A 576716-nucleotide genomic window follows, 5' to 3' on the forward strand; every position below is an offset into this window, starting at 1 on the left:
GGTTTATTCCTAGGTATTTTATTCTTTTTGTTGCAATGGTAAATGGGAGTGTTTCCTTAATTTCTCTTTCAGATTTTTCATCATTAGTGTATAGGAATGCAAGAGATTTCTGTGCATTAATTTTGTATCCTGCAACTTTACCAAATTCATTGATTAGCTCTAGTAGTCTTCTGGTGGCATCTTTAGGATTCTCTATGTATAGTATCATGTCATCTGCAAACAGTGACAGCTTTACTTCTTCTTTTCCAATTTGGATTACTTTTATTTCAATTTCTTCTCTGATTCCTGTGGCTAGGACCTCCAAAACTATGTTGAATAATAGTGGTGAGAGTGGACATCCTTGTCTTGTTCCTTATCTTAGAGGAAATGCTTTCAGTTTTTCACCACTGAGAATGACGTTTTCTGTGGGTTTGTCATATATGGCCTTTATTATGTTGAGGTAGCTTCCCTCTATGCCCTCTTTCTGGAGAGTTTTTATCATAAATCGGTGTTGAATTTTGTCAAAATCTTTTTCTGCATCTATTGAGATGATCATATGGTTTTTATTCTTCAATGTGTTAAAATGGTGTATCACATTGATTGATTTGTGTAAACTGAAGAATTCCTGTGTCCCTGGGATAAATCCCACTTGATCATGGTGTATGATCCTTTTAATGTGTTGTTGGATTCTGTTTGCTAGTATTTTGTTGAGGATTTTTGCATCTATATTCATCAGTGTTATTGGTCTGTAATTTTCTTTTTTTGTAGTATCTTTGTCTGGTTTTGGTATCAGGGTGATGGTGCCCTCATAGAATGAGTTTGGGAGCGTTCCTTTTTCTGCAATTTTTTGGAAGAGTTTGAGAAGGATGGGTGTTAGCTCTTCTCTAAATGTTTGATAGAATTCACCTGTGAAGCCACTTGGTCCTGGACTTTTGTTTCTTGGAAGATTTTTAATCACAGTTTCAATTTCATTACTTATGATTTGTCTGTTCATATTTTCTATTTCTTCCTGGTTAAGTCTTGGAAGGTTATACATTTCTAAGAATTTATCAATTTCTTCCAGGTTGTCCATTTTACTGGCATAGAGTTATTTACAGTAGTTTCTTAGGATGCTTTGTACTTCTGTGGTGTCTGTTGTAACTTCTCCTTTTCCATTTCTAATTTTATTGATTTGAGTCCTCTCCCTCTTTTTCTTCATGAGTCTGGCTAATGGTTTATCAATTTTGTTTACATTCTCAAAGAACCAGCTTTTAGTTTTATTGATCTTGGCTATTGTTTTCTTTGTTTCTATTTCATTTATTTTGCTCTGATCTTTATGATTTCTTTCCTTCTGCTAACTTTGGATTTTGTTTTTTCTTCTTTCTCTACTTCCTTTAGGTGTAGGGATAGATTGTTTATTTGGGATTTTTGTTCCTTGATGTAGGCTTGTATTGCCATAAACTTCCCTCTTAAAACTGCTTTTGCTGCATCCCATAGGTTTTGGATCATTGTGTTTTCATTGTCATTTGTCTCTAGGTATTTTTTGATTTCCTCTTTGATTTCTTCAGTGATCTCTTGGTTATTTAGTAATGTATTGCTTAGCCTCCATGTGTTTGTGTTTTTTACATTTTTTTCCCTGTAATTGATTTCTAATCTCATAGTGTTGTGGTCAGAAAAGATGCTTGATTATGATTCCAATTTACTTAAATTTACTGAGGCTTGATTTGTGACCCAAGATGTGATCTATCCTGAAGAATGTTCAGTGCGCACTTGAGAAGAAAGTGTAATCTGCTGTTTTTGGATGGAATGTCCTATAAATATCAATTAAATCCATCTTCTATATTGTGTCATTTAAAGCTTGTGTTTCCTTATTAAGTTTCTGTTGGGATGATCTGTACATTGGTGTAAGTGAGGTGTTAAAGTTCCCCACTATTATTGTGTTACTGTCGATTTCCTCTTTTATAGCTGTTAGCAGTTGTCTTATGTATTGAGGTGCTCCTATGTTGGGTGCATATATATTTATAATTGTTATATCTTCTTCTTGGATTGATGCTTTGATCATTATGTAGTATCCTTCCTTGTCTCTTGTAACATTCTTTATTTTAAAGTCTATTTTATCTGATATGAGTATTGCTACTCCAGCTTTCTTTTGATTTCCATTTGCATGGAATATCTTTTTCCATTCCATCACTTTGTTTGTATGTGTCCCTAGGTCTGAAGTGGGTCTCTTGTAGACAGCATATACATGGCTCTTGTTTTTGTATCCATTCAGCAAGCCTGTGTCTTTTGCTTGGAGCATTTAATCCATTCACGTTTAAGGTAATTATCGATATATATGTTCCTATTACCATTTTCTTAATTGTTATACATTTGTTTTTGCAGGTCCTTTTCTTCTCTTGTGTTTCCCCTTTAGAGAAGTTCCTTTAGCATTTGTTGTAGAGCTGGTTTGGTGGTGCTGAATTCTCATACCTTTTGCTTGTCTGTAAAGCTTTTGATTTCTCCATTGAATCTGAATGAGATCCTTGCCAGGTAGAGTAATCTTGGTTGTAGCTTCTTCCCTTTCATCACTTTAAATATATCATGCCACTCCCTTCTGGCTTGTAGAGTTTCTGCTGAGAAATCAGCTGTTAACCTTATGGGAGTTCCCTTGTATGTTATTTGTCATTTTTCGCTTTTTGCTTTCAATAATTTTTCTTTGACTTTAATTTTTGTCAGTTTGATTACTATGTGTCTCAGCATGTTTCTGCTTGGGTTTATCCTGCCTGGGACTCTCTGTGCTTCCTGCAGTTGGGTGGCTATTTCCTTTCCCATGTTAGGGAAGTTTTCAACTATAATCTCTTCAAATACTTTCTCAGGTCTGTTCTCTCTCTCTTCTCCTTCTGGGACCCCTATAATGCGAATGTTGTTGCGTTCAGTGTTGTCCCAGAGGTCTCTTAGGCTGTCTTCATTTCTTCTCATTCTTTTTTCTTTACTCTGTTCCCCAGCAGTGAATTCCATCATTCTGTCTTCCAGGTCACTTATCCATTCTTCTGCCTCAGTTATTCTGCTATTGATTCCTTCTAGTGTATTTTTCATTTCAGTTATTGTATTGTTTGTCTCTGTTTGTTTGTTCTTTAATTCTTCTAGGTCTTTGTTAAACATTTCTTGCATCTTCTTGATCTTTGCCTCCATTCTTTTTCCGAGGTGCTGGATCATCTTCACTATCATTATTCTGAATTCTTAGTCTGGACACTTGCCTATCTCCACTTCATTTAGTTGCTTTTCTGGGGTTTTATCTTGTTCCTTCATCTGGTACATAGCCCTCTGCCTTTTCATCTTGTCTATTTTTCTGTGAATTTGGTTTTTGTTCCACAGGCTGCAGGATTGTAGTTTTTCTTGCTTCTGCTGTCTGCCCTCTGGTGGATGAGGCTATCTAAGAGGCTTGTGCAAGTTTCCTGATGGGAGGGCCTGGTGGTGGGTAGAGCTGGCTGTTGCTCTAGTAGGCAGAGCTCAGTAAAACTTTAATCTGCTTGTCTGCTGATGGGTGAGGCTGGGTTCCCTCCCTGTTGGTTGTTTGGCCTGAGGCGACCCAACACTGGAGCCTACCCAGCTCTTTGGTGGGGCTCATAGCATACTCTGGGAGAGCTCACGCCATGGAGTACTTCCCAGAACTTCTGCTGCCAGTGTCCTTGTCCTCAGGATGAGACACAGCCACACCCCGCCTCTGCAGGAGACCCTCCAACACTAGCAGGTAGGTCTGGTTCAGTCTCCTATGGGGTCACTGCTCCTTCCCCGGGTTCCCAATGTGCACACTATTTTGTGTATGCCCTCCAAGAGTGGAGTCTGTTTCCCCCAAGTCCTGTCGAAATCCTGCAGTCAAATTCTGCTAGTCTTCAAAATCTGATTCTCTAGGAATTCCTCCTCCCCTTGCCAGAGCCCCACATTGGGAAGCCTGATGTGGGGCTCAGAACCTTCACTCCAGTGGGTGGACTTCTGTGGTATAAGTGTTCTCCAGTTTGTGAGTCACCCACCCAGCAGTTATGGGATTTGATTTTATTGTGATTGCATCCCTCCTAACTTCTCATTGTGGCTTCTCCTTTGTCTTTAGATGTGGGGTATCTTTTTTGGTGAGTTCCAGTGCCTTCCTGTCGACGATTTTTCAGCAGTTAGTTGTGATTCCGGTGCTCTTGCAAGAGGGAGTGAGCGCACGTCCTTCTCGTCTGCCATCTTGAACCAGTGTCTCGAGGCCTAAGATATTTCTAATGTAAGTCATTAGCCTTTGTATATCTAATTGATCCCTTATTTCATAACTTCTGGATATTTGAATTTCTGCACATCCAATTTATTAGTATAGAGAATTGTATTTGTCTTGATATGACTTCAACTTTGTGGGAAATTTTAATCTGAAAACCTAACTTAATGAAATTATGACTTCGAATATAATAAGAAATTGCAACAATTATCTCTGTGTGTTTGCTCCTACTGTCCCCTCCCAGTGCTGCTGTGTTAAGATAAATTATTTGAGCAATTGAAATATTCAGAGCTACAAAGGAAAATTTTATAGGTGAAGATAAAATAGCATTTGCAATATGACCACTATTAAAGCTCTGGCCTGCAGATTGCTGGCAAATAGTCTATTCTCTAGCTTGTCAAAACAACCCATTTTCCAAGCATGTTCAGAGCTTGCCGAGGTCTTCAATTATACCAGAATGTCAGGTACTGGAGAAACAAAAATATTTTGAAAATGATCTGCAATGTACATTGTTTTGTTGAAAATCTAATCAAATGGGGCCAACCTGTCAATGTCAAGAAATGCCCGTTGGCTACAAGGGGTAGGATGCTGACCTGGCCACCCGCTCACCAGCTGCAGGAAATGAATTTAAAGTACGTTGGTCATTTGTCCCAAGATAAAGAACAATTGCCAAATATTTTATCCCAATTTGTCAGCCCTGCTCTATTCCAGTGAATTCCATCAATCCAAGGCGAGTCACACTGTTTATTCTCTCCAGAACAATAAGGTTAACCCAAGAGGTTTATTTGTTTAAGTCATTTGGTGAATTCTTTTAAATTATGTCTTGTTTCTAGTACTGCTTTCATTTTGCATTCACGTAAGCATTTGCTGCAGCTGCTTGAGGAGAAAAGGAAAGAAGGCTCTCGTGGAGCAATGAAAAGAGAATACATTTTAAAATTTTCCTTTCTTTCTCCTAAAATTAGCACCTGGCATATGGAATATTCTGCAGGTGGCTCAGCAGGGACAGGCTTATTGTTTTTCCTACCTGCCACTGAGATGTTTGACATTTGGCTTGCTAAGGAACAAGACTTTTGAGGCCATCACTCTGTGTGTGTGTGTGTGTGTGTGTGTGTGTGCGTGTGTGTGTGTATGAGTATATGTATGTGCTGTGGGCATGCTGAGGAACAGCTAATAGAGGTCTCTTGGAGGAGAGAGTACAAGAGAGAGCCGCTATTAACAAAATAATACAATTAAGAAAAATTAAATATTAGTGAAGGGAGTATGTTTGCCCACATTCTATACTTTTATAGTTGAATAACTAATTCAAATCCTACTAGTGTTAGAGAATAGAAAACTACTTTGTGACTTACAGAACTCCAGGAATTACACTTTATAATATAATAGGAATACTCTTTGAATATTATTTGGAGACCCAATTTAAAGTTCACTGAGGTAACTTCCCCCAGTTGTATGAAAAGCAGTCACTGAATTAGCATTCCACAAACATTTATAAACACAGCAGTTTGTGTCATGCACTATTTTAGGCAATGGAGCTTTAAAGAAAAAAGTGGAGTTTCAAATTTGAAAGAAATTTAGGTAGCATAATAAACTAACCATGGATATGGGCAATAGGAGAGAGAGAAGAATTTCAGATAATCTCTCAGTTTCTGGCTTGATGCCTAGGTGAATGATTGAATCATTAATGATGCCTGACAAAAACCACTAACTGCTTATCTAATAGCCACTCTACAAATTTTGTCTAATAAGACATAATGATACAAAACATAAGCAGATATCTTTGCAGGGAGCATCCATGAATATTCTCTACAGTACACTGACTCAGCAGGGTGACAAGCACTTTTTCTTTACCTTCCTTCTTTCTGCCTGTTTGGAGCACCAGCAGCCAGTTTGTTACCATGAGGTAACTTGAAGATAGACACTTTGTGATAAAGATTGTGGAAGAAAAATATGGATTCCTGATAATTGGTGAGTCACCATGTTAGTCCTGGGTTGCCTAATTCTGAAGTTTTATTTTGATAGAAAAATAAATCTTTATCTTATTTAAGCTACAATTATTTCAGGTTCTGTCACTAGCCATCGAAACTAATCCTGACTGATACTTCATTACAGAAAAACAAGTTACTTGGGGCTTTTTTGGTAGGTGGCAGGGTTAAGAGGAAGTTCAGCTTTGGATGTGTTATATGTGAGGTGCTGGTGGAACACCCAGAAACACTTGGAAACCCAAGCTAGAGATACAGATTTGGTATTGATCCAAGTGGGAGGCTAATGTCTACAGCTTATCATTTTCAGTCAGTGGTTCTTAATTTTCTTCAGATCATGCCTATGGTAAGAATTTTCTATTTTTCATTTCTGAGCATTTAACTTGCACTTTACCTTGAATACAATAAAGGCAATCTTTATTTTGCATGGCAATGCAGAACCAAAAAATGAGCATGCAAGATGAAATTATGCAAGGTGATCTAAATAATGGAAAAATTATGATTGCTTCATGAGCTTTAAAACTTTTGTGAAATTTTAAAACTCTGTCAGTTATACATGTACAGAGAACAGAAAAAAATAGTAAAGCTATTATTTACTTAGAATATTGGAATTTAAGGCACTAGAAACATTGAGAATTAAAGTGTTTTATTTGTTAAAAATGTATCGAGTATTTTCAACACTGCTTGCCTTCTTCTTGCTGATAACTTACTGTATAGGGAGCAAAGATCTTTCGTATGCCCCAGTGAATTGTCATACTCCTAAGTTTGGATCAACTTCCAACATTTTATCCTTTGCACATTCATATTGTGAAATATCTCCAAAAGTTCCCTTAACGTGGAGGTTCTTTGGCCTGTATTACTTCTGGGACATCTTCATCCTTTTTGTCACAACTACTTTCCTTCTTTATGTTGATAAATGTGCCTTCACTAAGTTCCTCTGGCAGCATATGTAGAGTCCCTCAAATGGTGACAGTGTCAACATTCCCACTGTCAGCTATTTATTCTGTAATTCCACTTATGTTTGATACAAAATTCACTTCCAGCAGTGTCACTTTGCTGTACTTTCATCTCTGTTGGTCAATTCTCTCTTCTGATTGTCCATTTTTGTAAAATGTCATGTGGATTTATCACTTAGAGACAAGATGGTAACACAACTACACACTTTTGCTCTATCTGTGAACTGAATAACAGATGCAGAGTGACCAGTCACTGACAGACTGAAGTAAGTGGTGTGATTGGCCACTGATCATGGTGTGCATCTGTTATTTACATAGTGATTTGTGGACTGAAGAGCTAGCAACAAAGTTTGTACTTTATGCAATTACTGGACTGAACTGAACCATGGTAACTGAAATGTGAACTGTGGTGTTAGAGTACTGGGTTATTTAACTAAACCATGGTAACAGGAAATCGTGCGTGTCAGAACTATGCAAAGTGAGGCCTGTCTTCCTACGATCAAGTTCAGCACTGGTGAGTAATATCTAGATATGTTCATGTAACATTCATTCTCTCCTTTTCATACCTCCTCCTTCTACTCATGTTTTAGCCATATTATTTTTATTAGTATTACTTCCAGAGAGTGATAAGGGGAATTTTCAATGCATCCTAAATCAGTTTTGCAACTGATAGTTTTAATATATTGGCTAAAATGGGGAGGGAGGGCTTAAATTATCCTTAATCATATATTTTCCAGCCTGTTCTTGTATCCTATAACCATGGACTGCTGAATTAGCATGGCTGTAATAATGTTTTGTCATAAAGAATTTTTTTATAACAAATTGTGTTATTAGACATTTTTACTAAGCAGAATTATCTTTTTACTCATTCATTCAGTAAATATGTGCTAGACACTGTACCATGTGCTTGGAATATTTGTATCAGTGAATAAAAGAGGCAATAATCCTTGCCTCTGTGGTGCTCACATTTTAGTGGTAGTTTTGATGGGGTGGAGCATGAGGCAATAATAAAGCCTGCTAGTGTTGTAGTGCTGTCAAGTTATGACAAGGTTATAAATGGAAAAAATAGAGATATTTTAGAGCATACTTTAAAAAAGTATAACCTTGACAAGATGATCAAAATTAATACCACTAACACAGTGATATTATGGACACCATGTATCTCTAGATACAATACCCTATGAAGGACAAAATATCATTATGTAATATTCTGGCCAGATATGTGTAATTTTAATCTAATCATGAGGAGATATCAGATAAATCCCAAATAATGAATACTCTATACAAAAGGAAGTATTCTCCAAAAATATCAGTGTCATAAATGCTGACGTTTTTTGTTTCTTTTTTTTAAATCTCAATTTTAGGGCTTTTTATTGCCAAGAATTCTTAGTTTTATCAAAGGATAATTATTCACATTTCTGTATCTGCAGCAAATCTTAACTCAATTTATTTACGAAATATTTTAAGCACTCATTTTGATACTGTTTTGGCTACTTTCTTAGCTTGGATCATCTAGGAAACAGAGTCTGAGCAAGTTTGAGGACTAGCACTTCATTGAGAGGTTTTTACCTTATTTCCTCACATCAAGAGTGAGGAAATAAGCAAAGGAGGCAGAAAAGGAGGGAAAATAAATTTAAGGATGCATTACTGAACTGGCCAGTTTCATGAAGAGGGATAGTGAAGATGTCTCTGGGAAAACCAAATGTAGAAAAGAGTCTGAAACAAAGCTTATTTTTAACACTTTATTTACTTTATACCACATTTGATCATTCAGTGCTTCACTGAGCATCTGCTGGTTTGATATCAGAATACTACTGAGAGTTTATCCCTAATTCAAGATCTCATGGATATCTCTACATCCTGTGTTGAGTTTTTCTGTAGAGAAGTCCTTTCAAGTGCAAATGATCTTCCACCTTCCTCTTTACTAAGGAGAGCCAAGTGGGCAGTTGAGGTTCCATTTCTATATAGGAGAAGCTTAATGGTTGGAAGTAGGTCTTAGAGCTTGCACTCTACGTGGAATGACAACTAGTTTCTTGACTTCTCCTGAGTTAAGTCTTTATGATACTTACTTTTAAAACTGCTATAGATCTAAAAATATTACTAACTGGTGAATATAACAAAAAAGAAACAGACTCACAGATACAGAGAACAAGCTAGTGGTTACCAGTGGGGAAAGGAAAGGGGGAGGGTCAAGATAGGGCTGGGGATTAAGAGGTATAAACTACTATGTATAAAATAAATAAGCTGTAAGGATATATTGTATAGCACAGGGAACATAGCAAATATTTAATAATAACTATAAATGGAGTATAACCCTTAAAAATTGTGAGTCACTATGTTGTACACCTGAAACATACAATATTTAAACTATGACAATAAAAATTTAATTAATTAATTATTTAAAAAAGAAAACTGCTATAGACTTATATTCAGATGAAAGTGAAAAAAAATAATTCTAAAGCCAAGTAGAAAAGTGTGAGGGTGTTAATATGTTTTGGGGATACCCTGAGCCCACTTCCCTTCATTGGTTAAAAAGGCCAGTTTTAAGCAAAATGGTAGCATAGTGAAAGAATTTCTTTTTGCTATTCTTCCACTCTCCTCTTTTACCATGTCTCTTCCCCTACCCCCAAAATACACAAGTGTCTGGAAAACTCATGCTGCTCCTTGCCTGTCTGTGGCACTCTACCCCCCGCCCCCAGCTTGCCCTTTCCAGATAGTGCCTTTTACTCTTACCTCCTGTAGGAGTTTGATAGGGCTGTCACCACAAAATACCATGGACTGGGTGGCTTAAACAACAGAAATTTATTTTCTCACAGTTCTGGAGACTAGAAATCTGAAATCAAGATGCCAGTAGGGTTCATGTCTGGTGAGAGCTCTCCCCTTGGGTTGCAGGGTGCTCATATGGCCTCTCTTTGGTGAGTGCATGGGGATGGTGGTGGAGGGTGGAGAGCAGTTCTGTGGTATCTCTTCTATATGGACACTAATCCTATCAGATCAGAACCCCACCCTTACGACCTCATTTAACCTTAATTACCTCCTTAGATGCCTCATCTCTAAATACAGACACACTAGGAGTTAGGGTTTCAGTATGCGAATTTTGGAGGGACACAAATAAACACCCCGGTCCTAAATCTTCCCTCAAACCTTACCTTCCCCTAGCATAACCCTTAGAGACTTGTTTTTTGCTAGGTGTCCATTTTGATGAACTAATCTGGGCTCACAGACTAGTTCTGCTCTTACAGAGGGATTCTCACAGGAAACTATATAGACTCATTCTTTGGAGAATATCAGTTTGAAAAAAGCATTTCATTAATTATCTAACCATCAAGCACTGCTGCCCATGTCCAGCCCTCCACCCAAGCATTTGCTACATGTGGCCTCAGGGACTCAGATACTTGGTGCCTAGGCATCTTTTTTTCCATTTCTGGCATATATTGTTGGATTTTTTGTTATTAATTGTATCAATGATGTTCAAAGAAGAAACTCCACATAAGAATGGGAACAAAGACATGGAAATTGAACATTCTAGATTTAATTTCCAGTTCCATAAATCATCTATGAATAATCCCAGAAAGAAGGTAATAGTAAGTCTTATACTACGGTGACTTGTGAAGATAACTAAGATTTATTTATTATTATTATTATTTTTGTGTGTGTGTGTGTGTGGTACGCGGACCTCTCACTGCTGTGGCCTCTCGCGTTGTGGAGCACAGGCTCCGGACACGCAGGCTCAGCAGCCATGGCCCACGGGCCCAGCCGCTCCGCGGCATGTGGGATCCTCCCAAACCGGGGCACGAACCCGTGTCCCCTGCATCGGCAGGCGGACTCTCAACCACTGCGCCACCAGGGAAGCCCAGATTTATTTATTATTTTGAAAGAGTTTGTGCCAGTTATCAATTTATTCCCTCTCAGCTCTAAATTCACCCTTCAGTACCTGCTCTGCAACATTTCTCCCTTACAATGAGCACATGTTAAACTTTATCTATAGAGAGCACAGGAGGGACATTGCAGGAGGAAGCGGGCTTCTCTTCCTGGTTCCTGATTGTTGCATACTGCTTTTTCTAGTTCCTGCTGCACCATCTATTAGTGGTGCAAATGTGTGGGGAGAGACTTCAGGCTCTACTCCAACTGCCCACAGTCCGTCAGCAACCTTGCAGACCCCAGCTCAGGTCTAGTGACCACCTCAGCGTTGTCCTTCCAATGCACACACCATGCACTCTGAGCCTCATGCTCACAACAAGGCCTCAACTTCCTCTAAGCCCAGCAGCCTTGGCTCCCATGCACTGGGAAGGGAGACCACTTAGGATGTTCTCCCAGTAGACTAGGCAAGATATAATGACATATTTTAACTAGGGCTATTGAAGTAGAGATGGTGAGAAATGGCTGGTTGCCAATATAATTTGGAGTTAGAGTCAATAAAACTTCCTAATGGACTGAATGTGAGGTATGAATTAAAGTGAGAAATCGAGATATTTATACCAAGAAAGTGGATAAATGACAGAGATATAATTTATTGAGATGGAAAAGATTTAGGGAAGTCCATCTTTGGGAATTGGAGAAAGCAGATGGAAACCAAGTTTTCTATTTTAACCATGTATAATTTGAAATACTTATTAGACATACAAGTGGAGAAATCAAGTAAGTAGTTAGATATACTAGCATAGGGCTCAGAAGAGAAAATAATGTTGAATAAAATTACAGTCATCAGCATATAGATGATGATGGCTCTGGATGAGATTACATAAAATCTAGATAGAAAAGGGAGAACGGGGAAGGAAAGAGGAGGGGATGAATGGGGAGGAGAGAGTGCTTTGGGATGAATTAAGAGTAAGCTTAGGGGGCTTCCCTGGTGGCACAGTGGTTGGGAGTCCGCCTGCCGATGCAGGGGACACGGGTTCGTGCCGTGGTCCGGGAAGATCCCACATGCCGCGGAGCGGCTGGGCCCGTGAGCCATGGCCGCTGAGCCTGCGCGTCCGGAGCCTTTGCTCCGCAACGGGAGAGGCCACAACAGTGAGAGGCCCGCGTACCGCAAATAAATAAATAAATAAATAAATAAATAAATAAAATTAAAAAAAAAAAAAAAGAGCAAGCTTAGGAGACAGAATTAACCATTGGCTTTGGTATTAGTTTTTCATTGGTTGAGATGGTTGGTAAGAAAGTTTTCAAGGGCACCCGTATAAACAAAACCAGTTTAACACTAGTACTAGCTCTAGTCCTCTGAGGGTTGCTTTTTTCAAATCTTATTTATTAGACAAGTATTCCTTCAAACCAACCATCTCATTATTACAATAAACCATTTGGTACTGTATTTTTTAACTTCAGCTGTTGGTTTGTCAGCAAACTGGAAAGCACAGGTAGAAATTGATGACATTTGAGACATTTTTATTTCCAGGCATTTATACCAGCTATTATTACCATTTGATTTCCAGGTCTTGCCCTGACAAATTCACACTGATTAAGTGAAAATCAGCCTGGGAACTGTAAGGATGGGTAGGGTCAGGTTCCTCATGGCAGTGAGTTCTTGGCTGGACTCAAGCTCTCCCATCACTCTTTGCCCCACCTTGCTTCTCCCAACACTGATCACACATTAATTGAGCTCATTTCCTTGCTCTATTTTTCTTCCCCAAAGCTATCATTATGTCTCATTCTATTATGCTATTTATTTTCTTATCTTTTTATTATCTGTCCTACCTCACTCCCATGTAAGCTCTATAAAGTCATAGACTTCACTTGTTTTATTCACCCCTACTGTATCTGCTACCCCTGTACCAGAGGCACCTACAAGGTACCCAATCTTGTTGAACAAATTAACTTGTCAGAAGTTAGCTTCGTTGAAACTGGAAAAATCACATAGTGCAAAAATTAGTTCATTTCCTCCTCAAAATTAAGAGGAGTATATTATGTAATGAATACAATTATTATAATAAATACACACAATATACTTCTGTGTCAGCACAAGTTACAACTAAGTTTTTTAAGAGATAGTATGCACTTCAGGGAGTTATCAATTCACAGATTACTCAGGCCTCTGTCATTGTCTCTGAGGCTGGACAGTTTGGAAGGGATATGTCTCTTCTTCCATTTATATTTTCACCCTCAGTATGAGATCAGAAAAAGAGGACAAATATGGTAAAGCAACATCTGAAGGCCAGCTCTAGGGGCACCAAATTAGGAATGACCTTCACAGACATCACAGATCCATCATATTCCCATTCTCATTCATTCATTCTCTGTCTGTCTCTCTTTCTTTCTCTAAGTTCTGACTTCCCTTGGCCAACTAAACACTCACCCTATCCCTAATTTGCCTTCATTGCAGTATATCTTTCTCACTCCAGAATATGCTCTTAACCAATATGCCAATTTATAAAGTCTATTAAGCACATCAACTTATAGTTTGTTGCAGATGCTGCATTTTTTTCCCCTGGATTCTATTTGTCTTTTAATTTTGTTTAACTGGCTCCAGTACAGGAGTTGGAACTAAATAAAAATGTTAGCTCCAGTTTCTCCCTCCCTTAAGACATACATGAATTAAGCATATACTTCAGATCAAGCACAATGCTGGGTACTGGAGATACAAAAATTAACAAAATACAATCTTTTTCTCAATGGGCTGACTCTTGCCGGGATGATAGCAGTGCTGATACTGATGCAGATAAAGTAACTTTTTGTGTTTTCCTGAACCTTCCTTCCTTGTCTCTGTCCTCAGGGGAAAGTAGAGGCTTGTTCACTTCTATCACTTCTCAAAGATGACCAACAGTATGTTTTCTAAATTTTATTATTACTTTATTATATAGTTTATATTAACTATATATTTGTGTACAGACACCTTCAAGGGTTAACTATGTAGCTTCTTTGTATAAAGACTCAAAGTCTGACAGTCATTGCATCGCAGTGGCCTGCTTTTAGTTTTGGTAACATTCCAAGCTTTTTCTTCTTCAAAGCCTTGTTAATGCTCTTAGTACGTATGAGGCTCTGCTGGAATGATCTTCCCTTGGCTCTCAGGCACAGTTATCTCTTCCAACATGAGGCCACCATAACCACCTGACATAACAGCCAATGCCACCACTATCCCCTATCATAAGACTCATTTGTTTCTTTCATGATATTTAACACAATTTTTAGTCATTTCAGTAGCTTGTTTTCATGTGGACTGTTTCCCTCACTAGACTGTGAGTCAAATCCTTGTCTGTCTTGTCCACAGCCATATCCCCAATGTCTAGCAGAGTGCCTGGCATGTAATAGTTGTTGAGTAAATATTTGTCAGATAACAGGAAAAGTAAGGAGGAAGAGAGCAAAGGGAGAGGAAAGGAGGGAGAGAGAAAGAAACCTCCCCAACCTTCAATCATCTTGTACTTCTGAACTCCTAAAGGGTCTACTGTCTAGTAATCTTCAAAACACTTTGCTCATTTACCTCCTAAAATAATGAATTTAAATGACATATGCCCTCACACATGTTTAAATTGATATCTAAAATTTGTTGTCATAAGTTTAAACAAATGCAAAGGATAAACATCCTACATATTGTAAATATTAGCATTTAAAATAAATCTATTACATGATATTCTTTGAAATGTATCCAATGGGACCTAAACACAATAGAGATTTCATGTCTACCACCATCCATTTTAAAAGGGCACAAAAGGACTTCCCTGGTGGTGCAGTGGTTAAGAATCCGCCTGTCAATGCAGGAGACACAGGTTCGATCCCTGGTCCAGGAAGATGCCACATGCCACGGAGCAACTAAGCCCATGCACCACAACTACTGAGCCTGCACTCTAGAGCCTGTGAGTCACAACTACTGAGCCTGCGTGCCACAACTACTGAAGCCTGTATGCCCATGCTCCGCAACAAGAGAAGCCACCACAGTGAGAAGCCCACACACCACAACGAAGAGTAGCCCCCACTCACTGCAACTAGAGAAAGCCCATGTATGTGCAGCAACGAAGACCCAACACAGCCAAAAATAAATAAATAAAAATAAATTTATTAAAAATAAATAAAAAGGCACAAAGATTCAGCCATACCACTCCTAGACATCCTAGACTTCTCTTCTAGAGAGAAACTGGTGTAGAGGTCCTCCACAGGATATGTACAAGAATATTCATAACAACTTTATCAATAATAAATAAAAGCTGAAGAGAAATCAACTAACTGTTCCTCAGCAGTAGAATGGGTAAATAAATTATGGTACATACAAGCATACATACACAGGGATATTATACAGCAATGGTTCTCAAATGTTTTGGTCTCAGGACCCCTTTATACTCTTAAAACTTAATTGAGGACACTAAATTGTTTTAGTCTATTTGGGTGTTTCTATCAATATTTGTCATATTAAAAATTAAGACCAAGAGATTTTAAAATTTTTGTATTAGTTTATTTTTAAAATAAAAGTAACAACATGGATAAATCTTGAAAACATTATGCTAGTGAAACAATCCAAACACAAACGGAAAAATATTGTTCCATGTATAGGAGGTACCTAGAGTAGTCAGATTCATAGAGACAGAATATCAAATGGCCATTGCCATGGGCTGGAGGGAGAGGCAAATGGAGAGCTTTTGTTTAATGTTAAAGAGTTTCGGGCCTCCCTGGTGGCGCAGTGGTTGAGAGTCCGCCTGCCGATGCAGGGGATACGGGTTCGTGCCCCGGTCCGGGAGGATCCCATATGCCGCGGAGCGGCTGGGCCCGTGAGCCATGGCCGCTGAGCCTGCGCGTCCGGAGCCTGTGCTCCGCAACGGGAGAGGCCACAACAGTGAGAGGCCCGCGTACTGCAAAAAAAAAAAAAAAAAAAAAAGAGTTTCTGTTTGGGAAGATAAAAAAAGTTCTGGAGAAGAATGGTGGTGACAGTTGCACAACAATGTGAATGTACTTAAGGCCACTTAACTATACACCTAAAAATGGTTAAAATGGTAAATTTTATGTTATGTAGATTTTACCACAATTAAAAAGTAACAATAATAAATCCATTACATATTAATGTACATAATTTTATGACAACTATATTTTCTAAACAAAAATATTAGTAAGAAGAAATGGCATTACTTTAGATTTTGCAAATCTCTTTAAGTTTGGCTTAATAGAGGACAGCTGAATTCTAATATCTGCTTCTGTTTTCAATCAGTCATAATGTTATTTGGTTGAAGTATATGAAGAAAATTTGGCCTCACAAAGACATATAGTGGAAAAGAGAAGGATTCTTCCAGTAGCCTTTTCAGAAAATTGCAAACAGTCTTCTTTAATACTACATCAAAACTTGGTAAGTGTGGGCTTCCTTGGTGGTGCAGTGTTTAAGAATCCGCCTGCCAATGCAGGGGACACAGGTTCGAGCCTGGTCCGGGAAGATCCCACATGCCGCGGAGCAACTAAGCCCATGCGCCACAACTACTGAGCCTGCGCTCTAGAGCCCACGAGCCACAACTACTGAGCCTGCGTGCCACAACTACTGAAGCCTGTGCGCCTAGAGCCGTGCTCCACAACAAGAGAAGCCACTGCAATGAGAAGCCCGCGCACTGCAACGAAGAGTAGCCCCCGCTCACTGCAACTAGAGAAAGCCCGCACACAGCAACAAAGACCCAATGCAGCCAAAAATAAAATTAATTAATCAATTTAAAAAAAAACTTGATAAGTGGTAGTTTCTTAAAATACTGGTTCGCCAAAATATTCCAAATATTGACACACTTCATTGTATAGCAGAAAAGTCACATTTGTTAATATCACCACCAATCTCAACAGAAATGTCATGAAGTACTGGGAGGCTGTTAAGTGAATATAAACATTCCAAATTTCTAATTTTTGTCTGGAAATGCAAATTTTAACAATGTCCACAAATATAGTCAGTTGTTTGCCTTGCAGGAGCAGGCTCACAAAATTTTTTTTGACAAAATACCTGCCAAATATCTAAGTCTGAGTAATCATAGTTTGTTCTTGGTTCTTTTAGGTAAAAATGGTGTTCTATGGAAAAGCGACCATTTCAGTTCACAACTCAATTGCACAAGTGCTTTCTCCTGAGACAATCATCATACATACATACGCAGAAGTAATTTATGTGTACTTCCCATTTAATCACAAAGAATATTAAGACAGGCACTAATCTCAGCAACACAGGAACAAAAGGGAACTTCGTCAACCTGATAAAAGACAAGTAAATTTACTAGTTATTCCTAATATCATAATTAATGATAAAAGACTAAATGTTTTCCCTCCAAAGACTGAAAACAAGGCAAGGATATCTGGTTTCCTTGCTTCTACTTAATACTGTACTCAAGAATCTAGTCAGTGTAGTAGGAGAAGAAAAAGAAAAAAAAGCATATGAACTGGACAGGAAAAAAAAACTGTCTTTATTCACAGATGACATAATTATATACATTAAAAAATTTCAGAAATATCTACGAAAAGCCTGCTAGAATTAATAAGTGGGTTTAGCAGGTTCACAGGATATCATGCTAATATATAAAAATATGTGCAATTAACAACTGAAAGTTGAAATGTAAATAACAATACAATTTTCAAAAAATATAAAGTACTTAAAAATAAATCCAACAAAATTTGTGCAAGATTTCTATCCTGAAAACTGCAATAGATCCATAAGAGAAACTTAAGAAGATGTAAATAAACAAAGAGATATACCATGTTCATGGATCTAAAGATTTAATATTGTTAAGGTGGCAATTTTCCCCAAACAAGTGTATGGATTCAATGCACTCTCAATCAAAATCCCAGCCTTTTTATAGAAAATGACAAACTAACTTTAAATTATATACAGAAAAGCCAAGCATCCATAATAACCAAATGAATTTTGATTTTTTTCTTCTTCAGTTCTTTAAAATAGGCATGACTGTTTAAAACGAGTTTAAAACAAAGAGGCTGTCAGCATGGATCCTAAGACATTAGAAAAGTAATAAGAGAACACTATGAACAACATTATGCCAACAAATTCAACAACATAGATGAAAAAGACAAATTTCTTAAAATAGACATTGTATCAAAATATATACAAGGAAAAGCAGAAAATCTAATAGGTTTACATCTAATAACCACATTGAATTTATTATGAAAAACCTTCCCCAAAAGAAAACTCCAGGGCCAGACAGTTTCAATGGTGAAAACACCAGTTATACAAATGTTTTTCAGAAAAGAGAGGAGCGAACACTATTCACCTCATCTTATGAGGCCAAGTGTTATGGGCTAAATTGTGTCCCCCAGAAAATTAATATGTTGAAGTCCCAACCCTCATTACCTCAGAATATAACCATATTTGGAAATAAGGTCCTTACAGAGGTGATTAAGTTAAAGTGATACTGTTAGGGTAGGGCTCTAATCTGACTGTTGCCCCTAGAAGAAGAGGGAGTGGCACCATGGGCATGTGCTTGCACAGAGAAAAGGCCATCTGAGGACACAGCATGAAGGCAGCCATCTGCAAGCCAAGGAGAGAGGCTAATGAGAAACCAAACCTGCCCACAACTTGATCTTGGACTTCTAGCCTCCAGAACTGTGAGAAAAGAAATTTCTGTTGTTTAAGGCACCCAGTCTGTGGTATTCTGTTATGGTAATCTTAGCAAACTAATACACCAACATAAGCATAATACCAAAACCTGACAAAGATGGTATAAAAAACTACAGATTAATATCTTTCATGGATAGAGAGGCAAAATTCGTAACAAAACACTAGCAGACCAAGTCGATAGTATAAAAAAAGAATAAAGCTTCAAGACTAAGTAGGATTTATCCCAGTAACACAAGATTAGTTTAGGATTTTAAAATCAATTGTTAATTCACTATAGTAACAGACAAAAGGAGAAAACCTATATGATCATTTTAATAGACACAGAAAAAGCATTTGAAAAAATCCAACATTTATTCCTGATAAAAACGTCCAGCAAACCAAACATAATATGGAACTTCCTCAAATGAATATATGGCATCTATAGCACAATTAATGGTGAAAGATAGAATTGTTTCCTCTACAATGGGAACAAGGTAAATATACCATTATAACTACTTCTATTCAACATTGTACTAGAGGTCCTAGTCATTGTAAGAAGGAAAGAAAAAGAAATAAATGACATTAAGATAAAAAAGAAGTAAACTGTCTCTATTTGCAAATTATATGATTATTAATGTTAAAAATCACAGGGAGTCTAGAAAACAGTTACTAGAACCCATAAGTAAATTTAGCAAGGTCATAGGATACAGGGTTCATATAGAAGAATCTGCTAAAAGTAAACATTAAAGATACATCCTTATATACTAACAGCAAACTTGGAAAATGAAATTTTAAAAGCCATTCCATTTACAATAGCACCAAAAAAATTATGAATAAGTCTAACAAAAGATCTTTATATTGGAAACTGCAAAACATAGTTAAAAGAAAGTAAAAAATATCTAAATAAAAGAGAGATATACAACCTTCATGGATCAGAGGATTCAATATTGTTAACATAACAATTCTCCCCAAACTGTGGTATTGGTGAAAGGATAGACATATAGATCAATGAAACTGAATACAAAGTAAGAAACAGAGTGCGCACACACACGTGTGTGTGTGTATATGTGGGGCAGGAGAGAGTGTTTTGACAAAACTGCCAAGTTAATTCAATGGAGAAAGGGAGAAAGAGTAGTCTTTCCAATAAGTAGTACTGTAACAACTAGATATTGGGTATCCATATTTTTTTTTAAAAAGGAGGGGGACTATCAATCCTAAAGTCACACCATATGCCAAAGTTAACTCAAAATGGATCATAGTCCTACTTGTAAAACCTAAAACCATAAAACTTATAGAAAAGAGTATCATAGAAAATATTTATGTCCTTGGGTTAAGCAAAGATATTTCAGAAAGACATAAAGAGTATGAATCTAAGGAAAAAATCGTCATGCCAAGGTGCCAGGAGTTTTAACCATCATTGCTTTTGTACCATCAACAAAAACGTCAACGCACTGAAAAAGGCAAATAAATAAAACCCTAAATGATTATGAAAATAATTTTGACTCATGGAACCCCCAGAAAACTCTCAGGTACCCCCTTCAGGAGTTCTCAGACCCCACTTTGAGAATAGCTATTTTGCAATAATTAAAAAGAATGAACTCTGATGTATGCAACAATGGATGCATCATACAGACATAATGTTGAACAAAAGAAGCCTGGAACAAAGGAGAACATACCATATAATTACACTTACACACTTCCAAGAATAGGCTACAGTACTCTATAGTGTATGAAGTCAGAATAACGGTTAACTCTGGAGTCAAGGAAGAAGGAGATTAACTGAGAAAGGTCATGATGGGAGGGCATCACCTATATCTTGATTTAGGTGGTAGTCTGTGTATGTTACTGTATGGATGTTATACCTCAATAAAAATGCAAAAAGAAGTAATATAAACAAGTCCTTCTTTAACAGTTTTATGTCTTTCTTTTTCCCCCTTGAACTTATATTTCAATTCCACTTCCTTACAGAATATTATCCTAATGAAATAGATTTCTATATTTTAAAGTCTTTTATTAAACATCCTCTAACATTTTTATGCAATATTTCTAGGCATATTCTCAAGTAGGTCAATTTTAAGGAAGAATTCATAGTGAAGCTAAGAATCCGGAAATTCTAGTTTGAAGATAATGGATTATAACATTCATTTGGCATTTCATACCTTAATTGTTAAGTATATTTTTATCTGTATAGTCTTGTTTCACTAGAAGGTTAGTTCCTTAAAGGCAGGGATGAATCTCGAGTCTTCCATAGCAAAGGACCTGGCATGCAGTAGGTCATGGCTCATTGATTTATTTTCTCATTCATTCATGCAACAAAGATTTCTTTACCATTTATGTGTAGGGTACTTGCTAGGCCCTAGACGTATAATAATGGGTAGATGCAGGGCTCAGTAAATTCCTGTTGATAACTGATTGATAATTATCAGCTACATTTCAGAAAGCGTGTAATTCTCTTTTCTTCTGAACTCAAGTGCAGGTGCACTACAGGTCTGATTAACCCTGTCATAAAAATGGGGACACCAAGACACAGAAATTAATTAACTGCCTCACTTAGGGTCATGCACTTTGTCATGGCTTGAGTGAGGATTAAAACCCTTACCGGTTTTTTCCTGGACTGAGGTGCTATGGGAATTCATTCAGATTGACTGGAGTTCATATTTCATTTAAATGCTCTCATTTCACTTGTGCTATATCCACCTTCCCTAACTCATATTTCAGGACCTGCAGTCTGAATCAGTTTACTTCCACTTCAGACACTGTCAAGATAAATTAGACACTGACGGTCCATGGCACCCTCTGAAGCAGAAGTGCTATTAGTAGAAAATATATAAGCAGGTTTATTTTCAATATAGTGTAGCACTTTTTTGGAGAACGTATTTTCTACTATAAATGAAGTAGGAATAACAAACCTGAGTGAATTTTGAAAACATTTAAAAAATTAAAATTTCATTTTTACTATATATCCTCAGGCAAGCATAGCCAAAGGAAGGTAAGCAACAGTAAATATTTTTATCTCTGACATTGCATCTCCAAACCATTCTGCTGAATAAGATCTGGCAGGTCCCTGACTGTGAGCAGAGATAGGGTAACAACTCTGATGACACATAAACTTGTATCAGATACAGCCTCCATTTTTGCTGTAATCACCCATCTATAGCCTAGCCTGTTCAGCTGACAAGGCATGTTATTAATAAAGCCTACTGTACCATAAGTGCCTTGCCCTATGCGGTATTTATATTGTTGGAAACTGTAATTGTCTGAAACAATGGCCTCTGTGAAAAGATGTGATATGTTTTGAGCTGTGTAAAGATCAAAATAATTTAATAATGGTAGCTGTTTGTGAAGGATTAAAACATGGGTTATGCTGCAGAGTTAACGACTTGGCCTTGCTTTCAACGTTTTACTTCCATTCTGGTCCCTGTGAGATAACCTGGAATTTCATGCCAAGTTTCCCCACCAGAATGTAAACTCATTGAAGACAAGGAACTCTGACTTATTCACCAGCATCTTCCCAGCACATAACACAATACTTGGAAGAGAGTCAACACTGAATATTTGTTAAACGAAATAAATGAATGAGTATGAGTACAGGAAAGAAATGGAACAAGTTTCAGGTTCAAGCCATTATCATAGTTCCTGCAGGTTGTGACTTGGAATAGTAGAGTGGGACCCAATCGCCAGGAGATCAGTACTAATGGGGAGGGAGAAGGTGAAATGGAAGCAGTCTGAAACCAAGTAGCTGAGGATACCACGTGGCACTCACAGATTGCTGAGCCAGACATAAAAGTTCTGGGTAAAGAACCCTGCTGGGAAAGAAAAAGCTTGCCCTTGTTCCTCACCTCTCCACCCTCACCTGATAGGATTTAGACGAGTTCTTGCATCTTTCAACCTGGATTCTCCTGAGACAACAAAAGGGGCTTCAGATCTCCTCTAATGCTCACTAATGGAGTGCTAGGTAGAACAGCCTGCAAGTGATGGCTTGTGGCTTATGGACCACCGTGAGTGGCTAGGATAAGAGCAAGGTCTTAGGTAGATAGACGGAGGACCAAGTCTTGAAATGGAGCCAGATTATCTCTCCATTGAACTAGTAAAGACAGAATATGAAGGAAGATTTAACAATTTAGAAGTAATGAAGGAGAGTAGATACAAAAACATTTTGAAGTAGAGAAAAAGAAAAATGAAGGAAACTTTTGAGACCTAAGCCGCAACCACTTTTCCTAATTTCTTTCCTTGCAAAATCTGATATTGTTTGGATTATACCCTCCTGCACGCTCATGGAAGGTAATTTCCCTTCCCAGTATGCAGGGTAGATTATGTTTGGCATCCCGGCATGCGAGGTAGATTATGTTTGGCATCGTTCTTTCAACAAGTAATTAGTTTAGGATGTGTGTTTGACACAAGTCTGCCCAATGGGACTCAGTTCTACTAGAGGCCTCTAGGAAAGGTTAACCTTCCTTTATTATGAAAGAGACAGAGACAGAAAGAAAGAAGTGGGAGACAATATCCCTCTTTGTTGGATTCCCCTGACTGCATTTGATGCCAAGAAATGCTGAAGCTATGATGCTGCCTTGAAGGGAGAGAGCAGGAGAAATTACCACTGTCTGAGGATGCCAAGAGTAGAAAAAAGAAATCTAGTTGGGGCCTCAGTGACATACTTGAGTTACTCAATTAACCAGTAAAGGAACCACCTTCCTCCAAATTTCTTATTTGATGGGATAATAAATTCCTTATTTTTCAAAAGCTACCTCCAGTCTGGTTTTCTGTTGCTTGCACTTATGTTGATAGCTTGACTTTTCTAATAAAGGTGAGAGCATGTGTTATGAATGTGAAATGCGGGACTTGAAAAGTTTGAAACAGATATTTCAGCTTTTACCCATAGCCTCCATCTTCTTATCCCTTCCCCACTCCTACTGGACTCAGACAAGGGCCAGGAGACACAGGACTGGATGTAAAGGGACCTCTCCCTTCTCAAGACTTAGTCTTTGTTTCCGGCTCAAGCTCAGTGTGTTTGACTCTTTTCCTGAGGACATGTTCTGTCTCAGGAAGCTCCTCATTCACTCCAGTAAACAAGCTTCTGGCGCCTTGCCCCATCAGTTCGTCAGACATACCCAGGTGTGTCTGAACCCCAAGCCACAGCTTAGGCTCAAGTGGGGAGCTCCAAGCACAGCACCTTTCTGTACCAATATCTAGCAAGGCTTTGTGGCCCTTGAGCAGAAACAGAATTAAAATGGTCAAGACTTAGTGATGGGAACTGGCACAGGCATGGGATAAGGTCTCAGTGCAGGAGTTAGCATTGAACCTTGAACAATACAGGTTTGAAATGCAAGGGACCACTTAATACAAGTATTTTTTTCAATAAACATACAGAACTCTTATGAAGACCACACAGCACCAAGCTTAGAACTCTGCATCTACAGTTAGTGTCAATAAGTTTAATTTAACGAGCAGGTTGTGGGCTGAAGGTCTTTCAACTACCACCACCACCTTCCCCCACAGAACAAAATCTTCAATGTTTTCACCTCAGTTATCTAAGTTTATTTTTATAATATACTTTGAGATTGGAAGTGGTATAATAGTTTTATTTAACTTACCAGGAAGAAACCGAAGACACAAAAGAGATGATGTGACTTGGCCACGGTCCCAGAGGGCATGCGTGGCAGAGCTAGGATGGTCTCTAAGTCCCTGGGGGCTCTCAAGCCATTGTTCTGATGTCCCTGTATGTAATTGTTTTGACAGCAATTTCCCTGGTTCTCTCACTAGCCTGCTAATCACGCACGTCAATCACATGCAGGAACGCCATGGGCCTAAGGTCAGCCACAGTCTCAGGAGGACGTAATTCAAAAGAGAAAACAAGGCACCACAGAGCACTTTCTCCTTCCAGCATGTATGTCAGTTGTGGCCTCATGAGTCTGACAACATGTGCAGGAGAGAATGTTGTTTTCTTTCCCCCCAGAGGGAGAAAGGCTATATCTAGTGTTCCGACCACAGCTGAAAACCAAGTGAGAAATCCAGCAGTTTAAGGTTCTCTGACTAGAGAACACTCAATGATATAGGAAGAGTTCTCCACCCAATCTCTAAAGAATCAGGAGGGCTGTCCTCTTTCTTCCTCCTCAACGACAGTCTCCGTAGTTTCACTCCAGTCTTTTAAGCGAGCCTGAGGGTGGTGAGGCTTAATGTGAACCTTGACACAGATGGTTAACACTAATTACTCTTCTCCTGCAGACCACTCGGCCGTCCTTCCTCATTTCACTTTCATTTTGGCGAGCAGCACCGAGGAGCCCAGAAGCCACGGTCCAGGCCCAGACCTGAGAAAAGGCCCCGAGGAGCCGCGCGCGTGGAGCCGGGAAGGCGGGGCGGGAAAGGGAGCGTGCGCGGGGATGAGGATGTTCGTGTGAGGCGTGGATCCTGGAATGCGCGTGTGCGCGGCCCCCGAGCACCGCCCGCGCGGCGCCGATTGGCCGGGGGCGCGCGGCGGGGGAAACCCTTGGCTAATCTCCTGCCACTCAGCCGGGTCGACTTCGGATCCGGACCGCAGCGCCCGCGCGGAAGGACAAATAGTCCCGGCGGCGGTGCCGCGTGCCCGTCCAGGGCTGTGCTTACCCCGCCCGGGGCTGCGGGGGCCCAGAGGCCCGGGCGGCGGGGGAGGGGCGTCCTCCGCTGCTCCTCGACCCCCGCCCCCTCCTCGCGACCAGACGGGTGGATTGCGCTCCCTTGGGAAACGTAATTGGATTCCGGGCTCCCTCCAGTCGGGATCAGCGGAAATCGGAGGCTGAGCCTGCAGTGGGAGGGGCGGGTGGGGAGAAGCCGCCGGGGAGGGAAACTTGGTGAAAACACCACTATGCCTTGAAGTGTCGGCGTGCTGGTTTCTGTGCAGGCCGCACTAGAAGGTTGGGTGGTAACGAAGGATCAGTGAAGATTGCCCCCGGTTCCCTTTTCCGCCTGGCATGTGACTCCTGCCCTCTCCACGTTGTTATTCTGAAATTCACCTGGATGCCGATCCCCCCGGAAGAAAAATATTTTGGAACCTTTGAGACTTTCAGACAACACCACTTCGTTTTTCTCTCAGAGCTCTACTTGGAGCTGAGATGGTGAAATAACCCTGTCCAGTCTGGGATTTGGAGATGTGTCTTCTTAACTCAGGAGAAAATAGCATTCTTACCAGAATCGTCCGGGAACGAAGAATATCTTAAGTCCTTGCTTTAGCAGTAGTAAACTTCCCTAATTCCCTTTCCCTTGCGGAGGTGGAGCAAAAGTGGGAGCTTTAAGCAGATTTTTTGGCTGAAATGATAGGAATGTTATAGGAATTTAAGAGACTAGCTCACCCGTCTTGTGATTTTTTCCCCCGTCTCATTTACTGCATTTCACTCATTCATTCATCATCAAGCAAGCTTTCATTGGGGACTTTCTATGTGCCAGGCTCTGTTGTACTTACCAAGGATACATCAGTGAATAAAACAAGTACCTGCACTCATGGAATCTCATTGCAATTCCTCCAGTGGGGGAGACAGACTATACATTTACATAAACAAATAGATACACAATATAATGTCATGTAGCGGTAAGTGCTGTGGAGACAAAGCAGAGTAGAAGGACACACAAGGATGCAGGTGGAAGTAGTGCGTTTATATTTTAGCTAAGTTGATCTAGAAGGGCCTCTTTGAGAAGTTATGGTTAAATAGTGGTCTGAATGAAATGAGGAAGAAAGCCAAGTAAAAGTTTGGGGGGGGGGGGGCTTCCCTGGTGGCGCAGTGGTTGCGAGTCCGCCTGCCGATGCGGGGGACACGGGTTCGTGCCCCGGTCCGGGAAGATCCCACATGCCGCGGAGCGGCTGGGCCCGTGAGCCATGGCCGCTGAGCCTGCGCGTCCGGAGCCCGTGCTCCGCAACGGGAGAGGCCACAACGGTGAGAGGCCCGCGTAATGCAAAAAAAAAAAAAAAAAAAAGTTTGGGGAAAGAACTTTCCAAGCAGAGACAAGAAAAAGTGCAAAGGTTTGGAGGCTGGAGAGTGGTGAGTTTGAATTAATAGGAAGCAAGGAGGCCAGTGTGAATGCTGTGCAAAGAGCAGGAAGAACAGTTGTAGATGGTATTTCTGACTTTCTTCTGGCTCTGTTCCAATCACCTGTGAGAATAATCATTCTAAATCTTTACTTTTAGCACATCTCTTCATGCTTCAATCATTTCATGGCTATATTTTTCTAGTGCATTACATTTACTCTTCTGACTGATTTGGTTCTGCCCCCATCTAGTTCCCTCTTACCCTGTAAACGACTCCTCAATCTACCCCTTCAATTTTAGTTGGATCTGCCCCTCAAGAATATTCATGTTCACTTATTCCTATGTATATTTATTTATGGTTCTACCCTCACACAGCTTAGTATTGATTCAGTAAGGGTCTGAGGTTGCAAGTGACATAAAATCCAATTCAAATTGGCTTAAGTAGGGAAGAGAATTTATTGGCTCACATAACTGAAAAGTTCAAGATTGAATGAAAAGTTCAAATTATGTTATCAAGATTGGAATTCTCCCTGATACGTTGGCTGTTTCCTCTGCTCTTGGCTTCATTCTCAGGCTCCACAAATCAGCAACCAACAGCTCTAAGCTCACACTGTCCTCACTACCCGCAAAAATTGTGTCCATTCCTAAACCAATCACTGTTGCCCAGAGAAGATGCTCAGATTGGCCTGCTCTGAATCAGAAGCCCATCCCAGAAGTTGAGTCTTTTAATAACACGTGAATGGCACAAAAAGATAATTCCACTTTAAAAAATGGGACTATGGTTATCAGAGGAAAGGTGGATATGTCCTGGGTAATGGAAACGGGACATACAACACATCCCTGTTCTTCTGTTGATGTCCCCAAACATTCCTCTTCTACATATGCCTTTAAAAGTGTTTATGGGGCTTCCCTGGTGGCGCAGTGGTTGAGAGTCCACCTGCCGATGCAGGGGACACGGGTTCGTGCCCCGGTCCGGGAATATCCCACATGCCGCGGAGCGGCTGGGCCCCTGAGCCATGGTCACTGAGCCTGCGCGTCCAGAGCCTGTGCTCCGCAACGGGAGAGTCCACAACAGTGAGAAGCCTGCGTACCACAAAAAAAAAAAAAAAAAGTGTTTATGTCTACTCAATGCAACAATATTTTTTCCCACCACAAATGTACTCACTTCCTCCCCAAAGAGAGATGATCCAAAGATCATCTAGTTACTGCTGATAACTTCAAGTCCAAGATAGCAAGATAAAGCATGTTTCCCCAGCTTGTAGCAATATAGTTCTTCATGGTCTAGCAACCTAAGGCTACATGATAAAATTAGCTACAAAATACTTAATTTATAATAGAAAAAGAAAAAATTATATTTGGAAAAATGACTATGGCAAACACACAGTGGTCTCCAATTCATTGGATATATTGTATCTTGCTGGACAGGAATAGCAAAGGCTTCCTACCACGAGAGAAGAAAAAGTTCTTTGATCAACCCATCTGGCTGCCATATGTTCTGCTCTTGGAGAATCTCTCATCCATTGTTCTTCCATGCCATATCTGTAATGGACAATGGGGAGGATAATCCTTCTAGGGACCATACCTCTTTAGCATTCTGCTTCTTGATACAGTGGGTGTTGAAAAATCACTTGCTATGGCAGAGTTAACTAGCTTTCACCAGCAAACAGCTGGGATCCTCTTCTGTTATGTAGAGTTGTTGCTAGGAAGTAGCTATATAGTCAGGGACTATACTTCCCAGCATCCCTGTTAATCTTGGTAAAGTCATATGACTATCTCATTGACCTATGAGTGGAAGTGATGTGAATCACTTAACAATGTGGTTAAGAACCACGTAAGCCTTCTCTGGTCTCTTTTTCCTCCTATGGCTGCACTGAAAGGACTCTAAGACGCTGGAGGATACATAAGAGAGCCATGAGATGGAAAGAGTCTGAGTAACTAAATGACCTTGTAGAAGACCACCTGCTGATCAGAAATACTGATATTGGACTCTACAAAAGTGTAAAATAAACATTCGTTGTATTAAGCTACTCAGGCTTCTCCATTGCCTGTTACAGGGATAATTAGCCTCGGTTTTGTTCTCTAGATTTAAGGTTTCTCTCACAATACAATTTCCTTTACTTCTTAGTAAGCTTGCAGTCTATTTGTATGTCTCCAGTTCCATAGTGGAAAAAACTCCAAAGCCAGAGGTCATGTAAAACTGCAGTCTTTGCATCTAGATTCCAATATGGCTATTTTTGTGTTTTGGTAATAGGCCTTGGTAATCTCCTCCCTTAATGGCCTCCATTTTGGTTTCTCCCTGAGAACAATTTGAAACAGTAGCCACTGTTTTTGCAAGGGGGCTGGAGGGGGTGTGTGTGGGGGTGGAATGGCGTAGTAGTGCTGGAGGAGCAAAGTGAGATAATTATCCTTCTAAGCAGGCAGGAATTGCTTGAGAGAGGACTGGGTGTGTGCAGACTTCTTCTAAGTGCCAGTCTTTTCCATGTCTTGCCTCCATTGGCATCAACATTCTTTGGGGGCTTTTCCACCCTTAATGGCTCTGGATTATTGAAGTTTCTGTCATATTCAATTGCAGTCTATAAGCAAAAATGGTCTTTTATAACAAAGCAGTATTTTTTTTTCTCTCTGCCTTAGATAAATAAGGCTCAATCCTAAACCTGAGTCTTTCTCACAGGACCTAACTAAAAGCCAACATGTAATACTTGATGTACTCTTGTATCTGTACTCTAGTATTTGGCCCTTTTATGTTTCATACTTGATAGGCACATTTCTGAATCCTAGGATACAACAGGTGCCAGTTTAACCTACTACTTTGCTATTGAATTCCCAGCCCAGTATAGATGGAGCCTCCTCTGAATCAACTGATTCAACAGTTTAAGGTCTTTCTGTTACTAATCCCCACTCCCAGTACCAATTTATGAATTGTTAGAGCTATTTTAGTTGCAGGTGACAAAATAAAAAACACAACTTAAACTGACTTATGCAAAAAAAAGAATATTTTGTCTATTGGCTCATATAGCTAAAGAAGGAGTGATATATTTAGCTTAAGGCATAGCTTGATCCAAGGGCTTAAGCAATGTCATTAGAATTCTATTCTGCTTCATCTCTTGGCTCTGTGTTCTGTGTTGGCTTCTTTCTCAGGCTCCATATGGTGGCTCCTGGCAGCTCCAGTTCACATAATCCTCACTGTTAGCAATCTCAGTGGAAGAGTGCAGGCCTCTTTCCCAGAAGTGCCAGCAATAATCTCCTTATATTTTATTGGCTTTGATTAGGACATGTGGCCAGAGGAATGATTACTCGTGTTGTTGAGAGTGGAGTCCACTCCACCTAGAAGACATTGACTGAGAGCGATAGAAGAGGAAAATCAGGGTACGGTTATCAGAAGAATGAATTGATGCCGAGTGGCAAAAAACCAAATGTCTCTTGGATACCAATGTGTAGTGTTTCCTAATTGCTTCACATGTGTTGGTTTTATCTCCTTCACTGGACTGTAAGTGTGTCTGGAGCAGGATCATGTATTATATGTCTTAACAGTGCCAGCCCAGCAGGCAGTCCTTAGATACTGGCTGATTGATTGCCTCTTCTTATAACACTAAAGATGGCACACTCAAAAGGGTAAAAAGAGCTTAATAAAGGGCTAATTTACAGAGGTAAATATATAGTGGGAAGGGTTAAGGGAACCAACTAACAATGGTAAAGCACTTAAGGACTAATAACAATGAGAAGCCTTAAGCCTGAAGGAGCAGGGGAAGGGAGATTTTAATGGAACCCAATAAAAGCTGTAGTTTGGAAGGGGATTTCTGACAAAAGCTGTGACTATAAACAGAGAAACATAGCCACTTCCAAATGTGGCCCATCAAAGGACTGGGAAATAAACACTTGTCCTCTTTTTCTCCCACTCTTTAAACTTCTTTTGGTACCTCCTATAGGCCAAACCCACCCAGAAGCTAGAGGACTCGGATAGTATGGTCTTTAGAGGTCAGCCTCCAGTGTAGAGCAAGGCAAATAGGATGAAAAACGGGAAAATGGATCTGGAGGAGCAAATGGAAAATAACCAGGACATCCCTGTTATATTCTTTAGAGCAACCCTGAATAAAAACAATTCTATATGTGTTAACCATACAGCCTGGGTTTACCAGGAAAATATAATTTTACTCTTTCCAATAAACTTGTTAAATATATAATTAATGTGGTTTCATTTTTATAGCACTTTAAGACTTTAACATTCATGAATTCATAAATCATAAAAAGTCTTTTGTTAGCCTATGTACTTAAAAAGTTATCATCATTGTATTGATATGGAACTCATCAAGAATATTGTACCTGGCAATCCATCAGAAAGCCCTGGCACAGCACTTGTCAAATAGTGACAAATTTGATCAATGTTTGATGATTTGAAGAATGATTAAATGAATAAAGCATTTCGGGCTTCCCTGGTGGCACAGTGGTTGAGAGTCCACCTGCCGATGCAGGGGATGCAGGTTCGTGCCCCAGTCCGGGAAGATCCCACTTGCCGCGGAGCGGCTGGGCCCATGAGCCATGGCCGCTGAGCCTGCGCGTCCGGAGCCTGTGCTCCACAATGGGAGAGGCCACAACAGTGAGAGGCCCGTGTACCGCAAAAAAAAAATGAATAAAGCATTTCAAGCTAGACTTTAAGTGGGAAACTAGATGAGTTTTCTTTGTTACAGGTTGACGCTAACATACAATATCTACGAATCCTTCTTTAAAGTCTGACATTGGCATCTTGGCTCTTGATCAAGGTGTTATAGGAAATAGAAATGCGATAAATTTTCTCTGTCAATCTTTAGAAGTAAGAAGTTCTATAATTAGCTGTCATGCTAATAAACTCACTTTAAAGTCCATTTCAGTTAAGGGACTATTATTTTTTTAATCTAAAACTGGATTTCTTCATGGAATTGTCATTCAAATATAAGAAAAATAAATATACTTGCTTCAGTATATAAGCTGGCATTATAAAGTGTCAGTCCAAACTATTTCTCTAAAAGATTTTAGTGAAGCCAAAAAAACAAACTTTTGTTCTTTGGCAATCCTGTGTATATAGAGCTTAAAACAGTTTACAAAATGCTTGCACATGTATCACCATTCATTTACTCATATAATAGTATTGAGTACTTACTATATGCCACACATAATCCCTGCCCTCACTGAACTGGCAGTCTTGAGCAGTGTTTCTCAGACTTAAATGAAAATATGAATCCCCTGAGCATCTTATGAAAATGCAGGCTCTAAATCTGAGATGGGGCCCAACACTGCATTTCTAACCAGCTTCTAGGTGATGCTAATGCTGCTGGTCTAGGGACCACACTTAGAGTAACAAAAGTCTGATAGACTCATTTAATCCTTTCAACAACAAGAAGTGTTTATCTTATTATCTGAGTAGTTACTATGTATAAAGCACTGTGCTATACATTGTAAACGAACAGTTCAATTAGACATAAACCTCCTGGAGACTCACTATATAGCTGAAAAAAACTAGTGTAACGAATAATTATGGATGTGTGATTCTATTTATATGAAATATCCATTTATCTATTATAAATATCTATTTATCCAAATATCCATATGATATAATGTGAACAAATGTAATAATAAACATGTAGTCTAAATGGAGCTCACAGGCTCTAAGTGATTAGCCCTAAGTCACATAACTAGTTAATGAGAGGGTTAGCATATAAACCTAGTCCTATCAAGCTAAGACTGGTCATTGTCAGAAACCTCCTTGCCAGAGGAGACATAGAGATGTATGTCAGGAAATAGACATCCTTCCACCAAGTAGAGATTGCACCTGTCTCAGAATTGTCCTCACCCTGTGAGGCAGAGATCATCCTGAGTGGTGACGTTGGTGGCATCCATACACATACTGCCAGTTGATGGGCTGTGCCAGCTAGCTTCTGGCGGATTCTTTGGTTTCATCAGTGTTCTTAGTTTCAAGCAACAAAAATCAATTCTGACTGATTCAGTAGTAAAGTGCACAGCTCACAGAATCATTATGAGCGTTGAAAACCAAGCTCAGAACTGCCCCAAATCATACTGCAGAAACAGCCCGGGAGAAGACTGCTATTACTGATGCTGGTCAGCATGCTGGACTCTGCCGCCTTCCTCCGCCACCAAAACTGCCCTGGGAACTTAACTTGGCAACTGCAATGCCGCAAGAGAAAGAACTGACTGCTGTCCTTGCTTCTTTGTGTTACTAGTTCTCTACTCAAGGCCATGCAGGTGCTTCTGGTTGGCTGAGGGTGGGCCGTGAACCTGAATCCAGGGTGGAAGGGAGGACAGGAAAGTATTTGACAACTTCTTTCACTTTCTAGATAGTAAGAATTGGGATTAACTTTCTTTCAAGCCTCACATATCATTAAGTTCTGAAGCTCAGAGAGTTCAGATGCTGGGCTACCAAAAAACAAACAAACAAGACAAAAAAACAACCAACCAAACAAACAAAAAATATGTTCATTACAGCCTTGCACAAATAGTGGCTTATGAAGTAACAGCATCAACATTAAGCAAGAGCTTGTTAAAAATACAGAATCTCAGGTCCTATTCCAGATGTGCAGAATCGGGATCTGCTTTCTAACAAGCAGCTGAGGTAATTTGTATTAGAAGTGTTGCTTTACATTATACAACATATATTCTTTTTAATTTTTAAGGATCAGTGACCATTAGGCTTTATTAATCCACAGAGTTGCCAGATTTAGTGCAGGATGCCCAATTAATTTTGAATTTTAGACCAAGAACAAATCCATTTTTAGAATAAATATGTTCCATGAAATATTTGGGACATACTTATATAAAAAATTGTTACTTGTGTATATGAAATTCAGATTTAATAGGGTATAGTTTTTTTTTTGTTTTTTTTTTTTTTTGCGGTACGCGGGCCTCTTACTGCTGTGGCCCCTCCCCCTGCGGAGCACAGGCTCCGGACGCGCAGGCTCAGCGGCCGTGGCTCACGGGCCCAGCCGCTCCGCGGCATGTGGGATGTGGGATGTGGGATGTGGGATCCTCCCAGACCGGGGCACGAACCCGTGTCGCCTGCATCGGCAGGCGGACTCTAAACCACTGCGCCACCAGGGAAGCCCAATAGGGTATAGTTTTTATTTTTGTTTTTGTTTTGCAGTACGCGGGCCTCTCACTGTTGTGGCCTCTCCCCCTTTGCAGAGCACAGGCTCCGGACGCGCAGGCTCAGTGGCCATGGTTCACGGGCCTAGCCACTCCGCAGCATGTGGGATCTTCCCGGACCAGGACACGAACCTGTGTCCCCTGCATCGGCAGGCGGACTCTCAACCACTGTGCCACCAGGGAAGCCCTGGGTATAGTATTTTATCTGGCAATCATACTCATCCAAAAATTCTCTCTCTCCACAATGAATGGAAATGGACAGAAACAGTAATTGTCTACAGGAAAGCATTCATACTGGTTTTCGATTTCTGGCATGGTAGATTGTAAGTACTGAAATCAGAACATGGAAACCCTACACAGTTTCAAGTCTGCTCTGAGTTCTGCTTAAGTATTTAATGCTTGAGGCCCCCTAATAATATGAAGGGTGAATGTTCTGTTAACCCTAAGTGAAAACTTTTTTGTTGGATAAGAGTTAATTTTTAAATATACCTATGAACTAACTTATTTAATGAGTTTTGACCAATATCACCTTTATCCCACAGAACCTGACCACATGAACTGAGTAAATAAAGAAAATAAATGATGACAATCACTGTTGGCTTCCCTCTGGACACTGCTACTCTAATTTAATTTTCTTCCTAAAGAAAAGGGTTGCAGCCTATGCCCAGGAGTTTTAGAAAAATAGCTTTCAAATATTCTGTTTGGAAAAAATTTCACAATTTGTATGGAAAAACTAAAGATCTCCGAATAGCCAAAGCAATCTTGAGAAAGGAAAATGGAGCTGGAGGAATCAGGCTCCCTGACTTCAGACTATACCACAAAGCTACAGTAATCAAGAGAGTATGGTACTGGCACAAAAACAGAAATATAGATCAATAGAACAGGATAGAAAGCCCAGAGATAAACCCACACACACATGGTCACCTTATCTTTGATAAAGGAGGCACGTATATACAATGGAGAAAAGACAGCCTCTTCAATAAGTGGTGCTGGGAAAACTGGACAGCTACATGTAAAATAATGAAATTAGAACACTCCCTAACACCATACACAAAAATAAACTCAAAATGGATTAAAGACCTAAATGTAAGACCAGACACTATCAAACTCTTAGAGGAAAACATAGGCAGAACACTCCATGACATAAATCACAGCAAGATCCTTTTTGACCCACTTCCTAGAGAAATGGAAATAAAAACAAAAATAAACAGATGGGACCTAATGAAACTTAAAAGCTTTTGCACAGCAAAGGAAACCATAAACAAGACGAAAAGACAACCTTCAGACTGGGAGAAAATATTTGTAAACGAAGCAACTGACAAAGGATTAATCTCTAAAATAGACAAGCAGCTCATGCTGCTCAATATCAAAAAAACAAACAACCCAATCCAAAAATCGGCAGAAGATCTAAATAGACATTTCTCCAAAGAAAATATACAGATCACCAACAAACACATGAAAGGATGATCAACATCACTAATCATTAGAGAAATGCAAATCAAAACTACAGTGAGGTATCACCTCACACCAGTCAGAATGGCCATCATCAAAAAATCTAGAAATAATAAATGCTGGAGAGGGTGTGGAGAAAAGGGAACCCTCTTGCACTGTTGGTGGGAATGTAAATTGATACAGCCACTATGGAGAACAGTATGGAGGTTCCTCACAAAACTAAAAATAGAACTATTATACAACCCAGCAACCCCACTCCTGGGCATATACCCTGAGAAAACCATAATTCAAAAAGAGGCATGTACCACAATGTTCATTTCAGCTCCATTTACCATAGCCAGGATGTGGAAGCAACCTACGTGTCCATCAACAGATGAATGGATAAAGAAGATGTGGCACATATATACAATGGAATATTACTCAGCCATAAAAAGAAACGAAATTGAGTTATTTGTAGTGAGGTGGATGGACCTAGAGTCTGTCATACAAAGTGAAGTAAGTCAGAAAGAGAAAAACAAATACCGTATGCTAACACATATATATGGAATTAAAAAAAAAAAAGGTCATGAAGAACCTAGGGGCAGGACAGGAATAAAGACACAGACCTACTAGAGAATGGACTTGACACAGGGAGGGGGAAGGGTAAGCTGGGAAAAAGTGAGAGAGTGGCACGGACATATATACACTACCAAATGTAAAATAGATAGCTAGTGGAAAGCAGCCACATAGCACAGGGAGATCAGCTCTCGGTGCTTTGTGACCACCTAGAGGGGTGGGATAGGGAGGGTGGGAGGGAGACACAAGAGGGAGGGGATATGGGGATATATGTATATGTATAGCTGATTCATTTTTTACACAGCAGAAACAAACACACCATTGTAAAGCAATTATACTCCAATAAAGATGTTTTTTAAAAAAAGCATTCTGTTTGGGAAAAAAGCAGATTGTATGATATCTAAATTGGAATCAGAAGTATCACATTCAAAAATTAAAGAAAACTTTTAGTACTCCAAAATGTATACCAATTGCATTTATTTGGAAGATAGTTTAATTCACTTTAACATTTTAGCCAGTTGAAATATTTCCAGTCAGCCAAGTAGGGAATTTTGGGTGGTTGAGAGATTGCATCTATGTCACCTCTCATATTGTACCTCAGGGTAACCTAATAGTTGATGAGAAGAAATTTCTCTTTACAGAGTATTCCAGCTAATAATCGATGCAGAAATGATAGAATATCATCATATTGTAAACTGTAATGAAATGATGCAACTAGGAAATGATCATCAATAATGGCTAACTTCACGAAAAGAGAGACAAGCAGACATTACTTGCCTCCTGTATATAACATCACTATGGAATATTCTTGCCAAAAATCAAACTAGAATTTTATCAATCCTATATATATAAATAATAATTTGCAGAATTTACAGGTGATAAAGGAACATATTAAATGACACCAGGAGAGTTACAATCAGAAAACCCGGGCTATGCAAAATCCTACAGGACAAAGAACACAGTTTTGCTTTAACAAATCAATTGAAAGAGGAGGGAGAAGCCATGGATTAACAGACTTACATATCAGACAATTCACTGTGTGGATATTTTTTGGATCCCAGTTTAAACAAATCACCTGTAATAAAAAAAATTTGTGAAACAATTTGGGGAAACTTGATTTGAAATCACTATCTTGAAGAGATATCTGCATTCCCATGTTCATTGCAACGTTATTCACAGTATCCATCTACATTCAGTTCCATTCTGAATATTTGATATTAAAGCATTTTTATAAACATTGTAGATGTGATAATGATATTGTCATTATAATTTTTAGAAGCGTCCTATCTTTTAGATGTAAGTGCTGAACTGTTTGTGGATGAAATGATTTGATGTTTGCTTCAAATTAATATGGAGGTGAGGGTGCTTGAATAATTGTTGAAGCTGGGTGGTAGGTTCAAGGGCATTCATTATACAATTCTTTCTACTTTTGTATGTTTGAAATTTTTCATAAGATAATTAGGTTTTAAAATTGTGTTTAGAGTATAATCTCAATTTTAAATTTGTAATATAAGTGCAGAGAATTAGTTCCCACTTGAGCATAGTCCTCCCCTAACCCCCACTTTCTTACCAATTACTCAATCACCTTAATGTTTTAAATAGTTCTCTAAGTTCTATGTGTACCTATCTCTAAATCAGTTCAATTCTATAGATGGAGAAAAAAAAAAAAAGGCAACACACAGATGACGTTATTGATGGGCCAGTTGCATTCTTATGCTCTGTCCTTCTGGGACCAATACTTTTTGAGATAGTCAGGAATAGAAGACAGATCTGTAGTGAAGAGACCCCTGCTTCTCTGAGAGAAGTTAACAGATCCTTTGGGGATAAGCCTATGATTTTGATCTCATTAGTATTCTGAGCTCCATTCAAGTGTGACTGACAGTCACACAAGTCAATACAGGAGCATTTTGGGAGAGCCAAGATAGTTTTTTTCTTATAGATTAGTGCTCCTGTTCTTATGGAGTTCATCGGAAAAACAAATCAGAGCACTTCTGATTCAACAAATGAGTGTAATGAAGCTATATTTCTAAGAAACGTGCATTATTGGGCTAGAAAGATAAAATTCTAAATCGCTTGTACAAATAAAAAATGTTACTGAAGGAAATGCAAATATATTCTAGATGATTATTAACTCTTTCATTTTCACTTTCTTTAATCTTAGGTCGACTCATAGCTACAGACTAAATGCAAACTTAGAGATTTAGAAAGCAAAGAATATTTATATCTTTGATGGTTTTAATCCATCAAGCATACTTCATAAAAAATAGAGTAAAATCAAGACGGAACACCATCAGACCATTAGAAATGGAGTAGAAGAGGGTAGCCAAAGATCTGGGAAAGGATATCAGTCCCATCTAGTATTTTCCTCAGGTTTCATTCCCAATTCCAGAAGAAGTAATAGATGTTTAAAATATTCAATGGCATCCTTTTATCATGAATATAGTTTGAAAGCTTAAGGTGATATGTTTAAAGATTAGAAACAATAAAGAAAAATCCTGCAGGCTTATAATGCAAATGAAATAGGGAAAATTGTAGTAAGATATTTTGGATTTAGAGAAGAATGTGCCAATCACCAAAACTTAATGTGTAATTGCATAAAAATGTTTTTGCAGTGAAATTAAAAATTCAACAGATGGTCTCAAAATAAAATATTTCTGCAGTATATGAGAACAATTGTTCCCTAACTCCTCTCAAAAGAAAGTGTGGATAATTAAGTGCAATCTAAATCATCCAATCCAAGACAATTCATTTTATCAAATCACCCAGGGGAATGAACTCAAGAAAAGGCAACTTTCACTGAAAACACAATTTCTCATTTAATTGATTAGACAATTACTGAGGGATTATTGGGGTTAGAGAGAAGATACAGTTATTGATAAGAAAGAGAAAATACATCCTTTACCCCTGAAGAGCTCCTAGTTGAGAGAAACTGAGACTACGCCCCTAAGAACTTGAGAATATTGACCATGTATTCTCCTGATTTTTCATAAATGTTAAAATAAACAATAAATTCACTATAATAGACTAAATTTGTCAAAGATACCAATGACTTGTAAGAAAAGATTTATAAGATCTGACATGTGCTGAGCTGAACTTGGTGTCACCTAGCTTCTTTTTCTGGACTTTTCACCAGGAATAACTTTTGCTTTTAGCAACCATCTTAAAATGGTTAATTTATAGGCATTTTATTCCTTTCAGCATTGCTCTACCTTGTTCAGTACATTTCTCTAATGGTCTTTATCTATTCAAGGTAACTATACTCTAGCAGCCCACTTCGTGTTCAGCTTTATTATTCTGAGGCATTACGGGCCCCACAGGGACACCATTCTAAGGCACTGTTTCTCAAACTTCAGTGTGCATCAGAATCACAGGAAGGACTTGTTAAAAAATAGGTTGCTAGCCCCACCCTCAGAGTTTCTGAGATGGAGTTACACTCACAGAATAGGTCTAGGATGCAGCCCAAGAATTTGCATTTCTGATTGGTTGCCAAGTGCTATTTATACTACTGGTCCAGGGACCACACTTTGAGAACCACTTTTCTAAGTGATATCTATCTGCTTCTTCTCAGAAGTAAGAGAGGTGAAGTCACAAGAGGAGTTGAGGAAGGCAAAAAAGAGGTTTTTTACTCCTATGAAAATCTCAGGCCTGGCTCTGTCTGTTTCTCCTCTTTCTGGAGGGTTCTGGTATTGAGTGTCTTTTTAAGGTAGGTAGCTCCTAACACACATGTGCTCATAATGGTATGATGGAAGTCAGCTTATATATTCAGGGAGATGTGCAGGTCACACTCACAGATTAAGGATTAATCATTTCCAAAATAGATAACAAGATAAAAAGTAGGAACTGAGATGGATCTAGAGATTGTCTTACTGAGTGAAGTAAGTCAGACAGAGAAAGACAAATATATGATATCACTTATATGTGGAATCTTAAAAAAATGGTACAAATGAAGCTATTTACAAAACAGAAATAGAGTCATAGATGTAGAAAACAAACTTATGGTTACTAAGGGGGAAAAGGGAGGGGATAAATTGGGAGACTGGGATTGACATATACCCACTACTGTATATAAAATAGATAACTAATAAGGACCTACTGTATAGCACAGGGAACTCTACTCAATTCTCTGTAATGACCTAAATGGGAGTAGAATTTTAAAAAGAGTGGATATATGTATATGTATAACTGATTCACTTTGCTGTATAGCAGAAACTAATACAACATGGTAAATCAACTATACTTCAATAAAAATTAATTAAAAAAAAACAAGAACAGAGAATCCATACCATATTAAAGCACATGTAATTAGTGCCTTCTCACTCCAACAAAGGAAAACTTCTACACACTAAAAACCCAAGTACTAGAGGGCTGGTAAATGATCAGAATAGGGAAGGATGGCACTTCTTAAAATAATTGTTAGGAGTGTTATCAACTCCAGACACCAGGTTGCCTTTCCAGGTGATAAGGAATGTGCTTATCACTGAGAGTAACAAGATTCTCACAAAATGTCAACCTCTAAACTTAGAGCTCTCCTGATTATCCTCATTTTCTTTCATCTCCCACTTTTCTTTGTTGATAATTGAACACAAGTTCTTTAATACAGTGAATTGGGACTTCCCTCGTGGTGCAGTGGTTAAGAATCCGCCTGCCAATTCAGGGGACACTGGTTCCAGCCCTGGTCCAGGAAGATCCCACGTGCTGCGGAGCAACTAAGCCCATGCGCCACAACTACTGAGCCTGCACTCTAGAGCCCGCGAGCTGCAACTACTGAGCCCGCGTGCCACAACTACTGAAGCCTGCGAGCCTACAGCCTCCGTAACAAGAGAAGCCACCACAATGAGAAGCCCATGCACTGCAACGAAGAGTAGCCCTCACTCGCTGCAACTAGAGAAAGCCCGTGTATAGCAACGAACACCCAACGCAGCCAAAAATAAATAAATTTAAAAAAAAAAGAGCTCTGCATATCAATAAAGAAAAGACTAACAATCAAATGACAAAATGGCGGCTCGAACTGTAGCTTGTTTCCTTGAGCAGGTGCCTAGGTCACAAGTCTGTGTCCTGGCTGCAAAAGGTCTTCGGAATTTTGGGCTCTAACTTACACGTTAGGAAGGCAGGAGTTATATCACGGGAATGTTCTTTAATACAGAAAGTCTGTTTAAAAGATGGTGGACGGGGCTTCCCTGGTGGTGCAGTGGTTGAGAGTCCGCCTGCCGATTCAGGGGACACGGGTTCGTGCCCCGGTCCGGGAAGATCCCACGTGCCGCGGAGCGGCTGGGCCCGTGATCCATGGCTGCTGAGCCTGCGCGTCCGGAGCCTGTGCTCCGCAACGGGAGAGGCCACAACAGTGAGAGGCCCGCGTACCACAAAAAAAAAAAAAAAAAAAAAAATGATGGTGGACGTTCATGACTATGACAAATATTCACTACCATTCTTCTGCACGTTTTTTATAATGGTGGTCACAAGGAAATTATGGATGCAAATTTAATTTCCATTTTCAAAAGCCCAGCTACTTACTTACTTAAACATTCAGTTGCTATTTTCAAGACTAAAGTGCCTTCTGTCATTCATTTATTCTTTCAGTTTTTCATAAGCCCCCAAAATATTTACTATGCACATACTATCTACTTGGCACTGTCTTCTAGGTGCTTGGAATACACTAATGAACCATACAGAAAAAGATTTCTGCCCCATGGAGCTTACATTCTAGTGAGATGTCTTCAGTCGTTGTTGGTACTCCACATCAGTTTTCAAACTTTTATTCCAAACAAGGACAGGTTAAACGGATGGAGCAAAATAAGTAGTCCAGTGTTTGTCAGCTTTTTAAAGACACTTCTATTAGTTTGTTTAGTTCCTAGGCACTTGCCTCTTCAAATACATGGCAAAGATATTTTAAAATCTGGTAAAAATATTTTAAAATTTGATATATTAAAAAATACCCGGAATTCCCTGGCGGTCCAGTGGTTAGAACTCTGAGCTTCCATTGTAGGGGGCCTGGGTCCGATCCCTTGAGGGAACTAGAAACCTGCAAGCCATGAGCCGCAGCCAAAACAAACAAACAAAAAACCAAAAAGGTGTTTGTTGTTTGGATGCTTACCTCATTGCAGTGAATAACTAAGATCAGACTACCAGAAATATGTATATTAAATTTGACTATTCAAAAGAGAATATAATAATTAGAGGATTCTTTGCTTGCCAAAAGTTAATAATATTTTAAAAATTCTTCAGAGATGCTGAGAAAAGAGAGCAAAAACTGTATGTGTATTATTTGCAGGTGAGGCCGCTGTGTGTTCTATCTGGGACCCAGTTGGGTGTATCTTTATCCCTAAGTCACATTGACTTAGTCACATTGATTAAGTCACATTAACCAGAGAAAAGTAATATTTGCTTTAAAAATGATATGACATATAGAGTTACTTAAAAAAATACTTCCAAACCATTACTTCATTTAGTAATTTTCTTTCTTCAGAATGTTTGAAGGCCTTGTTCCATTGCTCACTAGCTTCTAGTGTTGTTGAACAATGGCTGACATTTTGGTTCTTAATTCTTTGTGTTTGTCCTGTTTTGTGTTCTCTTTGGAAGCTTGAAGATCTTATCTTCGTCTTCAGTATGCTCAAATCTCCTGATCACATGCTTTGGTATAGATCTATTTTTATCTATTTTGGTGGGCACTTCGTGAACCCATTTAATTTGGTAACTCATGTACTTCAGTTCTGGGAATTTTTCTTAGATTATTTCATTGATGACCTTCATCATTTTTCCCTCTTATCTCTCTTTTTGGAGCCATTATTATTTGGATTTTGTACTTCCTGAACTTGTCCTCTCTGCTTTCTAAGAGATTTCCTTAACTTCCTCTTCCAAAGCATTTATCAATTTTCTCTCCATTTATACTCTCCCGTTTTCAATTCTAAATGCTCTAAATGTCTCACATGATAGTGGCTTCTCTCAAATGTCTGATAACCAATACTTGGTTGTCTGCTCATATTTAAGAACAGGACAATACAATGCTGATTGGAAACTCTGAGTGATTGGGTGGGGGGTTTGTCAGGTATAAACATCTCTATAGAATTACTTGTTTGGGTTAATAGGTGGGGAACCTCCCATGTTAATATCTTCAGGTCTTTCCTCTTGGGTGATCAGATTCCACATAGAAGGATATTCTAATCTCCTCCTTGGAAGTTGAAAGTCTGGCTGCTGGAATCTGGTAGCCAAGTTGGTAAAGATATCTGGGAGTCTCAGCAACCAATGTACAAATGTTCACTTAATCCCCCTACCCTCTAGAGATCTCCTGCTTTACCTTCTGCAGAGAAGTTTGCAGTAAAGCCATTTAATGGCTTATATAATAAATGACACTAGCAAGGAGAATACTCTTTTTAGCTATGAACAGAGAGGAAAGGCGAAATCCGTACCAGGAAATCCCCCAAAGGTGAGGGATTCTTGCTGGCTGATCAAAGAAAATGAGGAGGGGATCACTGATGACTAGTAGAACCTGGCTTATGATAAAAGTGGAAAATCTTGGCTTTTAATTCATCTTTGATGTGAGTGCCATGAAGTTAACGTAATACTTCTTATTAAACTAATTGTTACATAAAATAGTTCCCTTTAGTCCCAAGGGGACAGCTGTGGAAAAGAAAGCATAAACTCCTAGCTGCTGTCTTACAGAGCACGGAGCTACAAGGGAGTCTATTAGCCATTAACCTTGGTTCTAAGGGGAAAATGTTAGGAGGCCAGTCACTCCATCTAGATAGCAACTTGCCACTTGACTTGATTGGCTCTATTCTCTCTCCTCCTCCTCCTTTTCCTTCTCTGAGCTTTCTAGAATTCTTGCCTTCTGAATGAGAGGCCAAGTTCAAGTCATTCTCCCAAGGGAGCAAACTGCATTGTTTTGGCTGCTTTTTCTTTTGACTGTAAAGGTTTCTTTGGGTATTTCAGGTCTCCCTGATAAAATTGTTTGTGTGTGTTTTCGAGTATAGAGTGGCAGGGTGGGTTTGATATTTTCTGTTCCTAAACAGCATTTAGCACCATGCCTTGCATGTAAGAAGCGTTCATTAAATATATTTCAATATTGATTTATTGATATTAACTTATACTATAGAAACAGTACTATTAATTATCACTGAATTTGTGTTACTGACTGTTTCTCTCTGAGCTTTTTAATAAAGCTTCCTGGCTCTATCTGGCAAGGTCAGCAAAAGCCCAGAAATTACTTACAAATGACACAACTCCAGTTTTTTTTTTTTTTTTTTTGCGGTACACGGGCCTCTCACTGTTGTGGCCTCTCCCGTTGCGGAGCACAGGCTCCAGACGCGCAGGCCCAGCGGCCATGGCTCACGGGCCCAGCCGCTCCACGGCACGTGGGATCCTCCTGGACCGGGGCACGAACCCATGTCCCCTGCATCGGCAGGCGGACTCTCAACCACTGCGCCACCAGGGAAGCCCAACTCCAGTTTTTATATTCTTTTTGTCTTCCATATATGTCCAGAGTATTATAGAAAATCCATTGGTGGGGAAAATATTCCCCTATTAAAAATGATACATGACAAGACTGTATTACAGGATAAGAAATATATTCATGTTTAATGTCAAATGACTGATAGAATTCCAGCCTCCCTTTTTTGAGTGTGTACTATACACCTGGCACTATGCTAGGGGCACAGTATAGACAGATGCATAGCAGTCCCATCCCTCAAGGAGTGTTTAATCTAATGAGGAAAATAAAGTATATAACAATATGGGCCATAATAGAAATGAAAAACTTCAGTCAGTCCCTCAAAGGAGTGAGGAAGCCCCCATGACCGAGGGTTTGGGCAGACAGTAATTTCTTCCTCTAAGTTAGTTGTATGAGAAGGATGAGAAGAAACTGGCTTTCCTTTTATCTTGAGATGGGATTATATGCCTTCTCCTTTCCCCAAGATTTCTCTTCAGTTTTACTACTGAGAATCTTTCTATTGGTATGGGGCCTTAAAAGTTCTAGTCAGACTTTTCATCTTGATGTTTAGGTCTTTGCCACAAAAAATAGCCATTGGGCCTATATCGCTTAGAACACATTAGATTACAAACAGCAGAATACTCTAATCCTGTTGGTTCCGTCAATGACAGTAGTCCTGGGTTCAGAAGCTGTGATTAGAGACTCAAAAACATCACCAAAGCATATGTTTTTCTGCCTATGCTTTCTCCATGTCTGCTTTATTTTCACCTGGCTGGACCTGGTGGTTGGAAGATGGCTGCCCAAAGTCCAGAAGTTCCTTGATTTTTTTTTTTTCCATAAAATATGCTGGTGATATTCCTTCACATTTTTTCATTGTTTTTATGCTCCTGGATTTCTTGAGTATGTGCAGAAAGAGGAAGCTGCCTCTGAAGCTCTCAGAATATGAAAAAATAAATAAACAAAAACTTTCCCCAAAGCCCCCAGCATTGGCCCAAATTGTGTCATGCACATTGCCAACCAGTAACTGTAGGATGGAATGGGACTGTGCTGCTTTAGGTTGGAATTTTGCTCATTTGCTTGGAATGGAACCGCATTCTCCAGTAGGCAGCCAGGCCAGGGATGTGATGCTAAGAAAGGGGGTAGGTGTTTACCTAGATAAGGAGTAGTAGATACAGGGGAGGTTACCACAGGATCTGGCCAGGTGCAGGGTGTAGCCGGTGAGAACGTAATGGAAACCCTCACCCCCAAGCTACAATTGCCTTCTTCCGCTGGACAGCTCTGTTTGTAATAAAGTACAGTAATTGCATATTTGCAGCTAAGCCTATCTCCTTGTTTCCATGCAAATCTGGGATCCAATAGCTCCTTCTTGCCAGGTTGTTGCCCTCAAGGCGTTGGCTGCATTTTTCAATTTGTTACTTTGGATATGTCTTCTTTCCTCACAGTGTTTCTTCCGCCTGGGGCTTACTGGTCTTTACTGCATTCACTGACCCAAAAGAGTCAAAGCATTGGCTGCTATTGGAGAAAACCTTACTTTGACATCTGAATAGAATGAAATTGAGGTTTAGTTATTTTGTCCTCTTCTTACTCCGTTTGGGGTTCTTCAGGCCAAGTTCAGTACTTGCACCAAGACTGCGACTTTGTGACAGAACCTCTCTGGGCTGTCTCTGTAAAATGAAGGGACTGGCTTGATCCATTTACAAGAACTCGTCCTGCTGTGCGATTCGGTGGCCTCTTTTGGGATTCGGATGGAAAGAGAGGATTGTAGACCTGGACGCTTGAGTGAGTGATGTGTTTGGGAACCTGAAGCCCACGTTGCTTTGTGTGGTTTGAGGAAGGTTTTGCCTCTTCTGCATTCCGCTCAGCAACGAATCTGACCAACCGTACCTACTCCAAAAGCCGACCGAGGTGGCCGGTCTCCTTCCCCACACACGCATCTTCCAAGCCGAGCCCTACGCAGCCTCCCAGGGCCGGAGCCTTCGGGCCTGGCCGAGTGTGGCATCCGGCGTCCAGCGCGGCTTGCTCGGGAACGGAAGCCTTTCAGGGCTCTGCGGCCTCGGGCTGGGTGGCCTGGGCAGCGGCTCCAGATGCGCCCGCTGTAGCGTCTCCGCCGCTCCGCTTCGGGGCGGGAAGCCGGAGCAGGACGAGCCCGGGGAGGCGCCACGGTGCCCGCCTACCCTCTCCCGGGGGCCCGACCAGGCGTCCTCCCGGGCGGCCTGGCCCTGCCTCGCTGGGTGTCTGCGCGTGCCTCCAGCCCCTCCCCGGCGGCTCCGACTCCGGCCCGCCTCACCCCACCGCGGGCTTTGTCCGCCAGCCGCGCGCCGGCCCCTCCCCGTTCCCGCAGGCTCCTCCCCGCCCCCTCGGCTGGCCCCACTTCCTCGGCGCAGGCGGCAGGAGCGGGCGGGGGACGAAGGGGTTAACCCGGGGCTCTTCCCGGCGCGGAGGGATCCAGAGCCGAGCCGAGCGCGGTGCTGAGGCCGCCTCAGCGAAAAAAATGTCCGCCTGAGGAGACCCACAAGTTCTATCTGGGGGGACCGCCAGCCCGCCCCGGGAGAAAGGGGCGGCCAGGCCTGAGAGCCGCCTCCCCCGCCCGGATTCGAGAGCTCGCGCGGGGGAAAGTGAGCCGAACCGCCGGGCCGTGCAAGGGGAAGTCCGAGCCCGCTCTCCCGGCCAAAGTGAACTTTAATCGGGGTGGTTGGATGCGGAGACGGGGCGGCAGGTAATTGCGGGCCGGCAAGCGGGAGGGGACGCCGTGTTGGGGCTGGGGGCTGCGGAGCGCCGCCGCGTCCCTGCCGGAGCGGAGGCGCCCCCGGCCCGCGCCCCAACTCCGCGCCCCTTTGTACAGAGGCGAACTCGGGGTCCCCTCCAAGTTGGGGAGCGGAGTGGGGGCGGAGGTGAAGAGTCGCGGGCGTCCAGGCCCGCGGGCGGCGCGCTCGGCCTGCGCGCCCCGCTCAGTGCTCGGCTGGGGTTCCGGGGCGCGCGGGAGAGCGGGTTCTTCGGCTGCCGAGCCAGGCTCATTGTTAGGCAGGTCCGGGGCCGGCCGGCCGCGGGCAGGGTAGCAAAAGTGGGAGGAGGCCGAGCCGGGGGAGGAGGACGCCGGGCAAGAGCGGGGCTAGTTGTCGATGTTTCTGTTTTCTTTTTAAAAACGCCCCTCGGACGCGCGCGGTGGGGGGTGTGCTTTCCGACCCCCGGGGCCCGCGGGGGACATCCGGGCGGCGGCGGCGGCCGCCGCAGACGCGGGCCTGCGAGCGGCGCGTTCCCTGCAACTTGTCAGTTCTATTGTTGCCGAGCCAGAGAGTCACTTCGCTACTCCCCTCGCCGCCGCTCCGCTCGCTGGATGCCCAATCACCCCTCATCCTCGCCCCTCGAGACCCCCGTCCGGGCCGGGCCCCGCGCGTCCGGCACCCCGCGGCTGCGCGGGGTAGGGGGCGCCGGGGAGGGGGCAGGGACGGGCTCGGAAACTTGCGGGAGAGGCGGCGAGTTGCGGGAGCCGCCGCGTAGCTCCCGGGCCGGGCCGAGAAACGCGTGGATTCACGGACCCGGCGCGGGCGCCCGGCTCTCCTGCCCCCTGCCCGCGCGGCGGTGGGGAACGAGTAGGGTATTGGAAGTCAGCCCGGCGTTTTTCCTCTTCTTCTACGCCCCTCTCCATTCCCGTACACACTTTGGGCCTCGGTGGTCTCTCGCTGAGCCTCTTTCCTCTGTCTTAGGACCTGCTAGAAGTGGCCGAAGATGAATCCCCAGCAGCAGCGCATGGCTGCTATAGGGACCGACAAGGAGCTGAGCGACCTGCTGGACTTCAGTGCGGTATGAGAGCTTTCTGCGGCATCTTGGGGTTCTGCTGAGGTTTACAGAAAAAGAAAGAAAGGGGGGAGAGCGACGTGGAGACTAAGCGGCGTGAACTCCATCTGCTTTGAGCAGTAGTTCTCAGGGCTGGAGTCCAGCTCCCCCAAGTTGGACACCTGAACTTTGATGTAATGTCTAGACTTGCAGATTTAAAACTTTAATGCCAGAGGGGTCATTTGATTTAGCCAGTTAAAAGGAGAACAGCGTTATCTTGAGCTTTGGTTGAGTCATCCTCTGACCCTGATGATTATTAGGAATTTTGAACTTCATATGAAAAAAAAATTGTTTTTTCTTCAACACTCCTAACCATTTTCCTTTTCAAGATGTGGTATAGTTTATGGTACCTGAAAGATGTCAGTTACAGGAAAGCTAGTGAAGGGCTAGGATTCCCAGCCTTTTGGATGGAACCATTTTTATATAAATATATATGTACTTATACATGTGTATATGTGTGTGAACATATGCATATACAAGAAGTACATATGTGTATGTACATTTAAAATTTTCTTAACATGGGAAATAATTGAGTGACTTAAAAATATCAGCTGGTCCCACTGCCCTTATTTCTAATGCGTTGAATTCCTTTTTTAACTGCTGGTACAAAGCGAAGATCATTGACAGAAACTTACCACTTAAACTTAATGATCTTAGAATCTCTCATGTAACTGACTGGGTTTTCAGAACAGAAAATAGCCAGTATTTCCAAATAGTGTGAGGAAATAATATCACTAAGTGTATTTGCTTTTCTGGGTCTGAATGTATATATCCAATTTTATTTTAACTTCCCTCTGAAATACAGCAACTAATTGATGACTCTTGGTGGACTTTTGTTTCCAAGGAATCTAGAAGAATTTCACAACTAACAGATGCGTTTGGGTTATTTTGCAGATGTTTTCCCCACCTGTTAATAGTGGGAAAACCAGACCAACGACACTGGGAAGCAGTCAGTTCAGCGGATCAGGTAAGCTCATGTCTAAAATCAGAAACTCATATTTTGGTGTTGTGATGTCTAGTTAAAACTATAAACAAAAACAAACAAGCCCCAAATGGGGGCTGTTCCTTTAAGGATCCATTGACATTTCTTCAAGAATTTCAATGTGAATTTAAAAAATTGTTCTCTTTTCTCTAAATTTTTAAATTGAAAATTATCTTGTTTGAGTGCAAGGGATTATAGCATGCCTCTGTATTTAGAAAAGTACCAGAAGAAAGTGCTCTTTGGTCCATGTATAGTATTTTTTTTTTATTGTTTATTTAAATATTTGTATTTTAAAAATTTTCTAAATTTTAGCCCATTAATGTTATTAAACTTTTGGATTCTAAAGAATTGGTAAAATAATATTATTTAAAATATGCATATGAAAAGTGGAATTGAGTCAAGCAGTAATTAGTAACACTTATTTTAAAAGATGGCTATTCCTTTTGGAAGTCTTCAGGAAATTAACAATTTTGTGCACAGTTATTTGAAATGTTACAAATAAATGAATAGAAAGTTAGATGTACTTTCAAATAACACAGATGATTGAATTCTGTCCTACATTCATGTTACATTAGGATGTTTAGAGTAAGTTAAATTAGATTCCTAGTTCCACACTAGTGCTTTCGTCCTCAGATTTACTTTCTGTATATTTATAACTACTCTGCTCCAATATTAACACTTATTCCATATTTCTTAAGTGTGCATTTTTGGTTTTTCTTACTTAGTTATACTCATGATTTAAAAAAAATAAATGTTCCAGAAGCAAGGTCCATTCTAGTGTACAAAAGGTATCATTTTCTGTTTAACTTAGATTTATCCCTTAGTGTTGGGAGAGGTAAAAAAAAAAACAAAAGCCAAGACAGCAACATAAGAAAACCAGCTGTCAAGTCTCTAGGCTGAAACTCAGTAATTCCTCTTTGACCGGTGCTTTTTTATTTCCCCTAGTAAAATGATAGTTGACTTCTTAAGATACTGTGGGAGCAAAACATCAGAAAAGAAGGTCAATTTCATAACCAATTTAACCCTTTATACGACTTTACATTAAAACAAGTTTCTATTTAAAAATCATACGCTACCTTAATTTACTAAAATTCATTTTTAATGATGAAATTACAACTTAAGGGGAAAATATAGCATGTTGTTTAACATCTCAAATAAAAACATTTTGAATTTTAAATATCCTAAAGACTAATATTATCCTTAATCAAAAGGATATCATAAAATGTCAGCCAAACTCCAGCTCTTCTCCCACCTCTATCCATTTATTGGTAGTGGTTTGAAAATCATCGCTTTTTTGGGTTGAGGAGAGAAGATTATTAGTTAATATAGAAGAAGGCTATATTCTCTTTCTTTACTACTGTTGTGAGTACATGTCAAGTTTTGCAACTGATAGATTCTCAGGAACTTTCAAATTTTCTTTGTCTAATACATAGTAGATGCTTAGTATATTTCATTAAATGAATAGTGATATTGCTGTTTCAGACTGTTAGCTCTGATTTGAATTGTAGAAAATATATTTAACTGACATTCATAGATATCAAGGACATGAACTTCAGAAACTGGCTCTTAGAAATACTTTCTGTTTTTAGAATAAGGGCAAATATGTATTTTTTACTTTTTAAAATTAAGGTATGATTTATGTAGTATAAAATTTTAAAAAAAGTTCAGTGAACTCTAGCATGACATTGGAACAGTTGTGGGTCCTTCTTTCTGTAGCATGCATTATACAAAGAAAAAAATTATTTTTCTACATTGTAGAATTGTTCATAATATTTGATTTTTTAGAGCAGGAAATTTATAGCTTTAAAACTGTTAGGTTTTTTTATCCGTTGAAAATTTGAACTTAAATATTTATCTGTGTGGTTTATTTTAAATTTCAGGAAAAAATTTTAATTAAAAAAAGCTATGACCTCTAATAATCAGTGAATAGATTTAGATTTGGGGGGAAGGGAAAATAGCAAAGCAGTCATTTTACATGAAAGTATACTGGTAGATATGGTCCTATAGCTATTTCTTATCTTAAGGGAAATGTCTAAAAGAGGTTGATGTGGCAATATTGTTTTATTTGTATATTTTATTGATACTTTAATAATCTTATGACCTCATGTCAAAGGATATGTAATATGTCCTAATGTCTGATTACTTGCAGTGTATAAGGAGCTAAAGATCTGACTTTCCTTCTGAAGAGGTGACTTAAAGATTAGAGTTACCTTGTTTTTGAAGTAACATTTGCAAAATCCCAAGCCTTTTGCCTCATGAAAACCACAGTTGTGTGTATAATTTTCTTTATTGATTGTCCTTTTTGAGGATGACTTAATTTCAGTGTATATGATATAGTACGTGATGTTATTTTAAAATCTTATTCCTAAAGCGATATATAACTTGTATGATAGCTGACACTTATCAAAAGTCTCAATGGAAAAGGCTAATGTGTATTTTCTGTTACTCATTTGTCTTGAGGAATTTTTATAGTCATATTTTTTCATCAAGGGTGTTAATTTTCTTTGCATAATGATACACTGTGAATTTGTCTGCTTGGTATGATAGAAGCTGTGAGGTATTCTTATGGTGACCTTGAGACAGGGGTTTCTCTCTGTAGGAGTTAAAGGTGAGGCACTTTCGGAGGACAGTGTATAGGAGGAAAGCTTGTTGAAAGGATTGACAAACTGGAAATAGTTCTGGTGTTTAAATCCACTGTCCCCTCCAGCTTCAGGGATTGAGTATGGAGAACTAATTTGTGATATTGGATTTAATTTTTCGTAGTTTAAATGTTTACATGATATCTGAAAAATTTCCTTTGTTAGTTTTTGAATCCAAGTAACAAGAGATGTTGGAAGGGAGTGGGATAAATTTGTTTAGTAAGCCATCTATATATATTGAGTCTGTCTCTTATATTTCTATCTAGAGAGTTATTTTAACAAGCAAGTAAAGCTTTTACTTTTCCTTGTTCAAATCAGACTTTTGTAACACTATAGATTTCTTCTTGCTCAAGATTTTTGGAAGGAATTATGAGAACTATTTTCTAGCTCTTAATTTGTAAAAGGAATACAGTTTTTCATTTGGGGGGTATTTTCATATGCATGTTTGGGATTTTTGAAAATATTGAATTCTCAAAATTTTCTGGGAGGCCAGAAAAATGAATTCTCATTAAATTACTCTTCAATATTTTTTTAAATTAAACTTTTTGTTTTGAGATAATGGTAGATTCATATGCAGTTGTAAGAAACAACAGAGATCCCACTTTTACTTTAACATGTTTCCTGCAACAGTAACATCTTGTAAAACTGTGGTACAATATCACAACTAGGTTATTCACAGTGATATACTCAAGATACAGTAACAGTTCTATCATCACAAGGATTCCTGGTGTTTCCCTATTATAACTGTATCTACTTCTCAAGTAATTTCTTAAAAAAAGGGAAAGATTAGTAAACACCTACTCACTCAATTAAAATGGAGTAAGCTTTTTAAATTGCTATAGCATTATTTGAAATATCAAGAAAGGGAACACCAAAATTTTACCAGTGTGTTTTTTAACTGAACTGTAATATAAGTAGGAATGGTAATTTTAAATAGGGGGGAAACTAGATTTAGCTTTTTCACTTAAAGTATTGTAAAGTTATGAGTAGGATATGTTTCATATTGTGTACCTATCAGTGTTGAAGTTTGTTAACTATAGTGTATAGTAATATACATTCAAATTTAGTAGTTATTTGGGTAACTGAACCATATTAGACATTTGCTTCTGGCGAGCTGTAGTGATGAATTAGAGTAATTGCAGAGTCAGCAGGCATATGAGGAAAAATATAATATTTTAGGATAAATATGGCCTACTGTTAAGTGGCACATGTAATGTAAGAGTTAAGTAGCAAAGGAGTCTTTTAGAGAAAATCTGTATATGAAAATACATTATTGGAAAACAAAAATTAGAGACAAGATTATAACCATGAGTACTGTGTGCTTTTCGGAGTAGTTCCTATAGTGCTCTTTTAAGTAGTCATGGCTTATAATGGATTTGAAAACCAGTTTGATTAGGTCATAGTATTTTAGAGACTTGTTTATTATATACAGTGAGCCATACCTTTAATTAATTATTATTTCTATCTGTTTTCGTTAACAATTTAAACATTTAAAATCATTTTCTTGGATAAGAAGATAAAGATGAAGATACTCAACTTTAAATATAAACACAGTTGTTTTCACATTTTAGGTTTAATGGGCCTATTTACGATAATCTCTTATTAAAGCCAAATAGTCTTTTTTTGTTCTTGAACAGTTGATACATCTGGAATGTCACTGCCTGCTTAGTGTTGTCAAAGACTTGGATAACTCTTGCCACAAGAGAGTAAAATAACACTATTAGAAAAGGTCTCCTGGGGAAAAAAAAGGAGTTTCTGGACAGTGTGTGGGATATCTTTTTAAAAAAAAGTATTTAATAGGACTGCTTTTGGGTATTGCTTGAATATGTTTTTTTGGATGGGAATGTTGAAATTACAAATCTAATGCTTTTGTGCTTAGGGAATAAAATGAAAAGAAGACAAACATTTAAATATATTAGTTCAAAAGACTTTCTGCCTTGTTAAATAGTTGAGCCATATTTATCTTAGATTTATCAGTTAACCACATATTTATTTAGTATTTACTTTGTGCAGGTTGCTATTCTACTAGCTTTTGGGAAGGTGGCAAATGGAGAAGGACATAGACCAAAAAAAGTGGAGGCATTTCATTATCTAGACAGGAAGATAAAATGTAAAAATGTGAGGTAAACTTCTATAACATAAAAAATGTCAACAACTGCACATTAATATAGGTTAAATTGAGTCCATAAGAGTAAGAATGTGCTGAGGAATGAGGGAACTGGCTTAAGGAAAACTCAAAAATTTTGAATTTAAAGTTGCCTTTTAAAGGAGATATGAAAAATGAATTAGGGAAGAGAAGAACTGTCCTCCCAGTTGTGGAATAGCATGAAAAGAGACTCGGAAATGGGAGGCTTACTCCAAGGGCCTGTATGTACACAGTTCAGGGAAAGAGAAACTGATTTTTATTGATTACCACTCCTGCACTCCTTGAGTAGCTCATATTTATATACTGTTATCTGGAGCCAAACTGCATGGGTTCAAATCTAATCATTGCCATTTATTAGCTGGTGACCTTGGGTACGTATCTTAACCTCTCTGTGCTTCTATTTCTTAATCTGTAAAATAGGACTGATAATAGTAGCTATCCTCATAGAGTCGTTATGAATGTTAACCGAGTTAATACAGGTAAAGCTCCAGGAACAGTATCTGGCACAGAGTGAACTGTGGTGGAGTGAATTGTTAGTGGTGAGGCAGTAGAATAAGGAAAGCATTTACTTATTCAGGAGGCTATTGTGCTAATCTGGGGATGAGCTGGTGAAGGTTTGGACTTGGTATTAGTATAGGAAGTAGGAAGGGAAAATAGGAAGTAAGAAGGAAAAATACCAGAAGAAAAGGATTGACAGAATTTGAAGGACTGGATTTCTGTAGGTGAGAGAAATTACTTTTGCAGTTCTGGCGTAATTGGAGGGTAGTAATGCTGGAGAAAAAAAAAAATAAAGATGCTGGTATGTTTTGAGCATTTTAAATTTCACATGACTTGGGACTCTTGGCTAACTTAGGGATTTATGAGAGAAGAGTGCTGCAAGATGAGTTAAAAATTTTGGTGGAAAAAAAGCTCTTTTCTGCCTATAAAATTAATACATAATCATCATTGAAAAGAAAATTGGAGAACAGAAAAAGCAACAAGGGGAAAAAGACACCGGTTATTTTACTATACAGAGAAAATTGTTACATTTTGATTTATTTCCTTTTAGTCTTTTTTTCCTGTTCTGTGTTTGCAAAGTTGAGAGCTTACTGATGGTTTCATTTCATGTCCTGCTTTTTAATTTCACTTGATGTTATGAGCATTTTCTCATGTTCTTAAAGGTTCTTCATAAGCTCCATTTAAAATTATTGTATGGTATTATTACATGGGATGAATATAGCATAACATCAAATCAGTTATATTACTGCTTGACGTTTAGAGATTTTGTTTGTTGATTTGCGTTTTGTTATAAAAAATATGATAGTGAATACCTTTTTGTACATGCATATATTTTTATCTACACTTCAGTTTCCTTTGGATAGGAGATGTAGATTTGGGTGTTTGTTCCTACAAGTTATACTTAAAACTAAGTGAGTGAATGAATACCCTTAGGAAAATGAACTCAGAGGGAGATAAATGATCAGGTCAAGAATTGATGTTAATGGTGGAATTAGATGTATAGAATTAGTGACTTTGGTTGATTATTTAATGTAAAAATACAAATTTTTATTAGTTTTCGGATGGAGTGTTTGATGATATTTGGTGCAGATTTGTATTTGTATGTAATTTGGTTGTCTGTTGACTGGAGGGAATTCCTGTCATTCTTTGACCTGTGCTTATTGAAATGGAGTGGAATCTAGTTGGAGTCTATCAGTGAGAGAGCCCTTGAATTCTTTTTTTTTTTTTTTTTTTTTTTTTGTGTGTGTGTGTTTGTGTGCGGTACGCGGGCCTCTCACTGTTGTGGCCTCTCCCGTTGCGGAGCACAGGCTCCGGACGCGCAGGCTCAGCGGCCATGGCTCATGGGCCCAGCTGCTCCGCGGCATGTGGGATCTTCCCGGACCGGGGCACGAATCCCTTGTCCCCTGCATCGGCAGGCGGACTCTCAACCACTGCGCCACCATGGAAGCCCTAGCCCTTGAATTCTTGACTTTTTATAAGAGAGGTAGTATAGTGCAGTGGGAAGAATTGGGCTCAGGAGCCAGATGACTAGATTGGAACAGTGCTTTGCAACTTATTAGCTGGGTGGCCCTAGGCAAGTCATTTAAATGATCTGAACATACTTTTCTCCTTTATGAAGAGTGGATGATAATGCTTACCTTCAGAGTCTTTATGAGGATCAAATAAGATTATCTCTATATATTGCCTGCTACACTGTAGATTCAAAAATTGTAGCTGCCTATGGCACCCTCTTAAGTAATACTAATGTAATATTATTATTAATAGTAATAATTATAACCAGTATTATAGCCAATGTTTATTGAACTATTATCATATGCTAGGTGCTATGCTAAGCTATTTATAGGCATTACCTCATTTTACTTTAGATAAAATGTGATGTTTTATGGCGGTGGGGAGGGTGAGGAAATGCCCCCCAAGGGCAACATGCCAGAGTTGCTTTCTAGTGCCAAAATCAGGCTGAAGAATAGTTTTGAAAGGTCATTAGGTACCTAATAACCTTACCTTTATTTTTTGTAGCTCATTTCTTCTTAATACTATTATTTTGTGGACTACATATTGTATAGTGCAGAATGGTAAACAGAAATGTGTACACCTTTTGAAAACCCTCTTTCATGTTTAGGCATCGCCACCTGGATGTAGTGTTTTCTCTATATTGCTCTCTAGGTGCTTGAAAATTTTCCTTTCTAGAATGAAGTGTGGTCTAAATAAATAAATAAAATAAAAATGATGTGACCTGAGAGGATAGAATGGCTGGGAGACAGGTTGAAGAGAATGAGTCTCTAGGGTAGAGCTTCTCCACTTTTTTCTTAATGGCAGGGAAGGAGCATAAACTCCCCTGGTAGCCTGAAGCAACACATTGTAAGTGAGCAGAAGAAATCTTATCTTAAAAATCTTCATGTGCATTTTACTTTCTACTCCTTAGCACAAACATATTTGTTGTAATAGAAATATGTTTTAATTAATCATTAAGTAAAACTGAAGTTCTAGGAGGATGCATTGAGTTTAGCTTATGACATTGCCTTCCTCCTGTTTTCCTTTGTATCTTTGGGGGTAGAGGCCAGGGTGGAGTGGGATGCAGTCCTATACTATCCTTTCTTTGGTGAGAAGACCAGCCTTAGAGTATATTTTCTTTGGCTCTCTTTATCCTGGATCTTTTCTTGCTCCTACAAAAATCTATGAAAAGGGAATGTTACATTGGGGGAGGGGGGTGGTTTTGGTAGGGAGCAAATTGTTACTCTGTAAGCTGAAGCACAGAGAAATTTGTTGGTAATATATATAACTGTCATTTGAACTTCTGTTTTCTTTTTCTATCCAGATCATCCTGTGATTTTTTCACATACCCCTGACTTGTATGCCTTTACAGGGAGAGCTTTGATTTTTTGTTCCATGTTTAAAATGTGCTCTCATGTGTTCCAGGTTAAAAATGTGCTCTCATAAAGACCATGGTGAGTCATCCAAGCTACTATAAGCTGATTGGGGACTTAAAGATCACATTTAAAGATCACACAGAAATGAAAACGGATTAGGGATTGGTTACTAATTTTTATTGTATTGGACAGTGACTCAGGGATGAAACCTTCAAAATAAAATAAAAAAACAATTTGAGATAAGGCACAGGACAGAAAATACTACCTTTTAAAAAAAAAAAACCCACTACTATACCTTATTTTTGGTTATTAAAAATGAAGAAAGCTGGCCCAAGATGTCATTTTCTCAGATCTGTTTTAGGTGTTATGAAAGTGCCTGAATTTGAACTGAGGGAATACTCTGAATTTGAAAAATTATTCCAGTTACTCAAAGGAAGTCTTTCTTGCATTAGCCTCCCTCAAAAGTTGTTCACTTGTTTTCTTCTGGTGGTTTTGCCAGTGAACCATTGTGAGGCTTTAAAATGAGCAGGATCAACTCATGATGACTCTTCCACCACTTCACTGGTGGTTAATGTAGAGAACACAGGTTGAACTTAATCTGATTACACAACTCTAATCAATGAGCATATGAGCTGCTGCTCTCAGCAAGAGTTGTGAGTTAGTGGTGGGACACCATGGGGATCCCTGCTTGGAGGGAATTACAGTCATCCAGCCTCTCTGTTCTGAGGCGTATGTTGTTTTGAGATTGTTGGGAATAAAAAAAAGGTTTACTATGCTACTGGAGAGGAAAAAATGCTAGGCTCACTTTGAACTTACTGCAGAAGCATGATTTGGCCACAAGTTAGTTTAGAGAATCTGAGTTTATATGGGCATTCATAAACAAGGGATGAAAGTCATTGAGTTCTCCTGAGTTAGGAGGTCCTCTTAGATTTTTGCTATTTGGAAACCCTACTGTATCCAGCTGACTTTGACATACTTAGGTTTAGGAAAATGTTTTTTCATTGTTGGTCCCAATTTGGAATAAAGTTAAAGGGGGAAGATGATGCATGTTGGATCTCTTGGTGGCAGCTTACAGGCAGCTTGAATTGATTATGCTTTTCCAACTAGGCAAGTAATTAGATCCACTTTAAGACTTTATTACATATCCTAAGTGTCTCTTATTTAAGCATCAGCTAGTTCTTTTTATTTTAGGTGATAGCACAGTTTATTTATTATATGTCAAGACCACCTTTTTACTTGCCAAAGGTCCACAATCACTGATCTGCCATTTTGAAATTGGAAAAGATATGAATCAAATTTTTTCCTTTAAATTCAGCATAAATTATTTTAGTGGCAAGATTCGATCTTATCTGAAGGGAGGCCATTGACATTTCCTATTTTTCTAGTTACTGTATGATTACCAGGTGCTGGGGGTGATTTGTATGGTATGGTATGTATACTGTATTTCTTTTCTAAAATCTGAAAAATGGAATTCTAAAACCCACCCAACCCCATGGATTTCCAAAAAGGTATTATAGACCTCCCCTTCTGTGTGTGTGTGTGTGTGTGTGTGTGAATCTCCCTCACTCCCTCCCCACTGTTGTTGTTTTCAACTCAAAATAAGAATTTCTCTTTTGTACTAAAAGTCTAAGCTAGAGACAATTATTTTAAATACAGAAAAAAATTGTGGTGGACTTGTTAATATAAAGGAAATTCTTCTTGGAATACAGTATAAGCTTTTCGGACTGAGCTTTGTGGTTTGAGAAGTTTGCCCTATACATTGTTTTAGGAAGTCAGTTTTCATTTTGAGGAGGTATAAGCTTTTCATCTTTTGGGCCAAGGAGTGTAGTGATATTTCCCTGGTCACTTTGCATGGAAATTTTCAGGATGCTAACAGATATATTTACATAAATATATAAAACCAAGTAAGAAATAATTATGTATATATGCATATATAAAAAATCAGCAGCATGTGATTACCTCCAAGATAAAGCCTCAGCCTTGACCCTTATCCAAATTTAACTGTGTGAGAGCAAACAGAAGAAAATCCTACAAGTCATATTCATGAAGAAAAGGAGGAGCTAAGATTTGGTTTCATAGAGGACAGACAACAAAACCAGTCTTTGGTAATTTTATTCTCTACTTTTATATTGGTTAAAAGTTTTCATAGGTTAGTAGCATGATGTTTATTCCTGCAGTATACTCATTAAAGATATCTTCATTAAAAACAAATTGTGATTCTAATGAGTGTATGAAATTTTCCTCAGGAGCCTGTCACCGGCTCAGTCCCATTACTGTTTAATATAACTATGAAAGTAACAATCAAGTGAGTGTGTAATAAACTAGTCTTTGTGTATCTGTTTTGAGAGGCAGGTCAATTGGCTATACTGACTTTTCTGGTTCCCTTGCAAACCTGTTCCCTGTAGCATTACCAGTGCTACTGTCTGAAGAATCATTATATAATATTGAATAATTAAATCCACATAAAGTTTGTAGAGGTTTGAGATTCCCTGCTGTGGGAACACAGAACAGGCCATACAGCCACAGTCTGTCTTGCCTTCATACTTTATATAACATCTCTTGTCAAACTTCAGAGTATTGCCAGAGTGGGTAGACTCTGAGACTTGCTGAACAAGTTGTAGAGCAGTGGGACTTTGCCCAGTGAATGATTGGGGGAATGGGAGGAGTCTTATTATTTTAAAAAAATCAATAATGATAAATGTACTGCATAAATATTTAGTCAGTCACTATTTAGTTCATAATTACCATAAGTTGGTAATTGTTCATTTTACAGAGGAAATAGAGAAATCAACAGTGATACACATTTGCCTGTGGTTTCTTATTACCCCTCAGAAGTAGCAACTGATCAGCCATAGTTGCACCTGCACTGATACCAATCTACACCAGAGTACGGTTTGTCATGAGGAGGAATTTAGTATCTCCAGAAATCTTTAAAATTTTTTGTTGTAACTGGAGGCTTAAATGGTGCCATGCTGATAATCTCCAAAAGAAGGTGCTTCAAGATTTATTTATTGTTAAAAAGAAAACAATAATCAAAAGCCTCCATAAAATAAAACTTTTCTTGTTGGTATTACAAGATATTAGGTATAGACAACTACAGTCCGAAATGTCTTTAGGAGAGTATAATTCTTTTTGTGTGTGGTCTTCTTTTATTGTTTAGCTGTCATCAGACTTTGTGCCTTGGGAGGAAGATGAAATTTGATAGTTGTAAGATATTGGAATATTCACAGCTATTATTTAGTTGAGGCCATAGAAAAGAATGGTTGTTTCATAGTGTGGAAAATTCATTATTTTCACTTCCCCCTTTTCAAAGATTTAGTGTTTGTTTAGTTATAAAGGCAAGTAAAAGCAGATGGAAAATAGTTACTCCAAGGGTAGTTTAAAAGTGTTATTAAACATACAGCAGAGGTTTTAATGGAAGTTGTTAAAATTTAATTTTGGCAACAGACTTTTCAGTGCAGTAAAATGAAAAGATTTATTTGAGAGGGTGTTGATTAGTCCATTTTGTATTATTATTTATTTGAAGTAGACTGGGCTTTCATTTTGTTGAAGAGCATCAGTAGGCATTTGAGAGAACACACTAATGCGCTGTTGTTTTTTTATTGGTCTGTGTAGAATGGTTTGTTTACTTTAAGGTGGTGGAGAACAGAGAGAGACACATTGTGGTATGCTGGAAAGAGGAGGGGTTTGGAGTCACAAAGTTTTGGTTCATTGTTGGCTTTATCATTTACCAGATTTGTGATCCTACGGCAGTATATTAACTTCTCTGAGTCTATCTCATGTCTAAAATGAGGAGAATAAAAATACTGCCTAAGGGGTTGTGATAGTCATGAAATTAAATAATTTTTAAGGAAATTATTTCTAAAATGTGGAAGTTTGTGATTCTGTACGAATATTAGTTGTCTTATGTTAGGTGGCATAGCAACTCTTGAAGGGATTCCAAGTTCACAAGTTGTGGAACGAGTGACTATTCATGCAAAACTCATACATTTCTAACAGTCAGTTATTGAAGATTAAATCAGGTGATTGAGAGGGGCGATAGCTTAAGGAACCCCTTATAGTTGGTAACCCTCAAAATCTCAGATGAGTTCTTTCTCTTTTTGGTTAGATGAGGGAAGTTAAAGCAATAAAGTAAACTCTGTTAATTATATCTCAAACCATAGAGCCCCCAAATTAGTACCTTTGAGTCCTATATTCTCAGCTTAGTTTTATTTTTTATTTATTTTTATTTTAAAAATATTTATTTATTTGGCTGCATCGGGTCTTAGTGGCGGCATGGGGGATCTTTCGTTGTGGTGGGTGGGCTCTTCGTGTGGCTCACAGACTTCTCTCTAGTTGTGGCACACAGGCTCTAGAGCGCAGGCTTAGTAGTTGCGGTGCGCAGGCTTAGTTGCCCCGCGGCATGTGGGATATTAGTTCCCTGACCAGGGATCGAACCCGAGTTCCCTGAATTGGAAGGTGGATTCTTAACCACTGGACCACCAGGGAAGTCCCCTCAGCTTAGCTTTAAATTCTTGTTGAGGATCTGTTGTAGTAACAAGGTTAACCACAGGCTTAAGTAGGGTGACAGTTGAATAGTTCTCAGGAAAGTTTTTGCTTTGTTTGATGAGCAGTAATCTGAACAAAACTTTAGCGTCAGTAAGAGTTAACCTTCTGAAGATTTTAAAGTACTGGGTGTGGTGGCCTTGGTATACTCCTGAGTGAGAATGAGAGGGTGCAAGGATGAGGTTGGGAAATGCAAGTGGAACTCTCATCTGCTGTATGCCTCTTCTGGAAGCAGGAAGGGTTGACTTAGTCTTATCCGTAAATGACAAGGTATCAGGGCTGGGGCTGTGTGCTGGTGCTTCTGTTTCCAGGTTCTTTGTGATTAGGGAAGATGAGGGCTTTCCCAGGTCCCAGTGCTGCCCCTTTCCAATTAGTGTGCTTGTCTGGGTATATAAAACACCTAGGTCACCTTTTATTGGGAAATATTGAGGTTTTTACTGACTCCGTGTATGTATGTATTTATGAGATTGTATTGTTTAGAACTTTTCACTTTGTTTTAAAGAAGGAAATCAGCAAATTCAAACTTCATGGAACCCAGAGCCAGTACTGCTATTGGGGTGGTTTTGATGGAGGCCTGTGGACTAGTAGGCTCCACTGGAGGTATTTGCTGGTTGTTCTTTAGGATAAGACAGTGACTGGATTTAGGATTATAGGATGATTTGACAGTCACTTGACAAAAAGTCAAAGTTCTGGGACCTTCTGATTGTAATAATTCCTAATCTCCTCTTGAAAGATCGTTATTAAATTGCAGTGACATGAGAGTAGATGGTAGGTGAAACAGAAAAACTAAGGACCTTGGAAGTGGATAGCTAGGGTTCCTGAATATAATTTCTAAGAACCCTGGGGCCAGGTGAAGTAGCTTGTTTTTCTTTCATAGGTAATTGATGGCTCCTGCATTCTTGCTGCTACTGCTGTAATCTGTTGCTTCACCAGTGGATATTGTAGTAGTCTTCTTACTTGGCCTCCTTGGTGCCATTTGCTCTCTTTTCCAATCTGTCTTAGTCTGCACTGGCTGCCATAACATAGTACCACAGACTGGGTGGCTTAAACAACAGCAATTTATTTTCCAACAGTTCTGGAGGCTGGAAGTCTAAGGTCAGGGTACCAGCATTTTCAGGTTCTGATGTCAACTCTTCCTGGCTTACGGGCTGCCTTTTTGCTGTGTTCTCACATAGCTTTTCCTCAGTGTGTGAGTGAGAGGGGATAAGGGAGAGAGAACTCTCTGGTGTCCTTTCTTTTAAGGGCACTAATGCCATCACAGGGGCCCCAGCCTCACGACCTCATTTAACCCTAATTACCTATCAAAGGCCTCATCTCCAAATATTGGCTTCAGTAGATGAATTTTGGGGAGACCCAAATGTGTAGTCCAAAACACAATCCTCATATCTTTAAAACATCTTTCTCCTGTGGTTTGTCTCAGAGTCTACATGTGTTCCCTATTGGCTATCAAAACAAACAGAAGTCCCACCTTGGCATTTAAGCTCTTTAATAATCTGATAGGAACTTACTTTAGCCAGTTTTATACTCACTACTCCCCAGTCTGAATTGTATGGTTCAGTCGCACTGTTCTTTACCTGACCTCCTGCCTCTAGTTATTCTTTTCTTACAAACTGGAATATTTACTTGCCATTTTTGTGCCATTTGAGCCACCTTTCCTTTATGAAATCTTTTCCAGCCATTTCAGGTCATAATTTTGTAAAAATATGGCTTCCAGATATTTAAAGGACTCTCGGGTAAAGGAAAGTACTTGTTCTTGTTGGCTCCTGAAGGCAAAGCTAAAGCCAATAAGGCAGTTATGGCCAGCAGATTTTGAGTCCAGACAGTTATTGTAGCTGGACAGCTAATGGATTAACGCTGTAAAGTTTAAAAGAAGACTGAAGCCTGCTTCTTCTGAATATTGAACAAAGGATTTGTGTTTTAGAATACTCTTATTTAAAAAAAATATATATATATATTTATATATATATCTTAGATTGTATGTTTTCTGAAAGCAAAGATAGTGTTTTACACTTGTATTTCTGCAAAGTACCCTACTTTAAGGTCAAACACCTGGTGAATGACTATATTTAGGTTTGGGGATGTGTGATAGATTGCTGGAAAGAGAGATTAAATTCCCTAAATTAAACTTCTTAGATTAAATATCCTAAATTGCATTTTTATTTCCTAATATCAGCTGCATGGTGAAGTTTTCAGGAAGCACTGAACTTGTGTGTATTCGCTGTCTGGAGACCTGTGGTGTTCATTTATTAGCATATTCCACCTGTTCTCGTACTTCTTCTGAAAAGATCTTAGCGCATCCAAGACCCCACATTTAAACATCAAGGATGAGCAGGAAGTGGCCAAGTGGTAAAGCCACTGAGGTTGTATGTGAATACAGCTGCCTCTCCTGAACCACAGCTAGCCCTAGCTCTGAAGAGCAAACTCTTCCATAGTGTTTTCTTTTCACAGGGTGTGTGCCATTTTTGTTCTTTAGTAACGTCATATTGTGGGGAGGATGACTTGTCTGATACTGGCCTTGATTGGGTAGAGGAGCTCTGTTGTATGAGGGCCGTAGGAACCATTTTACCACAGTTTGGAAACCACTAGATGACCAAAACCTTGGAAGTGATACTTTTCCTACAGTAACCTAGGTTTTTGCCAGTTGGGTTGAACCACAGAAGAAGAGAGGTTATATGGTCTAGCATTATAATAGATGTGGGGAAACATCTATAAGAGCAGAAAAAGATAATCTTATTTAATGGAACTGAGTCTATTCACCTGCTTAATTTCTGGTGGAAGGGTGAACCATCATCTTTTATTGAATGCTTCTAAAGTCATCCTCAGATTTTTGGGCCAAAAGCTGCTTTTGTTGACTGTAGAAAATACGTTGTCTTTGTATGTTGAAATTGGGTTGCAAATCTCAACATGAAGTCTTTGGAAATTGTATTTTTTATCTTTTCTTTTTCTTAAGCCAGGAATTGAGTTGACCCTTGTATGTGGAATTTGGAAAAATTTTGTTCTGAGGGAAACATTACTTGAAAGTTAAGGAGTTTTGTTAGGAGAGATCTAGGGGTATATCAATTTGGAGATGTGACCTTTGTGATAAAGATGATAAAAATTCTCATCTCAGTAATCTACCTCAGAACAAACATTGTCCATTGTAAGCTTCTCACCGACTTAAGACCACTTTATCTGAGATAGTGGCTGCTAGATTCTCAGTTCTTATATAGCTTACCTCGGAAATGTATAGAATATATTGCCTTGTGTAGTTTAACAGAGTGTTGATTTCAAACAGAAACTTTCATTGCTTGGAAACCTGCAGATTTCTGAGATGCCACCTTTACCGCCTAAGATTGATTTTTTAGCTCTCTGAAAGTGCCCGTTTGATCCATGTGAAAGGAGCAGGTTTGCGTTTATTCAGTGAGTCAAAGATGAGGTAATTGGTATTTTTATGATTTGAATGGAGGCTTTGTATTTTTGAATTTTGTGAAACAAAGCTGTGTTTGTAAACACATTTCAAAAATATAAATGACACTTTTTGGTGAAGATGTTCACTGAATAGCAAGAAAGTTCAGAAAAAAAGGAGCTTTTGTTAACATTTAATAATAATCTAACTGTTTTGATTGACTATCTCATTGATGTTTAAAGAGTACCTAATTTTTAGAACTTTTTGTATTGCAAATAATCCTCAGACTGGGTTGCGGTAGGAAAATATTTTTTTTGGTTTCCAATATTCCTATACTAGCTTGGAGTTTTCAACTGTTATCTTTGTTTAGAAGAATGTATCATAAGCAGTGTATTTCGGTATAAAAATCATCTTGGGAAGCTCTAGGAAAGCATTTGTTTAGTGTTCCGATGTAAGATGAACAAGTTGCTGTGATATTGGACCAATAGCATAGGAATATTTTGGTATGGCTCAGCTGGTTTAGATGTAAATAAACGGTGTAAAAGGGTTCAGGCAAAATCCAAAGTGGGTCTTCAGAGATTGTAAAACGAAGCGGTTAATTTTATACTCCCCTCCAGTTTCTTCTTCTTTTAAAGGCTTGTTGGCTTTTGAATGAAGTGGTCTGTTCTGATATGGAAGTGTTGTTTCCAGAGGAAGTGTATTTTTATCTATTTGTTGTGGTTTTCACTAACCTTGGTGACACTGGAGAGGAGAGTGTTAAATTTTAAATTAATTTTGAAAGCCTATATGTAAATGCTGAAAATGTTTTCTTCTATTAACTATTTTTGAAAAATTATAAAAATACAAGCCAAAGCTAAAAAAAATCTGAATAGCATAGAAAGCTATATGGTGAAAAACAAAAGTTCTTCTCGTCATTACTTCCTGTTCCCCATTTCCACTCCCTTGGCAGAGATTTACTCTGTTCAGTTTCTTCTCTATTTTTTCATGCATATGCAAGCGATACATAGCTCTTGTTTTTTACACAATAGGGAACAGCAGTTCTGCAGTTTACCCTTTTCGCTTAACAAGAGAGGGTGAGTAGGGGATCACTATACAAAGGGCATTCTTGAGCCCGTATTTATTTTACTAGGATATTTTGATTTCCTAAAATATGTATAATGATTTGACCTGTTATAGAAAGTGACATAATTGTACAATACATATGACTTAATGAAGCTAAAAACCCTTTAGAAAACAAGCACTTAAATTAGTTTTATTGTAATAGAAACATTCAATAAGATATTAGTTCTTTATGTGTAGGCCTTGTGCACAGGGCATGCTTTTACATGAATTATTTAACATAATCTTTATAATAACTCTTTGAGGCAGATTTAGTTTTACTCCCTTTTTTGCAGATGAGGAAACAGGCTTAGGTGGTTGAGTAACAGCTACTAAGTGGTGGAATCAGATTTCAAAGGTGATCCATACAGTTATGCAGCACTAGCTAGTTATTCAGATTATTTAAAGAAAAACTAGTCTCATGGACAGTTGTGTAATATCCTGTTATCAAATACCACAGTTATTTAATATCAAAATTTGGTGAAGTCATCCTTGTTAAAATGTGTTTGGTGGAGGGATTGGCTCTTCCTTGATTCTGAACCCAACAATGTATTAGCATCACCTGGGGAGCTTTTAACAAATGCCCATTCCTGGATCCTGAGGAAATACCCTTCTAATACCAGTTTGCTGAGTGATTTTTTTTTTAAATCATGAATGCGTTGAAGTTTTATTAAATGCTTTCTTTGAATCCATTGAGATCATCAGATGGATTTCCTCCTTTGTTCTGTTCATGTAATAAATAACACTAATTGATTTTTGAATGCTAAATCAAGTTTGTGTTTCTGGAATAAATTCTACCTAGTCATAATGTATCATTTTCATATTACTGAATTTAATTTGTTAATATTTTAAGGATTTTTATATCTGTATTCATGATGGATATTGAGCTGTAGATTCTTTTTTTTGGGGGGGGTATGTGTCTTTTGTTTTGTCATCAGAGTCACGCTGGGCTCATCTAATGAATTAGGAAGTGTTCCCTTGCTCCTCTTCTATTTTCTGAGAGTGTGTAGAAGTGGTGTTGTCTTCCTTAGATATATAACAATTCACCAGTGAGACCTTCTAGGCCTAGTGTTTTCTATATAAGAAGGTTTTAAATTGTAATTAATTTCTTTAGTTGATTTAAGGCCATTCAGGTTTTCTGTTTCTTCTTGAATCAATTTTTGTAATGTGTGTCTTTCAAGGAATTTGTCCATTTCATTTGTTATTGAATTTATTGGTCTAACACTTCATTTTTTTCAGATAGAATATTATAGGTTTATTTAAAACTTAATTCTTACCTTGAGTATACAAAATACAAATTCCACAAAATGTTCATTTTTTTACTTTGTAGTTTACAGATATACAAAATAGAAGTTTGCTTAAATTTATATTACATATTTATTAAGGCAAGGAACTATATAGAAAAAAACATTTGTTCTGCTTAAGGCGTACTTCGGAATAAACCATCACATCTGAAACCACAGTGCATGACAGACTGTGTGCATAAAACGTTAAAGTAAACCAGGTGTATTTACCTGACTTAGGTCATAAATGTAGACTGGAAGACAAAAATAGATTTTCCTTGTCAAAGTATGCAGCAGTTTGAGAACTTTGGCCTCATTTGGTACCTTTAGAACCAAGACTCACCAAGCACCATTGTTTAGGCTATTAAAACACATTTTCTGTACCTGAATTTCTTCCTCTTCTTCTAAGATTGTAGTAATGGCTTTTAGAAGGCAAAGAGAATACAAGGTGATCTTTATGCTTATATTGCATCGAAACAATTCATGGGATTCTGGTCTTCCCTCCCTTCAACTCAGGGATCTAATTTATACCCTGATATCCACAACATCCAGTCACCCCCCTGGCGTTTTCTAAGTCCAGGAATATATATTCAAGTTGGATTTAGAATTAGAATGATAGAAGATCCAGTCATAGACCCCATCTGTTCTTTGTTGTTTGGTTTCCTCATGTCTCCAGATTATCCATTCACAAGTTGACTTGTTGGGAACTTGACCATGGTTGTAGTGCTTTCAAGCTGGGTTCCTCCCCTCACCGGGAAGACAGTGTGAAAGGCAAAAAACACTGAATTCTTGCCTGGCAGTGTGGGTCATATCCACTGTTTTGGGATTTAAAAGTGCATCTTCATGTGTTAGGCGAGGTGGTGCGACCTCGAAAATGCCCAGTCGCACTTCTGGCACTGGAAGGGGTGGTGCCCTGTGTGTTGGCGGTAGTGCCCGGTCAGTTCATCTGAGTGGGCAGATTTCCACCCACAGCTGTCCCAGTCACAGCAGTAAGGTTTCTCACCTGTGTGGGTTCACAGGTGTGCCTTGAGATGAGAACTCTTTGGGTAGGTTTTGCCGCAGCCTGCGTAATCACAGGTGTGAGTGGCCGTCCTTTTCTGGGGCCACGACCTTCTCCCCCTCTTTGGCTGGGGCTCCTCTGGCCTGCAGGAACTGGGTGGCATGAGCTCTTGGTAATGGAGTAGTGGGACCTGCAGCTGCATCTCTTTGGGCAGGAAGGGAGGGTAGTTGGGCCCGGGGTGGGGATGGAAGCCTGGGGGGAGCGGCAGGGCAGGATGGCAGTCCCTGCTGCTCAGTAGTTCCTCGGCACCCAGGGTCGGGGTGGTCCTGCTGGGGAGCTGCTGCCCCAGGGGAAAGTCATGCGCAGGCAGCCGGTGGCCATTGCTGAGAGGGGGTCCAGTGCCCAAGTGGGCATCAAGGGGCCGACTGACGGTGCACAAGGAGACAGCCTCCTGCTTGATCTTGGGACACATGTGCACCAGCCTGCTGCTGTAGGGCGCCACCACCACTGGGTGGCTGCCGTCCAGGCTGCCTTTGCTAACACTCATGACCGAAGGGCTGTCGTACACGCTGCCAGGGACAGTCAGCGACGCCTTCAACACAAACTTGCCCATCAGCCCACCACCTGGCGGCTGCGGCTGCTGCAGCGGAATGTACCCTGGGTCCAGTTCGGACCACAGAAGCTAGGTCACGAAGCCGCCGGAGGGGCTCACGTCATTGATGTCCACCAGGTTGAAGGGAGCTGTTGGAGGGGGTGCAGACTCCCGGCCATAGAGGAGGCCACCATGTTTCACCTTTCCCTCTCGATATTGGTAATTGTGTCTTTTCTCTTTTTTCTTTCTTTCTTTTTTTTTTTTTTTGCGGTGTGCGGGCCTCTCACTGTTGTGGCCTCTCCCATTGCGGAGCACAGGCTCCGGACGCACAGGCTCAGCGGCCATGGCTCACGGGCCCAGCCGCTCCGCGGCATGTGGGATCCTCCCGGACCCGGGCACGAACCCGTATCCCCTGCATCGGCAGGCGGACTCTCAAGCAGTGCGCCACCAGGGGAGCCCTCTCTTTTTTCTTAATTAGTCTTATGAGAGAGTTTGTGTTTATCCATATATTTTCCATTTACATCATTCTTCATTCCTTTGTGTATATCGGGTTTTCTGTTTTGTCTCATTTTTCTTCTGCCTGAAGCATTTTAAAAATTTCTTATAGTATAGAATGCAGACAGTGAATTCTCTTTATTTTTGCTGCCCTAAAAAGTTTTTATTTTGCCTTTATTTTGGAAGGGTACTTTTGCTGGATATAGAATTATGTTGACTTTTTTCTTTTGACAATTTAAACATGTCTCTCTATTGTGTGTGGTTTTTTTTTTTTTTTTTGGCTTTCATTGTCTTTCATAAGTCTGCAATAATTCTTTGTTCTTTTCTACGTAATAGTTTTTTCCCTTTGGCTGCTTTTAAAAGTTCCTGTTTTCAGTAATTTGGTTTTAAGATTTCTATGAGTGTATGTATGTTTGTGTTTGTTTGATATATATGTTTACAGTTGAAACACTTTAGTCATTGCATCTTCAAATGTTTTTCCCTCACAGACTCCAATTACAATTATGTTGGTTCTCTTGATGTTATTCCACAGGTTATAGAGGTTCTATTATTGTTTTTCAGCCTTCTTTCTCTTTACAGTTCAATTTTAATAGTTTCTGTTATTGTGTCGTCAAGCTAAGGATCTTTTCTTTTGCAGTGTCTAATCTATTCATCCTATCCAGTAAATTTTTCATTTCAGATACTGTATTTTATTTCTAGAAATCCTTTTTTTTTTTTTTGGTCTTGCATCTCTTTCTTCACAATGTTCCTGGTTTTCTTTAAATCAGTGAATAATTTGTAATAGCTGTTTTCAAGTCTTTGCTAATATCTTTATATTCTAGGCTTATTTGTATTGACAGATTTTTCTTCTGGTTATGGGTCACTTTTTTTTGAGTCTGCACATGTAAATTTTGATTAAATTCTCAACATTTTGAATCTTACACCGTTGAGTGGATTTTGTTGCCTTTATTTATTTATATTTATATTTATTTATTTATTTATTTATTTAGTCTTCGTTGCTGCCTGTGGGCTTCCTCTAGTTGTGGCAGGCAGAGGCTACTCTTTGTTGAGGCATGCAGGCTTCTCATTGCAGTGATTTCACTTGTTGTGGAGCACAGGCTCTAGGCGCATGGACTTCAGTAGTTGCGGCATGTGGGCTCAGTAGTTGTGGTGCGTGGGCTCTAGAGTGCAGGCTCAGTAATTGTGGCCCACAGACTTAGTTGCTCCGTGGCATGTGGGGTCTTCCTGGACCAGGGGTCGAACCCATGTCCCATGCATTGGCAGGCAGATTCCCAACTACTGCACCACCAAAGAAGTCCCTGTTGTCTTCTTTTAAATAATACAGGACTTCGTTATGTCAGGAGATTGAGTTACTAGAGGTGAACTCAGTTCCTTCAAGTGTCGCTTTTAAGCTTTGTTAGAGTGGGTATAGTGTAATTTTTATGCCAAGAATAGTTTTCCTTGTTACTAAGTCATAACCCTTCTGAGATATTTATTGAATTCCTTGAGTTTTCAATGTTTATGTTCCACTCTCACTGCTTCCAACTTTTAAGACATCTCCCATTTCCATTTGAGCTCTGGGCGTTGTTGAACTTAAAATTCCTTGCTCATTTTTGCCTTCCTTTGCGCAGTTTTACCATATTGTGTGATTTCCTGTTAGTAGCATACTCAAGGGGACCCCATGAAGATTTCTGGAGCTCTTTTTCTGTATAGGTTCTTCATCTGGATCTCTGCCCCACAAATTCCAGCTGCCTTTGCCTCCTCGAACTCTAATCTTTATCCCTTCAACTCAGTGATACCACTCTACTCTGCTTGAGATCCCCTCCCTGCACAATGATCTGCAAATTGACTTTAGGCAGGAAACCAGGATAATGGTAGAATTCATGTAGTTTGTTTTCCTTTTCTCAGGGATTGTAGTCTTACATGGTTTGTTTTCCAGTATCTGGAAGCAGACATTTAGCATATATTTTCCAATTTTCTGGTTGTTTGCAGTGACAGGTTAAATTCAGTCACAGTTACTATGTCATGGTTGAAATCAGAAGTCCCCTTTTCTTCTTAGGAAGGTAAATGTGGCTAGTAGAAAATGTGTAACAGAGAGAGTGGAGGCAGGGTTCTTGAATGAGAGCAGTGTTCATGAAGTCAGGACAGCTGTGTACGTCTGGTCAGGTGTTACACTGCATTGTGAGTGATGCCCCTGAAGGTGTGTGGTGCACAGCTTAAAGACAGCTTTGCATGTAGCAGCGCTTAGTGAGGATACGAGTGAGAACATGTAGATGTGGAATTGATGGGACCTCCTCTTTTTTTTTTTTTAATTTTCAGTACTTTATTTGTTCTTAAAAAGAAAAGTAATAAAAGAAAATCAGAGAAGGAAACTGCTCCAAATCCATGCCAATTTGGGGACATCCAAGAGTAGAAAATTAATTTTTAAAATATTCACTGTTTAGTCATTGAGATGGCACCTCTTCTTAATTGAGTTTGTAGTGTGAGGTGAAGTAAGCCATTGGAGGTGATGTCAAGGTTTTTATTTTATATGATTTATTTATCACTATGGAGGTGAATAAGCCTATTCACAAGGATTTTGTGAGGCTTAAATGTGCATGTGAAAATGCTTTCTAAATGACAAAGCAGTATATAGTTTGAAGTGTTGTGTATTGCTGAAGTCTGCCCTCCGGGGCTTCCCTGATGGTCCAGTGGTAAAGAATCCGCCTTGCAATGCAGGGGATGTTGGGTTCAATCCCTCGTCAGGGAACTAAGATCCCACATGCCCCGCGGGGCAACTAATAAGCCCATGTGTCACAACTACTGAGCTTGTGTGCATCAACTAGAGAGCCCACATGCTGCAAACTACAGAGCCCGCTCACTCTGAAACCCACGTGCCATAACTACAGAGCCCGTGCCCCCTGGAACCTGTGCACCACAACTAGAGAAGAGAAAACCTGCATGCCACAACTAGAGAGAAGCCTGCGCACCAGGATGAAGGCCACGCCCCCCAGCGAAAGATGCTGCATGCCTCAGCAAAGATCCCGGATGCTGCAACTAAGACCCGACGTAGCCAAAAATAAATAAAATAAATAAATAAAACTTTAAAAAATATATCGTTCACAGTAGTGTCAGATGCTTCACCTTCAACAACAATAACAACAACAACAAAACAAAGTCAATCCTCTGGATCTCTACAGAAAAGCCTACATGATGCCCTCGTGTCATAAGTGACCTGAAAACGTTACTGTAACTCCAAAATATCAGAATTCATATACAAAGAAGAATTTTTTCCCTCTCTTTGAAGAATTTAGTCTAGTATATGAGAGTTTCTTAGTCTCAGGGTAATCTATGTAGACAGACCTTTAAAAAAATCCCCTTACTTCAGAAGAGACTGTTAAGACAAACTGGAGTGAATACCAGTGGAGTAGTAAACACTTATTGTAAGTTGAGAAGATAAAACATTGTTTTCAATGATGCAGTCACCTCAGAATGAAGATGAAGACTGAAGTTTATGATGGAGTCAGCTCAGAGGTCATAGCCAAAAGTGCAGAAGTAACAGCAGTTTTTGAGGCCTTTATAGAATATTAACATGTTCCATTATCACAAGCATTACCACCTCATTTTACCTTCCTACATTTTCCTCTTGCACTCATCCTTCTATATTATTAGAGGAAAAAGAATGCTTACACTTTTCCATGGTCAGGACATGGAAAGTAGGACGAAAAGTCCCACTTTTTCCCCAGTGAAATCATCATCTATAAGAAATGGACAACAAGGCCCAAATACAGATTACTTCTAAGTGAGCTCATTTTCTCTGCCTGAGTTCTCTTGATTCCAGCCAGATTTTGTTGGTGACAATGTGTGAGAGAAAATTTCCTGATTTCGTGACTTCCAGAAAAGGTCATTTTCACAGCATTCTGAAAAGGCAAAGCAGTTGTTAACGTTTAAAAATGTAGTTGAAATCCTTGATTTTTATCTTTATTCATTCTATTCAATTATTTTAGATATCTGTGTTTTTAGGTGTTCTGGGCTATTTATTTCATTGACTGTTGCATTATACCGTACCCTAATTAAACATAATTTGTATATTTCTACATATGTTAGTATTATTATGAATACTTATTAATACGCAGTTTTGTTATCTCAATTTTTGAAAGGTATCTGCCAAAAAGCATCATAATCTCACTCTTCTAATTATTAAACCAGAATGTAAAGTTCTTTTGTTTTACTTTGTTTTATCCTATAATTTATTCTGAGTACATAGAGCATTGTCTGTTACATACAGGAATTCAGTCATTTTATTGGATGAAAAATTATAGATGTAAAACTAGATCTGCAAGAAAAAAAAGTTGCCTTGAAACTCAGTCAAGTATGAATTAAAAACATTTCTTTTAGGCGAGGATGATTTGACAATTTCCTTATCACATACACGCATCAATTGTTGTGGTGTTTCTTTGTATAGAAAACAATGTAAGAAGACTTATGAAAAACATTCATAAAAGATATGAGTTGTATGCTTTATTTAACCAACATTTATTCAGCATACATTTTGTGTCAGGCTCTGTGCTTGGTATCTGGGATTATAAAGGTGACATGGGTATGGTCCTCCTCCTGGAAGAGCTTGTAATTTGTTGGGGAAGACAGTCATGTGAACAGGTAAATAATAGTACAATCTGGAAAGTGCTTTAATAGAAATGATTAAAGTGTCACGAAGTAGAGGTTAAAACAGCTACTTCTGTCCAGAGAGTTGGTGCGTCTTTTGCTGGTGTACTAGGTGAAGGCATGGTGAGTGGGAAGACTGGGTAAGGGAGAAGCTTTAGATGTACTTTACAGTAGCCACTGGCAACATGTGACTAAATATCTAGCAGCTAGTTACAATAAATAGCGCATATTTAAAGTATAAAGTTTAATAGGAAACTATCACCACAGTCAAGGTAATGAACGTGTATATCCCTTTCTAAAGTTTTCTCATGCCCATTTGTGTATCTTTTCTGCCTAGATTAGTTTTCATTTTCTAGAGTTTTTAAATAAATAAAACCACACAGAATGTCCTTTTTGTCTGGCTTCTTTCACTCAGCATAATTATTTTGAGATTTATCCATGTATCAATAGTTTATTCTTTTTTATTGCTTAATGGTAATTCCTATACCACAATTTGTCTGTCCCTTGTCCTGTTGATGGGTACTTGGGTTATGTCCAATTTTTGATTATTACAAAAAAGCTCTTATGACCATTCTTAAACAAGTATTTGTGTGGATATTTATATGGTAGATATCTATAAGCTTAAGAAACTGCCAAACACTTTTTCCACAGTAGTTATCTAATTTTACATTCCTACTTGGAGTATGTGAGTTTCAGTCCCTCTACATCCTTGTATGGATACACTTGGTATGGTCATTGTTTTAAAATTTAGCCATTCTAATAGGTGTGTGGTGGTATCTTGTGGGTTTTTTTTTTTTTTTTAATAAATCTATTTATTTTTGGCTGCGTTGGGTCTTTGTTGCTCTGCGCAGGCTTTAGTCGCGGCGAGCGGGAACTACTTTTTGTTGTGGCGCACGAGCTTCTCATTGCGGTGGCCTCTCGTTGCGGAGCATGGGCTTAGGCGTGTGAGCTTCAGTAGTTGTGGCATGCAGGCTCAGTAGTTGTGGCACTCGGGCTTAGTTGCTCCACGGCCTGTGGGATCTTCCTGGACCAGGGCTTAAACCCGTGTACCCAGCATTGGCAGGTGGATTCTTAACCAGTGTACCACCAGGGAAGTCCTTCTCATTGTGGTTTTAATACATATTTTCCTAATTACTAATGACATTTAGCATCTTTTCATGTGCTTACTTGCCATCTTTTATCATGTTTGGTGAAGGATCTTCACAGCTAAGTCTATTTTTAAATAAGATTATTTTCTTATTACTGAGTTTTGAGATTGCTTTAAATAATCTGGGTGCAAGTCCTTTATGAGATGTGATTTATGGATATTTTCACCCACTTTCTGGGTGGTTTTTTTTCATTCTCTTGAGTATGTTTTAAAGACTAATAGTTTTTATTTTTGATGAGATTCAGTTTATCAAGTTACTGTTTTACAGATTGTCCTTCTGGTGTTGTTATCTAAGAAATCTTAACCAATGGTCACAAAAGTTTTCCCTTGTATTTACTTCTGCAACTTTTAAAATTTAGTTTTACATATAGGTCTGTGATCCATTTTGAGTTTGTTATTTAATATGGTATGAGGTATGGATTTGAAGTTCATTTCTTTGTATGTGATTTTCAACTGTTAAAGCACCATTTGTTGAAAAGATTATTCATTCTCAAATGAATTCATTTACATGTTTATAAAAATTTTTCCATATATTTATGTGTCTTTTTTCTGTGCTTTATAGTGTTTCTATTGATCTTTGGCTGTTTTTATGCAATACCACACTTGTTTGATTACTGCAGCTTTGTAATATGTCTTGAAATCAGGTAGTGTTACTGTTCTAAATTTGTTCTTTTATAGTGTTTGGTTATTTTAGGTCCTCTGCATTTTCATATACATTTTAGTACTGTTTTGTCAATTGCTACAGAAGAAAAGCCTTCTGGGATTTTGACTGGGATTGCTTTAAATCCACAGATAAATTTAGGGAGAAATGACATCTTGACAATATCAAGTTTTCTGACCCCATGGGAAGATAATATAATTTTGTTTATTTAGATCATTTTAGTTTCTCTGAGCAATATTTTATAGTGATCTCTATATAAGCCTCACATATATTATTAGATTTATAAGTACTTCATACTTCTTGATGCTGTTATATATAGTATTGTTTTTATTTTATTTTGTTATTTTTTTTAAAGACTTAAAAATATTTATTTTATTTATTTATTTTTGGCTGCATTGGGTCTTTGTTGCTATGCACGGGCTTTCTCTAGTTGCGGTGAGCGAGGGCTACTCTTCGTTTTGGTTCGTGGGCTTCTCATTGCGCTGGATTCTCTTGTTGTGGAGCACGGGCTGTAGGCACACAGCCTTCAGTAGTTGTGGCTTATGGGCTCTAGAGTGCAGGCTCAGTAGTTGTGGTCCACGGGCCTAGTTGCTGCGCGGCATGTGGGGTCTTCCTGGACCAGGGCTCGAACCTGTGTCCCCTGCATTGGCAGGCGGATTCTTAACCACTGTGCCACCAGGGAAGCCCCTATGGTATTGTTTTTAAAATTCAATTTCTGATTGTTAGTTACCAGTATATAGAAATATAATTGAGTTTTGTGTGTTGACATTATGTCCTGCACAGATTTTTAAAACTTATTAATTCCAGTACTTTTTTGTAGATTCCATTCTATAGAGATATTCTGTTGGTGGTCATGTAGTCTGTGAGTGAAGGCTGTTTTACTTCTTGGTTTCTAATCTGGATGCCTTAGTATTATTTTTTTTTCTTTTCTGATTGTACTTTATTGCAACTAGTATAATTTTGAATGGAAGTGGTGAGAACAGAACAACTTGATTTGTTTTGGATCTTAGAGGAAAAAAATATGTAGTCTTTTACCATTAAGTGTGATGTTAGCTGTAGGCTTTAATGTAGTGCTATTTATTAGACTGAGGAAGTTTCCTTCTGTTAAAACTTCTGAGAGATTTTTCCAGGAATGGACGTTGGGTTTGCCTTATGCTTTTTTTGGATCTATAGAGATGATCACTTGGCTTTTCTTTTAAAATTTGTTACTATATGGGGGAGTTACAGTGATTGCTTTTTTATGGTTAAACCAAGTTGCATTATGCAGATAAGCCCCATGTGGTCATGAAGAACTAATCTTTTTATATGTTGTTGGAATTTGTTAAACATAGGTAGTTTTCTTTTCTCCTAATGTTTTTTTGTCTGATTTTGACACCAGGTTAATGCTGGATTCATAGAATAAGCTGGGCAGTATTCCCTCTTTTTAAATTTTCTAGAAGAGTTTGTGTATAATTGATATTATCTCTCCCTTAAATATTTGTTGTTACCAGTGAAACCATCTGAGTCTGGAGATTGTTTTTGTTGGAAGATTTTTAACTAAAAATTCATCTACTTGGATGATTGATTTCTTCTTGTTTAAACTTTGGTAGTTTGTACTTCTCAAAGAATTTGTTGATGTCATTTAAGTTGTTGAATGAAGAATTTGTTGATGTCATTTAAGTTGTTGAATGTAAGTTATGTCATTTAAGTTGTTGAAATAGAGTTCATATTTGCTTATTATCCTTTTAATATCTGTAGAATTTGTAGTAATGTCACTGTTCTTATTCTTGATATTGCTAATTCGTTTCTTCTTTCTTCTTTCCCTTGATCACTCTGACTAAAAGTGTATTAGTTTTATGGATCTTCTCAAAGAACCAGCTTTGGATTTGGTGGCTTTCTTTATTTTATTTTATTTTCTCATTTCTTTGATTTCTGGTGTGATTTTATTATTTGCTTTCTCTTTACTTCAGGTGTAATTTTTTCTTTTTAAGTTTTAGATTTTGAAGTCATTAATTTGAGACTTTTCTGATTTTCTAATATAGGTCGTTAGTGCTATAAATTCTCCCCTCTCCTCAAGTACTCCTTTAGTAACATTTCACAAATTTTGATATGTTGAGTAGTTATTTTCATTTAGGTTAAATACTTTCTGATATCTCTTTGATTTCTTCTTTGACCCATGAATTATTTAGAAGTGGTTGTTATTCAGGTTACACATATTTGGGGAGAATATCATTTTAGGGATATTTCTGTTGCTGATTTCTAATTTAATTCCATTATGGTCAGAGAACATACTTTGTATGCACTGAGCCCTTTTAAATGTACTGAGTCTTGTTTTATGGCCTGGGATATGGTTTGACTTGGCAGATGTTCTTCTGCTGTTGGTTGGTGGAGTGTTTTCTAAATCAGATCATTTTGGCTTACAGTATTGTTCAGGTCTTTTATATCCTTTCTGATTTTCTTTTAGGTTGATTTACCAGTTGTTGAGAGAGGGGAATTGAAATCTCTGACTAGAGTTGTGAGTTTTTTATTTATCCTTGCAGTTATATTAGTTTGTATACACATATTTTGAAGCTCTGTTATTATATGCATTAATGTTTAGGATTTTTATATCCTCTTGATGAGTTGACTGCTTTATCATTATGAAATGGCCTCCTTTATTCCTGTTAATATTCTTTACTCATAAATTTACTTTACATGATATTAATAAATATACTTCAGGTTTCTTTTGATGTGTTAGCATTGTATACTTTTTCCTTATTTTTGTTTTTAACTTTGTTCTATTTAAAGTGCCTTTATTTTAGGCAGCATGTACATTGAGTTTTGCATTTTTACCCAGTCTGAAATATTTGGTTTTAAACTGGAAATTTTAATGTGGTGTTTGATATGGTTAGAGTTAAATGCATCATCTTGCTGTTTGTTTTCTATTGATATTTATCTCACATGTTCTTTGTTCTTCTTTTTCTGCCTTCTTTTTAGGATAAATTGAGTATTTTTATGATTCTATTTTGTATTCTTTGTCACCTTATTAGGAAAAACTTTTTGTTGTTAATTTAGTGGTTGTGTTAGGATTTATAGTATACATTTTCAACTTATCTTAATGTACCTTAAGGGATACCGTGTCATTTCATGTATAGTTCAAGCACCTTACCATAGTGTACATCCATTTCTCCCATCCCAGCTTTTGTGTTATTGTTGCCATACATTTTACTTTTACATATGTAATAAATCCAACACCAGATCCTTGTTATTTTTGTTTAATCCATCATCTTTTAAAGAGATTTAAATAATAAGAAAAACCCATATACATTTATTAAGTTACCATTCCCATTGCTCTTTATTTCTTAGTATAGATCCACATTTCCATCTGACATCATTTTCCTTGTGTTTGAAGAACTTTAATATTTCTCACAGTGAAGATCTGTTGGTAGTGAATTCCTTGCAGCTTTTGCATGTCTCAAAAATTCTTGAGTAGTTCTTTAAGAAAGTATTTTTGCTAGGTATAGAATTCTAGATGGGTAGCTTTTTCTTTCAGTATTTTAAAGATTTGCTCCAGTGTCTTCTTGTTTTTATAATTTCCAATGTGGAATCTAATGTCATTCTTATTTTTGTTTCTCTCTATGTAATATGTATGTTTTTTCTCTGTTTGCTTTTAAGATTAGAAAAAATTACTGGCTTTGAGCAATTTGATTATGATATGACTTGGTGTATGCATGTCTTCATGTTTCTTTTGCTTGGTATTTGTTGAACTTCTTTGATCTGTGAGTTTATAATTTTCATCAAATTGGGGCAAATTTTGGAAACTTTCTTCAGATAGTTTACTGTGCCCCCTCACCTTCAGAAACTCCAATTATATGGGTAGAAGGACTCTTGGAGTCGTGCCACAGCTCACTTCATTAAAAAAAAAAAATCCTCTTTTCTCTTTGTGTTTAATATTGGATTTTCTGCTATGTCTTCAAGTTTACTACCTTTTCTTCTGCCATGTTTAACCTTCCATCAATCCTGTTCTGTGTAATTTTCATCTCATACATTATAGTTTTCATCTCCAGAAGCTTGATTTGTGTCTTCTTTTTTTTTTAAGCTTTTAAAAATTTATTTATTTTTGGCTGCTTTGGGTCTTCGTTGCTGTGTGTGGGCTCTCTCTAGTTGTGGCGAGTGGGGGCTACTCTTTGTTGTGGTGCGCGGGCTTCTCATTGTGGTGGCTTCTCGTTGTGGAGCACAGGTTGTAGGTGCACGGGCTTCAGTAGTTGCGGCACGCAGGCTCAGTAGTTGTGGCACATGCGCTTAGTTGCTCCGCGGCACGTGGGATTGTCCCAGATCAGGGCTTGAACCTGTGTCCCCTGCATTGGCAAGCAGATTCTTAACCACCGTGCCACTGGGGAAGTCCCCGACTTGTGTCTTCTTATATCTTCCACATCTCTAAGCTTTCTGAACATATGGAATAGTTATAGTAACTGATTTAATATCCTGGTTGGTTGGTTCTTACATCTGTGTCAGTTGTGGTTGGAGTCAGTTGATTTTTCCCCTCTCTGTAGGGTTTGTACCTTTTTGCTTCTTTGTATGGCTAGTAATTTTTTATTAGGTTTCAGATTTTATTGTGATTTTACCTTGCTGGGTGCTGTATATTTTTATATTACTAAAACTAATCTTGAACCTTGTTCTGTATGTAGTTAAGTTACTTTGAAACATCTTAATCCTTTTTGGTCTTTTTAAGATTTGTTAGGTGGGTCCAGAGTAGTGCTTGGGCTGGGGCTGATTATTCCTCACTACTGAGGTAGTCTGTTTTATGTATTCTACCAGTGCCTCAAGACTCATGAAATTTTTCAGTCTCGCTGCTGGGAGCAGATACTATTACTGGCCCTGTGCTTGACACTTTTTATCTTTTGGGGTTATTCTTTCTCCACTTTAGGTAGTTTCCTTACATGCATGTGCTGATCATTACGCAAGGGGAACCCTCTTGCAGGAGTTTGCTTGCTCTCAGTGCTGCTCTCTGGCTCTCCGTCCTGCTTATTCTGTGAGGTCCATGTTCTGAATTCACTACATCTATCAGTCTCCACCTTCACTTCCCCCTAGTACCTCTACTTGGTAACTTTCTCACGTGAGTAAGTTTGATCACTTGTAGGGCTCATCTGATTTGTTTCTTGACTCTCACAGATCACTGTCCTTTGTCGCCTGTTGTCCAGTGTCTTGAAAATTGTTGTGTCATTTATTTTCTCCGTTTTATGCTTTTTTTCAGGCACGAGTGTAAATGCAGTCCCTGTTATTGCCTATGACTCTGTCTTTACTGGAAACAGAACTTCTGCCTGTTTATATTTAAGTTAGTTTTTTTGTTTTTAATATTTATTTTCTTTATTATTATTATTTTTGGATGTGTTGGGTCTTAATTGCGGCACGTGGGATCTTCGCTGAGGCATGTGGGATCTTTTTTGTTGTGGAACGTGCTCTCTTCATTGCTGCGCCTGGGCTTCTCTCTAGTTGCGGCGTGTGGGTTTTCTCCCTCTAGTTGTGGCCTGCAGGCTCGAGGGCACGTGGGCTCTGTAGTTGTGGTGCGCGGGCTCCAGAGCGTGTGGGCTCTGTAGTTTGTGGCACGCGGGCTCTCTCGTTGAGGTGTGTGAGCTCAGTAGTTGTGGTGCATGGGCTTAGTTGCCCTGTGGTGTGTGGGATCTTAGTCCCCTGACCAGGGATTGAACCCATGTCCCCTATATTGCAAGGCGGATTCTTTACCACTGGACCACCGGGGAGGTCCCTAAATTAGTTTTAAAAAATAAAATTCATTTCCTTAGTTGCACTAGCCACATTCTAAGTACTTAATAGCCACATATATCTAGTGGCTACCATATTGGAGAGTACAAGTATAGAATATTTCCATCATTGTAGAAAGTTCTGTTGGACTGTACTTCACTAGGCCATGTATTGTTATATTGGGTTGGCCAAGAAGTTCGTTTGGGTTTTTCTGTAACATCTTACAGAAAAACTCAAACGAACTTTTTGGCCAACCCAATATGTAGTGTGCTTATATATGTAATAAAAGCTCATATAAAAAGTGTAATTAGATTTATGTTTTGTTTTTGCCATAAACATAATAATTAAGTTTATGTTTAAGTTAAGCTTATATATTTCTGTTTACACAAAGGCATCTAGCTTGTTAATTTTGAGTTAACCAAATTTATATAACTTATATAGTGGATTGTGAAACTGGGACTGGGTTTCAACTTCATTGCTCTTTTCTCTGCATTATAGCATGGTGAGAAATTTCTGGCTTGTGTCATGTCTTATTTTGAATTGTTTGTTTCTTGTGGCACTTATCATTCTGATTGATAATGTTCTGGACGCTTTGTATTCACAGGCCTAAGACAGTGCCTGGCATGCAGTAGGTGCTTAAATACTTGTTTATTCAAAAAATATTTATGCACTTACTTGAGCCTGACATTCTGTATGGGATATAAGACTAATTTCTGTTGCAAACCTAATGGACTATGAATATGCATTCATCCATAGAGAGGCTACAACACCCTAAAAGTAGAATGAACCTATATCCTGAAAACTTAAATTAGATTTCCAGTCATTCTACCAGGTGAGATGTGGAGTGGCATAGCTGAGCTAACTTACAGTCTAACAAAAAATAGTGTTCCCCTTTCCTCAGTGAATGTCGGAGCTATTTCATGTAGAGAGCAATGTCCAACGGTTAAATAAGAACTGTTGAAGAGTTATCTATGAATGTTAACTAGCTGGCTTCATGAAATATTGAAGTGAGAATCCAGCTTTTATAGGAGAAATACCTTCCATACTTAGGAAACCAATTTTCTTCAGTCCAATCTATTGTAAATTGAGAAATTGGGGACAGTTTAGTCAGTATTTAAGTTTCTTGTTTTGACTTGGCTGTTTAATCTACTTAATTGTTAAGAAAGAATTTCATATTCAAGTATCAAATGCTAATGCTATTACATGGTTAGTTATGCTTGTTACTATTTAATACAGTTGTTTAAAAACAGGTCATGTCATGCTTTGGTGATGCAAGCAAATATTGAATAGATGTTCACAGGCATTTGTTTCAGTTAACTTCGGTCTTAAAAAGAAATAGCAGGATTATTATTCAGTTTTTTGACATGACAAAATTAATCTGAAAAATCAAAATAACTGCTATAAAATAGAGTGTATATCTCTTTTACAAATGAAATCACTATCTCTGAGTTGTAAAGTGTGAAAATGCGTTTGTCAAATATGTAATTTATTTGTATTCTGACTTATCTAGAAAAGAATTTGAGTTGGACATATTCACTTGCTAGAGAAAGGAAATGATTAAATTAAAATTTCCTAACTAGTACACATTTACTCTTTTAATAGTCATTTTATTAATAATAACTGCATTTTAGAATTTGATTTGAGTCATTTTTGCAACAAAGTTCTGTTTTAAGTAATTTCAGAAGACTTTACAAATGCATGGAGCAGAATTTAGACTTTCAGAGATTTGCTCTGAGATTTAAGGTATTTTAATAGCTATATCCAAAAGTACTTTTGTTAACACAAAGCTATTTTGTTGTGCCTTATCCTAATTCTCTGAGATATAAACTAATTTTTGAGATTAGATAAAACCATTAGTTCAGTAAATAAGTACTTACTGTATGTTCAACACTGTGCTAAGTGCTTTGAGGATAATAAAGATGTATTGGATGTGGCAGTGTAGCTTTATATATCTAACACAAAAGAGAATATGTATACTATACTAATAATACAAATATAAACATTTTTGGATTCTTTAGACATGTTATAGAAAAAAACCTATAAAAAAAAAACTCAGTGAGTAAATGGGCTAACATGACTGTCTTTTCCCCCTTATATATCTAACCTTATTGTTAAAATAAAAACCACTAGTACAAGATTCTATAGTTAAATTTGTATAAGCAGTCTCAAAATCTTATGGTGGGCTTCCCTGGTGGCGCAGTGGTTGAGAGTCCGTCTGCCGATGCAGGGGACACGAGTTCGTGCCCTGGTCCGGGAAGATCCCACATGCCGCGGAGCGGCTGGGCCCGTGAGCCATGGCTGCTGAGCCTGCGCGTCCGGAGCCTGTGCTCCGCAGCGGGAGAGGCCACAACAGTGAGAGGCCCGCGTACAGCAAAAAAAAAAAAAAAAAAAAAAAAAATCTTATGGTACATTGTCTAGCACAGTACAGTTAAACAGGTAGTATTGTGTACATAGTGTTAATAGATACGTGGGGAATGAATGCTTGTGAAAACTGTTCTTCTTGAGGCTTTGTTATCAGTAACTAACTTACACTTTCCATCATTTTCAAAGTGCAGATCATTACCCATTAGTGGGTTAAGAAATCACTTTAGTGGATCTCACAGAGCATGATAAAGAAATGGAACAGTATCACATGTACTTAGAGGATTGTTTTTGTAAAATTTGTTATTTAAATATACATTTGTGTACACTAGGTGGTGATATAAAATGTATTTAACAGTGAGTGGATTGTGGTTTAAAAAAAAAAATTGAAAGCCACAGCTTTAGTAGTTGGTTTTAGCTGTTTTCAGAGTGTCAGTTTCTCTTACTATTTTGTAAGGTGTGAAAATGATTGGATTTTCATACCTGACATGATGGGTTTGCTCTTTGTTAATGCTGCTTTGCAAAATGCTAGGTACTGGGGTTTAAACTCCACTCCAGATTTTCTTGTATTTGATAACGGGTCTCTTACAACTTTTTTCCTTCTTAGTAGCCTTTAGTCTTTTGGGTCACTGACCTTTAACTCATGTTAGACAACTACCTTTAACGAAAAAAGACAGCTTTATTGACATTGGAAGCAATAGACATTTTAATCCATATTAAGGACAATATCTCAGAAATATAAAGAGAGAAACTAGAATATAATTATATAAAAACAGAAGAACACAGCATCAAGCAGGAGAAAATTCTTGCAGTTAATGATGTAACCTACCTGGGCCTCATTTTGAAAAGAAAGAGGAGGTTGTTACTAAATCTCTCAGGTTACTTTCTTATACAAATTTGGAACACTTGAGACATCTTTAACTCTCTTTCAGCTCTGGAATTCTACAAATATTTGGAATGATACTATAAACAGCTTCACTTTCAGGAATTCAGAACCCCTAATGAAGTGGAAGTGAATTGTGTTCACTAATATGTGTGCATTAAAATTACTTTACAAGAGTAAAGAGTCTGGACTGTTTGACAAAGTTGGTATAGAAAAATTAAATGCTTATAGCCTGTACATTGGAAAAAATATCTTAGAACTTTCCGTGAATTGAATGTTTCTTTGAAGCAGGTTGAGGCTAATTTTTTTTATCCTCTGTAGTAGGATCATTTTCTGAAATTGTAATGAAAATCAATTGCAAAAGATAAGTCAGCATTTAAGTATTCTTTAACTTCTATTTTCTAGGAACACATATAGTTCTTAAAATGAGATTATTTTCAGAATCGTAGCAGGTCATTGCTTTTATTGCTCTTTCACACTACTTGATTTTTGGATATGATTGTGATGGTCTTTGCTGTTAACTTGAGGACTACTACAGTATAGAAAACACAGCTTACTCGACTTGGGAATGTGGTGTGGTATAAGTTGAATAGAGATGAAAAAGCAATTTCTTTAGGTCAGAAGTATTTTACATCTGGAAACATACCCTCGAACTCTGGCTGTAGTTTTTCCACATGTGTCATTTATTAGCAAATATATTTCTATGAAATTTTGACAGAGTGTACTATGGAAATGGTTTTAGAGCCTCTACTCTTTCTTTCTAAGGAAAGCTTTAATTCTAGGCAGAATTTAGCTTTGTTTTGATAAGGTGTTAAATCTTCAGTCAGTGTAGGAGACATTCTTAACCAAAGTACTATGCCTGTACTGTTTTTATCTTTGCTTTAAATTTTTTTAGAAAAAGTGTTTTGAGATATTTGAAAAGGGAGAAATCTTTGATCAAATTTGAGTTGGACTCAGTGTTTTATTTCATTGGCCTTCATGCTTTAGGACATCTGCTTTATAATATGAAAGAGAGTTCCCACTCTCAACCTGCCCTCCCTCTTTCTGGATGCATCTGTTTATTTTGAAGTAACCCTGGTTCTCTCTGAACTGTCAGGTACTGTTGATTCCTTGTATTACAGCAAGTGAAGTTTGGTACGGTTGTGACAGGATATATACCCTGTGTTTCAAGGAGGAATCAGCCAGAGTTTGAACATTGTTCATATATGTATGGTAGGGTGCTGCTGACTTGGTTCCCGGAGAACATGAGATTGCCATGGCAACAAAAGCTCTTTGAAGGCAGAAATCTTGGCAGAGTGGTTGGGTCTTTTGAAGTGCTGGGTGTTTTGATAGGAAAGGATCCAGTCAGCAATAAGCACACAACTGTCGGCCAGCAGTCAAGGAAAATAAGCATTTCGCTTTTAGCTTTAACTTGAGGGCAAATATATTTTGTTTCCCCCTCAATACTAATCTTCCTTCAAAACAAATATTTACATGAGGTTTTCTTATCACATGTATGCTGTTTCGGGAATATAAGTTTCCAAGCATGTGCTTTGTGATGTTTTGGCTGGCCTAAAATTGCCTTAAGTTTTGGTAAAATCATAGTTGTATAATGTGTTCTAATACTAATGGGTTCTGATATTAAAAGTAGAGTAGATAAAAATCAGTACAAAGTACTTAGTTCAGAATTTGGTGTTGTTTAAGAAGTAGTGAAAAACAAAAATAAATCCTCAAACTCCATGATCTGCCTACTGTTTTCAAGATCCTTATCTGACCAACTTTCTCTTTTTTCTCTCTCTCTATTCTCCACTGTTAATCTCAACCTTCATCATGGTTTTGCTCTTGTGGATGTTCAGTCCTGCTTCTGGGCCATCACTCCTGCATAGTATGTCTTCTCATTTTTCTTTCCAAACACTACTCATCTCAGAATTTCCTTCTCAGGTTTCACTTTTGTTATTAAGCTTTCCCTGTCTACTGTAACCTCCAGGAATCTTTTCCTTCCCAAACTCTTGATTAGAATTTACATATTGGGGCTTCCCTGGTGGCGCAGTGGTTGAGAGTCCGCCTGCCGATGCAGGGGACACGGGTTCGTGCCCCGGTCTGGGAAGATCCCACATGCCGCGGAGCGGCTGGGCCCGTGAGCCATGGCCGCTGGGCCTGTGCGTCCGGAGCCTGTGCTCCGCAACGGGAGAGGCCACAACAGTGAGAGGCCCACATAACGCAAAAAAAAAAAAAAAAAAAAAAAAAAAGAATTTACATATTGAATCATTTATAGCTTACATGATTTTACACATTTTTTTTGTTTATGTGTTTTGTGTTGTGGGTTGGACCAGTTTTTTTAGTAATAAGCTTTTTGTGGTCAGGAATTGTGCCCTCTTGTGTCTTATAATAAAGGACCAGACACATGGCTAGACTTAGTGAAAACTAATTCATTAATGGTTTTAATTTGAACTATGTTAATGTTCAAAAATTATGTTCAAATAATAGACTGTTTAGCTTTTTAATAGGTTGTATATATAGTCACCATAAACAATGTACTATCTCGAGGATACTGTGTTATTTTTAATGCTTGTTCCCAGGGCTAATAATTTGTATAGATCTTTTCCCAACCACAATTCTTCTTTTTTTAAAAAAATATTTTTTTATTTATTTTGGCTGTGCTGTGTCTTAGTTGCGGCACATGGGATCTTCATCGTGGCATGTGGGATCTTTGTTGTGGCACACGGGATCCTTTGTTGCGGCATGCGGGATCTTTTAGTTGCAGCATGTGGACTTCTTAGTTGCAGCATGTGGACTGTTAGTTGCCGGCAACCACAATTCTTCATCTAAACTGAAGAACCCAGAAAATGATTTGGATGACTTTTCCCAGTTCTCCCAAGAATGATACATAGTTGGTAGCATTCTTAATGCCTAGGAAACAAGTAAATTGAGAACATTCAGTGAATGACTTAGGGTACTAGGGCTTAATTCTTATGTGGAACCACAGTTGAGAATGGGACATACATGTCATTTCTGTATTACACTCAGTTTCCTCATGTATGAATGACTAGCTTGAATCTTTCTATATTCAAGATATAGAAGGAATGGCTTTTAAGAAAAAGCCATTAAATTCCTTAAAATGGCTTTTAAGGAAAAGCCATTCCTGAGACCAGATGGAAGTTTTGCTATTTGGTTTATTAGAAGCTATTGAAATGATAGCCCAGTTTTAAGCAGCACTATTGTCTGCAGATGTAAAATACAATTCCCACTTTTTAGACTAGATCAATATAAAATAGGAAAAGTTTTGGTATTACAAGAACTCTTAAAAGATTTTCTCCCTCTAATCTGTGACTGAAGAGGGAGGTAAAAAGCTACCTGCTGAATCAGGTATTTTAGGATTATTTTATTATTCTGTCTGAAAAAGAATCCATTAATTATTTGCATGCATTTTATACCTAGAAATGTTAAACTTCAACCTTTATTTTTAAAAGTAATTTTTCATTGAAGAAATATCTAAAGTACATAATTAAGTTCAAAATTCACATTTAGCCCTTTGCTTTTGTTTACTGAACAGGTCTAGGGGAAATGCCTAGGGCCTTAGGGGAGTGCCATTGTCCTTTGGGTCTGATAAAACTTTAGGGATAGTCATCATTCATAGGATAGTTATTAGTCCCTTAATATAGGTGGAGTAAAGAAGCTCTGTAGTTAATCATTATGGAAAATGCTTTGATGGTTAATGATTTACATATAGTTCTTTATTGTTTCTGATAGCATGAGTTGTATTTAGATGAATTTTCTTTAAAAAGTAATACTTTGTTTTAATTGTTTTTATTAAAATCTTTATAAAATGTATTATAAATTTTATTATTTTCTTAAAGCTTACCAAATGTCTATCTTTGTCAGGGTTACAGTCATGGATATTTGTGGTACTTTGTTCTAATAGAGTGATGGTGTATTGTATTATGATGAAGGTTGATAGGGTTGTTTGACTCTATGTGAATCTTTTCCTGATTACTGTACGTTTATATGTGGCATTTTAATATTTTATTTCCTTGTTACCTATAGTAATTTCTCAGTTTCTAACAGGACTAACCAAGTTTTGGCTTTTGTTATGTTGTAAAATATTCAGCTCTATAACCTAACCTGCTAAAAACTGATCTATGGTTAATGAGGTAAGTATTGTTAAAATCAGAGACTGTGTTGCTATTTGAAAATAGGCTTGGGAGTGATTTTTACCCCTCTTGTGGAGGAGAGCACGTGGACTTTGTTTAAACTCTTTTTCTGGGCTTTTTCTCTCATTGTCTCTGGGTATAGTTGATTGCAGTCACTTGATATATGAGTATGAAATATATGGACTGTTGTCATTTCTCCTTCAGGTGACTTTGATATTAAAATTTTTTTAAACACTTTTGTTTTTTTCTCGTGTGGTAGCAAAATTTATTTGAAAAAATATCAAAGTAAATGGTTTATATACATTAAATGTGTTTGAACGTGAAATTTAAAGCCAGCCAATTGTGAATTAAAGGTATATCGAGTGCTTATTAAATAATATAAATGTTTTTGGCATAAATGGATTAAGTTGATTGAATTTATAATTATTGATAGTGGTATTGCCGCACTAAACTCTAATATGCTGTGATAAGGAACATTCTTTTGAATACATCCTAACCTGTCCTGATGTGAGGAAGCCTTTTCTGTAAATGTAAGGGGAAAAAAATTTAAATCATCCCTTTTGGTTATTGAGAGCGGAGACTGGGTTGATCAGTTAAATTCTTGTCAAGGACATTCGTTGGTACTGGATGGAACATAATTAGTTTACTAATTTGTTGAGTTCTGTATAGTTCGTGAAACTCATGGTTCTTGTTTGAGCCTTTCTTTAACTCTGGCTTCCTCTCAGTCTTTTGTGCTTGTGAATCTGTCTAGTTCATTGAGTGACGAGGATAGGCAGAGTTGTGTGCCGAGGACCAGATGTGTCTCTTTCCTCACTGCAGTGCTCTTGGCTTTTTGTTGACCTTTACATATAAAGGATTTGGCTAAGCTCAGAGGAGAGGAAGTGGGGAACCAACTGATTAGGATTTGTTCTGGGTTAAAAAAAAATTCATAAAGGGAGAGAGGATGTTCATTACTGAGAATTGGGTAGGGGCACTGCCCCAGGTTTTTCAGCTCAGCCTCACTAGGGTAAAAAATGGAGGTCAAGTGTCAGGGCAGATAATCTATCCATTGGAGCTCTTCTTATCTGAGGAAATTTGAACACTGTAACCATAGTTGAATTGCCAGAAAGTGTGTGTTGTTTCATATTAAGCTAGTTAATCGAGGAGCTTCTCTTTTAGCTAGATAAAAATATCAATTTTTGAGCTACTCATCGGTACTAAACAGGAACATAATTTTGATCCCTATTTCTTTGGCTTGGGTTTAATTAGAAACAGTTGAAAAAGCTGGCCCCTGTTATTTTCTTTTCGATCCATTCATATAGTATTACTCTTAGAGCACTAACCTAAGATGAATTAGATTGCTTTTCAGTTAATTTGAAACAAATAGGAGCCATCTGGAAGTGTAGTAACATGGCTTTGACTTCTACTCTGAGTGAAATGGGTTGCTATTGAAGGGAATGACATCTGACTTAATGTTTTAACAGTATCTTCTTGGCTGCTGTGTAGAGCATAGTAGAAAGAAGAGACCAATTAGGAGGCTGTAGAACATGTGGTTAAATTTTAGATGTACATTGAAAGTAGGACTGATTGATGTTAGGCCTCAGCAACAGAAAGAATAGTAACTATTAGTTGAGAATGGGAAGACTGAAGGAGGAACACATCTTTTTTTTTTTTTTTTTTTAAGAAATAAGATTGGGAATCTACTTTCAGACATGTTAAATGCCTATTAGACATCCAGGGGAAGATATTAGTAGGTAATTGGATATTCTGTTCTGGGATACCAGGTAGAGATGTGAACTGGAGATCCCAACTTGGGAGTCACTCTTCTTTGTATTGACATTTATAGTGTTTCTACATTTTGCAATTACAAATAATGCTGCAATGAAGAATCTTGTTCATATGTATTCTTGTATTTCTGGAGGCACATTTTCAAGGGAAATTTCCAGAAATGGAACCGCTGGGTCAAAAAGCAAATGCATATGTAGTTTTGTTAGATACTGCCAAAGTCCCTTCCAAAAGAGTTGTGCCCAGCTTGCATTCTTACTAGTGATATTTAGAAGTGGTCACAGACATTTTAGTGGTGGGAAAAAAACTTATTAGTCATCAAGTATAGGTAATTCACTTCTTTTATAACAACTTCATTGAGATATAATTCACATACCACACAGTTCACACATTTAAGGTGTACGATTCATATATGAAATGTCCAAAATAGCCAAATTTATAAAGATAGAAAAGTAGATTAGTGGTTATCTAGGCTGAGTTTTGGGTTGGTAGATTGTGGGGAGAAGAGGAGTGACTGCTAATGGATATGGGTTTCTTGGGGGTGTAGTGTGATGAAAATGTTCTAAAATTGATAGTGGTGATTTGATGGTTGCATGGCTGTGATTATACTAAAAACAATTGAATTATACACATCTGAGTATATATGGAATTTAAAGCCATGGGATCAGAGTGAATTTAGATGAAGAAGAGATCAAAGGACTGTGTATGTACTTCAACATTTAGAAGTTAGGGTGATGCACAAGAGATACTTGAGAAGGCATGTCAAGAAATACAGGAGGAAACCAGGCAAGTATGGAATCATGGAAGGTAAATGAAGAGAGTGTTTCAGGAAGAGGGGCTACTAACAGTATTAAATGCTGCTGATGGGTAAGTTAAAATGAGGATTAAGAGTTGACCATTTGATTTAACAACTCCAAAAGAAGCAGTTGTGGTAGAGTGGTGGGGACGAAAGTCTAGTGGGAGGGAGTTTGTGGAAGAGTGGAAGTAAAGAAGTTAGAGACAACAGGAATAAGGCCCTTTACCCAATAATTTTACTCTCGTGGGAAAGATAGAAAAGGGGTGTAGCTTTGTGGTGGTGGGGAGAGGTAAGTGGGTCAAAAGCAGTTTTAAGTTTTTTATCTTTTTTTAAGATTGGGAGTTAATAGCATGTTATAGGATCATGGGAATGAGTCAATAGAAAGAAAAAGAACTGATGATACAGGGAGAGCGAGAATTGCTTGAGTAGGTGAGAGGAAGATGGATCGGGTTTGGCTAAGCAGGGACAGCTCATAGGAGCAGGAGAGAAAATGATGTATGTTAGGTTATCAGTATGATTGATATTTTAGAAATACAGAAGTGAAAATACTGTTATGGTCTTTATTTTGCTACTTTTTCTCTATATGACTTTTATTAAATCTGATAATAAGCCTGTGAATATCATGGTAAAATTGATATTCAAAGGGTGTGGAGGAGCTATGAAATGTTTATGCTTAGAGTTAAGAAAACTGTTGAAATATATTTAATTAAATAATGTTACCCTTCAAAGTAAGTCAGTATCTGTCTGGTGGTTCTGTTAACTATCAGTGGATGGACAAAAGTTTCAAGGTAATATTTGTAAATCAGCAAATCCTAATAATCATTGTCAGTTGTATACAATTAAACCAGTTAGTATTAGCATGTCACTTAAGAGTGACTGACTATGGATGTGGAGTAAGTTTCTTTTTAATTAAGAGTTGGATATAGAATGGAAGGAATTTTTTTTTTATTGAAGTACAGTGATTTACAATGTTGTGTTAGTTTCTGGTGTACAGCAGAGTGATTCAGTGATTCAAAGACTATATATATTCTTTTTCGTATTCTTTTCCATTATGGTTTATCACAGGATATTGAATATAGTTCCCTTTGCTATACAATAGGACCTTGTTGTTTATCCATTCTATATATAATAGTTTCTGTCTGCTAGTCCCTGACTCCCAACCCAACCCTCCTCTCCCCCCTCCCCCTGCCCCGCCCTTGGCAACCTCAAGTCTGTTCTCTATGTCTGTGAGTCTGTTTCTGTTTCATTTGTGTCATATTTTGGATTCCACATATACGTGATATCATGGTATTTGTCTTTCTCTTTCTGGCTTACTTCGCTTAGTATGATAATCTCTAGGTCTCTCCATGTAGCTGCAAATGGCATTATTTCATTTTTTATGGCTGAGTAATATTCCATTTTGTGTGTGTGTGTGTGTGTGTACACACATACACATATACCACAACTTCTTTATCCATTCGTCTGTTGATGGACATTTAGTTTGTGCCCATGTCTTGGCTATTGTGAATAGTGCTGCTATGAACGTAGGGGTGCATGTATCTTTTTGAATTATAGTTTTGTCCAGAAAAATGCCCAGGGGTGGGATTGCTGGATCATATGGCATTTCTGTTTTTAGTTTTTTGAGAAGTCTATATTGTTAGAATGGAAGGAATCTTAAGCTACATCTAGTCTATCTAATTTTGCAGATTCGATTTTTGTTTAATATCCTGCAGACAGAAGAGTGGAATTGAATAGGATAGATCCAAGACTTATGGAGATTTAGTACATGATAAACCTGGCGTTTCAGAGGGAACAAATGGGATAACCATTTTAAGAAATTGTTAACCATTTGGGAAAAGGTAAAATTAAATTCATACCTTACATCATACCGAAAAATAAACAGCAAATGACCAGAGATATTATTATTATTATTATTATTTTTGCAGTACGCGGGCCTCTCACTGTTGTGGCCTCTCCCGTTGCGGAGCACAGGCTCTGGACGCACAGGCTCAGCGGCCCTGGCTCACGGGCCCAGCTGCTCCGCGGCATGTGGGATCTTCCCGAACCGGGGCATGAACCCGTGTCCCCTGAATCAGCAGGCGGACTCTCAACCACTGTGCCACCAGGGAAGCCCAGAGATCTTATTAAGAATGAAACTATATGAATACAAAAAGAAAACATGGGTGGATTCTTCTGTAACTTGGGTGTAAGGAAAGGTTTTCTGTGACTCAAAATCCAGCTGCAACAAAAGGAAAGATTGGTAAATTTGACTTTATAAAAATTTAAAGTAAGACTTTTACATGGCAGAAACCCCACTAATAACAAAGCCAAAAAGATATAAAACTGGGAAAAAATACTTGCATTATATATCACAGATAAAGGGCTAATATCCCTCATGTAAAAGCAAAATAGAAAGAGACCCTAATAGAAAATAGGTAAAAAGACATGGACAGATAGTTCTCACAAAAAGCTATAAAAATTTCCCTTAAACATATGATAAGATAATCACTCTCACTTATAAGAGAAATCCAAGTTAAAACTTGCACTGAGATGCCAGTTTTCACCTGTGAGATTGACAGAAATTTAAAAGTACAATGTTAGCTGTGAGGAGAGAGGTATTTTCATACTTTGTTGATGGTAATACAGACTGGTATTTTGATGCCACTGTACCCCAGGTTGGCACAGCGTGGCTGAAGTGGCTTCCTTTCAGAGCAGGAGGTCAAAGGAAGAGAAGATGCTGACCACTTCACTAGATCCCTTTTCCTAGTCTTCCCACAAATCCCTGAGGTCAGAACGTGGGAATTCCTGCCCACTTTCCTTTTTGGGCCTCAAAACTCTATGATCACCCCCACCAAGACTGGCTTTTGAGATGCTAAAGGCGGGTTAAAGGACACAAACAATCCTTTCCCAAGATAGTAGTGAGACTACAACATGGGAAATGTTTTGATTGTAGGAAAATGAGTATTCACTAACTTTTAAAAAATTTTTTTATTTATTTATTATCTTTGGCTGCGTTGGGTCTTTGTTGCTGCACATGGGGTTTCTCTCGTTGCTGCGAGTGGGGGCTACTCTTCGTTGCGGTGCATGGGCTTCTCATTGTGGTGGCTTCTCTTGTTGTGGAGCACGAGCTCTAGGTGCGTGGGCTTCATTAGTTGCAGCACGCAGGCTCAGTAGTTGTGGCTCATGGGCTCTAGAGCACAGGCTCAGTAGTTGTGGCGCACGGGCTTAGTTGCTCCGCGGCATGTGGGATCTTCCTTGACCAGGGCTCAAACCTGTGTCCCCTGCATTGGCAGGCGGATTCTTAACCACTGTGCCACCAGGGAAGCCCACTAACTCTGTCTTGTCCCTTTGGTAGCAGGTCATAGTGTCTCTTTCAGTAAATGGATTTATCAGGATAGGCACATGAGAGCAAAGGTCAGGTAATTGGAAAGGCCAAAATTAAACAAAATAATCCTCATTAACTGTCATTGCATAAGTCATGTATTATATATATGTGCAGAGAGACAATTTTTAGGTTGATAATACAGCAAGGAAAGTTAACTAATCTGAACTCAACAGTGCCCTGATTACATGTCATCACATTTAGAATTATTTTGTTTGTGCTAGCTACTAGACCTGGAATAGATGGTGATGTGGCAATTGATAATAACATAAGTCAAATTAAAAAGTGAGTTATCCTGTTGGGTGAGAATATAAAATGGTACAGGCTGCTTTGGAAATCATCGTGGCCATTCCTCAAAATGTTTATCCTAGAGTTACCATATGACCCAGTGGTTCTGCTCCCAAGAGAGTTGAAAACATGTCCACTCAAAAACTTGTACATGAGTGTTTATAGCAGCATTGTTCCCAGCAGTCAAAAAGTAAAAGACAAGCCAAATGTCTGTTGACTGATGAATGTATAACGTATTGTATACCCATACAGTGGAGAATTAATTGGCCATAAAAAAGAAGTAAAGTAATGATACATGCTACAACATGGCTGAACCTGGAAAACATGATAAATGGGAGAAGCCAGTTGCAGAAGGTCACATATTGTATGATTCCATTTTTATGAAATGTCTAGAATAGGTTAAATATAAAGGTAGAAAGTAGATTAGTAGTTACCTAGGCCATGAGGGTTGCAGGGAGTAGTTTGAGGGAGGAAGGGGAGGGACTGCTAATGGACATGGGTTTCTTGGGGGTGTTGTGTGACGAAAATGTTTTAAAATTGAAAGTGGTGATTTGATGGTTGCATAACTATGAATATACTGAAAACTATTGAATTGTATACTTTAAATATGTGAATTGTGAAGTATGTGAATTATATCTCAATGAAGTTGTTATAAAAGAAGTGAATTACCTATACTTAGTAACTAATAACGTTTGTTCCCTGTCACTAAAATGTGTGTGACCCATTCCTATATACATTGCTGGTGAGAATGCAAGTTGGCACAACTCTTTTGGAAGGGACTTCGGCAGTATCTAACAAAACTACATATGCATTTGCATTTTGACCCAGCAATTCCACTTCTGGAAGCTGACTCTGAAGATTTGCCTCCAGCAATACAGGAGTACACGGGGACAAGATTATTCATTGCAGCATTACTTCTAATTGTAAAATAATGGAAACAACCTAAATGTCAATACAGAGGAGAATGATTAAATCAAAACTATGGTACATCCACAAAATGCTTGTTTATAAAAGAATGAGGAAACCTCTATGAATTGATATGGAGTGATTTTTAGGATTATATGATTAAGTATAATACCACAAGCAAAGTACAAATGAGCATCTTTACTATGCTAACTTCTGTAAGAAAGAAGGTAGCATAATAAATTACACATATATCTGCAGATGAAATACAGGAAGGATAACCTAGAAACCACAGACACAGTGAATAGGAACAGGGTGGAAAGAATGAGGGATGGGAGTGGGATTAAAGAAATGGAGGAGGTTGTGACACTACTGAGTATACTTTTTTGTATGGTTCTGACTTTTGGAACTATGTCATTGTTTCACTTTTTTTTTTTTTTTTTTGACTCTAAAGTTAGAGGAAAAAATGAAAACAAAAGTGGACTAAAACAGAAACAAATGAACTCAACTGATTTCAAATGAATTACATAGTTACAGTGTGGGTTGGGATGGGGGCACACCAGCACATTTTGAACACAGTATTTGGACTGTATGGCCTTAAGGCCGAAGACAAAAAGACCTCTTTAAAAAATACCCAGTTTATAGGCTTTTCTTTTTTGTGCAGAGCTACTATGGGTTAGCAAATCCAAAACTACTTTCTATGTATACCAGGATTGAGCAAATGGTAAAAAAATATTTTATGAGTAATGGGAGCCAGATTTCTTATTGTTGGAGGAGAGAGTTTTAAATATGCAAAGGGAGAAGGCTAGAAGGAAGAAATCTTGTGTTCAGTTGGAATTTGAAGTAGAGATAAACTGATCTTTCTTCCTTCTGTGTGTCCATCCATCTGTCCATCCATCCATCAGTCTATCCGTCTATAGAAATAATTATAGATGAGACAGGGGTGTGTGTGTGTTTGTGTGAGTGAATGTATGTGTATGAATAAATGTGTATATGTATATATATTAATTTATTTCATACTCTTCTATATCAACCCCTTGCATGGATCTGCTTCCTAGATAATTTTTAGTCAGTAATTTTATCATTGATTAAACTTGCTAGGTAGGATATTACAAAAAAATTCATTTAGACACTCTTTGTTTTTTGTTGTTCGGCCATTTACAGAATGAATTTGTTAAATACATTTGCTAAAACATTAGACTTCTAGCTGTTTAATTTAATTTTGTAAATGTCCCCCCAAATTTTCCTTTAAGAAAAACATTTGTGTTATTGATAAAATGTTAGTAAAGAACCTCCTGTAATAAACATTTCTAGCATGTGCAAGTGGAAAGCAACATGTCTCTAGCAATCTTTAGTGATTAATAGATTAAATTCATTTTTACATTTGGATTTATGTACTACCATCTAACTCATGGCATGATCTAATAATAAGATATGGTAATAGTAAAATATTAGTAATCAAGATGCTTTTATCTATAGTTGACAAAGTGTAGTCTAAAGAAGAATTAAAGCTGTATTGGAGTCATTGGATTTGCTACTGAACACTACATTTAAAGTATATAATTATCGTGTGTATAATTATAATCATAGTCTTATAATTTGTATATAATCATACTCCTATACTTTGAGGAAGAAAATATGTGTGAATTGTAGGTATTTTAATGATTGTTAATAAATTAAGTAATAATTGAATTTTCTTTTGGTGGTTTCAAATTATTAGAATCTCATCCTAAAAAAATTGAATTACATAATAAAGCCTGCCTTGCTCTATAACCTGTGTGAATATGTTAAAAAATAAAATATTCTAGTAACCCCAAACTAATTTTTTGTTTATTACTATTTAATTTGAGGCAGTTCTAAGCACTTATAGCAGAGAGTTGACACATAGCCAATTACAAGTAACAATTTTAATAAAAGTTTAGAATTAAGTTTTTAAAAAAGAGCTATCTTTGCATCTAAATTGAGGCCTCTACACATTGTTTCTCACTAAAAGTAGTCAGAGATACTTGGAAAAACTGGCTGGTTTTGTATTTGATGAAGGAAATGTACAAATAAGCCTGGAACATCTTGTTATAGCAGGTAATAAGTAATAAGGAAGCTTCAAAGACTAATGGAATCTTGTCAGAAAGACTCAGGGTCCAACTTGAAGAGCTTCCCATAGGCTGAAAATTGGATAGTTTGAGCTTTAATAATATCTATAGCGGATTGAGACACTTCATATATGTTTAAATACAGGAGTTCATAATGACTCTAAAAAATGACTGGTCATATTGGTGGAGGATGCTATTGAACCAGTCATTATTTTAAAAGTGGGAAATGAAAGGAAAGAATTGCTTATCCTATCTTTCCTGTAAGAACTGTACCATTGGGCAACCAAGTAGATGATGAGGGGGAAATTTATTTATTTATTTTTTAATTATCTTTTTTTTTTTGCGTTACGCAGGCCTCTCACTGTTGTGGCCTCTCCCGTTGTGGAGCACAGGCTCTGGACGTGCAGGCTCAGCGGCCACGGCTCACGGGCCTAGCCACTCTGCGGCACGTGGGATCTTCCCGGACTGGGGCACGAACCCATGTCCCCTGCATCGGCAGGCGGACTCTCAACCACTGTGCCACCAGGGAAGCCCGGGAAATTTATTTTTATAGAACTCTTCTAGCTAACAAATGGGAAAGGAATTATAAAATTAGAATATCACCATTTTGTAAGCCCTAATAAGTTAATGAATGTAAGCATTGAACATCATGGAAATTAACACTACTAGAGAAAAACAGCCAGAACATTTGCCTCTTGATGTAAGAGAAAATACTACCCATGAAAAAATCTTACCCCTGCCAGAAAAAAGAATTGAACCTCAATCTGATCAAGCATCTAAATTCAACTACTAACTTATGGAAAATACAGAAGAAGAAAATGTTAAATACTAACAGCAAACCCTTGCTGGATATAATCAGAAAAACCCAGACTGTAGGAAACTACAGAGCAACCAAAAATTTCTTCCCTCTCCTCCCAAGGTCTCAAAGAACAAACAGGAGGGGACACATTTAAAAGTTAAAATTAATCAAAGTTAAATAAAATTAGAAATTCAGATCCTCAGCTCAAGTGCTCAACAGCCATATGTGGATAGTGGCTACTATATCAGACACTGCAGTTATGGAACATTTCCATCTTTGCAGAAAGTTCTGTTGGATAGGTATATTAATTTCCTTGGGCTTCCGTAATAAATTACCCACAAACTGGGTGGCTAAAGTTGCAGAAATTTATTCCCTGACAGTTCTGGAGGCCAGAAGTTCAAAATTAAGGTGTTGGCAGGGCTATACTCCTTCTGAAGGCTGTAGAGGTTTATCCTTCCTTGCCTCTTCCAGCTTCTGATGGCACCCTGATGTTTTTGGTTTGTGACAGCATATTTATCCTTTCTCATATAAGGACACCAGTCATTGGATTTAGAGCCTACTCTAAATCTAGGATGATCTTATCTTGAGATCCTTAACTTAATTACTTGTTCAAAGACCCTATTTCCAAATAAGGTCACATTTGCAGGTACTAGGTGTATTGATTTGGACATAGTCTTTTTGAGAGACACAATTTTAACCTACTACAACAGTACAACTAAACGTTAAAAGGGACTAAGAGACATATGAAACAATTGCAGTGTCTGGACTCTTTGGATCCTGATGCAAACAAACATTATAAAGTTAAAAATTATGAAATGAATTCCCTGGGGGTCCAGTGGTTAGGATGCCAAGCTTCCACTGCAGGGGACACGGGGTTCCATCCCTGGTCGGGGAACTAAGATCCTGCATGCCGCATGGCGCAGCCAAAAGGAAAAAAAAAAGTAATAAAATATGCCACTTAGAAAAAAAAACATAAAAATTATGAAATGATCACACATTAGGATAATGGATATCTGTACTAAAGAATTTTTGTTAGCTCTTTTATGGGTAATAATGGTATTGCAATTATTTTTAAAGAAAACTTTTGTTTAGAAATACAGCAATATTTACAGTTGAGATGAAATGATATATTGGAGATTTTTTAAAATAATGCAGGAATGAGGAAATGGGTAATGTATAGATAAGGGGCTGCAAGCTACAGACCATTTAGCTTACAGCCTGTTTTTGTAAATAACATTTTATTGGAACACAGCCATACCCATTCATGTACATATGGCCTATGGCTACTTTTGTGATATAAAGGTAGAATTGAGTAATTCAAACAGAGACCAATGGGCTTCAAAAAAACCTGAAACATTTACTGTGTGGCATTTTACTGAAAAAATTTGTTGACCCCTGCCTGGTATAGATGAAACAAGGTAGACAATGAATTGATAATAGTTAAAGCTGTCTCCTTTTTATATATGTTTTAAATTTCCCATAATATGTTAAATTTTCTGAAAAATAATTGACTGTTTCTCTGATGAGAGTAAGAAAGAACTAAGCCTAAAAAGAGAAACAAAGGAAAATACGTAAATATTTTATTCTATCAATATAAAAATTCTATTTGTAATATTTTATCTCTTCGAGGTATGAAATGAATATGGTAAGAAGTTAACATTTGTTAAATCTGGGTGTTGGAAACATGAGTCTTACATTATTTTGTACTTATCTGTATGCTAAAATATTTTTAATTAAAAAAGCCAAACTCTGTTATGTTATAAATTTAAGTTAAAGTGTATAAGGGCAAACTACACATTTGGGAAAGTATTTGCAATGTATAACAACAGTTTGAGAGCCTTAATACATACACATCCTTTATAAATTTCCAAGAAAAAAAATCTCCCTGTTAGAAAAGGACACATACAGTATTTGCCAAAGAAAGGCAATTGGCCGAGGTGCGTGTGGGGAAAAATGTTTTAAAAAAAAGAGAGAGAGGGCTTCCGTGGTGGCGCAGTGGTTGAGAGGCCGCCTGCCGATGCAGGGGACACGGGTTCGTGCCCCGGTCCAGGAAGATCCCACATGCCGCGGAGCAGATAGGCCCATGAGCCATGGCCGCTAGTCCTGCGCGTCCGGAGCCTGTGCTCCGCAACGGGAGAGGCCTCAACAGTGAGAAGCCCCCGTACCGCAAAAAAAAAAAAAAAAAAGAGAGGGAGAGAGAGAGACCATAAGCAGAAAAGTTAATTTAAAAAATTAGACACTCTTAAGATTAAGAAAATTATATATATATATAAAACCACATCACTACATATGTCTAGAGAGAGAGAGAGAGAGAGGGAGAGAGAGGAAGGGAGGGAGGGCAACTATATGTATATATAGAGAGAATGTAAAATTTGTAGTTTTATTGTTTTTTGTATGTATTTTGGCCAATCAGGTTGTTTTGAAAGTAATATTTGAGAGTAAGTTGAAGTTTCTAAAGTTCAACAAGTGGAAAAAGAGTAATCTGTTTTTGGTAATAGAGTTTATTTGTTAACTGTTAGAAATTTCCGTTTGTAGAATATGTTTAACATCTTATGTATACTGATTGTTGAGATACTTCTCTAGAGGTTCTTAAACTTTAGCACATATTAGAGTCACCTAGAGGGCTTGTTAAAACATGGACAAGCCCTAGAGGGCTTGTTAAAACATGTTAAAACATAGACAATCAAAACCTCATCCCCAGAGTTTTTGATTCAGTGGGTTTGGGATGGGGCACAGGATTTGCATTTCTGACAAGTTCCCCTGTGATCTGATGCTGCTGCTTTTGAGGGACCACACTTTGGTAACTGCTGCTCTACAATGAAGAGAAAAGAGAAAGAAAGGAAAAAAAGGTATTTGTATTACAGCAACTAAGCTCTGTTTTTGATGCACAAGGTTTATGATCAGTTGAATATACAGTATATGAAAAAGCATTCCTTTTTTATTTAGAGAATCATTTGGAGCCTTAAGCCTGGAGATTGTAAACTTGTACAGCTTTGGTATGTAGGTGATGATTTCATTTGTTTAGGCCTAGCTTCTTTGAACCAAACTGAGCTTTTTTTTTTGAATTGTTTGAAGTATAGTTGATTTACCATGTTGTGTTAATTTCTACTGTACAGCAAAGTGGTTCACTTATACACATATATATGTATATACATTCTTTTTTAAAATATTCTTTTCCATTATGGTTTATCATAGGATAAGGAATATAGTTCTCTTTGCTCTATAGTAGGACCTTGTTGTTTATCCATTCTATATATAAAAGCTTACAGCTGCTAACCTCAACCTGCCACTCCATCCCTCCCCCAACGCCCTCCCCCTTCGCAACCACAAGTCTGAAAAACTGACCTTTTTGTAGTTTATCGAGTTGCAGTGTTATTTAGGTGGATGAGAATGACTTCAAAGTGGAAATAGTGAAAAGAACAAGTGAGGTAAAGAAAAAGTATGATTCTACTAATATAAAATAAAACAGGCAAGAAAAAACATTTTTAGGGAAACATATTTGGTAAAATTATTTTAAAAAGCAAGGGGATGATAAAGCTAAATTCAATATTGTTGTTACCTCCCAAGGGAGAGTATTTATTGTCCATTATTTGTATTTATACCTTACTTATATGATGTAAATATTCTCTCTCTCTCTTTTTTTTGTTTTACTATTCAGTAAGAATAAATCCTAAAGGAAAATGCTCTATTTCCTTCATAGAAAAAAAAATCTTAAGAAGACTAAGGCTCCCTTAGGCTCTTAGTTGGGCCTGCCAAACGCCCTAGGCCAGCACTGTATGTTAGAATTTCTGCAGTGATGAAAACTTTTAAAATCTTTGTCAGATGTGTCTAATAAGCACTTGAAATGTGGCTAGTGCAACTGAGGAAGTGATTTAAAATTTAATTATTTAAAATTTATATTTAAATAGGCACACTTGATTGGTGTCTACCATATTATTGGAACTCTAGGCAGTTTAGAACATGGTTTAGCCCTTGAGTTAATAATCTATTAATAATTCTCCTACAGAATATGCAGTGTTTGGTTTGCTGACATTTTGCTTAGGTTACTGATTTTTGTCTGTTACCTTGTGTGCTTTGACTCCTACTTCTGCTTCTTGTGTTCAGTGGTAGCAGTTTGATTTACTTGTCTTCTGCCTTAAATTCCTAAAATTGAGTCTTCAGGATCAGAAGCTACTGGACTAAAGTTTATTGAAAACACAGTCGTATTTTAGTTATAATGTTCTTTGAAATTTCCATAGAATAATTTTTTTAATGTCAGAATTTTATTGCATGATTTTCTGTTGATTCTATTTAAAACATCAATGCCATTGACTTTTCTGAGCCCTAAACAAAATTCTTTTTATTTTATAATTGGAGTCATTCAGTAAATATTACTTGCTTGTTGTGAACCATGCATTCTTGAGAATTGGAGAATGATTGAAGACATAGACTCTGACTTATGAGGTGAGCATATTTGGAAGTATTTTTAGAAAGCAGAATGTGCTTGAGAGAAACACATTGAATAGTCATATACTAGCTGGAGGAATGAGGGTATGACTGGGAAGAGAACAAACAAAAATGTTTATATATTTTTATTTTGTTATTTTGTCACTTGATGGTAATGGAGATTGTACATCAAAGTTCTTCACAGTGTTCCTGTTACTATATAAATGTTGTGATTTCTTCTTTTATTTGCAAAATATATATTTCAAAAAGGACTTGTACCTGTAATATACAAATAACTTGTAACCCCAAAAAATGACAACCCAGTTTTAAAAAAAATAAGCCAGAGCTATCTAAAAATACACTCCATCAGAGAAGACATATGAATGGCCAACAACACTTGTAAACATGTTCAGTGTCATTAACATTGTAATCAGAAAAATGCGAATTAGAACCACAGTGAGACACACTGCACACCAATTAGAATGGCTAAATTAAAACAACAACACGAAATCATAATACCAAGTATTGCTGAGTCTGTGGAGCATCTGAATTCTCATTTCATTTCAAATGGGAATAAAAAATAATCCAGGCACCTAGGAAAACAGCTTGGCACTTTCTTATAAATTCAACATACACTTACCATATAACCCAACATTCCCACTCCCTGGAATTTATCCAAGAGAATAAATTGGATAAATTTATCCAATGAAACGTGTGTATACATTTTTTTTTGAGAATCATCGTAGACGCTTTATTCATAATAATACCAAATGGGAAACACCCGAAATATTTATCAACTGGTGAATAAATTAAAACAATTATACCACAAGATAGATAACTCACATCTATATAAAGGAAAAGTACTTAGCAACAAAAAGGAACAAAATATTGATAAATGGGTACATGGTTGAATCTCAGAAGCATCAAGCCATTTTGAAGTAAGGCACTACATACTATGAGTCCATCTATATGAAACTTTTCTATCCTAATGATTCTCATATCCTTTCTGCTACCTAGGTGATGGTTATTGGTTTTACCTATTCAATATTAATGCACTTTATTCCTTATGTTACAGCTTTGTTCTTCATCCTAGGTTGGTAGCTTATTATAGTAGTAGGTATTTTCCAAATGTCTGAAACCTGTCATGCAGTGCCCAGAAGTTAGTCTGTTTTCTCTGTCCTTTAGGGGCCAGTAGAGTCTCTTGATTCAGGTTCCCCAGGTGGATGTTTGCTTTTTGCTCTTCTTCCTTTTACAGACCAGCTTCCTTTTCTTATTTATCACTTTGCCCAAATTCACAAGATCTCCAACTTAAGCACTGTCTTTATGTCTGCCTCTTGGGTCCAATTTATAAGAGAACATTTGATTGTTAATAAGCCAGTGGATTGACTAGTCTCAGATTGGACACCCCTGTCTCATCCAGTTAGTTGGGGTTAGGCACGTGATTGTTAACTGGTATGGCTGCCTAGGCTGCCCATTTAATTGAGTGGGGTTTGTGATATGTATATTATTATTATTATTAAAGCTAATTTTTAATATTTTATTTTATTTTATTTTTTGGCTGTGTTGGGTCCTCGTTGCTGGATGTGGGCTTTCTCTAGTTGCGGTGAGCGGGGGCTACTCTTCGTTGCAGTGTGCGCGGGCTTCTCATTGTGGTGGCTTCTCTTATTGCAGAGCATGGGCTCTAGGTGTGCGGGCTTCAGTAGTTGCGGCCCACAGGCTCAGTAGTTGTGGCTCGCGGGCTCTAGAGTGCAGGCTCAGTAGTTGTGGTGCATGGGCATAGTTGTTCCACGCCATGTGGGATCTTCCCGGACCAGGGCTCGAACCCGTGTTCCTTGCATTGGCAGGCAGATTCTTAGCCACTGAGCCACCAGGGAAGTCCGTGTGATATGTATATTATAAACTTAATTAAATGAATTCTCCATGTATTAGGTTTTTTTGATTACTTTTATGCATGTTCATTAACAGATACTTTTTGAGCACTTATAAAAATATACAGTGACAGGTGATGGTGCTACAAAGACGGCTAGAGGCAGGTATTATCCCTGCCCCCAAGGAGTTAATAGTCTTAGTGGGAGTGACATATAAACAATAAAAATAATGTAATACAGTGATAATAAGCAGGTAACTAATACAAGTAGACTACTTAATAGTCATACCAAATAAGGACTCAGAGTTGGATTTCTATCCCTGAGACAAACAACGTGGCCTTGAGTAAGTTTCCTAAAATATCAAAGTACCAGTCTTTAAAAAGAGAGTGATGCACAGCTTCATTGTGTCACCCCAGATAATGTACATGAAAGTATCCTGTAAAGTGTGAAGTGTGACAAAAATGTTACCATTGTTTTATTGGACTATTTCATTACCTTCAATTTTAATGTAATCTAGTAATTTGGAAAGACTTAGTAAACTTCGTAATTTTTGAAAGACTGATTTTTCCTACTGCTCTAGCCTTGGAGGGTATATCATCTTTTTGAGACTTGATTTTTGCTTTCTTTTTCATGTGGACATGAATTTTGTTGTGATTTATAATGTATTGCCCTTTTTTATATTACTTACTTTTCTCTTAATTCTTCTAATAGGTTCTCTGCCATTTTATCAGGTTCTTTCCTTGAGCATTGTTTTGCCTGTCTGTATTTTTACTTTTCTCTTTGAATTTAACATTTGAACTGTAATACAAATGTTTGAAGCTATACTTTTATACATAAGCATTCTTTCTCTATATATTATTTCTACTAAGTTGCTTTATTTTTTAACTAAAATCGATATTGTTTGTATTGTTTTGTACTAACTCAGGTTTATATTGATATGTCATTATTAATTGATTAGTCAGGAGTAAAGGCAACTTTTAACATCTTTATTGGAGTATAATTGCTTTACAATGGTGTGTTAGTTTCTGCTTTACAACAAAGTGAATCAGCTATACATATACATATATCCCCATATCTCCTCCCTCTTGCATCTCCCTCTCACCCTCCCTATCCCACCCCTCTAGGTAGTCACAAAGCACTGAGCTGATCTCCCTGTGCTATGCGGCTGCTTCTCACTAGCTATCTATTTTACATTTGGTAGTGTATATATGTCCGTGCCACTCTCTCACTTTGTCCCAGCTTACCCTTCCCCCTCCCCGTTTCCTGAAGTCTATTCTCTACGTCTGCGTCTTTATTCTGTCCTGCCCTGCCCCTAGGTTCTTCAGAACCATTAAAAAATTTTTTTAGATTCCATATATATGTGTTAGAATACAGTGTTTGTTTTTCTCTTTCTGACTTACTTCACTCTGTGTGACAGACTCTAGGTTCATCCACCTCACTACAAATAACTCAATTTTGTTTCTTTTTTATGGCTGAGTAATATAACTATAGGTTTTATTGTTTAGAAGCCAGATATTTTATGCTTTCAAGTTACGTTGCTTTCTGTAGTTAATTCTGTTGGGAAATCTGAAAATGAATATTTTGTTTTTCATTTGAGGCAGATACATACCACTGATCGTAAGTCATGTACTACTGAATAGTCACTCACATTTGGATGGTTACCATATTGGATGAGTGGGTATCCCACTTAATTTTTTTTTTTTTTTTTCTGTACGCGGGCCTCTCACTGTTGTGGCCTCTCCCACTGCGGAGCACAGGCTCCGAACGCGCAGGCTCAGCGGCCATGGCTCACGGGCCCAGCCGCTCCGCGGCATGTGGGATCTTCCCGGACCGGGGCACAAACCCGTGTCCCCTGCATCAGCAGGCGGACTCTCAACCACTGCGCCACCAGGGAGGCCCCCACTTAATTTTTCTATTGGCACTTTACATTAACAGCTATCAGCAAAATTAGCTCTTCAAAAAGGTGGCTGATAAATATATATTATTTATTTACTATATGTATCTTGTGTTATGAATGATACAGTGTAGTTATGGAGTCTAGATTTCAAACAGTGGCATTCGTAATGATTTGGAAGAAAGCATCTATATTAATTTTTCTTTACAAATTATATTTTCAGTGTTGCAAAAGTAATATATACATACACACATACAGAAAGTAAAAAAATATGAAGCAAAAATAAGAAAATAAAAACACCATATTCCCATCACCTAGAGATGACATAGTTAATACTTTAGTGTTCTTCTAGATGTTTTTCTATGTATATGTATGTACACTTGTATTTCTTTACTAATATTATATCATTGTACATGTTATTTTAGTATATGCTTTTTTAAGTTAACAATTTCTGCTTTTCCATATCAACACATTTTCATCTTATCTAATCCATGCTCACATTTTTTCAGGTTTTTGAAAAAATATTATTTGCAGTTGATATGCCCAAACCAGGTCCAATCCAGGCGAACTCATATTTGATAATTACTACCCCCTAAGTCTTTTAAATCTAGCCCAGCATCCCCCCGCCTCCCCCCACACACACCTTTTTCCTGGCACTGACTTTTTGATTAGACATTGCCTTTTGTTGTGCATGTCTGTTTTGTTGGGGGGTGGGGGCAAGGCAGCGTGTTTGGTTGTTTCCTGTTGGTGTTGTTTAGCTTGTTCCTCTATGTATTTTATCTTTTTTTCCTCAGCTCTCTATATCTTTTTGTTGTTGTTGTTATTCAGAAGATATTGCGCCATTTATTGTAGACTTTTGGGCTAATAAGTGCCTTCAGCTTGCTTTCTGAAAGCTAAGGCAGTAAGAGAGTATCAAAAATAGAATGTGAATTTTGTAATCAAGTTTCAAGAAAAAAGGGAGTAGAATTTGGAATTTCATAATGATACCCAAAATACTTTAAAAGTCTGTATATCACATGATTAACTATTTTGAAGGTAAACTTTAACATCCGCTATTTGTAACTTAGGCTTCCAAACCTTTATTTCTTCTGCCCCACCTTAAGGATGAGTTCATTCTAGGTCATCATTTTCAGCATGTCTAGCAGCCCAATGTTTTCAGTTACACTGTGTTTAAATTACACAGGGTACTTAGATTTGGTGGGAACCTCACAGAATCTCAGTTCTGCTATTTTTTAAAAGTTGCTTCCCCCCCCATTATTTCCATATATGCTCATTAAACAAATTTTTGAAAATATGGCCAGAAAGAGAAAAAGAATTGTCCATAGTTGACACCAAATCTCTATCTACATTTTTATAAATTTTAAAATTCAAGTACACACATATTAAAAAGCATACAGATTGTCAGTATTCAGCTTGATGAAATTTAGGAAAGCGAATACACCCATATAACTACCATACAGATCAAGAAATATAACATTACTGCATTCTAGAACCTGTTGCCTACCACTTCCTAGCCATTATCCCCTCTGGAAGGTAACCACTATTCTGACCCCTTTTGTTTAGATGAGTTTTCCCTGTTGGTGAACTTTATATAAATTGAATCATATAATATGTGCTCTTTTATGTGGTGCTTGACTTGTTCACCATTCTGTCTATGAGATTCATGCATGTTGTTCATGTAGTTCATTCTTTTTCATCACATCAGCTCTCTATATCTTGTATTTTAAGTTAGTGTGTAGTTTTAAATTTAGCTAAAATATAAACCCCCCTTCTCAATTAATCTTTCAAGCAGATCAGTATGGTAGCTATAAATACTGAATGATTTTGGTCCTCATCCTCCTTTTTCTTCAAAGACTAGAAAAGAAAGATGAGTTTTCATGAATTATCTATGTACACATTTCTTAATTTAAGATAAATTATTAAAAAGGAAATCTAGCTTCATTTATGTCCACAAATATTATCTCTAGCCTATATTAATCTGCTTGAGAATAAATTCAGGTTATCTCTAGGGGTTTTCTTTAAAAATATGTGACAAAACATTTAAATTAATATTTTCTTTAAAAAAGAAAATGATGTGAAGTAGGTGCAATGCTGAACCAGTTGCATACCTTACCTTGTATTAATATGACCATTATTGAAAATTAGAAAGTTTTAATTATAAGGTCAATTCTTAAAATTTACATCACCATATGTTTCAGTTTGGGGAAATGCATATTGCATAGTACAGAACGTTTTAATGATTATTTAAGAAAATGGATTCCTGAGAGATTTGACACTTTGTTACATTATTTATTTGAATTTCACTGCTTCTTAATTTTCCTTGTAATTGGGAAAGTGCTGATAGACTCTATCATACCAGATCTTAAAATCCACAGATTGCTAAAACATGGAAATATGAATAGAGGTATCTAAAAACATAATGTACAGAGTCTGAGACTTGAAGCTTATATTTCTGAAAATTCCATCAGTGATTTTACAGTTGTGGAATTTGATTTTGGGGGAAACAGGTTTGGGGGACTAAAGTTGCAAACAAGGATGAGTCCTTATATATATATTTTTTTATTAACCCAGAACACTGAAGTAAACTCTAAACAGAAATAATTTATGAAAATTTTACGGATTTCAAATTAGGTAAGGCTTAAGCAGTGAATTTCTGTTTATTGACCCTAATTACTGAAAATATTTCCTTCCCCCAAAGTTTCGGTGGAGTGGTTATATTCATTTTTCCCTTATGCAAATTGAGTAGTTTATGTCTTCTCCTTCCTTCAGGTTCTTACTACCTTTCTGATTTTATGACTCAGGAGTAATGGATGCCTGCTGATTTCTCATTATGGACCCAGAGACAGACTTGGATGTGTGAGCAAGGAAAAAGCTTCGGAAAATCTTCACTTAGTGATTATTTCTGATCCTTTGCTATGCTTTTTAAAACCTAAGGCATGAGCAAGGCTGAGCTCTCTGACTTGGATCAGGGTATCCTTTCCTAATCTAAATTCCCTTCTACATCATACATAGGAGTCTTATTTCTAAGGCCTGGTTTTAATTTTCTTTCCTAAGCTTGAATTACAAAAACCTCTGCACCTGCTTGGTCATCCACTTTGTCATATATGTGTACATACATACATACATATATATATATGTACATGACAAAGTATATATATATGTATATATATACACAAATATATATAAACAATCTTTCAGTACCTCATTTTCTAATATGCCTCCCTTGAATAACTGAACTGAATCTCTTAGTTGAGGTAGATGCAGTCAGAACTGAATCTGCATGTATACAATTAATTAATGGCCCATTAGCTCGTAAGGAGAGTTTATGGTTCAGAAAGAACGTGTGTATATTTATTGGTATCATAGTAATATATTGAGATGTAAAAGGTGACCCTGATTTTTCAAGTTACAAAAACATTATTACAGAAACAAAACAAAAGGAAAATTTCTCCCATCCAATTTAATCTTACCAAATTAAGCACTTTACTTTTTGTTTTAAGCTGTTTCTTAAGAAATACAGATTTTTTCTTTATACCCATGATTTAGATGAATTACCCAGTTATGTTGCTCAGTAGTGAGCAATCACCCTCATCTACTCTGGTTATAGACCCCCAACGTCCTTAGAATATGCTCTCATTTTAGAAAGTAGAGGATAAAAAGCGCACTGTGCTAATAGCAGCTGTGATGGGAGGTTGCTTCGTCTACCAAAAATTCTTGCTATTTCATAGCCCTTCCACCCATGTTCAATTCAGGGAATAATTGCTGCGCATCATTCATTTGTATTTGAGCACTCTTAGTGGTTTGGGTTGGCCTCAAGTTAGAGTACTGACTGTTGTGGAGGAGGTTAGTAGTATTGCAGGGCATGATGAGGCAGTGATAAGAATGATATGGAGGGGCTTCCCTGGTGGTGAAGTGGTTAAGAATCTGCCTGCCAATGCAGGGGACACGGGTTCGAGCCCTGGTCCGGGAAGATCCCACATGCCACGGAGCAGCGAAGCCCATGCGCCACAACTACTGAGCCTGTGCTCTAGAGCCCACGAGCCACAACTACTGAAGCCCGCGCGCCTAGAGCCAGTGCTCCGCATCAAGAGAAGCCACTGCAGTGAGAAGCCTGCGCACCGCAACGAGGAGTAGCCCCTGCTTGCCACAACTAGAGAAAGCCCGCTTGCAGCAACAAAGACCCAACTCAGCCATAAACAAACAAACAAATAATAAATAAATTTATTTTAAAAAAAAGAATGATATGGAATGTTGGGGGAAGGACGTAAGGTATAAGTCACCCCCAGGTGGGCAGAACTCAGCATACACTGACTTCAGTTAATATTTTGAAACATCCCTCTTCTAATCCCCCGAATGTTCACTTGGAAACTGTTGGCTTGGAAGATATTTCTTTCAAGAGAAAGTACAGATGTTATAAAACCAAAAAAAAAAAATGTACTCATTCATGGCCATAAGCAAATTTTTACCCATGTTACAAGCAAGCAAGAAGGATGAAAAATGTCCACTTCCAGATCTGTTTCTTTTGTTTCATCATCCATTCTCCTGGGTCTCTTCAAGGTTCATTCATACTCCATAAATTCTCAAAGTGTTGATTTCAAAAACCAGAAGAAAGAAAAAGTCAGGGGCCAGATTTAAGGGAATATGGGAATAGAGGAGCTGGTAGGAAGGAAAGCTGGAAAAGCCAGCCCAGGAGTATTAATCCAGTGTTTACCCAGTAAGGAGAGTGATTTCTTTATGTGGTTAGTAAATTTTCTATGATGGAGATTTCTGAAAAGAAAGTTCTGAAATTATTTGAAAAGTGGCAGCATACATTAAGTATTAAACTTTTCAAGGAGACAATTTTGAAGAGCAGCATAGTTTTTGTTTAAGTGTTGACATGCTTATTTAGAAAAGAATTAGTCTTGCTGCAGATCATATTAAATGGTTTAAAATAGCTGATGAGTGGAACAGCTGTTGGTTGCAGTTCATGATTCCATGATGAAGTGTAGATCTCTTGGTCCAGTTTTCAGTATCAAGTTGAGTTTTCTGTCTTTGATTCTAGCCACCATTTAAGTCAAACACTTTAGGGGTTGTTGAAGTCTCAGAAGTAACAATGTAGAGGGATCAGAGGATGATTATTTTAGTAAAAATAAAAGTTGGTTCATGCATTTAAAGTCAGGTATTATACATGCTATAATATCTGAAAGAAAATTGAAGCTTCTAGTGTTCATGAGATGGCAACTCAAAAAAACAGACTTTACAGCTTTTGAGATAGTAATTATACAACAACAGTCTGGCTTGTTGGAAAAGGAAAAGGAAAAAAAAAACCGAGCCGAATAGTCCCAGGTCAGTTTCATTTACCTTTAAGATATTCCTTCCAAAGATAGATCATAGTGTAAATTGAGTGGAAATAGACTGGCGGAAACACTACTTGTAGCTATAGACAGGGCTATGGTGTAAGTAATCAGTTGAAATAAACTCAAAAACTAAAAGCTTGATTTTTTTTTTTAAGGTACAGCTTTGGTTGGAGCCCTCAGTAAAGTGAAAGGATTAAAATGAAATTCTTAAAACATACACCAAGATTACATGTGTAAATAATCATTAGAAAACGTCCATCTTCATAGGATGTCTTCTTTCTGTAATAGTTTTACCATGGATTTTGTTGATTGTTTCTAATCTTTTATCGTTTGCATTCTCTTGTAAATCCTTTCTTGTAATATTTAAAAATTATTAAAAGCTAATGAGGATTAATTTTTTAATTAAAATCGCTTTATAAGCAGCTTCCAGGAATATTTTTATTTCTGAAAGCAAGGTATATATAATCAAAGCTTTTTAATAAATAGGTTCATTTTCTTTCTCATATGGGAAATATCCTTTGTTTCATACAGTACCGTGTATTATTTCACACATATTCTTAACAAGTGTTTACCTCAAACTGTTTCTTTTTTAAATACTCAAGTGTATTCATGGACTACTACCCAGTGTTACAAACATAATCACCTTTCAATAGTACATTTATCCTTCACTCATAGGAAGAATAGTTCCTTTTACTGCTGAAGCTCATCAAGTGTTCTTTTTTTCCCTACCCATATGTTTTTAAAGTGATTAGTTATCAGCAACGTTGCCTAAGTGCATTTATAATTCCGGTTATATTTATTTTACTTACTCCTTCAATAAATATTTTGGCACATCTTCTGTTTGTGCCTTTCTACAGAAAAGATAAGGATCTTTTCACATGTTACATTTTTTAATTTTTCATGGTAGTATGAGAATTATGAAGCATGAAAACATCTAAACGTCAGGATTGCATTATTTTATTTAGAATGTTAGCTTAATGTATAAAATCAGAGTTGCAAACGCTACTCTCAGGATTTCTCCTGTGGTTGCTGTAAGTGAGCTGGTTGACTAGTAAAATTATCTCTGAAGGACAAAGGTTGTAATCAGACCTAAAGGTTGTAATCAAACTCGATGCTCGGTTATGATGGCAGGGTGCAGATGAATACTTCTCAAAAGATTTCTGATTTTTTTATCAAGGTTTTCTTAGAATGAAAAGCTGCAAAACTGTATAATATCAAATATATTTTAAGGTAGCTTGTGCTTTAAAAGGGTGAAAATTCCAAATCTCAATAAACAGTCAATAAATATTTAACTGAGTATGTACTATACTTCTAGATTTGTGTGGGCATCTTCAAAGACTATTAAGATATGGTTTTTGCCCTTAAGGAAATTTATGGTCCTTTTTAAAAAAACTTCTTTATTTTTAATTTTTAAAAATTCTTTGGTTGTGTTGGGTCTTAGTTGTGGTACGCAGGACCATCGTTGAGACACACAGGGTTTTTTGTTGCAGCGCTCGGTCTCTTCATTTTGGCGCTTGGGCTTCTCTCTAGTTGCGGCGCACAGTTTCTAACCAGTTATTATGGCATGTGGGTTTTTTCTCTCTCTAGTTGTGGTATGCGGTCTCCAGAGAGCGTGGGCTCTGTAGTTTGCAGCACGTGGGCTCTCTTGTTGAGGTGCGTGGGCTCAGTAGTTGTGGTGTGGGGGCTTAGTTGCTCCGTGGCATGTGGGATCCTAGTTCCCCCAATCATGGATTGAACCTGCATCCCCTGCATTGGAAGGCAGACTCTTTACCACTGGACCACCAGCTAAGTCCCTATGGTCCTCTTTGAAGAGACAAGGTTAATAGCTATGAAAATTTAAATTCAGGAGTTTTAGAATAACTGATGGGAGGTTCTTGAAAGTGGTAATAATGAAGTTTGAAGCTGTTGCTCACGTGGCTTTGACTTGAGCTTAAATATTAAAGGAAATGATGTAAGATTTGTTCTATTTAGGTAACAGCAGATTGAGTTACTTTTCTGGGACTACTTCAAAAATTTTAGGCTAGTCCTAGAATTTTAGGTTCCTAAGAGAATAATCTTTGGTTTAAATTATTTTGTAAGAATGCTTTATAAAAAGGGGATGTCCATCGCAAAATACTTTAATGTTATTTCATTTAAAAAAGTAATTTTTAGTATCTTTCCCTTCTGTGTGTATGTATTTTTTTTAAATAGTTTTTTTTCTTTTTAAAAATATTTATTCTTCTAATTTAATTTATTTTATTTTTGGCTACGTTGGGTCTTCGTTGCTGCGCTCAGGCTTTCTCTAGTTGTGGCGAGCAGGGGCTGCTCTTCGTTGTGGTTCGTGGGCTTCTCATCGCAGTGACTTCTTTTGCTGTGGAGCATGGGCTCTAGGCTCGCGGGCTTTAGTAGTTGTGGGGCTCGAGCTCAGTAGTTGTGGCGCACGGGCTTAATTGCTGCGCAGCATGTGGGATCTTCTCGGACCAGGGCTGGAACCCATGTCCCCTGCATTGGCAGGCGGATTCTTAACCACTGCGCCACCAAGGAAGTCCCTGAGTATTCTTTACTTCTCTACCTTTGCTCATGCTTTGCCCTCTGCTCATAATGCCTTTCTCTGACAACTGGGGCTTAACACCCTCTCAGCCCCCACATCCTACTCTACATTCCCGTGCAACCAGATCACTTGTCATCTCATCTATGAACATGACTTCCAATTTCAGTCATCTCTGTTTTCCTGTAAGATTTTGTTTGCCCTGCCAGTCATGTTTGGTTATTCACTCATGTGACTCTCCTCTCTTACACTGGTGCTTTTCTTGAGGATAGATGTTAATTACATATGTATTTGGGATGCCTAGCATAATGTTGGGCACATAGTAGATAGTTGTTGGATAAATTATTGAATTACCTAAATTCTCAATGCTCAGAACTAGTGGTTGGTTTTCGACATTTGTATTGTAGAAGGTTAAGTTATGTGGTCATTACTTTCATAGATATATCTAGGTTTACAGCTATAAGCCTTCGTCTTTCTCTATTTTCAGTAAGAAAGAAACTCAGGGCTAATGGTTATTCATTTAACATGAGCTGATGAAAGTCATGAGCATATTTAGTCTTATAAATCAGACAATTCATCAGAATTTACTGAAATATTAACCTTTAAACACTAGCTTTTTTTTTTACAGAAAGTTTATATATGGTTTTTATAATTCTAAATTGACATATAATTTTTTAATTCATTCATTTGACAAATATTTATTGAATGTCTTCTCAACTCTAGGCACTCAGGTAGGCTTTGGAGATACAGTAGTGAGCAAGAAACACATAAGTTCATGGAACTTTATTTAAAAACAAAAAGAATAAAGGTAAAGCATGAATATGCTGAATAATTCAAAATTTTAAACTTCTTTGGTTGATATAACTAAATTAATTAAATTTAATTTAGATAATCACATTTTATATGTCTAACTAATTTAGTTAAAATGTTATAATCAAGGTTTAGAATCCTTATGCTTTTAAAAATACAGGTAAATTGGAAATTTTTATTGATTTTGATGGTGATTACATTTAATACAGATGTAATTATGTATTTACAGAAAATCTATAATTAGCATCTTGAATGGAGCTGGTTCACCTTACAGTGACTTAATAACTGTCTGCTTCATTTACTTTTCTTTTTTTAAACTACTTTATTGGAGTATAATTGCTTTACATTGTTGTGTTAGTTTCTGCTGTATAACAGAGTGAATCAGCTATACATATACATATATCCCCATATCCCCTCCCTCTTGTGTCTCCCTCCCAGCCTCCCTATCCCACCCCTCTAGGTGGTCACAAAGCAACGAGCTGATCTCCCTGTGCACTGTGATTGCTTCCCACTAGCTATCTCTTTTACATTTGGTAGTGTATATATGTCAAGGCTACTCTCTCACTTCGTCCCAGCTTACACTTCCCACTCTGTGCTCAAGTCCACTGTCTACATCTGCATCTTTATTCCTGTCTTACCCCTAGGTTCTTCAGAACCTTTTTTTTTTTTTAAGATTCCATATATATGTGTATGGTATTTATTTTTCTCTTTCTGACTTACTTCGCTCTGTATGACAGACTCTAGGTCCATCCACCTCACTACAAATAACTCAATTTTGTTTCTTTTTATGGCTAAGTAATATTCCATTGTATATATGTGCCACATCTTCTTTATCCATTCATCTGTCGATGGACACTTAGGTTGCTTCCATGTCCTAGCTATTGTAAATAGAGCTGCAGTGAACACTGTGGTACATGACTCTTTTTGAATTATGCTTTTCTCAGGGTATATGCCCAGTAGTGGGATTGCTGGGTCGTATGGTAGTTCTGTTTTTGGTTTTTTAAGGAACCTCCATACTGTTCTCCATAGTGGCTGTATCGATTTACATTCCCACCAACAGTGCAAGCGGGTTCCCTTTTCTTCACACCCTCTCCAGCATTTATTGTTTGTAGATTTTTTGATGATGGCCATTCTGACTGGTGTGAGGTGATACCTCACTGTAGTTTTGATTTGCATTTCTCTAATGATTAGTGATGTTGATCATCCTTTCATGTGTTTCTTGGCGATCTGTATATCTTCTTGGGAGAAATGTCTATTTAGGTCTTCTATCCATTTTTGGATTGGGTTGTTTGTTTTTTTGATATTGAGCTGCATGAGCTGCTTGTCTATTTTGGAGATTAATCCTTTGTCAGTTGCTTCCTTTGTAAATATTTTCTCCCATTCTGAGGGTTGTCTTTTCGTCTTATGGTTTCCTTTGCTGACAAAAGCTTTTAAGTTTCGTTAGGTCCCATCTGTTTATTTTTGTTTTTATTTCCATTTCTCTAGGAGATGGGTCAAAAAGGATCTTGCTGTGATTTATGTCATGGAGTGTTCTGCCTATGTTTTCCTCTAAGAGTTTGATAGTGTCTGGCCTTACATTTAGGTCTTTAATCCATTTTGAGTTTATTTTTGTGTATGGTATTAGGGAGTGTTCTAATTTCATTATTTTACTTGTAGCTGTCCAGTTTTCCCAGCACCACTTAATGAAGAGGCTGTCTTTTCTCCATTGTATATTCTTCCTCCTTTATCAAAAATAAGATGACCATATGTGCGTGGGTTTATCTCTGGGCTTTCTATCCTGTTCCATTGATCTATATTTCTGTTTTTGTGCCAGTACCATACTGTCTTGATTACTGTACCTTTGTACTACTATAGTCTGAAGTCAGGGAGTCTGATTCCTCCAGCTCCGTTTTTCTTTCTCAAGATTGCTTTGGCTATTGTATTTCCATACAAATTGTGAAATTTTTTGTTCTACTACTATGAAAAATTCCGTTGGTAATTTGATAGGGATTGCATTGAATCTGTAGATTGCTTTGGGTAGTATAGTCATTTTCACCATGTCGATTCTTCCAATCAAAGAACATGGTATATCTCTCCATCTGTTTGTATCATCTTCAGTTTTTTTCATCAGCGTCTTAAAGTTTTCTGCATACAGGTCTGTTGTCTCCTTAGGTAGGTTTATTCCTAGGTATTTTATTCTTTTTGTTGCAGTGGTAAATGGGAGTGTTTCCTTAGTTTCTCTTTCAGATTTTTCATCATTAGTGTATAGGAATGCAAGAGATTTCTGTGCATTAATTTTGTACCCTGCTACTTTACCAAATTCATTGATTAGCTCTAGTAGTTTTCTGGTAGCATCTTTGGGATTCTCTGTGTATACTATCATGTCATTTGCAAACAGCGACAGTTTTACTTCTTTTCCAATTTGGATTTCTTTTATTTCTTTTTCATCTCTGATTGGTGTGGCTAAAACTTCCAAAACTATGTTGAATAAGAGTGGTGAGAGTGGGCAACCTTGTCTTGTTCCTGATCTTAGTGGAAATGGTTTCAGTTTTTCACCCTTGAGAACGATGTTGGCTGTGGCTTTGTCATATATGGCCTTTATTATGTTGAGGTAAGTTCCCTCTATGCCCACTTTCTGGAGAGTTTCTATCATAAATGGGTGCTGAATTTTGTCAAAAGCTTTTTCTGCATCTATTGAGATGATCAAATAGTTTTTATCCTTCAATTTGTTAATATGGTGTATTATCACATTGATTGATTTGCGTATATTGAAGAATCCTTGCACTCCTGGGATAAACCCCCCTTGATCATGGTGTATGATCCTTTTAATGTGCTTCTGGATTCTGTTTGCTAGTATTTTGTTGAGGATTTTTACATCTATGTTCATCAGTGATGTTGGCCTGTAGTTTTCTTTTTTTGAGACATCTTTGTCTGGTTTTGGTGTCAGGGTGATGGTGGCCTTGTAGAATGAGTTTGGGAGTGTTCCTTCCTCTGCTATATTTTGGAAGAGTTTGAGAAGCATAGGTGTTAACTCTTCTCTAAATGTTTGATAAAATTTGTGTGTGAAGCCATGTGGTCCTGGGCTTTTGTTTGTTGAAAGATTTTTAATCACAGTCTCAATTTCAGTGCTTGTGATTGGTCTGTTTATATTTATTTCTTCCTGGTTCAGTATCAGAAAGTTGTGCTTTTCTAAGAATTTGTCCATTTGTTGCAGGTTGTCCATTTTATTGGTATATAGCTGCCTGTAGTAATATCTCATGATCCTTTGTATTTCTGCAGTGTCAGTTGTTACTTCCCCTCTATCGTTTTTAGTTCTACTGATTTGAGTCTTCTCACTTTTTTTCTTGATGAGTCTGGCTAATGGTTTATCAATTTTGTTTATCTTCTCAAAGAACCAGCTTTTAGTTTTATTGATCTTTGCTATATTTTCCTTAATTTCTTTTTCATTTATTTCTGATCTGATCTTTATGATTTCTTTCCTTCTGCTAAGTTTGGGGGTATTTTTGTTCTTCTTTCTCTAATTGCTTTAGGTATAAGGTTAGGTTGTTTATTTGTGATTTTTCTTGTTTCTTGAGGTAGAATTGTATTGCTATGAACTTCCCTCTTAGAACTGCTTTTGCTGCATCCCATAGGTTTTGGGCTGTCATGTTTTCATTGTCATTTGTTTCTAGGTATTTTTTGATTTCCTCTTTGATTTCATCAGTGATCTTTTGGTTATTTAGTAGCGTATTATTTAGCCTACACATGTTTGTATTTTTTACAGTTTTTCCCCTGTAATTGATATCTAGTCTCATAGCATTGTGGACGGAAAAGATACTTGATACAATTTTAATTTTCTTAAATTTACCAAGGCTTGGTTTGTGACCCAAGATATGACCTATCCTGGAGAATGTTCCCTGAACACTTGAGAAGAAAGTGTAATCTGTTGTTTTTGGATCAATGTCGTATAAATATCAGTTAAGTCCACCTTGTTTAATGTGTCATTTAAAGCTTATGTTTCCTTATTTATTTTCATTTTGGTTGATCTGTCCATTGGTAAAAGTGGGGTGTCTGTCTGTGTCTCTAAGTCGGAAGTGGGTCTCTTGTAGACACCGTATATACGGGTATTGTTTTTGTATCCATTCAGCCAGTCTGTGTCTTTTGGTTGGAGCATTTAATCCATTTACATTTAAGGTAATTTTCGATATGTATGTTCCTGTTGCCATTTTATTAATTTTTTTGTGTTTGTTATTGTAGGTCTTTTCCTTCTCTTTTGTTTTCCTGCCTAGAGAAGTTCCTTTAGGATTTGTTCTAAAGCTCCTTTGGTGGTGCTGAGTTCTCTTAGCTTTTGCTTGTCTGTAAGGGTTTTAGTTTCTCCGTCGAATCTGAATGAGATCCTTGCTGGATAGAATAATGTTGGTTGCAGGTTTTTCTCTTTCATCACTTTAAATATATCCTGCCACTCCCTTCTGGTTTGCAGAGTCTACTGAAAGAGCAGCTGTTAACCTTGTGGGGATTCCCTTGTATATTATTTGTTGCTTTTCCCTTGCTGCTTTTAATATTTTGTTTGTATTTAATTTTTAATAGTTTTATTAATATGTGTCTTGGCCTGTTTCTTCTTGAATGTATCCTGTATGGGGCTGTCTGCACTTCCTGGACTTGACTATTTCCTTTCCCGTATTAGGGAAGTTTTCAACTATAATCTCTCAAATATTTTCTCAGTCCCTTTCTTTTTCTCTTCTTCTTCTGGGACCTCTATAATTCAAATGTTGGTGTGTTTAATGTTGTCCCCGTGGTCTCTGAGACTGTCCTGAATTCTTTTCATTCTTTTTTCTTTATTATGCTCTGTGGTAATTATTTCCACTATTTTGTCTTCCAGGTCTCTTATTTGTTCTTCTGCCTCAGTTATTCTGCTATTGATCCCTTCTAGAGAATTTTAAATTTCATTTATTGTGTTGTTCATCATTGTTTGTTTGCTCTTTTCTTCTTCCAGGTCCTTGTTAAATGTTTCTTGTATTTTCTCCATTCTATTTCCAAGATTTTGGATCATCTTTACTGTCATTACTCTGAATTCTTTTTCAGGTAGACTGTCTATTTCCTCTTCATTTGTTTGGTCTGATGGGTTTTTACCTTGCTCCTTTATCTGCTGTGTATTTCTATGTCTTCTCATTTTGCTTAACTTACTGTGTTTGGGGTTTCCTTTTCACAGGCTGCAGGTTTGTAGTTCCCATTGTTTTTGGTGTCTGCCCCCAGTGGGTAAGGTTGGTTCAGTGGGTTGTGTAGGCTTCCTGGTGGAGAGGACTGGAGCCTGTGTTCTGGTGGATGAGGCTGGATCTTGTCTTTCTGGCAGGTGGGATTGCTTCCAGTGGTGTGTTTTGGGGTGTCTGTGAACTTCTTATGATTTTAGGCAGCCTCTCTGCTAATGGTTGGGGTTGTTTTCCTGTCTTGCTGGTTGTTTGGCTTGGGTGTCCAAAACTGGAGCTTGCTGATCGTTGAGTGGAGCTGGGTCTTAGGGTTGAGACGGGAGATCTCTGGGAGAGCTCTGTCCGATTGATATTACATGGGGCCAGGAGGTCTCTGGTGTTCCAGTGTCCTGAACTCGGCACTCTAACCTCAGAGGCTAAGGCCTGACACCTGGCTGGAGCACCAAGACCCTTTTGGGAAGTCTGAGGTCTTCTGCCAGCGTTCAGTAGGTGTTCTGTAGGAGTTGTTCCACATGTAGATGGGTTTTTTTGTTTTTTTGTTTTTTTTGCGTTACCCAGGCCTCTCACTGTCGTGGCCTCTCCCGTTGCGGAGCACAGGCTCCAGACGTGCAGGCTCAGCGGCGATGGCTCGCGGGCCCAGCCGCTCCGTGGCATATGGGATCTTCCCGGACCGGGGCACGAACCCATGTCCCCTGCATCAGCAGGCGGACTCTCAACCACTGCGCCACCAGGGAAGCCCTAGATGTATTTTTGATGTATCTGTGGGGAAGAAGGTGATCTCCACGTCTTACTCCTGTGCCATCTTGAAGGTCTTCTGCTTCATTTACTTTTGTAAATAAAATAGTAAAGTCGGGACTTTCCTGGTGGTGCAGTGGTTAAGAATCCGCCTGCCCATGTAGGGGACACGGGTTAGAGCACTGGTGCAGGAAGATCTCATATGCTGTGGAGGAAGTAAGCCCGTGCGTCACAACTACTGAGCCTGTGCTGTAGAGCCCGCCAGTCACAACTACGGAGCCCGCATTACACCACTACTGAAGTCTGTGTGCCTAGAGCCCATGCTCTGCAGTAAGAGAAGTCACTGCAATGAAAAACCCGTGCACCATGAGGAAGATTAGCCCTCACTCACCACAGTAAAGAAAGCCCACGCAGCAACAAAGACTCAATGTGGCAATCAATCAATCAGTCAATCAATCAATAAATAAAACAGCTAAGTCTTTTAGCTAAGTCTTTCTGTTTCAAATAAACTTTCAAAATTAACCTCAGTAAATATTAAAACACCTTATTCCTTTAAATGGTATATTACATTTTTAAAGGAAAAAAATTCACATTGTACCCCTTGATTATGTGGAACATGCTTTAATGTTTCAAGGATGAAAAATGCATTTTCTGTAGAAAACAAATAAAATGGATTCTTGTTGACTCATAATTTAAATTGAGTCAGTTCAAAACAAATTGTGATGAGTAAACAGTTGCTCTTCTATTCCAAGAAGTAATGACTAACTGAAAAGTTATTTACATTCTATCTTATAATACATTATCTGAGTTTCTTGCCATATATATGCATTCTGAATGATCTTTGGGGTAGCCAATAGGTATGTTGTAGGTGTTAGAAAGTCGGGGATTAAGATATGTAACAACTCTGCAAATAAGTTATTGTATAAAGTGACTAACTATGTAGAGTGACTGTATAGAATATGAAGGTTAAATGACATTTGAAAGCAAACTCGGAAAAAAACCATTGTTATTAATGCAAGGTTGTTATTATTAGAGATGGTATTTTGTATTTTATTGAGAATATGGGACAGTTTTAAGATTCAAAATTTCTGGCTTGAGTATTTTCTGTGAACTGTAATATATATTGAGTCCCTTCTGTTAACCTCTCTCTCTCTCCTAGTCACTCTTTGGCTGTTAATGCTGCCTGTAGGCCAGGGTAACACTTTCTTGGCAAAAGGGAGGTTAACAATCATTAAACAAAGGAGTTAAAGACATGAACCTCATTGTAGCTGCCCCTGCCTCCCACCCTCTCTTCCTTCTTTCATTCCTTTATTCCTTCTGAATTTTTTTTTTTTTTTTTTTGCGGTATGCGGGCCTCTCACTGTTGTGGCCTCTCCCGTTGCGGAGCACAGGCTCCGGACGCGCAGGCTCAGTGGCCATGGCTCACGGGACCAGCCGCTCCGCGGCATGTGGGATCTTCCTGGACCGGGTCACGAACCCGTGTCCCCTGCATCGGCAGGCGGACTCTCAAGCACTGCGCCAGCAGGGAAGCCCTATTCCTTCTGAATTTATAGAAGATTGTTTTTAGTGAAAGCTGTAGAGGGAAAACAGATAATTATATAAACTTCATTTTTTTTAATATAGAAGTTTTACTTAATAGTTTCTTAGCCCCAGACCTTGAGATTGGATTTGTTTTAGAATCCATAATTTCTTGAATTTTAAAAACTTGAGTTAGTGATATGTACTGTATATTGTATAACATTCCCCAGAGTGATCTGTGGTAGAACCCTGTAATCATATAGGGCAGTATTTTTGAATTGAAACACATTAACATGCACATTGAGTGGGATAAATGAGGACTATAATTATCCTTGTTGCAGTCCAGGTCATGTTTTACCAATAAATAAGTTATGTAAATTTTGGTTTTCAGAATGTTTTGGATTTTAGAATTTTTTGATAAGGGATTATGGACTTCTCCCTCTTTGTTTTAATGTTCCCAAAGGTCTGTAGAACCTATTCCTGTGAAGAAAGGAAGACCTTTTTTCTTTATCTTCATGAACCATATGTATGCCTGGTTAAGATAATATGTATATATAAAAACACATTTGTACAATATACATATGTGTACATATACATATATACAGATGTAGGGGAGCACGTGCATGTTGTGTTTGTGTGGCACAGAGAGAGAGAGAGAGAGAGAGGAAGGTGAGTGGGGGGAGGGAGGGAGGGGGAGAGAAGTGTGTGTTTGTGGATGGTAGGGACAGGGTAGGGATGGGGAGGGGGGAGTCACGATCTGGGTCTGTGTAGCTGTTTCACCCTTGTGCTAGCTCTGATTTGGTTACTAACATGGTGTGAAATAAAACCTTAGTTGCAGTTTCACAGCTTTGTTAGCACCTAAGCTTATCACTAACAAATTCTCTTGACAGAGATAAAACCTAGAAATTCTGTGTAAAATTACAATCAGAATGTTCTGTGTGCCATACAAAATAACAGTAAAAATTTTTAAACAGTCAAAACGGAGTATGACTACTTCTTACTAATCCTAAAGGAGTATGGTGTTTTATAGTCACCCAAAGAAGCAGTTTTACTTTGCCTATTTAATAATTAGTGAGTGGACTGTGGTTCAAGACAGGAAGTGAAGAATGCCTGAGCCAGTTGGAGTGGTAATAGTAATTTAGGTAAGCAGAAACTAATGTTCCTAATTGGAAATAGACCAGGGCATTGGGGATTAACACCATCCCATTATGCAAAATCTCATGAGATCTCAGATGACCTCAAGAGGCTTGCACTTTTGTTTGTAATTGTTTATAAGAACCTTTGTAAGATTGTCCTAAGAGACTATGAAAAATTCTCAGGCTATAATATTGCTTACCAGTAAATGTGGTAGAAATTACCTTTCTTTCTATTCAGTTGTAGAACAACTTATTTTAGGCCCTGAATCAGTCAGATGAAATGAACTCTTGGGTTGGAATGCTATACTTCTTTTTAAATATCAAAACCTTTAGTATTCCTTAAGTTTAAGGCCCCTAACCTTTACAAACATTACTGTATGAGAAGATAAACATTCATACCCTTCCAATACTTGTGTGATGCCTTTTCTCCAATCTCTGTGTTCTTTGCTGACAACAGCAATTGTATGTACTTTGTGAGGTCAATAAATGCTGATTTCTGCAAGAAAAAAGCTCTTAGGAAGTGAGCTTAGTTGTGAAGGGGAAGCACAAAGATTGAGGTAATTGAATGAGAAGTATTGCAAAGGATTATTTAAAAATGTGAGTCAGAAGCCAAATTAATATTACTTCCCTTGGGTCTCCCAATCTTCATGTGTATATCATGATTTATTTTGGCTTACCTGGTTAGTTTATACAGATGTATGGATGGTAGCGAACTGGCATTATCAAATTCTCTTCTTTTTCATACCCAAAGCTGAATATGTATGCTTGTAACTGTAGTTCTTGTTTTCATAAAAGACGTGCTGATAAATTTAAAGCCATGTAATTTAAGGCTATAAAATAGATGGCATTTAGTGAAGAAAGGTTGACCTTGTACTGTATCTTTATTTACCCCATGATTCCTACTTAATTGAAATCTACTTTTTTAGGATTCCTTTTAGGATACCAAGGCTTATGAATTCAACTGTAACCTGCTTAATTCTGAATAATTATTTTTCCTATTTAAATGGGGAGCTAAATGCCCAAAAGGTATTTCCTGTAGTTTTTCTTAAATGACAGTATTTAGAAGTTATTATGTAGAAAAACCAACTAGACCAACTATGAGGTAGAGGGAATTTTAGTTATGAGGTTTTTATTGTTTATTAATTTAAACTTTGTGGTTTGGAGAGTGGGCAGAAAGGGAAGAGGAACATTTTGAAATTACGCCCTACAGGTTTCAATATTTTGTCAGCTTTTTGTGATGCTATAGATGACTGTAATTTGAAACTTGAAATCTGAAAGGTTTGTGGATTAGATGATTCACATACTGTTGGGTTTTCCACATGGCTTAAATTCTTTATAGAAACAGTTTTACAGACACATAGCATGAGGACAGGATCATATTTATTCTATAGGATTTGAAAACCAGTGACCTATGTTCTAAGAAGATGAAAGTCTGGTTTTATTCAACATTGTAAAAAAATTGCCTTATATGCCTTATATTATTGCTTACATTTCAGTTTTTTGATGTGTGTATTATCAGTGTTGACTCAAATTAACTGAAAGTGTCGACAGAACCACAGGAAAAGAATTGAAATCATGTTGCTAAATAAAATTTAAATACTACTTTAAAAAATAAAAGTATACGCTTACAGACTGTTATGTATGATCTGTGTTTCCATGAGGAAATGTTGATTAAGTAGTTTCCATTTTGGTATTACAGTATGTCCTGTTGTAAGTTGCTGACTGTGGAAAAAATCTTTTAAGTCAAAAAAGCTGCTCAGCTTAAACCCCTAGATTTACTATGGCAGAAACCAGAAATAGAAATCTACCAGCAATTTTATAATCTATTGAATTCCTGTACATCTTTTAGAGTAAGTTAGTTTTAAAAGAAGTTGTTGACTGTAGAACTGAATTACTTTTGTATATCCTTGTACACAAAGGATCTTACTTGATTTATTAAATACATGTCTGCAGTTTTTTTCAAAAAAGGAAGCCCTAGCCTAGAGTGACAGAATTTTCTCTGTTTAGTATACTTGTGAGAGATGTTCTTAACCTATAAAATAAACTAATTAAATATAATTCTGACAAAACTTGTTTATATGTAATATTTAGCAGGATAGATTTATTTTGGATGAAACAAAAAGTCTTCAAAATCTATTTTCTGTTAAATGAGTAGCTTATCTTTGTATTTGACTATCCTTGATAACAGAAAAAAGAATCTGGATTTGTAATATTAGTCTACCTAAGTAAGACAAGTTTTTTGAGGATACTTGAATTTTGATGTCTGCTTACAAAGTGCAGTAATTCAGTGTTAAGTGAGATTAAGTCTTTGCCGTTAAATTATTCCTAATAGGGGCTGTAGAGTGTGGTTTTGTCTTCTGAATAAATGTTTTAAGTTTCTCATTTAGTGCTTGCTTCTGTTATTAAGAGAAGAGGAAGACAAGGACAGCTTCATGTAGCTGCCGTTTTACATGAAGTTAAGACTCTAGTCAGTGTTAAGTAGCTGTGGAATCTTTATTTCTTTGTAGTAGTTTTGGTGCATGGCGTGATCAATAATTTTTACTTTCAGAAAGCTGTTATTTTTACATTTTAATGATTCAAATTTTTTACCAATTAATATTGTACTAAAAGGGAATAGAAATGTGGGTGGCACTTGGAAAGAAAAGCTGTTGTTTGTAGTCTGATAATGTGGTATTTTAAGTTTATGCTTTGGGAGAATTAAATTTGGACTTTGACATCATTCAGAAGTAAGACTTAGATGTATTTTCAAGAAAAACCCAGGAAATAAACTAGCATGAAGGCTGGTTTTTGTTTCAGAACACAGTGAAGATGTGACTTTTAAAATGCCTTCTAGGGGCTTCCCTGGTGGCACAGTGGTTGAGAGTCCGCCTGCCGATGCAGGGGACACAGGTTTGCGCCCTGGTCCGGGAAGATCCCACATGCCGCGGAGCAGCTGGGCCCGTGAGCCATGGCCGCTGAGCCTGCGTGTCCGGAGCCTGTGCTCCACAACGGGAGAGGCCACAACAGTGAGAGGCCTGCGTACCGCAAAAAAAAAAAAAAAAAGCCTTCTAACCATTCAAAGTAAACCTCTCATTTATCAAGTTAGAGTTAAATTGTTCACAGTGACATATATATTAGTATGTCATCTTATGTTTACAAAGTTAATGATGTGCTTCAAAATAATAGCTAAAACATACAAGCAATAATTATTGAACAAGGAAATTAAAATACTATTCATGAATACAGTGAAGATTGTTCATTGTACCTTAGTGTTAGCAGCATATTTTAATAGCAACATTTTATTTTCTATCAGTAAAAATATACTTTTGTTTGAGCTGTTAACACGAAATTATTCTGTCCAGTATGACTTTAAATGTTAATGCTGTAGTTATAAAGAGCATGTGGAGTGTGCATAGGATATACTTGGGCTTTTAATCACCATTTTTTAAATGTTTTAAAAGATACATTAAAGCTAACATGAATGTAGTAGACAATTAATATTTGAATTGAACTTCAAATTGTATTAAGGATCTTGTAGTGTGCCTGAACATTAATTACAAAGTAGTGACTGAGAGTTCAGACCAACAACTCTGACTTTTGATAAGCAAAACAGAGGAGCTTTTTTATGTATGGTAAAAGATGTAAAAACATCATTTTACTTCTTAACAGTTTGATTAATAGATATTGGTGAATACCAAAGTGTTACTGAACCTGTATGTATGTAACCACATGACTACAATTCAAGTCACGGATACCTTTGTTCTATACGCTCTCGTAAAAGTACACTGTAATCTTTTTTTTTTTTTTTCTTTTTTTTTTTTGCGGTACACGGGCCTCTCACTGTTGTGGCCTCTCCCGTTGCAGAGCACAGGCTCCAGACGCACAGGCTCAGCGGCCATGGCTCCCGGGCCCAGCCGCTCCGCAGCATGTGGGATCTTCCCGGACTGGGGCACGAACCTGTGTCCCTTGCATCAGCAGGCGGACTCTCAACCACTGTGCCACCAGGGAAGCCCCACTGTAATCTTTTAAAACTAATTCCTGGTTCTAACAAAGATATGCTCACTTAAGAAAATTTGGAAAGTACAGAAAAAAAGGTGAAAATAACATTTACCAAGATATGTTAACTATATTTTGACATTTTCATGTTGATTTTCTTTGTGCTCTTTCTCATGTGTATATATATTATACATGTTTATACCAACATTTAAATTGGGATCATACTGCTTCTGTAATGGTATTAGATTTTAACATTGGACATATTGGTTCTTTATAATCATATTTACATGCTATAGCTAGAATTTATAGGGGAACTTAGTTTTTGCTTTAGAGAAGAGGTCAGCAAGTTTTTTCTGAAAGGGCCAAATAGTAAAATATTTTGGGCTTGTCAGGCCAAGAACAAAATTCAGGATAGAATACAGATTCTCATAACCATTTAAACTGTAACCATTAAAAAATTTCAAAACCATTCTTAACTTGTGGGACTTAAAAAAATAGACAGCTCTCTGGATTTTGCCCATCAGATGTAGTTTGCCATACTCTGCTTTAGAAGATTATTTGCTTGTATTTTATTTATATTTTACAATGTGTATGTGTCTAAATCTTTCTTTAACAGTTCTTGACATTACTACCTCAAAGGCACTGAGCTGGCCACTGTGTTAAAACCCAAGGACCCAGATTGTAATTCTAGTCTTATTGCTGCAGGAATCAGTTTGCTGGTTCCTAGAGGGAATGCTAACTTTGACTTAGTAAGATATGGTACTTGCTGTCTCTGTAGTAGAAAAACTGGCTGAGCTTAGAAGTGAACATAATTCAGCCTTTACAGGAAATAGGAAAGTGTTATACTTGGGTCTGATTCTAGGAGATGAGGATATTGTGTAGGAGGTGTTAGACCTACCTGGAGGTGTTATTTAGCCTTAAAATGTCAAGGCTGCCCTCCCAAATCTAGTTCTCCTTGACCTGGCTGTGCTCCCTTTTTAATATCCATTTTTCTAACTTCAGAGACAGAACTAAATAATCATGTGTGGATGTTACTATATTATATGGATGTTATATTATTAAGTTATTATATATGAACGTAAGGAGTAAAGATGGAAAAGATAGAAAAAATAAAGAAGCTAAAAAATAAATGTCAAAAAGCACTTTTTCTTGTCTTAGGATAAAGATTGTATCTCAAAATGTATCCGGAAGGGAAAAACTGCTGTTGGTATTGCAATACTGTTTATTGTTAACTATAGTTTTTTGTGCATGTGTGTAAATATTATAGTTTCTATTTTCATTTTATGTGCAAAGCTTTTCCAGTTAACGCTTGTCTGTTTGTTGTTATTTATGATGTCGTCAATGAAAGAAAATGTGTTTGGAGCAGAACAGTAGATTTTAAAATAAGATTTCATGCTGTTATTTCAAGCTGTATCCCTAGTGATATGATACAAAAGCCAGTGTTCTGCTTCCTTTCTTGGGGCATATTTACAAACTTACTTACAGACTCGTAGTTATTGGACAATTGTAAACTGAAGCTTTATTCAAACAAAGCTGTGTTATTAAGATGATTTTCCTTTATGCTGCTTGTATTTGGCAGGAACATTTAGAGGGATAGGGTGCTTGTATTTTTATTTGCCCTTCTAACCAGCAGTTTAAATATTGAATCCACACATTTGAGTGGTAAATCCTAGATTGCATTTCATAGCTTCTGTTGCCTGTAATATTGGAAGTACTTGTTTTAATAAGAAAGGAGTGATAATTAGTTTCTAACATGGAGGGGTTTGCTGTTTTTAATACTGCTCTACTTGTCTGTTGGCCTGTAACATCCTTCCTGCAGAACTTGGAGCAGAGGTAGTATGTGTTTCAGTGGGCCAATGTGTTCTTCTTGGAGTATGTTTTGGAATATTGCCAAACTTTTAAGAATTTATTAACAACTTTGACCAGAACACCTAAATTAAAAATTTCTTATCATTCTTTAGATTTGTTAACTGAATTCTCAGGTGTTTGCTTTAATTTCCCAGGCCCCTTATATGGAACTAGGTCATGGAATGAAATAGGATATTCCTGACCCACCATCTCACTCACTAAAGTTGTTTTTCCATTAATGGTAAAGGATTTGTACTGACTTATGCGACCATCCTCCCTGATTCCTTTGCCTTTTTTCCCTCTTCTGCCTTCATCAGTCCTCCCTTCCCATTCAATGAGTAGTGTCTCACACTGGACAAAATTAAATGGTTGACCAGATCTAGGGGCATAGGAAAAAGCTGAATATTAAACTTGCATAGAAAAAGATTAAACTTGTGACCTTATGTTATCTTCCATGTGATTTTAATTGCTACATTATAATGTCTTAATTTACTCAATTCAAAATTTTAATTGGTTAACAATAAAGTATGGGCCTATTTAAATAAAGTTTGGAGGAAATAAGATATCATTAGTGTGCGTTATGAAAAATGTCTTCTTTATCTGTGGGTATAGAAACCTGCCTACTGCTTGAATGATGATGGTCTAAAAATTTAAAACACATTTAGGGTTAATAAGTTTTTATGGCAAAGCATTTAATATTTTTTAAAGAAATGAAAAGCAATACTAATTTTTGTGTACATTAATTCCTTTGAAATGCTCTTGCCAGAACCACGAAGTTGAATCTCATATGAATAAATAACTGTATTATAGTGCTCTTTTAAAATTTATCATCATTGATCAATACATGTACAAAACTGTCTTATAACACTCGGAGTAGAGATAAAGTAAGTTGGTTAAAACAAGTCAGCAGAGAAGCTTTTAGATTATTATAGAGACAGACACCTTTGTTTTGTGATTCCTTTGATTTTTTTAAAAAATTGCCTTCCTTGAACTTTAAGTCTTGCTCTCAAATCCAAGCCCACTTAAATTTTGTTGCCATACGCTTTCTGCTTTTGATCTTTTTCGTTGTTTTTTAAAACTAAATTTTAAAACTTCTCAGTCAGCAGCCAGTTTGGAAGAGTTTAAGGGTCACTCTTTTAAAAGAAGATATGTCCTTAATGATTTTAATTTGAGTCTCCTATTGAAAGTTATTTAACATTTCCTTGAATGATGACTCTTTAATTAGTCAGCTGTAAATGGATCACCCACATAAATACCTGGTGATGTGCCCATTATGTCGTTGTGATTTCCGTAAAGAGTAAGGAAGCAGAGTCCTTTTTTTTTAGTTTTTAAAATATTTTATTTTGAAAAATTCCCCCCACAGGAAGATATAAAGTTGGATGAGCTGCATCACTTAGATTTAATTCTAAATATCACATTATGCTTTTATCATTTTAATTATTTCAATATTTTTATAATTAAATATAGTCTGCTTATATTTAATAACATTACAGATACCATAACATTTAATTTTTAAATTTTTATTAATTTTTTTTCTTTCAGTTTTATTTAGATATTATTGACATACAGCACTGTATAAGTTTAAGGTGTACAGCATAATGACTTGACCGGCATATATTGTGAAATGATTACCACAGTAAATTTAGTTAACATCCATTATCTCATGTAGATACAAAATATAAGAAAAAAAATGGTTTTTCCTTGTGATGAGAACTTGTAGGATTTATGCTCTTAGCAACTTTGATATACCATAAGCAGTGTTAATTATAGTTATCATGCTGTACATCACATCCACAGTACTTATTTATCTACCTGTAAGTTTGTACCTTTTGACCACCTTCATCCTATCTCCTCCCACCTCTGGGAACCACAAGTCTGATCTCTTTTTCTATGAGCTTGTTTGTTTTTTAGATTATAATGTAAGTGAGATCTTACAGTCTTTGTTGTTCTCTGACTTACTTGACTTTGCACAAGGCCTTCAAGGTCTATCTTTGTTGTTGCAAAGGGCAGGATTTCCTTCTTTTTTATGGTGAATAGTATTCCTTTGTGTACTTGTATCACATTTTCTTTATCTGTTTATCTGATGGACACGTAGGTTGTTTTCATGTCTTGGCTATTGTAAATAATGCTGCAGTGAATATGGAGGTACAGATAACTCTTCAACATGGTGATTTGGTTTCCTTAATTCTTTTGATCCATGAACATGTAATTTGTGTCTTAAGTGGAGTCCTTATTTTCTGATAGTGCTGTATAAAGTTTTGAAACTTGCAGTGATAGTCTGTAATCATAAAAGCTTTTCAGTAGTGTTATGACTGCCTTTTCATTACCATGTGAATTAGGGTTTTTTTTTCCCTAAATGGAAGGAGAACTCATAGGAGGACTGTTTTTTAAATTTTAGATTACTGACATCTTCTGATAAGGATGTTAGAGGAGTCCATGTGTTAGAATTGAGTAACTGAGAATAGACGTTAGAGGATAATTTCATTTTCAGGTATGATAGATGAAGTGCACACATCTTATTTCTCCCTCTGAATGCATTTATAAAACCTGGACAGGGCTTCCCTGGTGGCACAGTGGTTAAGAATCCACCTGCCAATGCAGGGGACATGGGTTCGAGCCCTGGTCTGGGAAGATCCCACATGCTGTGGAGCAACTAAGCCCGTGCGCCACAACTACTGAGCCTGTGCTCTAGAGCCCGCGAGCCACAATTACTGAAGCCTGTGTGCCTAGAGCCCGTGCTCCGCAACAAGAAAAGCCACTGCAATGAAGAGTAGCCCCTGCTCACCACAACTAAAGAAAGCCCGCATGCAGCAACGAAGACCCAAGGCAGCCCCCCCAAAAAAAGAAAAAAAAAAACACCTGGACAAAATGGATGGAACAGCTATTTGAGGACTCTGAAGAATAAATAATAACATGTGGCTTGGGGAAGAAGACTAGAATCTAAAGTATCATCAAACTGGCTGTTAGTTTACGATTTTTTTCCTTCCACTATTCCTGAAGCTGAATTTAACACAATCTGAAGGCTACAAGTGGGCACTTAGGCATAGATAGAGAGCTCCACAAAAAAAGCCCACTACTTCCCTGGTGGCGTAGTGGTTGAGAGTCCACCTGCCGATGCAGGGGACACGGGTTCGTGCCCCAGTCTGGGAAGATCCCACATGCCGCGGAGCGGCTAGGCCCGTGAGCCATGGCCGCTGAGCCTGCACGTCCGGAGCCTGTGCTCCGCAACGGGAGAGGCCACAACAGTGAGAGGCCCACGTATCGCAAAAAAAAAAAAAAAAAAAAAAAGCCCACTAGTTCTGGCTCAAGGAGTGGGAAGGATAATGCTCAGTGTGAATGTGGAAATTCTGTCTTTTTTTTTCTTTTCTCTGTTCTCATGCCTGTGGTGATTGCAGTAGCCTGCAGCCAAAACACTGAGGGCTAAGAACCTTCCTCTTTAACTGCCAAACCCTCTTTACTTTCTCCCCTCCTTTCTGTCCTTCCACTGTTTGGCCCCAGAGCAGGTACAATAGCAGAACTGTGTGACCAAGCAGGTTACCTGAATCCCCAGGTTCTGGCTGAGGAAACGAAAAGGGATGCCCGATGGAATTTGAAAGTATTGAGATCATGTAGAGAGAAACTTGGGAAAACAATACCGTAAAGTTTTTTATGGATTCCTGGGCTTGCCCCTCACCTGTACATACATGGAAATAACAGACTACTGCTCAAGTCCTAGACAGTAGTATCCTGATTATTGGATAATACAGAGTGGGACAGATTCAAATAGCACAGCAGAGGCTTTGAAAATTGAACTGATAATGGAACCATGCCCATAGCAGCCATGTTAGAACTTGCAGCCTGAACCCTAATCATGTCATCACCTGTTAAAACAAAAATAGTAACATTATCCACTGAATTTAAACAAGAACCAGAATTTTGTAACATAATATTTAAAATGTCCAGATTACAATCCAAAATTATCTAACATATGAAGAACCAGGAAAATTCATTTCACATGGGGAGAGATGATAAATGTATACCATCATGATACAGATGTTGAAATTATATGATGGAGACTATATAGTAGCTATTACACAAATGTTCCAGTGAACTATTGTGGATGCTATTGAAAAAAGTGGAAAAAGTAGAACATCTCAGCAGAGAAAGAGAAGGTATAAAAAAGATACAGAATTGTTAGAATTGAAAAATGCAGTAAGTGGGAAAAACCCACTGGATGACTCAATAGCAGAGGGGGAAGAAATTTTTAAAAATTGAACAGAGAGCCTCAGAGAACTATGGGAAAATAACAAAATGTTAGATGTTTCAAGACATTTTGAGAAAGAATGTGGTGCTGAAAAATATTTGAGTAATGGCCCAAAACATCACAAATTTAGTGAAAGATGTAAACATACAGAATCAGAGAACCTGAAACAGTTATGATAAACCCAAAGAAATCCGTTCCCAGACAGGTCATAATAAATATGAAAACTGAAAACAAGAGGAAAATCTTGAAAGCAACCAGAGAAAAATGACACATTACCTCTGGAGGAGCAGTGATTTGAATGATTGAGGAATTCTTATCAGAAACTGTGGAGGCAAGAAGAAAGAGGCAAAACATTCTTAAAGTGCTGAAATAAAAAAACTGTCCATAACCAGCAAAAATATTTTTTAGAGATGACAGTGACATAAGGACATATTCAGATGAAGGAAAACTGAGAGTATTCATTGCCAGAAGACCAGATCTAAAATTTGCTGAAGAATGTTCTTAGGACAGAAGGGGAAATGAAACCAGAAGGAAACTGGGACATCAGGAATAAAAGAAGATCAACAGGAATGGTAAATATCTATGTAAATATCATAGACTGAGTTCTTTAAAACATATTTGATAGTGGAAAGCAAAAATTAACAACATTGTCGAGACTTCCGTGGTGGCGCAGTGGTTAAGAATCCACCTGCCAATGCAGGGGACATGGGTTCGAGCCCTGGTCCGGGAAGAGCCCACATGCCGCGGAGCAACGAAGGCCGTGTGCCACAACTACTGAGCCTGCCCTCTAGAGCCTACGAGCCACAACTACTGAGCCTGTGCGTCACAACTACTGAAGCCTGTGCGCCTAGAGCCCGTGCTCTGCAACAAGAGAAGCCACCACAGTGAGAAGCCTGCACACCGCAATGAAGAGTAGCCCCCACTCGCGAGTAGAGAAAGCCTGCACAGCAACAAGGATCCAACGCAGCCATAAATAAATAAGTAAGTAAGTAAGTAAATACAAAATTGTAAAGTTTTTTACAATTTTTTTGATGTGGTTTTCAATGACTATGGTGTAATACATCTATTAAGTGTAAAATATTGATTCTAAGTAGACTCTGAAAAGTTAAATATGTATGTTGTTGTCCCTGCAACCACTGTTTACAAAATAAGATATTAGAATCACAATGGATAAATTAAAATAGAATATTAAAAAGTACTAAACACAAAAGAAGGCAGAAGAGGGAAAATAAAGGGAACAAGCAGAAAACAAACAGTCAAATGTAGATATAAATTCTTACATATCAGTAATTACTTTAAAATTTTAAATGCTGTAAACACATTAATTAAAGAGATTATTAGAGTGCATTAAAAAATGACCCCATTGTATGCTATTAGAAACTTGCTTCAAATAAAATAATATAGGTAGGTTGAAAGTGAAAGGATGGGAAAAGATATACCATGCAAACACCAATCAAAAGAAAACTGGTGGCTATATTAAGCAATCAAAATAAACTTTAGAGCAAAGATAATTACCTAGGATAAAGAGTAGCATTACATATTGACAAAAGGATTAATTTACCAATCCTAAAGCTGTGCATACCTAAGAACAGAACTTAAAAATACATGAAGCAAAATGTGACAGAACTTAAAGGAGAAATAGAGACTTAACAATTAGAGTTGAAGACTTCAACACACCTTTCTTAGGAATAGATAGAACTAGCAGACAGACATCCAAGGGTACAGACTGACTGAACAACATTCTCCACCAACTAGATCTAATTGATATTTACAAGAATACTTTAGCCAACAACAGCAGAATATACATTCTTTTCAAGTACAAGTGGATATTATCAACATAAAATGTACCTTGGTTAAATTTGTTAAAGATTTCTTTAACAAATTTAAAAGAATTGAACTCAAAGTATGTTCTCAGACTATAATGGAAATGAACTAGAAATCAATAACAGAGATAAAAGGAAGATCTTCAAACTCTTGGAAATTAAATAGCAGACTTCCAAATAATCTGTTGGTTAAAAGAGGAAGCCTCAGAGGAAGTTAAAATATTTTGAACTGAACGAAACTGAAAATATAACATGTCAGAATTTATGCAGTCCGGGCAGTGTTTACAAGAAAACTTAATTGCATTCAATGCTTATATTAGAAAAAAAGAAAGCCCTCAGATCAATAATCTATGTTTCCATCTCAAGAACTAGACAAAAGAGAACAAAATAAATCCCAAATAAGAGGAGAAATGAATGAAATTCGAAGCAGGAAGACAACAGAAGTCAATAAAACCAAAAATTGTTAGTTTCTAGGAAAAAGGACAAAAAAGGAGAAGACATATAGAACCAGTATCAACAATGAAAGAGAGGATACCACTACAGGCCCCACAAGAATCCAAAGGACAGTAAGAATACTAAAATCAGCTATATGCACGTAAATTTGACATATTAGGTGAAGTGGACCAGTTCTTTGAAACAGACTAATTTCTTTCTTTAAACATTTTTTTAAAATTTCTTTAATGTTGTATCTATTTTATTTATCTATTTTTGGCTGCATTGGGTCTTCGTTGCTGCACACAAGCTTCCTCTAGTTGCAGAGAGTGGGAGCTACTCTTTGTTGCGGTGTGTGGGCTTCTCATTGCGATGGCTCCTCTTGTTGCAGAGGATGGGCTCTAGGTGCACGGGCTTCAGTAATTGTGGCACGCAGGCTCAGTAGTTGTGGCCCACAGGCTTAGTTGCTCCGTGGCATGTGGGATCTTCCTGGACCAGGGCTCAAACCCGTGTCCCCTGCATTTGCAGGCGGATGCTTAACCACTGCGCAACCAGGGAAGCCCCATGAAATAGACTAATTTCTTAGCAAAGTACTTAAACTCACCCAAGAAGAAAAGATTATTGTAGCTAGTCTTAAAACTATTAAAGAGGGCTTCCCTGGTGGCGCAGTGGTTGAGAGTCCGCCTGCCGATGCAGGGGACACGGGTTCGTGCCCCGGTCCGGGAAGATCCCACATGCCGCGGAGCGGCTAGGCTCGTGAGCCATGGCTGCTGAGCCTGCACGTCTGGAGCCTGTGCTCCGCAGCGGGAGAGGCCACAACAGTGAGAGGCCTGCGTACCACAAAAAACCAAAACAAAACAAACTATTAAAGAAATTTAATTCATAGTTTAAAACTTTTCAAAAAAGAAATTTCTAGACCCAGGTGGTTTTACTGGTGAATTCTTCCAGATGCTTAAAGAAGGAATGACATTGCAGGTTTCCCTGCTATCCAAAAATAGAGTGCTTTGTGAAACCTTTTGTAAGGAGAAATGGTGTGAATCGAAGAAGCAATTACCTTTTTTCATAAGTGAAAATACTCTTCAGATTTTTTTTTTTTAATTGGGTGCTGTCTCAATTATCCTTTATTTGTAGTTTACCTTGAATTACTCTGGTAACCTATTGAGGGTTTTTTTTTTTTTTTCCCTCCAATTCGCGCTGTCTTGGCACACGTACGTGTCACCGGCTATTTATTGATTGATTGATTGATTGATTGATTGGCTGTGTTGGGTCTTCGTTTCTGTGCGAGGGCTTTCTCTAGTTGTGGCAAGCGGGGGCCACTCCTCATCGTGGTGCACAGGCCTCTCACTATTGCGGCCTCTCCTGTTGCGGAGCACAGGCTCCAGATGCGCAGGCTCAGTAATTGTGGCTCACGGGGCCAGCTGCTCCGTGGCATGTGGGATCTTCCCAGACCAGGGCTCGAACCCGTGTGTCCTGCATTGGCAGGCGGACTCTCAACCACTGCGCCACCAGGGAAGCCCCCAGATTTTTTTTGGTTAGTGAAAACAGGTACTAATAATGTAGGTCTTTTGTAAAAGGGAAGTGTTGTAAAGCAAACTTCTGAAAAGTGGGGGATAGTTACATTTTTTAAAAATTTCATTATTTTTTAAATTAAATTTTATTAAAAAAATTTTTAAAAATTGAAGTATAGTTGATTTACAATGTGTTAGTTTCAAGTGTGCAGCTGTGTGTGTTTGTGTGTGTGTGAGTGTGTGTAACTGAATCACTAATAATCAGTGATGTTGAGCATCTTTTCATGTGCCTTTTGGCCATCTGTACGTCTTCTTTGGAGAAATGTCTATTCACATCTGCCCATTTTTGATTGGGTTGTTTTATTTGATATTGAGCTGTATGAGCTGTTTGCATGTTTTGGAGATTAATCCCTTGTCGCTTGCATCATTTGCAAATATTTTCTCCGATTCTGTGGGTTGTCTTTTCTTCTTGTTTATGGTTTCCTTTGCTGTGCAAAAGCTCTTAATTAGGTCTCATTTGTTTGTATTTCCATTACTCTAGAAGATGGATCCAAAAAGATATTACTGCTATTTATGTCAGAGAGTGTCCCATCTATGTTTTCCTCTAGAAGTTTTATAGTATGTGGTATTACATTTAGGTCTTTAATCCATTTTGAGTTTATTTTTGTGTATGGTGTTAGAGAATGTTCTAATTTCATTCTTTTACATGTAGCTGTCCAGTTTTTCCAGCACCACTTACTAAAGAGATTGTCTTTTCTCCATTGTATATTCTTGCCTCCTTTGTTGTAGATTAATTGATCATAGGTACGTGGGTTTATTTCTGGGCTTTCTGTCCTATTCCACTGATCTGTATTTCTGTTTTTGTGCCTGTACCAGACTGTTTTTTTTTGCCTTTACCAGACTGTAGCTTTGTAGTATAGTCTGAAGTCAGGGAGCCTGATTCCTCCAGCTCTCTTTTTCTTTCTCAGGATTGCTTTGGCTCTTCAGGGTCATTTGTGTTTTCATACAAATTGTAAATTTTTTTTGTTCTAATTCTGTGAAAAACACTGTTAGTAATTTGATAGGGATTGCACTGAGTCTATAGACTACTTTGGGTAGTATAGTCATCTTGACAGTATTGATTCTTCCAATCCAAGCACATGGTACATCTTTCCAACTGTTTGTGTCATCTTCTGTTTCTTTCATCAGCGTCCTATAGTTTTTGGAGTACATGTCTTTTGTCTCCTTAGGTAGGTTTATTCCTAGATATTTTATTATTTTTGATGTGATGGTAAATGGGGTTGTTTCCTTAATTTCCCTTTTTGATCTTTTCATTATATAGAAATTATGTAGTACAGAAATGCAACAGATTTCTGTGTATTAATTTTGATACCTGTATTTTTTAAACCATTTTTTCTAAAAAACCAAAAAAATAGAAGAGGAAGGAACACTTCCCAACCCTCTTTATGAAGCCATAAAATAAAATAAAATAATACAATTTACAATAGCTCCAAAAGAATGAAATGCTTTGGTATAAATATTAATATACATGCATACATGATCTTTATGCTGAAAACTAGTAAACAGTAATGAAGGGAATAAAAGAAGACCTAAGTAAATGTAGAGACATACTGTGTTCATGGATTGGTAGACTCAAAATAGTAAAAATGTCAGTTCTTCCCAATTCAATTTATAGATTTAACACAATTCCAATAAAAACTCCAGCAGTATATTTTATAGATAGAGACAATCCAACTTTAAAATTTATATGGAAATGTAAAGGAATAGAATGGCTAAAACAATTTTGAAAAAGAAGAATAAAAAAGAATTACACTTTCTGATTTTGAGTTACTGTAAATCCATAGTACTGTACTGTAATGAAGTGGTATGAATAGGTGGACGGACAGAGACATAGATCAGTAGAACATTATAGAGTACTGAGGAACAATCACACAAATATGGCAAAAGTGTAAAAGCAGTGCAGTCGGTAAAAGGATAGTCTTATCAACCAGTGATTTTTAAAAATTACACTTTTTAAGGCAAAAAAACATACTTCAGTTGTAATAATTGAACATCCTTCTGCAAGAAATGAACCTTGTTTTAAATTTAATGAAATAATGCCATTTGCAGCAACATGGGTGGACCTGGAGATTATCATACTAAGTGAAGTATGTCAGACAGAGAAAGACAAATATCATATGATAACGCTTATATGGGGTATCTTAAAAAATGATACAAATGAACTTATTTACAAAACAAACAGACCCACAGACTTAGAGAATGAATTTATGGTTATGGTGTGAGGGGAAGGATAGATTGGGAGTTTGGAATTGACATGTACACACTGCTGTGTTTAAAATAGATAACCAACAAGGACCTACTATATAGCACAGGGAACTCTTGCTTGATATTCTGTAATAACCTAAATGGGAAAAGAATTTGAAAAAGAATGGATACATGTATATGTATAAGTGAATCACTTTGCTGTACACCTGAAACTAACACAATGTTATTAATCAGCTATACTCCAATATAAAATAAAAATTAAAAACAAAGATTTCAAAAAATATTGTACATATTCTAGAGAAATTAATTGAAAATCAATCATAGACCTAAATGTAAAATGTAAGCTACTAAACTTTTAGAAGTAGGATAAAACTTTCTCGATCTGGGGTTAGGCAAAGAGTTCTCAGATGTTACATAAAAAGCAGGATCCATAAGAGAAAAAGTTCATAAATTGGACTTTTTTATAATTAAAAATTTTGCTTTACAGAAGACAATATTAAGAAACAAAAAGGCATGCTAGAGATTAGTGAATATTCACCAAGGACTTGTATCCAGAATATATAAAGAACTCTCAAAAATCAACAGCACCGATTTAAAAATGGGCATAAGTTTGAGGAGACATTTCACCAAAGAGGATACAAGGATGGCAAATACACATGTAAAAAATTGTTCAAGGTTACTAGCCATTAGGGAAATACAAGTTAAAACCATGATGAGATATACCTATATAGCTATTTAACAGCTAAAATTAAAAAAACTTTTTTTTAAGAATACCAAGTACTGTTGAGTATGGAGGTCAGTGGAATTCACATACATTGTTGGTGGGGATGCAAAATGGTATAACTTGGGAAATAGTTTGACACTTTCTTATAATGTTAACCATACACTTACTTTATGACCCAACAATTTCACTTCTTGGTATTTACCCTGAAGAAATGAAAATTTATGTTTGCACAAAAATTTATGTATGCAAATATTTATAGAAGTTATATATCAATACATAGTGATAGTTGGAAAGAACTGAAAATAACCCAACTGTCCTTCAGTAGGTAAATGGTTACACAAAATGTTGGCCATTTATACAGTGACATATTTACCCAGCAGTTAAAAGGAAAAGCTACTTATACGTGCAACAAATTGAACGAATCTCAAATGCATTAAACAGAATGAAGGAAACCACTTTTAAAGATTCAGTTCAGTGTGGTTCCCTTTATATAACGTTCTGAAAAAGACAAAACTGTAGTAGTAGAGAACACATCTGTCCTTGCCAGAGGTTAAGCTTTATAGGGAGTATATAGCTATAAAAGCATGAGGGAGTTTTTTCTTGTAGTGTAATTGTTCTGAATCATGATTTGATACTGGCTTCAAGAATTTGTACATGTGTTACAGTTTATAGACTGAACACCACAGTTTTAAAAAGTCAATCTTACTGTATGATAATTTACCAAATATAATTTTTAAAAGAATTAAAAATAGAAGTTAGAAAGGGAAAATGGACAGGAAAGGTGGTGATATAGGCCAGAATTGCACCAAAATTCAAGAATTTGTTTCTGACTGAAGATAAAGTACTGGTTTTAATGATACTGTTTTCTACATAATAGAGGAAAGTCAGGTACAAGTTATTATTTTCAAAAATATATTTAACAGTTTTTCATTTCATAATGTTTTGCTAGACTTTCCAATTTTTTGCTTTCAATCTAGAATGTTCATTTACCTGTGTAGTAAAATTTGAAAGAAAAAACGTATTCCATATATATAAAATCTGTGACCAGTTTTCATTTTGCCCTTTACAAGCTGTTTTACTTCTTGGGATCTGTTTTTTTAAAGCGTATATAATAAAGAATGATAACACACTTCTAAATAGCACAAGTCAAAGAAGAAATCTCAAGAGTAATTTTAGGGACTTCTCTGGTGGTCCAGTGGCTAAGACTCCACGCTCCCAACACAGGGGGCCCGGGTTCTATCCCTGGTCAGGGAACTAGATCCCAGATGCCGCAACTAAAAAAACCCAAAATTCCACATACTGCAAAAGATCCTGCGTGCCACAACTAAGAGCTGACGCAGCGAAATAAATAAATATATATATTTTAAAAAAGGTAATTTTAAATTATTTTGAGCTTAATGACAGAGAAAACACAACTTAGCAAAATTTTTGGTATGCAGTGAAAACAGTGTTTAGAGAGAAATTTGTAGCATTGAATGCATATATTAGAAGAAATATCTAAAATCAGTAATGGAAACTTTCAACTTAGGAAACTAGAAAAAGAAAAACAGAGTAAATCCAAAGTAAGTAGAGAAAAAGAAATAGTAAAAATTAGAGCAGAAATAAATCTATGAATTTGAAAATAGGAAATCAACAACCAAAAGCTGTTTCTTCGAAAAGATAAAATGAGGGCTGATGAACTTGATACTTTTCCAGTGCCACTTTTCAGAGTCCAGTTTTGTTTTTATTTTCTTTATCTCTTTATTAATGATTTCTAATTTTGTACATTAAGCCTGTTTATTATCTCCAGTGTAATATTTACTATGACCAGGGCTTGGCTTCTATTTCTTCTTTTTTGTCTTTCACTGCTGCCATTCTACCTTAGTGCTTTATTTTGCAAGTGTACATTTAATATGCCTATGTAGCTATATTTTTTCTAGTCATAAATTTTACTTTTTTTCCTGAAATTCTTCTGATTCTTTAATTTATATTTCAATGCCCAGGAATCCCACAAATTGTATTGGTTTTTGTAGGTTTCACGTCATAGTTTTGAATATCAGCCTGCAATACTTCAGTAAGCATTTAACGAAAAAGGTCCTGCTCCTGTAAAACTACATCATGATTATCATGACAAAGAAAATTAATAGCGATTACTTTAATACTGTTCTTATTTACATTTCTTGAATTGTCCCAAAAATGCCTTCTGTGGATTTTTAAAAAATATTTTTTGCATTTGATTGTTATGTATTTTTAGTTTCTTTTAATTTAAAAGTTTCCCTTACAACTAACCTTTTGAAGAAAGCAGAACATCTGTCTAGTAGAGTGGCTCACATTCTGGATTTGTCTGATTTTCCTCGACATGTCATTTAATGTGTTCCACTATCTCCTATTTTTACCGAAACATTCATGAAACATTTTTTGACAGTAAAACTTTGTAATTGATGCTGTGTATAACACCGAGAGGCAGGTACTATTGAATGACCGATTCTTAATTTAAACTGTTCCTACAGTTTGTTCTGGGAGTTGTCTTTCTTGTAAGGTTTCAAGGGAAAAGATAGAAGGGAAGGATTGCCACTGTCCCTAGAGAGTCACAAGAGTAAAAGAATGGGTCCAGGTATAGAAGGTCTTATAACATCCCTAGTATAATCATCTGGACTGAAGGAGAACAAGAAAGTGTTTCTAGAAAGAGAGGGACCAGTGATCCTTGAATTTGGGAGATGGTTCTTTTGAGTTTGAGAAGTAAGATCTCCTCCATTTCTTATATACAGCGTTTTCTTTGTCTTCATTCAGAAGTCAGTCCTGGAGTACAACGTGACATGCATTCTTGCTCCAAAAGAGAAAAACTGGGAGCTAACTCTATAAGCAAAGACATGGTGGTGAGGGTGCTGTGTGGGAGATGGATGGGTGGGTGGGTGTTCCGCATGCCCCATGGAAAAAAAACAACACTTCTTCCACTTTTCACTCTCCAGAAGATTGAGCACAAAGAGGAATAACCAAAAATGCCTTCAGAGAAATAACATTCTCTTTTTCCTCCCTAGATGATCACCCTTAAAATCATATTCAATCACAATTAAGGTTTAGATTAGTTAACATGTCAAGTCTGTTAAAACAGAAGTATAATCCACCTAACATCTATACATTTTGTATTTACAAACCCAATATTACTTAACATGTAGACACCACCACTATTGATTGCCTACAATTAATTGACTCCTTCATGTATTTTTTGACATCGCACGGAGTACTTGACTAGCAAAAGACAGTTACCAGTCAAGCATGTCATTTCTGAAGTCCTACACATATATCCCAATCTGAAAAGAAAACTAACTGATTTGAGAGAAGTTCCTAAAAGCTTTTCTTTTGACTGACAAGCTGTCAATCTAAAGGGAAACTCAATTTCCATTCAGTATGTCTCTATAAAAGCTTCAAGTTTGAACAGATAAAATAAAGCAAGCATGGTCTATGGATCCTCTCATGCTGTACTACTTATACATAATACTTAGCAGTTGTGGATAGTGATTGATTCAAATTAATCTTTTATCGTATTCATATCTGGGAAATCAACAGAGAACATGAACTCTCTGCATCTAAGAAAAGAGGATCAGTTCTGAAGACAGTGAATTGGATTTATGGGTGAGCTGAGAATTCACCATTTAAAAGTAATGTACTTTTTCCAGAGTATACCACTATTTACTTAACAGCAAACTTAGAAAAATCCATTCTTCTACAAGAGGAACACAATTATTTCCTAAGGGCTTTTATATGAGAAATTTAACCAACATTCATTCATTTCTGAAAACTTTTCAGCAAATCCCCACTTTCTGTGGGTTGATGTAACCTGAAGGTAGTGTGGTGTAGGGTAATGGATAATTACGATCAATTGTCATTCAAGGTAGCTGTGTTCTATAAAGTTATCACAGACACTGAGTTAACAGGTATTGAACCATTGCTCCTAGAAGAAATACAGGATTAGGTTCCTGCAAGCCTCTGGTCACATTTTCATTAACTGATCATGTATAACTTTCTTTTATGTGCGTTTCTGTTTAAAGTCTCCTTATTTAATATATTTTGTTGATTCATTAACATTGAACTCTTGGTCAACAACACCATCTCATACCTGAAACTAAGCATATTTTCTCCATAAAGCACATCACAGCTTTCTTCTGCTTAGAAACACTAGACAACACTTAATGGCTTGGGAGCCATTTTCAGCACTGAAATCACCAACAAAAAAGGACAAAAATCCAATAAACATGGCACTTAAATAGTTTTCAAGAAGGATACTTGTTTATAGTATGAGAACTGAAACAAGAAGGCCTTGTTTGGCCTCAGCTGGGAATGTGCATGTTGGGTGTTCACAATTTTTGCTTCTCTGTGCATGTCCATGAATGACTGGAAAGACCAACCGATACACAAATAAGTAAGTAGGCAAATTTGCAAATACAGAATCCATGAGTAATGAGAGTCAACAGAATCTAATGGTCCTTGGGTACCTATGCAGAGAGGGGAAGGAAGCTAAGTAATGTTATTTCTCTTCTGTGCTTTCAGCTTCCTCTTCTCTCTTCCTTTACTTGGTTGGTCCCATAAGCAAACTGAGACTCAAATGGAACTTTTCATGAGGTTCCATTTGATAAAGACTTGTTGACTGAGGTTGCTTATGTGCTAATACATCCATCTGCCCTCATTCTAAGGGACAGATGAGCTACTGACCTTTCCTAAGGAAAGTAACTTTTGTTATCAGTGATGAAATTCCTATAAGGATTGACTCTCACTTCAAGTTATAATAAACTAAAATTCTGACTTTATATAAACAATTACATAGTTTTTTCCATTCTCTCCTCAGCATATTGATAATTAAAAATCCAATAAAACCTAAACATAGGACTTAACATTTATTTTTTTCCCAAGCTCATTTATTCATTTAAAAAAGTTTCACATTGTGAGTTTATACTCAGTTCTCTAACTTTTCAGCAAAATTTAGAAATTCATTTTGATCCTTAAAGTATTAGCTATACTATGTGTTATTTTAAAGGACTGTTTTTCTTCTGTTCATTGAAAATGTTTTATGCTTATTTTTTGTGCCTAGGAGATAGATTCCAGGTAAATAATATAAATATCACTCTACTGTTTTTTAGGAAATCCTTCCTTCTGAGATTTGTGATCTGTGTGACATCCTTAGAAAGCATTATTATATTGACACTTCTCAGTATTTGGGGGAACAAAAATTGGTACAGTGACAACAAAACTCATGGTGAAATATTTGGAGAACACTTAATTATACAAAGTTAAATAGGCTTCCCTAGTATAGGACTTCTTAGTATTCATGTACATTTTTATCTCCCAGAGGAACTATAGTATTACATATACTACATAAATATCCTGCATATGTTTACTGAATTTATAGGAACATGGAATTCTTTTTGAGAGTTAGCTTGAGAGGTTAATGGTCTGTGGAATAAACATGGGGAAATGCTGCCTTTGACAGTCTCCCTGCAGCCCCCTCCCGTAGATCACATTTCTGCTTTTGCAGCAAAACAAAATGAATCTATTTCCTCTTCTATACATAACAGCCCTTTGAGTATTTTAAAGAAGCTGTCACCCTAAGTTTTTTAGTTTACAGGTGAAATGTCCTCTGCCCTTGGATTCTTTTTTAATTAATTTATTTATTTATTTTTGGCTGTGTTGGGTCTTCGTTTCTGTGCAAGGGCTTTCTCTAGTTGTGGCAAGTGGGGGCCACTCCTCATCGCGGTGCATGGGGCGTCTCACTGTCGTGGCCTCTCGTTGCGGAGCGCAGGCTCCAGACGCGCAAGCTCAGTAGTTGTGGCTTACGGGCCTAGTTGCTCCGCGTCATTGGGGGATCCTCCCAGATGAGGGCTCGAACCCGTGTCCCCTGCATTAGCAGGCAGATTCTCAACCACTGCGCCACCAGGGAAGCCCCTGCCCTTGGATTCTTAATGATACTCTTACTTCTAGACCTCTTACCAAACCTATGATATTTTATTGGACATATTGGTATCACCTTTATTAGACTATAAGGTTTTTTTAATTGGTTGCAGTGTCTAGCACAGTACTATGCATGTACTGTGTACTAAGTTAATATTTAGCAAATTGAAATGAACCTTTTTATTACTTTAATTCTATTACACTATCTTCACAATAAGTACAAGGGAATCAGTGATATATTAGATGATTGGCATTTTGCAGTGAGATCAGATAAGGTTTTTACTCTTATAAAAAGTACTCTTCAGGTCAAAAATTACGGTTTTGCCAATAGTGGATTTGTTTTAAGATTGCTGTTTAAAATGCTTTTTAAAAAATGAGAAACAAAATGACATTATGGCAGTTAACAAGCCAGATGAGGCATATTTGGCATCATGTTCATTAGATTTTTTTTTCTAGGTAAATACTTACGGTAATTACTCCATAGTGGTTGTGTCATTAGCCTTTTTTTTTTTTAACATCTTTATTGGAGTATATTTGCTTTACAATGACGTGTTAGTTTCTGCTTTATAACAAAGTGAATCAGCTATACATATACATATGTTCCCATATCTCTTCCCTCTTGTGCCTCACTCCCTCCCACCCTCCCTATCCCACCCCTCTAGGTAGTCACAAAGCACCGAGCTGATCTCCCTGTGCTATGCTGCTGCTTCCCACTAGCTATCGGTTTTACCTTTGGTAGTGTATATATGTCCATGCCACTCTCTCAGACTTACTTCACTCTGTAGTGTCATTAGCTTTTCTTTCTTTTTTAAAAAAAATTATTTATTTATTTTTGGCTCAGTTGGGTCTTAGTTGCAGCATGCAGGCTCTTTGTTGCAGCGTGTGGGCTCCATAGTTGCGGTTCGCGGGCTCTGTAGTTGAGGCGCGTGGGCTCTCTAGTTGTGGTGCATGGGCTTAGTTGCCCTGCAGCATGTGGGATCTTAGTTCCCTTACCAGGGATCGAACCCGTGTCCCCTGCATTGAAAGGCGGATTTTTAACCACTGGACCACTGGGGAAGTCCCGAGTTTATCTTTTCTTTTAGAGACTATACATTGTTTTCTACAAAGTATAGGTATTTACATCATATAATTATTGTAAAACTTCACCTCTGAATTTCTTTTAAAGAAAATTAAGTATCTGGTATATAACTAAATATTTTTCTGTAAGAAACAGTAAACTTATAGGTCGAAATAGGCTATTGTATCATGATCTTCCTACATTAAAATCCATTCAGAAAGGTAAGTATAGATCAGTATTCCCTTTCCCCGTGGTTATTTGCAGGAAGGCATTCCTAGTAAACCTAATCTGGGTTGGATCAAGAAAAAGGTCATAGATTCCACTTGACATGTGAGTTACTGTCCCCCACCCCCATATTCCACTCTTTTAAAGGAAACAGTAAAGTCAGTAAAAATGTGAAATGAGAGATTAAGATTTGTTCAGGAGGGTTTTCTAGAGTACACTGAATATACTCCACTTTGTAGTAAGAGGAAGTATGATGTACTAAGAGGAAGAATAATGTTCCCTTGCTCTGCCATTAACTGTTAATATTCTACATGTCTCTTTACCTTTCTCGACCTAGGTTGTTTCCTTTGTAAAATGAAGAGGCAGTATTAGATCATCTCTAAGGTCCATTCGAGCTCTAAAATTTTGTGGTTTTATGTGTAATGGTAACTGACTAACATAAAAATAAGTCTAAGGTGCTGACAGATTGAGATGTATCTTCTGAATTATTGAAGAAAATGATATAACTGAAATAATATTCTTTTAAAATACTTTGAATGTATTTTATTGTGTTTTAATTTTATTATGTTATTTATGGTATATATGGTAACTGTCACATTAACCATTTTTACTGACCAACTTTTTCTTCTTGATCAATGAAAGGTTTATTTTTAGTTGTCTTAAATCCCTTAGTTATCAGTTTTGTGTTGAAGTCCTTGTTATACAAGTATTCATAATCCTAGATCTCCACAGATAGAGATTGCATAAGGAAGCAAAAGTTTTCATGACCAAGGATATTCATCTACAAAATCATCTCCATTCAAACATATTCCCCAGCTAGACTGTCTAGCCATGTCCATTGGGCCAGAATCTTTATTGGTTGCTTTCTAGTGAAAACGCAGTACAAACCGAGCATAAAGAAAAATTGTAGACAGTGCAAAAAGTGCAGAATTTCATGAAGTCCATGAAAGAACCATTGGAGAACAGTTACAGTTATATGCAAAGACATGTTTAGGTGAGTTTCTGACAGAAATAGATTAGTTAACAATTGTAGGGGAGAAATTTGCCAAGAGAATGACTCAATAGGTGTTTCAGTAAAGAGTGGTTTAGATATCAAAGAATTAAGAGAACGCTTTGTGGAAAAATTACCTTTGTTTAGACAGTGTTCTGAAAGTCAGCTGGGAAGTGAAAGATGTTGTTTGTTATACAGTGTCAGTAAAATTATGACCTCCCTCTCATTTTTGTTCATTCTCCTCAGAATTAGCACATGCTTATAATAATAGCCTAAATCTTGTGAAATAAAATGAAAAAGTTCTTTTTCTGGGGGGGGTTGAGAACAATTTCAATGATTTAATTGCTCAGTGTATATAAAAAGACAAACTGAAGATTACAGACTTAAACCATCCATATTGTGGTATTACAGAATTTCTATTGTAAGAATAATTCTTAAGTTCACAAACTTCCCAAACAAGTAGAATGTGAATCTTATAGTTTTGAAATTGATCAGGAAACTGAAATGGAATCTCTCTCTGTATATGTGGAAACTAAAAAAGACCGAACTAAGTTCTTTTAAAAAATTTTTCATTTTGAAATTTAAGTCTTAAACCCTTTTTTCACTAGTTGCTGTGAAAATTTGGTCCTGTTTGTACATGGGTTGATTAGGTGGATTTTTTTTATTCAGTACCAATTATATTTGAGTATTGCGAATTCTATTCTGCAGATTTATAGCCAGAGATGAGAATGATGGGTTTCTTAGTATGCAGCACCATTCTTGATATCACCATTACAGAGCATTTATTAAATATCTCTCTTTGCTTGTTGGGTGTTATAAGTGTATTAATTAAGTTGATTGCTTTGCTGAGAGAGAGAGCAGAAGAAACACTGATAAATATGTCAGGGCTATTGATAAGCAAAAGATCAAGCTCATGTGGGCCATCTCTGAATTTCTCAACTCATATTTATTCTGTGCTATATGAAGTTCACGGTCCTAAAGGAGGTATCCTTTTCATCCTGCCTGCCTCATATACTTAGCCCAAGTTGAAATTAAACACTTCCATAGAATTTTCCACATACAATTGGAAAATAAAATGAATCCCCATGTGTCTGTATGTAAAATCAGTTTTTTGTTTTTGTTTTTGTTTTTTTTGATGAAATGAGCTATTTAGACATGTATATTTGAAGTTAGATATAAGTAGCCTGTGGGGGGAATCATAGGGACTTAGTAAGTAGGGAACTCAGGTTTAGAGCTAATGCTTTTTTTACCCACTGTGGGTTTGTATATTTGATGTAGATGTATTAGCAAGTTCTGACTCTTTTCTTTGTATATATGATTTTATTTCCTTTTGCATGCAGTATATTTTACTTCATTGTTCCTCCTGCTTTGCCCCATCCCAACTTGTGTAAACTCCTTGACAATAAGTGAAGGCCAGGAAAGGTGCAAACTCTAAAACTTGGACCCAGGTAGAGAACACTGGTAATGTTCATTTTATTTGCTGGTGGGGAAGCAGAGGTAGGGTAATGAGAGACAGCTTAGTTGCTAAATTCTAAGGCTTAAATACAAGATATATAACCTAACTTAGTAAAATAAAAAATGAAAATTCTTCAGTAAATTCTTCATAAAAGCAAAAATTTAAATCAAGTCCACCTTAACACTGACAGGACAAAAGAATAGGAGGAAGGAGGGACACAGTAGAATAAGTTCACTTTGATTTGCAGAAGAGTTTTTAACTCATAGTTGGTCAAAGCTGATCTCTTTTATAAGGGAAGGCTTTTTCCTTCTTTAAAACAAAAGTAAGGAAAATAGTTATTGTCTAATCTGCTGATTATCTAAAAACAGCCCCAGGGCAAGTGACAACCACCTGGATACTGGGGTGTATGGATAGGGCTGATGTGGTCAGTCTAGTTCTAGAAGAAGTTTGGAGACCTTCTTAATTTTGGAGTATGGTTAACAAGTATTCTTCTGGATGATAAGTCCTCAGATGTTCTTGATGTTGTTTTCCCTAAAATAGAATTTCTGGCACTTTATGTGGCTTCATTTCTGTTTAGTCATATTGCTGTGAGTCTGAGAGCTGGGCAGGTAGAGCTATGAGCTGGTGCTTCTTAAAGATTTTAGGAATCAGAAAATGCCTAGGATCCTTCTTAAAGTAAAGGAGGGAAAAAAAAAAAAAGTAAAGGAGGACAGCCTTTGAGTTTGTGCTGGTTTTCTGCTGGACTCAGTTTGACACCATCAATATAGACATTGTATAAAATGTTTAATAAAAATTTTGTTCACCATGGTAGTCATTTTAACTTTTTGAAGTGATTAAATGTTAAAGAAACAAGGAAACCAACTGTATTTTGCCAAAGAATGCTTTTCTCCCATCACCCACATTACCTTATTTCTTGTGTTGGCAAAAATTAATTTTCATTTCAGATATTTACAAAGAGTCTGAAGGCTTTCTATCAATTTTTAAAGAATTTTATAGGGACTTCCCCTGGTGGTGCAGTGGTTAAGACTCCGTGCTCCCAATGCAGGGGGCCTGGGTTCGATCCCTGTTCAGGGAACTAGATCCCTCTTGCATGCCACAACTAAGAAGCCCATGTGCCACAACTAAGGAGCCCGCCTCCCACAGGTAAAGAGCCCACCTGCCGCAACTAAGACCCGGTGAAAATAAACAAATAAGTATTTTTTTTAAAAAAGAATTTTATGATTTCAAGGACTTCTAAGAGAAGTGATTGCATTTTGAGAGCCAACTATGAGAGTGGACCTCAGAAGTGGTTTCCTATTTTTCTCCATGTAATTAACCCAAATTACAAAATGTTTCAACTTTGCTGCTTAGCATGAGATTATATGAAATGATGCTGTGATGTCTAAATTATTTCTAAATGTTTGCATTCTGCTGTTTCATTTCAGGAAAGTCTTTCCTCTTAAGCAGGATCTTAGTGGGAGGAATATTTTTCTGAATTTTAATTTGCTTAGAGAAAATAGAATACTTACATTGGGAATTTGTATTATGATTAGAATTAAAGTATGAAAATCGTATAAAACATAAGCTTATGAATAACCTGATGTTTCACATACTAAATTAATATGTTCAGTTACTGTTACTTGGGTTTAGAAGTGAAGAAGTGTTGTTCCCACCTGGAAAACAATGCTAATAGGTGTAGATCTTCAACATGATAGGTGAGATCTTCAACATGTTCAGAACTTGCAGTGTATTGATTTTTTTTAAAGGAAAATATTTTGGTTCAATTAAGACTATCAGAGAAATAGTGGTGGCCTTTCCATTTTACAGTATTGTTTCTCCAGCTATTACAATGTACAAGTGGTACAAACTGTTATAGGTATTTTACCTCTTGTGTGCTCTACGGATCTAAAAGTGCGACTCTTGAGAATTGTTGCAGATTGGATTCCATGGGAAGCCTGAGATAGAGTTTAGCTTAGAGGATGTTCATTGAGTACCCTTGGGATCGATATCTGTGAAAAGGAAAGGAAGGAAGCAGGATTGGACAGAGGGAAAAGTTGAGTTATGATTAAGGCCCAGTGACATCCTTGACCAGCCCTACTGTGTATTCAGTTGCTAGAATGTCCCTTCAGAGTTGTCCTGAGTTGGGCTAAGATTGCCAGGCTTTTAGTTTTGAATGGAGCTGTCATTGTATGTGGGCTGCCCAGGAAGGGGCACAATGTTGGGCAAAGCTATAGCACAGGTACTCCCCAAAGCTAGGGGAATGAGTCCTTTATTAAGAGAGATTAGGTGGCACATCGCAGTATTCTCCACAGCAATATTTTTGTTGAATCTGGTATAGTTTCTTTTTTTTTTTTGCTTATTTTTCTTTGTAGTTTCCTTTGTGCCTCTGAGATAAGTATATTACTTTTCTTTCTCCTTCTCTGAGCAAGGGTAAGAGGCTTGACTTACTTTAACTGCCTTAAAGAATTACTGAGAGTCTCTTAAGAATAAATACTTTAAAAAATGCTTTGAGGGACTTCCCTGGTGGTCCAGTGGTTAAGACTCCGTGCTCCCAATGCAGGGGGCCTGGGTTTGATCCCTGGTCAGGGAACTAGATCCCGCATGCTGCAACTAAGAGCCCGTGTGCCGCAAGTAAAAGATCCCACATGCCTCAATGAAGATCCTGCGTGCAGAAAGTGCCACAACTAAGACCTGGTGGAGCCAGGTAGGTAGGTAGGTAGGTAGATAGATAGATAGATTGCTTTGAGATCATTATATATAAGATGTTACAGACTTGTTTCTTTGTGAAACTGTGTAATATTATGTAAAAAGAAAAAGATTGTATTTTTCTCTTTTGTATTTCCATGTACATGATCTTCTCCCTGGTTGTCTTGAGGCATTTAATCTGCCTAGGATGGGATGGGGATGGAGTGTATTAGAAAGGCAGAGAAAATTTTTAAACATTGGCTTCTGATTTTAGTTTATTCAGTAAATATATATTAAGTGCCTACTATGTACCAGGCACTGTTATAGACTTGGTGATAATAGAATATTTCAGTACGGGGCTTCCTGGTGGCGCAGTGGTTAAGAATCCGCCTGCCAATGCAGGGGACACAGGTTCGAGCCCTGGCCGGCGAAGATCCAACATGCTGCGGAGCAACTAAGCCTGTGCACCACAACTACTGAGCCTGTGCTGTAGAGCCCACGTGCCACAACTACTGAGCCCGTGTGCCACAACTACTGAAGCCTGCACGCCTAGAGTCCATGATCCACAATAAGAGAAGCCACTGCAGTGAGAAGGCTGCACACCGCAACAAAGACCCAATGCAGCAAAAAATTTAAAAATATAAATAATAAATTTATATATAAAAAAAGAATACTGCAGCAAGAAAATGGACTTAACAACTAGGATTTTTAGCAAAATGAAGCATTTCTAAAGTCCTGTGTTTTATCAAGAATTAAGCCTGAAGTAGTGAAATTATAGGGTTTCTTCCGTAGTATAGAGAAGATACCATAATACAGAGAAGTTCTTTGGACTTGTCTTTTTTTTTTTTTTTTTTTTGCGGTACGCGGACCTCTCACTGTCGTGGCCTCTCCCGTTGCGGAGCACAGGCTATGGACGCGCAGGCTCAGCGGCCATGGCTCAAGGGCCTAACCGCTCCACGGCATGTGGGATCTTCCCGGACCGGGGCACGAACCCGCGTCCCCCGCATCGGCAGGTGGACTCTCAACCACTGCGCCACCAGGGAAGCCCTGTACTTGTCTTTTAATCTGAAGAAACTCTTTGTACATTTTGAAGTTGACATCTAAACTTTTATAAGTTTAATAATTGCAAAGGATATAATTTAGGTGTTTGTTGTTGACATTTAGAAATAAAGTAGTTACCTTGCTCTTTTAAATGTATTCAGTGGAATCTAAATGCCTTAGCAATTTGATACCTGCAACGATGTCTTAAAAAATGGTTGGTTGTAGGAGGCTGGTGTTGGGCACAAAGTGAAGCACTCTGTGTTTCTAATGCACAGACTACTGCTGTATTCTGGATTGTGGCTCCTTCCAGAAATTGACCCTATTGCCTCACAGTGTGGAGGCCACATTATGTGGGTTGCTATCCCTGCCTGCTGCTGGCAGATTGACATTACACCTTTGACTCCCTTTTGGAGCCATTGGGAGTGCCTCAGTGCTGTTGACACTTTTTCAGGTTACAGTGTTGTCACACCAATCTGATCAGCCAACTCTGAACACACCATTGTGGCCCTTGAAACTAATCATGGTTGTCAGACCATGTGCATCTTGACAGTGGTTTGCCTTTAATCTCCAAAGCCACTCAACAGTTGGCTGATAGTCAAGGTATTTAGTGGACCTTCCGTATTCCCAGTCATCCATGGGCATTATCCAGTATTGTTGAGTGTTGGAATGGTCAAAAAAAAAAAAACACTCAAAACATTTTTGACCCTCTCATTTCTCTTGGTTTACACATCTTAGTGGTTTGGTCACTGAATAAGGGTATCCCCAGAAAGCGAACATGCTCTTTTGCTTGCTTTCTGGATAATGATCAGGATGAAAAGGGTAGGGAGTTACATAGATGCATCTTGAAAATTCCTTGGTATGGTGGGTCTTTTTAAAAAAAATAACCTAAAGGTAGTCCCAGAACAGCTTGGTTGGTATACCCTCCAGCTGGCAGCCTATCTAAATGGGTCTTAGGGGATTCAAAGGTAAGTCTCATTCAGCCACCTAGATTCTTTTGTTGGATCCTAGGGTCTTAGATTACAAGGATAATGACCATTTGGTCAAATAAACAGGTTACCAAGTCCCCCTATAATGGCTCATATGGGTCGAAGTGAAAGTACATATAATTATTCTCTGGAATTTTTATTTTAAAAAAATGCTTGTTTCTCTTGCACTTGACTCTTTCAGATGATGAGTCTCGCTCTGTGGAGGAAATTATTAGTTAAAAGTTGAAAAGGCTTCCCTGGTGGCGCAGTGCTTGAGAGTCTGCCTGCCGACGCAGGGGACACGGGTTCGTGCCCCAGTCCAGGAAGACCCCACATGCCGTGGAGCGGCTGGGCCCGTGAGCCATGGCTGCTGAGCCTGCACGTCCGGAGCCTGCGCTCCGCAACGGGAGAGGCCACAGCAGGGAGAGGCCCGCATACCGCAAAAAAAAAAAAAAAAAGTTGAATTTATGGCTACTGGAATGGGAGCACTAGTTTTTTCCTGGCTCCTAGGTTGGGGAATATGTTAGGCCCTGGGAAGTAAGCAGGGGTGAGGTGGGGTTATTAGTGATCTTTATCTTTCAGAACTGCCCCCAGAAACTTCCTCCAGAAGGAAAACTTCCAGTTCAGGCTCCCAGACTGTTGCAGGTGCCATAATTTTTATTGGGTGCTGGGTCTGCTGTTCATGCCCAGGTGGCTCTGACCATGATTTGATTGTCATTCCTCTTAACCTTACTGAGAGGTCTGTTGGAAACAGCAGGGGAGAGGGCGCCACTCCTTTACCTCCTACACAAAACACTAGTCAGCACTTCCAGATGCCTTCCCTTCCCCCATTACAGTAGCCATTGCTCAGTCATTCTGTGAAGTGGCTGCATGCCATCTGGCTGATGTTTGGACAAACAGGATGGGTTGGGTTGACTTTTCTTAGGCAGTCTCCAAAATATAAGGACTAGATTCAGTTATTCAAACTAAACTGGGAACTCTAAGGCACACCAGCCCATTAAAAGACCACATTAGATGTACTGTCAGCCTGTGCCCCTTGACTGATTTAGGTCTCTCTTGTGGACCTCCAGTAATTGTAAACAACTCTTTCCAGGGGTACCTGAAGTGCTCCCAGCATTGTACTTCTTTAGGGAAGCCAGACGTTAACTCGCCTCCTTACCGAAAACATAGTGACTTGCACCATAAAGAGAGTTGTAAGAGACCTTCAGATATTTAATGTAACATCATAGTTTTCGAATGATTGTAGAGTTCTCTCCAAAATTAGGCTAACCTTGATTACTTAGGGGAACTTCTTGGAGGGATGGCTGATTCATTACTTACATATACTCTGCAGGCAGTTATCCCTAGGATGGAGTTAGGGTAGGTGTTGTGAAATGGGTCCCTGACTTCAGCTGAAGTGATCAGTGATACCAGCTCATCTCTAGAAGGTATTCAGTTCAGCCTCAAGTCACTGGCCAGGGTTGTTATGGATGATAGAATTGCCTTAGATTTCCTTGTGAGCCAGATGGATTACAAGGCAGAATCTGTGTAATTGCTAATATATATTCCTTTACCTGGATTGACGGTCTAAGTGGAAAGGTTATTTTAGACACATAAAAGAGAAAGTCGCTTGGATTTTTAAGGTTGACCCTGACGGTTTATGGGATTTGTTCAGCTGATTTAGCCCAGGACCCTGGAGGACCTGGTGGAGGTCAGTATTGTAGGTTGGCCTCATCTTGCTGCTTGAGTCATCTCTGACTCAAGAGCCTCAGGTCTTCTGCCTTCATCCATGGAACTGTGACAGTCTACCTTGTTAGTTTACAAATAGGGCAGAATCTCAGACATACCACAATTCTTGACAAAGAGATCATGGGTGCTCTCTCTGGAGTGTCCATTTGGGAGCCCCATATCTCTATTTAAAAAATGATTTATTTGAGTATCAGTAAAGGTCAAAACTTGTGCTAGAAGGCAGAGTTGGGTAATTGGAACAGAAACATGGCCCATGAAGTCAAAAATAATTCTGTCCCTTTAAAAAAAAAGTTTATGGAGCCCTGCTCTAGCACTCTAGCCCAACATTATTTCCTTTAAATATACTTGCAACGGTGTGTCAAGATAGATGTACAAAGATATTCACTGCAAGGTTGTTTATGATAATAAAAAAAAACGGTCAACAAAAAACTAACAACTTCAGAAATTATGAAAAGGTCTAGATTTATTGCCTGAACATTGACTTGTTTTGTAGATTTTTCACAGATCATCCCTTGTACTGAACTCTCCCCAGTGAGTCTGAGACACCACATTACATACTGGAACTTCAGTATACATGAAACAGTTTTCTTCTTCAAGTAGTTTTCTTCCTCACCCAGAATAAAGGTTTGTCAGATACTGCAATCCAGGAGAGGAGGCAAGGGACACCAGATTAATTGGGCAAGCCTCTTCATGTTGCAAGCTCTAGGGAGTGCAAGGATCACCCAGTAAGAGGCTACGGTATTGCTGTTAAAGTTTGCATTTTAGTCTAAAGATCTTTGAAAGCCATTCAGAAGGTAGTCACTGGGAAATACAAAATAAAACAAAATGAAAACCAAACAAAACAGGTTGGAACAACAATAGCAACAACAAAGGTATTGCTTTTGATGAGCCACAGTAAATACTGATTCTTTTCGATTGAGGGGTGGTGGTGGTGGTGATGATGGGGAACCCTCTGTGTACTCAGGTGTGAGGACAGAAACCTTAAATGAGTGGAAGGCCTATACTGACTGAGGTTTAGGAGATAATTAAATTGACTTTTTTAATGAGCCTTTACTAGGAAATCAAGACCAAACTGTTTTTGGAGTTTGGTAGCCTGTTAAGAGGGGAGGTGTTGATAGTCTAGTAGGAACTTGAATTTTAGGAATCCATCTAAGGAGAAAGAAGGCAGAGTTCTATATGTGGTGGCCAGCATTGGCCAAAATGTAATTTTTTAGTGATCAATATTGAAGACGTTTCAGAAGTATTTTGCTCACTGCCTCTAGAGGAGTTGTATTTTCTCATTGCCTTTCAGTTATAAACGTAGTAACCAGGTGTTTTGAACAACAAATCAGTATTATTTAATTCCTTTTCTTAGACAAAGGAATTAAAATTATTTTTATTCACAGTCTTAAAAATTTAGTCAGGTTTAATTGTACATTTGACATTCTCATGGGAAAAAAAGAGTATATGAGGTAGGGATTTTCCTTGAAAATCTAGATGTGTGTCATATGTGTATAGCCCAGTATTAACAGATTGTGGTCAGGAAATAAGCGATAAAACTGTCTATAATTGAGGTAGGAGCAGAGGCAAATATATTGAGTGCATTTTGAGGTCCTTTTGCAAAGAGTTCAGTATGTTGTAAACCTTATATTTGTATTTCTTCAAGTGTGGAACTGGAGAAGTAATATCTTACATGCAAAGTTTGACATATTGGTAGGGCTGTCTTTTTAAAGGTGCTTTTTTCTCCTTCTGGAAGAATGTAGAAGTAATGAGGGGAAGACCTGTGATTATTTAACTTGTTGCCTAATTTCCATAGATTATATTTTGCCCTGCACATTACATTTCCAAATATACAAGCAACTTAAGGTAGACAAGCAACATACAGAACCATTATGTATTACTCAAAGCTATTACAAACCAACTAGCTGAATAAGATCATTTGGGAAAGGTACTCAACTGAATAGATAGATTAAGTGGTTTATTTTCTATATGGTCAGTTAGGAAAGCATGTTATTTCAGGTGGCAGACATGGAAGAATTCTGGGACTATGTGTAGGTGGAACAGTGCTGAGCTTTCTTCTAGTTAATCAGGGAAGACTTCACGAAGGAGGATGAGTAAGTGTGGATAAGATGCTGAGGGTGGCGTGGCTATCTTTGTGAAGAGCTTCAAAATCAAGAGGAACAATCTATCATTTTTGAAATTAAGGATAACAACCTTTAATTTTTGTATTATATGAGGTGGATGGAGGAGGTAAAACACATTAACACCTTGTATTTTTTTAGGCTTCATGTAGTGTTATACTGATTTTATGTTTACTCCTTTCCATGTGTTTTCTCTAATTAGATTAAGAACATTCTGAGGGTGGGAATTATCTTTTCTGCTTCTTTTTTTGCCCCACATAGAACAAAATTATGACTCATCCTCACAAAAGAATTCAATTTTTTTAAAGATAACTTAAGATTTCTAATATGGAAAGCTCAAACATTTTGTTAGCTCTCTGGCAGAATGTGAGTAAAGAGAGGACTTGGGACCAAGAGCTGGGCAGAACCTTTAAAGTATTTTTAGCTTTGAGGGGCAAGCTGAGGTCAGAGTGTCATGCTGAAATTGGAAGCCTCCTGAGTGTAGCAGGTTAGACTAGTGGTGGGATAGGAAACATTGGCATCAACAGTGGCTTATTATACAGGCGTGTGCCAGGATTCTCTCCAGTCATCAGAAAATAATTTAGGAATGCTGTTCAGATTGAGATCCATGCCTCAGAATTCATAGTAATAGAAATGTTCATGTAGGATAGGAGTCGGGTAAAGAAGTGAGTTTGGCACTTATATGATTTTACTGCAGTAACTGAAACCTAGCAGATATGAACTCACATTTAGTATACTGCCTATAAGGATAGAAAGTGTGATTCTGAATAGTTTTAAATTTCTTTTTTTCTTTTAATAATCTTAGACCCTGGTAATCATATTTTTTGGACTGGTCCTCTCTTGTCATCAGGCCTTGGGACTGGAAGATGGAAATAGTAATAGCCTGATTTTAGGGGATTTCTGTACTGAAAGGAGAACAGGTTACTGTTGGTAGCTCACACAGGTGGTAGTGGAATAATCTACACAGTGCCAGGTGGTTTTCCTTCTCTTTTAGGATATTGAGGCTTTTCCTCTCTCTATATTGAGATATATATATATATAGTCATATTTATGCTATTAGGAAATTTTAAAAATTTGTTTTGGTTTCCATACTGAAAGGTTAGCTGGGATTATGAGAAATAATCTCCAACAGCATTCCCAGTTTTTGCCTCAAGTAGATTATTCAGATAATATTCAGTTGTGTTATAGAGATTCTGTATTGGTGTGGGGCTCGGTTCCATTCAGTGCTGGCTTAGTGTATGTATTTATTGAGTACCTAGTATGTGCCAGATACTTCTCTAGGTACTTTTAACCTATTATATCATTTAATCATCATGGGAACCTTAAAAGAAAGATAGTGGTATCCCCGTTTTAAAGCTGAGGATATTGACATTCTCTTTACCAACCAGATTAATGAATCCTTTTCATTCCCCCTGGAAAGTATACTGACTGATGACAATGGCTCCATTAGTCCCTCATGTGTAACCAGTTATATTTTAGTATGCTTCTGTACTGCTCTAACCACATGAATTGTATCTTTACCAAGAATCAATTGTATTTGTTCCCAAACCTGTTAATACTTATTTTTTAAAATTAAACCAGTGAGTTCATAAAGAAGGTTGTTTTATGAAAGCTGAGTTGAGTACTTAGAATGAAAAAGGAGCTATAAAATACTTACTACTGAGTGTAAATTAGAGAAAAATTCTGGAAGGTTCTGAATTTATTTCTTTGCAAATGCATTGGTTTTTGCTATACTTTAAAGAAACAAGCTCTGAACACTGTGGAGAATCCATTAGGAGTATGACTTTATGCAAGAAGGGCAATGTAGAACTCTAATCCATATGGATTTTGAGGATCCATACTCAAAAAAAAAAGTCCTGATCCTAAATTTGGAACCAAATGAAAAATAAGACACAAGAGAGTGACATATGAAGATTAAAATGTCAGTTTTATTAATGATACCATGATTAGAGTTCACGGCTTTAAAGCTGCTGCTGCCAAATGGGCTTACCAGCACTGCAAGAAAATACCCAGAATTTCTGCCTCATACCCTTCCAACACCTGATTGGAAGAACAGTGTCAATCACTGGTATTAGCAGCTTTTTATAATATTAGCCCCACGTGTTCAAGAACTGTGCACACTAGTCAGGAAGCTCACTCTTCCTTGGAATAGGGTAGGGAAGGCAGGGAATTCTTACAGATAGAGGCTTGAGGCTAGGTGAAGGTGATGCCTACATCAAAATACTGGGTTATGTCTTACGATTAAAATGTATTTAAGGTAGTGTATGGCTCATTCATTATACCTTCACTTTAATCTATTTTTGAAATTACGATTGTATGTTATATAGCTAAAAAGGAACAGAGCCTAAATCAAGCCTAGTCCTCTCTGCTTGATAAGCCTTTGGTTATTTTCACTAAATCACACTTGTTGAGGTTTCTTTTTTTTTTTTTGGCTGTGTCAGGTCTTAGTTGTGGCACGCAGGATCTTTGTTGAGGCATGTGAGATCTTTCATTGCGGCACACGGGCTCTTCGTTGTGGTGCTCAGGCTTCTTTCTAGTTGTGGTGTGTGGGTTTTCTCTTCTCTAGTTTTGGCACACAGGCTCCAGGGCGTGTGGGCTCTGTAGTTGTGGCGCACGGGTTCCAGGATGCGTGGGCTCTGTAGTTTGTGGCACACGGGCTCTAGTTGAGGCCCACGAGCTCAGTAGTTGTGGCCCACGGGCTTAGTTGCCCCGTCCCTGACCAGGGATCGAACCTGAGTCCCCTGCCTTGCAAGGAGGATTCTGTACCACTGGACCACCAGGGAAGTCCCTTGTTGAGGTTTCTTGTGGGCACCCTCTTGCTTCCTTTTTTCTGTCTCTCTTTACTGTTGTACCTGTTTCCTGAATTTTCCCCCTGGGACTTTGACTACAGAGCCTATTTTGTTTCATTCAGGAGAATAATCCTCAAACTGAAAAGCTTGTATCAAATAACAGAATAGAATTGTAGCCTACAATAAGTGAAGAGAAAGAGAAAATAATCACCAAGGTGCTTTAAATACCTGAAATAATGTCTGGTCTCCAGCTACAGACAAATTATGTTGAAAGAATTTGTGAATATATCCTCATACAGTGTTTTTGTTTACAAAAGTAATACATGCACATTAGTTTTTTTTTAAGTTATTACTGTAAAAAATGTGATGGAGCATAAAAAGAAGTAAATAAAACCTTAAACTGCATTAATAGGAATGTGGTATCAGAATCATAGATGCTAATGGTTCCACTGTCATCTTCGATGGGGTGGTGAATTCATTTTTATACTTTAAGAGTGATATTCATCAACTGTAGTGTCTAGAAGGGCGTGTTTAGGATTTGAGCTACTGTGACATAGGAGTAGTAGCCAATAAATGGGGTGGGAAGACTAAGAACAAATGGGACTATTTATGCTCCAGGTTTTAAAATACTGTCATGTAAAAGAGGGCGTAGACTTCTATGGTGTTCCTCTGGAACAGTGGTAGAAAAACTGTTTTGGTAAAGGGCCAGATAAATATTTGGGGTTTTGTGTTTGCAACCATTCAACTCTGCCATTGTAACATGAAAGCAATCATTTGGTAAACAAATGCACATGACTATATTCCAACAAAACTTCATTTCTAAAAACAGACAGTAGACTAGATTTCACCTGCAGGACAACTACTGCTCTAGAGGAGCACAGTTTTCATCTCAATTTAAGAGAGAATTTTCCAAGAGATTCTGTGTTTCACCAGTGGTGAAGACTATCTCGAGAGGTCTGAGCACCCCATCTCTGATTTATTATAACCATCAGCTTAGCCTGCTGTTGGTAGGACTTGACACTAACTAGGAAGATAGACCAGATGACTCCTAAGGTTTCTGCCAATTTTTCCCTACCAGTTTTCCATGCTTTTCTAACTGATAAAAGTTCTCTGGTTTAGTCATTTGAACAGTTACAATTTAATGGGAAAACATTCAGCCCAGAAAATAAGTCTGTATTAAGCTTTACTTCATATGAGTTTCCTTAATTTCATTTTATTGAACGTAATTCAATTCATTATTTTATTTAATATACGTATTTATTGTATGTATGCATTTTATTGTATATAATAAAATACAATATGTATTTTATTGTATATATAGTAAATTATACACATCATTGAACAATATGCTTAAAATGTATGTATTTTGTTCTGTATATATATATAATAAATATGTATACATATATACTATATGTATATGTATATATATATACAGTAAAATACACATATTTAAAGTGTATAATTAAATACTTTTGAGATTCATTTTGACAGATGAATAGAACATGTCCATCATTCCAGAAAGTTGCTTTACACCCTTTTGCAGTCACTTTTCTTCACTGTCTGTCCATTGGAACCACTCGTTTGATTTCTATCACTGTGAATTGAATTAGTTTTAGCCTTTTCTAGAAATAACTTCATAATAATGGAATCATACAGAGTAAACTCTTGTATCTGGTTTCTTTGACTCAAAGCAATATTTTTGAGTTGCGTTCAGATTGTTGCATGCATCAGAGATTAGTTGTTTTTATTGCTGAATAATAATTTCCCATATACCAGTGTTTATTTATTCATTCATCTGTTGATGGTATTTGGATTGTTTATAGTTTTTTGGTTATAAATAAGGCTCTTCTGATGTCACTATCAGGTCTTTTTATGGACATTTGTTTTTATCCTCTTTATTCTTGAGTATATACCTAGGAGTAGAGTTTCTGGGTCATGTTGTTAGTGTATGGTTAAGATTCTGTGAAACTGGGAGACTGCTTTTCAAAGTGGTTGTACCATTTTACATTCCTACAAGCAACGCCTGAGTGTTCAGTTCTTAACATACTCTATAACACTTGCTGTTGTCAGTCTCTTTAAGGTTAGCCATTCATGTGGGTATGTGGTAGTATCTCATTATGGTTTAGTTTGCATTTCCCTGATGATTGATGGTGTTGACCATCTTTATGTAGTTATTGTCCATTCGGTATCTTCTTTGCCCATTTTTAAATTGAGTCGTGAACTTTGTTATTTTAAGGACACCTCATAATTTTGTATATAAGATCTTTGACAGATATATGTACAGTTGACGTGTAAACACTGAGGGTTTGAACTGTGTGGGTCCACTTAAATGCCAGTATTTTTCAATAGTAAATACTACCAGTACCAAACGGTCTGTGGTTGGTTGAATCCGTGGATACAGAGGGCTGACTATAAGTTATATTCAAATTAACCCCCTTGTTGTTCAAGGGTCAACTGTATTATGAATATTTTCTTCTACTCTGTGTCTTGCCTTTTTATTTTCTTAATAGTCTTTTGAAGGGCATTAGGTTTTTAATATTGATGAAATCATATCAAATTTTCTCTTTGGGGTTAAAGCTTTTCTGTCCTGTCTTTAAAAATCTTTGCCTGCTACAAGATTGCGAATATTATTTTCCTGTGTTCCCTCAGAAGTTTTATAGTTTTAGTGACTTCCCTGGCAGTCCAGTGGTTAGGACTCTGTGCTTCCACTACTGGGGAATCAGGTTCGATCCCTAGTCGGGGAACTAAGATCCCATAAGCTGTGCTGCACAGCCAAAAAAACAACAACAATCCACGCCCCCCAAAAGAAAAAAAGTTTTATAGTTTTAGATTTTACATTTAGGTCTCTGAACCATTTTAAATTTTTGTGTAGGACAATCCCTGGTGGCACACTGGTTAAGAATCTGCCAGCCAGTGTAGGGGACACGGGTTCAAGCCCTGGTCCGGGAAGATCCCACATGCTGCTGAGCAACTAAGCCCGTGCACCACACCTACTGAGCCTGCGCTCTAGAGTGCGCAAGCCACAACTACTGAGCCTGTGCACCACTACTGAGGCCCGTGTGCCACAACTACTGAAGCCCATGTGGCTAGAGCCCGTGCTCCACAACAGGGGAAGCCACCGCAATGAGTAGCCCACGCACTGCAATGAAGAGTAGCCCCTGCTTGCTGTAACTAGAGAAAGCCCGCATGCAGCAATGAAGACCCAACACAGCCATAAATAAATAAATAGATTAATTAATTAAAAATTTTGTGTGTGTGTAGAGGGTGAGATAGTGGTTGAGATCCCCCCTGTAAGATACTCAGTTGTTCTAGCACCATTTGTTTGAGTCTATCCTTTGTTCATTGAATTTTTGTTTACTGTCTTTGTTGAAAATCATTTGACCACATGTTTGTTTCTCTTTCTTGACTCTTATCTTCCATTGATCAACGTATCTATTGTAATTTATGCCTACATCACATCTTAATCACTGTAGGTTTATGGTAAACCTTGAGATCAGATACTTATGTAAGTATCCAACTTTGTTTCTCTTATTAAGTTACTTAGCTTATTCTGGGCCTTTGCATTTCTGTATACATTGTTTCAAATAAGCTTGCTAGAAATTTTATTGGGATTTTATTGATTCTTTGCTTTATTTTATTTTTTGTTACTCTGCAATCTTTGTTATTTGAAGAAAAATGTATTTTGTAACATTCGATATGAATTGTTCAGTAGAGTTGTCTTTATTTTTATAATTAACATATAGGAAACATGACTTCTCTTTGGTGTTTGGTTCCATGAATTTTAACATATATGTAGATTCATATGAGTCTAACCACAATCAAGATACAAAATAATTTTATTACCCCCCAAAATTAGTTCCTGCTGTTCCTTTCCCTTTTCCTCACTTCTTAACTTCATATAAGTGTAATAATACAGTACATAACATTTTGAGACTGGCTTCTTTCACTAAGTATGTTACCTTTGAGATTCACCTATGTAGTTGAATGTGTCAGTAGTTTGTTTCTTTTTGTTGCTGAGTAGTAGTATTACTTTATGTGGATGTACCACAGTTTCTTTATCCCTGTTAAAGGACATTTATGTTGTTTATGGTTTTTGGAGAATATGATTAGAATAGCTATGAACATTTTTATACCAGTTTTTCTGTGAACCAAGTTATCAGTTCTGTAGAGTAAATACCTAGGAGTCTGACTTCTGAGTCATATGGTAATTGTGTGCAGCTTGCTTTATTTTTTTATTTTTTATGTTTTTGGGAGTGTTCCCGCCTCTTCAGTCTTTTTTAAAAAATATAATCTTAATTAATTAATTGGCTGAGTTGGGTCTTCGTTGCTGCTCATGGGCTTTCTCTAGTAGTGGTGAGCAGGGGCTACTCTTCGTTGTAGTGCGCGGGCTTCTCGTTGCGATGGCTTCTCTTGTTGCGGAGCACGGGCTCTAGGCGCACGGGCCTCAGTAGTTGTGGCACATGGGCCCTAGAGTACACGGGCTTCAGTAGTTGTGGTGAGCGGGCTCTAGAGCACAGGCTCAGTAGTTGTGGCACATGGGCTTCTTGCTCCACAGCATGTGGGATCTTCCCGGACCAGGGCTCGAACCCGTGTCCCCTGCATCAACAGGCGGATTCTTAACCACTGCGCCACCAGGGAAGCCCCATAGCTTGCTTTATTTTTAATAAATGTTTATTTCTTATTTTGAAGTAATTATATTCATTAGAGGAAATTTTAAAAGTGGGGGCAGGAAGTAAAACTAGGAAAAATACTGCCTACAGTGTCTCTGCTGAAACCTAAACACAGTAAAAATTTCAGTGTGTTTCTTTTTGTTCTTCCTCCTCCTCCCCTCCTCCTCCTCCTCCTCCCTTCCTCCTCTTCCCCTTCTGCTCCTCTTCTTTCTCTTCCTCTTCTGTTTTTACCTAGCAATAATCATGTTGAAAAAATAATTTAATATCCACTTTATTTCTCTTAATTCCATTATTTATATATGACTCACTTACTAGATGGAAATTTTCTAATTAGCATATGGCACAGTGTCTAGCATGTACATAACCATGATAACACATTTGTGTAAGTGAGTTACTATGGTGGGAGTTTAGGCAATGTGGCTGGCTACTATTAGATATCTTGGACTGAGCAGCCTTTTTTTACTCATCAAATTCTGCTGTTTGGGTGACTGTGGACTCCAACCAATTGCCTGATTTTGGGGATGGTGTGGTTAATGCCAGCTACTAGGCTTGCCACTCAGACTGAATAGAATGTTAAGGCAGCTACATTTGTGCCATTGTTTATTATGTGAGTGATTATTTCTGGAATAGACTTTTCATCTAAACCTAAGTAATGTATGAAGCTAACAACATGGAAATGTTTCCATGAGGTCTTAGAAACCATGTACTGCCAGCTCCATATTTTTCTACTTTTTACCTTTATTTTTATGTGCTGTGGGCTACTCCTGTTTTTAGAATGTTGGCTCTTGTCAGGTGATTGCTAAGGCTTTAATGTGACCTTGTGGAACTCGGAAAAACACTGCCTTCTTTGCATTTTGCTGAAATGCTAGTCAGTGATGTTTCTGTCACCTTTGCAGCTGAAAGTTTGACTAAAAGGATTGTTTGGCTTGAGGTTTGGGGATTAAATCCGTCTTCTGAGTCTTTCTGACCTGGCTTCTCATCACAGTTGGGTATTAGAGAATATTGTTAAGATAACAGATTCTGTAATTCAAAATTTAGAAATCAGGAAAGGTAGGGTTCTTTTACTTACTTAAAAAGGGGGTATCCTCTGGTTCTGGATAATATGGAGTAAGCATACACCACCCTTTCTTTTTTTTTTTTTTTTTTTTTTTTTTTTTTTTTTTTTTTTTTTTTTTTTTTTTTGTGGTATGCGGGCCTCTCACTGCTGTGGCCTCTCCCGTTGCGGAGCACAGGCTCCGGATGCGCAGGCCCAGCAGCCATGGCTCACGGGCCCAGCCGCTCCGCGGCATATGGGATCCTCCCAGACCGGGGCACGAACCCGTATCCCCTGCATCGGCAGGCGGACTCTCAACCACTGCGCCACCAGGGAGGCCCCACCACCCTTTCTTTACAACTGAATGGAACTGTAAAACCTGGACAGAATACATGGTAAATAGCAGCACGCAGATTGGAGAAGAACATCAGTTTTTGAATACCACCAAACCTCTAGGATCCCCTGGCCTGACCTCAGTGCAGCCAGAAACCTGGAATTGAGCACTGTGACATAGAGAGAATGAGATCTAGAAGGCTCCTAATTCTGGCGTGAGGAGTTGAGAAGCTCAGAGAGTTGGGTCATTCTCTTTTTTTTTTCTTTTTCTCTATTTTCTCACAACCCAGTTTCAGGCAGTCACATGTAATGACATCAGTTTACAACAGGTGTCTGAAGGAGCCAGAACTCTGAGGGAGGGGAACCTCACTCTCTTTTTGATGCTGTGGTTCCAAGTGGGCAGAGGCAAACTCCATTATTTTTAGTCTGTCCTCCCATTGTTTGACCCCGGCAGGCAGTGGTTACAGAAGTAGACTGTTCCTGGCTGGAGGACAGAAAAGGGTATTCTCAGGAAATTAGAAAGTGCCATGGGGAGAAGAGGAAAGATCTTGGGAAAGAGACCCGTGAAGTTGTGTACACACACTTAAGCTCACTGTCAACCTGTGCAAATGCATGGATCAGATCCTAATTAGCATTTTTAAATATTAATTAATTAATTTTTGGCTGTGTTGGGTCTTCGTTGCTGCCTGCGGGCTTTTTCTCTAGTTTTTCTCTCATTGTGGTGGCTTCTCTTGTTGCTGTGCACAGGCTGTAGGCGCACGGGCTTCAGTAGTTGTGGCTCATGGGCTCTAGAGTGCAGGCTCAGTATTTGTGGCTCAAGGGCTTAGTTGGTCTGTGACACGTGGGAGCTTCCCTCTTCCCAGACCAGGGCTCGAACCCGTGTCCCTGCATTGGCAGGCGGATTCTCAACCACTGTACCACCAGGGAAGCCCCCTAATTAGCATTTTAAAGACTTTGAAAACTGAGATGGATAAAACTCCACCCAGGTTGCAGACTGACCACTGGGTGGCGTACCCATGGGAAAAATCTAAAAAGCATTGTAAAGGCTTTGAAAACTGAACTGATACTGAAACCACAATCTTCAGAAAGCATATTGGAACTTGCAGCTTGAACCTAACCAGGTCAACTGCCTGTGAAAACATAAATATCAATATACTCCACAAGAATCAGGAAGATCCTGAGTTACATAATATATTATTTAAAATGTCAAGGATATAATCCACAGTTACTCAATATGCAAAGAACCACGAATACCTCAACTCACATTGGAAAAGATGATAATAAGACCTTACTGACAAGACAATGAAGATGTTGGAATCATTAGACAAAGACCTTAGCCAACCATTATAAAAATGCATGAATAAGCCATTGCAAATACCCCTTCAACAAGTGTTAAGCTAAAAGTATCAGCAAAGAAGTAAATGATATAAAGAGGAATCAAATATAATTTTCAAACTGAAAAATACAGTAATCATAATAAAAAGCTCCCTGGATGTATTCAGTGGCAGAAAGGAGAGGAAAGAGGAGAGAGTCACTGAACTTCATAGGGCAAGAGAAATTTTCCAATCTGAACAATAAAGAGAAAAATGATAGAAAAAAATAAGAGCTTCAGAGAACTGTAACATAAGGGCTAACATTTGTGTCGTTGGAGTCCCAGAAGGAGAGGAGAAATAGTGCGATGCAGAAAAACATGTTTGAAGAAATACTGGCTGAAAATTATAATTGCGTTAAAATTCATAGAACTGTACAACAAAAGGAAAATAAAGTCAATTTTATTGTGTGAGAATTTACAATAAATTTGAAAATGAGAGGTATTATGTTGTGATAATGTGGAATTTTTATTTAGCAGGTAATTCCTGGACTCTTTTGACCTTAGGAATTACTGGTTTCACAGTTGGTGATGGGGAAAGTTTTAGTCTTTTCTTTCCTTTTCTGCCTTATTACCTGAAGTGAATTAATAATTTGGTGTGAATAGTGGCAAGATGTTTAGTTTTTTTCTTCTTTTTAGAGCAACTCTTAGAATATGTGATAGTTTGGCTTCTTATATCTTTTTTTTCTAAACTATAGAAATTTCCCTACTTATAAGGAATTGGAAGGATGTGAACAGCCCTGAGAAAATAGATTCTTATTTTTCTACTTACAGAATTTTGTGGAATGTTAGTAAAAATTGGCAGCTTTGCTTATCTAATGCTAAAAATGTGCCATTAAATAAATACCTCTAATTTCACAGCTCTGTAGTCATTTGACAGGGATTGTACAGGTTCAAAAGGAAAGTAAACACCAGATTATCTATTAGAAGGGGAAAAAAATGGAAATGGTTAAAATTGGATGCCATGAATTAACACATAATCATCTGTATAAATGCTCTTTGCCCTCTAAAAGAATGCTTAACTAAGCTACTCATTCTGCAGAGTTTTTTAGTGATATGGTGGTGATGAAATTGAGGCATAAATAATGTATATTTCAGATGAAGAAACAGAGTCTTTGATATCTGCTTGATTTGTACAAGGTTATATACACACAATGATGAATTAGGGATTTGATTTGTTAAAGTGATAGTTTCCTGGAGGAATAATTTTATCCAAATAATAGCGTGAAAAGTGTTTGCAGTCATGTCATTAGAGTTGCTTTTGATGGACTCTGAGGGGTGTCTTAGATGGGTTAAATTTTTCTTAATTTTATTTTTTGTTTATATTTGTTTAAAAAAAAGAAAAGACACTGAAGATCTTGGCCTGACAGGATTAGAAGACCTCCTTAGTGGAGCCTCATGGAATATTATTAGAAATGTGGATCAGGATGAGATTGTGAGAAGCCTTGATTGACAAATTCAGTAGTTTGGGGCTTTGAGGGACCCTTGAAAGATTTTTGAAGCAGTATTTGGGGAAGTTTACTAAGTGTAGTGTGGACTGGATTGATTAGAATACCAGTGATGGAGGGTAATGAGGGCATCTTGTTGTAGATAAAGGTCTGGATTAGGAAAATAATTGTAATGGAGTAAAATAGCTGGAGAGGATCTATTTTAAAGTGCAGCTAGGCTGTATTTTGTAATTTGACATTTAGCTCGTCCTGGTATATACCTGGTAGTGGAATTGCTGGGTCATATGGTATAATTCCATCTTTAATATTTTGAGGACCTGACACTGCTTTCCAAAATGGCTGCACCATTTTACATTCTCACCAGCAGTGTATGAGGGTTCCAGTTTCTCCAAATCCTGGCCAACAATTGGGATTATAGCCATCCTGGTAGAACATCTTTTCAGGTACTTATTGGCTCTTTGTGTATCTTCTTTGGAGAACTGTTCAGATTGTTTGCCATTTTTAGTGACTGTGGTGTCATAGTTCTTTATATATTCTAGATACAAGTCCTTTATCAGACCTATGATTCTGTTGTCTTTTCAATTTCTTCCAATTTTCATGATATCCAGTTTACCTACTTTTTCTTTTATTGCTTGTATTCTTGGTGTCATATGTGAGAGACTTCTAAATGGAGCAGAGTAAAGAAAGAAGCAAGCCCTATATCATTGTCCCCTCTGTAGAGGGATTTTTTTTGATGCTTATAGTGTTATAGGATTTGGGCAGCTGCAAGTAACTAGCATGTTGGGATGATGTGTTATTCAGTTAAGGTGGGGGAGGTCAGTTAATCAAAAGGAGAGGTCAGTTATTTTTCCCTGGACTAAGAAATTAAAATTTTAAAAGGCATCACTTCCTTTAATTGATGGTTGTGAAGTGATAAAATATAAAGTAATAAAACCAGTATAGTTTGGAAAATTACTTCCTCTGCAGATTTTAAAGAATAGTACAAGCTACCTAACTGTAAGGTGAGGTGGGTGGTCAGTCGAAGGGTCAAGGGATCCATTGTAGATATAGAGTAGATGAGAGAGAGAAAAAGAAACATTCCTGGCTGTCATTTTCTTATGATCATGACTGTTGGTAGCAATTTTTTTTTTTTTTTTTTTTTTTTAGTTTCTGCTTTATAACAAAGTGAATCAGTTATACATATAGTTGGTAGTGATTTTGGCTACCTTGGAAAATTGTTCAGTTTCTTAGGTGTATGTGTTTCATTTCTTTGATTCTCTAATGTTATAAGAAGTATCCTTGCTTTTAATGGGCAAATTAACTGAAAGGTAGAATCCATTTTAGTACTGAATTCCACCCCCCACTCCCATTTTTATGAATATGTAGTTTATCGTACACACACACTTTAATTAGACATGGCAGAAAGTCATTATTTCTTGTTCAGGAAGGACTTTCTCTCTAGTGTTAATAAACGTGTGTATTATTGACCAAAATTAAATGGTATATCACAGTCAACACTGTAATATGATATAAAGCCATGTTTAAAACAGCCTGATGGATTTCTAGAGGAAAGGAATTTTAAATACAAAATGAAATAGTCTTTAAAATAAACTAATATTTCTTATGTACTTGAGCAAAAACAAAACTAAGTGAAAATTTTCTATTTCAGTTGGAAAAAGGTTAAAATAGCTATTAACTTATAATGTCTGACTAGGACTGGCTTAGGGAAAGTTGTCAATAATAGAAAAGTGTCTGGCTCTATTTTGTACTACTCACAGGTTGAGTTTTTGAGATATATGGTTTCAGGTTTCTAGAAGTGAATCACTTGCATGAAAATCTACTCTTATGTCTGCATTCTTGCCGAAGCATGTTCTTCCTATAATCAGGAAAGGACAATTAAAATATAATCAAAGAAGCCGTGGAGTTTGTCTAAAATATTTTTGTTCATTTAAAAAAGTATTTTTGTTATCTTTAACAGGAAGCTGCTGCTTTAGGAACAGGGGCAGGGACGATTCGGAATTATCTGTATTTTTCTTTAGCTAGTCCTTGTTCAAGTATATTGAAGACATAGAAGTAAAACTTGGAATTATATTAAAGTACAGTGGTTCCCTGGGTACATGCAAGGTTGTGCATGTCCTGTGTACTGTAACTGGTTGAGAGTTGGGAAATTAGATAGGTGATTTAGCTTTTCTGGCGTGTTTTTTTCACGTGTGAATGAGGGAAGGGGAAAAGGTACTCCAAGTTCTGTGATTTCTATGGTGGAGTTTCTTGCCTAGTTCTTACTTGCCAAGTGATTCCGTCCCCTAAACCTCCTGTGCTCCTGACACATATAACTAACTTAAGTATTTGGACCAGATGGCTTTGGCATGCTCTTATGCTTTCTGGATCTTTCATTCACAAAAATTTATCTAAAGTCTTCTAGTACTTTTTTATTTTTTATTTTAATTAATATTTCTCAAAGTACATTATAGACTGTCTTCTAATATCTTAGGGTTGAGTGAGGATCCATTGATTTTCACTTCTCTGGGTAACTGATGATTTAATCAAGAGTTCACTAATGACTAATACTATGTAAACAGAGCTTGGGTTGTTTTTTCTTACATATTTGCCCATATTGAAACTCGTCTGCTACTTTACCCCATTTATGAGTCCCTATGAAATATTCCAATAGCAGTCTTAGCATTTTGTTAGTCTGAGTTACTTTATTGTCATTTGTACACCCAGCCATTTAACTTGGATTCCCCATCCAGGTTATTTATCTTTTCAGATCACTTGTGGAATGCATTTGTACTTCTCATGTGTCAGTGAATGTTTTCCCTGTCCTTGGTTTTGTTTTTCTGTCAAACCTTTAAGGAGGACAGAAAGATATCCTTTATTCCATCTAACTTAGGGTTTTGTTTTTGCTGTTGGTTTAATAGTCCATATTACATATTTTTATTCTTTATACTTCCACATTCTCTCAGGAGGAAACCTAAGAGAGATTAGTTTTGTGTCACTCTCTATCCCCTCCTATCCTTTCACATCCCCACCTCAGTAAGCTTTGTTCCTGAGCTCTCTGTAGGACTGAGTCAGTGGACCTTCTCCTTGTTTCAGACCAGCTTTTTGAGAGTCATGAGACCAATTTATCTGTACAGTTTAGGCTTTCTTCTGGACCTCCCTAAGAACAAGTAGAGTTATTAATCTGCATGCCCTCTGCCACAGTAGCTCTAATCACTTAGCAGTCCCATTTCTTTGAGACTGTCAAAAGTCATGGTTGGTTGTCATCAAAACCTAGAATTTCTTTGTATCAGTTATCTTTTACTCTTTGATCTTATATTTGTGACTTCTTCAGAAATTACTTACATCTTTCTTGATCAGCTTCTCCAATAAATACTGAAGCATGGAATTTGAATATTTATTTTCACTTTATTCCCTAAATAAGAGCTTTTGTTATTAAAATACTTTTTAAGTTACTTGCAAAATGATTCCCGAACTCCTTTCGAGTGGTATGATTTTCTTTTAAGAAGCTTTCTTCTCTTCTTGAAAACATGATTGTATTCGTTCTTTTTTTTTTTGGCTGCGTTGGCTTCATTGTGGCGAGCGGGGGCTACTCTTTATTGCGGTGCGCGGGCTTCTCATTTTGGTGGCTTCTCTTGTTGCGGAGCACGGGCTCTAGGCACGCGTGCTTCAGTAGTTGTGGCACACAGGCTCGGTAGTTGTGGTTCGTGGGCTCTAGAGCTCAGTCTCAGTAATTGTGGGGCATGAGCTTAGTTGCTCCCTGGCATGTGGGATCTTCCTGGGCCAGGGCTCGAACCCGTGTCCCCTGCATTGGCAGGCAGATTCTTAACCACTGTGCCACCAGGGAAGTTCTGTATTGGTTCTTATTGGCTCTCTCTCATAGAATAAAACTTTAATGCAACCACGTAGCAAAAATATTGAGTCATTAACTTCTTGTTCAGTCTAGATTCCTGATACTGTTTATAAAATGGACTGTATGATTGTAGACTTATCTTGACATAACACTTGATGGCTGTTCATATTTTAAATTAGTGATACTTAGTAACAAGTAAATTGATTCTTTCCCTGTTCGTCTTCACCAGTGTATTCAGTATCCAAAGGAAGTTCTTTGGCAAGTGCATAACCTGACTGAAATGTCAGGGAACAGATGGAAAGGAGTTCCACAAGAATTGGCTGAATAGTAGGAGTCTGACTTTCTGAAAAATAGCTTTACTGACTTTCCTTTCCTCCAAAAGTAATATGAAGAAGAGCTCAACCTTCAAATGAAGGAACAGCTGTTTTTAAGCTGGTATTTAGTAGAAAGAGATAGAAGCCTTTTCAAATAAAGTCTTAACCCTATGATTTATTTTTGAAAGGCTGTGAGTTCTCAGAACATTGAGAATGTCTCATGATCAGATGTAAATACAAAAAAACACAATTCAGAGCCAGTAAAATTCTTCTGAATTTTTCTAATAATACTGCTGCCTCGATTAGGGTGAAAAATTGCATGTAGTGTGATTGGCTTACTCATAATAGGAATATGAAGGGAATTGAGTTTATTCATGATTATATAAATGGGAATTGTGGAAGTTATTACAGTCACATTCTGTGCTTTATGTGTATTTAGGATATCCATGCACATTTTTAAGTTTTACTATAGAATGCTGAAGATGAAACTCATAATACTATATAAATCCCTTAAAAATTATTGATCCTGGCATGATCGACTCATGTGAGTCTATAAAGAGGCTCAGGTATTAACTTTAACAAATTAAGCTGTCATTTTCACAATTACCTGAAGAACTTGAGGCAGGAGACTCTACCTGACGTCAAATATTAGATAAAACTAAAAATCCATTGGAAGGACATAGAGTTGAAGAGAAAGATGAGAATTGTGTCAGCCTTACAAATTTAGCTGCGACTGCTGGGGTGATCTCTGATTACTCAGCTTTAAATACATTAAAATTGGATACGATCTTCATGATAAATCATTTGTGCATACTATTGAACCACATAATTCTCTTATTGCTTTTTAAATCATCAGATGGGGAAATTAGTGCTGTGTTCTCTATGTTTTTTTCTTTTGGGTCCACATAAACATACTTTGCAAGCCTTTGCCACGGTGGGAATTAATTGTGGCGATGGAAGCTAAAATGTTTCATGCTAATTTTACAGTGTGTATGTACTGCAGAAGTTAGACAAGGGAACTAAGTTAAACAAAGATCTAGAGCTACTGCCAAGCCTGAAAACAACAGTGGCGCAAAGAAGAGAACAGAATGCTTGGTCCAAAGCCAACAAAATCCAAATGTAAATTTGCTAGTTGAGAGGCATCACATGTAAATGGGCTTATTTTGGCAACTGCTGGAGTTAAAATACAAAAGACATCACTTATGCAAAAGCAAAAGTAATTGAGGTTTGGGGTTTTTTTGTTTGTTTTTTTTAAGAAAATGGTCTTTCCGGATTTATAGTAGCCATTTAGTTTGTATGAAGAACACTGCCTTTCACTTTTGTTAAAATCCATTTATTGTTTACCTAATCCCATTACTAGTGAACTGTCTTTCTTCATATTCATGAAAGTTATTTTGGGTGACATAAGAAGACATGACCATTATATCAAAAGTTTACTGAGCACATTTTTGAAAAAAGTCTTGGATTGGGGCCCATAATTAGAATCCTTTCTTGGTATGTTTGCAGCATATTTCATATTGTGAATCTAATTGCCATTTTCCAGCCCTTGTCTGTATGCCATTTACTGGATGTAATTACAAAAATACCTTTTACCTTATTTTATGGCAGGGAATAAAATAAAATGAATGCCTAGCTAGTTGTGGGTCTGACTCAGTTGTGGCTCATCAGATGGCCTTGGGTGAAAGGAAACAAAAGTAGGAAGGGTTTCTTTGAGGTTAAAGTTAAGGAATGAAAACAGGTCATTCTTACAGAGATAAGATGTAAGAAATGGACATCATTTTTCTATGTTTAAAAATCAGTGATTTCCCCTCCTTCATTGGATGATATTATTTACATATAAATTTTCTTTCTTATGAAGTATTAGGTGTTCTCTTTTCTTTTAAATGTTGTCAAAACACATTAACGTGAGATATGCCCTCTTAAAATTTTAAGTGTAAGGTACAGTATTGTTAACTGTATGCACATTGTTGTACACAAAATCTCTAGAACATTTTCATCTTGCATGACTGAAACTCTGTTTCCATTGAACAGTACCTCATTTCTCCCTTCCCTTAGCCACTGGCAACCATCATTCTACCTTCCCGTTCTGTGAATTTGACTCCTTTAGATACCTCATATAAGTGGAATCATGCAGTATTTGTCCTTCTGTGACCAGCTTATTTTACATAACAGAATGTTCTCTAGGTTCAGCTATGTTGTAGTATATGACAGGATTTCCCTTTTTCAAGGCTGAGTAGTATTCCATTGTATGAATGTACTGCGTTTTCTTTATCCATTCATTTATGGATGGATATTCATGTTGTTTACACCTCTTGGCTATTGTGAATAATGCTGCAGTGAACTTGATAGTGCAGGTATTTCTTTGAGGTTCTGTCTTTGGTTCTTTTGTATAAATACCCAGAAAAAACAGGATTGCCGGATAATATGGTAGTTCTATTTTAAATTTTTTGACAAACCTCTGTACTGTTTTCCTCCATATTGTTACAGTCCCACCAACAGAATATACAGGGTTCCAATTTCTCCACATCCTTGCTGATACTTATTTTGTGTTCTTTTGTTTTGTTTTTGTTTTCTATAATGGCTCTCCTGACAGGTGCAAAGTAATATCTAATTGTGGTTTTGATTTGCATTTCCTTGATGATTAATGATCTTGAGAATCTTTTCATACACTTGTTGGCCATTTGTATGTGTTCTTTGGAGAAACTAAGTGTTCTTAATTCATTTAAAGCAGTATTTAAGTTGATGAAATTGTGAAGTAAAAGATACTTAATTTCTTGATGTGTTTGTGATTGCATTTGAATTGTGCATAATTAAGAGAAAATATTTAAATATATACATGTTTAAATGATAATGTATGTTAGACTGGAAGGAGTTCTGTATTTGCCCAGTGATTGCTTTTGGTTTAACGTAAGATTTTAAAAAAAAACACCTTATTTTTAATTTTTTAAAATTTATTTTATTGAAGTATAGTTGTTTTACAGTGTTGTGTTAGTTTCAGGTGTACAGCAGAGTGATTCAGTTATACGTACATATGTATATATATTATTTTTCATATTCTTTTCCATTATGGTTTATTACAGGATATTGAATACAGTTCCCTGTGTAAAAGCCATTCTTTTAAAAAAGTTATTGAAGTATAGTTTATTTACAGTGTTGTGTTAGTTTCAGTTGTACAGCAAAGTGATTCAGTTATACATATATGTAAATATACATATTCTTTTTTTACATTCTCTTCCATTATAGGTTATTACAAGACATTGAGTGTAGTTCCCTGTGCTACACAGTAGGTCCTTGTTGGTTATCTGTTTTATATATAGTAATGTGTATAATTTAATCCCAAATTCCTAAATTATCCTTCCTCCCCCTTCGGTAACCATAAGTTTGTTTTCTGTGTCTGTGAGTCTGTCTCTGTTTTATAAATTTGAAAAAAGCTTATTTTTAAATTATATAAAATTAAAAAATTTTCAAATGATGTAACCTTATTTCAGGAAAAATTGAAAACAGAAAAAAGGAATTAAATAACAATCCAACTTTTTAAATGAACCTATTAGTACTTTTTGTATTTCCCTCCAGTTTTTTCCCCCTTAGGCATTGTTTTTAAGTAGTTACCATAGTAAACATGCAGTTTGTATCTTGCTTTTTTACTTAAAACTGTGATGGAAAGAAACTTTTATTAAAAGAAGCTTAATAGATAAAAGAGAAAAATAAGGTAGAATGGTTTTGTACATTTAGGTTGGACAGTTCCAAGTTGGAAACAGTCAAAAAAAACCCCTTTTAAACTAAATGGGAAAAGTGAAAAAAGCAGAGATGCTAGGAGGAAAAAGTGGGATATAACAGTTGCATTATTGCATTTATGAGAACATAGACACTAGTAAGAGCACATTATATTAAATCTGCAATAATGAGCCACATGACTCTACTGGGCTTTAATTTTTTTTTTTTTTTTTTTTTTTTTTTGTCACAGCTTACCCTTCCCCCTCCCCATTTTTTATTTTTTTATTATTTAAGAATTTATCTGTGGATTTTAAAAATAAAGTACAGTTTAACACTTCTTATACCATTGATTAATTATTTTCATTTTAATGAACTTTTTGTTCATTAGAGAAGCTCTTCCAGGGCATACATTCTACTTCTTGAATGAATCATCATGCTCAGAGAGCGTTCCAGATTTGTGATTGATTCACTTTACTGATTTTTCTTCTTTTCTAAAGCTATTCTAAATTTTTAAAATCAGTCTTGCTTTTACACATTTTTGTGTCCAAAATTAAATGCATCCTTAACTTTGTTAGAATTAAAGCTTTTCATTCTGACTCTCAGTCATATGGGATTTTCAGGTTAATTTCTTCTAGGACCATTTTTGGGGCAACATCTTATGCTTGAAAAGAATTCAGTATTTTCCAAGGTTCATAGATTTGTTATGATTTCCACATAAATATATGTCTTTAAGTCAGTGGATATAAAATGTAAAGGCATTTATGGAGGGGGGACCACTTCATCTGCTTTATTGACTTTAACTTGCTTCATCATTTGTGGGGCTGATGGCCTACCACAGGGAAGATGTAAAAAGCAAATAAGAGAAACTTGTTGGTGGGGGAGTGAATGACAAAGAATGGTTCCTAACTCACAGTAGACCTTCAGTAAATGCTTATTGAATAGAAATTGTTAAATTGTGGAAAGAGTTATGATTAGGTAATTGTACAAAACAGTGAGTGACTTAATGATAGTATTTTCTGTCTTGTGTTACCTTTATCTTTTAAAATAACCCACTAAAACACTGTAGGGAAATGGTTTTGTGAGGATAGATCATTGTAAACACTTAGAAACTACTACATACAAGGTGCTTTCCAAGCATTTTACATGCTGTCTCATTTAAGTAGGCAGAGCCATTGTTATCTGATTTTCACAAATGAGGAAACTGAGGCAAAGAAAAAGATGTGACATTTAAGTCCTACAATTTGAACTGTTTGGCCTACTACCTTGACTCCTTCTCCCACTCCTCCAGTGTATGAAGATACCGTCATCCTTCAGTATCTGCAGGGGATTGATTCCAGGACTGTCCTGGAATGCCATAATCCATGGATGCACAAGTCCCTTGTGCAAAATGGCATAGTTTTTGTGTATAACCTATGCACATCTGCCATATACTTTAAGTCATATCTAGATTACTTATAATACCTAATACAATGTAAATGCTATCTAAATAGTTGTAAATATAATGTTAATGCTATATAAATAGTTGCCAGTGTACAGCAAATTGAAGTTTTGCTTTTTGGAACTTTCTGGGATTTTTTTCCTCAACTATTTTCCATCCGTGGTTGGTTGAATTTGCAGATGCCAAGCCTGCAGATACAGCCGACTGTGCTACTTCTTTTTTATTTTCTAGGGTTTTGTCTCATAAAAGCAGGGAAAAAATGAAGTTGATTGGGCATAAACTTGAATGTCTTTGCAGCCTGAGTACCTTCACAGTGGGCTTCACCTTGTGTCAGTGTTCTACTCTGTGGTTAGACTTTGAGAGATGATGTCATTTACTATGAATAATCAATCATTCATGTTGAGGAAGATTATTGCCCCAGCAGGCTATCATTATTCCAGTCAGAGAGGAATTGATACTGGAAAAGGTAATACCACAAATGGGAAATACAACCTAGATCCAGTCAGTTCATTAAACAACAGATACCCACCTTCCACAATTTTTCTCATGTGGCAAGACTGCCAAATGAGTTTTCTAACAATTAGAATTAAAAGGCCATCTCTGCAGTTTCAGACAGCTTATATTGAGCATTTACTGTATGACAGACACTATACTGAGTATCTAATAAGCATCATCTTATTTAATTCTCATCCTCAGTCTGTGAGTTATATACTATTATTAAACCCCATTTTATAGAAGAAGAGACAGAGTCATCATATACCTAGTAAATGGAAAAGCCTTGGATTGTGCTTGGGTCCATCTGACTGAGCATTATTTTCCGGATATGGCTTTGGTAGTTTCCTGATATGCTTTGTTGAGCTGAAAGGACAGAGTTAGAGACTAAGTAGAGAAATGGGGTATAGAAGGAAATCAACTAGATCCATTTTTTCAGGCACTCTTAAACTTCTGGAATAAATATATTAAATGTTTAGAATGTGTTAAGTTTTCTTCACTCTGAATAAATAACTTACTCTAAGTGAAGGCACACCAAGGGAGAAATTGAGAGGTTTTCCTGGGATAGCAGGAGCTTTGAAAGCTAACCTGATCAAAGATAGGAATGCTGGTTTGAAGAAGGTCTGGAGGAAAAACTAGACCAGAGATGCAGATGTTGACAAGAGGTGAGAAGAATACCAGATAATTAAGATATTTGGTATTGTATACAGATATAGAATTGAGTAAATCAGTGCAGTTCAAGCCTTTTCACTTTGAGACTAACAAGGGGATACATAAAACAAGGGGATATATTACTTAGAATTGAGTGTGTGCTTATTTGCTGAGTTGGTGGAAGACACAGATCTGTTTTTGATCTCTATGAAATCTAAGTATAGTTATTTTCTCTTCCTCTTTTCTATTAAAGCAGCTCTGAACAATTTATAAACTCCTCATAGTTTACCCATCCTTTCCCCTATCTTGTTAATGACATAATTGAGGAGGTCACGAAGCTAAGTCTAGTTCCTTGCTCATAGGGAGAAATCCATTTAAACTATGCATTTTATCTTTACAACTTCTTTGGGTTTAAGGTTTTAAGGGGCGAATAATGGTTAACTCAGCCAAAGGCCACAGAGCACCGTTCGAATGAATAGATGCCAACTTAAGGAAATATCGTCAACTAAAAGTATTCTGCCAGCATTTTACCATTGACATCACTTTTTCCGTAGGGTTTTAAATACCTGAAAGGCCTTCTGAATGATACTTGGGAAACATTTTAAATTATTCTCAGAGGTACAAATAGGTTATTTTATCATAGATATTTATAGAGCAAAATTGTGAGATTTTACCTCTTCACCTGTATTTGCTAACTCTGGGTCTTTAAACCATTCTGTTAGGTTAGGCTGTCTTCTATTTGTATATCAGTTACAATCTTATTTTCAGAAATACTGAACAGGATAATGATTTCATACACTTAAAACTATTCAAAAATAATAATTTTAGTAGTTTAATAGAGATGCTTAATGTAAGAAATTGTAATGGTGCTGAATGACCACAGATTGATTGGATTATGGAGATCTTCACCTTGAGCAGAAATTGAAGATCAACTTTTAAGTGTTAGACAGTAGTATCTTACTGCAGTAGCACAGAGGTATTAAAAAATTATTCTTGACTTTCCCCGCTTCCACTTTATTTGGATTGTGAGGGAAAACAAATATTTCTGAAAATTTTATAGACAAAATTTACCCTCAACTGAATAAACCTTTCCTTTAAACACTTGATATAATCACATTTTAACAACATAAAATTTTCTACCTTTTACTTGCATTAAATTTTCAAAAATAACATTGCATTTACCTTCTCACCCTTTAGATTTAGTTTATCTCCTGGGTGTAATTGGAAGAATTTACCAACCTTAAGCCACCACTCATATTCTTCCACTGAAGTTAAACCATCGTGAAAGACGGAGATCTCTTTCCTGTTTTACAAAAAGCATGCATTCTCTATCATTTGGGTAGTTTTTTTCATTATATCATTTTGGTTTGTACCAACCTAACATTGTTATGCTGCTGTTTATTTGACTTACGTATGTACCCATTCTTCTCTAGGAACCCACAAATTTACAGTTTTATGTACATAAGACCAAATATGCTCATAATATGATAAAATTCACTTTTAATTTTATATTAATTTAAAATAGTATTTCGCTTTTACAGTACAGTTTTTATGCATTAATTTCTCAGAAACCTCTGAAAGAATTAATCATATGAACAGTCTTTCCTTAACTTCTTTGTACAGTTTTTCAAAACATTATTATTTTAAATATATGATAGCATTTTGATGTTTACATTAGTAATAATCATTCATTTTATTCCATATTGCCAGTCCCAAAATTGGAAAAAGAGAGATATTGATTGTAGGAATAGATAATGTTTGAAAGGTAATGGAAAGGTAAGGCTTGGATTTTACACTTTTTTTTAATGTTTTATTTATTTTATCTTATTTACTTTTGGCTGCGTTGGGTCTTCATTGCTGCGCGTGGGCTTTCTTCTAGTTGTGGCGAGCGGGGGCTGCTCTTCGTTTTGGTATGCGTGCTTCTCATTGTAGTGGCTTCTCTTGTTGCAGAGCACGGGCTCTAGGCATGCGGGCTTCAGTAGTTGTGGCACACAGGCTCAGTAGTTGTGGCTCGCGGGCTCTAGAGTGCAAGCTCAGTAGTTGTGGTGCATGGGCTTAGTTGCTCCGTGGCATGTGGGATCTTCCCAGACCAGGGTTCAAACCCGTGTCCCCTGCATTGGCAGGCAGATTCTTAAACACTGCATCGCAAGGGAAGCCCCTAAATGAAAAAGCTTATAGATGTTTGCTTTCTATTGCTTCAGCAAAGACCAGGCTAGTGCTTTTATATCAAATCACCACGTCATCCTTGCCACACATGTGTAGACTTCTATTTGAACTTCAAAGAATACCTTAGAAGTCAGTGTCTCTTTCTCTTATGGTATCTAATATTGGGGACCATTTGCTTTTGGTACCCACTACTGTTTCTAAAGCTATCACTTGACTATGGTACTAGTATGTTTCTTGTTTTAAAATTTTAATCTCTCTTCATTCCAAGTTGTGCTTTGTTAGTATTTAAATTTCTCCTGCTTAGAATTGCTGAGCTCATTAGATTTGCATACAAGTTGATGTTTTTCACTGATATGGGAAAACTTTTGCCAAATTTTATTCCAGATATATAATCTGCCTCATTCTTTCTCTCATCTCCTTCTGATACTCAGATTACATGTATTTTAGACCATTTAGTATGGTCTAACAGGTAGCTAAAGCTCTACTCTTTTTTTCCCAATATTTTTTATGTTCAATGTCACTTAACCATTTCTTCTTGTTTCAGTTCATTGTTAAGCTTATTCAGCAAATTTTTTATTTCAGTTATTGTAATTTTAAATTCTGGAATTTCCGTTTTCAAAAGCTTTTCTTTACTGAGAGTCTCCATCTGTTCATTTATTTTGACCATCTTTTTCTTAAAGTCTTTGAATATTTATAATAGCTATTTTAAAATCATTTTCTGCTTATTCCAAACATCTGTCATCTTGAGATGTGTCTGTATGGAATGTGTTTCCTAGGCTATAGGTCACATTTTAATTTCTCCACACATCTATTAATTTTTTATTTCATATTTTTCAATGTAGAAGATGTGTTGTAAAGGTTTTACTTTGTCTTCATCTGCAGAGTTTTGTTTTTGCTCTATAAAACAAATAAGAATTTACATTATTTGTAAGTAGTTACACATTTTTGGTCAGTTATCTTGAGGCTTGATTTTATGCTTTGTTAAGGCAGGCCTGTGGAAAACTCAAATTATTTATCAAGCCCTCTAATTACTTTTCTCCCTGGTACCCAGCAGTTGAAACCCAACTGTGGCTTTCTCCTTTCTTTGTTTCCCTCCTTAATTTCCAGCCACACTGGCATTCCCGAATTCTATGTTTTGGCTCCTTAAGCAAAGAAAATAGTGGCTTTCTGCTTATCTAGCCACCACATGCCATGCTGCCTGAGAAATGCCCTCATCAGACAAATCATAAAGATTTGGATCTTACCTAGTGAGTCTGGTTATATTTTTTCACTGATCAGATCCTTTTCAGTTTTTGCCTCCTTTTGTTTATTCTTCCTTGTCTTAAAACAGTTGTTTTTAAAAGTTTGGTCCACAGTTTATAATTGTTATTTTCAGTTGAATAAACTTAGGAACATTTTGTTGTTTTATAAAACATTTTCCTCACCCCATTTATATCCCTTTTACTCCTTCCTTGTCAACTCTCTACCTGAGAAGCATCCACAGTCTTTATTTTTATGATTATGATTTTGTTTTTTCTGTTGTAGGTCAACATATAAATGAAATCAATCCTTGGTATCTGGTATCTTTTATTAAGCATAATGTTTTCAAAATTTATGCATGTCGTTGCATGTACCACTAGTCTATTTTTTCTTTTTTTGTATTGCTGAGCAGTATTGCATTGAATGAATAAACCACAGTTCCTTTATTCATCTTTTTTATTGATGGGCACCTGGATTATTTCCAGTTTTAGCTCTTATGAATACTGTACTTAATATTCATGTAAAAGACTCCTTGTGGGTGTACTTTTTTCTCACTTTACCTTGCACAAAGACCTAGGGATAGTATTGTTGTGTTAAAGGATATATGTGTTTTTATCTTTTAAGAAACTGCCAGCTTTGCAAAGTGTATCATTTTCCATGCCCACAGGCAATATGTAAGATTCGGGGTGCAGATCTTATTTTTCTGTCCAGATTATATTCTGTTATATAATAGAGATAATTTTTAATGTAAATTTTAAGTTTCTGGTAAATAATTTTGATAAGCAGTCCTCTACTTTTAAACTAAAAATACTCTGACTTAGAGATTTCAAGAGTGATATGGGTGGCAGGGCCAAGATGGCAGAGTAGAAAGACACTGAGCTTACCTCCTCTCACAAATACACCAAAATTCACAAATATCTGCAGAACAACCATCAGTGAAAAGGAACAGAACCTACCGAAAAGATCTTTTACAACTAAAGACATGAAGAAGGGACAACAATGAAATGGGTAGGGGAGTGGACTCGTGATATAATTAAGTCCCGTACCCCTGGGTAGGCAACCCACAGACTGGAGAATAATTATATTGCAGACGGATAAAGAAGATTTTTTTTTTTTTTTTTTTTTGCGGTACGCAGGGCTCCCACCGCTGAGGCCTCTCCCGCCGCGGAGCACAGGCTCTGGACGCGCAGTCTCAGCGGCCATGGCTCACGGGCCCAGCCGCTCTGGCATGTGGGATCCTCCCGGACCGCAGCACGAACCCGCATCCCCCGCATCGGCAGGCAGACCTTCAACCAGTGCACCAACAGGGAAGCCCAAAGAAGATATTTTATATATATATATAATGGGACATTACTTAGCCATAAAAAAGAATGACATACTGCCATTTACAGCAACATGGATGGACCTAGAGATTATCATACTAAGTGAAGTCAGAGAATGACAAATATTATATGATATCACTTACAGGAAATCTAAAAAATAATGCAAATGAACTTATTTACAAAATAGAAACAGACTCACAGATATAGAAAACATGGTTACCAAAAGGGAAAGGGTGAGGGGAAGGATAAATTAGGAGCATGGGATTAACAGATACACACCACTATGTATAAAATAGATCAACAACAAGGATTTACTTACAGCACAGGGAACTATATGCAATATCTTTTTATTTTTAATTTTATTTATTTTTGACTGCGTTGGGTCTTCGTTGCTGTGCGCAGGCTTTCTCTAGTTGCAGCAAGCAGGGGCTACTCTTCGTTTCGGTGCATGGACTTCTCATTGCGGCTTCTCTTATTGCGGATCATGGGCTCTGGGTGCGCAGGCTTCAGTAGTTGCAGTGCACGGGCTCAGTAGTTGCGGTGTGTGAGCTCTAGGGCATGCGGGCTTCAGTAGTTGTGGCGCATGGACGTAGTTGCTCCGTGGAATGTGGGATCTCCCCAGACCAGGGCTCGAACCTATGTCCCCTGCTTTGGCAGGCGGATTCTTAACCACTGCGCCACCAGGGAAGTCCTATGTTCAATATCTTGTAATAACCTATAATGGAAAAGAATCTGAGAAAAAGCATATGTATAACTGAATCACTTTGCTGTACACCTGAGACTAACACAATATTGTAAGTCAGCTATACTTCAATTTAAGAAGAGAGTGATATGCTTTATTTACATAGGCAATGTTCAACTTTTTCAACTAGTTTAATAGCTCTAAAAGTTGGATGGTGGGTGAGTGTTTTGATGTAATTATTCATCTTCATAAGTTGTAGATGTTTTTAAATTACTTAAATTCAATTTTTTAAGGGCTAGACACTAATCATGAGAGTATAAAATTTAGAAATCTTTACATGGCAGTAATTTTTGCTTACATGTTACTGTAATAAATACCTGTGAGTATGAACAAGAGAGTTTTAGTTCATTCCACTAGAGCACTGAGCTAATGTCAGGTGTTTCATTTGAGTGTCTTCTTGATGTGGTTACCTTTGTTCTGTGCTTTGGTCATCAGTTGTATCCCTTATGAATGCTCTTTTGCAAACTCATACTGTTCATCGTGGGACTGGGGAAAGTGAATGTAAGTAGGTAAGTAAAAGCTGTAGCTGCTAGTAGAAAACCTGTCCATATATTAATTAGCAGTGTCATTTTGCACACAAAAACTTTTTCATTGAGTGTCTCCTATGTATTTAGCACTGTAGGTGAAGCAGAATGAGAGCTGAATGTGGGCTTTGGTCTTAAATTAATTTGAGACCCCATGTTGGATGGTGTTCTCTTAAGAACAATATAACTTCTGTGCTGTGCGACGTAGATTTATAAGTATAAATATTAAAGAGAGGACCTAGTAAGGATTAAGGAGGTTGGTCATGTTTTACAGCAGAGGTGGAATTTAAAGTGTGCATAAAATCAGTAAGAATTAAGTGTAGAGGAGACAGAAGTGCCAAGAGGAATAATAAGAGCAATAAGTGTTCATGAATAGTACTGTGTACAATGAATGTGCCTCATGGGTACAGTTGAGAGTTTGAATGCAAAACACTGAATGACAGCTCCTTGAGGGGCAGGGTTTCTGTGTCTTGTGCATGTCTCTATCAACAGTGCCTAGAGTCCTCCCTAGAGCATGACACTGTGTATGCCATAATAGGAAATTAGCGTTTTTGACTATTAGGGTTAGAAGCAGTGAGGCAATTGTAACTGGGTTTTCAAAGGCTTTAAACATAGGAGGGACAAAACCTAGCACAATTGATGGTAAACATTTGTGGAACAGAGGAGTAAATATTCAGTTTCGGGTTGAAGAATTTGGGATTTATTGTGTTGGTGGTGGGGCACTGGAAGTGTTTACTTTTTAAATCTGGGGGTAATATGTTTTGAAGATTTGTTTTAGGAAGACTATAATGGCAGGATATTATTAGGTTAAATATTTTGAAATAGTGTTTTAGGGAGATTCAGAGAGACTCTAGCAAAAGAGTCTAAGTAGGATATCATGAAAGCTCAGAATAAAAAGGTGGCAGTAGGAATGGAAAAGCTGCTTCAGGAGACATTCATAAAGAATACTCAGGGGCCTCCCTGGTGGCGCAGTGGTTGAGAGTCCGCCTGCCAATGCAGGGGATACAGGTTCATGTCCCGGTCCGGGAGGATCCCATATGCCGCGGAGCGGCTGGGCCCGTGAGCCATGGCCGCTGAGCCTGCACATCCGGAGCCTGTGCTCCGCAACGGGAGAGGCCACAACAGTGAGAGGCCCGCGTACCGCAAAAAAAAAAAAAAAAAAAGAATACTCAGTATAAGGATAGTGGAGGGAGAAGAGAAGAGAAAATCAAAGATGATGCCAGTTTGACCTGAACTATTATAGTACTACCTCTAGTATTAGAAATATTAATAATTAGGGTCCAAAGGCATATGAGGAAGAAGTGAAGGGTATGTGAAAAGCCTAGTTTCAGAGATGGGTTTAAGATGATGGCAGGAGAGCTGAATGAAAGCTTCCAGCAGGAATTTGATGATTCAAGATGCAAAATACAGAACTGAGCCTAAAGCTGGGAGTGTGCATTTGGAAATTGATCATTCAGATGGGATAGTCAAAATCATAAAACTGAGTGAGCAGTTGAAGGGGTAGAGCATAAATTGAGAAGTTCTTGGACTGAAGAGCAGGTACTTTTAGTTTTTCACTAGAAGGGGAAGTGTTAATATATAGAAATAGGGGCCCAAAGATTAATGTCAGCAAATCCCAGGGAGGCAAGGTGGTTAACAGTATTGGATGCCATAGAGCAGGGGTAGGCAAAATATGGCCCATGGTTCATCACCTGTTTTTATAAATAAAGTTTTATTGGAATACAGTTACTCTTTATTTGTTTACATATCGCCTTTGACTCCTTTTGTGCTACAGTAGTAGAGTTGAACAGTTGGTAAAGAGAGGGTATGACCCACAGACATAAAATATTTACTGTTCGGCTGTTTATAGGAGAAATTTGCGGACCTCTGCAATAGAGATCTAAGAAATTAAGACCAAGAAGGGGCCTTTATGCTTTATGATTAGAATAATCTTTGATGACATGAAAGAGTTCAGTTTTATCATATAAACAAATGTTTACTGAGAGCCTTCTTTGTGACTGGCATTGGGTTTTGCTGGTGTGGTCTAGGAAGAGGCTAGATACTAACAATTGATTCATTAATGAGTAAGTACATGAATTGAAAGGAGTGAAGGTAGTCAATATAAATTTTTGTTTTGTGAATTTAGAAATAAATGAGTGGGAGTTTGAAGAGTATATGAGGATGGGATTTTAAAAAATGAGGAAAATACAATGGAAAAATTTTTACAGAGTTCCTTTGAGAGAGGCAGAGTGTGTTGGCATTATAGGAATTAATGGTCTAAGACTTGAACACAGGGAGTACACAGGCTTTATTACAGGAAATGAATAGAATTGTTTGTGGAATTAAGAATAGTAATTGCTCACACAGCTGTTTTTAAATAGCAAATTGTGTTAGGTAATCAGCAAAAATCCACCAAAATGTACTTATGCAGAAGCTGCTTTATTGGTACTGACTTATGATCCTGATGGGTACTATAAAAATAAACAACCTAAAAACCTCTGTATGCACTTTTCACAGTGGTGTGGTACTGTATGTTTTTTGTTTAATGTGCAAGGGCAATGTAATATTTTCATCTTTCTTTTCCTGCACCAAACCCAAATATAATTGTCTTGTTGAAGAAGAGCAACAGCATGAACTTTGTGAGCTCACAGAGCAATGAGGTGTGTTCTCATTGAAATGAGTAGTATCTGTTTGATGCTTCTCTCTTTGTCTTCCTCCTCAGACAAAAATGGAATGTTTTATTGTATGGTTAGATTAAAGTGTACTAATTCATTTGTTTTCTGTTTTTTCTTTCTGTATTTTGTTCAAATGTATTTCTTTCTTTTGGATTTGGCTATTTCTTAGGACTCCATTTTAATTTATTGGTTGGCTTTTTAGTGACACCTCTGCATTTTTTTCCGCTTTGGTAGTTTCTCTCAGGTTATATATGTCATTAACTTCTCCCAGTCAATTTAGAGTTAATATTCTACCATTTCACATAAAATGTAGAAATCTTGTAACCTTATAGGTCTATTTACCCCCACCCCTGCCTTCTTTTATGCTATATTTGTCATATGTACTACAGCTAAATACATTGTAACTCCTGTGAGAGAATGTTACAATTTTTATATAAATAACTTTTAAAGACGTTAAAAGGAAAAAAAAATTTCTTACATTTACTATTTCTCATGTTTTTTCCTTCCTCAAGATTCAAGTTTCTCTCTGATAACATATCCTTCAGCTTGAAGAACTTCTTTTAGTATTTTGTACTGAAGTTTTGCTGGTAACAAATTCTTAATTTTATTTTATTTGAAAATGTATTTCATCTCCATTCTTGAAGGATATTTTTATTCTGGCTGAGATCCCCATGCCTCAGTACTTTAAAGATGTGTTTCCACATCTGGTGACATTCATAGTTTCTAAAGACAAGTCTGCAGCATTTGAATTGTTGTTCTTCTGTATGTAATGTGTCCTTTTTCTGTCCACTTTCAAGGTTTTCTCTGTATTTTTGGTTGTCAGAAATTTGACTATGGTATCCTGCACATGGTTTTCTTAATATTTATCCTTTTGGGTTTACAGAGTGTCCTTAACTGGTAAATTTCTGTCTTTTAACCACATTTATGAATTTTCTGGCCATTATTTCTTCAAAAATTTTTTCTACCCTAGTCTCTTTGTTCTCTTATTAGATTTATTAGACTTATTAGTCTCTTATTAGACTCTCTCTATGTTAGACTTTTTAATATCTTCCTTTAGATTTCTAAGACCCAGTTTATTTTCTTTTAATTTTTTGTCAAATTGAATTATTTCTATTGATCTGTCATCAAATTCATTCACTGTTTACTGTCATCTCCATTCCTTTCTTAAACCCATCCAATAATTTTTTTTTTTAGACTTCAGATATTTTAATTTTTAAAACTTTCATTTGTTTTTTGTGTGTATGTGTGTGTGTTTTCTTTTTCTCTGTGAGATTTCCAGTCTTTTCATTCATTACAAGCATATGTCCTTTACTTGATTGGGTATAGTCAGGTACCTGGTTTAATGCCCTTGTCTGAAAATCTCAGTAGCTGGGTCATCTTGAAGTTGGCCTCTCTTGATTATCTTTTTCTTTGAGATTGGATCACATTTCATTGTCAAGGAGTTTTGGCTTGTGTTATAGATATTATGAATGTTATTTGTGGAAATTTTGGTTTCTTTTATGTTCCTCCAAAGAGTTTTGATTTCTGTGTTTTAGTGAGCCATTAATTGGATCAGACTCAGAGTGAAAACTCTATCTTGCCTGAGGTTAGCAGCTGCTCAAATCTCAATTTGATTTGATTCTTTCAGCCTCAACTGCAAACTGCCCTTTGAATGTGTACATCAGGGCTCATCCAAAGACTTGAGCAGAGATGTGCCCAAAATTTGGGACTCATCTTTTCTGCCTCTCTCCTTTTGGGGATTCTGTCCTTACTTTCTGGTGATTATGGTTGTCCTGCTCTTTCCTGTTTTTCTTCTATCCAGAAAGATAGTAAGTTTTCTATTGGAATTTTAGTTCCTGCATGCTGTGGCTGCTGCTTGCCTGTGGGATGAAGCTTTAAAATGGGAAACTCACCTGTGCTGATCCCTAAAGCTGTTAAAAGGAGAAACTCATTTTGGTCTCTTCTTCCAAGTTTATATTCCCATCCAAAATCAGCCTGGTTTTGTTCATTCTCCTGGTAGACCCTTTAGGTTTACTCTTAAGGTGGAGTCTTTATGTAGTTTGTTTTATATTTATATTTTTTCTCCAGAATTTATAGTAGCTGTCCGTAGGAGCATAGTACATCATGTTGGAAGCTGAACTCACTAGTTCAGTTTTGAGATTGCCTCCAGCATATTTGCAATCTGCTTTAAAAAATAATACTTTTTAAAAATAATACTTTAAAAATAATAATTATTATTATTTTACTAATTCTTGGAGATCTACTTAGATTGCTAGACATCCCTTTTCTATTTTGAATTTCTTTTTTTAACCCATCTCTAGTTAACTGAATTCTTATGATGGACTGTCATGTGAATGCCCTAATTTTATATGTGCCTTAACCACTTAGTAGACATTTGAATGCAAAATACCACACTTCTGCGAAGTACCAGAAGTACGTAGAGATGAACAAGGTATGTTCCCTGTTAAAAAGTTTTATTGGTAGGGTATATGTGAAAAATAACTGTCAATGTTGAAGACAAAATAAGTGCAAACTACTTTCTGAAGAAGTGTGATTAATATTGACTTAGTTGATGGAGAACACTTCTCAGAAGAGAGGACATTCGATCTTAGACTGATTCAAAATTAGAAACTCAGGTGGAGGAAAAGATAAGGGAGGATATTCTAGGACTAGGAAGCAATAGGAGTAGAATATGAATGTGTGACAAGGCTTGGCATGTTTGGGGAGTGACTAATGTCTTGATGAGGCTGGAACATTGAGTTTTCTTTTTTTTTTAATTTTTATTTATTTATTCATTATTTATTTTTGGTTGCATTGGGTCTTTCTTTGTTGCTGTGCACGGGCTTTCTTGTTGTGGAGCACAGGCTCTAGATGCGTGGGCTTCAGTAGTTGTGGCACAGAGGCTCAGTAGTTGTGGCTCACAGGCTCTAGAGCGCCGGCTCAGTAGTTGTGGCACACTGGCTTAGTTGCTCCGCAGCATGTGGGATCTTCCTGGACCAGGGCTCGAACCCGTGTCCCCTGCACTGGCAAGCAGGTTCTTAACCACTGTGCCGCCAGGGAATCCCGAGCATTGAGTTTTCTGAGAAATATAGTATGTGTTGAAGCTGAAAAAAGTAGATTGAGGCCACCATGAAGAATGCCACGCTCAGGAGTGTGAGTGTTATTCCTGAGGCAGCAGAGGATCATATTTGAAAGTGAATGGATGTGATCCAACTTGTATTTATGGCAAGATAATTGTGCTGGCAATGTTAACTGCGGAGTGGCATGGAACATAATAGAAGAATAAGCAATACACAGGACCTGAATCAGAGCAAGGGATAGTTACTCAAAATATTGCCAAGGCAGAAATTAATACAATGGGTAACTGAGTGGTTAAGGGAATATGAAAGATGTGTTACCAAATTTAAGAAATTAGGGCGGGGCTTCCCTGGTGGTGCAGTGGTTGAGAGTCCGCCTGCCGATGCAGGGGACACGGGTTCGTGCCCTGGTCCGGGAAGATCCCACATGCCACGGAGCGGCTGGGCCCGTGAGCCATGGCCGCTGAGCCTGCGCGTCCGGAGCCTGTGCTCCTCAATGGAAGAGGCCACAACAGTGAGAGGCCCACGTACCGCAAAAATAAATAAATTAAAAAAAAAAAAAAGAAAGAAATTAGGGCTTCCCTGGTGGCGCAGTAGTTGAGAGTCCGCCTGCCGATGCAGGGGACACGGGTTTGTGCCCCACTCCGGGAAGATCCCACATGCCGCGGAGCAGCTGGGCCCGTGAGCCATGGCCGCTGAGCCTGCGCATCTGGAGCCTGTGCTCCGCAGCGGGAGAGGCCACAACAGTGAGAGGCCCGCGTACAACAACAACAACAAAAAGAACAAATTTAAGAGATTATTGCATTTCTAACCGCATTTGTAAATATCCCAACATCATGCTGACTACATGAAACTTCTGGAACATTTTTTATTTAGAGTACTTTTTATAGCAGTGTACATTAGGCTGTACTATAGTGAATACAAAGTGGTTTTTCTTAGGACATGTAATGAGGTTATTTCAAAGCTGTGATATTGAATGTCTGTGTGTGGTTTAGCCACCAAGCCTAGTGAGGATTTAGGTTTCTCTAACACTTTTTAAATAATGTTTGCTCTTTGGGGGTAGTTACTTGTCTAGTTCATAGAGTCATTTATAGTCTTAACTGTTTCTCATTGGAATTTTTAAACTACTATTCATTTATTTAGAACATTGGTTTCGATTATTTCTAAAGAAGAATGGTAAACTAACAAATAGGGAACCAGTTTCAGCCCGACTTATATTAAACTGAATGTATTATTTCCACTTTATACATTTATTTCTTCCACAAATATTTATTAATGCCTACTGTGTGTCAGGCATTGTTTCAGGCAACAAACATAAAATATTGAACAAAATAGACTACACTCTTGTTTTCCTGGATCTTTCAGTCTACTGGGGGGAAAAACCGATTGTAAACATCCCCCCATAGTATGATATTTGAATAGAGAGACCTGAAGGAAATTAGGGGACCAAACCATTCAGATATCTGGAGGAAGCATTTTATGAAGAGGGCAAGTGGCAAGGCCCTAAGGAGGAAGCATGCTCAGTGTGTTAGAGCAAAAACAGGAGTCCATGTAGTTGAAAAAGAGTGATCTAAGAGAATGAATAGTAGGAGATGAAGTCAGAGAGGTGGGAGGTGGAACCCATGAAACACTGTAGACCAGTGGATTTAATACTGAATGAGATGGGTAGATTTTGAGCATAGGATTGACAGGATTTGAGTTGTTTTGAAAAGGTCATTCTAGTTCCTATGTAGAGTATACACACTGTCACAGGGTCAAGAAGCAGGGAGACTCTTTAAGAGGCTATTGCCATAATACAGAGGTGATGGTGGCTCAGACTAAAATGATCATGTTAAAAATAGTGAGTCAGGCACTTCCCAGGTGGTCCAGCAGTTAAGACTCTGCCCTCCCAACACAGGGAGCTTGGGTTCCATCCCTGGTCAGGGTACTAAATCCCGCATGCCACAACGAAGATCCCATGTGCCGCAACCAATGACCCAGTGCAGCCAAGTAAATAAATAAATATAAAATAAAATAAAATAAAAATAGTGAGTCATAGTCAGATTTTGAAAATGTTTATAAAGTAAATCTAATGGGATTGTATCATTGAGAGACTGAATAGGAACATTTTTTGCTGAGACTTATCCAGAGTTGGAGAAGAGGCATCAAGCGTTTTTCCTTTTTTTTTTGCGGTACGCGGGCCTCTCACCATTGTGGCCTCTCCTGCTGCGGAGCACAGGCTCCGGACGCGCAGGCTCAGGGGCCATGGCTCACGGGCCCAGCCGCTCCGCAGCATGCGGGATCCTCCCGGACCGGGGCACGAACCCTCGTCGCCTGCATCGGCAGGCGGACTCTCAACCACTGCGCCACCAGGGAAGCCTGCATCAAGCCTTTTTTAGAGTGGACTTCTTTAGTGCCTCTGTGGAAGAAAACATCTGGCATTGTTGTTTAGGTGCAGGGCTTTGTTGTTTAGATTCCAGAAGAGTATGGCAGTTGCTTTTAGGTGCACTGGGTGGGCCTTTTCTTGTTTCCAGAAATTTGACAGCCAGATAGTTTAGGGGAGTCTTGGAGATGGCTCAGGAGCTTTGACAGGGTTATTAGAATGTCTCTTCAGACAATCAGAGCAAATCCTCAATATACCAGGTCACTACATAGATAGTTCTCAAGGTGGTACAAAATACCTGCTTGCCCTTTGAGAACTTAGTTTCAATCCCTGGGCATTAGGCAGTTTTTTATTTTTCCTAAACAGATAGACCTGCCATTTCCTTTTGACCTTCTACTCTTACTTCATTGATTAAATCACTAGAATGTCCTGTTTAATTGTATATTTACAGGACATTTATATAGAGTGATGTGGCTAATAAAAATAGCATAGTGAAATCACTGTTTGGAAGTTAATTTCAAAATTAGTCATTTTCTTGAAATTAGTCATGTTTAATTATCTTATTCTAGTGTACTTTGGCACTAGAATATCCCTACTTTTAAAGTCTTAGTTCTCATCAATTCCAAATAGAAATTGTGATTAATTTTAAAGATGACCTAAAAAGGTGATTCCTTTTAATCTTTCTACTGGTCGTATTTTCTTACATACTTTAAAAAGAGTCAAACTTTTTAATTTGACAGTTCATTTTACAGAATCTCAATTTTTTTAGTAAAAAAAAAATTTCTGTAACCAATGTTATGTACTTCATATGAAGCAGCAGGTCTTATATTTCCTTACAATTTCAACATTTCCATAGCTTTTCTGTTTTATTTGTTTTTCGTTAATGTGTAGCATAAAAACAAAGGATTTGCTTTTATATTCTAATTGATTCTGTTTCACAGTGAATTTCTGGAAAAACACATCGGTAGATTTATTTCATAAGTATCTAAAATTTGAGAAATATAATAAAAAATGGTGGTGGTGGGTTTTTAGGTGTATATTGTTTTACAATTGATTGCAGCCTTTGAGTCTGATCTAAAGGAATATCATTACCCGACAAATAAAATTGGGTGAAGAAACTACTGAAGAGACACATCCATAGCTTTGGTTATCTGACATAGCTATCTCCAATCAGATTTCTTTTATCAAATCATCTATTGAATCATCCTATAGCAGATGGCAATCCTGCAAAGTATATTATTTTTTCCTTATTTATAACAGTGTTGGGATTTGATATTTTTGAAGTACATTTTATTTGCTAGAATAAAAACTTGATTTCACTGCTACCAAAAGCTGTGTGTGTGTATGAAAGAGAGAAAGAAACAGAGAGAAAGAGAGGTATACAATCCGCTGTGCTCTTCCTCCCAGCTTTATATATGTCCCTTTTCCACAAGGAATAACTCTCGGGCATAATACAAAGCAAAGTGGCTGTATTGACTTGTTTTTCTGAAAAGCTTTTTTTTTTTTTTTTTTTAAATTTATTTTTGGCTGTATTGGGTCTTCGTTGCTGTGCACAGGGTTTCTCTAGTTGTGGCGAGTGGGGGCTGCTCTTTGTTGCAGTGCACGGGCTTCTCATTGTAGTGGGTTCTCTTGCTGTGTGCGGGCTGTAGGCACATGGGCTTCAGTAGTTGTGGCTTGCGGGCTTAGTAGTTGTGGCTCTCGGTCTCTAGAGTGCAGGCTCAGTAGTTGTGGCGCACGGGCTTAGTTGCTCTGCAGCATGTGGGATCTTACCGGACCAGGGCTCGAACCTGTGTCCCCTGCATTGGCAAGAGGATTCTCAACCACTGCACTACCAGGGAAGCCCTGACTTGTTTTTCTTATAGCTTTGCTGCAGGGATATCCTAACTACTCTTCTCTTGATTTTGTGTATCCCCCACCCTGCTTTCCCTTTCATTACTTCTCTGCTCTCTAGACTCCCCACCAGTACCTGAAATATTTTCCAATTCCAGACGTGTTTCTCCCTTCACCCTCCTTGTAGTCTAGGGTGACAGAGTCTTTGGTGATAGGGCTGGTGGTAGCAGGTGGGAGAGAAGGAGCTGGTCAGCAGCTTTACTCCTCATTCACCCCTTTTACCTCCAGGTAGGTCTTGTCTGAGCCTCACCAAAGCTTGAATAATGTGTCATGTACACAAACCCTGTACTGTTTTTGAGCCCCTGGGGGCCCAGATTGGTGGGGGGGCAGTGTGGAACAGGTGTATAGGGTATAGAAAAGTCACTACCCCCAAAAAATGTTTCCAGTTTTTGCTAATGGCTAAAAAGCTAGAGAAGTCTCTAGAATTTTGTGCTAGGAGAATGAAAGAAGTAGTAGGATAGAAGCTGTGAGATAATTTTATATCGATTCAAGAAAGAGAGCACTTTCAGTCAAAAAAGATGGTGGCAGTAGAGAGGAGGCAGGCAAAGTAGTACCTGAGTCCTTCATAGGAAAGAAAGTAATGCTAGATGTTTTACTTGGCTAAGTTTACTCGCTCCTCCAAGAGTCTTGCTCTCTGACATCTCAAAAACTTGGTTACACCTTGTATTCCTTCTTCAGGCTCCCAGCCTCTTAGGGAAGTGCCTGTATGTGTAGTAATTTATGATTTGCTTTCAGTTACTTTTCCTATTAAATGTTTCACAAGAGAAGGAAGCAGATTGTTCCATTGAATTCACAAACCAGTGTTTTTAGATATACGGTCTAAAATTTAATGTTTGTTCTTTACTGAAAAATGTTAAATAAAATATTAAGCCTTTTAAAATGAGGCACATGGAATCAAAATATGTATTGGATTTTAATTGGTTCCATTCAGAAAAGCAGGTACTTAAGAGATTCTGTATATAAAAGATTAAAAAATTATCATTTAAATCTCTATATTAGTTAAATTATTGGTTAACCCTTTAAATTTTGTTGCAGAGAAATAGATTAATTAGAAAGTTAAGCAAGACTCAAAAGTGTTTCTACTACTTAATTATTCCTAAACTTTCTGTTACATCTACCATTTTTAATCTGTAAGTTGAGGCACTAGCATCTCAAAAATTGTTGAATTGGCATGTGTAGACTAGAAATAGCAAGGAAAGAAAAATATATGGCAATGGTGATTCAGACATATCTTAATAGAAATGTTTTCCTCCTAATTACTGTATTGCAACTGTGGTATATTTTCTTGTTGATAAATAGTTTTTCAGATTTTGATCAATTTGTATAATTTCTGTATTGTTTATTTTCTGTGTGTAATTTCTTTTTTCCTGGTTACCTTGGTCTTGTGGCTGAAGCTTTGGAAAGTTTATTACTCCTGTCATATTTCTATGTTTGTACAGCCATTGTGTTGAGCAGAAAGGAGTCGTTGATGCTAAAGGATGACTCTTGCCTTTGTCAGTGCCAGCCACGATCTTCTGTTCAGAGTCTAGATACATTAACAATAAAGCTGTAGAGCTCTGAGTTTAAATCCTAGCCAGATCCTTCTTATACTGTAGCATCCTTTGAGCCCTCTACATGTCTTGTATCGTTGGTATGTAGTACTCTTTAGTTGGTGGCTTAATTAATAACCATTTTATTTAATTAATCTTTGCTCTTCTTTCATGTTGTGGAAGTAATTAGTGTCACTTGATGAGAATTAAGTATGTGTTTTCACAGAATTTCATTTATCACTTAAAAATTTGTCTGAGATGTTTTCTATAGCAGGCACCCATATATTTTCTTTTCCAAATGTATTTAAAATAACACATAGCCCCCATATTTATTAATTATTTGATAAAAGACAATTCAGAGTCATAAAATGAATTATCTTCATTAGAAATAGGATCATCAAAATAAGTTTGCATTGTATGTTCTAAATCAATGAAAGTTATGTTTACTTCCCACCCTCCGGCCTACCATTCTGCTTTTTATGGATTTGTCTACTCTAGGTACCTCATATAAGTGGAACCATATACTATTTGTCCTTTTGTGATTAGCTTATTTCACTTAACATAATGTCCTCAGGTTGTAGCATGTGTAAGAATTTCTTTCCCTTTTGAAGCTGAATAATATTCTTTTGTAGGTATATACCACATTTTGTTTATCCATTCATTTGTCAATGGACATTGAAGTCACTTCTACATTTTGGCTATTGTAAATAATGCTGCTATGAACATGGGTGTGCAAATATTTGAGACCCTGCTTTCAGGAGCCAATTTACTTTTGCATTTTACTTTGGATACATGATATTTTAAAAATTAACTCATTTAGAAAAAAAGTTACAAATGGAAAGTATGATCTTTTTAAATAAAACTTTTCCTAAAATTATTTGCAGCTTTGTAAGTAGCTTTATATTAATGGATTTTGTAGATTGATAGTAGTCTTTGTCTTGGATTGGGTCTCACTGGAATCCTATCTGCTATTCTACAGTGTTGATTGCAAAGAAAATGCTTGGAAAATAGACCACAGGTAACTGGATACTGAAGAAATATTTAGTAACAAAGTGTGTTTTTACGATACTCCCCAGACTTGTAGAATCTTTCTTAAATCTAGAATTTTAATAAGAATTCTCCAAGAATGAACAAAACAAAAACACTTTTTTGTTGTTGTTGTTTTTGGTTTTGTTTTGTTTTTACATATAATCTGTGTGTTTTTAAAGCTTCTGATTCATTTGAAATTGTGCCTAGTGTGTTGTTTATAGTACCCATCTTTTCTCTGTACTGTTTTTGATATAGGAAGTACAGATTCATAAAAAGAATAAATTAGGGTCCTACTAACTGAATTAGTAATTAGTGTATTTTACTTTGGGTACTGACTTCCTTTCCTTGCTTTTGTCACCTAGTCCTTCAATTGGCAATTCCGTCCCTATGAAAAAGCCTTGGGAATCGTGGCTAGTTACTGGAGAATTTGTAGCATTTAACTTAGTACAGACCACTTCTCATCTAAATCACAGAAGACTTCAAGGAATTTTTTTGAATAAAAAGAGGTTCTAAACTTAACAGAATGTTGTTTTTGTAACATCTAGAGTTTTCTCATGCAAGAATGAAACAAAAAAAGTCAACCATTTGTATTTCATCATAGAAAGAATCTCAGAAGGGGTTGGGAAAGTGTACCCTGTTAGGAGTCAAGGATGAGAAAAGCTGGTCTTCAAAACAGAAAAGGGAGAAATGGCTGGATTGAGAGATCTCCAACTCTTTCAGATTTTTCTGGGGATTGATTGGAAGGTGAAAATAATGGAGCCAAAGCTTCAGAAGGTACATTAAGGAGGATAGTGAATTGTTTTGTTGTTAATGGTAATTTATCCTTGTCACATTGAGTCTTCCTTTGCAATTTTCTTAGGAGTAGATCTACTCATTTAGAATCAGATTTTGGAGGAGATTTTATTAGGATGAGTTGTCACATCATTTTGATTAGTTTTGATATAATTAATGTTGATTTGATATGGTTTGATATAGTTTGATTTAGTTTGATGTCTTCAGTTAAGAATAGCTACTCAGTGCTTTGATAGAAACCAGTTTTATTAACTTGAGCACTTGTTTGACTTGCTTCATTTTCTAACCCTTATTCACTTGGTATATTCATGGAGGCAGTACTAAACTTTAGAAAGTTGGGGGTGGGGCATTCATCTACTCTTAGAAGTAGCAGTGGGTGGAGACAGAGGTGGAGAGACCTAGATTATGCTCTGTTCAAAAATCTCCAAAGACCTACATTGGCAATGTATGTAGGGCATTGTATACAGCAGTGATAAAGATACTCCCAAGTAACTTATTTCTGCAGGTTTCTGAGGCAGGGATTGATACACAGCCAGTTCCAATCAAATGCAGATACCACTCACTGAATTGTATTATCTGCTATACCAAACAAAACCCATCATTGTATCCTCTTGGATTTATATTGTTTACTTTCTTCTCTCCTTAGGTATGGATGAACGAGGAGGTACGACATCCTGGGGAACAAGTGGTCAACCAAGCCCCTCTTATGACTCATCTAGAGTAAGTTTGCTCATCAACCCTTCATTAAAATTGTAAAGATAATTTGGCAGAATAAGTAAGTTCTTTCATATGTGAGTTCTATTTCCTAAGAGAAGTGAAGATTAATGTATTTTATGGGACTATATTAGAATACCCAGTACCTTCATAGTAGCTTTAATTCTTTCCCTTAACTGTCATACTATGGGAGTTCACTTTATGTCCTACAATGAAAGAAATATTCTTGATGCTATTTCTACACCTCAACTACTTGTAATACCCTTTACTAAAGTTGGAAGAGCTTGGAATGCCTCACTAAGTAATCTCTAAACATAGTCATTTTTCTTCTTGTATTGTTTATTTGCCTTGAGAGCTCTCAGATGACCAGCTTCTAGTCTCCCCTTTCACGTTCTTGCTACAGTAGTCATCAGCAATTTGTATCAGGGATTCTATAACCCTGTCTCTTGAAAGCATATCAAAACAGATACAACAGATGACATTTCTTGGTTGGCAGTTAAGAGAAAATAGGACCAAGGTAACATGCTATACAATGAAAGGTAAAAAGTTTAGGGCCTTTTCCAGAAATTAAAAGAACAAAAAAATTCCCCAAAACTTTAAAAAATGAGACTGAGAGACTGAAAATTAGACCAAAGAATTGACAATAAAATTAAATGCTGTGCTCCCAGATTCTGCAGTAAATTGATGAGGTTAAGAGCTACCTTTTCCAAAAGGTCATACTTTGAATGAATAATGAACTATTTATTTCTCTCAGAATTAACCAAGAGAGAATAGACAAGCATAAAATTTATGGGCACTTAACTCTAGAAGCAAATTGGTTTAGGTGGAAGAAAACCTGAATAATGTGATTGGAATTCATAGTCTCCATATGGGTTACACTGTTTTGCATTGAAAAATGCTGAGTGAAAATACTTCCTAAAATATGTGGTTTTGCTATTATATTTGGCTGTAAATATGTTTAACTTATTTTAAATACTTCGGAGAAGAACTGGGATAGTCCTGTGGAATCCAGGAAACTGTAGAGAGAGACTGTTAAACATGGGTTTTAGTGTTTCTTTCTCTCAAATCAGTGCTGTGAAAGCTGAGTTGTAGTATAAACAGCACTGTCCTGGGTATCACAGGATCTACTATTGACACTACTTTGAACTTGCTACTTAATCTTGGACGTGATATTTTATCTTGTGGGTAAACTCGTTGATACCCAAATTTCCTTCCACCTTTAAAATTTTTTTATTTTTTGAATAATATTGTGAATAGGAAAGATAGGTTTCCTGTTTCGATTTTGAAGTAGGGATTTTATATATTAGAGGACAATACTAGTTGATATTGGATTATTTTCTTTCAGAGCCTTGAGTTACTGTGTGATAACATGTTATTTCTTAATATACATTAAATGGTGCCTTTGTACCTTACTTCCCTTTCAAGCTTTCAGTGTTTTTCTACTTGAATACTGAATAGGATTTTAGGAGAAGAGACCATAATAATATATCCAAACATTTATATATTTCATGTTCCTGAAATTAAGTTTACCTTTAGAGATGGACTTCAAAGCAAATCTTGCTTTTCTTTTTGCTATTTGATCTATAGGTCAAATGTGAAATACAGTTTTTTATTCTTAATTTGTTTTCTCAGTGTATGTTATGTACAGTGAAAAGTTAAATTGATTTTATAGTAGTTTTCTATTATAAAAATCCAGATTAATCTCAAGATATCCCATACAGCCATACACACACACACACACACGCACGCGCGCGCGTGCACACACTATTCACACACATTTTTTTCCCTGCCTGTCTACTGAGTGATCTGATAGAACAGTGATTTACTGCCCTCCTTTCTTTTTGTTCCCGGTGAAATCTACTCTTCCAATAACTTTCTTCCTTTATCCTAGTCATGATTCTGTGTTAGTCAAGATGTTATATTTTATTTACAATTTCAAACCATTTATTTCTCCCCTGAACTCTTCTCATCAGGGAGAGACATTTATGGTTATCTTTGAAGCTGTCCTCAGCACTCCTTTATAGGAAGATTGTCAACTTTTTGAGTTTTATTATTAAATATCTTTCACCATCTTGACCATGTTTTTCATAATCATAAGTATAGATGGATATAATTTTGTTAATAAGAATCTCAGTTGAACAAAGTATTTCATTCTCCTTAGTATTTTAATATGGTTAGTTTTTTAAATTTAGAAATAAATAATAATATTGGCTAAAAGCTAGTTTTGACACATTGTTAGTAAAATTAACGTCAGTTTAAGCTTTAATGAAATTGCAGATGCCTTTGTAGAAATTATGTGAATGACATTTATTTAGACTTTACTATATTGTATAAATAACACATTTCCATCACGGAAAATCTCATTTAATAAATAATTTGATTTTACATTAATGATAGAAAAATTTTTAATTTTACTTTTTGTGGTAGGTCGTGATAAAAAGGTATTTAAAAACTGAAAAATGGGGGGCTTCCTGGTGGCGCAGTGGTTGAGAGTCTGCCTGCCGATGCAGGGGACACGGATTCATGCCCCGCTCCGGGAAGATCCCACATGCCGCGGAGCGGCTGGGCCCGTGAGCCATGGCTGCTGAACCTGCGCGTCTGGAGCCTGTGCTTCGCAACAGGAGAGGCCACAACAGTGAGAGGTCCGTGTACCGCAAAAAAAAAAAAAAAAAAAAAAAACTATAAGGGAAAAAGAATAATTTTTTGCAGTACTGTAAAGCAGTATTTAGCATATGAACTCTATTAATACTGTATTACTATACATTTTAGTGTACAAGATTGGCTATACAGAATCATGAAGGTTGAGATCAATATTTATTTAACAACTTTTCAAGGAGAATTTTTTCTCTTTATACTTTTTGCCTAAAAGGTCCTGACTTTAATTTTGATGAAGATACCATTCTGCTCTAGTAACCTTTATGCATAAGTGAGTTCCACTGGAATTGTGTGGCTAAGAGCCCACAAACTTCTTTTCAGTGTTTCACCCTATGCCCATTTTCAGAAGTAAGAAAAGGTACTACAGCAGAGCTCTTTCTAGTGTGTCTTCCCTGTTTTTCCCAAATCCACCAGAAAAGTCGCCTCATAGCGTACAGGTGGTTAGTTGAGTTTCCGGTTATCAGAACTACCCACAGCACCGTTGACCTACTCCCCACCTGTGCAGAACAAAAACACACACGTGAACAGATAAAAGCATCATCATGATTGAATAGCGCTTCTATTTTCAGAAATTTGTGAAAGTGGTGATTGAATTTAAAGCACCAAAGACTGAAAGGAGCGATTAATCTCAGATAATTTAGACATGGGCAGAGTATAATTAATTAATGACTTTGTCCCCTCCTTCCCTTATTTTTTATTCTTTCCTACAAATGAATGTTTTCTATATTTGACCTTTGTAACCAGGCATAAAGGCCAGAGAATATCATGATTTTTCTTATTTTCTACAGTGTTAATGATTTATTCTAGTTTCAGATTCCCCCCCCCCCCCCGCCCCTCTTTAGAAGGCAATGATTAAGAGCACGTACTCTGGGGCCAGACTACCTGGGATGAATCCCAGCTCTGCCACTTACTGCATATGTGCTTCTTGTCCAGTTACTTAAACTTACTGTACCTCAGTTTACTCATCTGTGAAATGGGGATAATAATAATTACTTTACAAGGTTGTTGTGAGAATTAAATGAGCTACATGTACAGTGAGCAGTGCTTAGATCAGTGTCTGGTACATAGTATTCTATAAGTGCTGGCTTTAATCTTATATATGTCAGAATTTATCAACTAGATTTATTTGTAACAAATTTAAATGAATGAATACATTTGCAAATGTGCTGCATTTTAAGTGTAATGAATAAGAATTGTTTTCTGATTCAGTCATGCTTATTAATACTATACTTTTACTTCTTTTAGATTTGTAAAGGACATAAATAAAATTGATTTCCTTTCCCCTTCAATTTCTTTCTTGGGAATGCAGAAGTCTTCTGAGAAACTTTGATATAAAAGTTTTTGTCTCTATAATGCTTTATATATAATGAATGCTCTGTATGTGTTTGCTGAGTATAATCAAATTGAGGAAGAATCATTAGATACACTAGATTAATTGCGTTTGGAGTTCAAGGAGGGGAAAGAACCGAAATTGATACAAGGTGGTGAAGCTTGAAGTAGATGGTGGTGGTATTAATTAATGGTTATAGGGCTTTCTTCTGTGCTTACAAATTATTGCCCTGATTGATGACACTGCTTAGTGAAGCATTTTATTTAAGATCACAGCCTCTGAAGAGTTGTGCTCTGTGACCTTGGACAAATTACATAACCTCTTTGTGCCTCAGGTTTCTAATCTCTATAATTATGATAATCTTACAGATACTTTGTAGGATTTTGGTAAAGATGGAGTATAATAATAGCTATGAAGTATTTCATTTATTGATACAATAAATGAAAGCTGCTGTTACTATTATTACCACCATTATTATTTTCTCCAAATATCTAATATTTTATTATGTATTTTCATGCTTATATTTCCTCATGTACAAATTCTGTTTCAAAAATGTTGTCTGATCATTTTAGTTTACGGAAATTCCAAGGGGCCATGTCATCTTGGTTTTCCTGCCCTTTTAAGCTCTGCTACCCAACCTAGGCCAAGCTCACAGTGCCGAAGTACCGTTGCAGTTTATACCCTGGGCAAGGGGTTATGAGAGGGCTCATAGGAAAGAGAAGTCATTCTGTTGATACTCTTTCCTACAATACAGAGTTTTGCATTCCTTAATTTAAAAGGTATGAGTTCACTGGTAGGTAACCACTAATAGAAATTATATTTATAGGTACCATCAATGCCCAGGAGTTGGCAGTTTAATCATAAGTATTTTCAGGTTACATATAACCCATTGTGGTAGTTATTTTTGGAAAAGAAACAGCATTCAATTGAGTAGAGTTTGAGTGCTTATTTTTTCTAATTGCTAAATTTCTACCATGGTTTTCCCTTCTCTTTATTTTATTTATTTTTTATTTTTATTTTTTTTTGCAATACGCGGGCCTCTCACTGTTGTGGCCTCTCCCGTTGCAGAGCACAGGCTCCGGGCGTGCAGGCTCAGCGGCCATGGCTCATGGGCCCAGCTGCTCCACGGCATGTGGGATCCTCCCGGACCGGGGCACGAACCTGTGTCCCCTGCATTGGCAGGCGGACCCCTCAACAACTGCGCCACATGGGAAGACCCCGCTTCTCTTTATAATATGGTTTGCAGAATGAAACAATCTTGCTCGTGGTGTTCTTCCTTCCCTCCCCATTTTTCAATATTCAAATTTTGAAAGCTAGAAGAATTTTCAAAACTAGAAGGTGTTTTATTTATATCCAGTCCTTTTAGTTCGTAGAGGAGGAAACTTAAGAGAGTATGAGATTTGGCTAGGTTGAGATGTGTGCTGTTGATACAAAATACACATGAGATTTGGCCAGAAAGTTTGCCTAGTTAATGACAGACGCTGGCCTAGAACTCACATATTCTGAATTCTGTGCTAGTATTTTTAACCTCCTTACCTTAGAATTTCCCAACTCAAAGAATTGTCTTAAATTTTCTGCCATATACTGAAGGAATGGGAGGAGAGAGAGGACAAAGGTGAAAAAAGAAAGAGGATCTGCAATTGATAAAGAGGGCATTGGACATTATTTGATTTTTTTAAAAATTTGCCTGGCAAGTATAGTGTTTTGTGAGGCAGAATAGTGTAGAATTTAAGAGCTTGAATGTTGAAATCAAGATGCCTGTGCTGTTTCTGGCACTCCTATTTCTTAGCTGTATGACTCTAGGCACGTTGCTTCTCTTTGCCTCAAACATTTTTTTTCTTTTCCCTTTTGCACTGGTTGTGGGGGCCGGAGGTGGTGGATACTAATAATAACTACCTTACTGAAGTTCCGGACTTAGGCCTATTAGTGGAGAAGGGGAAAACCAGTTATGTGGTGATGAGTTGGCTTTAAAATACTTAGCTTAGCTGCTGTGTATGACTCAGCACAAAATAATCTCAGGGACTTTCTGTTAAGGGATAAATAGTTGATATGTTTTGAGGTCTTTCATTGTAAACATACTGTGTGACTTGTGCTACCTGTTGCAGTGAAGTGATATGAGGGTTCAGTTTATTTAAAAAGCACCAGCAGTGGTCATTTCTCAGATCAGCTGTCAGGAATACATGTGGATGGCAGCCTGACAGACCAGATCAGGTAGAAAAATGAAAATATTAGGGTACAAGGATTCAGAATTTGTTCTAGACTTCTGAGAGTCATACACAAAGCCATAGATTAGGTACTTGGGTTAAAGGAAACAAAAATAAATAAAAATTCAACTAGAGTAAACACAGAGCTTTCAGATTCTGTGGACACTAAAATGAGTCCGTAAGGTTATCTGTATTCATTTAATGTTACTTCTCTAACAACTCTGGACCATTTCTGCCAGATGTGGCTAAAGGGATCTTTAATTTTGCTTAGTGCTCTCTCCATTCTTAGCAAGTATTCAATATCTGTTCCTTCATATATATGGAAGAGTTTGGCTAATAACCACTCTGAAGTTTGATGGGGAGCAAGTTGGAGATGGCATAATAGGGGCTTAATTCCCTTCACATGTTATCTATGCAAAACAAACGGAGGTCATTCTGACCCCAGGAAGGGTTATACTGGGTGGAGTTTTGAGAGAACCTGGTGTGTAGTTCATTTACATTTGACAGGAGAGGCCTTGGGAGTACCTAGGAGCAGAGAGAACGTGTTGTTTTCTTCTCCCAGCGGAGCACAGTGGCAAGAGAGCTACCCTTGTAAGTAAGGATGACAGTATTGTCTGCCTGCTTTTAAGGAACTTGCTCTTACTGTGGTTCCCCAGTTTTACCCTGCTGAGATTTGTAGATGCATTCAGTTTCTGAAATGTCAAGTGAATAAATGTGTATCTTAGAGTTCAGGAAATATGGTTGGAAATACAAGTTATACTTACCAAGTCATCTTTATTTTAAATAAACTGTAAAACTTTAACTCTTTTAAGGCAGCAATGAGAAGCTCTAATTAGGCAACAAATAATTAATTACCAAAGTAGTTTCACTGATTACCATGAGATTACAGGAGAGGGAGAAATTACTTTGAGTGGTCAGGAAAGACTTAATAGAATAGGAAGAGTTTGAGCAGAATATTGTAGGACAAACAATATTTGTGTGAATAAGGTTGAAAGGAAGACAACTCTTTCTGGAAATGTAGAATGATGGGACCACAAGTTACAGAGGCACCAAACACAAAATTTAGAAAATAGTAAATCACCTTGCTTTGTAGGTGAATAGTGTGATAAGGCAGATAACCTTTCTGTAGAAGAAATAAAGTCTATCCTTTGAGAAATAGAGAACCAATTAAAAATAAACTTTGACACAGGGAATGGCACAAAGGGTTTTATAAATATCAATATACTGTGGTATGAAGGATGGATCCAAAGACAAGAAATTGGATAATCTGATATGATGTTACTACACAGGCCCACTTGGGATGAAATAAGACTTAGATTGGGATGATAGGATCAGGATCACAAAATAATGGAAAGAGGAGAGATGTCACAAAGGAAAAAGAAACTGGTACACTTGGTGAATGAGGAAGATATGAAATCATGTAGACTCACTACCCCCAGAGAATGATGACTCCTGAATTAAACTCCATGTGTTTTATTTAGCCTTTGACAAGTTAGTTGTGGTTGTGTTATACAACTACCAGATTGTTTGATTTTGATAAATAGCTTCCCCTTACAAATGGGAAAATCTAGTTGTGTGAATAAAAAGTAAATAAAATAGTTTTTACTCATTGTCCCCCATTTGTCAGCGTTAATGGGTAATAAAGTTCTCTCCCTTAGAGCACATATTTTCTCTAGATTGTTTACTGTTTGCATTGTTTTTATTTTTGAGGGGGATAATGGTATAGGTTTTATAGCTACTAGGGGATCAAATGCAATAATTAGAAAGGACACACAAATTTTGAAATAGTATTTTATGCCTCTTGATCTCAGGTGCAAAACACGAGATGAAGCAGTTAAATAGCAAAGCAAGACAGGAGGGACAGAGAATTAAAGTAAGTGTTTTCTATATATTGCATCTATGTTCCCATTAATCTCTGTTTTGTTATGTAACTGCTCCTTCTGAATGTTCTGAATGTGAAGAAAACTATGGGTAAGAAAAGGGTGTATTTTAAAGTTAGGTTCAAATAAACCCATGAGAGAAAATGTTGTTTGTTATTCTTGGTCATATTCAAACAGCACCTGCCTATAAATTGTAATCGTAATGTTTTTGGATAAGAAAAAATTGGGTTAAGATGATGTAAGCTCCTTTAAATCTCTTGCTAGCAGATATTTAAAATGAAAGAAATCACATAGCTATCAGATTGTCCACGTTCCCATTTTTAAGCCAGTCAAACCTATTTTTTCAGTTTAGCCATTCAACAGGGACAATGCCTGTTGAGATGCTCTAACATAGATCTTTTGGAAAGAGCCTGTGTGTCAGTTTCTCACCTCATTGTGAGTTTCATTTAACTTTGTATGCCTGTGAAATAGCATCTTTATCAGGATTGATCTTTACAATTCTCATTTTTTTAATCTTCTCAGTGTTGGGTCTTTAAAGTTAACAAGTGGAAGTCAAAACATAATAATCTTTGAATCTCTCTTACGTCCTTTTTTGTAATTGTTGAGGATTTATTTTCTGACAGCTTTAAAAAATTATTTTCTATAAATTTAAATGTTTCTTATCCATGAGAATATAATGGAGGGTAGATTCTGGCAGAATACATTTTTAGGCCTGCTTAACCTGTTTTAATTAGTAACAATATTTACAACTACCATTTGTCACAATATAGTTTAAAACCTTTCACATGTTACCTTTTTTAAGCTTCACACCAGCTCATCAAGAAGCCATTTAAAAAATCCCATCCATTTTAGAGGTGAAGAAATTGAGGCTCAGAGAAGGTAGATAACTTACCAGATATTAAGCACACAAGAGTAGTAACCAGGCAGTATGATTTTAAATTACTGTCCCTTTGGACCATATCATACTTGCTGAAGTTTAAGAGAGACCCCAAAATAGTTGTTATTACTACTTGTCCAGGACTTTGACATATACTCTAGAAGTTGTAAGATGATGTCGCTATCATTATTTATTATAAAAATATTATTCACATTTTATACATAAAAAACATAAGCCATGGAATGAATCAGATAAATTTGCTTCCTGGTATCACCACTGTATTTGACCTTGGAAAGGATAAAATAACTTAATCTCTGAGCCTCAGATTTCTCATCTGCAAAGAGATTTATCTCATAAGAAGTGTGTAAGAATTAAGTAGAGGAATAAAGTATTTAGCACATATGTGTAATTTATTAAGAAGTCTATAAGTGTTCCTCTTTTTACAGTCAGTCTCATGAAAAGTTACTCCATTTTGATATAAAACCATGTTAAGAATTTTACAAGTCTTGGATGCTCCTTAGAAAGACAGCTGTTTTGAATTCCTGGAGTATGTCCTGAACAACATGAGGGACCTGTTGCAGTTTTTAAATGCCCACCAAGAGGTCCTATAAGTCAGGAAAAGTTAATTATGTTTATAAAATTGAAATTATTGGAAAAGTTCATTGCAGATGAACAGATCTTGGGATTTGGAGATTATTGGGAAAAATAAAATTGGGGAATCCAGGTTCTTATGAACGTAGATTCTTATTAATCTACATTCTTATGACAGAATGTAGATTCTAAAAGAGGAGGCTTCAGTTAATTCTTCAAGTCTGTTTGAAAGGTATCTACCCCACAAGGTAGTGATCCTCAATGAGCTTATGTATGTCAAAGGCTTAGCATGATCAATTAATGTCAGTTCCTTTTGTGATGTACTTTTGTTATATATTCTAACATTTTTATTCTGAGAATAAGAAGCTTGGACTGTTTTCCTTCAACATATTGAACAGATACTTAATCCTTTGTGCTGTCAAATGAAGTAATTATTTTCATGTGGTTTTATATCATAATCAATCTGCTTTTTGCATGGAGCAAATCATGTTCCTGGTGTGTAGTATAGGAAATTATTTATTAATTGAGCAATGAAGTATCAGCTGTACTGAACCAAATGTCTTCTCTGCATTGGTGATACCATGAAATCTTATTAAGTTTAGACTTTTCCAAGTTCTTGCTCTGTAAATATTTTCTTCATTTTCCACTAACCCTACCTTGCTGTCTTAGATCACTTTTCCTCAGTATCTTCCTTCCCAGTTTAGAATTTTACAGTCTTCTCTTGGGTGTCCATATTTTAGTTTGTGGGCTGTTCACATGAAAATCCTTTTTTCTCCCACTTTTTTTTACTTATGAAGCATTCATTGAGATTTCACTATTTTCTAGTCACTGGCATTAGTTGGGCAAAATGAAAATGAGCAGTCCACATTTCCTGGGCAAAAGGAGTGCTCCTTCTCATGAGAAAAACAGATTGTTATACCACAGAATGATAAAAGTTGTAGTAATGAAGGCCCAGGGAGAGTAGAAGCACAAAAATATAAGCAATACGTGGTTATAAAACCTCCAGGGCATATCAAGTGAAAATGATGTTTTGTAATACAAAGAACAGAGGACTGATGAGTTACTTATTCTGGACTTAATTCCTAACATGTAAAACAAAAATTTTTGAACAGTATCAGAGTTTCTAGAACTGGGCCCAATAGGTTATTAATAAACAATATGTAAATACAGAACTCTGTGGTCCAATATATTTATGTATTATTGAGTTAAAGAAAATTAGACAGATTTCATTGTTGTTATTAGGTGTCTCAGTTTTTAATATTATTGTAAATTATAAATCTTTAAGAAAGGAATAGAATATACTTCTTCTCACATTTTTTTTCCTACCGTGGAATCCTTCTGTGTTACCTATGAATTGTTTGACTGATAGTAACAGTCTCAAGAAATAGTAAATTAGACAACTTATACACTTAATTATTAATTTAGATCTGTGATCCATTGCGAGTTCAGTTTTGGCTAGTATAAAGTCAGGGTCAAAATTGATTTTTTTTTTTTTTTTTTGCATAAGAGTATCCAGTTTTGTTGGCACTGTTTGTTGAAAAGATTGTCCTTTTCCCCATTGAATTCCCCTGTTATCTCTGTTGAAAATCAATTAACTGTGTATGTGAGGATTAATTTCTGAACTCTCTGTTCTGTTCCACTGATTTTTTTTAAACCTTTACATTGATACCGTATTATCTTGATCACTACCTTAAAATACATCTTGATATCAAGTAATGTAAGTCATCCAACCTTATTTATTCTGTTTCAAAATTGTTTTTTCTATTCTAGGTACATTGCATATACACTGAAACATTTTCAACCAGCATATCTGTTTCTAGAAAATCTTCTGGGATTGCATAGAATCTCTTCAGTTTAAGGGGAATTGATATTTTAGCAATGTGGAATCTTCTGATCAGTGACTATGGTATAACTTTCTCTTAAGTCTTCTTTAATTTCTGTTAGTAATATTTTATAGTTTTCAGTGAACACATATTACACATCTTTAGTTTATCACTAAATAATTTTTGATGCTGTTATAAATTTAAATTTCTGGTTGTTCATGCCTTATATAAAAACTATAATAGGTTTTGGTATATTGACCTTATATCCTGCACCTTGCTAAACTCACTAGCTGTAGTAGTTTTTTGTACATGCTGGAGGATTTTCTGTTTGGATAATGAGAATTTAACTTTTTCTTTTCCAATCTGGATTTTTCCCCTTTATTGAACTGGTTATGATTTCTTGTACAGTGTTGAATAGAAGTGATAAGAGTGGATAGCTTTGTCCTGTTCTTGATGTTGGAAAAATAACCAGTCTTTCGCCATTAAGCATGACTTTAGTTATGTGTTTCATTCATGTGATTTATTAGATTGAGGAAATTTCCTTTTATTCCTAATTTGTTGAGAATATTTATCAAAAATGGGTGTTGGATTTTATTAAAATAATTTTTTGCATCCATTGAGGTGGTCATCTGGATTTTCTTTTGTAGTGTGTTACTGTGGGATTATATTGATTACTATTTTTAATTTTAAACCAACCTTGCATTCCTGAGATAAATAGCACTGGATTACTATGTGTTGTTCTTTTATATATTGTTGAATTCAGTTTGCTAAAATTTTGTTAAGAATTTTTATATTTGAGTAATACTGATCTGTATGATTTTTTTTCCTTGTACTGTCAGTCAGAATTTGATATCATGATAATACTGGCCTCAAAGAATGAGTTGAGAATTATTACTTCTATTTTAATTTTTTGGCAGAATTTATGTAATGTTGGTATTATTTCCTCCTTAAATATTTGGTAGAATTTCCCAGTGAAGATATGTGGGCCTAGAGTTTTCTTTGGGAAATGGCTTTTAATTTTAACTTTATTAGTAGATAAGAACTATTCAATTTTTTTTCTTGAGTGAGCTTTGTTAGTTTGCGTATTTTAAGAAATATATCCATTTGTCCATTTTATCTAAGTTGAATTTATTGGCATAAAGTTGTTCATAATAATTCTCGATTACCTTTTAAATATTTATATTTGTTATCTCTTGCTATAATAAAAAATTACTGCAATTTTAGTGGCTTAAAATAGTACACATTATGGACTCACAGTTTCTGTGGGTGAGGAATTAGGTATAGCTTTGCTTGGTCCTTTGCTTCAGGGTCTTTTATAAGACTGTAAGCAAAGTACTGGCCAGAACTAGGGTCCCATCTGAAAGACTGATTGGGGAAGGATCTGCTTCCAAAATCATGTGTTTTTTGGCAGGATTCAGTTCCTTTTGGTTTGTTGAACTAAGGATCAAAGTCCCTTGTTGGCTGGAAGCTGCCCTCAGTATCTTGCCAGTTGGGCCTTTCCATCATGGCAGCTTACTTCATCATAGCCATCAAGGGAAGAGGGGTCTGCTAGGAAGATAGAAGGCACAGTATTATGAAGCCTAATTATGGAAATGGCATCCCATCACTTTTGCAATATCCTGTTGATTGGAAGCAAGTCGCTAGGCCAGGTCACACTGAAGAGGAATGGCTTATATAGGGGTATGAATACCAGAAGACATAGATCATTGAGGGCCATCTTAGAGTCTACCTGGCACAGCATTTGTAGGATCTGTAGTTAAAAATCCCTACCTCATTCCTGATATTGGTGAATTGTTTCTTTTTCTCCTGATCAGTATGGCTAGAGGCTTATCTCTTTTACTGACATTCTCGAAGAACTAGTTTTTGTTTCTTTCGTTTTCTCAATTGTTTTTCTGCTTTCAATACGTTTGACTTCTACTCTTAACTTTACTTTGAGTTTAGTTTGCTCTTTGTTAGTTTCTTAAGGTGGAAGTTGTGGTCATTGATTTGAGATCTTTCATCTTTTCTAACAGGCATTTAGTACTATAAATTTTCCTCTGACCATGGTGTTAACCTGCATCCCACAATTATTCCTGTTTTCTGTTTTCATTTCATTCAGTTCAAAATATTTCATAATTTTATTACCGAATGAATTGGGTCCTGCCACTTCCCGCTTACAAAATCAGTTACAGACTCACAAACAGTAGAAAAGAAAGGTGCTCTTAATCAGAATGCCGGCAATCTGGGCAGATGGTGGACTCGGCATCCCCCACAAACCACCTCCGAAGATTCTGCTCAGCCATGAAACTTTTAAAGAGAAGGAGGGAAGTAATCTCAGTTAATCATTGAGATAGGGGGTCAGAGTCATCATCATCCCCCCACTGCTCACAGGCTCATTGACTTCTTGTGATCTTCCTCTAGATGTTATCTTGTTCACACAGTTTGTTCAGGAGATGACTGAAGGGGAAGCTAAGGGAGAGATCTGGTCATCTTCATTTCTACATTTCATTGCTTATTCTTCATTTCTACTTCTTTGATCTATGGAAAGAACCAACAAGTTAGACAAGGTATTGTGTGATTAAAAGATTTGAAAGGTGTGCTTGGGCCAGAAATGAGTAGAGCATGGTGGCACCTGGTTTAAAAGTTAGTTACAATATAGCTTTGCTAAAGTGACAAGAAAAGGGGCTTCCTGCTGAGGGTGGTTTCCTGCAAAGAGCTGCTTACAAATCCCCACTTGTCAGAACATCATTCCATTTCTGTGGGGTTAGGGGTCAAGGTCTGTCTTCTGTAACTTCTTCATGCTGACATAGAGTGCTATATTCTCAGAGTGGAGGGTGTCAACATGGGTCTGTAGCATCTCTGCTGATAATTTTAGTTGTCTGCTTATATATACGGGTAGAGAAAGCTACAGTTGCTTTGATGCCCACAAAGATATAGATTATTATGAGCAATAATGTTAATCCCATTCTCTTGAGGCCAGTTCTTGGAATTGTGCTACCCATAGATTCAATACTGCTCAAGCTGGAGCAGCTTATGTCATGGCTACAGTCTGGTCATCATGCAGTTAGCTTTTTTCCTGTGGTAGCAGTTATAGTATCTGTAAAACAGTTCAGGAGTATGCATCAGACACTGAATCTGTGACTGTTGTCCTAATCATTAACTGCTCAGTTTTGTACTTGGGGCCGGGGGGTGGGGGAGGTGGTCCTGCTCTGTTCCAGTTTTCCTATTGCTTTCTTCCTTGACCCTTGGGTTATTTACAGTTATATTGTTTAATTTTGAAATATTTGGAGATTCTGTAGATATGTTTTTATCATTGATATTTAATTTATTCCATTGTAGCCAGAGTACATGCTTTAGTTCTTTGTGTAAATCTGTATTTCTGTCTGGTGTTATTTTCCTTTTGACTGAAGAACTTCCTTTAACCTTCCTCATTGTGTAGGTCTGGTGCTGATAAGTTTTTCATGTTCCATGTGTCTGAAATATTCTTAATTTTTTGTACAAGATATAGAGTTCTAAGTTACCTTAGAACTTCTTCTTCTTCCTTTTCCTCCTCTTCTCCCTGTCTCCTGCCTCTCCCCTTCCCCCCAGCAATCATAGGATTCACTTTGTTTCCCCTCTCTCAGGGATCACTGTCCTGCACTGACCATGTCCACTGTCTCAAAACTCTTGCTTAATGTATTTTGTTTATTTATTTTTTTATTGTTTCAAGTGTGAGGGTTAATCTGGTCTGTTACTCCATCTTGTCTGGAAGTGGAAGTGGAAATGTAGTTTTTAGTTAAGCCAGTCTGACAGGGACCATGGATTTGCTTCATCAGTAGGAGCCCTATGAGTAACACGTTATAAATGAATGGAGAAGTGAAGCCAGCACTATTAGCTTTTCCTGCACAACACTGAAAGTATTGGCTTATTCAAGAGATCTTTGGAATTTTCAAACCCTGTTTCACTATTGTGTAATTGCTTTCCTTATTACCAACTGTCCCCAAATATTAGTCTACTGATACTTTGTAATCAGAAACCAAAAATATGTTGTTTAATGTAGTAATATTAGATATCTGCCACTGACTAGCTGTGTGATCTTAGGTCTGCCCCTTGACTTCCCTGAATCTTTTTTCCTTGTCTCTGAAATAAGTCTTCTGTCATAAATAAATCATTTTCAATCAGGGTTTCCAGATTCTGAAAAGGTAGTGGTAATGAGGGGTTCATGATTTATTTTAAAATATAGTAAGTAGTCTAATCCAGTAGTTTACCTAGTGTGTTCCAGGGACCTCTTGGTGTTCCTGAGACTCTTTTAAAGTGTTTTCAGGTTAAAACTATTTTCTTGATACTACTAAAACTTTATTTGCCACTTCAGTATTATTTTCCTGAATGTAATATGGAATTTCTAAATGCTACATGATATATGATGATGTATGCCCTGACAGTTCTTGTGTTTTTAAAATTTCTCAGGTTTAATTTCTAATATGGTAAATATCAGTGGATATGTCCCACACAAAGAAAAGCTTTTTGGTGTTCTCTATTTTTTAAGAGAAAATATTTTTTATTCAAGAGGTCCTGAAACCAAGGGATTCTGAGACCTTGAAAATGGCTGGCCCAATAGAAATTATTCTCTATTTAAGTACATATTCTACTGCCAGATTTCTTGGTGCTGGAGATTAAAAAAAAAAAATAGTGGCTAACATTAAGTCATCTGCTATCATAGTTCCCAAGTTTAAATCAGTTCTCTACCACTCTCTGACCTTGAGAAAGTTATTTAAATTCTCTAGGATAAAATTTCCTCATCTATGAGATGGAGAAAATATGGTATCGATATATAGTTTAAATTAACTGATATAATACCTGACAGCCCTTAACACAGTGCTAGCATATGGTAGTCACTCAGTAAAAGTTAGCTGTGATGCTTATGATGCCACCAGAGGCGTGCTTATTGACACTTTTGTTTTCTGGTTATCAACGTTTCATTTTGCCTTAGGGCATTCTTAGCAGCTCTTAATGCAGTATTTCTTCTGCCTTAATGGCACTGCTTATTCTGCTTTGAAGCTGTGCTGGTATATTGCCATATTCTAAACTACACCCAACCCAGGAAGTTTAACTTGGAAGTTGGCAGACTGGCTTGGGCTTCTTTTAAAATACCACTGGTCGTGCCAACTTGTCCCTTAAACTAATAGGGAATCTAATATTAGTAATTAAGCCTTTGGAAGCTATAATGTGAAACATATGAGGCTCAGACTTCATACAAAAGTTACTCAGTTTATTAAAACATTTTCAGATATTGTCTCTTTCTTTTTCCAAACTGTGAGCTCCTTGAAGGCAAAGACTGTTTTATTCATCCTTGTATTCTGGCACTTAGCACAGTGCCTGATACATTACTGGCAGTAGTACTTACATATCCATATGCATTGTCACACTTCCATATGCACATTTTGACCTCTTTAATTTCAAAAGTAACTAGATTAAAATGATATGAAAAGACAGGTAAAAGAAAAAAGAGGTAGTTATAGGGAAGAGGAAAACAAGAAGAAAGTCAAGAGGAGTAGAGACGAGATCCCCTTTCAGAAGTGTTGATAAACACACCTGTTGGCATCTACAGTAGAACTTAATAGTACACACTGAAAACATAAGAACTCAAAGCAGACAGGCAGAAAAAAGAGAAAAATCAATTTAAAAAATCAATTGGGGCTTCCCTGGTGGCGCAGTGGTTGAGAGTCCGCCTGCCGATGCAGGGGACACGGGTTCGTGCCCCGGTCCGGGAAGATCCCACATGCCGCGGAGCGGCTGGGCCCGTGAGCCATGGCCGCTGAGCCTGCGCGTCCGGAGTCTGTGCTCCGCAACAGGAGAGGCCACAACAGTGAGAGGCCTGCGTACCGCAAAAAAAAAAAAAAAAAAAAAAAAAAATCAATTGAAAAATCAGTTTATGAATGAAATTGTCACATTGGATCAAGTAGATGATAATTCAGTTTTTGCCACTATTAGCCATGATATCTAAGTGGCACATCTCCCGATCTCTCTTAGGAGGTATATAAAAAATGACTGGTAGTACTGTGAACTAGTACTGATTATCAAAGAAAAGCTGGTCTCCTATTTTTCTCAGTATCTGAAAATTTTATATGATGTGCAAATGTACTTATCTAATCTTATATTTTTGTAAGTATCTGAAAAATTTGTACTGGGTGCAAATACAGTAAAGCAGTATCAATTTAGACTAAATGTCTGAATTACAGTATAATTTTACTTTTAAGGAAATAACTATGTTGTTCTTTTTACTTTTAATTATGTATATTAGCTAGAAGTATTCTAAGAAATTAATGCAGCTTAAATTTCCTTGTCAGTTTCATTTAACTAGATATGTAGAATACACATACACACATCAGAGCCAAGTTTTTCTCTAATAATAGATAGCTATTTGTTTGATTGCAACTTGATGAAGTTGCTGGTTTGTGTTTTATTACCATGTTGCATGAAGAATACTGTCCTTATGCAGTAGAATCATGGTCATGGAGTGAGATGCTTCCACTGAGAAGCATTCAAAACTCATACTAACTGAGGGGACAATAGATCCACCTCTGCTTCTCATACTCACCCTAGGGTGCATGCTTTTCTTAGTAGAATGAAAGAGGGGTGGAACTATTTTTAGTACATTAATTTTTTTTCTGCTTTCTTTTTAATGAATTCACATAATTTGGTTAGATAAATATATGTATGATATGAGTAAATTATGATATCTAGACATTTGAGTAGCCGCAAAAGTCCTGCTTTTAGTGATTAAAAAAAGTTGGTTTGCTCATTGCTCATATTTAAATCTAGTATGTTTTTCAAATTGGTGAATGAGTGCTCCCCGAAGGGGTCACTCCTCAGCAGTATGTTGGAGTTACTCAGAGAGAGGCCTTGCTGGTTAGGCAACTGATGGAAAAGGAGATACTTCACGTGCTGATTCTTAAAAGCAAGGAGGTTGACAACATGCAAAAGTGAGTAATGGGTCTTTATAAAAGTGCCGTGAAAAGGGAGGGTAATGTATTTAGAATTTAATTCCTTTGATCTCCGTAGCAGTAAAGGCTAATCTAGAAGAGAAAAGTTTCTTTACATACAGCTTTGAAGTGTTAACATATGGATGGGAAATACAGTGATTCTAAAGCTGCAGTTGTAGGATATTTATAGACAAATATAATTTTTAAAATCTTTATTGGAGTACAATTGCTTTACAATGGTGTGTTAGTTTCTGCTTTATAACAAAGTGAATCAGTTATACATATACATATGTTCCCATTATCTCTTCCCTCTTACGTCTCCCTCCCTCCCACCCTCCCTAATAGACAAATATAATTTTTAAAATGCTTTCTTAAATTAAGAAAGAGAAGCTTTGTCAGAAATATTTTAAATGCTTTGTCAAACTAAAAAATTCTAAAGTTAAAAATGAGGGATTGTTCAAAATCCAAGAAAAACTTTCTAAGTTCTTTCTCTAAGCTACTCATTTAATATTGAAATCTCTGCTAAGAGGACCAGGCTTAGTTTTCAGAAGCCCATTTATCATTAAAAAGTCATCTCTAAAAGTTAGGTTTTGTTTATCAGATATTTTCAGAGTAGTTACACCTGCCTCTCATATCTGATGGTGATGCCTTTCTGCTTTTCAAAGGAAGTCCTGACATTTCAGCTGCTGCGAACACTGCAAGAAAAACTGTATAGATCAGAAAACAGGGGCACTACCATCCTTTCATATTACGTAGAAATAAAAATTTCTTTTTTGCCCTTTCTTTGTTGGAATATCCATATGGTACCTGTGGTCCTCTAGCCAGGTAACCACCATGGGTTTTGAAGATCTAGGAACTGAAGAAGGGGACAATGGGTTTGTGTATAACTAATCCTTGTACATTCAGTTGCTATATCTGGGTAGCTTCATTGCTGCAGAACAAATCACAGATTCCCTAAGGAAGACTAGATGCCTCATCTGATACTTTTTCTCTGGTTGAGCCTCAGGTTGAGGTTGGATTTCATTCAGGCTGTTACCCTAAAGATTTTTATGTCTGTAGGAATATATATATATATTTTTGCAATTTTCAGTGCCTAACAACCAGGTCATTCAAATGTCCCCTTTAGTTTATTGGAATGGAGTTACACAGTTTTTCTCTAGAATTTTTCTCCCCATTTTGTTATAATGAATAATAATTCTTAACTGTAATTGCCAAGTTATTATCATAAATTCCATCTTACAGGAGGGAACTCAGCTACTGGTCCTAATGGTAAAAATTTGCTTCTAGGTTTGTTAGAGCCTCTGTTTGCATTCTCTGTAGGAATTATGTCAACATCACCGAAGATTGCTGCAGTTTATTACCACCTTGGGCAAGGGGAATGTTCTTCAGGAGGAATGAATGCCTGTACTTGATATCTACTAACCAAAGGAGATTTTCCATTTCCCATTTTGTTTGCTTTTTCTCCATCATGATCCATGGGTTCAAAAAGTTCTCAAAAGCTCTTTTGACTGCCCCTATTATTTTGAGCACCACTAGCCAAATTAGGTGGTTAAAAATTTTTTTTTGTTTTTCTATTTTCCTGGCTCTATTCCTTTATCACCTATGTTTGAATAAATACACTCTTCATTTTGTGTGGCTCCAGCCTATCATTGAGCCATTCAGTTCACAGTAATTCCAGGGAGGAACAATTATTTCTAGAGAGACAGCATTGCATGCTGGGATGGAGTCAGACTGCCTGGGTTTAAATTCCCATCCTGCTACTTACTGTTGTATACCAGGTGAATTATGTAAAATTTCTGTGCCTATTTCCTTATCTATGGCATGGGAATAATAGTTCATGGGGTTGTAAGGATAATGAGTGAAGCCCTTAACTCAAGTTCTGGCAAGTAGTACCATTAAATGTATGCTGATGCTATTATTAATGCAGGCATAGAAAACCTTAAATCAGATAAATTGAATGAAGACTGGATTACTCTTAGAAGGAATCGCTGACCCTTCAACTATGGCTTATTTGTTTTCATCTTTAGGGAAATAAGTCTCGGCCAGTGGTTCAGCACCCATATGAACCAGTTAGCAAAAGAACATTGTTTCACTATTATACTTTTAATTCAGATTTACTCTTAAAAATGAGTGGCTTTAGTCATACGGGCAGGAAGAGGTAGTGTAAGTGACGTGTGGTACGTACCACCATGGCTCATTACAGAATCCAAAAGTCTGGTCCTAAGTATCCTATCCTGTGGTCCTAAGATATGCAGTGTTGTTTTAACCATGAACTATGAATTATTGTGTCTGTGAGTCAGATTCTAAAAATCAGCATCAGCCAACACTGTTGCCATGGCTCTAAGAGCCTATACAACACTGGGCATCAAGACAGGATACTGGCAACAAACTAAAATATCTTACTTCTGTCAAATTTTGCTGTATCAACACCTGGTGTAATGACTACAGTTTTAATTATAGAACCTTAAGATGAACTAAGGAGCCTAATGAAGATTTACTCATTTAACAAATATGTCTTGAACATTTATTGTGGTGAAGGATTGCCTTTGCACCCAGGTCATACTATTTCAGATAAGAATGTACCTACATAAGGGTTAATGAACTAATAAGGAAATGTAATGCGGATTGCTTTGCTTTTTGCCAACTGGAAAGTGCATCACAAATTAGATACAGCTTATAAGTGGACTTTGGAAGCTTTCTTTCAGAAGTTTGGGGTTGTCTATGGAGAACTTTCTGATTCTGTAAGATATTTTTTTTCCTAAACAATAATACATTTCTATTCTAGAGAATAGTTTAGTAATATCTAGTAAATTTAAAGCTGTGTATGCTCTGTAAGCCCGTGATGTTACTCCTAGGTATTAACCCCTAAAAAGTTTTGTATAACTTCTCATATGTGTACAGAGAGACATATTACTAAAGTGTTTATAGCAGCCTTGTTTGTAATAGTGGAAAAGCTAAATGTCATCAAAAGGGGGCTGGGTAGATAAATTGTGGTATTTTTATAAATAGAACATTATACAGTAGTGACATGTATATACCAGTGTTAACAGTTTTCCAACATATATCAGTCTTACATATTGACTGTTAAGTGAGTATAGAAAAAAGTATACTATTTAGATAACATTTTAAAACATGCAGAGTGGTGCTTTGTTTAGTTAGAGAATATGCATATTTAATAAAAGTATTAAGTAATGCATGAAATGATTTTTAAAAGAATAAGTTTAAGATAGTGTTTACTTCTGAGGGGAATCTGGGAGAATTCCATAGGGTTTTAAACTATACTGGCAATGTTTTATTTCTTGAGTTGTGGATACATGGCTGTTTATTACATACATTTTTATATGTTCCAACTATTTTAGAAACATTTAAAATTTGGAAGAAAATGTGTCAAAATGTTGTTTGCATTTCAGTTGAGGTAAAATGGGAGTCTTTTTTTCTTACATAGTTGATGCTGTTTCTTTACATTTCCAATTTTCTACAATGAGAGTATGTTATTTCAATCATATTAAAGGAAAAAACTGAGAAACTATATTTTTCAGAAAAACATGGTTTTCATAGAAATTTTAGGAGATAATAGGCAAGTAAGATAAAAAAATTGTAAACTTGTTACAATTTTCTAGTCTTTTTCCTGTAAACTTTATAGAGGTTAAATATTATTATACTCTGTACCAATTAATTTTTGTTCTAATTTTCCCACCGAATATTATAAAATAAATGCTTAACATATAGGACTGGTATTTTAGAAATTATTTTAAAATATGCTATTGTACTTAATGTGAGAACATTGCTCAGTGGCTGGTATTGTATCATGTCTTCTTACAGTTATTTATTGCTTCTTAATGCATGGGTTTTAATAAACTTATGTTATTCCTAGGTTTGATTTATTTGAATTGATTTCACGAATATCAGCAAATATTTTAAAATACTTATTGAGCAGTTTTATGTTCAGTCTTAATCTGTTGACATACAGTAGTAGAAGATAAAAGGTTTAAAATATGTAAAATCTAAGGTTCTTTTGCAACAGAACCTCATTTTATCTTTCTTTTATCTAATTTTCCCTGGTTGCATATAGTGTGTGAACAGGATAGGGGAATTATGGTTTAAAAATGTGAGCTCTGTAAGACTTAATGAGGTACTTGTGGTGCAGAAGAAGAAATAATAGTGGCTAATATTATTTTTCTGTATACCAGGCCACATGACTTATAAGATAATATAGGCTAGTTCTTCTCCAACTTTAGTTAGAGAATATGAATATGAATGAACCCCCTAAAGCTCTTCTCAAAATACGTGTTCTGATTTTTTAGGTCTAGGATGCACTCAGACAAGTGTAAAGTCAGTATGTTTGTTTAGGAGTAAGCTAAACTAACAGGTTTCACCAATTTTGCCCACCCGCCTCTAGCAACCACCAATCTATTCTCTGTATCTATGAGCTCCGGTTGTTTGTTTTAGGACTCCATGTATCAGTGAAATCATTAGGTATTTGTCTTTCTCTGACTTGCTTCACTTAGCATAATGCCCTCAAGGACCATCCATGTTGTTGAAAATGGCAAGATTTCCTTCCTTTTATATGGCTGAATAGTATTCCATTGTATATATATATGCATACATACACACCACATTTTCTTTATCCATCCCATCCATCCGTCCGTCCATCCATCCATGGACACTTAGGTTGCTTCCATGTCTTGACTATTGTATATAATGCTGCAGTGAACATGGAGGTGCATGTATCTTTTCAAGTTAGTGTTTTCATTTCCTTCAGGTAAATACCCAGAAGTGGAATTGTAGGATCATATGTTAGTTTTATTTTTAATTTTTTTGAGGAACTTCCATACTGTTTTCCATAGTGGCTGCACCAGTTTACAATCCCATCACCAGTGCCCAAGGGTTCCCTTTTCCCCACATCCTTGCCAACACTTGTTATTTGTCTTCAGCCATTCTAACAGGTGTGAGGTGATAACCTCATTGTGGGTTTGATTTGCATTTCCCCAGTAATTAGTGATGTTGAGCACTTTTTCATGTACCTGTTGGCCATCCGTATTCTTTCAGATCCTCTGCCCATTTTTTAATCAGATTGCTTGTGGGTTTTTTGGTTTTTTTTTTTAACAGTTTAGCTGTATGAGTTCCTTATATGGTATTAACCCCTTATCAGATATATGATGTGCCAATATTTTCTCCCACTTTATAGGTTGCCTTTTCATTTTGTTGATGGTTTCCTTTGCTTTGTGCAGAAGCTTTTTAGTTTGATATAGTTTCACCACTTGTTTATTTTTGCTTTTGTTGCCTTTGCTTTTAGTGTCAAACCCCCAAAATTATCACCAAAACCAATGTCAAGGAGCTTACCACCTATGCTTTCTTCTACGAGTTTTATGGTCTCACGTCTTATGTTCAAGTCTTTAATCCATTTTGAGTTAGTTTTGTAATCTTTTAATAAACCTTTTATATGTGTAGTCAGGATGTTAGTTTAGGAATAAACTAAACTAACAGGTTTTCTTAAACATTTTATATATGCTGCACTACATTTTATAGTACAATTTTTAAGGTAGTTAAAAAATACAATTGTTATCAAATACAATCTCTAGTTTTTTATTATTATATACAGCAAACAAAATTGGTCTGCCAAATTACTTTAAACCATTGCCAAAAGCTTGTTCTCTTTGTTTACCTTTGTGTTGTTTGATAACAAACCATTCTTGGTCCAACATCAGTCCACAAACTATACTTTGAGGACTGACAGAGAGTATCAGAAATTTATTAGAAAGGAAGGACGTGTTAAAGAATCCGTGAGTGATTTTAAGTAATGTGATTTAAAACATGTTCAGTATTGTTTTGTAAACCCTCCTATGAATTCTAATTAGAAGACAAAAGCATTAGTGAAGATTTTTAATCATGTGCAGTTTTTAAGTAACACGAGAACGCACTTTTATTTTTTTTTATTTTTTTGCTTTATAACAAGTTTAATCAGTTATACATACACATATGTTCCCATATCCCCTCCCTTTTGCGTCACCCTCCCACCCTCCCTATCCCACCCCTCCAGGCGGTCACAAAGCACCGAGCTGATCTCCCTGTGCTATGGAGAACGCACTTTTTTTATCCTTTGCCTCATGACTTATTTTTCTCCTTTAGAAAATACATGGAATTTTTTTTTAAAAAACTATGTATTAACATGACCTTTTAATAAAGCTTTTGCAGCCAAGTGTAAAGTCAGTATGTTTGTTTAGGAGTAAACTAAACTCACAGTAAGGTTTCCTCCAAGTTTTCCGTATGGTACACTGTATTTCATAGTATAATTTTTTAAGATAGATAATTTTCTAATTGAGTTTACTTTTCACTATTTTAAATTCTTGTTCTAAATGGATCATCAGTTCCTGAACTGGAAGAAACTTATTAGCCTCTGTAAGTTTTGCCAGTTAATGGGAAGAAGGCAAAAATCTATACATTAGAAACCATCAAAAAATATTATGTTTCTTGCCTGAATTTAGTGTCTGTAGTTTTGGGGAGAACCAGATAATACTTGGGGTAAAATTTTTTAAAATTAAGTGTTGTTTTCCTGTGTTCTTCCAAACATCAGTCCTTCTGGTACTGCTTATTCATAACCTTACAAACTGAAGTTGCAGCATTATTATTGATTTACATTTTTACCCTTGAATTTTATATAGAAAATAGTTACAGTATAGATGGGTTAATAATTTTTAAATAAAATAATTTATTTTACTTCCTTTTGTACTTGTAGTAGAAGAATGTTTTTACTTTTTATGTATCATGTGTTAATGGATTTATGATTTTTATGTGGTCATTGCTGGAGAAATTAACATTGAAAATCTGTAAGGAGGATTGTAGATGAATTCCAAAGACATACTCTGCTTGTAAGTTTTTATTTAAACATAAAGAGAATATAGAATTGAACACTCTAGAAGATGGAGACCTATAATATAGAAAAAGTCTGCCAGAATTAAGTCTGATTGCTTCTAACAAGATGACATTAGCAGTTACTTGGATAAATTTGTGAATATGGTTGGCTCAACTTAGAACTGAATCTGAGTGAACTTTTTTAGATGATCCTTTGGAATCTCATGTTTAAAAGTATTCTTGTGCACTTGTACTAAGCAGTATTTCATGTATCCATCATATTTTCTGAGCATCCTTTCCACCTCTAAAAGATTTTGATTCTTCCTGTCCTCCCACCCATGGTAATTCAAGACTTGCTCTTCAGTCTGGGGTTATAGTAATTCTGCGAAACCACTTCTTAGCGTTCATAAATAAAAAGTTATCTAGAGAGGTTGTTCATCCTCTCAAGAAAAACTTAAGCTCTTAGGTGTATACAGAGTTCTGTGCTGGTCTTTTTTGGAATGATAAAAAGGAATGAAACATTGTTGCCTTTTAGGAACTTGTGGATCTCCATGACAAAACCCAGACCTATCAAGAAAATTATGTTTTAGTGCCTGACCTATTTAAGGATAACAGAACCTTAACATATTGAATATTAAGTTGCTTTTTCATATGTAGACCTGATTCATTAATGCAGAGCGTTGTTCATTTTTCATTCATTCATTAAATTAACAGATTTTACTAGTCACATACTATGTGCTTGTTAACATACTTGTCACTAGTGATAGAGTAATGAGTGATATAGACACAGTCCCTGCTTTCAGGTAACAAACTATTGTGATTAGATCAACTCACTTGTCTTTTTCATAGGTATATGTATATATATATATATATATATATTTGGCTGCGTTGGGTCTTCATTGCTGCGTGCAGGCTTTCTCTAGTTCTGGCAAGCCGGGGCTCCTCTTCATTGCAGTGCACGTGCTTTTCATCATGGTGGCTTCTCTTGTTGTGGAGCACAGGCTCTAGGCCCGCGGGCTTCAGTAGTTGTGGTATGTGGGCTCAGTAGTTGTGGAGCACGGACTCAGTTGCTCTGCCGCATGTGGGATCCCCCCCGGACCAGGTATCAAACCTGTGTCCCCTGCATTGGCAAGCGGATTCTTAACCACTGTGCCACCAGGAAAGTCCCTCATCAGTGTATTTAACTGAAAGAGACACTTTAAAGAATTTGTTTAAAAGCTATAACTTTATTTATCTAGAGATTTATTTTGCTAACCTGTCATAGGTAAATAAAGAAATACAATAAGGACACTTTTTTTTTCTCTTTTGAACTTTATTTGTTATTTCTATGTATTTTTATTTTCGTTTTACTTCTCTTTTAAGTGTGACCACTCATTTATATCAGGCCTCATTCAGAGCTTTCTGGCAGCTTATGGCTATTGGCTGACTCTCTACTAGCTTTGACCACTTCGAAGCTATAGGACTTCAATACTTGGTGTGAAATCTGTGGCTCTTTGAATACCAAAAATCTGTGGTTATTTGTTCAGTCCCGTTAGATAAGCTAGCGCCTTATTAACTTTCTTTCTGCTAGTTACTGGGTGTTCTATGGAAATATTAATTGAACCTTTATATCTGAAGCCCTGCAGCATTTTAAGGATTTCGCAGCTGAAACCTCCCATCCATCTGTCATTTGTTCTGAGGATTTGAGAAAAAGAGACATGGTGCCTGACTTTTCAGAATTTATAAGACATAACCGTCTCTGAGATGATAGTAGTAATGGCTAGCATATATTGTGTGCTTACTATTTGCCAGGTACTTTTCCAATTGCTACTACATACAATAACTCATTTAATCCTTACAACAACCTGTGAGATAAATATTGTATTATTATTATCCCTATTTTACAGATAAGGAAACTGAGGCAAGAAATGTTACTTTGCCTCAAGTCACACAGCTAGTATATGGCAAAGATGGAGTTCAGGCCTGCCAGTCTGGCTCCAAAAATTCCACATTTATCCACTATACTGTACTGTGCAATTATAATAGATAATTATGGTATAATTTAAATGGATAATTAAATAGGTAATTTCAATAAGTGTGAGCAGTGACATGATGGAAATGCCTGCTGCTATGGGAGCTCAGAGTGAGTTCACCCAATTTGGTAGGGTCAGGGAAAGTGTTTCTGAGAAAGTAAATCTTTATTGAAAGAGCCTTTCTCCCCATCCCTTTTTAACTATTGAAAAGAATTGTAAAGAATATTTTAAAATAGAATTAGACAGTGGTTTTCAAACAAAGAAATAGCCACATAGGTTAGAAAAAACATGTCTTTTCTCAACTTGGGAGCGTTCTCTGGTGATTATGCCATATTTATTGGTTGGGTGAAATAAATTTTTTAAAAGCTATTTAAAGAATTAGGCAACAAAAAAAGTTACTGTAATTTTGAGGAGACAAACAAGAGGAGAGCACTATTATGTAAATAATACTAGGTGCTTTTGTTTTGCTTTGTTTTTGATAGAACAAAAGATTGGATTGATAATGTGCAGTGTAAATTAGTTTAAAAATGGTAACAGCTTTGATTGATTAGAGTCTGTTGTCATATTGTAGCAAGGATTAAAGTTTCTAAATTCTGTACCATAAAATGAATGTAGAGAAAAGTATGAAATACATTTTATAGAACATATTTCATAATATCAAAGCTTTTATGAAGTGTTATGTATTCATAGGTGGGAGTATTTAAGAATTGCAAATTAAATTGTTATTTAGATACTAAATATAGAATTGAACAGTTTTTGTAAACTCTGTGTATCAACTGATTTTATCAGTGATAAAATCACTGATAAAACACTTTTGAGTGCTTTCCGTTTTTATTGTAAGAAGAACAGTAATTTTTTAGGGTTATTTGGAAATATTTTTGTGCTTAGCAGCATACTTTGGCTAAAAAGCTCCTATGATAGATGAATCTGATAATATTGCTCTGTCCTTCATAATGTAGTGTTTATCATCTCTCATGTATGAAAATCTCATTTTTATTAGCAGCTATTTTCATGGTAAAACTATTTTCCAGAATTCAGGATCTTAATAAGGAGCTCCAGGGGGTCAGGTTTGACTCCTTTTATTACCATGGTAATGCTTTATCAATTTAAAATATGCACCATGATAGTTCTGTATTTAATGATCTCATTGGTTTACTTCCCTTTTTTATAAAAGCCAGCTGTACACTTTTTTTGTTTGTTTGTTTACTTTATTTTTATTTTTTTATTTTTGGCCATGCTGCATGCGGAATCTCAGTTCCCCGACCAGGGATCAAACCTGTGCCCCCTGCAGTGGAAGCTCGGAGTCCTAACCACTGGACTGTCAGGGAATTCCTGGTTTACTTTCTTTATATTCCAAAATTGAAATAGCATTCACTTATCAGTACTGCTGAATGATCTCCTTGGGCTTCATTTTTTTGTTGTTTGTTTTTATTTTATTTTATTTTATTAGCTTCTGCTTTATAACAAAGTGAATCAGTCATACATATACATCTGTTCCCACATCCCTTCCCTCTTGCATCTCCCTCCCTCCCACCCTCCCTATCCCACCCCTCCAGGCGGTCACCAAGCACTGAGCTGATCTTTGGGCTTCATTTTAACAATTGCTTGCTTGGCTTTTGTTCCTTTCTTGTTACTCCAACCCCTCCCTCAGGGCAATCACCTCCTGCTCATTTTCTCCTGCCATTTGATACTCTAGCTAGTCATTGCATTATTCTGCTTCCTTCCTTGCTATTCTGTCAACTCCATTCTGCATTATGCCTTTTTGCCTTTCCGACTTATGGACATCTATGCTCTTTGCTTAACTATATGTGGTACTTAAGGGGTCTGCTGTTTAAACTCTGGGTCACCCAACCCATTTCTTTCATTCAAGCTCTATTTGACATCTGTCTTTTACTTAAAACTAAATGGATGAATACTTACCTGCATATATAAAAACATTTTGTTATTCTAATTGCTTTAGATTGTTTGTTAACGGTGGTATTTCTCCCTAATTTATACTTACCTGATACTTCTGGTGTTTTAATGTGGTTCTGGTTGGGGGGAAGGGGAGAACTCAGCTATCACCTATGTAGACTCGAGTTTTTCCTTTCCATATATGAAAAAGATTTTTATTTCCAGATTGTCTAGGTTCTTGCTACTAGAAGTGTGGTGCATGGGCCAGTAGCATCACCATCACCTGTTGGCTAGAAATGCAGAATCTTAGGCCCCACTCAAGACCTTATGCTTCTTAATCTGAATTTTTTTTTTTTTTTTTTTTTTTGCGGTATGTGGGCCTTCCACTGTCATGGCCTCTCCCGTTGCGGAGCACAGGCTCCGGACACGCAGGCTCAATGGCCATGGCCCACGGGCCAAGCCGCCCCGTGGCACGTGGGATCCTCCCAGACCGGGGCACGAACCCGCATCCCCTGCATCGGCAGGCGGACCCCCAACCACTGCGCCACCAGGGAAGCCCTTCTTAATCTGAATTTTAACAAAATCTCTAGTCAATGGATATGAACACTGAAGTTTGCAAAGCACTGTTATAGGTATCATTTAGCTAGTTGACACAATTAACATGCTGACTGATAAATACCTGTGTACTTTTCTGAGCTGATCTTATTTAATTAAATGTTTGTAAATTATTTTGTAACTATTCATCCTGGTTCATCAAAAGTTATATCCTGGGCGGGTATCACTTCTATTATGAGGAAGCAGTGATAAGAATAATCTCAAACAATAGCCAGTCCCGGTTTTTTAAGTGAGGTTTTGGCACACATTAGATCTGAAACTATGACAAACTTTGTGTTGTTTGTTTGGCTGCGTCGAGTCTTAGTTGTGGCATGCAGGATCTTCGTTGCGGCATGCAGGATCTTTCGCGGTGGTGTGAGGGCTCTTCCTTGCCATGCGTGGGCTTCTCTCTAGTTCTGGTGCACTTGCTCTCTAGTTGTATCATGTGGGCTCCACAGCGCACAGCCTCAGTAGTTGCGGTGAGGGCTTAGTTGCCCCGTGGCATGTGGGATCTTAGTTCCCTGAGCAGAGATCGAACCCATGCCCCCTGCATTGGAAGGCAGATTCTTAACCACTGGACCACCAGGGAAGTCCCTAAAACTATGACAAACATTTTTGAGTCCAGTTTCATTGTTCCATCCTCCAGCATCAGTTTGCATCTGTGGATGAAGAACTGTTCCTCTCTTATCTTTTAGGCTGTGGCTTTTCAAAAGAATTTGCGCACTTAGATGAACCTTTGAGGTGTGGGAAAAAATACTCAAATTTCTATTTAATTTTTATCTTACATGAACGAAATTATGACTTACTGAAATTTGTTATATTGGTTAATAGTATATGTATATAATTTATGAGTAAATAGATATTGAGGGCCCATATTCAAATCTTGCTTCTATGTGATGACACAGGTTTATAGATTCCTCTGTGGTACAATATGACAATCCCAGATTTTATTATTGGACTAGGAAATAATCTTATAGTAAATTCTATCCTATACGTTGCTGTATGTGATTGCACATGGATAAGAGATAGTACTTACTATTATTTGTGTATGGTTCATAGAAAAATAATTGTTCTGTTTTCTGAGCACATATTAATAGGGGCTTAGAGATAGATCTTCTCTATGCTTACTGTGATATATGTGATATGTGAAGTTAATCCACTGTGTGTGTACAATTATTTGATGATACCCTGAAACTTAGATTTATTTGTATTATTATTTATATTATTATATAATATTTATATTATTTATTTATATACTTGTGCTTTAGGAAATAGTTTAAAATGTTTTTAATGTTTTTATTTTTATAGTCATGAAAGAAAAAAGTTCTTATTGCACTTCAAGGATGAAGAGAATTGAGAACATGCAAAATTAATCTTTTATTATCCGTTAACATTCAGATAAAGTGTGAACAACATGGCTGACCTACAAATGCATTTCTGTTTGCATTTTTCAAGAGTAATACTGTTGTTTAATAATGATAAACAATATTTCAGTGAGGTTTTTTTTTGTTTAATAATGATAAACAATATTTCAGTGAGGTTTTTTTGTAGGTTTCAATGTCTTATTTTGACTCTATGCCTAAGAATGGCAGTGGGAGGGAGTGGCAGAGAGAAACACCCAGATGAATGTGAGATAGTAGGATGTCACTTAGCACCTCAAGAGTGTTCAATTTTAAGCAACAGAGGTAAACTCCAAGGAGTGACTTCAGCTGGGAGCCATTCTATTTTGTGTATAGCTCTTGCTGCGTGTGGCTGTGACAGACAGGACTATGGTTGTGGTTACCAGAGGACACCCTTGTGGTCATAACCAAGTTGTAAGTGTCACCAAGATTCTTTTTGAGTGTCTGTCACATGTGTATCAGTGATTCTAAAGTAGATAAAAATGAAACAAAGATTCATTTGGGAGTTAGCACTCCCAGCAGATTAGTTTTAAAACAGAACAGCAGAAGGTGTTGTGACATGCATCCCCAAGCAATTGTAATGATTTGACAGTTATTTAGCCCTCAATTCCTAGCCCTTTGGTTGAGCTGACAGCATGCCTGCAAAGATAGTGAGGCCTGTTTCAGCCCCATTAATGTCTTCTTGAATGTTAGCCTGCAGTCTGGGTAATGATAAATGTTCACTGATTGATGATTTTATAGTCCCAGAGGATTCTGGGTGGTTTCTGTAAGCCAGGGCAGTCAGTTTTTGTTATTGTTTGGGCCTCTTCTAAGATTTTCTGATCTTTACTAAAATCGTTTTAAGTTGGCAAAAGGGTGGGTACCACCTCAGTTTTAATTAACTAGGGGTTCAAAGCCTTGTTTAGAAACTATATGATTTTGGAGATGATGCTGTATTTAGCATGTATAAGAGTCTGAGAACCAGAACAGCTTTTATCCACTGAGCTTTTTGTAACACTTATTGTATTTGTGAACTTTCATGTCTTTTAGGCTCCTTCACTTTCAAAAAACATGTTTTAAGTTATAAGGATAAATTTAACAACAGCTATTGTGAAATAATAACATTAGCTTTATTGTTTTCATGGTGTTTGCAATTTCATTTTTTAGATTCTTAAGAATTTAAATTAACTATCTTTGTGTTTTCTTTTTTACATGGCTCAGTTTCTATAGGAGGAGTATATCTTGTTATACTAGTATTAAAAGGAGTATAAGCAGATCTTCTTTTGCTAAATATTTGTTTGCCATTTAGGAAAGGATTCATTTCTAGTATATTGATTGTCGGTTTTTAAAAATATTTTAAGTAAATCTTGTAATTGCCCAACCCTTTATTGATAGGGTATGGAGGCAGAGAAAGGAGGATACAGATAAACATTTTCCTAATTTATTGTAACTCAGAAATATATTTTCTTAGTTCATCCTTTTAGAACTTTACTTTTGGCTGTAAAGAGATTGTAGGGCTAATTTTTTTTTTAATCTATAAAGAAACTTTTTGACTTTAATATCTTAAAAGGAATAAAAGCAGCACTTCTGTTTAGTTTTTCAAGTAATGAACCAGAAACTTGGTTAGGAATGACCATTTGTAAGTCTGTATATTAATTAGATGAGTGTCATTATGGTCAATTAGCACGACTGCCAAATAATCTCTTTAATACTCCGGTCTTTTTTTTTTTTTTCTCTAGGGTTTTACAGACAGCCCTCATTACAGTGATCACTTGAATGACAGTCGATTAGGGGCCCATGAAGGCTTGTCCCCAACACCTTTCATGAACTCAAATCTAATGGGTAAGTTGGTAATTTCTCTGCAAGTAGTCTTCACAGAGCCTCTTTGGTCAGAGACATTTTTTATCTCCTTGTCCAGGATGGACACCTAAGTATGTAGCAGAAAGTTCCTAAGTTTCTAGGGGCATCTGGGCTTTCTTTGTTCAGCTAAGTTTGAGGGGCAAGCATTCAGAAATGTGGTTCCTTCTATTAGAGCATTATTGTCATTGCTATCAAAAAAGGAAGCAGCAGTGTTTTAACTGTTAGTTTTGGCAGTGTCTGTGACATCAAGCATTATGTTTTCTGCTTTCTGGGCAGAGAAGCATTTCAGAGACATTTGTTTGTAATTTACTATTTGTCTTAACAGTTGTATATATGTGGTAATTAAAAATATGACAGCAGTGATTTTAGGCAAATTTTACTCATTTTGGGCAGTATTTCTTTTGACACTGTTTGATCAAAACATAATAGTATATTTAAGTATTGCAGCATTTGTTTTAAGCACTTGGGTTCTTATTGGGGATTTAAAATTTTTTCTTCTGCTGTAGTAAAGTTGTACTTTGAATGATATTACCTACCACCTAAACCTGATTATTATTTTTGGCAAAACCTTTAAGGTTAGCCATTCTCTATATCTCCCCCTACTCCCTGCAAACCAGCCCTCCCTTCCTCTCTCCCCCTGCCCTCTCGCTTTCTCATATCAAAGTTTATAGCTATTCAATCTGAAATGATAAGCCCCCAATTTTTTCCCCCCAGTTTGGATGCCACTCTTTTATTAAGTGAGAATTTTACCTTTTTGCAGAACCTGATTCAAAAGAATCTGTTTTATGACATTATTTTTCCTTCTTGTTTATGCTGGGGCTGAGCACATTACAAAAGCTTTATTTAATCTGTCTTACTGGTTGTCAGTGGCGTCATGTTAATATAGAAGGTTTGTGTAATTGACATTGATTTCATTACTTTACTTCTTAAGGACATGACCTATATTGTGATCTTAGAATTGTCCTTTTAAGAGACAGCCATGCTAATCTAAGTGGATTACCCAAATCCAAAATCCTGGTGGTCTGCAGTTTCTTTATAAATGGTTTTGTTTAGCACAGTCTTTATTTCCCTTACCCTCCATAAAGTATTGAGGAGACAGATTCTGATATTTCAGTGTGGATTTTGCCTAAGGCAGTTACCACTTTGAAGCCAGAATCATTGAGTATGACACAAGAATAAAAATCAGTGATAAAACTTGTGTTTAAAATGACAATTTGTTTCAACATAAATGAAAATGAAAATCCTGGTATTAAATATATTATCATTCCAGGTAAAAATCAGAATTAAATATAGAACAAAATAATTATCCTTGCATTTGGCCAGGGAAAACTTTCTAATCTATCTTCTAAATTTTCTATCAAGCTTACTATCAAAGTAAAGTAGATGTGACACTCCAGATAGTTTCCTTTTGTAGTATAACTTTTCCCCAAGTAGCGTTTAATTTATGGTAAATATGGTAGAGCAAACTATAGTCAATGTTTTTGTAATTTCAGATTGAACTAAGCTTTCTTAATTAAAGATATAACTGAATTGTGAAAAATCAGAAATTGCCCTTTTTTATATTTATGTTCTTATCTTTATTAGCTTACAGAGATGACTCTTAAGTTCAGTAGAATTGCATCATTAGTGCAGCTTTGAGCCAAGGTGACTGTTAAAATTGTGGGGTAAGTGTGGGAAATAAATGAATTCTAAGAAGTATGCATGTCAGTCACTTGCTCTGAGTAGCTGTTGACTAAAAATATTTCTGTAATTCAGTTTGAGGTAACATTTTCTTAGTTGGAGCAATTATGAACATGTGCTTGTTAGTTTCTTCAGTTTACAGATAATTATTAGAATACTTTCAATAATCATCCATACCCTATGTATAAAATCAGCATCTAAAATAAATCTTGAAATAAAAAAACTCAGGTTTATAAACAGATTGATCCCTTCACAGTACAAATGAGAAAAATCTGCATTCATCTGAACTACATTGTGCAGTTAACCAGGTGCAGCTATACATTCTCATTGTACGTTTTAACTACCTAATCTTAAAAATGTTAATTTACCTATAAGAAAGGGGAAAATGACCCTGAAGAAGATTAGGCAGATATTGTTCCAAAGGATTTCACTGGTCTTGGGAATATCTGATTTACTACACTTCCTTCCTTTTATTTTCAGTACAAATGATCAAATGAGATATCTAACAGTTGAGTCTAAGCAATCTGCATGACAATAGCTAGCTTTTGGAAATCACTGTCCTTTAAATTGTGAAGCACCTCCATACAGCAACAGGCAGTCCCACTTGATGTGACTTGATGTAACTTGATGTAATTGAACTGTTAGATACCCCCAAATATGGGTTTATAGCACTCAGTAGAGTTACAGTGGATAGATTAACTTTGTTAGCCATTTGATAATTTAGGGGAGTTTTCAGGCTAAAAACCTGCATTGTTAAAGCAGAACTGAGATGTGCATGGCAGTATTAGCAGCATTTGGAACTATTGATACCTAGTTGTCATAACAGGTAAAAATTTCAGAGTGATTCTGTGAATGATGAGTGCTCAGAAACAGTTAAAGCTAACTGGAAAGCTGTAACATGTTTCATCATTGCTGTCAACATATAAAGACACCATCTAAGGGGGGGTGGAATTGTATGTCTAGGGAATGTTGTTATTTTTCGTATTGTGTTCAGCGATAAGCACATTTGCCTGAAGAAATAGTGGATTGTAAAGTGCTACTATCTTTCATGATGGAGCTCTCAAATACTTTAATGATTTTGTACATTGCAAAAATGAGAAATTTTATCTAACAAGGGTTGGTAATGATTCAGTAATGAACAGTTTGCCACAGAAACATGCACTTCTATATTCATTTAGATATTTTGAAGTGTTTTACATGGGAAGTAAAACTCTGATGTTGAAACAGTGTTTCTTTCTAATGAATTCCGGAATTATCCTGTTGATTTGTCAATATGGAAAAGGGGGTTTTTCTTATGTTTCAAGTGAAATAAGTACATCCTTTTGGCACATCACTAAGTAATTAGCATCAAACAGTTCTGTACTCCATTATAGTAAAACTGCAAAGCTTTGACAATAGCAGTGAATTGCAGTAGTATCACCAAAGAGTCTTATTTATTTCTGTCCTCTTCCAGCTTTGGTCCATTTCTCCACCCTTGGGCCCTTCATTAATTTCAGTAATATTTGCTTTCCTTTACCTGTTGTTGATAAATATATTTTTGGTGATGGTAGGAGTAGTTTATTAATTGGACATAGAGACAAATATTTTATAGAATTGCCTCCCTTTGATTCCCAAGTTATTGTGGAAGAAACTGTCTACTCCTCCATGTCTATCAAAGCTTTACTTATTTTAGGTGGTGTGTGCATGTATTGTCAATGGGAAACTTAAGATAGTACCTTCAATTTTCCTTTTTTCTGAGACCTTCATTTGTGTTCCTTTCTGAGACCTATGTTGCCTCTAGAGATGTTTTGCTAGTATTGTATCTTTTAAAAACTGGAAGCAACATGTGGTGGTATAGGAAAAAATACAGGGCTGAGAGTTAAGAAGTCTGGATTTTAATCCAGATCCTGAAAAATAACCTTCACCTTTCAGATAAGGTATTGCTGGATAGTCTCAAAAGTCTTCTGTAGCTCTAGAATGTTATAATTCTATAATCTCATGTAATATCTTTTATCCAACCCTGGAAAAGGCTGCAACTAGAGTTGTAATTGGTATTTTGCAAATGATAAAACTAAGGTACAAAAAAATTGTGTTTTTTCTTGAGGTCACAGAGTCAATAAGCGGCAAAACTGAATGTAGAGCTCATGTATTCTGACTCCCAGTGTTCTTCCATTAGGCACGTTAGGCATGTAAGATATTGGTTCTTTCTACATGACGCTTTCAGGGTTGCACTAGCTCAGCATTTTCCGAAACTATACGTATGGAGACACTGCTTTTGAGAGGTGACTATGAAAAAAAGTTCCATAGGGACATAACTTTGGAAAGCATTATATATCACATGCCCCCTCTTAGAGATTGAGATTGTAATTTGGGGTATTAAAGGGATTGTACTTCGGGAAAAAAAGGCGGGGAGCTTATTTAATTATGTTTAGCCCATCACATTCCAGAATCAGATGATGCACAGAAGCCTTTTTGTAAAAAAGCATCATTTATTAGCCTATGGGAAACTAGTTTTCCATGGAGCACACACTGGGACATGTTTGTAGGTTGTGTTAAGGGAAAAATAAAAGATAAAATATGAGAGTTCTTTGACATGTAAAGTAGCACAAGGTTAATAATACTGCTGGATATACTTTTATAAGTCATTTTAGGCATCTTACGTAATTTAACTGGTTGGGTCCAGTTGTTGCATTGTTAAACCTTTGTTTTGTATTTGACTTATAAACAAACCAACTGTCCTTCCATTGTTGTTGGAGTCTATTTGCTCAGCCCTGCCCTTCTTTACCTGACCAAGTTTAAAGGGCCCCCTCCCTCTGTTAGCAGCTACTGCATTTTATTTTCATTTCATTGTGGGTTAAATAAGTTTCTGTGGGCTTGTCTGGGAATTTAAACCCAAGTACACTTTTTTCCTATATATTCAGTATTTCAAACAACCAAATTTCAAAGAAAACTCTTTTTGTGTACTTGATTCTGCCTACACTATACTTTATGATTACTCCAGAAATCTCTTAGAGTTACAAAAAAATGTAGAATCACCATTTTCAGAATATCAAAACATAATAGAACTCTGCCTTCAAAAAGATCTCTAACTTTGATGTACAGAAATTCTTTCGATAGATGAGATAATGAAAATGATTATAATTGTGCTTAGGGGAAACAGTATAGCTTACTGTCTGGTATGACAGTATTTCATAAGGATTAGGCCTTCATACTTTGTCCAGTGTTTTATTAACCCCAAGTCTCAACGAAGGATGAGTTATTATTCACTGATCTACGTTCTCTGATCTTTGGATGCTTACAAACACAAAATCTTGCGACTGGGAAAAACTTGAGTGAACCAGACCTAGTTATTGAAGAAACCAAAACCAAGAAAAATGAAATGAGTAGTTAATTAGGAAACAGGGATCTAACTCTCTTGATTCTAACTTAGCTCACAGCCCCCTTCTACTGCATTGCTTTTTTTTTTTCTTTTTACCTCTCATGTTCAACCATTTGTTCATTTGTTCCTTTTTCTGCATTACAGCTTTTATATCTTTTCCTTCCTCTTGCTACTGCTTAGACTCTCATTAACCAGTCTGAATTATTGAATACCTTTTTCTTCCTCCTTCGTGTGTACCCATCCATCTCTTTATTCTGCCCTAACTGTGTGAAAATATCTTATAAATAACAGAAATTCACTTAAACTGTGTTCAACAAAAAGTGGTATTTATTGACTTACTTATCCCAAATGACTAGGAGTAGATTGATTTTAGGCATGGTGGATCCAAGGGTTCAATCACTCTCATCTGATGCCCCTCTTTCCCCTTGAAAGTGTTAAGAGAATGATATAAAACTGGAGAGGCAAATTGGGCAGAGAGGAGATTAGAAAAGTGGGAAAGGGTAGAGTGCGGTGTTCTTGTCTCTTGCTATCTACTTCTAGGTCCTACCTCCAATCTTTCCAAAATGTTTTACGTTGTCCTTTCTGGCTACCATATTACAGGTTACCTTATTCCTTAGTGGTTTGGGATGTTTTCTTTCAATGCATATATGCATTTTATTTGTAATACTCTGTTCCTGACAACATCATTTCTTTCCATGTCCCTACCCTGCCTCCTCAGCCTGAAAAGCAGCCTCTTTTCATAGTTAAAATGACTTGATAGCCGTTCTTTCTGAAACCTATCCTGTAAGCCAGAGATGAGCTAATGGTTTCTTTTCTACCCAGTCTGGGAGAGACCAAACTAGTACCTCACTTTGAAAGAGGTTCCAGAGTTTCAGGGGTACTCCAGTATAGACTCAGGTCCCTTTTATCTAAGAGTAATTAGTCCTGGCGTGAATTACTTAAGAGAATTAAATGATTGCTTCAAAGAGATGTCAAGATTTTGGAAGATAGAGGGAAAAAAATGTTTGGGGCTTTACTTTGAAAACTAAAGCTAAAATTAGAAAGTAATATTAACAAAACAAACCATAAAATCTACTAGATTTTAAATGAACAAAGAATTAATTAATTGTTGAATTTTTTTGGTGTATTTTTTTCTTCAGAAAATTGTATGACATTATAGAAATGTCTTTTACTTCACATTTGAACCTTGTTGATTTTCTCTTCAGTTATTAACTGACTCTAATTCAGTTAGGTCCTAATCTGTCAATGGCTTTTGTGTTTGATTAAATGATTCTTTAACATAATTTTAAAGGACTTGGTGAAATTTTTAGTCTCTTGCATGATATTCAACTCTCAGTGAATTTCTTTTGTATTTGCTTTGTATTATGGGTTATTTAGCAAAAGATTGACCCAACAATGCCATTGACTCAGGCCTGAGATAGGCACACTATCTGTGAGTGATATTTCACTGGTATTTTTTTCTAAGTTATCTGGTCATTAGTGAATATTTTCATCAGGCCACAACATTGGCTTAACTCTGCAGTCTTGCAAAGTGGTATCTCCAGGGACTTATGTAAGGAGGATCACCTTTATTTTTATTTATTTACCCAATCCATTTGTTCATCATCATTCATGTGTTTATGCTCTGTGGTCAACAGTAATCTTTACTGATCTGCACAGTTTTATAGTGGGTTAGTGGCACAGATCTGATATATGGTTCTTCCTTGAATCTTCCCATTGTTTGTGTCTGATTCTCACCAAGTGAACGTGAACTCTGAGGATATTCTGAGTTCTCTTTATAGTAGGGTGGATGACAGGGGCTGTGGCTGCTTGTTTACTAGAGAACAAAAGAATGATTTTTTTCATTAAGGAATTTCTGTAAACCTGACAGTTTTCCTTGATGTGTATAATCTCAGAACCACACCATGGCACACAGTTGAGAATTTGGGACATTATTTTGATTAGGAAAAGTCCTAGAGCAGCATTATCAGACTGTGTCTTTGATGTGGTAATATTTCAGATTCACTGCTTATGGTTATAATAATGTCTTTATCATTTACTATAGGTTTTCTGAGCATTCTGTTAAAAATAAATGCTATTTAGGTATTAACTAAAATTCTCATAGAATATTTGCACTGGAATGGATCTTAGAGGTCATCTTGCTCAGTGATTCTCAATTGGGAGTGTTGAAAAATACATGATTGTCATAAGGACTGGGAGTAGGGGGAGATGTGACTGGTACTCCTTTTACCTTGAAAACTCTGGAACCTCTTTTAAAGTGAAGACTCAGTACTAGGTTGGTTAGTGGTCACAGTGTTTATGCAAGCTTTAATTAGCCACAAAATAAAAGTGAATTTTTTAAGAATTTGAAAACATATCTTGAATTACTTTGGTTTAAATTATAGAAATGTTATTGTTTGAAGGTATTCATGGTAGTTACCATTCAGTTGTATAGTCTTTGTACTATGTGGCTGTTACTTAATAAGCCTCACATTTTAAGTAAAAATTGTTGCTTAATTTGAGTGTCAATCCACTATTTTTTTTTTTTTTTTTTTTTTTTTGCGGTACGTGGGCCTCTCACTGTTGTGGCCTCTCCCGCTGCGGAGCACAGGCTCCGGACGCGCAGGCTCAGCTGCCATGGCTCACGGGCCCAGCCGCTCCGCGGCATGTGGGATCTTCCCGGTCCGGGGCACGAACCCGTGTCCCCTGCATCGGCAGGCGGACTCTCAACCACTGCGCCACCAGGGAAGCCCTCAATCCACTATTTTTATAATCACCTTCACATCTCAGCTTATTCCTTTTTTTCTTACAAAATTCAGCCTTTGTTTTCCGTAGCTCACATTTTCTATGACTTCCAGGTTGGGTTTGTTTTGGTGTTGTTTTTTGGAATTTAAGGTTTTTAAGAATAGTAGAATTTGCTGTTCTACCTGTATTGTGGGGTTTTCTCATATGTATGGCTATGTTTTTATGTAATACTGTTCTCTTGAAAAATAGTTTCTGGGTATTGGCATATGCATGGTGTAGTGTGGTGAAGTATGTAACAGTCATTCTTTTTTTTTTTTTTTTTTGCGGTACGCGGGCCTCTCACCGTTGTGGCCTCTCCCGTTGCGGAGCACAGGCTCCGGACGCGCAGGCTTAGTGGCCATGGCTCACGGGCCTAGCCGCTCCACAGCATGTGGGATCTTCCCAAACCGGGGCACGAACCCGTATCCCCTGCGTCGGCAGGCGGACTCTCAACCAACTGTGCCACCAGGGAAGCCCTGTAACAGTCATTCTTAAATTACTTACTTGTTTTTCACTTTGAGAATACCTCTGGGGGGTTGTCAGACTCCTCAGATTGTATGAAATTTCTAGGGAGTCACAATTAAATGAGAGTAGAGTTCAAGGCCACTTCAACTTGTTGAAAATTAAATCAATTCATTTTATTTATAGTTATAAATTTTATTAATTTATATTACATATTTTTCTATACTGATTTCTGAGATCAGGGGTTAGCAAACCTTTTTGCAAAAAGCCGGATAGTAAATAGTTTAGAGTTTGCAGCCCAGAAGGCAAAATCAGTGATAGTATGCGTAGGTACTTATCTAACCATTTAAAAATGTGAAAAACTATTCTTAGCTCATGGGCTATAAAAATAACAGTTGGTGGCCTGGATTTGCTCTACAGGCTGTAGTTGGCCAATCTTGTTCTAGATAGTTTACAATAAAAAAAACTTTAAACGGTAGCAACATCAATTTTTTTATTAGGTAATAAATCATATATGTGAAATTCTGTGGAATGTACCAGGGTTGTTTTGTGTTTCTGTTTTTTTTAATATCCAGACGTGGTGATTGGTGGTTGTGGTGGTGGTGAATTATTTCTAAAATTTACAGGGCTTCATTGCCTCTATACAGAATGGTAAGTTACTTACTAGGTGAGTTGTTTTCCTGTTGTTTTGTCTTCAAGTGTGATACTGATAGTTGCTTTTTTAGGCAAATGTCAGATTTCCTTCATCTGAAATCCTGTTATTCCCTTAGTTTTCTATAATCTGGAATTTTAAAAAAATGTACTTCGCAAAATAGTAATGTAAAACCGTAACTGTAGTGAATTGAACCTACCACATTAGGAGAGGAAAAGGTGAAAATTAGGCAGTTTGGTGGCGATGTGGCAGTGGGGCTGCTTTTCAGAGAGAAATCTTCAGAGAATAACTGTGGAGAAGAGTGTATAGAGAGAACCTGTGATGAGAGCATAATGTGAGAATGGCACAGTCATCAGAAAAGTACTGTTGGCTTTAGTGAGAGGCTGCACTCCCAAGTGGGGGATATCCCCAAAAATGTGTGCAATAAAAATATTATAACATTTTCTAGCTTGTATCTGAACATTTTTGGTAAGATAAATGTAAATTATGGATTTTTGTTGCAGTTTATAGAGTATATAAATTTTTTCATGTACAGGTCTTAATGATTTGTGTTTGAAATTTCTGATTTGATATGCTATTCGTCTTCAATTTAAGGGTATCTTTTACCTGGAAGATTTAAGAAAATATAGTGCTATATTTATGTGATATTTTTTATAAATATCTTCTTCTTAGGTTTACATGAAATGAAATATGCTTGCACCAAAGAAGTCCCATCTACATTTTATTTTCCTTTCATACAGGCTAATCGTTTCAAGGAAATTAAATTATGCAGTCCTTTAGTGACAGCATTAAGTGCAAAGCAGTTTTACTCCTGGTGTGTGAGTGTGTGTGCGCATGCACTCATACACACCTGTATGTTTAGACAAGATAGGAGCACATTGAATATAAGCTTTTGTTTTAATTCATTTTACAGTAAGATTTCAAACATGTGTCTTCTAAAAAATGTTTGTAAGTATTATCTTTAGGTGTCTTACAAAGTTACTAGAAAACATCTTCAAGTATTGGCATAGTAGCAGGTGTCTGTAATTTACTTCTCCCTAGAGATATTGGAGGGATATACGTATGTATGCACTCATAATTTGCATGTTGTTATATGTATCCTCTGTATCTGTTTATATCTTTTAAAAAAATCTGTCCCTGATTCCTTTGGTCAAACTTGCTGCACTGAACAGTTTTAGGACATTGCAGTACACCTGAACTTCCCAACTCTTTTCTTCATAGAATGTGCTTTTAACTTTCCAGTTTACAATGGTCACTTAGAAGGAAAGCAGTGCCCCAAATATACTTATGAAGATGACACCCATTAAAAAAATACATTGTGGCTCTGTGTAGCTCTGCCAGTGAGGAATTTAACCTAAGGATGTAAAGGAAAATACACATTGGGAATGTAAAATGGTATAGCCATTCTAGAAGACACTTTGGCCGTTCATTATATAACTAAAATGCAGTTACCATACAACTCAGCAGTTGTACTCATTTATCCCAGAGAAATGAAAACTTATGTTTACACAAAAACTTGAACACGAATGTTCATAGCACCTTTATTCATAATAGCCCATACTGGAAACAATCCAAATGTCTCTCACTGGGTAAATGGTGAAACTGTGGTATATTCACACCATGGAATACTATACAGCAATAAAAAAAGAACGAACTATAATCAATGCAGTGATTTAGATTGATGTTAAGTAAATTAGGCTGAGTGAAAAAAAGCCACTCAAAAGATTACATACTGTGTGATTCCATTTATATACTACTCTTGAAATGGCAAAATTATAGAATTGAGAACAAATTGTTGGTTGCCAGAGGGTAAGGAGACAGGAGGATGTGGTTATAAAGGACAACAGGACAGATCCTTGTTCTGTATCGTGATTATGGTGGTGGGTACATGAACCTGCACGTGTAATGAAAGTGTATAGGACCAACACCACGTGTGTGCACACAGATTTTTTAAAAACTGAGGAAATTTGAATAAGATCAGTGGATTGTAGCAATGTTTATATCCTGGTTGTGATATTATAAGATGAAGGAAATTATGTAAAGAGTTCTCAGGATCTCTCCATTATTTCTTACAGCTGCATGTAAATCTATAGTTACCTGAAAAGAAAAGTTTTAATTAAAAAGTATATACAAATAGACGACTGAACACACAAATAAATTAATTGAAGGAAATAAAAAATTATAGGAAAGTAGGTTAGGAAATACAGGAGGAAGAGAAGGGTCAAGGATGTGCAGAGATTATTTTTCTAGAAACATTTATAATGGAAATTTAGACCAAAATAGTCACCCTTGTGGCCTATTAAATCAGTGAAAATCCATGTATTTCTTTTTTTTTTGCGGTACACGGGCCTCTCACTGTTGTGGCCTCTCCCGTTGCAGAGCACGGGCTCCAGACGCACAGGCTCAGCGGCGATGGTTCACGGGCCTAGCCACTCCACAGCATGTGGGATCCTCCCGGACCGGGGCACAAACCCATGTCCCCTGCATCGGCAGGCGGACTCTCAACCACTGCGCCACCAGGGAAGCCCCCAAATCCATGTATTTCTAAGGCTGGAATGTCTCTTGAACTTTCCTTTTTAGGAAACTGTACAACTATTAACAAGTAAGAAGAAGAATCTTTTCATCAGCATTTGTCCTTCACTTCGTGTGCACAGCATTATTGTACCTTTGGGCAATAGGGAGTGGGAAACATCAAAGGCCAAAAGCCTTATGTGTGTTCTTGAGGACATAAACAACTTGGGAATATTTAGAAAGCAAGGTAATCTGTATTTCAGAATTGAGTATTTACATGGAAAAGTATTAGCAAGAGGGCTTGGGGTGAGGGAAAGGTAGTAGTAAGCATGTCAGAGAAAAATGTTAGAAGGTCCTAAATTTAATTTTTTAGTGATAAATTTCGCCTAGAGCTGATCCTTGACACCTTTCTTTCCCTGGTAGGCAAAGTAGAAAGATACAACAGATTTTGACTGTGCCTGTCCTCCCTTTTACTTGACTGAGAAATGAGGTTTGAGGATTAAGTTGACTGCCATTTATAATCTCAGTTAGATGTGAAAAACTCCCTCCTTTCCTCTAAAATGCTAATCCTACTTAGGAAACTCTTCTGTAGTTTTCAGTTTTTCACCAGTCACAGGAAGCTGGCTCCCCTGGAAGAGTTTGAGAATCTAGGTGAGGCTGTTCTAGTGATCCCTGGGGTTAGGTATTTTAGACAAACAACTCCTTCGAAGGGAGTTCTGGCTTAGAGTCTCTTGAGGTAAATGTGGGGGAGAACTGTGGAGGGTTCTTGGAAATGGAGTTGAGAAAAACATCAGTAGGCTAATGCATAACTTCCCCTTGGATTTTTAAGGATTCTACCTAATTTGTCCAATTGTTTTCTAAGCTTTTAGAGAAGTCTTGTTTTAAATATGCGTACAAAGAGCCAATAATAAATTTTCCAAAACTTGGCTCTAGAGGTGTTGTCAAAAAATTTGTGTCATTTGTGGAAAACAGAGGCTATAATTATGGATCTTTTAAAATCATAATAAAATATGGTGCACTATAAATTAAGGTTTTTAGAAATACTTTAAAAATGATTACTATTAGAAATGTGGATGAGTCCTTGGGGGCAGACTTTTTTGTATATGTAAAAGCTGAAGTAAAAATAAACTACCCCTTACTTAAAAAGAGGTTTAAGATAAAGTGGCTAAATCTCAGATTTCCCTTTTTGCTTCAGTGTGTCAGTTAATCTGGCTATGGGGTATATTTATCTACTGTGAAGCCCACTGATGCATGCAAAGCTGAGCAGAGTACAATTTTTCCCAGTGGGTCTTCTTTCTCTGGGCATTTGTAGCTGTGCTTCAGTGTGCAGGGTCAGCTGGGGAAAGCTAGAAGGGCTAAGATGTCAGCTATTGTAAAGGTACTAAGATCCTATCTTAGGAACGGAATGGGACATCTGATCTTTTAAAATATATATTTCTTTATTTCCTATGAAGCGGTTAGTTGGAAGTATGCACAGTAGTGATGATTATTAATAATTTAAACAGGACAATCTATTAAGTTCTATACTATTTAAAGAATAATTCTGTAATTATTTTTAGTTAGCTTAGGCTTTTCTATAAGAATATTGGAATTTTTCTATCTCTTGTCTTAACATCAAATAGTTTAACTTATATTTAGTTACTTTGAACTTATGGCCTAGGTTAACTATTAACTAATTAAACCAGCTTAGATTATTTACCATAACCTATTTGTCATATATAGTGTTTTAGGTTTTTTGAGATGAATATTGAATACTACTGTATATTACAATAAATAGAAATTTTCAAAGGTAGCTTAACTTGCTCTCTTCATAAAAATATTAAAGTTATGAGATTTATTTAATGTCATTAAATGCTCTTATTTAAATCATTTACATGTTATTGTAAATCACAGTTGTACTTAAATCAACTATTAGGAATCCCAAATCAAAGCAAATGCACATGTAAGGTATCTAGAAAGCATTACTTTGTGAAGGAGCATAATTAGAGAAAGTATAACGGCCATCAAGCTGCATAAATCAATTAAGTAATATTTTAATTCAAGATTCAAATGGTCCTGATATTTGTAATGAGAACATATGGAGATAATTTAGTGTCACAGGAAACCTGACTGAGGAAATTTGGAAGAAGTAAAAATCATTCCTAAATTGCCCAGCAACTTGTAAAGATGTAGCTTTCTCACCATGCATACTCATGGTAGCATAACAATGTATAGTATATCTGATTAGTGTCATAATGGATTGCCTTGAAAGATAATGGTTCTGAGGGTCAATAAAACACATGGTAGGAAAGATTTAGTTAACATGATCAATCTGGGTTCAGAAAAACCCAAGACTTTGTGTTCATCTGATTACTTAGATTTTATTTTACAGAATTCTGTTTTAAAATATTTTAAGTGTACTATAGTCCAGGGAAAGTATCATGCTTTTGCCTTTAAAAGCACTGGCAGAATAGAGTAACATCACAAATAGCGTGAAACTATAAGATGCTGAATCTTCTTGCCCGTGTTAACAGCCTCTGATCTAATGTGTACGACATTCTTGCTTTTAAAACAGAATCTAAACAAATGCTTATGCACTTGAGAAACTGGAGTCATTTTTCTGTAGTGCCCATTACTTATTTCCTCTATGACTAGGCTCTTGGGAATTTGGTTGAAAGTTTATTTGTTTTTAATTAGGAAAAATGAGACTTTTGAATACAAGAAAGAAAAAAAATGCAAGAGTAGTAATATAGTCTGCTGCCTTCTTTCCAGTTCCACAAATCCTTTAATTTGAGAGGCTCAGTCTGTGTTTGTAGGCTATTTGGGCTGGGCATAGATAGAATGAATGCATTGGCTGTGGAAAGCTAAAAACGGACTTGATTCATCTCATATAAATGAGGAAACTGAGATGTTAAAATTAAGGTACTTGGAAGCCTCACCCAACATTTATTGAGTTGTTAAGTGAAAAGAAAAAAGGAAAAATAAAAAGAGTTGATTGTGATAGGAGATTCAGATTGCAGTATGTGGGTTACTGGGCTAAAATTGTGAACAGAAATGTAGATTTTCAGTGAATGAAAAACACATTAATATCCTGTCCCAGATGCAGTATGTTTAGTGTTAGTCCCATGTGTAGGGTCTTAAGATGAAGGCATATTTGAATGTCCTCCCTTTTCTGGCTTGTTCTGATCCTGTTCTACTTTTTTTTTTTTTTTAAAGATGGAGCTCACCTGTGGCAGAGCTGGCTAGGCCTGAATTCATTTGCTTCTGGTTGGCTTCTTGGTGGAATGTCTTGTTATTTCTCCCTGGACAGAGGCATGGAACAGCTGAATCCCAGGGAGTTTCAGGCCAAACTCTATGAAATCACAGTACCTACAGCTTTTCTTAGGGTTTTGTTGCAGGCATTAAAATGACATTTTGGATTCACTAGGCAGGTACTGGCACTTGCTTATCCTTCCTAATACCTAAAGAGAGAGGTAATTCAAACTGAGACCCTTGGTATTCTCTGATTGAGTGAAGATGACTCAGAGAGACTTCATTAGCAGACCGTGATAAGATTTCATAGTTTGCCTGTGTGGCATAGAGGAATTGGTAGGTTTGATTTATGTATCTTGAAAAGAATAAACGTTTTGTAAATGGGGAGAGGGCCAAAAGAGAGGATTTACCAAAAGTTGCATATGAATAAGGGGCTAACGCCTCTACTTCTTTTAGATACCATAAAGAAAGCACTAAAGACCTTAAGGATGATCACAGGAATATTTCTGGAGTGTGTAGTTTATACTTTCCATAATGTGATTTAGAAGGAAGGGAAACCTCTGCTCCTCATCACATCTTGGGAAGGTGGAAATAAGAGTTGCACTGGGAATTTTTCAGTTCCAAAGCATGAACCGTCTCGCAGCTGAGGGTTCTAGCTCCCTAGATTTGAGCAGGAAGTCCTAGGTCTTAGGACCATCCTCCACGCCAGACTGGCCATGTGACCTGATTTCACTTGAATTTTCAGTGATCTGACACCATAGGGCAAAGGAGCCAAGCTTTAGGTAGCTTTTTCAGGGAGAAGCCCTGGCTGGGTTAACTGTGCCCTGAAGGTGGATACCTATTTTGGCAGGTTACTTGGAGGTAGGAAGTAATTCGCTTGGAATGCCCTCAGCTCTTCCCTAACTGTGAGTGATTGTGCATGGCCAAACTTCAACTTGATCTCAGTGGCTGTTGAGATACAGAGGAGCTGCAGTAGGGCAGCTTAGATTGCTGTCTTTTGGAGTGTAGCAGTTGAGGTTCCATCCTTTCAGTAAGGCCTAGGTGGCCTTGATTTTCTGTGGAAAACCAGTAGGCAGGCAGTTCATTTTTATGAAATTGGTTTGGTATAGCACAAATTGTAATAGTTCTTCCCATAAGAGTTTTAATATACCACGTGTATCTTCATATATTATTGAGTGCCTTCTATATGTTAAACACTGTGCTTGTGAGTATGGGAAATACCAAGATGAAAAAGACAACATTATCTGCCAAAGAACTATTCGGGACTCAGACTTTGTATTAATAAACTTATGATGTATATGAAATACAATATTGTCTAGACATTAAGTTCTAGATCATGCTGTAGGAACATAGTTCATTTGATTTAATTGGGAAAAGAAAAATAAAATTCATTTACTTAAATATAATTTTCACTTTGAATACTTTTTAAAGCCTTTAATTATGAATTTCACTTTTTCATGACAAGAAGCTATCATAGATCTGTCCACATCATTGTCCTTTTTGTACTACCTACAAGATCTATTTTGAAAATACTCAGAACCTGGTGGACATTGGCTTATGTTGGGAGGAGCTGTGACTAGTAGAAATGACTTAAAGGAGCAAGTCTGTAGGCAAATTCTTAGGAAAGGCTGGTCCATCTATTTTTGCCTAAATTTTAATTTTGTCTCAGTGCCTTATATTGTACCAGCAATTGATTTGGGTTAATAAGCATAATCTGTCAGAATGTTAATGTGTTATTAAAACTTAGTCAAGTTGGATTGCTTAATTCCTAGCAGACAAGTTTTAATTGAGACAAAAGGGAATTCAGTCATTTTGGAGTGTGATATACTGTGGATGACAAATCACTGAAGGGATCTATAGTAATGAGTTGAGTACTCTGGGCACCGGCAGAGCAGGGGGATGCTAGGTAGTAGGAGAGGATTATATAGTGAAATGTAAGAAGAAAAAGATATACTTTTCCCACCTGTACTCAGAAAAGAAGGAAGAAAATGCCATCTTTCTTATCTCCTGTTCAGTTCCCAGATTACCATTTACACAGGACCTCACTATGTTGGATTTTGTTGTAAGTGTTTCTATAACATTGTCTTATGTAATCCTCAGGAAAAACATATGAGATTGGTGGTGTTATGTTCATTTTACAGATGAGGAATCTGAAGCACAAGATTAAGTACTTTCTTACTTAATACTGTTAGTAGTGATAGGGAGATGTTGGTCTCCTTGACTCCAAAGCTTATGCTTTTTTTTTTGTGGTACGCGGGCCTCTCACTGTTGTGGCCTCTCCCGTTGCGGAGCACAGGCTCCGGACGCGCAGGCTCAGCGGCCATGGCTCACGGGCCCAGCCGCTCCGCGGCATGTGGGATTTTCCCGGACCGGGGCACGAACCCACTTCCCCTGCATCGGCAGGTGGACTCTCAACCACTGCGCCACCAGGGAAGCCCTCCAAAGCTTATGCTTTTAAACCATCATACTATACTTAACCTGGGTTCCACATATGAATATTTTCTCATATATGGATAAATTCCAGGTTCCTAACATAGCTAGTTTATAAATAAGATTATGGGACTCGGTGGTTCATAAATTATTTATTTTTTTCTTCTGGTAGACAGTGTTGCATAATATTTTCCAAGTATGGATTTCCTTTTAATAATTCTTTGTTTAGGTGATATGTGAGAACTATAAGATCTTGCCCTCTGAGAGATTATAGTTTAGTATAGTTTATATAGTAATTGCCATTCTCATTTTAATTAGACTGCAGCTTTATTTTATTTTTTCCTACATAATTTAATGGCTGGGAAGCAGGTGTTTTGTTTAGTTGTGATAGAGTAATTGAGAAGAAGTCTGGGGACAATATGATGAAATGATTTATTAGCAACTTTTCTTGACTACCTTTTCTGAGTGTGAGTTGATTTGAGTACTAAGTTTCCAAATTTCAAAGTTTCCACCTTCCAAAGAATGTGTTATCATTGTTTGGCCTCAGTGTCAAACTGCTAACCATGTAAGTTTACTCTTTTAATGACAAGTTTTATTTATGAGGAAAAATAGAACTAAAGTAGAAAAACATTCTTTATATTGAAATTCAACTGCCAGCATCTTTAAAAACCCAATAAGATAAAAAAGGTAGGAAAAAAGCATACTAATTTCTTCTTTATAGTAAAAATCATGTTTATAATTAGGTATTACTCGCTTTGATAGAAAATGACCTCTCACATTAGTATAGTTTTAAAATCTGCTTTGAATGAACAAAACTACTTCATTACTGTAAGTAAGAGCTACTTTCCTGCAGCAAGACTGATGTCAGACTACCTGGGTTCAAACTTCTGGCTCTAGTTTCTTTAGGGTCTTTATATATAAATGGAGGATAGTGATTATGCTTAAGTTATAGGATTGGTTTGAGAATTAAAGGACGTACTCAGTGCAAAGAGCTTAACATACTACCTAAGCACATTGATAGTATTTAATAAACATTCTCTGTTATTGATAAATTAAAATTTGTAATAACATTTCCCTCAGTTTGGATATGGTCATTTTATTTCCATTTGAATCCTGCAGCTCTTAATATGAGAACTATTGCTAAAATAATTGTGTAATTTCAAAAGCAGTTTTACAGATCACAAAAGATTTAGGAAAACTTGCAGATATTAAAAAAATTGTTTTTATTTTGTGAAGAGATCATATTCAACTACATAATCTGTCCACTGGAAAATAGCAGGGAATCATATTAAAGTTTTGTTGTTGATAATTTTTATTGAATCATTTTTTTTCTGTTCTCTTTGTTCTTTCAGTTCTTGCAGTGCAGAAGGCTTATCTTGTATTCAATACAGTGATCGATTTAATTGGCTCTGCAGTATTTAGGATGAGGCTGCTAGGCCAGGGTGTATTTGGCAGTACAAGGAAGGCAAGCTTCAGCATTGATTATGACTCCGCCTCCTCTTCATTGTGTTATTTCTAAGTATAGACACAGCTTGGTTCCCTGGCAGTGACATACAGTAAATGTCAATACCAACCTTTGTAAATGTTAAATAAAAGAGCTAACTGAAGGGCAGTGATTCATTAGGAAAGAATCTTGTCTGAGCACATTAACTCTTATTTCTGTTAACCCATGTTAAAAAGTCACTGCCTCTTGAGTCTTTGGATATGATTGAACTAGAAACCACACAGATGAAGGGCCTCTCTTCCCTTTAATAGGTGCTTTGGATCTGAGATATGTGCTGTTCTTTTGAAATATCTTTATCTTTTTTTTCTTTTTCAATTATACTTTGACATCTGGCCAGTTTGATCAGCATCAGACAGTGATATTTACCTAACTTACAGAGCAGTTGTCAGAAACCTTCTGAACTTCATATCTGTGGAGAAATATTTCATTATAGATTTTTCAGTTAGTGGTTGTATTGTTCATGTGTGTGTTACTTCCTCAGACTCACCTGTCTGGATCAAATCACTAGTCATTCTACCGCAACAGCCTTGTCAGGCAGACAGCCAAGCAGCCAATGTATTTTCAGTTTTTTGTGTCTAATGTGTTTTCTATTTCCTTTCCAGTTTTTCTTCTCTTGCTTAACTAGTGCAAAATCAACCTATGTGTTTTTAAAGTTGTTAACATTCTTAAAATTCATTTTAAATGCTGCTTTAACTAGCCAAAAATGGAACTTGCATATCTGTATATTTACATAATACTTACTTGAAAATATTTTGTACTTTCCATAAGGTACACTTACAAGAAATTCTTCAGGTTTTCAGAGCTAGCAATTTTTTTTTAGGAGTTATGACTGTACGACCTACCCACCACTTTCTTAGAATAACTCATTAGTTCTATCATGTGATGGGTTAATCATGAATTTGCAGTTAATGAGGAGCTATTTATTTCATGTGTACCTTCACAGATTTTTTTTTGTTTTAGTATTTTCTATGTACTGGACTCATATACTATATGTTATTTTTGAGACTCTGTAGTCAAATAATTGTAAACCAGCTAGTATAATTTAAGTTACTTATTTATATTATTTGGACACAAAATCAAGAGCTACATTATCTTTTCTTCCTCTCACTTTATCCAGTAGCCCTCACTCCATATGGACACTTTATACTCTTGATTTGGGACTGTTGTAACTCACAGAGAAATGGGCAGTGTGATCACAATATCATTGATTTAGCATAAATTTAATAAGTACCATGTGCTCCCTTGGCAGTTGTGAATTGGAATTAGTCTCTTCCTCTTCTTTCGCATAGTGCGTTGTATCTCTTGAAGAATAAAGTCAACTGTTTACATTACCATATTAGACATTTTTTGACCACCAACATTGTTTGTGTTTCAGAACCTCAGTGAAATCCAGGGCATTCGCATATCTCATCTTTATTCCCAATCACTTCTTGCCTTGAGTCTTAGGTCCTAATACTATTTGCCTGCTTATAGTTACCTACTTAGTTCAGACTGTTTCATGTTTGCATACTTTTTCTCACACTGTTCCTTCTAACTGAAATTCCGTCCACACCTCTCTTTGACTGATTACCACTTCATTTAAAAACTTAGTGCGTTTCTATCATTTGCTGGATACTATGTTAGTTACTTGAATATTCATTGGTATGGAAAGCAGCTATGACCCTGAGCTCCTGGAATTTTCAACTCATATTTTAATTTTTCTAGGAAGTCTTGACTAAACTCCCATCTTGAACTCAGTGCTCCTTTTCTCTGTGTCCATGGCATCCTGTACATGTTATACTGAAATTTGCTATTTGTGTGTACTTGCTTTACTTTTTTTTCCAGTTGGACATTAAAAAAAATTTTATTGGAATATAGTTGATTTACAATGTTGTGTTAGCTTCAGGTGCTCAGCAGAGTGAATCAGCTACACACATACATATATCCACTCTTTTTTTAGATTCTTTTCCCATATAGGCCACCACAGAGCATTGAGTTGAGTTCCCTGTGTGTGCCCTTGTTTTATTTTATTTATTATTATTATTATTTTTTTGCGGTACGCGGGCCTCTCACTGTTGCGGCCTCTCCCGTTGCGGAGCACAGGCTCCGGACGCACAGGCTCAGCGGCCATGGCTCATGGGCCCAGACGCTCTGCGGCATGTGGGATCTTCCCGGACCGGGGCACGAACCCGTGTCCCCTGCATTGGCAGGCAGACTCTCAACCACTGCACTACCAGGGAAGCCGTGTGCACTTGTTTTAGATGGACATTTCTTGAGGGTAGGATATCTTGATTCATTTCCCCCCGACCCCGTGCTCTATTCAACACTTGATAGACAATAGCAGATGCTCAATATTTGTTTGTTGAGTTACTTTTAAACTGTAGATAAATAATGTGATTCCTGCCATTGGTGGATTCTCATGACTTGTAGCTCTCTGTGTTTTGGCTGTGTTATGATTATTTGCATGCACATCTTTCTTTCCCACTAAATTGCCAGCTTCTTGAAGAATATAATGCTATCACATTTAAATTGGTAGGCCCCATCATAACTTAATGCCTACTCACAGGAGCTGTGAGAGTGACCCTTTTCTTAAGAATGTTTTTTCTAAATGATGACTCCTGTGAGAACCACCTGAGTGAGAAGTCAGGTAGTGTCTGGCGAAGCAGGTAACTTGTTTAGTGAGAGACTGGAAGAACTTGGTTGTTAAGTGGACTCAAAATGCCTGATGGCTCTGCTCTGCAAATGAGCTGATACTGAAAGGTAATCTGGAACAGGATTTTTGTGAAGGACAGTTTTTGAAACTGGAAGAAGTGGCATTCTTTAAGGTATGGTCTGGAGCTGAAATGAGGTTCAGAGGCTGTATAAATGATGATTTATCTACCAGTGAGGTTACATGACTGATGGAGAAAACTGAAGTCCCTCTGCTAGTCTAGGACAAAAATGAAGCTTGACATCACTGATTGGTAGAGCCAGACCTTGTCACTACTTACAGAACACATTTCTGTTAAGTGTACTAAATACGAATTCACTTTATTCTGAAATTAGAGTATTTCCATTGAGCTTACCAAATTCATTTGAACAATGGTATTCTTCTTTTAAAAGGGTAATGTTCATGGATACAGCTTCTTTGTTGCTGGAGTGATTTGGGAGGGATTCTTTGGAGTTTTGTGGAGTTGTAGATAATTAATTTGGTTGTCATCTGTATATTTTCATTATGATGAACACAGTATGTCTATGTGTGAGATCAGAATAAAATTGAGATTTTTATTCATATATTCTTTATTTGCTAACATTTATTGTCTTCTGTGTTATTCAATCTAAGATGTTTTCATTTTTCCTGCTTCTTACCTTCGTCTCTTCTGCAAAAAACCTACCCAGGCTTCATAGTCTTCCTCAAATGTCACTTACTTTAAAAAGCCTTGCTTGATTTTTCCCTCATTTTTATATTTTCCATGGCACCTTTAAGAAATCATGAAATTTGCCTTCCATTATAGCTTCAAGTCTCCTTCATCAGACTTTAAGCAATCTTAGGAGAGGGAAACATTTGATTTTTATGAAGCACCATCACAGAGCCTTGATTACACTTGTATTAAAACCAGAAACCAAGAAAAAGAAAGACTGTACTTCTCATAATGATGGTTATATAACAACTACAATTCATTCAGCACATACCTATGGGCCAGATGTTACAAGAATCATTTATTCATTTATATTAAATGAATCATTTCTTTCATTTATATTAATCATTTCATTCATTACTTATAGCAGAGTTGTTTTATGGGTAAAGGAACAAATTTGAGAAGTCAGCTAGCAAACCTGCCTCAACAGCTAAGAAGTTATGAATTGGGAAGTAGAATTCTGCTGTCTCTGACTCCAGAGTCTATACTCTTAAAACACTATGCTATACTGCTGCTATAATTTCTCAGCTTCAAATAGAACCACCCAAAGAACCAGTTCACCCTGTCATTTTCTTTCCTGTTTTCATTTTCATTAGGACCTTTGGAATATGTCATTTAAATAAATTAAATTTGGAGTGCAATTTTCAGGAAAATGTATAGTCAGTAGCCCTCTTGTAAACTAAACCTTGTGAAACTGAGGCTTATAAATTTGAACATGTGTTCATTAGCTGTAGAAAAAAAACTAGAGATTTTAAAGAGATTTATTCTGTCTACATAAAATGGTTTTTTGGAAGACTTTCCAGGTGAAGAAGAACAGTAGTTATGTTATATTGTTGTGTAAATTAAGTAGGACAGACTGACTAAATATAGCTGTTTTAAAGGATTGAATGGAAAAATATCTTAATCTTAAATTGAGTGGATCAATTGAGAAAATCAAACACTTAAACTAAATACTAAAATAATGATTGACATTTATATAACAAAAAAAGAAAAGGAGATTCACATTCACAACTATGAAAGATGAAACATTACTAAAACCTGCTTTGCTGTGCATTTCTTTCTTGTTAAATTTAAACTTTATTTCTTTGCTATTTTGATTTACATGGCTTTGGCTATATCAATGAAGTGGATGAACGTGAATGAAGGGACTTCTTAAGTGAATGAAAGTCAGAGGCTTTTGCAAAAAAGTACACAATTAGCATAATTTTTAGTAATGAACTTTACTTTGAAGCTGAAACCACTGCTAAAGACTGCTAAAAACTACTTTAAAATTTCTTGAAATTATTTATTTGGGATACTGTTACAGAGTTAAATAACTTTGAATCCCAGGGTGAGATTCCTTTTCGACCTTTTAAAATCTTTTTCATTTCTTCTGGTTAGGTAGCCAATCTCTATTTGCTGCTAACATTTCTACCACCTCTCTAAGTCTTGTGAGTTTCCTTTTTAAAGGAGGAGAATGGGTGTTTTGGGGTTTGCTGTTTTTTTTGTTGTTGTTTGTTTGTTTGTTTGGATATATACCCAGAAGTGGAATTGCTGGGTCATGTGGTAGTTTTATTTTTAGTTTTATTGAGAAACCTCCATACTGTTTCCATGGTGGCTGCACCAGTTCACATTCCCACCAACAGTGCACGAGGGTTCCCTTTTCTCCACACCCTCTCCAGCACTTTTTTGTGTTCTTTTTGCTGATGGCCATTCTGACAGGTGTGAGGTGATATCTTATGGTTTTGATTTGCATTCCCCTGATGATGTTGAGCATCTTTTCATGTGCCTGTTGGCCATCTGCAAGTCCTCTTTGGAAAAATGTCTCTTCAGTCCATTTTTAAATCAGGTTGTTTGTGGGTTTTTTTGTTGACTTACATGAGCTGTTTATATATCTTGGATATTAACCCCTTATCAGTCATATCATTTACAAGTATTTTCTCCCATTTGGTAGGTTGTCTTTATGTTCATAGCAGCATTATTTACAATCGCCAAGATATGGAAACAACCTAAGTGTCCATCAACAGATATAGATAGATAGATAGATAGATAGATAGATAGATATAGATATAGATATAGATACATCTCACAAGGGAATACTACTCAGCCATAAAAAAGAGTGACATACATGGATGGACTTGGAGGGTATTATGCCAAGTGAAATAAGTCAGACAGAGAAAGACAAATACCGTATGACATCACTTATATGTGGAATCTAAAAATTACAACAAACTAGTTAGTGACTATAACAAAAAAGAAACAGAGTCACAACAGAGAACAAACTAATGGTTACCAGTGGGGAGGGGTAATATAAAGGTAGGGGATTAAGAGGTACAAACTATTATGTATGAAAATAAGCTACAAGGATATATTGTATAACATAGGGAATATAGCCAATATATATTTATAATAACTATAAATGAAGTATAACCTTTAAAAATTGTGAATCACTATAATGTACACCTGTAACTTCTATAATGTATATCAACTATACTTAAATAAAAAAATAAAAAAACTTGACTGTGCAAAAAAAGAAAAATATTTTGAAAATAAAGGAGGAGAAGCAGGCCTCATGCTCAGCATCTTTGGTGGGAATGGTTTCTGTTTATGGCAAGCGCTGCTGATTTTCTATTATGTTCTACTGGAACTTCTCACATACTTCAGTTTCCATGTTTCTGCTTCCACTTTATTCCGCAAAGAATTATCGTTCTCTTTTTCAACGACTTGATTTAAACAAACAAAAAGGTGTGAAGAGACTACTAATTAGTATAGCTATGGCAAATAATACTGCAGGTGGTCTGGGACTGGCTTGAAAGTTTGGGAACCAGTGTACTTGGGTGTCTTTAGTTGTGGTTGTCATCTCCTGGAAATTCAGGGTAGTCTTTCGGACTTCCTCTTAGCCAGCACGGTTGGTGCCCTCTTCGTGTAGCAGATCAGACTGATTCCATGGGTCTTTCCAGACTTCCCAGGTGTTGCAGGTGACAGCTTCATTTCCTCCTCAGAAATGGAGAAAACACAGGTGGCTGTGCCCCAGGATGTTCCCTGTACTGGCCTCTCACTGCTAATATCGTGTCGATGCATGACATTTTCACTAGAGACAATGTCTTGGGTTTCAAAGCATTCATTTTTTTCTTAGACTGGCACTCATCCTCATTTTATTTCTTTGTTTTTCCTTATAGCTAAGCATTACCTCCGCAGGAAGAAACCACCAACTGTATGGGAAAGTTGAATGGAGTAATGATGCAGGCCCAACTGGGGACAGATAACTGAGCTTGCATATGCCCAGGTTCAGCTGCCACTCCGAGGTCTGGCTGCGTGGCCTGGCCAGGTCTCTCTGGAAAACTATATGGGGCCTTTTTGTGCATGGAAACCTGAGAATACTAAGTGTGACTTCAGGCCTGAAGTGTAGCTGGCCTTGCTCTTCTTTCACCAATGGAAGAGCCTAAAATAAAAGAGAAGTTAAAGACTTTTTATAATATTCTTTAGACTTTATTGTAGTGGATCCAGCCAGTCAGCCTGAATAAAATCATTATAACTACTGCTATAATTGGTAATATGATGCACCCAGTTAAGACAAGCCATAAATGAAGTGATTAATATTTTACTGTTACCCTGGGCAAACCTGTAGGTAGAATGAGAAGTGGTACTCATGAAATAAGTAAATAGAAAATTATTATGCATTAGCCTTTAAACTTGAAAATACCAGACTAAGAGTGAATTTCTGAGCACCTGTGATGAGGTGCTAGATAAAAGTAGATAAGTTTTACTTGATTATTTTTAAGCTCACAGAATTTCTGGAAAGCAAGTTTTCCCTTAACAGTGATGAATTTAATACTTCTGATGTTTTTGATAAGTATAGGATGTAGTATACTTTTAAAAATTCCTCTTTATTGTTTATATAGTTTTAAATTATTTTATAACCCTTTAAGTAAAAGGTATATGTCTGGGTAGCACTGCTGTAAATAGAAGCTATTCTTAAGCTTGTTTTCTTCGCATATAGAATACTAGAATTGGAGAAAGGGTATAAAAGCAACTAAGTTCCAGTTAATACAATATTTTATAATTTTCAGGTTTATCATACTTATATTTTGTGTATAAAGAATCTGATTTTTTAAACTGATACCTTGTCTTTAGTTCATTATTTTTTTCAAAGATACTTGTGGTATCATCTTTATAATCTTATTAGCAAAATTTGGTGGAGCATTTTATTCTCTTTATTTATAAAACCTGAAAGGTATACTGAAATATTTCTTCAAATTTCACAGCTCTTCCTCTTCCCCTTCAAAATAATATGCTCTGTGTCCCTCCTGTTTGAGAATCGCTGCTCATGGATGTTGCCGTAAGAAGTGAAAACCAAAACTGCTCCCTCCCCATAATCTACATGTTAGAAAACCTCAGTTGATTGAAGTTAAGCATATTGGTCCTTGGCTGCTTGGTCACATCCCAGCATCCTCCTCATTAATGTGCCCTGTACAAGTCTGCATCTACCACTTTTATTTTATTACCTGATCATCTAGTCCCCGCAGTGGGTCCAAAAAGGGCATAGTGGGGATTTCTATGCTACATATTTGTTACTGTTCAATGAAAATTTTCTGTGATAAGGCAGCACAGGGTAACTATAGATCATCAAGATTCTCTATAATTGGCTCTAATTATGTCAGTCCAGTGTGGCATTCTTTTTTGTGCATTGGGGTGGCTGGGGTGAGGAGTAGGGTCCTTTTTCATGAAAACAAATAAAAACAATAAATTTATTCTTTCTTATTCTTCTCTCTATTCTTCCTTCTCATTTTTCATTCCTGCATTCTGTAAACATGTATAAAACACCTGTAATGTATAAGAAGTTCTGCCAAACTTGGAGGAGACAGAGATGGTTAAGGAACATTTTCAGTGTTAATACTTTTTGGTCATCCACAGATCATATAAATAAAAGCAGGCTGTACTGAGGAGAGTTGTACTTATCATATAAATGCCATCACCATTTGTATAGAGAATTTTTGGTTCCCTTAGGCTTTGGGCTCTCTTTCCAAGGCTTACCACACCAATTTAAACAAAGTAGGAACTCTTACCAAGTTTGAGAAGTATTTGTGAAACGCTGAATGAATGAATGTGAGAATAAAGTAATCAGTAGTAAAATTATTTGCCAAATAATTCAATGGTCACCCCCAGTGGAGGTATAAGAATAAATTGTATATAACTAATTTGGTTTTCTTCAGTATATTTTCATTATAGTTAGTTCAGCTTCAGATGTAGGCCAGTTAATAAGTCCTTTTTCTTTCATACTAATGATCGATAGGCATGTTCTAATTTTCCTGACTGTAACTGTTTACCTATAAACATATATTTTTGCTCCTTCTTTGCTAATCAGATGACAAGAGATAGATAGCTTATTAAGCTATCAGGTTAGAATCAAAATCATATTTAACTGCTGTTGTTTCTGCATTTGACAAAGGGAAAAGGAGGTCACGTTTCATTAAGAACTTTCAGTGTGTCTGGGACATCATGCAGAGTGCTTTAGTTTATTTATTTAATATTCATAACCGTGAAAGTGCTTTTGTTATTATTTTTAAATCTTTGAAACTCAGTTTTTTGGGTTTTTTTTTTTTTTTTTTTTGCGTTACGTGGGCCTCTCACTGTTGTGGCCTCTCCCATTGCGGAGCACAGGCTCCGGACACGCAGGCTCAGCGGCCATGGCTCACGGGCCTAGCCGCTCCACGGCACGTGGGATCTTCCCAGACTGGGGCACGAACCCGTGTCCCCTGCATCGGCAGGCGGACTCTCGACCACTGCGCCACCAGGGAAGCGCAAAACTCAGTATTTTTAATAACAGCTTTGTTGAGATATAATTCAGATACTATAAAATTCACTCCTTTAAAGTATACAATTTCGTGGTTTTAGTATAGTCTCAGAGTTGTGCAGCCATCACCACTGTACTTTAGAACATTTTCATAACTCCTTGAAGAAACCCCATATCTATTAGAAGTCATTTCTCATTCTCCCCTCAACCTGCCCCTTGGCAACCATTAATCTACTTTCTGTCACTATGGATTTGTCTGTTCTTGACATTGCATATAAATGGAATCATCCAATATGTGGTCTTTTGAGACTTTTTTTTCACTTAATATATTTTCAAGGTTCATCTGTGTTTAGCATGTATCAATACTTCATCTCTCTTTTTTTTTTTTTTTTTTTCAGTACGTGGGCCTCTCACTGCTGTGGCCTCTCCCGTTACGGAGCACAGGCTCCGGACCCGCAGGCCCAGCAGCCATGGCTCACGGGCCCAGCCGCTCCGCGGCACGTGGGACCCTCCCAGACCGAGGCACGAACCCATGTCCCCTGCATCGGCAGGCAGACTCCCAACCACTGTGCCACCAGGGAAGCCCGCTACTTCATCTCTTTTTATGCTGAATAATATTCCATTGGATGGATATACCACATTTATTTATCCAGTCATCAATTGATAATTGAATTGTTTCTCCTTTTGCTACTATGAATAACGCCGCTGTGAACATTCGTGTACAACTTTTTGTATGGACATGTTTTCAGTTTTCTTAAGTGTATACCTAAGGATAGAATTGCTCGGAAATAGAGTTCTATCTATGTTTAACCATTTGGGGAACTGCCAGACTATTTTCTGAAGTGGCTCTGCACCATTTTACAGTCTGGCTAGCAATTTATGAGAGTTTCAATTTCTTCACATCCTTGCCAACATTTGTCTGTCTTTTTTACTTTAGCCATCCTTGTGGGTGAGAAAACCTCATTGAGGTTTTGATTTTCATTTCCCTAATGACTAATAATATTAAGCATCATTTCATGTGCTTCTTGGCTACTTATGTATCTTCTTTGGAGAAATGTCTGTGTGAGATTCAGTACTTTAATCTGTGAAATGGAGATAGTAATTATGTATCCTTGAGGATGATGTAATGGAAGGATGTATCTAATGTCCATCACAGGGCCCACCACTTAAAAGACATTTATTACATGTTCATTTCTTCTTTCCCATTTTATCTCCAGTTCCACAGATGAAGAAACTGGGGCTTAGAGAGAGAAAGACAGGGAGAGGGAGGGAGAGAGAGCAAGCCTGTGACTGATCAAGTGCACAAGAGCAAGTAATCCACCAGAGTTCATTTGATACTTAGTTGGCAAATGCTAGATGCACATCTAACATTGAATCCTACTAGATTCAACACTGTATTCCTCACAACAGTTCCTTCTTTTTGTTGCTGAAAATCCTCCTTGACTATGAAATGGCTGCTATGAGTTGGCAAACTTAGTTACATGATATTGTCTTTTATATCTTTGCTATAAAAGAAAATGAAGTTGATTTTTAAAAACTTTTCAAAGAATTTAATTTAATTAACTCTTCAGTTAAATTCTTTGGGTCAATTTAAAATTGTCAGGTTCTTTCAGGCTCTTTGATGGGGCTAATGGCGGACTCTGGGACGGCTCATGCCTAGGAGTACTTCCTAGAACTTCTGCTGCCAGTGTCCTTGTCCCCGTGGTGAGCCACAGCCACCCCCCACCTCTGCAGGAGACCCTCCAACACTAGCAGCTTCTTCTTTGTCTTTGGAGATGGGATATCTTTTTGCCGTGTGGATGACAGGATCTTGGTGCTCCAGCCAGGCGTCAGGGCTGTGCCCCTGAGGTGGGAGAGCCAAGTTGAGGACACTGGTCCACAAGACACCTCCCAGCTCCACATAATATCAAATGGCGAAAATCTCCCACAGATCTCCATCTCAACGCCAAGACCCAGCTCCACTCAACGACCAGCAAGCTACAGTGCAGGCACCCTATACCAAACAACCAGCAAGACAGGAACACAACCCCACCCATTAGCAGAGAGGCTGCCTAAAATCATAAGAAGTTCACAGACACCCCAAAACACAACACTGGACGCAGTCCTGCCCACCAGAAAGACAAGATCCAGCCTCATCCACCAGAACACAAGCACCAGTCCCCTCCACCAGGAAGCCTACACAACCCACTGAACCAACTTTACCCACTGGGGGCAGACACCAAAAACAACAAGAACTACAAACCTGCAGCCTGTGAAAAGGAGACCCCAAACACAGTAAGTTAAACAAACAGAGAAGACACAGAAATACACAGCAGATGAAGGAGCAAGGTAAAAACCCCCCAGTGGCGCAGTGGTTGAGAGTCCGCCTGCTGAGGCAGGGGACACGGGTTCGTGCCCTGGTCCGGGACGATCCCACATGCCGCGGAGCAGCTGGGCCTGTGAGCCATGGCCAGAGCCTGTGCTCTACAACGGAAGAGGCCACAACAGAGAGAGGCCCACGTACCGCAAAAAAAAAAAAAAAAAAACCCACCAGACCAAACAAATGAAGAGGAAATAGGCGGTCTACCTGAAAAAGAATTCAGAGTAATGACAGTAAAGATGATCCAAAATCTTGGAAATAGAATGGAGAAAATACAAGAAATGTTAAACAAGGACCTAGAAGAAGAAAAGGGTAAACAAACAATGATGAACAGCACAATAAATGAAACTTAAAATTCTCTAGAAGGAATCAATAGCAGAATAACTGAGGCAGAAGAACAAATAAGAGACCTGGAAGACAAAATAGTGGAAATAACTACCGCAGAGCATAATAAAGAAAAAAGAATGAAAAGGATTGAGGACAGTCTCAGAGACCTCTGGGACAACATTAAACGCACCAACATTCAAACTATAGGGGTCCCAGAAGAAGAAGAGGAAAAGAAAGGGACTGAGAAAATATTTGAAGAGATTATAGTTGAAAACTTCCCTAATATGGGAAAGGAAATAATCAAGTCCAGGAAGCACAGAGAGTCCCATACAGGATAAATGCAAGGAGAAACACGCCAAGACACATATTAATCAAACTATCAAAAATTAAATACAAAGACAAAATTTTAAAAGCAGCAAGGGAAAAACAACAAGTAACACACAAGGGAATCCCCATAAGGTTAACAGCTGATCTTTCAGCAGAAACTCTGCAAGCCAGAAGGGACAGGCAGGACATATTTAAAGTGATGAAGAAGAAAAACCTAAAACCAAGATTGCTCTACCCAGCAAGGATCTCATTCAGATGTGACAGAGAAATTAAAACGTTTACAGACAAGCAAATGCTAAGAGAATTCAGCACCACCAAACCAGCTTTACAACAAATGCTAAAGGAATTTCTCTAGGCAGGAAACACAAGAGAAGGAAAAGACCTACAATAACAAACCCAAAGCAGTTAAGAAAATGGTAATAGGAGCATACATATCTATAATTACCTTAAATGTAAATGGATTAAATGCTCCAACCAAAAGACATAGACTGGCTGAATGGATACAAAACAAGACCCATATATATGCTGTCTACAAGAGACCCACTTCAGACCTAGGGACACATACAGACAAAGTGAGGGGATGGAAAAAGATATTCCATGCAGGGGCTTCCCTGGTGGCGCGGTGGTTGAGAGTCCACCTGCCGATGCAGGGGAAACGGGTTCGTGCCCCGGTCTGGGAGGATCCCACATGCCGCGGAGCGGCTGAGCCCGTGAGCCATGGCCGCTGGGCCTGTGCTCCGCAACGGGAGAGGCCAGAGCAGTGAGAGGCCCACATACCGCAAAAAAAAAAAAAAAAAAGATATTCCATGCAAATGGAAATCAAAAGAAAGCTGGAGTAGCAATTCTCATATCAGACGAAATAGACTTTAAAACAGAGACTATTACAAGAGACAAAGAAGGACACTACATAATGATCAAGGGATCAATCCAAGAAGAAGGTATAACAACTGTAAACATTTATGCACCCAACATAGGAGCACCTCAATACATTAGGCAAATACTAACAGCCATAAAAGGGGAAATTGACCTTAACACAATCATAGTAGGGGACTTTAACACACAATTTTCACCAATGGACAGATCATCCAAAATGAAAATAAATAAGGAAACACAAGCTTTAAATGATACATTAAACAAGATGGACTTAATTGATATTTATAGGACATTCCATCCTAAAACAACAGAATACACATTCTTCTCAAGTGCTCATGGAACATTCTCCAGGATAGATCATATCTTGGGTCACAAATCAAGCCTTGGTAAATTTAAGAAAATTGAAATCGTATCCAGTATCTTTTCCGACCACAACGCTATGAGACTAGATATCAAATACAGGAAAAAATCTGTAAAAAATACAAATACATGGAGGCCAAGCAATGCACTAGTTAATAACCAAGAGATCACTGAAGAAATCAAAGAGGAAATCAAAAAATACCTAGAAACAAATGACAATGAAAACACGACGACCCAAAACCTATGGGATGCATCAAAAGCAGTTCTAAGAGGGAAGTTTATAGCAATACAATCCTACCTCAAAAACAAGAAACATCTCAAGTAAACAACCTAACCTTACACTTAAAGCAATTAGAGAAAGAAGAACAAAAAAACCCCCAAAGTTAACAGAAGGAAAAAAATCATGAAGATCAGATCAGAAATAAATGAAAAAGAAATGAAGGAAAGGATAGCAAAGATCAATAAAACTAAAAGCTGCTTCTTTGAGAAGATAAACAAAATTGATAAACAATTAACCAGACTCATCAAGAAAAAAAGGGAGAAGACTCAAATCAATAGAATTAGAAATGAAAAAGAAGTAACAAGTGACACTGCAGAAATACAAAGGATCATGAGAGATTACTACAAGCAACTCTATGCCAATAAAATGGACAACCTGGAAGAAATGGACAAATTCTTAGAAATGCACAACCTTCCGAGACTGAACTAGGAAGAAATATAAAATATGAACAGACCACTCACAAGCACTGAAATTGAAACTGATTAAAATTTTCCAACAAACAAAAAGCCCAGCACCAGATAGCTTCACAGGCGAATTCTATGAAACATTTCGAGAAGAGCTAACACCTATCCTGCTCAAACGTTTCCAAAATATAGCGGAGGGAGGAACACTCCCAAACTCATTCTACAAGGCCACCATCACCCTGATACCAAAACCAGACAAAGATGTCACAAAGAAAGAAAACTACAGGCCAATAACACTGATGAACATAGATGCAAAAATCCTCAACAAAATACTAGCAAACAGAATCCAACAGCTTATTAAAAGGATCATACACCATGATCAAGTGGGGTTTATCCCAGAATCGCAAGAGTTCTTCAGTATACACAAATCAATCAGTGTGATACACCATATTAACAAATTGAAGGAGAAAAACCATATGATCATCTCAATAGATGCAGAGAAAGCTTTCTACACCCAGTTATGATAAAAAAAAACCCTCTAGAAAGTAGGCATAGAGGGAACTTTCCTCAACATTATAAAGGCCATGTATGACAAAACCGCAGCCAACATCGTTCTCAATGGTGAAAAACTGAAACCATTTCCACTAAGATCAGGAACAGGCAAGGTTGCCCACTCTCATCACTATTATTCAACATAGTTTTGGAAGTTTTAGCCACAGCAATCAGAGAAGAAAAAGAAATAAAAGGAATCCAAATTGGAAAAGAAGTAAAGCTGTCACTGTTTGCAGATGACATGATACTATACATAGAGAATCCTAAAGATGCTACCAGAAAACTACTAGAGCTTATCAATGAATTTTGTAAAGTAGCAGAATACAAAATTAATGCACAGAAATTTCTTGCATTACTGTACACTAATGATGAAAAATCTGAAAGTGAAATTAAGAAAACAGTCCCATTTCCCATTGCAACAAAAAGAATAAAATATCTAGGAATAAACCGACCTAAAGAGACAAAAGACCTGTATGCAGAAAACTATAAAACACTGATGAAAGAAATTAAAGATGATACCAATAAATGGAGAGATATACCATGTTCTTGGATTGGAAGACTCAACATTGTGAAAATGACTCTACTACCCAAAGCAATCTACAGATTCAATGCAATCCCTGTCAAACTACCAATGGCATTTTTCAGAGAACTAGAACAAAAAATTTCACAATTTGTATGCAAACACAAAAGACCCTGAATACCCAAAGCAATCTTGAGAAGAAAAACAGAGCTGGAGGAATCAGGCTCCCTGACTTCAGACTATACTACAAAGCTACAGTAATCAAGACAGTGTGGTACTGGCACAAAAACAGAACTATAGATCAATGGAACAGGATAGAAAGCCCAGAGATAACCCCACGCACATATGGTCACCTTATCTTTGATAAAGGAGGCAAGAATATACAGTGGAGAAAAGACAGCCTCTTCAATAAGTGGTGCTGGGAAAACTGGACAGCTACACGTAAAAGAATGAAATTAGAGCACTCCCTAACACCATACACAAAAATAAACTCAAAATGGATTAAAGACCTAAATGTAAGGCCAGACACTATCAAACTCTTAGAGGAAAACATAGGCAGAACACTCTATGACATCAATCACAGCAAATCCTTTTCGACCCACCTCCTAGAGAAAGGGAAATAAAAACAAAAATAAAATGGGACCTAATGAAACTTAAAAGCTTTCGCACTGCAAAGGAAACCATAAGACGAAAACACAACCCTCAGAATGGGAGAAAATATTTGCAAATGGAGCAACTGACAAAGGATTTATCTCCAAAATTTACAAGCAGCTCATGCAGCTTAATATCAAAAAAAAAACAACCCAATCCAAAAATGGGCAGAAGACCTAAGTAGACATTTCTCCAAAGAAGATATACAGATTGCCAACAAACCCATGAAAGAATGCTCAACATCGTTAACCAGTAGAGAAATGCAAATCAAAACTACAATGAGATATCATCTCACACTGGTCAGAATGGGCATCATCAAAAAATCTAGAAAGAATAAATGCTGGAGAGTTTTTGGAGAAAAGGGAACCCTCTTGTACTGTTGGTGGGAATGTAAATTGATGCAGCCACTATGGAGAACAGTATGGAGGTTCCTTAAAAACCTACAAATAGAACTACCATATGACCCAGCAATCCCACTACTGGGCATATACCCTGAGAAAACCATAATTCAAAAAGAGTCATGTACCAGAATGTTCATTGCAGCTCTATTTACGATAGCCAGGACATGGAAGCAACCTAAGTGTCCATCCACGGATGAATGGATAAAGAAGATGTGGCACATATATACAATGGAATATTACTGAGAAGTAAAAAGAAACGAAATTGAGATATTTGTAGTGAGGTGGATGGACCTAGAGTCTGTCATACAAAGTGAAGTAAGTCAGAAAGAGAAAAATGCCATATGCTAACACATATATATGGAATCTTAAAAAAAAATGGTCACGCAGAACCTAGGGGCAAGATGGGAATAAAGACACAGACCTACTAGAGAATGGAGTTGAGGATAAGGGGAGGGGGAAGGGTAAGCCTGGACAAAGTGAGAGAGTGGCATGGACATATATACACTACCAAACGTAAAATAGATAGCTCATGGGAAGCAGCCGCATAGCACAGGGAGATCAGCTTGGTGCTTTGTGACCACCTAGAGGGGTGCGATAGGGAGGGTGGGAGGGAGGGACACGCAAGTGGGAAGAGATATGGGGACATATGTATATGAATAACTGGTTCACTTTGTTATAAAGCAGAAACTAACACACCATTGTAAAGCAATTACACTGCAATAAAGATGTTTAAAAAATAAATAAAATGTGTCATACCTAAGTTAATACAAGACTCTATCTTACACTTTCGCCTCTCTAGTATAAAATGTCTCTAATAGATGCAGGGTTCAATTTTGCATGAATGTGGATATGTGACTGCCAAATGACATTTTAACTAAAATGGTTGAGGAGCTCTGGTTTCCAGATGATGTGCTACCTTAAAACTAGCCTGTTTTTTTTTTGTTTTCTGTTTTTGTTTGTTTGTTTGTTTTTGTCTGTGTTGGGTGTTCATTGCTGCACGCGGGCTTTCTCTAGTTGTGGTGAGCAGGGGCTACTCTTGGTTGCAGTGCACAGACTTCTCGCGGTAGCTTCTCTTGTTGCGGAGCACGGCCTCTAGGTGCAGGGGCTTCAGTAGTTTTGGTGCGTGGGCTCTAGAGTGCAGGCTCAGTAGTTGTGGTGTTCGGGCTTAGTTGCTCCGCGGCCTATGGGATCTTCCTGGACCAGGGATGGAATACATGTCCCTTGCATTGGCAGGCAGATTCTTAACCACCGTACCACCAGGGACGTCCGCTAGCCTGTTTCTAAATGTAGCTTACAATAAGCAGGACAGCTGACATTTTATTGACCATTTCGGGTTTTTGTGGATTCTAGAGAAGCAGCATCTATCAGTTGTGTGCAAAAGGCCAAACTTTTTTTTTTTAATTTTACACAACTGTAGAGAAAGAAAGGGGAGAAATATTTTTAGACAGAAGCAAAAACCTTTACTCTTTGGGGTAGATTTTTGTAATTCAGTTTCTCTAGGATGTATTATTAAGGGGCCAGTTGAGCAATACATTGACCAATATCTGCAGTTAATTGTTGGTTACCATAAGGGAGCCTTCCGTTTTCTTGTGAAGTTTTTTTTTTTTTAAACAGAGTTGAGATCAGTACTGTTTATGAATTGAGACTAGAGCATTAACTCTCTCCTGATTTTGATATTTTCAAATTAGTTTTTTTATTATTAATATTAAATGATAGCAAAAAAAATTGACTACTTGCTCTGTGTTAGGCATGTTGCTAAGCACTACATGCATTAGCTCATTAAATCGTCACAACAACTTCTGAGGTATAGGTATTGCCTCTATTATTAATCATCTTTTTCAAATCAAGAAATTGAGGTTTAGAAAGTTTAGGTAACTCATTCAAAAGTCACAAAATTAGTAAGTCATGGAACTGGCATTTAAACCAAATACTGTCTGACTCCAGAGCTGCTCTCTGAACCTTTCTCTTTAATTCCTTTAATACCATTTCGTATTCATGATGGTTAAAAAGTGAAAGTACAGCTTGCTACTTTGCTTTTAAAAGCATTATTATCAGGAATGTTTTTAATATGTTTTCTGTGTCTGTGGGAAGAAAGGTTCAAATATAGGTGCTTTCACCTAGGATTGAACTTTAGAATCAAGAAAGAGAGAAAACATGTTTTGTTGGTCACCCAAGATATGTCTGATGCAACAGCTTTGAATGCTGTTCAGTCTCTCCTCATTTGCTGAGACCAGTCACCACTCTCATCTTCATGTTTTTCTTTTTTGTATAATATGATACAGTTTCGGCGTTGTTATTCTGTTCAGGGAACAAGCAAACTTCAACCCAGATATTGATTATTTTTACTCATAGTTCTATAAACCAAAGGAATGATTGTCTTTTGTATTTTCATAAGAGTGACCTCACATCATCCATTTAAAATGACTGTTTGTCCATTTAAACAATAAGCATGTTTTATTAGACTTCCCTGCTAGACTTTTGGAACTGGAACCCCTGATCTCTATTCATCCCTACCTGGTACTCTGAAAACTATTAGATAGAGCCTTTGAAGATGTCAGGCCACAAAGGGAGATCATAAATTAGGAGAAATTTCAAGGTCCTCTCTAATCTAGCCAGTCTTCAAATTAATAAATGGAAGTAATTGGCATTATCTGACCTGATGAAGACTATACAACTAATTAGTAAGAATTTGAACTAGAATCCTAGTCTTCTGACTTGAATCTTACATCCTCTTCTAGGATATTTTCATTTAGAAAGAAGTTAAGAATGCTTTCTAAAGTGAATTGTATGTGATAAACTATCAGTGAGATTATCTTGCCAGTTATCTCTCTGTGGAGTAATAATTCCTTTGACTAATCACTAGATTTCTTTCCCGAAGGGACTGACCTCTGTTTTAGTAGGTGTATTTTCATAGAATGTATATATTCATTCTTTTAGACTGTAGAGAATATAATCACTAGTAGCCTTATGTGGGCAAAGCATGATACTCATATTTGTAAGTAAGTAAACACCTATATATCCGTAATCCAAATATGGAATATAATTAGTCTTCTATATGTTTTTTTATGAGAGGCAAAATGATAAGAATATTAGCATCAAAAATTAATTACCCAAGCCAACTTTTAGTGTTATCAAAGGTCAGTTTAGCCTCTACGATGGGTCTTGCACTGGTTTCCACATGAACCCTGGCTATGGTGCTTAACGTTCCTAATGGGATCTAAGGATCTATAAGGCTGCAAACTGCCCTCTGAATTATCAAAGAAAGCTGCTTTTTAAAAACAGATGTACGCCCAGCCTTGTTCCAGTAAGGATTTGAGTTGACTGGTTTGCTTTTTTAGGATAAAACATATTTTTCCTGGTCTTTCTTTTAAATTAGGTCATCTCTACATGGCGTGTGGTGAATCAGTTATTCACAATACTCAGTTTTCAAGGATGTCCCTGCCTACAATCTCTCTGAAAAGGAGCCAACAGGAGCTCTGTGAATGCTACCTAACAGAGCATGGCACTGTGCCTTGGTGGAATTATAGCAGTGTTTGCTGGAAATTGTTCTATTTATCTTCTCCTATAATTATGTGCTACAGAGTCACCCCTCAAACACTGGGAAAATGTAAGGAAAACAAAGCCAGTGATATACATTTAAGTTTTATTCATGGTCACCTAATTTTTATTTGCATTTCAGTTTTAGTTAGGTTATTTTAGAACAACAGAGTGCCTTTTTATCCTTCGTACACGATTACCAACTTCCATTTTTATTTTCATTCTCCTTTATCTCTTCAAGTTTACTATTGTTTAACAGTTGCTTTGTATAAGATACGAGCCTTGCATGCCAACTTTGATTTGGGAGGATGAATCTTGTTGCCATTGACCTCAGTCTGAACAGAACAGCCATCTTCTAATAGGAAGAAGTTTCTAGCTTCAGGTTGTTTCAGCCCTGCATGCCTTGCCTAGCCTGCCGTGTAAAGTCAGTTGCTTCACTCCAAACAGCACTGTATTAATATGCACAACATGACCATTTTCAGTAGAAGGTTATTAGAATGCTAGTTTGTATCCTCTAGTGAATGAAATGATGTGTGATTATGAAGTCATCAGGCATGGACCAGTAAGACTCCAGAGAGCCTGCCCCCTCCGAGGTCCTCAGGGGGCCATTGATTGGTGGCCATGTGTTTGTGCCCGATAGACTGTGAAATGGTGTGTTGCTACACGGCTGTGTTGCACCTGCGCCCCACTGAGGTGATTGATTGGTTTGGTCATGTGGAATGTTCCCATCTGGTCTGCAGTAATGTGGTTTTTTTTTTTTTTTTTTCATCTGTGAATAGCAAGTGCTGGCTGGATAGTTACAGCAAACAGTTTCAGAGGCTAAATAATCCTTTTCCTCTAAGAACAAATTGGGATTTGAAGGAGTTTGTTTTTACTCACCTTGTTTTTATGAAGGTAGTCATTCTCCATCAGGTTCCTACCCCTTCTCTCTAGGATGTTATACTCCTTTCTCTTTGACCTGTTTTCAACTCTTACCCCTCATACTAGATTAAAGTATACTTTATATATTTCTAATTTGTGAAAGTCTAAAGCAAAATCTGTTCTTTTCTGCTGTTTGTTGTTCTGATGTGCTGCTTGAGGTGGTTTGCAATTTTTTAAAAGATGGTTTCTATGATCATAATTGGATTATCAAAGGACTGATGTATTTTTAAGCCTTCATTTAACCTCACAAAAGTAGTGGTTTATTTATTGAAAACTACTGATGTTGCAGTTTAAATGTCAAGAAATTATTTATTAGGTTCTTTTTAAAAAAGATTCTACAGTTATATTGGGCGGTCTTGTTTGATATTTCTTAATCTTAGTCCTTTTTCATAATTGATCTATTCATTCCACCTAATGACTAATTACATATCAGAGCACATCATCAGCCACATTCATCATAGTAGAATGTAATAATCAATGACATTTCAACAAAGGAAAAAATAAATATGCAAATAAGGCCTCATTAACATTTGCATGAGTTGTTTGAATAATCACATTGCTGACAAGGCTGTAATTAACAGAAATTGATGCTGAGTTCAGTATTTGATAGTGTGTTTTCTCAGCGTTTTATTGTTGTCACTGCGGGGTCTGAAATGAAGTTCTGCTCACTTGTACCTTGACTGGAGTTTGATGTGCTGGGCTGTGCCAGGTAGCAAAGGCTTCTGGGAGCTTTTGATTCATCTGTGACCTACACTTAATGCATATAGACACTTTATTTAAATTACCTTATTTTTTAATGAAGCACTGTTAGATTTTAGCAATTATGAGACAATTGCAGAAGGAAAACAAACATGAAAATTTAGATCATTCATTATTTTGCCAGAAATGCTTTATATGAATCACATACTGTAAGACTTTAAGATTTAGGTTTGTTCATAGCATGGAAAACTGATGCCATTACATTTTGTTTTTTCTTAAATATGGCCCAGTGGGTCACTGTCAAGGGGTTGGAGCTTACTGTAATTGAAAATCACTTGCTTAGGGAAAAATCTAATTATAAAATGTACAATTTTTTAAAATAACTCTGCTCCCCCACATTCCTCCTCCTTTTCCTGTACTGTTTCCTGTTTTTGTCATGGATATTAACTGAAATGCACTAAACACAATAAAGCTGTTTATGTCAGTTTTTTGGATGACTGCAAGTGCTGATTATAACAAGTTTAAGGAATTTCCTTTGTTGAATGTGTACCCGTGCCATATGGCTCAACATGGAACATTAACTTGACAGGGATAATGGATTGTGGTATATGGAGACAATTTTGCCTGCAGCTTTACTATAACTCATTCTGGTTGGGGATCACAGGTTTATAGTATGGGATGCAGCAAACATCCAGATGGATTTACTTTACATAAAAGAGTTGCATTTCTTTTTATTTCCTCCCTGTAATTGGAAAAAGAACATTTTTTAAAAGAAGCAAAATATAAAGAAGTAAACAAAGAAGGAAAGATTGTTCAAAAAAGAAAAATGGATCCTGTGCAGTCTTTTTGTACTATGCTATGAAAGAGACTGTTTCTGTATATATAGCTCATTACTTTAAAATCATCGTTTACCTTAGCTTATATTATTTATTCTTTTTAGAGCAATATCTAAAATGAATTTTCCTTTTTTAAGATGAGAAAATTATCTATATCAACCTTCTTATATTCCAGTGTTTCATGTTTGTAGACCCAAAGGAGCAAGTAGTGTCATTTCTCAAATCGTTTTAGTAGTGCTTAAACAGCAGCCCTCCATGAAATGAGTTGGACTTGTTAGATTTAAGATAGAAAAACCTTTAAAAAAATGTCTCCAGTTTTGTAACTGAAATATATATACTAGAGGATAAGTTTTGGTTTTTTGTTAAACAGTAATAAAACAAAATAGCTAACTGTAGCTCCTCGGTTTTGTATGTATCCCTGTGATACTTACTCTCATTTATCTGTTGAGAATAGGAGAACTAAAAGCCACTTTGACAGAATGATCAGTGTAACCAAAGGTTAGTTACCTATAGAATAAATGCTTAAGTGCATTGTTGTTAAGAACTGATAACTATTTTGGCTCAGAAGGAAAAAAATTAGAACATTTTTTCATGAAAACAATTTCTTGTGCTAAGAAACTGGCTTGCTTGATTGTTTTCAGTTTCTTTTAAAATCATCAGATCTTTTTTAAATTTTCCACTCTGTATTTAGGTGAAATGTAGAACTGATGTCATCAATTAAATCATGCGGAATTCTACATTTTTCTGCCTAAATAAACCCAGTGATCTATAATTTTGATCTAGAATCTTTTGATACATTAAGTAATGTGCCCTAGCTGAGCACAGGGGGTAAAGAAATGTGGTTCTTGCACCCTCTAAACTCTAACCCTCAAATGAGTGACATCTTTGAAAGCTTACTTTGAGTATCTGAGACATACAGAGAGTCAAAAGCTGAGCTTTTTAACCATCTTTGCTCTCTCAGAAAACACTAGAAGTCGGAAGGAAGCTAGGCCAGGAGGCCATGTAGAATAATACCATGCTGGGTTTTGTTTTGTTTCATTTCGTTTCATTTTGATTTTGTTCTGGGGAAACATTTTCTCTTTATTCATCTTATGAAGTCACAGTGGTCTTTCAGGACCAGGGATTGAAGATTTGAACATAAAACAATAATATCCCCATGCTATATTTAAGTCACATCTTTTAACAGATCAACAGGTATTTCTTATCTCTGTATTCCAAACTATAAAAAATGAATTTCGATTTCCAGTGTTTATCTTAACACTGATAACCTACATAGAGAAGAAATATGTGAACTTCCCCTTAAAAAACAGTAAAGTTTTTAGGAACATCAGAATCATTTATTTTAGATTTGAGGGCTTCACTCCTTCCATTTTATAGTAAGTGGTTTCTTAAATTATGTGATACTTAGCATATGCTTTAAATAAAACACATTTTTTCCCTAATACTAAAAAAAGTGGGGGTTTTTTTTGGTAATTTACAAAGGATATGTGATGTAATGAAGCCCTGTTCTTTTTTCTAATTTGGTAAAAGTTTGACATGATATGAAGGACTTTTATTATATTGTTTTGGAAAATGGTATACAGTATTCAAAGAAAAGATTTTTTTTAAGTTGCTAATCTAAATTATGTGTCTAAAAATACTATTTAAAAATATTTTTGGATAAATTTGGAACATTGAAACAGTTGTAGAATTTACACAGTCCATCCATTGATAGTGGTGACAACATTGCTTCTCTAATACAGTGGCACTGCAACTACTGTCTAGATTTGTTTAAATTATAGAGTGCAATAATTCTGTAAAAGTTTTTTCTTTTTTTTTTTTATATTGGCAGAAGTTACAGTTCTGAGGTGCTGTGCTTTTCTTCAGTGACAGTAAAGTGTTCATCATAAAGAAGATCTGATTTAAAGAATATTACCACCAGTTCTACTTTTTCTTCTCTTTTTTGCAGTCTATCCTTAAGCCAGTTCTCTCCAGAGAACGGAAAAAGAGTTCCAATTTTTCTATTTTCTTTTCACCTGTTAGCATCACTGGATGGCTAAATACTTCATAAGATTGGACTTTGATGCTCATATCTAAAATAATACTTCAGCACTTTCTGAGGATTTCTGTTTTTCATGCTTTTTCCTTTAACATGGTCTCTCTGCAGTTGAAACTGGCTTTCATTGCTTAAATCAGATTTTGAAGAGTTTTTCTACACTTGGAATCCGCCTGAACTTAAGCCCTTTGTTTTACACTGTATTATTAACCATTCCCAGCTTAACAAAAATCTTGGGGAAGTCAGTGCACTTGGGATTGCTTGGAGAGTCTGCTGCCTCCAGTGGAGGTTCAGGTAACTGCATCTGTTATCTCAGATAAGTACAGCACAAATAACCAAATCTATTTCATATCTAAAACATCCCCAAATGGTGTAGCTTTTACGGGTGTTACTCATGTGTATCACCTTTAAAGGCATTCTAGCAGTTAGTTCTAAGAAAAAGGTAGCCATTTATTTCAGAAATGACATCATCAAAGGAATTCATTAGGATTGGGATGAGGAACAGGCAAAAAGAGATGGGATTAGAAGAGGCCTAACCATATTTATTGGGATTAAAAGATAAAAAGCAAGTGACAAAGTATTATTGTTACAAGCATACCTTGGAGATGTTGTGGTTTTGGTTCCAGACCACTGCAACCAAGCAAGTCACATAAATTTTTTGGTTTCCCTGTGCATATAAAAGTTATCTTTATACTATACTGTAGTCCGTTAGGTGTGCAACAGCATTATGTCTATTAAAAAATGTATATACCTTAATTAGAAATACTGTACTGTTTTAAAATGCTAACTATTATCTGAGCTTTCAGCAAGTTATCATCTTTTTGCTGGTGGAGGGTCTTGCCTCAGTGTTGATGGCTACTTACTGATCCAGGTGGTGGTGGTGGCTGAAGGTTGGGTGGCTGTGGCAGTTTCTTACAATAGCAGTGAAGTTTGTTGCATTGATTGACTCTTCCTTTCACCAACAATTTCTCTTGTCACATGCAGTGCTGTTTGATAGCATTTTACCCACAGTAGAACTTGTTTCAAAATTGGAGCCAGTCCTCTCAAAACCTGTTGCTGGTTTTTCAATAAGTTTATGTAGTATTCTAAACCTCTTGTTGTCATTTCAGCACTCTTTCACAGCATCTTCACCAGGAGTAGATTCCATCTCAAGAAACCACTTTTTTGGTCATCCATAAGAAGCAACTCCTCATCCATTCAAGTTTTTTCATGAAATTGCAACAATTCAGTTACATCTTCAGGCTCTATTTCTAATTCTAGTTCTCTTGCTGTTTCTACCATCTCTGCAGTTACTTCCTCCACGGAATTCTTGAACCCCTCCAAGTCATCCATGAGGGTTGGAATCAACTTCTTCCAAACTCCTGTTTATGTTCATATTTTGACCTCTTCCCATGAATCACAATTGTTCTTAATGGCATCTAGAATGGTGAATCATTTGGAGAAGGTTTTCAATTTACTTTGCCTAGATCCATCAGAGGAATCACTATATATGGCAGCTGTAGTCTTACAAAAATGTATTTCTTAAAGAATAAGACTCAGTAGTCAAAATTCCCCCTTGATCCATGAGTTGCAGAATGGATGTTGTATTAGCAGGCCTGAAAACAATATGAATCTTATTGTACATCTCCATTAGAGCTCTTGGATGACAAGGTACATTGTCAATGAGCAGCAATATTTTGAAAGGGATCTTTTTTCTGAGCAGTAGTTCTCAACAGTGGGCTTAAAATATTCAATAAACTATGTTGTCAATAGATGTGCTGTAATCCAGGCTTTGTTGTTCCACTTATAGACCACAGGCAGAGTAGATTTAGCATAATTCTTAAGTGTCCTAGGATTGGGGGAATGGTAAATGAGCATTGACTTCAACTTAAGCCACCAGCTATATTAGCCCCTAATAAGAGAGTCAGCCTGTCCTTTGAAGCTTTGAAACTAGCCATTGACTTCTCTCTAGCTATGAAAGTCTTAGAGGGCATCTTCTTCCAGTATAAGGCTATTTCATCTACATTGAAAGTCTGTTTAGTGTGGTCATGTTTGTTAATGATCTTAGATCTTCTGGATAATTTGCTGCAGCTTCTACATCAGCACTGCCCTGAGACCTCATGAAGCAACCTCTGCTAGCTTCAGACTTTTCTTCTGCAGCTTCCTCACCTCTCTCAGCCTTCATAGAACTGAAGAGAGTTAGAGCCTCGCTCTAGATTTGGCTTTGGCTTAAGGGAATATTGTGGCTGGTTTGATCTTCTCTCCAGACCACTAAAACTTTCTCCGTATCAGCAGTAAGGCTGTTTAGCTTATCATTTGTGTGTTCACTGGAGCAGCACTTTTAATTTCCTTCCAGAACTTTCCTTTCGCTTGCACAACTTGGCTAACCGTTTGGCACAAGAGGCCTAGCTTTCAGCCTGTCTCAGCTTTCAACGTGCCTTCCTCACTAAGCTTAATCATTTCTAGCTTTTGATTTAAAGTGAGAGACATGCAACTCTTCCATTCACTTGAACACTTAGAAGCCATTATAGGGTTATTAATTTGCCTAATTTCAGTATTTTTGTGTCTCAGGGAATAAGGAGTAGGGATGCCCGAGAAGAGGTAGAGAGACGGAGAATGGCAGGTTGGTGGAACAGTCAGAACACCTAACATTTATTGATTGATTGTTGTCTTACATAGGCACAGTTCATGGCTCCCTGTAACAATTAGAGTAGTAACATCAAAGGTCACAGATCACCATAACAAATAGAATAATAATGAAAAAATTGAAATATTGCAAGAATTACCAAAATATGACACAGACATGAAGTGAGAATGCTGTTGGAAAAATGGCACCCTTAGACTTGCTCAACACAGCGTTGCAGCAAACCTTCAATTTGTATAAAACCCCAGTACCTGCAAAGTGCAATAAAGTGAAGCACATTAAAAACAAAGTGTGCCTGTATGTGTAAACAAATTATAAGCTGTTAAAGTAGTTTCTTTTTCAGGTGTATGCTAACAGTTGATGCATTACATTACTAAGATTTCTTCCGTTATTAAATGATCAAAACTTTCGATATAGAGTATTGTAACTAATATTTCTGAAATTGAGAAGTTTTAAGTAAATGAATTTATGATTTTATTAACTGGTAGCTGAGGTCATTTAACTCATTTTAACTGAGAGCTTGAGTTCAAATTTAAGTTTTATTTAGAGTTGTAGTTTGTGAAGGGACCTTGAGAGGTCCTCCAGCTAAGATGGTGTTTTGACTGTCCCAAGCACAAATTAGTTTCTTTCCACATTTCAACCTGTCTTTCTGTTTCTCCCCTTTTCTCCCCATTCCTCTCTCTAGCTACCCCTCCCCCCAATATTTTTTTTTTCTTGCTTTGGTATTCTCTTCTCTTTGGTATTTACTTCCCTTCTGCTCTCAAATTTCTTATTCTTATGTACCACACGAAATGATGATCTTTGATAACACATTTTATGGCTATTAGTTAATTACATACACTAAATTTCAAAAGTAAAGGCCTCAGGTCCTATCATATGGATATTTTTGGAAATCTTAATAAATATAACTAGATTTCAACTGCTTATCTTTATGTGGCCCCATGTAGTTTAAGGGTATTAGTAGTGACTCTGATAATTGAGGGCAGATTCTCTGGACTAGGCATACTTTAGTGAATCTTAGTACTTTTCCCTGGAAAAATTAGTAGTATTACTCTTCATACAGGGTTTTGCCTCCTGTGTCATAGCCAAACCACCAGAGAAATCTTCCTTGTACCTAGCTATCATCCTTATTTGCAACCACTAAAAAATCTTACGTTTATGTTTGTCTTTAAATTAAAACAACAACAAAAAAAAAGTTAGTGGGTTACAGCTTTGGCCACGCTCATGGAGAAAGGTGTACTTGCTGTCTTAGTCCACTTGAACTGCTGTAACAAAGTACCACAGACTGGGTGGCTTGTGAACAACAAACATTTATTTCTCACAGCTGTAGAGGCTGGGAGATGAGAGTACCAGTTTGGTCAAGTGAGGACCCTCTTCCGGGTTGCAGACTTCTTGTATCCTCACATGTCAGGCCTCTTTATAAGGGTACTAATCCCGTTTATGAGAGCTCTGCCCTCATGACCTAATCACCTCCCAAAGGTCCCCCTCCTTATACCATCACCTTGAGAGTCAGATTTCATCATATAAATTTGGGGGAAACACAAACATTCAGAACATAGCACTTGCCCTAATATTTAGGGACCAGGAATTTTCAAGCCTTTGTTGTGACACATTCACAAGAAAAGGTAATAGCATCAAAAAGCTTTATACATGTTTTCCTTGTTTAAGTATCGTAATAATGCTCACTGTAGAAAAATTGGAAATTATAATAAGCCAAAAGGGAGACAGTAAACTTCATTCACTCATAATCATTCAATCAGTGTTAATATTTGGAGTATAGTAGAAATTCTCTTTCCCACAGGAATGTAACATGTAGTTTGTCTTTTAATTAAAAAGTTTATTTCTCAAAAAATTAAAAACAAAGTTACCATATGACCCAGCAATTCCACTTCTTGATATACACCCCCCAAATGAAAATAATCTCAGAGATATATGTGTACACCGATGTTCATAGCAGTGTTAGTCACAACAGTCAAAAGGTGGAAGCAATTCATGTGCCCATCAACAGATGAATGGATAAACAAAATGTGGTATAAACATACAATGGAACATAAGCCAGCCTCAAAAAGAAAGGGAAATTCTGACACATGGTACAGCATAGTTTAACCTTGAGGACATTATGCTAAGTGAAGATAGTCACAAAAAGACAAATACTGTATAATTCCACTTATATGAAGTATCTTCTTTCCTACTATTCCCAGCTCTTACCTACCTATTGTATGATACATTGCTTAATGGTCCTCATCTACCCAGTTCTGTTTTCTAACTCTTTTTGAAATTGATTCGATCAACAGTGCTAAGTCCTGTGAGAAAATAGCAGTGAGCAAAACTCTGTGGCCCTGCTTCATGAAGCATATATTCTAGCGTTAAACGTATTTTGCCATGTGTTTGTCTTGTTTAATCAGCTAGGTTGTAGGTAAATGTGTTAGGCCCATAAAAGGTATTCATTGAATTGTTTGATCATTCTAGATGGACAAAAGAGAAACTTGCCAAGGATTATAGATATTAATATAAGGATATTCTTTTACTAATACCACATGGCTGGGTCATAGATTATCAGCATTGGAAGGAACCTTTAAAGGTTTGTAATCCAACAACCCATTAGTAGTTTAATCTCCTTTTATTCAACAAATATTTATAGATCACGTACTAAACATCAGGCATTGTGCCAAGGCCTGGGGAAACAAAGGGAACAAGATTGTTAAAGTCCCTGAATTCATAAAGTTAATGCCCACTCATAAAGCCTTCCATAACTTTGGGTTTGTTGATTACACAGTACTTCCTAATTATAAAAGAAAAGACGTTTTAAGCATTTATTTGTGACAGACACTAAGTTAAGCCTTTTGTGTATATGAGTTTACTAAGTTCACACAGCTCTGTTCGACAGACACGATTGTTTCCGTTTTACGTATGAAACTGAGGTAATTAACTTCCACAGTTTTGACGCTTTAAATTGAAAACCCAGGTCTGTTTGACTCCCACAACCTGTGCTTTTAACCAGCATATCGTGACTTCTGACTCCAAGTCCAGCACTCTCCTTTTACTCTTTTGTGTGCCTTGCATCTACATCAAGATGTTGTCCAACCTGTGTGTTGACTCTCTTCAGTAATGTAGTACTTTACCTCTCCCCTAAGGTAACTATCTAATCTTTGGATATCTATTAGAAAGGACCACTTTATGATATGACTAAAAAACAAAATCTGTCTCCCTGGAATTTTCCTGTTTTGGCCTTAGATATATTCTTAAGATCACACAAACTTGTGGCAGCCCTTCAGATATTTAAAGCAAGCCGTCAAGTTTCCTATTCCACAAATATTTCTCTACTCAAATCCCATGATTTCAGATACCTTTACTGTCTCAGTGACTGTCTGTGAACAAGTTTCAGATTGCTTGTAGTTTCTTTCTTTTTATTGTGGACTCAGAAATTGTTGTGTTATGTCCAGATGTAGAGAAAAGACAGCACTCCAATTAAAGTGGTAAAAGCAGAGATTAGCTCCCCATTTCTCACTATTTTTTCTTAGTGACCACCATTTACTTAATAATTGTTTTATTAGAAACATCTGAAATATTTACATCTCAGGAAGGAACCACCTTTCTTTTCTTTTTATACTATATGGGCCTTATAATTATGCACTTAAATATCAGAAATTAATCAGCATAGACACATCTTGTCTAATTTGCAGGGGGTGCAGTGAGTAGGGAGGAATAGGAAGATCGGTAGAATGTGAAAAAAAGATTTAGGAACTCTTGGTTGAAAATCATAAAGGAAAGAGGCACAAACCAGGGGAGTAGTTTGGGTGTTTAATACCTTGAAAGAGGTAGGACACAGGCATGGTCCTGCTTGGTTTTGGGCAGCAGCCCCTTTGGAAGCCAGTGGTCACAGTAAGCGAGAGGAGGAGAGATGAGAGCTTATGTGCAGGAGGGCCTCCATATAGAAGGGTAGAGGATGCTGCAGCAGCAACTAGAAATTGGTTAAATACAGGTGTTAGATGGAAATTGGAGCTATCGGTATGAACTCATAGTTTTCAATATATATAGTGAGAGATAGAAAAATAGAAATGTGTGTTGTGTATATATGTGTATATGTATGTATACAAATATTCCCTCAGCTGTCTCGACTTAATCTAGGAGTAGCAAAACCCTGGGACCAATGACCATCCCTAGTGTCCAGAACTTGGCTTCAGAACACTGTTCTCCACTAAGGAAACCAGAGCTCCTCAGAGAAATGACTGATTCTAGGGCTAGAGCAGGGGGAGTACAAGATGAGCTTGGAACATCTTGTTATGCTGGAAAGAAGGACATACTCAAAGAATGATGTGGACTTGTAGAAGGTCACAGAAGCCAGCTTGAAGAGCCCCTTCTGGACAAATCTGGATCATTTGAACAACAAAATAAATGATGATGGTAATGGATTATAACGCATTAAATAAAATAGGAAACCATAAGTCTGTGCTAATACAAGTAAATTGAAAGCCTTGTGAAGAACAGCATTTTTACCTAGTCTAAAAGTACCTTTCCACAAAATACTTGTTAATTACAATGGGAAAAAGTAAGTTTTTAGTTGAGAAGCCTTGACAGACACCACCTTAATGAAGCAAAATGAACATCAGTAATGGGGTAATTCAATTCATGTGCCACCTAATAAGATGCATTGGGAAGAACATAGCATCACTTCTGTGATATTCCTGCCAAAAATGCATGACATGAATCTCATCTTGAGGAAACATCAGACAAAACTAATTCAGAATGAGGGACATTCTGGCCTATGATATCAGGGACATGAAAGTCAAAGTTAAGACAACTAAAGGCAGTCATGATTCTGAACTTGATCCTTTTGCTGAGGTGTTACTCAGATCTTTGGCAAAATTCAAATGAGATCTGAAGATGGAAGGTAGTTATGTATAAATGTTAATTTGATTATTCTGATGGTTGTATATGTGGTTCCTTGCACAATACACAGTAGGACATACTATAGTATTGGGGGGATGGTGGGGCATCATGTCTGTGATATTGTCAAAAATGGTTCAAGGGGAAAAAAATTCTTTTTACTGTACTTGCAGCTTTTTTTGTAAGCTTTGGACTTTTTCCAAAATTAAAATAACAACAAAAAAATTTAGATGGGAACCTGAATGTGGAGAACTTGGAATGTTAGGATTTTTAAAAACGGATTTTGTATTCCATACATTGGGATGTAATGACAAAAGTGCTCTTGAAATACGAGTTTATCAACAATGTGTGGTTAGATGAGAGCAAAGAGAGACAGAGGCAGAGGTATCAGTTGGGAGATAATTGCTTAGGTATTCCTCTATTGGAACCTGAACTGAGATGGTGATGATTGAGGGTGGAAAGAAAGTGATGGAAATGAGGCACACCCTAAGGAATTTGGAACTTGTTCACTCTTAAAATGAACAGAAAGATAAATAGATGATACTTAGCACACATAAGGGCAAATTCTGGACGAGAATAGTTGATATTCCTAAACTTATTTGAAAATAATTTGATGAAACATTACTGCTTTAATATAAATGCATTTCTGTAAATAAGTAGCACTACTAACTACATAAATTACTGAGAGTTCTTATACTTTTCATGCTTTGCTCACATATTTGTGTTCATGGTGACTGTTTTGTAATGATGATTGGGTAAATAACCTAATGTCTTCATGCACATACTATATTAAATACATACATGAATTATTCTAAAGATTATAGTTTATAAGGAATGTATTATGTACATTTTAAAAATATATTTTTCTAATGGAAAAGAATATTTTTTAAAAAAAGAATTGTAAAAAATTTAAAATAAAATATCTTTTCCCATCAAATATAATTCATATTGTAGAAAATCAAAATATAATGAGCAAAAATGCAAACATTATTATACTATTACCAAAGATAAATTACTGTTTATTTTTTAGCATTTAAAAATATGAAAACTAAAAATTAGAGATTAACTTGATCCAACATCCTGTCACTAAGTACTGAAGCAAGAATTAGAACCCATGGGCTTCTCTGGTGGCGCAGTGGTTGAGAGTCCGCTTGCCGATGCAGGGGACACGGGTTTGTGCCCCAGTCCGGGAAGATCCCACATGCCACGGAGCGGCTGGGCCCGTGAGCCATGGCCACCGAGCCTGCGTGTCTGGAGCCTGTGCTCTGCAACGGGAGAGGCCACAACAGTGAGAGGCCCGCGTACCCAAAAAAAAAAAAAAAGAATTAGAACCCATGTGTGTTTGATTCTAAATTCACCACTTGTTCCATTTTGATCATCTGCCTCCTTAATTGTGTAAGTAGGTATTTGCTAGATATCTCCTGATTGGCTAGGAGGTTATGATTCTTTATCAACACATGAATATTTTGTATGTTTGAAAAGCTAGTTTGTTAGTTATTTGGAACTTGTATATCTTTTCCCTTAAATACTGTTAAAAGTAATAGGAGTAAGTATTCAACCTGGTCTACAAGAAAGTGACGCATAATGTAGCTGAACTTGTATCTAGGATTGTTGTGGTACTAGACAAAGAGCAGGAGGAGTACCTAGAAGAAAGAGTTCTTCCCTTTTTATGCCTCAGGTCATGCATAAGTATATACCTGTTTCCTCTGTATAACTTATCTTTAGAATCTTCCTACTTTTCATGCCTGCAACACCCCCTCTCCTTCCTGAGTCCCTTATTCCAAGTTTCCATATGTTCAATAATGTTATGCTACTTTAGTCTTCAGCTATGAGATTCTTCCCCAGAGTGCTCTGTCTAGAGTTCTCTCTTTTTTTCTCCAGTGGTTTGCCAGATCATCAATATACTGAACTCAGCTACTGGCAGGAGGAAAGCAATCTAAATAAACTCATTCACATTAATGAGTAGTGGTAGCATGGTACAATCCAAAGAACCTAAGGTTTGGAATCAGGACTTATATTTTAGCAATCTGCTCATCCTTCACTAGTTGTATGACCTTGGGGAATTTAGTTGATCTCAGTGATTCTTAGTCACCTCATTTATAAAATGGGAGTAATAACACTTGCTTATCGGAGCTGTGGTGAGTGAGTGTCAAATGAGATAATGTATGGTAAATGTAGGTTGTGATATGTAAAAAATATAAGTACTAGGCATCATTGATAATAAGTGATGGACTTAACAATTCTCACCTAATTATTTGCATTTTTATAAGCTGCTTTATCACCCATTAAACTCTTAACTGGCAGAGTTTTTGTTGTTACTTCTTTTCAGGTGATTCAGAAAGTGGAAAAAACATTGCAGTAGGAGTCACTTAGGTAAAGCAGGAAAACCTGGCTTGGGCTATATACTCGGGATTGCCTTCCCAAAGCCATTTCTGATTCTTTTCCTTCCTTAGGGTCCACCTGGTCTCTAAGAGTTATCTCCCATGCCCAAATAGTCAATCAGTCTCTCTCTCCTTCTCCCACCCCCTCCCATGGTAGCTGGGGACAGGAGGACAGGGAGTTTAGAGCTCTGTTTTTTAAGTTTTAATGTTCATAAGAATCATGTGGAGATCTCACTAAAGTGCATGTTCTAATTCAGATCATCTGGGATGGGACCTGAGATTCTGATTTTTTATAAATTTCTTACCCAGGCTTCTAGTATGAGTGTTACATTTGGAGTGTGGTTAAAATAAATCACAGATGTTTTTCTGTATACTTTATTTCTAAAGTATATGTATTTTAGAGAATTGCTCACATTGTCATTACAGATAATTTTAAGAATTTCATATTTCCTCCATTTAGTCAAAACTGTTTGCTATCTGAGTAAAGCTTGGAACTCACTAGTTGTCCCAAGGTGATAATGAAGGTAACCAGTACTAGTATAAAGTGGTTATAGAGGAGAACCATTACCAGAGGAAAATGTAACTGATGGTGGTGAGTTTTTTCTTTTCATTTTAAAAACTTTGTCAACCGCTCTAACTAATAGTAAATTAAGTATGAAATTTAAAATAAAAATAACTACTGAATCTGTCCAAAGTCATTACATTTTCCTCATATTGCAGATTATACATGTTAAAATCACTGATACTGAATAGCCAATATATTTATAATAAATTAGAATTTTTGTCTTAGGAGAACTGCTAGTTATTAAGTCCTGTTTATTTCTATGATATTAAAATTATATAAATCCATACCATGGAACTCTAGGGAAATGAATGTTGGACTTAGACAAGGTAGAAGCACCAAGACACAAGGGGGCACTGTCTTACCATAATCTGATTGAATTTAACAGCTTTTTGTTTACTCTTAATGTCTGTCCCAATGAAAGCTTAAACATTTATGTTCCTCTAAATCTGTAATACATAAACCAGCTAAGTTTTCAGAGTCAAATGTGCTCTTAGCAAAATTCAGGAACTTGTCATTGTATTTGGCACGAGTTTGGGAAGAGTGGATGATTTGAAGATTGGAGATGGTGTGACACATTTAGCTGTTAGTGTTTAGTTCTACTTGTAGGGGGAAAATCAGTGTAAAAACAATTCAATTGCTTTGGAGAAATATAGTGCCTCTGTTCTGCAGAAAAGAGTTGGGATAAAGATTGAACTGTTACAAGCTGCAGCTGCATTTGCCATCAAATACCAAGTTGGGGCTGATGAATGTTTTGTTTTTATTGTCATGGAAACTTGGAGTCAGAGAATGGATATTCTATTCATCTGGGAAAATAGCAGTTCCTTGCATAAAACATAAGGACCTTCCAAAGCAGTTCCTAAAATAGATACAGGCTGAATATAATCCAGAAAAGTTGAGGAGGTAAACGTGGAATAAATGCTATGGTTTCTGGATCACTTCTGTTCTCAGTACTAAGAATATAACTGTATATTCACTTGTTAAGCTTATTATTTGCTGCTAGAAAGCTGAATTTCATGGAGCATGGTATTTGTTTAACATCAATATGGTAGTTACCCAGCCCTTTGGGAGCTGTCTTTATACTTCTTCCTTGATCTTAACATATCTATTAGGAACTCTAAACTTATATCTTATTAAACAATTGCTTCTGATCCGTGAATGATTTGTTTTCCATTCATGCTACTTACCTGCTATAGTCTTCCATTCAGAATATTTTAAAGAATTTTATATTAGAAAAAAAGTGCTTTATCCAGAATAAGGAACTCTTCCTTGAAATACTAAGATGATTGTATTGCCTGGGAAAGAAAGACAATATAAAAAATTTTTTTTCTTTATTTTTGGCTGCATTGAGTCTTTGTTGCTGCGCTCAGGTTCTCTCTAGTTGTGGTGAGCGGGGGCTACTCTTCGTTGCGGTGTACAGGCTTCTTGTGGTGGCTTCTCTTGTTGCGGAGCACGGGCTCTAGGCATGTGGGCTTCAGTAGTTGTGGCACACGGGCTCAGTAGTTATGGCTCGCGGGCTCTAGGGCACGGGCTCAGTAGTTGTGGCACACAGGCTCAGTTGCTCCACGGCATGTGGGATCTTCCCAGACCAGGGATCTAACCACTGTCCCCTGCATTGGCAGGCAGATTCTTAACCACTGTGCCACCAGGGAAGTCCCAATATAAAATTTTTTTTAAAAACATGAAGATTCAAGTAAACCTTTACGCATATTTTATAAAGTTGTAAATGGAAAGAGGTGGAACAGAAAATGCAAAGAAATTTTTAATTTCAGTTATAGCAAATATACAGCAAAATATAAATATGAGAAATAATAAAATGTAGATAAAGTAGCAACACAAATTAAAGCAGAGTTTCTAAACTTATATTAAGAAAAGGGGGAAATGGTGAGTTATGATGGTTACCAGATAAATTATTGTATCTCTGCAAGGGAAACAAGACATATCTTATGACTTAATAAAAGGTGGTAGAGAAGGAAGGGCTAGAGTAGACTGTTGTATTTATTTATTTTTTTAATATCTTTATTGGAGTATAATTGCCTTGCAATGTTGTGTTTCTGCTGTACAACAAAGTGAATCAGCTATATGTATACATATATTCCCATATCCCCTCCCTCTTGTGCCTCCCTCCCATGCTCCCTATCCCGGTCATCACAAAGCAGCCAGCTAATCTCCCTGTGCTATTCAGCAGCTTCCCACTAGCCATCCATTTTACATTTGGTAGTGTATATATGTCAGTGCTATTCTCTCACTTTGTCCCAGTTTCCCCTCCCCCCACCGTGTCCTCAAGTCCGTTCTCTATGTCTGTGTCTTTATTCCTGCCCTGCCACTCAGTTCATCAGTACCGTTTTTTTTAGATTCCATATATGTGCATTAGCATACGGTATTTGTTTTTCTCTTTCTGACTTACTTCACTCTCTATGACAGACTCTAGGTCCATCCACCTCATTATAAATAACTCAATTTCATTCCTTTTTATGGCTGAGTAATATTCCATTGTATATATGTGCCACATCTTCTTTATCCATTCATCTGTCAATGGACATTTAGGTTGCTTCCATGCCCTGGTTATTGTAAATAGTGCTGCAGTGAACATTGTGGTACATGTCTCTTTTCTTTCTTTTTTTTTTTTGAGGGAAGCATCATTTTATTAACAACCTACAACATTTTATTAACCTGCATCCTCCAGCAAGTTAATAATCTGATTTTGTTAAAAATCTTTTGAGGGCTTCCCTGGTGGCGCAGTGGTTGAGAGTCCGCCTGCCGATGCAGGGGACATGGGTTCGTGCCCCGATCCCAGAAGATCCCACATGCCGCGGAGCGGCTGGGCCCGCGAGCCATGGCCGCGGAGCCTGTGTGTCCGGAGCCTGTGCTCCGCAACGGGAGAGGCCACAGCAGTGAGAGGCCCGCGTACAGCAAAAAAAAAAAAAAAAAAAAAAAAATCTTTTGAAGAAATCAATTTTTTTAACATCTTTATTGGAGTATAATTGCTTTACAATGTTGTTAGTTTCTGCTTTATAACAAAGTGAATCAGCTATACATATAGATATATCCCCATATCTCCTCCCTCTTGCGTCTCCCTCCCACCCTCCCATCCCACCCCTCTAGGTGGTCACAAAGCACCGAGCTGATCTCCCTGTGCTATGCAGCTGCTTGCCACTAGCTATCTATTTTACATTTGGTAGTGTATATATGTTCATGCCACTCTCTCACTTTGTCCCAGCTTACCCTTCCCCCTCCCTTTGTCCTCAAGTCTGTTCTCTACGTCTGCGTCTTTATTCCTGTCCTGCACCTATGTTCTTCAGAACCTTTTTTTTTTTTTTAGATTCCATACATATGTGTTAGCATACGGTATTTGTTTTTCTCTTTCTGACTTACTTCACTCTGTATGACAGACTCTAGGTCCATCCACCTCACTACAAATAACTCAATTATGTTTCTTTTTATGGCTGAGTAATATTCCATTGTATATATGTGCCACATCTTCTTTATCCATTCATCTGTCAGTGGACACTTAGGTTGCTTCCATGTCCTGGCTACTGTAAATAGAGCTGCAGTGAACATTGTGGTACATGACTCTTTTAGAATTGTGGTTTTCTCAAGATATATGCCCAGTAGTGGGATTGCTGGGTCATATGGTAGTTCTATTTTTAGCTTTCTAAGGAACCTGCATACTGTTCTCTATAGTGGCTGTATCAATTTACATTCCCACCAACAGTGCAGGAGGGTTCCCTTTTCTCCACATCCTCTCCAGCATTTATAGTTTGTAGATACTTTGATGATAGCCATTCTGACCAGTGTGAGGTGATACCTCATTGGTTTTGATTTGCATTTCTCTATTAGTGATGTTGAGCATCTTTTCATGTGTTTGTTGGCAGTCTGTTTGTCTACTTTGGAGAAATGTCTATTTAGGTCTTCCACCCATTTTTGGATTGGGTTGTTTGTTTTTTTGATATTGAGTTGCATGAGCTGCTTGTGTATTTTGGAGATTAATCCTTTGTTAGTTGCCTCGTTTGCAAATATTTTCTCCCATTCTGAGGGTTGTCTTTTTGTCTTATTTATGGTTTCCTTTGCTGTGTAAAAGCTTTTAAGTTCCATTAGGCCCCATTTGTTTATTTTTTATTTTATTTCCATTGCTCTAGGAGGTAGGTCGAAAAGGATCATGGTGTAATTTATGTCATAGAGTTTTCTGCCGATGTTTTCCTCTAAGAGTTTTACAGTGTCTGTCCTTACATTTAGGTCTTTGATCCATTTTGAGTTTATTTTTGTGTATGGTGTTAGGAAGTGGTCTAATTTCATTCTTTTACATGTAGCTTTCCAATTTTAGATATGATAGTCAGAGAAGGCTTCTCCGAGGAGGTAACATTTGAGCAGAGACATGAATGCTCCAGCAGAAAAGCGTTTCATGCAGGGAAGCTAGCGAGTCCAGCAACCTTCAGTAGGATTTAACTTAGAATATTTAAGGAAAATAACAAAATACAAGTTTATGAACAAGGTTGAAAAGAACAATGTTCAAATGGACTTTAAAGCACTATGATTAACTAGAACATATGACCAGTTTTCTCACATGAGACAGTTACAGGATTAGAGTGCTAAATCAAAGTTTAAGTTGCCAGGATTTAGGAATCTCTCACAGGAAGAATAGGATTGTTTCAAAATAAAAATTTTAAGTGTGAGTTTTACTGTTACTTAGTATTGGTTTTCAAAATATGGTAATGAAATAAGTGTTTTTTATTATTGGATGTAATCTGATGTAGGCAAGAAGCAATATGTATCAAAATAAATGTAAATATGACTTAGTTTAAGAGTTTAAGAAGCAGTAATCTCTAACAATATAGCTTATGGACCTAGCATGCTCTTGCTGTGCCACTTTGCTGATCCAGAATATAGTTTAATAACAGCAATTTTCACAAATATTTTTAATGCTGTATGGTGTCTAGAGCATGTGAAAGTGTATGTGTGTGTATATCATAGCACATACAGCAGGATGAGAAATTGAAGGTCTGCACAACAAAATACCTGAGATTGAATTCAGAGAACTAATCAACATGTCAAAAGAAAATACAGGAGAAACTATAAACTGGACATTGTATTCCATAACTGAACTGATGAGAAAGAATTGGAAAATTGCCAGCTTTTTAACCTTTTAGAAATAACAGTGTGTGTACTTAGTACAGGAGATCATATTCTTAGAGCAGTTTGTTCCATACTCAAATATGTCAGCACACTTAGTGCAATTCAAAGTATTTTAGAAATAAAACATCTGAGGCTAAAAATTAGAGAACTTCTTTACAATGTCATAAAAACAAAAGTAGTTTAAGAGAGTTTTTAGATTTTTCCAAGAGTTTATCAAACCCGGTTTCTATTATGGTATAGTCTAGCTGAGTAGGATGTATTTAATTTAGGATATCCAAAATGTAAAGATAGTAACAGGAATCTGTTGTGGTATGTTATCTTCTACCATATGAACTCCTCTGAGTAGGTTTTTTTTTTTTTTTTATCAGAAAGTCTGATTACTTATGGGAGTCAAGTTTTGCTCTGTTTTACCTTCCTGATCGATAAAAATGGTTTTGCTAGAGAAAGAGTAGGAGAATGCTTTTTTTTTTCTTTTGTGGGGAGAGGGGCTGGTGGAAGATTTCTAAGAGGTATATAAAAAAGGCTCAGAAAGTTTCATAGTCCTCATTAAACGAGTTCAGTAGTCCTCATTAAACCATTAGTTTTCAGACATTGGACAATAGGCAGTGCCTGAAAAAAGGAAAAAAAATCGAGGTGAGTCCTGCAGTTCTCCATTTTACTCCCTGGAGGAAGATTCCAGGCTACAGCAGTGGGAAGAGAAAATCAAACAGAATCCAACAGTCTTACTGAGTTGAGGAGACAAAGAACAGGATTCAGAGAAGCCAAGGGTAGGTCAAATTTCCAGGGCAAAAAAGAGGGAGCACAAAGATCTGTAGAGGGGTTCCTCAGGTTTTTTGGCTGAATGCTGATCTGTGCATGTGTGAGAGGAAACTTAACTTGAGACCAGGAAGGAATCACGAAAGGAGTAGGCTGAATAATTCCTGAAACTTACACAAAGCTGGGAGTAGTTCTTCTTTCAGCCAACCAAAGTGGAAAGATCTCATAATAAATGGCATTGTGTAGAGTACTCAGAAAGGTATTGTGTTGGTGAGGCTACATTAACCCTGGGCTAAAGGCTATTCTGGACCTGCTTTAGCAAAGCTTAAAGGCAACACTGGAAAAGTATCAAACTGATTCCAGTTTGACTTAACTGCTTACCAGAACAAAGTCCAACGTTCTTTAAAGGAATACAACAAAATCTAGCACCTCAAAATGTGAACTTCATAATGTCTGGCATCAAAGCAAAAATTGCTAAGCATGAAAAGAAGCAGGGCACTATGTTCTATAACCAGGAGTAAAATTCATCAGTAGAAACAATAGAGCTGGAAATACAGAGATGATGGAGTTAGCAAACGAAGGTATTAAAATGGCTGTTGTAAATACGCTCCATAGCTCAAAAATATAGATGAATATGATGAGAGGAGAAATGAAAGATATAAAAAAGAAAAAAAAGGAAATTCCAGAGATGAAAAATACAATATCTGAAATGAAAAATACATTGGATGGGATTAACAGCAGATTATTATTCACTGCAAAAGCAAAAATCAGTGAATTTGCAGACATGGAAACAATCCAAAATGAAGATCAGAGGATATATAGCTTCTATTTAGGGTATAGAGATCTGCAACACGTGCCATTTTCACTCTTTATGATGAGAAAAAATGAAAAGGCCTGATAAAGTACAAAACTCTTGAGTCCATCAGGGAGCTGAAATTACATGGCAATCATGTGACCTAAATTCCAAGGAGAAATGGTACACATGAACTGTACTACCTGTGGCAAAGCATGGGAGAATAAGGTATCAGAACACAAGCAGGTAAGAGGAATCAGTGAAAACTTTAAAGTTCAGCAGAAGCCCAATTGTTAGCAGAAGGTCAAGGGTTGGCAACATATCAGTTTGAAATAACTGGGAGCATCTAACAAAAGAACAGTTCATAAGGGGATTTCACACTCATTCTCAAACTTTTCCTCCTCAAACCTCCACTGAGTACTCACAAGAAAGATTGGGGTTAGGGCAGGAGACTGAAGAAGATGCCCATTGATAATACAGGCTTGCAGGTGCTGATCATCTATCATTATGGGCAAAGCAGGAAATGCATGCCAGCTTCCCTGGATCCTATGTACTTAAGCTGCTTTAGATGGGGCAACAAAGCCTCTTGCCCAAAGGACATAAGCTAAGACACATTGTGATTGGGGGAGGACAGAAAACTCATCTTAGACCTAAGAACCTACACTAAGTACAGGTGTCCTGCCTATCAGAGAGGGGTAAAAACTCCAACCCAAGGTCAACTTTAGATATGAAGCAGAGTTTTGCTCTTATAGGGAGGAAAGGTGAAGGACAGGAAAGCAACAGCAGTCTACCACTGGAGGAGGGGCGAAAGCATGGAGAGACACCCCCACTCGAGCACAGGTTTATAGGATCTGTTAAAAGCTGAGGATGAAAAACTAACACTCAGAGAAGTCCTACAGCAGCCCAGCCATATGCCAAGCACTAGGCAAAAGCAGCCAATCACTGGAGGGAGTTGAAGCTTCTGGTCAACTAAAGATAACCAAAGCAACAACAATCATACCCAGCTGAACTCCGGATTAGATTGACTAATTGCCTTACTCTGGAATAGGCACGCTCATTTCCAGGCCTAAATGCTATTTACCTCAGTATCTGCTCTTCTACACGTAACACCCTGCGTTCAGTCAAAATTATGATTCATGAACATAAGGGGAAAAAAAACACATTGTTAAGAGGTAAAATAATCAATAGAATAAGACCTAAAGATGACTCAGATGTTGGAACTATCAGACAAGGACTTTAAAGTAACTCTGGTTAACATATTAAAGGATCTAATGGAAAAAGGTACACAACATGCACAAATAAATGGAAAATTTTTAGCAGATAGATGGAGGTAGTAACAGTCAAATTGAAATGTTGGAAATAAAAGACACTATATAAGAGATGAAGAATTCTTTCAGGCTGTCAGTAGACAACACAGTTGCAGAAGAAATCAGTAAATTTGAATATAGTTAACAGAAATCCAAACTGAAACAGAAAGAGAAAAAAGTGATAAAAGATATATGGGACAATGTCAGTCTAATATGTTTGTGATTGAAGTCTCACATGGAGAAGGAGAGAGAAAAAAAATCATAGATATAAGATTTTAAAAAATAAAACACACACACACACACCTAGAAGTATATTCCAACTGCTGAAAACCAACAATGAAGAGATCTTGAAGGCAGCCAGAGGCAGAAAAACCATGTATATACAGAGCAATAAAAATAAGCTACAGCAGACTTCTTATTAGAAAAGTTGCAAGCATGAAGATGATAGAGTGACATCTCTAAAGTGTTAAAAAAAAAAAAAACGCTGTCAACCTAGAATTATGTATACATTGAAATAGATATTTTTTCAGTAAGGACAAGGTAAAAACTTTTTCAGATACATGAAATGCTGAGAGAATCAATTCCCAGCAGACTTATGCTACAATAACTGTTAAAGTTCTTTAGGCATAGAGAATGTGATACCAGGCAGAAACTTGGATCTACACCAGTTTTTTCTGTAAAGGGCCAAATATCATGTATTTTAGGGTTTGTAGGTCAGACAGTCTCTGTCACAGCTACTCATCTCTGCCTTTGTAGCACAACAGCAACCATAGATTATTGCTTTATTTCAGTAAAACTTTGTTTACAAAATCTGGAAGCAGGCCAGCTTTGGTTCATGGGTTATAGTATACCAACCCCTGATATATACAAAGAAATGAGGGCTCCAGAAATGGTAAAAATGAAAGTAAATATAGAAGACATATGTTTCCTCATTTTTAATCATACTATAAAATAACTGTAGGTCTAAGCAAACATAGTAACACTGTATGTGGGGTATATAAAATATGTAAAAGCAAAAGGCATGACAACAATAACCCAAAGGATTAGAGGGAGGATTTTGGAAATATACTTTTGTAAGTTTCCTATGCTATTACATTATTACTTGAAAGTAGACCCTTTTAGCTAAAGATATATATTATAAATTGAGGGCAACACTAAAAAAAAAAAAAAAGTCGATAGTAGAGACTAAATGGAGTACTTGATCCAAAAGAAATAAAGAACAGATGAGACAGATAGTAAACATCTAACAAAACTGATAGATTTAAATCTGACCATATCAATAATCACATTAAATGTAAATAGTCAAAGCACACAGAGAAAAAAGAGATTGGAAAAAAAAGTTTAACTTTTTTATTCTCTATTTTCTAGTGATTTTTGCACTTATTTTAAAGAATAGGTTCTTCCCTACATGAAAATGTTTAAGTAGTGAACATCACATTTGTTTATACACTGTGGTAAACCTCCTCACAGTGTAACAATGCTAATTCCTCCTTTTTACCTAATAAGGATGGTCTGCCCCCCCATCCCCCATGGGCTTCAGATAACAACCAAGGTATCTTGGACCAATGGCTTAGAACTATCAGACCCAAGGTAATCTCCCATAACCATTTTTTCCAACTCCTGGAAAAACAGGAATAAGCAAGTAAAGGATTACATGCAAGCCTGTCTACCCTGTTTCCTCTATGTTATAGAATCTCCAACTCTGTTAAAATTCACTTTAGGTTGTCCTTCTTTTATGCTTTCATTTCTTTTTAAATTCTTTACCACCTTTTTCATGCCTTGCATGCTTTTATTGGTAAATCTTTATCTTTATTTCAGTTGTGAACAGAAGCTTAATTGTTTGTGGCCCAGTGTACAGATTGTGCTAGAGAAATACCCATTCATTAATGCTAAGGGAAGAGTGAAGCCATTAGCTTCTAATGAATTTTAATGAAATGAAAGGCATAAAGAATTTTTAAAACTTTGAAAGTATCCACAAGTTCTCTTTAAATTACTTACCTGGAATCTACCTACTTCTCTATTTAAGACTTTTTCCTCAAGCACTGATATTCAAGCACAGGATACACATTCATGGATCTTCCAGTCAGTGTATTTTTCTTTAAAATAATAATTAATATTTAATTAGCCCTTATTTGTGTTTTTCCCTATTTTAAGCACTTTGTAATTAATACATTTTAACCTCACAAAAACCCAGTGAGGTAAAACTCTTATTATCCCATTGCAGCACTGAGGCAACTAAGGGACAGAGAGGTTAGGTAATAATGTTAGTAAGAAGTGGAGTGGGAATTTAAACCCAGTTAGTCTGCATCCAGAGTCACTGTTTTTAACCACTGCCCCATGCCTCCTCTCTGATTTTATTATTACAGTTTTTTCTTCCTTTATTCTTTAATTTCTTCCTTTGTTTCTCCCTTCAACAAATATTTTACACAGACATACTTTAACTTGATTTGTCATTTATAATGAGTTGGATTGTAAAAAAAAAAAAAAACTCGGGCTTCCCTGGTGGCGCAGTGGTTGAGAATCTGCCTGCCAGTGCAGGGGACACGGGTTCGAGCCCTGGTCTGGGAGGATCCCACATGCCGCGGAGCAACTAGGCCCGTGAGCCACAACTACTGAGCCTGCGCGTCTGGAGCCTGTGCTCCGCAACAAGAGAGGCCACGATAGTGAGAGGCCCGCGCACCGCGATGAAGAGTGGCCCCCGCTTGCCACAACTAGAGAAAGCCCTCGCACAGAAACGAAGACCCAACACAGCAAAAATAAATTAATTAATTAATAAACTCCTACCCCAACATCTTCTTTTAAAAAAAAACTCATTTTAAGTAGTTTGACTAACAAATGAACGCTAGATTATAACCCATTGAGAATTCAAGGCAAGCCTTTACCTGTTTTCAAACTACAGAGGTCAGATGGCAGTAAATTGCAGTGTTGGAGGCCACTCAGTGAAAACTGAATGTGTCATATCCTACCCTCAGAGTTCCCATCATGTAGCAAGAACCTTATTTAAATCTTAGTAGACCATAATGGGGATTTAAGGCTTTCTTTTGGGCTTTCTCCATCTGTTTTAAGAAAACAGAATAGAATAGTCTCCTTCATTTGCTACATATCTGTACATTTTCTCTGGTGTACCAAATGTGTTTACCTTCCTACATTGTATCAGTGAAGGGTGTTGCGCCCCAGTGAAAAGCCTTATTACCATTTAGAGTTTTTCTTAATTTGAGTAGAATGAAGTCTTAATAATTCTGAGTATATTAACTTCGGTTTCCTCTATTCAACATACCATATTCATGGTTTAAATATCTCAAAATGTATTAAACAGATGTTATGATGAACTGCCTATATACTTCATTTTTATTTTTTTATTTATGTTTTTGTATATAAATTTATTTATTTTTGGCTGCATTGGGTCTTCGTTGCTGCGCACGGGCTTTCTTTAGTTGCAGCGAGCGGGGGCTACTCTTCGTTGCGGTGCACAGGCTTCTCATTGTGGTGGCTTCTCTTGTTCCCTCTTGTTGCGGAGCACGGGCTCTAGGCACGTGGGCTTCAGTAGTTGTGGCTCATGGTCTCAGTAGTTGTGGCTCGCGGGCTCTAGAGCTCAGGCTTTGTCGTTGTGGCGCACGGGCTTAGTTGCTCCGCGACATGTTGGGATCCTCCCGGACCAGGGCTCGAACCCGTGTCCCCTGCATTGGCAGGCGGGTTCTTAACCACTGAGCCACTAGGGAAGCCCTATACTTCATTTTATAACCATACATCATCATTATTCCAAAAGTCTCTACATTTTTTAGCAGCTTGTCTTCTTCCTTTTAGTACCAGGAGTGCCCAAATTTACATTCTGTCAGAAGAGGGTGAGTGATTAACAGCAAAATGATGAGGATGTCAATTTCATAGGATAAAAAACAGAAAGAGATCATCCAGTCCAAACCTGCCCCACCCCACCCCACCCCATTCTTTAGGTAAAGAAACTGAGGCCCTGGGAAGTTTAATGATTTATGCATGTCACACTGCTGATTCACACAGAGACAGGAATAGACCCTCCTGGCTCTCATTTCCATGCTTGTTTCATTTCACTACCCTGTTTCTGATCAGATAGTTGGTGAATGGTGGCAGTTCCATTGACTAGGTCCTTTTTTTCTATTCCAGTTCTTGCTGTCAAGGGAAACTAGCTAATTAACAATCATTTATTATCTGCTATTTTAGAGCATAGTTCTCTTAAACTGTCTCTCTGCCTCCATGTGGCTGTGTGCCATAGATACAGCCTTGGACTAGAATCTGTTCCTGGCATGCAAACAACACAAGTCTTGAATTCCAGTCCAGTGTTCCCTGAACAAGTGGCATCTGCCTTCTGGTCCCTGGATGCCATAAAAAAACAGACTCAGACAGTAACCTTGCCTGTTTAAGGTCATGGTTTAAATTAAAACAGCCAAAATACAGAAAGATGTGAGAAAATCATGGAAATTAACAATAATGAGCTTCATGTTCTGTTTATCATTGTATGATACAAGAAATTTCTGAGAGAAAACATTCATACAAGGATTTGATGAAAGCAGAGACAGTATGTCAGAAGGAGTAGATTATTTAAGTGTATGATTACCAAGATAGTTTGATAACAATGCTACTCTCTCTTCCCCCAGCCCAAGTTTTTGGTGATGTGATTTTTACCTGATTTTCTTTTTTTCTTTATTTTTGGGGTAGGAAGAGCAGACAAGATTAAAGCGTGTTGAAGGATTGGCTCAGTAGGATTGGCTAGAAAGTTGTAAAGCATCAATTGAATTATTTCAAATCCTTTTTTATTTAAGAAAGGCATAAACATTAAGATACAAAAGTTACCTGATTATTTTTAGAGAAAACATATTCACCATGTTTTCTCCTGAAATGCAGCCAAAGATGAAGAGATAATTCCTAGTTCTATAATTTGAATTGCTGTAAAAATGAAATGTCTTTGTTTCTAAGTTTTAAACAACATAAGGTTGGGGAAATGAGAAAACACACTTAAATTCTGAATCTAAGGCAAAGCAACAGTGCAGTACAGATGTGAATATGTTTTCAGATACAATTTAGAAAAGCAATTATTAAGTAAAATGTCTGAGAGAAGTGTTTAGATTTTGATCTACCTGTAATGAATACCCTGGTATGGATTCTGTATATGGCACAATTGGACAATGAAATGGTCCAGAAAGTTTTGATAAATGACTAAAATTGATCAGATGTATTTTCTTATTCTACTCTGTTCATTCATCCCTAATTTCTACCTACCTACTTACCTCACCATCTCATATTGAATCCTGCATTTTAGTATTCTCTCTGGGCATTCCAATGTCTGAAAGGCAAACTGTTTTGTATAAACCTTCTCATCCTCATCTATTTGTTTATATTTAATTTGTGAATCTGATTTTTAGGAGGAGGGATGGAGAGAATTGGGAAGGGTAGCTGGATTGGTGAATGTTTGCACCCTGGACTGCTTCATCTCAGGTTTTATTCTCAAGAAGTCATTTCTGAAGTCTTTTCAAATTGCCCAGGTCTGACTGTGTGTTCTTATCAAGGATAATGAGATCCTTTCTTGGTGCCATAGCAATTCTGCAGGATTGATTGGGAAGATGCTTATATTTCTGATGCCTGTCACAGGAAGTTGGTGCAAAGATAAGATGGAATAAGTGATGAGATAAAGACTGGGTTAGAAAACTGATTACAACGGGGAACTTGCTATAATCACTGACCTCTGTAGGGATCCTCTGGTTTATCACTAATCTCACTCACGCTTGGCATTTTCCTGTGCTGCTGCCTCATCATTCATAGCTGTGTGAGTAATCTGGCACAGAGTGAACAAGAGGAGGGCATAGAGAGTCCAGCAGCTGTGCTTGTTGGCACTAGATATTTAAATATCTTCAATGTAGCCAGCAGCGTGCTTGGCACAAATGTTAGCCAATACTACTTAAATAAATTGTTGTGAAGAAAATAGGCAAGCATTTATGTTTAAAACCCTCCCTCTCTTTCCTTCCCTTTAAAAAAAAAATCTGTTAGTTTGAGTTCCTTTTTAGATTTTTTTCCCTGTAAGTTTAAACAGGTTGCTACCAGAATGAAGACCGTAGTTCTGATATTTAGCATCATCCTAGGTTCTTTCAGACAAGAATTTCCAACTACTTTATAAGCATTAATTAAATTGTACAGGCCTGTGTGAGGTACATGTTACTGAGTTGGTTTTCCTAAAAGAGTGAGTGGGGCCATTGATGTCAAGTGACTTGTAACTTGCCCAGTTCACTCAGTGAGAGAAAAGCAAGAGCCAAGACATGAATCCAGTGATCAGAATTCCTAAGTCTCTGCTTAGATATACTCAATGGCATTACAGATTTCCACACTTTGTAGGATAGCATTTTATGTTTCTCCAAGTGGCTACTGTGATTCAAATTATATGAAACCTTTGGTAGTGCTCACCCACAAAAAGGGAGGGAAACCTTCTCTATAAGTAAAGAGGATTAGGTAATTAATGAGTTTTCAGAGATACCCAAGGGGGAGGAGGATATTCTGCTCATAAAACTGTGATCAAATTTAGAATTGTGCCCAAATATTTAGATTTGCCTATGTAAGGATTTTATATTGTTTCTCTGAAAACTAAATATAGAAAAGCTCTCATGATTTATATATTGAAATATTTCATTTTGAATCATGGTAATGTTGATCTAGGTAATTTTTGAAACATCCAGGAATTCTCTTTCTAAGTTAAGCCTTTATCTTTTGAGAAAAACAGTCTCATGCTGCTCGTTTAAAATATAGTGATGCAGTTTTTTATTTAATAGATTTTGAGTTTGAATGTAAATCAATATGCCTGAATGAACATTGAAATAATACTGGCTTTCAGACAAATAGGGAAACTGTTTGTTCTAATTTGTGCTGTTACTCATAAAGTCAACAGTTATTTCTTGAGTAATATCTACTCATTGAAATTACTAAATTTTGCTGGAAATTTTCAAGTATTCACTGGACTGCTGCAGAAATAAGTACTGATCCAGCTACATCTTCCATAATATCTTTCTCTGGTCATTCCCTCATAAAAACATTATTTTGCATTGGTAGGAAAAGAGCACATACAGCTAAGAGGGTATTATAGGTCAGGTTTCTCCAGCCAGTAGATTGAGATCTACAGGAGATCTTGAAAATTTATTGTCATATTTCAGAGCTTTCTTCAATGACTCCTTGGTATTAATAGGATATCTAGTAGGATGAAGAATACAGCTAGCAGTGCAACCAGCAGTGTAAGTAAAGCACCTTTCACAGTGCCTTGCACGTAATAGCTAGTCAGCAAATTCCGACAGCAACCTCAAGACTTTGAGAGTGAAGAAGAGGCAGTGGAAGCGTCCTACACTGCTGTGTACCCTAAGGAAGGTTCAGCAAAGCAGCTGGAGAGTTTGTGAGCCAAAGTTGGTCAACAAAGTAATGCCATGTCTCCCGGGAAGGGGTGTGCTTTACTTTCCCTACCGTACTCTGTCAAATGTGTTGAAAGCAAGTGGGCCTCAGTACAAAAGCAGTCATGGATTCTAGAGCACAGCAGCTGGAGCAGTTCCCCAAAGGAACTGACTTCAGGGAGTTAGTTACATTCCCCAAAGTAGGAGTTCTGCAAGGTGTGTTCTCATGGCTGGCACAGCAATTAATTTTTTTAAAATTGTTTTAAACATATACAGACAGACAAATCCCTGCATTGGCCACACAAAACAATCTCTCAGGATGTCATTATGTAACCTCTGATCTTGTCCAACTTGTTTATTCTTACAGATTAGGAAACTGAGGCCCAGAAAGACATGATAAGAATAAATACTTTTATAACAGGCACTTGAAGCAAGATTAACATCATCATGTGCCCTTTGTGAGAACTGAAAAGAATAGCTATTACCTGTAAGTGTAACCAGCATAACTGCCCATGTTCTCATTACACCCAGAGCCAACCTCTGGAGTAGTTGGGCTTTGCTGCCAATTATTTTTGGAATGATTTGTCATCATTCCCTCTTTCAGCTGGAATACGTTTCACATGCAGTGCTAAATCAGTTGATTGGTAGAGACTGCTTGGAGGGCTCAATAGAGGAAAAATTTTATACTGTATTTAGGATCCACTAAATGTCTGTGTATATGATTAGAATATAAGAATTGTGTCCTAAACCTCCAATGGAAAATAATGCAGTATAGTATGCTGTTAAGAATTTGGTGTCAGATAGCCCTACATTCTAGTCTTTCATCTACTTAGTCTGTGACCTTGGGCAAATTATTTTTCCTCATTAGTGAAATGGGGATTTAATAGTATGTACCTCAGTGGGTCAGGACAATTAAAGCCATCACTAGCTTTCATCTGGATTATTTCAGTAAGTCTTCTAATTGGTCTTCCTGCTTTCATACTTGTTCCCCCATAATTTATTCTCCACACAGCAGCCACAGTGATACTTTTAAGATGTGGATCATCTTTTCAATAAAACAGTACTGAAGTCAACTGGATATCCCTACGGGAAAAAGTTGTACCTTGACCCCCTACCAACATACACAAAAACCAAATTCAGATTTAAGTGTGTGAAAGATTAAGCTTTTAGAAGAAAACATAGAAAAATAGATGTGTAACCTTGGAACAGGCAGAGATTTTTAAACAGTGCACACACCAAAGAATGTTAACCATAAAGGGGAAAATGCACAAATTGGACTATGTTAAAATGAAGAATTTGTGTTTATCAAAAGACACCATTAAGAGAGTAAAAAGGCAGCCTACATAAAATATTTATATAGATACAATAAAGGGTTTTGTATCAAAAATACGTGGACTCCTACAAATCAGCAAGTAAATGACAAATAATCCAATAGGAAAAAAGTAAGCAAAAAATGTGAATAACCATTTCACCATAAAATACCTGAATGTCCAATAAACATGAACTCATTGTGATTCACCAGTAGTAACTTGGCTGCTAAAAATGTCTATTAAGTCTACCACTGCATTAATAAACAGATTTGCAACAAAAGAGCTAATCGTTACACAAATCTCTTTACTAATAAGAATAGCTGGAATGTTATATAATATTCTGCAGAGTTTTTATTTTACTGTTGGAAATTCTATTTTCTGAGAGTTCTCCCTCACCATCCTTACACTTTGGCTTTTTAGTGTTATTCTTAAAATGTGGGTGATACAAAGTAGAAGGCAGTCATCAGTGGACCTTTTTTTAGTGAGACTCTGTGTTCAAAGTAGTACTGGTGGGAGTTGGACTAGGTAACCTCTGAAGTCTCTTTGAAAAATGAGTCTTTGATCCCGGGAAAGGTCATTTAGTCTTACTTGGTATTTATAATTACTCAGAAATGATGTAGGGGTCCTTTAATTCACCTGCACTTCAAGGAGTTTCCAAGATTGGAGTTTACTTTTACCCTGCTTAAAATCTGAACCCTTACAACCAGGGTTCCCAAAATTGGGTGTGGTACATTCCATCAACATAAATGACCTGCCAAGAGGATTCCTGTCATTTCGACTCTTTCCTCCACTCCTCTGGGAGTGGACATGCCTTCAATTTTTGAGGTGGAGTAAGCGTTAGAAATTTCTGGTCATGTTCTTCCTACGCCTCTTTTCTGGGGCTTCCAAGTATTTAGCATAAATTCAGATAGGTTAGGGTAACGTGATGAATCAAAGACGAAATTTTAAATAATTTTATTTAAGGAAATGAAATCCTGCATTTACGTTTAGAAAAATCACTTATATAAGTAAAGGATAGGATGACTTGGTTTCTGTGGTTCAGTTTTTTTTTTTTTAGTCTAATTTGTGCCCCAAAAGGTAGTATGACTGTTAAAATTTTTAAAAGCCAGTATATTCTTATTCTTTTTTTTTTTTTTTAAAGCCAGTATATTCTTGACGGCACTTATGGAGTAATGAAACGCAGATAGAGTTGTAAAGGAAGGCAGGTTTACCTGTTTCTCTTCTTTTGTGTCTTCTTACATTTCCTTTTCTCTCTGCCATTTTGTGTTTTTAGTCCTTACTTTCTAACCCCTTCTTTTTCTTTTGCTGATTAGGGGAAAAGGGCATTTAATTGCTTTTAAAAAAAATCAGTGGGCTATCTCTCTATCAGATGAAAGATGGGATCCTCTTTATATTTGGTTCTCACCACACTAGAAACTTCCAAGACTAGCTAGATTCTCACTGTTTAGGCCTTGGGCAAAGGAAGCGTTTTCAGCTCTGACCTTAGAGTTTACTCAGGTGTTTGATCAACTTGTCCCAATCAGTGCATATCCGTTTTATCCTTGAGACTGATTGTTTTCACAGCCTTGGGATGGCATGATCTGGGTCTAAATGAAAACCAATTTGACAACTCTTAAGCTGTACGTAGGGCAGAATACAGCTTATCTCCCTTGTTTGAAAAATCACTTGCCTTAAAAGGCTGTATTGTTCTCACATGGGCCACCTACTCAGAAGACCCATCTTCTGTGAAATGGTGGGTAGTTTCATCTCCATCTTTATTTAGTATGATCAGAAGGTGCCTATTACTCCATTCAGGTTTGAATAGGGATCCCCTTCCTCGTTCAGTAGGCCTTATGGATTGTGTCAGCCCCAGGCAATTGTCTGTCCACTCTTCTGGAACCACCCACAGTGTGTTTTGGATCTGAATCTCAAGACACCTGACCTTAATTGTGAAACTTGTTTTTCATCCAAGTAGGGTATAAACTTTTCTACTTGTTGTCACCTATTAAGGGCACAGGCTTGGATCTTCATCTCATAACCCCACCATCTGTCAGATTGACTAACCCATAAATGTTTGATGGAATTTATCAAACTCAGATTCTTCTATCTAGTCAACTCTCGGATATTTGTGATTGGGTTGGGGAGGAATGGGTTGGCAAGGAATGGGAATGAACTGTGCCTGTCAATCCTCAGCCTCAACTTGACGGTTGATTGTGTCCTATGCCAAAAGAATGTAGGTAAAGTTATCTTTTGAAGAGTTCTTTATAGACTAATACTAACATTAGTTTGTATTTTTGGAGCTTAGGCAAGCAATGGAGAGTTGCAACTTATTGTTGTGAAATGTATGTTTTTGCTATGGAACAAGATAACTTAGAATTCTTTTTTTTTTTTTTTTTTTTTTTTTTGCGGTACGCAGGCCTCTCACTGTTGTGGCCTCTCCCGTTGCGGAGCACAGGCTCCGGACGCGCAGGCTTAGCGGCCGTGGCTCACGGGCCTAGCCGCTCCGCGGCATGTGGGATTTTCCCAGACCAGGGCACGAACCCGTGTCCCCTGCATCGGCAGGCGGACTCTCAACCACTGTGCCACCAGGGAAGCCCAGAATTCTTTTTTTTTAATTCCAAGAAAATTTGTTATAGTAATGACTGCCTCTAATAGTTCATACATCTTATACAAACAACTGGGTAAAATAATTTCTTGAATCAGTAATTTGCTATTTCTTGAACAATTGTTATAAATCCTATCCAAATTAGTCAAACTCACCTGTCGTATCTTGAGCATATCTCAGTTTGGGGTCAGAAAATACTGAGTCTGATTAATGTAAACCATGTAAGTCTAGGTACTTAAAATACTTTTGCACACAAAATACTTATTTATGAAATACGTGTTTGGCTTGATATACAAATATGTATATAAATGTATATCTTTCAATACATGTTGCTCTTCTCCTAGTGTTGAGGTTCTTAGGGTGGAGTCCAGAGACTCTCAGAATGGAAGGAAAATCAGTGAACTTGGACAGGGAAAAAATTGTCATTTTTATTTTTCCAGTTTCCAAGTAAAATTTAGCATTTCCTTCAATTTTGAATGAGGGTAGCAAAACAGTCCTGATAGTATCTATGATTTTTGTCACTAATAGAACAGATATTCTCATAGTATAATATAGTTGTTGCAGATATCTTTAAACTGTCATTTATGATTTGAAATTACCATTGTTAATAGGCCTGGTTCTAGATCTTACTATTTAATGTGTTAATTAAAAGGCACATATATTACTACACAGCAAATTTCTTTAACATTTTAATAACATACCAGTTTACTCTACAATACTACATATTTTGCTTTGTACTTTTAAAAACATTATTGTGAAGACTGCCAAAGAGGCCCAGGATGCATATGCGCCCACACACAAATAAAATCCCTCTGCTAGAATATCCCAGTAAAATTTTTATATTTTTTCATAGGTGTTTCAAGGGAAATTAGATATATTAGATATACATTAAGTTACTAATAGTTGTTAAATTGTATTCAGCTGATGTTTACTGTTAAAATTGTCCACATACTATAATTTATGTATAATATTTATGTAAAAGTAGTAACCCCATAATACAGTAGTCAGAAGTTTTTATTTGTCAGACACCTAAGATTAAACAAAAAGACATAGGATTCATTTTAATTCATGAAAAGAGTTCTTGTGAAAAGTAATTTTGAAAGAATTAAAAATTATTGTCTTTTAAATCTCAGGCTGAGTATGCATTATTGTATTTCAGGAGTACCCAGACTTCTAAGTCCCTAAGAAATAAATAGTTCATAACAAATTAAAGGTGAAATAAAAATGTATTTACATTTTGGAATCTCATTTGAATTAGGTTCATTGTCATTTTAAAAACAAACTACCAACTTTCCATTTCAGAAGGAACTTTTACTTTGAAATATTTTGAGCTTATATTAAATGAGTTTTCATTCTCTCTGGTCTGAATATCCTCTGTGAAAAGAAGAAGTTTAGAAATTTTAATAGGCACAGGAAGTAAGTTTTAAAACTTGACATTTTCTTAAACAGTCTATCTGATGGGTAGCCTCCACACAGATACTTAAATTAAGATTGTATTTGAAATCTGTACTTTATTAAAAAACAGACCTAATATTGATTTCTCACTCTGTTCCCTTTACCACCTCAACAAAAAAAAAAAAAAAAAAAAATAAGAGTCCTTACTAGTATATTTGAGTGAAAGTATAACAGTTGTTGCTTAGTTTCAAGTCTTTACTGGTTGTTTGAGATAACGTTTCAGGAAGAATTTAAGGACTTGGTGAGTATTTCAACTATTAATAAGTTGATAGTGTATTGTGAATGACAACTCATTGGCATAGTCTTTTTTTTTTAACTTTATGATATTGGTTTAAAATGTTACTGTCTTCCAATTCTGTCCTGCCAAGTGTATGAGACATGATTTGTTGTTTTTTCTTTTCATAAATTTATTTATTTTATTTTTGGCTGCGTTGGGTCTTCGTTGTTGCATGCAGGCTTTCTCTAGTTGCGGCAAGCAGGGGCTGCTCTTCATTGTGGTGTACAGGCTTCTCATTGCAGTGGCTTCTCTTGTTGCAGAGCACTTGCTCTAGGCACATGGACTTAAGTAGTTGTGGCGCACAGGCTCAGTAGTTGTGGCTCGCGGGCTCTAGAGTGCATGCTCCGTAATTGTGGTGCACAGGCTGAGTTGCTCCGTGGCGTGTGGGATCTTCCCTGACCAGGGCTCGAACCCGTGTTCCCTGCATTGGCAGGCGGATTCTTAACCACTGTGCCACCAGGGAAGCCCCATGATTTGTTTTTAAAGGCAACATTTTCTTAAAATTAAAGACATATACTGAGAATGATTTTTAACATCTTATAAACTTGTTTAATGTAGTTGATTAATAAAGTACTACTTGCAAATCATAGACGTAGGCTGTTCTTTATTTTTTCCCAGTGATCTCTCTGCCTGTTACGGTGTGTTGGCATATCCCTTCAGTCTCTTCCATATTCTTGGTCTGGCAGGGAGGGGTGTGTGTCAGAATTGCAAATGCAAAATACTTTAAGGATTTTGTGAAGCCACATTCCAAGAGTTGAAGTGTAGAGTCTAAAACTGTGAGAGAACACCTTGACTTTTATAAGCAGTCTTACTTGTGAAGGATATATTTAAAGAGTTAGAAATGTTTTTCTTTTTAATTTCATATGTGTATTTTGCAAATTAAAATTCTTTACGTAGAACATACTACTTGGTGGTGATAATGTGAGGCAACTAGACCACATTAATTAACCTGTTGTCATAAATCAGCATTTTTATGTGTTGGCATTGCTTCACGTGAAATAGGTGCTTCATCAGGAACAGATAGTAAGTACGTCTTAAGACATATGCTACAATATCCTAATGGGCTCAGAAATTATACTCTTAATTATTAAAGTGTTTTCTAATGACTAACTTTGTTATTACAAGAATTATTTTGTATATCTAAAGGTTCAGTAGATGCCAAGTTCAGAGTTGTAAGATTTCTACATCAGTTGGCCAGTTGAATACATCAGTGGGGTGCATACATCAATGAAAATGATAGAATATTAGTACATATATCTCTAAATTTTTTTTAAATTATGCACCCTATCAGTAAACAATTTTGAGCATCCCATCTATGTGTGCAGTTTTTTTAATTAATAAACTATACATTTTTATATAATCACAAGCTGATATCTCAGTGTATAGTATACAATTATGGTGACTTCATATAGCCTCAATAATTTTAAATATTTTGGATAACTTGTCAGATTTAATTACATTGTGTTTTTTTTACCCTGAAATGAAGAAAAAGAATTAGCTCTGCCATTGTCATTTTTACTTGTATCTCTGTCTTTGATATTAACATCAAACTCTGATTCTTGCAGAAATCTTTTTAAGCAACATGTCTATTTGTGTAAGACTGTTTAGTTTAAAACTATATACTATTTGAAAATTGGCTTTACTGAACTTACTTAAACTCATGTGTATTGAAAAGCAAACGAGTAAGAACACTGCTGTCAATTGTCAGCACTGTGAGACACCTGCTCTCCCTCTCGAGCTGGCCTATACCATTCCTGATACTTAGCCATCTGCTTTTGAACTGTAAATATAATCCCAACAGGAATTCTTATACATTTCGGGGAAGAGTATAAATTGGCATGACAACTTCAGAGAAAGGTAATACTTATGAAGTTGAAAGTGTGCATTGTTTAACCCAGCAGTTCCACTTCTTTGTGTCTATCCTGGAGAAACTATTATGTGTGTATAGGACGTGCAAGGATATTTGTTTAAGCATTATTCATGATAACTAGAAAAAAAAGCAGAAACTGTTTTTGTATTTTTCAGTAGGAGAATAGATCAACTGTGGTTTTATTTGTATAATGGGACATTTTATAGCAGTAAAAAGTGAATGAACTAGGTGTTTACTTTTAACATATATCTCAAGATATATACCATGTAATCCCATCTGTTTAAATGTATTAAACATAAATAGTAATGTATATTGTTTGAATACATGAATATGTTCTAAAAGATTCAAAATATACATAGGAATCATATACCAGTTTTATGATAGTGGTTACCTTATGGTCTGGGGTGAGATGTGAACTGTATCTTTACTGTTTAAATTTCTCAGAGAGAGAAGGAAAGGGGAGAGTGTTCAATCTGAAGCAAATATGGGAAAACATCCTCACTTGTGGGTATATGAATCATACTATTGGTTCTGTAGATATCCATGCTTTTGAATATTTTTTTTCATTATTTCACATGACTGGAATGGTAGTAAGCTTTTTAAGTCTTATTTATTGGATTTTTGTCTTCTTGTTTCTCATTTGTTCTCTGTACTTCCATGAATGGTCTAGAAGTTGAATTGACTGTGTGTCAGTAAATGAGGATTTTTATATGGAGCTATTTTCTTTGTTTTACAGGAAAAACGTCAGAGAGGGGCTCATTTTCCCTGTACAGCAGAGATACTGGATTACCAGGCTGTCAAGTAAGTTAATAAATAACAAAAGCAATGAGATAATTTTTTAACACATAGATAAAGACTTTAACAGAGGAGGTAGAAATTTATCCAATTTATTTAATCATTATTTGTGCATTTAATTTGTGACTAAATGTGGTGGGTTTTTAGTAATTAAACATATTTTCTTTTTTTCTGCTCCTCTGCTTAAAATGGTTTCCCTTCCACAGTTCACCAGATTGTCTTTCTCTATCATCAAAGAATTTCATAACTCACCTCTATTTTAACTGGAGGCAAAGTAGCAGTTAGCTTCCTACCCTCTTCCAAAATGCTTATTTCTGAAAATGATGTTTATTTCCTCATGAAAAGAACAGTGTTGCTGATAGAGTACAAGAAGAACATAAAATTGCTTTGTGTAGCTTGACCATCCTATGTTAAACTTACTAACGTTGGAAGTACTTTCATTTCAACCTGTTACCAAACTCAGGTTCTGGCTGCTTGCTGCTTGAAAATCAGTACCTGAGGGGCAGGTGTTGGTAGAAAGGAAGATTGCTTTTAATCAGACAGCTGGCAGTCTGAGGAGAAGGCAGACTTGTGTCCCCCCAAAACCAACTCCGAAGATTCTGTTCAGCCAAGACAGTTTTTAAAGGGGAAAAAAGAGGAAGTAATCTCAGTTAATCATTGAGATAAGGGATCAGAGTCATTGCTATCCCCCACTGCATGTAGTCTTGTTGACTTCTTGTGATCTTTCTTTAGATGCTATCTTGTTCACAAGTTTGTTCACACAGTTTGTTTTTTCATGAGATTACTAAAGGGGAAACTAGGGGAGAGGTCTGTCATCTGTTAATTACTTATTCTTCATTTCTTCTTCTTTGATCTATGGGAAGAGCCAACAGGTTAGGCAAGGTACTGTGTCATCAAAAGATCTGAAAACTGCTTGGGCCAGAGATGACCAGACCATGGCGAGTGCCTGGTTTAAGGGTAGTTATAATATAGCTTTGCTAAAGTGACAAGACACAAGGGGTTTCCTGTTGAGGGTGGTTTCTTGCAAAGTGCTGCTTGGAAATCTACATACAATTTTTTGAGCTTCTTACAGTCTCTTTGACTTGGAATCTTTCTTTCAGCTCTTGCATATTCCTTAGCATGTTGCATTTGTACTAATGGCCATTTTCTCTGCTTCTTTGCCCACATCTTTACACTGAGAATCTTAAACACTCAGTTTGCCAGATTCCCATCAGTGTCAAGCCAAAAAGCATACAAAGGAAAGGCAGAATATATTAAATTAGTTTTCTGCTGTAGGCATGCCTTTCATGAGACCCACCCTAATTTTAGACATAGGCACTTAACTGTTATACTAACAATATTACTTCATTTAATACCTATCCCATAATTATGCCTTTCAGAATCAGAATACCTAGGTTCAAATCCCATCTCTGCAAGTTACTGACCTGTGGTTCTAAGACAAGTCATTTAACCTTAAATCTCATCTGTGTATTGACTTCTTCATTTGAAAAATAGAATTAGCAATTTTTTCCCACATACTTTATAAGTCTCTGAAGGCTAAACTGCATGTACTTGAAAGGGAAAGTATTTTACAAAATGAATGCATATTTTAAAATGTTTCGATTCATATAACCCACCAAAAAAAGCTATTCTAAGTCCTTAATATTATTTTTAAAAAACCAAAAAGATTGAGAACCACTGGTCTAATGTTAACACTACTGCTAAACTTGAGGAAAAGAAACTATTGTAAGGTCTTTGAAATTACAGCTGAAGCTGTTAAATTATTGTTAATGCTTATATTAATTAATGAGTTTTCACTTAACATTTTTTATACTCCCTTGGCAAAGGTGTTGCTATTTAGTTAGAATCAGTGATAAGCTCCATTTATGTAATCCTCCAGTTTTGGAAAGATGAATCTTAACAGTTTTTACCAGTGATTAACATGTGTTTATACCAGATTTAATTCTCATATCAAAACATTTATTCAAACCTAGATGCATAGCACTCTAATAATAATTGTTATCATTTACTGAGCACTAACTAAGCCAGGCATTGAATACACATTTAATCTGCCCCCCGTCCTTTTTTTTTGGCCATACCCACAGCCCATGGGATCTTAGTTCCCCGACCAGGGATTGAACCCAGGCCCTCCGCAGTGAAAGCCTGGAATCCTAACCAGTAGGCCACCAGGGAACTCCCACATTTACTCCTTTTAACAGCACCCATTTTGCAGGTTAGAAAATGAGTGTTCTCCAGAGGTAACAGTAATTTGCTCAATGCCATACATCTAGCAAGTGGTAAACCTTCTAAACTCATGCTTGATGTTTTTAGCCTTGATGTAATTATACTGCAGGTAAGAATCCCTTACCTCCCTCTCATTTTAATTTGTTCGGTCATGGAGGGGCCTGAGAATTTCTATTTTTAACAAGTACCCCAGGTGATTTTAATCCACATCGACTGGGAATTATGCTTTGAGAGACCCAGTTCCTCTGTATACTCCAAATACAAGCACATATGGAGTATTAAAAAAGAAGAAACTGTAAGATTGCTTTTTAATAATTTTTATCACATGTTCGAGAGATCAGGCAGGCCTAAGGAAAAGAGAACAAGGTTACGGGAATGTATGAAATATAAAATAACAATATTCCTGTATACAAGAAGATTTATAGGTATTCAAGTCAGGGAAAGATTTGTTTTTGAAGAATTCATGGAAGCAGTGCATGAGCCCCAAAGAGAAAGCCCAAAATTCAGCACAGATGAGAGAAGATTATACTACAACAAGGATAAATAACATCAATGAAGACCAGAGGGCTCTTAAAATAAGTGAAAGTATTCCTTACTGTGAAAGGAGCAATGGCTTTGCTATTTATTACTGTTACTTAGCTCTGGCTATGCTGTAGTTGCCAGGAGAAGTTATGATGGTTCACACCAGCTGATTTGAGGCCTAAGTAGTAAACCCAGGAAATTCAAGAGTTTAAAAAGATGTATCACTCGCATTCAAAGAAAAACCTGTATTCCAAACTGTATTTATTATAATGGGTCAGAGGAGAAAAGAATATACCAAAACAATTAATAATTGGCTGCCATTTTATCTTACCTATTCACAAGCAACATAATAATCTTAACCACACAATGATAGTAGAAGAAAATATAAATAGTGATTACAAGATTATATCCAAACACCACTTTGAAATCGTTTTTCTTCAACAGAATCCCCCAAGGAACATTTAACCCTGCTATTAATGTACATAAAATGCTGCTGACATACTGCAAAATTCAGGCTAATTTAATAATGCCTGATGGGCCTTACTTCATGTTAAGATGATGTAATAATATGTTGCTAAATGAGTCTCCTCATATTACCTTCACGGCAGTGGCATAACTGATGAGCCATTAAAAGGAAACTGGTGTAGCAGTGTTACTGGAAACATTGATAGATCATTCTGCAATTGAATTTTTTTTGGTTCAACACAGAGCATAGAAGCCAGCATCTTTATTAACAATAGGTATGGGGGGAGGGATAAATTGGGAGGTTGGGATTGACATATACACATTACTATATATAAAATAGATAACTAATAAGGACCTACTGTATAGCACAGGGGACTCTACTCAGTACTCTAATGCCCTATATGGGAAAAGAATCTAAAAATAAGTGAGTATATGTATATGTATAACTGATTCACTTTGCTGTACAGCAGAAACTAATACCATACTGTAAATCAACTATACTCCAATAAAAATTCTAAAAAAATAAGAATAATATTAACTGTCCAAAAAATAACCCCAATAGGTATAATACTTTAATAACTGTCACTATGAAGTAAAAAATCCTTTTATGATTATGACAGTTTGTCATTGCTGCCTCTTCAACAAGTGTTTATTCAAATTTGTGTAAGTTTTCCTCAAAGTGTTCAGCCTAGAAGAGGCAGGGTCTTGTTTTTTCCCCAAGGGACTTAATTTTCATCAGAGTTAAGATATTATACCCTTGAAAAAAATAACAGTTAACTTTAAAAACTCAGTTAACTGTTACTTAGAAATTTACCCATGCCATTTGCTTCTTTAACATCCTTTTTCCATTACAGTCAATCTCATTATATACAAACATTTGATAATGATAAAAGTCAATACATAAGGAAGATAAAACAATGATAAATGTGTATACACCTAATAACAGAGCTTCAAAATAAATGAAACAAAAATCGGTATAATTAAAGAGAGAGATAAATTCGCAGTCACATTTGAAGATCTGAATACCTCTCTTAGCAGTTGACAGAATAACTAGACAAAAATTTAGTAAAGACATAGAACTAAATGAACCATATAAACTACCATGACCTAACTGATACTTACAACATTCTGTTCCCAACAACTGAAGATATAAATCCCTCTCAAGGGTACATGTTACACTCAACAGGATTGAACAATGTGCTCATCTTTAAATCAGTGTCAATAAACTGAAGAGGTTTAAAATCATACAAAGTATTTTTTCTGACCACAAATGAATTAAATTAGAAGTCAGTGAGCTACCTAGAAAAACACCAAATATTTGGAAATGAAAGAGCTGTTTCATTTAGACATGGACATATCTAAATAACCCATGGTTTTGAAAAGAAATCAGAAGGGAATTTAGAAAATATTTCTAACTAAATTATAATGAAATATGATATAGCAAAATTTGTTGGTGCAATTAAAGCAGTGCCTTGGAGAAAATGTGTAGCTCTAAATGCTTGTATTAAAAAAGAAGATCTACAGTACATGACCTGAGGTTCTGCCCTATGAAGCTAGAAAAAGAAGCACAAAATAAGTGGAAGGGAGAAAGCAGTACAAATAAGAGCAGGAATCAGTGTAATATTACACAAATAATAGAAAAAGCTAACAAAGCCAGAATTTGATTATTTGAAAAGACCCATAAAATGAAAAAGTCCTAGCTAGACTAATTAAAACAAAGGGGGAGAGAGAAGGAGGGGAAAGAACACTAATTACCAGTATCTGAAATGGAAGAGAGGTTATCACTGTAAATCATATATACATTAAAAGAATAATAAGGAAGTATTGGGAATAACTTAATAAATTTGACAACTTTGGTGAAATAGGCAAATTTCTTGAATATTACTTACCAAAAGGGGACAAGATGAAACAGAGTTTGAATAGCTCTATATCTATTAATACAAGTAAATTCATTTCAAAAGCTTTTTTTTTTTTTTTTTTTTTGCGGTACGTGGGCCTCTCACTGCTGTGGCCTCTTCCATTGCGGAGCACAGGCTCCGGACGCGCAAGCTCAGCGGCCATGGCTCACGGGCCCAGCTGCTCTGCGGCATGTGGGATCCTCCCGGACCGGGGCACGAACCCGTGTCCTCTGCATCGGCAGGCGGACTCTCAACCACTGCGCCACCAGGGAAGCCCTCATTTCAAAAGCTTTTTCACAAAGAAAGCTTGACTGTCATATGGTTTCATTGGTGAATTCTTTTAAATGCTTATGCGGAAAAATAATACCAATCTTACACAAACTATTTTAGAAAATGGAGGAGGAGGGAACACTTTGCAGCTCATTTTACAAGGTGAGCAACACCCTGATCCTCAAAATGCACGTGTGGTATGTACCAGAAGTGAAAGTTTGGCTTAATTGTTGAAAATCAGCCAGTGTAGTTCAACACATTAACAGACTTAAGAAGAAAAACATTTCCAAAGATGTAGAAAAAGTATTCAACAAAATCAAATATCCATGATAAAACCTCTCAACAGGGGCTTCCCTGGTGGCGCAGTGGTTGAGAGTCCGCCTGCCGATGCAGGGGACACGGGTTCGTGCCCCGGTCCGGGAAGATCCCACATGCCGCAGAGCGGCTGGGCCCGTGAGCCATGGCCGCTGAGCCTGCGTGTCCGGAGACTGTGCTCCGCAACGGGAGAGGCCACAACAGTGAGAGGCCCGCGTACCGCAAAAAAAAAAAAACCTCTCAACAAACTCAGCATAGAAAGCAGCTTCCTCAGTTTGATAAAAAGACTTGCATGAAAGATCTATAGCTTTTAAGTGTAATTGCATGCTTCAAGGTGAAAGACTAAATGTTTTCCCTCTAATATTAGGAACAAGGTAAGAATTTCCACTCTCATTACCTGAATTTTTTGTCCTAGCCAGTGTAATAAGGCAAGAGGAAAAAAGGCATAAAATAGGAAAGGAATAAATTCAGCTGAATTGGCAGATGATATGTCTGTGTACATGAGAAGTCCTAAGGAATCATCAAGAACACTTCTAGAACTAATAAGTACTTTTAGGTATGTCACAGGTTACATAGACAATCTCAAAAAGTCAATTATATTTCTATATACGAGCAGTGAACAATTAGAAATTGAAATTATCAAAACAGTATTGTTTAAAATGGGACCTAATCAAGCTTACAAGCTTTTGCACAGCAGAAGAAACCATAAAAAAAGAAAATACAACCTACAGAATGGGAGAAAATATTTGCAAATGATGAGACAGACAAGGGCTTAATCTCCAAAATATACAAACAGCTCATACAATTCAGCAAAAAAAAAAACAACCCAATCGAAAAATGGGCAGAAGACCTTAACAGACATTTCTCCAAAGAAGACATAGAGATGGCCAGTAGGCACATGAAAAGATGCTCAATATCACTAATTATTAGAGAAATGCAAATCAAAACTACAATGAGGTACCACCTCACACTGGTCAGAATGGCCATCATTTAAAAATCCACAGGGGCTTCCCTGGTGGTCCAGTGGGTAAGACTCTGCACTCCCAATGCAGGGGGCCTGGGTTCGATCCCCAGGTGAGCAGCTACATCCCACATGCATGCTGCAACTAAGAGTTCTCATGCTGCAACTAAGAGTTCTCATGCCGCAACTAAGAGTCCACATGCTGCAACTGCATGCTGCAACAAAGATCCTGTGTGCTGCAACTAAGACCCAGTGGAGCCTAAATGAATAAATAAATATTTTTAAAGTCTGCGAATAACAAATGCTGGAGAGGGTGTGGAGAAAAGGGAACCCTCCTATACTGTTGGTGGGAATGTAAGTTGGTACAGCCACTATGGAAAACAGTATGGAGGTTCCTCAGAAAACTAAAAATAGAATTACCATACGATTCAGCAGCCCTACTCCTGGGCATATACCTGGACCAAACTATAATTCAAAAAGATACATGCACCCTCAGTGTTCATAGCAGTACTATTCACAATTGCCAAAACATGGAAACAACCTAAATGTCCATCAACAGATGAGTGGATAAAGAAGATGTGGTACATATATACAATAGAATACTACTCAGCCATAAAAAAAAAAACAAAATAATGCCATTGCAGCAGCACGGATGCAACTAGAGATTATCACACTAAGTGAAGTAAGTCAGAAAGAGAAAGACAAATACCATATGATACCATGTATATGTAGAATCTAAAATATGTAACAAATGAACCTATCTACAAAACAGAAACAGACTCACAGACATAGAGAACAGACTTGTGGTTGCCAAGGGAAGGGAGAGGGATGGATTGGGGTTTTGGGGTTGGTAGATGCGAACTACTACATTTAGAATGGATAAACAACAAGGTCCTAATATATAGCACAGGGAACTGTATTCAGTATCCTGTGATAAACCATAATGGAAAATAATTTAAAAAAAGAATGTATATATGTATAACTGAGTCACTTTGCTGTGCATCAGAGATTGGCACAATACTGTAAATCAACTGTACTTACATTTTTTAAAAACCGTATTGTTTATAGTCACATCAAAAATTATAAAATACAGAGGGATAAATTTAACAAAAGATGATGACTGCAACAATGAAAACTATAAAATATTGCTGATAGAAATCAAAGATCTAAATAAATAGAGACATGTACCATGTTCATGAATTGGAAGACTCAATATCATTTAGATGTTAGTTCCACTGGGCTGTAGATTTAATGCAATCTCAGTCAGAATTCCAGGAGGCTCTTTATAAAACATTGACAAGATTATTTAAAAGTTGATCTGAAAAGGCAGAGAATTAAGAAGAACCAGAAGAATCTTCAAAAAGAAAGGAAGAAGGACTTTACCTGACTTAAAGACTTTCTGTAAAGCAATACTAATCAAGACAGAGTAGTTTTCATATAAAGACTGACAAATAGATCATGGAACAGGAAAGAGTCCAGAAAGGGATCCATCCCTATATGGGAAATGGTGTTTGATAAGAGCACTCCAGCAATTCAGTAAGAAAAGAAACATCCCTTTTTAATATATGGTGCTGGAACAACTCTAAAACAATATTTTAAAAAAAAAGAACTTCAACTCTTAACTTATATCATAGACAAACATAAGTTTGAGATAGATCATGGACTTAAATATGAGCTAAAATAATAAAACTGCTAGGGAAAAAATAGATTAATATCTTTACCACTTCAAGATAAACAAAAATTTTTTACGGAAGATATAGAAAGCATAGAACATGGAAGAAAAATTGATGAATTGAACTTAATAAAAATTTAAAGCTTGCATTCATCCCAGAACACCATCAAGAAAAGGAAAAGAGAAGCCACAGAATGGGAGAAGGTATTAGCAACACATATATTTGACAGAGGACTTAGGTGTAGACTATATAATGATCCCTGACAACTCAGTAATAAGAAAGAAGCAATCCAATTTTTTTACAACAGACACTTCACAGAAGACAATATACAAACGGGCAGTCAGCACGTTAAAAAATGCTCCACATTGTTAGCTATCAGGTACATGAAAATTAAAACCACAATGACCTAACAGTACACACCTACCAGAATAGCTAAAAATTTGTTTTATTTTTTTTTAATTCAAGTAGAGTTGATTTACCATGTTGTGGTAATCTCTGTACAGCACAGTGACTCAGTTATACACATAGAGACATTCCTTTTTTTTTTTTTTTTTTTTGCGGTACGCGGGCCTCTCACTGTTGTGGCCTCTCCCGTCGTGGAGCACAGGCTCTGGACACGCAGGCTCAGCGGCCATGGCTCACAGGCCTAGTCGCTCCGTGGCATGTGGGATCTTCCCGAACCAGGGCACGAACCCGTGTCCCCTGCATCGGAAGGCGGACTCTCAACCACTGCACCACCAGGGAAGCCCGAGACATTCTTTTTTTGTATTCTTTGCCATTATGGTTTATCACACGATACTGAATATAGTTCCCTGTGCTATACATTAGGACCTTGTTGTTCAAAATAGCTAAAATTTTTTGAAAGCTAAAGTTAAAATTGCCAGTTGGAATGTAAAATGGTACAGTGACTTTGGAAAACTGTTTGGCAATTTCTTATAAAGTTAAATATGCATCTACTCCATGACTCCACAGGTTTACTTGTAGGTGTTTATCCAAGAAAAATGAAAACATTGTTCACCAAAAGCTTTCATCGAAAATGTTCATAGCATCTTTATTCATTATAGCCTAAAACTGGAACCATCCCAGATACTCATCAGCAGGAGAGTGGATAAATGACCTGTGTTATGTTCATACATTGAATGCTATTCAACAATAAAATGGAATGATCTAATGATCTCAGTAATGTTGTGCTGAGTGGAAGAGGCCAAATCTCAAAACTACGGTATGACTCCATTTATATGAACAGCTATAATAGGCAGAACTCTCCTGTGTTGATAAAAATCTCCTGTGTTGATAAAAATCAAATCAGTGGTTGCCACTGGGAGAAGTGTTCTACTGTGAAGGTAACTTATTTCTGAGATGACAGAAATGTCTTGTGTCTTAATATGCATTCATCAAAACTGATTAAGTGATACACTTAAGATCTGAACATTTTATTGTATGTAAAGAACAGCTTAGGGGCTTCCCTGGTGGCGCAGTGGTTGGGGGTCCGCCTGCCAATGCAGGGGACGCAGGTTCATGTCCCGGTCCAGGAGGATCCCACGTGCCGCGGAGCGGCTGGGCCCGTGAGCCATGGCCGCTGGGCCTGCGCATCCGGAGCCTGTGCTCCGCAACGGGAGAGGCCACGGCAGTGGGAGGCCAGCATACCGCAAAAACAAAACAAAACAAAACAAAACAAAAAACAGCTTAGTTTTTTAAAAAATTAAATGAAAAGAAATGTCATTTATAGTAGCATCTAAGAAACTTGATTTAAATACTTACGAGTAAATGTTAGAAGACATGCAAGACCACTGAAAACTGCTAAGCAAACAGTTTGCTTGGAGAAATTTTAAAAGACCTCAGCAAATGCAAAGATATACCATGTTCATGAACAGTAAGACAATATTCTTAAAATATCAGTTCTTCCCAAATTGATCTGTAGCTTAAATGCAATTCCAATTATAACCCTACCAAGATTCTTTGTGTTTGTATAGGAATTTACAAGCTAATTTTAAAATTTCTTTAGAAAAACAAATGACCTGGAATACCAAAGCAGTCTTGAGAAGTGAAGAGCAAAGTTGGAGAATTTATGCTACCTGACTCTAACATAAGACATAGTATAAAGCTGTTGTAATTAAACAGCATGGTACTGGTGTGATTGAGAAATATGACACTGGTATGGAATAGAGCCCAGAAGTACACCCACATTTATGCAGTTCATTTGATTTTCAACAGTGTTTCTCAAAGTATTCCAATGGGAAAAGGAAAGATTCTTAATAAAAAGTGCAGTAACAAATGGATATTCATATGGAAAATTATGAATGTTAGTCCTTCTCTTACACTGAAAGCAGAAGTTATTTAACATGGATCCTAGACCTAAATGTAAAAGCTAAAACCACAAAGCTTTAAGAAGAAAACATAGGAGAGTCTCCCTTCAATTAGGGGGTAAGCAAAGCTTTCTTACACAGAATACAGAAAGAAAACAACTGCAAAAGAAAAGAATGATAAATTAGACTTAATCAAAATTAGACTTCAGGGGGCTTCCCTGGTGGCACAGTGGTTGGGGGTCCGCCTGCTGATGCAGGGGATGTGGGTTCGTGCCCCGGTCCGGGAGGATCCCACGTGCTGCGGAGTGGCTGGGCCCATGGGCCATGGCCACTGGGCCTGTGCGTCTGGAGCCTGTGCTCCTCAGCGGGAGGGGCCACAGCGGTGAGAGGCCCGTGTACCACAAAAAAAAAAAAAAATTAGACTTCTGCTTATTAAAAAGCATAGGTTGGGTTTCCCTGGTGGTGCAGTGGTTGAGAGTCCGCCTGCCGATGCAGGGGACGTGGGTTCGTGCCCTGGTCCAGGAAGATCCCACATGCTGTGGAGTGGCTGGGCCCGTGAGCCATGGCCGCTGAGTCTACACGTCTGGAGCCTGTGCTCTGCAATGGGAGAGGCCACAACAGTGAGAGGCCCACGTACCACACACACACAAAAAAGAAGCATAGGTTAAAATAAAAGAGTAGACAAGCCACAATCTGGGAGTCAATATTTGCAAAACATACATCTGACAGAGTACTAGTATCCAGGATATAAAAAGGACTCCTACAAATCTGTAAGGCTACCCAAGGCTTCTCCAGTTTTCCTTTTTGTGACAAGGTTAAGTGCAGTTGATGAACAAGTTTCCAGTCCCTTCTAGACTTGTAATTCTATGATAATTTCAAGAATAGGATCATTTCTAGTTGGCAACATGACTACAAGCTGTTACATAAAAGATATCCATGGTGTAGCTACTTCTCTTTCTTTTTCCTTCTTTCTTCCTCCCCACCCCCGACCCACCCAGTAATACTTTTCCCTTAAGGAGGACAGGTTTCCTTAGCCAGTGACAACTAACAATTTTAGAGGTTGAACAGTTACTTGATGGGGTAATTTCTGACAGCATACTTAGAGAAAATCCTAAAGGATGAGACCAGTGGAATAATTATCTAGCCTGAGATATCCATAAGTATATAAAAAAGTCTTAATTCTGTAGAGGAGGAAAGTTTTCTTCAACCCTCTTAGGGTTCCTGGTTGGATCTGAAAAGCAAACTGATGAAGACAGATTAACAGAGAAAAGCTTACATATTCATTTAATATAAGTTTTGCATGACACAGAAGTCTTCATCAGGAAATGAAGACCAAAAGAAACAGACCTATATACTTTCGTGCTAAGTTTGATGAAGAGTAGGCATTATGGATGAATATGATATAGATTAAGAAGTATGAGGTAATTATAAACTGGGGGAAACTTAGTAAGGCCTGTTTGTTAGGATTCTTCTTGACATCCCTTTTTCTTTGGACCTAAGGATGCTCCTTTTTTCTGTGCATAGGGAAGGCACATCTCACATGAGGATAGCCTGTTTCAAGGAAGAAGGGCTGGGGTGGGGGTGGAGGGCGTCAGAGTGACCTTCCTGGTTCTGTCAGTTTCCCAAACTCCTCAGCTTAAAGTATTCAGTATGCCAAGATACCATATTTTGGGGAGTTGTATCCTGAACTCCCATATTCATTTACTCTTAAAATTAAGTTTTTAAGTTTTTAAGATGGAATTTTTAATGCATTTTAAATTATTTCAATATTCCCAATTGTTTAATCTCTAGATATAGTTTGGTTTGATGTAGTTCTTTTACAAATTTCTATAAATTTATTTTTTTTAATTTATTTTATTTTTTAATTTTTAAATTTTCTTTTATTTTTTTATACAGCAGGTTCTTATTAGTCATCAGTTTTTTACACATCAGTGTATACATGTCAATCCCAATCGCCCAATTCATCACACCACCACCACCACCACCCACCGCTTTCCCCCCTTGGTGTCCATATGTTTGTTCTCTACATCTGTGTCTCAGTTTCTGCCCTGAAAACCAGTTCATCTGTACCATTTTTCTAGGTTTCACATATATGTGTTAATATATGATATTTGTTTTTCTCTTTCTGACTTCCTTCACTCTGTGTGACAGTCTCTAAATCCACCTATGTCTCATCAAATGACCCAATTTCATTCCTTTTTACGGCTGAGTAATATTCCATTGTATATATGTACCACTTCTTCTTCATCCATTCATCTGTCAGTGGGCATTTAGGTTGCTTTCATGACCTGGCTATTGTAAATAGTGCTGCAGTGAACATTGGGGTGCATGTGTCTTTTTGAATTATGGTTTTCTCTGGGTATATGCCCAGTAGTGGGATTGCTGGATTATATGGTAATTCTATTTTTAGTCTTTTAAGGAACCTCCATACTGTTCTCCATAGTGGCTATATCAATTTACATTCCCACCAACAGTGCAAGAGGGTTCCCTTTGCTCCACACCCTCTCCAGCATTTGTTGTTTGTAGATTTTCTGATGATGCCCATTCTAACTGGTGTGAGGTGATACCTCATTATAGTTTGGGGTTGCATTTCTCTAATATTAGTGATGTTGAGCAGCTTTTCATGTGCCTCTTGGCCATCTGTATGTCTTCTTTGGAGAAATGTCTATTTAGGTCGTCTGCCCATTTTGGATAGGGTTGTTTGTTTTTTTAATATTGAGCTGCATGAGCTGTTTATATATTTTGGAGATTAATCCTTTGTCCATTGATTCGTTTGCAAATATTTTCTCCCATTCTGAGGGTTGTCTTTTCGTCTTGTTCATGGTTTCCTTTGCTGTGAAAAAGCTTTGAAGTTTCATTAGGTCCCATTTGTTTATTTTTGGTTTTATTTCCATTACTCTAGGAGGTGGATCAAAAAAGATCTTGCTGTGATTTATGTCAAAGAGTGTTCTTCCTATGTTTTCCTCTAAGAGTTTTATAGTGTCCGGTCTTACATTTAGGCCACTAATCCATTTTGAGTTTATTTTTGTGTATGGTGTTAGGGAGTGTTCTAATTTCATTCTTTTACATGTAGCTGTCCAGTTTTCCCAGCACCACTTATTGAAGAGACTGTCTTTTCTCCATTGTATATCCTTGCCTCCTTTGTCATGGATTAGTTGAGTCTAGGTGCATGTGTTTATCTCTGGGCTTTCTATCTTGTTCCGTTGACCTATGTTTCTGTGTTTGTGCCAGCACCATATTTTCTTGCTTACTGTAGCTTTGTAGTATAGTCTGAAGTCAGGAAGTCTGATTCCTCCAGCTCCGTTTTTTTCCCTCAAGACTCCTTTGGCTATTTGGGGTCTTTTGTGTCTCCATACAAATTTTAAGATTTTTTGTTCTAGTTCCATAAAAAATGCCATTGGTAATTTGATAGGGATTGCATTGAATCTGTAGATTGCTTTGGGTAGTATAGTCATTTTCACAATATTGATTCTTGCAATCCAAGAACATGGTATATCTCTCCATCTGTTGGTATCATCTTTAATTTCTTTCATCAGTGTCTTATAGTTTTCTGCATACAGGTCTTTTGTCTCCTTAGGGAGGTTTATTCCTAGGTATTTTGTTCTTTTCGTTGCAATGGTAAATGGGAGTGTTTCCTTAATTTCTCTTTCAGATTTTTCATCATTAGTGTATAGGAATGCAAGAGATTTCTGTGCATTAATTTTATATCCTGCAACTTTACCAAATTCATTGATTATCTCTAGTAGTTTTCTGGTGGCATCTTTAGGATTCTCTATGTATAGCTTCATGTCTTCTGCAAACAGTGACAGTTTTACTTCTTCTTTTCCAATTTGTATTCCTTTTATTTCTTTTTCTTCTCTGATTGCCATGGCTAGGACTTCCAAAACTATGTTGAATAGTAGTGGTGAGAGTGGACATCCTTGTCTTGTTCCTGATCTTAGAGGAAATGCTTTCAGTTTTTCACCATTGAGAATGATGTTTGCTGTGGGTTTGTCATATATGGCCTTTATTATATTGAGGTAGGTTCACTCTATGCCCACTTTCTGGAGAGTTTTTATCATATATGGGTGTTGAATTTTGTCAAAAGCTTTCTCTGCATCTGTTGAGATGATCATATGGTTTTTATTCTTCAATTTGTTAATATGGTGTATCACATTGATTGATTTGTGTATATTGAAGAATCCTTGCATCCCTGGGATAAATCCCACTTATTCATGGTGTATGATCCTTTTAATGTGTTGTTGGATTCTGTTTGCTAGTATTTTGTTGAGGATTTTTGCATCTATATTCATCAATGATATTGGTCTCTAATTTTCTTTTTTTGTAGTATCTTTGTCTGGTTTTGGTATTACGGTGATGGTGGCCTCATAGAATGAATTTGGCAGTGTTCCTTCCTCCGCAATTTTTTGGAAGAGTTTGAGAAGGATGGGTGTTAGCTCTTCTCTAAAACTGATAGAATTCACCTGTGAAGCCATCTGGTCCTGGACTTTTGTTTGTTAGAAGATTTTTAATCACAGGTTCAACTTCATTACTTGTGATTGGTCTGTTCATATTTTCTATTTCTTCCTGGTTCAGTCTTGGAAAGTTATACCTTTCTAAGAATTTGTCCATTTCTTCCAGGTTGTCCATTTTATTGGCATAGAGTTGCTTGTAGTAGTCTCTTAGGATGCTTTGTATTTCTGCAGTGTCTGTTGTAACTTCTTTTTCATTTCTAATTTTATTGATTTGAGTCCTCTCCCTCTTTTTCTCAAGGAGTCTGGCTGATGATTTATCAATTTTGTTTATCTTCTCAAAGAACCAGCTTCCAGTTTTATTGATCTTTGCTATTGTGTTCTTTGTTTCTATTTCATTTATTTCTGCTCTGATCTTTATGATTTCTTTCCTTCTTCTAACTTTGGGTTTTGTTTGTTCTTCTTTCTGTAGTTCCTTTAGGTGTAAGGTTAGATGGTTTATTTGAGAATTTTCTTGTTCCTTGAGGTAGGCTTGTATAGCTATAAACTTCCCTCTTAGAACTGCTTTTGCTGCATCCCATAGGTTTTGGATTGTTGTGTTTACATTGTCATTTGTCTCTAGGTATTTTTTGATTTCCTCTTTGGTTTCTTCAATGATCTCTTGGTTATTTAGTAATGTATTGTTTAGCCTCCATGTGTTTGTGTTTTTTACGTTTTTTTCCCTGTAATTCATTTCTAATCCCATAGCGTTGTGGTCAGAAAAGATGCTTGATATGATTTCAATTTTGTTAAATTTACTGAGGCTTGATTTGTGACCCAATATGTGATCCACCCTGGAGAATGTTCAGTGCGCACTTGAGAAGAAAGTGTAATCTGCTGGTTTTGGGTGGAATGTCCTATAAATATCAATTAAATCTATCTGGTCTATTGTGTCATTTAAAACTTGTTTCCTTATTTATGTTCATTTTGGATGACCTGTACATTGGTGTAAGTGCGGTGTTAAAGTCCCCCACTTATTGTGCTACTGTCGATTTCCCCTTTTATAGCTGTTAGCAGTTGCCTTATGTGTTGAGGTGCTCCTATGTTGGGTGCATATATATTTATAATTGTTATATCTTCTTCTTGGATTGATGCCTTGATCATTGCGTAGTGTCCTACCTTGTCTCTTGTAACATTCTTTATTTTAAAGGCTATTTTATCTGATATGAGTATTGCTACTCCAGCTTTCTTTTGATTTCCATTTGCATGGAATATCTTTTTCCATCCTGTCACTCTCAATCTGTATGTGTCCCTAGGTCTAAAGTGGGTCTCTTGTAGACAGCATATAGATGGGTCTTGTTTTTGTATCAATTCAGCGAGCCTGTGTCTTTTGGTTGGAGCATTTAATCCATTCACGTTTACGGTAATTATCCATATGTATGTTCCTATGACCCATTTTCTTAATTGTTTTGGGTTTGTTTTTGTAGGTCCTTTTCTTCTCTTGTGTTTCCCACTTAGAGAAGTTCCTTTAGCATTTGTTGTAGAGCTGGTTTGGTGGTGCTGAATTCTCTTAGCTTTTGCTTGTCTGTAAAGCTTTTGATTTCTCCATCAAGTCTGAATGAGATCCTTGCTGGGTAGAGTAATCTTGGTTGTAGGTTCTTCTCTTTCATCACTTTAAGTATATCATGCCACCCCCTTCTGGCCTGTAGAGTTTCTGCTGAGAAATTAGCTGTTAACCTCATGGGAGTTCCCTTGTATGTTATTTGTCATTTTTCCCTTGCTGCTTTCAATAATTTTCTTTGTTTTTAATTTTTGCCAGTTTGATTACTATGTGTCTCGGCGTGTTTCTCCTTGGGTTTACCCTGTATGGGAGTCTCTGCACCTCCTGGACTTGGGTAGCTATTTTCTTTCCCATGTTAGGGAAGGTTTCAACTATAATCTCTTCAAATATTTTCTTGGGTCCTTTCTCTCTCTCTTCTCCTTCTGGGACCCCTACAATGCAAATGTTGTTGCGTTTAATGTTGTCCCAGAGGTCTCTTAGGCTGTCTTCATTTCTTTTCATTCTTTTTTCTTTATTCTGTTCCTCAGCAGTGAATTCCACCATTCTGTCTTCCAGGTCACTTCTCCGTTCTTCTGCCTCAGTTATTCTGCTATTGATTCCTTCTAGTGTATTTTTCATTTCAGTTATTTTATTGTTCATCTGTTTGTTTTTTCTTTAATTCTTCTAGGTCTTTGTTAAACATTTCTTGTATCTTTTCGATCTTTGCCTCCATTCTTCTTCCAAGGTCCTGAATCATCTTCACTATCATTATTCTGAATTCTTTTTCTGGAAGGTTGCCTATCTCCACTTCATTTTGTTGTTTTTCTGGGGTTTTATCTTGTTCCTTCGTCTGGTACATAGCCCTCTGCCTTTTCATCTTGTCTATCTTTCTGTGAATATGGTTTTTGTTCCACAGGCTGCAGGATTGTAGTTCTTCTTGCTTCTGCTGTCTGCCCTCTGGTGGATGAGGCTATCTGAGAGGCTTGTGCAAGGTTCCTGATGGGAGGGACTGGTGGTGGGTACAGCTGACTGTTGCTCTTGGTCAGAGCTCAGTAAAACTTTAATCTGCTTGTCTGCTGATGGGTGAGGCTGGGTTCCCTCCCTGTTGGTTGTTTGGCCTGAGGCAACCCAACACTGTAGCCTACCTGGGCTCTTTGGTGGGGCTAATGGCAGACTCTGGGAGGGCTCACGCCAAGGAGTACTTCCCAGAACTTCTGCTGCCAATGTCCTTGTCCCCGCGGTGAGCCACAGCCACCCCTCGCCTCTGCAGGAGACCCTCCAACACTAGCAGGTAGGTCTGGTTCAGTCTTCCCTGGGGTCACTGCTCCTTTCCCTGGGTCCCGATGCGCACACTACTTTGTGTGTGCCCTCCAAGAGTGGAGTCTCTCTTTCCCCCAGTCCTGTCGAAGTCCTGCAGTCAAATCCCACTAGCCTTCAAAGTCTATTTCTCTAGGAATTCCTCCTCCCCTTGCTGGAGCCCCACGTCGGGAAGCCTGATGTGGGGCTCAGAACCTTCACTCCAGTGGGTGGACTTCTGTGGTATAAGTGTTCTCCAGTCTGTGAGTCACCCACCCAGCAGTTATGGGATTTGATTTTACTGTGATTGCGCCCCTCCTACTGTTTCATTGTGGCTTCTCCTTTGTCTTTGGATGTGGGGTATCTTTTTTTGTTAGTTCCAGTGTCTTCCTGTCGATGATTGTCCAGCAGCTAGTTGTGATTCTGATGTTCTCACAAGAGGGAGTGAGAGCACGTCCTTCTAGTCCGCCATCTTAGTTCAGGGCCACAAATTTCTATAAATTTAAAATAAATTCCTTAACAAGTATTTCAGATGATATGCTTTATTTCAAACCTACTTTTAATCAAATAATGAGTTTGCACTTATTTAATAGGACATATTACACAGATCTGTATCCCACAACATAATGTATTCATTGTATTTTAACATTTTATTAACCAGATTTTGCAATCTTAGTGTGTTTTATTTTATTTTTTTTTTTTTTTTTTTTTTTTTTTTTTTTTTTTTTTTTTTGTGGTACGCGGGCCTCTCACTGTTGTGGCCTCTCCCGTTGCGGAGCACAGGCTCCGGATGCGCAGGCTCAGCAGCCATGGCTCACGGGCCCAGCCGCTCCGCGGCATATGGGATCCTCCCAGACCGGGGCACGAACCCGTATCCCCTGCATCGGCAGGCGGACTCTCAACCACTGCGCCACCAGGGAGGCCCTATTTTATTTTTAATAAAAAGAATCCCTTATTCCCTATGGAGTATTGTACCCTTAGAAGTTATAGCATTTCCAATTCAGAGAAATTTGTTGCCACTTCTGTTTTAAGCAGACCAAGTTCACTTACAATTTATATGCTTCATCTTTTTTCTCACTGGGTAAAAAAATGTCCAAAAAAAAAAAAAAACTTCACGGGCTTCCCTGGTGGCGCAGTGGTTGAGAGTCCGCCTGCCGATGCAGGGGACATGGGTTTGTGCCCCGGTCCGGGAAGATCCCACATGCCACGGAGCGGCTGGGCCCATGAGCCATGGCCACTGAGCCTGCGCGTCTGGAGCCTGTGCTCCGCAATGGGAGAGGCATGAGAGGCCCGCGTACCGCAAAAAAAAAAAAAAAAAAAAAAAAAACTTCACACATTACAAAACTTGCTTAAAAGTAAAGAATCTTATCAATAAGTATTTGCTTATTTTATTATGTATAAGGAACTGGGCCAGGCAACAGAATAAAAGAATTAGTATCAGTCTTCAGGAAGCTTGCAGTCTAGTTGGGAAGACCAGCTGTGTACACACAGAAAATTAACTAAAATGATAAGATGATCCTGCATTAAATCTCAAGTAGCACAAATGTAAGTTAGAACTCAGAAGAGAGAGAAATTAATGCGATTTTGATACAGAGAAGATTTTGCAAAGGAAGTACAGAACACTGAGATCTGGGAGGATGGGTAAAATTTGACAGAGTAGACAGGAGAACATCTTGGGGAAAGAGAACGTATGACTAATAAAATAGAAGCAGTAATATTCAGCACATCTTACTGCTTCTTCCTTAATTTTCTCCCACCAAAAGTATCAGCTTTGTGAAGGCACCGTCAGTGGCTGCTTGTTTGTTGTATTTACAGCACCTTGCTCTGTGCCTGACAAATAGAAGCCATCAGTGAATACCTTTTTTTTTTAATTGGAGTATAGTTGCTTTACAATGTTGTGTTAGTTTCTGCTGTACAACAAAGTGAATCAACTGTATGTATACATATATCTCCTCCCTCTTGGACCTCCCTCCCACCCCACCCCGCATCCCTGTTACCACAACGAACACCTTTTGAATGAATGTATTTGGAATGAAAAAAGAAGTGAACGTGTATTTTAGGAATAGTAGCATTTTAACTTGGCTTGAATGGAATATTTATTTAGGGAAGCAGTGTGAGTTGTGTGAACTGTAAGGATGATGCTTGGATACCTAAACAAAGAGTTTAGGGCTTCCCTGGTGGCGCAGTGGTTGAGAGTCCGCCTGCCGCTGCAGGGGACGCGGGTTCGTGCCCCGGTCTGGGAGGATCCCGCATGCCGCGGAGCGGCTGGGCCCGTGAGCCATGGCCGCTGAGCCTGCGCGTCCGGAGCCTGTGCTCCGCAACGGGAGAGGCCACGGCAGTGAGAGGCCCGCGTACCACAAAAAAAAAAAAAAAAAAAAAAAAAAAAAAAAAAAAAGAGTTTATATTTTATCCTGTAAGGGTTTGGGATTGGACACGAGGCATGATAAAAAATACAGGTGTTTCTTAGAAAAGTTAAGCTTTAGTTTACGATTTGCAAGAGAATTTATAAACTGGTGACAAGGAAACTATTTGAAATGGTATTGCTGTAGGCTACATATCAAGAACAGTGGGATAGGTAGTTTAGACAGATCTTAGTTATATAACAGCAGCACATTGCAGGTGTTGAGATAATTTTTAAAAAATAAAATCGTGGGGCTTCCCTGGTGGCACAGTGGTTGAGAGTCCGCCTGCTGATGCAGGGGACGCGGGTTCGTGCCCCGGTCTGGGAAGATCCCACGTGCCACGGAGCGGCTGGGCCCGTGAGCCATGGCCACTGAGCCTGCGCATCCGGCGCCTGTGCTCCGCAATGGGAGAGGCCACAACAGTGAGAGGCCCGCGTACTGAAAATAAATAAATAAATAAAATCGTGACCTATGGCTATAAAAATGAACATGTATATAGATTGTATCTCATCAATGAAGAAATCTGTAAGGTGTTAGAACCAGTTCAAAGGAGAATCCAAAAACAGACACGTTCATAGATCAAAATTATGGAAATTAATTTTCAAACAGAGAGGCAAAACATTTTTTTTTCCCCCTTTGGAGCAGGGTGGTAGAGGTATTGAGGGTGGGGAAAGGTCTTTCATCCCTTTACTGGACAGAATTTTTTTTCAGATGTACATATAAGAATTATTTTTCATTGCTACTAGTTATCTGCAATTTAGAGAGTTGTAAAATAGCTCCCATAGAATGAGAGTCAGGTAACCTAGAAAGGTATGCTCTAGACCAGGGGTCAGCAAACTATGGCTACCAGCCAAATATCTCAACCCCTTGAATGATTTTATTAAAACATAGCCATGTTCATTCATTTATGTATTGGCTATGGCTTCTTTCTTGCTACAAAAATGGAGTTGAGTAGTTACAAAGAGACAGTATGGCCCACAAAGCTTAAATGTTTTCTATCTGGCCCTTAACTGAACTAACCCTACTCCAGATAATGCATAATATTCCATCAAAGCATGATTTTTTTCCAATGCAGGTATGTGTTTCTGACAATTAAGAGAATCAGAGTTTTCATATGCAGCCAATCCTACACTAACCTGATGTTTCCCCAGGATGATTAATTAAAGCTAGTTGTTTTAAACAGCAGTTGGGATATTTCTTTACATAACAACAAACCTAATGATAGAGACCTTAGCTTTAGGCTAAATTATTAGAACACAACATTTAGAGCCAGGAAACTGGTGTTGTATACCATTCTGAGCAAATGTATTTCTAAACAGGCATAATCGCCTGTTAGAAATACATTTTACTATTTGCAAATAGTAAAGTAACTTGCAACTCTAGCATATAGAGAATGATTGACGGACAGAGGGCTATTTAGTTTTAAGAAGGGAGGACACCAGTAACTTGAGAAGCATCTTCAAATATTTGAAGCATAATTTGGGTTGTTCTATAACTTTTGAGTTTAAAACTTTGGACAATATGTAGGAGTTAAGCAATTCTGATTTTAATGTAGTATAAGAAGGAATATTCTCCTAGTAGAGAGGATGGAATATTCAACCTTGGTAAATAGTGACTTCCCTCTTGGTGGTTATGTTTGAGTAGAAGCTAGACATTCACTTTACTGGAATTTTTATACTAGAGGGATTAGAGCATCTGTTGTTTCATTGAAATAACAGACCTTATTGAAGTTTTCTTCTAATTCCATGAGCTCTTTAGTGACAAGTAAAAGGCTTTTCAGGGGGTGTTGATGATCCATCTGAGGTTGGAGACCAGAAATTACTATTGATATTCATCTATATGGTTTTATACATGTTTTAATTTCCCCAGCAATATTGATTCATGAATGTTATAATTTTGTCAGTAGACCAGTAGTTTAAAGCATATACAGTGGTAAGGAGTGGGAATTGTAGACTCTTCGCTTGGACTGGGTTGTTATTTGGTCCAAACCAGAGCTTTCTCTTTTTATTAAACCAACAATTATTGAATTTCTAATCTTGTTTTTCCTTTTCTGAGGCCACTTTTTGGGTTCCTCTAGCCAGTTTTTCTGAGTTATCTTTTGGGGGAGTATCCCTTTGGACCATGACAGAGATTTGGCTGCTGCTGGTGCCTTTGAGGGCAGCATTTCTTTTGGAAATACCGGCAAGGTGATTTCCCTCAGCCTCCTGCAAGTCAAGTTTAGAATGCCCCATCATCTTAATAATAGCTAAAGTGGCAGTTAAAAATATTACATCTAATAATTTTAAATTTTATTTAAATTAAAAAAATTTTTAATTTTATTTCTGCTGAAAGTAAGAAAGCCATGTTGCTTCCACAACACTTGAAAATCATGAGCTACTCTGAGAAGCATATCTACTATCAGTGTAAATATTGGCAAACTTTGTTCTTGGCGCTAAAGTACAAGCCCACGTAAGAGCGTATAATTCAGTCTGTTGGGCCTAAACAGAAAGGAATAGGTTCAGAGACAGGAACTCTTGAGCTTCACTAGAGATCCTCAGTATTGGAACTGTTTCAGTACTCCGAGGCATGGGCTGCTTTATAGTCGTGGAGTTGAGCACTAAGACTGTGGTTCTAGTGTCAATTAGGACTGGAAGAGATTCATCCCAAATCTGGAGAAACATTTCTCCAAGGTGATTAAGAGGGAGAATTGGGAAGAGCGCCTGTAGTTCCTCAGAGCCCCTACCATTGAGAATTGGCAGGATGTTGGAAAGGCTAGTTAGAGAGCTAAAGGTGCCTAAAGCACTTAAATTTATAACAATCTCTTTTTCAAAGTCCTGGCTTTTTGTAATAATAACAAAAACTAGGAGGGTTTTTAGTTTGTTTAGGAACTTTCATTTGCTGGAGTTGAGGATTAAGAATTTTGTTCATCTTCCTTTTAGGTGACTGCTCCAGAGTGTGAGAGAGCTAGTTTACCAGATTACCTAAATCTGGAGTGGACATAGTTTCCCATTCCATCCTGGTCCTTTTTACTAGAAGGGAAAGGTCCCGGTTCAGCCCATTAATAAACGTAGAGTTAAAAGCTCCTCAGGTGGAATCAACATATGAAGGAAAACCAGAATTTTCTTTAAAAACAATTTGAAGTCGATTGTAATAGTCATGAACAGGTTTATCAGATTTTTGTGTGCAAGTCTGAATTTGTTCCAATCAACAGGACTCGGAAAGGCCCCAGGAATTGCTTGATGAAGTCACCTAGTGATTGCCTGAGCCTGATCATATATATAAGTTAGTGGGCTGGTCTCCCAGTTGTAGTTCTAGAGACCTTTCAGGATTTTCCCAATTAGCAGTTTTCAGTACTGGGTCTGGCCTTCACTGACAAGTATATAAACTAGTTGATATAATTAGAGAAACCAGGTTGATAAGCTTGAATTACTATATTAAATCCTTCAGCAAATCTGTAAGGATCTTTAGTTACTTTGGGAAAATATTTGACTATGGCTCCCAGTTCAGCTTTGGTCCAGGGAGTATAAGAAATTAAGGGTTTAGCCTCTGGATCCTCAGAAGGCTTAATTTTAAAGGGACAGGTTCTGACAAGTTCAGAAGAAAAGGGAGTAGGGAGAGTTTCAGAGAAAAAGGGAAGTTCAACAAGAGAAATCTTACCTTAAAATCTTATTTTGCGGAGAGGCAATTTCAGACTCCTGATAACATTGGGAAGCCTCAAAATACCGATTAAAATAGGTATTCCCCTCAGTTCTCAAAATTTTTGAGCGGTTGTAGTCAAATTCAATTTAAAGGAAATTAAAGTTGGGAATTTCAAATGTTCCCCATAATGGCCATTGATATTCTAAATTGCCTTTGGTCAGGTTGGTCCATTTAGTTTAAAATGTGCCTGAGGAAGGTTCTTAAACATAAAATCATCCTGAGTTCCTGTAAGAGGGGGTGCCCTCAAAATACTTAGATAACTGGGATCCCATTCCTCAGAGGTTTTTCTCTAGAGTAAAAGAATAATTTTTCACACTGCCCAAACAGCTCAGTTCGAACAGCTTGAAACTCGAACAGCCAGCAAGCTTATATCATCCAGTTCGAAGGAAACAGCTTTGTCCTAGAGGAACAGGGCCAAAGATTTTTCAACAAGTTTCCAGAGAACAGCCCCTCTTTCATAGGAATGGGCCAGTGGCTCACCTGAAGCGGTTTCAGTGAAGCAGTCCCTGTTACCAAAGGAATAGGTGGACAGCTTCTTGGCCAGCTTTAGTTGAGCCAGTCTCTTCTCAAAATCAGACTGGCGTGCCAAACAAGTACTCACGTACAGAGCAAGGCCTTAACCAGAAAGGTGAAACCTTAAAATAGATCCCAAATAAAGCCTGAAGACCTTCAAACACAAAGAGGGTAAGAGCATGGATCCAGGAGAAAGACATACCTTCAAATCTCAGGGTCAGCAAGAAAATCACTGAGCAAAATGGACTCAATTGTGAGTACCACACCTGTTTGCTTACCAGCCCCAGAGTCATTGGGGGTCTTCTCTGGTCTCCCTATGGGCCACCAAAATGTTGACCTAAAACAAATAGAGTACCAGATATTTCTCCAATAAAGATGGGTTTATTTGGGATCAGCAAAGAATTGCAGTTCAAGGTCTGTAACCATGGTGAGCCACATGCAAGTCTCCCACAGCAAGGAAAGGAGAATGCTTTTATAGAGGGCAAAAAGGAAATTGGGAGGGTTGGAGTAAACAAGAGTTCATGGCTTTTCATTGACTGAGTCCTTGTCAGGAAAGAAGAGGAGTCTTTCTTCTTCCTTCTGGACTCTGTTATCGTCACAGGTGGTGAGAGCTCTCCCTTCTGGTCTCTCAGCTCTGTTTAATTGAGGTTTCTGTTTATGTTTTACAGGTACAATAAGTAGTAGGGGAGTGATGGTGCTTTAAGAATAGATTATGTCAGAATTGAATATTGAACTTAAAAATTTCAGAAGTCAAGTGGTTCCCCATACCAACACCTTTTCAGGAGTAGATTATTCGATGGTGATGGAGGATTGTTGGAGTCAGAAATGCTAAGATATAAAACTGGCTGTTGGATCAAATGTTGAAGCTATCCAAGAGATGATTCACTAATAAAGGAGCATGTGAAAGGGCATGCACAGTGGCTGGCACACAGTAGGCGTTCAAAAAATGTTTGAATCTGAATCCTGTGATCCAGGAAAGGGTAGTAAGCCATCAGCTGCCTTCAGGGTGAGCCAGGCTTTGTGAGTTGTTCGGAGCAGAGGTAAAATAAATTGTTTTGTAGGAGTTATGTCTCATCATGAAGTATGAACAGTAGGCAGTTTTAATTTCCTGCTTCTGTTAAAAGGCCAGAGAGAGTTAGATTATGCAGAGGTAACTTGGCAGGGGGAAGAGGCATTGTTTCTTTGTTCCTATTCCCTCCATAAAACTTGCTAATCATATTTTTCATGCTACTCAGTGCTGTTTCAAAATATTGTTTCAAAGATCATTATTCTTTTGTAAACTTATTTCAGGAGAAAGGAGTCTGTTAAATAATGGCTAGAGATTAGACACCATCCTGGGGAAAAAAAGTGAAAAAAGAGGTGACCACAGACTGGGTATTACATGTTAATAAGGGATTGTTGTCAGTTTGGGGGATGTAACAAGAGCTGAGAGATGGAAGAATAAATGAAGCAGAAGCAGCAGAATACTGACAGTTGTTGAAGCTGGGTGAAAGGTATATAAATAAAGATTTATTACACTTTTTTTCCTACTTTTGTTTATATTTGAAAATTCCCAAAATAAAAAGTTTGATTTTTAAAATGATGTCCAGTATAGAATGTTTCATTTCAAAAAGTATTACATGCCTAACTGTAGGCCTAACGCTATATTGGGTTTTGTGTTACCCTTAATTGTATTCTTGAAAATGCAAGGTATGGGAAAGAGGGCATACTCATTTACTAGATGTGAAAGCTAGCATTAAATGGAAAGAGAGTGGCTTCAAAGTATTAGAACTCTGCTGAAAATCTTAGGACTACATAACACCATTTCCACAGAAGCAAAATAGAAATGCCATTTCCTTATCTCTTGTTCTTCTTATGTTGGTTAACATCTCACATAGTTGGCTGCTTTGTACTCATAAAAGACAAGGCTCAAAGGCATACTGGTACCTTTATAGGAAGTCTTCCAGAGGACCCTATTTATCAAGGAAGTTTCTAAATTCAAACAGTCAGAAAAACTCCTCACTTAGGAGAAGACATGTTTAGAGTATGCTCACTACTAACCTCATGGGAGTCTGCCTTCAGGACATTCCTATAGCATTTTTGAAAGTGGGGACTCTCCTTATGGAAGCCTATAAAATCCCAAGTCGTTCTTAAATTATTTAAATACTGGATATATTAAAATAGCTTTTATTTTTGCTGGTTTTTTTCATAGTTCTTTTATTTCTGGGAGGTCTCTTTTATCAATCTACATCCCAGATCTTCCTACTTTGTTATCTTTCCATTGGCTGATACGGGATTCAGGAGAAAAGTTCAAAGAAAAAAAATAGTGAAAATGAAATAATAAGATGGTAAAATTTCCCTCTGTTTACTGATAATTAAGGAAGATTGAGAAACTTAAACTGCTAAGATTGCCATGTTTTAGTAATTTAATAGTATACAGGTAGTTTCTTTTCTTCTTTTTTCTTTTTTCTCTTTTTAAGCCAGAAAGATTGGGCTGATTGTGTTGGCAGGATGCATTTGATGGATGACTGTCATTATCTTCTCAAACCTGCATGACACTTTAAGTATTGAAAATGATAATTAAATTTTCAAGAGACCATGTTGAGATTATAAGATTTGGGACCTGTAAAAGAATGAGCATAGCAGTTGGCTAGTAGTGGTGGCTGGTGTGTTTTTATTGACCCAGGAAAGAAATAGAAGCATCTCAGGTTTTCTTTTACTTTGTTTCCCTGTACATCCCTCCCTACCCCCTCCCCCAATTAATATATTGTCCAAAATGTTGGTAATGACTTGGAACTATTCAGGTTGCACAAAGCATTTAATGAAATCTTGTCTTAGACAAAACACTAGAGAGGATCATAATTAATGTCTCATTTTCTGCCAGTTGCTATTGATTACTCATTCAAGATCCCTTTGTTCTCAGAATGATAACTGTAGTTTGCATTGCTATCTAATGAGATTCTCAGGATAGAATTCTTTAACAACTTGCTGATAATTGCTAACATATCCCTGGAATTTCAATGTAAATGAATTTGCATAATAATACAATTATTTCACAAATGTCTGTGTTTTCCAAATTCGAGATTTATTACAGCCTCTTTTTTAATCATTTGTAGAAAGTTAACAGAAGACTGATACATTATTAAAGCCCAGCATTTATATTTTGCCCTGAATTCCCCTTCACCCTCTGAGATTTTGATTTGGTTGTGACATGAGGTGAGAGGCTTCTTTGTCATTTTCAATTCCCCTGTCTCTGAAACTTCAGATGGACTCACAGCTGAACTGTACTGTGATGTTTCTAAATTAAAAGAGCAGTTGCGGGCTTCCTTGGTGGCGCAGTGGTTGAGAGTCCGCCTGCCGATGCAGGGGACACGGGTTCGTGCCCCGGTCCGGGAGGATCCCCCATGCCGCGGAGAGGCTGGGCCCGTGAGCCATGGCCGCTGAGCCTGCGCGCGTCCAGAGCCTGTGGTCCTCAACGGGAGAGGCCGCAGCGGTGAGAGGCCCGCATACCGCAAAAAAAAAAAAAAGAGCAGTTGCAAATATAATAATACTATACTAATTTTGCTTTTAGACAGTTTTCTTTCTTTATCCCTCAGTGACAAAAGAACACATGGTACAGTATAAAGAATTCATCTGAGAGGAATTCCCTGCCAGTCCAGTGGTTAGGACCCCGCACTTTCACTGCCGAGGACATAGGTTCAATCCCTGGTCCGGGAACTAGTCAGGAAACTAAGATCCTGCAAGCCACACAGCCAAAAAAAAAGAATTCATCTGGGAAATTTTAACAATTTATGTACTCTATTTTATCATGATTGTTTTTTATACCTTTCTACATCTTTAATTAATAAGCTCCCCCTCTCAAAAAGACAAATTTGGGAACAGCTGCTTGCCCTTATGTACGAAAGCTGCATACCATTTCAGGGATATAATATAGGCATGAAATTAAGCAGGTCTGTAGAATGTACAAAGAGCAGTGGTTCCGAGAGTCCATATTAAATATTTTAAATTTTTTGAAATATATGACTACAACATTAGGTACTCTCCATCTTTTCTAGAAAACAAATTAGTGTTAAGTTAGTGCTTCAAATTTTTAATCATAAAATGAGGATAAAATTTTTTGACATTAGGTCCTTATTTTCTCTGATTGTGCATAGATATCAAAGTATATGTAGTACAGCATTTGGACCAAGCCATTTAATGGTAAAAAGTAGTTCTGAGGAAATAAGTTTATATTTATCAAGATTTCAGAATACTTGCCCTTTTAAGGGTAAAGAATATCCAGATTACTGCAGTGTGATTTTGAATCTTCCTGGCTAGTTATCAGCACCATTTTAATATCGGGTATCTTCCTGTGTTACTATGAAATTACATTCACAGTATCTTCCAATATAATTAAGAAGAAGTTGCATTAGTAAATGATGTTGGCCATGCCCACTACTTTATACCTCTTCTTTACACTTTGGTCAGTATCACCATGAAAACTTTCTCTAAATAGCCTTTTCAAGTTCACATTTTAGAGTTAGGGTTTCTCAAGCACATAAAGAGGAAGAGAGAACTTTAAAAACAAAATTATTGCATAGGCTACTAAAGTTCCATATAAGGAAATGAGAATTTTTCTTCAGGCTGAAGGTTTGTCATATGCAGTTCAAAATGAAACTTACGGGCTTCCCTGGTGGCGCAGTGGTTGAGAGTCCGCCTGCTGATGCAGGGCACACAGGTTCGTACCCCAGTCCGGGAAGATCCCTTATGCCGCGGAGCGGCTAGGCCCGTGAGCCATGGCCGCTGAGCCTGCGCGTCCGGAGCCTGTGCTCCGCAACGGGAGAGGCCACAACAGTGAGAGGCCCGCGTACCGCAAAAAAAAAAAAAAAAAAAAAAAAGAGTAAAATGAAACTTACTGTAAGTTTTTATTACAATAATCTAGGCTAATAAAAATAAACAAAATTGAGTTATTTGTAGTGAGGTGGATGGACCTAGAGTCTGTCATACAGAGTGAAGTAAGTCAGAAAGAGAAAAACAAATACCGTATGCTAACACATATATATGGAATCTAAAAAAAAAAAAAAGTTTCTGAAGAACCTAGGGGCAGGACAGGAATAAAGACGCAGACGTAGAGAATGGACTTGAGGACACGGGGAGGAGGAAGGGTAAGCTGGGATGAAGTGAGAGAGTGGTGTAGACATATATACACTACCAAATCTAAAATAGATAGCTAGTGGGAAGCAGCCACATAGCACAAGGAGATCATTGCTTTGTGACTACCTAGAGGGGTGGGATGGGGAGGGTAGGAGGGGCAGACACAAGAGGGAGGAGATATGGAGCTATATGTATATGTATAGCTGATTCACTTTGTTATAAAGCAGAAACTAACACACCATTGTAAAGCAATTATACTCCAATAAAGATGTTTAAAAAAATAAATAAAATGAAATATGGTATTTTATTAATTTGAAGAAACTTCAAATTCCCGAAGCGTAGAGAGAATAATATAATAAACTTCAAGCCTCTAAATTTCTTCTTTGAAAAATAATTTATTTCATATATATATATAAAGGCATTAAAAGAATACGAAGAGCAAAAAATAATAATAATCTAGGCCATCTTAGTGTTTCAGGAATAACCCTTTATTAATTATTCTTTGGTAATTTAGGTACATTTTTCACAGATGGAGTTGCTAGATGACTGTAGAAAAGATTCTTTTCTCTAAGCGTGTGTTAAGAAATTTAGTGCTATGTCATTTCAGAATACTAATTCTGCCTTGAATAAGACAGCAGAATAAAACTGCTTTGTCTAGTTCTGTATCCTCTGGGATACTTGGGTATTCTTTTTTCCTTAGATACCTCCAGGACAAGATCAATAATGCTTCTCATTTGTTTCAGGCAGGCAGAAAAATCAATAATATGAGCTGATATGTAATTTTATTTTAGGAAAAAATTCAGTAGTTTATTATGTGCTCTTTAGTTTTACCAAAATGTTTAAAGGATCAAATAAAGGAAAAATACATGATTTTGTCAGTGGTAGAATATCAAAATGTTAGGCATATATAGTTTAGCCCTTGATTTTTAAAGTCATATTTACCATTAGTTCCACGGGTATTATTTCTTAGATTATCAAGTCCTTGTGGAGAAAACCTTGTCTTAAACTTCTTTTGTGTTTCTTATAGTACTGAACATTTCATTTTAGTTAACAGGATAAAATATCATCTTGTGTTCTTAGAAGAAACAATTTCTCCTACATTTACTTTGCCTAATCATTTTGACCATGATACAGGTAAAATGGGGAAATGGTTATTTCTGTGATTAGGACAGCTCAGTGAAGGGCAGCTGAATAAAGAACAACTTCTATATCTTCTTTGGCACAAATATTCACTGCAGAAAAAGAAGACGGTATTTCCTAACCACATCTCCAGGTTTGGCAACAATAAGGAGAAAAGTATATCAGCAGTAAAATTGGTAACAAGGAAACTTTTTTCCCTAAAAAAAATTTGTTCTTTTTCTTCCTTTATTTCATGCATATGTACAAAAACCTACCAGTATGTATTCTATAGGTAACTCAGCTTTAGGATTATAATTCACAAATTCATTTATAGGTCACTTATTTTTTTTAAGTTAATCTTATAAATGGTAATTGGGTTCCTGGACTATTGAGGAAGTTTTATTGTATTGAGGAAAGAGCCTCTTCAACAGAACTAGATTCAAGTTAGGTTCCACTGCTTACTATCTGTATAACATAAAATCTCTGTACGTAATGCTTAGTAAGATTGCAGTAAATATTAACTGAGATGGTACATTTGATGGTGTGCTAGTGGATCCTTGATATTTAGTCTGATTTCTCCAAGTTTTTATTTTGAAAAATTACAAACCCACAGAAAAGATGCCGGAATAGTGCAGTGAGCATCCAGGTACTCTTAATCGAGTTTCATCATTTAACATTTCACCATATTGGTGCACACGCATTCTTTTTCTTTCACTCAATATGTGTCTGTAGATGTTTGTGTGCTAAATATGGGTTTATGCACACAAATATACACACTTCTGCTGAATCACTCTGAGAATAAGTTGGCATTTTTCTGTTTATTCTTGGTCTAGGTTGATACAGTTTAAATCTGTCACACTCCTCTTTGGATTTAGCCTCTAACTGTCAATCCTTTCTCTGGGGGCCTATTCTCTTTTCTATTTCCAATATCCTATCTTACTTTAGCCATTGGGAGTTGCAACTCAACTATCTTGGATTCAGGGCAGCCGAGGTCTCCTTACTTAGGAGAAAGAGTTTGTGCCCAGGAAACAATAAAAAAAAAAAAAGCCACTTATCTTATTTTCATTCTTTGTGATACTTAGAATATGTAACCTGTGGAGGAAAAAAATGATATGGAGTTTTTATTTTCTCTAGGGCCTACAACCATGCTACTCACTTTTACTTAAGCTTCATTTACTTCTCCCAGTAACCCTGTGAAATATTAATATAACCAAACAAAACAGATGCATTAATGTTAGATAATTTGCCCAGGATCTTACAGTCAGGTTTTGAACTCAGGGTAGCTAACTCCAAAGCCCATGCTGTTTCCAGGACATCAAAGTTTTTGTAGACATTTTATTTACTTTTAGGAATATAAGAAATACATTTGCCTATTCACCTTTTAGATTGTTTTATGCTTCTTTTAGTCTTTATTATGACTATTACTGGACTTCTTTGAAGAAATAACTCACTGGCTACATTTTATTCATCTTTTATTCATCTGAAAGTTTATCTGTCTTTATCTTACAACTTTAAGCAGACAGACTTCTTAATCATCCTCCAAACTCAGCCCTTTGTTTCGCCATTAAAGCATTACGTAAGGGATCAATTAATATTTTCTAAAAAGGGCTACATAGTAAATAATTAAGGCTTTCCAGATCATACATTGTCTGTTGCAACTACTCAACTCTTCCACTGTAGCACAAAAACAACCATAGCCAATATATAAGTAAATTAAGTGAGACTGTGTTCCAATAAAAGTATTTTCCAAACAAGCCCAATTTGACCTGTAGGCCATGGTTTGTTGACCACTAGTATTAATCATCATCTTATATGCTCATTAGAATTTATATGCCAGGGAAATGTTGAAAGGAACACTGTTAAGAGATACATGAATGCCCATCTCCTCTCACATATTTGTTTGTGTGGGTACAGTGACCAGTTTTGTATGTACCTTCTACATGAGAAAACACAGATGAAGTAATAAGTACAGCAGGCACCTCAAAACATGATATCATGAAAGTCAGTTTTGCACTGAGCAGGGAACATCCTATTAAAAGACTAATGATGTTTTTAAGGAAAAATTCAAGGTACCTGACCCCTGCCCTCAAACATGTGGTAATAATATGTTCCATCTAGCATACTCTAGCCATATTCTAATTGCTATTTGAGGAATGTCAAATGTGCCTAGCACAGGCAAAAAAACAGAAAGAAAGAAACACAAAACAGATGTAACAATGGAAATTTTAGTATAATGTGTGGGAGACTTGATGATTCCTGGGTCACACTATTCTCACACAAATAACATAATCAGGAGATCCACTTCGAATGGTTTGTTATAGAATTAGAAAGGATACATGTGTCATTTACATTTATATTAATTGTTTTCTCATTTTTATCATTTCTCCTAGAGATTATTGTCTTAAGGGGAGCTATTTCTTCTTCATGTCTGTTAGTCAACACCTTTGTTTCCTAATCTGCTGAACCTTGTATCTGTTGGAATTTGTGTGATTAATGCTAAATAATTATATTGGTATTATGCAGTCTTTTCATATACACATCATATTGTCTGGTGATCGAAATCCTCTACTCACTTTCCTCTTTTGTAAAAGAAGATATCAACTCTAGTCAAAGAATCACTTACCTTTTGAGAAGTCTGAAAAATTTGTCTTCTTAATTATAAACATTTCTGAAAGATGCAATGATCTTTGGGTGATTTAATATACTGATTACTTCATGTGTGCTCCAGCATTGTTAAATAGGCTTTTTTTGAAAAACTGAAATATCAAATATCACATGAAGAGACAGTACAGCAAAACGTATGAAGTGCAGTGAAAGCAGTGATCAGAAGGAAATTTATAGTTGTAAATGTCTACATTGAAAAAGAAGAAAGATCAGTAACCTAACTTTGTATCATAAGAACCTAGAAAAAGAAAAGAAAACCAAACCCAATGCTAGCAGAAGGAAGGAAATAATAAAGATTAGAGGAGAAATTTTTAAAAATAGAGAAAGGAAAACAATAGAACCAACAAGATCAAAAGTTGCTTCTCTGAAAAGATAAACAAAATTGACAAACCTTTAGCTATATTGACTAAGAAAAAAGTCTAATTCTAAAATCAGAAATGAAAATAGGGAGCATTACTACCAACCTTACAAAAATAAAAGGGATTATAAAAGAATACTGCGAACAATTGTATGCTAAAAAATCAGACACTGTAGAAGAAATGGACAAATTCCTAGAAACATACACACCACCAAAACTGAAGAAATAGAAAATCTGAACAGAACTAAAACAAGTAGATTGAATCGATAATAAAAATCCTCCCAAAAAAGAAAAGCACAGGACCAAATGGTTTCACTAATGAATTTTACCGATCATTTAAAGGAGAATTAACACCAATCCTTCTCAAACACTTCTTAACTCATTCAACGAGGCAAGAATTACCCTGATACAAAGCTAGAGATATCACAGGAAAAAGGAAACTACAGACCAATATCCTTTTTGTATATTAATGAAAAATTTTCTACAAAATACTAGCAAGCTACAAATCCACCACTGTGTTAAAAGGATTGCACACCACGACTAACTGGGTTTTATTTTAAGAATGCATGTGTATTAGACATATGAGGATTGGTCATTCATTAATTAGAATGAAGGGGAAAAAGTCACTCAGTCATCACATTTGATGCAGAAGAAGCATCTGACAAAATCCAACACCCTTTTATGATAAAACACTTCACAATACTAGGAATAGGCAGGAACTTCCTCAATTCGATAAAGGTCATTTGTGAAAAACCCACACTTAATACCATGCCCAGTGGTAAAACATGAAAGCCTTTCCTCCTATGATCAAGAACAGGACAAAAGTGTCTACTTTCACCGCTTTCATTCAACATTTTACGTTCTAACCAGAGCATTTAGGCAAGAAAAAGAAATAAAAGACATCCAAATTGGAAAGGAAGAAGTAAAACTATCTCTGTTTGCAGATGATATGATCTTTATACATAGGGAATCTATAATAAAATTATTAGAGCTAATAAGTGAATTTAGTGAAGTTGCAAGATTCAAGATCAACACACAAAATTTAGTTTTATTTCTTTACGCTGATGAACAAACCAAAAATAAAATTAAGCAACAACTCAACTTACAGTATCATCCAAAAGAATAAAATACCTAGGAATAAATTTAACTACAAGGTGTAAGACTTGTACACTGGAAACTACAAAGCACTGCTGAAAGAAATTAAAGAAGACCTAAGTAAAAGGAAAAATATTCAGTGTTCATCAATTGGAAGACTTGTTGTTAAGATGGCAATACTCCCCAAAGCAATCTACAGATTCGATGCAATCCCTATCAAAATTCCAATGGCATCTTTTTGCAGAAATGGAAAAGCTGATCCTCAAATTTATATGTAACTTCAAGAAATCCCGAATAGCCAAAACAGCATTGAAAAAGAAAAGTAAAATTGGAGTATGCATACTTTCCAATTTCAAAACTTAATACAAAGCTACAGTAACCAAAACACTGTGGAACTGGTATAAGGTAGACATATAGACCCATGTGATAGAATTGAAAGTCCAGATAGAAACCCGAACATCTATGACCAATTGATTTTTAACAAGGGTGCCAAGACCACTGAGTTAGGAAATACTATTTTCCTCAACAAATAGTGCTGGAACAACTGGATATCCACATACAAAAGAATGAAGTTGGACCCCCTACCTTACACTATATACAAAAGTTAACTCAAAGTGCATCAGTGATCTAAGTATAAGAACTAAAACTATAAACTCTTAGAGGCAAATGTAGGGATAAATCTTCATTACCTTGGATTTGACAGTGGATTCTTAGATATGACATTAAAAGCACAAGAAACAAAGGGAAAAATAAGTTAGACTTTATCAATATTAAAAACTTTTGTGAATCAAAGGACATTATCAAGAATATTTTTTTCCCATCTAGAGTTTGAGCTTCATAAGGAGCTCTTTTTTTTCTTTTTTTTTTTTTTTGCGGTACGCGGGCCTCTCACTGTTGTGGCCTCTCCTGTTGCGGAGCACAGGCTCCGGACGCGCAGGCTCAGCGGCCATGGCTCACGGGCCCAGCCTCTCTGCGGCATGCGGGATCTTCCCGGACCGGGGCACGAACCCGTGTCCCCTGCATCGGCAAGCGGACTCTCAACCACTGCGCCATCAGGGAAGCCCCCATAAGGAGCTCTTTTACCTTTGTATCCCCAGAGTTCAACCTGGTACAGGCAAACAAAAGCATCAGTAAATGTTGGCACACTTCCTGTTACCTCCTTGTCCTTGTTTAAATTTGACTCAAAGATTGAAGACCTAAATGTAAGACCAGACACTATAAACCTCTTAGAGGAAAACAGGAAAAACACTCTGTGACATAAACCACAGCAAGATCTTTTTGACCGACCTCCTAGAGTAATCAAAATAAAAACAAAAAATAAACAAATGGGACCTAATTAAACTTAAAAGCTTTTGCACAGCAAAAGAAACCATAAACAAGACGAAAAGACAACCCTCAGAATGGGAGAATATATTTGCAAAACGAAGCTACAGACAAAGGATTAATCTCCAAAATATACAAACAGCTCATGGAGCTCAAGGTCAAAAAAACAAACAACAGGCTTCCCTGGTGGCGCAGTGGTTGAGAATCTGCCTGCCAATGCAGGGGACACGGGTTTGAGCCCTGGTCTGGGAGGATCCCACATGCTGCAGAGCAACTGAGCCCGTGAGCCACAGCTACTGAGCCTGCGCGTCTGGAGCCTGTGCTCCACAACAAGAGAGGCTGCGATGGTGAGAGGCCTGCCCAACCGTGATGAAGAGTGGTCCACGCCTGCCACAACTAGAGAAAGCCCTTGCACAGAAACGAAGACCCAACACAGCAAAAATAAATAAATAAACTCCTACCCCCAACATCATCTTTAAAAAAAAAAAAAACAACAACCCAATGAAAAAATGGGCGGAAGACCTAAATAGACATTTCACCGAAGAAGACATACAGATGGCCAAGAGGCACATGAAAAGGGACTCAACATCAATAATTATTAGAGAAATGCAAATCAAAACCACAATGAGGTATCACCTCACACTGGTCAGAATGGCCATCATCAGAAAATCTACAAATGACAAATGCTGGAGAGGGTGTGGAGAAAAGGGAACCCTTTTGCACTGTTGGTGGGAATCTAAATTGTTACCACCACTGTGGAGAACAGTATGGAAGTTCCTTAAAAAACTAAAAAGAGAACTACCATACGACCCAGCAATCCCACTACTGGGCATATACCCTGAGAAAACCATAATTCAAAAGGACACATGTACCCCAGTGTTCACTGCAGCACTATTTACAACAGCCAGGACATGGAAACAACCTAAATGTCCAACGACAGGTGAATGGATAAAGAAGACGTAGTACATGTATACAATGGAATATTAGCCATAAAAAGGAACAAAATTGGGTCATTTGTAGAGACATAGATGGACCTAGAGTCTGTCATACAGAGGGAAGTAAGCCAGAAAGAGAAAAACAAATATCGTATATTAACGTATATATGTGGAATCTAGAAAAATGGTACAGATGAACCTATTTGCAGGGCAGGAATAGAGACACAGATGTAGAGAACGGACATGTGGACATAGCAGGGGAAGGGGAGGGTGTGATGAATTGGGAGATCAGGATTGACATATATACAATACCATGTGTAAAATAGATAGCTAGGCGGAACATGCTATAAAGCACAGGAAGCTCAGCTCGGTGATCTGTGACAACCTAGATAGGTGGGACGGAGGGGCGGTGGGGTGGGAGGGAGGTCCAAGAGGAAGGGGATATAGGTATACATATAGCTGATTCACTTGATTGTACAGCAGAAACTAACACAACATTGTAAAGCAATTATACTTCAATAAAAAAAATCAACAAGAAATCAGTATCTAAAACATATAAGGAACTCTGGCAAATTCAAGTTTTGCTTTTAGAACTTTCCAGAATTTTTTTCTGAATATATTTGATCCATGGTTGGTTGAATCTGTGGATGTAGAACCCACAGATATGGAGGGCCAAAAGTGGATGTTGTAACTTGCATGAACGTTGAAAACATGCTAAATGAAAGAAGCCAGACGTGAAAGTCCACATACTGGATGATTCCATCATATGAAATGTCTGGAACAGGGAAATCTACAGAGACAGAAAGTAGATTAGTGGTTGTTTAAGGTGAACGGGGAGTGCGGGGTGGGGGTTGGGGGGAGAGTAATAGTGAAACGGTTGGGGCTTCTTTTTGAGGTGTTGAAAATGTTCTAAAATTGAGTATGATGATGGTTACACGCATTTGTGAATATTCTAAAAACCAGTGTGTTGTACATTCAAATGGGTGAATTGTATGATATGTGAATTATATTTCAACAAATATACATTTTTGTTTAAATAAAAAAAAAGTGAAAAGACAGCCTACAAAATGGGAGAAAATATTTGCAAATCAGATGTCTGATAAGGGTCTAATATACAGAACAGAACATATAAGAACTCTTAGAATACCACAGCAGAAAGGCAACTCAATTCAAAAATGGGCAAAGGACTTGAATAAACATTTTTCCAAAGAAGATATACAAAGGACCATCAAGCCCAAGAAGAGTTGTTCAGCATCATTAGTCACGAGGGAAATGCAAATCAAAACCACCTCACACCCATGAGGATGGCTATAATTTAAAAACCAGAAAGTAACAAGTATTGGTAAGGATGTAGAGAACTTAGAACCATCATACAATGAAGTGTAAAATTGTGCAGTCACCATGGAAAACAGTTTGGCAGTTTCTCCAAAAGTTAGACAGATTTTCCCACGTGACCCAGCAACTCCACTCTTAAGTGTATAACCAAAAGAATTGAAAAGATACTCAAACAAATACTTGCACACAAATGTTCATAGCAGCACTACTCACAGTAGTCCAAAGCTGGAGAAAACCAAAATGTTACATCAATGGATAAATGCATAAACAAATTGTAGTATATCCGTCCAATGGAATATCATTCATTCCTAAAAAGAAATGAAGTACTGATACATGCTGCAACATGATGAACTTCAAAAACATTATGCTAAGTGAAAGAAGCTGGATGCAAAAGGTCACATATTAGTTATTCCATCTATATGAAATATTCAAAATAAGTTAAATCCACAGAGACAGAAGCAGATAGTGGTTGTCAGGGGCTGGAGGAGGGGAGGAATGGAAGTGACTGTTTGAATGGGTATGGAGTTGCCTTTTGGGGTGACGAAATGTTCTGGAACTGGATGGTGATGGTTGCACAACATTATGAATGTACTAAATGTCACTGATTGGAAATGTTAAAATGGTTAATTTTATGTTAATTCCACCTTAGATTTTTAAGCTGAAACATAAATATTACTTAAAATTATTAAATAGTGTGACAAACTGAAATGAAAGTCTTTCTGCAGGCAGGGACTGGACTATTAATGACTAGCATTATAAAGTTCTACTGATTCTTTCTAACCAGAGCTGAGGTTTATTTCTCAGTACCTTTGTGATGCTCAGTAACTGGAATGACAACTACCAACAGTATGGTGATAAGAGTAAGGGGTATTATTGACTGGGAGAATAGTGAATATATTAGAGAAATCACAGCCCTTTTCATTTGAGAGCATCTTCTCAAGTATATCTAACACCCTTTCCAATTGAGGTCTTCCTTTTCCCTCAGCTACCAGAAAGCTTGAAAACAAATTCTGCCAAATTAACTTCATTTGCTTTATGACAGGGTCAATTCGTTAGTAGGTCAGGGCTGCTGAATCTCTGGATTTCAGTGAAGTACTTGACACAGTTTCATGACATCACTGTGACATACATTAGGGCTCTCTCCTCAGCCTTGTCATCCTGGACAAGGATAAAAATGGATGATTATTATGGATCAAATATAACAAGATGAATTTTATCAGAGATAAATGTTAAGTCTTGTACTTGGAACCAAAGAACACAAACTGAACAAAGAAACCATTGGAGGGACATGACTTAATAGCAACTTATACAATAAAGAGTAACAGGGTGTGATTACTCTTAACCTCTCAGTATGAGCTAGCTAGCACAAATGGGTTGTTTAAATGTAGTGTTGAAAACTACTCTGCATTAATAAGCCCACATCTGGGGCATTATTCTCCATTCTCCTTTGCAAGAGACTTTGACAAATGGAAAGTAAATCTAGAGGTCTGTATCAGAGATGGTGAGGAGGACATTCAAACCATGTCATGAGACACAGTTGAAGAAAACAGGAATGGCTAGTCTTGAAAATATTGGCACTCTTCAAACAATGAGAGCTTTCCAAAAAGGAAAAAAAAAAAATGGAAAAAGAACCAAATTGACTACCTTTTGTGGTCATGAAAGCATTCAAGCAAAGACTGGGTAGCCATTTTTCAAAAATGTTCTTGATGATTAAAGAGTGGAACTACGTAGTAACTAAAGTATCTTTCAACCCTAAGAGTGTATGGATCTACATAATTACTAGAAAGCAGGCAACATGAGGATGGGGAAAAAGAGAAAATACATGTTTAAACTAATGGTCTAATAAAATTCAAATAAGTACTTAGATACTTCCTAAATTCAAGGGTTTGTTGAAGTTACTATAGATAGTTCAGGAGTGATGTCATTTTCAGATTTGGGTTCATAATCAGTGAGAAGATAACTTGTTCCTTTGGCCTTGTTTTATAGTCTAGTCTCCTGAGACAAGATCTAGGGCTTGGAAGCCCAGCACAAATCTCTTCTTCAGGAAAACCTGGGACACCGTACTACTCATTCTCTGCCACAAGTTCCAGGAGAAGACCACTCCATGACTCTGCAGCACTTGGTAAGTGTATCACACAACAAACCCCATTTTACAAATGTTTCTTCCCTGCCCCACTCCCCCTTAGTCTATGCTTCTGGCTGTACTTTTAATTAGAAGAAATTTGGTTTCTTGGGTATCACGATGATATTGGGGCTTATTTACATAAAATAATATATCATATATTTAATAAAAAATATTTTTATTTGGTCATCAGTATAAGATGAACTGAATAGTGAAAAATGGAACTTTAAAAATGGGATTAGTTTTTCCTCTTATAATAAAAATGTCATGTACTAATATTAACATCTTATTCTTGACTAAAATTGATATAATGCTCAACAGTTTACAAAGTGGTTTTATAGTATACATTCTCATTTCATCCAGACAGCAGTCCTAGTAGTCAGTGGAAGTAATACTAGTTTTAACATAAAATTGAGGCTCAAAAGAGGACACATTCGTATAACTAGACGTGATTTATGCAGGATAAAATGTAAGATTTTCTGACTCCAAGTCCAATGTTCTTTGCATATTAATTGCTTCTACTCCCCACTTTTTAAAAAACTGAGGTAAAATTAGCATAACAGAATTACCCATATTAAAGTGTACAATCCAGGGACATTTAGTATATTCACAGAACTGTACAGCCATCATCTCTAGCTCCAAAACATCACCTCAAAAGGAAACTCAGTAACTATCAAGCATGCAAATCTCACTTTCTTTAGCTTCCTTCTTTTATGTCTTATACATAGCCTAACTAGGCCAATCTGTTTTGTGTTGCTGCTTACAGCAAGCCTCAGGTATACTCTGACACCCTATCCAGTCAGTGTTTAAATGTGGGAATTTTTGGTTATTCTTACCAAAGAATCCTTTATATAAGAAAATTGAAGTTGTAAAGCATATTTATATTAAGGATAGACCAGCTTCTGAAATAAACATAGCCCACCAAAAGAAAGTATGTCCCAGTTATTTGTTCCACAAATACTTGTTGACACCCCTAATTTGTATGTCTACCTCTGTCAAACCTAAATTTTGGTAAAATGTCCCTAGCCTTTGGGTCTAGAATGTGCTTGAGGGTGTAAAAGGGCACAGTGATCAATTGTCATTCTAGGCATAGAAAGCTCTGGTTAGATATGCCCACCTCTCAGTGTTATGGGTGGTTGAGTATATGTACTGTTAGCTCTGATGATTTAGACCACTGCACTCATTAAGGAAATGGTAAGTTAAAGTATCTTTTCTCCATCTCCACTTTTGTTTCCCACCAAATTAGATAGTCAGGGTAAGAACATTCTGTTGAGTCTAGATGTGGTGGTGTCACTCTAGAAAAATATCTGTTAGTATGCTATGTGAGCATACACTGTGATAAAAAGCACTAATATAGACCAGTATACTATTACTAAGAGTTCAAGGAGGAAATAAACTATTGGAATATTGAGGGCAGGGATGGGGAGTGGATTTCATAAATACTCAAGCTTTCCAGAAATTAAAGCTTATATATTCTTCATTTTCATTTTGATTATGATAATGCTAGGTACTATGGATTATTTCTTCTATGCCAGGTACTGTGTTATACATACTGCATCTTTCCAAAAACTCTGTGAGGTTATAATATTAACGTCATATTGCAAATAAGGAACCAAGACCCAGGAAGCTAAGTAACTTAGCCAAGCCTTGGTATCCAGGGAGGTACACTCATCTCCTGGGTGATTACCATTTAGTGAATTATTATTCCATTCTTCATTGTTATTTCTCAGTCTTAGACACTCTTTCTTGGCATTGCAGTTATCCATAAAATCTCTGAAAGGACTTCAGAGATAATCTACGCCAATCTTAGCATCTTCTCAAGCTATTTAGATGCTTTAGGAAATCAACATTCTGCAAAACAGTATCTAACTTACAATACTCTTGCCACAGTTTTTAATATAAACCTAGTAATAATGGCTAAAATTTATTGTGTCATTTTCTGTTAGGCACTGCCCTGAGCATCTTTCTGTATTATATTTATTGCAATAACTCCAGGAGGTTATTGTAGGTAACTGAAGTTCTAAGAGGTTAAGTAACTTGTCCATGCTCACACAGCTGCTGTGTGATGGAGCTGAAATTTGAATCCAATCAGCTTACTCTCTTAACTATTACACTTTGAAACCTCCCCAAAAGTGAACTCTGTATCCTAAGCTCATGATTTTGAATCCCACATTATTTATATAATTGTAGAGTGGCAGCTAATGATGAGATTAAAAATATAAAAGAAAAATTTCCATTCCCATGGCAGTGAAAAACTGTCCTTATCTAAACAGCAATATATTCTACTGCTAACTACCCCAAAAGAGAGTGATGGGCTCCAGACTGATAGGAACAGTTCAGTTGACTCTCTTGGTATGTATGGAGTGTGGCTTTTGCTCAAGCGATACTGTACTAGTTGTGAAAAGTTGGGTTTTAGAAAAGCCTCACAAAGAACAAAAATTTTGCCTGTAAGTTTTATAAATATAGAGTGTGCCAGATGTTGTTTATCTTTGGCACTTTTGTTTTAAGGAAATATAGGCTGCCTCTTGGGATAGGGAATAGATGCTAATGAGTGTTTTTTTCCTCTTTTTATTGTATAAAATTTTTCCATGTGCTACTTACAAAGCTGTTTTTTTAGCTTTGAAGCCTCCTGGGATATTCACTATAAAGATTCCCAGCCCCAATTTAAATGGGTTTCATTCTTACTTAAACAACTGCATGTTTTATTGTCGTATCATTTATGACCCAGGAAAATACCATTTTTACAGTTCTAATTTTTACAGTTTTCAAAAACATTGTAATTAACATCAGCCTTCTTATGCGTTCTCTCTTCTTCATAGTGAACCTCTCTGAAAAATCCTGAATTTGATCCATTATTTGTGTACGATTGGAAAGGTGCAATTAACACCATTTTTTACAATAAATAAGATGAACAAGTATTAAATTTTAAATTTTACAGATAAGTAAAAGTAAAATACCAAGTAAGGTGGTTAGGCATATGAAAATATTCATATTCTCCAGTATATTAATAAATAATTTGCGTCTTAGAAAGAAATATACTTTAGTTATTTCTTAGAAATAAATATAAACATCCAAGGATAAAATTGTATAATAATTAGTGCTGAAATTGCAGTTTTAACCACTCATTGTTAAAGTAAATGTTCTTATAAAATACTTGTAGGATGATATCATACATGACAATGCCTGTATCTAATAGTTTATGTAGCATATCTCAGATATTATTATAACCTTAATTTTTCAGTTATTAAATTTTATTTCAAATTTTTAGCATCATACCTTATAGCATTAGCATTAGCTTTTAGTCTATTTAATATGCTTTTAAACCTAATTCTCAATGTGATATGAACACTAAATTTGTGTCTCTCTTAAGGAATCATATTATTAAACTGACCTGTTGTACCAAATGCCCCTCTGTAAATGAGCTGAGATAAATGATGTAAAGTGCCTAATATTGAACCTTGCACATAATAAGTGCTTAAGAAATTTTATTCCCTTTTCTCACACATGCTTATTGGTTTGTTATTTTCTTTCTTGTTTTACTTTGCTGTCATCTTCCCAAACTTATGGGGTATGAATTTCAGAATATATCACTTCATTAGGAGTACCTGTTTTGCACTGGAACCAGTTAGAAAGAATGAGACCCCTATCACAGTATTCTCTTACTTACTTCTAAACACTGGAAAACAAGAAAGGTACTAGGAGGAAAAACTCTTTCCTGCTCATTTGAAGTCTGAAACTTTTCTAACATAAATGCTGATGAAATATACTGTTTCCCACGTGCAGATCCTTTGCAAGCAAAGAAAGTCAGAAAGGTGCCTCCTGGCTTGCCTTCTTCTGTAAGTACCCATTTTTTTGACTTTGTGGTAAACAAACTGATTTCAGGTATTCAGTATCTGCTGGCTGTAAGGATACATTTGGTTGGTATCAGTAGGCACACTTCACATAGTAACTGTTCTCTACTTACCGGAATCACTGATTGAGTTAAATCCAAATTCAGTGTTAGGTTTTTAAGATTTCTCTTCAGTGATTTGTAGCTTACTCATACGCTTTTACTCCATGTCCCTGTCATTTGAATTCCCCTCTTGGGAAGAGGACTAGGCTGGTAGCTGTCAAAGAAGATCTCCTGTACAGGTCTTTTGATGTTTAATTAGTCATTATGTTGCTGAACAGGAGGACAGACAGAGATTAATAGCTGAGAATCTTAGAAATTTACATTTGTAATAATCCCAATGGAGCTAAAGACATTAAGATTCGGAGGACATGTTCGGCTCAGCTTGCCTCAGTAGGACTGAGGTTATTAATATGCATAAATCACCAAGTCAGATGTTCATTGTGAAGCCCTTGTGGATTTTAAAGCCTTCATTAAGCCTTTCCTAACTTCAGCCTAGCATCAGGAAAGCTTTCAAGCAGCTAGTTTGTTGATCCCTCTTTGCTCAAAAATGTATCCTTTGAGAATAAAGAGCTTTCATGAAGGAGGTTGGAAAGGTTTGGTGAACAACCCTTAATGGCCATGATAATCAAATGCTGTAGGGGTGTTTGTGCTATTAAATATACTTTATTCTGTTAAAGAGTAAAAGTATTTGTAAATGAACCTATATCATAAATCCACCTACAATTTAAAAATCCCTGATGTGAAGAGGGGAGATTTTTTTTCCTCTCCCTTTTCTTAGAACAAATGGGGAGTGGGGCTTTTGGATTGAGGCCCCATGCCTTGTAGGGTACATCTCTTTGTTGTGTAAATGGATGTTGGCCTTTTATTTGGCAGTACTTAACACATGGGCGCAGGTGCTGCTGCATGAGTCACAGCTCATCGAAGTATACACTGAATGGAATATCTGGCTTGGCAAGTAGTAATCTAGAAGGAGCAGCATGAGTCTGAGCTTTTTATTTTTTATTAAGGCTGAAGTAGAGATACCATCTTTTTGGTTGTTTGCCTTCCTTCTTTCCTATGTTCTTCCCCCTCCTTCTCTTCCATGTGATACATGAAAACTCAAATTTGAAATCCTCTCTGAAACTCACTTCCAGATGGATTTGAGTTTTATGCAGCCTAGGGCAGCTGTGCTCTGAACCTGCAGCTTACCTGGAAGGTTGGATTGCAGCTGCAGGCATTCTTAAAAGCTTTTGCTTGCATAAGCACTTGGACCCACTAGAGGCTGAATAGCTGCTTGATAAACAAAATGAACACAATGCCTCAAATCATTATTCCCAAAGACAGGATTTTTTTATTCAGCGACAGCTAAAAATAGTTGGGCAATTTACATTTTAACAGTTGTGTGCTGTGCAGGGGTAGGTGGTTTCAACAGCATAACATGATTTCTGCTAGATTAACAGAAGTCATATTTTAAACTGACAGAACAGCTAAAACATGTAACTGTGCGATTTTTTTGTAATTTGTTACTATAATTCTATGAGGGTAATAGAAGTTAAATTACATATTAATATTTAGTAGAACTGCACAGGTTTTAAAAATACCAGATTAGTAAATGAAAATTTCATCTCATTTCTTTGCCTGACATTAATTTTAAGAAACAGTATATTTTTGTTGTTTCATAGTTCTTTCATTTTTAAAACAAAAGGGCAAAATGGACAGAACAACCTGGAAAAAGAATAAACACTGGAGGTCACCAGTGTTCCTTGCAATCCTAATCAAAACAGCATTCACTACCTGGAGGTAATTCTCTGTATTGTCTCAGGTGTTAAGGATGAGCCAAGGAGAGGGGGAAAGCCAATGAATTCTGATGAAACTGATTTCTTTGAGAACCATTAGAAAATTTCACAAGTCAAGCCTACTTATATATTGTATTACTAGCTTCTTTACTTGGGATTTATTAGATATTTGTATAGAAAATATTAGAAATTATTATTTTCAATTCTGTACTTAACATCAGCATGATCATACTGCTTTGAAACCATGCTGAAAATAGTATTTAAACGTATTGAATGTTATTAAGGATATATAAATGATAAATACATTTTAATTAAAAGCATATTTTAGATTAAATGCTATGTTGAAATCTCAGGTTTTTAAAAGAGAATTTTTTTAAACTTTAAAAACTGGTACTTTGATAAATGATACCAAAATAATAAACTGAGAACACTTATGATTACACTGCTTACCTTTTCAGTGTCTAAAACAAATGGAATTTAAAGTAATGGTTTTCTATTTGGATGCTTTTACTGAAATATATGTAATTCATAGGCGTTTAACAATGTGAATTGTTTTTTTTAAATGGGTATAAAAATGAAAATGGACTATGTATATTTTATTTCATGATCATTTGAATATCCTACTTCCCAAACTAGAAACTTGACTGTAACATCTCAGATTTCACAGTTTGCTGTTTGTGCAGTCAACCTTTAGTCATCTGTAAAATACATGTTACCTTTACTAAAGAAAGAGTGAAAGAGCTAGGTTGGTATCATACTGCTCACACCACTACAGAAAACAACAGGCAGTGTTACTTAACATGCAAAGCCTTGATAATCTACATAATTTGACCATAGACCATTGGTTAGAGGCCTTTTCTTTTTGTAATCCATGATATGTATTTAGGTATCATAATTACAAACCTCAGCTCCTCTATTCCTCACTGCAGAACAACTGAACAGTAACTTCTGTCTGGATGAAGGTCCGATACGGTGTATTGACATTCTTAAAGCAGTATGGTCACTAAGGTTAAGAAAATGGTCTGTTCAAATCTGCTGGCTTAGTTATTGATTGATTGTATGACCCTGGACTTGTCAGTTAGCCTTAGGAAGTTTGAACTGGGAAATTTAAAGTTCCTTTCAGGTCTAAAATGTTACATTCTTAGGGTTTTAAAATTAATATGCCCTATACATAACCAAAAGGTGTAATGGGCATAGTTTTCTTCCTACCGATGAAAAAATGGTGTTCTTAAGCACATTAAATTTTCCACTTGTTTCTCTAGACAGGTTGAAATATTGAACAAAGTGAACTTCTGTAGCAGCAACAGTAGAGCGATGCCTGGACATTGAATTTGACCATAAAAGCACACCATCATTGCCTGCAGGGAACTAGTGTGAGAAACAAGCATTTAGTGAATTAATTACGTGTATTTCAGTGAGGCAAGTAAAGGTGTGTACCAAGTACTCTGGAAACATAGAGTAGGTAGAACTAACTCTGCCTTGGGAAGTACTAATGGCCTCAGGAGTTGACATTTGAATTCTGTCTGGGAAGATTAGTAGCAGTCGACACAGGTAAAAGGCATAGACATGTAAAAAAATAAACACACTCTCAGGCCACATCTAGAAGTACAGCATTATTGAGTTCTATACCAAATATAACCTTGATGCTTTTCCTATAGCAGACCCACTCTCCCACTCCAGAGGAAGATTGAGGAACACATAAGACCATCTCAGATATGAAAAGAGATAAATTGTCATAGCAGTCTACCCTGGATAAAAGCCTAAAGTCTCCTGGCCTGTAGATAATAGGAGGCATTTGTAGTTGTTAAGATTATCTGGGAGTCTTTCTGAAAGTATGGGTGTGCTTTGACTTTGCAGGATGTTTTCTTTCCTTTTTAGGGTTCCTGAACCTCCCCTCTCCTTCTCTAACCACCAACTCTAGTCTTTGTTCTTTGTATATACACAAGCTGTTTTTCATCTCTATCAAATTTTTACTGAGATAAAACATTTAAGGAAATTTTGAAACACTGGGTAGGGATTGGGAACAACTGTGGTTTTTTCCTAGTAATTTGTGGGGAAAAAATGAAACATTTGCATTATATTTGTTAGCATCCTTTACAGCCTCAATTTCACTGTGTTAGAGTAACACATATCTTACATGTGTGAGCATCTGTGCTAACCATTATCTGTATCATCTTAATCTTTAATCTTCACCACACCAATCTGTAAGATAACTAATATCCTCTTCTTACAGATGAGGAAATTGAGACTCAGAAATATTAAGTAACTTGCCCAAGATTACACATACAGCCAAAGATTACAACCTAATTTAATATCAAAGACCATTTTCTTTTTCTTTTGAATGTTAAAACATGTTGTGTATCTTGGTGTACTCATAAGGTATCTTGGTTAGTATATTAAATTTAAAACAGTTTATTCTGTCAGTTATGTATTTCTTGATCAAATTTATTAATTGCTTTGTTGTTTAAGGACCTACCACCATCTTGAAAGGATGACATAGAAAAGCACAGACTTCCTAGTCAAGCAGATGGGTTTTATCTGGCCTCAGCTGCTTTTTGTTTCGTAACCGTAGAGAAATTGCTTTTAAGTTCTCTGAACGCGAAGTTTCTGTTTGTAAAAGGAGATAGTAATGCTTATCTCAAGTGTTAGTATGAGGGTATTATGTGCCTAACATGTGCCTAGTATATAATAGACACTCAGTAAATGTTCTTTCTTTATTTTTTTCTAGTTCCTACCACTAGAGCCTGCAGTTTAAAGGAATTTTAGCATTTCATGTTTACCGTTTTTTTTTTTTTTTGGCTGTGCCTCATGGCTTATGGGATTTTAGTTCCCTGACCAGGGATCAAACCCGGGCCCTCGACAGTGAGAGCGTGGAGTCCTAACCACTGGACCACCAGGGAATTCCCATACCATATTTTGTTGAAAAGCAAGGAAAAGTTTGAAAACATAAGGAAAGATAAATATTATGGTAAAAAAAAAGTATTTACTTGCATATGTAATGTATGTGCCTGGCACATAGTGAGTAGTAACTTGTAGCTGCTATTGTTGTTAAGAAAGCATTCATTTTCAGAAAAGGAACCTATAGAAGGAGGAAAAATTGATTGAATTAATTCCTGCCTGGAGTTCATACTAATTAGTTTTGTCTTCTGAACTATCAGGAGTCTATGCTTTTTTTTTCCTTTATTTTATCATTGGTTGAACATCTTTATGGTCCTCTAAAGCATTTCTCAGATGGAGGGAAGTTTCTTTGTTCTTTATTCTTTATTTCTTAACTTGATGTTATATAGTATTTCCAAACATAGATCTTTTTTTAAAAATGCCTGCAGAAAATGCAGAATCCTGAAGAAAGAAGCAAGACACTTCCAAGATTTTTATCACCAGAAGGTAAACACCTAGACAGATTTCAGAATACCTTTATATCCAAGTTGTGATCTTGTTCAGTAGCATTCGAAAACATCTTTTGAACATCATCATGCTCTGCATCAAAATGGCATGTCTTATTCTTTTTTTTTTTTTTTTAATTTATTTATTTATTTTTGGCTACGTTGGGTCTTTTGTTGCTGCGCATAGGCTTTCTCTAGTTGCAGCCAGCAGGGGCTACTCTTTGTTGCGGTGCCCAGGCTTCTCATTGCGGTGGCTTCTCTTGTTGCAGAGCACAGGCTCTAGGCGTGCAGGCTTCAGTAGTTGTGGCACACGAACTCAGAAGTTGTGGCTCGTGGGCTCTAGAGCCCAGGCTCAGTAGTTGTGGTGCACGGGTTTAGTTGCTCCATGGCATGTGGGATCTTCCCGGACCAGGGCTCGAACCTGTGTCCCCTGCATTGGCAGGCGGATTCTTAACCACTGCGCCACCAGGGAAGTCCAGCATGTCTTCTTCATTTTGAACATAACTGGTTTATAGTCCCACACATAGGCTGATGACACCATCTATTTGTTTCTTAGTCAAATATCATGCTAGTCTTTGTCCTCTGTCTTTAAGTGTGTATATATTATCCCACAAAAGCTGTAACAGTTTATCAGATAGTTGCTTTAATTTTTTTGAGAGTTTGAGAGTTAAACTCTCAAAGTATATTTTACCTCCCTAGCCATCATGAAAAAAATTTTTTCTGATTCTTCCCTCACAAGGAACTTCATTGTTTCTGAGGTAAATCAAAGCAGCTTAGACACCACCTTTTCTTGCTTTGCTGCGGACAGGTACAGAGTTCTGTAGCCTTTGAATTGGTAATTGACTGTAGTTTAGGAAATGACCTTCCTTTCTGCCAAACTTTTGTGGGATTTTATTTTGTTGGGAATGGCTTTTTTTAATTAATGTGGATCTTTTGTCTTTTTTTTTTTTTTTTTTTTTTGCGGTACGTGGGCCTCTCACTGTAGTGGCCTCTCCCGTTGCGGAGCACAGGCTCCGGACGCACAGGCTCAGCGGCCATGGCTCACGGGCCCAGCCACTCCGCGGCATATGGGATCCTCCCAGACCGGGGCACGAACCCATATCCCCTGCATCAGCAGGCGGACTCTCAACCACTGCGCCACCAGGGAGGCCCATCATTTTTAGTATTAAATTTTCTATTTTAGGGACACCCCTTGAGATAATTGGAAATATTCTGAGGTGTTTCTAAATCACAAAGACCACTAAACATGTACCATGATCTAGCATTTTCATGTACATACTAAATATAATTAGTAAGAATATTAAATAGAAAAGTCAGAATATTAAATTTTGAGGGTGGCTAAAGTGAGGATTTTTTTTTTAAATAGGAAAGGGAAGACAGATACAACTTTCTGGGGCTGATATAAATGAATAACTTGGAAAAGTACCACTTGAAAGATTAGTGGTTATCTGAACCAGTAAGAAAAAGCTCAAGGGTAGAACTATAGAGATATTGTTACCTCCAGTTTATCCACAAAAATAGTGAGATAAGCTACAAATGTATCTGTGGGAGTGTTCTGTGGAAGTTATTAGGAAACTAGGGTAACAGTGTATTTGTAGACAATTATCCGAGACCCTTAAGTAGCAAGAATGCTAGTAGATTCTAGAATAAACAGTATTTACATGCAGCACCAGCTTAAGCTAAACTTCATAAAGTGAACACTCCAGTTCCTGAACATGAGTGGGAATAGATATTTGCTTAGCTCCTTTAGCAGACAAGCCCATAGCGTGCACAACAAAACAACTAGGTACTTAAGAGTTTCTTATTTCGAACTATTAGATAAGCTGTCTGTGTTTGAAGGCTACCTCGATATAAAATATCCAAACTGACTGATTCTTTCTCTGACCTTACAGGTCATTCTAGCAGGAAAATCTTAGTACCTAAAGGGAATGGTTCTATAATCCATTCCAAACTCATATTCAGTTTGGTCATTGAATGAAAGATTTTCTTCATACATTAATAAGAAGAAATAGCCACTGTTTATGCTGACAGTAACTACTGTTCAGAACAGTGTCAGACTTGTATCAGTGTAGATAATGGGCTTTTAATCCATAGTTCTAAGATGTTCATTTTTTGTAACAAGCCAGTCCATCTTTGATCTGATTTCAAGTCCAAAAAAAAAAAAAGGAAAAGTTACCAGCGAGCAAGTCCTCTGTATCTGTTTGTACTGATGTGATGGTACAACCACAGTGATATTTGTTATTTTCTGACCTTTCTATTTCTTTTTAGAGAAGGAAGAACATGGCTGAATTTCAGAACCAGCTTTTACGATTTATTGAACTCCTCAGCTGCTATATTTTAGATCTTTGAGACTTTACAAACCAGATGTAGGATAAGCCCCAATGTGTGTGTGTGTGTAATTTGTATGGTTTTTAAAGGATATGTGGTTGAATTCTATAAATGCTTTCAGACGTTAAGCCCACTGTTTTGTCATTCAGCATCAGTAGAACCATGAAGTTTTTTTGTTTCGTTTTTTACCTAATACAATTTCTTCAAGTATAGGAAAGAAGGAATAAATTAAGAAACTCCAAAGTTTATCACTGGGGATGTTTGGGGCTCTGGATTTCATTCTAGGTTAGAGAAGGCATTTATATCCTAAGTAATTTGCTGACATGAAATTTGCCATCACCGATATTTCCTTTGTTTAACCAGTGATGATTTTAGTTTGAAAAGTCATTTAGTGTACTTGTATGATAACTAATTTCAAGGAGTGTAATGTATGCTATATAGATAAGTTCATACTTAGACTTCTAAGCAGTTTAAAAACACTACTAGTTCCAGGATAGTTCCTTATTTCTCCCGTGTTTGTATTCATTGAATAGATTTTAAACAAATTTTTTTTTTGATTGCACCGGGTCTTATTTGTGGCAGGCGGGCTCCTTAGTTATGGCTTGCAGGCTCCTTAGTGTGGCATACAAACTCTTAGTTGCAGCAGGCATGTGGGATCTAGGTCCCTGACCAGGGATCGAACCCCAGCCCCCTGCATTGGGAGTGCAGAGTCCTAACCACTGCGCCACCAGGGAAATCCGATTTTAAACAAATTTTAAAGTGTTAGCCCTTCAAAGTTTTTGTCTTTTTTATTATCTGCATTTAATTTAAGATATAACCCAATATATCTATAATATGACAACATTTTATTAATTTTCAAAAGTAATTTGGTTCTAGAAATTGTTTCTGGAAAATTTGCTAGCATCTGCTATATCTTTCTTATAACCTATATTTCTGCTCTTCCTCAGTGTGCTAGACCAGGAGTCAGCAAACTTTTTATGTAAAGGGTTCTGTTGTCAATATGCTCAGCTTTGTGGGTCAGATAGTCTCTGTCACAACTATTCAGCTCTGCTATTGGAGTGTGAAAGCAGCCATAGATGATACATAAATGAATGGGCATGACTGTGTTCCAGTAAAACTTTATTTGTAAAATCAGGTGGTAAACCAGATTTGGCCCACAACTATAATTTGCCAACCCCTGCATTAGACTTAAAGACCGTAAGTGTATGCCTAGAGTAGATACATTCTTACCTTCTTCATAAATATACTTCCCGTGAAAAACGGACCCAAAGAGAAACAAAATAAAACCCTGTTTTTTGTTTGTTTGTTTTTTAGATCCATTACGTGATATTCATTAGTCCCTTTATCATTTCCTTAAGGCCCTAGGCACACTGATAGAAACTTTCCAGGACAGTTATTTGCCTTAAAATGTACCTGACTAGGATGGTAGAAGAACCTCAATATATAAAGTGGATGCTACGAAGTCATAATTTTTCTAGGATTTAAATGTCACATTAGGTAATAACATGCAGAAGTTTATGACATCAAAAGTAAGTCCACATAGAGATATTAGAAAATGTTTGTTTGAAACAATTGGGTTTAAAGTATTTAAATAATTTGACTTTGATATAAACAATTCTATTATAATTTTTTCCTTGAACTTATATATACATGTGCCTAATCACCATCTTTTATCCTGGTCCAACTTCCTCATAGAATCCAAAGCTAAAAAGGTAGTTCCTAGCAGCTTGAGAATCAGTTCCAACCCATGTATGATTGTGAGACAGATTCTGTTGAAACACGTGACATGTCTCTCTAAACCTAAAAGCTTCATTCAAAACTTAAGAGAAGGGCTTCCCTGGTGGCGCAGTGGTTGAGAGTCCGCCTGCCGATGCAGGGGACACGGGTTCGTGCCCCGGTCCCGGAAGATCCCACATGCCGCGGAACAGCTGGGCCTGTGAGCCATGGCCGCTGAGCCTGCGCGTCCGGAGCCTGTGCTCTGCAACGGGAGATCTCTATAAATTTAAGTGAATATTTATGGTTCTTATTTAGTTTTTTTTTTTTAGTTTTATGATGGCTAGTGTTAATAAGAAATAATACTTCGTAAATAAGTAATAAAACTTTTCAAGTTTTCCAACTTGAGCTTGATAATTTTTTAAACCATAAAACTTGACATAATTGAAATTAAGTTATCAATATGTTTTTGAACATCACCGAAGATACTTATAAATTTCAAAAAACAGTAATTTGAATGAGAATTAGAAATTTATTGCTACTAGAGTGGGCTCCATTTAGTAAATTTCCACTGAGAGAAATATGAATTCATTCTGATAAAGTTAGTAAATATAAAGTGCCTATTGTGAATTAAGAATTCTTCTAGGCTTTAGATACTTAAGTAATAATAAACCATGGACCTTGTATCCTGTCTTCAAGATGCTTATAGTCAAAAGGTAAGTTTGACCTTTGGAAATAAGTTAACTTTAAAATTCTTTTCATTTGAGTGATTATTGCCCCCTGGGCACATAGTGAAGTATCCAGGAAATGCTTTTTGAATTAAATTAAGAGGATAAAAATAAATACTGTGAAGCTATTATTTTATGTTACCTGTAATGGGGAACATCATCTTTTAATGACTTCCTGCTCCAAGCGGTACTTTTCAACTTTCTCCTACTCTGGCTGTTCCAAATCATCAAAAATATGTTAACTTGCTTTTTTTGTATAAGACACTGAACTATTTGTCATATTTTTTTCCTCAATTGTGCAGTTAATTCCTAATTATACACAATAATAGGAATAAATTTGCCCCCCAAGTGGTAAATTACCAGTAATTCAGCCATAACTCTACAGTGTGCTGGGATTGACGTAGTTAACAATGTAGTGTCATGATTCTCATGTGACAGATGTGTGTAGAAAACCATAATACAGGAAACCTTTTTCTAAAGGAAAAAAAGTTATGGTTTCATTGACATAAAAGTAAAACAGTGGTTATCTTCCCATACTAAATTTCTCATAGTAAAATTGTCTTCAAGAATTTGATCATTTCTTACCACCTGCTGCTATCTTCATTATCTAAGCCACTTTTATCTCTTTCCTGAATTAAAGCAGCATCTTCCCAACTGACCTCCCAATTTTCCTTAAATCATTTTTTTAGTACAAGACAATCCCTTTAAATTTTAAGTCAGACGATATCATTCTTCTGCTCAAAATCCTCCAACAGCATCTCTTATCCCTGTAAAACCAAAGTCCTTAAAATGGCTTTCAAGACCCTTCTTATCTGTTTTCTGCTACCTCCCAGACTTCATCTTCCACTAATTTATCCCTCTAGCCTTCTGCCCTCTTTACTGCTCCTTAAAGATATCAAGCACTGTCCTGCCTCAGGGCCTTTGCATTTACTCTTCTCTCAGCCAGAGCACACCTCCCTTAGTACCCATATAGCTAGTTTCCTTATATACTTTTCTCTTTGATCACATATCACTTTATCACTGTTCCCTGACCATCCTATATAAAATGGCAACATGCCAGATATTCCCCTCTCTCCTTTCCTGCTATAATTTTCTTTAAAACACTTACTACCATCTGATGTACTATAATTTATTCTTTATCTGTCTTACCCAGGAGAATTTTGATAAAACAGGGATTTTACTTATGTTGTTTATTGCTTTATCAGCAGCTCCGAGGTGCATAATAGATGCTCAGTGAATAGTTGTTGAATAAATGAACAAACTTAAATGATTTAGCAATACAGCCATAGTTGTTCTTTCTTCCGGGATCATATTCATTTGACTCAGAGAAGGTATAAACAACATACTGAACAATCTGAAATTAACATATTCTTCAAGGGCAACTACAAGTATATTTTAACTATCTATACTGTAAGATGTTTAACATGGTTAAACTTTGTAAAAGCTTTTCAGGGAGAAAAAGAAAGCTCCACTTTTTCATCAGAAAAGTGGAAGTGTTTTCTGTGGCAAAGATCACTGGAATTCTTCCCCTTTACATAGGCATAGTTACTCTCAGTTAGATACATCACAGCTAGGAAGACCTGAATTTGGTTTTCCATGTGTGGACTCAGCATTAATAATTGTGATCCTGTATTCATATGATCTTTATTCCAATTTTAACAATAGTAACACAGTTTGAATCTTTTTAATATATCAGTCATTTCATTCTGAAATAACCAGTGTTAGAGCAACCCAGTGTTCCTCAACATCACACAGCTGGGGCTTCCCTGGTGACGCAGTGGTTAAGAATCCACCTGCCAGTGCAGAGGACACAGGTTCGAGCCCTAGTCTGGGAAGATCCCACATGGCGTAGAGCAACTAAGCCCATGCACCACAACTACTGAGCCTGTGCTCTAGAGCCACGAGCCACAACTACTGAGCCCACGCACCTCGAGCCTGTGCTCTACAACAAGAGAAGCCACTGCAATGAGAAGCCCGCACACCACAACCAAGAGTAGACCCTGCTCGCCACAACTAGAGAAAGTCTGCGTGCAGCAGTGAAGACCAATGCAGCCAAAAATAAATAAGTAAATAAATTAATTTTTTTTTTTTTTTTTTTTTTTTTTTTGTGGTACGCGGGCCTCTCACTGTTGTGGCCTCTCCCATTGCGGAGCACAGGCTCCGGGCACGCAGGCTCAGCGGCCATGGCTCACGGGCCCAGCCGCTCCGCGGTATATGGGATCCTCCCAGACCGGGGCACGAACCCGTATCCCCTGCATCGGCAGGCGGACTCTCAACCACTGCGCCACCAGGGAGGCCCAATAAATTAATTTTTTTAAAAAAAGATCATACAGCTGTAAAGGTACTGTGGTATTGCTACATGCTTTTCACCCTTTATTCTTCTATTATACCCTGTAAACTATCCAACCTACGTATTCATTACAGCCACCTTTGTTTATAATCCACATAACAATCTCTTTTATGATGTACTAAATTCTCCAGCCAAAAGGCACAAAGAAGCAAATCACAGGCCCAACTTCTTTATTACCGAACAGTGCAGGAGCCACAGCCTACTTAGTTAAGATGGGCTCTCTTAAGTTAAGGATTGTCTCCTTAACTCTTGTTGCCTGCTAAAATTATAACAAAACCATCTCTGTAGAGGCTTACATGTTTATTTGAAGAATATGGCCAAAAATCTTTATTTTCCCGGTGGTGCTGTATTAAACATGAAATGTCTGACCTGTAGATCAAACTGCACATTATTAAGAAACCAAAATTGTTACCGAGCTAATTAGATGACAGAATTAGGTAAGAGTTGTTACCTGTTGGTAAGATGTCAACCCTTTTCATTTTTTTTACCATTTTATCCTAGACACTACAGAGCTATTTAAAAAGATGTTAGTTTTAAACGAAAATATTACTAGAAATACATAACTAAACCCGTTGTAAAGATAATTCACTTGCCAGCGTATAAATGTTACTAGAATACAAGCATTTGGACTCTTAGCTTAGAATTGAGAAGTTGTAATTATGTTTTTGATTCCCTACCTGATCAACCTTTCATTTCATGTGAGGCTCTGGGCTTTTAACTGTGCCACTTGCAGATATGATTATAAAAATACAATTTAAGGTTGTGTGTGGACATTAGGTATCATCTATGCCAGTGAGTCATAACCTGGGTCTTCAAAATTAGTAATACAAAATGTAAATATTTCAGAAAACCTAACAAATTGTGTAATTTACTGAAATAAATTATCCATGCTATCAGATTTCTTTCACTAGAATTAGCTCAGCTCAGCATGGCAATGCTTCATTTTCCTTTTAATCAGAAGTTCTGAATGGGAGTGGCATGGCTTTTTTTTAACAGGGAAAAATATTCATTATAACTCAAAAGAAGTTTGGGAGACAAAAATCTTTCAAAATAGGAATTCAGTGTTTTGGGGTGGAGTAGGTAATAAAAGGTTTTACTGTTGGTGAAAAGGCTAGGAAATGTTTCGCCTAGTTTAATTCCTGAGTTTTCCAGAAATGGAAACTCAGACTCAGGGAAATGCAGTGACCTCGCCTAAGCTCTCATGCCTCCTAAGAGGCAGAGCTAAAACCTGAATCCCTGTCTCCTGACTCCTAGTCTATGCTCTTTTTCATCATATGGTATGACGCCACAGTGTCTGGAACCTGAGCAGCTTCTCTCATGTTACAGAGTACTAATGAGTGGTAGGGAGAATTATTCTACTATAAGTATTTGTGATAGGGATGCATAGAACAAGTAGCTTAACCCATTTTCTTCTTTCAGAGTTTTGTGACTGTGTTTCCCAATCTGTCTGGTAAGGAACACTTGTTGGGGTGGCATATTGCCTTTACCAGTGAAGCATACTAAGTAAGCATTACTGAAACTTTTGTTTTGTTTTGCTTTAAACTGACACTATCTCCCATCTCCTCCCCTGTTTATTATACCATCCTCATATATGTTTTCAAACTGAAGTATTACTTGGCTTTTGTTGAGAGTTGGTCACCAGAATTTAATGGTTAGAAATCATTCTCTTTTTAAGATGGGTCTTTTCATAAATTCAGGATCTGCATGATTTCTTCCAGTGAGTATAGCTAAAATGAACTCTGCTTTGTTACTTGATCATTACAAATATATGGCAGGATGATTTGGTAGATACTCAGTACTTAATTAATTAGAGGTATGAAGTATTAAAAAATTACTAACCACTAGCAAGAATTTTTACTGGAACAAAACATAGATTGGGTGCCAGAAATAACTTAATGTATAAGTTATTTAGAGTTTCCAGTTGCAGATTCTTGAAATGGCTCTGGGCTAAGTAAGATGCAGATGTTATTTCTGGTCTCTTTAAAAATAAATTTAAAATAGAGTAGAATATCATGGTACTGTTCCATTTCTCATAAATCGAAAGGATCTGGTACTTTCCAGCTCAGAAGAAAAAAATTACACAGGTCAAAGAAGAAATAAAAAACCGGGGAGCACTTTCCTTAAGGGAGAGCTAACTGGACCCAAGATCAAATTGTTTACCTTTATGGTTTAAAATAATAGCTTTGTTTGCTTCTAGTTTTTGTTTTGTTGTAACCTAATAAGTCAGTAGTGCAATACCTTGTCCCAGTCTTGAAAGCTCATCAGAAGTGCTGGTTTGTTAAAGAATTTTAAAACCTGGATACTCTCCTCAACTTTCTTTTACCCGCACACACACCATTAGTGCTGTGATTATAGAGCCATCTGCAGGAAAATTATCAAGTTGCAACATAGTTAATGATTCTCTTACTGTGTTATTTCAAGTGGTAAATGAGAAGTGACAAACTGCAATTCATATGGGGAAAGAAATGGACAGCCAAGAGATGCAGGAATTATTAGGGAGGGGAACTCCCCACTTTAATTTTTAGAGGAAAACTGCTTTGTCATAGTGAGTTCATGATCAAGAGAAACATGAAGTTTGCTTCATGTTTTATATATTCTCAGTAATGGTAGTTCTGTCTTGTTTGAAGGGGTATTTAATGATTGTCTTTTAGAAGCTTTGTATGATCTGTCAGTTCTGTTCATGTTGATGTCAGAGGGATACTATTTAGTTACCTCAGAAAGAGATTTATCTGCTTTTCTCCTCCAGGAGGTACGGCTGTTTTTACACATCCTCATTTTGGTCATACGGTTGTCAGAAGCGGAATTAAACAAGTGTTCTTTTGCCCTATAAATGTGGTTTATACAGCTGACTGTTTACATTGGCTATACAGTTAGGTGTTTTCTATTTTGTTAAGCATTAAGCATTTCTAAAACTCATGTTAGGCTTGAGATCTTTGTAAAGAGATGATAAGAAATCTGATGTTCTATGTCTGAGACAGATGATGTGATTTGTGAACTTTAGCATGAATTTTACTGAGAAGTGGGGGGGGGTTGATTGTTCCTCATTTCCAATCAATATCCAAGTAAATTGTGTACCAGTTTTCAGACCAATCTGTAATATAACTCTGATTATTGGTTTGGCTAGGATTTAGGTACTCACAACTAAGTCATAATTGGAACCATTTTTTCAAAATATCACCTGAGGAAAGATCAGAAAATCAGGTCTTTGATTTTTAATATTTTCATACAGTGGAGAGACAGTATTTGGAAGCCTTTTTTTTTTTTTTTTTTTGCAGTACGTGGGCCTCTCACTGTTGTGGCCTCTCCCGTTGCGGAGCACAGGCTCCGGACATGCAGGCTCAGCAGCCACGGCTCACAGGCCCAGCCGCTCCGCAGCATGTGGGATCTTCCCGGACTGGGGCACGAACCCGTGTCCCCTGCATCGGCAGGCGGACTCTCAACCACTGCGCCACCAGGGAAGCCCTGGAAGCCTTTTTACTGATTGATTAGTATCAGCAAGATAGATGAGAGTAATATTGTTGAGTTAGAAGATGCATTATATGATTTCAGATAAATAGCATTATTATGTTTAAATAATAGGTACTGATTGTTAGTGGATCAGTTTGAGAGGGATGCATTATTTCGCTAGAGTTTTATATTCTTGCTTTATTTTTTGCAAAAGTAAATTTTCTAAATTGTGAGAAAAATAGTATTTCTAAATATTAGAAAAAGACCAGAAGACCAACTTCCTGAACACTTAGGAGTGACTTTATTTACAAAGCAGCATATACTAGAAAAATTTGCAATATAATATTCAGATATAATACCTGGAATTTTTTGGTGTCTTACTGTGCATTTAGGAGATAGCATTCATTTACTAGTCATCTTTCTACATGCTAAATAAGGAAAAGGAGACATTGGGGAAGGGTCTTTTGCTTTTGTATCTTCCTACGTGTAGATTCTCTTATTTATTATCCTCTTAAACCTATCCTCACCCCGCACCTCCCTTGCAACCAATAACATATTAGTTATTCACTGAGTTTCATAAAGCAGGAATATATAGAGTTCATTTGTGGAATTATTCACATGTGAACTTTGTTTAGCTTTGTTTTTCACTCTGAAAATCTTATTTTCCAGGAATTGATTCACTTAGAAATAATGTTGAAACTTTTCATGAGGAATCCTATGAGTGGGTTTTAGATTTACTTTTCCAGCCAGATCTTCTGGCCTTTTGGGACACTGGAATGTTGCCTGCTTATTTTAGAAAAAGGTACAATAATATTAACCACTAACTGGCCTTAATTAATTAATTAATTCAAGATGTGTAATTCAGTTAAATTGAAATTTTCTTTTAAAAATTTTTTAGAATTTTAAGTCACTCTTGAAACATTCTTGTTTAAGATAGTTTAAAAAACAGATTTGAGAGTTACAGCAATCCAAATATCAGGGATAAAGAAGAGCTAATAAAATAAATTAAAATATTGCATGGGTAACCCCAGGAAATTTTGCATAGCTCTCCAAGGATGATCTGTTTCCCAGTCAACAGAAAAATAAGAAAGAAATAAGGGCCTGGAATTTAAACTGAAGTTGCCAGAAGGTCTCTACCTAGTAGGTTTTTTGGAAACATTTTTTCCTAAATCTTCTGGAAAGAAGTAAATTGCTTAGGCAAAACACATAATAGCTTTTTCTTATCTAGTTTAGGCCTGTGCTTGATGATTGTTGGAATGGCAATAAACATCACATCCTGAACCTACTGAAGGAAGGGAAGTATATTTTAAAATCAGTGAAATGCTGTAATCCTCAAACCAGGAATAATCAGTTTGCTAATAAAAGATGTATGGCTCCAAGTCATATTTTTTCAGGGTTCTCTGACATTTTCATTAATCATGTTGCCAGTGTGTACAGTAATGCCCATTTTGCTCTAAAAGTTGGTGAGTTTTTAGATTGTTGGACTAGGTAGCATGAATATTGAGTCAGATCACATAATCTTAGAATAACACATAAGTGATTACGTAGAATTGCGGGTGGAAACAATTCAGGATAAAAAGTGCATGACAGTTCAGAGCTCCTGTGCAGGCTGCACGTCTGTCTGAAATCAGGTTTAAAAAGTGGCCCTGCCTCCAGCTGACTCGTTTTGTCAGACTGAGTCATAGGATTAACCCTTGACATGTTCCTTCAAAAAAAAGAGGCAAAGATTAAACAACTGCATTGACTAGAGCAGCACTTGATCCATCTATATGCATTTTTTTTCCTGTAATATGATTCTGCTTAAGAAAAAAAATTGTGCTGCAGCTGTTACATAGATTAAATTAGATTTTTTAAAAAAAATATTTTTGAGGAAGAGAAAAAGGACTTTATCATAGAAGATAATTTGTAACTGTTAAAAATATGTCTACATCAACCAGTTTTACTTTCTTTTGGGTAAGGCAGACTTCAAAAAGATGTTATTTTGAGTAGCAAACTTGAAGGACATTACCATAGCATACGAGTAAAATACGGGACTATTTTATTTAAATTACCACCAGTTTTCTTGATTATTTGCTGTTTTTGAGGAATAAATTTAATGCCATATGTATGTAAACGCCCACCCACCCCCCACCTCTTCTCTCTTCCCTCACGTTTCTACATCCGCCCTCAGTTTAGGCAGTAGCGTATACCAAGTGATTGTGTTGGGTACATGGCGGGGGGGCTCCATCTTACATTTAAGCACATGTATGGATTTTCTATCTGTGTTTTTGAGAGGAGGAATGAAAAGCAGAAGCAAAAGCTTTTAATTAATTACTCAGCTCTGCTTAGAAACTATTATGTTTCAAAGTTCAGGTTTCAGGTTTAATAGCAAGTCTTATCCAGTTCCTTAATAAACTGCTTTAGAACAGTAAAAGTATTATACTGTCTGGTTTTACTCTGAACTTTTTAAACTTGGAAATTTTTTATTACTTTCAGAATACCATATCATTGCCTCTAAAATAAAGAACTGTTAATGAAATACTCAAATTTTCATTGTGCTTTAATAGCCAAGATTGCATAGCTGGATTTACATTATGCTGTTTGTTTTAACAAACATCATAGTGCTCTCTCTTTTCTGGCAAGCCCCAAAGAAACGAGCCTAACTACTGTAGGTGGATTTTTTTTTAATCAATATATAAAAGTTTTCTCAGGTTGAAGCTGAGCTTCCTACTGATTGTAGGAAGAAAATGTTGAAGTGCTTTGTGGCTGCCCTTTTCCCCCAGTCCCCTAAATTTCTATTTTAAAAGTAAGTTTTTGTGTTTTTTTCATTAAGGAAAAAAGGAAATTTTATTTTGGATGGTTGATTTTCCTTTTTTTTTTTTTTTTTTTAGCTGTTCTGTCAGAGAGAGACTATGTCTATAAAAGACTAAAATTTACTTGAATGGTTTTAAGGCATGGCATTGTTAATTGTAAGTCAACGCTTTTTACACAGTTCTCTAAGGATTGAAATGGGTCTTTGTGGTCTCTCAGGAGGGAGGAAGTTACAAGCCACTCTGCAGACTGGCATTTTAATGGTCTGCTGTACAGTGATGTTCTTTTGCAGCTGCTGCTTAGCCTTTTCTATATCTGGAGAGTGTGGGGAGGTTTTATTGTTATTCCAACACCATCAGCTTTTAAAACATTAAGAACTTAGCTGGCCTTACTGTCTTATTTGATTTTATTGTTATATTTTAATCAATATTTTTCATAAAAATGGGGGGTTTGGGGGTCCCTTATAGAATATTCCTAGAATATTCCCTTAGAGCAGTTCTGCTTCATGAAAGGTGCCTTTAAAAAAGTGATGTGTCCCTTTTTTGCAGCTTGTGAGCTGTCCTCTGATTAACAGTTTTGTGAGAACCTGCAAGGCACAGGGAGAAGAGATAGTACAAAGAGGTTTTCATGGGGGGAAATGAGAGGAGAGAAAAGTTGCTATTCTGTTTTTCTGGGTTAGAATCCACACCAAAAGACAAATTGAAATGTTTTTAAATAATGAAATATGTTTGTGTGTGAGAAACAAAGTATTTGTAAAACAATGTCTAAGACCTTTTGACTTCTAAGTATAATGCATTTTTTAAATCTATGAGATGTTTATTCCCACGCTGATTATTTTTCCTTTTTGAGAAATTTGAACATTATAACATTCATAAAAATATGAATATATCAAGTGTTAGTTAAGAACAATAATGAACTTGGAGGAAAGACTTCCAAGAAATCTTTTTTAGTTTATTAGCTGTAGTGCACATTTTGTCTGTACATACCAGCCTTTCATATTTTTATGTAAGGGAAAACAAAACTTTGTTTGTTTTTTCTTTTTAATTATTGAATTGCTTAGTACATATTCTAGAAAAGTGCAGTCCATTATAAACTTTTAATTGGTGTTATGAGTGAGGAATTTAAGGGGCTTTATAATTGAAAACCTATATTAAATATTATGTTTTAAAAACAGATGATTTATTTTCAAGATAATTTTTTGAATTGTTGGAATGAGCTTTTTCATGAAATGTGTCCCTTTCAAATTTCTTTCCATACCATTTTTATAACATAAAAAATCATGGTTTGTTCTAGCTAGTTTAGAGGTACTTACATGACAGGTCCGCTTTCTCCAGGAAGTGACTTTGTGCAAGGCTTAACTGTTTAGATCCTTCTTGTTACACATGATTCAGTGTTTCCAATTCCTGATTGCTTGATCATGTGTTTATCATAGTTAGAAGCAACTGTAGGCCATGCCAGATGGTAATGTTGCTAGAGGTGTAGCAAGCTAGGTTTCCCTGCTACAAGTGCTCTAATTTAAACTAAAAATAGGTTAGCAGATCTGTCAGTTTGTCTTTCTTTGAAAGAGACATATATACTATATATATGACAATATTAATAATTCCTTGGGATATTTGTCTCCAGGACACTGTATCACTTTTTATTATTTAGCACTTGTGACTTGTATTTTTTTAAAATTCCAGAATTTGTCTTATTGGTATCCTCCACCAGTGTGAGGACTTGATAGAGATTGAAAGAGGTTACTTACAGCACAAACCCTCCCTCTCTGCTCCGTGAGTTGGTTCAGTCCTATTTTGCATAAGTTCCTTTTGAGTAGATCATGTGTGGATGCATAGTGCTGAAGACTTAACTCTGTTTGGCTGTGTGGATGTATGTCTTGGAGAGAAGCTGTGTGCATTAGCTGCAAACATTAACATTTTCAAAATCAACATGTATTGTGCTTATCCTGTCCCTGGAATGGGCAGCAATTCTTTGATGTATTACTACAATGGAAAAACGGTAAGTCTTTTTCTTTGTTCAGATAGCTTCTAACTGGTTTGTTTAAGGGAAAGGAGGGTAGATTAATTACTTTTTACTAAAACCTGTGAGGTTTTGTTTTATCATTTTCTGTAATACGTTAAGATTGTATGTTTCTTTGTAAGTAAGGTTAGCAAAGTTGTCTTTGACACAGTTATTCAATAGTTTTTGGCTTTTATTTTTAAAATAATATAGAAAATAAACTTGAATTTGTGGGATATTTTTTTAATGCCTGATGTCTTTACTAGTAATGAGCTTGAAAGTACATTAGTTTTAATGTTTTCTTATATTGTAAACATGTAATCTACATGTAAAATACATATATAACAGAGAGAGAAAGAGGGAAGATTACTTGATGCTTTGTAGATAGAAGGGAAAGATGAAAGTCATCTTAGATATTCATAAAAATAACAAGTATGAAGCTCTGGGAATGATTAGGGAAGCAGTCAGCTAGTGAGGGCCGTATTTCCTGTTTGGAGTTTCAGGTCCGGAGCCTGACTTTACTCAGATACCATCTGTTTCCAATCAAACTAGAATTTTGACCCTGTACAGATTCATAAAATAAATCACTATTTTTCAAAGAGTGCATTTATACATTTTCCAAAGAATGTATTTCTGGTCGATTTATAGCACATGGTTAGATGTTTTAAAATAATACCTTTCTGTGTTGCTAAGTAAAACTTCTCTGTTTTTTAAATTAATTACTCAGTATTAATTACTTAGTATGTTTCTACAAAAATATCTTTAAGTCAGAGGATTTTGTGTATTCTAAAAAGAAAGTGAACTTCTCTGGAACATTCAATAGGACTTATCTTTATAAGATAGTTGATAAACATAAAAATGTTATACTAGTGAATAACAATCTTGGGTTTATGTCAGGAATTCAGTATTTTCCTCCTCAATTTTTCCAAAACAATGTATTAGCTCAGGTGTTTTATTAAATACATAAATGACTTTAGCAATTTTTTTTGGTCAGGAGTGGAGGCATTTTTAATATTAATGTTTGAAGTTATAAAAGAAATTAATCACATTTTCCTAAAATAGGTATACAGTCAGTTATGTTGGTCCCTTCCCTTTTTACCACTTGAAAATGTTTTAAAGTAGCATATGACTTTAACCAGTGTACGTGAGAACTAATGAAAGCACTTTTTCGTTCTCTGACTGCTTTGGTAAGGCCTCTTTGGACTTCGTTAGCATTTGGTTTTTAACTTTTCAGTAAGCTTTCTTACTAGATGACAATCAAGCCAAAATATCCTTAAACTCATTAAAAAGTATGTGTTCACACTAGCCATATAAACAGAGCTTTTGGAGAATGTGAGAGGTAGATTTAGATGGGTAGTGTAAGTGAAATAACTTGATCTCTATGTAATTTCCTTGGCAACTGTCTTTCAAATGTGAAATTTTTTTCTTTTATGTTCAATTCTAAGTAAAATAGTCTGTTTGAAAATGGTGTGTGTGCAAGTTTAGTAAAATTAATCATACAGGACCCCTGAAGCAGAGAGACTATAACTCAGATTGAGTTTAGATTTTATTCTTTCAAGAGCACAGATCACTCTATTACAGCATTTCTCTTTGTTCTACATTTGGGGGTGGAGGGGTGGGGGACAGCTTTGATCGTATTAAGTATTTCCAGGCTTACGGTAGATGACATGGCTGGTATGTTAGAAAAGTGTAGCCTGAAAGTTGATAGCCTGTGCTTGATATAGGTCAAAGGTGACTTTTATGTTCTTGAAAAATGCGTAAAGGATGATGTATTTTCTTAGTCCTCTGTATCATAAGCCCTTAGTCTTATATGTGTTTTACTTTTACCACATCTAGTTTATTATTATTATTCTAACTCTTCAATAAGAAAATCATATAGTATGTAATTATAATATCCAAAGATTATGGTAAATACCTCATCTTTGTATATATTGGGAAATGTCTACCCATCGATGCTTTATAGTAAAAACTAGCACTTTAAATTAATGTTGCCAGAGTCTAAGTGAAATGTATTTCCTCACTTGAGTTATGGAATTTTTGTATAATTCTCATAATGAACCGGTTAGATTTAAGCTCACTCTTTAACTCCATTTTATCAATTTATCTTAAGATGATAGGACAGATTTATATTTTGAATATTAATATTTTGATTTCATTTTTAAGATCCTTTTACGGGTATTATGAAAGAGTGAGAAATCCTGAGTGATACTGGGCTTAAAGAAAATGCTTTCCCTTTTTTTCTGGTTTTTATTTTTAAATTTTCAAGTTGATTTCCATATATTTAAGGATGCTTGGGGTAATTTAATAAATAGACTGAACAGACTCTAGGAAAAAATAGATTAATAAGAGAAGAGCCTTTTCATATTTTGTTATTTAAGATGATGTGGCCATATTGTACTGTTGGAAATATAAGAGGCTTGGGGATCTATGTGCAGAAAAGAAAAGGCAAAAATGTTAACCCTGTTTTCCCCACTATCTGAAAAGAGAAGGAGTTAATGCTTTATATCACATGTAGCTTTTGTGTAGCTGTATTATGTACTATGCTATAAGATATTAATATGTGTTTATGATAAATAGAGGACTTAAAATCACTTTGAATATTATCTATTTTTTTGAACTTTGAAAAATAGCAAGGAATAATGGATTTCTGAGATTCCTTACTTATACAGAACTTGGCCTGCACTCAGTTTTCTCATTGATATGACTCAATTGTTGTCCTTTATGCAGAAAGGTAGAAAGTCTTAGAGGTAAAGGAAGGAAAGTTTTGGGAGGAGAGGATTCCTGTTCTCTTCACCTTGGGATTCTGGAGTTTCAGCCTTCCTCTGATCTCATCAGCCTCCATTTTCTAGGCCTTGAACTGAAGATGCTACAAAGTGTTTCAGGTATAAAAATTGCAGCAAGTACAGACATGATGCTCTTTTCATTATTTCAGGGGATTATTTTAATATTATTAGAGACAACACAGAAATCCAAATTTTAAAACTCAAGCTTAGAAACACATTTTGAATATTCACCTTCTTTGTATGGAATCTGGGAAAGAAGAGACAGGAACTAACATGATCATAAGGGCTACTCTGTGTCAGGAACTACGCTGGGGACTTTATGTTTACCTCATTTAATTCTCATAACCACTCTGTCATTTAGCTGTTACTAGCCTCCTTTTATAAGTAAGGAAAAATTGGTGCTGGGAAGTTAGGTAACTTGTTTAAGCCCCACCCTGCTAGTTAAATGTTGAGGCCAGAACTGAACCCAGGTCTGTCTCCTAAGAGCAGGTTTTCTCTTTTCTATCATCCAAGGACCAGTAAACTAGTCTCCATAGCAAAGGGCCAGATTTCACTTATCCTTACTACTGGTTGTATCAAAGTACTCCGTTGGAAAGAAAATGTCATTGAGAAAAACACTAGGCCATTCTTACAAATAAATATATTTTGCATATATGATCAAACTTACAATTTTATGAATGCTAATTGATATGGTCAGTCAAGCAGCTTTTTACTAGTTTCTATTTAAGATGAAGAACTTAAAACTATCCTAGATATGTTTTTAAATGCAGGAAATTAGCAGGCCTCTTCTAATAGAACTCGTAGTAGTGAAAATTGGTATAGCCATGGTTTTGGCACCTGCCTCCCCACTTAATTTGTATTATAAGAATTAGAGCAGCAAGTAGCTAAATTTGCGTTGTAAATACTTCTAAGATTTATTTTTCAAATAAACATTTTCAGTTAATAAAAGCACAGAAACCAATATGAGAGTATATAGAGCTACATTTCTGTTCCGTTGGGGATTTACTGCTAATTAACATGAGAGAGGAAAGTATATAATTAATTAATTTGAATTTCCAGGCTGTCTATGGGCCCAGTAGGGTTAAATCTAACATTTGTATGATGAGGAAAACATGAAGTCATTTAAGAATTCTCTGAAGTTAGAATGCTAAAGACATTGGATGACAAGGAGTTTAGCTTAAATCTGCTTTGATTTTTTTTTTTGCCTTTATCAAAAATATATGAGACTATATTCTAGATATGAATCCAAGAAGGTCTTTTTTTCTTGATTCAAGTGGACACAAATACCAGGAAGTTAAGCCCTGGCCAAGAGAATATGTTGTCACGGGTCAGGTTTATTAATCTTTTAGAAGGAAATTTATGTCCCTTTCCACTAGCTCATGAACATATTGAAGAAAGGGATCAGGTGCTGTATTGTTGGATCTAAATATTTTTAAAATGTAGATAGCGAAGAAGTGACACTCATTGATTTGTTCAGTACATTATCCTAGCATACAAGTTTCAAACCCAGTCCCTTAAAAATTCCATGGTTTATCTCTCAGGAAAAAAATTTGTGCTTATTATAAAAATGATACTGGTTACAATAAAGAACTGATAAAATACGCCCAGTGATGTTAAGATTAATTAAAATGTGCTTGACTTACCTAAGAAGAAATTCTCACACTTGAAAACTATTACTCAACTATACTTTTTAGACAGCAGCAGTAGTAATGGATTTTAAGCTGCTTTGTACTAGAATTCTTTTTTCTTATCGTTGTTAGAAAGGAAATTTTACATTATTTCACCCCTAAACGTTCTCCGGAAATTCTTGGGAAAAGGTATTGGTCCTTTTATTTATGAGTATTGAAAATATGAACATATATTTATGCCTTTTACAGAAATTTCAGTTGTGTTTTTATCAGGCTAACTAATTAGATGAAAAGAATCTTTCATGGATAGCTTGTGTGTCCCTGAGTTAGTCCTACTTCAGACATTTTGCTTTATGATGCCTTTTGGTTTCAGTTCTTACAATATTTAGTACTGGAACTATATAAATATTCATCCCCCCCCCCATAGGCTTGGAATTACCATAAAAACTTGAGTAGTAAGTTGGACTTTATGGCAAAATTTACTACATTTATGTAATATTAAAATACTGAAAACATTGAGATATTTATCAAATCTGTCATTTGTTTAAATATTCTTGGATATTAGGAGATTCTTAAATTAGACTGCTATTTCATGTACTTACATTTTTAAATGTCTTTTTCTTTTGGGTTGTGCTTGTTTTAATTTTGATTAAAGAAAGAACCAGGAAAGTGGGAAGCCCTGAATTTCAGAAACTTTAAGATTTTGACATTTATGTTAAAGATATGCTTTTTATCTGAGTTTATGCATCAGGTCAGTATGCGTAGAAAACAATGGATCCAAAATGATCAGAAAAATCAATAGGGAATAGTTTTTAGGAAATTTCTTTAACTTTTAGTTAAATTTAAATTTAATTAAATTTAAATTTAGTTAAATTTCTTAAACTAAAATTTCTTTAACTTTTACTTAGTTAGCACTTTTATCTCAGTGAGTCCAATTATTTAAAGCAGAAATTTTACTTACTCTTTTTTAAGCAGCCTCTTTTTAGTAAATTCAGGTCCCACAAAATGCAGAGGTAGAAGGAAGCTGTTTATGTATATTATTGTGTGTGAAACTTGCATAGGTTGACCAGCAGCAACTAGAAAATTCTTATAATAATTACCTAGTTTTTCTTTCTTAGTTTTTGCATGTTGACCCTTAAATGTGCCTATTTTTAAAATCAGTGGCCCAGAGGTTTAATTACAGATTTTAAAGCTAGAATTTGAGTTGGGTTGGGGTTTTCTTTTTTTCCAGTGACCTGAACTGTTTTGTTTGTTTGTTAGTTGTCAGGTTTTAGATACTCAGCTAGATCTTGAAAAATTTTTATGGCTTAATACAAAATATAGTTACATAAAATGAGATAAATTAAGTGTATGCTCCTGAATATAGTATCACATTTTTATTTTAAAATTATGATGGTAGGGTAAATTAGCCAAATGATTTTGTTTTGCTTTATTATTTTGGTAAGTTGATAAAGATTATGCTGGAGATGATTTATGCTGTTAGCATAAACTTTTCACATATTGGAGGTTTAATGTTAGCATTAAAGTGTTTAATGGTATTTAACATATTGGAACTTAAAGAGAACTGCTAGTCAAACCATCTTGACAAAAGAGCTAATAGAAGCCTAAACATAGTGAAATATTGGTAATAATTTCTGTGTTAGAGCATGTTCAGAAAAATTGATAAGCTTCTCCTTCTTTCTTCTTTCCAAATTAGATAAAGGTGTTCCCAAAATGTTTAAGAGTTTTGGTTTTTGTTTCATAGCCTTTGGAGTTTATGAGACTCCTAGAATATTTCTTTCAAAATAATTTATCTAATTTTAAACTGGTGGGTAAGGAAGAGTGATCTCATCCTGTATTGTTCAATATAGTAACCAGTAGCCACAAATGACTATTTAAATTAATTAAATTAAAATTAAAAATTCAGTTTCTCACTTGTACTGTCCACATCTCAAGTGTTCAGTAGTCACATGTAACGAGTAGCTACTGTATTGTACAGACATAGATACATTACCATCTTTTCAGATATAGAACATTTCCATCATTACAGAAGCCTATTGGACAGTGCCCGTCTAAAGCATTCCTCTCATTTTCTGTGGAAGGGTATCTTAATTAAGATATATAGCGAGCTATTCTCACATACTAAAGAAAATTCCCAATTCATTTCCTCATCATTTAGAACATTTAAAGATATCAGCTACCACACAGGCTTTGGATCTATTTTTAAAAGCATAGGGAATTGCATCATGTTTTAACTCATCACTGGATGTGACAAGATAACAAGAAAAAAATATCTTTTTAGCAGAAGCTTCTACTTTTTTTCATCTTTGCTGAACAACTATCAGAAAATCGTGCCTTTCTGCCTTGCAGAGATGTTTCCAATATTAATTATAGGAAGGATGCACTGAAATCAAGAGCGCAGTGCACAGCTCCAGCCTCTAAAGCTAAACAGAGAGTGAACCTGCCCTGAATTGGGGTGATCCATATGACTAAACTGAATCACCCAAGCAGGAAAAAAAGGAATGTTTTTGCTAACTTGACTCCAATTGGCTTTATGAGCTAAAACATTCCAAGGATAATTGTGTAATCACTGTACAGAGTAATGTAAATATTCATCCCTGAAGTACTCTGTCACTCTTAAAAAGTAAGTTTGGGTTGATGGGATGAGGACAGTAGAGATATTACTGTGAATTTACTCTTTTCAAACATACTTAACAATGAAAGGGAGGCATCTGTTAGATTTTCAGTTATATTTGTTTAAGTTGGGGTAAATGTTATGGTTCTGTTCACCCAACACTCAGAATTTCTCTCTTTTCCATTCCTGAAGGAGAAAAATTAAGTACTTGAGAAAGAAGGACATTCCCACATGATACCTACTTTGAACCTGACATTCTGAAATGGAGGCTAGAATTCTAAAGAAAATGTCTAATTACCACATTTCAATAGAACATCTTAAATTACTTAATTGTACTTTTTCTGTTTCTTTTTAAAATAGTGTGACTCCTGGTAGATTTTAATCACCTTAAGCACACATATTCCTTTCTCTTAATTTTGTTTGTTGTGATACAAAATCATATTTAAGATTTAAATGTGTGATTAGATCATTAACTAGGAAAAAACTGGCATCTATGTGCAGGTGATCAGATGACATAAGCAGTCTGGTTTTAATTTGTGGCCAGTACTGATTGTAACTAAAAGAGACTTGCTCTTTTTGTGGAATTGGCTGACTATTTCCCTACATCTGGAGTTAATAAAGTCTTTGAGACCACATCAGTTGTGCTTTGCCGCAAGAACTCTTTGATCTGAAAAATCGCAACTGGCACAACTGCTGCTTCATAACATTGCATCTATGTTTTTGTAAGCTATGGTTAAGATACCAAAAGTAAAGTTTTTTGTTGTGTGTTAGAAATGCTGTTAGATGGGCCTCTTTGAGAACCATGGTTTTCAAAACATTTTTATCACGATAAAAACTTTGAACTTATGTTAGTAAATAAATGATAAGCTTACAGTAATTTAGAGTTTTTACCATTTTCATTTATAAGATCTATTCTTTAAAAGTCAATTTATCTTTTTCAAAGTCTATTTGTAGAGACTAACATTAAAAACAACTTTGCCCTAAAATGAGCCCTGTGTTCTCAATACAGCTTCAAAATTTTTACATAGGAGTAGGCAAGCAGGCAAGCCTCTTCTGCTTCATGTGTTTTATCTTGGTTTTCTTGCTTTCCATGATAGTCATCAATTAACCATTATCTGATCAGCATATTCTCCTTTATTTACAGCAATTTGTAAATCAATAAAGTCAGCAAAGGTTCTTTTATAAATCAGCAGAATTTCTTTGCTTTTGTAATTGCATACATTTAAAATTTTTTAAAGTGTAAGTTTATCTTGTATGGAATATAGTGAATTGAATAGAAATAAGGATAAAGAAATATATATTGAGAGATTATATATAAATTTTAACTGACAAGTTATGTAGATTTTTTTGTGTGAAATGACACATCAAAACTGGAGTTTTTCATAAGTATCATTGGGAGGTTTACATACTGTTTCAATCTAAAACCTAGATAGAATTAGAGAACTTTATATTGTATACTTTCAGATCAGTGATGGTATACATAGTAAATAAGCATTTGTGACAAAAACATGTTCTAATGCTGTCTTCTAAATTTTATTCTCATTTGTATTTTCTTTCTACATCTCTTTTTTGTTGTTCGTGGTTTCAACGTAGTCTGGGAAAAATCTGTATATTATAAAGGGGACAGAGGACATCTAGCTAAAGCTAAATTTTGATGCTGAAACTTGATTAAAAGAAAAAAGTACAAAATTCCTTTCCTGAAAACTTTTCCTGCCTATCAGCCTATCTAATACATTGCAAACACATTTGTGTATATCCAATTCTTTCATTCTAACTCTGTCTTTATGTCATAGCACCAAACTAGAAAAATATGTTTAATCTATATAATGCATAATCCCCTATCTAGGATCCTTCTGGGTAATTCTTAGGAATATATCTTGTCCCAAACTTCTCAGGTACCACAAGTGTGTGTTTTCCTCTCTGGGATGTAAGAAGTAGGAAACTAACCTGAATGCCAGTCCATTAAAAAGACACACCTGTGCTTGTAATAGCATGACTAGCAAGAAGACTAAAAATTGACTTTTTAACCTTTTATCTAGGGTGAACTGTATATAAGTAGGATGATGTCGGACAAAAACTATAAGAAATAGCAGTTGAGTACTAAACAGGGACAATATGTAGCAGTGTAACTGCTCTTATAAGAATTAGAAAGATGATATTATTAGCTAATACTTAGTGAGTGGTTACCATGCTAAACATTTTTGAGCCTTCTGTGCGCCTTAGCCATCTTGAGGAATCCAGGTTGTTTTTGTGTTTTTTGTTTGTTTTTTTGTTTGTTTTGGGGGGAGGTTGTTCTGTTTTGTTTTGGCTGCGCGGCTTGTGGGATCTTAGTTTCCCAACCAGGGATCAAACCTGTTCCTTCAGCATTAAGAGTGCAGAGTCCTAACCACGGGACCGCCAGGTAATTCCCTAAACATTTTGTATGTATTATCTCACCTAATCTTCCCATCAACCCCTGCCCGCCCCCCCATGCAGGTAATGTTAGCACCATCTTACAAATGAGGAAACTGAGTCTCAGAATGTTAGGTAATTTGCCAGGAATCTTTACAGTTAGTTAATGCCTCAGAGAAAGAATAAATGACAGTTTATGTAAATAAAAAATTGGCTCCCTTTTAATCTGTGTGTGCTTCCGCCACTTTTTTATTAGTGCATAGGAATGTATGCTTGATGAAAATATCAAACTGTGTGGAAAGGCATAAAGCAAACGTTTTCCTCCCCAATTATAAGTCCAGAGGTATAACCATTAAGTTCCTTACGTGTAATTCCAGAAATCTTCTGTGCTTATGCAAAAAATATGTGTATGCCTTTTTTTATGCATCCTCCCATAATTTTATTGAGCTAGTTACTTTTTTCCACGTTAAGTGAACACTTTGAATTTTTATTTTGGATTAAAATTTAATAGATGTACCCTTATCAGACTAAACAAAAGAAATATGTTTCATACACTGCTCACAATAGGACACCTTTCCATTCTTCCTGACTCCTGGCTTACTTTTACTTTAACAGACCATGCATCACCTTAAGTGTTACTTGTTTTCCTTCTTGGTTTCAGTAGTCATCATGAGAATGGTTTGATCATGCTTTGATTGTTACAGTCATTTGGATGCCCATTTAGTTTTCCAGAGAAATGACAGAGTTGGCCATTTGCCAATTCTAAATGTTCATACTTTGTTTATCTGAAGCAAAGGTTTACCAAAGGAAATTAATACTGCTCTGACAGATTAAATGAGACTTCCCTGAAAGCTGTGCCAGACTTGAAAATTTGCTTGAAATTAAAGAATTAAAACCCCTGAGCAGAACTTGGTTTTAATTTCGCCAACCCTACTAAGTTAAGGAAGTTTCTGAACAATTGTGTTGTGCCTTTCACAGTTAACTTTTAATAGTAGTAAAGAATAGTAACATTTAATCTGACTCATTTTGATTTTGATAAATCTTGTAACAGTGAAAAGAATGGATTTTATGAACAAATTCATAAAATAAAACATTTTATTTGATGCTGTATTCAAAAGACATTAGTTTCCACTATCACATTTTGAATCATGAGCCTATATGGATTTGTGTTTTGTAAGCAAAGTCAACATTTATGACTTTATTCAACCACCTGATGTAATTGTCACAGAAAGATGCATTACAGGGATATTTAGAATAGTTTTTTCTCTAGTGATCAGCTAAAAACAAACAGGTAGATAATGTCCAAGTTAGACGTTATTTATGAGATTTAGGCAGTTTATTTGGATTTGCGGTAGGCCTTTTAAGATATTGGATAGGCCTTTTTAGGCCCTTCAGGAAATGTAACACATTTTACATAAGTGGTATGACAGTAATTTACATTTTAATTAAATTTCCTGTTTAATTTTAAGGTATATGCACCATCTCCAAATTCAGATGACTTCAACCGTGAATCTCCTAGTTATCCATCTCCCAAGCCACCAACCAGTATGTTTGCTAGCACTTTCTTTATGCAAGGTAAGTACTGCCAAATAGTTGTCAAGTACTACAACAGTTATCTCTTGTATATCAGCTAATATTTTAAAGTTGTGAGGAAAGAGAATATCTGTATAGAAGTTCAGGCATTTTTTATCTAGATATGTTTGGCTGAAGCAAATTAAAATTTAGTTTTAAAGTTTCCTATTGCTAATTATTGCTGACTGCAATGTAGTTGGATTATTCAGCGAAGCATCGGAGTGCTCATCTAATATTGATTGAATTTATAAAGGACTTCAGTTGAGAAAAGTGAGTAAAGCTGCTCTTTCTCATTTTAGGATTTAAATGTATAAAAGCTATTAACAATTTTAGTTTCTTGTTTAAATTACAGATTCATATCACCCCTAGAATTATCAGTGCAAATAAAAAGTGAATATCATAGAACAGAATAAGACTTTAAGAGAGAAAAAGTGTTGCACTTCCTTTCATTCTTGTCTAGCAAATCATTTTTATTTGGTCTTCTGTGGTTTTGGACTATGGGAGCAATAAATTACTACATAAATGGTTCCTTGACTTTACATTGGTGAGTGAAGTCATTGCTAACACATTTCTTTTGAAGGCTGACTATAATATAGTCATTATCCATTACTTAGGTTCTCTGTAAGAGAAACTTCTTTATTCTAGTTTGAGAATGTTTGGTATGATATACATTGCTTATAGGTTAAGAACTTTTTGTATATGGGTATACCATTTAACCAAAAGTTAAATCCAACCTATCCCCAGATTTGGAATTTTTATTGTCCTCCCTGATACGAATTTAGGTCTTGTGAGGATTTTTATAATGACCTGCCTACTACAGTTTCAATTACTTTTTCTCCCTCTAACTATAAAGCTTTATTCCTTCATTTAACATAGTAACTATACAGTTTGGAGAGAAGAAAACTAGATGTAAGACTAGGTTGGAAAGGGGAGGAAAAACATATCTGGAGGGTACCCTTTGAATTTTTATAGCATCATCAAAATAAAAGAAAAAATATTGGCTAAGGAAAATTTTATATTTCTCTTTTTGTCTTAGATGGGACCCACAATTCTTCTGACCTTTGGAGTTCATCAAATGGGATGAGCCAGCCTGGTTTTGGTGGAATTCTGGGGACCTCCACTTCCCACATGTCTCAGTCCAGTAGTTATGGCAGCCTTCATTCACATGACCGCTTGGTAGGCTGTAACACATGACTAGGGTGCAGCAACACTTTGTCCTCACTTGTGTTTCTTTTGGATTACAAGTGTAAGATTTGATTCTGCCAAAACTTCTGAATTTTGAAATACTTCTAGGCTTACTTCATGCCTTTTGAAAAAGTAAATGACAAGAGTAGTGCTCTTCAGCTGCTAATTTATGATGTTCTTTTTAACCTGTTATAGTAGTTGCCCAGTTATATGTGCATATTATTCAGAAAATGTATTTAATAAATCATGTCTCTTTGCCCCTTTCTTTAGAGTTATCCTCCACACTCAGTTTCACCAACAGACATAAACACAAGTCTTCCACCAATGTCCAGCTTCCACCGTGCCAGTACCAGCAGTTCACCTTATGTTGCTGCCTCACACACCCCTCCCATCAATGGATCAGATAGCATCCTAGGTGAGCTTTTTTAGGTTGGCAAAACTCCCTAAAACTGAATTTGGCGATTTGTAGTGAATCCCATATTTTTCAATATATATATATATATTTTTTGTTCTTTTCATATTTTTTTCTTCCAGCTTTATTTAGATACATCATTGACATATAGTGCTGTGTAAGTTTAAGGTGTACAGTGTATTGATTTGACTTAAATACATCATGAAATGATTATCACAATAAGTTTAGTGAGTATTCATTATCTTATATAGATACAAAATTAAAGCAATAGAAAAAAAATTTTTTTCTTTGTGATAACCCTTAGGATTTACTCTCTTAACTTTCCTAAATGACATACAGCAGTGTTAGTTATATTTATCATGTACATCCCCAGTACTTATAACTGGAAATTTGTACCTTTTGACTCAACGTATTTTTTAGTATTGAGTTTAAAAATGAAAGAAAGGAAGAAAAGAAACTTTCTGATTTTCATTAATGTACAAACTGGTAAGGAACCCATCTTTAGCTTACTAAATACAACACAGGCAGAGTATTTGCAGGTTTATTGTGACAGATGTGCAACAACAATGGAGAACACCATTGAAATAATGGCAGAGTGCTAAAAAAGCATGCCTGCTTGCCTGCTAAACTTCTTGATTTGTTTTCCTCTTTGAAATACTCAGGAACCAGAGGAAATGCTGCTGGAAGCTCACAGACAGGTGATGCACTTGGAAAAGCTTTGGCATCTGTGAGTACTGAATTTACATATTTTGCTGAATGATTTTTACACTGCTGAATGCAATGATTAGATTTTGTGGGCAGTATGTGTCGTTAAAGGGTGTAGTTATATCAGGACCACTTCATTACTCATTTAGAGCTATTTTCGGTTTGTATTGATTTGTACTGCCCTTAAAATAATTCACGAGAACACTTTCCCACCCTATTCCCACAAGAACTGTCCTTCTAATTTCAATTTAAATATCTGTTTTTGTCTTAATGCAACAGATGTAGGGAAAAGAAAAAGAAATTTGGGCATTTTGAAGTCTAAAGCACAGATTACTGAGGTTAATAGTTAAATCTGTTTATTAGTTTTTTTTTACTTTTTTTTTTTTTTTTTTTTTTTGCGGTACGCGGGCCTCTCACCGCTGTGGCCACTCCCGCTGCAGAGCACAGGCTCCGGACGCGCAGGCTCAGCGGCCACGGCCCACGGGCCCAGCCGCTCCGCGGCATGTGGGATCTTCCCAGACCGGGGCACGAACCCGTATCCCCTGCATCGGCAGGCGGACTCCCAACCACTGCGCCACCAGGGAAGCCCTGTTTATTAGTTTTAAACATATACTTTGTGAGTTGCCCATTAAAGTAAGTCAGGTGGAACCAAGAAACATAACTCAGTTATTCTTCTGATCCAGAGAAGGAAGTGCTTTTATAAGGATTTTTTTCTAACATGGAAGGTATTTTATATTTTTTTTTAAAGGAAAAAATCAGCATCTGCTGCTGATTCATTTAAGACATAGGAGATGAGAGCCTTTCCAAAAAGGAAAAAAACAGATTCATTGAAGAACCCACACTAAAATGAGTAAAACTAATTTGAAGGAATCCCATAGTATTTTCCTCAGAAAGTAGTTTACATCACACCAGAATGTTAATGAAAAAGCAATGAGTTGGTTTAATAAAGGCAGTGATCGGTTTTAATATATGATCCTTAAAACATTGAAACAAAATCCATTCTTTTGGGAGAACATTTACCAGTAGTCCATAAAGATTCCAAACCTAAGTATTTAAGAGGCACTTCTACTTTGTATTTTCTAAAGTTTCCTCTTAGGCTTTTTCTTCCTTTCTTTTTTCCTGAGTGATATGCCTCTCAGAATTTTCACAGAGTTGTCTTACTTATGTCTTACTATGAAGTGCATTTAACTCTGTCAAACACATTTGCTGCTGTTCATGGGGAAGGCAGACCACTTAATGTGTGAGTAGTAGGAAGCAACTATTGAAATTTAAAGAGATAAACCTCTTTGTGAATGGTTTCTGTAAATAAACCTTACTCTAAAGCAGTACACGTTTCTTGAGAAATGAAGCCAAGTCAAATTCATCTACCACATAGTGGTGGCTCACACAAAATAGAGCTCAGTAAATGTTTGTTGAATTCAGTCTTACATCATATGACAAAAATGATGATGATGATAACAAAACCCACAAAAATATCATCTGTAATTTGTATGCTTACTAGGTGCTAGGCACTATACTAAGCATTTACATGCGTTGTTTCATTTAGTCCTCAAGAAAGCCCTGTGAGGTTAGCATTATTATTCCCACGTTACAGATGAGGAACTAAGGTTTAAAAGGTTAAGTAACTTTGGCTCAGAAAGATTAAGTAACTTGCCCTAGGGATCACCAGGCTAGGAAGGGTAAAGCCTAGATATTAGATTAGATCTGATCTAACTAGCTTCACTTCCAGAAAGACCAGTGGTACAATGACTGTTATTTTACAAGGTGTTGATGAGGATTAAAGGGAGTGATCTCACTTATTCTGGACTTATTCCACATGATGAAAAATACCTACTTTGGAAGAAAATTATTCTATAATATTAAATGAGTGCCTCCCAGGTATTTGATTGACTTGCCAATTCCTTCTGCTGATTCTGTAAGAATCCAGTAGCAGATATTTCACAGGTAGAAAGACAAATAACATTTGAACTTTCGATACTAGGCAACTTAAAAAAGTATAACCTGCATTTCAGGGGCTTTTTTCTCAAAAGTTTTTGTTTATTTTATTCAGGGAAGACTTCCATAAAGGATCCTTGGCAGATAGGCAGGCAGGAATTTGTGATGTTCTCAGTGGTCCTCCAAGCTCCTTTTCAGTTACCCTTCAAGTCCTTGACTATCCTCCCATATTACGACCAACATACTAGCTAAACCAATTGGCATTTGGAAAAGAAAATCTAAATTCAGTGTGAGTGGAAGCCAGGGGAGAATGTTTAATCTAGTTAGTGGGTGGGCTTTGGTTGCCATGGAAACTCAGCTCTGTCATCCTGTGTTGTTACTAGGCAGGAGCAGCCAGGTCATTCCATAAATCATTTCTGTCATAGCTGACGGTGATGCATTCCATCTGCTCCATCACTGCATGCCATAGTCTGCACACTTCAGATCCCTTCCTTCAATCCATCTCTTGCCCCACTCTGCACCAGACATCTCCCCCAAACACATTCTTTCTCTAACTTCCATTACAAACTCACATTCACTTTAGTGCTCTTAGAATGTCCTGAAAAACAGACAAAAAAATACACTGGGGATAGGAAGGATTAGAAGAGATGAGGAGAAGGAATTTTATGAGGATTACACTTGAGAGTCTGACATGCGTCTCAGAATTTGATGTTAGGTATTACAGATCTTTGGAAATGGTGACCATGAGTATTTGAAATTTTTAGTTCTATAGAATGTGACGTTTTAAATACAGCATCTAGGTTTAGATGGAGAAATGCCATGCTATTGTCATTAGAAGTTATTTCTAATAGCTCCCCAAATGTCTGATACATGTCTTAGATGGTCTTTCATGTGTGAAACAGAGGTTACAACCTTTGTTCTTCAGTTTATGTATTAAAAAGCACACAGAATACTGGGTGATTAAACATGTAAGGCCAGATAATACATTCGCAAAGGTTCCTTTATTTTAGGTTTAAGCCTGGATAATTATGGTCTTAATCTCAGGATAGCTAGAAAGAGAATTGTACATGAAAGTATTTACACAAAGTTCCCAAAGCCCTATGGATTATGCATTAGTTTAGATAATAAACTGGGGTAGATAGAGGGAAAGGAGAATCTGGATATTCGTGCCATTTCTGTGTTTCCCTGAACGTCTGCCAGACAATTACCCTTTAAGATTGTGCCCGTGGAGAGTTATATAGAGAAGAAACATCTGGTTTATTTCAGTGCCTAATACCATATCAAAACACTTGGTCTTTAATTTAGAGGAGATCAAACAAGAAGACTGTTGAACTTTGTTGATTATATCAGACTTCTTTGTGATAATTTATGTTTTGATTTCTACCTCAGAGCAAAGGAAAGGGAGAGAGTATGTGTATGTGTGTATTGTGTATGTGTATGTATACGTGTGTGTATGTTTTAATCTAGATAGTTAAATGGTCAGTAGTCTCTAACAAAAGGAAAGAAAATTCAGGGAAGTTGATGTTTAAAAGTAATTCATGAAATAAGTTTCTTTGTTCCTTAGACTCAATAACATTAGCATAATAAAGATTAACTGAAATGTGCACTGTAGTGTTTAAAAAATTGGGCTCGCAGTTCCAAGGTTGGGCTGGGGAGCACTCCATTGTTTCTTTTTTGTCTGAAGCCCTTTTCATTAGCTTCTGGCTTATTGGCACCCTGCTGATTGGAATAGACCATGACTGATAGGAGGAGGAGCCTCATTTGTTGCAGTAAAATGAGGCATATTACCGTTTAAGCCTGGCAGAAGGTATTGGGAGTTATTCATCATTGGTCACTTAACAGTATGAGGACCATGGACTGCATGTAGAATGAGTTCTTACTTTGTGTTTAGGCTCTAGATTCTAAATCACTCCCATCCCCATTTTTTAAGTAACTGATTTTTTTTGCTTCTCTTTTTTTACTTTGAAACATCTATGTTAGGACTTCTTTAAGGTCAGAAAGTACAAAAAGTAATGTATTCATGAGTTAGAATGCTCTTTGTCAAATAAAGCCTTATGTTTAGAATTTCTTAAAGTAGCACAACAGTTTCTATAGAATAAGTATAGTTTGTATGTCATTTGGTAATAGAATAAATATGCAGAAGTGAAGTTTAATGACATGATCTGTGATCTAAAAGGCTGTATTATTCTGCTCTTTTAATGTTGTTGCTCCCTTCCCACATACATGTTCTTTTTATGAAAGTAAAAGGGACAAGAAAAAGTCCTGTAATTTGCCAGGCTGTCAGTTCAGGAAAAGTATTAGTAACAATTCTGTCTGTCATCACTTTAATTTAGGGCAAAATAGAACCAAGGGATGTGATGAGTGAGTGGAGAAAGTACCTTTTATTATACAAATGGAGAAGGTGCTTTTGATAAAAACACCAGAAATTATATGTTGATATGCTTTTGGTACTGCTTCTCCTATTTTCACAGTGATTTTTAGGAGCCCACACCCTCTTTATATGTAACATCATTTTGCTTAGTCATTGCAAGGTAGTCATTGCAAAATGACTCTAAAGTATAAACTTCCTTCTTTGAGATAAAGAAGTTGTCACCAGTCCTTCACGTGCTTAGGGGTTATTTAGCTGTAATGGCAGAGTTATGAGGGAAAATAAGGGTTGATAGTCTGCTTATATCCTCAAAAGCCCATACCTGCCTAACGATGTGGTATGGACAGCTTAGTACATCAACACTAATTCTCAGAAATATTGGAACCATACCATATTGTTGTTCTCAAAGCTTATACCATAAAACTGATTTGTAAATGAATTCATCTTTATAATAGTATCTTTTTTTCCCCTTGGTATTCCTGTTACTGAACCCCACTATATAAATGCTGAGATAAACTGCTATTTACTGAATTCTGCTTTTTTATCAAAAAGTATTGTAGCGAATTTCAAGTGCAATTTAATCGCTCAAGTTTGTTTTTTTTTTAAATATTGAGCACCTACTTGTGCAAAACAGTGACAGACAATGATGGATTCAATGTTGAACAGTATAAGGTCCCTGCTTTCAAAGAGCTTACCGTCAAGGAGAGAAGATAGAAAAATGGTAACATAGAGCATAGTGTGAAGTAAAATACCAAAGAGAAGTAGCAGGTTACACTACGAATATAAGGGAAGTGAAAATGATTGTAAGTGGGGAGGTTACATTTGAGTTGGGCTTTGATGTGTTACAGAATTCCATCAGGGAGAAGTTAAGAAACAGGCCTTTTGCAAGCTGTGTTCAGAAAATGAAAAAAATATTTTGTTTGCTATAATGCTTTATGTAGGTTATAAGGTAGAAAGATATTTTTGTAACCAGATAATGGAATACATCAAATGTCATTCTGTTTTATTTAGTAGACAACAGGAAGTGCTATATGGCATTTGTTCAAAACTGGTAGAGGACAATAGCTCAGTCAATTATGTATGGGATGAAAGGAGCGGGGAGTAACTAAAAATATAAAGACTTAAATAGTCCAGCCATAAGTTCTAGTAAAAGTCTAAGGTAGTGTAATGGCAGTGAGAATGATGTATGCCCATCCCAGAAACATTATAGAGAATTGTGAGCATTGGTGTCTATGGTGGGAAGAGTGGAGGAGCAGGAGAAAGGAGGGGAGAGTGAGAGTGGTTTTGGTGACCATGAGAATACTGGTGCTAACTGAGATAGAGGAAACAGAACAGTAGAGATGGGAAAGGTGGGAAGCTTGGGGCAGTGATGCAAAGTTTGGGTTTGGACATACTGAGCTTGAGATGAAAGAAAGATATGCTCAGATGGAGAAGTCCAGCAACCAGTAGGAGGATAGAGGTGTCATCTTAGGAGTCATTCACATGGATGTCATAGTTGATACTTTATAAAGAATGGTATTACAAAGAGAGGAAACACAGGTAAATAGAAAAGAAAACTGAGACTGGAGCTCTCGGAAAACCTACATTAAGTGAACTGTATAAGAGAGTAAAAGAGAGAAGGAGCCTGGGTAAAAATTATACATCCAAGGATTTAAAAGGGATACTCAAATGCTAACTTATTTCAAGGAAGATATCATTCCTTCTTTCAGCAAGTGTTTATTTACCAGCACTGTTGTAGAATCAGAAGCTACTGCAGATGCTGTGTAATTCACTTTGGTCTGAATAAGACAAAGTCCTTGCTCTTCTGGAACATGCATTTCATTAGGGAAAAGGGTGAAAGAGACATATGATAAACAAGTAAACAAATTTAGACAATTAGGGATTAATGTAAGCAGTATGAAGAAAACAAAGCGGGAGGTATGATACACAGGGAATGCTGTTTCTCCAGTGCTTTCATACGATTAATTCATACGGTCAAGGAAAATTGAAAGTCAGCAAGTTAGTCTAGTTTATGATAATCAAAATTTTGCATGGAAATAGAACTTCTTTCACTCCTCAGCCACCCACCATCAGTGTTATCAACCCTTCCCTCCCTTACCAGTATTATAGTCAAGATATATTTCATATGTTAGCATCAGTTGTTCATAAAAGTTATAATCATTTGAATCATAAACATGAGAAATAGTGATTTACAAAAATAAAAGGGTATGTTGAGATACGTTTTTGTTGAAGTTCGGTGATGTTACCTAATTTACTTATGGTTGAAATAAATCACTGTATGTATGCAAGCCATTAGGAACCAAAATGTGACCTTTAGCTAATTTTCACAGGTGTGAAAAGTAACAACTTTTAAAAGGTAACAGCTTTGACAACTTTAAGACCAACAACATTGATCTTATAGCATACTACTTGCCTATTACTAAGTCTTCCCATAAAGTTTTTTGAAGTCTTCTTGATAACTGCACTTTTCTAAAATGACTCTCCAACCTGGGAATTCCCTGGCGGTCCAGTGGTTGGGACTCGGCACTTCCACTGCTGGGGGCCCGGGGTTCTGTCCCTGGTCGGAGAGCTATGATCCTGCAAGCTGCCTGGTGTGGCAAAAAAAATTTTTTTTAATAAAATGAAATGACTTCCCAACCTGAATATACAACTTTTAGATCTGGCTCTTTGGAAAGAGTTGGTGTATAAAGGGATTTCCAGTTACAATTTAGTAACATCATACAAATTGGTATAGATATACTCATTTGTAGTCAGTGCTTAAAAAGTAATTGGTGCTATCTTCTTCTTTTTAAAAAAATGAAAGCTGTTAATGTTTGATGATTGTGACCTGTGGAATTTTGTTTTACCTGAGCCTGTCCCAGTACCTGGGACATATTTTTCAATGTGTTATACTGTCTTTAAAACCAGTGCTGAGACCCCATATATGCCATAATTTGGGCCTCTTTAAATTTATTAGAGCTCTAAACTTACTCAGAGCAAGATTATTTCTATTGGATGACACTTTGCACCCACAAGTAGTGTTCCTATTTAAAATATTTGACCACAGTTTCTCCAAATAAGTTGATTTGTCTGCCCTAAGTGCTGAGATGTGAAGATGATTTATGAGGCCTGTTATAGGAATGGGATTGTCCTAGAGAGGAGTTCCTAGGAACCGTTGGTGCGTGGATTAAGGAGACTTTTTAAAGGTTTAATGGTTAATTATGTAAACTTGAATGAATTTCTGTCACTATTTTTTTTAGCAATATGAAATAAATATAAAGTGTTGCAACAAAACCTTTAGCCAAAATACATGCATCCAGATATGTTATCCTCTTAGGAGGTAAAGTCCACAGATTATTTTGGGAACATTTTTTTAAGAACTTTCAGGGTTTTTTCACTTTCTTCAAGGGTGACAAAATATCCTTTGAAAGCAAGTTTGATTTTTTTACAACACTCACACATCATTAGGAGCTAAATTTGGCAAAAATGTAGTTACTCGAACAACTTTCTAAAAGAAATAAGGGGTAACTTTTTAACAATCACTTTCTTTGACTCTTAAAACTATTTTTAAGGACTATTCTCTTCAAAAGATAACCATTTCCTAAGATTATTTTTAATGAATAAAATTTATTTAGTTGGTATATTCTAGAAAGGTTGTTTATCAGACTTGACTTTATAGTCACTTCTCTTTTTTTTAATCACTTCTCTTTTTTGTTCTAGCAATTAGAAATTTAAATTACTTTTCAACTAGGATAATAAAGAAATAGGTATGATCTGTTTATTCCTCTCATATTAGAGTATATATGATACTTTTTAATCCGAGTTTTAAAACTGGGGCTTCTATAGGCTTTATGTAATGGAATAGTTCTAAAATTGATTAAACAGTTTTTCACTCTGAGCCTTAAGGGTGGCAGCTTAGATTATAAAAATAACTCCATGCAAATGGATTTATATTTTTGCTTTTGTCACACTGATATGTGCATATCTTTTGTTTTCTGGTTAGATTTATTCTCCTGACCATACCAGCAGTAGTTTTCCATCAAATCCGTCAACACCAGTTGGATCCCCCTCACCTCTCACAGGTAGGCTTTTGTTTTATCTAACTACTTGATAACATGCATGGGGCTACTTGGAAATATTTGAAGTTTATTTTTCAATAAAATATAGTAAAAACTCACACCAAAAAAATCATTTCTATCCTGAGAAAACATGTAAACAGAGCCTTCTCCTGAGTTCATTTTGGAGAATATTGAAGTATTTGCTGTTTGAATTATTTGTTCATATCTTCTCTGATTCTTAAAATAATTTGTGATAATTTCTAAGAACAATTATTATAACAGGATAAAAAATAAGGCTAAGCAATTGGGATGAAGGTAAAATATAGAGAAGGAGATGAATCAAAAATTTTGATAAGCTAACAGAAAATAAAATAGCCTATTTAGAAGTACATATAACATCTTTCTTCCTTATTCTCTGCATTTTCCACATACTATGTATAAGACTCAAATGAAAAACTCTGCACTAGTTTGTCTTTATTTTTAAGTCCACTGAGTTATTATTTCATATATATATATATATATAAATTCTTGGGGATAATGTAGGGGTTTTTTTGCTGAAGAAAAGAACTCTTTGTGAATGTGTTTGAATATTGTTATTGGAGTTAAATAAGTGTTCAGATTTGCATTGCTTTTTTCCTGGTTTTTTTTTTACAGTAGTTTTAACAAGTTCCAGATACTATCCTACAGTATAAATTTGTTGAGATACAACTGTTATTATTGTAAATAGGAATTTTTCGATTTATTAGGAATAAATCAAATTACAGGAAGATGCTTGGATCTGATCTGTTAAGCTATAAAACTTGGAATGTGTTTCCTGAGCAGTGTTTAGAGAAAAACCATGCTAAAGAAGAAATGTATTAGTTCTAAGGAAAAGATATTAGACAACTGTGTAAAAATTGCCATTTTCCTCCAACAGTTGACCTCAGAAATGATTCTCTATTACTGATCAAAGTCACTAGTTCAGTCCATGTGGCATTGTTGTTGTTGCTGTGAAGCCTTTTTGCATTGTTCAGGGTTTCTGAAAATCAAGGCTCTGGTGTATCAGGGCCCTGGCTATCACCTGTGCTGTGTGATTTAGCCTTGTGACTCTGCTAAGAAACATTCCAGTGTGGAAATGATGAACTGCTGGCAGCTGCTTTCAGCTATTAGTGGGTTCTGCCACTTTCTCAGACACCATGGCTTCAGCTGTCTAGTAAAAGTTTAACAGCTGTTCTCCACATAGACAGGACTATGAAAGACCCATTGACTTAAAGTTGTTGTTTAACAGAGGGATGAAATTACAGGAAGAATGATGTAACTTTAACCATACTCACCCTCTTGGCAGAGTTTTACTAAAATTATCAGTGTCATTTTTGCCACACAGCCTGTTTCACTTTCTCATCTCAGGTAGCTGTATTGGCCCTTACTGTATGTTCCCACTGCCTCTTCTCCTCTGCCCAGCCCAGTAAGATAAAAGTGTCCTTTGGTTTCCATTAACACTGGTTGGGAAGGCAGGCAGCAGAAGAGCTCAGCATCTATGCAGGGACATCAGTAAAATGAAGAATCAGAAACTTTAGACGTTTTTCAAAAAATAATGGTCCAAAGTAAAATCTCACATTTCCTCTTCCATTTTTTTTGAATTTTTTTGAATTTTTTAAATTTTTTTAACATCTTTATTTGAGTATAATTGCTTTACAATGATGTGTTAGTTTCTGCTTTATAACCAAGTTAATCATCTATACGTATACATATATCCCCATATCCCCTCCCACTTGTGTCTCCCTCCCACCCTACCTATCCCACCCCTCTAGGTGGTCACAAAGCACTGAGCTGATCTCCCTATGCTATGCGGCTGCTTCCCACTAGCTATCTATTTTACACTTGGTAGTATATATATGTCAATGCCACTCTCTCACTTTGTCCCAGCTTACCCTTCCCTTCTCCGTTTTTATTTGATGTTTAATGTATGATATCCTCTTTCCACCTTTAATTCAGCTGATTAATGAAAATCTGTGAAATGTTAAATTGTATAATGAAGGTATTAATAGGCTTCTTTTTTCAATTCAGCAGTCATACTCAAAGAAAAATATTTTCATATACTCCTGTTGAAATGGCATCAAAGACTGATTTTATACAGGTGCATCTCTGTCTCTCATCTCCTGTATCTAGTGTTTTCTTCTTATAACCACCCCCCCACACACACACACACCCCAGACTGGCAGAGCAGACATGGAAAGGAGGAGGAAAAAAGGAAAGCAATGGGCGATAAAGTATTCACAGTTGAAGGAAAAATGAAAAAGATAGAGCAAACCAGAGCTCCTATATAATATGTACAAATTATTTTGTACCTTGTGTGGCAGGAGCCTATCATCTAGAGTAAAAACTCCTCCCCCCTATGTGCGCTCTACACTTGCCCTCTTCCTTATGCCTGAGCATCAGTCAGACTCAGGACAGACCTTGTAAGAATAGTTGCACAGGTGCAAAGCAACATAGGCAGTTTCTAAGGCATTCATCATTCTTGTTTAAATCCTGCTTATTTTCCTTGGGAACTTTTCAGACTAAGAACATAACGTTCCTGCATAGAAAATGCTTACAAGAAAGAAGCTTCTGAGATGATGATACTGTTTTAGTTACGATACTTTAGGCTGAAAGGAAGAGAAACTCTTGTCTGGACTGGATTAAATAATAAGGGGATTTGGGATATCTTGTATAAAGCCCATAGCAGGGCAAGCTCCTGGACCAGACAGGGCTCCTGCTCTATTTCTTTTCAGTTCTTTCTTAGGCTGGTGGCAAGACAGCAGTTGAAGGTACCACATATGGACATAGCCATGTCTCATGTAAGAAAAAGGATCATCTATTATATGTCTTTTAAGAAGCTTTTTCCAGAAGCCTCTTCAACAGATTTTCCCTCATGATTCATTGACCAGCACTGGGCTTAACAGAGTTACTCAACAGAAATGGGACCACCATGTTTGTCTTAGTCATTAGGATTTCTCCCAAGAGCTAAGAATAGAATTACTCTTTCTTGGTTCATAGTAGGAAAGGATGGACACCCTCCCCCACCTTCTGAGCAAAATCTGGGCTCTAGCAGCAAGGTAGAAGTATGGCTGTGTCTAATACAGTTGTCCTTTGAGAAAAGACATGAGTATTTGAGTTAAGAGAATCTGTTTACTCACAACATTGTAAAGCACTTATACTCCAATAAAGATGTGAAAAAGAAAAAAAAGAGAATGTGTTTACTAAGGGAACTTGGAAAGCAGACACACAAAACCACTCTTTGCCTTTCTTTACCTCCTTCTAGATCAATGAATAAAAGTTTAATAATTGCAGTACTCAATAGCAATCTTCAGAACATCCACAATAAAAATAAAGAGGAAGTGGGGGGAGATAGGGGAAAAAGGATTCCTCAGTTTAGGCTCATTTCATCAATGAGATATTTATTTTTATCATCTGTCAGTATGCCTGGTGTTAAAGCAGTTACCTGACTTCATCAAGTTTTCAATTTAGTTGAGAAAATAGAGATAAACACATGAAAATAGAACTGTCAGAATTTAAACTACAGTTCTCCGGATGTACTTCATGAAGAGTGTATAAAGGAGAAAGAACTTTGAGTATAAAAGAAGAGAGTGTGACAAAGATCAAGATGTAAGAAAGTGCATGACCTGTTCATCCAGAGTCATTGAGATGACTGATTATGAACTCTTCACATATTGGAAGTGGAAAGGTTGGCTGCGGCCACATTGTGGAAAGCAAAGCCTTCAATGCTACATTTAGGATTATTCAACCTTTTCCAAGTATACAGTATCTCATGAAAGTTTGAGTTTAGGGTGAGATTACAGAGGGGAACAACTAACAAAATAAGAAAATGCATGGTAAATAGTCCTAAGAATTTCTCTCAGCCATGCAAAATGATGTTATCTATTCTCTAAATTTATTAACCAGTTTTATTAGGTGGCATATTACTGAATCCCACTCAGAGTGAGAACAGATCAGAAACACTGGGTGAATTTTAGATTTAGTGATCAAAGAAAGCCTTTCTAGATTTTCTTGCCAAATAATTCGATTCTCTTGTCAGCTAACGTGTTCTCTGGAAATAGTCAATAAATTTTGATATCAAGTATGTTTATTATAATCCTTGAATAACAGCTAGCTTTTGGGGGTGGTCACTAAAAAGCTCAGGGCAATTACAAAAATTGTTAATTATATAAATAGTTGAAAGCTTGCCCTTTATCTAACAGAAGGAAGTAGTATAAGCCCAAAACCTCTGTGCATGTCTACCACCAGATAGCAGGTGACAGGGAAGGAAGGGGGGGAAATAACCTATTCTCTGGGAAACCCCTTAGGTTTTTAGCCTTTGTACTTTTGTTTTTCCTTATTTGTGTAATAATGCTGCAGTTGGTGATTACAAGCTAGAGATAAAGATACCAGTATGATTCTAAATAAATTTGTATATTTTATTCATGTACTAGTTTTATAAAAAGACAAAGATGCAGATCTGTCTAGTGTCAGAGGTATTCTATAGCATTATGGTCTCTGTCTAGAATTTGAATTCCATTCACAACCCCAAAGTTCTCATCCATAGCTAATAAGCCTCGGTGGGCCAGAATTACAAAAGTCTATGTATCTTTTTTCTTCATTGATTACATGATAGATCTATCATCAGGAAAAAATAATAATAATGTCTCATGGTCAAAAAAACCTTTAGGTTCACAGAGTGAGTGCATTCATATCTTTTACCTCATTCGCTTCATAAAGGCAGATTTAAAACAAAAATAAAAAACTGTGAGTGCCTTTTTTTTTTTTTTTTGCGGTACGCGAGCCTCTCACTGTTGTGGCCTCTCCCATTGCGGAGCACAGGCTCCAGACGCACAGGCTCAGCAGCCATGGCTCATGGGCCCAGCTGCTCCGTGGCATGTGGGGTCCTCCTGGACCGGGGCACGAACCCGTGTCTCCTGCATCGGCAGGCGGACTCCCAACCACTGCGCCACCAGGGGAGCCCTGTGAGTGCCTATTTTATAGTCAGGACTCAAGATTAATTGATAGGGCCTCCCTGGTGGCGCAGTGGTTGAGAGTCCGCCTGCCGATGCAGGGGATACGGGTTCGTGCCCCGGTCTGGGAGGATCCCATATGCCGCGGAGCGGCTGGGCCCGTGAGCCATGGCTGCTGAGCCTGCGCATCCGGAGCCTGTGCTCCGCAACGGGAGAGGCCACAACAGTGAGAGGCCCGCGTACCACAAAAAAAAAAAAAGATTAATTGATAGTACAGATCAGCCAGAATGCAGGTCTGCTGATTCCCAGTATCCACTAAACTTCCATGCCCTTTTTTGAGCTTTACCAGCCATAGTATTGACTTCTGTTGAGCTTACTCAGTCTGTCTAACTATCCAGCCATCCCCTTTGTGACCAATAGCATGAATTTTTGAAATGACTAAGTGGGGTTTAAGGTGCTCAGTCCATGAAATACAACTTGGCATTAGTATGAAGTTCAAACGGATAACAGTGATTTAACCATGTCAGTATTCTATTTTAATCAAGTACGTCACAGTGGGGCAGCCCAATCTAATAAAAACAAAATAGGTTTGAGTATATGTATATTTTTCCAGTTTAATAAAGTATATTTTGAAGATAGACCTTAGCATAGTTACTTCATGTCACTATCAAAAAAATAATGAATATAGGTGATTTCTTACCTGAGTAACTCTGTGCACACATCTCATTCCTCAACACTAAGCTAGTGAAGAACCACTAGCTTTGCCTGTTTTGCAAAGCAGATGTGTGCTAACAGTTCTGAGGTGTTTAAATATAAAGCTTGTATTAATAATCCACACAAATTAAGTAATGTAATAATCAGGCTCTGTCACAGGCTGATCACCCAAGGGTGTTGGGGGAAATGGAGCAAAATGATTGAAAATAAAATATTGTAAACATTAAGGGAAACTTTAAAAATAATTTCCGGTCTTTTTCAAAATAGATCATGATTAACCTCTTATCCACATAAAAATTCACAATTCTACATCAGTTTTGGAAAGCACTGATGCACTGAAATCAATGGTAAATGTTAGCTGGTTGTTTTTATACGAATTCTTTTTTTTTTTTTTTTTTTTTGCGGTATGCGGGCCTCTCACTGTTGTGGCCTCCCCCGTTGCGGAGCACAGGCTCCGGACGCGCAGGCTCAGCGGCCATGGCTCACGGGCCCAGCCGCTCCGCGGCATGTGGGATCTTCCCGGACCGGGGCACGAACCCGTGTCCCCTGCATCGGCAGGCGGACTCTCAACCACTGCGCCACCAGGGAAGCCCTATACAAATTCTTCATGTAGTCAGTTACTGGATTTTTCTGGTTGCTAAATTCTAATTGCTAATTATAAAATTAGCCCACAAGGCTTCTGTTTCAGTGGGCAATTTTAGATTGTCCATAATTTATGTAGTTATGATTACATTTGTATGTTTAGCAGGAAGCCTTTAATGGTACTCAGAATAATTTGTAGTTTGCTTACAAGTAAAAAAAATTGTTAGCTGATGAAGTATATAACATATATTTTTCTTACAATTTTAGTATTTTAAATTGTTTTGTATAATCCCAACAGTATTCATGTAACTGTGAAATATAATCAGGTTATTAAGAATCTATGTATCCAACTTAACAAAATGTAAATGATTAATAGGAATACAATTACTAGGTTACTCAGCTAAAGTGAACTATAATAGTTCCAATTTACCATAAGTTTTTAGTTTCCTAAATATGGCAAATTAACCTGCAACAACAAGCTCTGGTGGAACATAGTTTAAAATTTCATTTAACAATAAACAAGACACATTAAGTAAACCTTCTCCAACTTCAGATTTCTAATATATTGATAATTCAGTTTGTCACTGAAGATTTGTTAAGAGCAAAACCATATATTTAATTGAACGGTCTTCATATTTTCTGTACATAACTTACTTTCAAATGCACAGTCATGAAATAGTAAAGATTTTCAATCATTTGTTTTGTCTTTTTCTTTTTAAAGCTATTTTGGTTATTTTAAAGCTATTTAAAGCTATTTTATTTTTTTTTAATATTTATTATTTATTTTATTTATTTATTTTGGCTGTGCCAGGTCTTAGTTGTGGCACATGGGATCTTTGCGGCATGTGGACTCTTAGTTTAGGCATGTGAACTCTTAGTTGCAGCATGCATGTGGGATATAGTTCCCCAACCAGTTGAACCCAGGCCCCCTGCATTGGGAGCATGGAGTCTTACCCACTGGACCACTAGGGAAGTCCCTAAAGCTATTTTAAAACACTGCATTCTCCCCAATACATGAATGAATTAATCCTTTTATTTTTTTCTTCTGTTTTTTTTTTTCCTTTTTATTCTTTCTGTTCTGAACTTGTATCCTTGCTTTTTCTGTCTCCTTTTTTTTTATTATATTGCCACTTGTCTAAAGTTGAAGAGTAAACAACATTTAACAAAATTTTCATGATGATATTTTCCAAATTAAATAATATGTTTTGGTGTAAACTATGTTGGGAAAATTTTTAGCAGATAATCCTAAATGTATTTGCAATCATTTGAAATTGGTGCATTTGTGCATTACTGGAGGCACAAGTTAACATGACCCTTTAGAAAGCAGTTTTGGCCTTATGAATTAAGGATCATAAATATGTTCATACCTTTTAATGTAGAAATGCTATTTATCCTTAGGCATATTCCCCAAAAGAAAAAACACAATATTACCGTTCATAATATTGTGATATTCAGTTACTATTCATAATAGCCAAATGAAAGCAACCAAAATGTCTAGCAGTGAGGTAACGGTGGTTAAGCAAATTATGATGTAGAGAATCAGGTGAATATTAATGTAAGTCATTAATAGCATGATCATAAAGACTAAAAATATGGGGGAGGGACAGAATTTTAAATTATGCATATTTTAAGTACATTTTCTCAAGATATGTGTGCTTTTGGACAGAGTGTGAAGAACATGCAAACATAAATGTAGTTATGTTTTAAAGTATAGTTTTTTTCTCAACTCCCTACACAGTTATATTAATAATGAAAAAAAAATTTTAATGTGTTGGGTTTATCAGTAGCCAGTAACATGCTGAAGACTGAACAAAAATTTTCACATAAATTTATGCACACTTACAATATATCTTTACCCTTTCCTTCAGAACATTATCAAGATCACTGGGTGCTTTTGGGTTTTGTTTTAACAGGTACCAGTCAGTGGCCCAGACCTGGAGGGCAAGCTCCTTCATCCCCAAGCTATGAAAACTCACTCCACTCCCTGGTAAGAGCCTCTGAGAAACATACAAGGTTTCTTTTATCTAATAGTTTGGAGTTCTTTTTTTTTCCAGAAAATCTTGAGTAACAATGAAAAAACAGTAGGATAGCATTACACACGAATTCTTTGCTAACAAATGGTCTGATTTAGTTGAACTATATAAGACACATTGGGTGTGCCTTTTACCATCTGTTCTTTGGGACATCAGGCTTCTGGTCTCAGGACAGCTGGTATTAAAATAGTGTTATGGGATTTTTGTTTCTTTGACGGACCTAGGGTTTAATTTTACTATAATTTTATGTTTACATGTAAAGGAAATTTAAAGAAGAAAAAAAAAAAAACACAGACCAAGTAAGAGAAAATTAGTCCAGCATTGCAAAATGGTTGTATTTTACTCTTTCTCTTTCTCATATGATGATACTGTGTGTCGTTTATTACATTTCTGTTAAAATTTTTAAATGTAGCATCAGTTATTTTTGTCAGGAAGAGTATGGTTTCCCATGTTTTCTTTTTTAAAAAAGAATGTATTATGTAAATTGTACAAGCAAAACCATTGACAAACAAAGCAGTAGAATAAAGGAGCATGTCTAGGTATTGAGAGTGAAGAATTTGTGGTAGGATGTTAACTACTGTTGCCTTTCTATGCTTACCACAGAATTATGAAGCATTATAAAAACAAAATAAGGATGACTTGATGGAATGTTAAGTCATGCTATCATTCAGTAATTCCAGGTTGCAAATAGAAAAGTTCTTTTTCTGTGACTAACAGAACATTTTAAATTAAAGGAAAGTTTTCTTCTCACATATAAGCAAATATAAGCAATGTGTGCTATTTAGATGCTAACCTTATAACTTTGCTGTTAAATCCCAGCCTTCTCATACCTTAATACAAGTAGATCTTGCAGGTCTCCGCGTTAACTTTACTAACATGTTATGCTGACATGCACATCAGCTATTTCCTCATCTCTTTTGGAGTTAATCTTAACCTGTGCTTTGCCTCCTGTTCTGTCTTGACTTTGCCAGAAAAATCGAGTTGAGCAGCAACTTCACGAGCATTTGCAAGATGCAATGTCCTTCTTAAAGGATGTCTGTGAGGTACTATTTCTTTTAGATGGTGCCTTTTTTGTGTTTCAATTAATTATACTTCCTATTATCCATTTAAAATCATCAAGCCTGTACAGACTCCAGAGTCTTTTAAAATCAAACAATGACTATTTTCATTTTTGTAACAATATGTAAGAATAGGCTTTTGTTGAATGTGATTCTTTTTAAAAGAGCTCTACTGGCATGTGCTTTTATTTTCTTAAATTCTAATATGTTTGTGTATGGGGCATGTGTATATTCACAGACAGACAATATCATTTCATCAGTTTTGTGAAAGAGCACATTTGGATGTGGTCACCATTTCAGATAGGTATTACAAATATTCACCTAAAACAAAATTACAGCTTAAATTTGATGGATTTGAAGACCCTCCCCCAAATTGCCCTCATTTCAAAGATCAGTGTTAAAGTACAGGTTATCTTTTTTATCAATGATAATTGAGTATCAGACACAGTAGAGTAGCCTTCAGCTTTTGTAGAAGCTAAAAGAAATAACCTCATGCTAGATTGGTAAATAGATTTTATGAAGCAGTGATTTGCTTCTGAAGCTTTGCTAATTTAGCATCGTCTACAAATATCCTTTTTTTAATTGTTGATTCGTAGTACAGGTAGTTTCTTTTGAAGCTACTTGATATTGCATATTCACTTGCTGTCTTCCCTATATCCCAAAGTAGGAAACATAGCAGTTTAATGAATTTAATAGATAACATCAGTAACCTCCATGTCTTTTTTCAATCCCTACAGCAATCTCGAATGGAGGATCGTTTGGACAGACTGGATGATGCTATCCATGTGCTGCGGAACCATGCCGTGGGACCTTCCACCAGTTTGCCTGCTGGTCACAGTGACATACACAGTTTATTGGGACCATCCCATAATGCACCAATTGGAAGCCTCAATTCAAACTATGGTGGATCAAGCCTTGTTACAAGCAGTCGACCTGCTTCAATGGTAAAATAGTGCTCATCCTTTTTGAAATAACTTCTAAAGTGTATTGTCCTACTTGTTTTTCATGAAATCTTTCAGGGAGAGAGGTTCCTTCTTTCTGTAAGGAAGGAAGGTAGAGTGGCTTTTAAGAATTTCTTTTACTGTCTTGGGCAGGGTCATTGGCTGAGCATTGGCCCTTAAAATCCTACTATGACCATGTGCAAAAAGCAGAAACTTTCTACAGAGATCATTTTAGCTTAAACTTGGATTGTTTTTCCAGATATGTAATAATTAGCAGAACAGTTTTTGCCTTGAAACAGTTGTAGAAAGTCTTAATATCAAAAGCAATAAAGCAAGACTGAATTTCAAGGGTTCTGGTCTAGAAAAGCTGTTTATTATAATTTGGAACCAGCCTTCAATAGTAGAACGAATGTAATATTATTTGTACAGGTCCAAATTTAAGCTTTATTCCCAAATGAAGGAAAAATGTGGGGTAGTTTTAAGAATGACTGTGATTTAAGTGACAATGAAAGGAAACAATTTTAGATTAATCCCTGAAGAGAGTAAAATCGTTCAATCCCTTTTTTTTTTAACGTGGTAGTTCTTTAAAAGAGGAAAAAAGTAAAATTCTGCAGCCATGCACATCAAAAATTCTGTGTCAAATGTCTTACATTGTTTTTTATACAAATTATGTTTTAAAGGAATGAAGCTCTTTTTGAATCTGCTATTTAACTGAAACCATGTGTTTGCATGTTTATGGCATGGTTTTTAAGACTCATTGCATGCCGTGAAATATTCTCCTATGAAACAGATTTCTAGCTGTAAACCATGTGATCAAGGCTAAAACTCACCTATCATCGCAATAATTAGGTGCCCCAAATGCTGAAGTCTTGTGTTCTGTAAAATAGGATTGGTTCCAGATTTTCACGTTCACATTCATATATCAGACAGCCATTTATATTCATTCTGGAGTTGCTGAAGTAAACATCAAACAAGGCTGCCTGGTTTCCTAAGAACAGTGTTTTCAGCAACATAGGTGACATTAGATGCCCACATGTCTTAACAACCAGTTTTTTGTTTTTGTTTTTTAATATCAGAAGATCTTGAAATTGAGACTCCTTTTAAATTAGCTTTTGTTGCTATTGATAAACTAATAAATGTGAAAGCACTTTTAAATTACTGAATTCCTAGAAATAAAAGGGAATATTGTAATCACTATTAGTGGTAGTAATAAAATAATTTTAACAGAATAATAAGATAGCATTTGTTGCAAGTATAAATTATTACTTTACTGAAATACTGTTTATCCTTATTTAGAAGAATGACTTGAAAATCAGTATGTTTGAATCCTAAGCTTGTCTCAGCTGCAGTATTTGCAATTCTTAGTCCTTACCTCTTAATCGTTTTTTTAATTCTTCATTGTTAATAGCCCACTGCTCCTTTCTCCAGTTTATCTGCTACAATATATGATATATCTCTGGCTCCTCCCACATAAATATAGAATTTATATGAAATGGAACTTCTATCTTTGGGAGGTTGTTTTTACCAACTTTAGATATAAGTTGGAAAGGAGATTTTTCAAAATCCAGTCCTCCAAAGCCATGTAAAAACCTAGTGCATTTTAAAAGAACTTGTTGAGGGAAAAAGTGTTTCTAATATTAGATACTTCCCTGAAGCTTTTAATTAAGAAAGTAGCTTCCATTATATTCACTAGGAATATGTTGCCTACTTCAGAGCTGCCAGAGATATTCTTTAAAAAGGAAAAAAATTCACGGTAATCTAGAAAAAGAGAGTTCTGAAACATGAGGTGAGTCTGGCTTAGTCTGAGAAGCAGCATCAGTGCTGCAGCAACTAAGCCCAGGTTATTGCTGAGTTTGTCTATCAAGGTCTTCCTTCAGTTTTTATAACCTTCTTGGAGGACACAGCTGAGAAAAGTCTGCCAGACATCATCTATTATATCCACCCCTTCCCCAATCACTAATGGAGGTGGAGATGCAGATGTTTTTGCCAGGCTTACCCTCAAAAGATATTAACTGACAAAATCTGACAATGTCAGGTGAGTTAGTATTCAGCTCCCATCCTTCTGAAATGAACTTCTTAGCTATGAGTACTCAGTTCTCAGTTTCAGCAGAAAGACCAAAGAATGGAATGAAACGAAGATCACAGTCAGCCAGTGACTGTCCCAGCTAAGTCTTAGGCATATTGTTGAGGAAAACTCTTATCCTGGTGGCTGTTATTCATGTCTGAGGGCTTGCATCAGTACTGCCAGGAGCCTTGCTTACATGCTTTGTACCTACTTATGTGGAATCAACTCTTTTCATATTCTGGGAGGGTGTATGATTTGGGGGACATCTTGTAACTATTGCCAGCCATCTTTAAGAGTTAATCTGCTTTTATTATCTCACCCCCATGTTTTCTAACTGATCATGACTAAGAAATAACACAATTTTACATTCTGGAATCACTTTTCTTTTTTTGTCTTGTTTAACTTTCTGGTAGTTTATATACTTTTCCTCTGCATTAACATAAATTAGTATTTTTTAGGCCCCTAAAAATGGAGGTTACGTGGCTATTATTACAAAGTAACCACAGAAATATCAGTTTATCAGCAATTCTATATCGCCATTTAGAATTTGTAAGGTCAGTTTCCTCTCAAAAATATTTAATTTTCATCATTTCATTTATTTTTCTGCAGAGAGTAAAACTGGTCTACTAAACATAAATACCATTCCAGGAACTCCACAGAACGTTCAAATAAAATTTTTGATGTAATGGATTTTTGTGGGCATTTACTAGAGGTCACCATCCTAATTCCAAGTTTTAAATATGATGTTACTTTCTCTCCTAGCATTTAAAGGAGAAGAGTCAGCATACTTTTTTTCTAAAAGGCCAGATAGTAAATATTTTCAGCTTTGCAGGCTATATGGTCTCTGGCACAACTACTTAACTCTGATTTGGTAACATGAAAGCAGCCATAGCTGTTATGAAAACAAATCGGTGTGGTGGCTGTGTTTTAATAAAACTTTATTTATAAAAAAAGAGCCTCCTTTATTAGTAAAACTAACTAACTAACTAAATAAATAAATAACAGGACCAGATTTGGCTTACAGGCATACTTTGCCCATCCCTGATTTAGAACATAAATTAGCTTCCCAGTGCAGGAAATGAGAGTTAGCAAGTTTTGTTTTTTGGGTTTATTTTTGTTTTGGGGTTTTTTTTCTTTTCTTTTTCTTGGAGCCTATAACTTTTTGCTTATTTTGTTTTAATGAGTAGTTTGGGAGTTCTGTTGAAGTAGTTGGAATATTTGAGGTGAGCCAGAATGCACTGGGAGTAGAATAAGAGTTGATGGCAGGGTAAAAGTAATACAGAGAGCTCTGCTCTCAGCCTTCAGTGCTATCAAGATAACTTGTGGTGTGAAGTCTACATGGGCAGGTTAACCAAAATAGTCTCCTTGATCAAGGAAATAGCTTTGTTGCTGAAAACATTTCTTTACATTATTTTCAGTTATAACAAGATTATGCCAGTAAGATCATCTACAGCTGATCTACTGATTTGTAGATCCATCTTCTTATCTTATAGATGAAATAATTACTATTTTTTCATTATTCCAGAAAACAATTTTTATATTTCACACAAAGGTAATAAGACTACCACCTGCCAAAAATATTAATAGGAGTCAATATCAAAAGACTTAACTTTGACTATTGTTTCTTTTAACTGAACAAACTTGACTAGCATCAAAGGTTAGGATTAAATGAGGTTTCAACCACAGAAAGCTTTTAACATATTTTAGCTATCTAATATACACAAAAATTAAATTTCCTGAAGATTATTATATCAGAAAAAGAGACCAGGAAGTGGGTAATTACTACTCCTTCTCATATAATTAGTGTAGCCAGCCTGCCCTAGTTTTAACATTTGCTCTTACTTTTGAATAGGGTTAACATTTTCATTTACTTAATTTCCTATTCCCTTTCAATATTTTGGATAGTTTCTCCATATTTTGTTAATGCAAATTAAAACTTAAGGCTTTATCAGACACTATTATTAGGATGTGATTGACGTATCATTTAAATTTTAAAACACAAAATCAGGATTTTTAGAACTATTGAAATGTCAGCATTGGACGGACTGTAGTTTTGCTCCCATTTATTTAATGTAAGAATAAACTTGGAATAAACTGCTGACAGCAAAAAAATAATGTTTTTAAGTGGAAAACTGAAAAGGAATGAGACTCATTAATTTCATTTAGGCATTACAAAGAGGTTTCAGCAATATAAGGTTATTGTACATCACATCAGTTTATGGCTGTAATATCTAAAATACCGAGGCCTGATGAGATAGCTATGTAATAGCACTTTTATCTTTAACACAAAGTGCTCAGTTATTGTTCAGACAGTGATTTCAACTTCAAACTAAGTTAGATTAGAAGCTTTTGTGTTAATGGAAGGCTGATGCAAATCTTAAAAAGTTTCTCATTTATGATACAGGATAAAATTACATCCAGGAGGTCTTTTGATTTCTTTGTTACAAGTCCTGAGGAAATTTAACTCAGGCATGTCTTTTGGGAGGGGCGGATTTCTTGGGTTTTTTGTTGTTTAAGCTATGGTTGGAGATGTGTGTCTTGTATGAGAGCAAATAATGTTCAATTGTAGAACTTAAAGCGACCTTATATAATGATTTAAAGTATAAATCATGTCTGTTTTCTAAATCCTAAAGCAGTTAGAGAAACTATATTTTTCCTAGTTCTAAAAGATTTAAGATTCAGTTATTAAAGACTAACAGGCAAATAGAGTAATATTTTATTCAGAATTTTAGCACTTTTGGTCACTTTATTAGAGTAAATTTGGAATCATTTTAACCTTATATTTAGACAGTAATTTTGTTAGTATAGGTTTGTATACAGTAGAAATGGTATGTGTAGGTTTCAGCTAAACTGAAGGAGTTTATTTTTTAACTGCATTTTACTTTTTCTAACCAATCTTTTTCCCAAATGGGCAACTTAAATTTTTAAAAATTTCATTAAGACCACATTATAGTGCTTTTAAAGGGTTTAGATACGATTTTTTTAACTCAAAATTGTTTAAATGTCAAGTTTTTTAAGCCTGAAATCCATACAGATTATATATTTATGGAAATATTATTCAAAAGGAATCATAACTGGAATTCTTCCAAGTTTTAGCATAAAACCCTCTTTGGGTAAAACAAAATATTTACAGTACATAAAGATCCTTTATTCAGTCTGTAGATTAATAGTGATTAATTTAAATCATTAGTACTCAGTGAATAGTACAAATTGAACAAATTATTAGAATAGAATTCAAAATCAGCGAGGAGTTCATACTGAGTAGTTTTCAGTCTGTCCCTTAATTCACAAGACCTCTTATTCATCAACTAATTAGATTTAACATTTTTCCATTGTGGGTGTTGAAGCCATTGGCCAAATTAAATGAAAACAAGTCCCTTGTCGGATGCTCCCACAAAAATAAGGCCACAGGTAGATTGTAAAGATTCAGAATGCAAGATGATGTCATTTAATGGAATGGGCCGTTTATTCTGAAAGGGAGCTCTTCATAATTGAAATATAGAGCATAGCAGGCCTAGGGGTTTTCCTTCCCCTGCTAGTCCCCCAATAGAAGCACTCTGTCAGCTGTATGCTAACGAGATGAACAATTAAACAAGGTCCTATCTGGCTGGCCTCACAGGCTCTGAGCTCAGACAAAGAACTGTTTATACACCTGTTACGTGTGTGGACAGAGCCATTTGAATGGGTAGCTTCAGATTAAAGGAAGGACATGGGAGTCAGGGTGAGCAAGGGTTAAAGAAAACTATAAGAACTGTGAATGTCAAATTCTCAGAAAATATATGAGGGCCATTTGCAAGGGGTTTACAAAGAAAAAGTTCCTGCTAACTTCATTAACATGAAAAACTCCAGACTTGAAACTTTTTGCTAGTCCGATGCCATTTTTAAAAGGTTTAATTTTTTTCAAGGTTGGTGTGAGAAAATACTTAGTTTGTAATATTCTATAAAGACAAAGATATTCACTGACATTTTATATCGCAAAACAAATTGAGCAACCTTTCTGATTTTCCTTCAGGGAAAAGCAAAATCCTTAAGATCTATTGTTTAGATAATGATCCTTTGTCTGCCAAGCCTTTCATCAGAAAAAAGGTGATAGAACATTTTTATTAGTTGAGATTCAGAAAAATCAAAGAATTATTTATACTCATGAAATAAAAGAATTTCACAGATGCATCATCACTTATCACTCAGATGAGTGAAATTCAGTTTGTTACTGTTCAACGGTATTATCTGACAGAGCTATAAAATAGGTTTCACAGGTACAATGTATAGTAAATAAACATATTTTTAAAAGTTTAAATTTTAGGGCTTCCCTGGTGGCACAGTGGTTAAGAATCTGCCTGCCAATGCAGGGGACACAGGTTCAAGCCCTGGCCCTGGAGGATCCCACATGCCGCGGAGCAACTAAGCCCGTGTGCCACAATTACTGAGCCTGAGCTCTAAAGCCCGCAGTCCACAACTACTGAGCCCACGTGCCACAACTACTGAAGCCTACGCGCCTAGAGCCTGTGCTCCACAGCAAGAGAAGCTACGACAATGAGAAGCCCGCGCACTGCAACAAAGAGTAGCCCCCACTCACCCCAACTAGAGAAAGCCCGCACACAGCAACGAAGACCCAACGCAGCCAATAAATAAATAAATAAATAAACAATTAAAAAAAAAAAAGTTTAAATTTTAAAAGGCTATTTATTTTTCATTTACTTGGTGTGATAGCTCAAAATACTAGATAAGAGCAAAATTGGCATATATTACCAAACATCGTGGGAAGTTTTAAGTCCACATTATAAACGCTGACATAAAAATCTTAGTTTTGGGGCTTCCCTGGTGGCTCAGTGGTTGAGAATCTGCCTGCTAATGCAGGGGACACGGGTTCGAGCCCTGGTCTGGGAGGATCCCACATGCCATGGAGCAACTAGGCCCGTGAGCCACAACTACTGAGCCTGCGCATCTGGAGCCTGTGCTCCACAAGAGAGGCCACGATAGTGAGAGGCCTGCGCACTGTGATGAAGAGTGACCCCCGCTTGCCACAACTAGAGAAAGCCCTCGCACAGAAACGAAGACCCAACACAGCAAAAATTAATTAATTAATTAATTAATTAACTCCTACCCCCAACATCTTCTTAAAAAAAAAAAAAAAAAACTTAGCTTTTACTTTAGCCTGCAGTGATTTCTTCAGCCAGTCAAAATTATTCTAGTACTATTTATCTTTAAAATAGGCCTAGACTCCTAAGGTCCCAAAGAATTTGTAACTATTTGTTGTATTTTACCCTATTTTTATAAAATGCAATTTTTGAACTGACCTTCCTCTCAGATCATTAGATCATTGAGTAGTTCATAGCTAGCAAGAAAGCAACCTATGTGTTATGAATAAACATGACCAGGATTCCCTAGAGATAGGATATCATAAACTATTTTTAAAATAATTTCCTCTCTCGGGCTTCCCTGGTGGCGCAGTGGTTGAGAGTCCGCCTGCCGATGCAGGGGACACGGGTTCGTGCCCCGGTCCGGGAATATCCCACATGCCGCGGAGCGTCTGGGCCCATGAGCCATGGCCGCTGAGCCTGCGCGTCCGGAGCCTATGCTCCGCAACGGGAGAGGCGACAACAGTGAGAGGCCCACGTACCACAAAAAAATAAAAAAATAAAAAATAATAATTTCCTCTCTGGAATGTAATTTTCATAGTCCACTTCTTCACTTGGTGTTAGATTTAGTTCTTCAGATTTTTCTCAAGATTTTTTACTGGGGGCGGGTTGCGGTTCAGGGCAGAAGTAAAGGTTAAGGGTCTAAGGGAAATTTTCCAAAGTGGTAATGGAATAGAAGGCTGTCTTGATTTCTGTGGTCCCTTCCCAGCTTTAAGATTTTATGATTCTAATGCATGATGAAATTATGTGGTTTAGAAAAAGGGTATGATCAATGCTTGATCATCCAAGGGAGTAGTGACACAGCTAATTCTCAGCAATGACTAATCCTCAAATAATTTAAAAAGTAGCTATGGAATACATTAAATGGGTTTTTCAAAACTGCATTAAAGATAAGAATAAAGGTAGAGGACAGACATTTCTTGAAAAGTTGGATGGAAGACCTGATATGTTCTAATCAGATCCCCTACCAATAGCCTGAAACTTTGCTTTGGTTTCTTTTGTTTGGCTCACAGGAAACCAAAGGATAAACTTGCATAGGGGTATTTATACCTCTTAGGGTAAAATCCATACAAAGTCATGAAAGATAAAAGCTATATTAATTACTCAAGAGGGATTCAAAGCATGGCATTTTACTGGGATTGAAGGATTTGTTGAAAAACAGTGGTTCTCATGTATAACTCCAGGCAATAAACCTATTTAATTAAAGGATTAATCTTCTAATTGCCACATCTGCTATTGTTCTAATAAAAAAAAATGGTTCATTTGTAACCAGTTTTTCTAAAAATACTGCAGTAGCTAAAAACACTTGGTAGTGTTTGCATGCCTTCTCAGTTCAGGTTAACTGTGACTTGTCTAAATCTGATTAAAACTGAGAATAAAAATATATGGCATTTTTGTTGCCTGGCAATGAAGAACTTTTAAGTTATTTTAATTTTGTATTGCTTTTGCTGCTCTTTTAAAATTTTTGAGGAGAAGCAATTAGAGGAAGAAAAAACAAGACACTGTGTGTAAGAAAAGGATATGCTAAAGTATAGATAAATAATTTTATTACTTGGAACAAAGCAGTATTTTGCTAAATGCAAATTCATGGATACTTTAACATTTTTAGGTAGAATATGGAATAGGTTTTCAGATTGATTGATACACAATAAAGGCTATAATATGTAGTGCTGTATGGATTATAGAGTGCTTTTTGTCTGTTAGCTCATTTGCTTCTCACAGCAACCCTCTGTGGGATATAAAATTTGAAAGCTGGGATTTTTAAAAATATTTTTATTCAGAAACAGTACCAGTGTCGAGTCTTTTACAATCCAAAAACCAGAAAAGTGGCATCCAAAAAATGTTGCTAAATTTAGATGAGTGATAACTGTTTTCTCTATTAAACCCAGAGAAAGAATTTGAACAATTACTGCACCATGAACTTCTTTTTTTTTTTTAACTTTAGGTTGGAACTCATCGAGAAGACTCTGTCAGTCTCAATGGCAATCATTCAGTCCTGTCTAGTACGGTCACTGCTTCAAGCACAGACTTGAACCATAAAACACAAGAAAATTATAGAGGTAACTGTATAGTTTGTTTACAGCAGCAGTACATACAGAGGTATCATTTTGGAGCACTGTCACCTTCTTCACAGTCAGATTGACATCTGTGAATCAAAAGTCATCTTAGGTGGTAGAATTCCAAATAGTAGTAGTACTACTGCGTGAATGTACAGGGTAGATATTTAGCATTCCAATTGGTCCATTTAGCTGGGCCAATTACAGATATTTATTGGTGGATGGAACCCTGTGCAAACCGTTGTTCAGTGTTTACTGGTCATCTTCTTACCAGCTCCTGCATCTGTCCTCTTTCTTTTTTTTTTTTTTGGCTGAACCATGTGGCATGCGGGATCTTAGTTCCCCGACCAGGGATTGAATCCGCATCCCCTTCAGTGGAAGTGCAGAGTCTTAACCACTGGACTGCCAGGGAAGTCCCTGTCCTGTCTCTTTCTAAATCACTTCCCTTCATGGCTGAGTTTTCATTGTCCCTAGAGGAATTGAGAAAGACATTTCTGGGTATGTTTAGAGCTCTGAATGATAGTAGCTGTTGTTTAGAAGATTATAATTTAATTGGAGAGACAGACAATTCTTATAAAAAGCAAACTGTTGTCAATGTTATAATAGACCTTATAAATAAGTACAAATATATAGGTGGTATTAAGACCACCAAGATAAAGTTTTCCCAGTTGTATTTAACCATGATGCCTGTTTTATTGTGTTTGTCCAGGAAAATGTTAAAGCTTATTTCATTTAACTTGACAGCATCTTAGAAGTTTTTAAAATGCATCATGTTTCTCCTACCTTGTTTGATTGTTAAATGTGCCTGAAATGAGCATTGGACTCACCATCAGGGAGAGGCTTGTTTTTTTTTAAATACAGGTGCTTTAAAAAGCACTTTTTTCTAAGGTTTGTGGATGTGCTCTTTCCAGCTCTGAATAGTTTACTTTTTTACATCTTCAGATTTCTATAGTAGCTCTATAACAACTAAGGATATTTACCATCAAGAAAGCTTTTTACTGTCTTAATTCTAATTCATAAATGAGTCTGGACATTTATTCTGTTTCTTTGCCTCTCTGTTAGGTGGCTTGCAAAGTCAGTCTGGAACTGTTGTTCCAACAGAAATCAAGACTGAAAACAAAGAGAAAGATGAAAACCTTCATGAACCTCCTTCATCAGATGACATGAAATCAGATGATGAATCCTCCCAAAAAGATATCAAAGTTTCATCTAGAGGCAGAACAAGGTATTTGTTAGCATCCAGGTATTAAATTTCACTCATTTGCCATGGGTGAAGATACTTGGAAAATTGAAGTGTGTCATGCATTTAAGTGTCAGCTATGTTCTACATACTGTGTTGTGACTTTTATGTGTTATCTCATTTAATCCTCATAGCATCCATAAAAGGGAGGCATATGAAGCTGACTCTAAGTTTATGTCTTCTATGTTTCCCACAATATTTTAGGGTCTACGTATAAAAAAGAATTACTTCTCTCCCCTCAATGCTTATAGTCTGTAAGACAGCTAGAGAACAAAATAGCTAAAACAAGTTAAATTGTACAAGTATAGGTATTTAGATATAACCCATCAGTAAATATTCAAATACATTATTTTAAGGCTAAGTATATGGTAAGACTCTTGTATGATTTAAACCAGGGTCTGGCAAACTATGGCCCATGGGCCAAATCTAGTTCATTGCCTGTTTTTATAAATAAAGTTTTATTGGAACACCACTACACACCATTCATTTACATATTGTCTGTGGCTGCTCTCACAGTGCAGTGGCAGATTTGAGTAGTTGCAACATAGGTCGGATGACCCACAAAGCCGAAAATATTTCCTTTCTGGCTCTTTATAGAAGATATTTGCAACTTAAGTTTTAAACAATAATTTGAAAAGAGTATGGAAAAGGAAGTATTCCACATGCGTTGATGTTGTCGGGGAAGGTTTTCTAGAAACTGGACTTGACTTTGCTTTGAAATATGGATATTGACACATAATACATTAGTTTCAAATTATTTCCAGATTCTTCCATCAGATTTTTCTTCTAGTTCTACATTAAAAGTAGGTACTTTGATATATCCGTGGTACATCCTGTTTCTTGGTATATATCCATTTATCAGTAGTATGTATATATCACATATATTTATATTTAAAACATTGTTCTTTGTATTAAATTATGGTACAAAGGAAATTACAAACTAAAAGAACCAGGATAGTCCTTTCTGTCAGTCCCATACTTAAAAGTTGTCCTTTTGGGCTTCCCTGGTGGCGCAGTGGTTGGGAGTCTGCCTGCCGATGCAGGGGACGCGGGTTCGTGCCCTGGTCTGGGAAGATCCCACATGCCGCGGAGCGGCTGGGCCCGTGAGCCATGGCCGCTGAGCCTGTGCGTCCGGAGCCTGTGCTCCGCAACGGGAGAGGCCACAGCAGTGAGAGGCCCGCATATCGCAAAAAAAAAAAAAGTTGTCCTTTTGCATTTGACATTCTCACTATTTTCAGTAGTTGACATTTCTCTTGAGGAAAATTAAATCTTAAGGTCCTAATACTATCATTTTAATATGCATTGTACTCAGTTGTGCAAGGGCATGAAGAAATAAAAATTGAGTCAGGGAATTCAGAGTCCACTCCTTTGAGGAATCTTAATTCTTTCATAGTTTCATTATTCAAATAGAACTTAAAGGGAAATAATTTGCATCTTTCCTCATCATTCATCCTTTCATTATATAGGTCAGCAAACTTTGTGTGTAAAGGGCCAGATAGTAAATATTTTAGTCTTTGTGGGTCATACAGTCTCTGTTGCAACTGTTGAACATTGCCATTGTATCATGAAAGCAGCCAAAGACAGTACATAAACAGGTGGGTGTGGCTCTTCCAATAAAATTTTATTTACAAAAACAGGTAGCTGGCTTATGGGCCAGTTTGCTGAGCACTGTTATAGGTCATCAGAAATTGAGAAGGCAGTATAATGGGTTAATAATAACAATACTTAGTAGTTAATAATAGTAAATTTAAAACACAGCCTTTGGACAAAATAAGGCTAACCTGGGTTTGAATCATGGCTTCATCACATTTTGCCAAGTAACCTTGGCAAGTTATTAAGCTCTCTGAGGTTTGGTTCTATCTTAACAGGAGACTTTCTGTTTAGGATTCTTGTGGGAATAAACTGAAAATTATGCATATAAAGCCCTTTTCACAATGTCTCACATGCAGTCAACATCAGTAAAGGTACTGTGGTAACTTATGATGATAATAATTTTAGATATGTGCTCTTGATTTCTTCCATGAAGCAGTAACCTGGATTCTTGTCGCTACCTTGCCACTCATTAGCCTTGTAATCCTAGGGAGGTCACTGATCTTACAGTGGTTCTCAACCCTGCTGCACAGACTCCTGAAACATTTTAGAAATACAGGTGCCTGGACCCTGAACCCGAGCTCACTGTATCAGCATCTCTGGCAGTGAGACCTTTGAAAGCTATATTTTATAAGTGCTCCAGAAGATTCTAGTGAGTGGCCTCCTTTGGAAACCTTTGGGCTAGATGATCTGTAAAGGTTTCTTTGAAGTCAAAGAGCTAGTGATTCTCTATTATCAAAAGAATACTTTTATGAAATTCTTGACAGTTTGCTAGTAAGTTGTCCACTTGTTCTTTTTTTTTTTTTTTTAAGATTTATTATTTATTTATTTAATTTATTTTTGGCTTCATCCTGTCTTAGTTGAGACATGCGGGATCTTTTGTTGCAGCGCACAGGCATCTCTCTACTCGTGGTGTGCGGGTTTTCTCTCTCTAGTTTTGGTAAGAGCAGGCTTCAGGGCGTGTGGGCTCTGTAGTTGTGGCGTGCGGGCTTAGTTGCCCTGTGGCATGTGGGAATCTTAGTTCCCTGACCAGGGATCGAACCCGCATCCCTTGCATTGTAAGGCGGATTCTTTACCACTGGACCACCAGGGAAGTCCCTCTACTTGTTCTTTATTAGAGTACTCAAGGTATTAGAGGTGAAGCACCAATTCTTTGTGCACATTTTTTCCAGGTTCTAAGAGGCCCTGCTCAGTAATTTATTTCTGAAATATACATAGAATTTTCTAGAAGTTATTCCAAAGCATTTTTCTCAAATATTCTTTTCTGATTAATTAGTCTGTTTTCATTACAGAAATTTGAAAATTACAGAAAAGCACACACAAAAATCACAAGAAACTCCACTACCCAGAATTAACTACAGTTTACTTTTCAAGGAATATCTTTTTCCATAAATACAGTTTAAATTGGAGATAAACTGGATAAAAGTTTTATAATTTCAACTTTTTTAATTTAACAGTTTTTGTTTTGGGGTTTTTTTTTTTTGCGGTACGCAGGCCTCTCACTGTTGTGGCCTCTCCCGTTGGGGAGCACAGGCTCTGGACGCGCAGGTTCAGTGGCCATGGCTCATGGGCCCAGCTGCTCCGCGGCATATGGGATCCTCCCGGACCGGGGCACGAACCCGTGTCCCCTGCATCGGCAGGCGGACTCTCAACCACTGCGCCACCAGGGAAGCCCTTAACAGTGTATTTTTAACCTTTTCATCTATCTGTGTTTTCTCCAACATGTTTTTTTCTTGTTGTTTTTGTTTTTAGGCAGCTTTATTGAGGTTTAATTCAAATCTAATAAAATACACCAATTTTAAGTGTACAGTTTTGGTCCTTTGACACATGTATACAGTTATATACATTAATAATGTAGAATATTTCTGCCACCCTAAAAAGTTTCCTCATGCCAATTTGTAACCAGTCCTCTTCTCCCATCTTCTGGCAAACGTTGATCTGCTTTCTTTTACCATACTTTTGTCTTTTCTAGAAGTTCTGTAAATGGAATCATACAATATGTAGTCTTTTGTGTTTGGCATCTTTTACCTAGCATAATCTACAGCTTGATTTTTAGAGGGTACATAGTAGACCATTATCTGGATGTACTGTGATTTATTTAACCCATCTCCTAATATTGGACTCCCATTTGTTCTGAAGTAAATAATTCTGTGATCAACTTCTTTACCTAAATTTCTGTGAACATCTCTAATTATATCCTTTGGATGAATTTCTAAAGTTGGAATTGCTGATCAAGAGATAATGAACATTTTAAGGCTTTGGATTCATTTTGCCAATTTGTCCTTCAAAAAAATTGTTCCAGTTCACCCATGTTTTAAAATCATCACCACTGATGATATTTCTTCCAGAACAAAAAGTATAGTCATTTTCTGAGATACTTCTCTCATTCCATATCTTAAGCTTTTCTTCCTCCTCCTCACCAGGGGACTGCCAGAATATATTTAAGAACATAAGTAAACTGTAATACATTACTATAATAGTACAGTGTTTCTCAAACCTTAATGTACATATGAATCTTGTTAAAATGCAGCTTCTGAGTCAGTACATTTGTAGCGGAACCTGAGATTCTGTTTCTGACGGTAATGTAACACTGTTTTTACAGTAATGTGAAAAGTAAAGTTTTTAAGCAGTAATGCTGATGCTGCTAATCGCATCTGGAAAAGCAGGGTGCTATAATATGTGGTCATTCAAATTACGTTTATGAGGAGTTTCACTAGTAGTGTGGAGAAGTCTTTATGCTGTAATGTGCAATGAAAATGCATTTAGAAATGTATGTGGGGGACTTCCCTGGTGGCGCAGTGGTTAAGAATCCGCCTGCCAATGCAGGGGACATGGGTTCAAGCCCTGGTCCGGGAAGATCCCACATGCAGCAGAGCAGCTAAGCCCGTGGGCTACAACTACTGAGCCTGCACTCTAGAGCCCACGAGCCACAACTACTGAGCCCATGTGCCACAACTACTGAAGCCCACACACCCAGAGCCCATGCTCCACAACAAGAGAAGCCACGACAATGAAGAGCCCGCACACCGCAACAAAGAGTAGCCCCCACTTGCTGCAACTAGAGAAAGCCCGCGCGCAGCAATGAAGACCCAACGCAGCCAAAAATAAATAAATAATTTTTTTTTAATGTATGTGGTATAATTTCAGCTATATAACTATATATTTGCATTGAGGAAGGACTGGAAAGAAATATAAAATAATGTTAAGTGTAACTATTACTACCATTTGGTAAAATTTATAGGTCATTTTTATTTTTATAATTTTTAATTTTGTACAATAAGCATATCTTACTTTACAGTGAACCTAATAGACATTGTTGTTACTTTGCCTTCCAGCAGTACTAATGAAGATGAGGATTTGAACCCAGAACAGAAGATAGAAAGGGAGAAGGAAAGGCGGATGGCCAACAATGCCAGAGAACGCTTGCGTGTGCGGGATATTAATGAGGCATTCAAAGAGCTTGGTCGAATGTGTCAGCTTCATTTAAAGAGTGAAAAACCCCAGACAAAACTCCTTATTCTTCATCAGGCCGTGGCAGTCATCCTCAGTCTAGAACAGCAAGTCAGAGGTAAGTAGGTTCAGCAGAGATATGTAACTGTTCTGCTTCCAGTGAGTAAACATTTCTGTGTCCGCTCACTTTTCTGCTTGGGCAGGTTGTAGGTGCTCCTAGTACTTCTGCCACTGCATCATCCATATCAGGTTTTCTCTATAATTCTCTCACCTCTGTCTCATTATATAGGTCAATATCTGTAGGCTCAGTGCTTCCCAGAAACCAGTAGAGAGTAACCCTATGAAACAATGCAGTGAACAGCCAGCCTCCTACTCAGCATTAGTGCTTTGTGCCTCTTGTTGACTCTGGTCTCCCACGCTCTTGAATTTCCCTGCCTACACCTGTCCTCCAACCTGCTCCTTCCTGTCTTCCCTGCTTCTCTGTAGTCAGTTTCTTGCCTGCTTTACTCGGGGCATCTGTGAGGCCCTGATGGTTAATAGGATGCCTGGTCATGGCCCCTACTGGCTTTGACCGCTATGGATGTCCTTTATACCCATGTCAGTAAGGTGTCAGAGTTTCTTCGTTGATTCCTGATTAGGAATGCCATGAGGTTCTTGGGTGAATATGCACTGGCATGCCTGTGTGTCCCTAAGGACAAAAGTGTGGTTCATACAGACTTACCACTACTGACTCAGACAGCTCTCCCAACTGTTTTATTTTGATGTAATCTTTTTTTTTTTTTTGGGCCACACAGTGCAGGTTGTGAGATCTCAGTTCCCCAACCAGCGATTGAACCTGGGCCATGGCAGTGAAAGCCCACAACCCTAACCATTAGGCCGCCAGGGAACTCCCTTGATGGAACCTTGAAGAAGCTTTTAAACTTCATTCTTTGAACAAAGTGTTTATTGTACACCTCCTCTGTCCCAGCCAGCTATATTCTAGACCCTGGGTTATCAATTAATACAAGCTTCCAGCCCTTGAGAGGTTCTATCATCAAGCTTGCTTTTTTGAATATACTTATGTATCTTCTTATTCAAAGTTACGAATGCCTCATCCTAAGCCTTTTTGCAAAGAATTTATAGATGTGGCCTTTGACTCCAGACCCCATCTCTAACCTCCCTTCATTGAGAGCAACTTTGTCTTCCTTATTTATTGGGTATTTATATAATATTTTATTTAGGACTTCCCTGGTGGCGCAGTGGTTCAGAGTCTGCCTGCCGATGCAGGGGACACAGGTTCGTGTCCCGGTCCGGGAAGATCCCACATGCTGCGGAGCGGCTGGGCCCGTGAGCCATGGCCGCTGAGCCTGCGCGTCCGGAGCCTGTCCTCTGCAACGGGAGAGGCCACAACAGTGAGAGGCTCGCATACCGCAAAAAAAGGGGGGGGGATAATATTTTACTTAAAGAAAGTTGGAAAAGAAAAATGAGTAGGAGTGGACAGGTGCTTGACAGCTACGACAAGGACCCTCAGCACTGATCATAGAAAGAATACTCTTTCTAAGGAAACCAGAGTTAGAGAACTTGAACACATTTTCAGAAAAACATAACACTAGTAATTAATTCATCTATTCATTTCCCTCCAGTGTTTTTAATGAATAAAAATGATGAATAGATAAAACACTTACCACTAAAACCAGATACTGCTCCTGTTGTCTTAAGGCCTTTGAAGTACCTGTAAAGCGTAAATGATAATGAAACCTGATCAAGAAGTTACAGACTTGGGACTTCCCTGGCAGTCCAGTGGTTAAGACTCGGCACTTCCACTGCAGGGGGCACAGGTTCGATCCCTGGTCAGGGACCTAAAATCCTGCATGCCGTGTGGCGTGGGCAAAAAATTTTTTTAATAATAATGAAATATATTTTTAGAAAAAGAAGTTATAGACTCCCTTGTGATATTCATAAAGACAGTCTGATAGTTGCCACTCATCTGTGGCAGGAGCATTTGTCCCTTGAGCTTTCACTATCTCTTGTCACTTTACCAAATGTTTTTGTTCAATTATGTCTGACATTCAGTGGTCCAAGTATATTCATCCTCCTCCTCAGCAGCCCGATATATTTTCTACCCTAACACTACCCAGCCTTTTGTTGTCAAGACTGTTGCCTCCATCAGCACTGTGAAAGTTTTACTGTCGGGACAACAGTGGTGCCAGAACTTATTCTTGTACAGCACCTTTCCTTCCCACAGTTCATTAGAGCTAGAATAAAGTCATTTGTGTTCTTAAAAATCTTTTTTTTAAGATCAGAGGTACCTACTCTCAGATCCAAGCCATCAAAAATGAGAAATACCTCTGTTTGAAAAAAAGTTATAAACTCCATCATGCCTGGGTGGATCTTTTTCATTCATTTGTAAGATTTCACCTTGTCATGATTCCATGCAAGCACCTAGAATAGAAAAGCTGAGTCTGAAAGAGGATCTAACATCTAGGCTTATTCAGCTGCCTACTAACTTTCTGGTAATTGTTATGGGTACTGACTTTTTCACGCTATTCTGGAAAGCTCTATATAAGGAGCCATTGACTGATTAGAATGAACAAAACTTAAATACACTGAACTGTAACTTCATTAGGGACTGCTTTAATATTCATAAAAGTCTGCCTTCTTCCCACCCTCAAACTCTGGGCTTCAAAGCCCAGAACCTTTATTTTACAGCTTAATGTAAAAGCCGTGGGATCCATGTAAGACTCCTTGAAAGGCTGGCTATCTAACAGAGTTTTGAACCCTTCGTGTAGCCCATAATACCTGTGCCTTGTCTATAGAAGCACCTTCAGAGTTTGGTGTAACTGCTCTCCTTCCCTGCACTTGATCACCAGTAGTTTTGAGTTATTTTGGTAACCTGTCCACCTTTGAAAGCCTCTTCATCCCCGCAGGGGCCCTACGCAGCAGCCCCTGGGCCCAACAATTTCTATAAAGACATACATTTTGTTTACATGACCTACTTTGGACACCCTCTGGGCTCTCTGGCCACCCCCTTTGGTTTGGGGTAGTGTTCCAAGACCATGTCTAGCTGTCCACAACGTGTCATCCCTAGACAAGTGGATATACCAGGAGGGCAACCAGACCTGGGTCTAGCAGTGAATCCTTGAGAAAAGCAAGAAGTGGCTTCCCTTCCAAGCCTCAGATTTTGCCAGAGCATTTTTGTGCCTTGGTGCTCCACATATCAAATCCCATATGGCCTCTGTCATTGCCAATTTAAGCCTTTCTATTATCGTAACTATAATTTTACCATTACAATTTTACTAATCCTCAGCAGATTTCACATATTATCTTCAAGTTTGTCTTCTCAGCTTTACTGAAGATTAAATTAGTGGTCAAACACTTCCTCCTCAAACTCTTTCACAGGTCAATTCGATAAACGCATTACTCTTCTGGTGATAATTTAGGGACAATAGAACTATTAGGATTTTAGTTTACTGGTCTCTTAGTTAATTCGAAGATAAATAAGCTAGGACAGCAGTTCTCAAATCTGGCTGGTCTCAGAATCACCTGAGGCTTTTCCTTTTCCCAAACAAATTTCCAGACCCTACCCTCAGTACATTTAATTCAGTTGTGATGAGATGGTCAAACATAGTATTCTTAGCATACTCATTGATAATACACCACTCCTTCCTAAATCTCCACTGAAATGAATAAAAATGGCATTAACCCACAAGGATAGAGGGGAGAGAAGAAAATAACAAGTGAGCAAAAGTAGATGGAGAAGTGGTAACTGACTTACTTAGACAGAAGAAATTAAATGGAACAGAGAGGAATACCAGCAAGAAGCAGAACATTTTGCCTTACAGGGCCCCTATCCCCTGAAAGCCTCTGGACTTTGGAGGTACTAATTATTGGAAAAAGCAGAAGTCAGGCATCAGACCTGAAAACAGAAAGATTCATTGGACGTTTGCTATGGAAAGTTGGATCCCTAAGTCTCCTCTGTACTTCATATTGCTTCTGCCCTCTTTTCCCTTCCACCATAGAAGCCAGGAGGATTATTTTTAGCAAAAAGTGAAATCTGAAAGGCTGCAAATCTGAAACACCAAGAGGAGCGGAGAATGAGTGAAGTATGAAGCTGAACAGTGAGACCTGCAGCCCTGTGTCCTGCTTTACTTTCCTAATGCTGGCAACAAAGTATATTAATTCTATCCTCAAGGAAATGGGATCATTCTTTTCTAAAGAAATTAAAATACTCTAGAGAAAAGACCTCCAGATTTAGGAATTCCTGAGTAATAATTTCTCACTTTTGGATTACCATAGAGTAATAAAGCCCACCAGTTGATGTCTTACTTCTAATATTAAAGGACAGCCAAAGATTTAAGAAAAACCACCATGAAAAAGAGAAATTGAGATCAAACCAAACAAAAAAGAAAGAAGAAAACAGACATGCAAAAAGCATTGGGAAACTTTTTATTTTTAATTAATATCTTCTAATAAGAGAAAATATATGCATAAAAGAGAAAGAAGCTATGAAAAAGAAATTCAGATGATATGATAGCAGAAAAAATATAGTAGAGGTTAGCTGATAAAGCTGAGAAAAATCTCCTAGAAAGAGATGAAAAATAGGAGAGAAGAACTAATAAAATTAGGGGGGATCAATCTAGAATTCCAACATCTGACCAATAGGATTAGTAGAGTAAGAGCAGAAGAGAGCAAAGGGGATTATCATGGCAGTAATACAGGAAATTTACCAGTACTAAAGAGTACATGTCTCAAGATTGGTAAACTCTAATCTTGTGTTAAGAATAATGATTTTAGGACTTCCCTGGTGGTGCAGTGGTTAAGAATACGCCTGCCAATGTAGGGGACACGGGTTCGAGCCCTGGTCCGGGAAGATCCCACATGCCGCAGAGCAACTAAGCCCGTGTGCCACAACTACTGAGCGTGCACTCCAGAGCCCATGAGCCACAACTACTGAGCCCACGTGCCACAACTACTGAAGTCCGCACGCCTAGAGCCTGTGCTCCACAAGAGAAACCACTGCAATGAGAAGCCAGCGCACCGCAACAAAGAGTAGCCCCCACTCAACACAACTAGAGAAAGCCCACGCACAGCAATGAAGACCCAATGCAGCCAAAAAATTAATTAATTAATTAATTTTTTTTAAAGAATAATGATTTTAATAATTACTTCAAGTTGAAGTGTATCATCATGAAATTTCAGAGCATCCAGGTTAAAAAGAATATCCTAAAGCTTTTAGAGACAAAATTTAAATAGCTCAGAGACAAAGGAACAACACTAAAAATGTTATCAGAGTTCTGAAGAAGTAGTGCTGGATTCCAGGAGGCAGTGGAACAATACCTTCAAAATTCTGAGGAAAAATCACTTTCAACCTAGTATTCTATATCTAGCCAAACTATTAATTAAAGTGTAAAGATAGGATAAAGATAGTTCAGATATGCAAAGACTTTAAAATTTTACCTCCCATGTACACTTTCTGAGGAAGCATCTGGAACATATGCTTAGGCCAAATGAGGACATAATCAACAAAGACAAAGGCATAGGATTTGGGAAAAAAAGGATCTAACGCATGGGAGCAGCAAAAGAAAATCCCATAACAAGAACTACTAGGCCTAGAAAAGAACCAGTTTACATTGAAAATAGAAGACTATTAGCTGTGGAAGAAAGGTTTACAGGGAAAGAAGATAGAATTAATAGATAATATGATGATGTGTTTGAGATTTTAGGAAGAAATATTGAGAGGCATTTGTTAGATCTATTAGAGCATTTCGGGGAGTCGGGGAATTAGCATTACTAACAAATGAAAAGCAAAGCAACTATTAACTACAGGAAAAACAGTCATATGAACAAGGAAACAATCAATACAGAATTCTTGACTTGCAAGTATGTCCACATAGGTACAATAACAAATATTTACCTAATCATAATATTGAAGAAGTGACTGTTGCATTAGCCAAATATTGTGCTATAAAATGTTAAGAAGATGATATTATAGAGAGGCAAGTCCTCAGCCACATACCAGAGTGTAATAGACCCTTAATAGAAATGTAAGAAAAACAATTGCTTCTTATGCTCCGCATATAATGTCTGACTTCTTACCTCTTTATCAGGCCTTCCTGGCTACTTAACATGTTTGCCATGGCCTGCTCACACAGACCAGGAAGTATGAAGCAACAGCACTAGCTTTTGCTTTTTTGGATCAAAGCTCACTTACTTCACATTTCGTAGAGCTTACTCTCTTGGTTCTTCCAGCGACTGTTTTCTGACTCATTGTAGGAGTCTACAAAATCTTGCCTAACTTGAGTTTTTGGTTCTGGTGCTTTCCAGCTATTCTGATCATGCCTCCTAGAGTCTTAGTAAGATAAGAGCAGTGTTCCATTGTAAGAGAAATGTGAGAATGTTTCAATTAGAAAACGTTGAAATCTTTCTCCTCTTTGGATTTCACATGTTAATTTGTGCCCTCTTTTCAGTCTCTCTGGTCATTGTTTGAGACTATTGCCTACACAGTAAAGGAGATATGACACCTAATGAAAGACAGACTTCTCGGGCTTCCCTGGTGGCGCAGTGGTTGAGAGTCCACCTGCCGATGCAGGGGACACGGGTTCGTGCCCCGGTCCAGGAAGATCCCACATGCCGCGGAGCGGCTAGGCCCGTGAGCCGTGGCCGCTGAGTCTGTGCTTCCAGAGCCTGTGCTCCACAACGGGAGAGGCCACAACAGTGAGAGGCCCACGTACCGCAAAAAAAAAAAAAAAGACAGACTTCTCTTATTTGTCAGAGGTACACAATTCCTTGTTAAGAAAGCACCTCCTGGGACTTCCCTGGTGATCCAGTGGTTTAGACTCCTCACTTCCAGCACAGGAGGTGCAGGTTTGATCCCTGGTTGGAGAACTAAGATCCCACATGCCACACGTGGTATGGCCAAAAAAAAATAAACAATAAAAATTAAAAAATGAAAGCAGCTCCTAATATTTTTACATAATGATGGACATGCCGATTTCTACTACTAGTTATCCTGATAAATTAAGTAAGAGTGTACCTTCCTTTCTTCATTGCCTCCTCAGAGTTGTACAGGCTTCATGTCTTTTCCTAAATGCAGGGACTTTGATGATGAAATATTATCGTCATGTATGAGTAAAAATAGAGTCAGTAAATTTACCATAATAAAGTCTTTTGTCTACTTTTTTTAAGACTCAGAAGTGAACTATAAGTGTGTTTTGAAATATGCACATTCAAATATGTTTTTACTTTCCCTGAAAAAGGAAATACATTTTTAAAAAAAAGCTCTGCTATGTTGCATTCAGCTTGGGCCATCATTTCAAGAAAATCTAACATGTAAAAAAAATTACAACTTATATAAAATATTGTTTTCATTACAGACTAAGTTTAAGTGGTCCTTTTTTTTTTTTTTTTTTGCGGTATGCGGGCCTCCCACTGTTGTGGCCTCTCCCGTTGCGGAGCACAGGCTCCGGATGCGCAGGCTCAGCGGCCATGGCTCACGGGCCTAGCCGCTCCGCGGCATGTGGGATCTTCCCGGACCGGGGCACAAACCCGTGTCCCCTGCATCGGCAGGCGGACTCTCAACTGCTGCGCCACCAGGGAAGCCCTTAAGTGGTCTTTTTATATTATATTCATTAACACATTTTTAATCAGTTTATAAAAATAAGTGTAACAACTTTTAACTGATACTGTATGTTATAAACTGAAACAAAAAACTACACCAGGAGCTGTCATGGGTTAGATATCTTGTACTTAAAACTCATTTAAAGAAGTTATAACAGGAACTGTAGTTCCCAAGTAGATTTTCATTCAGTGGGTTTTAAGTTCAGTGGATTTTCTTTATCTTTATTTCATATGGTAGTATCCCACACTTTAAGCTCCTTTGAAAATGCCCACATCAGAAGTTCCATTCAGTCTTCTCTGCTGTCTCATATACAAAGCAGTAAAGGTTTTTATAACCCTCTCAGTCACACCCCCAACTGTAGAAAGAACTTCTCAATCATCTCATTCTGCATATAAATCAAAGGAGAAAAGCAGGATATACTCAGGCTACCTCTCTTCCTGGAGAGGTTGGCATACTTCCTATAGAGGAATGGCTGAGGGTGTCTCTTAGTTGATCATTTTCTGAACTGGTAGAATTCTAGATAAAGCACAGATGTCCCTCTCCAGCACATAGAGAATGTCAGCATTCATAACAGTTCAATGTATCATACCTTCACAGGACACTGAGGAGATTCGGTAGACTAATAACAGCATTTGCCACAGTGTTTGGATGAAGCAGTAAAAGAACTGCTTTAAGATATTAATGTAGATCAAGTCAAACCCTGGAAAACTAAATCATAAGAAGAAAACACAAAATGGTCAGAAAGAAGTATAAGTTAAGTTTTAAGGCTCAGTTAATGCTGAGGTTTTATGTAAGCATATCATTGCTGCCTCTGAGGTTATTCATTATAGGAATGGAATTACACAGAGATTGGTAATCCCCACAGAGAGAAAAAATAACAGCCATTTGTTCAGTTTAAGACCCAGGAGTCCATGATTCATAACTTCTGTCTCTAACGATGAAATTATTTTCCCCTATTTCAGAGAGGAACCTTAACCCCAAAGCAGCCTGCCTTAAGAGAAGGGAAGAAGAAAAAGTTTCTGCCGTATCGGCAGAGCCACCAACCACACTGCCAGGAACCCATCCTGGGCTTAGTGAAACTACCAACCCTATGGGTCATATGTAAACATCAGCCAGGTAAGTATGGGTATGAAAAGAAAGTACAGGGAATTCCCCTGATTCATCTTAAACTGAGTTAGAACCTTTGAACAGAATTCTCTGGTAGCACTGGTCATGGTAAAGGTCACGTGTAATTTGGAATCCAACAGCTTACCTTTCTGTTATATAGTTAGAGAGCCCATGTCATTTTATACCAAATTACTGTTCTCTTCAAAATGTGACACTGTCCTTTGATTCATAAAGAACTTTGGGCTCTCATGTTCTGGATCATCATGTATACTCCCTCACATGAATATTATGCTGATCCAAGAAGAAAACAGTGCAGTGACTCATCTATCAAAAAATACTTTTGCTACCACTCATGGTCCTCATTCCTCTACTCAGAAGTACTTGATGGCATCATCAACCAGTATTCTGTTAACCATCTACCTCTTCTCTATCATGAAATCTTCATGCACAAAACAGTTATTGCTTGCTTCCATTTGGATCATTAATGGAAGTCTGTAATACGCATGTTCCTTCCCCTGTAAGAATATTAGTTACACCTTGCGGAATCTATTAAAGAATGTAGAGGTGTTGTATATGATAGAATCAGAACATCCTTCTCTTGGGAATTTTACTTGTTGAAAGACTGTTCTTTTTATCTTCCTCTTCATGAGCTAAACAGTTTGCTTCTTTGTGATTTTTTTTTTTTTAACAAAGTGACAACAGTAGTAGCAGGTTGTTGCCCAAGTAATTAGATAATGTGAACCATCTTTTTCTTAACTATATACATTCATATTATCTATAAGTTATAAAGTTAATATTTGGGTGACAGAATTAATACAGACCATAATTAAATATTTAGGTCAGTAACAAAATATAGCTTGCAGCATGGATTAGGAATAGAACTGGTAACTTCAGTTTTATAATGTGCCTTCAGCAGTGCATAGTTCTTTTCCTAGTTTCATCAGCAGAGTAAAAGCAGTAGTAAAAGTAAATGGATGGGAGGTTTGGAGCAGGAAAAAAATACTGAGTGCAATTTCATTTTGTCAGCTTTGTGGCTATCTCATTTTGAGCTGAAAGTTTGGAATTTGATAGAATATTTTGTAAACTACAAAGATTAGTCAATAACTCACCTTTTCCTGAAGACATTGATTTCCTACCACCTCTTCATATATCCTTCTTAGGATCAAACTAGACCAAAACGGAAGATTTCATTTGGGGACAGAGGAGGAGGTATTGATGTAATTATTTAGGTGTCAGTTATAATTCTAACATTAGCACGCTGGAAAAAACCCTGTCATCTCTCCCACCAAAAAAAAAAAAAAAAAACAGCTGTAACAGACTGTGCATGTCAAAGGGGCTTTAGGCAAGAGCTAGTTAAATTACAGATCCTCTAAAACCCATGCCATTGCTTCATGTTCTGTGGAAACTATAGAATATCATGAAAAAATATTTTTGTTCAAAAATAAATTTTGAAGTCTTCAAAATAAATACAGGCAAGTGTTTCTTGGTGCAAAAGGGACTTTCTAAGTTGGCGGATTATGTAGAGGTACCTTCCTATGGTCGGGTACCAGGTAACCACCAGGCTGTGAGAAGAGCACTTCACATTCAGCTGTCACACTTACCTCAGAGCCTGGGTCTTCTTTTCTTGTCTTTCTAGTTTGTTGTACCCATTTCCTATTATTCTCTTCCCAGTCTCTCTCTAGCTCTTTCTCTGTCAGCTTTCTCTCCCTACCTCACATCTCTCTTCTCCCCTACTGTTTACTTCCTGTTCTTTCATTGCTTCTGTATCTCCTACTCTTTCATAGCTCTATCCTTTTCTCTATTATGAGGAAATTCCCCCACTTTAGGTTAAAATTAAACCTTGAGCATTCTCACCTATCAAAAAAAATTCTTTTTTAAAAGGAGTGGGGAGAGGTTTCAAGGTTATATAAGAAATGTAGTAAATGCACTTTGTTCCATAAGATTTCAAAGGCTAGTGTTTATTATATTAAAATAAGTCTTAAAGATTGCTAATTTCATAAAGGTGGTTATCTGGTTTCATCTGATACCTTCAATTCTTTATAGAACTGGATAGCAGCAGATTAAAACCAGCAAGAGATTGGGCAGCAGGAAAATGACTGCTAGAATCAGAATGGCTGATAAATGACCACAGAATGACTGACTATAAAAGCACAATAATATAAGGCCACGAGGCTTTGAATGTCTCAGTTATCCATCCCTAAGAGCATCACTCTAATATAAAACCATACTGTGGCCCTTGTTTAATAAGGAGGTGAAAAGTATGATTCTTCCTAAAGCTATTTCCATCCAAAATGGATAAAATGGGAAATTTCAGAGCTACTACTATGTATATTATATTAAGAATATAAACATAAAATTTGTACTAATAGAGTAAATTTTCTTAATAAATTCATTGAATAGACACTTATTGAGGACCTACCATGGACCAATAACTGAAACCAATGTGAAAATGAATTCAAAATGGTCCCTGCCCTCAGAAACTTTCAGTTTAGAGGAGATAGATGTAAACAGTTAACACAGTACAGTGGACTGGATGTAGCAATAAAAACAGGCTTTAACGTCTCTCCACTGAGAACTGGATGAGTAGAACCTCAGAGCTCAGGTATTGCCAACCTGAATGTTGCCAAAATTAAGGTTTGCATAATTACCACAGCTGTTATATAATCCTCTATCTTGTGATTCTATAATTATATGATCTCCTTTAAAAATCTTACCACAGGGCTTCCCTGGTGGCGCAGTGGTTGGGAGTCCGCCTGCCGATGCAGGGGACACGGGTTCGTGCCCCGGTCCGGGAGGATCCCACATGCCGCGGAGCGGCTGGGACCGTGAGCCATGGTCGCTGGGCCTGCGCGTCCGGAGCCTGTGCTCCGCGGCGGGAGAGGCCACAACAGTGAGAGGTCCGAGTATCGCAAAAAAAAAAAAAAAAAAAAAAAAAAATCTTACCACATACATCAAGTAAAACCATTTCAGTTACACCTTTAAAGAAAAAACCTCATTTATAAGTCATGTAGCCGACTGCTAATTTAGTGTAAACCTGGGTATAAATGAGGAATACCAACTTGTTTTGTTTTGTTTTGTTTCTGGGGAGGTGTTTATTTTTAACCACGATGTCCTAATTGGTTCTATTCTCTCCCTTGGCTCTCCCTGCCACAGTTCCAGAGTTATCAGTAGGCTAGATAGAAGGTGACCTCTCCTCATAAGGACTTGGACAACTCAGATTATCTGAAGACACAAACCTGATAGGAGGGAGAAGAAAAAACAAAACACTTGAAGCAAGAAATGCAAATGTAATCCTACGATCAAAGCAGCTGGTCAACACTTCCATCAGAAGTGAAGATAGGAAGCTCATCAGACAGAACATCAGCCCATGAGATGTTCGCAACATATCATTTTGTTGCAAGCAGTGTGTCGCTTCTGCACAATCAGAGACTGTCTCGATCTCTCCACTCACCGTGGAAGTTGCCTTGTGCCTAAACTGAATTGACAAATGCATTGTAACTACAAATTTTATTTATTGTTATGGAACTGTAAGGTCTACATATAAAGGGAAAAAGTTAATGTGGAAAGCTGATCTCCACTCAGCTGATGCCAGCATTAGTTAAAGCTGTTCGCCTGCAGAGAACAAAGCAGTGACAACCATTGGCCCTTAGCATTCCCGGCATACCTATTAGTGTCTTAAAAAGGAAGGGAAAAGTCTTTTGTTGCCCTCTCCTATCCTTTTGCCATATGAATAGTGTTTTCCAAGAAATAGGAAAATATTACTTGGTATATAGCATTTCTCTTGTGCTCATTTTTTCATTCATTTTTATTTTTTCTTTTTGGGTGTTGTATTTGGTCTCTGAATCTGAATAGCTTATGGTCACAGTCCAGAATCCTCCATGTAGCCCTATGTGCTTTGCATATTTACCTTACAAAGATAAGCAGAGACCATCTGTGACCATAGCCTAGCTAAGATTTTAAAAGGGGAAATTTTGTCCCCTATATTTTCCCCCAAATAAATATTGCTTTATTTCTAATAATAACAAGACTTTTCAAGCTTCTAGGTTTCATAGTAAAGCTTGTAATAGAAGTGTAAATTACAAGGGAAGAATTTACTTTTTAGAAATTGCTTTGTTTTCCAAGCAGTAAGTACTACATATAGTACTTACAAAGTGTTAGCTGTAAGTAAGCACAAAATGGATTTAAAATACAAAGAAGATTTTCAGGCTGTGATTATGTTGAATATAACAACCCAGTAGTCACCAAGGCAGGTAGTGTGATAAATGAACACACCACTCTGAGGCTAATTACCTAATGGAATACAAGAGCAATGGTCACCCATGTGTCCTTATTCTAGCCTTTATTTCTCTGTCGTTTGGATGGCTGGTTAGTGGGGAGGAATTCAGTGGGTGATGTAATCAACTGCAAACCATCTGCCCTGTCCCAAGAAGATGAGCCAGATTAGCATTAAACCAGTCCTTGTCAGTCCATCTTAATACTGTGCATTAAGGCACCCCTCTGTCTCTAATCCTTAAGAGTTTGTTTTTAAGACGTAATAATCACTTTGAACTTCCATGAAACCTGTCTTCCACCACAAGAACACTGGGAGAGAAAAACATGCTAAACAAGGTTGTCTTGGCTTAATAATTCCTTGTAGCCAATATCAACAAGGGCAATCAGCACACAGAAGAAAGGACCCAAATCACTATGTAACTTAAAGATTTCTGTTAATTTGAAAGAACAAAAACAATTAAGACAGAACTTCAGATTCTCCAATCAGGATGATTCCTAACAAATCAGTCTTTCGTGAACGTAGTGGACTTTTTGGTAACTTTAATTTGCCTATATTCTCCAATTACATCAGACTCTCTCTGTGGCCTTGTTCTTCATTTCAGTGTTAATCAGCTAAAACAGAAGTTGTTGCTTATGATGTGTGAGTGAACATATGCCACTGCCTGGCCTTTTTTCTTCGGAGCTTGTTGTCTTTTTCGCTATATTAGACTTTGCAGTATGCCCAGAAGCTTTCCTTCATAAAATAGAAAGAAAAAAACATTTGGCTTATTTTTCACTGTAGCTAGTCTTTTATACAATAATCTTGTAAGAAAATTTCTTGAATTCTAAATATTACTCTTTCTAGATTTTTGAAATCGAAAAGTTTTCAGTAAAAAGTTTCTTACTTTATTTTATTATATTAGGTAGTAAAAATGTAGGGTTATTTACCATAACCTGTTCATTAATATCAGAAATTTACAATAGCATTTTAAGACCATAGTAGAATTCTAGCATACCGTGTAGTACCTATGGAGTATTGTAAGAGCTAATTGTCCGAGATGAATTGCTTCTCATCTTGTTCTCCAGTTTCCATTGTTGGTTTATTGCAGATTTGTATCCTGTGTCAAATTCAAGGTATTATTGATAAATCTTTTGAACCAGCAGCAAGAAGTTCAAAATTTTTTCTGTCACTGTAACAGAAAACACAATATGTATATAACATTTATGTAGCAATAAATGTGCCATCTTTTTTTTTAACATAGTAAACTAGTGAGTTTTTTACATTCCTCTCTCAAACAATAATGCATTTTGGTTTTTTTTCCTCCATCTCATTGCTCCCAGGAATGCTCACACTGCTTTTCTTTCTTTTCTCCCAGCTTTCTTGAGATATAGTTGACATATAATATTGTGTATGTTTAAGATGTAGAACGTCATGATTTGATATATGTATATATTGCAAAATGATCACCACAGCAAGGTTAGTTAACACATCTATCACCTTACATAGTTCCTTTTTTGCGTGTGTGGCAAAAATGTTTAAAGACCACGCTGCTTTTCTTATGTGCATTGTCTGTGACCTTATCTGGGAAACCCATCAGGACAGAATCAGACTTGTAGAACTAAGCTGCTAATCTAGTCTGTAGCTTCTCTGGGTTATATGTTTCTCCTTTTGCCGTCTCTACTGATAGTGGCCTTTTAGCCTTTTCCTGAAGGTTTACCAATGGTGATTAGTAGTTAAAATCTGCTTATTTGTAGATCTAGAGAAAAACGAAGATGGAAAAGGACTCAAATGAAGCTTTCAAATTAACATTATTTGAAGCACTTTCACATGTTTTATGTCCCTTTTATCAAAAAAAGCCTATCTCATAATTAGGAGATGGTATTATTTACTGTTCTCAGATTAAAAGTTCTGCTCTCATCCCAGTTTTCACATACAGCCCCACTCCACCCCCCTGCCAAAAATATGCATAGTGATTATCCGCAAGGACTTCAGCCAAGCAAGAGCCTAAAACAAACAGTGGATGAACTTTTTTGGACAAACTTTCGTAGGGCCTATATGTGAGACACCCAAGATCATCATCACACCCTCTTGGGATCCTGGCAAATTGCTTCTCCTGGTGAATTGTGAAATCCACTGTTCACATTGGAGGCCCAACAGATCATTTTACTCGTAGGAGTTGATGAAAACAAACATTTTAGTTCGATTTTTCTTTATACAGATTGATGAATAAAATATAGAATATTAGAGTTAAATGAAATCTAGAGACCATCTTGTCAACCACCTCATTAATAGCTTTATAAAAACTGAGGCCCAGAGAAGTTGTATGTTTCCAAAAGCACATAACTAGTAACAGATCAAGACACTTAAAACTTGTCCTACAAAATCTCCTTGCCTTTACTTTTTGTCCTTTGTCTTTATAGACCTTTAGGCCAATTCTATTTAGTGGCTTCACTTTTTTCTCTCCTCTACTACATTTTTTTCTTTCATTTCTCTCTCCTCTAGTTCATATATTTTTTCTTCCATGGAAACTCAGAATTTAAATGTACATCACGTCATGTGTGCATGCATGTGTGCATGCATGTGTGTGTGTATCAAAGGTTAAAGAGTATTAGCTTTGGCATCAAACAGTCCTCGATTCAGTCCAGGCTCAACATCTAGTTAGCTCCATTTCCTTATCTGAAAAATGGAGATACATATTAGAATTGTGTAAGTATTGAATGAAACAATGTATGGAAAGCTCTTACCTTGGTTCCTGTCACATAAGTACTCAATAAATGATAAATATTTTTTAAATAAATAGTAGCTTTCCTTTTAACCAGCTCCCAGGAAGATTCTTCTTCAGCCATCCTGTGAGAGAGGTAAATGGTGGTAAAGACAACCCCAAGAAGATGTCAACCCATCTTTGCAGGAGTCTACATTCTTTGGAGGCAAGCCAATGAAACATATTCAGTGCCCTCCAGTTGGGTATGTTTTACGAGGACTTTTTTTTTAAACCTTCACATTTCAAAAGAGTGAGCCAGTAGGCTTTGCCCAGTCACACTTTATGGGTTGGCAGCTAAGTCAGTTTGGGTCCTCAGGAAGCAGGTACCAAGATAGAAGTGCAAGGGATTTATTGGAGGCATCACCTGTGGGAAACAAAAGGGAAAGGAATCAGGAGTAATTAGGGATGGGCTTCAGACCATGATGCAGGTCTGACATCTGTGAAAGAAGGGGACAGGAAGGTGGATTAGGTAAGGAGAACTTCGGACTGCCTGTAGCTCTGGACAAAGTCCTGAGGTCCAAGAAGATTGCCCATTGAGGAGTCTTGTGTTGGACAGAAGTGGTAAGGTGCCAGTGTCCCTGTGGTGGGCAGTCACCTGGGAGTTACCTGAGAAGACAGGCCTCAGTTTGAATACTCCAAAGTTCTGCACTTGGAGGCTGAGAGCTAACTGCACTCCCCTGACTGGTTATCCCTCGAAGGGAGATCTCAGAGGTGCACCTCCATGGCTTTCACAGCACCTCATTGCTACTTCCTACAGAACTGGCAGAACAAAACCAAAGGGTCTTCTGCAGTCACTAGGACCACAGCTGACCTCAACAGCCTCATCAGAATTTCAAAAACTGCAATTCTTTCTCCCCTGGCATTGTGCTGTCAAGGAAACCTACATGTGTTATCAAGAAGGACAATTCCATTCCTCCTCCATTTTCATGGGCCATTAAGTAGGCTGGTATAATCTGGGTCTGAGTCCCAAAAGTTGCTGTGTTATTCCGGTGTTCTTCACAGGACATTGTGATAGTCCCTGTCTTCTGGGTCAGTGGATGGTCCACAGGGTCTTTGTGGCAACCTGGCTTTGGAAGGCCACAATGTCCTCATTGTTTTGAGGTGTTTCCCTATGCTGCCCCCAGCCCCCGGAGCTCTTACCTCTGCCCTGTACTTGGGGCATGTTCGTGTAAGTAGAAATATCTTTCTTGTCTTCTTTTTCTTTCCCTCTTTAATCATTTATTCCAGAAGACATCCTTAAAGGGCTTTTCTGTTCCCTTTGGCCTTGATCGCTAGTCTCCCAGAACTGATGTAGGGCACTGCTGCATGCGGCCAGGTTCTCCTTTCTCACTCCTGAGGGTGGGTGCCCCCCTAGACAGGGTGCCTGGCTGTGTGGTCTCTCAGGCTCTTGGGGCCATTTTATCCTTGGAAACTGCAAGCACAATGCCCAAAGCTTCCAAGCCTGTTAAAGCCTGTGAAAATGCAACCTGAAAAATATTGTGCCAAAAGATTAAAAAACTGCAAAAATGAAATTAATTTTAAAAACAATTACAAAAATCATTTCAAATTTTTATAGCAAAATAAAATTACTATTTAATGTGGGATTTGAGCTCATTTAATATATTTTTATACATACATACATATATATATGTATATATACACACACACACATATGATGGAAAGGCCTTAAACACCTTCCAAAGGTTTAACACCTTGGGTTCCTTCAATTCCAGTCTCTTTCATTTAATACATTTGTCTTTGGTTTCTTAATAACCTTGGGAAGACGTACAACCGCGTCTTCCCCTCTGGAGGTGAGGACCATCGGTGTATCTCTGAAGATCTAACCTGCCTAGGCCGTGAGAACCCCTAGAGACAGCACGAGTCTTTCAGAAGCGCTAAACAGACCACTCTTCCCCTGCTTCCAGGGTGAGTTCTTCCTCAGTCCCTTGCAGCCCTATGAGATTTTTTGCTTTCTCCCATTTCTCTGGCCGCCTTCAGCCCCTTCCTACAAGCCTGAGTTTTCTCCTGGAGAGCTGGTCCTTGTTGAACTGAGGTGGTAGCCCAGTGTTGGGAGCAGGCCCAGGGCAGGGCCTCTGGTCTGCAAGCTGGAGGGATCACCTTGTCCTGAAATACACCCAGCCATCAGCTGTGATAGATTTTCTCCATCCGAGTACTCCCAGTGGCCACCCTCGCAACTCAGGGAAGCTGGATGATGTTCCAAAGCAGCACAGTGATGAAGCTCTGGCCCCTGCCTTGCAGGGCTGTGGGCATTGGGAAGTCCTACTTATGGGGCCACCTCACACTCAAGCTCCAGCCCGAGGAGCCTCTCCTGAGGCCTCCATCCTGTCGGGCTGAGCCACCACACCCACTCATGCCAGGCCACCCCCAGGTCATCCTGCCTCACTCCCAGTAAAGCCTGTGCTGAAAGGACCAGGGTGGTTTTTCAGACTCTTTCAGCAGGGAGGTATTGATCAACCCTGATAGTGCAGGGAGCTTGATCTCACCCAGAACTGGCAGAGATTAATTAGCTTGATTCCCAAGCATAATCCCTAATTAGGCACAGGAAGAAACGAAAGAAAACACAAAGGAACTATTATTCTTCTTCTGTTCCGGGGGGGAGGGGGAGGAACAGGAAACCGAGGAAGAAGCAGGTAAACATATTCCAGCACCTGAGTGCCTATTCCCAACGAACCCAAAAGCACAAACATTGCTGAGGAGGGCGTGTCTTCCTGCGAGGATCTCATATGAAAATGTGCCTTTAGTTTCTTTGTTTTGCTCCGCACCTAACAATGCACAGGAAGGTGCGATTAAGCGCTACGCTTTGAAGTACCTGCTCTAGGCTTGCTCAGCCTCCAGGGGCTGAGGTTGTCGCAGGGGAGAATTCAGCTCCGTTGGGCTGAGAGAAAAAGGTTGGATGGGGAGGGGTAATCACCCTGAGACCCGAGTACAAATAGTGAAAGGAAACATTTCCTGCAGCTGAGAAGGAGGGGGCACCCCTTCCAGGGCCCAAGAGTGGGTTCTTGTCTAACCCTCGGAAATGAATTGTCCGAGGAGACACACGTGCTGACAAAGCAAGAGACTATTGGGAAGGGGCGCCCAGGCGGAGAGCAGCAGCGTAAGGGAACCCAGGAGAACTGCTCTGCCACGGGGCTCGCAGCCTTGGGTTTTATGGTGATAGTGTTAGTTTCCGACTTTTCTCTGGCCAGTCATCTTGCTTGGCCCATACCTGGTGACTCAGGGTCCTTCCTGGTTGCGCACGCATCTCTCAGCCAAGAGGATTGGCTGGATTCCAGCGTGAAGGGTTCTGGGAGGTTGGTCGTCTCCTCCTTCTTGGGGCCCCTCCTGAATTCTCCTGGGTGGTTTTCCGAGGCAGTGCTTCGTTTCTTTTTTTTTTTTGCGTTACGCGAGCCTCTCACTGCTGTGGCCTCTCCCGTTGTGGAGCACAGGCTCCGGACGCGCAGGCCCAGCGGCCATGGCTCACGGGCCCAGCCGCTCCGCGGCATGTGGGATCTTCCCAGACCGGGGCACCAACCCGTGTCCCCTGCATCGGCAGACGGACTCTCAACCCCTGCGCCACCAGGGCAGCCCCAGCGCTTCGTTTCTTATGGGAACCTCCTGTGGTGAGACAACTCAGGTAAGCGGGTTATCATCGTGCCTGGCCAAGGCGGGCGGTTTTGGTCAAGGGTTCCCTAACCCTATTACTAGCATTTTCTAGAACTTTCCAGCCAGGACTGACGGGTGGTGGGGAGGGCAATGGGAGGAAGGAGGGACCTCATTTAGCCGTGAGATTTGGCCAATCAAAACTTCACCCCTGGGGCTTCCCTGGTGGCGCAGTGGTTGAGAGTCCGCCTGCCGATGCAGGGGACACGGGTTCGTGCCCCAGTCCGGGAAGATCCCACGTGCCGCGGAGCGGCTGGGCCCGTGAGCCATGGCCGCTGAGCCTGCGCGTCCGGAGCCTGTGCTCCGCAACAGGGGAGGCCACAGCAGTGAGAGGCCTGCGTACCGCAAAAAAAAAAAACCTTCACCCCTGGGAACTTCAGTTTTCTCTTCTGTAAAATGGGGGTAATTTACAATCATACTAGCTCGTGTGATGGTTCTGAGAATGAATTGAGGAGTTAAGAGGTGCATGGCACACAATAGGCACTTTCTAACCCACCTAACGAAAGCAAACCAAGGGAGCAGCAAATCAAAAAATGCTGTAGCCATTAAGAAAATAATTGTTTATATTTTTAGGTGTGATTGTTTTTCTGCAAGTCTTTGTAGAGATGCGTGTGCTGCAGTATTTACAGAGGGAATGATGAGGTGTCTGGAATTAGCTTCGGTATAGGGCAGGCAACGGGGCTGGGGTGGGATGACAGGGTTTAGATGAAACAAGATTGGCTGTGAGTCTATCATTGTTAAACCTGGGTGACAGATACATGGGGGTTCATTATGCTCTTTATTTTGTAGATGTTTGACATTTTTCATGACAAGTTGAAAGAGAGGAGAAAGGCAGGAAGGAAGGAAGGGAGGAAGAGTAGGAGGAGGGGGCCGGGGGTGGGGCAAGAAGGAGGAAAGAAGATTCTGCCCAAGTGTCCCTTCTGAAACCTTCCCCGAGCCCCACATTGGCAGGGGATGGAGGGTGTTTTCTGCTCATCCTGAGCAATGAGACCCATGAGGAGACAGGAGGGTCATCCAGGGAGCAGCCCCAAGCGGCAAAGTCCCTCCGGGGACCATGGAGAGAGACAGCAGGACAGGGTGACAGCGGACAGTGGATCCTAGCACAGGTCTTGCCCGTGACATTGGGTGGCGTAGGGCCATGGGACCAGAAGGGACGCTTAGAGGGAAGAACAGAAAGAGCCGTGGAGGAGGAAGCAATGTGAGCCCACTTCCCTACCTAAAAAAGGATGGCAGGGCCGGCAAGGTTGAAGGTGGGGTGCTCCAGGATTAGAGTGGGCTTTTTGAAGGACAAGGAGAGCCTGCGGTACCCCCAGGTACCAAGCAGCTGGTATCTGGAGAGACACAGGCCACTCCGGGTAGTCTGTGGTCTGGAAATTGGAGTGTCTGCTCCCCCCACCAGCTGGCAGGTGGCCCTGGTCTAGGTGCTGGGCCTCCACCAAGGGCAAAGTTCCCCCAGGTGCCTGCGTGGGGAAGACAGGCACCCCGATCCCTCACGTGACCGACCGGAGCGTCCCCATTTCCCTGAGGCTTCTCCAGGGGTCCCCACAGCACTGAGAACCATACTGCAGTGACTTTCTCCCCAAGGAAGTGCTGTGTCCCAGAGCAGCCTTCATGGGGGTGACATGTCCAGATCTGCCCAGGAAGGCTGGTGATGGGGAGAGCAGAATCTGCCAATCAGTGTGGGGAAAAGTGGATTCTGCAACAACCTTGATGAGGTTAAGAGCTTGGGGGGCCCTGGGAAGACCACATGTTTAATATTTGGGAGAGAGACTGTCTAAACAAAGCAATGAGGAGGCCGCTTTGTAGTGATATGAAAGAGATGAATTGGGTTTATCCTACATCAAAGGACAGGAGATACAATGGGCACTGAGGCCCACAGGCAGCATGGGCAGGGCTGGAGCAGAGACTTTGCAGACTCCGGTGTGGTGGAGGAGAGCTCCAATGGTGTGTGTCTGAGCATTGCTTTGAAGCCCCCTTCCATCGTTTAACACATTTCCTAAAACCTCCCCCAAAGCCACCTTTTCAAAAGCAACATTTGCCACCAACCAGGAGAAACACAGGAGCCTCCCCTCCCCTGTTGACCGTTGAGAAGAGGGTGCTTGCCGACTGTTTCTTCTTGAGGATAAACTGAGGACGGGGGCCTGCCCGGCAGGCGGTGGGTTCCAACAGTGGAACCCACTGAGGCTCTGGGGCTCAACAGATTTGAGTGAGAACCTGCTTCTGCTTCCACTGACTGGGTAACCCTAGGCAAGTCACTTGGCCTCTCTGAGCATTAACTGCTTTGCCTATAAAATGGAAACAGTAATCCCTAAATCACCAGGGTATGGTGTCGGGGAGAGGGAAGTTGGAGAAAAGGAAAAGGCCCCTTTGGATGGATTCTGATGGGCGCAGAAGAACTAAACCAGTCACCCCAGGGGGCCTTTCTCCAAACTCCTGGCAGAGAACTGATTACAGTCTCCACTAAGTACCCTACATCTTCCTGGGCCAGGGGCGTCCCAGGGGTTGGGTACCTACTGCACAGCCTGCCAGCCCCAGCTGGCTTGTTAGAACACAGGATGACTTTTGTGGTTAATTCGACCCCCAAATTCGGTGATGCTACATCTTGATCACACATTTTGAAATGTTATGGGGTGAAATACTGTGATATCTGGGATTTATTTTAAGATATTTTAGCAAAAACAAAAAATGTGGAGTAGATGAAACAAGAATGTCAGAATATTGATAATTCTTAAAACTGGATGGGCTTCCCTGGTGGCGCAGTGGTTGAGAGTCCGCCTGCCGATGCAGGGGACACGGGTTCGTGCCCCGGTCCGGGAAGAACCCACATGCCGCGGAGCAGCTGGGCCCGTGAGCCATGGCCGCTGAGCCTGCGCATCCGGAGCCTGTGCTCCGCAATGGGAGAGGCCACAACAGTGAGAGGCCCGCGTACCGCAAAAAAAAAAAAAAAAAAAACTGGATGAAGATTTATTATTTTATTCTCCCCGACTTTTGTGTATGTTTGACATTTTTCATAAGAAGAAGTTAAAGTTATAAAAATACATGTCAGGTTCTTGTAGCTCCAGTTCCCTGCCAGGTGGGGCTGAAGCTGGCCTGATGGGACTCCCTGTGCCTCCCTCCTTCTCTACCCCAACGTGCAGGGTCTTCTGAAGTGGCGGGCACTGCACCTGGTGCTGTGGGAAACCCAATGATGACTACAATGCAGACCAGCAGGAGAGGCCAAGACATGAATGAGAAATAACAAGGCAGCACAACAAGGGCTCCCCAGGGTACAGACACAGAGCTCTGGCCCTGAGAAGGGAGCAGTTAACTCAGACAAGAGAGGGTGTCAGGGAGGACTGACCACGGTGACAAACTAATAGCAGCATCAGGATCAAGCATTAGCTGGGGGCCTAGGGGACTGTGGGCCTCACATGATGGGGGGTTTAGAGCAGAGGCCCATTCACTGCATCGCGTGGATTCTTATGCTTGCTAAACTGAGCTGAATTCTAGCTTAATGCATTTGGAGTGACACAAGACAGGAGGAGTTAGACATGCCATTGAACCAGCAGGACGTTTTTTTTTTGTTTTTGTTTTTGTTTTAAACGGGCCTCTCACTGTTGTGGTCTCTCCCGTTGCAGAGCACAGGCTCCGGATGCGCAGGCTCAGCGGCCATGGCTCACGGGCCCAGCCACTCTGCGGCATGTGGGATCTCCCCAGACCGGGGCACGAACCCGTGTCCCCTGCATCGGCAGGCAGACTCTCAACCACTGCACCACCAGGGAAGCCCCCAGCAGGACGTTTTTGAAGCTCAGTCCAGCCATTGACCTCAGGTCCTCTTGGTAGAAATAAATCAGGTTTCCTGGGCAAACCTGAGTCCCATTCCCTCATTCATTCAATCATTCAGTTACAAATTATTTTTTATTTCTTACAACTCTGTGTGTCAGGGATTCAGGCAGGGATCAGCTGGGCAGTTCTTCTGCTCCAAATGGCGCTGGCTGGGGTCACCCTACCCTCAGGGAGCTCTCTCTCTAGTTGGGGTGGCAGATAGGTTCCTACACTGCTAGGATGGGGAGCACACAGAGTTCCTACACTACTTCAGGAGAAGACTTCACACCTTCAACCTCCACAGGTAGGAGTCCTTCCTAGTACATGAGAGGGTTCTGTGTTAGCCAGCCAAGCACACACAGAGTCTGGAGAATGACAGTGTGGTACTTTACTCCTAGTTCAAGTCATATCCTCTACAGCATACAGACTGCACAGGGCAGGGTGAGGTGTGTGTGTGGAGGTAATCCCTGTACCCTACTGCACCCCCCGCCTCCCCCAGCTCTGCAATGCCGGGAGTCCTGGCACCTCCACCTTCAGGACTGACTCAATGACTCCTCTGCTAGCAGGCCCGGTAATAGGCACCCGGCCCCTTCCCCCTCGTGACTCTCTTCCCTGCTTCCTCTTCCTCCCCTGCACCCTCCTGTTCTTATCTGACTAGGGCTGGGCCAGTCACTCAGCACCATTGTGGATGGACAGAGGGGGAAGAGCCAGCAGGTCCTGGAGACAGGCATCTGTGAGATGACCAGAGCTGTCCACGGCCACGACAGGCCTGCAGCGTAGTCTCCTGGGTGTGGTCACACGCGCCAAGACTTCACAAGGTGTGACCACAGGCCCCTGTGCTGTCCCAGCTTTGGGGTGTGCACGGACCCAGGAAAGACTCAGTATTTGGGGCGAGGAGGGGACTTCTGGGAGTTCACACCCCAGCCCCTCCACTAGTTGTAAAAAGTGGGAGGCAGCCAAGCAAGGCAGAGCTCTGGGCCAGCTCCCCATCCCAGGTGCTCTGTGAGACACAGGGGAGGTGGAAGGGAAGCCAAGGTCCTTTGGGAATCAGGTGACTCAGACAGCAAGGGACCCCAAGCAGTTAAAAGTGAAATTTTGTTTATTGTGATTCAGGAATTCTTATCCCACCCTGTCTCTCCACACCTGGGCAGGGGAGGGGGTCCCAAGGCCCCAGCAGACACTCTCAGGTCTTCCTTTAATGCCGGGCAGCACGGCTGGGATGGGCTGGCCTCTCTAAGCCAGCTCGGGGATATCTCGATGGAAGGAACCACAGGGGAACCTGCAACCGGGTAACCCTTCGTGGTGGGCTTTATTCGTTTGCCCTGTGGGGTTTTCTACAGGAATGCTGCTATGCCCTGGTCTCAGCCTCCTATCTGTTGCCTGGCACTCTGATCCCACTTATCCTGGAGGGAGAAATCCCATTTTCCCACTCCCACCCCCATGCTCCTTTCTAGAGCAACCAGGATGAACGACTCAGTCCCTTCCCTAGAGTCTGGTGGCAGCGTGTCAGTTGGAGGGGGATGTGGATTGGGCCATAAAATTTTCTCAATCATTGAATAAAGGATTTAGTTATTTAGACAAACTGAATATGTTAGGCTATCTATATTAACTACATGAATTAGATTCATTTTTCAAAATTTTAAATGTCTCAACTTTATCCAGAGACTGAAAGGCCTATAGCAAGCCAGGGGAGGGTGGGATCGTTGAACTTGCTCAGGGAAAACCACTGGCTGGTTGATTCCCCAAGAAAAGGGACACAGTCACCGAGAACTCTGCCTTTTCTGCCAACACCGGGGTCCAGAGAAGGCAAGTGCTCTTCCATTGAGGGTGAACAAAGTCAGATAAGATGAGGGAGCTCAAAGCAATGGAGGGGCTGGCATGGGGGATGGGTGTTCTATTTACCTTTCTCAGTGGGGAGCTCCCCAGAAATATCCGGGGTCCCCAGCTCTCTATTCCAAATCGCAGGTCTCCTCTCCTCTCTCCTGCTGAGAGAGCGAATCCCGGCCTTAAACTTGATCTGCCCTCCAGCCAGCGACCTCGGATGTTCCTCCTGTTGGATCTGATCACAACAAATGCAGAACTTCCAGCAACCAGTCGTTTTGAACAAGAGGTGGGTCATCGATTTAATGAAATGTTCACTAGAAGCCCCCCACAAAGAAAAAGTCCCATCTGGGGACTGGGGGCAACATGACGGGCTAGTGGGGGACCCTTCACTTAACAGGCCAGTCAGGTCGCTGTTGGCTGGAGTGACACCCAGAGTTGGGATTATTTGTTTCCAAGGAACTGAAATCTCTGTGGTGGGGGGGAAGTATGTCCCTATTTGTATCTTTGATTGGGAAGCAGGACTGTCCCCCACTCACTAGAAACGAGAAGGAAGATGTGCCATCCTAGGTGCACATGGGTTAGTGCTAGGCTGTGTGAGTGTCAGTGAGTGTGGGTGAGGTGTGTCTATGTGCCTGTGAACTTGTTAACCTTTGAATCTGGATTTGAGGACCACCACTCTGAATGAAAAGGCTCTGCCCTTTGAAGAGTATACCACCCATGGGAGGAGAAAAACAGGGAAAATGCCTGTGAAACAAGGAATGATGTACTGGGGGGATAACATATGTAAAAGTGCCTAGAACACAACACTCAGTGAACAGCAGGTGACGTTATTTGAAGACATAACCAAGGGTGGTATTTAAGATCAAAAGCTTCAGAGAATCAGGGGTCTGGATATGAATCCTGGCTTGGTTTGTGACCTTGGGCTTAATCTTTTTTTGTTTAACTTTTTCTTTTCAATAATTTTAGGTTTACAGAAGAGTTCCAAATACAGTATAGAAAGTTCCCTTGTATCCTTTACTCCACTTCCTCTAATATGTTATATAATGATGTACACTTATTAAAACTAAGAAATTAACAGTGGTACATTACTAGGAACTAAAACTAGACTTTATTCAGGTTTCACCGTGTTTCCCACCAGTGTCCTTTTTCTGTTCTAGGATCCAATCCATGATACCATGTTGCATTTAGCTATGTCCAGTCTGTGACTATTTCTCAATTTTTCCTTGTTTTCTCTTGACTTTGACACTTTGAAGAGTACAGGGCAGGGACTGTAGCTCGATTTATAATTTTTTCTGGCCTTTCCTCACACCAGGTTATGGATTTTGGGGAAGGACACCACAGGGGTGAAGTGCCCTTATCATATGTGGGGGGTATCTGCTATCGACATGACTTATCACTGGTGATGTCACCTTTATCACTTGAGTAAGGTGGTGTCTGCCAGTTTCCTCCACCGGAAAGTTACTATTTTCCCTTTCCATGTTTTATTCCTTAGAAGCCAGTCACTAAATCCAGCCCACACTCAAGGACAGAGGAATTAAGCCACATCTCTTGGAGGGAGGGGTAGTCACATTACATTTGGAATTCTGTGAGGCAGATTTGACCCTTCTCTCTCATTCTACTTAATCTTTTTCAAGCCTCACTTTCTCATCTGCAAAATGGGCTATTCAGGGCTTCCCTGGTGGCGCAGTGGTTGAGAGTCCGCCTGCCGATGCAGGGGACACGGGTTCGTGCTTCAGTCCGGGAAGATCCCACATGCCGCGGAGCAGCTGGGCCCGTGAGCCATGGCCGCTGAGCCTGCGCGTCCGGAGCCTGTGCTCCGCAATGGGAGAGGCCACAACAGAGAGAGGCCCGCGTACCGCAAAAAAAAAAAAAAAAAAGGGCTATTCAACGGAGAGGCTTGTTGGAAGGTTTAAATAATATAACGTGTGAACAATCCTTAGCACTAACAAAGGTTAAATATTATGATCAGAAATGATCCAAGACACATCAAACTATTTGCAGGAGTCATTTAACTTGGCCCATTGTGCAGCTGTCGATGTTGGTCTCCTCTAGACACGGAGAGTGAAGGCCCCTGAGAGGGGCGGTTTGGGGCCAGGCTGATGTTGGGCTGCTTTCTGCCCCTCCCGAGAGCCCCACACATGAGGGGGAGGTCTGGAGACAGGATGCCCAGAGCCCACTGCAGGCACGGCCTAACCACAGATGTGTGGACTGGCTGTTGGTGAAAGATGATAAAAATGTGATAAGAACCAAACACCTGAGAAACCACTCAGGAGGCCAAGACCAGAGTAGAGCCTAACACATAGTGAGCTGTCAGTAATTAGTCATCGACTGAATGGCCCAATGAGAACTATACAAAAGAACACTGGACTGGGAGTCCTGTTACTTGGGTCTTTCAATCCAGATTTTTTTTTTTTTTTTTTTTTTTGCCAATTTGCCATGTGACACTGAGCAAGTTACTTAACTTGTCTGGGCTTCATATTCTGGCTATGTGAACTGTGGGGAAGTTGGGGAAAGACAGGTCTAGGCCCAGGCTGTAGAGGCAAGGTGCTCACCTGCACTTCTCCCTCATCACCCCACTTTCTGTGACCCAGACTAACTATGGGACTCTCTACTGTGCTTTCAAAAACAAATGCCGAAATCTTAGCACTTATTGAAGGCCCAGGGCATGGTTAGGAGCTTGTCAGCGTGTACAGAATGGTAAAGGCTGTTGCAGTACATGTTCTGCCTGTTTTTGCTCTGTGCTTCCTACATGTGCTCCTTTGGTTTCTCTTCATCTGCCCCTGACTGGTCGCATCTCCTGTTTGCCCTCAGCTGCTGAAAGGGCCACGTTTGTTTTCATTACAATAACATCCTTGGGGAAACTTCCCTGGTGGTCCAGTATGTAAGACTCTGCCCTCCCAATGCAGGGGACCTGGGTTCGATCCCCCGTTCAGGGAACCAGATCTCGCATGTGTGCCGCAACTAAGAGTCCTCATGCTGCAACAAAGATCCCGTGTGTCACAACTAAGGCCTGGCGCAGCCAAAATAAATAAATAAATATTTTTTTAAAAAATGGTGGTGGGGTGGCCTTGTGCCCTCCTCAGAGGGGCCCCACTGGCGCTCTCTGAAAGACAATCTTATCCTTCCGTTTCCTCCGTGTTTGTTTTTAAACAAAGATGTGATCAGAGGGGCTCTCTGTACTCATGGCCTTCAGAGGGGAGGTTAGCTTGGGTCTTCACCCCAGTCACTCATAACCTGAACGTGTCTATTCCTAGACGGAAGCAGAGCTGTTCTCCTTGCCCTTCAGGGAAGAAGCCTGGAGTCTGGGGAGGGAGATCATGAGACAGGAAAGGGCTCTTCAGAGGTGGAGGTGGGGTGGGTTTGATGAATTATTCTTCACATTTGATTTACTTTTCGAACTGGACTTCTCCTTCCCACAGGGGCTCTTTCTAGACCTAAGCTGCCTCTGTCGGGGCTGCCTTAGTGCCAGGGTATGTCCCAGCTTCCCAGCCCTCTGGCCTTTTCCTCCCCTACCAGTGTTCCCAGAGCTCCTGCCCTCCTCTGGTCACCAAGCCTGAGGCTCGAGCACCTGGCCCGGCCGACCTTTCACATCCAGCGCTGGAGCGCCCCCTGCCGCTAGAAATTGCTGTGACCATTGGGCAGAGGGTTCAGTTAGGGGGCTGATTAGGTTCACGTCACACGGGCTGCAAACAGTGGCAAACAATTAATCAAAAAGAACTTCAGGCATCCACAGGCCAGCACTCTGCTGGGAATTGTGGAGGATGCTGGGTAAGATGCAGGCCATGCCTGCCAGACTACAACCAGGGGGCGTCCCCCGCACCCCACCCCAGGCCACCTGACCCAGCTTTCAGCCAGACCCCAGGCTCCATGCCAGCTCTGGCCCCTGGTGAAGGGAGATCTGAGACCCCTGGGTGAGGAGGGCAAGCAAGGCAGCATCAAGACGCCATCCCTGGGCTTCCCTGGTGGCGCACTGGTTAAGAATCCGCCTGCCAATGCAGGGGACACGGGTTCGAGCCCTGGTCCGGGAAGATCCTACATGCCAGGGAACAACTAAGCCCACGAGCCACAACTACTGAGCCCTCATGCCACAACTACTGAAGGCCACGTGCCTAGTGCCCACACTCCACAGCAAGAGAAGCCCACACACCGCAACAAGGAGTAGCCCCCGCTCCCCGCAACTAGAGAAAGCCGGCGCAGCAACGAAGACCCAACACAGCCGAAAATAAATAAATAAAATAAAATAAATAAATTTATTTTTAAAAAAAAGGTGCCATCCCTGCAGGTCGTACTCGCTCTCCTTCCCTGGGGGCCACGCATGGGCCAGTGACTTGCTGGCCTTGCTCCCTGCCCCCATTCTGCTCAGAACCAAGTCTGCTTTTCCATCTCCCAGGGACCCCCACCCTCCTGCCCAGCCTGTGTGGCCTCTGGGCTGTAGGACGGCTCACACCAGGACCAGGGCCCACGCCCCCATGAGGCCCAGGAGGCCCCCTGTACCATAGGGGCCCATGGGAATGTTTCCATTTCTTGTAGAATCAGAAGGCAGAAATAAACTTTTAGGCTGAAGAAAACGTTTTAGTATATAATGTTAACATCTTCATCTTTATACCAACACAGTCGTAAAATATAACTTTGAATGTTATTTAGAGAGTGAAAAGGGCCCTCACCCAAGTCCTAATGCAGCCCCTGGACGTGGCCGTCTGTCTGGGCAACCGTCTGACGGCCAGCGGGGCTAAGATGCCGATGAAGGCCAGATTCCTCGGTCGTGGCGGTGACGAGATTCTCTCTAGAGAGCCTCGTGTGGATTCTTGGCTTTTTATTTTCTCTCTTAATAAAAATGTGTGATGTTTACATTGTCAGAGAACAAACAGAACCTTGGCTTGTGTTTCACGTCTTAGGAAATGGGTCTCATGTACTTTTGGCTGTTCCCTCGTGTTCCTGTAGTCATAGATCCAGCCCCTTTGGAACGGAGGGACAGTACATCAAGATGTTGGTGGGTGGAAAGGGCAGGCATGTCCCTCTGTCAGCCCTCCTCTCTACTTATGGCCCTGGAATCCCTGTTTTGCCTTCCAGGTTGGTCCTCCTCCCGTTCCCACATCTGCCCTCGGGTGTCGGATGACTCCCACTTCTACCCTCCAGTGGCCTTTCTTCTTCCTACAGGCCACCCCGTCCTACGTGTCCTCAGCCTCGGCCTTCTCAGGGGTTCTGGAAACCTCTTCTGTATCTATTTCATTACTTCCTCCACTGTGTTAGTTTGCCAGGGCTGCCAGGACAAAGTACCACGGGCTGCAAGGCTGAAAAACAGAAGTGTATTCTTCCACAACTCTGGAGGCTAGAAGTCTGAAAGCCAGGTCTGGTGGGTTGTTTCTTCTGAGGCTCTGTTCCCTGGCTTGTAGATGGCCAGGCTGCCCCTGTGTTCTCACCTGGTCTTCCCTGGGTCTGTGTCTTCCTCTCTTCTTACAGGGACCCCAGTCGTTAATTAGGACCTGCCCTAATGACCTCATTTTAGCTTCATTACCTCTTTAAAGGCCCAATCTCCAAACAGTCACATTCTGAGGGACTGGCAATTAGGGCTCCAACATAGGAACTTATGGGGGACACAATTCAGCCCGTAACACCGACCACCATCTCTACTTCCACGCACAGAACTGGTTGCCAGAGCTACAGAACATGAGCTTGGGAAGGGTGACAGTCTGAGAAGTCACAGGCAAGACAGAGAGTTTTGAGGGCTGTGGGCCAGGGTGATGGGAACCATGCCTGTGAACAGGCAAAGCGCTACTGAGGCCCGCCTGGCATCAAGGCCAAAAGGGGACACTTTGCTTAGGGGAGAAGCGGGCTTTCCGTGGGAGGGTCCGCTCAGCCACCCGTTGAGAAGACTGCCTCTCGATGCTTGTACAATAATTATCATCACTTGGAAGGATTTAGTGCCTCTTGGTCTAAATTTATGGATACTCTTCTTCTGCCAGGCTTATCATAACGACCAGCATCACCCCCTCCCCTTGGCCTTCCTAGTCCATGGTGCCTCGGCCCAGACATGACCTGTCTTTTTTTTTTTTCTTTTTTCTTTTTCTGCGGTACGCGGGCCTCTCACTACTGTGACCTCTCCCGTTGCGGAGCACAGGCTCCGGACGCGCAGGCTCAGCGGTCATGGCTCACGGGCCCAGCCGCTCCACGGCATGTGGGATCCTCCCGGACCGGGGCATGAACCCGTGTCCCCTGCATCGGCAGGCGGACTCTCAACCACTGCGCCACCAGGGAAGCCCCTGACCTGTCTTTTTAACCAAAGAGTCTGATCCTTGTTCCAGTAATTCAAAGGTGACAGCTCCAAATTCATGAATTGAGTTTATGAAGAACCTCCTAGAGGATTCTTTTTGACAGGGGGACCTTGCACAGACCCAGTCTACACCTATCCTGTGCTTGGGTAGAACATTCTTGGAAAGATGCTAACGTCCAACCGATCTCCCCCATGACCCCCGCCCTCACGCCCAGTTTCCTGACTCCACCCATCTGGCTGGGGCACACTCAAGGAGTCAAGTTCATTCAGAAAGCTAAAGAGGAGCAAAGTGGGGAAGATTAATCTTTTCGGAAGAGAATTATTCCCTGTATTCCAAAGCCAAATGCAAATTAAACCGATCTTTTTTTTTTTTTAATTTTATTTTATTTTATTAGTTTCTGCTTTATAACAAAGTGAATCAGTCATACATATACATCTGTTCCCACATCCCTTCCCTCCTGCGTCTCCCTCCCTCCCACCCTCCCTATCCCACCCCTCCAGGCGGTCACAGAGCACCGAGCTGATCTCCCTGTGCTATGCGGCTGCTTCCCACTAGCTATCTACCTTACGTTTGGTAGTGTATATATGTCCATGCCGCTCTTTCGCTTTGTCACAGCTTACCCTTCCCCCTCCCAATATCCTCAAGTCCATTCTCAAGTAGGTCTGTGTCTTTATTCCTGTTTTACCCCTAGCTTCTTCATGACATTTTTTTAATTCCATATATGTGTTAGCATACGGTATTTGTCTTTCTCTTTCTGACTTACTTCACTCTGTATGACAGACTCTAGGTCTATCCACCTCATTACAAATAGCTCAGTTTTGTTTCTTTTTATGGCTGAGTAATATTCCATTGTATATATGTGCCACATCTTCTTTATCCATTCATCCGATGATGGACACTTAGGTTGTTTCCATCTCCGGGCTATTGTGAATAGAGCTGCAATGAACATTTTGGTACATGTCTCTTTTTGAATTATGGTTTTCTCAGGGTATATGCCTAGTAGTGGGATTGCTGGGTCATATGGTAGTTCTATTTTTAGTTTTTTAAGGAACCTCCATACTGTTCTCCATAGTGGCTGTACCAATTCACATTCCCACCAGCAGTGCAAGAGTGTTCCCTTTTCTCCACACCCTCTCCAGCGTTTATTGTTTCTAGATTTCTTGATGATGGCCATTCTGACTGGTGTGAGATGATATCTCATTGTAGTTTTGATTTGCATTTCTCTAATGATTAATGATGTTGAGCATTCTTTCATGTGTTTGTTGGCAGTCTGTATATCTTCTTTGGAGAAATGCCTATTTAAGTCTTCTGCCCATTTTTGGATTGGGTTGTTTGTTTTTTTGCTATTGAGCTGCATGAGCTGTTTAGAAATTTTGGAGATTAAGCCTTTGTCAGTTGCTTCATTTGCAAATATTTTCTCCCATTCTGAGGGTTGTCTTTTGGTCTTGTTTATGGTTTCCTTTGCTGTGCGAAAGCTTTGAAGTTTCATTAGGTCCCATGTGTTTATTTTTGTCTTTATTTCCATTTCTCTAGGAGGTGGGTCCAAAAGGATCTTGCTGTGATTTATGTCATAGAGTGTTCTGCCTATGTTTTCCTCTAAGAGTTTGATAGTTTCTGGCCTTACATTTAGGTCTTTAATCCATTTTGAGCTTATTTTTGTGTAGGGTGTCAGGGAATGATCTAATCTCATACTTTTACATGTCCCTGTCCAGTTTTCCCAGCACCATGTATTGAAGAGGCTATCCTTTCTCCACTGTACATTCCTGCCTCCTTTATCAAAGATAAGTTGACCATATGTGCATGGGTTTATCTCTGGGCTTTCTATCCTGTTCCATTGATCTATCTTTCTGTTTTTGTGCCAGTACCACACTGTCTTGATTACTGTAGCTTTGTAGTATAGTCTGAAGTGAGGGAGCCTGATTCCTCCAGGTCCGTTTTTCGTTCTCAAGATTGCTTTGGCTATTCGGGGTCTTTTGTGTTTCCATACAAATGGTGAAATTTTTTGTTCTAGTTCTGTGAAAAATGCCAGTGGTAGTTTGATAGGGATTGCATTGAATCTGTAGATTGCTTTGGGTAGTAGAGTCATTTTCACAATATTGATTCTTCCAATCCAGGAGCATGGTATATCTCTCCATCTATTTGTATCATCTTTAATTTCTTTCATCAGTGTCTTATAATTTTCTGCATACAGGTCTTTTGTCTCCTTAGGTAGATTTATTCCTAGATATTTTATTCTTTTTGTTGCAATGGTAAATGGGAGTGTTTTCTTGATTTCATTTTCAGATTTTTCATCATTAGTGTACAGGAATGCCAGAGATTTCTGTGCATTAATTTTGTATCCTGCTACTTTACCAAATTCATTGATTAGCTCTAGTAGTTTTCTGGTAGCATCTTTAGGATTCTCTATGTATAGTATCATGTCATCTGCAAACAGTGACAGCTTTACTTCTTCTTTTCCAATTTGGATTCCTTTTATTTCCTTTTCTTCTCTGATTGCTGTGGCTAAAACTTCCAAAACTAAGTTGAATAAGAGTGGTGAGAGTGGGCAGCCTTGTCTTGTTCCTGATCTTAGTGGAAATGGTTTCAGTTTTCACCATTGAGGACGATGTTGGCTGTGGGTTTGTCACATATGGCCTTTATTATGTGGAGGAAAGTTCCCTCTATGCCTACTTTCTGCAGGGTTTTTATCATAAATGGGTGTTGAATTTTGTCGAAAGCTTTCTCTGCATCTATTGAGATGATCATATGGTTTTTCTCCTTCAATTTGTTAATATGGTGTATCACATTGATTGATTTGTGTATATTGAAGAATCCTTGCATTCCTGGAATAAACCCCACTTGATCATGGTGTATGATCCTTTTAATGTGCTGTTGGATTCTGTTTGCTAGTATTTTGTTGAGGATTTTTGCATCTATGTTCATCAATGATATTGGCCTGTAGTTTTCTTTCTTTGTGACATCCTTGCCTGGTTTTGGTATCAAGGTGATGGTGGCCTCGTAGAATGAGTTTGGGAGTGCTCCTCCCTCTGCTATATTTTGGAAGAGTTTGAGAAGGATAGGTGTTAGCTCTTCTCTAAATGTTTGATAGAATTCGCCTGTGAAGCCATCTGGTCCTGGGCTTTTGTTTGTTGGAAGATTTTTAATCACAGTTTCAATTTCAGTGCTTGTGATTGGTCTATTCATATTTTCTATTTCTTCCTGATTCAGTCTTGGCAGGTTGTGCATTTCTAAGAATTTGTCCATTTCTTCCAGGTTGTCCATTTTATTGGCATAGAGTTTCTTGTAGTAATCTCTCATGATCTTTTGTATTTCTGCAGTGTCAGTTGTTACTTCTCCTTTTTCATTTCTAATTCTATTGATTTGAGTCTTCTCCCTTTTTTTCTTGATGAGTCTGGCTAATGGTTTATCAATTTTGTTTATCTTCTCCAAGAACCAGCTTTTAGTTTTATTGATCTGTGCTATCGTTTCCTTCATTTCTTTTTCATTTATTTCTGATCTGATCTTTATGATTTCTTTCCTTCTGCTAACTTTGGGGGTTTTTTGTTCTTCTTTCTCTAATTGCTTTAGGTGCAGGGTCAGGTTGTTTACTCGAGATGTTTCCTGTTTCTTTTTTTTTTTTTTTTTTCTTTTTTTTTTTTTTTGCGGTACGCGGGCCTCTCACTGTTGTGGCCTCTCCCGTTGCGGAGCACAGGCTCCGGACGCGCAGGCTCAGCGGCCATGGCTCACAGGCTCAGCCGCTCCGCGGCACGTGGGATCCTCCCGGACCGGGGCACGAACCCGTGTCCCCTGCATAGGCAGGCGGACTCTCAACCACTGCGCCACCAGGGAAGCCCCCAGTTTCCTGTTTCTTAAGGTGGGATTGTATTGCTATAAACTTCCCCCTCAGAACTGCTTTTGCTGCGTCCCATAGGTTTTGGGTCGTCGTGTCTCCATTGTCATTTGTTTCTAGGTATTTTTTTATTTCCTCTTTGATTTCTTCAGTGATCACTTCGTTATTGAGTAGTGTATTGTTTAGCCTCCATGTGTTTGTATTTTTTACAGATCTTTTCCTGTAATTGATGTCTAGTCTCATAGCATTGTGATCGGAAAAGATACTTGATACAATTTCAATTTTCTTAAATTTACCAAGGCTTGATTTGTGACCCAAGATATGATCTATCCTGGAGAATGTTCCATGAGCACTTGAGAAAAATGTGTATTCTGTTGTTTTTGGATGGAATGTCCTATAAATAGCAATTAAGTCCATCTTGTTTAATGTATCATTTAAAGCTTGTGTTTCCTTATTTATTTTCATTTTGGATGATCTGTCCATTGGTGAAAGTGGGGTGTTAAAATCCCCTACTATGAGTGTGTTACTGTCGATTTCCCCTTTTATGGCTGTTAGTATTTGCCTTCTGTATTGAGGTGTTCCTATGTTGGGTGCATAAATATTTACAATTGTTATATCTTCTTCTTGGATCTATCCCTTGATCATTATGTAGTGTCCTTCTTTGTCTCTTCTAATAGTCTTTATTTTAAAGTCTATTTTGTCTGATATAAGAATTGCTACTCCAGCTTTCATTTGATTTCCATTTGCATGGAATATCTTTTTCCATCCCCTTACTTTCAACTGTATGTGTCTCTAGGTCTGAAGTGGGTCTCTTGTAGACAGCATATATATGGGTCTTGTTTTTGTATCCATTCAGCCACTCTGTGTCTTTTGGTGGGAGCATTTAGTCCATTTACATTTAAGGTAATTATTGATATGTATGTTCCTATTCCCATTTCCTTAATGGCTTTGGGTTCGTTATTGTATGTATTTTCCTTCTGTTGTGTTTCTTGCCTAGAGAAGTTCCTTTAGCATTTGTTGTAAAGCTGGTTTGGTGGTGCTGAACTCTCTCAGCTTTTGCTTGTCTGTAAAGGTTTTAATTTCTCCATCAATTCTGAATGAGATCCTTGCTGGGTAGAGTAATCTTGGTTGCAGGTTTTTTTCCTTCATCACTTTAATTATGTCCTGCCACTCCCTTCTGGCTTGTAGAGTTTCTGCTGAGAGATCAGCTGTTAACCTGATGGGGATTCCCTTGTGTGTTATTTGTTGTTTTTCCCTTGCTGCTTTTAATATGATTTCTTTGTGTTTAATTTTTTTTTTTTTTTTTTTTTTTGGCACACGGGCCTCTCACTGTTGTGGCCTCTCCCGTTGCGGAGCACAGGCTCTGGACGCACAGGCTCAGCGGCCATGGCTCACGGGCCCAGCCGCTCCGCAGCATGTGGGATCTTCCCGGACCGGGGCACGAACCTGTGTCCCCTGCATCGGCAGGTGGACTCTCAACCACTGCGCCACCAGGGAAGCCCCCTGTGTTTAATTTTTGACAGTTTGATTAATATGTGTCTTGGCGTATTTCTCCTTGGATTTATTCTGTATGGGACTCTCTGTGCCTCCTGGACTTGATTAACTATTTCCTTTCCCATATTAGGGAAGTTTTCAACTATAATCTCTTCAAATATTTTCTCAGTCCCTTTCTTTTTCTCTTCTTCTTCTGGAACCCCTATAATTCGAATGTTGGTGCGTTTAATGTTGTCCCAGAGGTCTCTGAGACTGTCCTCTGTTCTTTTCACCCTTTTTTCTTTATTTTGCTCTGCAGCAGTTATTTCCACTAGTTTATCTTCCACCTCACTTATCCGTTCTTCTGCCTCAGTTATTCTGCTATTGATCCCATCTAGAGTATTTTTCATTTCATTTATTGTGTTTTTAATCGATGCTTGATTCATCTTTAGTTCTTCTAGATCCTTGTTAACTGTTTCTTGCATTTTGTCTATTCTATTTCCAAGATTTCGGATCTTGGAAATAGAATCTTGGATCATCTTTACTATCATTATTCTGAATTCTTTTTCAGGTAGACTGCCTATTTCCTCTTCATTTGTTAGGTCTGGTAGGTTTTTATCTTGCTCCTTCACCTGCTGTGTGTTTTTCTTTCTTCTCATTTTGCTTAGCTTACTGTGTTTGGGGTCTCCTTTTTGTAGGCTGCAGATTCGTAGTTCCCTTTGTTTTTGGTGTCTGTCCCCAGTGGCTAAGGTTGTTTCAGTAGGTTGTGTAGGCTTCCTGGTGGGGGGGACTAGTGCCTGTGTTCTGGTGGTTGAGGCTCGATCTTGTCTTTCTGGTGGACAGGTCCACGTCTGGTGGTGTGTTTTGGGGTGCCTGTGGCCTTATTATGTTTTTAGGCAGCCTCTCTGCTAATGGGTGGGGGGTTGTGTTCCTGTCTTGCTAGTTGCTTGGCATAGGGTGACCAGCACTGTAGCTTGCTGGTCGTTGACTGAAGATGGGTGCTGGTGTTGAGATGGAGATCTCTGGGAGATTTTCGCCGCTTGATATTATGTGGAGCTGGGAGGTCTCTTGTGGACCCGTGTCCTGAAGTTGGCCCTCCCACTTCAGAGGCACAGCACTGACTCCTGGCTGCAGCACCAAGAGCCTTTCATCTACCCGGCTCAGAATAAAAGGGAGAAAAAGTAGAAAGAAAGAATTAGTAGAAGAAAGAAAGAGAGAGAGAAAGAAAGGAAGAAGGAAAGAAAGGAAGGAAGAAAGAAAGAAAGAAAGAAAGGAGGGAGGGAGGGAGGAAGGAAAGAAAAAGAAAGAGTGAAAGGAAGAAGGGAGGGAGGGAGGAAAGAAAGAGAGAAAGAAAGGAGGGGCGGAGGGAGGGAGGAAGGGAAGGTAGGAAAAAAGAAAGAGCAGGTAAAGTAAAATAGAATAAAGTATGAAATATAGTAGCATTATTAAAATTAAAAAGTAATCATTGAAAAAAAAAACGGACAGATAGAACCCTGGGACATATGGTGGAAGCAAAGCTATACAGAGAAAATCTCACACAGAAGCATACACATACACATTCACAAAAAGAGAGCAGAGGGGAAAATCGAAAATCTTGCTCTCAAAGTCCACCTCCTCAATTTGGGATAATTCGTTGTAAAAAGAGGAAAAGGGGAAAAAGTCTGAAATCTTGTCCTTAAAGTCCACCGCCTCAATTTGGGATGATTCGCTGTCCATTCATGCACTCCACAGACGCAGGGCACATCAAGTGGACCGTGGAGCTTTAATCCGCTGCCTCCGAGGCTGCACAGAGAGATTTCCCTGTCTCTTCTCTGCTGTCACAGCTCCCGGGTCTCAGCCTTGGACCTGGCCCCGCCTCTGCATGTAGGTCGCCGCAGGGCGTCCTTTCTTCGCTCAGACAGGACGGGTTTAAAGGAGCCGCTGATTCGGGGGCTCTGGCTCACTCAGGCAGAGGGGAGGGAGGGGCGCGCAGTGTGGGGCGGGCCTGCGGCGGCAGAGGCCGGCGTGACGTCGCACCAGCCCGAGGCGCTCCGTGCGCTTTCCCGGGGAAGCCGTCCCTGGGTCCCGGGACCCCGGCAGTGGCGGGCTGCACAGGCTCCCCGGAAGGCGGGGTGGACAGTGAGCTGCGCTCGCACACAGGCCTTGTGGCGGCGGCAGCAGCAGCCCCAGCGTCCCACGCCCGTCTCCGGGGTCCGCGCCTTTAGCCGCGGCTCGCGCCCGTCTCTGGAGCTTCTTTAAGTAGCGCTCTTAATGCCCTCTCCTCGCGCACCAGGAAACAAAAGGGAAAAAAAAAGTCTCTTGCCTCTTCGGCAGCTCCAGACTTTTTCCCCGGACTCCCTCCGGGCTAGCCGTGGTGCACTAACCCCTTCAGGCTCTCTTCCTGCCGCCAGCCCCAGTCCTCTCCCTGCGCTCCGACTGAAACCCGATACCCGAGCCTCAGCTCCCAGGCCCGCCCGACCCGGCGGCGGAGCAGACAAGCCTCTCGGGCTGCTGTGTGCCTGAGGGCACCGATCCTCTGTGCCGGAATCTCTCCGCTTTGCCCTCCACACCCCTGTTGCTGTGCTCTCCTCCGCTACTCCGGAGCTTTCCCCCTCCGCCACCTGCAGCCTCCGCCCGCGAGAGGCTTCTAGTGTGTGGAAACCTTTCCTCCTTCACGGCTCCCTCCCACTGGTGCAGGTCCCGTCCCTATCCTTTTGTCTCTGTTTATTCTTTTTTCTTTTGCCCTACCCAGGTATGTGGGGAGTTTCTTGCCTTTTGGGGGGTCTGAGGTCTTGTGTCAGCGTTCAGTAGGTGTTCTGTAGGAGTTGTTCCACGTGTAGATGAATTTCTGATGTATCTGTGGGGAGGAAGGTGATCTCCGCGTCTTACTCTTCCGCCATCTTCCTCCGCCTAAACCGATCTTTTCTGAGATAAAATGCTGCTCGGCGTATTCCAAGCCAGTGCTGCTCTTCCTTATTACAGTTCCAGGTCTCTGTTCCGAGCCCATCAGTTCTCCTGCTAGCAAAATAAGAAAGAGCTGGAGGATCACCTTTTAATTTTACCCATTTGGCAGTGATCCTTTCTGGCCTCCCTTCACCAGCCCACATTTTTGCTGGCACCGTGAGACAGGGAGACGAGGGAGGGAGACGTTATTACAGCTGTGTCATCGCCCTCAAAGCAGACCTCTCTGCTTAGGTCCCCCGAGATGCTGACCAGGCTTTGGAGGAACATTAAATCCCATCCTGATTGCCACTCAGCCCGGAGTCACTTGTGCAGAATAGCAACATCCCCCGAACTACCCTGGACGTAGGGTTTGAACCCAGAGGGAGCCACCCTCTACTTGTGCTCTGCGCCCCACAGAGACCCTTGTGAAAATCTCAGGCTTAGTTCCTGGGGACAGGAACTGTTCTTACACTCTTCTTTCACTCCCTGCTTCTCCCATCTCTGCTCCCAGGCACCTTCACCCAAACACATGTCTTCTTGCTTCCTTGCTTCCTCACACAAATGGTAAATGCTATGGGTCCCAGGGGCTGCCAGCCCACAAATTCATCAGACGTAGCTATGCCCAGAACCCAGGGTTAGGCTCAGCTGGGGCTCCTCCCAATTGCAGTTCTGCTGGAGACTCTTGCCATCTCTGGAGGTCCTGACGTCCAGTGCTCTTACCATGGCACCTACTGGTAACTTGACACCAGCCTGGGTTCTTCTTGGTCTCGACAGCAGGAGTGGGGCAGGGATCAAATATGGAGATTCCCCACAGATGGCCTCCATTGTACTAGCATGCAAACCCTTACGATTTCAATGAGTCATGAAATCTTGAAGTAGGAAGAAAAAAGTTTGCTAGTCCAACTCTGACTCAGGGTTTGAAGGGCACAGACAGCAGACTATGCTAATCGGGGGGTCTAGGGAAACAAAGCACCAGAGAGTGGCTTCAGTGTGCCTAGAGCTGGAGAGGGTGATAGAGTAGGGCAAGAGGCACCTAGTCCAAGCCAAACCCCAGGGCCATGGATGCTTACAAAGGCCTGGTCTATGAGGGTTGGGGGCCTGCAGAAGATGCAAGGAGCTGCAGGTTTGCTGAGGCCAACCTGGCATCGTGACTCACCTTTGGGGCCAGTTCTCTGTTGTACCAGAGGCAGGAAAAGAAGCAGATTTGAGTTGGAAGTGTAACAGAGATACCATTAACCCAGCTAGAAAAGGAACCCCAGAGGACGGACTTGGTGAGTTTACTGCTTAATGTAGGGGGAGCAGCAGAAGGTTTTGTTCAAATTCCAGTGTATCCTGTGGCTGCCCAAAGGACCGAGAAAGTCATGCCCTCCTCTAAATGACTAAGTTCCTTAGGAACTATGCCCGGAACTTTTCTAGGACCTGAACCAGATCTCACTGCTCTATATCCTCGCTACAAAGTGTGGTCCACAAACCACGGCATCAGCAGCCCCTGGGAGCTTGTTGGAAAGGCAGACTCCTGGGCCTCGCCCCAGAGAATGACTCAGAACCTGTATCTTCTGGTCCCGGGAGACTTGTATCCATTAAGGTTCCTGAAACACTGCTCAGTTGGCCAGGTAATTTACAAGGCCCAGTGCAAAACAAAAATGTGGGACCCCTTGTTAAAAAAATAACAATTTCAAGGCAGCAGCAGCAGAATTCTATTTTATTTTTACCATGGTAATGTCTATATAATGTAAAATTTGCCATTATAACCCTTTTTGAGTATACAATTCAGTGGCATTAAGTACATTCACACTGCCATGCAACTATCACCATCATCCGTCTTCAGAACGTTTCCATCTTTCCAAATGGAAACTCTGTTTCCCTTAAACTGTTATCCATTACCTGTCCTCCCAGCCCCTGGCAGCCGCCGTTCTATTTTCTGTCTCTATGGATTTGACTCCTCTGTGTGCCTCATACAAGTGGAATCACGCAGTATTTGACCTTTTGTGACTAGCTGCTTTCACTGAGCATGATGTCCTCCAGGTTTGTCCAGGTGACAGCTGAGTATTAAACCAAGTGTAGGGCCCTTCTGGGCACCGGGCCCGGTGCGGCTGCACAGGTCACATGTCCTGACACTACTCTATAGCAGTGGAAGAGCCTATTTTTCTCAAAAGTCACCAAGAAAACTTCTCAGTTTTTCCTCAAATCAGAGGATTTCTGATTTTTAAAAGCATTTTTCAAAGTCAAGGAGAAACCGGAGTATACATCCCTAATTAGAACTATAGGACAATGGGAAAGTCATTTTCAAGGTGTGAAAATGTCAGCTCAGCCTGGGTGCTTCCAGTAGGAACCATGAAAAGAGGAAGAAAAAGGCTACCTCCAAATCACAAGTCCAGGAAATATATCCCCAGTGGCCTGCAAAAACGAGCAAAAAAAATTTATTTTTGCATGTGAAATATGTTTTATTGTTCTTTAAAAGGGCTCAAGGTTTGGTTTTAAATCAGGCTGCACACCTTCCCGATCCCCCCCAGAAGCGAATCAGGTCCAAACCCCCAGAGGGGTGGTGCCGGGGAGGCAAACAGCATGTTTGGTCTCCACCATCCTCCTGGCAGACATTACAGTTTATCCTTGACAAGGAGCTGGGCACAATATCCGTGTGTGCTAATAGTGACTTGGGCAACATCACATAGTGTGAGCCTCTAAATCCATGGCCACGGGCAAAGGGCCTGGTGCTGGCATTGCATTTCATGCACAAAACTGACCCAACCACTTATCCAAATTAGCATCACATGTTATTTTACATTATTTTCAAAATCACCAATGTATTAATATTTTAAATAATTGGTGTAGTGTTTTACCAACTACTTACTATCTCACTTAAGTGGGGGAGGTCTCAGCAAATTAGTAAAATGAAATCTGAATTACACCTTTTAAACTAAACGGTTTTATTGCCCCAAGGGGCTTGTAGAAGTTTAGGCAAGTTAAATCTCAGGCAGGAAAACTCCTTTGGGATCGTTAATGAAGAAGGGGAAATGGTTTATCGCTAGCTTATCAGTTACTGCATGGAAATGGAAGACTTTTTCGTTCTGGAAAGCCTGCTCGTTCTCTGCTGCGGTGATATCTTTTATACACCATCATTCACTCAGCCCACTCCGCCCTCATCATTTCCACCAAAGTAAACATCAGCCCCGATTCTGCAAAATATCACACATTTCAAGTTGCCGCGTTTAAGTAAATTCTTGATATGTTATCCTGCTTTATTCCAGGCTCTTAAAATACTTGTTAAAGAAAACTGCTTGGACCTGGTGAAATAGGCAGTTCTGATATTTTCTTTTTGAAGATAAGTGGCAGAAATTTTAAGGATGTGACTTCATGACCTGCCTGAGTTCCCAGACTCCCCATCTCTCATCTCCACCTCCTTTACTGGGCAAGGATCCCTTTTGCTCACAGCCCAGGGTTTGAAGGAGAGGCCAGGGTGGTGGAAGGCTGCTCTGGCACCTCCACCGCCCTGAGTGATTACGGGGCAGGCTCGGCTTGCCCGGTGACCGCTGCCCCCTCGGGGCTCGTGGCCTGGCACCTGACGACGTTCCAAGTGAGCCTGCGCCGCCTGAGTCACAGGCAGGGGAACAGGGACTTGTTCCTGCATCCCAAGGCTGCGTTCCAACATGACCGTGGCCACAGAAGCACAGAACCCCAAGGCTTCTTGACAATTACATGGTTTTCACACTTGTATTTTTAAAAGCCTTGGAAACAAGTAACCTGGGGGATCAGGATGGTTGGGTGAATGTCTTTCCAAAGTACTCCCAGTCAGGGGCCCTGTCCTGGCAGGGGTCCCAAAGCAACTGTGAAACCAAAATGCCAAGACAGGCCCGTTCTGCAATCCTGCTCCTCAGATGATAAAAACAGAAACACCGGGCTTCCCTGGTGGCGCAGTGGTTGAGAGTCCGCCTGCCGGTGCAGGGGATGCGGGTTCATGCCCTGGTCTGGGAAGATCCCACATGCCGCGGAGCGGCTGGGCCCGTGAGCCATGGCCGCTGAGCCTGCGCTCCGCAACGCGAGAGGCCACAACAGTGAGAGGCCCGCGTACCGCAAAAAAAAACCAGAAACACCAGCGGCACCTAGACTCACAGTCTTGTCCTACATGACCACAAAGAGTATGGTCTGGCCTCGGGTCACCGAGTGGTCCAGACTGTCGCCCTGCTGATTTGCGTGGGTATGTAACGCTTTCCCGTACAGGAGTCTGCTGCAGTGGGTCCCCAGGAAGCCAACCCAGAGAGGAGGTTGGCTCTGGATGGGGAGGGCTGGCGGTGGCGGGGGGCATGTTAGGGGGAATTCTTGGGATGTGCGTCTGGGAAGGGGGCAGGCGTGGGCGGAGGGAGGAATCGAGCTGGGGTGTGTCTCAGCGGACCTTTGGGCGCTCTGAAGCTGGGCGCTCAGAGGAGTAAAGGGGCAGAGGGGGTCAGAACTTTATACCCCCGTGCAAGTTAGGCACTGGTGGGGCCCCTTCGTGTAACGGGGGAGTGCCCTGTGAGGGGCTGACAACCCAGGCCTGTCTGTGGCAGCATCCCAGCAGGCAGGGAGGGGAGTAAGTCAGGGGTCATTCCCTGAGGTGGGCCCTGGCAACATCAGAGCATCCGTGACAGCATTCCATTTCTCTTCTTTCATCTGCAATTTTTATAAAAATGGAGGCAAATTTCACATAACATAAAATCACAACATGAGCCACTTTAAAGTGTACAGTCCAGTGGCATTTGTTACATTCACAGGGTTGTACAAATACCACCCTTATCAAGTTTCAAAATGTTTTCATCCCCACAAATGAAAATCCCTACCCATTCAGTGGTCACTACCTTTCCCCCTCCCCCCAGCCCTGGGCAAGCACCAGTCTGCTTTCTGTTTCTATGGATTTACCTATCCTGGACATTTCATATAAATGGAATCATATAGTATGTGAACTTTTGCGTCAGGTTTATTTCACTTAGCCTAAGATTTTCAAGATTCATCCATGTCACATGTTCATTCCTTTTAATGGATGAGTAATACACCATTGTATGGATATACCATATTTGATTTATCCATTCAGCCATTGATGGACATTTGAATTGTAGCATCTTTTTAAAAAGGAACTTAGGATCAGTGTGGAAGTTCTTGATTGTCGAAGATAGGACTTCATTTTATTTGGAAGCAGGAAAAGCCCTCCAGGCTCACTGTGTGGAAGGGCATGAATTTACATCCCAGAAGAGGCTTCTGCTCAACAGCAAGTCCAAAGCCTGCCAGCCTTTCTGGGCCTGACAGCGTCACTGCAAGCTTGTCCGCTGCTCTCCTGCCGTGCCAGAGTGCTCTCAATCCAGTCTTGCCTTGTTCAGGCCACACTGAGATGTTTCTGGGCGTGCTACCTGCTCTCACTCCTCTCTGCTCTAGGGAACCAGCCCCAGCCCTTTGCTCAGGTCCCCTTTCTATCTCCCAAGGCTAATGGGGAATCTTTTCCCTCTAAGTCTTTTCCCTCCTTGCCTTGAAGTCAGAGCCACCGTTCTGGCAGACACAGGGGCTGAACCCACGTCCTCCGCATGGCCCTTTTGCCCCACCTCCGTCGCCACCAGAGGGCAGGAAAGATGCTGCTCTCCATGACTTCCTAGTGCCCGGGTCGCGAAAGATGCTGGCTGGGCAGCCCCAACCCTGGCGGCTCATCTGGCCCCTCTGGATTCTGCCTGTCCAGCTTGTGCCCACCCATTTCAGCTCACCTCCTTCCCTGCCCCTCTGTCGTCGTTCCCCTGTTCCCAGGCACCCCTAGGTGCCCCAGCATCTAGCACAGAGGTGCTCAAAAAATGCCTGTTGGCTGAAGAATCTCTTCCTTGGACATCTCTTCCTTTCAACTCCATACCTAAGAGCTTCTCTAGAAAAACCTTTACAGGAAGGATTTGTCAAATTGTCATTTGTTGTTCTAATTTTGTATACATAGTCTGTGATCCTCAGAGCAATCCCTGAGGTGGGCAGTACTAGTCCTGTCCTACAGAGGAGGAAGTTCAGGGCGGAGCCTAGCCAGGTGGGAAGCAGGCAGGGCCAGGATCTGCCCCCACTAGTGCCGCTAGGACCAGCCCCGCTCCTCACCCCAGGCTGCCTGGGCCCATCAGGTCCGTTCTAACCCCACTCTGTGCCAGGCATGGGGTTAATCGCTGGGGCCCCTAAGGCACTCTGAAGGGGGGGTGGGGAGAGGGCCTTCAAACGACTTGTAGTGGGGGAGGGGCGTTCTCTTTCCAGAGAGCTGTGCTCAGCGTGAGGGAAGAGTCCCGTCTCCATGGGATTTGGGGTGACCTACGAACAACTATTTATATCGTAACCTGGGGCAAGCTTCACCCAAAGGACATCTACCAGTTGAAAACCTTTACTGTTAAATCCACAAACCAGAAATAAAGGCAGCCTCTGCCGAAGGAAGAGGTGGCGTACATCCCGTCTCATCTGGACACCCTGCCTGAGGGGTTTATCCTTTTCCCGGCAGTAGTTGCTGGGACTTGAGGACAGGATCTCGTCTTCTCAGTCTCCTTCCCAGCAACAAACACGGGCCTGCGGGGGAAACGTCAGGTAACGGGAGGAGGAAGAGCAGCGACCTTAGAGCCTGAAGTGGAGGCAACGGTGAGTGAGAGTGTCTCGTGTCTCTTTTTCTTTAGGATGGTGAGCAGTGGACGCTGTGGGCCACGAGGAACCAACGCAGGAACAGACGCCAAAGCCCAAGCACACGTGATTCGCATTTAGAAGAACTGGAAAGAAGCCAAACCCACCTGCCCGCCTGCCCTGTGTGCCTGGGCAGGGCCTTCGACCCAGAGCATCTAAGGTCTGCTGCCTGGGGGGTCCTGGCAGGAAAGAGAGAGAGGGAGCTGCTGGCTTTTATCCCTCTCCTGGGGATGGTCACGTTTCCCCTCCCTCCTACTCCCCTTCCTCCCCTCCCCCGAGACCCCAGGACGGGCAAACCCAGCCCCCCAGGTAGACCACCTGGCCGTGGGTGAGGCTGTACCCTGAGGGAGAGGGAAGCAGCTGGCACTGGCTAAGGTGGCAGGCGGTGGCCCCTCATGCTGTGACCGGGAAGCCTGCAGGAGGGGGCCAGGGAGGCCCATGTCCCAAACAGCCTGCCACCAGGTCATTTTGGTTCACTGTTCCTAATGCGAAGTCGTAAAGCGAAGGCGGGTGACAGTTCCCAGGTGAGGAGAAAGTTCTGGAGTCCTGGACATGGTAAGTAGGGCGGGCCTGAATGGGACACTGAGGTGGGTGGTGTGACGATTAAGGCTCTGAGCCAAACAGGAGAGAAAGAGACAGAGACAGAAGCATCCCAGGGCTCAGGAGGTAGGAGAGGTCCCCCAGCCAATGGAGAAAGCACCATGGTCTCCAGCTGGGTGAGACTCAGCCCTTCTGCTCCCCAGGCCTTTTGTCTCTCTGTGCCTTGGAGGTCCAGGGTGGGCCTGGGGCTGGGTGGAGGCGCTGACGATCCCTGAATCAGGAGGTGAACCCCACCTTGGCCACCTGCCCTCAGATGTTTTGAAGAGGCAAATGGAGGTGTCAGGCATGAGCGAGAACTCTGTGTGTAGAAAGAGGCTCTGAGGGAGCTGCTGGTGAGCCCTGAGCCTACACAAGGATAGGGGCCCCGTAGAAGTCCCTGCAGCTATAAATGGGTCCGAGTCATTGCAGCAGAATGCCCTGTGGACAGGAGGGATGAGGGGAACAGCCATGGCCGTATGGGAAAGAGAGAGACTACTCTGCAGAGAGCTGGACGCTTCCAGGCGGTCACCACTGCAGCGGGATCGCTCACACGTGCTCCACTCATCCCTGCTGGCCTGAAGGAGGGCGCCGAGCCCCACTTCTTCTCTGTAAAAGGAGTGTTACAGGCCAAGTCCGACCAGAGGTGGTTCTTTTCATTCTTTTCCCATTCTGTCGAGAGGGAAGGGGATTCTTTCTGGCACAGGGAAAAAAGGGGTGGGGTGTGGGGAGGAGAAAGGAGAAGGGAAGGCGGTCTCCCCAGCACAGCTTGGGAAGAGGCCAGGGCAGCAGCCCCCACCCAGCCGCCCCCAGGATAGCAGATGGTCTGGGCTCTCCCCCCACAGACTGCAGAACAGCACACCCTCCTCTGCGTTTTCCGCATCTTCGTCAGATGCTTGTGGATCTGGCACTCTGGCGCTCGCTCTGATAGCCCTGCTTACTGTTTTCTTTCGGAGACTCCTCTTAGCTTCTACCTCAGCAGAAGGCTGAAGTTTAGGCCAATTTCTTTGTCTCTCAGACTTATGTAAACGAGAGGCCTCAGATCCTAGGCAGAGGCAAAGAGCTCCCACTCTACTTCCTTCTTAGGGGTCCAATGACATAAAATCGTTGCCATGGGGATTCCTTCATTTGTAGAAGGAACTGTTTTTAGAAAAAAAGAATGATTCACAAGTTCTTTAAGGAGGAACAGAGTCAGTCCTTGGGGAGATATGATGTAATAGGGTTTAGAAGAGGAATGATGACCAGCTGCAGTTTGTGTACTTCTTCTCTTCCTTTTTAGATCCTTGTGTAGGCTCAGGGCTCACCAGCAGCTCCCTCAGAGCCTCATTCTACACACAGAGTTCTAGCTGATGCCTGACACCTCCATGGGCCTCTTCAAAACATCTGAGGGCAGGTGTTAAAAATAATGTTAGAAAGACCCAGCTAGGCTCACCAGGGAGTTATTGTCAGGCCTTAGAAAGTGTCTTCATAGCCATTTCTGGGCCTAACTGCTGGACAAAGTTATTAGCTTGAGGGTGCCACAGGGCCTTTGAACATTCATCTCCATTATGACTGGCCTAGCAGAGGACTTTCCCTATATTGACTCTCTCTGGGAAGTCTGCAGTTAACAGTGCAAGCTAGAAACTAAAGGTCCACAAGAAGGGAGGGAATGACCCAAGGCACCACTGTATGTAAGGGGCAGAGTTAGTCCCAGAAGCCAGGCCGTCTAAGCAACTATGGCCAACAGAGCAGGAGCCAGGAGGAATACTTTTTTTTTAAAAATAAATTTATTTATTTATTTGTTTTTGGCTGTGTTGGGTCTTCGTTGCTGCGCTCAGGCTTTCTCTAGATGCAGTGAGCAGGGGCTACTCTTCATTGCGGTGTGTGAGCTTCTCATTGCAGTGACTTCTCTTGTTGCAAAGCACAGGCTCTAGGCGCATAGGCTTCAGTAGTTGTGGCTCGCGGGTTCTAGAGCGCAGGCTCAGTAGTTGTGGCTCACGGGCTTAGTTGTTCCACGGCATGTGGGATCTTCCTGGACCAGGGATCGAACCCGCATCCCCTTCATTGGCAGGCATATTCCTAACCACTGCGCCAACAGGGAAGTTCCTAGCCAGGAGCAATACTTTTATGAACAAATATATTGTCTAATAATTGGCAAAGAAAAGGAGGTTGATCGGTGGAAGCAATGTAAAAAATTAATAAGGGGCTGAAATTAGACTGATGTAATTGAGATGATCCTTCTTTTCTTTTTGAAAAAGCACTGCACTGGGAGTCAGCTGTGTGCCCTTGAGGAAATTACTTTCCCTCTCTGGGCCTCAACTTTCTCACCTCCTAAATGAAAGGGCTGGGCTTGAATAGCTCAGATCCCTTACGGCGATGACATGCTTGTATACCACCCTCGCGCTGGAAATACTAGTGAGGGCCTCTCCATGCTAAACTTAGTGTTCAGTGATTCCCCGTGGCCCACAGCATCAAGCCCACACACCTTAGCCTGGAGCTCAAGGCTCTGTGTGATCTGGTCACAGCTCATCTTTCCAGTCTTATCTCCCATTTGCTACTTCCTGTGGATTACCTGTTCCACAGCCTTGTTCACACCTGCTGTGCAGAGCAGCCTCCTCCTGCCCCAGTGCCCTGGCCAGAAAAAGTCCAGTGAGTCCTTTATCTCTCAATAAGATGCCTCCTCCTTCAGTTTGGGGTTGTGATCTTCCCAGTTGTGTATCCACCATCACTGCCTTCACCTGAATGCGTGTTGTAATTATCTAGTCATTCAATCCACCAAATATTCCTGAATGATTAGTGTGTGCTGTGACAATGACAAATTCGGACATAGTTCTGCCTTCATGGTGGGGAAAGGGAGACATTAATCAAATAATCATGCTTAGGAATGTATAACTGCAAACAGAGAAGTGTGAAGAAGGAAGAGAGAAGAGTTCCCCGAGAGCTTGTGAGAGTGGGATGCGGAAGGAGATGCTCCCAGGAGGGGAAGACCATGTGCTGATTCTGGCCAAAGGGAGTGTGGAGGATGAGAAGGGCTGGAGGAAGGCCAGGGTGAGGGGAGGACTTCCAGAGACATCGGGGGTGGCAGTGGTGAGCCTGGAGGAGTGGGCTGTGGAGGGAGTGTTGTCTTGATCAGAGGAGCCATCTGGGAAGCCTGTGAGGGGTTGTAAAGAGAGGAGTGAGAGATCAAATAGGTGTTTCAGAACAGTTATCTTGGCTGCTATGCAGAGTGGCCTGGAGTGGTGATTTGTAGCCCCAGATGTGTAAGAAGCATGCATGGAGAAGTTTGAGAAGGACCCATACCCTGGCCTCACCTCCAGACATCCCCATTCAGTTAGTCTGGAGGAAGGCAAAAGGGAAGAAGGCGCCCAGTAGGAGACCCTGCAGTGGTCCAGCCAGGAGAGGAGAGCACGTTGGGCAGGGATGAGCTCCAGGGATGTTTAGGAGATGAAATGGACAGGATTTGGCAATTAGTTCCCCTGGAGATGAAGGAGAAGGATGTGTTAAGGTGGAGCCCCGAGTTCCTGGCTTATGCAAGCAGACGGAAATGGTGACATTCTGAGATGAGAACATGGGCAACGATGGGGTGTCGGGGGGCAGGGGTCGGATGTGGGCACAGGCGCCCACCCCAGACCAGGCCGGCATCTCCCGGCACTCCGCGCCTGCGTGGGCCTGGAGGCTGTGCTTCCGCTGGGCCCCCGCAGCCCCTTGGAGTACTCGCCCGCAGAGGCCAGGGTGGGCCGGAGGGGTGCTTGGAGGTGGGGATTCGAGGGAAGCCCAGAGGCAGGGAGCACCCAGGCCTGCAGAGCCTAGGCGCCGGCCCCAGGCGGCCTAGCGTATGGTAAAGGCAGAAAACGGCACATTTGGCAAGAGTACGGACACCAAAAGTGATCCCCAGGCCGACGGTGGGTGCCAGCGGGGCTTTTACCTGCCTCTGGATCAGGGGGCACCTTCGGGCAGGAAAGTGAAGACTCGCTGATACAGTGAGCTGCCTGTAACCGGCTCCCCCAGGATGGTGGGAGCTGGTGGGCGCCTTCCCTTGTGTCAGATAGACAAACCCGGCCCTCAGCTCACTTGGATTCCCTGGGCAGGGATGTCAGAGCAGCCCAAAAATCTGTCCACATTCGTTTCCTCCAGCCACTTGATGCAGGAGAGAAAGAACGCACTTGGAGTTGGGGGAACTGGGGGCTAGGCCTGTTTTGGTGGGTGGCAGATTTTGTGACCTTGGAGAAGTCAGTTATCTCACCAGATCCTGGGAGGGATAGAAGCAGGAGGAAGACCCAGACCTGCCCTCTCTGGAGGCTCACCGGCTCTCTGGTGGTGTGACAGACCCTGGGCAAATAGCAAGCCATACCACAGCCCGGCCAAGTTTCCTGGAGGAGGTGAGGGAGGGGAGGAAGAGCAGAAGGAGGGTTGGGGGGAAGGGAGAGGAGCAGGGGGAGGAGGGGAAATCTGTCTCACCGCCACCGGAGGGCTCCGCCCCAGCTTCTCTCTGTCTTCATCTATGCGCAGGAGGAATTGCAATGTGTGGTTGTACCACAGTGACTCTCTTGTCTTTTTTATTTATTTTAATTGAAGTAAAGTTGGATTTACAATGCTGTGTTAGTTTCTGGTATACAGCAGAGTGACTCAGTTATACATCTATATATGCACTCTTTTTCCTATTCTTCTCCATTATGGTTTATCACAGGATACTGACTATAGCTCCCCGTGCTCTACAGTGGGACCTTGTTGTTTATCTTATATAGAGTGGTTTGCATCTGCTAAAATGAAACTCCAGGGTTGAACTCCAAGTTGTTTTTGTTTTTCGTTTTAACCCCTGTATGAACACCTGTAATGACTACCCTAATACGTACATTTCTTGTCTTTGTTTATAAGCGCTTTCCCCCAAACGTGTTTTCTTACGTCCCTTGGTCCCTTTACCTATGCCTGTAACCCAAGGTAACAGTTATTAAAAACTTGCCCTTTTCTCCTTGTGCATTCAAACAAATTCACACGTGAAGGGTGTCACTCCTTTTCTGTCACTGTTTGTTTTACAAAAGTTGCCTCACACAGTGTACAATTCTCTGCCACTTGTTTTGCTCCCTGAACGATAAATACAACAAGAAAATCCCTCTGCATGAGCAGATAGAGATCTTATTCTTTTCAATGGTGTGTAACACTCCATGGTAGGGACTTAAGAGAGCACTCCTACACAGCCAAGAAATTTTTTTCCCAATGGTAAGATAGAAAGAGATTTTTCGATTTTTCTAATGCTGGAGACTTTAGTGAGGTCTTTTTACCTGGCAGGGAGCTAAACTACCTGTATGGTTCAAGAGCCAAGACTGGCACCCACTATGTGCGGGTTTGTTGGTAAAGACAAGGAATGGTCTTTGCTCTGAGGAGTTCACTCTGCTGTCAGAGAGACGAGAGCCCTGTCCCTTAAACAGCGGTCCCCGAAACTCATGCCTGCAGGGGTGAAGGCTTGAGTTAACCCCCTGGGAGAGGGCAACCTTGATGGAGAAAATTCTAGAGGGAAAGTGCAGAGTCAAAAGTTATTTGATGTTGGGAATTCCCTGGCGGTCCAGTGGTCAGGACGCGGCGCTTTCACTGCCGAGGGCCTGGGTTCAATCCCTGATCGGGGAACTAAGATCCACAAGACACGTGGCGAGCCCAAAAAAAAAAATTATCTGATGTGCCATGTGGCCAAGACATGAAGCTAAGGAGGAGGAAGTAGGATTACTCAGTGTGTTGGCTGAACAGCTCCCTCCTTCCCACTGACTTTGCCCCAAGAATTTCAACAGCTACAGGTTATTTCCGGCCTTTGGTTCCCCCTCTGGAGGTTGAGCCATTCGTCTCTTGATTTTCTAACTGCAGAATGGATAAAAGTCTGAGATTTCAAGCAAAAGCTTAAGAAAATAATAATCCTTAGTTGCCCTAATTCTTTCCTGAAAATACCTCACACTGACAGAAATTGTCTTTAAGCCCCCTTTCTCTTCTGTCGTGCTTTAAATTTCTTCCTTAATTAAAAAGAATTGTTTGCCTGATGTGGGCTCCAAAGGGCTTATTTATTTTAACTGACCTTCTTGTTTCTTTTTCTTATCCTAACCAGTGACTTGATAACTCTAAAACTCTCTATTCTCCTGTCTTAAAATGCCCATTGTCTCTGTCACTGGGGGAACATAATAATGAATTTTATAATCAGCCCATTTCTATTCCCACAGCATGGAAGCCGTGTCAATAACAAGCAGAAAGCACAGCGCCCCTAAGTTCAACTGCCCTAAATTGGCTGCTCGTCCCTAGCAGAGATTTTAGAATGCTCTTTTCAGAATAATATTTCAGCATCACTCAACCTTACCAACATTTGATGACAACATTATCTGAAAATTAATGATGAATTAATGTCTGCATTCCAAAATACCTGGCTGAATTCACTGTGTAAAAAAAAAAAAAAAAGGCGGGGGCAGGGCAGCCAAACGGATATGTCATTGAAACCCAGCAACTGTTGAATGATAGAGTTTTTTTCCCGTCCCTTAGGGCGATCAAGTGTAGTACCCAGTCTGAGAATGCCTCAGAAGCATGCCATCCAGTGACTTGGATCCTTGAGCTCAGAGGATTGTGATAGAATTAAGTCTGACTCAACAAATGAGGTCACTGGGAAGAAGCACTGGTGTTAAATATCCCATTAATGCTGGTGGCTAATTTACTAAACAGTCATCTGCTTTGTGGTTCCGGAAGACCGCCCGGTAAATTCCAGACACCTCCTGGGTTGCAGATAGCTTGGGCATGAAGTCACCATACCCTGGTCAGTGTGAGTTTTGGTGACCATCTCTCAGTACACCGGAAAGTGTTTCCAGAGACTGGATGCCATTTTGGAGTGTAAAGCCTTGGAACTCTGTGGAAGGTGACTTCTTATGTTGAGTCTAGAAATGGGATGGCAGGAAGGGGTACTCTGACTCTTGGTGCCAGGAAACCCAAGTTCGGGTGCCTGTTCTGCCACAGATGTTAACTGCAATTCAAGTCACTGAATGGCTCATCTTAGGGGTGTTTCTAGATTAGATATTGTATTGTATCAAGAGGTGTAGAAAAGTAATGAATTGTCATTCACCAGTTGTCAGGCGTAAAGGATGCCTTTCCCCCTACTTCTCTGAGCCCTACTTTCCTTATCTGTCAAGTGGAAACACTAATAACTTGCTTATCCACCCCTCACCTCCCAGGACTGTTAACAAGAGTAAAAAGAGAAAAGAGATTTGAAATTTCCATGCAAAGTTCAGAGTTCTACACAATTAGAAAGCACAAATGGAAATCATTTCTAGATTCTGATGAAGCTTTTCAATCATTTCCAATCACAGGTTTAGGAATTCATCCACCGTATCCTTGCTGTTGAGCCTGTGCTGGTTCAAGCATCACAGCCCAGATGGCCAGTGGTCTCTTCTCTGGCCAGCTCCTTAGGGGTCAGCCTGGGTTTCTTGCTCGTTTGTCACTGCCTCACACTCTCTGCCCCTGACACTGGGAGGGCAAGAAACAGGGATGAACCTCTCGGCTTCCTCCTGAAACTGCCCTCCTCACAGTTTCTCAGCTGTGTCTTCCAGAGTCTTCTTTTTGAATTCTTGACTGGGCAATCACTTTCCTTAAACCAAGTCAAGTCTCCTGAATTCCTAGAGGCAGCAGAGCATAGGGGGAGCTTGTGGGACTTTGAGCTCCAGATCATTAATTAATTATCCGTGGATCTTACTGAGCCTTGGTTTTCTCATTTGTAAAGTGGAGGTAATAAATCTACTTCACTGGGAATCTCTGAGGATGAGATAAAAGAACATGGGTGAAAGGACCTGGCATATTGTAGGAGCTAAAAGTGCATCCTTTTCCTTTTTCCTTCTCTCCCTCTTCCTTCCCCACTCAGCTGCCTGCAAGGCACTGTCTCCTCTCTCCTGATTAGGTGTTCCATTTACTCTCTTTGCAAAGGAGATGCAGAAAGCAGATTTAGCCACATGTCTGTGCATTTTCCTGGAGAAGCCTTCACAAGACCACTTCTCCTTTTCCATACTGGCCTTCTCTGAGTTGTTCTAGAGTCTTCACATTTGGGAAAACATCTGGATGTCACCTAATTTTCATGTTGCTTCTGGACATGTCTCAGAGCCACACTGTAACTGCACACTGAGAATCTTGTCATTTGTTCTGGGGCAAGCCTAGAGGCGGCTTTGTGTGGGTCTACACGTAGGTGCTGGGGTGGCCCCGGAGGAAGGAAGAGGGAACTCGGAGGGCCTGCAGAGACGAGGAGTCTCCTATTAAGTGGGTTTCACTGAAGGCTGTTGACACACTTCTCATAAACTCCCCGCTTCCTGCTATTTTCACAGGAGAAAACACGATGAGGGCTGGAAATCAAATTAAGCAATTAAGCAAAATTCCCCAAGTCACTTGAGCTATTCCTCTGAATCCAGGGCCCTGGGATAACACAGCCTGTCAGCCACTCCTGTTTCGTACCTGTCTTCCGTCTCCATTCTGCAGAGGGAGCAGAGAGATGATTCCAGAAGTGCTGCCGCTGCTGGTATGTCCGTCCCTCCCGCTCTGGCGCTGGCTCCCCACCTTCTACCCTGCACTGTCTCTTCATCCATCTTTCTCCTCTATTTTTGTCCACCCTTATGGCTGTCAGGGGGCTCTTGGGTCATCTTTGTCATCATGGGTTCCAAAGTGTGCTCTGTGGAACACTTACCTGAGAACATGCCTCAAAAAAAAAATGGATCTCTGGCCAACTGCCAGGAATGGCGCACACTGTGTCCCTCGTGGAGATTCTCAATTCGTGTCACCTACTGAGAGCTCTGAAAAATTCCATAATCAATGGTTTAACATTGTTTAGCTAGTTTTTCCCGAAACCTTTTTGATAATGGACCCTTTCCTATGAACTCCCAAGGAACACCTATTAGGGTTTGGTGAACCACACTTTGGGAAAAGCTGGCATGAACAATGTATTATTTGTAGAAATGCTGTGAAGTCAGATTCGCTAATGAGAAATCTGGCATCAAAGGCCTGTGGAAAAATGTGTGTGCTGTGCTTTAATGAAGGTATGACATTCGTGTATATCAGAGGTCCACACCCCTTTCACCACGAAAGATCCTTTTTAGTTCTTTCCTCAAGGGATTCCATGTTTCGAAAGCTTTTATCTACCCAACAAACTACATTTATTGAGTAATAATTTGTCCTTTGAGTTTTATTCATCAAAGACATATTGCTGCCAATGAGTGTTTCTGATCAGTCAAGATAGCCACTGTTACCGCACGGAGCTGATATGACTCCAGCCCAAAGCAAATAAACTTAATGTTTTATTTAGTCTGGGAACCTCATTGAGGTAAATGTATGATTTCCTTTGGGCTTTTTGAAATCTTGAAAACAGCTTACAGACCCTTCTCACTGCCTTCCCAGAGTGCAGGGTGGGTGGGAAGCAGGACTGTGTGTGGAAACCCAAGGAGGACACACATGGTTGGGAGGAAGGCAGGGAGGCAGAGGTTATTGGGGCTGCCCACGGACAGCGAGGACAGCCAGGGGGCGGGGTGGGGGGACAGTGTGAAGCGGCTACAGTCCCTGGGAAGCCCGAGGGTCCATGGATTATGGGGTCCAGATCTTGAAGAACAGAGGAGAAGCCACCGGCCAAAGGCACACACGTGGGGCTCCCCAAATGTGGGCAAGAACCTGGGCAAAGCATATGCACCCCTGTAGCCAGTACCCAGAAGAGCTGGGGAGGAGGCCGGGGCCCAGGAGAGGGCAGGGTGGGGTGGGCGCTCTGCCAGCTGCTCTCCCTGGGCCTCCCTGATACCTGATAGTTTTTATCATGAGCTACTAGGAGGTGAGTGAACTCAGTTTGGCTGCCCTCGTGGTTTTTGATGGAGCCCTTGAGGGTTCGAGGCCCCTGAGGTACCGCCTTCTGTTCTGCGGCTGGCTCCCTCCTACCCCGGAAGAGCCTCGTGTGGGCATCCCGGAGCTCGGCCTCAGACGTCGGGGCCTGCGGGCTCCTGACACAGAGGCTCTCCTGGTGCGTTTGAAATGGGATCAGGTGTCCCGTGATGCGGTCCCCACTGGACGTTGCACAAGAGCTGTCGGGGCAGCTGTGGGTGCAGCGGGGTGGCCCCATTCCCTGCAGTGAGAGGGGGCTCCTCTATGGGAGGGAAGTGCTCAGGCCAAGCCCTGTGCAGCCCGAACCGGCCTCCATGGGCCGGGCACCCAGCCCTGTCCAGACACGGCCGTGGACCTCAACACCAGCCTTGCTTCTCGGCTCTCTCCTCTCATCAGCCAGGACGTTTCCACAGAAGATATACAATCTGTGCCTGGCAGAAGCCCGGTTGCAAAAATAAATCTTTCCCTGAACATTTTCCAGGCCCATTTTAGAAACAAATCTGGGCGATGCCTTTTACTCATTTCCAAAGACAAACAGCCGACGCCTGAGGCGTCTATTCGCGCAGAAATGTTTCGAGAATGGAGGATGGGATCTGCCCTCAGAAGAGCCCACCCCGCTTTGAGCGGGGAGGGTGAGCAGCCCTGCGGATTGTGCCCCCACCAAACCGCTGCCGGGGTCTGGGGACACAGGTGGGAGGGAGCTCACAGGCCTGGGCTCCAGAACGGTGCAGCATCGCAGGGGGGGCCTCGCCCTCCCTTTCCCCTCCCCTCCCCCTCCCCTCCCCCCTCCTCCCCCACCCCCTCCCCCACCCCTCCCCCATCCTCCCTTCCCCTCCCCCACCCCACCCCTCCCCCTCCCCCACCGCTCCCCCTCCCACCTCCCCTGCCCAGGTTCTCCCACAGGTGGAGCCTTCCTGTGGCTTCCGGAAGCACTGACAGCTGCAGAGGCTACAACCTCCCCAGAACCCACCCACCCATCCTCTCAGTAAACATTTACACTGAACACCTGTTAAGTCAGCATAGGCACCACGTTAGGGGCCGTGGATTCAGCATGAACTGTGCCCACGAGGCTGGCGCGCAATGGGCCCTCCGTCCACGAGACAACCACTGAATGAGTGAGTGATGCGGCCGTCACACAGGGCTGTAGTTTTCTGTGCTCTATCACGGCATTGTCTGTTTTGATTTTTACAACAGCTGTGTGAGCTGGGAAGGAAGGAAGGGCGGGAGGGAGGGAGAAAAGGAAGTTCCTATTTACCCGGCCAGTGCCCTATGCTTTTACATGCACTATCTATTTATCTATTTAATTCTCCCAACTATACTATGTGGTAAGAAGGTACCTCGTCCTCACTTTCACAGAAAAAATAAAAACCAAGGCCCAAAGGAAGTGCCAGAGGAAGGATTGACCCAAGGTTTGTCTGATTCCAGAGACCCAAACTCTCTTGCGCACAGGTATACGCACTCACACACACATACACACGCATCTGCTCCACCGGCCCCTGCTCCAAGGATACCCAGTGACTGACCCGTGCACCGACATTTACTTTCCCTCATTGGTAGGGAAATGTACCTGCTCTGCATCCTGAGTGCTCCTCTCTGGGCTTGGGGACCCAGTGCAAGCAGGAGAGCCCAGGACCCTACCCCTAGGTGTGCCACTGAGCATCGGAAGTGTGGCTAAATCTGAAATGAGATGCGCTGTGAGTGTAAAAAACACACGGAATTTCCAAGACTTAGTAAGAAAAAAGGAATGTAAAACATCCTGTACTTTATATGGATTGCATGTCATGATTATGTATCTTTTAGATATATTGGGTTAAAGAAAAAATTTTTAAAAATAGTATTTACTATTTCTTCTTTTCTTAATGTGGCTATTGAAACATGTAAAATCACTTATGTGGCTCATGTTTGTAGCTTGTATTATATTTCTGAGGAACAGCTCTGCTCTAGATGGAAAGACAGAATCTAAACAAGTAAACAAATACAGAAGAGAGGTGATTGCAAATAGAGAAAAGTGCCGGAGAGGAAATAATGCAGGCGGTGCGCTGAGAGGGGCTGGCAGGTGGACACAGGTGGCCAGGACCTGCTGGTCTCCCGTGGCAGGTGGGGAGAGGCAGGAGGCCCTCGTAACCATGGGGATAAGGCGTTTCCCACACTGGGGAGGTGCCAGGGCCTGTGTCCTAAAGAAAGGAGCCGCCGTGCAAAGATCCAGGGGGCTGTACAGCCTCCCACTGTATTCTCACCCCACTGAGCCATGAGTCCTGGAGCTGCAAGGACCCTCAAGGTCACCACCTCCGCCTCTGGGTTTCAGAGGGTTGGTTTTTACCGAGGTCTGTTTACCGATGTAGGACTGGGTGACTCTCATGTGCCTGCCCCGGTATTGTTTACTCCACAGAGGTCCTCTGCATGCCTGTGACGGTCCAGCCAGCAATAAGCTCTGGGAAAGAAGTGGTGACAAAATCAAGTCCCTGTTCCCAGCAGCTCATAAACAAGGGTGAGGTGGCTGGAGCCAAACGGGCGAAGAAACATATATGTCAGGAGTGGTAGGTGAAAAAAAAATCAAGAAGGAGAGAGGGTGGGTGGGAGCTGTGTTAGAGAGAAGGTGATATATTTCATCAGGGACCTAAATGAAGTCAGGGAGGGAGCCCTGAGGACACTGAGGGGAAGAGCATCCCAGGGATCTGGAACAGCAAGTACAAATGTCCTGAGGTAGGAACCTGCCTCTCAAGTTCAAGAACAGCATCAGGCCAGGGCCCTGGCGAAGAGTGAACAAGGGAAGAGTGACCAAGGTGAGGTCAGGGTGAGGACCTGGATGGATTCAGAGTCACATGGATATTCTCTGTAAGTGGCAGTTATGATTATCATTATTATTATCATTACCACAGGTTTCCTAGAAAGATGACAACTGCCATCATTCACAGGATCTTCCAAGATGAGGAGGTCCTCTGGCCCCAAGGCTTGGCACAAAAGAAATGGGATGGCCTGTGGCTGGCTGGGCACACACTGTCTTATGCTCAGCAACTTGTCTGTGAGACAAACCATACAGCGAGGCATTTGGACTGGCGGGGGAGGGGGTCTTGGGATGGAAGTTTGGAGCTGTCAGAGGGGCAGGTGGCCCAAGTGATGACAGGACTCAGCGATTTCCTACAATTAGGGAGCCAAGGCCCTAGTGGCTTGCTGAGGTTCTGCTCTTCCACCCTCTCCCATCCGCCCTCTAGCCCTGGGTTTACCAGGCCCCTCCCCTACTCAAGAACCCACCGTGGCTCCCTATTGCCTGCTGTTTTGTTCTTCAGTTGACCCTTTGCCACAGTGATCACTCATGCCCCTCAGGTCTCCCTGTCCAGTGATGATTTGCCAAAAAATGTTGGCTAAGACTGCTAGAGGAAATTACTTGTTTGTTTGTTTTGGGGTTTTTTTGCTAAGAGGGAAAGACCTGCTTTAATGAATATTTTTTTCCGAAGAAAATGATCCTTCTGACATTCTCTGAACCACAAAGCCAGGGCTGCCTTGGCTCTCCCGGCACGTTGGGAGTGCTTCCCTGTCCCGCAGGGTGTGGCAGGCCCCAAGAGGCTGCGAGGCTGCACTTCTGCGGGCACAGCTGTGCTCACTAACCTGGCCTGGACTCAGGGGCCCTCCACAGGAGGCCGAGGGCTATTCTGACAGGCTTTTTAACATAGCAGGGTGCTTTCAAAGACACTGGCCTCCCACCCCATCTGCATTCACTAAGCCAACATTCACTGAGGACCTACTGTGTGCCCGCCACTGTGCTGTGGCCTCACTGGTCAAAAGTGGTTTCTGTAGGGGCAGGCTTATTCCACATAGGCTTCTAGTAAAGAATGGCCATCACCTGTTTTTTCGGATTCCTTGTAGAAACAGAAAATCATTTTTTATAATTAATTTTTATTGGAGTATAGTTGCTTTACAGTGTTGTGTTAGTTTCTCCTGTACAGCAGAGTGAATCAGCTCTACGTATACATACATCCCCTCTTTTTTGGATTTCCTTCCCCATAAAACCATTCTTTTGAATCTAATAACCACAGTCCACCAGGCTTATAAAAATCTTTCCATATTCCATCACATCTCATGATGCCTGTTCTTTGGTCTCCAGGGGAGCTCTGGTGTCCTGAGCCTTCTGTTTGCTCTTAATCAGGAAGATGGGCATCATTCCATAGCAGTTTGCAAATGGGAGTCAGAAAGGTAAGTGACTTTCTTAAGATCACACAGCCACACAAGGTGGAGCTAGGGTGGAAGCCCCATGCCTGAATCTAGAGGGGTCTAGAGGGAATCACTAGGGGAACTTTTACAACTGCCAACCCCTCAGCGGCTGCTCCCAGAGGGTCCGATTTAATTGATTTAATTGGCGGAGCCTGGGCAGTGGTAGGGGGCAGGTTAGAGCGCCCCAGGTGATTCTAATAGGCTGCAGGAGCTGAGAATCACTGTGCCAGAGCCTGTAGCACAAGCACACTGGCCCAGTTAGTTCTGCCACTAACCTGCTGTGTGCAAAGCCCATAACCTCTCTATTCTTCAGTTTCTTCGTTTGTCAAAAGGGAGATCTCTTTCAGGGTCTCTTTCACATGTGGGATCTGTGAGTCATGGGGTAATGGGAAGACGCTTGAAGCCCTCAGCGGGGTGCGACTGCGGGAAGGGGCTTGGGGTCCTGGCCCTCCCTACCTGAGGCAAGTGGGGAGAGCGGGGCTCCTCTCCTAACGTGATTCTCAGAACTCTTCTCTGTTCTCCGTTCCCGGTGGTGAAAAGCCCGTTGCAGAACAAACAGAACTATGCCTGTTTCCCAAATGATGAAGGTGAGTTCACCTCCTTTGGTGGTTTTTCAGTGTTTCTGAGACAGAGTTCACTTTTCTTCTGGGACACTTTGGGGTGCACTGGGACCTTAACGGGGGAGGTTAGGGGCTGGGGAGCTGTGAGAGGCCCCTCCTCACACCACAGCACACCTAGTACTAAAGTGGAGGGGCTCAGAGAGCTCCAGAGTCGGGCGGCGGTATGGCCGAGGCGTTGAGAATGAGGGCAGGAGGGCTGGCCTGAGCCCCCAGGAACTGCCCGAAGCCCCTCTCCTGGGAGGAGGGAGGCCACGCCCTTGAGCCCTGGAGGGGCAGGTGTCACTGCACCTTCGGACTGAAGTGAGGGGGAGGGGACTTCCCCGTAGAGGGACAGGCACCCCCTGTCGTGAGCTGAGCCCCCCGAAGGTGGTCCCGGCATTCTCTGTCTGACTCAGAGGATGTTTTTCTCCTTGGCACCTGGTTCAGGGCCGCCTGGATGATGCGTGTTGACCGGCCAACGTTCCCACTACAAATGTGGGCCCCGGAGCCAGAATTTCTTGATTATGAAAAAGTACTTCCTGCCCGCAGCGCCTCAGGAAGTGGATCGTAAAAGTTCTTTTCCCCTCGCTCCTCTTCGTGCGTGGGGCCTGGGCGTCCAGAGTCTGGAACGCGAACCCGGCGCGGCCAGGACAGAGCTGCGGGCCCTGAGCGGTACTGCGGGGCAGCGGCTCCCCGCCGGCAGCTGTCCAGGTTGCCGCGTCAGGGCAGTGGGTGTGGATCCGCTTCCCGACCTCAGGCGCGACAGTTAGCAGTTTCCTTCCGTTTCCTAGCTCCCAGGCTCGGAAGGAAACCCTTTCGGTTGTGTGCGAGGACCTTTGCTGCTCCCTGGGGTCCAAGGAAGTGGAGCTCTGGGCCTCAGGTCACCATGGCACTGCCGAGACTGGCTCTTCACTTGTCTTGGTCCCTGGGGGGCAGCGGCGCCATGGAGTCCTGGTGCAGCCCCCGGGTCTTCATGCCCTGTCCCTGCGGGCAGTCGTGGCCAGCCCACCCCGACGCGACTCCTCCCCCTTTGCCGAGACCACCACCCCTGTGCCCCCGTCTCAGTCGACTCCCCTCTTCAACTCAAGCCGCCACTCTCATCCCCCCTTCCCTCTGGAACCACACAGATGGCTCCCTCTCCCCCGCCCCAGGGGCCTCAAACTTAACAGCTCTTTACTTGCGGAGTTGGGGTGGGTAGGTGAGAGAGTGCACCCTTTCAGAAACCCCAAAATGACCTCTGCTTCCCAGAATGGGAAGCGGGGAAGGGGAAAGAAGAAGCTCTATTCTTCCTTTGGGCATTCAGAGGAAAAGCATTAGCGAATGCCACTTCTACCCCACACCCACACGGCTAAAACCAAACCAAACCCCAAAGACCAATTTTTTGTTTTTACTAAATTGCTCACCTTGTTACATTAGCCTCATTTCACAGACAAAGAAACCAAGGCTTAGACGGTTTAGTTACTTCAACTGCCACTTGGCCTTGGGTCAGAGTTTACAGAGATACCCGCCTCACCATTTGCATACTCAGTGGGACCAGTGTCAGGTGGTGGGCACTGCCCCAAACTGTGTCCGCATGGCTCTAAGCAGTTACTCACCTGCTGGGACACACCCTCCATTACAACTTTAGCCACAGCCAGCAAACGGGTAGGACTTGACCAAGAGACAACTACATTCCAGCCACTGAAGACAGAACTAGCTAAGCCTCCTTCAGGAATGCATCACCATGGCTTAGGACTCTACAGCTTAGGTGTGCTTGATTTTGATTACCTCTCCTGGACCAGACACCGTGCTCACAGTTTTACGTATATTATCATATGACCCCCACAAGAATCCTACTATTATCTTTGCTCTCCAGATAAGGAAAAGTTTGCTAAGAGTGCTGAGTAACTTTCCCAAGTCCTGTAATAAGCAGGTTGGCTAAGTGGGATATGAGCCTGAATCTTCTAATTTTAATCCCCTGTTCTTCCCATAATGTATCAGTGAAGGTAACTGGGCAATTTCATTTTTCAGAGAAATAAAAGCAAGAGAGGGGAATGCCAATGTTCACTCCTTTCATTTGTGGTGACACACGGGTAGACAGTGGACCACAGGGAAAGCAATCAGACATTTCATTCTCAGGAACTCAGTGATGGGAGAGCAGCCACTACAGTGGTTATTCCACAAAGGACCACCAGGTGGCACCATTGCACAACAGCTGCATACCCAACAGCTCAACTCAGACCAGAATGGGAAGATGCAGCCCAGAGGAGTGGCCTGCTTTTCATTAAGTCCCTCGAATGACCTGGTAAGTCTAATGAGGCTGTGTCCATGCCCAGCCATTGCTCATGCTCTCCTGATGTCCAGAGCTGCTCTGTGAATAAGGAACTCAGTCAGCTCCTGTCCATTTACTAACCCATCTATTTAGCAAAGATATGCTTTGTACTTTGTAACTATTTAAAATATCTTGACTTTTTTTTTAAGTTTCTTTTATTTATTTATACATATATTTCTGGCTGCCTTGGGTCTTCGCTGCTGCGCACGGGCTTTCTCTAGTTGTGGTGAGGGGGGGCTACTCTTCGTTGTGGTGCGCGGGCTTCTCATTGCAATGGCCTCTCTTGTTATGGAGCACGGGCTCTAGGCACACGGGCTTCAGTAGTTGCAGCATGCGGGCTTCAGTAGTTGTGGCATGTGGGCTCAGTTGTTGCAGTGTGTGGGCTCAGTAGTTGTGGCTCGCAGGCTCTAGAGCGCAGGCTCAGTAGTTGTGGTGCACGGGCTTAGTTGCTCTGCGGCATGTGGGATCTTCCCAGACCAGGGATCGAACCCGTGTCCCCTGCATTGGCAGGCAGATTCTTGACCGCTGCACCACGAGGGAAGTCCCAGATCTTTTAATATAATTTGATCTGTTTCTGAAAAGGTTGTGCTTCCTTGTCTAGAGGTGCAGGGAGCAAGGGTGAAATTCTTTCATGAAGGTCCCTTTTGGCCTGAGGAGGTGGCGGGGAGAGGTGCTGGGTCTGGGTTGAAGGTGAAGAGGTCAGCAGTCATGCAAGGGCAGAGCCATGGTTTGACCGGATTGAGTGCCTGGCAGGCAGCTTTGTACAATCTACCCATGGCCTCTGTACAGCGTCAGGGACTTGGAAAGCTTTGGAACTGGAGAGAGGAGGGGAGCGAAATAGGTAATAAACAGCATTTCTCACACTGTTGATGGACACAGTCCTCTCCGTTGCTAACCTGGTTCTTGGATTTTGGATGTTCCTAGGATGGGCGTGGTGGGCAGGAGCCAGGAGCCCAGGAAGCCTCCAGGTTGGCTCCACCTTGGCTCCAAGGGTGTCTGTCACACACTCTGCAAATGCAGGCAGTGTCAGGGCTCTGACACTCGGGAGAAACAGGAAGTCAAACCAAGGCCCCAGACTTTGAAATGTGAAGAGATGGGTCTTTCCTGATGGAGGGAAATAATGGGGCAGGGAGAGCCTTGAGTGGTGATGCCCACACAGGGAACACACAATCCCAAGTGTGCCGTGCCCAGGATTACCTTCAAAGAGCAGGCAAAGTAGAAGGAGTCTGCTTAACAACCTCTGAGAAGTCAGAGCTAGGCAATGGGTTGGGATAGGAGTCAGAGAAGCACAGGCTGTAGGGCAGTGCCAGCTGCCTGTAGCCCAGGGAAGCAGATCCAGGGGCAGGATGGAGGCTGGCTTCCTACAGAACGGCCAGGCAGGACCTCGGGCTGAGTGCTGAGTGCACCTCGGAGTGCTGATTGCTGAACTCTGACCTGTCGGCGAGGACCCACCTCAGTGAGGGAGGGCCCAAAGCTCTCAAACAGCGTTTTTTAGTTTTTATTTTCTCTGAAACCTTAGCCCTTTGTACAATGAATAGTCAGTATTGGAGAATTTGCTGGAAGGAATGTGGGGTGCCGGGCAGAGATCCTAAGCTGTGTTGAAGTAAGTGTAAAGTGGTATGACAAACTTTGTGGATTACAGCTTTTTTTTTTACCAACCTCTTGTCTTATGCTGACAGGTGTCCAGTTATTTTTATAACTACCACACAAGATCTATAAAGAATGAAAAATGAGTATTTTTAAATGTCATATAAAAAATAATTGCTATGACTTATTTAAATATAGTTACAAAGGAAGTTCATAACAATTTGCATTTAAGTATCATTACTATACTATACTATACTATACTATACTATAACTCAGAAAATTTTTCCTTCTGCACAGCCCTCTTATGTGGAAGCATAACATGTCATAAGCAGTTGTTTTGTAAGAAAACATAAAAGTAGATTATCAACAAATAAGATTAATAAACACAGCATAACCTCTATACACTGTAGAAATATTTATGTTTACTTAATAATTGGGATTTAAAGGGCTTGGAATATTTTTATGTGTCTTGCATATCACTGACAATTCAAAGGGCCTTCCGGGTATTAAATCTAAATTCTAGTCTGTGTACAGATGATGCCAATTCCCAAATATTATGGGCTGACTTGTGACCACCCCCCAAAAATTCATATGTTGAAATCCCAATCCCCAGTACCTCGGAATGTGACTGTATTTGGAGACAGATTCTGTACGGGGTAATTAAGGTAAAATGAGGTCATTAGTTGAGACCCCAATCTAATATGACTGTGTTCTTATGAGATGAGGGAGTTTGGAGACAAGATACACAGAGGGAAGTCCCTATGAAGACATAGGGAGAAGACAGCCATCTGCAAGCCAAGGAGAGAGGCCTCGGGAGAAACCAACCCTGCTGACACTTTGACCTTGGACTTCTAGCCTCCAGAACGGTGAGAAAATAACTTTCTGTTGTTGAAGCTCGCCCTGTCTGTGGTCCTTTGATATGACAGCCCTGGCAAATGAATACACTGAGTTACACAGACTAACGGGGAAGAAGCCGTAAGGATAGAAGAAGCTAAGATTGCTTCTTTCAGCGATAATCCCTTTTCCCAGAATAATTTGTGCCTGTCCTCTTTTTTTTTTAAATAAATTTATTTTACTTTGGGCTGCATTGGGTCTTCATTGCTGCACGTGGGTTTTCTCTAGCTGCAGTGAGCGGGGGCCACTCTGTTGCGGTGCGCGGGCTTCTCATTGTGGTGGCTTCTCTTGCTGTGGAGCACGGGCTCTAGGTGTGCAGGCTTCAGTAGTTTTGGCTCGCGGGTTCTAGAGCGCAGGCTCAGTAGTTGTGGTGCACGAGCTTAGTTGCTCCCTGGCATGTGGGATTGTCCCAGACCAGGGCTTGAAACCGTGTCCCCTGCATTGGCAGGCGGATTTTAACCACTGCGCCACCAGGGAAGCCCTGTACCTGTCTTCTTTTTTTTTTGCGGTATGCGAGCCTCTCACTGTTGTGGCCTCTCCCGTGGTGGAGCACAGGCTCTGGACGCGCAGGCTCAGCGGCCATGGCTCATGGGCCCAGCTGCTCCACGGCATGTGGGATCTTCCCGGACCACGGCACGAACCCGTGTCCCCTGCATCAGCAGGTGGACTCCCAACCACTGCGCCACCAGAGAAGCCCCCTGTCTTCTTAAAGTAGCTATTTTCACCAAAGAGAAAATCATGAATTTTCAAATTTCAAACATGTTCATTTTTTTCTATGTGACTGTATATGGTTTGAAAGTGACAGCCACCCTTCTGAGCGAGTCCCCTGTCTCCTAAAGAGTTATGGCCTGTGCTGTGCCCAGGCTGGGGCTCCAGTTTGGGAAGATAAATGAGCAGACTCACCAGGTCCTGCGCCCTGTGGATCTCTGATGCATGTATCTGGGCCTGGCACAGAGAGCCCTGGGGGCTTGGGCAGGGCCAGCCAGACAGCGAGGTGAATTCCAGGCCCTGAGACCAGCTGCAGCAAGGTCCGCAAAGCCCCTGAGCAGGGCAGGGCCGGAACAAATGCCAAAGGTGGTCAGGGAGCACTAGCCGTGTAGGTGTTGCCTGGTCCCTGCCAGGGTCTCCCACCTAAAACTGGACACCTGGTCAGTGCTGTATTTTGAAGACAGTAGCTAACTACTGACTAATTGTTTTTAAAATAAATAGCCGGTCGACTGAGTAGTACTTTTCAAAAATTGGTTTTGTGTGGATGGGCTGGATTCTCCTAACACACAAAGAAGATTTTCTAGGGGAAAAACTCCAGAATCTATAGTTCTAGGCATATGAGGTTGACAGGCCAAGGAGAAAAATTAATTATTTTAGAGCTCTATTGCTTGGCAGTTGGCATCCTGCTGGCATCGCTGCATACAGGTACCTGAATTTTTTCTACAATAAAACCGTATTAATTTGAAATCCAAAGAACAAAAAGAAAAATTCTCCAACCCCCACTGGATTTTGCATTTACCAGGTTCGGCTTATCTCAGCACTTTTTATTAAACAGTAAAAAAAGGCGTCTGGTTGGTTGGGGCCTAGCAGTGGCTTTGAAATAGTCGCTATTTTTAATTAACCAAGACTGAAGTAATGAGGTTTTACTGTAATTTGGTATGATTTAATTAACTCTAACTTCTCATCAGGCCTTAAACCTCCCTGCCCCAACCAAGACAGCCCTCAGCCAATTGCTTGGATTAGGTGTTTCCCAAGACAGTGGAGCCTCTGGGAAGGCTGGCCGTGCTCTGCCCCCCAGGGCAGCAGTGGGGACCCCACTTCTGCTCAGCAGCTTATAGAGTAACCTGTTTTTCTGGGTTCTTTATTTGCCATTGCTGCCAACTCAGCATGTCTGCGGGCTTGTCACCTTCCTCTCCCCCTGGGTCCCCTGCCACAAGTTGTTCATCCACAGGCTCCGAGGCTCAGAACCGCCCTTAACAAGGCTTCTCCTTTTTCCTCAAACTGTACCAAACCCTGTGCCATCTTTCTTCTTAAAGCCTGTCCATGTCTGTGGTCACCCCTCCATGGTCCTAGGCTCCCTGCCCTTCTTCTTAGCCTGCTCAGTCCTTTCCCTTTTCAAATGACCCTCTCATTCTTCTGCAACAACACTCCCGTAGCTGCCCAGGGCCCATCAGAGGTTGTCCTTGTTCTGCAGAGCTCCAGGAATTGGTGGGGGGGGGGGCGCTTGAGGAGAGGATGAGGGGACAGAGGGGATGGAGGGAGCCTGGACAAGCCACTTTGTTCTCCCCACCTCTGCTCTGACCAGAGCGACCCTTCTTTCTCCTTGGATTCATGCATGAAGCTTCTGGGTAATATTTGATGTGGCAACCAAAGGTGTCTGTTGCTAAAAATAAGTTAGAAAACCACTGATCTGTACAGTAGGACCTCCAGCTTAACAATCATGACCCCAAACCATGCAACAAAGGCCGCCTCTCTGTTCTTTTCCACTTCTCCCTCTCTCCAAAACCACTCACCCACTGGGTCTTGAGAGCATCTTGTCATTTTGCACCTTCGTACCTGGAGTAAAAGGCCCCTCTTCTCTGTCTTTCTAATTCCTAGTTATTGAAGGCCTAGCAGAGACCTCACCTGCCCCTGATGTGGCTGTGTCTGCCCTTACCACTGGGGCTGGAAGGCTCTCTCTCATCCCACAGGTCCCTGCTCCTCTCCCTGGCCACAGCTGGATGGACCAGGGGATCCTTCATGGGCCTCTGGGGCCTGGCACAGAAACACGTGCGCCCCGGAGAGTGTGGGATGGAGAACTGAGACTGAGCCATTAGGTGAGCATGACTGATGCCTGGGCAGAGGGACCACGTGGAGCCCAGAGCCACTTGTCAGTCAAAATTGGGAGATGGGGGTACAGAGGCTGTGGGTGAACTGAGAGAGGTAGTGAGCAGAGGCAGGAGAGTGAGGAGGGTGGATGGGGTGGGGGGCAGAGAGAGAGAGACCCGATTCGTGTCCTCATTTGTGAGACCCCCAAGGAGGTCTCGCAGCAAACCTTCCCTGTACTGGAGCCCACTTGCTGGGGCCTCTGTTCCTGCCAACAGAAGAGCTAGTTCCCATCTCCTGGACTGGACCTTGAGTGCCTCGAGGGCAGATGTTGTGTCTCATTCAGCTTTTATTCCCCGCAGCACATACCACAGGAGCGCTGCAGGGAGCGTGCATGTGGGAACCAGCGCTACCTGCCTGCCTCGAAAACACGGTGTGCTTGAGCTTTAATGCTGAGTGTATGCAATCCAAGCCTGGGTAAGGAGTTATTCAAAACCCATGGGCACTTCACACCCACCAGGAGGGCCATAATCAAAAAGATGACAGTAACAAGTGTTGTTAAAGGATGTGGAGAGATTGGAACCCTCATACGCTGCTCCCGGGAAGGTAAAACAGCTGTGGGAAGCAGTCTGGCAGTTACTCAAAATGTTACACATAGAGCCATCGTATGACCCAGCAGTTGTACTCAAGAAAAATGAAAACATACATCCATCTAAAAACTTGTACATGGATATGCATAGCACCATTATTTATAATGGCCCCGAATTAGAAACAACCCAAATGTCCATCAGCTGATGAATGAATAAACAAAATGTGGTCTGTCCATACAATGGCTTATTATTTCAGAATAAAAAGGGATGAAGTACCGATACATACTACAACGTGGATGGACCTTGAAAACATTGAGCTAAGTGAATATGCCAGTCGCAAAAGACCACACTTGATTCCATTTATATGAAATGTCTAGAATAGGAAAATCCATAGAGATAGAAAGTAGATTAGTGGTTGCCAGGACCTGGGGTTAGGGGAGAATGGGGAGTGATTGCTAATGGGAATGGGCTTTCTTTTGCGGGTGGTGAAAATGTTGTGGAATTAGATAGTGATGATGGTTTCACAACTTTGTGAATATACTAGAAACCCACTGAATTGTACACTTTAAAATGGTGAATTTTATAGTGTGTGAATTACATCTCAATTAAGAAAAAAACATGGGCAGCCCTAATGATTGAATATCTAGGCACTAAGCAGCAGTGATGGCTAATATGGTCAAAAGAGAGACAACCGAACCTGTGCCTCCTTTGGAAGAAGGAGGCTCCACTACCTGTGAAGGAGCTTTGCCAAAAAAAAAAAAGGGAACCTGAGTCCAGTCAAGCCCGTAGCTCCAACACAAACTTGCAGGAAATAGAGAGGCAGAGAAACGTGTAAAATGACACCACGGGGAAGTAGTCCAGACTGCAGGAAACTGTATTGGACAAACAACTCAGTTACTTCAACAAATGAATTCCAAAGGAGAAAAGAAAAAGAGACCATGGGGGAACACACAGATTAAAAGAGACAAATCAACCAATTGCTCTGTGTGGAAGTTACCTGATCCTGAGTCAAATAACCTTTTTTTTTTTTTTTTTTTTTTTTTTTTTTTTTTGAGGTATGTGGGCCTCTCACTGTTGTGGCCTCTCCCATTGCGGAGCACAGGCTCCGGACGCGCAGGCCCAACGGCCATGGCTCACGGGCCCAGCCGCTCCGCGGCATGTGGGATCCTCCCGGACCGGAGCACGAACCCGTGTCCCCTGCATCGGCAGGCGGACTCTCAACCACTGCGCCACCAGGGAAGCCCCAAATAACCTTTTTAAAAGAATTAGGGCATTTGACACTTTGGAAATTTGAACACTGACTGGATATTTGATAATATTGAGACATTATTATTATTCAGATTTTTTCCCAGCTTTATTGAGATATAATTGGCATATAACACTGTAAATTTAAGCTGTGCAGAGTTGATTTGATACACTTACATATTGCAATGTGATTACCACCATAGTGTTAGCTAACACCTCCATCATGTCATATGATTGCCATTTCATTTTTGTCTTGAGAACATTTACGATCTACTCTCTTAGCAGCTTTCAAGTATATAGTACAGTATTGTTATCTATAGTCACGATGCGGTGTGTTAGATCCCCAGAACTTATTCATTTTCTAACTGGAAGTTTGTACACTTTTACCAGCAACTCCCCATCTCCCCTGCCCCCAGCACCTGGTAACCACCATGCAGCTCTCTGTTTCTACAAGTTTGGTCTTTTTAGATTCTACATATAAGTAAAATCTCACAGTATTTCTCTTTCTCTGTCTGACTTATTTCACTCAGCATAATGCCCTCAAGGTCCATCCCTATTGTCCCAGATGGCAAGAGTTCCTTCTTCTTATGGATGAATAATATTCCATTGTATAAATATACCACCTCTGGGGCTTCCCTGGTGGCGCAGTGGTTAAGAATCCGCCTGCCAATGCAGGGGACACAGTTTCAAGCCCTGGTCTCGGAAGATCCTACATGCCGTGGAGCAACTAAGCCCGTGCGCCAGAACTACTGAGCCTGTGCTCTAGAGCCTGCAAGCCACAACTACTGAAGCCTGTGTGCCTAGAGCCCATGCTCTGCAACAAGAGAAGCCACTGCAATGAGAAGCCCGCGCACCACAACGAAGAGTAGCCCTGCTCACCGCAACTAGAGAAAGCCCGCGTGCAGCAACAAAGACCCAATGCAGCCAAAAATAAATAAATAAAATAAATTTATAAAAATAAAATATACCACATCTTCTTTATTCATTCATCAACAGATATTTAGGTTGTTTCCATGTCTTGGCTATTCTGAGTAATACTGTAATGAACATGGGAGTGCAGATATCTCTTTGAAATCCTAACTTCATTCCCTTTGGATATATAGCCAGAAGCAGGCTTGCTAGATCATATGGTAGTTCTATTTTTAGTCTTTTTTTTTTTTTTTGCAGTACACGGGCCTCTCACTGTTGTGGCCTCTCCCGTTGCGGAGCACAGGCTCCAGATGCGCAGGCTCAGCGGCCATGGCTCACGGGCCCAGCCGCTCCGCGGCATATGGGATCCTCCCGGACCGGGGCACGAACCCGTATCCCCTGCATAGGCAGGTGGACTCTCAACCACTGCGCCACCAGGGAGGCCCTATTTTTAGTCTTTTGAGGAACCTCCATACTGTTTTCCATAGTGACTGCACCAATTTACATTCTCACCAACAGTGCGCAGTCTTTTTTCCACATCCTTGCTAACACTTACCTCTTGTCTTTTTTTTAATGTAGATTTTAACAATTATTTTTCTTTTTAAAAAATTTACTTAATTTATATTTTTTATACAGCAGGTTCTTATTAGTCATCCATTTCATACACATCAGTGTATACATGTCAATCCCAATCTCCCAATTCATCACACCATCACCCTCCCCCCTGCCGCTTTCCCCCCTTGGTGTCCATACGTTTGTTCTCTACATCTGTGTCTCAATTTCTGCCCTGCAAACCGGTTCATCTGTACCATTTTTCTAGGTTCCACATATATGTGTTAATATACGATATTTGTTTTTCTCTTTCTGACTTATTTCACTCTGTAGGACAGTCTCTAGATCCATCCACGTCTCTACAGATGACTCAGTTTTGTTCCTTTTTATGGCTGAGTAATATTCCATTGTATATATGTACCACAACTTCTTTATCCATTCGTCTGTCAATGGGCATTTAGGTTGCTTCCATGACCTGGCTGTTGTAAATAGTGCTGCAATGAACATTGGGGTGCATGTGTCTTTTTGAATTATGGTTTTCTCTGGGTATTTGCCCAGTAGTGGGATTTCTGGATCATATATGATAATTCTAATTTTAGTTTTCTGAGGAACCTCCACACTGTTGGCCACACCACACAGCATGCGGTATCTTAGTTCCCCGACCAGGGATCAAACCTGGGCTCCCTGCAGTGGAAGCACAGAGTCTTAACCACTGGACCACCAGGGAAGTCCCATTATCTCTCGTCTTTTTTGATAAAAGCCAGTCTGACAGGTGCGAGGTGATACCTCATTGTGGTTTTGATTTGCATTTCCCTGATGATTAGCAATGTTGAGCATCTTTTTGTGTACCTGTTGGAATTTGCATGTCTTCTTTGGAAAAATGTCTTTTTAGGTCCCCTGCCCATTTTTTAATCATATTGCTCTTTTGCTATTGAGCTGTATGAGCTCTTTGTATATTTTGGATATTAACCCCTTATCCATTATATGGTTTGTAAACATTTTCTCTCCATAGGTTGCCTTTGATTTTGTTGATATTTTTTTTTTGCTGGTTAGAAGCTTTTTAGTTTGATGGAGTCCCACTTATTGATGTTTGTTTTTGTTGTTTGTACTTTTGGTGTTGTATCAAAAGAAACTGTTGCTAAGACACATGTCAAGGAACTTTTTCCCTATGTTTTCTTCTAGGAGTTTCACAGTTTCAGGTCTTACATTTAAGTCTGTAATCCATTTTTTTTTAAATTTATTTATTTATTTTTTATTAGTTTCTGCTTTATAACAAAGTGAATCAGTCATACATATACACCTGTTCCCACATCCCTTCCCTCATGCATCTCCCTCCCTCCCACCCTCCCCATCCCACCCTGTAATCCATTTTGAGTTAATTTTTTTTTTTTTTTTTTTTTTTTTTGCAGTACGTTGGCCTCTCACCGTTGTGGCCTCTCCTGTTGCGGAGCACAGGCTCCGGACGCACAGGCTCAGCGGCCATGGCTCACGGGCCTAGCCGCTCCGCGGCATGTGGGATCTTCCCGGACCGGGGCACGAACCCATGTCCCCTGCATCGGCAGGCGGACTCTCAACCACTGCGCCACCAGGGAAGCCCTTGAGTTAATTTTTTTGTGAGTGGTATAAGATAGGGGTTCTGTGTGTGGTTATCCAGTTGTCCTAACACTATTTACTGAAGAAACTCTCATTTCCCCATTGAGTATTCTTGGCTCCTTTGTTGAATATTAGCTGATTGTATGTGAGTGAGCTTATTTCCTTGCTTCTGATTCTGTTCCATTGGTCTATGTGTCTGTTTTTATGCCAGTACCATACTGCTTTGATTAATATAGCTTTGTAATATAGTTTGAAATCAGGAGGTTTGGTACCTCCAGCTTTGTTCTTCTTGATCAGGATTGTTTTGGCTATTCTGTCTTTTGTCAAATTTTAGGATTTTTTAAAAATGTCTGTGAAAAATGCCATTAGAATTTTGATATAGATTGCACTGAATCTTTTCAGATTTGTTAATAATATTTTGGGTTGTGTTGTTGGGTTTTTTTGTTTGTTTTTGTTTTTTTTAAAGAGTCCTTGTCTTTTAGAATTGCTGAGATATTTACAGGAAAAAAAATGATATGATACTTGGGATTTATTTCCAAATAATTAAGAGGGAGGGAAATGAGTGGAGGTAAAGATAAAATGAGATTGGCCATAAGTAGACAATTGCTGAAGCTGGGTGACAGGTATATGGGGGTTCATTATGTGTTCCTACTTTTGTATGTTTGAAAATTTCCGTATTTCCATATTTATTTTTTATTTAAAAGTAAACAAGAAGAATTGAAAGAGAAAAATCATAGTAAAATAGTTGTTGAGGCCTGACATCTGTCAGCGGTTGACTGCCAGCCTGGCTTTGACTGGTCTGCTGGTTGCACCTGAGTGTCTCCACCCTCGTTCCCTCCCTCACTGCCCCACGGGCCCTTCCCAGGAGGGAGCACTCTCAGTGGCCTGTGGACTCCCGTGGGCCCAGGTGGGAAGAGCAGGTGATCACATGAGGCCACCACTGTTGTGGAACATATAATGATTCTACACTATGGCCCTCCCATAATCAGAACACTTGAGAAAGCAAAGAGCTGAGGTGTGTGAGAAGGAGGAAAGGGAGGAAACCTTGGATCAGAGGTTGGGGAAAATTCTGGTCAAAGGAGTGAGTTGAACTAGAGTGACAGATAAATCATGCAAACCATCTTTGAATGCATTTCTTAATGAAAATTAAAAACCCTGCAGGCGGATGTACTTCTCCTTTGCTTGAAGGTGACCACTTTGGAAATGACTGGTGCCTCAATGGAAGGTCAGTTGCGGGCTGGCTGTTTCAGAACAGAGAACGCATTTCCCATGGAAGCAATGTTATATGTGGTGTTGGGTTCCCAAGTTCTCCCTTAATCTTTAAAATTTTATATAATCTTAAAAAAATGTGAATCACTATGGTGTACACCTGAAATTTATATACTACTGTAAATCAACTCTACCTCAATAAAAAAAAAAAGGAGCCAAGATATCTGAAAGACTAGACACTTATCCTTAAAAAAAAACTTGATTTATGTTAGTTCCTCACCATATGTTGAATGGGAGTTTGTAAGGAAAAGCAATTCAATTATTTAACAAAAAGAAGCTACAATTATTTGGTTACATCTGAGTGTTATCTGTGAAACTTCAATGAAATTGTCTTATCAACTTAAGGAAAATTAAAAACTTCAAGTGAAAAAATAAAGTTTACTCAGCTAGTTTAAATGCTGAGCATTTGCATCTGAAGTAGTGAAGACAAATTTCAAGGTTTGGAAAGTTAGAAAACACTTGTGTTACACGTCAGGTTAGCAGAGATGTTGTGCCTGGCAGCCCTCAGGAGCTCTTAGTGGGATTCAGAGGAGGGAGAGAGTCCTTCCAGTTAGGAAGCCAGGGAAGCAGTGAGATTTGAGCTGGGCTTAGAGTGGTGGATACATTTCAGGGGCAGAGCAATCCCTCTGTCCTCCTTCCTCATCTTTGTTAGGAAAAATTCTGAAGTGTGCTTTGGGGCAATTCCCAAATTAGCCTTGAATCAGGCCCAGTGAGTTATGAGGAAGTGTTAGGAGCAAGGCCAAATCTATCTGAGGCAGACAGACATGTGCTCAGGATGTGCTGAATTGATAACCACACCTCCAGGCCTTCAGGATGATTCCAGCTGACCATCGCCACCCCACACTCCTCCATCAGATTCCAGGCCCACGGTTCCTGACCTATTTCTCACTTCCACTTCTGTCAAAACTGCAGGGTTAGATTGGCTCTTATCTTTGTTTTTGTTATGATGTTCCAAACACAGCCTTCCTCAAGTGATCTTTTCCACCAGGCCCATAACTTCTTCCTGAAACTAGCATCCAGAATGCAAATACCAGATCCATCAGGCAGGTTCAAAAAATAGGTCTCAGATGGCTTCCTTATTTCAGGAAGCATTGGATTAATTATTTCCACTCAGGAAAATATTATGCTGGAGTCCATTCCTGCTTCTAGTCCCCAAGTGAACTCCAGGAAAAAGCAAACGAAAAGCAGTCTTAGTGCATGAAGATCAAAGGATGAAAGGGCCTCATTTTCCCTAGCATGAAACTTTAATAGTTAAAGTAATAAAGAGAATAGATTCTCTTGACTCCCCCCTTTCCACTCCCATAACAGCCAGGAACTCATTTCTCATTTGCTTCTCAGCCGTCAGCTGTCCCGTATCAGTTATCTATTGCAACAATAATGCGGTGTGACAAAATCTCCCAATTTTAGTAGCTTCAAACAACAATAATTTCTTATTGCTCATGTGACTGTAGGTTGGATGGGTGGTTCTGATGATTTGGGCCAGGCTTGGCTTAACTCAGCTGGGCTTACTCTGGGGTCAGTTGGTGGCTGAGCTGGAAGCTGGTCGATCAAGCATGGCCTCAGGTGGGATGAATCAGTTCTCCTCCTCACACTAGCCCAGGCTTGTTCTCTCTTCCTCTAGCTGGACTGCTCTCATGGCTGAAGCAGGGGTCCTAAGTGAAGAGCAGAAGCATTCAAGACCCCCAGAGGCCTTGAAATGGCACAATTCTGCTACACTCTGTTGGCCCAAAGCAAGTCACAAGTCCAGCTCCGATTCCGGAGGTGAGAAAGGACACTCCGCCTCATAATGGGAGGAGTCGTGAAGTCATGTAAGCAGGGGGATGCCTACGGGGGGCCATTAACTGTGGCCATGAGTGCCAGCAAGCTATCAGAACTGCCAACATGATTTTTCTTTTAATTGTGGACTTAGTCCCCTTTCATACATTAATGAAACATTCAGATTCTACTTCCAAATTCCTAATTCCTAGGGAACCGGGAAACCGTCAACCTTCTATAATCCTTCTTCATGTGACAAACATTTCCAGAGCATCCACCGTGCCCAGCCCCTTGCTCAGTAGGTCCTGGGGAAATACAGGAAAATGACCCCTCTCTGTCCCCCGGATGCTCAGCCCAGTGGGAGAATCGAACCATGAACAGGGAGAGGAGGCGCCATTCAGCTGCTGTGGGAATCCCTGGGGGAGTGATATTTGGTCTTGAGTTAGAGTTTTCCGGAAAGAGAAGGAAGGGGAGTTTATTCCAGAGGCCTTGAAGCTGTAAAGATGGTCGTGTTTTCAGGAAAGAGAGCTGCTTGCAGGGAAGGGCAGACCGGGGTTGCAAAGGGGCTTATCAGCCCTTCCTTATTCTGAAGGGGATATGAAGCCACTGCAGGGCTTGAGCTGGACTCATGTGCCAGGTTTGCTTTCAGAAAGATCTCTGGGGCAGCAGGGAGGTGGAGGGAGAGCAGAAGACAGGGAGACAGGTTGCCAGACTATTTCTATTCCAAACCTGTCCTTTCAAGTTGAAGTTTCTATGATGCCCACCTGCTGGCTGAACTGGAGAGCCTCTCTGGAGCAGCTCAGAATTACACAAACCTGTGTGCAGTGGGAGCAGGGTCGGGAAGCTTTGCCCTTCTCTGCTCTTGGCCAACTTCATAACAGGTTAGCTTTTAAACTTGTGGCTCATTCCAGACACTGTGCCTCTGGCCCTGGAAAGAGCTCACCTTTCCTGATCCTGCGTAACCTTTCCACTCTCTGGGAAACACACCCTGTGTGTGATTAGGTGAGGGAGGCGCATACAAATCCTTTAATGTCTTAAACCTTCCTCCTCTGCGTTTGTCTTACAAAGGCTCCATCCCGGGAGAATTGCCAGCTGCAGTTTTCTTCTGCTGACACCTAGTTCAACTCCTGAGCTTTCAGATCCCCAGCTCATCTCCCATCACAACTGGGTTGTCACAAACCTCATGGGAAAGCATGGCAGGCAGAAGAGTGGCCCCAAGATGTCCATGTCCTGATCCCCAGAACCTGTGAATGTGTTGTTACAGGCGAAGGGAAATTAAGGTTGCTGATCAGCTGACCTTAAGACGGGAAGTTATCCTGGATTACCCAGGTGGGCTCAATGTAATCATTAAGGTCCTTAAAAGGGGAAGAGGGAGGCAGAAGGGAGCTCAGAGCGGGGCAGGGTGAGAACTCCGCCCGACACTGCTGGCCTTTGAGACGGGGGAAGAGGGCCATGAGCCGGGAATGTGGTGGCCTCTGGAAGCTGGAAAGAGCAAGGAAATGGATTCTCCCCTGGAGCTTCTAGAAAGGAACACAGCCCTGCCAACCCCTTGATTTTAGCCCAGTGAGACCCACGTCGGACTTCTGAACCACAGAACTGTCAGGTAATAAGTTTACGTTGTTTGAGGTGATTTGTTACGGCAGCAGTAGGAAACCAATACAGGACATGTGAGTGGACAGTGGCTTCCTTGAGGACAGGGGTTTCTGTTACATCCCCCACATCCAGAAAATGCTGTCGCAGGCCCAGTGCTCAGAAAGGATTTTCAGAAGGGGTAGGAGTGATGGAAGGAGTGGGCATGTGGTCTCTGCAAGCCCCAATCTGGCTGTGTGACCATGGTGAGTCCCCTCACCTTCCGGTGACTCAGTTTCCATGTCTCTTAAGTAAGGAAGTCAGGGCTAATGACCTCCAAGGTTTTGGAGACTTTTGGGTTGACCTGCAGACATGTCCCTTACTTCCTTTTCTCTCCTGGCAGCCACCACTGGATGACTCTCTCTCCTCCCACTGGTCTCACCCATAAAGTCTGCTACTATCCTTCTCAGTGAGTCAGCGCCTGAGACCTTCATCAACTCTGTTCTCACCACCCTCTCTGGGGTCCCCTGTGCTTCCTTGTCCCTCAGGGGTGCCCTGCCCACAGGTTCAATTTGGAGATGATGGTAGACATAGCTGCCCAGACCCCCCTCGTCCTCCAAACCCTGAGAAACCACCTTGCCCATTCTCAGCCGTGGAATGTGGCATGGACTCTTGCTTCACAGTTTTGCTTAGGATCGGTGCCTGGGACATCCCCCTGACCTGTAATGCTTTGGGTTTGAATCGTGCATTTCCTCAGAGCAGTGTGTGGCCTTGGAGCCTGTCTTTCCTATTCAGTGACGGGACAATTGCTAGATCAATGGGAAGAAAAATGAAGCTCTGTGTTCTTATCTACTATGAGAGCCATGTCCCAGGAGTAGGACGACACTCATGGTGACATCTGTTTTCCTGACCCTCCTACCCCTGTTTACAGAGAGTTATGATATGTCTAAGTGCAGATTCAACTTAGAGGAATCTTTTTCATTTAATAAAGAACTGAACCAAATTACAGCATGCTACCTCCAGGTGATGGTCAGATCTGCCATTCTCTAATGGTCTAAATTGGTTTTGGGTTATAGATGTTCTTAGAGCCTAAGTTCTCTTCTCTGACCACCCATTAGAGTCACTCAGGGAGTGTTTAAAAATCCAAGCCCAGCTGCACCTCAGAGCCATTGAATCACTGGGTTAAATTTATTTGGTTTATAAGTGGCTCCACTTTCCCAGATTCTGATGTGCAGTCAGGTTTGGGAACCACTGCCTTAGATGGACAGTATTTACTCCTGTTCTCCCCTTTGCTGTTTACAAAAACAAGTTTACTCAATGGACACCTCTTACAGCAATGGATCGTGATTGTTTACTAATACAGTTCACTTGATATGGAAGAAAAACCAAAAAACAAGTTTACTTAACAGTGACTCTAAAGAGCAACAACATCCATGTGCCCTTGACTGTTAAACAGGAAGATGCTCTGTGTAACTGACCCTGGACCCCCTCTTAGCGCCAAACAGTACTTACAGGTAGTCTTGGGATCTCAGCCCTGGGCCTTCTAGCCAGCTGATCATCCAAAGTCTTCCAGAAGTTTGTGGGTGAGACTCCTATGGACTCCCTTAGCTGTCTCTCTTCTAAGAGCCCAAAGGAAAAACAAAAAAAGCTGGCACCTGTGCTGACCTCTTAGGCCCTGATCCAGAAAACCTGCTCTCTCCATGCAGTTGCCTCTCCCACCCATCCCCCCAGTTTCTCCTGGCTCCCTCATGCTTTTGCTCACAGACTTTCAGCCCTAGTGCGTCTGTGAGGTATAATCCTCCCTGAGTCCCCCTTGTTCTGTGGACCACAACTTTGGAGCGCACCCTTTAAGAGCGCACTGCTCTTAAACTCGCTGCGGGCCCCTCCCCCACTCAGCAAGGGAGACTGGGACTTACAGGCGTGGCTGCGAGGCTAACTGTGCCCAGCCTCGGTGTGTTGGGGGCAGCAGGCCAGGACCAGGGCTTATGGAGGCCTGATGGTAACAGGTCTCACCTGGACCAGCAACGCCCTATAGGGGCAGGCTCTTGGGAGCAAGGGCTTCTGGGTCACACCTGGAACATGGGAGCATGCTGGCATCAGTCAGCCAACAAATGCAGCTCATCTGAAGTGACTATTAATGGCTGAGAGGGCACGGAGGACAGGCAGTGGGACTGCAGCCCAGGATGTAAGGGGGAAGGGTCAAGAATCTGGTCTTGGGTGCTGATGCCTAGGCAGGGAGGGGGCCCCAGCAGGCACTGTGGCACCCGAGGTGGTTCCTGCTACCTACAACCCCCCTCCCCCCCCTGACAGTCTTTCACGCTGCAGACCCCATATGGCTTCCCTGCCTCAATCAGAGATGTAAGCCTCAGCCCGTGAAGGGCAGACTCAGCTGGTATGTCCTCCTCAGAGAGCAAGTCTGAGCCAGTTCCCGCTGGTGCCCCTCACTTCTCCAGTGAGCAGGAATCCAGTCACACAGCGGCATGTCTTTCTTGAGTCAAATCTCCCAAGGCTAACTGTTCACAATCTGAAGAGAGGAACGTTCCATTCTCCAAGAAAAGAGAAACATCCCTTCCTCCAAAGAGCCGCTAACAGCCAGCCGCTAACTAGGTATCACTTGAAATTCACAGACACCAGTTCCCATAGCAACCCCAGGGAACTATCCCAGCCTGCCCTTGATACAAATGGCTTTAGCAAGGGGTTTCGAAAGAATCAAATATTTTAGACACAAGTTTTAAACACAGTTTCTAGGTAGACATCAAGGGGTTCCTCACCTGAGGTAATTTGATGAGAAAGTCACTGGTCGGTTCAGTCAATGAAAACAACTCTGATGTGATCAATGGCTGGGGGAAGTAGGGCAGTTGGTGTAAAGGCAGAGTCTGCATCCCACGATGAACGGGACATCCTAGGCTTAGCATCATGCTTGAAATCCTTGGACAGCCTTCCGTGTGCAGTGCTGTTTGGAAATGATGCCAGGAACCAGAGAAGCCGCAGATGCACAATGATGGCAGCACTGGTGTGAGACCTCCACCAGCCTGCATTGCACAGTAAACCCATATCTGCACTTAGCTCCTCAGTTCGGCCACCTTGGTGCCTTCTGATGAGGACAGCCCTCTCCTGTGCTCTCTCTTGGGCGCTGCAGAGGATGGGTATGAGTCTCCCCAGGGCTTCTTCTCTGAGGACGGGTTGTCTGGCCCCCTGGAGTGAATTCTCCAGGCACACAGGGCTTCTTGGAGAAACGGGCTGGGATTTCAGGACTGAGAAAGGGAAAGAACAGAATAAGCCAGGACTAGCTTGTGGTGCCAGAAAGTAGGGAAGTGCTGGAAACATCATGAGGACATGTCCAAGGATCACAGGAGCCAGCTTGAAAGGACTCTCAACAGCCCAAACTGGGGAATCTGAGCAACAAAATAAATAAGGATAACAGTGGATCACGACCCCTAGAGTAAAATGAGTGTATTTTGCTAAGTGAAAGAAACCAGATCCCCAAAGCTACGTATTGCATGAATCCACTGACGTGACATCCTAGAAAAGAAAAAATCATAGGGATGGAAAACAGATTGGTGTTTGCCAGAAATAGGGGTTGATCACAAAAGGGCAGCATGAGGGAATTTTGGAGGGTGATGTGACTCTTTCGTGGCTGTGATGATGGATATATGAGTCTGTATATTTGTCAAAACCCACAGAACTGCAAACCTGAAAGAGTGAATTTTACTGTATGTAAATTAAAAAAAAAAATTAACCAGGATGGTATGTGTTCCCCTGAGTAGAAAACAAGTTGTTACAAATGAACCTAACCATGTATAACCTGACCACACTGAAGGAAGTGGGGAAAAACAGGACCAACCTAAGTACCTTGGGGAAAAAAAAGGTTTTTGACTTTTGCTCCTGTCAGATAAGTATCTAAAGATAAAAAGAATGCACCCAAATACTGTACGTCTAGTAAATTTGTTTATCACAGGAGTATGGGTTATCAATTCTGAAACTACTTTAGGTATAGACTAGGGCTGAACAAATAAATAAATACATTGTAGATGTTGAGAGCCAGGTTTCTCACTGTCAGAGAAGGAAGTTACAAGTAAGAAAAGGGGGAGGCTAGAATGATCCCTGTGGTGTTGTATTGGAATCTGAGATATCACTATGAAGTATGTTCACATATATGTGTGTCATATATATCATACACATCATATGTATACAGATAGGTAGGTAGATGCAGAAATATGGACATGCATGCATGAGTTAATATATAATATGTTATGTATATGCTCTGGTCTCTGAGAGGGCCTAGAAGCAATGACACCAGTGACAATAAGCTCACCTAGTGCCCAATTTTTCATTTCTAAATAAAAAGAGCCAGGTTTTTTGTAGAAGTAGTTGATTCCTGGTCTTGGGCAGGGAAAATATAAGAGCCTAGAGCATCTTGAGGTGACAGAAAGTAAGGAAATGCTCAAAAAGGACAGGAACATGTTAAAAGCAAGCAGGAGACAACCTGAAGGAGCTCCCAATGACCAAGGTTGGAACAATTTGAGTAACAAAATAAATAATGATAACATTAGAGTATAACCCATAGAATAAAATAAATATATGCATTCATATTCTTATAAGCAAACAAGCAAATGGGTGAGAAAGGACAGCTCTCCTGTAGAGAGAATTTCAATTACTTATAATAAATAATAATGAGGGAATTGTATAGTAGTAATAATAATTATTATTTACTGAGGGGAATATAAAATCACCATTAGACAAACATCATAGCAAAAGTTATTGCAGGCATGATTCACTAATGGAAATTAAAATAGGTGGGCAAAATTTGAAGTGAAAAAGGATATGTGCATAGCCTGAAAGTAGCTCCCTCAAGATATTTATTAACTACAAAATGAAAATAGTAACTTTACAGTGGAGAAACCCAGCAGACACCACCTTAACCAAATGATCACGGTTAACATCACCAGGAAGAAGACATAGCGGCATCATATCCCCCTGACATAGTGCACTGAGGGCCCATCTCCTTTGTGCTAGTGCTGGCAAAAATGGATAAGTTCAATCTGATCATGAGAAAACATCAGATAATCCCCAAATGGGGCACATTCTACCCAATAACTGACGAGCAGTATTCAAAAGTGACAAAATCATGAGATCAGGAAAAACTGGGGAACCATCACAGATTGCAGGAGACCAAGGATACACAGCTAAATGCAATGTGGCATCCTGAAGGATGCTCGAGAGGCAAAAGGACAGTAGATAATTAGAGACAATTAGTAAAAGTTTAATAAGGTCTGTAAATTATAGTAGTATTGTATCCATGTTGATTTGCTGATTTTCATAAATGTACTATGGGTAAAGAAAGATGTTAACATTTGGGAGATTTGGGTGAAGGATTATGGGAATTCTTCCGCCACCCCCAGCTTTATTGAGATATAATTGACTTATGATATTGTGTAAGTTGAAGGTATATGATGTGATGATTTGATGCAATTTTATATCACAAAATGATTACCACGATAGGGTTAGTTAACACATCCATCACCTCTCATAATTACCTTTTTTTGTGTGTGTGCGTGGGACTTATAAGATCTACTGTCTTAGAACTTTCAAGTATATAATATAGTATTGATAGCTATAGTCACTATGCTGTGCATCTTAGATCCCCAGAACTTATTCATTTTTTAACTGGAATTTTTTTTTTTTTTTTGCGGTATGCGAGCCTCTCACCGTTGTGGCCTCTCCCGTTGCGGAGCACAGGCTCCAGACGCGCAGGCTCAGCGGCCATGGCTCACGGGCCCAGCCGCTCCGCGGCATGTGGGATCTTCCCAGACCGGGGCACGAACCCGCGTCCCCTGCATCGGCAGGCGGACTCTCAACCACTGCACCACCAGGGAAGCCCCTAACTGGAAATTTTTAGCTTCCAGCTATCTCCCCACTTCCCCCAATGCCCAGCCCCTAGCAGCCACCGTACTACTTTCTGTTTCTATGAGTTTGGCTTTTTTAGATTCTAGATATAAGTGAGATCATATAGTATTTCTCTTTTTCTATCTGACTTATTTCACTTAGCACAATGACCTCAAGGTCCATTCATGTTATTGCAAATGGCAAGATTCCTTCTTTCTCATGGCTGAACAATATTCCATTGTATGTATGCACACACACACACACACACACACCCCCACCCACCCACACACCCCACACACATCTTCTTTATCCACTCATCCATCAACAGACCCTTAAGTTGTTTTCCTATCTTGGCTATTGTGAATAATACTGCAATGAATGTGGGAGTGCAGACATCTCTTTGAGATCCTGAATTCATTTCCTTTGAATATATACGTAGAAGTAGAATTGCTGGATCATATGGTAGTTGTACTTATAATTTTTTGAGGCCGCACCAATTTGCATTCCCACCGACAGTGCACAAAGATTTTCTTTTCTCTACATCCTCTCCAAATCTTATCTCTTGTCTTTTTGATGATAGCCATTCTAATAAGCATGAGGTGATATCTAATTGTAGTTTTTTTTATTGAAGTATAGTTGATTTACAATTTTGTGCCAATCTCTGCTGTACAGCAAAGTGACTCAGCTATACACATATAGACATTCTTTTTTTAAAAATATTCTTTTCCATTATGGTTTATCACAAGATATTGAATAGAGTTCCCTGTGCTATACAGAAGGACCTTGTTTATCCATCCTGTACGTAATAGTTTACATCTGCTAATTCCACACTCCCAGTCCTTCCTTCCCCTACCCCCCTCCATGTTGGCAACAGCAAGTCTGTTCTCTGTCTATGAGTCTGTTTCTGTTTTTTTTTTTTTTTTTAAGGGAAGGTTGCCCAATCACAAATTCTAGTTTTGTTCTGTTTTTAAATTTTATTTATTTATTTATGTTTATTTTTGGCTGTGTTGGGTCTTTGTTTCTGTGCGAGGGCTATCTCTAGTTGCGGCAAGCGGGGGCCACTCTTCATCGTGGTGCGTGGGCCTCTCACTATCACAGCCTCTCTTGTTGCGGAGCACAGGCTCCAGATGCACAGGCTCAGCAGTTGTGGGTCACGGGCCCAGTTGCTCCGCAGCATGTGGGATCCTCCCAGACCAGGGCTCGAACCCATGTCCCCTGCATTGGCAGGCATATTCTCAACCACTGCGCCACCAGGGAAGCCCCTGTTTCTGTTTTGTAGACAGGTTCATTTGTCCCATATTTTAGATTCCATATATAAGTGATATCATATGGTATTTGTCTTTCTCTTTCTGACTTACTTCACTTAGTATGATAATCTCTAGTTGCATCCATGTTGCTGCAAATGGCATTATTTCATTCTTTTTTATGGTTGAGTAGTATTCATTGTATATATGTACCACGTCTTCTTTATCAATTCATCTGTCAATGGACATTTAGGTTGTTTCCGTGTTTTGGCTATTGTGAATAGTGCTACTATGAACATAGGGGTGCATGTATCTTTTTGAATTATAGTTTTGTCCGAGTATATGCCCAGGTGTGGGATTGCTGGATCATATATGGTAATTCTATTTTTAGTTTTCTGAGGAACCTCCATAGTTTTCCATATCTCATTGTAGTTTTGACTTGGATTTTTCTGATGAGTAGTAGTGCTGAGCACCTTTTTGTGTACCCATTGGCCATTTTTGTATCTCCTTTGGAAAAATGTCTATTCAGGTCCTCTGCCCATTTTTAATTCAAATTGTTTGCTTTTTGTTATTCAGTTGTATGGGTTTTCAATATATTTTGAATATTAACCCCTTATCTGATATATGGTTTACAAATATTTTCTCTCATTCTGCATGTTGCTTTTCATTTTGTTGACAGTTTTACTGGTTAGAAGCTTTTTAGTTTGATGTAGTCCCACTTAGTGAATTTTGCCTTTGTTACTTGTGATTTTGTTGTCATATCCAAAAAAATCATTGCTAAGACCCATGTTAAGGAGATTTTTCCCTGTGTTTTGTTCTAGGAGTTTCACAGTTTCAGGTCTTACTTTTAAGTCTTTAAACCATTTTGAGTTAATTTTTGTGAGTGGTGTAGGGTAGGGGTTCAATTTCATTTTTCTGTGTGTGATTATCTAGTTTTCCTAACACCATTTATTGAAGAGACTATCCTTTCCCTATTGAGTATCCTTGGCTCCCTTGTCAAATATTAGTTGTTGTATATTTGAGAGTTTACTTCTGGGCTCACAGTTCTGTTCATTGGTCTATGTGTTTGTTTTCATGCCACTGTTTTGATTAATATAGCTTTGTAAAATAGTATGAAAATCAGGAAGTGTGATGCCTCCAGTTTTGTTCTTCTTTCTCAGAATTGCTATTCAGGGTCTTTTAGTGGTTAGTGGTTCCATACTAATTGTAGGATTAATTTTTCTATTTCTGTAAAAAAAAAAAATGCCATTGAAATTTTGATAGAGATTGCATTGAATCTTATATATGGCTTTGGGAAGTATGGACATTTTAATATTAATTCTTCTGATCCATGAACAAGGGATAGTTTTCCATTTGTATATGTCTTCTTTAATTTCTTTCTTAGAAGTCTTATAGTTTTCAGGGAAAAGATCTTTCACCTCCTCGGTTAAAATTATTCCTAAGCATGTTATTCTTTTTGATGCTATTATTATTATTTAAAAAAATAAATTTATTTATTTTATTTATTTATTCTTGGCTGCGTTGGGTCTTTGTTGATGTGCGCGGGCTTTCTCTACTTGCAGCGAGCAGGGGCTACTCTTTGTTGCGGTGCGCGGGCTTCTCACTGTGGTGGCTTCTCTTGTTGCGGAGCACGGGCTTTAGGCACGTGGGCTTCAGTAGTTGCGGCACGTGGGATCAGTAGTTGTGGCTCGCGGGCTCTAGAGCACAGGCTCAGTAGTTGTGGCCACGGGCTTAGCTGCTCCGTGGCATGTGGGATCTTCGCGGACCAGGGCTCAAACCCTTGTCCCCTGTGTTGGCAGGCGGATTCTTAACCACTGTGCCACCAGGGAAGTCCCTGATGCTATTATAAATGGGTTTCCTTATTTCTTTTTCAGATAGTTCATTGTTAGTGTATAGAAACACAATTGATTTCTGTATGTTGATTTTGTACCCTGAAACTTTACTGAATTCGATGAGTAGTTCTCTTTTTTTTGTGTGTGGATTCTTTAGGATTTTCTATATATTAATTCATGTCATCTATAAGCAGAGATAATTTTACTTCTTTCTTTCCAATATGAGTGCCTTTTATTTCTTTTTGTTGCCTAATTGCTCTCACTAGGACTTCCAGTACTATGTTGAATAGGAGTGGTGAGAGTGGACCACTCTCATACTGTTCCTCTAGTATTAGAGGAAAAGCTTTCAACTTTCTAACATTGAGTATGATGTTAGCTGTGGGCTTTTCACATAAGAACTTTATTATGTTGAGGTATGTTCCTTCTATACCCAGTTTGTTGAGAGTTTTTATCATGAAACAATGTTGTATTTTGTCAAATGTTTTTTCTGTGTCTATTGATCATAAGATTTTTATCTTTCATTCTATTAAGATGGTTTATCACATTTATTGATTTGTGTATATCAAGCCATCTTTAAATCCTAGTGATAAATTCCACTTGATCATGGTGTATGACACTTTTAACGTGTTGAATATGGTTTAGTATTACTTTGAGAGTTTCTGAATCCATATTCATCAGAGATATTGGTCTATTTTTACTTTTCGGTAGTGTCCTTATCTGGCTTTTGTATCAGGATAATATTGGCCTTGTAAAATGAGTTTGGGAATGTTCCCTCCTCTTCGATTTTTTGGAAGAGTTTGAGAAGGATTCGTGTTAATTCTTTAAATGTTTGGTAGAATTCAGCAATGAAACCAACTGGTCCTGGGCTTTTCTTTGTTGAGAGGTTTTGATTACTGATTCAGTCTCTTTACTCATTATTGGTCTCTTCAGATTTTCTGTTTCTTCATGGTTTAGTCTTGGTAAGTTTTATGTTTCTAGGAATTTAACCATTTCTTCTAGGTTGTCTGATTTGATGGCATGTAATTATTCATAGTAGTCTTATGTGATCCTTTGTATTTCTGTGGTATCAACTATAATATCTCCTCTTTCATTTCTGCTTTTTAAAATTCTAGTCTTCTCTTTTTTTTCTTAGTCTAGCTAAAGTTTTGTCAATTTTGTTTATCTTTTAAAAAAACACTCCTTAGTTTTGTTGATTTTTGTTTTGCTTTGTTTTTATTTCTTTTTCATTTATTTCTGCTCTGGGCTTTATTCCTTTCCTTCTTCTAACTTTGTGCTGCATTTGTTGTTCTTTTGTAGTTCCTTGAATTGTAAAGTTAGGTAGTTTATTAGAGACCTCTCTTTTTCCTTGTAGGCATTTATTGCTATAAGCTTCCCTCTTGGAACTGCTTTTGCTGTATCCCATAAGTTTTGGCATGTTGTGTTTCTATTTTTGTTTGTTTCAAGATATTTTTTGATTTTCTTTTGAGTTCTTCTTTCACGCATTGGTTATTCAAGAGTGTGTTATTTAGTTTCCACATATTCGTGAATTTTCCAGTTTGCCTCCTATTATTCATTTCTAGTTTTATACCATGTGCACACAAAAGATACTTCGTATGATTTAAATCTCAAATTTGCTAAGACTTGTTTTGTGACCTAACGTATGGTCTACCCTGGAGAATGTTCCCTGTGTGCTTGAGAAGAATGTGTATTCTGCTGCTATTAGATGGAATGCTCTGTTTATGTCTGTTATGCTCATTTGGTCTAAAGTATAGTTCAAGTCCAAAATTTCCTAATTGGTTTTCTGTCTCATGATCTATTCATTTTTGAAAGTGGGATATTGAAGTTCTCTACTTTTATTGTATTATTATCTGTTTCTCCTGTCAGATCTGTTAGTATTTGCTTAACATATTTAGGTGCTCTGATGTTGGGTACATATGTATTTATGATTGTTATGTCCTCTTGATGAATTGATCACTTTATCATTATATAATGATCTTTACCTATTCATCCTTCCTCTCTCCCTCAGCTCCTGGAAAACTGCTGATCTTCTGATTATCTCCACAGTTTTGTCTTTTGCAGAGTGCCAGTTATTGGAATTACAGTAATTAGCCATTTCAAACTGGCTTCTTTCACTTAGTAATATGCATCTAAGGTTCCTCTATATCTTTTCATGGATTGATAGCTCATTTATTTTATTATTATTTTTTTTTGTGGTACGCGGGCCTCTCACTGTTGTGGCCTCACCCCTTGCGGAGCAAAGGCTCCAGACGCGCAGGCTCAGCGGCCATGGCTCACGGGCCCAGCCGCTCCGCGGCATGTGGGAGCTTCCCAGACCGGGGCACGAACCCGTGTCCCCTGCATCGGCAGGCGGACTCTCAACCACTGCGCCACCAGGGAAGCCCTAGCTCATTTATTTTTAACATGATAATATCCCATTTTACAGATGTACAACAGTTTTTTTTTTTTTTTTTTTTTACTGATTCACATATTTAAGGAATTCTTAATTGCTTCCAGTTTTTGGCAATTATGAATAAAGCTGCTATAAACATTTGGTTAGATGTATGTTTCCAATTCAGCTGGATAAATACCTAGGAGCATGACTGCTGGATCATATGGTAAGACTATGTTTAGTTGTGTAAGAAACTGCCAACATGTCTTCCAAAGTGGCTGTACCCTTTTGCATTCCCACTAATTGTGAATGAGAGTTTCTATTGCTCCTCATCCTTGTCAGTATTTGGTATTGTCAATTTTCTGCATCTTAGCCATTCTAATAGGTATGTGATAGTATTTCATTGTTTTAATTTGAAATTTCCTAATAACAGAAGATATGGAGCATCTTTATATATGCTTGTTTGCCATCTGTACATCTTCTTTGGTGAGGTTTTTGTTCAGATCTTTTACCATTTTTTAATTGAGTTGTTTGCTTTCTTATTAATTTTTAAGGGCTCTTGGTAAAAGTTCTTTAACAGTATGTTTTACTAATATTCTCTCAGTATATGGTTTGTCTTTTCATTCTGTTAACAGTGTCTTTCACAGGACAGAAATTTTTAATTTTAAGAGTCCAACTTATCAATTTTTCAACTTACCAATGAATTGTGCTTTTGGTTTTGTATCTAAAAACTCATCACCAAACTCAAGATAACCTAGATTTTCTACTATGTTAATTTCTGATGGTTTTTGTGAAAGGTGTCTAGATGAACTTTATTGCATGTGGATGTCCACAACCATTTGTTGAAAAGACTATCCTTTCTCCCTTGAATTGCCCTTGCTCCTTTTTGAAGGATTAGTTGACTATATTTGTGTAGGTCTACTTCTGGGCTTTCCATTTTATTCTATTGATCAGTATGTCTATTTGTTCAATACCACCCTATCTTGATTATTGTAGCTTTATAGTAAGTCTTGAAGTTGGGTAATGTCAGTCATCCAAACGTGTTTTCTTCTTCAGTATTGCACTGGCTATTCTGGGACTTTCGCCTTTCCATATAAACTTAAGAATCAGTTTGTCAATACCTGCAAAGTAGTTTGCTGGGATTTTGATTGGAATTGCATTGAACCTAGACCAAGTTGGGAAGAATTGACAGTTTAACAATTCATAAACACAGAATATCTCTCCGTTTATTTAGATCTTTTTGTTTTCTTTCATCAGTTCTTAGTTTTCTGCATACAGATCCTAAAGCTATTTTGTTATGTAAGCATGTTCTTTTTTTGGGTAAGCAGTGCTAATATAAATGGTATTTTGCTTTTAATTTCAAGTTCCACTTGTTCATTGATGGTTTATAGGGAGAAATTAACTTTTGTATATTAACCTTGTATCCTGTGACTTTGCTATAATTGCTTATTTCCAGGAGTTTTGTTTGTTGATTCTTTGGGATTATCTACATAGACAACATGTCATTTGCGAACAAAGTCAATTTTTTTCCCTTCTCAATCTGTATGTCTTTTATTTCCTTTTCTTATTGCTCTAGCTAGAACTTCCAGTACAATGTTGAATAAGATTAATGAGAGTTGACATTCTAGCATTTTTTCCTGATCTTAGAGCATCCTGATACCAAAACAAGACAGAGGTGTCGCAAAGAAAGAAAACTAAAGGCCAATATCACTCATGAACATAGATGCAAAAAAACCTCAACAAAATACAAGCAAACAGAATCCAACAGCACATTAAAAGGATCATACACCATGATCAAGTGGGGTTTATCCCAGGAATGCAAGCCTTCTTCAGTATACACAAATCAATCAATGTGATAAACCATATTAAAAAATTGAGGGAGAAAAACCATATGATCATCTCAATAGGTGCAGAAAAAGCTTTCGACAAAATTCAACACCCATTTATGATAAAAACCCTGCAGAAAGTGGGCGTAGAGGGAACTTACCTCAACATAATAAAGGCCATATATGACAAACCCACAGACAACATCATTCTCAATGGTGAAAAACTGAAAGCATTTCCTCTAAAATCAGGAACAAGACAAGGTTGCCCACTCTCACCACTATTATTCAACATAGCTTTGGAAGTTTTAACCACAGCAATCAGAGAAGAAAAAGAAATAAAAGGATTTCAAATCAGAAAAGAAGAAGTAAAGCTGTCAATGTTTGTAGATGACATGATACTATACATAGAGAATCCCAAAGATGCTACCAGAAAACTACTAGAGCTAATCAATGAATTTGGTAAAGTAGCAGGATACAAAATTAATGCACAGAAATCTCTTGCATTCCTATACACTAATGATGAAAAATCTGAAAGAGAAATTAAGGAAACACTCCCATTTACCATTGCAACAAAAAGAATAAAATACCTAGGAATAAACCTACCTAGGGAGACAAAAGACCTGTATGCAGAAAACTATAAGACACTGATGAAAGAAATTAAAGATGATACAAACAGATGGAGAGATATACCATGTTCTTGGATTGGAAGACTCAACATTGTGAAAATGACTCTACTACCCAAAGCAATCTACAGATTCAGTGCAATCCCTATCAAACTACCAATGTCATTTTTCACAGAAGTAGAACAAAATATTTCACAATTTGGAGACACAAAAGACCCCCAAATAGCCAAAGCAATCTTGAGAAAGAAAAATGGAGCTGGAGGAATCAGGCTCCCGGACTTCAGACTATACTACAAAGCTACAGTAATCAAGACAGTATGGTACTGGCACAAAAACAGAACTATAGATCAATGGAACAGGATAGAGAGCCCAGAGATAAGCCCACACACATATGGTCACCTTATTTTGCCTTATTTTTGCAAAAGGAGGCAAGAATATACAATGGAGAAAAGATAGCCTCTTCAATAAGTGGTGCTGGGGAAACTGGAGAGCTACATGTAAAAGAATGAAATTAGAACACTCCCTAATACCATACACAAAAATAAACTCATAATGGATTAAAGACCTAAATGTAAGGCCAGACAGTATCAAATTCTTAGAGGAAACATAGGGAGAACACTCTATGACATCATTCACAGCAAGATCCTTTTTGACCCACCTCCTAGAGAAATGGAAATAAAAACAAAAATAAAGAAATGGGACCTAATGAAACTTAAAAGCTTTTGCACAGCAAAGGAAACCATAAACAAGACCAAAAGACAACCCTCAGAATGGGAGAAAATATTTGCAAATGAAGCAACTGACAGAGGATTAATCTCCAAAATTTATAAGCAGTTCATGCAGCTCAGTATCAAAAAAACAAACAACCCAATCCAAAAATGGGCAAAAGACCTAAATAGACATTTCTCCAAAGAAGATATACAGATTGCCAACAAACACATGAAAGGTTGTGCAACATCACTAATCATTAGAGAAATGCGAATCAAAACTACAATGAGGTATCACCTCACACCAGTCAGAATGGCCATCACCAAAAAATCTACAAACAATAAATGCTGGAGAGGGTGTGAAGAAAAGCGAACCCTCTTGCACTGTTGGTGGGAATGTAAATTGACACAGCCACTATGGAGAACAGTATGGAGGTTCCTTAAAAAACTAAAAATAGAACTACCATATGACCCAGCAATCCCACTACTAGGCATATACCCTGAGAAAACCATAGTTCAAAGAGTCATGTACCACAATGTTCATTGCAGCTCTATTTACAATAGCCAGGACATGGAAGCAACCTAAATGCCTATTGACAGATGAATGGATAAAGAAGATGTGGCACATATATACAATGGAATATTACTCAGCCATAAAAAGAAATGAAATTGAATTATTTGTAGTGAGGTGGATGGACCTAGAGTCTGTCATACAGAGTGAAGTATTTCAGAAAGAGAAAAACAAATACCGTCTACTAACATCTATATATGGAATCTAAAAAGAAGAAAACAAGGTTCTGAAGAACCTAGGGGCAGGGCAGGAATAAAGACGCAGACATAGAGAATGGACTTGAGGGCATGGGGAGCGGGAAGGGTAAGCTGGGATGAAGTGAGAGAGTGGCATATACATATATACACTACCAAATGTAAAACAGATAGCTAGTGGGAAGCATCGCATAGCACAGGGAGATCAGCTCAGTGCTTTGTGACCACCTAGAGGGGTGGGATAGGGAGGGTGGGAGGGAGGCACAAGAGGGAGGAGATATGGGGATACATGTGTATGTATAGCTGATTCACTTTATTATAGAGCAGAAACTAGCACACTATTGTGAAGCAATTATACTCCAATAAAGATGTTTAAAAAAAAAAGCATCCAGTTTCTCACCATTAAGTATGGTGGTGTTAGTTGTAGATTTTTATAGGTTTTCTTTATCAAGTTGAGGAAGTTTTACTCTATTTCTAGTTTGCTGAGCGTTTTTAATTATGAATGGATGTTGGAGTTTATGAAATGCTTTTTTTCCGGAATCAAATGGCATGGTTATATGATTTTTTTCTTTAGCTTGTTGATATGATAGGTTAGATTGATTTTTTATTTATTTTATTTTTTTTTATTTTTTATTTTTGGTACGCGGGCCTCTCACTGCTGTGGCCTCTCCCGTTGTGGAGCACAGACTCCGGGCGTGCAGGCTCAGCGGCCATGGCTCAGGGGCCTAGCCACTCTGCGGCATGCGGGATCTTCCCAGACCGGGGCACGAACCCATGTCCCCTGCATCGGCAGGTGGACTCTCAACCACTGCGCCACCAGGGAAGCCCTAGATTGATTTTTAAAATTTTTATTTTATATTGGAGTATAGTTGATTAACAATATTGTGTTAGTTTTCAGTGTACAGTGAAGTGATTCAGTTATGCATATACATATATACATTTTTTTCAGATTCTTTTTCCCATATAGGTTATTACAGAATATTGAGTAGAGTTCCCTGTGCTGTGCATTAGGTCCTTGTTGGTTATCTCTTTTATGTATAGTAGTATGTATATGTTAGTCCCAAACTCCTAATTTATCCTCCCCCCCTTCCCCTTTTGTAACCATAAGCTTGTTTTCAAAATCTGTGAGCCTCTTTCTATCATGTAAATAAGTTCATTTGTATCATTTTTCAAGATTCTACGTATAAGTAATGTCATATGATATTTGTCTTTCTCTGTCTGACTTAACTTTCACCTAGTATGATAATCTCTAGATCCATCCATGTTGCTACAAATGACATTATTTCAGTCTTTTTTTATGGCTGAGTAATATTGCATTGCATATATGTACCACATCTTCTTTATCCATTCCTCTGTTGATGGACATTTAGGTTGCTTCCATGTCTTGGCTGTTGTAAACAGTGCTGCAATGAACATTGGGGTGCATGTATCTTTATTATGGTTTTCTCTCAATATATGCCCAGAAGTGGGATTGCTGGGTCGTATGGTAGTTTTATTTTTAGTTTTTTAAGGAACCTCCATACTGTTCTCCATAGTGGCTGTACCAGTTTACATTCCCCCCAACAATGTAGGAGGGTTCCCTTTTCTCCACACTCTCTCCAGCATTTATTGTTTGTAGACTTTTTGATGATAGATTGATTTTTGAATGTTGAACAAGTCTTGCATACCTAGAATAACTGTCACTTAGTCATGATGTATAATTCTCTTAATACTGTGCTGAATTTGATTTGCTCATATTTTGTTGAATTTTTGTATCTATATTCATGAGAATTATTAATCTATCATTTTCCTCTCTTGTAATGTCTTTATCTGGTTTTGGTATTAGGGTATGCTGGCCTCATAGAATGAGTTAGGAAGTACAGTGGACCCTGTACTGGACCTTTGAACAATATGATGGTTGGGGTACTGACTGTCTATGCAGAGGAAGATCCACATATAGCTTGGCCCTCTGTATCCACAGTTCTGCATCCATGGCTTCAACCAACTGCAGATTGTGTAGTACTGTAGTACATATTTAGTGAAAGAAATCCATATATAAAATGGATCTTCACAAGCTAAACTCATGTTGTTCAAGGGTCAACTATATTCTCTCTGCTTCTGTTTTCCGGATCCCAGTTTCAAAAATTATTGTTATCATTGGTAGAGTCAACATTTATTTAGATTTACAACATTTTTTTAACCAATGTGTTTTCTGATTCATCTGGCATTTTATTTCTTCATTGTTTTTACATATTTCTCTTAGCAAGATTCTGTAGGAAATATAATCTCGTAGTCCTTGTATGTCTGAAAATGTCTTTATTTCACCTTTGCTCTTGAATAATAGCTTATTTGGGTATAGAATTCTCATTTACAAAGTTCACTCTAATTTTCCCTCAGCCCATTCATGATTGTTATTCATTATCCTTTGGTATCTATTCTTGCTGAGGAAAAGTCTGTTGCCAGTCTGAGTAGTTTTTTTTTTTTTTTTTTTTTGTGGTACACAGGCCTTTCACTGTTGTGGCCTCTCCCGTTGCGGAGCACAGGCTCCGGACGCGCAGGCTTAGTGGCCATGGCTCATGGGCCTAGCCACTCCACGGCATGTGGGATCTTCCCTGACCGGGGCACGAACCCATGTCCCCTGCATCGGCAGGCGGACTCTCAACCACTGCACCACCAGGGAAGCCCTGAGTAGTCTTTTCTTTCTGATACCTTTTAATATATTCCTTTAGCATTGATGTTCTCAATTAATGGGACATTTTAAACCTGAGGACTCATGTCTTTCTTCAATTCTGGGATGTTCTCAGGCATTTAAATCTTTCATCACCCTTATGTTCTCTGTTCTCCATTTCCGGAACTCTTATTCTTTACAATTGGAAGTCTCAACTTATTTTCCATCTTTATTTCTGTAGACTGAGTTTTGGGTACTTGCCTCAGTTATATTTTATAATTTATTAACTGTAAGTTTGGCTATATCCAAACTGCTGAGTATACCTTCTATTTAAATGATTGTTTTAAAATTTTCAGTATTTCCAGTTAGTTCTTTTCAGTATCTGCCTCTTCTCATTTCATAGCTTCCTCTTCTTGATTTATGAATACCATCCTTTATTTTCTCTCAGAGGATTTTAATAATATATATTATGTATGTGTATTCTAACTCTTTCAAGGTGTTCTCCTCATTTTTGCTAGCATGAGTTATTGTATTTGTTCACTGTTTTTCATGGCACTAGATGGGCTCATGCATTTTGTCATTTTATCTGAGAGCTCTTTGTGCAAGGAGTTTTCTTCTTCACTGTTGGATAGTTTCCTGGTTGCAGATTCTGTCTTTAAATTTCATCTTAGGTTAGTAGTCTCCTGTTCCTGCTCTGGGCAGAGACTAAATTCTGGATATTGGGTGTGAGTCAGTTTCCGGTCATGTAAGTGCCCCTATACCCTTGTCCTGCTGTGGGCAAGGGGTAGATTTTTGTTTACAAATCTAAGCAAGCTATTTTAGTCTGTATTCTTGAGCAGACAGCATGGTGTCCAGCCCTGGCTTCACACCCAGGGCTCTCAGTTCAGTCTGCCACTGCCCTGAGTAAGGTGAGTATAACACTGAAGCCTTGGTTCTTAGCACATACCTGACTTTAGCTCCCCATGAGTTCCCAGTAGCAGCCCCTATAGCTACAGATTTCCATTCCATTTGGGGGTTTTGTCTTTCATTTATTTCCGTGTTTGTAGTAGAAGGGAATGTTTCCGTCTGTGCTCACTCATCCACCTTGACCTGGAAGGTCTGAGTTACTTTTATAATGGAAAAGAAAATGCATTCTAAAATAAACATTATGTATAAGAGGGCTAGCTCTGTAGACATATGGTGTATCATAGAGATTAAGCACACAGCGTCTGGAGTCGGTCAGACCTGGTTTGGGAATCCTAGCCCTGTCACTTGCTAGCTGTGCAATCTTGAACAAACTATATAATCTGTGCATTCTACTTTCCTCCTTGCACAATGGGTATAACAATATTGTCTGGGTTATTGTCAGGACTGAATGAAATAATGAATATAAAGCCCCAGGACAGTGCCTGGCACATAGAACCTCCTCCCGCTCCACTTCCCAGGTCTTTACCTATTGAAACAGACATCAGAATCGGGCAGAGTAGATGGAACTGGCATTTTTATTACTGGTGGAGTTGTTGGAAATATATTAGGTGATAGATATCTTTCCTCATGCCGTCATTAACCCCATTTCAACAAATTGTGTTGTAATATCCAGGTCTATGTAAAGAGTTTATTATGTATCTTAATACTGCTTTGTTGATGCCTCTCCAATAGTTCAACTGAATAGCAAAAATTTCAAAATATGTTGGTAACTTTTGGAGATTTCATAAGATGCGTTTGTTGTCTGTTTGTGTGGATTTTTTTCTTTTGGCTGTGGGTGCTTTGAATGGCAGGGACCAGGTATAAGACTGGAGGAGAGCATGACTAGGTGGGCCTTGAACAAGATGCTAAATGTTATAAGTGATTCTGCGATCCCTTTTCTTAGCATGAGCTAAGTAGCTTGTAATATTTTATAAAGTAAGACTCAGTTTTTCTACATTTCTCAGGTGCTTTCACTAGCTTACAAGGTCTTAAACATGCACTGATGCTCATATTTTTACATTTCCATCAGCCAGATACAAATAATCAGAAAGCTATTTTTTATCTCCTCTCTTCCTTTTTTCATATATGTGTACACACACACAATCAAAACCACAAACACAATGTTTTTATGTTTTTTTCCTCCTGCAATCTGGACCCAGGGTCTCTTTATTTATTTTATTTATGGCTGCGTTGGATCTTCATTTCTGCGTGCGGGCTTTCTCTCATTGCAGTGGCTTGTCTTGTTGCAGAGCATGGGCTCTAGGCACACGGACTTCAGTAGTTGTGGCACGTGGGCTCAGTAGTTGTGGTTCGTGGGCTCTAGAGCACAGGTTCAGTAGTTGTGGCAAATGGGCTTAGTTGCTCCATGGTATGTGGGATCTTCCCAGACCAGGGCTCGAACTCATGTCCCCTGTATTGGCAGGTGGATTCTTAATCACTGAGCCACCAGGGAAGCCCCTCTTTATTCCTTTTTTAAAAATTGTGATAAAACCTACAAAACATCAAATTTACCATGTACACTATTTTTAAGTGTACAGTTCAGTGGCATCAAGTACATTTACATTGTTGTACAACTATCGCCACCATCCATCTGCAAAAATTTTTCACCAAAACACAATGTTTTGAAAACTATCGGTTTTACCAAATTTTAACAGCTGAAGAAAGAAATGTAGACTCGGCAACACTGGCACTCTCGCTACTATATTTCAGAAGCAATAAAATACCCTTTTTTGAAAAATCTCTTCCCATTCCTTGCAAGTCCATAGTAATGTTGCTTTTGGAAAACAAAATTTAAAACAGAAAACAAATGCTTTGTCCCCCTGCTGGTATGTAACAACTGAAGTTTATAACAAGGTAACTATTTTATATCCCTCCAAGCTAATTAAAACTACATCCTTCCTGTTGTGTTCTATCTTTTGGACAGGTATGTAATTAAGAGAGATGGTGTATGATCCTATAAGCTCTCTTCCCGGAGAATGTTCTGGCCAAATTCAATTTGTTACATTATACTGTTCTTTTATATGTCCCTTATTGTCATACTTAGCAGTCTACAAAATATCAAATGTAGGTCACTTTCCTTCCTAAAATGTTTTCAACCTTTGTTATATCCATTAAGGAAGTTCTAATTCTAAAATGTCTGAATTTTAGTGCTGACTGGATAGATCTTTTTCTGGTATTAAGTGTGAGTATGAAAGCAATGAAACAATTTGTGAGAGTCATCTTTCATTTCTATATTTTCTAAGAATTTTGTAATCCTAGGAAAATATCCAGGACATCTTATTAGAGTGTGGTGTCCTGAGCTCCATCCTTCTTCTCAGGGCTTAAGAATGTTCTGGACTATTTTACAGTGGGAATGGAGCACCCAGGATCAAGAGAAGGGGAGTGTGTAAAATCTCTGCCGTGAGTGGGCCTCCCCCTCCTGGGTGGTCACCAGGCAAAGGGTGACTGTGGAGGAAGGGAAGCTTCACCCTCACCTGGAGGGGCAGCTGGCAAGTCATGGAGGCTGCCTGGCTCCTTGGTGCTCCCTCAGGTCACCCGCGGTGGCCCTTCTATCCATTTTTTTCTTATTTCTGTTTGAATGGTTTCTTCATCCCACTCCCTCTTAGTCTCCCCTCCCCCCTAATCTAGAATAATATTTTCTAGTTTCCCAGAGCAAATCCCACACATAAGCCCCACATTTCCTCAACCTTTGGTCTAGACCCAGAGACTTCCCAGTCCAGAGACCTTTGAAAACTCCCACTCTGAGATTCCTTTCTTTTCTGCCTTCCACCCTGTCACATCTCACCCTGAAGGCAACGGGCAAACAGGAGCTTGGAAAGGAGAGGTAGAGCTACAAAGAGTAAAAAGTGGGGAGGGGGCTTCCCTGGTGGCGCAGTGGTTGAGAGTCCGCCTGCCGATGCAGGGGACACGGGTTCGTGCCCCGGTCCGGGAAGATCCCACATGCCGTGGAGCGGCTAGGCCCGTGAGCCATGGCCGCTGAGCCTGCGCGTCCGGAGTCTGTGCTCCGCAACGGGAGAGGCCACAGCAGTGAGAGGCCCGCGTACCGCAAAAAAAAAAAAAAAAAAAGTGGGGAGGGGTTAAAATTTCAAAAACATTCCCACTGTGATGTAAAGTAGATTTTCACTGATAGAAATAAGATACAGTGAGGTTCTCTGCTTGGAAAATTGATCTGTAAAACAGTGGTCCATCTCTAGCCTCAAAGGATAGTATCTTAAAAAAAAAAAAAAAAAGAAAGCAATGGAGAATTTGCTATTGAGAAACTTAAGGTCCTATGAGGAAAATATTATTAGAGCCAGTGTTACAATCCTGTCTGCACACTGGAATCACCTGGGAGATTTTTTCTTAATGCCACAAATAGGGTGCCTCGACCCACCCCTGGAGACTTCAGTTTAGTTGGCCTGGGGTAGAGCTCCATGCAAAGCTCTTTCTTAAATTTCCCCAAGCATTCAGTATAGGACAGAAATCCTCAGGATATAAGCAGGGCTGCCACAGTGCCTGGGCCCACGATAATTTCAGGGCTCCACAAAAATGTTTAATTTATTTTAAAATTAGAAGAAAAAATGAATTTTAAGGTGGAAGAAAACGTGTTACTATATAATATCAAAATATTTTTCTTTATACCAATGCCTTCATAAAATACAATTTTATGTATATACAGTTTATATATATAATTATGTATACAATTATATAATACAATTTATATATATAATATATAATTTTATTTAATATATATAATTATATATATATAATTATATATGCAATTCATATATAATTATATGTATACAATTATACACACACACACGCACACACACAAAAGTGCCCAAGGCCCATGAAAGTCGTAATGCAGTCATATATTAAAAGGACCAACATAAGGGTACATCTTTGAATATCCCTAAATATAGCTGTTCAGTTCACATTAAGTTAGCACATTGAAATATGTCAGTGATGTCTGCACTTTGTATTGGCAATAATGATGCCTAAATTTCCCTTTGTCATGCCCTGTCCCCTACAGATGGTTCAGGGGATCTCCATCCTGTTTCAACCAGCTACCTGTAGATTTTTCTGTGTTGCCAGTGACAGCCTAAAAGGCATCCTTGAGTCTCTTGTCTTCCATCCAAACATCCAGTACCTTTCTGATGTTTGATTCAGAGCCACTGGCCAGGTCCCTAAGGTCAGAATAGACTGGAGAGCTCAGAGAAGAAAAGAAACGTTGGCCTTGAGCCAGAGGCCCAGGGAGACTCTGGTCCCCACCAACGTGGGGCTCTCTGCCTGGGCTATGTTGGCCTCTCATGCCCCAGCTCAGCTGCTGCCTGGCCCCTCCTGTGGGCAGCTTCCTAAGGCTGAGAGACACATACCTTGCTGCCCCCTTGCCCTCTTTCTAAACCCATATCCATATTTTAAAAGTCATCTTCCTCATGTTGGCACAAACTCTGGAATTCTCATGGCGAGGGACAGGCCTATGGATATCAATCTCTGTGTCCTTGAATTTCATGGAAGGGATTGGGGCACAGAGGGGACAGATCAGTGCTGGGCTCAGGTGGCACAAGGCGGGGCTCAGAGGAGGCCAATACCTATAAGAGCTGCGTGTGAAACTGAAGGAGAGAGAGAGAGAGAGAAAGAGAGACCTGGCTTCCAGCAGGGAACTCGTTTCAGAAACCCTGGTCTGAAACGAGAGGAAGATGGCTTGGGATGAATCATCCCCTAGAGGCCTTCCAGTCTGAAGTCTGTGACTCTCCAGCAAAGCTCCAGTCCTGACAGACCCCAGGAACAGTGGAGGCTGCTCCTCCACTTAGTAATTAAGAATTCGATCTTGGGCAAGTTGTGTGGCTTTTCTGAGCCTCAACTTCCTCATCTTTAAAATGGGGATGAGAACATCTACCAGGTTGTTCTGACATTTAAATATTAAATGTGAAATTCCTCAAGTTGCTCAAGAAATCCAAGTTCCTGCTGTAATCACAGTCACCTTGATCACAGGACTGTAGGCAAAGGGAATCACCAGTCTGTGGCCCTCAACCTGCTCTTGAGTTAACCGGCTCACAGCCCTCAGGTAAGTCCTTACACTTAAGTTCTAGGGAAAAAAATCACATCTACTTCTGCAAGATAAACTAAATTCTAGTTTTCATTAGTTCAAGGCCGAGCCACTAAATAGTCACAGCTGGCTATTTTTGCTTTAGACATATCCAAGAAAAATGTGTTCTGGAAGGAGAAATTCCTTGTTAGAAGGTGTTGGCCATCAGAAATGAACAAAAATGCTTAGCCTTGGCAGGGGGAAGGTTTGTTTTCCGTTGCGGTTGAAGGGGCTTGAGCTGCATCTTGACAGTAGCAGCCTCCAAAGCAATTTCTCTAATAAACTGACTTCCACTCTGCTTCTTTCCTTGCCCCCAGTGGCTCTCCTTATTTTTGTTATCAGGAAAATATCTGCCTGGAAGTGGGGGTCAGTTGCTGATTAAATGCTTTTTAGACAGTTAACAAATATGTACCGAGTTCATACTTTGTACGGCTCCTTGTGTGAGGGTCTACGGCTCCTTGTGTGAGGGTCTGCGGCTCCTTGTGTGAGGGTCTGCGGTTCCTTGTGTGAGGGTCTGCGGCTCCTTGTGTGAGGGTCTAGAAGTAGATTTGGGGTGTTCGGCACCACCCTCTCCTTCCTGAACTTCAGGAACTGCTCATCCTTTGGCTTCTATCAAAGACTTCCCTGGTTCTTCCTGACAGCTCTCCGGGACCCTTCTCCTTCTCCCTTGGCTGGTACCTGCTGCTTCCTCAACCCTTAGTGAGGGAACTTCACTCTCTTCTCCTGGCGCCTGGTCCAGTCCTTACTCTCCTTTACCCTCTACTTCCCAACCCCACCTCCTGCTGCGTGGGGGGCATTTCCACTGAAAAGTGCCATCATTACCTCACAGTCCATGGAAACTTCATCATCCCTCATAAAAAAAATCCTGCCTATTTAAGGTGCTCCAAGCCACCAGCCTTGAAACCTCAGTTTTGTTTTTGCTTCTTCCATTCCCACACTGCACACATTTGCTCCCCAACTCCTAGGGGTCTTCTTTGGAAATTTTTTCTTCCCTCTCCCTCCCTGCTGCAATCCCCTCTCATCACTTTGCTGGTTCCTGGGCTGCCGGTTTCTGCCATCCCAGGTTTCCAGGGTCAAGTGCCCTCTGTAGGATGCAAGTTCCATTCCAACCATTTTGAGGTATCCAAGTGCTGTTTGGTTAACTTGAGCCCCTCACTTTGATATTGGATGCCTTTTCCACCATCTGGCCCCATCCCCCATTCTAGTATGATCCCCTACAGGCAGCCTCCATTCAGGAAAAGCCAGACCACACTCTGAATACTGTTCACACACCCTGTCCACCTTGGGTGTCTTCCTGGACTCACCTGCACCTGGATCCATTATTTCTAGGATAGCTCAACTCCACTTCCTCCAAAAAGTCTCCTTTGACCATTGCTGCCTCCTTTGGATAAGTAGAATCCAAATCTTCCCACCACTCCCATCACTATTATTTTAAATGTTTGTTTGTTTGTTTATTTAGGTATAAGTGACATTTGGCATTATATTAGTTTCTGGTGTACAACATAATTCGATATTTGTATATACTGCAAAATGATCACAATAAGTCTAGTTAGCATCCAGTTTACAAAGATTTTTTTCCTTGTGCTGAAAACTTTTAGGATCTAATCTCTTAGCAGCTTTCAAATATGTAATTCAGTATTGTCAACTATAGTTACCATGCTGTACATTACAGCCACATGACTTACTTTATGACTGAAAGTTTTTACTTTTTACTCCCTTCACCCCCTTCACCCGTTTCAACCCCCTCAGTTCCTCCCACCTGGTAACCACCAATCTGTTCTCTGTATCTATGAGCTTGTTCTTTTTTTTTTTTTTTGTAGATTCCACATATAAGAGAGATCATATGGTATTTGTCTTTCTCTGACTTGTTTCACCTAGCACAATACCCTCAAAGTCCATCCATGTTTTCACAAATGTCAGGATTTCCTTCTTTTTTATGGCTGAATAATATTCCATTGTATGTTTATACTATATCTTCTTTAGCCATTCATCCATCAAGGGACACTTAGGTTGCTTCCATAGTTTGGCTGTTGTAAATAGTGCTGCAATGACATTGGGGGTGCATAGATCTTTTCAAGTTAGAGTTTTCATTTTCTTTGGATAAATACCCAGAAGTGGAATTGCTGGATCATATGGTAGTTCTATTTTTAATTTAGGGGGAACCTCCACACTGTTTTCCATAATGGCTGAAACCAATTTACATTCCCACATCCTCACCAACACTTGTTATCTCTTGTCCTTTTGATAATAGCCATTCTGAACAGGTGTGAGGTGATAGCTCATTGTGGTTTTGCTTTGCATTTCCCTGATGATTGCTGAGCACCTTTTCTTGTACCTGTTGACCATCTGTATGTTTCCTTTGGAAAAATGTCTATTAAGATCCTCTGCCCCCTTTAAAATCAGATTGTATTTTTGCTATTCAGTTGTATGAGTTCTTTATATATTTTGGGTATTAATCCCTTATCAGATATAATTTGCCAATGTTTTCTTTTTTTTTTTTTTTTTTTTTTTTTTTTTTTTTTTTTTTTTGTGGTATGCGGGCCTCTCACTGTTGTGGCCTCTCCCGTTGCGGAGCACAGGCTCCGGATGCGCAGGCTCAGCAGCCATGGCTCACGGGCCCAGCCGCTCCGCGGCATATGGGATCCTCCCAGACCGGGGCACGAACCCGTATCCCCTGCATCGGCAGGCGGACTCTCAACCACTGCGCCACCAGGGAGGCCCTGCCAATGTTTTCTTGCATTCACTATTACTTTTTAAGTCTTTGTATATTGTAATTTTAAATTATTGAATTTTCAAGTGTATTTCATTCCATACGTCAACAAACATTTACTTATTAGCACAGGTTGTGTGATATTCCATGTCTGTTTTCTTAGGTAATCTTCACAACCTGGTGGGGTGGGTATCCTCCCATTTCACAGGTAAGAAAACGTTTTTTGCTCAAACTCCCGCAGCTGGTCAGCGGCATTCTGCAGTTTCCCCTGGAACGGGCCTCAACTAGATACCAGAAATCTGACTTCTAATCCCAGCCCTACTACCATCAGCTGTGTGACCTTAGGCATCTCACTTCCCTGCCCCCCTAACAGGGACGGACATTTATTATTGGCGACCCCTCCACCAGTATTTCTAGACTTCGTAGGTGCTCAATAAACACTTGCAGATTTGATTGTGGTAGGAGAAAAGTTATACCTTAAAGTTTCTGACCAGGTAGGGAGAAAAAGTCTGCCTGTAAGGGTAGGGAGAAAACTGGGCCAAGGGGCCGTGGGGAAGAGACAGAAGGGAAGTCGGGGTTGCGAAACAGGCAAGGCTCCCAGGAGACGGAGAATTTGGAACTGCCGGGACTCGGAGGTGAAGAGTACCGGGGACGGCGGAGGGGAGGTGGGAGGACATTCCGATCTGGGGAAGGGTGAGGACAAAGCGTAGCTGGAGAGGAGTGTGAGGCCTGATGGGGTGGGGTGGGGAAGAGGTGCTGGCGGAGGGGCGGGCGCGTCCCGGCGAGCCGAGTAGGCGCGGTGTCGGGGTGCGGGGAGACTTGTCCCAAGGGCCGGGGCGGCGCGAGGGCACGCGGGAGTGCAGGGAGGACCCGCCGAGCTGCTGGAGCGGGCGGGACTAGCCAGCTCGGGCGGGGTGGGGGGCGTACGCCAGGCTTCCCAACCCTGGCGGCTCCGGCCCCAGCCCCGGCCCCTCCTCCCCGAGGGCGGGCGGGGCGGGGCCCGGGCTCGCCCGGCCTCTTGGCGGCGCCGCGGTCCCTGCACTCGGGCCGGGCTCTGCTGGCTGCGGCTGGAGCGGGACCCGGGAGGCGGCGGCGGCGGTAAGTGAGCCGGGAGCGGGCGCGGGGACTAGGACCGGGAGGCCGAGGTGTCGTCGTGGGCGGCGGGATCCGGAGGGGCTCGGGCCCGCCGTCCGAGCCCTGCGCCGCGCCGCGCCCGCCCCCAGGCGCGCGGGTCCCGGGGCTGGAAAGTGCGCTCCTGGCTCCCGCTCGCGCGCCCTGGCGGGTAGACGTGCAGGACAGATGGTCGGGTTCCCGGGGGCCCGCGTCGGGGCCGGGGCGAGGGAGGGGCTCCGGGACCGCCGTGTAGTGAAGAGGGGCTGGCAGCCTTAGCACCCCTGCCTCGACCCTCGGGCTCGAGTGACAGTTGCGAGTGAGCCAGGGTTCCTCCCGGACCCAAGCGAGCACCTTGGGTGTCGACCCTCTTTTACTTTATTTCTGGGCGTGCTGGTCTCGACCATCCCTTGAAAAGAAAGGGCGGGTGGGCGTCCCTCTCTCCCTGGCTTTCCCGGTCCTGGCAGGTCGTCCTGAAAGACCCCGGCTCACGTACGGCACACATCCTAGCTTTCCAAGGGACTTTTCCAAGTTGCATCACTGTTTGGCCTCTACACAGGTGCTTGGCTGTCATGTTGGAGTTAGTTACAGAGGATTTTTTAAAAAAAACTTTGTATGTTTACTCTGTGTATACCCCTTCACCCCAAGGCTGCGGTGCCTTTCCAACGCTGCTCACAACGCGCTGTTCAAAACACGTTGGGGATTTCTTTTGGGTATTGGTTCTCAAACTTGGCTGCACATCTAGAGAGTTTTTAAAAATTCTGATGCCTAGGTCCCACCTCTAGAGATCCTGATTTAGCTGGTCTGGGGCGCAGCCTGATCAATGGAATTTAAAAAGCCAGGTGATTCTAATGTGCTTTGGGTTGTGCTTTTCGCTTTCCACACCCACTTTCTGAGCTACTAGAGGAGATCATCTCAGCTGCTCTCGATTCTGCCTTGTGTAATCCACCTTTGCACCTGAAAAACCTGTGGGCTGGTGCTTTCCAACTTTAAACTGCAGATGGTGCCTTTTTTCTGGAGTTCCCTCTGCTTCTACCTCTCTGTTCACAGAAAATATTGCTAGTGCACTTTCTGCCAAGGAGGTGACAGTGGAGGGATTAAAGTCGTGAAGTCCTTGCAGGGGTCAAGGTTATGCTACAGGGTTCTTATTCAGGGAAACTGATAGTTTGACTTGTCCTATTTGGAAAGGATTCCAGATTAAAAGGAGAAAAATAATTTAGGAATCCATCAGCTTTTGGAGATCCTCTGGCACAGATTATGATTCTGCATAAACGTGTGGGGAAATTTTTTAAGCATGCAAGCTGACAAGGTCCTTATTATTTTGTAGTTGATATGGTGTTAATATGTGTGTTAAGCTTCATTGTGTAGATCGGGCTTATTCCCACTGTGTGATTAAGCCCAGCAGATGTAATTAACACAGTGTGTATTTCTTGTTGATAGCATAATATCTGAGTTAGGGAATTGGTGCCTACAGTAGCATGACACATCTGAGGTGAGACCTTTGCCACTTGTCTAATCTTAAAAATGATAGGGAAATAGGCATAAGGAAAAATCGAATATATGTATACATTGACTGAATTTGAGCATATGTTTTCTTATAGCGTGTTATTGTGACAGTCTCCTGGGATCTTGGTTAATTTACTGTGGTACCTAAGTATGATGTTTGTATTAGATTCCCACCTGTATGCTACGTGGCCACAAACCAGTGGATTTCATTTTTTTCTTAGGCGCTGGCCCTCTATATGACTTTTTTTTTTTTTGCGGTATGCGGGCCTCTCACTGTTGTGGCCTCTCCCGTTGCGGAGCACAGGCTCCGGACACGCAGGCTCAGCGGCCATGGCTCAGGGGCCCAGCCGCTCTGCAGCATGTGGGATCTTCCCAGACCGGGGCACGAACCTGCGTCCCCTGCATCAGCAGGTGGACTCTCAACCACTGCGCCACCAGGGAAGCCCTGTATGACATTTTTATTACTAGTGGTGTGACATTCTTTTAAGAGAATGCCCTCCAGAGTTGGAGGAAAGTTTGTGTTCATTTCTAGCTCCTAACGTGAGCCAAAAGAACATTCATTTTGAAAAAAATGCAAAATTGTAGAGTTTGGTCCAAGTTGGTTTCTCTCTCTTTCCCATCTTCCATTACCATGTGCTGCTCCTATCCCTGTGCTCAGTTGCTGAAAGTGGGGCCACGGTGGCAGTGGGCTTAACTGTCTTGGCTTGAGAATGGAGGTTATGTGGAGAGCATGGTCTCACAGGGTGGCCCCTGGCCGGAATCCTCAACCTTTGGAGGAAAAAGACCATATGGAAAGTGTTTTCCTACTGTTGAGTTTTTTTGGTTTTTTGGACCAGGCCAACAAAATGAAGCCATGTTATTGACTGGTTCGTTAACTTGCTAATCTTACCTCCATTTAGGGGGAAAATGTTGACTTGAGAATGCTGTCGAACTCCTAGTGCCTGAAAAGTTGCACCTGAACAGCAATGGTTAAACTGTGAATATAATAGTACATTCTGGAAAAAAAAGCAAGAAAAAGTATGTGTAAATATGGACCTAACACATTTATTTAAGCATTTCTCCCTTTTTAGTAGTAACTCTAATATTCTAAAATGATTAGAAGAACATAAGTGAAGAAAGAGTTAGTGAGGGGCTTCTTTATTTAGAGAAAGGGTTTGCAGCATTCAGAAGAGTGATCTTTGATTTGTGTTAAGAATAGACTGCCCTATTGGCTTTTTTTTTTCCCCCTTCACGTAGGGACAGTTAATTTGCTTGTATTGATGGGGTTGGGGATGGTTTAAAGAATTCAATGGCTTCCTTAACTCCCTCTGTCCCCACCCCTGCCTGTAACCCATCTATCTAAGAGGTGCCATTGACCCTTTTAAAAAACACGACTGATTTTGTGCTTTTCCTTTCTTTTCCTCCTCTGATCCTGGCACTAAAGGGCAGTGAAATGGCTGAAAGGTTGGCATCAGAGGAGAAAAACAAAGTTCAAGGGGAATTGAAAATTGGGTAATTTTCCATGAATGACCAAGTGCTTACTTTATCTGTCACATGACATTGCTGTTATCAAGAAACAAGTTATACCATGAAAACCCTGAAAGTAGAAGAGAAGAAAGGGGGATTTGATGGAAAGAGCACCAGGGTTGACTAGCTTTCATGTAGGGGAAGCTTATTGGAGTTTTCAGTCAAATGCCCCAGTCCAACCCCACTGTCCTTCCTTCTTCAGGCACTGTCCTCCATCCCCCAAACCAATATCCCTGGGAGTGAGAGTGCTTCATCTTAAGTTCATACCAAATTTTTGTTTTTGTTGTTTCTTTATTCAGTCATATAACAAATTCAGTTCTTATGAAGCCCCCACTCCTGGCAAAGCTCTGTTATCGTTCACCGATTTCGTGGTAAACAGGGTATGGAGCTTGAAATCTGGTGGAGATGTAAACTGGGGGTTACAGTAAGTTGGGAACTCTTAGACACACAGTGAGCATGAAGAACTGTGTGGGGAGCCGGGTACCACCTGGCTCGCCGCACCTGGGTGTATAGATACCTTGTCAATTCACTGGCAAAGCAGACACAAGAAAAGCTCTTCTTGGGTTTAAATTATTTTATTAAGTCCCTACGTCAAGTTTTAAATAATTGACTTCAGATACTTTTCTGCTGGACGAGAGGGGTTTGTACACCGATCCTGCCAAGGGAAAGTGAGGAGTGAGGAAGGAGGAGTTAGGATTCTGGCAGATGCGATTTGCTTGAGGAGTACTTAGGCAAGCAGTGCAGGGATACGGCCGGGGATGGGAAGCTGGCGGAGAATGTGGCTGGATCCCTTTTTGCCATGATGGTAACTGGCAACCTCAGCTTAGTGAGTAGAGGCTACCCCTCCTGTGCAACTGAGCTGGAAGGAGGGTAACAGCAGCCGTTGTACTTTGAGAGCAGGTGGGTCGGTTCTTGTCTGTGGCTCCAGCCAGTGTGTGGATGTTCGTTCTTTATCATACTGTTGCCCCTTTAGCTCAGGTTTCCTTGGACAGACAGGAAACTGGACTTCACACTGCTTTTCCTTGGGAAGGTGGTTTCCAAACAACTGACTCACAGGACTAATAACCCCAGGGTTGTAAGTGTAGTTACATTTGTTGACTGTCCACCTTTCACGTGTCAGGTAGCGAGCGGGGCACTTGCCCTCTGTTGCTTTAAAACCTGTACATTCCTGAGGGGCAGGTGGAAGCGGCCTCATTTTACAGATGAGGAAACTGAGGCCCAAAGAGATCCTGGGCAGCTCAGGCACTCCAGATAAGTGGCAGAGCTGAGGTTCCAGAGCTGAATTCAAAGCTGAGGCCTTTCCACTGCTCCTTGCGCCTCTAAAGCAGAACTGATTGGGAAATTGTGTTTTCTGTGCCTTGTTTTTCTAACACCACAGTCCCCTTAGATCTGGATTGATTTACTGTTTACCTCTACGGGACGATGCGTAATGTTAGACTGAAGATCACTGCGGGCTTATCATCCCAAGGGAAATTTTATGAAATCCTATTTTTCTGTTTTTTTAAACGGAGAGGATAGATTAGGCTGTTTAGAAAGGCTCTGAATGGATCCCAAATCCTAGGTTAGAGAGACATTATCTCCACATTTCTTCAAGTTCTGCAAACCTCTGAAGTTCTGGAGATAATTGGGCCTTGGGTAAGAGATTAAAAACAAAGTTCAGTGTCGAATATTCTGGAGCAAAACGAAGCCATGCACGTTCAGTTCCTATTTATGTGGTACTAGCAACAAAAACAAAACTTTCCTGCATTGTTAAGTACCTCAAGCTCTTAAAATTACAGGTCAGAAGGGTTCAGAGGCGTGCAGAGCTATAATTAGGAAAGGTTAAGTTGAAAACAGGGTTACCGCGTGTGTGTCCATTACTGCAATGGGCTATAGCTCTGTATTTTACTCTAAGAAGGATCAGCTCGATGGAGGGTCATCATGGAGTTAGTGTTTGGGATTAGAGCACAGGGCATTTGTCATGAACATGGAATATTTCAGCCTCTTGTTTTATAGGGCGGGTTTATCCCCTGGTGTCCAATCACAGGGCTTTCTGCTTGCCTTTGGTAGAGTACATAATGGCTCAGGCTGTTATATACTTTGTAGTTTTCTTAAGTCTATAAAGCCCCTTTATTATTAATAATCTTTCACCCTTGCTTATCTCTTTGCTAGAGGATTGAGGCAAGATGATCAAGATTTTCTAGTTTTGGCTTCAGTAATTCTCCTGAGTTTTACTTCTGACTCCCCCTGGCTTTCTAGCCCGTATTTTATTGCATTTGAAACTGGCACTCTGTTTTCCCTTGCAAATTGGAGTCCATTCAGGGAAGAGGAGCCCCTGCGGCTAAGACTCCTCCCAGGGATCCTGAGACGTCAGTGTTGTTGAACCCATTTTCCAGGTGAGGAACCTGGTGAGGTCTGGAGTTGTGTGATTCCAGTTCAGTGTTGGAGACGCTGTTAACAGCTGCCCTCTTTTGATTTTATTTCAGAGGAAAAAGAGGGGGCCCAGTTTCCAAAGTCGTAAAGAGGTTCTAATATATCCTATGAACTAATCCATATCCTTGAGCTTTGTTGTAGCTGTATTACAGATAGCTTTTTGCAAAAAAAAAAAAAAAAAAAAAAAGAATTTGCTTCTCCACTATTTTTGCCTATAAGATTTTTATCCTCCTTATTAAAAACAGTGACTTAGAATTGCACAGCAGCAGCTGAAAAGTGGATTAGTCTCTCTCCTTGCCCTAATCAAATATCAAAAACCTGGAAAGTTTACTGAGAGTGGTGATTACAGTGAAAGCTTTAAGAGTTGGAGAGGAACTGATAGAGAAAGAATGGAGGGAGAGATAAGAGAGAGTAGTTTGGAAAGGGACTGCTGGCTGGAGTTTACCAAATTTAAGATTTTTCCTACTTGTGAGTTTCAGGCTTGAGGCTTGAGTAACTTTGTTTCACATGTAGTCAGGCCGCTCAGCCCTAACTATCTGTGCTGCCCTGAGCCACCCGAAAGCTGTTTTTTGGGGTGGGGTGGGGTGGAAATGGGTGTAAGGTTAGAGGGAGAGAGGAAGTAGGGAAGCGGGGTGGTGGAGGGAGGATTAGAGCCAATAGTTACCTGGTTCTTCAGGTCTGGTCTGCTCAGGGCATGACCACCTCTTGCTAAGGGCCTGGATACCTGCCTTGAGTCCAACTTCCTGGGCGTGAGGCAGCTGGGTGGGGTGCAAAAGAGTCACCAGACTTCCCAGGAGGCCTGCCCAAATCAGTGATTCTCATAATAATAGCACATGCTTCTGGAGCATTTACCTCCAGCCCTGTCTGAGAGTGTCCAACATGGCAGCTCTATGGGATGGGGACTATCATAAACCCATTTTCCCGGTGAGGGAAAGAAGGCCATGAGAAATTGGGTCACTTGTCGAAGTTGTGCAGCTACCAAGTGGTTGGATCCAGGGTTCAAACTTGTCCGGCCTTGAGCTGTGCTCCTCTGGACCCGGAGCCCTGGTTAGTGCATGGGCTCTGCATTTGTCCCCTCAATTCACCCACTCATTCATTTCTTCACAAATTGTTGACTGCTTGCATGTGCCTTTATCTCAACAATTAGAACACCATCAGTGCCCTTTGCTAACAGGTCGGAGGAACCCCCCTCCCCCCAAAACCTGTAAACAAACCTGTAAAGCGGAAGTCTCTCTCAACTGACCTCGCACCCCCGTGTGTAGCAGAAAATAGGTGCTCCATAAAGTTTTGTAGGAGGAAGGACAGAAGTCATTCAGCTTTTTGAAACGTGATGTCTTGTGTTTCATCTGTGTCTCTCTAGCAGCCACAGTGATTTCTAAACAGAAAGACAGATGAGCGCTAAGAAGGGTGAGACTGTGGGGGAATGTTTCACCAAAATAATAAAGGGGAATTCTTGATAAAGGCATGTTTTAAAAAATGTATTTCGGGCTCTCATGGTCAGTGATTGCTGTTTGTATTTGTGCTTAAAGCACTATTATTCAAAGGGCATGCCTACTCCCAGCTTGCAGATTATTTTGTGAGTCAAGGAGGCCCTTCAGCCTTCCGGGCATGGCTGGGACTGTTTTTTGCCAGCAGAACGCATTGTCTTTGGACTTGAGGATCAAACCCCTGGAAGGTTCAAGCCCACCTCCATCTTCTCGGGGCAAGGCTCCATTTAACATTTCAGTACGTGAGCTGGTAGAAGGTAGATCCGCCTCTGGTCTTCTTGTTCCATCTTCCCACTGTGGGGTGAGAGCCTGCTTGAATTGGAAACCACATTTGCCTATCACAAGGAGTGTGGCGTTCTGGGCAGGTTCCTCATCCATTTCAGGGTTTCCTCATCTGTAAAAGGGGCATGTAGCTCTTACCGCATAGAGCTGTTAGGACCACATCTCTTTGACATAGTATAGTGGCTCTCAAAAATGGGGCCCGGCTGGGGGACATTTGGCAGTATCTGGAGACATCTTGGTTGTCACGACCAGGGGTGGTGGCGACTACTAGCATCTAGTGGATAGAGGCCAGGGATGCCGCTAAATACCCCACAATGCACAGGATGGCCCCCATAACAAAGAATTATCCAGCCCAAAAGTCAGTACTGGGAGGCTGAGAGCCCTGGCAAGGTGGCACCTCTAACAGCGGTGGTGGTTTTTAACATCTCTTATCAAAGGGAGCTGTTGGCCAGTGGCAAAGAGCCCTGCTTTCTTAAGTGGGGTGGAGGGAATGGAATTTAACCTTTTATTGGTGCTTCTGGGTTACCCCACAGGTGCCCCTGAAATGTGGCAAGAGCTGTTTTCCTCTCCACTAGCGTGCTCCTTAACTTCATTTGTAATTGCGTGCACCTATTTACATATAAATAATACATATAGATTTACATATAAATAACTTACATGCTAAAAAACATCCCCTAACATCTCAGAGTAGTTAAACCTGGCTCTTCAGGAAGACAGCAGAGTGGGGCCCTGGAGTAGAAGCCAGGTGCCTGCACCCACCGTGTGGCCTGACCTTGGGAGGCTGGCTTTCCTCCCCAGGAAAGGACGGGTAATCACATCACCCTCCTATCTTACCACATTGTTCCCGGGACTAAATACAGTAAATCCGAACACATGAAAATCGCTCTGTCCACATGAAGTAGTTCTACACGTGTGAAGGTGTAGTTTGATTCCTAAGGTGTGATTTTGAACGTGTTTTTCAGAGAACTCTGTGGTCACTCAAGAAATGCCACTGAAAAAGGATTAGGGCTCAACAGCCAAGGAATATCCGTGTTGCGGGCAAAGTGGGAAACTAGGCCCAGAAAACATTCCTTCAGCAGAGCCTACGATTCGGTGGCAGAGTGGCCGTGCTCTGAGTTTGGGTGTAAGCTACCTGTTCTCCTCCCTCTGGCTTCATCCTTTGGCTTTTCCCCTATTTGCTGGGTGACCCTGGGCAAGCTCCTGGACCTCCCTGTGCTTTGGTTTCCTCACCTGTAAAGTGGGGCTAGGGCTTCCCTGGTGGTGCAGTGGTTGAGAGTTCACCTGCTGATGCAGGGGATACGGGTTCGTGCCCCGGTCTGGGAAGATCCCACATGCCGCAGAGCAGCTAGGCCCGTGAGCCACGGCCGCTGAGCCTGCACGTCCGGAGCCTGTGCTCCGCAACGGGAGAGGCCACAGCAGTGAGAGGCCCACGTACCGGAAAAAAAAAAAAACCAAAAAAAAAAAAAAAAAAAAAAGTGGGGCTAATGATAACAACACCACCCACCTGAGGACAGGTGCGGTGGGTGGGGGGGAGTGACTTGGCCTTAAGTGCATAGTGCACATGGGAAGCTTAACTCAATAAATGAGTTATTAGTAAAATAATACTATTTATTATTTTGGCCTATAGCATGTATATTTATATTCATGTGAGGAAGGGATTGCTCCTGGGTTAGGAGCTGAAAAAGGATTTTTCCGGAGTTCTGTTATCATTTTCTATTTTATGGTGGTAAAATACATACTGTGTAAAATTGCCCATTTTAGCCAGTTTAAAGTGTACAGGTCAGTGGCATTAAGTACATTCCCAGCATTATGCAACCATCACCACTATCTAATTCCAGAGCTTTTTCATCACCTGAGAGGGAAACCCTGTAGCCAGTAAGCAGTCATTTCACTTTCCTCCCTCCCCCCCAGGCCCTGGCACCACCAGTCTACTTTCTGTCTCCGTGGAATTGCCTATCTGGGTATCTTATATAAATGGGATCATACAACATGTGGCCTTTTGGTCTGGCTTCTTTCAGTAAGCATCATGTTTTCCAGGTCCATCCATGCTCTGTAGTGAGTATCAGCACTTTGTTCCTTTTACCTGGTGTCTTTGTAGAGTAACCCAAGCCTCAGTTTCATCAGGCCTATTCTCCCACATCGTGTCCTGTTTTCAAGCTTTAGAATGTCTTTCTTCATTTATTTGGGTTCTTTTTGGCCAGCCTTAGTTTTTCCACTTTTCCTGTCGGTGATTCTAATGACCCTTGAAATGAATATTGGAGTGACATCGTCACGCCGGGTTCTCTGTGCCGCCGGGGAGTAGGTCTTATTAGGTATTTTATCTCTGCTGAAGAATTAGCAGCAGGGGGACACACACCGGCCCAGAGTTGTGCTTCATTCCCCCAGGACAGCACAGCAGGTTTAAAAACAAGTGTCTGGAAAACACCCACCAGGCCATTTTATTCCTCCGGGTAAAAAGCTTTCCACATGAGAAGTGGCCCTCAATTAAGTCGTTTAATAAAAAACCTCCCTCTGTTTTAAAGCTTTCCTGGGAAGTGTTTACATTTAACGCCACTGCGGGCTTCTAAATGAGCTGCTGTGGAGTCAGGGATCCTTAACCTGTGACTTTAATAATATCCTTTGCTTTAGATTTCCAGGTGGAGGCCTGGGCCAGATTTGTAGCGTGTCATTGACCCAGACAATCTGGACTCTCTCCTCCCCACCCCGCTTAAGCCACCAATGATGGAAGATTCAGAGAAGCCTGAAGCCCCAGAGATGTAAAGCTAGCTCCTGGAGAGAGAGACCAGACTGAAAGGAGGTGGTGTGTTGCCTCCATCCTCCCAGTTCTGAGCTCAGTAACAGGGTAGGGGCTTCAGTAAGAAGAGACTGAAGCATTTAGGAGAGCAGCTCAGGGCTGTGAGATGCTGGGTCCTTTAGGCAGGGCCTGAGATTTCAGCCAGGCTTTGGAGCTTTCTTGAGTTACGGGCCATGGGCCCTTATAGCTGAGGAGGCTCTGCTTTTTGCTTTGATTCTGGAGAGGTGAGTAGGTCCTGCCAAGAGGAAGCAGGATGTTGGCAGCTTTAGGGGGCTTAGAGGTTCTTTTGTGGCAGATGCTAGGATTTATCCCAGAGCAGTGTCCAGGGAAAAGCTGTGTCCTGAAATAAAGGACGCTCTAGGATGGCTTTCCATTTGTGCTGCTTTCCTGGGGATCCTCATCAAGCTGGCCCAGGACAGGTGGGTGGAGAAGCCCAGGGACCCTGGCACAGGTTGGGATTTGCAGAGGCTGCAGGGCCTGGTGGTTACAAGCCTGGACTCTGGCCTTGGACTTCCAGGGTTCGAATCCTGCTTCTGGGGTTATATGTTATATGAGTGAATCTTAATAGAGTGCTTGGAACAGTGTCTGCATAGGGGGGTGTATGCATGTATGGTCTTATACACTTCACTTCTGTGACTCCCCAGTTAAAATCGAGGAATGGTCCTTATTTTCAGAGCTAATTCACCTCCATGCCCAGCAGCCTTGTGCAATCCGTGGGAGAGGGTGAGATCACAGGACCCTTAAAAAACAAAACAAAACAAAACATGACATTCAGATGGGGAAATCATGCTTGATGAACCCATTATGTTCTCTGAGGGAGAAAATAAATGTGGGAAGAAGGGCAAACCAGTGGATCTAATTTATTGAGATTTCCCAAAGACCTTTGAAAAGACTTTATGCCAAAGGTTATTAAATGTGTTGAGACTTCCCTGGCGGTCCCTGCTTCCAGTGCAGGGGGAGCGGGTTCGATCCCTGGTCAGGGATCTAAGACTCATGTGCCACAAGGTGCGGCCAAAAAAAAACCACAAACCAAAGGTTATTAAATGTGTGAATCTCCCACAACTCTGTGTGTGGCAGTGAATGTAAGAAGGAATGTGGTCGAAACTCATCTTCTGTATTGTGCTTGATAAAAGGAGAAGAGAGTTGGTGAAATCACCACATTTGCAGGTGAAGTGGAATTCTTTTACATGTTTTCTTTTTTTTTTTTTTTTTTTTTTGTCGGTACGCGGGCCTCTCACTGCTGTGGCCTCTCCCGTTGCGGAGCACAGGCTCCAGACGTGCAGGCTCAGCGGCCATGGCTCACGGGCCCAGCTGCTCTGCGGCACGTGGGATCCTGCCGGACCAGGGCACGAACCCGTGTCCCCCTCATTGGCAGGCGGACTCTCAACCACTGCGCCACCAGGGAAGCCCTGGAATTCTTTTAAAAGTAAAATTGGAAGAAGACATTGGAGTTAAACTATAGGGATGTTTTTTATTTTTATTTTTAAAATAATTTTGGATACTACATGGAGCTGTCAGTTATAATTTTAAATAATTTGTTTGTGGTTAGTGGTGCACCTGGGCAGCTAGAAGTTGGAGCTAGGAATTGTGTGTGCTGCTTCCTAGCACAGCTACCCATCATATGCCTGGAGTATCATAGGTGCTCAGTAAATGTATGTTGAGTGAATAAGTGAAGATTAATAGAACAAAGGGGTTCATTAAAAATAATTCAAGTAGTTTACAAAATAATTTCTAGTTTCTGTCTTTAAGAGTACATTTGTATGGACTCGAGGACACGGGGGCGGGGGAAGGGTAAGCTGGGACGAAGTGAGAGAGTGGCATGGACATATATACACTACCAAATGTAAAATAGATAGCTAGTGGGAAGCAGCCACATAGCACAGGGAGATCAGCTCGGTGCTTTGTGACCACCTAGAGGGGTGGGATAGGGAGGGTGGGAGGGAGACGCAAGAGGGAGCGGATATGGGGATATATGTATATGTATAGCTGATTCACTTTGTTATAAAGCAGAAACTAACACACCATTGTAAAGCAATTCTACTCCAATAAAGATGTTAAAAAAAAAGTACATTTGTAGAAGGCAGTAGATTTCACCATTTATAAATATAAGAATCAGACCCTTAAATGCACAGATACTGAATTTCATCCCTTCTGTGATTTGACCCAGGGCAATAAATGAATGAATGAATGAATGAAATGAATAGAAGCTTTGTCAGCACCGACCCCTCTCCCCCAGTAGAATTTAGGAAGCTTGGGGATTTGCTAGACTAAAAAGTTACGTGTAGGAATTATTACCTTTGTATTTTTCATTGCATTCACCTTACTGTGGGGCTAGTGTGGTGCCTCATGGGTAGGAGTTCTCTGTATGTGTATGAATGACAAATGAATTCAGATCTCCTTAAAATAAGCACAAGTATTTTATTATTGCATGTGTACTCTGTGCCAGACAAACTTACATTATATTTGCTCTTACGGTGGTTGTGTTAGGTTTTGCTACATAGTGTTGCTGCATAACACAACAGTCCCTGATCTCAGTGCCTTACAACCACAAGCATTTATTTTTCGACGGGGTACGGTTTGGTTGACCTAGGCTGGCCTTGGCTGGGCCAGGCTAGATTCCAGGCTTCCATCTGGCTTTAGGGCTCTTCCACATGTGCTTATTCGGGGGCCTATGGAGTGCTCATCTTGTAGCAGATCGTGGTAGCCTAAGAGGGCAGATGGGGATGCGTGATGCCTCTTAAGGCCTTGGCTCATAACCATTGGCCAGCACAAATCACATGGCCAAACCCAACATCAGTGCAGTGGGGAAGTAGAGTCAGGCCATTCTCGTCCACTGCAAAGTCACATGGGAAAGAAGGGACTGCAGTAAACAGTGATTGGATCCACCACAATGATCACGAATGAATGAGAGGGGTGAGAAAAATAGGGGCCAAACCAGCCTTTTGGAAGCTTGCTCAAGCTAGGCCAGCTGGGTGAAGATTCATATATGTTTTGCCCAGGTACCAGCCTAAGCCTTGGTAATCCCTGTAAGTTAGCACTGACTCTCGACTGAATGTCACTTCACATTCGTTCACTGTGACGCTGCTCCTGGGAGCTCAGCTTATCTGTGGGAGGAGCAGAGGTGGTGGGCTGGCTTTTCCTCTGGTCAGCAGTCCTGACCTGACAGGCTGCCCACCGTGGTGGCAGGAGTGACAGGTAGAGCAGAGAGGGCCGAAGTGTCCAGGGAGGCCAGGGGATCTGTTTACCCTTGGCCTGGCCCCCTCTCAGCATAGGCTCGTGGGGATCAGCCTAACTCCCATCTGTGTCTGTGACAGTTTATCACCAGGGCCTTTACTCACCCTGTCCCCATCTTTATAAGGACCCTGGGCCCTCATTTCAGGAGCCCTCCTTTTACATTCAAAGAAACAGGCTTCTGGAGGTTGGGTGACTTCTGTTCAGCCAACCAGCTCCTAAGTAGCTGATCTGAACTAGGTCATCCAGTTTCTAGTCTAGGGCTGTCCTTCCACACCCTGGTGACTGTCCCAGCCCAGCAGAGAGTCGTGACTGGCTCTAAGGCATTAGAGAATCTCCGGCCCAGGGTGACTGTGTCTTCTTTCCTGAAGGAGCCAGCTGAGACTTGTGGCCCAGTGCGATGCCTCAGATGGAACAGAATGAAATACTGGCCGCCTTTGTGTCACCTTTTTTCAGTGTGTCCTTTTTGGGGAAAGGGCTGCTAGACTCTCTAAGGAAGAAAAGACTGGCCATGAAGCAAAAATACACTGAGAATAGATGGGGATTAAACCCGATGAAGCCATGGCTGTGAGGGGACAGACACTCTGGTACGTGCCCTGGGTGGGATTATAAATCCAGTGGGCTTCTTTTTGGAGAACATCTGGGCAGTGGGTATACTTTCACCAGCAAGTAAATAAAACTCAGTTAAAAGTAGTTTAGTAGGGATCTTTATGATCTCATGTAAACAAGAAGGCCAAAGTTAGCACAGTTTTGGAGTTAATTAATGAGAGACTCAGATACGTTTCCTCTTTGCCAGCCTCAGTTTGACATTTGTCCTCAAGCTTGGCTCTTGGTGGCCCCAATGTGGCTGAAGCTGTTTCAACCATCATATCCTCATACACAGTGATGTGTGATGTCCAGAGGCAGGAAAAGAGGAAAGCAGAGAAAACCTTTGCTAGGAGCCCCCTGCAGAACTTCTCCTGTGCCCCATTGGCAAAACTGGGTCCGATGCCCACGTCTCATCCGATGACTGGCATGGAGACATGGGGCTCCCATAGCTTGCTTAGACCAGTCTTGGGGCCCAGCTTTCCCCAAAGCAAGTGGGCGCTGGGAGGAGAGGGGACAAAACTGGAGCTTTGCTGGCCAGAGGGAAAGGGGCACTTGCTGTGAGTGGGCAGCCACTGGTGTTGGCCACAGCATTTTCTTCCTTCCTCCCTCTTCTTTTTTTTAGCATTATCTTTCAAAACTTGAAACTGTTCATACTGTAACTCAGCCCTGCCACAGTTAGGAATTTATCTTATGGGTACACCTGCAAAAGTGTGCCGGCAAACATACAAAGATGTTCATTGCAGCATTATAATAGCGTAACACTAGAAATAACCTAAACGCCTTTCAAGGGGACTGGTTAAATAAATGAACATGTAAGCACATTATGGAACTGGGCAAATCTGTGAGTACTGATAAATAAAAATTCACAAATAGAATTTTTTTTAAAGCAAGGTGCAAATTAATATATAGTCTAAGATCCCATTTTTGTTTTAAAATCTCAATTCTTGGTTGCGAATGTACATCCTAAGAAGTCCTAAGAAACGTGCTTATTTCTGGGCTGTGGGATTGGTGGCATGGTTGGAAGGGAAATTTTCTTTCTCATTTCATGCCCTCCTTGACTGTTTGAATTTTACATATAAAAAAAACCCACTGGGGCTTCCCTGGTGGCGCAGTGGTTGAGAGTCCGCCTGCCGATGCAGGGGACACGGGTTCATGCCCCGGTCTGGGAAGATCCCACATGCCGCGGAGCGGCTGGGCCCGTGAGCCATGGCCATTGAGCCTGCGCGTCCGGAGCCTGTGCTCCGCAACGGGAGAGGCCACAACAGTGAGAGGCCCATGTAACGCAAAAAAAAAAAAAAAAAAAAAAAAAAAACCCACTGTATGTATTACCTTTATAATAATAAAGAAAATGATAGGTGGTTTCTTAGTATACACAGGGGCTTAAGGAGAGGAAACGAGGGCCCTAAATGTGGTTGTGAGGGAGTGGAAGTGGCATTTGTCTGTATGTTTGGTGTGAAGGGAGAGTTGTGGAAAGAAACAAGTCCATGAGTGAAATAAGGTCATTTTTTAAATCTCCCTTAGCACCTGGCATAGTGTCTTACACATAATAGAGTCAAATACACATTTGAAGAATGAATGTTTCCATCAGGCCCCAGAGCAACTTTATGAAATGTGAAAACCTAACCAAGCAGCTCAAATCAGCAAGAAAGTAGCCCCTGCTGGGAATTTTATTTTGCAAATAAAATATGGCTGCCATTACCTACTTTTTCCTTGAGGTCCCCAAATCTACTTCATTGTTAAGAATCAACCTGAGTATGCAACTTTCCACACATCATCCATCTCGTACTGAAGTCTGCTGGGCCAAGTTCTGCATAATAAAGCTGAATAAAGCTTTTACAACTAAGGGTAGAGCAAAGATAGGAACCACCATCGTGTGTTAGCTGTGTTTATAGACGTGGCTTCAGTGGAGAGGTATCTGGGTGTCCTAAAGTCTGTGAAGTACAGAATGAGCAGTTATTTTTTAAGCAAAATAAGGTTTTTTGATACCCCGGACCAGTAAATTAGAAAATTGCTATCTTAATTATGTCACTCTGATAATAGGGAAAAACCACAGAAAATAGTAGTGAGATAGGGATTTTGGACTTAATTGGCCAGTGTTGGTAGAAAAGTATGAATGTGTCTATTGGTGAAGTGAAAGAATTATATGTGGTAATCTTTTCAAGAGCAGTTCTCTGCCACATAGAAAGGCAGAGGCATATGGGTATTGAAAAGCCTTTTTATTGGGGGAGAGATGGGGGGAAGGGGAGGTAGGGTACTACCATTATGTTGTGCTGACATTCTTCCTAATTCCCTTGCTTGAGGGTTCTCTCTCTCTGTGTTTGATTCTTTAAATCAAAGAATGTTGTAACTGACGTTTCCACTGAGTTGCTTTTAACTTTTATACCCTTGGGTTTTAGCATTTAGTCCTTCTGTAATGGCCACCGGATGCCCGGTCTATTCAGACAATGATGATATCGTTGAGCTATGGTAAGATCATTTCCTTTGGAACAAAATGAAAAGCTTTCTGTGCTCACAATCGGAGGAAAATGTAAACTTTTAGTAGGCCCCTCCTCTGCTACAGGTTGAAAAGAGTCCAGGTTTGAACGTCATGCACTCTGCTGCTCAAATGTGCCCTGGAAAATTTCCAGCATGTTTTTGAAATACGAAAGGCTAATATTCCTTTTCAGTGTATGTTTTTTAAATGGGCCCTTAGAAATATTTGGAAGAAGAGAATATTTCAGAATAGAAAGGATATTTCACACCTTTGTTGGGATTATTTTGGGATCAGAAGAACCTGGGATCATTGGTACATTATGTTCTAGAGTGATTTAAATTACTTGAGAGAGAGAGGGAGGTGGCGGGGGGAGGGAGGGCTGGTTTGTGTGTGTGCGCGTGTATATACCTACCAAACCACAAATATTCATGTTTACTTGACATAATCTTAGTACACAGCTTCCTCTGGTTTTTAGACAGTCTATTCCTATACCTGCAAAGTCTGTGGTTAAATTTTATAATTTTAAATGAAAATATAAGAACTAATGGTAGGAACACTTTTATAGCACTCAATAGTGCCTGGCACTGTTTTATACACTTAACATCTACTAACTCACTTACTCCTTTTAATAATCCTATTATTATCCCATTTTACGATTGAGGAAACTGAGGCACAGAGTGATGAAGTAACTTGCCCAAGATGATACAGCTAGTAAGTGGTGGGGCTAGATTCAGGTCCAGGTGGTCTTAGTTGAAAGTAAAGTAGAAAATAATGGAAGCAAGAACTCGTGAGATGTGATTCCTAATCTTGGTTAATCTTCTAAATTGAAGACTATTCGCAGTGTTTACAGTGTTTCATTTTACTAAAACAGTCTTGTATAATCTGAGTCCCTTGCTTCATGACCAACATTTTAAGTTACTTTACTCAGCAGGCCTATACTTTAAAAATTATCTTAGTTGTAAATCTGAAATATATTAAAGGACAGTAAATTTAACCAGTCAACATGAAAATCTTTTAACAGAGAGTTACTTGTCTCCTCTCTTTCCTTAGGGAAGAAGGATGAGCTCTTTCAGTTCCCAAATGACTCCTCAATTTAAAATGAATTATTCCACTGGAATAAAATAGTAGTTCTCCTTCTGCAGAAAGCAGCTACTGCTTTCAGAAGCTAAAGTCATTTTTCTCTCCAGTAGTCTGTGATTAATCCTGATGTGTGACTCCTGCCAGTTTCCTTTCTTTGAAACCTCAGCAGCAGCATAACTAGCGATTCCTCCTCCTTCTTGAAATCGACGCTGTGGTTGGTGTCCTACACAAACGACTTCTGAATACCCAGGTCACAGCCTGCACTTCTGGCCTTGAGTAGTAGATAAGGTACATGGGTCTTCATGTATGTGGAGCTGTGGTTGATACTGTGAAACGGTGTTCCAAAGTGGTTGTACCAGCTGGCATTCCCACCTAGCAGTGAGTGAGTTTCAGTGGCTCCAGTGTCACACTTGGTATCGCGTGTCATCTTCATTTTAGTCATTCTGGTGAGTGTGTAGTGGAACTGTGTTGTATCAAACTCGGTTTTGACTCAGCAGATGCTTATTGTAAAACATTTGGAAAATACAGAAAAGTATAAGATGAAAATTAAAAACTGTTTTCAGTTCTACCATCAAGATATACAGCTGTTAATTTTGGGGTGTGTGTCCTCTTTTTTCCGCTACATATATGTATGTATGCTAAACACAAAATTGGAGTTGTGTGCAAGCAATATACTGTTAAAGGGGATATTTCCTATGTAATGAAATAGGAAAGCAATGAATGGAAGGCCCAGGAATAGTCTTAGTGGTATTTTTAGTGTGTGTCACATTGCCATTTTCCTATTATATTTGGAGGCAGAAGGAAAGGGGAAAGGAAGCCAGCATTTATTGTGCACCTGCCATGGCCCAGGCCCTGTGGTGCTGGGAAGTGCTGTACGCTTCCAGGATAGACTTGAGCAGTGAGAAAGTGTTACCCACCTGGCAGCCATATAATGTATACCATGTTTGAAAATAGGTCTTATTTCACACCTAGTAACTGAGCATGTTGGAATACTGGACTCATGTCATAATGTAAATTGAAGCTAATTAAACTGGCAGGTTGTTTGCCCAGTTTCAAAGGTACACAAACCTCTATTGTTTTAGCTCACTTGAACATTAGCACACAGAGAACAACACTTTGAATGGAGAATACTTATTTGGTGCATAGGCTCCATATTTATAACAATTGTCCTGTTTCCTTCAAATGCATTAAATCCAACTGTTTGTTGCTGTTCAACATGGAATCTAATCTCAGAATCCTAATTATAGTCTATATTTGAATAATTTGCATTATTGGCTGAAATGTTGGTTAGTTTTTTGAAAAGTAGAACCTCTTTCTTTGAAGCTGTGCTTAATCTAAAGACGCAGGACTCATTTTTGTTGCCAATAAAAATCCTTTGGGGGGAAAATAGAAAAAAAATACACAAGGAATACACAATGCTGCTATCCTGAATTTATATGTTCATGACAATCAGTAGAGATCTCTTGGCTTTCTCTTAAGAGCAGAGGGTATGGAATCTTTCTGTTGAGGATTGCTGGCCTAGGGTAAGGTTCTCAAGTTAATTTTGTGTGTGTGTGGCAATTACTTTTAAGAATAATGACTATTTAATCCAATGGCTTTAAAAAATAAAAACCAGAATTCATAAAACTTTATTCATTAAATACAACCTAAACAAAAATAAAAGATTAATTGTAGAACATTTTGGGCAATTAGATATTTCACATGAGTTCATTTTCCTCATTTTCAGTTTAGTTTTTCAAGTGGTAAGACTAAATATTTAGCTTTTTACTTGAAATTTCAATAGGGACACATTTCCCTGAATTACTAAAACCTAGACATTTAATAAAAATTCTCATTTCATTCTTATTAATCTTATTTGTCATGTGGAGATATCTTCAGAGGCTCTAGGTGCATGAGTCTACTTGTTCCTACACTAAGTAGCTGTGGAAATTGCTGTGCTTCTAATTCTCATGACTGCTCTTTTTGGTTCTTCTGTCATCTTCTGTAACTGATACCTTGTTTGCTTGCAGCAGCTCACACTTCTGTGTTATTGCTTCTACTTGGCTTTGGGTAAGGACTGAAATTTCCAACTGTGTAGGATTGTGTGTAAGGAGAGGAAGAAGGAAACTGATGTTGAATTGTGTTATGTGTCGGGTGCTGGGTTGCCTGTTGCCTAAAAGGGAAACTGTAGGCTTCCTAGCACCACTGTTTTGGATGTTCAAAGGCCATTTCAGCTTCCATTTATTTTTTTCCTTCTTATTATTGTAATAACTTGTTTGTAATAAAAATTGAAGCACTACAGAAATGTATGACTTAAATTGGACGCACCCTATTTTATCACCTCTAATTATAACTGCTCTTAAGAATATTTTTTAGATGTTTATGTAATTTTATACATAGAAGGTATTTTATAGAAATGAGGCTATTCTCCTAATGTATATCTCTATACATTCTGATACTTTTTTTTTTTTTTTTTTTTTTTTTTGCGGTACTCGGGCCTCTCACTGTTGTGGCCTCTCCCGTTGCGGAGCACAGGCTCCGGACGCGCAGGCTCAGCGGCCATGGCTCACGGGCCCAGCCGCTCCGCGGCATGTGGGATCTTCCCGGACCGGGGCACGAACCCGTGTCCCCTGCATCGGCAGGCGGACTCTCAACCACTGCGCCACCAGGGAAGCCTAATTCTGATACTTTTAAAAACGATGTACTTTCCATGGCTGTGTATATAAATCTTTAAAAAAAATAATTTCCTTGTATTCCATGATACGGATATATCATAATTTAGCCAAGCTCCTAGTTCTGTTTTTTCAAGCATCTTTTTCTTTTTTTAAATTGAACTGTAGTTAATTCACAATATTGTATATAGAAGTGTGTTTGTATAATTGTTCTGTTTAGGGTTAATTACTAGAAGTAGAGTTGCTAGATGAGGTGGCGTGTACCTTTAAAGTTTGCTGTCTGCCATAAGTGTACCAATGTGTACTTTTGTTTCCCCTACCCGTATCAAAGGCAGTTTCTGCATATCTCCTTGTGTTTTCAAGGCACAGACTGAGAGTTAGGAGTGTCAGGTTTTTCTGAGTTTTAGTTTTTAATCAAAAGAGAGAATTTTATTTCTTGGATGTAAGAGGCAAGAAAGAGGAGAAACCAGGTGCATTTCTGTCAGGAAGGGAGGCAGGCAAGGCCAGGAGAAGGAGGAGGAATGAATGGAAGGATGAAAAGGCACCAGAGGAAATGTGGTCTTCCACCAGAGAAGATCCCTCCTGTGCCCTCTGGTCTCTATCTGCAGCAGGTTCTAGCCTGGCCTGAGGGTCTTCCTTTGATCCTTGCCTCCCTTCTCACATCTCCGGTTATCCACTTATCCTGAAATGGATAACCTCTGGGGAACTGGAGCCCTCCCTACTTCCTTGAGGACATCAATCATGAGTCTTAATTTTTAGCAATAGAAACTAACCCTGGTAGATCTAAACAGAGAGAATCTGTGAATACTATGAGGGTGTTGTAAGACTCAAACAGCTGCTGGGGAGATGGGGATCAGGCTGTGGAAATGTGCTGGGACCAAGGGAAGCCAGGTAGGTAGGAGCACAACCTGGTCCTTCCAGCAGCCACACTGCACTCAGGACACAGGCCCACCCCCTCGCTGGTTGGGGGCAGAGATGAGAGTTTGGCCGTTTCATTCTTACCAGTTGATGGTGGACCCTGCCTCCCTTGGATTCTCCTACATATTGTCGGGAAATCCCCAACACAGGAAGCGATTGTTCACATGCTGACTGAAGCATGGCTCATTGCCAGCCTCTGTCCTTTATCCTTGGCTAATACCTCTTGCCTCCTTCCCAGGGTCTTTGAGATCTCAGAGAAGGGGGCTATCGATGTAGATGTATAGATAGAGATTCATGCACACATGTTATACATATGTATTCATTTTTAAATCACTCCTTGAGTTCCCCACTTTAGGTGGCATTGCAGTACCAAGAAGCACGCTTCTCTGAGGGTGTTGGGTCTGACTTCCGGGGTAGGGATTGGCAGACAGTTGCTTTTACCAGTTGCTGGTGGGTAAGTAACTGTAATTTAGATAGAGATTGGATCTAACCTGGAAACTAAGACCCCTCTAGAATGGTTGGATGGTCAGTAGGGATCCTGGACAAGTCACATGACTGTTGTAAATTGTCTCCTTATGTTTGAAATGAAGGTTTGGATTGTCACTGTTTTTGAACCAGATTACCCATCAGAGGAATTACCTGGGTTGCTTGCGTGTATATGTGTGTACAGAATTTTAGGCCTCAACTCTAAACCATCTATCAGAGTTTCCAAAAGTGGGGAATCTTAAGGATTTGTGTTTTTAAAAAGCTCTCAGGTGGTTCTGATGGAGTCACAGTTCTATGCCTAAGAAACTTCCTTATAAGCTATAATGTTTCGTGAAATATGTTCAATTCAAAGGTGGATAGTTCTGGGAAATTGGTTTTGTTACTTGTTCAGAACACCTCCAACTTAATAAAGTTTTTAGTTTCCCCAAAGTATAATGTCACTTGAGCCTTCAACCCTAATACCTTTTCTTTTTTCTATTATGAACTCCTTTAAACTTAGTAGAGCCCCAAACTGGCTCATCTTCAAATTCTCTTTTTACACATTCTGTGGCAAAGACTGCTAATTTTATATCCAGTGTCTCTTCTACCCTTCTTCCTCAGTAACCAAAAGCCTGGTTTTTCGTTAGAGCATAGTACTGTGCCAATCTAAAAGACTCTATTTCCCAGCCTCTCTTTCACCTGGATATGGGCCAGTGACTTAAGCTTTAGTGAGTGAAAGGTGAAGTGTTATGTGTGGGGCTTATGGGAAGGTTCCAGGGACTGACTTGTATAGACAGTGCACCCCTTTTGCTTTTTCTGTGTCCTCCCTCCTACCTACTGCTTGGAACATGGACACAGTGGCTGAAATCCAGCAGCCATTTGGGGTCATGAGGTAACCATGATGATGGAAGCCCTGCCCTAGGTAAGTGGAGCACAAAGAAAGGAGGAGCCTGGATCCCTGATGACCGTAGAGCCATAGTACCATCCCTGAACTGCTTATCTCTATACTTCTTTCTTACTATTTAAGCTAAAGTTATTTTGCATTTCCCATCATATGCAGCTGGACCTAACCTAACTGATTCCTCTGCTGTGTGGAGGCTTCACAGTGTGTCCTCCACACCATCTTGAAGGTGACTTGCACATAGTAGGTGCTCTGTGTTTGACAAGTTAAATGCCCAGTGGCATTCAGGTGGGAAGTTTAAGGCTCCAGATCCTCCACCCTCTGCCCTTCCTGCTTTAGGTTAAGTTACTTATAGGGACATTTTGTTTTTCCTATCCCAACTCCCAGGAAGGTATTTCCCAGTCCTCAGTATAGGGCTTTAGGGCTACAGGCTCAAGTATTTGGACAAGGCAGTGGGTCTTTGAGATTCCAAATGCATGCATGCATGATTTCAAATGAAAATCTAAGGGCTGGGCACTTTCCTGAATCTACTCAAGAAACTGGAGGTGGTGGTTCGAATGATGTCAGCAAAGGCCACCATGGAATCTTTTGCTGTCATTTGGAGGCAGTACTTTCCACTGTGCCTGCCAGGAACTTGATGTCAGGAGAGTCTTTTGAAAGTTGACTATTAAAGAGCCTTGACTGCTAGCTATTGACAGGGGGGGCTGCCTTCTCAGTGGCAGCCTCGGAGGTGGTCTTGGCCAGATCAGCCTGCTCCTGACTCATGCTGAGCTCCGTCCGCCAGGCTGATGCACCCCTCTTTGGGGCCCAGTACAACATGCTGGTTTCCTGGAAGCATTTAGGCCAAGACTCTGCTGCTAAGAAAATATTATTTTTGCAAGTATGGCCTAATGGGAGCGTGTTTAAAACTCTCCCTCAAAAGTAAGGCTCCTTTGAAAGAAATATGGGGTTAAAAAAAAACAACCAAGAAATGAAAAGCAAAACCTAGGAGGTGAATTAACACTTCACTGATGCCAAGGAGTTTATTTTAAAACAGATTTCATTGACTGTGGGAATTTGGATGGCCCACCCCATTGTGCGCCCACTGAGAGCAAGGGCAGAGGCAGACCCACACCCCTTTGTGGGAAAGTGAATTCCATGGCAAACCTCAGTGGCTCCAGAGTGTTTGCTTCTCCTGGAAATAATTATAGAAATACGCAATCCTTGAAAGGCAACATCTGGCTGGATGGAGGCAAGCTGGCAAATAGTCGAAATAGATGGGAGTGACCTTGTGCAGAAGGAAAGAAACAGCCTGAGAAAATGGCCAGGGAGTGTTGGTGCCCCTGTCCAGAGATCCACCGCACCCAGTCCTGGTCCCGGGGTTGACTTTATTCCCGGAGCTGCGGGGTACCCCTGCCTTTCTAGGGGGCAGGTGTCTACATAGCGCAGAGCCCTGGTACCTGCCTTTCTGGGGCCCCCATGGAGGCAAGCAGGTCTCCCACAGCACTTGTTGCGGCCCAGAGCCCAGATGTGTTTGCTGCCCAGGGAGCACCCTGGACCAGTACTCTGCGGTCAGCCTTGACTTCTCATCTGCTTCCAGTGTAATGTGAGGTGTTGATTTAGACTGTCAGAAACGTCTCTTCCCCCTCATGTTTTCTCGAGGCGGCCCGGGTGCTTGTTCTTATGAACCGTGCCCAAGACCTGAGAGCTCTGCAGTGTTTCCAGGAAAGTGGCTTAAGTCTGCACTCCTTTCTCCCTGCCGAGTTTGGAGGGTTCAGCTTTGGACCTCTGGAAACTCTGGGGCAAATCCTTTTTTTTTTTCCTCTCTTCAATTTTGCATCTACCAGTAGGTGACAAAAGCAGAACAGCATCTTCTTGGACTTACAAATGTTGAAGTTTTCTTCTTTTTTAATCGCACGTGAGATATTTTCAAGTAAAGAATGCAGTTCTAATAAATTCAATGAGCCTGCCATGGATTTTCTGAACCCAGGTTTCCACGAAAGCTATGGTAAATGATATTTTGAAGGAACTTATTGAAAAATACGGGCCCTTATAGCAAGTTTTTGCAGAGGGTGTGTTTTCACGTAGAAATGCTTTCAGCAGCAGTTTTATTTTATATTCTTCAGCCTCTTGCTGTGGTTTTGCAGAGCCCTGAGGCAACAGTTTTAAAGGCCTGGGTTTGACTTCTCTTTGGGCTTTTCAGCTTTTTTTTTTTTTTAATTTATTTAATTTATTTATCTTTGGCTGCGTTGGGCTTCATTGCTGCACGCGGGCTCTCTCTGGTTGTGGCGAGAGGGGTCTACTCTTCGTTGTGGTGTGCGGGCTTCTCACTGTGGTGGCTTGTCTTGTTGCAGAGCACAGGCTCTAGGTGCGCGGGCTTCAGTAGTTGTGGCACACGGGCTTAGTTGCTCCGCAGCATGTGGGATCTTCCTGGACCAGGGCTCGAACTCGTGTTCCCTGCATTGGCAGGAGGATTCTTAACCAGGGCGCCACCAGGGAAGTCCCGGGCTTTTCAGCTTTTGACCACCTTAGGAAGGCTTAGAGAAGACCAGATTTCTCCCAAGTCAAGAGGGTGGGTGTGGAATAAATCCCTAGAGGAATTGGGTGGGTGGGGGAATCCTGCTTTTGAATAAATAGTCATGAGCATACCATAGATAATGTCTTGTTAATCACTTGTAGCCGGGCCTCAAGAATTGAATTCATTTGGAATTGAGGGTTTAAAATTCATTTGGAATTGCGGGGTTAAAAGAGTCTTCAGTCCTTGGAGCCGGAAGACCTCCTTAAGTTCCACTTCCACTACTTTCTTGCTGTGCAATCTTGGACCAAAAAATCACTTGGCTTTTCTGAGCCTCAGTTTCCATATCTGTAAAATTTTACTGCCCACCTCACTGGCTTTTATGTGAATCAGTAAACTCACGTTGTGTTGATGCTTTCTAAAGTGTAAAGTGCTGTACAGATATTAGTTTCTGGGGCTTCCCTGGTGGCACAGTGGTTAAGAATCTGCCTGCTAATGCAGTGGACACGGGCTTGAGCCCTGGTCCGGGAAGATCCCACATGCCGCGGAGCAACTAGGCCCGTGTGCCACAACTACTGAGCCTGCACTCTAGAGCCTGCAAGCCACAACTACTGAGCCCATGTGCCACAACTCCTGAAGCCCATGGGAGCAGGAGGCCAATTAAGCGTTTGGAGAAGGGAGGAGGTGGGCAGTCCAGTTAGGAGCCCAGAATTTTCTGTGGAATTTGTTCGCAGTCACCGCAAGGGGGCCATGGCGTGGTGACATGGAAGAGAGCGGGGGTCAGTGATAGGGGCGGGGCCCTGAGGGTGGGAACAAAAAGTTTGGAGTGAGTGCTTCAGGAAACCTGGACCTGGCCTGCCTGGTCCAGAGGGTCCTCCTTTCGAAAGTGTGTTTAAAGATGTCAGTTAAGCACAGGATAGCATACTGATCAAACTCACATGAAAGTGCTGTGTAAATCCAAAAATTATTCATATGTGTACTGAACTTACTGCCAGAGTTAGCAATGGTGCTAGGCTCTGAATACCTTCTGAAACAAATAATTTTTTTCTTGCATGCATTTATTTATCAAAATATTAAGTACTTACCAAATAGTAGTAACCTAGTGCTTACTGTACCAGTTGACAGTAGGATTTATGACTGTTGTCTTATTCCTGGTCGGTCCACAGGCCACTTGGAAGGTGGGCCATCTTGAGACAGGAGGGAAGGGGGCAGGGCACAACCTCCAAAAGAATGACATAGCTGTTGAGGATATGACATAAACTGGTTAGAACCAATTAGGCCCAAGATGGGAGAAGATTCAACTTCCAGTAGACCTTGAGCCTTATTTTACGCTTATTGTAATACATCAGCTGAATGACACCCAAAGGCGCCATGACGGTGCCCAGGCTGACTGTAAAAGGCCAAAAAGTGGGCAGTGGCCCAATTCCTGGGAATCTCCACCCCTACCCCAAAATAGTTGGAATAATCCTCCCACTCATTACCCTATGAAATCACCCAGCCCTTAAAAACTAACCACCCCATATTTTGGGGTCGCTCTTGCCTTTTGAGAGGAGCCACGTTCTGTCTATGGTGTGTGTTTCTCTGCTCTCACTGTACTATGGCTTGCTCTTGAATTCTTTCCTGCATGAAGCAAAGGACCCTTACTTGGCAGTCCATCCCAGGGACTCTCCTGAGACCTGGAACATGACCCATCCTCTGATGCCACATTTTCCTGCAACCTCTTTACAAAGGATAATAATAAATCTACTTCTTACCTATCTCTTTACCTCTCGCTGAATTCCTTCTGTGCTGAGACCTAAAAAACCTGAGCTTCATTAAGTCCTGAGACCAGGTGTGTGGTTTCAGCTGGGAGATTGTGGGTTTGAGTCCCTTCCTAAGCCAGAGATTGTGGGTTCAAGTCCCATCTGATGTGTGCGGTTTCAATCTTTTTTTTAAAATAAATTTATTTATTTTATTTATTTTTGGCTGCGTTGGGTCTTCATTGCTGTGCATGGGCTTTCTCTAGTTGCGGCGAGCGGGGGCTACTCTTTGTTGGCAGCACGTGGGATTTTCATTGCGGTGGCTTCTCTCGTTGCGGAGCATGGGCTCTAGGTGCGTGGGTTTCAGTAGTTGTGGCACGTGGGCTCAGTAGTTGTGGCTCGCGCGCTCTAGAGTGTAGGCTCAGTAGTTGTGGCACACGGGCTTAGTTGCTCCGCGGCATGTGGGATCTTCCCGGACCAGGGCTCGAACCTGTGTCCCCTGCGTTGGCAGGTAGATTCTTAGCCACTGTGCCACCAGGGAAGTCCCCAGTCTGTCTTTTTGATGTGAGTTTTCTAGTTATCTGATGGGGGTAGAACTGGATCATTTGATTATTGTTGGCGGAGTCCAGTCATTTGCCCCCGCTTTCGGGAGGTCACTTCCCAGATGGCTTTCTTTGTACGTGAGAAGTTTCAAGACATTCTGTTACAGCAGTGAGAACTAAGTTTTAGTGTTTATAGGAGGTCTTGACTTGCTTGCTATAACTTACCTGATGTTTGGGTCTATTTTTTTTCTTTGTTTTTAGAAAACATATATATATATATGTATATATAAAAGATTCGTCATCTCCTTTGTTTTCTGAGTCACTTCTAGTCTTACCCCCCAAAAAATCTTTAAAGAAATAATTGTGAAAAATAAGCCTAGTGTGCATGAGATTTCTTATCAGAAAGCTCATTAGAATAACATGTAGCCTTTTTGCTACTGATAATATTTAAAGTTCAAAAAAGAGGTTCTGACCGTTTGTTCCATGTCTGAAAGTATTATTATTCTATGTAGTATCTTCAAAAGACAGGGAGCTGAGAGGGTAGGGTGGAAGTTAAGTGACCTGATTAAATATCCAATTGCTGCTGAAGTCTTAGGACACGTGGGATGCTCAGAAAGAAAACAGACCATCCCAAGAAGTTTCCTGAAAGCAACTGAGGACAGAACACACCCTGTTATGTATTTATTTTGGAAACAGAAAAACAGTTAGGTTTCCCCAGGGCCTCAAGTGTCAGGGGTGATGAGAACACACATTCATAGGCTGAAATCATTTCCTTTAATGGAGACCTTTGTCCTGAGTGCCTCACTCAGAGCTGAATCTCTTTTCTCTAATGCGGGTGACCCGTTGTTCTCTTTGAACTCACTGAGTCAAGATTATTCAGAAATGTGACTTTCAAGCTCCAAAGCAAAGCTTGGGCAACCTTCCCTGAGCTAAACTTTTGGAGCCTACGTCCTTCTCCATCAGTCAGCATGGGACGTGCTCTTAACATTACCTTTTGACCCCCTGTCCTGGGTGCCTTCATGGAGGGCCCTGGGAACTAAACATTGCAGAGATTAAGGGGTGGGCCCTGCCCTCCAGGAGCTCTTAGTCTGTAATGGGGAGGTAGAGAAGTAGGTGGAAGAGCCAGAGGGCGAATCTAGGATGCTTCCAGGTTGCTGAGAGGGGATGGGGCTGACACGGATGCCCCGCCCCATGGGAAGCCAGGAGTTTATAGAAAGGATCCTGGGAACATTAATGCTGTTAGACGATTGGAAGGTACTACAGCAAGAGTAGGTATGGTTCCATGTTGAGTCTACCTGGGGAGTTGTTTTTCTTATGAGAAAAGTGTACAGAAACAAGTCCAATAAAAAACCTTGTTTGGTTTCATAAACCAAACAACTTGAAGGGAATTAGGGACAAAGTTCCCTACGGAGCATCCTTACTTTGTGCTGCCTTGTTAGGGCCTTGCCCTTTCCTAGCTTGACAGGTGGCGATGATTCCTTCTGTTTTGGAAGATTGAAGGCACAAGCCATCAGCCTAGAAGGTGTTTTAGCCAAGATGGGTCGGGGTTCTGAGCAGTGAGAGCTCACGTCTTCAAGTGAGCAGAACTGTGTCCTGGTTGGGGGATTCCCTGTTGGCAGCGAGAGGACTGCATGCTGAGGAGGTAGCAGGGTCTGTGAAGCCGGCAGACGGACTTTGAGCGGGACAGAGCGGCCGCCCTCAGAATCCCAGCTGCGTCATCTGTTAGCTTATAACCTGTCTGAGTTACTGAAATTCGTCGACCTTCAGTTTTCCCATTTTACTAGGTTGTTAGGGAGATTAAATGTGAACCTAGGCAGGGTGCCCAAGACAGTTCCTGACCCGTGATAGGCCCTCAGTAAATTGTACTTTCTTTTCCTTAGTTGATGTGGGAGATGCTTTTATCACCATTGGACAGGAACCCTGGCTTTCTGCTTGCGACCTAAATGACATTTGGACTGACCCTTGGGCAGAGAGCCATCTTCTTTCTCTTCTCCCTGCAGCTGATTTGACCAGTAGAGGAAGGAGGACTTTGGGAGCCTTCTCATCACTTTTTCTTTCTAGGCAGGCATTTCTGACTGGTGTGCATGGTGCCAACTTTAAAAAAAAAAAAAAAAATTAGGGCTTCCCTGGTGGCGCAGTGGTTGAGAGTCCGCCTGCCGATGCAGGGGACACGGGTTCGTGCCCCGGTCCGGGAAGATCCCACATGCTGCGGAGAGGCTGGGTCTGTGAGCCATGGCCGCTGAGCCTGCGCGTCCGGAGCCTGTGCTCCGCAACGGGAGAGGCCACAACAGTGAGAGGCCCGCGTACCACAAAAAAAAAAAAAAAAAAAAATTAATGAATTAATGAATTTTTGGCTGCGTTGGGTCTTCGATGCTGCGTGCGGGCTTTCTCTAGTTGCGGCGAGCGGGGGCTACTCTTCATTGCCGTGCGTGGGCTTCTCGTTGCAGTGGCTTCTCTTGTTGTGGAGCATGGGCTCTAGGCACACGGGCTTCAGTAGTTGCAGCACGTGGGCTCAGTAGTTGTGGCTAGTGGGCTCTAGAGCGCAGGTTCAGGAGTTGTGGCATGTGGGCTCAGTAGTTGTGGCTTCTGGGCTCTAGAGCACAGGCTCAGTAGTTGTGGCCCATGGGCCTAGTTGCTCCGCGGCATGTGGGATCTTCCTGGACCAGGGCTCAAACCCGTGTCCCCTGCCTTGGGAGGCAAATTCTTAACCACTGCGCCACCAGGGAAGTCCCATGGTGCCAACATTTGTGAATGTGAGAAGGTTGGGGCAGGTGGGGGAATGAATATGAGGAGGCTCAGTAATATAACAGTAGAAGGAGAGGAAAAAAATCCAATCTAAATATATCTGTTGCTGTATTATTTGTTAAAAACCTGTAAAAAGTCTTGTTAACTACTAGAGAAACTGTAAATAGAATCTAGCAAAACTGCTTTTTCCAAGTATTAAGCCTCTGCTCCCTAATTTTATCCTGGTGTATGTGGGTGCTCTTCAGTTCTTGTATTAAATAGGATGCACTTGTGTGGCTTTAGTTTCTTTTTTGCTAAAAAGACAAAATGCAGTCCTTTTTTTAGTAAGAGAGTGAAGTTTATCATGTTTGTGTCTTTTCTTAGGGGAGAGGATCAGATTTACTTAAAAATGACAAGATAACATATTGGTGGCTTTTGTATTTTAATACAAGAGTCTGAAAGTAAACTAACAGCTTAGAGAACACAAAGACCACATTAAAGAAGCTTTTGAAGTTCACTAAAATTTATCAGATTTATACCATATTGGATGGTGCTATTGGCAATGTTTTTCTTTTTTTGTTGTTGTTTTGAATAGATTTTTGAGTTTTATTGAAATCTTACATGAACAAGAAATTGGAAATACAATCACATCAAAGAACAAATTGTCACGGCTTTGACGTTTAAGCCAAACAAATTTTTGTAGGGCAGATTTCAAAAAGGTGTAAAGTTATAACAATTTAAAAACACAGTTGACCTACTTCTAGGAATGCAAAACGTACAATCATAGGTTATTTTCAATACAAGAAAACTTAAATTTGTTTGCTTTAATTTCTTAAAACCACTAAGACAAAGCACTAGCTTGTATTTTTATTTACAGCATACTCCATACTGCTAGGTAATCTATCCCAAATCCAAAAAATGAAGCTGTCCAAAATCAAAGGTTCTGCAAAATCATGATTTAACAGTGTGCTCAGCTTGTTTTGAAGCTAAAATGAAGCCTGAAAGGATAAAAGCATTGTAACTCCCAGAATAAGGGAACTCTGCAAGCCCAATAATGTCCAAGAGCATTTATGAAAAGAGGAAAAAATAAAAAGACTTGAGTATATACACAATAGTGATTTCTTCAGCCCAATACAAATGGCAGCAAATTGCTACTTAAAGATGAAACAGATAAGCCAATTTTTTTTTTTGAAGGATGTAGATCTAGAGCCAATCGTATCTTGCCAGTATCATTTTCAAGCCCTCACTTGTCTATTTCCACTGTTGCCCATAAGTATCCTGATAAAATTCCTGGTTGTCATTATTGTAACCACAGTTACCAGAATAGTCACCACCTTGCTGAAGCGGCTGTTGAGCGATGGGCTGGGAACCCCAGTTCTGTTGGTTGTTGGTCTGACGGCGCTTGGAATCAGGTTGGTTGTACCCATCTGCCTTTCTCTTGCCTCCTACATTGCCCCCACGGTTGCCCCGAGATCCATGGGAACCATGGCCTCCCTGCTGTTGTGCAGGACCCCCTCTGCCACCCCTAGAGCCTCTTGGTGGTCCCAAAGGTGCCCCCCTTTGTGAATAGCCAGCTCTACCTCTTGGAGGTGGTGCTCCCCGCCCCCTTGGCGGTGGTGGAGCACCGCACTCTCCCCTTCCTCCTCCTCTTCCTCTTACTGCATAGCCATCATCATAGCCGTAGTAGGGATCTTCATAGCCTCCACAATAGTCGTGATAATCATAACCATAGTAATCTTCATAGCCATAGTAATCTGGAGGGTAGCCATATCCACCTCTCCCCCCACCACGACCCCGACCTCTAATTGGAGGTGGCATACGAGGAGGAGGGTGATAGTAATAATCTTCATACGCAGTGCTTCTGGAGGCCTGTCTAGCAGCTTGGCGCTCTTTCCTTTTCTTGTCTGGTGGCTTGGCTAGGACTATTTCAATTTCTTCCCCTTCTATTTCTTTGCCATTCATTTCATCCATGGCCTTAACAGCTGCTCCTCTGTCTTCGAAATGAACAAACGCATAATCTTTCAACTTCTTCACTCTTTCAAGTTTTCCGAATTCAGAAAACGGCTTTTCCAATATTTCTTCTGTCACTGTAGTAGCCAAGTTTCTCACAAATAAAACTTTCACCTTAGCCATGACTTCTGGATCTGGTTCTTCCACAGGGTCAGCCCATTCAACTGTAACTACATTTCCCCATACTTTTACTTCTCCACTCATCAGCCGGCGTCTGGCTTGTGCTGCTGACTTGTGATCCTCATACTCAAGGAAGCAGAACCCCCAATTCTTCTTTTTGTCATCGGGTTGATGATAGAGAATAACGTCCACCAAACCCTCTGTTAAACCTGTGACTTTACTGAATTCTTCCAGAATGTTTTCTTTAGTCTTATTCTTCGGAATTGATCCAACAAAAAGCCTGTTGTTTGCCACAGAAATGCACACTCCAAGGTGTTTACCAGGGCGAATTTCACAGCTGTCACACAGTTTAACAGCTTCCTGTGCAGCTTCCTTTCCACAGAAGGTGATAAATGCATACCCTCTGTTCTGACCAGACAGTGGATCCATCATAAGACGTAGATCCCAAATGGGACCAGCCTTTTCAAAAAGGGGCACCAACTCATCCTCATATAAATCTCTTGGTATTTTACCTACAAAGACTTCTGTTCCAATTCCAGGTTGCATGCCAGAGTACACACTGTCTGGTGGAGGACCACCATACTTCCTCTGTCCTGTGGTTACATCCAGGGTATAACCAGTCCTCTCAAGCAAGACCTTGATCTTTGCTTCATTGGGTCCCTTTGTAGACTCTTGCACCTTGCTCCCCTGTTTCCCCCTTTGCCTGTAGGTCTTCATAACTCCACATAAAAATGCACTTTTGTTCTGAACATGTGATAAGTCACTTTCCTTGAACTGCTGTAGTACAGACAGAGCTCCTTCTTCATTAAATTCCCTGAGAGCATCAGTGGCTCTTTCATCAAGATCAACATAAGCTACCAATCTAGGGCAGAGCTGAGGCCGACGGCCGGGCCCGTGAGAATCAGCCGGCAATGTTTTTCTTAATATCAAAATATTACAGAAGAGTGCCACAAGCAGGGGCTCCATCCATAGACACAAAGATCTTTCTAACAAGAGCTAGTTTCTGAGGCTTCTTGAGAATTTGATCCTATCTTCTGCCAGTATCAAGAGTCATCCTGGGCTATCTGGAGGCTGTCTTCATCCTCTCAAGGACTTGCTCACTGCTGGCTCAGAGTTCATTCATGCATTCTTGGATTTCACCCACTGTGCTAGCACTGGGCAGCCCAAACCAGATCTGCTTGTCCTTGCCCTCAGGGAGCTTACAGTTTATCTGTTCTGATGTTTTTGCCATATGCTCTTCAGCTTTCACGGGTTTTCTTCACTCTCTTCTTTGATACGGATAATTACATTGGGCTTTGGCTCAGATTCTTTACCGAGTTTCTCAATATCTTGCAATACTTCCCTGAGAGCCTTCAGCTGCTGTTCCACCTCTTTCCTAGTATTGAAAGGATAGATATTGTAAACCATGAGTTTCAAGTGCTTCTTGGAAAATTCCACCAAGGTTCACGTTTTCTTTTTTCTCTATCCATTGTCCAAAAGTGTTCACAGCTTTTAATGTGACATCCCGGGTTTCCTTTGGGGTAGGCTTGGGTTGACTTCCTTCCTCTGCTGGGAGGGCAACCAGCCGATGATGGTTTGGACTTTGTGTTGGGATGAGCCTCGTGTCAGGGCTGTGCCTGGAGTAACTGTCATTCGCTTCTGGTCTAGGCTGGGGTCCCTCAGGCAGTGGGTGGCAGTGGGTGGGCCAGAGCACCTCGCCCTGGCTGCAGGCAGGAGTGGCTTCACCCAGTCAACAGACTTCTTCTCAAGTCTTTTCTGTACACATGAAAACCCAGAATAAGATCTGGAGAAAACTTTATTCTTTGGTTGTTCTGTTATCCTCTTCCCTCTTAAAGACTGTGCCTGGCTGTACAGTAGGTCCCTGACATGTGAATGAGTTCTGTTCAGAGAGCACATTCGTATGTCCAATTTGTTCCTAAGTCCAACAAAGTTAGCCTAGGTAGCCAACTATCACAATCGGCTATATAGTACTGTACTGTAGTAGGTTTATAATACTTTTCACACAAATAATACATAAAAAACAAGCAAACACAAAAAATAAAGAAAACATTTTTAATCTTACAGTACAGTACCTTGAAAAGTACAGTACAACAGCTGGCATACAGGGGCTGGCATCAAGTGAACAGGCTAGAAGAGTTACTGACTGGAGGAGGGAGAGGAGGTGGGAGATGGTAGAGCTGAAGGATCCTCAGCAGTAGGAGATGGAGGGCAAGCTGCAATTTCACTCACCCCCGCCGTCGATGGAAGGCACGTTCGCATCTTTGAAAGTTCGAAACTTGAAGGTTTGTATGTAGGGGACTTACTGTACTCACCTCTGTGCTTCCTGTCTCTGGGGTGATTATCTCGATGTTTTCTCTGATATGTAAATGGATGATTGTTACTGAGTAAATAGGAGATGGAATCATTGACTCAGATTTGGAAGAACCTGCCCTTATTGAGGGGCTGACGCTGGAATCCCCTCTCAAACCCATCTGTGAACAGGCAGCCCTACCCTGTTTACATTCCTCCACTGAATTTGCGTCTCCTGAAACAGTTCTGTTTACCTTCAGGCATCTCTGTTAGAAAACTTTTCCTCCCAAAGATTAAATTGGAATCTTTGTCCCTGGCACATCTACTCATTGTTCCTTGTTCTAACCTTTGGAGCCACACAGAGCAAGTTTAATCCCCTTTTCACATGACAGCCCTTCTGGTATTTACATGTGATGACAGTTTATCCTGTTTTTAGCCCTCTTCCCCGCCTCCTGTACCCGGTGCCTTCTCTTAGCTTCTTGGTCCTGAAATCATCCTGGCCACGCTTTTCTTAAACTAGGTTCTTGCTGATCAGCCCCAAGCAGAGGGAGCTTCCTAAATCACCAGGGAGGGGGATCGGATGAGACCCCTCAGCCGGGTTCATTTGGCTATAGGACCACTGCTGGACTTGTGGCCTGTTTGTCCTCAGGACTCCCTGCATATTCCCCCGAGGCTGTGTGCTTGGATGAAAAGAGACACTTCTGAAATAGTGAGGGGAGTTGTTCTTGATTTCAGGGGTGTCTCCGGTATGGTTAGCTGCCCTGCCCTCCTGAATCTGGATATGTAATTTTCAGAGGTCATGGTGGTCTTTGACAGTCATCTCACAATGATCTTGCTCTCAACTATGATCCCCAAGTCTTTTTTTTTTTCTTTAAACAACAAGGTTTGCTTCTGTGCCTCACCCATCCTATCGTCAAATAGTTGGTTTCTTCAGGGCCTTCAATTCTCCCTATTGAACTTGATTTGTTAGGCTTGACCCACATCGCTCCAGTCTGCTGGTCTGCTCGGCTCCGTAACGCTCCCACAGTTCACTGTACTTCCTGGGCTCGTGGGGCTCCTGTGGTTCAGGGCACAGGCCCTAGGGTGAGAGAGACATGGGTGTAAATCCCACGTCCACCACCTACTGGTTGCATGTTTTGGGGCAAGAGCATAGTGAAGAATCTTCTGCGGCAGTTGACAGAGCAGATGAGTGGTGTCTCAGGGAATCCAAGGGCGCGGGAGGCAGCAGGTCAGGAAAGCAGAACTGGGGAAGCTGAAAAAACAAACGAACAAAAAAACTCCTCTCATCCCTGCTTTTCTCTGAATATTAATTTTTTTTTCTTTTCTGGGGCTTGACTTTTCCTGTCCACTTATGTGGTAGGCAGAATAATGCCCACCCACCCCTCCCCACCAAAAGATGTCCACATCCTAATTCTGGAACCTGTGAATGTGTCACCTTACATGGAGAATGGACTGTGACTGAATTAAGGACCTTGAGATGGAGATTCTCCTGGATTATCCAGGTGGGCCCAGTGATATCACAGGGTCCTTCTAAGGGAAAGAGTAGGAAACAGAGAAGGAGGTGTGATAATGGGAACAAAGTCAGAAGATGCTACCCTGCTGGCTTTGAAGATGAAGGGGCCGAGAGCTAAGAAATGCAGGCAGCCTCTCACTGGAAAAGCCAAGGGAAGGGATGTTTCCTTAAAGCCTCCAGGAAGGAATGCAGCCCTGTTGACACCTTGATTTTAGCCCAGTGAGATTTACCTCCATTACAGTAAACATAAATATGTGTTTTAAGCCAGGAGGGTCCACGTGCCTCCTCCTTGATGTCATGTCTTCTCCGGGCCACCCACCCTCTTGGTAACCAGCTTGCCAGCACCTCTCGAACCCCACCCTGGAGGCAGCGTGGCTTGTTCCTGCCTTCCCATTGCCTTCATCTCTTGTCTGTCTTAGGGCCCAGCACAGGCCCTCCACTGGGGGTGGTCTCGGAAATGTCTGTGGAACCAAAGATCCCAGGAGAAACCTGATGGTGCCTTTCAGAAATCCAGCTGTGTGACTGTAGTTCCTTGGCCTCCCAGCTTAGCAGCCCTGCCAGAAGAGGGATAAGGCCAGTGCCTCATGGTTTTCTCCCAGTGAACCCTGAGCGGGCTTAGAGGTGGCTTCCTCTGTCCTCAAGGTTCTTCCGCCACGCTTGGAATCTGCTCTAGAGCCTCTGGGTGGTGAATCCACCTGCTTTCAGAGACCGAACTATTGCTGTTTTTATAATCTTCAAGAGATTGGATGAAAAAAGAAACCCACAGAAATACGGTTTTGATGCCTTCTACTTCTTTATTGTACTGCATTTGAAAAAGTGCTTCCATGTTCACGGTCTCAGTGAAGCCCCATGGTGGCCCCATGAAGTGGCCAACTTCTTTTCAGTTTAAGCTTTCTTTTTTTTTTTTTTTGGTGAGGGTGCGGAGTGGTGGCATCCAGACTCTTTACATGTTGAGCTGGAAACCCACCATCCCTTTTTATGGGTCAGAGTTCAGTTTGGTGACATGCCCAGTCTCTCTGCATATGTGGGCAGAAGATGTTTCTGGTTTCTATTTCCAGGGCTGTTGGAACCACAGCTCACCACCTCTTCGTAGTTGTCAAGAACATTCTCGTTTTCTCCTTAGAATTCTCTCTCTTCTCACTAAGCCAGCACCCTCACCTGACTTCCTCTGTCCCTCCTCTTTGCATGGCCTCCTCGCCACCTGGGCCTGTTGGCCAGCCATCTTTTTTCTGGCTTGAATTGGAGATCAGCGCCTGCTCTCAGAGGCACCTGCTATCAGGGTGTTCTAGAACCTTGTCTCATGTCTGTTGCCAGGGCACCCACGGAGATGCTGTGTCACAGCCTGCTGGGTGCTGTCCTGGCAGCCACATCCTCAGCCTTCTTTCTCCTCATAATCCTCTGCGGGTGGTCTCCAACCTACAAACTGGATGATTTCCAAAAGTTTATTTTGCAATTAGTTAATTGTTTGGAGCTAGCATGTATCTACCTGGGCATTCAGTGTCATAAATGGTGGCTAGGTTCCAGGCCCCCACCTGACATCTGTTGCATACCACCATTTCTATGGGTAAACCGATTCCAGGGTCAAACTCTGTACTAGTCACTCGGAATTGAAGTGTCCTTTTCTCCTTCTGGTGGTCTCAGGTTGCTTGCGGGAGGGGTGGAGAGGGCAGTCTCCATCCATCCGTTCGTTCATTCATTTATTTCATAAACATTTACACTATGTCAGGCATGCTGTGGGGCACTGGGGGCAAAATGGTGAGAAAACCAATACAGCCCCTGTTCTCATGGATCTTACAGTCTGGGGGAGACACACGTTAATTAAAAATTTTTTTAAATCATAGAAATGTGGAAATAGAGCTGCTGTGAGGGAGCGGTGCCTGGAAGGGTCTGCGGGGGTGTCTCCCGGGTATTTGGTGGGCCTGGGGGTTGGATTGATGTCCTTGGGTGGCACACACTGTCTTCAGCTGGGTGGTTTGGGGCCTTGGCAGCACTGGGTCCAGATCAAAGCAGGGGTGGTGGTAGCCTGGGCCCCAGCAGGCTACAGTCCAGGGTGTCTGCGACGTCCGGGACACTGTTGGGGTCACGAGCATCTGTAAGAGAAGAGCAGCTAGGGAGCAAAGGAGACTTCTGGCTCTCGGGTCAGGGAGCTGGGTTCTTAGGTGGTGCTTATTAAGGAACGTTTGAAGTGGAGCTTTAATTTGGTCTCTTCTTACATTCAACCCAAATAACACCCCAGTCCACGCTTCCTGTCACTGTGGTTTCCTATGGCCAAGCAAGTTTAATTAATACCTTTGTCCCTATAATCGCTTCCATCTCATCTTGTATTTTTCACTACTCCTTTCTTGCTCTCAACCCCTTTGTAATTCCCTTTTATCCTCGTGTTTGGTTTTTCCCGTTCTGCTCTGCGACTAAATCAGCTCTTCTGTTTTTCATCCAACTGACGTTTCTCTCTTGGAGAATGATATTCTCTGGGATGGAGGAGGGAGGGGGCAGAGCTGGGTCTCACATACGCAGCGTTTGATACATGCTTTGTTTAACGCTCCCACGTCAACTCTGCTCAGAGGTTATCGTCTCTGGGGAAGGTACATCTTCCGTATTTGCCCAGCTTGCAGCTTGCCAGTTGTTCCTTCTTCCTTACACAACACATGGTCTGCAAGTTTGTTAGTCATTTAGCTCTACTCTAGTTTGTGGGAAACTGTCCACAGCTCAAAAATTTTCACCACGTAAATCACGTTCACAGCCCAGCTGGTGCAGGACTCTGAGGTCAGGAACTTGCTGGATGCCTCTTCGGGTGATGTGGTGCTCTGCGTTCACTGGGTCCTGGAAGATTGTTTGCCCTGTTTTTCTGGCAGGGGGGTGATCCAGGAGGGGTATGTTGAGAGCTAACCAGGATGGTGTGCCCGGTGACTTGTTGAAGGACCTGAGTATCTCCATTCTGGCCACCCAGCAGGCCAGAGGTGGAGGGCAAGTCAGGAATCGCAAGTGTTGGCTCTGGAGTGACCACACTGACCACACTGACCACAGGTGGTTTAAAAAAAAAAAAAAAGGGCTTCCCTGGTGGCGCAGTGGTTGAGAGTCCGCCTGCCGATGCAGGGGACGTGGGTTCGTGCCCCGGTCCGGGAAGATCCCACATGCCGCGGAGTGGCTGGGCCCGTGAGCCTGCGCGTCCGGAGCCTGTGCTCCGCAACGGGAGAGGCCACAACAGTGAGAGGCCCGCGTACCAGAAAAAAAAAAAAAAAAAGTTACTTAAAAAAACTTTTTATCTTAGAGTAGTTTTAGATTTATGAGAAAATTGTAAAGATAGTAGAGAGTTTCCATATACTCCCCACCCAGTTTCTTCTGTTAACCTCATACATTTGGTTTGTCACAATTAAAGGACAGATATTGATAAATTATTATTAACTAGAGTTCATACTGTATTCAGATTTGCTTAGTTTTTATGTAATGTCCTTTTCTTGTTCCAGGATCCCATCCAAGATACCATACTGCATTCAGTTGTCATGTCTTCTTAGGCTATGACACTTTCTAAGACTTTCCTTGTTTTTGATGGCTTTGACAGTTTTGAGTCAGGTATTTTATAGGATGTTACTCTATCAGAATTTGTCTTATGTTTTTTTCATGATTACACTGGGGTTAGGGGTTTTGGAAGACCACAGAGGTTAAGGGCCGTTTCCATCACTGTACATACTGTCAATGCAAATTATCACTTTTTAAAAAATTTTTATTTATTTATTTTTGGCTGTGTTGGGTCTTCATTTCTGCGCGAGGGCTTTCTCTAGCTGCGGCGATCGGGGGCCACTCCTCATTGCGGTGCGCGGGCCTCTCACTGTCGTGGCCTCTCTTGTTGCGGAGTACAGGCTCCAGACGCACAGGCTCAGTAGCTGTGGCTCACGGGCCCAGTTGCTCCGCGGCATGTGGGATCCTCCCAGACCAGGGCTCGAACCCGTGTCCCCTGCATTGGCAGGCAGATTCTCAACCACTGCACCACCAGGGAAGCCCCAAATTATCACTATTGATGTTGATCTTGATAAAGTATGGACCTGGCTGTGGTCGTGGTTACCAGGTTTCTCTGCTGTAAAATTATTCTTTTTTCTCCTTTCCATACTGTTCTCTTTGGAAGGAAGTTACTATGTGCAACCTACACAAAGGGAGTAAGGAGTTATGTTCCCCTTCCTTTAGGGCAGAGTATCTAAATCAGTCATTTGGAATTCTGCGTGGGAGATTTGTCTGGTCTTCCCCGTTTATGTACTTATTCCATCATTTGCTTGTATCAGTATGTGCTCAAGGATATCAATTTTTATACTTTGAATCTTTTTTTTTTTTAATTGTGGCCATGCCTTGCAGCTTGTGGGATCTCAGTTCCCCGATCAGGGATTGAACCCAGGTCACGGCAGTGAACGTGCCGAATCTAACCATTAGACAACCAGGAACTCCCTAATTTTTATACTTCGGATTTTAATCCAATACTACTTTATTTTGTTGCTCAGCGTGTTCCAGCTTTGGCCACTGGGAGCTCCATGTCTCTCTGACATTCCTCCATCATTGTTTTTGTTTTTGTGTTTGTTAAAGTACTTCCTTACTTTTTGACACCATAAGATGCTCCAGGCTCATCTTATATATTTCCTGCCCCAGTCCTAGAATCAGCCATTTCTCCAAGGCATTCTAGTTCCTTTTTGGGGAGAATTTATTGGTATTAGAAACCAAGATGTGGGCCCTAGGTGTACTTACTGCAACTGGGATGTTATTGCTCCTAAGCCCTCTTGGCTGACAGAGCAAGGAAAAACATGTGTATATTGTATATAAACATATTTATAAATATGTAACCATCTGTCTCTAAGCTAAACATGAGTTTATACTGATATCTCCAGTTCTAATCTCTTATCACCTGGATCATTCTAGCCTTCTCCCCTTGCATATCTGTACCCCACCCCCCAAAAAGTGAGAAACAAGGCTCCCACCATTTGCCATCCATTTACTTGTTCAATTCTGGTATATATGTTTAGTGGTTTTAGAATTATTAACCCATCCCTCTGTGGGAAGCAACTTTATCGACAACAGTAAAATACTTACATATAGTTCCTTTTGCTTTTGGTCTTGCAGACTCCACTCATTTTCAGAGTTTCTTTTTTTTTTTCCCTCACACACTTCAGTGAGGTGGTTTCATATATTTGTAATACAGTTAGATTCTTTTAATCTAATGGCTCTTTAAAAGAGAGAAATGGGAAGATGAAGACTCAGGGACCTGAATGAGAAAAAGCTAGTGAACAGTTCATTTTCTTAAATCTATCAAATACTTGGTGGCTCCATGCCGCTGGATGACAGGGTTCTAGTAATCTTTTCTCCCTCTGCTTGCTTTTATTCCTACCCACTTGGTATAGACTGAATGTTTATGACCCCACCAAAATCAAATGTTAAAGTCCTAACCCTTGACGTGATGATACTTGGAGATGGGGCTTCTGAGAGATAATTAGGATTAGATGAGGTCATGAGGGTGGGGTCCTCATTATGGGATTAGTGGCTTTAAGAGAAGAGGAAGAGAGATCTCTCTCCACACACACACACACACACACACACACACACACGCGCGCGCGCTGAGGTAAGACCATATGAGGACCTAGCCTTCTGCAAGCCAGGAAGAAAGCTCTCACCAGGAATTGAATCGGCCAGCACCTTGATCTTGGACTTTCCGGCCTCCAAAACTGGGAGAAATTTCTGCTAAGCCCACTAGTCTATGTTTTTTTGTTACGGCAGCCTGAGCAGACCAACACACCATTATATGTAGAAACAGGATAGGCATCCCCGGGCTCTTGAGGGGCTCTTTCTTTCTTTTTTTTTCCTTTTGGCTGAACTGTGCGGCATGCAGGATCTTTAGTTCCCTGGCTAGGGATCGATCCCATGCCCCCTGCAGTGGAAGCTCAGAGTCTTAACCACTGGACTGCCAAGGAAGTCCCCTGAGGAGCTCTTTCTTAAACGAAGTTCCCCTGATTCCCTTTCTACCTTTAAACAACAAAGGGACCCCTCTTTCTTCTAGTGCATCTGGGGTCAGAGATGGGTCCAGGTAATGTTCTTAATGGTGCATTTAGATGTGAGGGCTCCAGGGTAAGGCCTGTCTACTGGAGTTGTCTGAGGATATCTGATGGGACACTTTTGGCAAGAACAAGCATTAGGATCAAAGGAATGCTTCTCGGGAAAGATTATAATCACCTACTTGGAGGAAAGCATAACCCCTTTTCCCAAACATACTGAGCCCATGTGAGAGGACGGCCTGGTTTTAAAAGCAGGAAGCACACTGAGAAGGGTCTTAGTATGCACTCATGGTTGGTTCAGAGCTGGAATCCAATCCCAGCTGTTCAGTGCCGTTGGCTGTACTGCATCGTGTGCTCCTTTGGAGACTGGGGCCAGTAGCACGTCCTGCCTGAGATCGTGAACATGGAAGCACTTTGTTCATAACATCGCAGTGAGTGATTGTTAAAATTTCCAAGTTAAAAGCCTCAGCTTGCTTGAGGCAGATTTTTCCCTGGGATGCTAAATGTGGGTTTTTAGCTTCTTTAGACAGGTCATTGTATCTTTGCCCTAGAACTCTCTAATCACTTCATACAGATAGAGAAGTCATAGGAACTGTCACTAGCATAGGACACAGAAAGAATCCTGAAGTTTGGGAGAACTGTATGACCCTCTATTTTTTAAAAAAAACTCTTAACTTCCGGGGAGGGACTTCCTTCCATTGTCTCCCGGTTGTGTTTCTTCCTTTTCCTCTTCATTTTTTCCTCTTTTCTTTGTAGTGCTTTATTTTTTCCCCCATGTCCAGGATTTTAAAAAAATTACTGTTATTGCCTTTTTTGTTTCACAACTTGGCACCTACAGGCTCCGGACGCGCAGGCTCAGCGGCCATGGCTCACAGGCCCAGCCGTTCCGCGGCATGTGGGATCTTCCCGGACCAGGGCACGAACCCGTGTTCCCTGCCTCGGCAGGTGGACTCTGAACCACTGCGCCACCAGGGAAGCCCTGGCACCTGTTTTGATATGAGTGTCTGCTTCCTGCCACCCTCAGGACAGTTAAAGGGTATAGGGTAAATTTATCTAGGGCTTGACACCATGATTTCCACTGCTGTGACCCAGAGAGGCTCCCATTGGAGAGATCAAATTACACTTTGGTTTTTAATACAAAACCATTCTAAATTGAGCCCCTCGGAGAAAACTAAGATGTTTAAATACTTTCTCTTTTTTCTCTTTTTTTCTGTGTGGTCATCAGTTAACCACCCAAATTGAAGTGTACATGTTACTGTTCTACATTTAGGCTAATGTCTGGAGGTTAGTTTTGGACATGACCATTCAGAGTAGGTTCATGTTCAATATATAAGCATTTAGAAGAGTACTTAGTACATAATCTGAGTATTTATATATATATTTTTTAATTTAAAAGTTTTTTGGCTGTGTCGCGCGCCATGTGGGATCTTAGTTCCCTGACCAGGGATTGAATTCGTGCCTCCTGCATTGGAAGCACCGAGTCCTAACCACTGGACTGCCAGGGAAGTCCCTATAGTCTGAGTATTTAAGAGTTAATTACATCATCATCATCATTAAAGAACTGCTCCATGGGCTGGTCTTCCCTGGTGGCGCAGTGGTTGAGAGTCCGCCTGCCAATGCAGGGGACACGGGTTCGTGCCCTGGTCCGGGAAGATCCCACATGCCGCGGAGCAGCTGGGCCCGTGAGCCATGGCTGCTGAGCCTGCGCGTCCGGAGCCTGTGCTCCGCAACGGGAGAGGCCACAACAGTGAGAGGCCCGCGTACCGCAAAAAAAAAAAAAAGAACTGCTCCATGTTGCGGGGCAGTAAGACGAAGAAGGGGCTTTGGGACCTAACATCAGTATTGGGTGTAGGTGGAGGAAAGTAAGCTGGAGTTGCTGCTGTGTGTTACTGGCTTGGGAGAAGTGACGATGGACATGGTGAATGATCCCTGAGCAGAGATTTGGGTCTAAAAGTTTGGAGCTAGGGAGCTTTGAAAGTGGCTCATCAAATGGAAGTTAGGAGTATGTTAAATGGTCTCTGAAAGCCTCTCTACCTTTAGAATGTGATTCTGTGTAACTTCCCCCCCTACCTGGAGTAGAAGTAGGATGGGCTGGGGGTGAGCTTTGATAGGTTAAGGGGTTTTGTAGAGGAGAGGGAAAAATAGTGACTTGTTTTTTCTGTGTTGGTTTCTTTTCCCAATGTCTTTTCTGGCATTCTCAGGGCGAGAGGAATTTCCATATGCTTCTGCATTTGGTGTTCATTAAACGCAGACCATACCTCTTTAGCTGCTCTTGGCACACCCTTAGAGGTTCAGCTGCAACTCAGGATAATAGGCGACTGCCAGAGGGAGGGAAAAAAGTCACATTCCATAAAATTAGGTAAGGTCTGGCTTAGAATTCTTTGAGCATAAATGCCAGGTTATGCGTTTTTTATTTGCACCCCCTGCCTCCTGCCCGGGCTGCAAACACATCCTTGGGGAGATGAAATCAACACAGCAGAGATTTCATCCTGGGGTGAAAGGGAGAGTTGGGGGTGAGCAAGGGAGGCATTTCCGTTTTCCATGACTGCCTTTTATTTTTGTGTTTTAATTTCTGTGGTAATTAACACACCTTGAAAGAGTTGTCTGTTACTCCATTCTCTGGTTATTAGCCCACTCTGGCTGGGCTTCCGGTGCCTTCCACTCCAGTGACAAAGTTCTTGTCGAGGTCATCTTTGATCTCCATCGGGGTCGCCCTCTGCTTGTTAGCAGTGTTTGGCTTATCTGAGCACTCGTTGCTTCTTTAAACACCAGCCTCTCTTGGCTCCCAGGCCACCACACTCTCCTGGCCTCCTCCCGTCCCACTGGCTGCTCCTTCTCTGTTGTCTTTGCCTGCTCCTTCCCTTCTTTTTTTTTTTTTCTTTTTTTGCGGTACGCGGGCCTCTCACTGTTGTGGCCTCTCCCATTGCGGAGCACAGGCTCCGGACGCGCAGGCCCAGCGGCCATGGCTCACAGGCCCAGCCGCTCCGTGGCATGTGGGATCTTCCCGGACCAGGGCACGAACCCGTGTCCCCTGCATCGGCAGTCAGACTCTCAACCACTGCGCCACCAGGGAAGCCCTCCCTTCTTCTTGACTTCTGCCAGGGCCTAGACCCTCCTGTGGATCTTGTTAAATGCAGATGATGATTCAGCCGGTCTGGGGTGGGGCCTGAGATTTTGCATTTCTAACAAGCTCCCAGGTGATGCTGTTACTGCTGGTCCACAGGGCGCACTGTGCAGCCAGGCTCTGAGCTCTGTCCCCATCTACTCTACCCGCGTTACTTCCTAGCTGAGCTCAACCAGCCCCTGGCTTTGAATTACGTCTTGAGTCTTATTGGTGACTTCTCACGCACTTGGGATAAGACCCAGAGTCTTACTGAGGCCCACAGATCCCCAAGGTTTGGTTCCTGCTGACTGCTCTGCCCTCCCCTCCCTCCCCTGCATGTCTCCACCTGTGTTCTGGCCAAGATGGCTTTCATGCTGATTCTCGCACGAGCCCAGCACATCCCTTCCTCCATGGCTCTAACTTGCGGTTCTCTCTGCCTGGCTGTCACATGACTTACGGGGATCTCTTCCTCTCTTTCGAATCACATGTTCCCTTCTCAGAGAGACCTTCCTTGGCCACTGTATCTCAGATGGACCTTCACCACCACCACCTTGCTCTCTCCTCACCCTGCTCCGTTTTCTTTGTGGCACGCATTACTGTGAATTACTTGCTTATCTCTCTCCCCCCACAGAGTGTAGGTCTATGGGGGAACTTTGTCTCTTCACGGAACTGCTGTAGGAGAGGGTCTAGCATAGCAATAGACTCTCAGTAGGAACTCATTAGTGATTAAATAAAATATTAGTATCAGCATATCCTGAATGAGCTGGATGACCACTGGTCACTACCACCCATTCCAATGCCATGTTTATAATGGTTTAGGTTTCAGGTAATATTATAGTATTTTAAGTGTCGTGAACTCTTGGGAAAGAACTGAGATGGAGTGGACACATAAGTGAGGCCATCATACCACGTGTAGAGCCGGTGTTTTGGGGGCAGCCTGCACAAAGGAAGGTTTCCGCCCTGTGGTGGAGGCTGTCTTCCTGTTCACAGTACGTATGGTGATTTTAGTTTCAGCAAAATTTACATGATCCTGCATTTTAAATTCATGTTGTGAAGTCGAATTGTACTGGTTTTTTAAATCGTATTTAAGGTGCAGATTTGTTTTGATTTTGTGGTATCATAAGAACTATAATAGTTTTCTATTTGTACATTTAGTGAACAAAAAGGTTCTTTCAGCATTTTTTTTTCTTTAAAGGCATCTGTACATTATACAAGCATGTCAAAGACTGAAATAGGAATTAATCAGTATTAAAGATGCAGCTGAGGACAGGGACACCTAGGAATAGGAACTTCTCAAAGTGCTTGTGAAAAGCTATTTTTGACAAAACAAGGATAGTATACGCACTGAGTGGGCCATTAAATTGTAGCATGCTTCCAAGAGAGAAATTTTAAAATATCTATATTCATATGAATACAAAAGAATCTACATACAAACCCTAAAAGCTAAAATATATAATACTTCTGTTTGTTTACATAACTGAAACTTCAGTTTTCTGATTACTGATGCAATTTCTGAGTATTGAAAAACATCATGAACTGTGAAACTTCCTTACTGGAGACATCTGTATCAAATAAAGATATTTAAATATGAAATAAAGATAATGGAGTTGATGGCTTTTATCCACCAATGCCAGGGTCTGGCTTAGGAAGGTATGCAGGAGAAGCTCCCAACTCTGATGTTTCTCCAGGTCTTTCTGCCGTCCCCTGGCTCCTGGAGACCAGAGCAGAAGGGATTCTGCACTTGGGAAATGGGGCCCAAGAGGGAGACAGATTCTTGCTCTAAGGAGGAGTGAATGGCCATCCCATATGTATTTCATTTGTGTATATGTGTTTGTTTACATCTTGATCACTTGTGTCTTAGGCTCTTTGGACTGCTCTAACAAAATACCATAGACTA

At 39.1% G+C, this 576716-nt stretch overlaps 2 protein-coding genes and 1 pseudogene across 7 annotated transcripts; 1 reads left to right on the plus strand and 2 right to left on the minus strand.

The window, feature by feature from the left end:
- Positions 1-46642: 46642 nt before the first annotated feature.
- Positions 46643-432514, plus strand: TCF12 (transcription factor 12; the record flags this gene model as incomplete). Of its 5 annotated transcripts, XM_079701343.1 has the most annotated exons (21): positions 46643-46777; positions 47867-47963; positions 48891-48963; positions 201480-201553; positions 234318-234420; positions 311330-311394; positions 312252-312326; positions 351808-351943; positions 355727-355779; positions 387233-387338; positions 388372-388511; positions 388791-388935; positions 389595-389659; positions 397923-398001; positions 406154-406227; positions 407245-407316; positions 408069-408275; positions 417421-417535; positions 418595-418757; positions 423698-423930; positions 432372-432514. In XM_079701343.1, 20 exons carry the CDS (start codon positions 47889-47891, stop codon positions 432512-432514), a joined length of 2196 nt encoding a protein of 731 aa, XP_079557469.1. The 5 variants fall into 5 exon arrangements, with proteins under 5 accessions (XP_079557469.1, XP_079557470.1, XP_079557471.1 ...); XM_079701344.1 differs by lacking the exons at positions 46643-46777; positions 47867-47963; positions 48891-48963; positions 201480-201553; positions 312252-312326 and adding an exon at positions 209562-209609; XM_079701345.1 differs by lacking the exons at positions 46643-46777; positions 47867-47963; positions 48891-48963; ... (1 more) ...; positions 312252-312326; positions 407245-407316 and adding an exon at positions 209562-209609.
- Positions 68267-69408, minus strand: LOC307051020 (Krueppel-like factor 4; annotated as a pseudogene). The gene has a single exon. The product of its transcript is annotated as a Krueppel-like factor 4 (transcript).
- Positions 432515-561009: 128495 nt separating the features above from the next.
- On the minus strand, positions 561010-562605 carry LOC307050296 (heterogeneous nuclear ribonucleoprotein R-like; the record flags this gene model as incomplete). Its single annotated transcript, XM_079700241.1, has 2 exons — positions 561010-562233; positions 562411-562605. 2 exons carry the CDS (start codon positions 562603-562605, stop codon positions 561010-561012), a joined length of 1419 nt encoding a protein of 472 aa, XP_079556367.1.
- Between the last annotated feature and the right edge of the window lie 14111 nt (positions 562606-576716).

The sequence above is a fragment of the Hyperoodon ampullatus genome (assembly GCF_949752795.1).
Source record: "Hyperoodon ampullatus genome assembly, chromosome: 3".
Taxonomy (NCBI): Eukaryota; Metazoa; Chordata; class Mammalia; order Artiodactyla; family Ziphiidae; genus Hyperoodon; species Hyperoodon ampullatus.